We start from the raw sequence: 570266 nt of genomic DNA, 5'->3' as shown, positions 1-570266 counted from the left end.
TGGTACCTTCACTGAGGAACTTGGGAATAGACAGTTGTCATCATAAACAAGAAAACACATCTTTTGGGACTATTACTAGTTACTTATTAGGAGGAGAAATATTCGCATGGTCTCTGAAGAAAAAAAAGAACACCAGAAAGAGAAAGAAATGGGAAGACAACACTCAACATCTCCAGTTATATTTAGTGAATGCCAGCATTTTCTGTGAACCAGGAAACAATGGCCACCTCTCACCAGGGCATGGGATAAGAGAGAGGATTCTAATTTGATGTATTATTGAAAAATAAATAAGCTATTGTGCTGTGAAGTGTGTAAACCTGGCGATTCACAGACCTGTACCCTTGGGGCTAATAATACATTATATGTTTATAAAAAATAAATAAATAAATAAATAAATAAGCTATTCATACTATACACCTACAGGATCAACCCCCAACAAACTTATCCAGACAGCACTTGTTTGAAACTAACTTTGATAAAGTGAATTCTACACAATGATGTTATTTTCTTTCCACAGGTACTTAAGCTGAGCATCCATACTAAATATCTCTTCATACGAGAACTATGCTTCATTCTAGTATGACAATAAAACCATATTCGCACAAATCCTAATTACAAGGTAGTCTTCCATTTCCCCCAATTTAAAAAGCCTTCAAGAAGATACTTAAAGGAATATAGATGAAATAGTTAAATATTAGCTTTTGATATTTAAAAACATTTTGAACATTACTTTCTCATGCTTATTTTATGAAACAATTTCAATCAAACTCTTCACAAACATCCTTGCCACTCACTTCTTGCTCGTGACCACAGCCACTCTGAGTCATCTAGCAAGGTTTCCAGGGCACATCATGTGAATTTCCATCCACTTTGTTTGGGCTGTATGTAGAGGATGCTGTATGAGTTTACTCAGGCTGCCATAGCAGGTGGCTTAAATGACACCAATTTATTTTCTCTTGGTTCTGGAGGCTGGAAGTCCAAGAGCAAGGTGCTGGCAGGTTTGGTTTCTCCTGAGGTCTCCCCCCTTGACTTGCAGATGGTCACCTTCTTGCTATGTCTGAGCATGGCCTTTTTCTCTGAGCCCATGCATCCCTAGATGTCTCTTTCTTTTCTAGAAGGATACTAGACCTACTGGAGTAGAGCTCCACCCTTATGATCTCATTTAACCTTAATTGCCTCTTTAAAAGCCTGGTCTCCAAATAAGTCACCATGGGAGTGAAGACTTCAGCATATAAATTGGGGGGAGGGGTGGAGTGAGGGCAAAATTCAGTCCAGAACAGCTGTCCATGTTGTCATGTCCATTATGTTATTTACATAATAGTACATCTTATACGTGTTTACTCTTGATCTTTATAACATAATCACTTACAGTACTTTTTTTTTTTTTTAAGTTTATAGTGATCTCCACACTGGTAGTAAGGAAGAAAAAGTAATGAAATTCATGTTAAATTTCTTTGCTATCTTGAAGCAATTCTTGCAGGGGACCTCTTCAAGCATTTCAAAATAGCACTGATGGAGGTTATTTCCATCGTTATGTTTCCTCCAGGCCGTACGTTGCTGTCAAAGCTACATGTGGGAGAAAGAACTCTAAAATGACTTTGTAAAGACTTCAGTATAAAGCAACTCCCTCTTTCTGGTGGATAATTTTGGAGAGGACCTCACCACATGTGTGGGCATCTATAGCACTTCATGAATTTTTGCTGGGATAACTGGAGAATAGGAAAACGTGGTTAATAAAATTGCCTGGTTAAGAGGCAGGTACCATCATATGCCCATATTAAATAATTTTTCAAGAGTCAAAATACTGTAACATACAGTTGACTTGACCTATAGCAAACATAATTTATTCTCTGTCTGGTAGTTCAGGATTTTGAGAGTTTATCATCATTTTTGTGCTACAATGTGGACATCATAAAGGTGTCTTCCTGGTGTTAGCCAGGAAGGAACTGGGGTCAGTCAGACCAGCCTTGACTCAATGGCAATATTCTCTTTCTGTGTTACATATCCCTAACCAATACTCATTAGCTTTTTCATAATTCACATTTTAGGGAAGAGTGGCGATGCTAGGTTTTAGAAAGAATAAGAAATGGCTTGTTAATAACAATGAAACCTCACATTTGTAAAACCCAGTTTTATACAAGTACTTTTTTTTTTTTAAAGTAAGCTCCACACCCAGCATGGAGCCCAGAGCAGGGCTTGAACTCACATAATCCTGAGATCAAGACCTGAGCTGAAATCAAGAGTTGGATGCTTAACCATCTGAGCCACGCAGATGCCCCACAAACAAGTACTTATTTATTTATTTATTTATTTATTTGTCAGAGACAGAGAGGGAGAGAGACAGAGCACACAAGCAGGGAGAGCAGCAGAGGGAGAGAGAGAAGTAGATTCCCCAATGAGCAGGAAGCCCAACGCAAGTCTCCATCTCAGGGCCCTGGGATCATGACCTGAGCCGAAGGCAGACGCTTATCCAACTGAGCCACCCAGCATCCCACAAACAAATGCTTTTGTTGAAGCACGTTGGGATCTGGGAGCAAATGGTTAAGAACGAATTCTTGAGAGGTCTTTGGTGCAAAAAAAGGTGGGTTGTGTGTGTGTGTGTGTGTGTGTGTGTAAGAGTGCAAAAAAAGGTGGTTTTATTAAACCACAGTGAGGAGTGACTGATTACATACTTTCAAGTAGGGAAGAGGCTAGGGAGAGCCTAAGTCTCTAGATGCAAGGTTTCTAGGACTTTGGGGGCCAGCTCTTGTTAGGATAAGGTCATTTACCTCTGTCTAGCAAATCCTTAGTCATGAGACCCTTCAATGTATATCAGTGGGCCATCTGTTTGGAGGATGGTTGCTAACATATCTTAGAGAGGAAGAGACAAAGGAAGTTTCCAAAGGGATTTTCATATGTTAAAGAAGTCTTACAGGATCCTGGATGTTGGGCTAAGGTCAAGTTAAAGTTGCCTTTTGCCTCTAGCAGAGTATTAATACTGAAGCAGTTGAGCTCCACGAGGAAGGAAGGTCACTCTGCTGTCCCAAGTACTTGTCAATGGGCTGTAAGTTGTAAGAAGTTTAAATTTTTTCTACATTTCTTTCACCTTTGTTCTCCACATCACTTTCACACACTGTATTTGTATTAAAGATTCCTAAGTTTCAAGTACAGAAACCTTTCATTTTGTGATAACTCACTAAAGAACCCATAAGAAGTCAGTGAAGTGGGGCACCTGGGTGTCTCAGTCGGTTAAGTGTCTGCCTTCGGCCTTCATCTCAGGGCGTGATCTTCAGATCCTGGGATTAAGCCCCATGTTGGGCTCCTGCTTAGCAGGGAGCCTGCTTCTCCTTCTCCCTGTGCCGTGCCCTGCCCTGCCCCTCTCTGCTCATGCATGCTCTCTCTCTCATATAAACAAAATCTTTTTTTTTTTTTAAGATTTTATTTATTTATTTGACAGAGAGAGACAGAGCAACAGAGGGAACACAAGCAGGGGGAGTGGGAGAGGGAGAAGCAGACCCCCCCCACCAAGCAGGGAGCCCTATGTGGGGCTAGATCCCAGGACCCTAGGATCATGACCTGAGCCTAAGGCAGATGCCCAATGACTGAGCCACCCAGATGCCCTTCATATAAACAAAATCTTTAAAAAAAAAAAAATCAGTGAAAGAAATGAGTAAGATGAATTCTTTTTTTTTTTTTAAAGATTTTATTTATTTATTTGACAGAGAGAGATCACAAGTAGACAGAGAGGCAGGCAGAGACAGAGAGAGGGAAGCAGGCTCCCTGCTGAGCAGAGAGCCCGATGTGGGGCTCAATCCCAGGACCCTGAGATCATGACCTGAGCCGAAGGCAGCGGCTTAACCCACTGAGCCACCCAGGCGCCCCGTAAGATGAATTCTTGATGAAATTTTAGTATCTAATTAGCAGGGAAAAAACAAACACTTCCATTTTCAGGCCAAATGAGAGTTGAACACAACCCTAATGACTGCAAGATACAATTCAATCTTTTTTTGGTCTGTACGGCATTTGACACTTTGATTTTTCTGATGAATTTGACAGCACCTTTGGCATTTTGTAGCTTGAACCCTCCTGTACCTACCTGTTTGTCCCATATATAAAAGCCCTTTTGACTTTTTATAGCTCTTATTTATTCTGAAAACTGAAAATAAGACAGAGAAACACAAAGTATAAAGAAATGCAAAACGTAAATACTCCCCTAGTCTCTACCATTTCCTTGGTTTAAAAATTTAATTGACATTTCTAAGTATTAACACTGCGGAAAACCGACTAGAGCAAGGAAAAAGGTCCTGGCAACAAATATTAAATATAATCTTAATTTTGGGGGTTGCAACATAGAATCTACATGAATGTAATTCTAAAACATTGTCCCTAAAAAGGATAGATTCTAAGGAAATGAAAAGTATTGTAGGCTGAGAGGTCAATAGAATTATTTGATAAAGATTAAATAAAGAAGAACACGTGCTCGCTTCAGTAGCACATATACTAAAATTGGAACAATACAAAGAAGATTAGCATGGCCCCTGCTCCAAGGATGACACGCAAATTTGTGAAGCGTTCCATATTTAAAATAAATAAATAAATAAATAGGAACGCAAGTTGCTTTAGGAAATATTTTGGGCCACAATAGCAAGATTTCTTGTGTGCAAAAGCCAAGAGTTAAATCTCATTCAGGCACATTTTAACATGATTCCACTTGTTATTTTCTATTAAGTTTCTTTCTCTTAGATCTCCTATCAGAAAGAAATCAACTTTAGGATCGCCCAATTTAATGATATGCCTAGAAAAAATCATTCAAGCATGATGAGAGAAGAAAAAAAAAAACACCTCTGAAAATTTCTCAGTCTTCACCAAAAGTGGGCACCATTTTCTCAGGTCGCACATCTGCGCACAAGTATCCTCATATGAAAATCAATTTTAGTGTTCTGGCTTCCCCCCAAAATACCATGACTACCACTTAATACGAGCCTGGCTCCATAGTTACTGGCTTTGCCATTTCAAATAGTTAACAATCTTGGCAAAATTTTCTTTAGTTATGAAATATGGCATCCTGTACCCACATATATCTGGTGGATTTACCTAAAAACTGAAGATTTAAGGTACAGCTTTACAACAATGTTCCCGTTTTGTAATACTGTTCCATAACACAACGTAATGATCGTGGCATCCTCCAGTTGGATTTCCATATTGGGGTATTCACTGCATCTATTTTTTAATTGGGATAAAAACACAGTTTGTTTCTGGCAACTCAGATATCCCCAGAACAGTGTTGGCATCGAGACCTAGGAATGCGTTAAGAAAGCAGAACCTCAGTACCCGCCTTTCACCTTCTCTATTAGTACCTGTATTTTTTTTTCCAAAAAAAAATTTTTTTAAAGATTTTATTTATTTATTTGACAGACAGAGATCACAAGTAAGCAGAAAGTCAGGCTGGGAGTGGGGAGCGGGAAGCACACTCCCTGCTGAGCAGAGAGCCTGATGCGGGGCTCAATCCCAGGACCCTGGGATCATGACCTGTGCTGAAGGCAGAGGCTTTAACCCACTGAACCACCCAGGTGATCCTAAAACCCATATTTTAACAAGATCCCTTCAGTGATTCGTGTGGGGCTACCAAAGAGCCTCGGGGGTGAAGGAATGCAGAACAAAAGAGATAGAAGTTTATTGATCACACTGCAAGACAGCAGTGGGAGGACAGTAAAGGAGAGACTGTGTGCCACGAAGTAGCGTTTACAGGGCGGGATAAGGGAGTATGAAGACTTATGGAATTTTTGGGAAACCTTTTATGGTAATCTTAGGAACTGTCCGTGGTTGTAATTAGCACATTAGTCAGTTAGGGCCTATGGCTATTTGGAGGTGGATCACTTAAAGAGCCTGTCTTCAGCTCTGTGGTCACAGTGGGTTCTCTCACCTTGCTCAGGGTTCCACTGCTCAAGCTTGTTGCCTAAAACAACCTTCACAGTTCATCCGTACGTTCAAGTTAGCAAAGCTCAGAACTAGGCTCACACAATCGTGCATCTTTGAGTATCATTCCCAAGAAGGGATTAAAAAGCTACGTGGATACATTTAACAACTCGATATTGAGGGCTGAACTATACGTGCTAAGCCTTGCGTTAAGAGCTATAGCTGGTTTGTTGATCTCGAACAAGTTTGTCAGGAACACCGCTCCCTGCCCCCATACTGCTCCCTGCCCCCTAGTCTACAGCCCTCAAGCATCAAACCCAAAACATCAAACATCAAAAACACAAATGTCTCTACAAAATAGGAAGAAATGTTTGTCCTGGAAACTTCAAAATATTTCTCCACCACAAAGCTCACCTGAGTTTAAACTTTTTTTTTTTTTTTTTTTTTTAATTTTAAGGGAGGATGAATCTCAGTTACGTGGGATCTAAGTGCAGATTTGGGAAGTAAATTTCCTTGGCGGATGGATAAGTTATAAAAAGCAAAAAAACCCCTCATAATCCTATTAAGCAGAGGCAACTAGTACTGCTCATCTTTTTTTTTTTTTTGGTACTTTTTTATTTTAAAGATTTTATTTATTTATTCGACAAACAGAGATCACAGGTAGGCAGAGAGGCAGGCAGAGAGAGAGGGGGGGGGAAGCAGGTTCTCTGCTGAGCAGAGAGCCCGATATGGGGCTCAATCCCAGGACGCTGGGATCGTGACCTGAGCTGAAGGCTGTCACTTAAACCCACTGAGCAACCCAGCCACCCCTTTTTGGTACATTTTTATATAGTTGCCATCATATTTTATATACAAATTGATTTTGGTTCTTTCCCGTAACATAGCATGACCATTTTCCTACTAAGAGCTCTTTATATATTGCAGTCATTAAAATCATTCCCTATTTTAAACATACAAAGCAATCTTCCCCCTTAATATTGGATAAAAAATAATACTGGGATGAATATTCTTATTAGATACATATTCTTGTCACACTCTATTTCATCACGCTAACAATGAATGTCTGAAATGGATGTTGATTTGAGATCAGTATTTTTTATTATGTTATAGGAGTGTGATTCTAGGCTCCTAGCTTTCTAGGACTTTAAAAATCACAAATGGGATTAAGCTATACCTTAGTAGCCTCTGACAATATGGAAAAGCAACCCACTCATACTAGCTTAAGAAAGAAAAGAATATGGGGGAGTTTCACCTACAAAAAGTAAACAGAAGTCCAGCTGGGCCTGATGAACACTGAAAAGTTTTCAGACAGCTTTTATTTTTAGGCAGTATAGTACTTTCTTACTTTTCTGGGTGGTTGCTGTATTGGCTATTAAGTTTGGGGCACCTGGGTGGCTCAGTTGGTTAAGAGACCACCTTCGGCTCAGGTCATGATCCTGGAGTCTCAGGACCAAGTCCTGCATCAGGCTCCCTGCTCAGCACGGAGTCTGCTTCTCCCTCCGGCCCTCCACTTCTCATGCTCTCTCTCAAATAAATAAACACTTAAAAGAAAAAAATTGTCCTCTGCGCGTACATGACATTCAACTCCAGACTTGTCATTAAAATTCTAGGGCTCATCATCACCTAAATGACACCCCTACCCTAGTCTCAATTCCCAGGAGAGCTAATCCAAATGCCTCCTCACCGATACCAGAATTCCACATCAGTCTGTATAGGCCTTCCAGAGCGCTGAAAGAGGGTAAACTAGCTCTTCAGGAGACAGGAAAGGAGTTAGCAACCAGAATCAGATTCAGATTTTTCCTCCTTGGTCTACCCTGAGCTTGGTGATGGCTGTCTGCAAATGAGCCCAAAGTGAGAGGGATACTTCAGACTATTAAAAACAAGAAACAAAACAAAAATGCAAAAAAAAAAAAAAAAATTCAGCATCTGGTTCAAAATGTAGGACATGCTTTTGAGTATGCAGAAAGTAGGTTTCCCTGGCAGTGGAATGCATGGATCAAGCCATACATTAAAAGATAATAAATATGGTTGTGACAAATCAAGGTGAGGACAAAAGACAAGTCTTGATAGTGAAATTATGTTCTTGTCATCTTAGAGTAAGAAATTTGTGGGCACCTGGGTGCCTCAGGTAAGCATCTGCCTTTGGCTCAGGTCATAATCTCAGGGTCCTGGGATCGAGTCCCACATTGCGACTCCCTACTCCATGGGGAGTCTGCTTCTCCCTCTGCCTCCCCCCACCCCATCTCTCATGAATAAATACACGTCTTTTTAAAAAAAAAAAAGAATAAGGAATTTGTGCTATGTGAATTCACTTCTGAGCTTTTGCTATTTTTTTCCCTTTGATTTCCTAAATTCATTTTTGTCCAGTCTTGGATCCACAGAGTAAAGAAATCGCATTTAGGGGGCGCCTGGGTGGCTCAGTGGGTTAAGCTGCTGCCTTCGGCTCAGGTCATGATCTCAGGGTCCTGGGATCGAGTCCCACATCAGGCTCTCTGCTCAGCAGGGAGCCTGCTTCCCCCTCTCTCTCTGCCTGTCTCTCTGTCTACTTGTGATCTCTGTCTGTCAAATAAATAAATAAAATCTTTAAAAAAAAAAAAAAAAGAAATCGCATTTAGGCCAGGAGAACTTAGTTAAGTGGCAGAAGGTGGAAGGGTGTAGAGAAAAAGATGGAGTCATTCAGGTCAAGCAGCAGCCTGTTTCAGATAGGGACCTGTGTCAAGCAAAGATGAACGCAGTTCAGGGTACTGCAGAGAGGCACCTGGGTGGCTCAGTCGGTTAAGTGTCCGGCTCTTGATCTCAGCTCAGGCCTTGATCTTGAGGTCCCGAGTTCAAGCTCCACATTGAGCTCTATGCTGGGTGTGGAGCCTACTTAAAAAAAAAAAAAAAGGTGTTCTAGCCATGAGATATCGCTGGGACCAGCATCAGCTGACAGCCCAGAACTCATAACAAGCAGAAGCAGGGGCCCAAGACTGATTAAAACCCCTTTGAAACGGAGAGGAGTTTTGCAGCAAAGTGTCACTCTTCAGGCATGACCCCTCTATGTCTGGCCACTCAAAAAAGGCAGCAGCCAGACTGATCTCTGAACAGAACTCAGATCCTTTATGGCTGGAGCGTGATAAGCAGCATGTGTCGACCGAAGGAAGCCTTATCTCAACCGCACCCACAGATTGCCTTGTTTCCTGTACCCTTCTGCTATTTTGTTTGTTGTGTGGCTTCTCTTTTGTTGTGCTCTGTGTGCTGGGTAGGAAGTCAAAGTTAATCACATGGTGAAATGTCACTGAGTTTGGAATCCTGAACCTGCTTTTCAAACATGATTAACTTTGCTTTATGATAAGTGAAAGCTGACATTGTGGGAAGACACAACTCGTGTGTGTACCTTTGTAGCGTCCTCACAACAAAGGGGTCATGGCAACATCAGAGGCTGGAACATGGACTGACAACGGACTGGAGAAACCTAGAAACACAAACCCAAGAGAACCATGGTTGCAATCTCTTTCTGCCTGGGGTTTTCTTTCACAAGCTCTTCATACACACACACACACACACACATATATATATGTGTCTGTATATATATGTATGTATACGTGTGTATATATATGTATGTGTATATATATATATACACACACTTTAACATGGGACCTTCTCTTAAAGAACATGCAACCTGCCTAAGTGGGTTCTGTGACATGGGATGTATGGTTCTCTTACCACAACACATGATCTTCCTGTGAGGAATGGCTCAGGTGGGATGACAAGGCATGCATGAGGTGACTGATCACTAATCCTGAATCCGTATCATTTACAGGCAGTTAACAATGCTTGGATTTAGAAGGTTCGGTATTCCCTGAATAAATGAAGCTCAAATGGTAGAACATGAAATTTCTCAACTGCTTTCCATGCTACTGAGCTAACAGAATATTGCATCAGATGGTGACACAACAGATCGACAGAAGTTCAAACTCTAACGTAATTTATCGTTCACTCAGTGGGGCAAGGTCTTAGTGTTTGACCTAAACAACATTCTTGTCTACTTAAGACCCTGACCTTGTATTTCTATTTTATATTTCGGAGGTTTATTTTTTAAGGTGATTGGATACTTTGGTCCACTGAACTAACAAAAGCGAATCTCACATTTCCATCACGAGACAGAAGGACTGAACTCTATTTTGAGAGCCAGTCTAAATTTTTCTCATATGAAGACACTTGTCATTTTTTTCATTATGAGGCACTTATTCTTCAACCACTGATAAGATGTAAAAACCTATCCTATTGCAATTTAGTTATCAGATGGACTTACTTTGTATTAAAGTTGAAAATTCTTTTTAGGGAAAATTCAATACTATAATTATGTATCTCTTACCATGTACAATTTACACTGGCATTTTTAAGCTTCTGAAACTAGTAAAATATTCATTTTTAAACAACACAACTTAAAAAATTCTCCACTGTATGAATAATATGACTTTTTTGTTCTTTACTTTTTTTATTTTAAGCAAATTCCACGCCACACATGGGGCTTCAACTCACAACCCTGAGATTAAGAGTCACATGCTCTACTGAGGGAGCCAGCCAGGTGCCCCGACATTTAGAGTTTGAAAGCAAATCATCACCTGTAAAACTGACGAATTAATCAGAGAATAATGTATCACAATGCATTTGAGGAATTGTACTTTAGCTTCATGTATTTTCTTATCTCTGTGTATGTTGAAAACAACCACAAGACAACTGCTATTAAATGTATTTATTACCATTTTAGATATTTATACACAATTTAATATATATGTATTAAAATATTACAGAAACTACTATCACCTGACGGTGGTAGAAACTGCTTACTTGAAAATATTAACTTCCTACACATCAAAATGCAACATCCTCTAATGAACTGCAAAATGCCTGCAGTACGTTAGAAGAGATAAAACGGAGTTTATCATACCTTATAGCCTTATAAAGAGTTGCTAGCCAGCACAAAGATACTGGATTTATTTTACAATGAAAATGTGATGTGCTTTGGTAGTTTGAAGGCTTGGACACAATGCAGGGCACTTTCCAGAAGACTCAAGAGATGCTTTGGGTAAAAAGTTAGAAATGTATAAAACACGACAACTATCAGAAAGATTTTTTAAAAAAGAGTATTAGACAATCATCCTTTAAAAAAACATTTAATATCAATTTCTTCTATCCAAACAAACAGACATGATTCAGGTATTTTCAAATATTTTAGAAACACTTCCTGAAAAATTTCCAATACCGTAGCTTTCAGATGTTCCCTCAATACCAACGTGCTCAGATGAAGTAAATCTTAGGAGAACTCCCCACCAACCACAAGCATTTTTAAGCAGATGCTTACTCTTCTTACCACCTTAAGCTGAGAAGTGTGCAATCTTCCACAAATATTCACTGAATTCAGTGAACAAATGTTCACAAATGTTCAGCTGAATAACAACAACTAAAATATCAAAGTATCCTTTGGAAGACTGTGGAAAATCAAGTGTCAGTTTATACAAGTATTCATAAACACATGAAAATGTTCTAGTGTATCCTAAATGTCTCCACCCTTTTGAGTGCTATACAAAGAAGTAATTAAAAGGATACATTTCCTGAGTAGTTCCATAAAATAGGGATAATATTTAAAAATGAGAAGCAGTCTGAAAAGCTAAACATTAACTATACTGTCTTATTAAAGGGCATAGAGGAATTTAGTAATTAATAGTACCACATAATTGTTTTATTCAGGTTCTGTTGTCAGGCATGCTTTTTAAAATTAAGTCACTATGGAAAAAATCTTTTCTGTCTGTATTTATATTTAAATCATCAATTTGACTATACCTTTTAAAGTCTATTAATTTAGCAAAGATAGCCAAAAGTTGACATTTGAGGAAAAGACTTTCAGTGCAGGGTATGAACAACGAAAGATCATTAAAAAGACAGTAATGAAGGCATTCTCCATAAAAATAAAGACCCCTCAGGCAGGTCTACCTATACTTCTCGTTTAGGGGAAAAATGAGGTCAATCTTTTAAAAAAGTATAGAATTTTAAACTTTGTACTAAGTCAGGGCCTTTTTTCCCCCCAAGAGTCAGGTTTTAGTGTACTTGAAGGAAATTAAGTATATTGAAAAGATACTGGCTTCTAACAATATACTGACTAATATTCTAACAATATTGCTGTATGGTATCAATATATTGATATATAACCTAGTAGAAGAGTAACAACAACACTGATCCTAAGTGGTAATTAAGTGTCATCTTTCAAACTATTTCTGGGAGAAAAATTTGGTTGCCCCTTTCCTCAAATGAGGATACAATTTTCCCCGAAAACAAGATACAAAATTAGAAATTCTTAAAGGTTCTGTTTGTTAACCTCTGAAAAATATGCAATCACCTTTGAAGTATAAAGAGCTAAATACAGGGGCACCTGGGTGACTCGGTTGGTTAAGCGTTTGCCTTCAGCTTGGGTCATGATCCCAGGGTCCTGGGTTCCAGCCCTGCATCGGGCTCCCTGCTCTGCAGGGAGTCTGCTTCTCTCTCTCCCACTCCCCCTGCTTGTGTTCCCTCTGTCGCTGTGTCTCTCTCTGTCAAATAAAAAAATAAAAAGAGCTAAATATAATCGTGCCTTGTCTAAAAGTGACACTGTTCATCAGAAATCTAGTGCTTCCTTTCTCTTCCCAAATCTTTGGAGATTTAATATATCTTGAGAGGACCAACCAACAACGGAAATTTAAGCCAACTAGAAATGCTTATGGAAATTCAGCACCGTTACTGAGGAAACATGCCTCTGAAGTATGAGGGTATAAAAAGAGCTTCATTCCAAAAGGAAAATCTATCATTACAAAGGAAGCACTCAGTCTCTTACCTTCAAATCATGAGGATTAGTGATCATTGGTTCCTCTGGAATGAGACTTTTGACTCCAGCATTTATATATATGTTTATTTATGCTTTATAGTATGGCTATATGTGGCTCAAATAACTCACTGGTATATAAAAAATAAAAAGGGATTAACAAATCCGGATTCTATTAAAGACTAGTAAAGACACTATGAAATATCAAGTTTCAATTTAGTACTAAAAAAAAAAAAAAAAAAAGTACCTCTACGTAAACTGTAGAGCATCAGTTCTCAACCTTTTTTCTGACACAATGAATCCACGACGTATTCCAACGAATAAACCCGTATTCTGACCAAGCTTTTCAAAAATGGGAAGGAAAATAAAATATTACGGAAACCGAGATGGGACGCAAAGCTTCATGGCAGATCAGTGCCAGTCCCGCGCTCCAGGTTATGGCAGAGAGCGCTGGTGCAGAAGACCCCGGGCCGCCAGCCTTAGCCCTCACCTCGTTCTCTCACGCAAGAGTATTTTCCAGAGCCGGAGTGAGTCAGTAACGATGGAATGCTAACCTGAAATTTTCTCTAATTCATCTTTAAAAAGTAAATCAATCACAAAACACAAATGCTTTGTATGAATAACAATGAACTTGTGACACTTCCCCCAAAAAAACAGGAGAATATTATTAGTGTGTTGGTTACCTGCTAACAATCCCTGTTCTAGGACGTTATTGAGGCTTTAGAAAATACAACCGTGTTCCTCAGAGTGCGGGACTTACGTAAGGAATTTAAAACCTGTAGTTGCGAAATTTATTAAGTTGATAATGAGGAAATGAATTCCGTCTACAGAAACCGGCCATCTTGGACATACCCAGTTCTCAGCCGGAAGCTTCTGCAGATCCCTCTCCTGTTTGTAAAATCTATACTGACCAAGGCTCTTTGAGATTACAAATAATCAGAAGGGGTGTGGCACCCAAGACCCGGTTCTCAAAGCTGATGTGAAGAGCAGAAGACTGGCTTGCAGAGGGGACCGTTTTAAGGCATCAGGGGGCTGTAGGTCAGAATGAGGTAAATGCTACAAGAAACAAACGTCTGAAGATGCCAGAACTCCAGACCAGGACAAACCGCCAGTGCATTAAACCAGGGCACTGCCATCTAAACCCCTTTCCCTGAGTTTTCAATTGGCTTGAAGTTCTATCCTAGAAGAAGATCTGATTATATGACAGAAGTCAAAGAGAAACCGGTTTTATTTTACTGTTATGTAAGACAGAGATTGGCAAATTTTTTTTTTTTTTTTACACAAAATCCCAGATAGTAAACATTTTCAGTGTTACTTGTCACATGATCTGGTCTTGGTCTCTGGTATTTTTTCCCCCCTAGGACTCTTTAAAAAATGTAAAGATTATTTTTAGCATGCTAGCCATATAAAAGCGTGTGCTTGCCAAATGAGGCCTTAGCTTGTAGTCCCTTGATACAGAAGAAAAGCAAGTCTCAACTACTAACTCTCCTTCTCTTTTTTTCAACTTTAAATAATGTCAGAATAGGAATTACAGGTTCAAAGGACTGTAAGGATGAGTGATGTAACTTTCCAAATGGGGAGCTCAAGGCTCAGGGGTCCTGAGTGACTTGCTTGTTAACAGAGTGGTCAAACACTTGTCTTTTATCTTCCATTTTTGGAATAAACTCAAATTTGAAGACTCCCTTTAAAATAGAGTACTAGAGCTTTACTATATTCACAGCTTAAAGTATTTGCTTTACCAGATACTTTTTTTTCACATTCTTTTATCATGTTCAAGAAATTTGCCCTAAGAACCAAGAAAAACTTGTCATACTTTTAAACTAGTATTGAGATACCATGGGGCTTAAGGAGGCTTAGAATTCTGTCCCCTATACTCAGTAAACTGGACAGGCTGGCTTCTGAGTAGAAGCCTGAATAGAGGTGCTGGGTAGAGGTGCCCCCTTATATGACATTAATATTCAAAGCAAACAGACTTTGCTCCTTTCTCGTTAAGTCCCTCTAGAACACACTGAACTACTAAGCAAACACTTCACAGAAAGAGTCTAACCCTATCCATCTACATTTTTTCCTATTACAGAAATATGGAATTAGGAATAGCATTTTAATGTCACTTCTCAGAGTTAATTAAACAAAAATTTTTCATTTTCCTTCAACTGGTAAAACTGAAGCTTATTCTTTGTACCTGAGTTATTAGTTGTTTCCCACAGCATTTCTGATTAAAACCTGCTTTTATTATCAACGAAAAGATTCTCTAAACTAAAGTAGATATAGTCAGATATTGAAAATGAACCTTCCCTAAATTTAGTACTTGAATTTTAAACTATTTCACAACCCTAGACCAAAAGAAAAAAATCTTTCATGGGTCAGTTCTGAATATAGTTTGAAATCCCTTGAATCTTTTAAAATACACTTATATAACAACTGAATTTATAAAATACTATCACTGATAAACCATGTATCATCCAGGTTGTTTAAGAAATGCCATCACAGGGGTGCGTGGCTGGCTCAGTCGGTGGAGTATGTGACTCTTGATCTCACAGGGCTATGAGTTCGAGCCCCATGTTGAGTGTAGAGATTACTTAAAATCTTAAAAAAAAGAAAGAAAGAAAGAAAGAAATGCTATCACATACCAACTCCTAAACGATCACAACTGCATCAAACATAGATTTGTGAAAATCTTCATTTTATTTATTTAAATTAATTTTTTAAAAGTAAACTCTACGCCCAGTGTGGGGCTCAAACTCATGACCCTGAGATCAGGAGTCACATGCTCTATTGAATGAGGCAGCCAGGCGCCCCTGAAAACTTTCATTTTAGGTATGAGGTCATGTGATTTCTCTACATCATGTCCTCACGTTTCAGGTAAGAGGAATTTGAATCCCTTAACACTAAAAATTAGGGATGCCCTCCTCCATCATTAAAAAAGATTAAAGAAAAAAATCATTACTTCTCAATTATCCATAAGTGGCTCTTAAATCTTCCTTTTATTCTACTGTATTTGAAAACCCTTCTTCTTGAAGTTTCAACCTGAAGTCCTCTTTGATTCTCTCTAGCAACTCTGGTTTAAAAATAACATCCAATGCAGTCATTGCCAGAGCCTTGGCGGTACGTAAAGTGTAGGACTGAGCTTCTTGTGAACCTAAAAGGTAGAGAAAATAAATGGAAAAACCTCCATATTTATTATAAGTGACCGGTTTTCAGGTTAGCGCTTGATATCAAAACTGCCTCTCCAAATGCCCACCCCAATACAGGATTCTCTGAGATCACATTAGATAATGAAGTAACAACAGGCTAAACCAAACAGGCAACTACTACCACAGAGCGTACGCCAACACGGTCACTTCTTTTTTTTTTTTTTTTTTTTAAGATTTTATTTATTTGACAGAGAGAGATCACAAGCAGGCAGAGAGGCAGGCAGAGAGAGAGAGAGGAGGAAGCAGGCTCCCTGCTGAGCAGAGAGCCCGATGCGGGACTCGATCCCAGGACCCTGAGATCATGACCTGAGCGGAAGGCAGAGGCCCAACCCACCGAGCCACCCAGGCGCCCAACACGGTCACTTCTAAGAACACTTACCTGCAGCTTCAGTGTATTGTTCTGTATGATTCAAGGCATCAGTTCCAATGTAAAAATATGGATGAATCCCAGGAACCACAAAAGTGACATTTCCAAAATCAGTAGATCCTTGAAAAGTAAGACAAGCCACAAATTTCTAATTGTTAGTCCAATGAACACCAGACTATACTTACCCAATTTCTACAGCACCTGACATGATTTGCCACTCCTTTCCTGCTAGAAATTCTCTACTCCTTTGGCTTTCACGACTTGACTCTCTCCTGATTGTCTGGCTTTCTGTCTCCTCTAAATTGCTTCCTCTGCCTGTCTCCTAAGGGCTGGTCATCCCTAGGGAGTTATCTTTGGGTTCCTTCTCTGTGTACCTGGGGGACCCCCAAAACTCCCATGTTTTCAATCACCTTTCAGATGCAACTTCTCTATCTCCAATCTAGACATCTTTGGGAGGTTCTGGATTCAACAGGCTACTGAACAGCTCCCCTTAGAAGTCCCATAAGCACCTCAAACTTTACATACTAATAATATGTACCAACTTACCATACCCCAACCTGCTTTCTCTTGAACTCATCTCAATAAATGACATCAACCCCCATTTCTATGGCCAAGTCCTTTTAAGTCCACTTCATCAACATCTATTACTGTATTTTAGGAGAACATCTCTAACATGCAAACATAATAGTAATGATGCTTTTAAAAGGAACAAAATCTAAAATAACCCCCAATACACTTATAACTACTTAAATTCTAATAGTTACTTACTGAACAACTATTAGTAAACAACTGTAATAGTCACACCTCAAAAACTGGAATGCCCCCTTATAACTTGCTAGCCTGCCTACTGATGACTGACAGTGAATCAAAATTCTAGTTCTCCTTTAAGTAGCTTACTCAAAAATAGAACTCAGCAAATTAAACACTAGAAGTATTTAGAATACAAAGGACAAAGTATGGTGGCTATTTCTAAAAACAAATCTGCTCATTTAACACTTTATATTCACTGAAGAGTTCATTAGTTTCTTTCCCGTAACCATTAACTTTGTGAAAAATATTAAATATTAAAAAATTATATATTAGGGATGCCTGGGTGGCTCAGTTGGTTAAGCGGCTGCCTTCGGCTCAGGTCATGATCCCAGCGTCCTGGGATCGAGTCCCACATCTGGCTCCCTGCTCAGCAGGGAGCCTGCTTCTCCCTCTGCCTCTGCCTGTCACTCTGTCTGCCTGTGCTCTCTCTCTCTCTGACAAATAAATAAATAAAATCTTAAAAAATATTATATATTAAGTATATTTTTAAAATATATTTTTAAAATGTTAAATATTAAAAACAAGAGCAATAACCCCCTATCTCCAAAGCTGCAAACAAAACCATTTAGCCAAAAATGGTATTTTCCTTCCTCAAACAGCACAATATAGTATATATGAAGGAACTTAATTACCTGAAGAGCCATTCAGCATTGCGTCTTCTGAAATAAATTCTATTCCCAGTTTTTTTCCATTTTCAATATAAGCTTTCCACAGGCTCTTATTGGGAAGAACATTGTAATAATCGTGGGCTCCACCTTTTATTTCTACCTAAAAAAAAATTATAAAATAAATTTTGAAATAAAAAACTCATTCACTATCTAATTTTCAAACCAGCAAGAGTTTTAAGGGCACACTTCCCCTTCCAGATATAAACTCTCTCAAATATTTTACCTTTAAAAAATATGTATTTTCTACAATGAGACTTCCCTAGGACCCTATTTCCTTTATGTGGTCTATGCACCAAACCACACAATGGCACCTCGCTCTACTGGCCAGTGAGTCTCAACTTCTGTAACTTCAGTAGGGTGCGGGGGGAGCCCAAGAATCTCCATTTTAACCAGCACCCCCTAGTAATTCTGTTGCAGGTGGTCCAAAAACCAGGCACTGAGAAACACTGCTCTAGGTTGTAGCCTCTACAAGAAAAAAATTAAGCTTTACTTATATCCAAAATACAAGCTGACACTGCCACCACTGCCTGAAAGGTTTAAAGGTACCCTGAGAGAAAGACAGAAGGTTCACAATGAAGAAGGGCTGACTATGGTCTTCACTTATTATTTATTCATTTTTTAAAGTAATCTCTACACCCAATGTGGGGCTTGAACTCACAACCGCTCAAGATCAAGAGCTGCATGCTCTACCGACTGAGCCAGCCAGGCGCCCACAGGCCTCACTTATTAATTTCAGTATTTCGGTGTATGAAGATTTACAAGCAGTTTATCAGTGGCCAGTTAAGAGGATTTACAGATTTTGTTTTGATTAAATCCAAATGGGTAACAGTTCCTCAAACTAAAGGTAATACCAGTAACACTTTACTAGTGTTACTGGTATTACCTTTAAAAAGTAACTAAAGTTACCTTTAGTTTGAGGAACTTTTACTAAGCCAATTATAAAATGGCAGGGTGGACATTTCTTCTATTCTTAGCAATATCTAAGTTGGAAATTATGACAACCTGGGGGTGCCTGGGTGGCTCAGTGGGTTAGAGTCTCTGCCTTCAGCTCAGGTCATGATCCCAGGGTCCTGGGATCAAGCCCCGTATCGGGCTCTCTGCTCGCTGGGGAGCCTGCTTCCCTTCCTCTCTCTCTGCCTCTCTGCCTACTTGTGATCTCTGTCAAATAAATAAAAATCTTTAAAAACAAACAAACAAAACAGTTCTTAAAAAAAAAAAAAAAAAGAATGACAACCTGGTCATATATTACAAGTCAGCCAATATATAAAAAATTATTAAGAGACTCTCTAAAATATAGATTAAAATCTAATAACAATGAACCTCATCCTAAAAGAATATTCCCCTTGTGATACTAGCTAATGATAACAGTTCATGCATTTATTCTATAAATATTTTTATTATAATTATAAATAAATAAGGGATGAATGATTTTTCCTCTCTGGACATTTATGCTGAGAATCACTGCTTCTGTGAGACACCATTCACTAGCTGAATAAATCACAGATCTCCAGTCTAAGGAGAGCAGAACAAATAAATTAGTAAGGATGAGAGTTAGGCCCTAACTCTTAACAAACACCTATTTAATTCTCACAAGAACCTGAAGATAGATTATATTATCTCCATTTTTTAAGAGAAAATGGAGGCCTAAACAGATGAAATAATAAGACAGTAATAATGTTTCCAAAAGTTACAAAATCAGTAGGCTAAGAGGCACCTATTCCAGATCTTGGCTCTGTGACTGGACCCCAAGACTCTCCCAGGGCAAGATGACATAATTCTCAAGCTTCCCATTCTACTGTATGCCCTGTATATTAGTACATAAATGTCACTGATTTCATGGTTCAAATGAACAAACTTTCCTCACTAACTTCTGCATCTATTTTAACTTTCCAGGAAGCCATAAGTATCATTGCTACAAGTACCTGTAATTTCCCCAAAAATAGCTTTTGCTGATTTTGCCCCAAAGTTCCCGTTATAGGACTATTTGAGGAATTCTAAAACATAACTGCCAAAAAGGAAGGCTATAACTTGCAAAAAAGCAGGGAGTCGAGTTCAGCCCTATGAAGAGTTATTCCAAGAACAGTGTAATAAGAGGACTGTGGTCCTTCCTATGTGGGCACTGAGTAAAATGAGTAAGAATTAAAGACCTTCACATCAGCTACTCGGTCAACTGATTTTACATATTCAAAACATTGCCAAATGAAAAAGGGGCAAGGTAGATTCTAATAAAACTTTTTTAAAGAAAGATTTATTTATTCATTTTAGAGAGCGACCTCATGTGCATGTATACCTGTGAGATGGGGGAGGGGCAGAGAGCATCTCAAGCAGACACTGAGCTGAGTGCAGAGCCCCACAGGGCTCGATCTCATGACCCTGAGATCATGACCTGAGCTGAAATCAAGAGTCTGACGCGTAACCAATTGAGCCACTCAGGCGCCCCGGGTTCTAATCTAACTTGGTAATATATATTCTAACTAAACAACCCCAGCCCACATATATACCTCTGATTATAACTTAGATTAACTCTTAAAAGTTCTTACTGTACACCCAGTAGCCAAAGCTGCAGCTCTGAAGCAATCTTCTGCCTTTTTGGTCAAAACTGGAAGTTCTTTCATTGAGGGTGCACGGAAGTAATAGATTAATTCGGAATAAGAGGGAATGATATTGGGTTTTACACCACCATTTTTTATTATGCCTATAAAAAGAACCAAATTACTGAAATTGAGCTTGGAGACCACTTCTTTAGGTTAAAATATACCTATTAAGTTTTCAGCCAGTATGTACACAAAGAAAACAATTTAAATTCACTAGCTTCACAATTTACCAATCAAAGATTTTGACGTGTTGTACAAAAGTTTCTATACACACAGTGAAGTAATACTTTCTAGCTAATAGGGAAAAAATTGTCTCTGTTTACTTTATTCTAAGGAATTTATATAATGTTAAGAAATTATGTTGCATGATTATAAAGCTATTAAAAACTTTTATAACTGTCCAGCCTTCTGAAAGAGAACTTTATTTCAGTAGGCTTCTTTACAGTTGTATATTTTGAGAAACTTTTGACCTAAGGGGAAAAAAAGGTGGTATAAGATTCTGTAATTACCCTTGTATTTCCAGAATCCAGTGAATATTTTAAAATGGCATATAGATTATGGGAACATAGTTTTTACGCCAGCAAGAAACCAAAGCAGGTCAAAGATCATTAAGCACTATTAACTGTCAAAACAAATGCATTTATTTGGAACTACAATGAGAAGGAAGATTTATCCATTCAAAGTGAAACTAGAATATAAGTACAAAGTCTAAATTTATATGACCCGCTTTCAAAAATATTATTTCTACATATTTCTCTTAAAAATACTAAGAAAATTGGCAAAAGTGCAATTATAAACTAACTTCAGCCTACAACAAAATCAGGTAAAGAACAGATATTAAAGTATAACAATATCCCAAATCATAAGAAAATAAACTAAAATATAAACTTGTACCTTCAAGATAGTACTTTATTACTGTTGTTACATTAAGGTAATACACATAATTTTATAAGAAGTTACTCAGGATTAACAGCACTTGACAAAATAAAACCAGTACCCCTAACTTTTTTTAAATTGAGGAAATGATCTGTTACCATTAAAAGACAGTGAGGATAACTGGAAAATCAAGATTCAACTTTCAAATACCCAGAGAAAGCATGTATATCCTCACATAAAACCAATTATTTCTATCTCAAAATGACCATTCAATTTATGCATAAATACTCTTAACTGTCTTCTTACCCAATATACACAAACATCCTAGGATTCTGTCACATGAATTTCTGAAAATGTTTAAGAAGTTTGGAGTATTCATATGAAGTACATAAAATGTTTCCAATTTTTAAAACTCACATACTAATTACACTGCACTGAACTATATTAAGCACCATTTATCACATGCAACATTTGACATCCGTACCATGGACTCTCCAGGTTGGTTTCATCTGCTGTCTCAACACAGACAGATTGTTGTAGGCGAGAACGGCAGCATCCAATGCATTTAATCCTTCCCAGGGATATGCAGCGGCATGGGAGGCTTTTCCATAGTACTTTACAGTCATGCTAGGAAATAAAATATCATTTGGAATTACTCTTTTCAAAATTGTTAAAGAAAATCCAGGTACTATAATTAGAATTACCCAACAAGTATTCAGAATTCATTCAGACTGCTGGAATTTTTATTTGCAAATCATTTGTAGGAACAAAATAACAATTTATGCACCTTAGTTATAGCTTACTGTTAGGTAATACAGTGACTGACACGAAGATGGCATTCCTCCCAAAAGAGAGAAAAAGACATCTTTGCTCAGTCGACCTCCCGTACAAATTAAATCTGTATACAATTCAAGTCAAACAAACATGCAATTCTGGATTAGATGCTGCAGTTACAAAAAAGGGGGCTCCTGTCTCCTTTTACACTGCATTGTGGTAACTCTGTATCAAAGGTCTGCAAAGCTCAGCTAATTCTGTCTTAAGGGTGGGAGAAGGTAAAAGAAAACAGAAATAGGTGAGAGGCAGAGGCATTGGCAGAGATCTCTAACCTCTAAGGTTCTCCAGACATGTCCTCCTATCCACTACCCCTAAAACCAAAGTGGAAAGATTCTCCCTACTGCCACAGCACCAGCTCCTGGGGATAAGAATGAAGATACCAGAACCATTAAAATGGTCATCCCCTGAAAACAAGGCCTGATAAGATGCTGAGATGTAAGATCACTGAGTACAAGTGAGAAACTCCGCTGGAATGGTTCAGTTATTAATCCCTAGCTATCACAGGGGAGAATATGTGGTTTTCCAGAAACAGCTGAGCAGTGGCTCCTTGAGACTGGCCCACAAAGTGGACGATTAACTACTGTGATTCTAAGTTCTGGTGTACAAAATTCAAACCACTTCAATGATCCATGCTCCCAAGTACCAAAGAAGGGAGCTCTTCCACGTAGAGAGAAATAAATAAAACGTCACACCAGACAAATCAGCAACGTATCTACTGGCAAATTCCACTAAACTCCATAGCTGGTTAGTTTCTATATCCTCTCTCAGAAACATAATTCACCCTCTTTGCAAAGAACTCAAATTACAATCAATAAACTAGAGAAGTGTGCTTTCTTCCCAACTCTAATAAAGCTGCCTCTTACATACCTAGTCAGCTGCAAGGATAACCCCATATTAAAGGATAGATATTTTCCAGAAAACAGATTGCTCAGTTTAAAGTAGAATATGTGTTAGGCCGCCTGGGAGGTTCCATCTGTTAAGCATCCGACTCCTGGTTTAGATTCTGGTCATATCTCACTCATGGGATCCAGCTCCACTTTGTTCTTCGCGCTCAGTGTGGAGTCGGATCCTTTCTGCCTCTCCCTGTGCCCCTTCCCACTTGTGCTCTCTCTCTCTCTCTCTCAAATAAATAAAGCTTTAAAAAAAAAGGATATGTTCAACACATTCTGTTTGCTATTTCGATGCTTTTCAGGTACTACTTTAATAGTCTCATTATGAATACCATATTCAATCTCAACTAGAAGAGGATTACCAAATGTTATTCAAAGGAAATCAAGTAAGGCATCACATCATTTTTCAATTCACTTTTTAAATGTATAAATATGAAGGGGGTTTAAAAAATTTTTTTTAAGATTTTATCCATTTGTCAGAGAGAGAGAGAGAGAGAGAGAGAGAGAGAAAGCGCACAAGGGAGAGCACAAGCAGGGGGAGAGGCAGAGGGAGAAGCAGGCTCCCAGCCAAGCAAGGAGCCTGAAGTGGGACTCAATCCCAGGACCGTGGAATCATGACCTGAGCCGAAGGCAGACGCTTAACCAACGGAGCCACCCAGGTGCCCCTAAATATGGAGTTTTAGTCTCCAGCTAGGACATGCAAACATCTTAACAATCTGTTTTCCACAAGTTGTTTTAACTTGATCACTCACTCATGTTCTGCCACATCGGGTAGGTAAGCAGCATTCTCTTGGAATGGGTGGGCCATGAAAACAACATCAAGATTTTTAAAAGCCCCTGCTTCAATTAAATCAATTTTGCCACCACCATCTTCTTCTGCAGGGGTTCCTAGGACAATTACCTAGAAGGAAATACCTGTGTCAGAGCAAAAAAACAACAAAAAATCCTCGGAGGAAAATATCAAATTGATTCCCTTGCGTATGTATTCACAACCTACACTCCAACTATGTGGAGGGAGGATATGTTCTCTGATACTTCAATAATGTAGGGGGCATAAATCTATGATGTTAAATTAACCACAAATTCTAACTTACATTATTATACTAATTACGTGCCAAGTATGCACTAAAGCTACAAAAGGAAACTTTTCCTAATTTTATAACTCAATTTTATACAACTGATGGCAAAGATGAGAAAAAGATAAATACTATATACTGAGCGCCTCCAAATTCTTTAGGACTTGTCTCTTAAAGCTTCTTCTTGACTAAGTCTTTTAGTAATATATGTAGTTATTCATATACCTTTTTATTATTATATTTTTATTTTATTTTATTATTATAATTATTCATAAACTGGTAAAGAACTTTCTGATTACTTACTAGGAATCCTCACAACAACCCTGTGAGGTAGGTGAGTGATGTGTGTCATCATTTCAGGGATGATGGTTTTGAGGCAAGGAGTGAAGTGTTTTGCCCCAGAACACAGAACAAGTCTCCAGACAGAGCAGGGATTAGGTGTCCTGATACCAGGCCTGAACTTTGGTTCCTTACTGAGATACGTTATTAAAATGTCTTAACTCATTAAACTTTTATGAAGAGCATTAAATAAACCTTAATGCCACAGTTAGAAACAGCCAACTATTACACAAACTTACTAATTCGATTCCACCAGTTCAACAGGCAGACTTATTGGTCACCAAACACCTAATTAAACAAAAGAGAACTTTACAGAATAAACATTTTACTTTGATATTTAAGCTTAACTTCGTCAAACAATTTTTAAAAACAAAGAAAAATTATCTGTAAACAACTAATATACTTTCAAGGTCATGTACAGGAATACAATGAAATGGGCTGGAAAAAGTCTTGGCTTTTTAAGGGACTCAATATAAACTCCCATTTTCACAGAGGAAAGATAACCTTGCTAAAACTATGCGTTATCCTTCAAAAGTGTACATTTCCCAAAGCTGAACCTTCTTTGTTAGTCTATAAAGCACTCCAACTCTTAAATTAACCTACTTTCTACTCCCAACCCTTGACTCCTTCAATCTGATGACTTCTCAAGTTACATTTTGCTGACTTCCCTGAATCTTGCATAAACCTCCTCAAAGTTAAATCTCTTCAGTGTTTCATGCAATGCCAAAGGACACGCCCCCCCACCCCCACCCAACAAAACAAAAACCTACCCAGCTGCAAAACCACGCCCGCAGAAGCAGAAAAAAGAAGGCAGCTAAAGAAAATAAGCCACAAAAGATCAAACAGTTAAGATAAAAGAAAAGTTACTGACACTGGAAAAAAATGGGCTACAGAATATGAAAAGAAAACCTCGGTCTTGCCCTTAAGCAGAATGGAGACGACTGTATCTTAGCTCATAGAATGAAGGATATACCATCTGAAAAAACACAGTAACACAAGATTAAACTCGCCCTATAGTAGACATAAACGGCATTTCCCCCACTTAAAGGAGAAATATCTTAAGATCATGAAATATTAAAATTTAAGGATGAACTCACCCTGGCAGTAAATGTTCATTCACTTCCCCACTCTTTGTGGGGAGGTTTGGTAGTTCTAATGACTGAAAACTTCCTATCCAAATACCAATGATTCGAATCACAACAGCTCCTATAACTGCCACGAACAAAAGATGTTTTGGAGCCTAAGAAAGAGAGACTATAGGTTTCCCTACAGTAAGTACTTCCTTCCAGAGATTGCACAACCTTGTCAGCAAATTGCGGTTACCTCTGTTACCAAAAATAAATCACAGCGACAACCAGGCTCGGTTCTAAGTTCTCTCCTTAGGGGGAGTCTACTCAATCGTTTACAACTACATAAGAGAAAACAAAACAAAACACAAGTCTGAAAAATGTCGCTGGCCCGACAACTTGAGAACGACTGACTTTTTTATCCAAGGGTTCTGCCTTTTGGCAAAGGCGAGGCCGGGACACCGAGGGGACGGGTGCGCACGGGAAGCGCCGGGGCCTGCGATCCCCGGGTCCCGCCCGGCCGGGGCAGAGGCGCTGAAAGTCCCGAGCCAGGGCCCCACCTCACCTTCACCGGCGGAGGCGGTCCGGGGAGGCTCTCCAGGGCCCCCTTCACGCCCAGTGCGGCCGCCGCCCCGACCTCGGCGATCAGGTTGTGGCCGCAGGCGTGCCCGATACCGGGCAGCGCGTCGTACTCGCAGAGGAAGCCCAGCTGCAGCGGCCGCGGCGTCGCGCCGGCCCCCGGCGGCCCCCACTCGGCGCGGAAGGCTGTGGCCAGGTGGTAGTGCGGACGCACCGTCCACGAGGCGGCCGGAGGCTCGCACTCGAAGAAGCGGGTCAGCACGCCGTGGGCCCGGTGCTCCTCGTAGGCCAGCTCCGGCTCGCTCCAGATCGCGCGGCTCAGGGCCCCCAGGCGCTCGGCCGCCTCGTCAATGCGCTCGGCGGCGCGCAGCTTCAGCAGCTCCAGTTCGGAGACGCCCACGCGGGCGCCCCCGTCCACGGGCCGCTCCTCTCCGGGTCTCATCTTGCCCACCGCCGGTGACCTGAGAGCACGCCGCTAGACGGTCCGCTCGCTTGCTCCCTCCTAGCCGCCCACCGCCGCCCTGCACGCTCCGGGAGTATCCGACCTGTGCACACCAGTCAGCCCAGCAGCTCCCGGGAGCACCGCCCCGGAGCCCCGGGGCCCCGCCTCCAGCGCTCGCCCGGTACAGGATCCGCCCCGTCTGCGCCCCTTCTGCGAGCGCTCCTGCCCGCGGGAGGGGGTGGGGAATGAGGAGTGCTCCCAGCGGAGGGCACTGGAAAGTGGCGGTGTAGAGGGACTCGTCTCTCTTCCGTCTCCTTGACTGTGTTTACAACTGAGCTATGCTTTAAGGTCGTTATCACTTTTCTGCTGCTGCTTATTTCCCACAGCAGCAGAATGAGGACGGTTTTATTGGTTAATTGGCGTCAGGCACAGGACCAAGTGGAACATGGTCCTTGAAAAACGCCACTTTCCTTTCTAGAACAGTAATGAAAAATTATACAAGGTTTTTAGTTCATAAAACTAGATGTCAGTATAAAAGTGGTCTACGGAGAACACTGGTCTATAGACTCCATGTGCTTAAAGTGTACTGTGCTGCCCTTTCTTCTTCTTGAGGTTGCTGTATTCTCTTAAAAGGTGCAACTAACTACTCGGGGTGCCTGGGTGGCTCAGTGGGTTAAGCCAATGCCTTCAGCTCGGATCATGCTCCCAGGGTCCTGGGATCGAGCCCTACAGGGAGCCCTACATGGAGCCCACAGCGGGCTCTCTGCTCAGCGGTGAGCCTCCTTCCTCCTCTCTCTCTGCCTGCTTGTGATCTCTGTCTGTCAAATAAATAAATAAATAAATAAATAAATCTAAAAAAAAAAAAGAAAGAAAAGAAAAAAGCTGCAACTGCTCTGTGTACTTTTCTCGTAAGAGTGACGCTCTTGTCTAGAACAGCACCTGGAGTATAGTAAGGACTGGATATGTATTCGTTACTATAGTCTGTTTGAGTAGAATAGAACTAAGAATTTAAAATGACGGTATTTTTTTAAAGCCCATACTGAAGAGTTAATAAAAAGATTTATGGTCATAAATATTCATACCATTTTGTTGACTTAGGTGTTTGATTTGAACAGTAACAGCTATGAAAGAGAACTTACTGCCGGTTTCATTTGTAACTGTAACTGATGGCTTACTCGAGTAACAGGATGTGTGCAGCTGCTGTGCACAATGTAACTGGGTTGTAAATTACCCCAGCGAAGAAATTCAAGATGCTGTGCTCTTGTTTTCTTCCAGAATGAAGCACAAAGTCTGAGGGAAAAAAACAAACTGTTGTTGATGCTATTCTAAGGTGTTTTGCATATTGAAAGCTTCTATTAGCTTTTCATACTCCACCATCCTTTCCCTTAATTTGTCACAGTTGGGTTAAATGGGACACAATATATTCATGTAATTAGAGAAATGCATTTTTTAAAGATTTAATCTATTCTAGAGAAGTGTGGTTTTTGAAAATAAGTCTAATGGAGGCTGGGTACATGAAGACTTTCTGTTACAGTTGTAACGGTTTCATGTGCTAACAATCCCAGAGCAAATGTCATATTTGAACTCAGAAAAATACTGTCATTCTCCTTAACACCCTAATTAAATCTCAGCCTGAAGGTGACAAATGTGGTAGCAAATTCCTGGGCCTCCTTATCTATACTAAATAAATCATACCCTTGTATATTTCTGATAAAAATTCCACCTTTATTTATAAAATACAATGTTATTGCTTTATGTGAGCAAAACCAATATGGGATGTTTGTAGAGCACTTACCCCATGGCAAGGACTTAACATGTACTGAGTGTTTTCCATGTACTAACTTATTTAATCCTCATAACAACCTAGGAAGTTGCTAATGTCATTATTTATCTTTACAGATGGAGTGTCCAAGATGACACAGCTGGTAAATAGTGGACCCAGGATGGAACAGAAGCCAGTCTGGTTCCCTGTGGCTTGCTTTCAGCCACCATGCTTTGTTGCTTATGTAGCAGACATCCAAATTCATAAATGCATCGGTAGCTTGTCTATTTCCATCAGAACCCATTAACAGTCACTTATTTTGAATGAATATTCTGCAGCAACTCTGCCTGTTGACATAAGTAGAACCCATGTTTGCTGGTTCTTACCAGACAGCTATAAATGGCAACAGAGAAGGCATACATATAAATTTTATATTTAAGCTGTTCATATGGCTTGTCATGAATTAACAAAGCTGTCACTTAAGGTAGAGGAAAGATAGATTCAAGTTGTTCTGTTTGCCTGCACATACATGCTGTTTATCTTGGGTTTCCTGTGTGGGTGTCCTATATTTCTCACTCATGGTGCTTGTACCCTTTTATTTAATAAATGATGATAGTTTGTTGAATGTGTATTTTCCCCAGTAGTGCTGGGGGGAAAAGGAATAAAAGGTGCTAAAATGATTTCATCCATAGAGAGAGTGCAGATATTTCACCAAAAACTAAATACAACTTAGAGTAAAAACTTAAAAATTAATTAAAAGAAGAATTATTTGCAAAAATGCATAGGATTCTTGCTGACTCTCTTTTCATTTTAACAATATTTGGAATCTGAACATTCTTCTCTGGAACCAAACCGTGGCCCTGGCTGATTGGGGCTACCACTGGCAGCGTGTGGAGTAGGCAAACTACAGTGCTGCTCTAGAATGTTCATTGCTCACAACATTGCCCCAACCACCTCCCTCTGTTCCCCCACTTCAAATAATTATAAGCATCTCCAGAGAACTCTCTAGTTGATATAAACCTGCAACTTGAACTAGACTGTGTATTAAGAAATCATTTCTGGGCTAAGATGTTGGAAAAACTGGCTGCCGTTTGGCAGAAAGCGGTGAGCTAAGAATTCAGCAGAAAGGTGAATTTTGATTGAAGGTGAAGGAAAACGGAGGAAGCGTGTACACATTGTTAAAGAAATAAACCTTTATCCAGACACTGGGCAACTACTGGATGTTAGGCAGCAGGGGAGAGGTCAAACTGGATTTTTGCTCTGGAAGAACAATTGAGGAGCACGTGGAAGGTAAATTGGAAACCGACTTCGGTCTGACACAAGCTAACCTGTTCCTGCCATGTCCGGGGATTCCGGAAACATTCCACAGGCAGAAGGCTTATGAATGGTGAAGTCATTAAACAAAATAGGGGTAACATGAGCATGAGGGACAAGCTGATAGATATGGGTTAGACGTGTCAAGAGAAGGTGGAAGCGTGTCCCCTCCGCCCCAAGAGACTAGCAACAGCAGTAAGGAAAGTGCATTTCTACGCGTCTACTATGCATAATGGTTATAACCGGAGGAGAATCAGACTATCCAGGGAGTGAATGACTAGGGAGCGAAAAAATGAAGCAGAGGAAGAAATTCTGGAAAACAAAAGCAAAGGGAAGAAGCACAAATGTCTGGCAGAATCTTGCTTCTGTTGGGTAAGTCTCTATTACAACTTATTTTTAAGTTCTGTGTACATTTCTTCAAATGGCCCACGAGGTCAAGGCAGCTATTTCAGAACCCAGAACGTCCTGGTACATACAGTTATTTGAGGCTCCCTTTGGCTTCCATCTCTCCTGGCAGTGAGATTAGCGGCTCTGCTGACCATGACCGTTCCTGGAAATGAGGACAGTGAGGTTCCCAGAGGAGGCTTCTCCTTTGCCCCAATTCCCTAGGGCATGTGTATTCACACTGGGAGACGTGGCCTGGTTTGTGCTGGATTATGGTGCAGAAAAATGGAGAGAATTTTTATTGCTCCCCTACCCTCATTGGTAAAACATTTAGTAGAGCTTGGACCCAACCCGGGCTTGAGGGTCCTTCTTAAGATTCCTCTCTCCAGCCATGTGTGTAAGCTGGCCATGTGCATACCATGGTTAGTAATTACCTATTTTAAAGATTCACTTCTCAAACATCTTGGTCATCTTGGTGTTCATTATTTTAAAGTCACTAGCAGGAATGGATGGTGAAAATGGTCATAGAGCACTTAAAATATTCAAGATGTTTTATAAAAGATGTGGTAATGAAGAGTCATTAATAAAAACTGTGTGGTCTAAGTATTAATAAATAATATCTAGCAATTAGAAGCATGCTGGTAGATGAAGCAGGCAGCAAACTAAACATTTCCAATAAAACAGATTAAGAAAAAACAATTACAATGTTCCCAAAGGTATTCTGCATAAAACCCCTTTGCCTTTCTGTTTTGCTACAAGGTGTGAGACCAAAATAAGGAAAGAAGAGACCCTGGGGGAAATCTTTGGCTGATCAGAAAAAAATAGGAAAGCCAAGTTAAGTCTTTCTTACTAGTTAGTATTTCAGAGTATTGACTGTTTGTTTACAGGGCACCAAATAAGCCTCTGACAATTGGTCAAGTTGAAACCAGAGCAAAACTAGAAGATTCAATGGCTGGACAGAGGTGGTCAGAGGTACAAATTTAGGCAAAGGGTAGTTTCAATTATGCAAGATGACTAAACCATAGTTAGATTTAGTAGATTTAGTAGACTAAGTCAGGATGATTATACATCATCGTGCCAACAGCTGACAATGTTAAAACTTTGCTAAGAAAATAGACCTCATGTTAAGTATTCTTATCACACATACACACAAATAAGAGGGCAGGAGGAAACTTTTGGAGGTGATGGATATGTTTATGCAATAGAGTGTGTGGTTTCATGGGTATATACTTATATCCAAAATCATCAAGTTGGGGCGCCTGGATGGCTCCGTGGGTTAAAGCCTCTGCTTTTGGCTCAGGTCATGATCCCAGGGTTCTGGGATCACCTGCATGGGGCTTTCCACCCAGCGGGGAGCCTGCTTCCTCCTCTTTCTCTGCCTGCTTCTCTGCCTACTTGTGATCTCCGTCTGTCAAATAAATAATTAAAATCTTTTAAAAAAATCATCAAGTTATATATATCAAATATGTACAGCATTTTGTCTGTCAACCATACTTTAATAAAATGGTTTATTAAAAAGGAAAAAAAAAAAGGAAGTGCTTGCAAGAATCTGAAAACCTTCAAAAAGTTGCACAGATTTCTCCCATAGTCTGGTGCTTTCCAAGCTAAAAGGTTTTGTGGGACTCTAATCAATTCTAGGAATAGTTCCTAGCTTAGCTTAAGTGATGGACTAATTTAAATATTAGTGGCTATGGCAACAAATTGTGGTTAATTTTACATTTTTAAAACATGCCCCTAAATTGGGTATCTTGTGCTAATGCAGCAATAAGGGACAGGGATCTCGTCCCGGCTCTGACACTCTGTTTCCTAGGTCAGCCCAGGTTCTAACCTATGAAATGAAATTGGACTCAGTTATATGTAAGACCCACTCTAGAATAAAGATAGCTCAAGGATCCCAACTTCTAATCATCCTGCTTATCTGCTTCAATAAAATAATTTATTTTTAAAGCACAGTTTGGTAGTAAGACATGCTTTCCACTTTGCTTTAGTTGATCACAGAGCGAGAGAAGAAAGGATGTAGTACACTCTAGATTCTGGTTGTTTCTTCCCAGCCCCATTTTCCTTTTGCTCTTCTATTTTCTTTTTAAACGTCCCATTCCTTATCTCTGATTTTTTAAAAAAAGATTTTGTTTATTTATTTGACAGATAAAACACAAGTAGGCAGGGAGGCAGACAGAGGGAGAAGGAGAAACAGGCTCTCTGCTGAGCAGGGAGCCCGATGCTGGGCTCGATCCCAGGATCCTGGGATCATGACCTGAGCAGAAGGCAGATGCTTAACTGACTGAGCCACCCAGGCGCCCCTTTATTTCTGATTTTTAAATGTAAATACATCATAAAAGTTTACTCATCCATGAAATGGGAACAATGGTACCTCTACAGGAAGACTATGTGCGAATTAAATCAACTCAGTAGTAGATCTGTTTAGTGAGTAGATCTCACAGGTAGGCTGTGTGGGAATTAAATGAACTCAGTGTAATGTAAACACTGGACCAATGGCTGGCATGTGTCCTGTAGGTACTCAAAAACATTAGCAGATATCATTGGGATTATTAGAATTACAGTTTTTACACGTTCACCCTAAAAATCAGAAAAGTCAGCAAGACACAAAAATAATAAAAATTATTTGTAATTTATGACCCCATCACTGTGATTATTACTACGGAGTAGTAACATTTAACACAGCGAAGCACGTGCTTCCAGACTCCTCTCTGGCTCTCTCCCTACAGATGCAGGTATGTTCACGTATCATCTGTTTGCAGCTGGGCCCCCTTTGTGGCTCCCATGTGTGTTCTTTTTTCATCTTTAGGCCAGACCAATATATTAAATTCCAGTGCAAATCACTGATGATGATGACAGTTTTTCCCGAACACTTTGAAAGGAGAGAAAGACTGCATTGCATCATACCCTCCAGGGGAACAGTTATTCAGAATGTTTCAGCATTTCTCGTTCCCTCCAAGTCCCTCTCTGGCTGGTGGCACCTCACATCTCCCCTCCTGCACACCACTTCCTCCACAGCCACCCAAGCTGCCTCTGGTGCCCCTGCTCACAATGCTCCCCAAAGCACGCAGGGTTCTACTGAGAACCCTCCAATCAGGGAGCTTTTGGACAAATGTCAACTACCTGTTGACTGTTTAGGGGTGAGTCAGGTTCTCTGTGTACAATGTACTTAGACACTCACCAGTGGGAGAGGATGACCTTAAGTTTAATCATTATCTTTCAAGTCAGGAGAGAAAAAAGAAAAAGAACTTGGCAAATCCAAGTGGTTGGGCATCCATGCACTGATTCTCTGACCCTCCCAAGTGGTCTGCTTGGTCACCAACGGCTCAGCAACGCATACCTAAGAGTTCTGGGATGAAGGCCCGTCCCAGTCCTCGGATGACCTTGATGGCACTTGGGTCCCTTCAACATGTCCTTTAGATCTCTCAGCCCAAGGAAAGCCTTCTTGCCTCTCTCCATTTATAAAAAGTCTGAGTCTACGGTATGCTTTAAATGAAAATAATAGACATTGCAAGACCCCAGTCTCTTCTGGGATTCTTGAAACGCTGTGAGCATCTGTAATTTTGTGATGAGCTAAACCCCCATCAAATTACTTGGGCTGTGTTGTTTCAACTGGAAATATCGCCTCTGTTCCAAAGTGATACTGTGATGCTCTCCAAGGTGAACCTGATGCTCTCACATCAGCCCTTGACAATCTGCTGACCCAGAATTTTATATAATGTGCTGTCTTTTTATACCGATGTTGTGCAGATATCTCACTGTTTTAGTCTGATCGGGCTGCCGTAACAAAATACTGGAGACTAGGTAGCTTGAACAATATAAATTTATTGTCACACAGTTCTGGAGACTAGGAGTCCAAGATCAAATTGCCATCAAGATTGCTATAGTGAGGGGCGCCTGGGTGGCTCAGTGGGTTAAGCCGCTGCCTTCAGCTCAGGTCATGATCCTAGGGTCCTGGGATCGAGCCCCACATCGGGCTCTCTGCACAGTGGGGAGCCTGCTTCCCTTCCTCTCTCTGCCTGCCTCTCTGCCTACTTGTGATCTCTGCCTGTCAAATAAATAAATAAAATCTAAAAAAAAAAAAAAAAGATTGCTATAGTGAGGCCTCTCTTCCTGGCTTGCAGACAGCCATTTTCTCACTGTGTCCTCAAATGGCCTTTCCCCTGCGATTGCACAGGGGTGGAGAGATGGTAGGGGAAGAGAGAGGCACAGGGGTGGAGGGGTGGGGGAGACTTCTGGTGTCTCTTCTTATAAGCACACCAATCCTATTAGATTAAAGCCTCACTCTTATGACCTTATTTAAACTTAATTATTCTCTAAAGGCCCCATCTCCAAATAGTCACATTGGGGTTTAGGGTTTCAACCTATTAATTTTTTTTGGAAGGGAAGCTCAATTCAGTTCATAACACCTACCAAACACCAGCAGTCCAAGATAAAAATATAACAGCAAAGCAGAGGATTGGTTTTGAATCAAGATCTCATTATAAGTTATAGTGTTAAATATTTCTAAAGAGAGACATCTAGAGTAAACACATACACAGAATTAGACAAATTCTTCATATAGGCTTTCCAAGTATTTTCCTTGAAAAATTGAAAATTCTTAATACACTTATGATAACATTAGAATTTAAAGTGTTCATTTCCTTTCAAGAGAGCATTCCTTGAAATTTCATGTTTTTTCTTAGTGATTAACGTGAATCAGATTAAAGCGTTCCTCAAAAGCTGCATTGTACTTGCTCTAATAAGTTTTTTATGCCAATTAGCTAAAATTTAATTATTATTATAAGCTGCTTGACTTCATTAAAACGAGCTTCCTTTGTTATAAATGAATTTGGCTTATCAGAAAAGTTCATTCAAACTGAATTATGGGAGAAGAGATATTTAATTAGTATTTTAATTTTTTTCAGGCAAATAGGATAGCTGGCCAATCTTTAAAAATCTAGAATGTCACTAATATTGTCATTTTAGAAAAGCAAACACTTTATCCATTGCCTAATTTATACCAAAGGGCAACAAGTGATGCTTTCATGTTTTTTCTTATCAAACATCAGTTTATAATTTTACTGAAGTGTTGTTGTCACCCAGGTGTTAGTTTCTTTCTCTGGTACTACTTGACCGTTCGGAGATCTGCAATTATGAGGACATGTAATCGGGATCCTCATGTTGCTTTGAAAACTTTAAAACACAGATTTGACTATACTATTCAACATCAGAATTTAGCGCAGAACCGGGGTGCCTGGGTGGCTTAGTTGGTTGAACGACCCAGTCTTGCATTTCAGCTCAGGTCATGATCTCAGGGTCATGGGATCGAGCTTTGTTTTTTTTTTGTTTTTTTTTTTTTAAAGATTTTATTTATTTATTTGACAGACAGAGATCACAAGTAGGCAGAGAGGCAGGCAGAGAGAGAGAGAGAGAGGAGGAAGCAGGCTCCCTGCAGAGCAGAGAGCCCGATGTGGGGCTCGATCCCAGGACCCTGGGATCACGACCCGAGCCGAAGGCAGAGGCTTTAACCCACTGAGCCACCCAGGCGCCCCGGGATCGAGCTTTGTATTAGGCTCCACACTGGGCATCGAGCCTACTGGGCATTCTCTCTTTCTCTCTCTCTCTCCCCTTCTGCCCACCCCCTCTGTAGCATGCACTCTATCTCTCAAAAAAATTAAAAATTTAAAAAAAGAATTTAGCACATAACCAAATTAATTGTATAACAGTGTATACCACTACATTTGAGATGGGAATAAAAGCCTAAAGTTATTATGTCCAGTGATTTACAGTCATCGTTAAAAGAGACAGACCCTATGACACATAATTTTAATGAATAATGCAATGTGTTTGAAAGAAAGAGAGAGAGAGAGAAAGAAAACTATGCAGCCGTAAAATTTTTACATCGTTGTAGTCTTCTTTAGATATTTAAAAAAAATTAAGTCTGTGATAAATAAAATACACACAAAAAACCCTGCATTTTTAGTCCATGGATCACACACTGAAGGGGAAGTTAAAGAAAGCAAACTCAGCTAAATAAAGAAATAAATAAAGAGAATGACCAAAGTTGCCAAGTCATGACCTAATCAGTCTATTTGTCTGCTTTCAATTAATGGCTAAATAAGTTTCATGCAAGATCATATTAAACCTGAGTTTCTACATTGCATAACAGGAACACCTGATGTAGCTGCTAATCTAAGGGAATTTGATCTTCAAGTACCCAAGGCTGTGAAATAAACAAACTCTCCACACTTTAACCTAGATTTCAGTTTCAAACTCCAAATTCTATGAAGTGCTTCCGATGTCCCCTTTTGACTTTTGAGTACTAATATTCCCATTAGCTTCACTGTATATTTTTAAATCAATAGAGAAACTCAGCAAGTGCTTGTTAGTCACCTTTGGTCAACTTGGTATCTGAAAGAGTAATAATTAGTAAAGCTTCAGTAGTACTGAGATTGGTGCACGCAAGGAAATTAAATCACGCGACAGATAATCAGCTTCAGCAGTCCACCAATCTGACCACAGAGCAAGCCTAAGGAAGTGGAAAAGCCTTAAAAGCTGACAGAACCACCTTATGAAAAGTATCAGCTGGTCTGCAAAGTAAAAATATTGTAGCAATGGATCCCACTTTCAGCTTCTGCTGCTCATACCAGAGATATTGGCCACCATCCCCTGCTATACTGCCACATTTTTTTTAAACTTATGATGAAATATAGAATTGATCAAAAGAGAAATCTGTTCTGAGGAAGTTTACAAGATTTATAAGTACATAAGACACCAAATTTTTCCAAGTATAAATGTATATATAGTATATCTGGTTAGAAATGATACAAGTGATTAAAGCATCATGCAGATATATATGTTTGAAAAAATACTTTGTGTATTAATTTGTTAGAAATAAATTGTGCTGGATTAGCAGAGTTGGGTGAACACGACTCATTTGGTAAGCATGTGTCTTGATCAGCAAGATTCTTGGAAACGCAGGTCTAACAACAAGGATGAGACTTCACCATTTGAAATTCCTGTAACCACAAAAAAGAGGAAGAAAGAGAAGTGAAATTTGGGAGAAATTTATGCAAAAAACAGAGATTAAGATCAAGGAGAAGAGTTGGATTTGTGGATAAAAGGATGTTCCTGAATCTCAAGGACATTTGGGACATAGTGGCTGTTGTATTTCCCAGTGCCATGGTGACAACTGCATAAATAAACTAAATGTTCCTGGGTTGAGTGTTATTCTACCTGTCCTACCCACAGGCAGAGATACTGCACAACTTAACGAAGCTTAAGCTTCAAGGCCCAAAACGGGCTTAGAAATGCTTTCACATCGTCATATATTTGAGTAAAATTCAAAGAAGGTATTTTAATCATAGTCAGTTAAGACCACCATCTCTTTCCATTCTGACTTTCCCTCAGTCATGTCACATTGGAATGGCCATAAGCATGTTGGGATCCATTTAATGGAAAGTTGAACTAAGCATACGTTTGGTTTGGGTTTACCAAAATATAATTATGTGTTTTGCAGTCCTTTTGTGTAAAGGAAAGTATTGGTAGCTGTCCAGGTGCAGAAATGGCTTCCAGGAGTATCCCTACTGTCTGCTATGCCCACTCTCTTGGCATCCTGTCACACAAAAGTGAAGCGACAGAGTCATATTGCAATGTGACCTTATCCACCAATGCAGTGTGTGGGTAGAGGAGAATAAACAAGATTTGAAATGAATGGAGTTTATTGGAAGTCAACTTATTGGAAATTCTTCCAAATGCTAGAGAAGCAAAATTATTAAGACGGCAAGAGTCTATTTTCATCTTCCTTGTCAAAAAGGAAGTTCTATTCTGTCAGTGATATACTCAACAATGTGATGAATACAATTACAAATGTATCATGGTTTCTCCCCACTCTTTTGTGCATAATAGAATTTATCAGAATTACTGTCTGTAGTGTACACACTTAGCAGGACTCTACACAATGAGTACATCTGTCTTGAAGTAATACGTTATATATGCATTGCAAAGTACTGATTGTGTCTTAGCATACCTGATGCATCTTGTTTTCACAAAGGCTGATGACATGTCACTCATTGGGAGAAGATTAATTGACCCTTGATTTAATGCAAAATACTGGCATCAATAAGGATAACATAAAACTCACTCTATTCCACTGAGACAGGACGTAGCAGACAAACTGGTTGATGTCTGTGGCCTAATCAAAAAGATTTTTTGAAAAAGATCTTATTTATTTATTTGACAGAGAGAGAGAGACAGTGAGAGAGGGAATACAAGCAGGGGTAGTGGGAGAGGGAGAAGCAGGCTTCCTGCCAAGCGGGGTGCCTGATGCAGGGCTCGATCCCAGGACTACCAGGATCTTTACCTGAGCCGAAGGCAGATGCTCAACGACTGAGCCACCCAGGCACCTCCTACACAAAAAGATTTAAAGGTTATCACTGCCCAAGAAAACTTGAAATGTCTTTAAATCTTACAGTTCGTATGTGACAGAGGTTTTACTATATTTGACAATAATTCTAAAAATATAGATGACATTACTAGTCATGAATTCTGAAGCTCAAAAATCTTTTCCAGGGGTGTCTGGGTGGCTCAGTGGGTTAAGCCTCTGCCTTTGGCTCAGGTTGTGATCCCGGGGTCCTGGGATCGAGCCCCGAATCGGGCTCTCTGCTCAGCGGGGAGCCTGCTTCCTCCTCTCTCTCTGCCTGCCTCTCCTTCTACTTGTGATCTCTCTTTGTCAAATAAATAAATAAAATCTTCAAAAAAAAGTCTTTTCCAAATTATCAGTAATAAAAAAACAAGTTTAAACAATCATGCTAAACTAAATCATCCTTATATAATCATCCAATATTGCAAACCACTGTCATACGAGGAAGAGATCAAGGGTGCCTGGCTGGCTTAGTCAGTAGAACATGTGACTCTTGATCTCAGGGTTGTGAGTTCGAGCCCCACGTTGGGCACAGAGATTACTTAAAAAAAAAGAGAAAGAGGTGTGTGCCTGGGTGGTTCAATGGGTTAAGTATCTGACTCATCAGCTTAGGTTTTGATCTTAAGGTTGTAAGTTCAAGCCCCACCTCATGTTGGGCTCCATGCTGGGCATGAAACCTACTAAAAAAAAGAGAGAGAAAGAGAGATCAAAGTCTATGCAGAAAAGCAAAAAAGGAGAAATAGTGTTATAGAGAGATTCTGGGTACCTGTAATACATAAATTTTTTCCTGGATTTTCAGATATTTACAATTTTTATCAATTTTTAAAAGTTTAAATTTTTCTTTTATTAAATAATCTCTATGCCCAACATGGGGCTCAAACTCACAACCTTGAGATCAACAGTCCCATGCTCTATTGATCGAGCTAGCCAGCACCCCAATTTTAAAAAATCTTATTTTTTAAATTTATTTTTAAAGAAGAGTTTATTCATTTATTTGAGAGGGCAAGAGTGCATGACAGCACAGAGTAGAGTGAGAGAGAAGCAGATTCCACACTGAGCAGGGAGCCCAATGCGGGAGGACTCGATCCCACAACGCTGGGATTATGACCTGAGCTGAAGGCAGATGACTAAGCCATCCAGGCCCCTCTGCAACTTTTTTAAAGATTTTATTTATTTATTGGAGAGGAAGAGAGTGAGAGAGAGCACAAGAGCAGGGGGAGGGACTTTAAAAATGTTTAAATGACTATTTCCATTCTTTCCTTTTGTACCTGGGACAAATTCCTGACTTAATTCCCTCCAGCAAGACAGTACACTCATCCCAGCTGCTGCAAGTGTTGATTACTAAGGACTCACATCTGCACCCTGCTGCAGCTGACACCCGTAGCTTCGGGGAGCCACTTCCCTAGAGATGACTGGGATCTGGACCACCTCCATGACTGACTGATGCTGGGGCCTAAAACCCTTGTCTTATAGCAGGGTAACATACATTCCAGAGCTCCCCAGGAGGTCAGGCCAAGGCTAGATATCTTCTGAAACCACACCTTTGCCTAGCTTCTCTGGCCCTCTCCTGCATCCCTCACTCCCCAACAATTTCCTGAGAGCCAGCCCTTGATAAATTACTTGCTCAGGAATCCCCATCTCAGGCTCTGCTTTTAAGGAACCCCACCTAAATGAGTATCTAATTTTGTCTTCTTTTTCTTAGATGAGTGTCCTAAACTGTAGAAACATCAAGTCCCCCAAATTGTAGATGTATTTCTGGTCCTACTTAGTGGTATCACTGCACAAAGGACACTCTGATTTGGAAGGTGGGGATCTCATTCAGGTGGTTTGAGGAGCAAGGTTGGGTTGCTCACTATTTTAGCAACTTTGATGATTGTTCGTCCTGCCTCTTGCCACCATCAAAGATTTGGTTAAAGGGGTAGGATAAAAGATGAATGAGCTAAGATTAGACGCAGCAGCATTTAACCCTACAACCCAACTTACAGCATTTTATTTCTGGTGTTACTCCAGGGCAAATCTGCAGCCACCAGAAACCAAGGCTCCTGTATCTCTATTTTACTACACAGCTTTCTTCCTCAAGGTTTCCTCGTGAGTTCAAGATAATTCCTGGCATTCCAGCCCTTGTGCCCACATTCCAGGCAGTAAGAAGAAGGGAGAATAGTAAAAGGAGTATCCGTCACTGGGATCAGACCCCTTTAAGGGGGCACTCCGGGGGTCTCTCATAGCATTTCCCTCTATGTGTCTTTGGCCAGAAATTGGTCCTGTTTCCCCAACTAGATGCAAGGGAAGCTGAGAAACGTTCTTTCCGAGAGGTGATTTGCTGCTAGAATACAACATGGAAAATGGCAAGCAGGAGGAGGTATGGAGACTTCACAAAGCAGAGAAAGCTGAAATTTCAGCACTGGCAGTCAGAAAAGCCAAAAGGCAAGACAAAACAACTGTGACACTGGAGGCACCTGTCACTTTGAGGTGACAAGACGAGTTGTAAGCCCATATAAGGAGCAGCTAGTGCTCCAGATGCCGGCTCTATGGTGGTGCATACAGGCAGCTAAATCCTTCCCATTCCGACAGAAGAAGACAGGCATTCTCGATGGAAAAGTTAAAACAGAGCTCCAGCCTCAGGGGTATTTCAGGGAAGTAAGGCAAATGGTAAAATCGGGAGGTTAAGTTAAATTCTGTGTATTGAGTTGTGAGAACCTTTAGTGCCGTGTCCTTACTCAGCTCCTAGAATGACAGCAGCCAGGTCTGAACCTTCCGCAGGAGGATAGAAGGGCTCTCTCTCCTGAAAAATAGAACAACAACAACAAAACAAATTTAAAAAACTAGCCCAGGAGAAAAAAAGCCAAAGATGCTAATATCGGGGTACCTACAAAGTAAGACCTAAGGATAAGTACAGTACAGTGAAGCCACAAGTTAGCACACTCAGCCAAGCTTCCAATCGTTTTTCTTTTTTGATGTTTTTTTCTCTTAAATAAAGACAGAGAGCCAAGAATCAGTAGACTTTTGAAGAATGTCTCTGCCACATCCACCCTATTCCCAGTCTAAAGTCCTGTGAGCATGATTCCTTGAGATACCAGTACCGGACACCTGTTCTAATCCCAAAGCTCTTAGTTCAAGGGCATATCTTGGCCTCAGAGGCTGCAGGTGACTTAAAAAAAAAAAAAAGACTGCTCGTATTCAGTGTCCTGTGTTGGACAATGTTCTACCTTGTTGTTTATCATACACCCCAAGATTGATGGGGGCACACCTAGTTTTCATGAGATGGTCTCTGACACATACCAGGATTGGCTTAAGTGCAGAATTACTCCAGTCTCTCAGCTCCTAAAATTATCCAACGCACCCACTCACCACTATCCTACTGAAAACGAATTACTAGCTTGGTGTCAAACACTGGTTGACACCCACCACTATGGGGGGACAACTATAACCAAAGATTGCAGTACTTTTCTGGGTGATACAGAAAAACAATCGAGTAAGCAAGGCACAGCTCAGTCAATCTCATTGAATTTAACGTGACTGATACACTCAGGAACATGTGAGAAGGCACAGACCGCACAGAAGGGCTCTAGAGAATTCATGGGCCAGAGGCACCCGCCATCTGGGGATGACATTGTCCCCATGGCACACTTTCTCTCTGACAAGAACTGAGGTTCAGAGAGACGTGACTAAGCTTCATTTACTGATGGCAATGTCCACATTAACTACAACCCTAGTAGAAGAAGGCAAGAGGGTCTAGTTTTACCTAGTATGGTTGGATGTACATTCAATGCCTTTGTTTCGTTTCCCCTGGAAGCAGAGGCAGGGACTCAAAGGGCAGGTGACTTCTTTGGAAGATAATGCCAGAAAACAGGGGAGTGACATGGGCAAAAAGAGAAAGCCAATAAAATGTGTATTACTGAATTACTAGACACAGCTAGGGGTCAGTCCTGCGTGGGACCCTCTGAAGAACTCTATAGAATCCACTTGGAATTGTACACCATTGATAAACTGCACATGTAATCAAATAAAACACAGTATCTATATAATATTTAAAGAAAAAAAAATAAAAACTTTATATGATTATATAAAATAATAAAATTATTTTAAAATGTATAATTATAAAAATATAAAATTATAAAAAATATATAAATATGTCCAATAATATATATATTATTATAGTTATATTCTGAAAGAGCACCTAGGTGGCTCAGTCAGTTAAGCATCTGACTTTTTTTTTTTTTTAAGATTTTATTTACTTATTTGACAGAGAGATCACAAGTAGATGGAGAGGCAGGCAGAGACAGAGAGAGAGAGAGAGAGAGAGAAGCAGGCTCCTCACTGAGCAGAGAGCCCGATGCGGGACTCGATCCCAGGACCCTGAGATCATGACCTGAGCCGAAGGCAGCACCTTAACCCACTGAGCCACCCAGGCCCCCAGCATCTGACTCTTGATCTTGGCTCAGATCATGATCTCAAGGTCCTGGGTTTGAGTCACACTTGGGCTCTGCACTCAGCGGGGAGTCTGCTTGAGGTTCTCCCTGCCTTTTCTCCCTCTCCCTCTGCCCCTCCCCTCTCCAAATAAGTGAATAAATCTTAAAAAAAAAAAACTATTATTCTGAGAACTTAAGTTCTATTGGATGTTACTTTGATCAAAAGGAATGGTCCTTTAAATAACATTTAAAATGCCGATGAATGAAATTAAAATTCCTTTTGAAGAGACATCATTTTAAAAGTCTGGAGTTTCTGATGTTGGCTCCAATAGGTGGTTCATTTGAAAATTGGATTAACCTCAAAAGAGCACCCATTTTTTAGGATTTTGGAGGTGGAGGAGAGACTCCAGCCCAAAAAGAAGGAAGGGAACTGCTTCCCAGGAAATGAGAAGGAAAAGGAGGTCTCCACAGGTACTATTTCCTTGGATCAGGGTAGTAATGAACCTCATATTGGAGCGTAGGTAGGTGACTGCCTCCTGGCAGCACAGGAGGCCTGAATAGAAGGAAAAAGCAGCTCTGCTTTTAGACCACGCCCACCCTTGGGAGGGATAATGAGGGAGCTGTTGGCTGGAAATGCTTATTGAGATGTGGTGACTCTTAGCTCAGTGACCGGGTCATTCTTAGAATTTCAGCCATCACCTCTTCTTGCCTTGTGTGTCTGGATCTTTCTTCCTTAAGTTCTTTTATTAGGGAAATGATTTCCTCCATCATGTTCAGGTGTGTTCTCTTCTGCTTCCCATAGGTGTCCACCAGGCTCTGAATTGTTGATGACTCTTTCTTGTATCCTCCAAAGGATACAAGGAGGATAGTATCCAAAGGATACTTTGGAGGCTAGTATCCTCCAAAGATGACTCAATCCTTGCATTCCCCTTTTGAACAAAACCAGGCTTGTCAAGGAGTTGATACTATCTTGAATTACTGCAGCTGGTATTTTTGACATGTTGAGCCAGTATTTGTGAAAGCAGTATTCTCCATTTCATGTAAAGCCAGCTTCTAGCCAACTGGACAAGTCTAAACAAATATGAGGCCCACCAAAGGCGGATGACAGATGCACACACCACTGACGCCAGCTGGAGACCACGGAGGACGGTCCAGATTCCCATCATCCAGCCAGTTTGTGGCTGTACCACCACCACTTGTGGTTTCCCAAGGACACCTGAAGCCAAGCTCTACAGTGGTCTGATGCCCTTCATTAGCACCGAAAGCCTAGAACAGAATTCTGCTGAGTTGTCATGCCTCCACCAGCCCTCACGCCAGCTCCATAACAAACTCCCCCTAGTAATACCTGGAAATATTTCATCCTGCCAACCTGAGCAGTCTACCAGGGGAGCTAATCCAGGGTAAGGAGAGAGTCAATTAAAAAAAAGCTTCTTGTTGGGGCACCTACATGGCTCACTCGGTTAAGGGATCTTGATTTCTGCTCAGGTCATGATATTAAGGTTGGGAGATCAAGCCCAGCGTTTGGCTCTGTGCTGGGCATGGAGCCTGTTTAAGGTTCTGTCTCTCCCTCTGCCTGTGCTCCTTCCACACACCCCCTCCCCACTTCCTCTCTAAATAAAAACCAAAAGGTGATCAATTAGGCTTTTTTTTTTAGTATAATTATGAACTTGTATACTTAAAAATATTTGATATGTTTTAATTCATTTCAGTTACTATTCTGATTGATATTTAAATTGTCCCCTCTTTAGCCAGTGTTGTCTTTCGAATCCTTTTCCCATGACCCCAGAAGACTTTGACGGCTTCTTTCTCTCTGATATGACAAGATATCCAAGGCTTATCTTGTTCATTTCCTGCCCTAGACCTGGCATTAGATACGCTTCCAAAGTCATGGTTCCTTTAAGGAAAAATAATAAAGACTAGAGTGTGGGCTCTAGGGATGCTGAATGCCACTGAGCTGGTCATTGTCTCTAAGTCTTTTCCATAGACAAAGCTAAGAAACATCTTTTTTTAAATTTGAGATATAATTGACATACAACACTGTGTTAGATTTAGGTATATAACATAATGATTTGATACGTGCATATATGAAAAAATGATCACCACAATAAGTATAGTTAATATCCATCACCACACAGTTACAAATTTTTGTTCTCTTGTGATGAGAACTTTTAAGGTCTTCTCTATTAGGAACTTTCAACATACAATAAAGTATAGTTAACTATAGCCACCATGCTGTACAGTACACCCCCAGGACTTACTTTCTTATAACTGAAAGTTTGTACCTTTTGACCTTCTGCACCCATTTTGCCCAATCACCATTCCCTGCCTCTGGAAGCCACCAGTGTGTTCTCCATATCTATAAGATACATTTTTTTTTTTAAAGATTCCATATATAGGTGAGATCACAAAGTATTTATCTTTCTCTGATTTAAGAAATTTTTTTTTAATTTAAGAAATATTTTTTAAGGAGAAAATATATTTCAGGGACGCATGGGTGGCCCAGTTGGTTAAGCATATGCCTGCAGCTCAGGTCATGATCTCAGGGTCCTGGAATCAAGCCCATTATCAGGCTCCCTGCTGAGTGGGGAGTTTGCTTCTCCCTCTCCCTATGCCCCCCTCATACACACTTTTGTGCATGCTAGCTCTCTCTCAAATAAATAAAATCTTTATAATATATAAATATATATATGTATACATATATATATATTTACATTTACATGCAAGAGACTTTTAACTGATCTGCTTGTCACTACTCTCTGTAATTCATCCTGTGCATCTGTCAGAACCATCCTTATAAAATGTAGATATGATTTTATTAATCCCCTGTGTAAAAACTTTTGATGGAATCCCATTACCGAAGGAATTAAGACAAAGCTCCTTGGCGCAGGTGTTGTGCGTGTGCGCGCGCATGTGCGCGCGCGCGCGCGCACACACACACACACACACACACACACACACACATCCTCTTGACATTTAGCTCCTAATCTCCATTCCAATCTCTTTAGCATTCCTTCTTCCGTCCCCTCTTATTAGTTCAGCACAGCACACTATTCCTACCACACTGTGCCTTCGCTCGGCTAGTTCACTTTCTCTGAAGGGCCCTGTTTTTACTATTCCTCAGTGAATTTATACTCATCCTTCAATAAATGGCTCAAACATCGATTTTCTTTACAATAACTTGCAGCCTTCCTTCCCCCCAGAGAGCTAATCTGTTTCCGTCATGTTCTACAAAGTACTCTGAAATCTTTATGTACCATTAATGAAACTGTACTGTAATGATTTGTTTACACGTGCATCTCTCCCTAGTTAGAATGTCTCCCAAAATGCAGGACACTCACTGTTGGTGGTACTACAGATGGTTTTATGCGGCATTAAATATCACCAAATGTTGAATTGCATAGGGTGAGAGCTGGCCCCCTTTTAATAATCTACATTTGGAAAAACATTTTAGTTTGGTGCTAGGGTGGCTTTAGCATCTCTCTATCGTGTGATTAATTTCCCTTTTTAAGAGATAGCAGGCCTCAGCCTTGGAAGCCTTGTAGATAAAGGTAATAGGCTAGAATTTACATTTTTTTAAATAAAATGATATTTTTTAATGATTATCCTCTGTGAAACTTCTAAAATTAATATTGGTGATAGAATGTTCTTTTAAAATAAAAGTAAGCTAGGGGCGCCTCGGTGGCTCTGGCTCAGCGGCTTAAAGCCTCTGCCTTGAGCTCGGGTCATGATCTCTGGGTCCTGGGATCGAGCCCCGCATTGGGCTCTCTGCTCAGCAGGGAGCCTGCTTCCCTTCCTCTCTCTCTGCCTGCCTCTCTGCCTACTTGTGATCTGTGTGTCAAATAAATAAATAATCTTATTTTTAAAAAGTAAGCTAATTTAAAGAAAAATAATAAGCCTATTCCAGTTAAAAAGTACATCATGGCAAAAATCTCGTAGGATATATGAAAATATTTGACTTACGTCTGGGAAACACTGGGCTGGGTCTCTCAGAATTATAAAGCATTACTTCTATTTTCATCCCCAGTTCCTAGCACTATGGTTAACATAGTGATGTTAGTGGTGTTTAGTGATGTTTAGTGATGTTAGTGATGTTTAGTGGTGATCTACCACTAAACAATTGCCAAATTAATTAGGTGAGGAAGAAGCACACACCTCTAACATTTTCAAGACCGAGTGTCATTTTGGGGGAATATGCAGGTAAGTGGCAGGCCTTCTGTAAGCCAATGTTTCTGAAAGAGTTAAATACCATCCATTGTTATCATATAAATGACCTTTTAAATTATTTCCTACAGCTACTGTGGAAGAAATCAACTTCCTAAGAGGATACAATCATAGATGTTTCAACTGGATTGTTGGAATAATGTTTTATAAGCTGAAGTTTGGGGCAACAGAAGAAAGTTTACAATACATTCTAAGCAAATCACCACATCACCCTTCACCTTCAAGGTCATGCATGGTACATTTTAAGAAAGGGTAGACCAGAGCAGCTCTAACTAGAGGAGAGCTAGCACCATCTGTTGGGGAGCGAGCTCCCAGCATTAAGAGAGATTCACGGTCAGGTGACTTCATTAATTCTGAATTTGTTTCTTCAAAGTATTTTCATTGCATAGATTTTAAGATACTCACACATACCCAAGTACAATTTAATTTTCAATCAGTTATTTCTTTTTTGTGGTTAGGATAGACTGTAATTTTTAAAAATGTATTAAATGGAAAGGAAACAGTTTCTGCAAAGGACAATGTATTAAACTCTGCTGTAAATTATTTTCAGATTTTGCCAGTGGTATACTCCTTGGGAGCTTCCTGGTGATTTTGAAAGAACATTAACTTTCCCAAGCCTGTAAGATACCATTTGGTGTCTCAAAGCAATGACTGATTTACTAAATGTCACCTCGCTAAATTCTAGGACCTAGGATAAATGTGTATATATTTGTGAGTCTGGTGACAGGCAGGGCATTCAGTCTTGACCTAAGCCTCTTCCCTACTTCTTTAAAGTACTTCAAAACGTCAAGGAAAGGAAAAAATATGGTTTCATCAGTTACTCATCTCAGCTGGTTTGAGGACCTACACTGGCAGTGTATAAAATCTTCTTTCATTGTCCATGCCTGACCATGTTCCTCCTCAGGCCTTCCAACTAGAAAGCAGCTCACTTACCCTTCTTTACACTTCATATTCAGAAACAAGAAGAGCATATACTTTTCTGTAATATAAATAATTATGGCTCTACAACTAAACTCTTAAATAAAAAATACACACATTTAAGGTGTATGATGATTTGATAAACATACACATATATACGCAGTAAAATGACCACTATAGTCAAAATAATTAACATGTCCATCTCCTCACAGTCACCATTTCCACAACTTACTTTAAATCAATTCCAGCGGGGCGCCTGGGTGGCTCAGTGGGTTAAGTCTCTGCCTTCAGCTCAGGTCATGATCCCACATCAGGCTCTCTGCTCAGCGGGGAGCCTGCTTCCTCCTCTCCCTCTCTCTGCCTCCTTGTGATCTCTGTCAAATAAAAAAATAAAATCTTAAATCAATTCCAGCTACTTTTTAAAAGATTTTTATTTATTTATTCATTTGAGAGAAAGAGTATGTAAAAGAGAGGGAAGGGGAAGGACAGAGGAAGAGGGAGAGGCAAAGAATCTCAAGCAGACTCTCAACCCCACCATCCTGAGATCATGACCTGAGCTGAAATCAGGCATCAGACACTTAACCAACTGAGCCACCTAGGTGCCCCCAATTCCAGCTATTTTTAAAGTTCAAGAGTCTAAATGAACCTTCTTTCACAGTTTAAAACCCTTTCCTCAGAAACCTCCATCAGTAGGAACAGGAAAAAACCCACTTCTCATGCAATGTAAGTCTTTTCATATAATTCGACAAAAGCTTTTCCTTGAACTATAAAGAGCTTTGTAGGATTTTTCCAATTATAAAACGGATTTCAAAAATAATCTGATATGACCAAACATGAGAAGAAAGTAAAAATCAGAGTGTAATGTCTCCACCTAGAAAACAATCCCATTTATATATGGACATACAAATACATATATTTTTAACTAAGTAAGTTCATAGTTTAAAGATTTTTTTTAAATTTTATTTTTCTGACAGAAAGAGAGAGAGAGAGAGCAAGCACACAAGCAGGGGGAGCAACAGGCAGAGGGACAGGGAGAAGCAGGCTCCCCACGTGTTATCCTAGGGCCCTGGGATCATGACCTGAGCTGAAGGCAGATGCTTAACCAACTGAGCCACCCAGGTGCCCCAAATTCATAGCTTACATGGAGTTCTTAGCCTACTTAATAGGTCAAGGAATAGGTTTATTAATAACTAATTTCCCACCAAGACAAGTCTCTTTTCTCCACAACGTCAGTATAGTGGGTTGAATGGTGGCCCCAGAAAAGTTATGTCCAACCCCTAACCCTCAAATATGACTTCATTTGGAAAAAGGGTCATTGCAGCTACAATTAAGACTCTTTTTTGTTTTGTTTTGTTTTGTAATATTTTATTTCTTTATTTGAGAGAGAGAGAGAGAACACAAGCAAGGGAAGCAACAGGCAGAGGGAGAGGGAGCAGCAGGCTCCCCACTAAGCAGAGAACCCGACATGGGGCTCCATCCCAGGACCCTGGGATCAAGGCCTTAACCCAGGTAGCTGTTTAACCAACTGAGCTACCCAGGCACCCCTACTTACAATTAAGAACCTTGACATGAGATCAGCCTGGACTATCTGGGTGGGCCCTAAATCCAATGACAAGTAATCTTATAAGACAGAAGAGGAGGGGCGCCTGGGTGGCTCAGTGGGTTAAAGCCTCTGCCTTCGGCTCGGGTCATGATCCCGGGGTCCTGGGATCGAGCCCCGCATCGGGCTCTCTGCTCAGCGGGGAGCCTGCTTCCTCCTCTCTCTCTCTGCCTGCCTCTCTGCCTACTTGTGATCTCTGTCAAATAAATAAATAAAATCTTTAAAAAAAAAAAAAAAGACAGAAGAGGAGAGGGTCCTATGAAGATGGAAGCAGAGACCGGAGATACGCACCCTGAAGCCAAGGAATGTCTGGAGGCAGCAGGGACTGAAAGAAGCAAGGAAGGATTCTCCCCTAGAACCTTCAGAGACAGTGTGGTCCTACCAACACCCTGATTTCAGACTTCTGACCTCCAGAACTGTGAGAGAATAATTTTCTTTTTTTTTTTTTTCCTTTAAGATTTAAAGTAATCTCTATACCCAATGTGGGGCTCAAACTCAAAATGATCAAGAGTCTCATGCTCCACTGATCCAGCCAGCCAGGCACCCCGTAAATTTCTCTTGTTTTAAACCACTGAATTAGAGGTAATTTGTTATGCCAGCCCTAGCAAACCAGTACACTCAGCATTCCAAATTTCCCTACTCGAAACCCAGCCTGCTCTCCAGCCTCACTTCCCTTGTTCTTCAGCTTTTTACTCCTGCTTGCCTCCCTTCAGTTCCTCTTGCCTCAGAGTCTTTGCACATGCTGTTCCAGGGCATGGATTGCTCTTCTTCATTCTTCAAACACCTTCCCAAGACTTCAGGGAGAAGTTCAGTGACCCTCTAGCCCTGCTTGCCAACCACTGTAAGGTTCCCTTTCAGCAGCATACCATAGTTTATGCATTTATTAGTGTTATTATTAGATTCTGCCCCACTACCAAACTGTAAGCTCCATGAGATTAGGGACCCTGCTCACTCCTTACCGTTATATATTCCCTGTCTAGCCCTGTGCCTGCTGTGCCAAAGCAATTTCTTTTTGAACAAATGGCCACTGTTCTAGAAGTGTTTCTAGAACGTGGGAAACTCTCACACCTTAAAGATAACTGTGAGCGGTGTAGGATGACCCTCCAACTTATCCACTCATATCAACCACGTCTGAGACTAAAAAGGGGGTGCTATCAATAATTACAAGTTACCTGGTTACGTTTCTGGGTAATAGGCTATGCCAACTCTAAGAGCAAACCTGAAGAAGGAGGGTAACTAGAAAGGGCTGGGCTACATTTTGGAACAAGGAAAAGAGGATACTTTAAATTTGCTCAATTGCCGCTGCATTTTCATTGCTTTCTTTTACATCATATAATCAATCGCTCATTCGTTTATTGTTGGACCCTCTCTCTACAGTGTAAGCTCACTGCCGTATCCCACACCTAGCCCAGTTCCCGGTGCAGAGTAGGCACTCAATAAACATCTAAATGAATGTACCCACAGCTGAATACTACGCCTTAAGGGAATAACGGATGAAGAATCAAAGCACAAACAAAACCCGAATCCTCACAATTTGAAAACCTAGGCTCAAGTGTAAAGGGACAGGAGTAGGAAAAATTGCCAAGGCCTTGGGCTGAGGGTGCAGGAATGAAGGCCCCGGTGGCTGTGCAGCAGTTGAACTGTCTTGATCCCCACCCACTCCGAAGACTCTCAACACCCTCTCTCCGGATCCTCTAACTCCCAGCTCAGCTTCAGCTCCTAGGACCCCTCTATCCTTCACGGTACTGCACACTCGGACCCCAGCCGCCCCCTCCCTCGATCCCTCGGACTCTAGCCTCCAAGTCCGCCGCCTCCCCGGATCCCTGCGCACCCGGCACCGCCCCATCCCTAGACCTCCTCGGAACACGGGACCCTCCGCACCGCCCGTCCCCGATCCTCTTTTGCGCCGCCCCCTTCTTCTCAGATCCCCTTGGTCTGCGGGACGCCGCTCCTTCCTCTCCCCGGATCTCTTCGGACCCCGGGACCCCCGCACAGCCCCCTTCCCTTATCCCTGCCGGCCCCCGCACCGCCCCCTCCCCGGATCCCCTTGATCTTCCGGACCCCGCGCCGCCCCCTCCCCGGATCCCCTCTGCTGGGGCCCCGCCCCCACGCGGTCCGCACGGACGGGCTCGCGCCGCGCAGCGCCCCTCCACCCCCGCCCCCGCCCCCGCTCCCGCCTCTGCGGCTGCGCGCTCGCGGGGCCGAGGCCGAGGGGAGGGGGTCGCGCCGGGGGCCGACTGAACTGCTGTGGCGGCAGCGAGAAACGGAGCGAGCCCGGCGGCCGCGGGCAGGCCCGGAGGCAACGGAGGAAACCGTCATGTCGCGCTACACGAGGCCCCCCAACACCTCCCTGTTCGTCAGGAACGTCGCGGACGCTACCAGGTGAGCGGCGGCGGCCGCCGCAGGTTGGCACGCGGGGGAGGGGCGGGGGTAACGACAGCGTCCCGGAGCCCGGTCGCGGCCCGGCGCCTCCCCGCCGCCCCGGCCGGTGCCTTCCGCGGAGGCGCCCTTCCCGGGGGCGGTGCGAGCCCTCGGGCTACTCGGAGCGGGGGCGGGACTGGCTCCTCCGCCCTCCCGGCCCGCGTTCCGCACGGGCGCAGCGCTCTCCCGCGGCAGGGCCCGGCGCCCGGGGGATCGGTGCCCAACCCCTGCTCGAGCACCGGCGGCGCGCAGGCTGCTGCTCTCCCGGTAGCCAAGGTCCCTCCCTGCCCCTGGCCGATAGTGTTTTCGCTTGGTCCCTTTGTCGTCGTGCCCCGGTAAAGCTGCGCGTCCTGCGTCCTAGATGAAGAATTGGGGATGGTGGGAAGGTATAAAATAATGCGTACCTTGGGCCTTACAATTTCGGTTCCCTCAGTCTGGTCTAATTACAGGGGATGCCGGTGAAATTTTATTTGTTACACAATACAAAGGATGGCTTCAGTGAATGAGATTTAAATGTTTTCCTGTAAAGTTCACAGTGCAGCATAAACATCCATGATACTGGTTTGGATAGACTTCCCTGGCCAGTGTGATGCTCTCAGTCCACACATTCTCCTCCCCGCCTTGAGAATTTTTGTCTACATTGTGCTTAAACAAATATTAAGGAATGACTGCTTTATAAAGCACTTTCTCCCTTAATAGACGCCAGAGGGAATGACGGAGAGTGAGATAGGGGCATTAAGAGACGTTTCCGTTTCACTGGGTTTACTTAATTTACTCCCCGCTCAACCTTTTTAGGTGTGCAGTATTATCTTTATTGTACGTAAGGAAAAGCTGAAGCTCAGACTTTTAATGACTTACCTGGGGCTTCATGGCTCCAAATATATTGGAGCCCTTGACTCCAGAGCTGTATGGAGTAATCATAATTTACCTGAGAGGAGTAAATGTTAAATATTTTTTTTTATTTGATCCCTACTATTATGTACATCACAGCTATAGATTGTGAGTTAATATACCTTAATTAACATCTAAAAGATGCCTATGTTTATATTTCTCTTCTCAACCTGTTCATCAATATATTACATAGAAAACAAGCGAAATTTTTAATTTGGGCAGGGCAAAAAGAATTCCCACAGTTGAACAGACCACTTGAATGCTAAATAAGCATCACGCCTCTCCAGTGTGTCTACCAAAAAAAAAAAAAAAAGAGAGGTTTCCAATTCTAATGGCCAGCCAGCCAGGGTAATATGAATGAGTGAAGTTGTCAGCTTATAAGGTAAAATAGAATGGTGTGGACCGTACCAAATAGAAAGAAACAGGTGCCATCTAAAGGGGACAGCAGCTGGTACTACTAGCTCCAGCTAATAACTACTATGTAGACATTTGGACTTATTGCCGTATCATCCTAATTTTCTGAAGAAGTCAGAAAACTGTGTGTGTAAACTCTGTTTCAAAATGGTGGCATTAAGTTGAATCATGAAATTCCCATTTTTGTAGATTTAAAATCTGTAAAATATTAGAGTTTTGGGTTTCATCAGCACACCTTAAAATTTTTTTAAAGGTTGTGCTGGCCAAATAAAACACATCAGCAGGTGACACATGATCTCTGATCTAGATAATCCACCATGAGTAATCAAGACTGAAAACTGAAATCTGTTGATTTCCTTTTACAATTTTTTCACCACTTTTTAGCACTGCCACTGGGGGCAATCATCTAGGAGGTTTGTATTAATGGAATAGTAATCGCTAACATTTGTTGAGTATTCACCATGTGCTAAGGACTGTACTAAACACTTTGCATATACTATCTTATTAAAATTTTCACAATAACCCTATAATGTATATTCTTTATTAATCCCATTTTACAGATTAGAAACAGGCTTAGAGAAATTTTTTTTTTTTTAAGATTTTATTTATTTTATTTATTTATTTTTTTGAGAGATAGCAACAGAGATAGACCATGAGCTGGGAGGTAAGGGAGAAGCACTCTCCGTGCTGAGCAGGGGGCCCAATTCAGGACTCCCATCTCATGTCCCTGGAATCATGACCTGAACTGAAGGCAGCCGCTTAACTGAATTGAGCCACTCAGGTGCCCCTAGAAATTAAGTATCTTACCTAAAATTGCACAGCTACTGAGTACTTTTGTGAAGGTAGAATCATTACGTGTAACCTATTTAAAAGCTTTTGGGGGGGCACCTGGGTGGCTTAGTTGGTTAAATGTCTGCCTTCGGCTCAGGTCATGATCTGGGTTCCTGGGATCAAGTCCCAAAGTTGGGCTCCCTGCTCAGCGGGGAGCCTCTTTGTCCCTCTGCTTTCAGCTACCCCTGCTTGTGCTCTCTTCTGCCTGCACATGCGTGTGCTCTCTTTGTCAAATAAATAAATAAAATCTTTAAAAATAAAAGCTTTTTTGTGTGACGTGGCATGCAGTATAAGTTAACTAGCAATATGGCAACTAGACACATTTTAAAATAGCTTTAATATTTAGTATGCTTATAAAGAAAACCGTTGGGATAAATGTTAAAACAAATGGCATAAAATTATATGATGTGATTTCAATTATATTAATAAATGAAAAAAGGAAAAAGTATAGAAAATGAGCCTGGAAAGAAATCCATTTGAGTGGGTTTTTTTCCTCTTTTCAAATTCTATAGTTTTATAACAAAGCCAAATTTTATTTAAAATGTCTCTTTGTAGTAGCCATTATAATATATGCCATAAAGCACAAGACATTAAAAGTTACTATGGCTTTAGCATAAAATTTGTTAGGGATGAAATTGAGTGCAAGAACCAAAGAAGGATTTAAAAATTTTTAAAGGGACACCTGGCTGGTTCAGTCAGTGGAGTGTGCAACTCTTGATCTCGGGTTGTAGGTTTGAGCCCAATGTTGGTTGTAGAGATTACGTTAAAAAATAAATACAATCTTTAAAAAAATGTATTTTTATTATATAATTTGTATTATTTTTCTTCTCACTGGTGAAGCAAGATCTGGATCAGGAAGAAAACTTAATATCTTTGTTCTTTTACCATGTAGAAGAGCAATTTTTAAAAATTTTCGGATATAGTTTTCGAATGGAACAAAGTAATGTCCAAATCCCAAATAAAACATTCCCATTTTGATGCATAATATCATGTCAGGTTGGGGAGCCACTATCAGGTACCCTCTTTTGGACATAGTAGCATTTTTTGCTTACAGTGTATATAAGGCTATATTGATTTTGATGGTGGTATAGAAAAAGCGTTAAACAGAATTCAGCAAGATTCATGAGAAAAAGTGTCAGCGAATTACAAATAGAAGGGAACTTCCCCTGCCCAATAAATGGCATGTATGAAAAGCCTGTTCTTAACAAGATACTTAATGGTATGAACTGAATGCTTTCTCCCTAAGATCAGAACAAGCCAGGGGTGCCTAGGTGGCTTAGTCGGTTAAGCGTCCAACTCTTAATGTCCAGCTCTTGATATCAGCTCAATCATGAGATTGAGCCCCAGGTTGGGCTCTGAGCTTCATGTGGAGTTGATTGAGATTCTCTCCCTCTGCCGCCACCCCCATTCACTCTCTTTTTCTCTCTAAAATAAATCTTAAAATAAGCCAGGGTGCCTGGGTGGCTCAGTGGGTTAAGCCTCTGCCTTCGGCTCAGGTCATGATCTCAGGGTCCTGGGATCGAGCCCCGCATTGGGCTCTCTGCTCAGCGGGGAGCCTGCTTCCCCCACTCTCTCTGCCTGCCTCTCTGCCTGCTTGTGATCTCTCTCTCTCTCTGTCAAGCAAATAAATTAAAAAAAATAATAATAAGCCAATGATGCCCACTCATACAACCTCAATTCATCATTTTGTTGCAGGTCCTAACCAGTGTAACAAGGCAAGAAAAATAAATAAAAGACATAAAAGTTATAAAGCTAGAAACAAAATTTGCCCTATTCTTAGGCAACGTGTTTTCATAAAACTATAGTAAATAATGAGTTTTAGTAAGTTTAAGATACAAGATGAACTTATGAAAAATCTATTCTATATATTAGCAGCAAACAATTGAAAATAAAAATTTTAAAACAGTTTCTTTTGCCTTAGTATCAAAAAAACAGACTTGGGACTAAGTTTAAGAACAACAACAAAAAATACATAATAAAAACCTTTGCGTTAAAAACCACAATACAGGGGTGCCTGGGTGGCTTAGTGGATTAAGCCGCTGCCTTCGGCTCAGGTCATGATCTCAGGGTCCTGGGATCGAGCTCCACATCTGCCTCAGCATCCCTGCTGAGCAGAGAGCCTGCTTCCCTCTCTCTCTCTGCCTGACTGTCTGCCTACTTGTGATCTCTCTCTCTGTCAAATACATAAATAAAATCTTTTTTTTTTTTAAGATTTCATTTATTTGTTTGACAGAGATCACAAGTAGGCAGAGGGGCAGGCGGGCGGTGGGGGAGCAGGCTACCCGCTGAGCAGAGAGCCCGATGTGGAACTCGATCCCAGGACCCTGAGATCATGACCTGAGCCGAAGGCAGAGGCTTAACCCACTGAGCCACCCTGGTGCCCCCTAAATAAATAAAATCTTAAAAAAAAAAACAAACACAATGCAGTGCCAAGAGAAATTAAAGAAAACATAAATTGATAGATATACCATGTTTGTAGAATGGAAGACAAAATAGTAAGTTACCAGTTTCCTCCCAAATTGATTATATTGTAGATTCAAGGCATTCCTGATTAAAGGCTGTTTAAAAAATAGAAACTGGGGTTGCCTAGCTGGCTCAGAAGAGTGTGCAACTCTTGATCTTGGGGCTCCAAGTTCGAGTCACACATTGGGTATATAGATTACTAAAAAAAAATAAACTTTGAAAGAACAAAACAAATAAAAAAATAGAAATTGACAAGTTAATTCTAAAATATATTGATATACAAAGGAATCTAGAAAAAGATTACTTCTCTCTTTCTCTCTGCTGCTCCCCTTTCTTATGCTCCCTGCCCCATGAAATAAATAAATAAAATCTTTAAAAAAAAAATGGGCAAAAAACTCCCAACAGACACTTCACAAGAAAAGGTAGCACATGAAAAAGTGCTCAAAATAATTTGTACTTTGGGAAGTGCAAATTAAAACCACAGTGAGATTCCACTTATACCCACCTGAATGGCTAAAATTTAAAAAAACAACAACAACAAACAACAAAAAACAAACCTGACAAACCAAGTGCTCACAAAGATTGGCACAACTGAAACCCATATATTGTTGGTGGGAGTATAAAGTGGTACAACCACTTTGCAGAACTGTTTGGCAGTTTCAAAAAATTACATATATACACTTTAACCCAGAAATTCTGCTGGTAGGTATTAACAGGAAATTATTGGTCCATACGCATGAAAAGATGTTATATCTAACTGGTTGTTAGGTAAATTAAAATTAAAACATCAACAGTCCATTAGGATGACAAGAATTTAAAATGTTAATGAAGTGGAGCAGTAGAAATTCTTAGGCAAGTGTTGAGTATAAATTGATCTGGTCACTTTGGAGAATGTGTAGTGAAGCTGAAGATAAGCGTACTCTCCAACTCACCAACCGCAGAGTGATACATCCCAGGGATCTCATAGAGCTCCCCGGAGCTCATGTATGATAATGTATGCTGCAACACAGTTTGCAATTTTTAAAAAAGGCAGCATCTTCAATGTTTATCCAGAGAAAGACGGATTAGTAAATTGTGGTTCATTGATAATACCAATACAAAGTTAAATTAAGTGAAGCAGAACTACATAGAAAAATCTCAAGGGAGGAGAAGGTAAGGAGCAAAATTATTCAAATTGTCTGGTACTCTTTATATAAAATTTGATATATATAAGAACACTTAATTATGCATATATTCATTTGCAGTAATAACAGTTATGGAGGGGTGCCTGACTTGTTCAGTCAGTAGAGCCTGTGACTCTTGATCTTAGGGTTGTGAGCTCAAGCTCCATATTGTGTATAGACTTTACTTAAAAAGTAAAATCTTAAAAAAAATACAAAGTTATTCAGAGGAATGATGAATACTGATGATTGTTTCTCAGGTAGAAGAATGTAAATGTAAATATCTCATTTCCAAAAAACAATTCCTGAAAATGATGACAAGTGTTGAGATATAGTAAATGCTGTTGGTGGATACATCGATGTTTGTTTTATGCTCTATTTTCTGAATGTCAAAATTGATGACACCGAAAATATAAAAATTAGAACAAAACAATAGCTAACAGGTGTAGAAGTGGGGACAGTGAATGGGAGCTAGCTCTTCTGAGAAGTTTGACTTCTTCAGACTCCTGTCACCCTTGGCTTCTGGGATTCCAAGCCTCCACGACACACATTACTCCAATCTCCTTTTATACTATCTAGGATCCTTTTCCTATCAGCCACTCACATTTGGTTGATGGGATTGATTGTCTCAGAAAATACTCATTTGTATTCTAGCTTTGCTCTTGGCTCTGTGTACCAATGTGCAAAGTAATTTCTTTCATTCTCAGTCTCCTTGACTACTAAATAGGTAGCAGTAATATCAAATGGTGACTCAGTATTTTGAGTGCCTACTTTGTGCCAAACAACTAGTACACTGGTGAAGACACCCATTTTTTTTTCTTTTTTAAAGATTTTATTTATTTATTTGACAGAGAGAGGAAGAGATCACAAGTAGGCAGAGGGGGAGGGGGAAGCAGGCTCCCCGCCAAGCAGAGAGCCCGATTCGGGGCTGGATCCTAGGACCCTGAGACCATTACCCGAGCTGAAGGCAGAGGCTTAACCCACTAGGCCACCCAGGTGCCCCGAAAACACCCATTTTAAAAGTGATCCTAAACACTGATTCTCAGAATTGCCTGTGAAACCCTTAAAAAAATTAAATCTAACCGGGGCCCACTTTGGAAAGCACTAATTGGGTCCAGGGTTGTTAATGCATCAGGCTGGAATACCTGTTTCTGTAACATTTCCTTTACAGATGATTCCAATGTTCAGGAATGGTTGAGAATCATTACTCTCTAGTCCATGTTCACAGGTAGCAAGAATCGTTTTCCTTGTTTTCCATCACATCCCTAGAGTTTGCCCATAGTAGTTGCTCAAAAAGTACTTGTTGGATGATTAAATGAAAGAAAAAGACATTGTCACTACCCTTGAAAGACAATAGTTTCAGAGAATGCAGACAATTAAATGTTTTATAGTAAGTATTAAATGAATAAAAATACTAATAAAAATAAAGTATGTTTTGTCAGTTGCACTGCCTGGTATATAGTGGACATTTAATCATAGTTGAATTCACATCTCTAGCTTTATTTTTTTAAAGATTATTTGTCAGAGAGTATACAAGCAGGGGGGGCAGCAGGCAGATGAGGAAAAAGGCTCCCTGCTGAGCAAGAAGCCTGATGTGGGACTTGATCCCAGGACCCTGTGATCATGACCTGAGCCGAAGGCAGCTGCTTAACCAACTGAGCCATCCAGGCATCTCTCTCACATCTCTAGCTTTAATCACTGACTTCTAGTTTGGAGAAGAAAATAAAATTAATTTGTATAATCATAATTTTTGGTTGTTTCCAGGACTCTCTTTTTTTTTTAAGATTTTATTTTATTTTATTATTTAAGTAATCTCTATACCCAACATAGGGTTTGAACTTTGAACCCAAAGATGGAGTCACATGCTCTGCCTGCCAAGCCAGCCAGGTGCCCCCTCTAAAGAACTGTTATGAATGTTCTACCATCACCTCAAATCCAGCAGTTCTTTTGCCTCCCTCCTCCCTCTTCAACTCTCTTTACCAGTTGTCTAATTTTTGTCACTGACACCATCTTTCTTCCATTTGTCCAGGTTAGCAGTTTTGCAGTCATCTTTGAGTCTTCTTTCTGTACAATATCTTTTGAAGTACTCTTACTTTTCTAAGCCATGTTTTGTGCTCATAACTTGGTGTTGAACCTCTAAGATCTTCATGAGGCAATAGGTAGTGGTTAACACAGACTAGTGTCAGGTTGTGGAAGTTTGATTCTAGTTCTGTCATTTGCTGGCTTGGTAACCTGAGGTGAATTCATCTGTCTCTGTTCTCATCTGTAAACAACCATAGGGTGGTTGTAAAAATTAACAAGTCTTTTTTTTTTTTTTAAGGTCTTTTTTTTTTTTTTTTTTAAAGATTTTATTTATTTGTCAGAGAGAGGGAGAGAGAGCAAGCACAGGCAGACAGAATGGCAGGCAGAGGCAGAGGGAGAAGCAGGCTCCCTGCCGAGCAAGGAGCCCGATGCGGGACTCGATCCCAGGACACTGGGATCATGACCTGAGCCGAAGGCAGCTGCTTAACCAACTGAGCCACCCAGGCGTCCCAAAAATTAACAAGTCTTAAGGTGAACTGTGGCTCCATTATAAATGCACTACCATTCTCAGCTATAGTAGCTAAGTATTTCATCTCTTGAGTTAGATTGTTGCTCCATGAAGACAAATATGCTAAATAATCCTTTGGTGTCCCCTCTTTACTACCTATGACATATAGCAGGTTTAAAAACATTTGTCAAATTTAAGAATACTGTAGTTATTTTGCTTTATGTTTAAAAGTAAAACATCCATTTTTCTTTAAAGCCTGAAAAATAATTTTAGAACTTCTTTAGAATCTAATTCTTGTGATCTGAAAACAAAATAAACATAAACATAGAATTATAGTGAAGCAAATGAATGTGTCCTTAATGAAATAGGGTCAATAGATCTCTTTGTATTGACAATTGAAGTACGTTATAATAGAAATAATTTTCAAAGATGGATAATAACTTTCCTGGGTCATTGTTTCCCCAATCTGATTAAACATAACAGCCACCTGGAGTGCTTATAAAAATACAGATTTCCAGCCCCTAACCTAGATCTTTTAAATCAGAACCTCCAAAAATGAGGCCTGAGGATTTGTTTTCTTTTTTCTTCCTTTCTAAACCCTGGGTGATTCCTATGACAATTTTAGAAAATACTAGTTTAGATAATATACTTTTGAAGGTTTCAACTGGATTTCCATAGGCAAAATATTTTAATCCAGATATTCATATTTCTTTGCCTTATTTCTAAAACACTTCAGGCCTGAGGACTTGCGCCGTGAGTTTGGTCGATATGGCCCTATAGTAGACGTTTACATTCCACTTGACTTCTACACCCGCCGCCCAAGAGGATTTGCTTATGTTCAATATCCTTTGTTTTACTGTATGCATGTGAATATACTGTATACATGTGCAGATGCGCATGTGTATTCAGGAGCATATGTTGTATGAGATTAATATTGCCTAATTAAATGTGTTTATTTCTTTATCTCAGAAAATCTAAAGCAGTCCACAGTAGCTGGCAAGCGCCCCCCAGTTTGAACCAACCTGTTAGCTAGAATCCAAGCATAAACCGAGCAGGCGAGAAAAAAGGCACCTAAAGTCCAAGCATCAAGGAGTAAAGAGGGAGGGTGGACACAGATATAAAGACCTGGAAGAGGGGAAGTCTTTATCAAGCAAAAGACAAAGCCAACACCAGGTTGAGACTTCGGCTTTCCTACATTTATTCAGAGTTCCAGAGTCAAAGCCAAGTCTGATTTTGTTGGTTCTTCGTCTCTTATAAAGTCCATCTTGCAAGCCTTAAAGAGTAAAGGTCAAGGTTCAAGATCAAGTGACATTGAGGTAATTGCCAAAGTCTCATTTTGTATTGCATTTCTTGAGCTTTTTCTGTTTTCTATTTAAAAAAAAACAAAGAGTGAACAACCTCCTGAAAGACAGCTATTTAGTCATTTTATACAGTTTATTTCCATTTTAGTTAGGTTTAATATATAATTTATGTAGATAAGGAAGTTTAGTGGGATATTACAAACCAGTATATGTAATTCCGGATGTTCACAGATTGCTTTTGTGTTTCTTTTATAATTATATCCCAAGTAATAAGAACATAAAAGTATTTTAAAGTAGTAGGTTCAAAAGTAAATATCATTTTTAAAGGTATAATGTTTTAGGGTACATGTGTTTGTGTAGTTTTGTTTGTAATAAGTAATTTCTCCTAAGCATCATAATTAAAATACCTTTTAGTGAAAAAGTAATTGTAATTTCAGAATAAAGGCTTTTGCGTGCTGACTTGTTCAGTGAAAAACCTGAAAGAAGGGAGTGAGTCCTATACAGTTTATTTTTTAATACTAGCCAGGGTTGGACTTACTTTTTTTTATAACCTGTTTGACATTATACACGCATACTACAACTACATTAAAGTGTACATTAAAAATATAGTTAAGTGTTTGTTTCTGTTCTTACTTTTAGATAGGTTCTTCTAAATCATAAGGGGGCATTTGTTTTCATAATAAAGGTGAAATTCTTTCTGCCTATATATATATATGTGTGTATATATATATACATATATATATTGGAGATGTAAGTTTAATAACTTGGGAGTTGTTTTTCCTATTAATTTCATGTCACATGTAAATTATTCTTTAAAAATAACATTTTTTACTTGATATCTGATGTTCAAAGTATCCTTAACAGCTAGTCATATTTGAAGATGTTCGCGATGCTGAAGATGCTCTTTATAACCTCAATAGAAAATGGGTATGTGGCCGTCAGATTGAAATACAGTTTGCACAAGGTGATCGAAAAAGTAAGTTCAACTAAACATTAGATCTTATTTATTCAGCAGAATGAGTTTTAGTTATGACAGATTTTTCCTATTTCAAATTCTTTCGGAAAATAATACTGTTAAAGTAGCTGTTACTGAGGTTTTTCAGGTAACAAATTATTTCATATTCTAGCACCAGGCCAGATGAAATCAAAAGAACGTCACCCTTGTTCTCCAAGTGATCATAGGAGATCAAGAAGCCCCAGCCAAAGGAGAACTCGAAGTAGAAGTTCTTCATGGGGAAGAAATAGGAGACGGTCTGATAGCCTTAAAGAGTAAGTACAAATATAAGAGGATTGAAAAACTTAATTTTCTACTTTCCCTGGAAGACATTTTAAAGAGTTTTCAGAAACAGGCCACAAGAATAATTTTATCTGGGACGCCTGGGTGGCTCAGTTGTTTAAGCGGCTGCCTTCGGCTCAGGTCATGATCCCAGTCTCGCATCGGGATCGAGTCCCGCATCGGGCTCCTTGCTCCACAGGGAGCCTGTTTCTCCCTCTGCCACTCTGTCTGCCTGTGTTCACTCTCTCTCTCTCTGACAAATAAATAAAATCTTAAAAAAAAAATCATTAAAAAAAAAAAGAATAATTTTATTTAATATACATAAAAATCAACTTTTTTTAGAAAAATATGCTCTTAGGGTGCCTGGGTGACTTGGTTAAGTGTCTGTCTTTTGATTTTGGCTCAGGTCATGATCTCAGGGTTGTGAGATCGAGCCCTGCATCCAGCTCCATGCTTAGTGTGAAGCTCAAGATTCTCTCTCTCCCTCTTCCCGCCCCATCCTCTCTCTCTCTCTCTCTTTAGGGAAAAAAAAAAAAAAAAAAAATGTGCTATTCTCTATTTGGAATGTATTGTTACTTAACTTGGGTTTATTGGATAACTTCCAGTGTTTTTATTTCATGGAAGATTTAACTTAGACATTTTTAATAGAAAAATAATAGGTACTGAAGAAGAAAACCAAATCTTAAAATGTGTACTTGACAAATAAAATGAGGAATTTTATTTTAATTTGAAAGATTTTATTTATTTATTTGACACAGATAGTGAGAGGGAGGGCACAAGCCGGGGGAGGAGCAGACCAAAGGAGAGGGAGAAGCAGCCTCCCTGCTGAGCAAGGAGTCCCACTCAGGTCTTGATCCCAGGACCCTATGATCAATTTCAGTTATTGTTTAAATAATAACTGAGCTGAAGGCATACGTTTAATGAACTGAGCCACCCAGGTGCCCCAAGGAATTTTAAATAAATAAAATTTTCCTAACTGAACTCAATAATTAAAAATCTTAAGTTCTGGTGAATAAAAACTCATAAGAAATAGAATGAATCACTTGTGAAAGGTTGAAACTAAAATTAATGTAAATCAATATATTTATAAGAGATAAGTTATTTTCAAAAATAAATTCAAAATATGGTATTATTATAAGAAGACATGAAAATAATAGTTTTGAAAAAGATATTTGCATGTTGTCTATTTTGTTAGCCAAGAGTTTGTTTCTGTTAGAATCATAGTAAACCACAATGGAAATTAATTATTTGGTAAAGCTATTTAAATAACTGAAATTGTATTAGCATGCCTAAAGCCTTAAATAATTTAGTATTTATCTGGAGTTTTAATGTAGAATTTTAAGGTAAATTCTGTCCTTGCAGCACCTGGATGGTTCAGTTGGTTAAGTGTCTGCCTTCAGCTCAGGTCATGATACCAGGGTCCTGGGATTGAGCCCTGCATCAGGCTCCCTGCTCAGTGGGGAGTCTGCTTCTTTCCTCCTCCTCCTCTTCCTTGTGCTCTTTCACTCTCTCTCTAATAAATAAATAAAATCTTTTTTTTTTTTTTAAGATTTTATTTGACAGAGAGAGATCACAAATAGGCAGAGAGGCAGGCAGAGAGAGAGAGAGAGGAAAGTAGGCTCCCTGCTGAGCAGAAAGCCCGATGCGGGACTCAATCCCAGGACCCTGAGATCATGACCTGAGCCGAAGGCAGAGGCTTAACCCGCTGAGCCATCCAGGCACCCCAATAAATAAAATCTTTAACAAAAAAAAAAAAAAAAAAAAAGTAAATTCTATTCCTAAAGGTTAGCACTGGGGTTCCTGGCTGGCTCAGTTGGTGGAACCTGCCATTCTTGATCTTGGGGTCATGAGTTCTAGCCCCATGTTAGATGTAGAGTTTACTTTAAAAAAAAAAAAAAAGGAATGATCAGCATATACACTAATATTCTCTTTCTGTGAGTAGTATGCTTATCTGGGGAAAAATAAAAAATGTCTATTGTCCCAAGTCATCATGGAACATCAGGAATATAATGAACCCCATCCTGTAAGACAATACTCTTTTGCTTTAGACTCATTATAACATCATTGCTTAACCTCCCTGACCTGTTTTTTCATTTGTAAAATTGTATCATAAAGAATGCAGATCTTACCTGGCTCTCCTTATATTTGTAAGGATCAGATTTTGTGTCTGCATGTGTGTATATGTAAATGAAGCAGAATTCGTATAAGCCTAACAAAATGATAAGCAAATACAGTATATGTGGTATTATCTTAGACTAAAAAGAGGCCTCTTATTTTGTTTTTAGTGGATATGGATTAAAAAAACAAACTAGTTTGTTGCTGTCCACTGGATTATGATGAACTCTTTGAGGGGCAAGGAGTTTTGTTTTATTCATGCTTATATCCTCAGCACTTAGCAGTAGTCCCTAGCTCATGTTAGCCATTCCATACATTTTTGTTGAATTCATACTTCAGTGTATATATATATTCCTGAAAAATTGCCCCTCAGCCTTCTTTAGTAACATCCCCCTTTTTTTTCCCCCTATGTTGGATTTTTTCTGAAGGACAATTTTCCCATTTGGCTTTCTATGACAGGAATGAAATTTAATAATTTCTTTCTTTTTTTCATTAAGAGAGGGAAAGAAAAGGTTGGGGAGAAGCAGAGGGAGAGACAGAACCTTAAACAGGCACCACACTCATTGTGGTGCCTGACATGGGGCTTGATCTTACCACCCTGAGATCATGATCTGAGCTGAAATCAAGAGTCAGATGCTTAAACGACTGATCCACCCAGGTGCCCCGAAATTTAATAATTTCTAAAAGCTTCTGCTTTTATTCCAGAATATATTCTCGATCAGTATATTTATACTGTCCGGTGCTCTTTATTCCTTCATATAATTCCATGCTTCTATCTGAGATTATTTTCTTTCATCCTAAAGAAGTTTTAGTATTTCTTACAGTATAAGTCTGCTGGCAGTGAATTCTTTCAGCTTTTGTTTATCTGAAAAATCTTCACTTTATATTCACTTTTTTTTTTTTAAAGATTTTATTCATTTATTTGACAGAGATCACAAGTAGGCAGAGAGGCAGGCAGAGAGAGAGAGAGAGGAGGAAGCAGGCTCCCCGCTGAGCAGAGAGCGGGGCTCGATCCAAGGACCCTGGGATCATGACCTGAGCTGAAGGCAGAGGCTTCAACCCACTGAGCCACCCAGGCGCTCCTATATTCACTTTTGGAAGGATTTTTTTGCTGGGGTTAGAATTCTGAGTTGGCAGGGACTTTGTATGTATGTTATGTATGTGTGTATGTATGTAAATAATCTCTACACCCAGTAGGGGGCCTGAACTCAGGATGCTGAGATCAAGAGTCGCATGCTCTACTAACAGCAAAGCAGGCACCCCTTTCCCCTGCTTTTAAAAATATTATTCTATTGTTTCTTGATATTTATAGTCAGCTGTCAGTCTTAATGTTGCTCCTTTGAAGGTATTGTGTCTTAAATTCTGGTTTCTCTTCAAATCATATAGATCTTTCACCTTTCACTAAAAAATTTCCATGGAGAGGAAAACTGGCTCTTAAACCACTTTTTCGAGGCCTTGTTTTAACAGGACTGTAAAAAAGTAAATAATTAATTAAATAAAGGTAATGTGTCTTATTCTCCAGGGTTTACTGAGCATCTTGAAATTGTGAGTTGATACCTTTCACTAATTTGGGAAAATTCTAGGTCATTATCTCTTTAAATATTGCTTCTGCCTCATTCAGTTTTTCTTTTTGACTGTGTGACTATGTTCTGTATTATCTCTTACACTCTGTTATGGATTTCTTAAAATTCCTTTTCTTTCCTTGTGTTTCAGTATTTGTTGTTTTACAGTTCAGTTCATTTTTTCTTCTGTTGTATCTAGATTGCTGTTATATTGATCTAATGACTTAAATTTCAGAAATATATTTTTAGTTCTAAAATGTCCATTTGTTTCTTTCTATAGATTCCAGTATTCTCTTGGATGTCTCTCTTTTTAAATCTGTTTGCCTGTCTTTTCTTCTTACTTCCTTGAGCCTACTAGTCATAGTAATTTTTTTTAATTCCTGTCTGAATAATGCCAGTATCTATATTACTTTGCATCTGGGTTTTGGGTTTTATTTTGGTCTTTTATTTCCTTAGCTTTTAGTAATTTTTATCTATTTTTCACATACCTCATAATGTCTTTATTGAATGTTGGACATTGTTGATGAAAACTTAAAACACTTTGGGTGATACCCTCCAAAGAAAGTTGTTTTCTTCTAGCAGGTGGAGTATTGGCAGATCACCTTGATCCTCTCGAGGCTTGGTTTGAGGCATTGTTAAGGCTGATTTAATTTAGCTTTATACTTATTCTTAGGGTGTGGTCATTACCTGTAGGATATGGTCCTCATGGGTTCTTAACTGAAAGCCTGAATTGTTACTTTCGGTTCCTTGACCTTTTGGTGGCTTAAACTCCAGTCTCTCTCCCCAGCACTGTGTGTCTGATAGAATTTCAGCTTAATTCCTGAATCTTCCAACTGCTATTTTTGCTGACTTCTTGGAGTCTGATCCTGTACTTGCACAGCTTAAAAGATGGCCAATGACTTGAAGAAAATTTATAGGAAAATTTTAGGAGATTTTTCTGTCTGCCATTCCCTCCTTGAGATTTTGCCTCTTTAGTCCCAACCATTTTGGTAAATCTGAATCCTAACTTGTCTCTCCAGCTTAGTCAGATAGCCATTTTCTGTTTGGGTTCAGTTTCCCCATCAGCACTTGGAAAATGGTCTTAGATAAAAGAGCCATGGCTTGTAACCCCTCAAGTTCTCCTAGGGTTGGTTATTCTCCAGTGCCTTTAAATATAATGTTATTTAGCTTCTTTATATAGTTGTTTTCCACGGGAAGTTTAGTCTCATACGCATTTTTCTATCATGGCAGGATTCAGAAGTCCTGCATCTAGATTTTGTGTTTGTCTTTATAAGCATTATTTGACAAACTTTAATTACTTTCTCTTTTTTTCTTTTTTTTTTTTTTCTTTCCTTCAGATTTTCGTACGTCTTGGGAGTTGTATAACCCAGATTAAACATGCAGGGCATTTTTCAGAACTGACCCATATCATAAGATAAATCTAGCAAGGCAGATTTGGTCATAGATTCTAGTATAGCAAATATTACAAACTTGTTACTTATGTTTGAACTAAAAGCATGCAAAATAAAATTAGAATTGTTTCTTTTAGTTTATCCAGGAAAAACATAACTAATATTATGTAAAGTGTATAAATTCCTGAAATTGCTGTTTCCTAACTTTTCATTAAATGTTTTTGTGTGAAATACATACTCTTAACATTCATAATGTTTGCAGGTCTCGACACAGGCGATTTTCTTATAGCCAATCTAAATCTCGTTCCAAATCACTACCAAGGCGGTCTACCTCAGCAAGGCAGTCAAGAACTCCAAGAAGGAATTCTGGTTCTAGAGGACGGTCAAGGTCCAAGTCCTTACCAAAAAGGTCCAAGTCAATTGGAAAATCACAATCAAGTTCACCTCAAAAGCAGACTAGCTCAGGAACAAAATCAAGATCACATGGAAGACATTCTGACTCCATAGCAAGATCCCCTTGTAAATCTCCCAAGGGGTATACCAATTCTGAAGTTAAAGCACAAACAGCAAAACACTCTCATTTTCGATCACATTCCAGATCTCGGAGTTATCGTCATAAAAACAGCTGGTGAACAGCCGCAGAAGAGCGCTACGTAGTCTTGAATGTGTTATTAAACCTCTCATTATGTTAAATAAAAATTCTTCAAGGCTTATAGAAAATGTGAGTTACTTTGGGCATGTGCAACAAATAAAATCTCTAGTTCTGGGGTAATAAAGACTTGGTCTCAATTGAAAGGGCCCATACCACAAATTATGATGTGTCTGATATGTCACCATTTTATGGACCATTTTTTTGTTTACATTGTGGCAGAAGGATACTTTTCAAGGGAAATGGGTAAAATGGAACTAATGTGGAAAATCCTACTTGGATATGAAGTATTAGTAATATTAATGATACCTTTTACAAAAATATTTTTTCCTTTAAAGCACTTTTACTTTCATGTAAAAAGTAATTATAACTGTATAATTATATAGGGCAGACTTAAACTACTTGATACCTTGATGACTCTCTTGTATCTTCTGTTTAAACTTGGGCCAGTTCCTAGTGGATATTAGTTCATATTACAAAATTCTGACATTCCTAAAAGTAGAGATCAAGTGTTCAAAAAATACATTCTCTCCTGAGCTTAAAAAAGCTTTTATTTTTACTGTGTGGAACAGTATAGATAAATTGACATTAAGTTGCATCCTGTACCATGTTCATTCACTTTCAGAAATAGGAAAATGTTTTAAAAAATACTGAGTTTTGAATGGTTGGAGACTACTTCTCTAAAAATTCTGTGCAGGACTCATTATCCAAAAATACTCATATTAAGCCTTATACATTTGAAGAGTGGTACATTTTGTATAAAAATAGTTTTTTTAACATTATTTCTACATATCTACTTTTCATCCACTACTTAATTTTTTCTTTTTGGAGTTCCAGCTCAAGACTTTAAATTGCATAGAGTAAGTCCTGTTATTTTTGAAAGTGTTTAGTATCTTGTATTAAAGAATTCAAGACTGCATCCTCAATAAGCTTTGTGGTATTCAGATTTACTTTACATGCTCTTCATTTTTATAAACCAAATAACTTTATTGATATTGCTTTTGTAGTTGTTATAACTGAGAATTTCTTTAAAAATGTGTTTGTAGTTTACGTTTTTCAGAGGGTTTTGGTAGTATTTGTGATAAAATGGTTTTGCATATGATTATTTTAGGGGATATATTTATAGAGTTCTACTTGTGTACTTTGTTGAAGTATATTGAAAATTAAAAGTTCTCAGCCCATATAGTTAATATTTGTGACTAGAGTGCTTAAGGAAAAAAATCTGTCTTATATTTTTGTCATATAGGAGCCAGTATTGCTTCTATTTTTTTTTTTAATACTAATTCCACTTTTCATTGCATTTTAGACCCTATTTAAGAAACAACTTTACAAAATAATTTATATGCTGGTAATATTTGGACAAGTACCATAAATTCATGTAAACTGTACAGTACCTTCTGAATACACTTTCTTTAATCATTAATAGAATTAACTTCAAAACTACAACTCTTTGAAGTGTTCAGCTGTAATAAAATTTAGTCATAAAATTATGTGGCACTGTTGAAAATCTAAAGGATAGTCCAAAGAAAGAACAGACAAATAGTAATGTTTTATATTTTCTAAATAAATGTTTGGGTTTATCCACACAGTTACCTGAAATACTGTTATTTGAAATACTAAGTAGGAACTGACTATAGTGTCTATACTTTGCATTTGATTATATCTTAGTAAAAATTTAATACAGCAGTATTTCTGAAGATTCTTACCCTTTAATTTACCTCTGATTTGGTTTTCCATTGTAATCTTCAGGCTGCTTAGGAGGATACTATTTGATTTGATGGAAAAACTGGAATAATAGTTGAGACTCTTTTTGAACATTTACTTGGCACTGCTCTGTAAGTTTTACATTATTTGCTCATCATCACAACAGCTCTATGAGATAAATACCACTGCAGATAAGGAAAGGGGATGCAGAGAGGCTCAGTGATACCCACTAGGTCACATTATTAGACTTGGGAGTGGGCAGTGGCTGGGCTCCAGACTTGCCCCTCCCTGACTGTGATGCTTTGACAGATATATGCTAAACTGAGATAATGTTTAGAGGGAAAGGAGAGAATAGAATTAGAAAAATAAATGATTATAAGCTTTCAGTGTAAATGGGTTCTGTGACTAAGTGGAAATTGACAGTTGTGCTGGTTCCTTGAGAAATTGTCTTCTGGGTATATCTCTTCTAGGATTCACTTTTGTTATAGAATTGTTTCTTGGACCATTTAGGAGAGGATACTTAGGATAAGACTGTTAATAAATAAAGCAAATGTTTCACACATCTGTGATCATTTCCTTTAAAGATAATATATTTACTCAGGTACTTCCCAAGTTTAGTATAGGAGAACTAGCTGTCTACATTTGTTCAGGGTCAGAGGATAAGTTAATATTAAAAAAAAAAAAAATGGCCACTACAACTGTTTATTTTCTTTCTCCCCATAAATAATACACAAATAATTTCTGGGGGCACCTGGGTGGCTTAGTCAGTTAAGTGTCTGCCTTCAGCTCAGGTCATGATCCAGGAGTCTTGGGATTGCACCCCATGTAAAGATCCCTCCTCAGGGTGCCTGGGTGGCTCAGTGGGTTAAAGCCTCTGCCTTCGGCTCAGGTCATGATCCCAGGGTGCTGGGATCGAGCCCCGCAGCGGGCTCTCTGCTCAGCAGGAAGCCTGCTTCCTCCTCTCTCTCTCTCTGCCTGCCTCTCTGCCTACTTGTGATCTCTGTCAAAAAAAAAAAAAAAAGATCCCTCCTCAGTGACGAATCTGCTTCTCCCTCTCACTCTACCCACCCACCCCCCTGCTTGTGTTCTCTCTTGCCCATTCTTTCTCAAATAAATATATTCTCAAATAAATACAATCTTTAAAAATAATTTCTGTATAATAGCTGATACTTGGAGCTGCAAACAGTGGAATACACCAATTTTTTTATTTGAAGCCTAGGATTTCATCTTGCACTGGGCTAACATTTTTAAATGAACAGAACTAATTTTGGGACACCTGGGTGGCTCAGTCAGTTAAACATCTGACTTCAGCTGAGGTCCTGATCTCAGGGTCCTGGGACCGAGCCCCAGTTTGGGCTTCCTGCTCAGTAGGGAGTCTGTTTCTCCCTCTCCCACTAATCCTCCTCCCCACTTGTGCTTGTGAGTTTTCTCTCTCTTGGTCTCAAGTAAATCTTAAAACTAGTTTCAGGACTTTATATATTATTTGTAGTGTTTACTTGAAATGCAACTGTTGTATTACACATAAGAATGTCTGCCTTTATTCTCATCCCATTCCAAGAGGCAAAATTAGTAAAAATCTGAAGTATTTAGAAATATTTGTATACTTCCTCTAAACTCTATTAAAATTTTAATTTCTTAGAATTAAATATTAATATTTGTTTTCCATACAGGTGGTAGAGTATTTGGAGTATTTGTATGTAGATAAATATATGCTACTTAGGAGCACTTGAGTTGGTAGAGGAGGACTCTTGATCTTGGTGTGGTGAGTTTGAGTCCCGCACCAAGGGTAGAGGACACAGTTTACTTAGGGAAAAGAAAAAAATGCGTGCGCGCGCGCACACACGATATTTAGTATGGTGTGGTGCAGAGATGTTAATTTGGCCTCGTGGAACCAAAACTTGAGGTCTAGGCCCTGTAGATTTTCAAACAAGTCCATGACTTGCAATAGTTTAAGGACCAGTAGTTTAGTGAGACATGGCTTTTGGAGTCAGAACTTAACCTATATTTGGCTGGAAAACATTTTCAAGCATTAAATGATGATTATGCACCTTAGCATCTAAATCCCTCCCTTGATGAATAGGGCATTTAGGATCATATCATGAACTCTGGCATTGCTTTATAAGGTCAATTTAGGCCTTCTGGAAAATTTGTATACCTTCAAAAAGGTGTTTATAAAATTAAGAAATTAAATATGAAGATAATTCAGTCAAGAAACTTTTTTGGAAATACACTCTCTGATAGAGTCAGATATAACAGGTTGATTCAACTTCTCTCAATATAATGACATACCATTTTTTTTACTTAAGTCGTGAAAAATTGAAATAAAAAATACAGACTATTAGGGCACCTGGGTGGCTCAGTCGTTAAGTGTCTGTCTTTGGCTCAGGTCACGATCCCGGGGTCCTGGGATCAAGGCCCACATGGGGCTCCCTACTCAGTGGGAAGCCTGCTTCTCCTTCTCCCCCTGCTTGTGTTCCTTCTCTCTCTGTGTCTCTGTCAAATAAATAAATAAAATATTTTAAAAATATATAAACTATTATAACCCATCATTAGTATTTTCTCCCCCAAACTGTAATGTTTTTATTCTGTTTGGGGGAAAGGGCTATATGAATCTTATATTCTAGGAATATACTGCAACTCTGAACCTCTGGAAATAAATAGTATCAACCTGTGGAGGTAGGTGGGTGCAAAGTAGATGGACGGTTACTGTCTTTTAAAAGTAAGTGATTATGCGATGCCTGGGTGGCTCAGTCAGTTAAATGTCTGCCTTTGGCTCAGGTCATGATCCCAGCATCCTGGGATGGAGTCCTGCATAAGGCTCCTTGATCAGTGGGGAGCCTGCTTCTCCCTCTGCCTGCTGCATCCCCTGCTTGTGCATGCTCTCTCCTTCTCTGACAAAATCTTAAAGGTGATTTTGGTGATTTGGGGGTACCTGGGTGGCTCAGTGAGTTAAGCATCTGCCTTTGGCTCAGGTGATAATCCCAGGATCCTGGAATGGAGCCCCAGGTCATCTGAGGATCCCTCCTCAGTGGAGAGCCTACTTCTCCCTTGCCCCTGGCCCCCTACTACTCCCCTGCCATGCTTTTATCTCAAACAAAATCTTTTTTTTTTTTAAAGGTGATTTTAAGTATATGGTTCATAAAATTCAAAAACCATATTCAACTTCCATGTTTATAGTAAAAAGATTACAAATTAAAATCAAGAATATCTTACTATATTGTCAGGTTTCAGGTTCTTTCAGAACACTGGCCAAAAACTTAAAGGGTCAAGGTTGATTGCATGTTCATTACTGTTTGATCTTATGTGTACAATGAGTAGTTTCTCAGAAAAAGTGTAATTGAAACACGGAGCAAAATAACTATTCTAGTTTGTATGAACTAAAAGGCTTCATAAAGGTAGATTGAGGAAAACCAGGAATTCTCTGCTAAGACCACCTGTTTTTTAAAGAAATAACTACATTCTAGTTTTCTTAGCTTATGCTGATGATACAGACTTAAAATGCTGTTAAGTTGACTCTAGTTTCAAGAAAAATCTCAGTATAAAACAGTCTTCCAAGGGCGCCTGGGTGGCTCAGTTGGTTAAGTGTCCAAATCTTGATTTCAGTTCAGGTCATGATATATCAGGGGCCTGGGTCAAGCCTGGCTTGGCCTGCCTCTCTCCCTCTGCCTGCATCTCCACCCACCCCCCATCCTGACTGGGGCTCACATGGGCTCTCCCTCAATTAATCAATCAATCAATTCTTTAAAAAAGTAGTCTTCCAAGAACCAAGCGATAGCCTATTTCTTTTAATAGAGAATTAAGTAAATAAATTGTAATAGTTTTTTGGGAGCAGGATTAGAGTCATTCCTGTTACATTGGTGAGGCACTATCTGCTTTGTGAAAATAATATTTCACAACTTGAGAAAAGTATTCTGTTGAAGACGTTTTCAAAATTGACATAAGCTATGCAACTGGTAGGACTCTCCTGAGAGATCTTCTATTTTAAAAATGAGAAGACATATTATTTAAGTTTAACACATTGCAAAATACTTACACGATTTCATAAGAACCTTACAGAAAAACGTTGATATTCAGCATTGTCAGTAAACCTTCAAATTTTGGCCTTAAAATATTACATGTAGCTGAATTAAAAATACTAATGTCCTAGTTTTGTTAAGATATTCCTTACAATTTTTAATGGATATATAAAGTCGAACCATTTTTGGTATTGTAATTCCCTTCTCTTACCATATAATCCACTAAATGAGGGTTTGTTTTTTTTTTTAATACCACTTAAAAACATGATGGATGAACATTTTTATTCTAAAATATCTCATATAAAAGCACTTTATACAAACGTCTGACCTGCCTGTTAGTAGTCAAATATAACTCATTAAGAGGTTTTGTCAACCATACTTTTTCCACCCTCTATTTTGACTAAAAGGTTATGACTTTTATATGAATATTTTCCATCACAGAAAGTGGAACTACATCTTTAAGGAGTAATTTTTAACACTTTTAGCTCTCCATTAGCACCAGTGGTATTCAGCATTAAAGACTTTAAAGTATAGGAACCAACCAAGAGTTAAAAGAGTTTTACACCTTTGTGCCCTCCTACTCCCTAAGCACTTCAATGCTAACCACCCCTTCAGCCATCCCCTTTCTTCTCTTACATACGTATTTCTTTTCACTGCTTGAAGTTCAAGTTGTTCCACTTCAGACAATTTCTTTAACTTTTCTCTCAAACCATGGGCAGTTATTATAAATCCCTTTCAGAATATGTTTCCATCCACCTCTTTATCCTCCCTAATTAAAGCATCTTCAAGCGTTAACATTTTGTCAACATTAACATTAAATGTTGACTGTCACATTCCCCAAATAAGCCAATGCTTAAATACATCAAATACATTTTCCTCTTTCAGTTCTTATTTACAGTGGCTTTGGTTTTTCGGTCATTAATTAGAGTTGTTCTATTAGAAGTGTGATTACCAACTAACCAGACTACCTGAAAGTGCAAAGGAAAACATTCAGGAGATTTACAGTTTACAACCTCAGAAGATAATTTGTGTTGTATGCTACATGTAAGCTTTTAGAATTATTGGCATGGACTCAACTGACATGTAATGTTGGAGTGAACTAGTAAAGCATCTTTAATCTTCCCAAATTCTATTAACATTTTGTTACAAAACTCTAGTAAAAAATAATTTTACAGTGAACACCCATATACCCACTACCTAAATTCTACAATTAACAGTAAATTATACCTGCTTTTTCACGTATATATCCATGTATTTTCCAATTATTTTAAATTTAATAGTAAAATTCTGAAAACTGGAGTGCTCATAAGTAGGGTATTCCAATTAGCTAAAGAGTGATCCAGAAAACCTTAGTTGAATAACTCTCATGAAACTAATTTTTTCTTTTGAAATTTAGGTTCTGGTCTCAAGCATCAGATTAAAGGAATTTAACAGACACAGATGGTTAAGGAGTATACAGTGAGTAGGACCACTGGAAAAGCTAATGGAGAAGGGCAATCTCATCTTTGACATCAACACTTTCATTCTAAAATTTGAGAACAATAAATGCCTGATCACTTAAAGAGTAAGGGTAATTTTAACCATCGACAGCCTTTATTTCACAGCAGGATGATCCCCAAAATTGTAGATCTCCAAGGGTTTTTTTTCCTGTTTTCTTTTTTAAGACTTTATTTGTCAGAGAGAAAAAAGAGCGCGCGAGCACAAGCAGGGGGAGGGGCAGGCAGAGAGAGAAGCAGGCACCTTGCTGAGCAAGGAGCCTGACTGGGGACTCAATTCCATGACTTGAGTTGAAGGCAGACACTTAACTGAGACACCCAGGCATCCCTCGAAGGTTTTGAGAGAAAGAACCAAAGCTCTCTATGATCCGATGTTGCTAAGTACAGTACAATAATAATCTATTTAAAGTTCTTCCTGTTAAAAGGCAATTTTGAGTTCAATTTAAATCAAACACTGGCATGTTGGAAATAATCAAAAGTCGTCAAACTGCCTTCTACCTGCCATCCCCTCCTCAAATTTCTAGACTGCCAGGAACACATTTGTAATTTGGTTTTGACAACTAATAAGGTTACTCTCTAATTTTAGAAAAAAAGGAATTATCTATAGTAATTTAGGAATAGCTATGTATATATGACCAGCTTTGGAGGAATTTGATAAGTATCTATTATCTTTACAACCAGATACAAAATACCACAAATTTTCTGCCACTTTATGTATTAGGTTAGGAAAAATTACTTTCCTGAATCCTTTCTTATACACAAAAGTTTTAACTCTGTGAATTACTAGAGAAATGAAGTATTTTCATCATTATTATTTATCAGTATCTTTTAAGCTACTATATGTTCACAACACATGATCTAATTAAATGGAGCTTAAGTAGAACACATAGTCTCCTTTGACAAATATGCACATGCTTTTCTATGTAGGTTACTTCTGCCAGTTCTCCCATTTTTTCTTTCTACCATTACTTAATTCACAGACTGTAATTAATGCCATATAATCTATGATAAACTACTCCTCTAACAAAGAACTTTAATTTGTGTCACCAATTCTACACTAAGGGAACATTACTATAAACTCTGCTTTAGAAAATGAATTCTAAGATCTCAACAATGAGCCTCATAAATGCAGCACCTTTTATAAATCTTAAATTGTAATTCTGTTTGGGGTTATAACACAAGTTTAAGTTTGACAAATACAATTCCTGGGTGTTAGGAACATTACTTATATGTTTCAGCATATTTAATTTAGAATTCCAAGATAATTGCAAAGGAAATGAAAAGTAACTTAATCTGAAAACTTCAGATTTTAATCTGAAAACTTCAGAGATTAATTCAAGACAATCTAATCCAAGAGATTTAAAAAGGGATTTAGTTGAAGCACAAAATAGATGATCTCTAACCCTAAAAAAACAAACAAACAAACAAACAAAAAAAACCTCTATCTACCCCTACCTTCAGAGAATCCTATCTAAAACTTTCAAGAAAGTTTCTTTCAAAGGTTAAATTTTTATGTGTTGATAAATAGCATTCTATAAAATGTACTCTCAAATTTCCTTTCTAATTTAAAAACAAGTAGTTTCTGAATTACACATGACTTGTGTTTATACACTTCTGCCATCTCATCTCACAACAGAGACATCCTCTTTTCACTTGAAAACTGTTATATTTTGGGTTTTTGAAAAATTTATGGATCTAGAGAAAAGGAAGTACAAAAAAACAACTTTGAGGAGTTAACTCAGAGATCAGATGCTCGGCAAGGCAGGCCTGTGATTTTTTTTTTTTTTAAAGATTTTATTTACTTATTTGACAGAGAGAAATCATGAGTAGGCAGAGAGACAGACAGAGGTGGGGGGGTGGGTGGGAAGCAGGCTCCCTGCTGAGCAGAGACCCTGATGCGGGACTCAGGTCCTGGGATCAGGACCTGAGCTGAAGGCAGAGGCTTAACCCACTGAGCCACCCAGGTGCCCCAGGCCTGTGATTTTAAAATGCATTTAGTTCAGCAATGTCTTTCAAAAACTTAAAATATATGGGAGGAGGATGAGACCATTAGCCTTTCCACACACAAGTGTAAGTAAATATGTTTGATTCCCTTTGATACCTGAAGCGGGTATCAGTTGCATAAAGGGCGTGGGAACTGGGGAGACTTCCAACCTCTAAATAAAGGATAATGTGTATTCAGCAACATAATGGAGGGTCATTAGGAGATGGGAGATGCACTAAAACAGAAGTATAAAAGGTTAGGGGCACCTACCTGGCTCGGTCAGTAGTGCAGCATGCAAATCCTGATCTTGGGGTCGTGAGTTTGAGTCCCACAATGTGTGTGGAAATTACTTTAAAAAAAAGTTATAAAAGGTCAGTTTTACCTAGTCTGAAATCTTGGACTAACAAAGAGTAAATAAACTTTATTACTCCCTTCACCACATGGGCCCCCATGCTATCAGAATTCAGAACTTGAATTGGAACTCTCTCCTAACATAGGCTTTTATAGGTAGGTAGAGAACCAAGTACCGTTTACCAGTTTCAGAAGAAATACATTTTTTTTTAAGATTTATTTATTTATTTGAGAGAGAGCACGCACGAGAGGAAGGAAGGGGCAGAGGGAGAGGGAGAGAATCTCAAGCCGGCTCCAAACTGAGCGCTGAGCCCAGATGTGGGCTGGAGGTGGAGCAAGATCTTACGACCCCGAGACCACGACCTGAGCCGAAACCCAGGAGTCAACGCTTAACTGACTCCGCCACCCGGGAGCCTCCAGAGGAAATACTTTTGAACTCAACAACTAATTTACTGTCATAGGTGAAATTCAGAGTCCACAGGAAGCAGAAGGGATGAGGTCAACAGTACTGGTAAAGCTTTTAATTAAGCCTTTTGAGAGAAGAGAGGCTACCTAAAGACAAACTACCTTGGTTCCATTTTCATGCTGTAATTACTGCTTCTGTGCACTATTACTAAAACCGTACTTCTAGGTCTGACCTGTCTTCTACTTGCTGTGTATTTCCATGTGGATAGCTCACACACCCCTCAACGTTCAACATGCAAATCAAAAGTGCCTTCCTCTATAATTTGGATCCCCCTCCAGAGTTCCCTAATTGCCAGTTTTGTCTTCCTAATTGCCCAATTTAAAAACTCTTTTCTTACCCTCCATGCAATTGCTCAATGCTTAATTCTACCTTCAAAACATCTCCCAAGTAATTCCACGCCTGGGTGTTTCCTCCAATAATGTCCTTAGGCTCATTTCTCTAATTTTAAACTACCAACAAATCCTTTTTCCTCAAGCTTTCCCTTTCCAAACTGTTCTCCGTATTTTCACGTTTTCTTTTTGAAGCAGGAATCTCTTTCCCTTGCTCATAAACCTTTGACAGCTCTGCCATTCTTGCAGAATAAAGTTGCATCTCTTACTACATTCACGACCCTCAGGTTGTTACCACAGTACACCTTTCAGTATATCGTGTCTTTCTTTGCGCTTGTCTTGAGCTACTGGATACTCCCCGTCAATTTTACACCACTGTCTATACAGACTTTTACCTCTGACCATTAGTTTCCTTTTCTTTACACGTCAGATACTATGTCAAATATCTTAAGGCCCAACTCAATGCTACTTCTGAGGCGTCAGATTCCAACTAGACAATCCCTACTCACCAGAACTCCTCATTACCTTCTGGAAGAAAACAATGACTTCACTTTTGTTTTTACCTCTTCAGGCATTTGTTGTTGCAGGGAAGGGGAATGCGGTCTGGGTTTTGGTTAGTTGTCATTTCTTCCCCAGCCACCCATACTTTCAGCGTGGCCATTTATCCTTGTTTTTCCTGAACATACCTCACACGTTAAGCCCCCACACATTAAACTGTAGGCATGCTGCTCAGAAATGTCACAAAGGAGCTGGGAAATGTCAAACAAGGGTGGGGAAGGGTGGCTGAGACAATTTTACTTTCCATAAGACAGGGACTCTGTATTAGTTTGTTAGGAATTTTTATAATCTTATAAAGAAATGTGTTATCAAACCTGTGCAAGAATGAACCATTTTCTGGAATCAGACTGGGAGAGAGGTCAGATCTAAAGCAACCCATTAGTTTTAATATTTACACATTGCTAGAAAAAATTAAAATTGGTGACCAGTATTGAGGGAATTTTCAAACTATGGTCTGAACTTCTAAAATGAGTTTACCGATTTTTGAAGAAGGTATTTGCATGTATGTGAGCAGGAATGGAGCCACATACAGAATGTGAACATCAAATAGAAGTTCCTTTGCATCTCTATACCTTTTCCCTTCTTTTCTAGAACTGATGTCCCCACTCAAAAAACTTGCCTTTATACCACCTCTTGAAGCCCTCAAATTTCAAAAGCAGTCCCCCTGTAACCTCAAGCCACTTAGTATCTTTTTTCCCTCCAACATTTCTGGAAGAACCAGTAATAAGGCAGAAGAAGGTAGCTTTGAGTGAGGACAACCCAAAACCTCCCCCAGACATCTAAATGCTTTTGGTAACATGCAGGGGGTTGAGGGACAGGGCATCCAGAGTCTAGCCTACCACAGCCACAGCTCCTCACAATCTTAATTTCACAGTTTTGGGTGGGTTGCCAGCTGTCCCAGGTCCATTCTGGGACCTGATGCTGAGAGGCAGAAGCACTGGGATAAAGTCTAGGTTTTGTTCCTTCTCAACACCGAAGATGAGTTAGGGCTTTTAAAGAGGGCACGTAAGGACAAAGTAAGTAATGCAGGGTTTTTTTACACAGTCTGGAATCACATGTAAGAGAAAGACAAATGGTTTTTCCCGAGTGTAGCACGACTGGATCCCATGGTTGTATAGCACTAGCTTTATACTAAAATATTGTGAAAGTTAAGGGGTGACTATAGTCCAGTTGACCCCCGAGTAACACGGGGGCTTAGGGGTACCAACTCCTATGCATTCAAAAACTCCCCATGTAACTTTTGATTCCCCCAAATCTTAACTATTAATAGTCTGTTGACCAGAAGCCTGGTAAGTCGCCATATTTTCTATCATATCCTGTATTCTTACAATGAAGTGAGCTAGAGAAAAAAAAATCATGGTATTTACAGTATTGTGCTGTCTATATAAAAATCCATGTCTAAGTGGACCAACAAGTTTGAACCCGTGTTATTCAAAGGTCAACTATATGCCTAACAACCTGAATGCCGGGACGCCTGGGTGGCTCAGTTGGTTAAGCGGCTGCCTTCGGCTCAGGTCATGATCCCAGCGTCCTGGGATCGAGTCCCACATCGGGCTCCTTGCTTGGCGGGGAGCCTGCTTCTCCCTCTGCCTCTGCCTGCCTCTCTGTCTGCCTGTGCTTGCTCACTCTCTCTCCCTCTGTCTCTGGCAAATAAATAAATAAAATCTTTAAAAAAAAAAAAAAAAAAAAAAAAAAAAAAAAAAAAAAAAAAAAAAAACCTGAATGCCAAGGCACCAGGAGGCTCAGTTGGTTAACTGCCTGCCTTCATGATCCCAGGGTCTGGGATCAACTCCTTGTTCAGAGGGGAGCCAGCTTCTCCCCTTTCCCTCTGCCACTCCCCCTGCTTGTGTTCTCTCCAATAAAATCTTTTAAAAAAGCAAACAAAAAAAGTACCCTAAAACCTGAATGCTGGTCCTGATAAAATGTATATTATTTCTTAAGACATTCTAGTGTTAATTTATAAACCACATAAACCACCTTAAAATTTACATTTTAACTTGCAAACCCCCTTTAAGTCTGGAAAGAATTGTTCCTGTCAATCTTTTAATAGTGCAATTTGATGTTTTATTGCCTTTTTTCCTTTATCTGCCCACAAGGACACTAAAATACTCAGCACTAAGATTAATGCAAATAAAAGCTCTACGGTGTTACCGTATCAGCAGTGTCACTTTACCAGTGTTAGTTGAGGTATCAGACTATACACTTGTCTAAAAGCAACTGCAGTGTAAAATACTCTACATACGGATCTATGCAATGGCACTTCACTATGGAACAAATTTCCACTCACATATAAACCTTTCACCCCTTTACAATTTTAAGTCCTCTTTACTAGACTAGTTAAAATTTATACCTGAAGTTGGTGAATGCAAAGTGTTTCCTTTATAATCCCATAAAACCAGTTATAGGAACACTGGAGGAAAAATGTTTTAGGACTTCAGTAGGAGAACAGCAGAGGTGGTTAAATGGATTGGCTTGCACTGCAGTGAGTTACATTGAAACCTAACCTACAATTAATGGTATTACAAAGTGAAGACCTTGGGAAGGGAGTAGAAGGGTAGAACCCTCCAGAATGGATTAATAGCCTTACAAAAGGGGCCCAAGAAAGCTTTCTCAACCTTCCTGCCAGGTGACTTAATGGAAACTTCCTATCTATGAACCATGAACTGAGTTCTCAGACACCAGATCCGGTGGTGGCATGATCTTGGATTCCTGGGCGAGACAGAAATTTATAAGCTACCCGGTCTTTGGTAAGGTTACAGCAGTCTCAAGGGACTAGGACCACTAGCAGACTAGTATCTTACTAGAATACTGAAACTATTCAACTTCTGAGTTTGCCAGTACCTTTCACTGTATCATCCATAGTGTAATTCAGCCAATTTTGTTTACTCTTCAAACCGTAAAATTATTTTATCTATTTCCTTTACTTAGAAAATCTTACAAAATTTTGCAAGACCGAAAGCTTCCTGTATTTCGTTAAAGTTTCTCTAAATGCATTTTTTAAAGCCAGCTGTATGTAACTTGTATGTCATAAGCACAGCTTTCTCGGGGCGCCTGGGTGGCTCAGTAGGTTAAAGCCTCTGCCTTCAGCTCAAGGTCATGATCCCAGGATCCTGCAACCAAGCCCCACCATCAGGCGCTCTGCTCAGCAGGGAGGCTGCTTCGTCCTCTGTGCCTGCCTCTCTGCCTGTGATCTGTCTGGTCAAATAAGTAAAATCTTAAAAAAAAAAATATAGCTTTCTCTATATACATAGAAGAATGAAGCATTTTCTAGCCAGGGCCAAAGAATGGTTGGCTGGTATGTGCCATGTAAACAAGACTGCAGGCACTTACATTGACGAGTTTAGATTTTGTGGTGGCTATAGTTTTCATACCCTCCCGGCACAGCTAGCTCATCAATACCAATTCTAAGGTTGTGCCCACACCACCTACCTTTGCACATCCAAAAAGTCTCCCCTACTGTATGAATCAAATGAGTATTTGAGTCTACAACCTTAAGACTCTTCCATTTATCTTTTCTTGGAAGGATGGTAGTACCTTTCTCAACTATTCCACCTTAAGAGAATTATATGTACCCTTTTATTACCCTTTTTGTATGTCTGAGAATCATATATACCCTCTTAATACCCTTTTCATATATTAAGTATTGCCTGACTACTCAAAAAAACTTTCCTTTTGTTTCAAGATAAACCTTAGCTGGGTGCCTGGGTGGCTCAGTGGGTTAAGCAGCTGCCTTCGGCTCAGGTCATGATCTCAGGGTCCTGGGATCGAGTCCCACATTGGGCTCTCTGCTCAGCAGGGAGCCTGCTTCTCTCTCTCTCTCTGGCTGCCTCTCTGTCTACTTGTGATCTCTTAAAAAAAAAAGAAACCTTAGCTTTGCAGAACTAAAAAAACATACATGGAAAACTAGTGCTTTAGAACAAAATTTGAATTTTTAAGTAAAAATACATAATCTACCATACTTATCTTTTAGCAAACATCAATAGGTTCAAAATTGCCACCTCTATTTTAACATAAATTATGCTTGCTTTGGTTCAAGAACCACCATTCAAAATCATCGTAAATTTAGTGAACCAAGTGTCATTTTCTTTCACTGATATTATAGGGGAAGTTAAACAGTGCTTATGAACAGTTCATATATAAAAATATATTGTAAATTATAAACGAATCAGTTGTACTTCTTAGCACAACCATTCCAACTATAAAATGGGGAATTCCTCCCCTGGGAGGTAGTAGCATTAAATTATTGGACTCTAAATTTCAGAGGGAGGAAGGACAATTAGTGTAATACTAAGACAATTAGTAAAATGGGAAAGTTAAAACCCATCTCCTAGTCACACACTCAAACATGAAAGTCACACACAAAGAGTCAAGACTAGTGTAAAAGGGGGGGGCCAAATTATTATTATATTTAAAAATTTGATCACAACCAATTTTGTTGGCATTAAAATTAGAGGTATTTTAAATTTGAATGGATAAACCAAAAACCAGAAATTAAGTTTGGTAAAAATGGGAACAGGAGTTTTCCAGTAATTACAGATTAGAAGGCAGAAATTAATTTAGAGAAACACAGACAAACCCCATGTTTACAATGATTGTTCCACGGATTTAAACTTCAGTAGTGCATTAGTAAACTGTTCACATTTAGATCTTCACCTTGAGATTAGATAGCTGTTTCTTTAAAAAAAAATCTCATTACCTTGTGCAAATAAACCGGTCTTCCATGTGCCTTAGCACACTTAAAATTTCTCCATTGTATATATACAAAACACCTACCAACTGGTAGGGCAAAATACATACTTTCATAACAAAACTATAATGTACCTCTCAAGTATGAACAATATACACATAATACATGGTATACAGTATTTACAAAATATAAAATATAATACAAGTTGTTTGTAATTTTTTAAACTCATCTTTGCACTTGTATGTTACAAGGCAAATTTCCATTTCTGTACCAATTTTCTTTTCAAGAGTCCTGGGATTTTGAAAAAACTGTTTTACAGACATACTGCAATCTGAGATCTAAGTTTGAACTTTTAGGAGCGTTTTTAAGTGTACTGCCATCAACTCCCTATTTTGGTTGGAATTTTCAATAGTGCTTCCCATCCAGTGACTAGGAGGCTTTGGAAGAACACTAGGAGAAGGTGGATCACTAAACTTTGCCCCAGCATAATTTTCCTTTTGGTTCACTTCAGTTAGAAATGCTGATTTCTTCAAATGCATATTTTTAATGTTCTCAGTATTTTTAAAAGGCTTTTTTTCTTGCTTCTGGAGTAAATCAGATGAAACAGAATCCTGCCAAAAGTTATTTTCATTTCTTTTTGCAGAGGTGATCTTGGTTAGTGGTAAGTTATATTTGCTTTTCTGTCTGTTTATCTTTGGTTGTTCACACAAGTGTATACCATGAACAAGCTGGCCGTGGGGAATGGCAATTTTCTCCGATTTTCCCATCTTTGATTTTAAAACCTATAAAGACAAGGAACATAAAAGTGAATACAGTCTCATGACAGAAATTAGTCACAAACCTCACACCATGTATTTAATGTTTTCTTCTCCTGGACTTTAGTTATGGTCTTGATTAAACATATATGTGCTCGCTGCACTTATCAAATAAGCAAACTCCAAATTTACTACTAAAAATATAATCATTACGATCACCAAGTGTCAAAGGGAAAATCCCAAAGTAACCCAAGTTCATCATTCTGTATCAACTGTAAGGAAGAGTAATGAGCTACCTTCCAAAAATACACAAGCTAAATGTGTCAGCGGTTTTACACTAGGATGTGTCTAAGAGAAATTTTCGCACGCTTTCATTTTGATTGGCTGAATCTGGTTAAAAATAAAATCTATTTTCATAGATTACTATTTGTCTTTTAGTCAAGTCTTTTAAAAATTATTCCAGATAAAAACTTAATTAGCAGGAACTAGATTTTAAGTGACCAAGTGTTTGGTAATGGTTACTAACTACACAGAAAAATTATCTCCCAGTTTCTGAAAACAAAATTTCAGAAATTCAAATATTAAAAATGTAAATACTAATCACTTTATGTGTTTCCCGATTTTATCTACTTACAGCAAATACATGGCCAGAAAATTGTTTCCACCTGCCCCTACTTCCTGGTTTAACAACTGCTTCAAAAACTTTGCTACACCAATTCCAATCACTTTTCCTAACTCAAAGTGATCTTTATAGGAAGCCACGACCGGATAGAAAAGTATACAGTACTTAATTAGATCATTGCCCTTCCAATACTTGTAGTATGGTAGGGAAGCGGGAACCAAAAGACAAACGCTGGGGGCACAAGGTAACATTCCATGTAACTGCCAGAGTTCCCTGTTTGAACTGTTCTAGACAATAATTATTACTTGTTAACTAGGAAACAAGTAGTACGGAAGTAGACTATTAGCTTATCCTATATCACAGAGCCGTGGAATTTTAAAATTTGAATCTAATATAAGTAATCACGGAGGTCAAATCTCCTTTCCCCCCACCAAGGGCACAGCGAGAAGAGAACCTGCAAATCTCTCCCATATTCTTCCAGCAAAAAAATGGCTGTAACTTATTTTCATTTTAAAAATATCTAATGTTTTATTTAATTTTTTACATTTTACTTATTTACTTTTCTGAGAGCGAGCAAGCACACAAGGCGGGGGGTGGGGGTTTAGCAGAGGGGAAGCAGACTCCTCTAGAAGCAGGGAGCCCGATGCGGGGACTGGATCCCAGGACTCCGGGATCATGACAAACCGAGGGCCTACACTCAACCAACTTGAGCCACCCAGGCGCGCGCTTTTCTTTTCCAAGATTTTGTCAGACACAGAAGGAGCACAAGCAGGGGGAGCAGCGGACTCCCCGCTGAGCCGTGAGCCATACGCAGGGACTCGATCCCAGGACTCCAAGATTATAACTTGAGCCGAAGGCAGACGCTGAAACCACTGGCCACCAAAGCGTCCCAACTTATTTTCATTTCTTGTTAAGACAGTGTAAGTCTTTGAAACTGGAACGTTTTATTTTGCTATAGAGGTCAATTTCAAATCATTTTAGCGATTTAATCTCGTTTGAGTTTTCATTTTATCCTAACCTAACAGCATGGCAATTGGGTGGCTTAACGTCAACTCAACTTTTCTAAAAAGTTTCCTCGTTCTGGACACAATAAAACCACCTTCCACTAATAAGGCCTACTACAGCACGGACTGTAAATAAACCATCCCATTCATCTAATACACTAACACGCAAAACATCGTTTCAAAGAGGCAAGAACTGCCGCCGCTCCTGCCAACTTCTGAAGTTAGAAGTAGAGCTAAGCAGGCTGGCCGGCGAGGGGCAGAGCCCCAATCGGGCCAGCGCCGCACACGCAGCACCTCTCATCTCAGCAAAAAGCCAAAGGGAATGGTGCCGCTCGTAGCCTACTCCAAATCCCACAACAGGGCGGTGAGAAAAGTGCATGCGCGCCGCCGACTAGTCTTGCAGCTACCAACGGTCAGGTAGCTGACGACGGTCGCCCCCCCCGCCCCGTTCCCCTACCACGGCCACACCGCCTAACCTTCATGAGCGCCGGAGCGCTGCGCACGTAGCGCGCGCTGACGTCAGCCTCCCGCCGGGCCCCTTCCATCCCCCACCCCACCGCGCGCCCGAACACCGAAACCCCCTGGAACCGCGCCAGCCTTCTAAATTGGGGCTGTTGCTGGGGCGCAGCCGCTCCTCTCATTGGCTGGCTCCCGGGAGCCAATCAGCAGCGCCAGCGCATGCCTCCCCCTCCCCCTTCTTCCCCCAGCTAGAACAGAGCAGGCGTCACGGAAACTTCCCTCCCGAGTAAACAGCCGCCCCTCACCCGGCCCCCCCCCTTCCCGACCCCTCAGAGCAGGGCCCCAAATTCCAGGGCCCGGCCGTGCCCGTCTAAGGGCCAGAACTCAACAGCCTCCATGTCCCCCTCGCGGTCCTTACCTCTCTTCTGAACAAGGACTGGCCGGGCGCCGCGGGCGGCAGCTGGCCGGGGAAAGGGCTCGCTTCATCAGTTTGGGTTGCGGCCGCAGGACCTGGGGCCAAACTGGCCGCCTGGTCCGGGACTTCCTGCGCTCCGCTCGGGCCCGTCGCGGGGCTCCGCCCGCCCTCGAGGCTCGGCCGGTGCTGCTGGTACTGATGGAAGCGGCTGGGCAGCTGCCCCGCCGGGCTGGCCCGCACCCTCTTCTTTCGCCGCTTCTTTGGCGCTGCCCGAGGGGTGCCTCCCGCCGTAGCTAGACTACAATTGGACAGAGGTGCAGGGGCGCGAGGCTGTGGGGTCAGACAGGGACCGTCTCCCCCGAGGAAGTGAGGGAGGAAAAGGGTGGGGGGCAGTGCCCGGGGGTCCGGGATCCGGGGTAAAGGCGGCGGGGCCGTGGTCACCATCGGGAGGGCCCCGAAGTAACCACGGGCGGAGAAGCCCAGAGATGCAAGGCGGCCGCCCAGGACAAGTGGCTCCCGCTGGGGGACGGAGACGACGGTCATAGCTCTAGGAGGAAAGTGGCTCAGCAAGAAGAAAAGGAGGAAGTGAAGCCAGCGATCACAGGGCGGCGGCGGCGGCGGCGGCTGCTGCTGCTAAAGAGAGCCCGAGTGGAGCGCGGACCATGGTTCGGGCGGTGGCGGCGCAGCAACAAACAGCTTCAGCCTCAGCGCGGAGTGTTGTTATCAGAAGCTCCGCCCTGTGTCCGCCCACCTCCCTCCAGGAGCCCAATCAGAATGCGACAGAACTGGCCACGCCCCTTCTGCTCTCTCTCCACCGCCTCCGAGAGACGCACACAAACAACCGGCTTGCTGCAGCCCCGCACAAAGAGCACGCACTGCGCAGGCGCTGCCAACGGGCTCTTTCGGGAAGAGCAGGTCCCGCGAACAATGAAGTTCCGTTTCAGCCCCACCTCCCCCACCCTTCTCCTTACTCGCCCCCGCACCTTGCCCCGAAGGCAGTGGTGGAAGTGCGGTATCTAGGATGAATTTGGAAAAGGGGCTGGGGGGCGGGAGAAAGAATCGGGAAACATCAAGGCCCGTGATGCTTCCTCAGCTACTGACCTTGGGGATGTATCTGTTTTATTTCAAGCCTAATGTAACAGTATTAATTATTTTTTTAAGATTTCAAAGTACGTTATAGGGGTTTCATTCTTAGCAATTGTAAGGAAATCAGTCCACATTTAAATTATATTTGTTTAAGTGCGACTTACGTTTTTGTTTTTTGGTTTTTTGTTTTTTGTTTTCATTTACTCGGGTCACCAACGCTGTTCGTTAGCCACGGTAAAGAGTGAGAAGGGAGTAACTTGAAATTGGCCCCTTAGTATATAAAGAGTTCCCCATAAATCCGTAACTGAGCAGTGGAAATGTTACTGTCCTTATACTTGAAGAACTGTGAGACTTTGAGATCACGAAACGGTGCCTGACAGAGGAGAAAGCAAAGGAAGAGGCTTGCGTCTCAGAGGAAGAAAGTGAAACGGCTCTGCAACATACAGTCTTGTTTTGCTAGCTGTGTGTTATGGAAATCTCACGCGCATCATCCCTCCGCACTGCGCTCACACACACAAAATATCGTGGCTATTTTATCAAGTACTTTAGTGGTAGAAACTGTTCTTTACATAAACTGTGTCATTTGAACTTCACAACATCCCTAAGGAACTGGTACTATATTTTAGCCCCATTTCATTGGGGGGGGCAGCTTTAGAAAGGCAAAAAATCCTTGTCAGACATCATGCGGTAAGTTAATAGAATTTGGACTCCAGTCTAGGGATTGCAAGATCAAAGTGCGATAGGTCTTTAGACCACCACAATAATCTTACACTTCTCTATATCCTTGGAGCTTCTAGCGAATATTTTTCAGCTTTGTGGTGCTTGATAAATGTTTTATGATTGGTAACAAAGTTGGACAGAGGGAATATCTAGATTAATGCTTCCAAAACTTTATGCAAATGGTATAAACCCCTTGTAAATTGAGGAAGATCTGTATAAACTCTTCAAATGATAGTCCATCATTAATGGTTACTGGGTTTTATCATTTTTGCTAGATTTTACTCATTCTTGGGTTTCCAACAGGTTACATAGTAAGCGCTCCCATTCACTGGATGAATGGGAATCCTATACTTCCAGAGCTGTGACAGATCTTAGAGGGCCTTTAATTCAAATCCTCTGGTCTGCAAATTGAAGTTGGGTTCAAGAATGGCCTGGCAAGAGTTGGTGGAGAAGAACAGGCAAAGATTATGGAGACTCTGGAATGACGTGGTTCTTTTTTTTTTGTAAGAATTTTAAAAAATAAATAAAAATTAATATTTAAAAAATTGTTTTAGTAAGAGTTTATACTTTCTCAAAGCACTTTTTTATCTAACTCGTTTTATTTGTACCCTAATCCTTTAAAGTAGATAGAGATAAGTTCTGTTTTACCTTTAATGTAAATAAAGCCTCTAAAGATAAAATAACATACCAAAGAGTCACGGAATGAGTCAAGGACTAAATCCCTTGAACTCCTAATGCCTAGTCCTCTTTTCAATTTGCCTCAAGGCCTAAAGTTTGGTTTTTATCTGGGGCAATATCGCACTGTCCTGGAGAATAATTTACCCTCCAGGGAGCTGCTCACTGGTAGTTCCAAGGGGCCCTTGATGGAAGACACCTATTATTGTCTGTGTGTATCTCTTGGGTGAACCTTAGAGTTATTACGTGGTATGTAGTTTATATTTTTGAGGCCAAAAGGATAGGCCTCATGTAAGACTCTGGATTCTGTGCATTAAGGAAGGTAGCCTTGCAGCTGTGGCTGGACAATGAGTGCTAAACTGGTGCCTCCCACAAAGAGGGAGCTGGAAGGGATCACCAGAAGAGAATAATCCAGGTTTTTAAAAACCACATTAGTGGGGCGCCTGGGTGGCTCAGAGGGTTAAAGCCTCTGCCTTCGGCTCAGGTCAAGATCCTGGGGTCTTGGGATCGAGCCCCGCGTAGGGCTCTTCCCTTGGTGGGGAGCCTGCTTCCTCCTCTCTCTGCCTGCCTCTCTGCCTACTTGTGATCTCTCTCTGTCCAATAAATAAATAAAATCTTAAAAAAAAAAAAACCACATTAGTGGATTTCATGTTATTCTTTATATATATAGTTTGTACAGATCCTTTGTCTTTAGGAAAGCCTAATTTGAATACTCAAACCTGGTTTCATCTGTGCTAGATGATATAAAGGAAGAGGTCAGATGCTCTTTCTGGGCCCAAACTGTGAATCGTGGATGTACCAAGACATTCCAAGGGTAAAGTAAGTTTTGGGAGGACTCTCAGGGGTCTTGAAGACTTTTGTTCCAGTGCATGTCTTGGTTTTATTTTGAAGGCAGCAGTTTCTTTAGAGAAGGTTGGGGTTTTTTTGTTTGTTTGTTTGTTTGTTTGTTTTTTAATAAACAATTGAAAAGTAAACCAGGTAGTAAAGAGCAGGGAAAAGAGGTACAAAACTACGTATGAAATAAGCAGCTTATAAGCCTTAACATTTCAGAGCCTTCTGAATTCCTCTGCTCTCTCTCCAGCTGACCTTTGTCTCTTATTTTACTTCTGTCCTTCTCTCGCTTTCTCTGCCTTGAATATCATCTTTTTGTTCTCCTCCTCTTTTTTTTTTTGTTCTCCTTCTCTTAATATTTTTCTTTTCCCCTCATTGTGGCTTTAATTCTATTTCCTCTACCTATTACTGCTTAAATCTTAAATGTCTAAGCTCTAAGGGACATGTGTGAAAAGAGGAACACTCCTAGTTTACACTTTCCTTACTGCTCAAATTATTCATCTTTCATATCTATTAAATAAAATTCCTCTAAACACTGAACACAACCAGGAAATCAAAATGTTTAAACTTAACAACCCAAAATTTCCCTGACGTTTAAGCATTGACCACAAGCCTTATTTTATCAGCATAGTCTGAAAAATTTAATTGAAATTATTAGGCTTATATTTAGAAGCAAACGATATGCACAAAATTTCACAATAATGACAAAATTGGTACTTAAATTGCTACTGAAGTATCACTATCGCAGGTTGAAATTAATGTCTTTGTTGTCCCTATACTTATACCTTTCTGGAGTGGCAGTAATTTCACCACATTTATTTCTTAAACTTTCCTAAGAGGGGCAAGTGGGCCTGTGCAGGTTGTACTTTGCACAAGGGTGCCTGGCCAAAGGTGGAAGGGAGGCCTGAAATACAGCTCTCTCTGCCATCTTTCCAGGCTGTACCTGGAAGAAATCTTTTTCTTATTGGTACGAAGGTGTCAAAGGACCAGTGGCAGCCCTGGGGTACAGTAATATTATAGAGATTTGATTCTCCTTCATCCTAGATATAAAACCAAAAGAAAGAGCATGTTATTTTGACCAGATGGGGTTTCAACCAATTTAATCTTAGTTGGGTCATAGGCTTGGTTGTGTCTCCTTTCATACATTGATAAAAACTTTTTATTTTTAATTTTTTTATTTTTTTATGTTAGTCACCATACAGTACATCATTAGTTTTTGCTTTACTGTTCCATGATTGATCATTTGCATGTAACACCCAGTGCTCCATGCAGTACGTGCCCTCCTTAATACCTATCGCAGGGCTAACCCGTCCCCCACCCTGATAAAACTTTTTAAATCCTTGCCATTCATAGGATGCAGTGCTTCCCTTGAAATGATGTATTTTTTAAGTTTCATTTGGCAGTTTTACAGAATCCAAGTTCTTTTTTTTTTTTTTTAAGATTTTATTTATTTATTTGAAAGAGAGAGCACAGGTAGGCAGAGCAGCAGGCAGATGGAGAGGGAGAAGCAGGCTCTCCCCTGAGCAGGTAGTCAATGTGGGGCTTGATCCCGGGACCCTGGGATCATGACCTGAGCTGAAGACAGAGGCTTCAACGACTGAGCCACCCAGGTGCCCCAGAATCCAGGTTCTTATCATTACATAATGAGCTAAATTGTTCTTTTTTGCAAACTGATTCTGTCTCATTAATTCCTTAAAATTAATAGGATCATTGAAAGTTTTCACCTTTCGTGAGTCAGGGAGGGAGTCTACGCAATTAGCTATCTTCAGGAACTTGGCAAATTATCGTCGTGAAAACCACTATGGAATTCACCTTTTACTTGGTCATTTTGCTACCCCAGTTCTGATTAAATGTTGGGTCGCCTTTCTACCTAGTTGTTACAAGTGACAAATGATGTGGAGCAGTTCTTTCTGTTCTTGATGTAGTTTATATTTTTTTTCTAGGACTGCTTGGCTGATCTCCAGTTTCTTCTATTCATTCTTCCCTGTTGTTGCAATTAGAAAGAAGGTATGCCTATGCTTTATAAACTAATATATGCTTTAGAGTTTTTTAAAAACCCATACAGGGGCGCCTGGGTGGCTCAGTGGGTTGGAGCCTCTGCCTTCGGCTCAGGTCATGATCCCAGGGTCCTGGGATCGAGCCCCGCCTCGGGCTCTCTGCTTGGCAGGGAGCCTGCTTCCCTTCCTGCCTGTCTGCCTGCCTCTCTGCCTACTTGTGATCTCTGTCTGTCAAATAAATAAATAAAATCTTAAAAAAAAAAAAAACCCATACATATAACTCTGTATTTATTCAACTTCTAAAAAATTAACATATCTATATCATCACAGGTACTATCTATTTTTTTAAGGTTTTTTGTTTGTTTGTTTGTTTTGTTTTTTTTAAGAAATCTCTGCATCCAGTCTGGGGCTCAAACTCACAACCCTGAGATCAAGACTCACACCCTCCACCAACTGAGCCAGTCAGATTACACTATCTTTTATAGCCAAACTACCTATGACTAAATTTTAAAACTATTTCCTTTGGAGAAGCATTATGGACTTTCACAGATTAACACAGTCTCAATCATCTATAATCATTTTCCTTTTTAAATTAAATCTTTAAATCTTGGTCAGTAAAAGTCCTTTAAAGATGGTTCTATTGTCTCTTCAGCACTTCTCCCAAACATTTTTAAAAACATCCTTGCTTTATATACACAAAATGTTCAGATTATCTTCCTCTTTCTCTAACCCTTTTATAAAGAACCTTAGTTCCCTTGGGACACTACATCAAAAATTAATGATGTATTATTGTATGGTGACTAACATCACACAATAAAAAAAAATAACTAAAAACATACAAAAAACGGGGCGCCTGGGTGGCTCAGTGGGTTAAGCCGCTGCCTTCGGCTCAGGTCATGATCTCGGAGTCCTGGGATCGAGCCCCGCATCGGGCTCTCTGCTCGGCAGGGAGCCTGCTTCCTCCTCTCTGCCTGCCTCTCTGCCTGCTTGTGATCTCTCTATCAAATAAATAAATAAAATCTTAAAAAAAAAATACAAAAAACCCCAAAAACTTGAAATTCCTTTAAGTGAAGAAAAATATTAGTGGAAAATTCTGGGCATCAGGAATGAATATGAGATTGTTTTTGTGTGAGTATAGATTGGGATTAGAATAATATCCTTCCTAGGCCATTTTATGGACAAAATTGGAAGACATTTCAAAGTCATGAGTCTACATTGATTTTTTTTTAAACTCTAATTCTAACACTATGAAATCACTGAAAACATCTATTCCATTGTAAAAATATATATATATATGTATATATTGGGTTTTTCCCCCAACATAATCTTAAAATTCTAACCCCTCAGCCAAACTGCAATTGTGCCCTTGTGTATAATCCTTATGTGTTCTCAGGTATCAATTGTATAATCACTTCATTAATCTTGATATCTTACATCCTACTACTTTGTCTCTTATGTCTTTCTTCCCTTTTTATCTTTTAATTTTTTTCCTACTGTTCTCATTATCACTCTGATTTTATCTCCCCTGCCTTAAATATTCAAAGAATGGAATTGAAGCATAATTCCTGCTCCAGAGTGTTTTGTAACTCTGGAGAGTTATTGTCTTTCTCACCATTTAAGCTCCTTGCAAAACTTGGGCCATCCAGACCCATCCCTACTTGCAACTACTCTTGATTGAGTCATCAAAAACTTAATGCCAGTTTTGTGTGTGTGACAGAATGCATTCTGTGGAGTATTGGCACATTTTTATTGACTTATTGATGTATTTTTAGTTAAGTAGAGTTCTTTTAAGTATTCCAGAATGATTTCTACATCACAAAAATTGGAGAAGGGCAGAGGACCACAGAAAAGAAACAATTAGGACAAGCATTTTATAATTTACCAAAGTTTGAGTAAAGTAACCCCCCCCTTTAAAGAAAGCATTATATACATTGTTAGGTTTTCTTCGTTACAAGAATTCACTCAGATTCCTAAAGTAATGGCGTATTTGTTTTAACGGTGTGCACACATAGACAGACATAAGGAAATCAAGACACATACCAGGCCTCATAGGATCCAGTGGAAACTTTCATACCCAGAACTCATGGGAGACAGAGAAATAACAGTATAGTGCCTAACTGACTTGGAATAAAGTCTGGAAACGTGAAATTTATTCAGGATCTCTTGCAACCTTAGTTACTAGGTTATTTTGTCAGTCCTTAGCAGATGTCAATCCTTATTCTAAATGTTCTGGCATTCCCATGACTCAACTAGTCTTTCTGTTTGCACTTTTTGTGTATTTCCACTTCCACTATCACTACCATTTAACTGACTTTTCATCTAGAGTTCAAATTCCAAAGAGAGAGAAACCGATTGGTCCAGTTTGGATTGGTCCAGATTGGATGACTCATTACCATCATCCGGGTTCAACAGAACTTTCTTAACTCTCTTACTAGACCTCCTCTTGGTGGCTCTTGGCTAGGATGATGAAGCAGGATGATGAAGCAGGATGATGAGGCATCTATGAATAAGGAACCACTTAGGGCCACGTGAGGGACTGTGGACATGACAGGCATTGAGTAGTTTAGCCAGCCCAGTACATTTCATAATCTACCTTCCAGGTCCAAAATACCTCTCTTCTTGGACCTCCAATGCCCAGGAATCCAAGGGAAGTGAGAGAACCTATGGAAACTCTGGGGATCTCTGACTGTCCTTAGAAAACTGGATTTCTAGGAATACTGTCCCATCATCCCCAGGGAAGCAACAATTAACTGGAGCTGAATGAAAGCTGTCCTTTCAAATAAGGCCTGTGCTCAGTCAGCTCATTTCACTCCTTTACTTCCCTGACTCTTTAGGCAAATACGCTGAAAACTCCTCTAAAAATAGATGGGAGGCAGTGAGACAAATGGCAATGACAGCTGTGAGGCACCTGAGGCCTCTGGCTAACATAGCCTGAGGAAATGGAAAGGTGTACTTGGAGAGAAAGGCCTGAGACTTGGTGACTGACAATTTGGGTCCAGCAGAGAGACCAGGCTGTGTGTGGGCTGCTTCCAACTTCAAACCTGACTGATTTGAAGAGAAATCATAGCCTTGACAGGAACATGAAAATCCGGAGGGAGCAATTTAGGAAGAAATTACAATTGCTGTGACTTAATAAGGTGTTCTTTTTTCTTTTCTTTTCTTTCCTTTTTTTTTTTTTTTTTTTTTTTTTTTTAGTAAGGCTTTATTTTTTATGTTCTTCACTTTAAAGCCAAGGGAATTAAAATTTTGTTTTGTCTCTCAAAAACAAAAGAACCCCAAAGTAATTAACTTGTTTTTTATTTGCTTACGAAGCCCTGATAGGAAAAGTGTTCTTACTCTGGTTCTGTGCAAAAACATGAAAATCCATTTGTTTAATCAGTGTGGTTATCTTTGACTATTTCATTTGATATTTCTAGAAGATAGGAAAACTACTTCCAAGAAATTTAAGATAAATAGAAAAGAGTGAATTAAAACATATTCTATTAAATCTTCTTTATTTTTTCAGGTCCCAGAGTGATCGATTCAATCTAGTCCTTCTAAGCAGCTAAAAGTCCATGAGGAAAACAGCACATTTCATTTTTACAAAATGCTCCAGTGCCTCAATTTTTATAATACTTGAACTTAGGGTGATGTGATAGAGTAGAATTTCAGACGCTAGGGCTCTTTCAACTATGTGATGTTAAAGGTTACAAAATGAGTATTTGTTTTAGAGAAATGCTTGTGATTTTCAAGCCTAAGGGAGACTATAAAGGTTTTTTTTTGTTTGTTTGTTTGTTTCTTTCTTTCTGTAGTTTGTAACCTCAGAACATAAAAAGAAAAATGAGCTTTGGCCAATGATGTCCTGTTAATTCTTCCTGAGAAAGAACATTTGCATATCCTTATAATATCCGGAAGGATTTAAGATTTGTACAAAACAGGGGCGCCCGGGTGGCTCAGTTGGTTAAGCGGCTGCCTTTGGCTCGGGTCATGATTCCTGGGTCCTGGGATCGAGCCCCGCATTGGGCTCCCTGCTCAGCAGACAGCCTGCTTCTCTCTTTCCCCGCTCCCTGCCGCTCTGCTTACTTGTGCTCTCTCTCTAGCTCTCTGTCAAATAAACAAATAAAATATTTTAAAAAAAAAGATTTGTACAAAACAATAAAATCAACATTGCCTAAATTATCTTAACCGTGTCTTTATTTTAATCCTTGAAAATTTAAAATTTGTACACGAAGATAAAACTAACATTCCTTGAGTCATAGCATTTTTTAAAATTCCTGGATGTACAGAGAGAGACCAAAACAATGTTTGGATTGCAGAGCTGAAGACCAAGTACAACCAACTTCACCGAGCTGCTCAGAATGAGGCTGTGATACTGATATTTTGCCAAGTTTTCTCCAAGATATTGATTATGACTCACAGCCAGAAAATGACTCATTCCTATCAATGCTATATCTAAAATGATGTCACCAGCTTTTTGAGTTTCAGAGTAGAGAAGAGGGTCATTTTGTGACCTAATTAGTAAGTTAAAATATTTGAGTTTTCTGCCTATGTGTAACAAATGTGTATACATGTGATTAGGTTAAATGCTAACATCAGAGGATCTTTTCTTTCTTTTTTTTTTTTAAGATTTTATTTATTTATTTGACAGACAGAGATTACAAATAGGCAGAGAGGCAGGCAGAGAGAGAGAGGGGGAAGCAGGCTCCCAGCTGAGCAGGGAGCCCAGGATCATGACCTCTGAGCCAAAGGCAGATGCTTAAAACCAACTGACATACCCAGGCGTCCCATCAGAGAATCTTTAAGATCTAGCCCAGCCAGATCATGCCATAGTGATGGCCAGTTGCCAATAATGTATGCCATAAACACAGAGCTTACAATCAACCTCTTATCACAATACCCTAAAATGTAAGCAGTCAGTCAAGGATCACCAGATTTTTAAGGACCCAAAGAAAACAAACAGGAATAAAAGGAAAACAAACAGGACTAAAAAGCTCCCCTAACTAGTAGCATCAGAGTGTTAGGAGTATAGTACATCTATAAAACACAAACAAGATAGTATAAAAAGGAGACAGTTGAAGAAAAAGAGCTCTTGAAAATGAAAAATATCATGGCAGAAATACAAATTCCAGTTGAAAAAAATAAAAGGAAAATTTAAGTCTATCTCCCAAAAAGTAAAATTTAAAGATGAAGAGTTTGAAAAATAGGAAAGAAAAGAGAATTAGAGGATCTGTCCAGGAGATGCACATTCTCAAGAATTTGAGAAAGGAAAACAGAGTGTGGAGGGGAGGAAGTTTAAAAAGAAAGAAACCATACAAGTTTCCTAGAACTGAAGAACATGAGTCTGCAGATTGAAACAGCCCACTGAGCGCTCAACATAATGGATGCATATTGGCCTACACCAAGAAAGGTAATAAGGTAATAATAATAATTCTTTTAAAGGCTTGATTATTAAAATCTTTTTATGGGAGAAATAGGTCATATACAAAGCATCAGAATTGGAATGGTTCTGAAATACCAGCCTGAAGCTAGAAGAGAATAGAACGATGACTTTCAAAATCAAGGATAAATGAATGCCAACTTAGAAATCTGCCTTCTCCTGTTATGCACGGAATGTGTATGTCCCTCCAAAATGCATGTGTTGAACCCCAGCCTCCTAAGGAGACAGTATCAGGAGATGGGGGCTTTGGGAGGCAGTTAGGCCAAGAGAATGGAGCCCTCATAAATGGGATAAGTGCCCTTTGAATAGTTAATGAGAGAGTTTGCATCCTCTCTCCGCTCTTTGCCATGTGAAGATACAATGAGAAGTCTGAAATCTGCAGCTCCGAAGAGAATTCTTGTCAGAACCCAAGCAGGCTGGCACCCTGGTGTTGGAGTTCACCCTCCAGGAAGAAATAAATAGTAACAAATAACTGTTAGAAATAGATTTCTGTTGTTAATAAGCCATCCAGTCTGTGGTGCTTCGTTCTAGCAGCCTGAATTATCAATCAAATATAAGGGTAGAATAAATATCTTTCAAATATGGTAATGGGTCAAGAAATTTACTGCATGCACAGTTTTTCCCAGGAAGCTATTAGAAGAGTCATTTCATTAAAGAGAGTAAACCAAGAAAGGATAAGACATGGGATCTAGGAAACTCCTCCTGCACAAGAGAGGAGCAAAGGCAATTTCCAGGATTAGGGTGAGAAGTGAGCTCAGGGTGGCAACTGCACAGGTAGCCTAAGGAGAAGGCAGCCCAGACTGAGGTAGGGCAGAGGACTCTGGGGAGGAGGGGAGGATTTTCAAGAAAGAAAACAAAAATCTAGGGGCGCCTGGGTGGCTCAGTGGGTTAAAGCCTCTGCCTTCGGCTCAGGTCATGATCTCAGGGTCCTGGGATGGAGCCATGCATCGGCCTCTCTGCTCTGCAGAGAGCCGCTTCCTCCTCTCTCTTCTGCTTGCCTCTCTGCCTACTTGTGATCTCTGTCTGTCAAATAAATAAATAAAATCTTAAAAAAAAAAAAAAAGAAAACAAAAATCTAGAATCATCAATATGTTTGAAAGAATTGAGACGAGAGGTGCTTCTGGCAGAGAGCTCGGGGATGAATAAATGCTGGGTAAATGGAAAATGAAGCAAAGAAAATGAAGTCAAGGAAAGAGCAAGGCAATTATTAATGCCAATGAAGAACAAAAGTACAAGAAAGAATATATTCATAGTACAACTACTCACATGCAAACCACCAAGTATCAACAGAATCTAAACTTATGATATAACTAATTTAGGAGAATGGGGAAGGAGAATATATGTATATAATATTTGCGTATATGTATGTGTATATATAGGTGGGATCCGGGTAATAAACAGCTGAAATCTCATCTTCATAGTAGAAAGTCATCGGTTTATATCTTAAGCAAAAAACTAAATATAACACTATTAGCATTTTATTTTATATGAAGGTTAATACTAAATACCAGGTAAGAGGGTTGAAAGAGGTTTCCTGGGGACAGAGGGAACTGGTAGGATTTTAAAGTTAAAGCAAAGGCATAAAGGCATGCGTGTGCAAGGAAGGCGTGGGTAGGAAACAGAAAATAATCCAGAGAAGTAATAAAATTAGACTGAGGTCGTACTAAGAGGGGCACTAGAACCCTGCTGAACTTAGAATTCCCAGTTTGTATTGTGGGAACCCCAGAAGCTCAGTGAGTAGGGACAGCACCTATAGGCGAGTTTACTTTGGAGTACTTTGGAGTAGGTAGAAACAGAGGGGCGAGACACTTAAAGCTGAAAGGCTGGGACGCCTGAGTGGCTCAGTTGGTTAAGCCTCTGCCTTCAGCTCAGGTCATGTTTTCAGGGTCCTGGGATTGAGCCCCACATCCAGTATGAGAGACACGCAGAAGAGGAGGCAATATGACCAGAGGCTAGAGGCAGAGATTATGAGCCAGCCACAAGACAAGGAAGACCTGGAAACACCAGAAGCTGGAAGAGACAGGAACTGATATTCTGAGAGCTTTCCAAGGGAGTCATGACCCTACTGTTTGAACTTCTGGCCCCCCAGAACTGTGAGAAAATAAATTTTTGTTGTAGTAAGCCACTAAATTCATGGTTATTTGTTATAGCAGCAATAGGACCCTAATACCATTGGTAATATTACATTGCCTAAATGTCCTAAAACACCTAAAAACCTAAATATTTTATGTATGGGCATTAGGTGTTTGGTTTCAAAGAATAGAAACCATACAAAGTAACTTAAGCAAAATGGGATTTATCTATCTATCTGCCTATCCATCCATCTATTTATTTATTTTTTAAAAAGGGACTTATTGTAAGAATGCCAAGCTCAAGGAATCCGTGGGAAACTAACCAAGCGTGAGTAGAGACATGAGCTCTGGGACACCAACACAAACTAGGAACACTTACGGTGCAGCTTCTCTCCTGTCCCATGACCAAGTCAACTATGGGAGTCTCTCTTCTAAATTCCCAAGAAAAGGCTCTGAGTGACCTGGCTTGTATTTGGTATCCACTCTTGCCCCAATCAGTTGTGAGGGTAGCTTCAAGCAATTTGTAACTTGCTTGTTTGTGCTTTCAATTAAATAGCTCTCTGCTATGGATTTTCTGTTAAGTTTCAAGAAATTACTTTGCATTGAAAAAGTTTGCACTGGAAGTTTGCACTATTTATTATTTTTATTTATGTATTCCCTTACTTGCCCCTAAATTATTTTTTCAAAGTGTGGTAAAATATACACAACATAAAACTTGCCATGTTAACCAAGTTGAAGCACACAATTCGGTAACAGTAATTTCACAATCTTGTGCAACCATTATCATTACCTAGTTCCAGAACATTTTTATTATTCTGAAAGAAAAGCCCCTTATCCATTAAGTAGTCGCTCTCCATCTCCCCCTTCCATAACTCCTGGTAACCACTGAACGGCTTTCTGTCTCTATGAACTCTCCTTTTCCGGACATTGTATTTAAAGGTAAGTGTATGATATGTGGTGTTTAGTGGCTGGTTTCTTTTACTGAGCATGTTTTTAAAGTTCAATCATGTCATAGTGTGTATCAGTACTTCATTCCTTTTTATGGACAAATACTATTCCATTGTATGGATATACCACTCTTGTTGGTCCATCCATTAATCAGTTGGCATTTGGATCATTTCCATCTCTTGGCTATTGTGAATTGTGCTTCTATGGACATTTGTGCACAAGTTTTTGTTCTTCTGGGTATATACCTTGGAGTGGGATTGCTGAGTCATAGGGTGATCAGATGTTTACTGGAAAACCACCAAACTTTTTCAGAGTGAGTGCATCATTCTACATTCCCACCAGTAATGGCGAGTCTTCCAATTTCTCTTCAACCTCAACAACACTTCATCCTCACCAACACTTGCTTTCTGGTTGTTTTTTGTTTGTTTGTTTTTGTGATTATAGCCATCCTAGTGGGTATGAAGTGGTATCTCATGGTTTGTTTTTAAGATTATTTACTTATTTTTAGTAATCTCTGCACCCAACGTGGGGGCAAACGCATGACCCTGAGATCAAGAGTCACATGTTCTACGGACTGAGCCAGCCAGGCACCCCAATATCTCATGGTTTTGATTTACATTTCCCCAATGACTATCGATGCTGAGTGTCTTTACATATGCTTACTAGTCACATGTATATCTTCTTTGGATAAATGTTTGTTTAAGGCCTTTGTCCAGTTTTTGGTTAGGCTGTTTATCTTTTGTTGTTGAGTTGTAAGTGTTCTTTATATATTTATATATATGCTAGGCCCATATTAGACATATGTTATTGTTTTTTGGCATTTTTGTTTTGTTTTGTTTTGTGAGCTCTATGCCAGTGTGGGGCTCGAGTTCACAACCCAAAGATCAATAGTTGTGTGCTCTACCCACCGAGCCAGTCAGACACCCTATCATTAGTGGTTTTTAAATATGGCTGCAGAAGCTAAATCTCCTTCCATTTTTTGGTCGAGGTATTCTCAAACAGAAAAACACAAGGTTATAGTTTGTGCACATTCACTACAGACTAGAACTCATATTTTATTTTATTTTTTAAAAGATCTTTTTTTTTTTAAGATTTTTATTTACTTATTTGACAGAGAGAGAGCACAAGCCGAGGGAGCAGCAGGCAGAGGGAGAGGGAGAAGCAGGATCCCCACGAACAGGGAGCTAGAGCGGGACTCGATCCCAGGAATCTGGGATCATGACCTGAGCTAAAGGTAGCCGCTTAATCAACTGAGCCACTAAGGCGTCCCTAGAGCCCGTATTTTAAATAAGCAGCTAAGACTATCCTGTGCTCCTTCCCAATGGTTTAGTGGTTACAGCTGTAGAGTGCTATTTGCCATCTTCTGTTCTCTCAAATTCATCTTGGGGTGCCCCAGAGACAATCAATGACATGTCCGTTTCAACTCCGTGATTTCAGGTTATTCTCTTTTTCCCTTATTATTTTGCTTTTTTTTTTTTTTTTAAGTGTTTTGAGATTATATTTTAAAGTACCTGTTTTTGGACACCTATCCATGTTTGGTGTGGGAAGTGTAGTTTTTCAGAGTTATTACACTCTAAACAGGTAAATAAAAAAATGACTAACCAAGAAAATGAAGAATCTGATATTTTATATTTTTAGGAAACTGACTATGGTGGGAAGTAGCACTAAACATAGTCTAGTAGGGATGCCTGGGTGGCTCAGTCTGCCTTTGGCTCAAGTCATGATCCCAGGGTCCCTGGGTAGAGTCCCATATTGGGCTCCTTGCTCAATGGCGAACCTACTTCTCCCTCTGCCTGCTGCTCCCCCTGCTTGTTCTCTCTCTCTCTCTGACAAGTAAATAAATAAAAACAACCTAGTAAATAAAATAGAAATAAAAGTAAAGAAAATAAAATAATGGCAGCAGGAAAATGAGCTGATTTGTGTGAATTAATGATCTTTAAGTGATCAAAAGTTAAAAGCCACAAATAAGCTTGTTTTTCCAAAAAGATAGCTCTGAAAGCATGCTGTGAAGTCACATGCTTGGCTCCTTGTTTGCAATGGTCAGGCATAATTTATCTCTCTAAAGTCCACTCACCCTGATTACTTTGACACAACTGTAATACTGTTGCCACCAGGTTCCCAAAAGTGTCAAAATTTCCATTTACTCAGGAATACGGTTTTTCTTTCTTCTGGACTTTTAAGATTCTGCTTGCCCCAAAGTTTTGAATAATGCTGGCATTTCAGAAGAAGAGTCACATGGAATCCCTTGGTGTCTTATACTTCTGGGGCACCAGCTCCTGCTCCCAGTGAAATGCATCTTAATTCAAAAGTGAATCTTGGGGTGCCTGGATGGCTCAGTGGGTTAAGCCTCTGCCTTCAGCTCAGGTCATGATCTCAGGGTCCTGTGATAGAGCCCCGCTCTATCTGCTCAGCGGGGAGCCTGCTTCCCACCCACTCTCTGCCTGCCTCTGCCTACTGGTGATGTGTCTCTCTCTGTCAAATAAATAAATAAAATCTTTTTTTTTTTTTTTTTAAAGATTTTATTTATTTATTTGACAGAGAGATCACAAGTAGGCGGAGAGGCAGGCAGAGAGAGAGAGAGGAGGAAGCAGGCTCCCCGCTGAGCAGAGAGCCTGATGCGGGACTGGATCCCAGGACCCTGAGATCATGACCTGAGCCGAAGGCAGTGGCTTAATCCACTGAGCCACCCAGGCGCCCCAAATAAATAAAATCTTAAAAAAAAAATGAATCTTTTGTAGCGCCTGAGTGGCTCAGTCAGTTGGGCTTCTGCTTTGTGCTCAGGTCATGATCCCAGCGTCCTGGGATTGAGCCCCATGTCTGGCTCTCTGCTCAGAGGGGAGCCTGCTTCTCCCTCTCCCTCTGCCTGACACTCTGCCTACTTGTGTGCTTTCTTTCTCTATCAAATAAATAAATACAAATTTTAGAAATTTAAAAAAAAAAAAAAGAGTGAGTCTTTTGAACCCACTTACTTTCCAAACGAGGAAAGTGAAGTAATTTGCCCAAAGTTTAGAGTTAAGGATGAAGCCTAATGCACAGAATGGGAGAAATTATTTGCTAATCATATACCTGATAAGATACTTGTATCCAGAATATATGAAGAACTATTACAACTCAATAATAAATAACAAATAACCCAACTTAAAAATGGGCAAATTATCCTAATGGACATTTCTCCAAAGAAGATATATAACTGGCTATGTGTTCATGAAAAGATGCTCCACATCATTAATTATTAGTAAAATGCAAATAAAAAACCGCAATGAGAACCACTTTACATCCACTAGGCTTGCTACAATAAAAAAAAAATAATAACAGATATTGGTGTGGATATGGAGAAATTAGAGTTCTCATAAATTGCTGGTAGGAATGTCAAATTGTGCAACCGCTTTGGAAAACAAGCTTGTCAATTCCTCAAAATGTTAACATGGTTATTTATAAACCAGCAATTTCACTCTTAAGTATATAGCCAAGAGAACTGAAACAAAATATATATTTACACACACACACACACACACACACACACACACACACACCCCACAAACTTGTACCTCAAATAGCAGCATTATTTATAATAGCCCCAAAGTGAAAACAATCCAAATGTCTGTAAATTAAGAATGGACTACCAAGTAGTGATATATCCATACAATGGAATAGTATTCAGCCATAAAAAGGAATGAAGTACTGTGGCGCCTGGGGGGCTCAGATTGTAGCATCTGTCTTTGGCTCCGGTCATGATCCCAGGGTCCTGGGATGGAGGCCTGCATCAGGCTCCCTGCTCGGTGGTGAGTCCGCTTCTCCCTTTGCTTCTACTGCTCTCCCTGTTGGTGCTCTCTCACTCTCTCGCTCTCTCTCTGCCAAATAGATAAATAAAATCTTAAAGAAAAGAAAAGAATGAAGCACTGATACATACTACAACATGGACAGACTTTGAAAACATGCTCAGTGAAAGAAGCCAGCCAGAAAAGACCGCATAGTATAATATTCCTTTTACATGAAATGTCCAGAAAAAGCAAATCCATAGAGACAGAAAGTAGATTAGTAACTGCTAAGGGCTGGGGAAGAAGGAACAGGGAGGGACTGCTAATGGCTAGGGGGTTTCTTTTGGAAACAAAACAAAATGCTTCTTTTAATTAAATATTATTTTATTTTATTTATTTTTTTAAAAAGATTTTATTTATTTCAGAGAGAGCACATGAGTGAGCACAAGCATGAGTGGGGTGAGGGGCAGAGGGAGAAGCAGGCTCCCCACTGAGCAGGGAGCTCGACGTGGGACTCAATTCCAGGACCCTGGATCATGAGCCAAACTGAAGGCAGCCACTTAACCTGAGAAGGGAAATCTGTTCTAAAGCGGTTGACCAATCCAGCCGGGAAATCCCAGTCCCCGCCCCAGGGCCTTTTTGGTTTTCCCTCCTGCCCCGCCCCCGGAGGCAGCAAGCGTGGCACAAATAGGGAAGTAAAAGAGTATAAACTACCCTCTTTGTTTGTGCTCAGGGCTCAGACCTTGGGAGATTTCTCTGAGCCTGCGGTCAGTAAATAAACCTCCAATCTTCCAACGTCTCCGAGTGCCACTTGGTTCTTTAGCTAGGATCCAGTCCAGGTTCCATAACAAAGCAACTGCGCCACACAGGTGCCCTAAAAATATTAGTTTAAAATTAGAGTGTCTGGGGCGCCTGGGTGGCTCAGTGGGTTAAGCCGCTGCCTTTGGCTCAGGTCATGATCTCAGGGTCCTGGAATCGAGTCCCGCATCGGGCTCTCTGCTCAGCAGGGAGCCTGTTTCCCTCTCTCTCTCTCTCTCTCTCTGCCTGCCTTTCTGTCTACTTGTGATCTCTCTCTGTCAAATAATAAATAAATAAAATCTTAAAAAAAAATAAATAAAGATTTGAAATCAGAATGTCTGGGTGGCTCAGTTGGTTAAGTGGCCACCTCTTGGTTTAGGCCCAGGTCATGATCTTAGAGTCCTGGGATGGAGACCTATGTTGGGCTCTGCACTCAGCAAGGAACCTGCTTGAGGTTCTCTCTCTCTCCCTCTGTCCCTCCTCCTGCTCACGCTCTCTCTCTTTCTAAAGTAAATACATGAATCTTTAAAAAAATGTTTTAAAATTAGATAGTGGTGATGGTTGCACAATTTTATAAATATGCTAAAATCCATTGAATTATAAACTTTGAAAGTGAATTTTATGGTATAGGAATTTTTCTTAACAAAACTGTTATATTAAAAAACAACACAAGAACAAAAACCCCAATCTTTGTTTATACTTATTCACTGAGCTAACAGGTAAAGTGATTTTCTAGAGAGACATAAAAATCTTCCCTTTCTGTTTGGGAAAATTCTCTTGTCTGGCTCTATTAATTTACTCGTCCTGTTATTCTGATGTCTGTCAAGTTTTCCACTGAAATGCTGTATATTCCTTCTCAGGCATTGCCGTCCTGATATAGGTTAAAAAAAAAAAATCTGTGGAAACTTTTCCACTTTAAACAGATAAAAGCAAAGCTGCTTTGGTTGGAAATGTGGGAGATCTGGTATGTTAAACATACACTTTTATGTATAGTCTGATTTCTGTTACACAATGGGTAGTAAAGCAAGCCCTTTAGCTGGGACTTTTTCCTAAATAAGGAGAAATCTTATTAGACCATAAACTAGGAACTTTCTCTCTCTAAAACCATTAGTGGACTTAAAAGAAAATAAATAAGCAGGTCCTGCTCTGTAGCAAAATGATAAATAAATATAAATATAATATAAATAAATATAAATAAAGAAAACATCTTTTTAAAAAAGATTTTTATTTATTTATTTGACAGAGAGAGACACAGTGAGAGAGAGAACACAGGCAGGAGTAGGAGGAAGGGAGCTTCCCGCTGAGCAGGGAGCCCGATAAAGGGCTTGATCCCAGGACCTTGGGATCATGACCTGAGCTGAAATCAGCTGCTTAACGACTGAGCTACCCAGGAGCCCCTAAAGAAAACATTTTTTAGAGTGATCTGGGGAGCACTCCCATAAGATAGGTAGATATAGGTTGCTGTGGAGAACGTCTAAAAAACTCAAATATACATTTCCTGTTTTCAAAGAGCTTATACCTTCTTGGGAAGAGCTTATACCTTTCTTCTGTAAAGCAGATAAGCCCGATATACAGGGAAGGTCGCGGTGGTATTAGCCGATGAGGAAGGGTTTAGAAACAGAATGTGTGACCTGAAGCCTTCCCACCATGGGAGCAAGGCCACACTACAGGGTTGAGGTCTTTTAGGGCTGCACGTGGTAGTCTGCGATCTTTCCCTCAGATCCTCAGCTGAGGGAGACAAAGCCGGGCCTCCAGCAAGGCCCCAGAAGATACAGAGGTGGAATGTAATTACATACACCAGCTCTTTCCACACAAGCCCAGCAGGCTGAACTTCATTGTTTCCTTTCTTCAGCCCAGGCACTGAGACATAGTTGCTCACAAATGCGCCTGAACTTTATAACCTCTTTTCTCTCCTGACTGAAAAAGGCATGAGTTCTTTCCCTCATACCCTTCCTGAGGTGCCTATTACACTCCCTTCTACCCAAGACCAGCATACTCCCCGAAGAATTTACATCTTATCTAACTTTCCTGCTCCAGGCTGTCAGCTGTTTTATACATTATTAAAGAATTGTGCAATCCTAAGCAAAGAGGTGGGAGGCAGGGAGGGTGAGAAACAGGGATTCTGTTCTCTTCTCAGGGTCTGGCCTCCCTGGAGGGCTGGGGGCTCTGTAACAGAGCAGATCATCAGTATTGCTGCAGCAACTTTCACTTTAGGACAACAGTTTCCAGAATGTGGTCAGAAAACCCCCCAGGGGCCCCAAGATCTTCCCTTTTCCCCACTATATGTCTGTATGAGACCGAATTTCAACTAAAACATATCACAACAGATTGAATGCAGAGACAGGAGAATCCAGCTGCCTCCTATTAACCCAGACATAGGCAATTTGCCAAAAAAGTAGATGCCCTTCCTCTCAGTGATTTTTGTTTTGGTAAAGATAGCTGTTTTTTATTAAAAAAAAATTTTTTTTAAAGATTTTATTTATTTATTTGAAAGAGAGAGATCACAAGTAGGCAGGCAGAGAGAGAGGGGGAAGCAGGCTCCCTCCTGAGCAGAGAGCCTGATGTGGGGACTGAGCCTAAGGCAGAGGCTTAACCCATTGAGCCACCCAGGTGCCCCTATTGTAATTTTTTAAAAAATTTTTATTATTTATTTTAAAAGATTTTATTTATTTTATTTGAGAGAGAGCATGCGGAGGGGGGGGGGCTGAGGGGGGAGGAGAGAGAGACTCTCAAGCAGACTCCCTGCTTAGCACAGAGCCCAACACAGAGCTCAGTCCTATATCCCTGAAATCCTGACTTGAGCTGAAATCAAGAGTCAGTGGCTCAACTGAGCCACTGAGGTGCCCCTCACCCCGCCCTTTCTTTTCATTTTTAAGTAATCTCTACATCCAAGATTGGGCTTGAATTTACAACCTGGAGATCAAGAGTTGCATGCCTCACTGACTGGGCCAGCCAGGGGCCCCAAAGATAGCTATGTTTTTTTTTTTTTTTTATATTTAATTAATTACAATTTGACGCAGGGGTGGGGAGCACACGCACAAGCAGGGGGAGTGTCAGGCAGAGGGAGAGGGAGAAGCGTCTTTACACTGAACAAGAGGCCCCACACGGGGCTCCATCCAAGGACCCGGAGATCATGACCCGAGCCAAAGGTAGATGCCTAACTGACTGAGCCACCTGGGTGCCCCGATAGCTATGTTTTATTTTTATTTTTATTTTTTTATTATTTACTTGACAGAGAGAGAGAGAGAGAGAGCACAATTAGTCACAGTGGCAGGCAGAAGGAGAGGGAGAAGCAGGTTCTCCATCGAGCCGAGAGCCTGATGTGGGGCTTGATCCCAGGACCTTGGGATCATGACCTGAGCCAAAGGCAGATGCTCAACGGATTGAGACACTCAGGTGCCCTGATAGCTATGTTTTAAATGAAAATGCTATTTATGCTAACATGTAATGTATTTTTGTGGTTAATGTTTTTCTTTTTAGGATTTTATTTATTTATTTGATAGAGCAAGAGACATAAGCAGGCAGAGCAGCAGAGGGAGAGGGAGAAGCAGACTTCCCCATGAGCAGGGACCCTGATGTGGGGCTCGATCCCAGCACCCTGGGATCATGACCCAAGCTGAAGGCAGTCGCTTAACCAACTGAGCCACCCAGGCGCCCCTTTGTGGTTTATATTAAACAAATTAATATTTTAAAAGTTTTATTTCAATTTTCATATAATGAATATTGATAAAACCCACGTAAAGAGAGCTTCTGGGAGACCTTAACAATTTTTTAAATTGTAAAGGGGTTCTGAGATTTAAAAGTTTGAGAACTGCTTCTTTAGGGCTACTCTTGGCCCCCATTTCTTCTCAGTCTTGCTCTTCCTGAGAGACCTCCCCAAGCCCCACTGCTTCATCTACCACCTCTGAGCTGATACGTGTTCTGGGCACCATATGAGCTCCCATGGGCAAGGGTGCCAGGGAAGCAAGGTCGCCTCCGACAGCTGACACAACAGATGTGATCAATCCTTCACTCATTCCACAAATACTTATCGAAGTATTTCGATAAATATTTATCAAATATATATTATATATATATATATGTACATATATATATATATATATGGTATGTGTCACATAGTATTTAGACGATGGGGTTACAACAGTAAGCAAAGCAGAAAATTCCTGAACATTTTACTGGGTTATATAAGGAGAGTGTAAAAGAGTATAATGAGAAAGAAAACCGTATGTAGAAGTAACACTAGAAATTACCTGTAAGAGCTTGACTTTATAAAGTATTTGGGGTAATCCCAAATTTCTGGTTCTTTTCCCACAGGGTTACCAAAGGCGATATTCAGACAACAGACCATGATAAAGGGAAATAATGTGATAAAGGGTGTGAGTGTGGGTGTATGTGCGCGTTTTCCTCTATCCTGTAAATTATGTTTCCAAGTAGCCATTCTGCCAATAGGCCTCTGGGAAGTGGGTGTTGACACATTCCATCTTGGTAAGAAGGTAGATATGATGCAAGAAAAGTTCGTGCCTGCCATGGGAGTTGGGGAAAGAGAAGAACCAGGAAAGCAGACCTTATGATTGGCAGCTCAGATACAAGACAAAACTAGCAACCTTGCAGTACAAGCTGGTGATAATCCAGAGAAGAACATGGGCTCTGAGAAATCATGAGGTCATCTAAGTACCGCCTTCCACACACCTTCTGGAGGAAGAAAAGAAAAAGGAGAGAAACAGCTCTAATAGGGATCCCATTACCTGGGATGGGACCATGTTAAGTTAGAAGAGTGAAAGACTTTGTTTTATTGCGTATGAAACCCTGAGGCAGGGAACTCTGGTAAGAACGACTCATTCAGACCCTTCCTTCTCCTTAACCTAAACCAGGTATTACTACAAATTGGTCACATGGAAGACAGTAAGTTGAAGAGAAGAGATACCAGAGGGAAAAGAGAACAGGATAGACAGGTCTCTTCTCCAGAACGAATTGGTTCCCACCTTCTTTGCCACACAGGTCATCCAGAAGGGAAAAGCACCAAGATCTCTCCTTATGCACTTACAACATTAATACAAGAAAGGGAGGGCTGAGGTGCCTGGCTGGCTCAGTCAGTGGAGCTTGGGCATCTTGATTTTGGGTTGGGAGTTCAGACCCCGCATTGGGTGAACAGATTACTTAAAATTAAAAAATCTTTTAAAAGAGAAAAGAGAGGGGTGCCTGGGTGGCTTAGTCATTGTGCCTTCAACTCAGGTCACGATCTCAGGGCCCTGGGATGGAGCCCAGTGTGTTGGGCTCCCTGCTCAGCGGGGAATCTGCTTCTTTCTCTCCCCCTGCCTCTCCACCTCACTCGTGCTGTTTCTCTCAAATAAATAAGGTCTTAGAAAAAAGAGACAGAGAGAGAGAGAGAGAGAGAGAGAGATCTAGAGAGGAAAACAATGGTGAGGGGAGCAGGGGCAGTTTCTTCCATCCTGAAAAAGTTCCAGCGTTCTGACAAGATAAGGAAGAAAAAGAGCCCCAATCTCATGTGGCCCAATGACAGTCCGGAAATGACCCATCAGTATATTGCAAACCAGTTTCTAATGAACCATGTTGTTCCTCTTGTAGCTAGAACACAGGCGTGCAGGATCACCTGGTTCTGGGGGTTCCACACAGACCTGGTTCCGCCACTCATTGCTGACAAAATCCAAAGACAGAGAAATGAGTGGTAATGAAACAAAAAAGGAATTAATTTCAGCAAGGCTGACAGTGGAAAGAGAGCCACGTGGTGTCTGAGACCATCTCCGAAGTGCTGAACACACTTCCAGGTTTACATGAGGAAAATGGGGGACAAAGGTGGTTGGGTGCACGCGGGGAAGCGGGAAGGTGAGTGCAACCATTGCCAAGGGCAGGATCTTGCTGCCTCAGGGCAGTTCTTATTGCTTGAAGGGATAGTTTCAGTTCCCATCAGAGCCTGCTTTGCCCCCCGAGGTCTTTCACCTGAGTTAAGAGAGGAGCTGGAAAGAACTTAATCACTTAGGAAGTACAGAGGTCAAAATGGAGGCATAGTTGAAGTCCTTTTTCACTCTGCCAAACTCCCCTACCTTTCCCAGTCGGATTTGGTTAACGTAGGTAATCGTTCTTACATCCTGCAGTTCTGTGTCCTTTCCTGCCCGGAGATTTTAGGTGAAATTACTTGTCCAGAAGGATTATGCATATAGAAATGATTCATTCATCCTGCTAATATTTATTGAGCTTGAGGGTTTTGCTCAGTTATGAGTCCTGAAATCGCTTCTGTGATCCAGTCTCCTGAGATGTGATATGCAGTGAAATGGATCCAGCTAAGGAGGAGGGCTGATTGAAAAGTCAGGAGGTAGATGATGAACAGGAGAAATAAGACCAACGTCCCAAAGCCCTAAATAAGCTAAAGTTCCTGGTTGAGAGAAAGGGACCGTCTTGTGCACACAAAATAGGTTCAGTGTTGACTATTTCCTTCTCTGGATGTGATTTCTCCTTGACTTTGCGGTGCTGATGCAATCTTGTTCCACGGGTAGTTTATGCCTTTTTAAAAAATGTATTCTAAAAAAATTGATTGACAGTTCCAATGTTCCCATACTCTTTCTAGCAATTTGAATCACCTTCCTTCAACTTAATTTGAGGTGCCTACACAAAACGACCCAAATGTCAGGGCTGTTAAAAGACAAACTGAGGCATATGAAAAAGTTTTAAGAGTTTATTCGAGCAAAAATCAGTGGGAATCAGGCAGTGCCAAAGCAGAAGTGGTTATCCTAACCACTTGGCCAGCAGAAACTAGGGGAAAGGCAAAAAAAAAAAAAACAAAAACAAAAACAAAAAAAAAAAAAACAAAAAAACAAAACCAGAGAGAAAAGGAAAAAGAAAAGGCAGACACAAAGCAAAGAAATGATGAGATTGACTGTAGCTTAAGCCTTTGCCTCATTCAGGAAAATCTTATTGGCTGTTTGTGATTGGCTGTCCTCAGGCCTGATTTCTCAGCATTCAGGAATTCACAGCGTTTGGTTTGCTTGAGCTCTAAGACATCAGAACCACCCAGGTCTACTGGCCTGCTTGTTTAACTTAACACAGCACAGAACAATGGCTGGCTGTTCAGTTGACTCTAGCACAGAGTTAGCTTATCCATGGCAAAATTTAAATCACAGATCTACCATAGATTCAATGCACTTTCCTCCAGCGTTTTGTCAATGTGTTTTCGGGGAATATTAACCTAAATGAAATGTAATTAGTATGAAAAACCTGTTCTCTGAAAACATACCAGGTTATGCCTAATTTTTAGATCATTTACGAGGCAGATAAATGGTAAAGGCCCTGATATTAGACCATCTAAGTGAAGTCCCAGCAACTGAATTTACTAGCTCTGTGACTTTAAAAGGGTTATTTGATGCCTGTCTGCTTCATTTTTCTTATATGTAAAATGGAAGTTATAATAAATAGCTTCTTATCCAGAGTTTGAGAGAGTAAATGAGCCAGTTACTGTCCAGTAGATGATAAATGGTGTGCAATAAATATCAGTTTCATCATTATTAGTTTTAAAGTTTCTTTCCTGTTCTCTTCCATTTGTATAGTTAAGGCCATTTTCTCCTTCTTCTTCTTCTTCTTTTTTTCTTTTTAAAAGGTACCCCTTCTGGGGCACCTGGGTGGCTCAGTGGGTTAAGTCTCTGCCTTCAGCTCAGGTCATGATCCCAGGGTCTTGGGATCGAGCCCCGCATCAGGCTCCCTGCTCAGCGGGGAGCCTGCTTCCCCACCCCCTCTCTGCCTACCTCTCTGCCTACTTGTGATCTCTCTGTTAAATAAATAAATAAAATCTTAAAAAAAAAATAAAAGGTACCCCTTCTGATTACAGAACTAATATGTATTAGTAAAAGATTCAGAGAACACATAAAAAGATAAAAAGAAAATAGAAATTACCCATTAATCCCAGGCCCAAGAGATGTAACAACTTTGAAAATGACTCTCAAGAAATCTATTTACTAGCATTTCTAAGAAGTGTCTGAAATTCCCATTACAGATCTTCCTCAACTTACAATGGTTTGTGTCCCAATAAACCCCTCAAAAATTGGCAATATCATAAGTGGAAAAAGCACTGAATACACCTAACCTACGGAACATCATAGCTTCATCCAGCCTTCCTTAAATTTGCCCAGAACACTCACTAGCCTACAATTGGGCAAAATCATCTAACGCAAAGCGTGTTTTATCAAAAGTGTTGAAGACCTGTGTAATTCATTGAATCCTGTACTGAATGTATAGTGGAATGGTTGTGGGATGGCTGAGTGACTCAGTCAGTTAAGCGTCTGCCTTCAGCTCAGGTCATGATTTCAGGGTCCTGGAATCGAGTCCCACATCCAGCTCCTTGCTCAGCGGGGAGCCTGCTTCTCCCTCTGCCCCTCCCTCTGCGTGTTGCTTTCTCTCTCTCTCTCTGACAAATAAATAAATGAAATCTTAAAAAACGAAAACAAATACAAAAACCAAAAAACAAAACCCTGGAATGGTTGGATGGATACAGAAGGGTTTAAGCATGTGGGTTGTTCACTCTGTGATCCCGTGGCTGGTTGGGAGCTGTGGTTGCCCCTGTTCACCATCTCAACAGAGGCTTGTACTACATACACGTCGCTGGTCCGGGAGAAGATCCAAATTCAAAATTCAAAATACAGTTTCTACTAAATATGTATCACTTTTGTACCATCGTGAAGTTCAAAAATTTAAGTCGAACTATCACAAATCTGGGATCATAAGTATTCAGTGTTATGAGAAGAAAAACCTCATTTGTACCAAGGTGCTGTTTGTCTACCCTATGCTGCTTCCGTATGAATTTGAACATGAGGAGACACATTTTTAGTCACCGTGTGTTACTTTCTTTGCCAAGAGAAATCAAACAATGAATTAATCCTCAGTGTTCACTCTTTTCTCCTGAAACCTCAGAAGAATCTATCACGATACTCTCCCCATCTCCATGCCTTAGTGTCCTCATTTGGGGAGCAGGGGTAGCCAGAGCCTGACACAGTCCTGGTCCATGTTCTCCACGGACGGGGCCTCGAAAGCCGGGACAAACATGTGACGTGCGGCAGGTCCCCCAGTGGGGCTGGAACAAGAAGCTGGATCACTTGGCGTCCAGGCCAGTGCACTTCCCTGCACATGGCACCGCCGTGCAAGGCTGTTCTCCGTCTGCCCTCAGCTTGCAGATTCCCCGTCTCTAAGTCCGCCCTATCTGGGAGGGTGGCTCCAAGGAGGGCCAGCACACGTGGTGAAAGGATTTTGGACAAGGAAGACAGAGGTTCTGAAGCAGCAGGAGGAAGAGGTTTAGTATTTTTGCTCATAAGTATACATTCTGGAACAAAAGTATGCACTTGTACTCAAAAGTACGCAGAATTAAAACAATGTTTTTTAGGGGCGTCTGGCTGGCTCAGTCCGCAGAGCCTGTGACTCTTGATCTCTGGGTTGTAAATTCAAGGGCCACGTTGGGTATAGAGCTTACCTAAAAACCTTAAAAATAAAATCTTTAAGCATTGCTGTTTCGCTCTCTCTTTTTGATGAAACCCCTCTTCCCAATTTGGAACAGTTTCCCTCCTGGCTGTGTGTAGGAAAAGCCTTTTTTTTTTTTTAAGATTTTATTTATTTATTTGAGAGAGAGAGAGAACGAACAAGCAGGGGAGTGGCAGAGGGAGACGGAGAAGCAGGCTCCCCAGAAGCCCAACGTGGAGCTGGATTCCAAGACCCCGGATCATGACCTGGGCCGAAGGCAGAAGCTTCACTGACTGAGACACCTAGGTACGTGGCTGGTCTTTAAAAATAAAGCATAGTTTCTAAACCCTGAGAAAGGAAAGGGGTGATTTTAGAAGGTAGAGGTTGGGGCTGATGGGCTACTCCTTCTCAGAAAAGGCAGGGTAAAGAGCCCAGAAGCTGGGGAAGGAGCCAACACTCAAGGACTTTTACTAGAAAACACAGGGTTACAAAGTAACAGGGCAAAATGCAAGAGAACCACAGAAACGGGTATACAAGTTGTCCAGATTTAATACCAGGGTGGTGTGTGTACTTAGCTGGCTTCGTTAAGATGTCTTAAAAGAAGCCCTACCTTGTTTGGTTTTGTTTTGAGGGAAAAACTTCGACAAGGTCATCTTATCAGAAAATGTTACTAAGTGTGTGTTTACTTTCTCTAAAATGAATATCAAAAGCCTAGATTGCAGACGTATACCATTTTAGAAAGATTTTAGGCATTTCAATAATAATAATGATAAAAGTGAAATGTTCAGGATCACATAAAGAAAAATGAGGGGTGCCTGGATGGCTCAGATGGGTGAGCATTGCTTTCCGCTGGGGTAGTGGTCTCTGGGTCCTGGAATCCAGCCCAGTGTTGGACTCCCAGTTAGGTGGGGTGGTGTCTGCTTCTCCCTCTCCCCCTGCTTGTGCCTTCTCTTTCTCTCTCAAATGAATAAATAAAATCTTAAGGGAAAAAAAAAAAGAAAATTAAATGAGACATTTACTTTGTTACTTCTATTTGGTTTATTATTTATTATCATTATTTCTGGGGCAAAAAGCTGTTTTTATTAAAGCCTGGGGACAGGACGGGACCCATGGGTAGGAAGAGCTGCACTATTTGGTCTTTTTATGTTGAGGCCTATTTTTTTTTAAGGTTTTATTTATTTATTTGAGAGAGTGAGAATGAAAAGGGGGAGGATCAGAGGGAGAAGCAGAATACCACTGAGTAGGGAGTCCAACATGGAACCCATCCTGCCACTCCAGGATCATGACCTGAGCTGAAGGTAGCCGCTTAACCAACTGAGCCACCAGGTGCCCGAGGCCTATCTTTTTATTTTACTTTACCTTTTTAAAAAAAATATTTTATTTATTTATTTGACAGACAGAGATCACAAATAGGCAGAGAGGCAGGCAGAGAAGGAGAGGAGGAAGCAGGCTCCTCACTAAGCAGAGATCCTGATGCAGAGCTTGATCTCAGGACCAGGCAGAGGCCTCAACCCATTGAGTCACCCAGGCGCCCTGAGGCCTATCTTTCTAAAGAAAAGGTGACAACACTTTAGCATGCTTGTATTTGGGTTAATCAAAATCAAGTAAATGTCGGGGTACCTGGGTGGTTCAGTCAGTTAAGCATCTGTCTTCAGCTCAGGTCATGATCCCAGGGTCCTGGGATCAACCCCTGCATCAGGCTCCCTGCTTGGCAGGGAGTCTGCTTGCCCCTTACCCCATTCTCGTTCTCTCTGTCTCAAGTAAATAAAATCTTTAAAAAAAAATTGAGTAAGATCGAACATGCAGAGTTCAGGGTGCCTGGCTACCTGTGGATCTTGATTTTGGGGTCATGAGTTCAAGCCCTACCTTGGGCCTGGAGCTTACTTAAAAAAAAAAAAGGAAAGAAAAATTAAAAACCAAAAAAAAAGGAAAGAAAAATTAAAAACCAAAACAAAACAATAACCCTGCAAAGTGCTTGTCTTATAGTAGGACTTTAATACATATTTGTTTCTTTCCCACTTTTAAAAACATGTATCATTAAACATGATAACATATTAAAACATTTAAGTTGATTTTGCACATAGTTCTGAATTATTAATCTATACCACATTTTATGAGGAAGGAGTTAACGATTCTCTTTAGGCTAGATGAGAAAGCTGACAGGCAAGAGAGGCTAACTGTTTGCCCAAGGCCTCTCATTAGTGCTGCTGGATTCTGAGTCTGTCAGATCCATTTTGACCCACCATCATCAGGCTTTCTGCCCACCCACCACTACTTCTTTAATGACTTCCCCATTGCCAAGTCCAATGATCAGCTTTCAGTCCTCAGCCACATTTGACACAATTGGTCAGTTCCTCTTACTTTTTTTTTTCTTTAAAGATTTTATTTTGGGGACACCTGAGTAGTTCAGTCAGTTAAGCATCTGCCTTTGGCTCAGGTCACGATCCCAGGGTCCTGGGATAGAGCCTCATGTTGGGCTCCCTGCTCAGCTGGCCTGCTTCTCCCTCTCTCTCAGTCTTTCCTCCCACCCATGCTCTCTCTTTTTTTTTTCTCTCTCTCTCAAGTAAATAAAAATCTTTAAAAAAAAGTTTAAAAAAAATAAAAATTTAAAAAATGTTTTATTTTTAAGTAATTTCTACACCTAATGTGGGGCTCAAACTCATAAGCCCAAGATCAAGAGCCACATGCTCTATGGACTGAGTCTGCCAGGTTCCCTTCACTTCCTCTCACTAGAAACTCCTCTTCCCTCCCTCATTTGGTTGGAGCACCCCACTCTGTCCTACTGCTCTTGCATCCCTCCCTGTCTCTTTTGTCTAACCCTCCTCATTTTCCTTAGCATGTCAGGGTCCAGTCATTGGGTTTCTCTGTCTATATCCCATTCCCTGTCTGGTCTTGATTTAAACACCATCTTCCCCAAAACTGTTCCTCCAAATGTCCCCCATCTTGGTCAATGACATGGTCCAGGACCTCAGGGCCAAACCTTGGATAATCATTTGATCTTTTCCCCTCTTATTTTGCATCTATTTCATCAGCAACTCTGATCTATGCTACATATATATTCAGATCTAATTGTTTTTTCCACCTTCATTGCTAGCCTCCCAAGTGGTCTCCCTTTGCCGGGGTCTCACCCTTCCACAGTCCATTCTCCACACAGCACTGAAGTGGTCCTTCACGATGTGAATCAGAGGACCTTGGCTGGCTCAGTCTGTATAGCCTGTGACTCTTTATCTCAGGGTTGTGAATTTGAGCCCCACGTTGGGTGTAGAGATGATCTAAAAATAAAATCTTTAAAAAAAAAATGTGAATCTGATCCTGTTACTGCCCTCCAATGGCTTCCCATTATGTCACAGAAACATTCAGAGTCGTTACTGTGGCCTCTGGCTGCCTGTCTCACCACCTGTACCGTCTTCTGTTCTCTCCCTGCCCATGGGCTCTGCTTTTCCTTGGTCATGCCAAGCTGGCCTGGCCTCAGGAGCTCTGTACTTGCTGGATTCTCTGCCTGAAATTCTTTCCCACAGACCTCTGCAGGCCTTTCTCTTGACGTTATTCAAGGCTTTTGTCAAGTGCTGCTCAGTAAGAATTTTCCTCACATGGCATCTAAACTGACACTCTTGAAATTCTAGAACATAGGTGAGATTTGGTGGGGTGGTGTCAGGAGCCCACGACCAAGAAAGAATTCTTGAGACATCTTTGGGTGCACAATGGTGGTTTCTTAAAGCACCGGGACAGGACCCGTGGGCAGAAAGAGCTGCTGCCCTGGAGATTGTGGGGAGTGGCAGGTTATGTACCACGGGGTTGGTGAGGTTAGGAAAAGGGAGGTTTCACTAGAACTTTCATAGGCTAAAGAGGACCTACAAGAAACTGGATGCCTTGAGGCCCTGCCATTGTCAGGGTCATTTTTCCCTCTAGCAAGATATTAACATTAAGATGGGTGGAAGATTCCTAAAGAATGTCACATATGTCCCACCCAGGAGTGGGGGTGGGGGAAGGTTGCAAGGGGGTCAGCTTTTGTCCTCAGCCAGCCTTCTGTTCCCTCATTACTCTCACTACTCTGTATTCCTTTAACTGATGTATTTTCTTTTTCTTTTTTTTAAAGAAATTTTATTTATTTATTTGACAGAAAGAGAGCGAGAACAAGAGTACAAGCAGGGAAGCTGCAGGCAGAGGGGGAAGCCCCATGTGGGACTCGATCCCAGGACCCTGAGATCATGACCTGAGCTGAAGGCAGCAGCTTAACCGACTGAGCCACCCAGGCACCCTAAGTGATGTATTTTCTTCCCCACCCTTATCACTACTGACCATTATATATTATATTCATTTGTATGTTGTTTTTCTTGGACACTAAAATGCCCGCTGCATGAGGGCAGGGAATATGACATTTTTTTGTTCACTGTTAGGTCATCAGTGTCTAAAATAGGAACAGAGTAGCTGTTCAATAAATACTTACTCAGTTCAATAATTCATTCAATAAATATTGCTCTGATGGGACTTACGTTTCAGTGAAGAAAGAGGTACCATGAAAAATAAGCAAATAAATAAATAAGTAAGTGTGCCAGATGGAGATCCATGGAGATGAGGAGTAGAAAGTACAAAGGGGCAGAGTTTTGGGGTTTGGCTTTTGCTCCTTTGAATAGGGTGGTCAAAAAAAAAAGCCTTACTGAAAGGCAACATTTGAGTTGAGAACTCAAGGAAGCAAGGGAGCAACTCATTTGGATATCTGGGAGAAGAAAGGTCCAAATGAAAGAAACAGAAAATGCAAAGGCCTTGAAACAGTGGTGAGTACGGTTTCTTTGAAAAACAGCAAGGAAGCCCGCGCAGCTTGAATAAAGTGTGTAAGGAGGAGAGTGGTAGAAGATAAGGTCAGAGAGGTAAGGGGGATGAGATTGTACAGTCTTGAAGTTCGTGTAGAGACTTTGAGATAGGAAACCAGTGCAGGGTTGGAATGTTTTAAGCTGAAGAGGGACATTATACGACTTACATTTAAAAAGAATCTCTCTGCCGCTCTGTTAAGACAAGACTATAGAGAGGCCAGGGTGCAAGCCAGATCAGTTCGGAGGCGGTGGCTGGAGTGCCGACAAGAGGTGATGGGATTCTGACCTACGGTGATAATGATAATGGTGGTGAGAAGTAGTGGACCTCTGGTGTATTTTGAGGCCAAAGCTAGCAGAGTTGGGGGCACCTGGGTGGCCCAGTCAGTTGAGTGTCTGACTCTTGATTTTTGGCTCAGGTCGTGATCTCAGGGTTGTGAGATCAAGCCCCACATTGGGCTCTGCACTGGGCATGAAACCTCCTTAAGATTCTCTCCTTCCCCCTCTGTCCCTTCCGCAGCTCCCCCCTTTCTCTCTCCTTCTCTCTCTCTCTAAAAAAAAAAAAAAAAAAAAAAAAAAAAGCAGAATGTCAATAACTTAAATATAGAAGCTGAGCGATAGAGGGGAATCAAGGTGACCCAAGGTTTTGGCTGAGCATCTGATAAACCATTTGCTGAGATGGTGAAGACTATAGGAGGCATAGCTTAAAGGGATGGAGAATTAGGTACATTAATTCTCTTTTGTGCATATACACTTAATATGCTTAAGAATATACACTGTAGATTCAAACAGGCAATTGAGTATATGAATCTGGCGTTCAAGGGAGGGATCTTACAGAGATGTACATTTAGGAATCATTGGCTTAGCGATAGTATTTAAAGGAACAGGCTGCCTAAGATCGTCAGGGTAGGGGGAACATACAGAAGAGAAAATATGCTAAGAACTAGGCCTTGAGGCACTCTGTCCATGGAAGTCAAGCAGATAAGGAGGAACTAGCCAAGGGGACAGAGAAAGAGCAGAGCCAGTGAGACAGAAGTCAGAGAGTGCTCTCTTGGAAGCCAAGGGAAGAAAGTGTTCCAAGGAGGAGGGAAAAATCAGCTGTGCAAATGCTGCTCAGGGGTCAGGTAAAATGAGGACTCAGAATGACCATTGGATTTAACAACATCGACCTTGCAGGTGACCTTGACAAAAGTAGTGGTAGCGGTGAAAACATGATTGGAGTAGATTCAAAAGAGAATGGGAGAGAGGTATTGAAGACAGTATACGTAGACATTTTTAAGTTTTGTTTTCTTTTTAAGATTTTATTTAATTGTCAGAGAGAGAGAGAGTGTGAGAGCACAAGCAGGGGGCGTGGCAGGCAGAGGGAGAGGCAAGATCCCTGCTGAGCAAGGAGCCTGATGGGGGGCTCCATCCCAGGACTCTGGGATCATGACCTGAGCTGAAGGCAGATGCTTAACCCACTGAGCCACCCAGGCACCCCCTGAGTTTTATTTAAAGGGAAGCAGAGAGATAGGGGAGCAGCCAGGAGGGAGATGTGGAGTTGAGAGGTAACTGCTGTCATGTGTTAAGATGAGGATCTTTTAAGGGCGCCTGGGTGGCTCAGTGGGTTAAGCCTCTGCCTTCGGCTCAGGTGATGATCCCAGAGTGCTGGAATCGAGTCCCGCATCAGGCTCTCTGCTCTGTGGGGGGCTTGCTTCCTCCTCCCTCTCTGCCTGCCTCTCTGCCTACTTGTGATCTCTGTCAAATAAATAAATAGAATCTTAAAAAAAAAAAAGATGAGGATCTCTTAGAATATATTGATGGGCTTATGGGAACGATCTAGTTGAGAGGAAAATTTGACTATTCAGGAGAGAGGGATGATTTCTGCAGCAACGTCTTGGATTGGATGAGAGCATACTGGATCTAGTATCTAAGAAGATGATGACCTTGGACAGGGGCTTGGACAGCTTATCTTACAACACGTGAGAAGGCAGAGGATATGGTAGATGTGGTTGGTGATCAGAGCGTATGGAAGAATTTCTTTCTGGTTGCTTCTCTTGGGAGAATGGGAGATAAGGTCATCAGCTGTGTGAGGTTTGAGCAGAGAAGAGAAGGTGTGAAACAGATGTCTTGGTGAGTGGAAAAGTAAACTATTTAGGGAAATGTGATAGGATTGTTAGGCAACACTAAAGTCACCCTCCAGGCTAGCGGTCATAACTGGATGCAAGCCACTCCACAAGGGAGGTTGTTTTCCTTTAAACATGTTCAAGCACACACATGAGTTGCAAGGGCTAAAATCAAGGTCTTGACAGTGCGGGTTCTTTTTGGTGCAAAGGTGGACAATTATTTTTGCCATGGGTTTAGGTTTTACCAGACAAGTGTGATGAAGGGGCAGGTGTAGGTAGTAATGAATTATGGATAGAAGCTGGTTGAGGACAGACATGAGGATGTTCTGGACAGTGAAATGGTTCTAGGGTCAATGGATTGTAGAGGGAGAATTATTGAAGTCAGAGCTCAGAAGGCAGGAGGTTGGAGTAGAAAGCTTAAGATGGAGATTTTGAATGCAGCTCCTCAAAGAGCTCACTAATTACAGAACCACAGAGTTCAGAAACTCCTCACACCAAGTTTTAAATTTCTGAGTATGAGCAAAAGTTTTGGTATATGCTGTCAGAATAGATTGTGAAGAGAGGGGAAGAGGCAGCAACGAAGATGACTTTTGACAGAGAAAGTGGGTAAATGATCATTTCAAGCATGAAGGGAAAGCAAACCAAATACAGCCAAAATCAAGGTCATAGAGATCCATGGGGAAAAGGGAAAAACCGGAAAGAGATTTGTTCTCCACTTCTAGGTCACAGTAACAGGTGGGGGAGTGAGGGGAATTAGAATCAGGGTTGAAAGCAAAATAGAAATACCTGACATTATCGACCCACGAAGGGACTTCCCATGAGTACTATGAAGAATCATTAAAAGTAGCTGATTTTCTGGATCCCCAAGCACTCATTAGTAAATTTGGGAATCCCTTGGTCACTGGCTACCAATGTGATGGTGTCCAGTGTAAGGAGGGGGCATAGTCCCCTTTGAGGGACATCAGGTCATAGTCAGACCATAGGATGAGGGATGCCTGGGTGGCTCAGTCGGTTAAGCCTCTGCCTTAGGCTCAGATCATGATCCCAGGGTCCTGGGATTGAGCCCCACATTAGGCTCCGAGCAGGGAGCCTGCTTCTCCCTCTCCCTGCCGCTCCCCCTGCTTGTGCTCTTTCTGAGAAATAAATAAATAAAACCTTTAAAAACAATAACAACAACAACAACAAAACCCTAAAGGATAAGCCAGAACATTAAAACACATGATCTGGATATACTGTTTCTTAAAACAGGTTTCTTTCTTTCTTTTTTAAAGATTTTATTTATTTATTTGACAGAGAGAGAGATCACAAGTAGGCAGAGAGGCAGGCAGAGAGAGAGGGGGAAGCAGGCTCCCTGCAGAGCGGAGAGCCCGAAGCTGGATTCGATCCCAGCACCCTGGGATCATCACCTGAGCCGAAGGCAGAGGCTTTAACCCACTGAGCCACCCAGGCGCCTCCAAACAGGTTTCTGAAAGAGCAGTGTGGGAGATCTCTGGCCATTCAAGTAAAACTGGATAAAAGTTTAGTTAATAACTTAGAATACAGACCTTTTTGTGACATATCATTTACTTGTAAAAATTATCTTTTTTTTTTTAAGTTATCTGTACACTCAGCATAGGGATTGAACTCACAACTCTGAGATCAAACTGCACACTTTATCTACTGAGCCACACAGTTGCCCCTATTACACACTCTTGAAAATTATCTATTGAAAAGTTTGGTAAAAAAAAAAAAAAAAAGCTCAAAAATGAATTCTTACTATGGTGATGTTTGCACAACTCTGTCAATATACTAAAAGTTTTTAAATCATACACTTAAAATGGTGAATTTCACAGACTATAAGATTACACCTCAAAGAAATTTAAAGAGGAATTCATATTTATTAAATACTGTAATGACACTTTTGAAGATTCAAGTCAGGGTTGAGCTCAGAAGAGTACTCAATGCTGATTTTTTAAAATTAGTAAGTTAAGTAGCCTGCCAGGGTACAGCTGTGATAAAAGGAAAACCCACAGGAAAAGAATTAGGTCACTCCTTATATGTTTCTAGTACTAGTTAATATAAACCAGAAGTGAAATTGCAACATTGCCCAGGATAATAACTGGGGTTTGCATCAGGCTCTAGAAAATTCCTTCCTTGCAACACTTCTTGGCCGGTATGTGCTCTTCTTCTTCCTGTTCAAGTCCAGCCCATACTGTCTGTATACTTCTCCTTAACAGTCTTTGCTTGTCACTTGGCTGGATGTACTTTATTGCTGGGAGTGTAACAATTGTTAAATACTCAAGTAAGAAGAGAGAAGATAGTAGTAAATGTTGCTGACAGGAAAAAGGTGAAGTAGGAACTGGCATGTAAATCAGCCTCCTAGTCAGTCATCGTTCTCATCAATAAAACACATACCTGGGGTGTGATGGGAGTGGCGAACTGACCACTTAGCTGGCCTGGTTTCCAAGAACTCTGGAAAGCCCTCAGGTGGTTCCCAAGTGTTCTGAGGTGGGGCCGGCTGCCTCAGTATCAGATCAGCTGTTGTTTTGTCACAATCATCCAAGGCAGTGAGCAGTCACTGAGTATTCCAGGATTACGCCTCTGTAACTAAACTTTTCATGTTTCATGTTTACTGCCAAACTGAAATGCTTAAAACATGCAGCAGTGGTGGGCGAACTGAAAGTCTCCAATCAGAATCTCGCCTTTGTGAAATAATGAACAACCTGTGCCAAGTCCTGCCTGCCTGCTTTTCCTCACGTGACTCTCCCTGGTCTCTGCCTCACCCGTGGGCCTGTCCAAACCAGACCCCATGGGCCTGACAGCCTTAGCTTCTGCAGTGCCTTGAGGGAATGCCTGCTCTGAGATAGTCTCTCTTGAGTTCATGCCCTGGCTCTGCCCCATCAGCAACTGAGGAGCTTCCTTTACCTTCTCTGGAAAATGGGACAATACTTCTTAGGGTGGTGGTTTGGCAGTAGATGCTCAATAAAAAATTAATATCTTTCCCAGCTATTCTAGGAGAGTAAAAATCACATCACTCTCCTCTAAATAGAATGTACTTCATAATTTGGCACTTAATTATAAACTCTCTTGTACTTCTGTTCATGATTTCATGTAGTGTTTGTCTTCTATCTTCAGTTAGCCCAAATCTAACCTGGGGAGAGAGAATAAAAGGTTTATTTTTTTCTGAAGTCCTCTTAGAATGTGTGCTCAGTGACGAGTGAGATTATGCAGGTTTTAAATACGTTGTGGTTGGCGGGCTGTTTGGTTTGTTGACACCACCATTTTCGGTTCCATTAGGATCAGACCAGGTGGCTAGGATGTAGGGACACTGTGACTGGGCTATCGGACCTGAGTACCTTCCATCGTTAATGTTCAGTTTCTCAGACAGTGGAAAGCCCTCAATTATTTCATTCATCTAAGCAGAGGGTTTTCTCTTCAGTCTTAATATGTGCAAGTTCTATTACTCATCCCAATTATTGACACCCAATTTCTCATGACAGAAATGAGACATCCTTACCTCTGCCCTCTTTACCTCCCTCACAATCATACTGATCCAGTCAGCAAGACCCAGCAGATTTTGCTGCTTCTGTGACTCTTCAGGCTGGCCCTGCTTTCCAATCCCACTCCCCAGGCTCTAGCTCTGGCTTCCACCATCTCTTCTCTGGATCTTTATAAAAACCTTACAGCAGGTGTCCTTGTTGCAAGATCCACACCTCCATAATTTACTTCCAAAATGTGGCCACGGGGCGCCTGGGTGGCTCAGTGGGTTAAGGCCTCTGCCTTCAGCTCGGGTCATGATCCCGGGGTCCTGGGATCGAGCCCTGCATCGGGATCTCTGCTTGGCGGGGAGCCTGCTTCCCTCTCTCTCTCTGTCTGCCTCTCTGCCTACTTGTGATCTCTGTCTGTCAAATAAATAAACAAAATCTTAAAAAAAAACAAAACAAAACCCAAATGTGGCCACAATTCCCTTTCTCTATCAACCATCTGATCAGGGTATTCTCCTTTCTAAAATCCCCTAGAGGGGGTTGGGGGAAAAAAAATCCTTCAATGGTTGACAGTGACAGGGCCCTGCTCCCCACAATGGAGTCCGTAATCCTCAAACCCCTGTTCCCTTTCCATCTTTCTTTCTTCCAACATTCCCCCCTTTATGTCCTCATTCCCATTATAATGTGGAGGTTCTGGGCTCTCTCAAGCTTCTGAACCTTTTAATAAACTGTTTTCTTGTCCTGGAATGCCCTTCTCCTTCATTTCTCTTTTTATCAGTGCTTTGGAGCAAGGCTGTAGGTCAGACCCCTACACTTGAGTGCTGACTGCTCTGCTTGCTAGTGGGGATGCTGGGAAAGTTACTTAATCTCTCAAACTTCACTTCCCTATCTGTAAAATGGGGGAAAAAACAGGCACTGCCTCCAAGGGCTGGTGTGAGGACTGAAGAGAAAGTACATGTATAGTTCTTAGGAAAGTTCTGGCACAGAGCAAAGGCCAAATAAAAGTGAGCTATTACTACCACTCAATATTGTGTCATTGTAGGTCATTGCTCTCTTGCCTTCAGCGGTCAGTTGAACAGTGGGTCCCCAAAGATGTCCACATCCCAATCCCTGGAACCTGTGAGTATGTGATTTCACATGGTAAAGGACTTCTCAGATGTGATGACATGACATGAGATGGGAGAGTATCCTGGATTAGATAGGTGAGTCCAGGGCAATCACAAGATTCCTTATACAGGGAAGGTAGGGCAGTCAGAGAAAGGAAGAGAGGGTAATGTGGTAATGGAAGCAGAAATTGAGGCGATGCAGCCATGAGCCAAAGAATGCTGGCAGCCTCTAAAAGCTAGAATTAAGGAATTACCTCCAGAGTCTCCTGGAAGAACCAGCCTGTTGACTCCTTGGTTTTATTATTTTTCAGTTTTTTATTTAAATTCTAGTTAGTTAACATAGAGTGTAATATTGATTTCAGGAGTAGAATTTAGTGATTCATCACTCACATACAATACCCAGTGATCATCACACCAAGTGCCCTCCTTGATACCCATCCCCCATCTAGCCCATCCCCCACCCACCTTCATCTATCTATCAACCCTCAGTCTGTTCTTTATCCTTAAGTAAGAGTCTTTTATGGTTTGTTTCTCTCTCTCTCTTTTTTTTCCCCCTCCCTTCTTCCCATATGTTCCTCTGTTTTGTTTCTTAAATAACACCTTGATTTTTACTCTAAGGACTCATTTCTGACTTCTGACCTTGAGAAATGTAAGAGAATACATTCGTGTTGAATTAAGCCACTAAATGTGTGGTAATTTGTTTCAGCAATAATAGGAAAGGATCACAACTTCCTAGAGGTGGCTTGAACCCCATATCATTTACATATAGACATGTAATTTAAAAAAAAAAAAACCTCTAGGTCCAACGTAGGGCCTGAGCTGGGCGACCCCGAGATCAGGAGTCACATGGTCTACCAACTGAGCCAGCCAGGTGCTCCTAGATATATAATTAAAAAAAAAAAACATTTTATTTATTTATTTGACAGAGAGAGACACAGAGAGAGAAGGAACACAAGCATAGGGAGTAGGAAAGGAAGAAGCAGGCCTCCCCCTGAGCAGGGAGCCCCATGAGGTGCTCAATCCCAGGACTCTGGATCATGACCTGAGCCAAAGGCAGGCGCTTATTGACTGTGTCACCCAGGCATCCCGAGATATATAATTTTTAATTTGGATGCCTCCTCTAGTAGACTGCATGTTTCTTAAGGGCTGCTGCTTCTTATTAGTATTTGAAACCACCTCCTATCACATCTCTACATACTTAGCACAATACCTGGCACATTCTCAATCTCCAATAAATATTTGATGAAGGAAAGTTTATGGTCTCAAGGGTGGTTTTTGTTTTGGTTACATTTAGTTCATGTCGCGATGGAGGGACCAGGCGTGGATTCTCGAGGAAGGTTCAGTCTCTGGCAAGCACAGGTCTGGGAGATGTGTCAGGGGAAATGATTGAAAATAGGTCTGGGGATTCTTGCAGAGAAGAGAGGTGACTGTAATTGAAGGAGCGCCTGGCCCCGGAAGACTTTATATGATGAATATTTCATGGGGTTCTGGTCTCTGCTTTTCAAAGACATAATAGCGCTAGAAAAGATCCAGCAGAGGACATTAAAAATGATCAAGGACAGAGAGAATTATGTATGGCGCTAAAAATGAAAAAAGATCCCATTTGCTAAAAAAAAAAAAAAAAAAAAAAAAGTGAAAGTCTGAAACTCACGAGGAATAATCATGGATTATTTTCTCAAATCCTTTAAAAAATAGAACTAGGTAACATTCCCGAAGCCTACCAGTCTTCCAAACAAAAATAAAAGAAAATAGCTCTTTATATAGCATGCATTAAGATACAGAATACATTACTCCAAGAGGCTATGCCAACCGAAAATGTAAATCCTGCCGCCAGAGCCAGATTAGGGGTCAAGCCCGCCAGGCAGCTGCCGGAGGGGCCTCGAAGAGGCACAAATCGTTGCTGACTACTTTAAAAAGTGGTGTCTGTTAACTCAGGTTTTCTACATAAAGCTCCTTACAATTTTACATTTGCAAAATGTTCCTGGCCTTATTAAAACACACAGTGCCCTTGAGTGGAATTTAAAGAGAAGAAAACCAAAAACCTCCTTACGATTCAGTTTAACTAACCTCCTTTGGAACGCTTATGAATTGTACATACAAGCGGCCTTATCAACCAAACTCCTGGACTGGGAGAGGTGGATGGCCTCAGTGCTGCTTACCGGAAGCAAGTGATTTATTTTCTTATCTACATTTTAATCTCTTTAGTATATCTTAGTAGAGTTACTGGTTCTAAAAGAAAAATCACAAAAAGAAACTACAGAGGAAATAAGAAACAAAGAAGAGTAGGAATTACTGTGCAGATATATTTTTCCAGGACATTTAAGTTTACCTCGGCCAGTGGAACTAAAAGAGCAGATTAGTCTTCAGTAAATAGTTTTTATTGATAAAATATAGTTCAAGACATTTTACAGTTGGAAATTTCCAAAAATTATTTAAGGAATATTATTGTGAGGGGCCCCCATTCTGGGGAGCTGACTTTCTCAGTTACGTCTTAACTGTAGGTTCGGGAAAGAGTTGTAAAAACTTCTAAGTTATAAATGGCAATTTAGAAATGTGTCGAGATATTTTGGGATAATTACAGTCCTTGGGCAAGCCAGCCCACCAGGTTGGGAACACATGAGCTAGAGTGTATGGAAGTTCTTTGGAACTTGTCACTGCTGTGCTCTGTACTATCAGCCTCCGCCTGCTGCAGCCCTCCTACCCCCGGTGGGCTAATTATGATATCGCCATATTGTCCAGGTCCCAGGAAGGCTGTGGCCTGGTCTGTTAAAGTCGCCCTTCCCACCAGGCAGTCAGGAAGTGGTTTCTAGCGCTAGCATGCCTGGTATCTGAGAGCCACCCAGCTCCCATCATGCCTGACTCGCCATAAGGACACATCTCCTATGCCCAGTACTTGTATCTCAAAATGCAGGGTTTACAGCCTACCCTTGACCTCAGGCTGAGAGCCTGTCAAAACTGCTCCACCAACGCTTGCACCTGGTTCGAATCCTCAGCAGGCCCTTTCCCCTGAAACTGGAGCCGACTGGTAATAATCTTCCTTATACTTCAGGCTCTCTTGATTTAATACCCTGTAGAGTGCCAAACAAATCAGAGAAACAGGATTCTTGGCTCCAACTCTTCTCCTCCCTTCTGCAGGCAGAGAGCCTTGCAGACTTGTGTTAGGTTTCATTATCTGGAGTTACCCCCTGGCCCTTTCAGACTGTTCTAGCCAATGACTCTGCGAGGTTCTAGCTGTTACTCTCTCTTCCCACCCTTAGCCCAGGGAGCTTCCCAGCCTGATACTCAACTGAGATTTTGCTATTTATTCATTCATTCATTCATTCATTCACTCATTCATTCATTTTTGCTCTTTGCACACACACACACACACACACTTTTGTTGAGGTAGTTTAAATAAAGGGAAACAACCATTGCCTCTCATAACTTATCCTACAGTACACTTTTCAAAAGACGAATCACGTGGTAGAAATGTAAAATGATGTAGTTGTTTTGAAAAACAGTATGTCAGTTTCTCACAATGTTAAACACAGGGTTATCATATACCCAGCGATTTCATTCCTAGGTATATAACCAAGGGAAACAAAAACATATGCCCACATAAAGACTTGTACACAAATGCTCACAGCAGCCAAAAGGTAGAAATAATCTAAAGGTCTATTAACAGATGAATGAATAAAAAAATGTGGTATATCCATATGATAAAACATTATATAAAAAGGAACGTTACCATATATATGTATGTTCTATATATGTGATAACATATATGTATGTTCTATATATGTGGTAATGTACATGTATGTTCTATATATGTGATAACTTACATGAACCTTAAAAACATTATGCTAAGTGAATGAAGCCAGTCACACACACTAAAAAATAAATTGTTTGGCACTACTTGTAGGAAATATCCAGGAAAAGGAAATCTATAGAGATAGAAAGCAGACATGTGATTGCTTAGTGTTGGGGTGATGCATATTTCTTTTGGGGTGATGAAATGTTCTAAAATTACCTAGTGGTGATGGTTGCACATGGTTGCACACTTCCATGAATATATTTAAAAAACTGAATTGCACAGTTTATTTATTTATTTTTATTATCCTTTTAAGTAAGCTCAATGCCCAACATGGAGCTTGAACTCATGACCCTGAAATCAAGTGTCCCACGCTCTACCAACTGAGCTAGTCAGGCACCCCAAGATATACACATTTTAATTTTAAAAGTACTGTCAAATTGTTGCTGAGATGGCCATAACAGTTTTTACTCCGTCCGGCAGTGAATGAGACTATCCATTTTCCTATGCCATGACATATATATGTGTGTGTGTATTTGATAGGACACTTGATAAAACAAATATTTAAGTTTGCCAAGTGAATCAGTGTAAAGTGGATTCTTATTTCCATAATTATTAATGAAACTGAACATCTTGTCTTAGGATTGCCTTTTCATATTCTTCCCTGCTTTTTTTCTATTGGACTGTTTGCCTTTTTATTTATTTGTTTAATTTTCATTTCAGTAGGCTCCATGTCCAGTGTGGGGCTTGAACTCATGGCCCTGACTGACTGAGCCAATCAGGCTCCCTAGCTTTTTAATTTTTGATCTTTAGCAGTTCTTTATATGTAGGTATTTAACGTATCTGTATGATAAATGCCTGTATAAGTATCTATATACATATCTATCTATATATGCAAGTATTTCCTACCTAGTCATTACTTCATGGTTTTTGCTTTTTATATTTTACTTGAAGGCTTTCTATCCTGCCAAGATGGTAAATACATGGCCTTGGTATGAGATAGGGAACTAATTTTATTCTATTTTCCAAATGACTAGACAATTGTTCCGATGCTATTTATTGCACACTCTGTCTTTTCTTGTTTTGAAACACCACTTTTTTCATACATGAAATTCCCATTTCAATAGCAGTTCTTATGCTTGTATGTAGAAGTGAATCTGAAACCAGTGGACCCTGGAAGTCCATATGAGGAGAACGAGACCGGCTTTCAGAACTGTCTGGCAGTGGGAGTTTCCAGCAAGGAAGGCATGGGGACTTTCCAAAGCTAGCTCTGGACTTTTTTAGCATTGGGCAAATAAATTGGAAGCTGAATACTCTACATTCTAATAATATTAATTAACAATTGATTATGTTATTTTGGCTCTTTCTTTCCAGAATCTATAAAACCATGTCAACCACTTTTGTGCAGAAAATGGTTGGGATGTTTAACTTTCAGCTCCTTCCCTATAATATCCCTCAGACTGTTTATGTCCCTTCACGAAAGAGCACTGCTCCTCTCTCCTTCTGGATTCTGGTAACCTCTTTCCACTTGTCCTTTGGACCTCTGCTGCTATTAGCCCTGGGTCCTTGCAGGGTCTTTATACATCTCCTACACCTTTGTAAATAGTTCAGTGGTGTGCTGGCAAATGGCTGGGGGAGGACGGAAAGAGCCTTAATTTGTAGCTTTGCCAATTGCTTAATGTAAATAGTCCCATCATGGCCCATTTTATTATTTTTTTTAATTTTTAAAGATTTAGTTATTTGTTTTAGAGCAAGTGAGAGAGCCAGAGAGTACACAAGTGGGAGAGACAGAGGGGAGGGAGAGAGATCTCAAGTCGACTCCATGCTCAGCACAGAGCTTCAGGCAGGGCTCGATCTCATGACCCTGAGATCATGACCTGAGTCTTGGCCCATTTTAAGCTATTGATATGAACATGGAGTTGGGACGATGCTAAGAATCACCTTTTGCAAATAAAATGTGTAAATAAATTATTATTATTATTATTTTTAAAAATATTGTATTTATTTATTTTTGAGAGAAAGAGTACAAGCACAAGCAGGTGTGGGGGGAGGGGGAGGGGGAGAAGCAGACTCCCTGCTGAGCAGGGAGCCCCATGCGGGGCTCAATCCCAGGATTCTAGGACCCTAGGACCCTGGGATCATGACCTGAGCAGAAGGTAGACGCTTAACTGACTGAGCCACCCAGGCACCCCAATAAGTTATTTTTTGAATTATCCTAATTTGATTCCTACTAGGCCCCAGACTGATGCTGACACCTTCCTGGAACACTGGCTGTCTCTTCACTCAGAGAGAGAAAGGAACTCTCTTTTCTCTTTTCTCTAAGACTTGAATCTGGGAAGATGTAAGCCTAGAGCTCCAGAAGCTGTCTGAAAGCAAAGCCAAGCAAGAGGAAGGCAGAGTTAAGACGTGGAGGTGGATGAATTCCTGGTGGTATCATTTGAAGCCCTGGGTACGGCCATATTTAAAGTCAACTGTGCTCTGGCCTTTTCAGGATCGTGAACTAATACATTCTCTTTCCCTTTCTTTTTTTGTTCCTTCGTTTTTGCACAGAAGTTTAGCACAGGAAAGCCTCACATTCTTCCCAATTTATGATTGTGTTCTCAGGCATTAGGCATCATTAATAGGAAAAGCAGATTTGAAAAGATTCATGGTTTACAGGTTTCCAGTGTTCAGATTTACACAGCAGGTTCTTTCAAATTACACTTAGGGGAATAAATCAGTGACAATTTGGCAATCTTGCAAAGTACAGAGCCTTCCAATTCTAAAGGATTTTGCTGGTGAGTCATTAAGTTAAAAAAAGAAATCCATATCGGTAATAAATCTTTGTAGAAGTACTCTATGTTCTTTTCAAAATTGATTGTTTCTTGGTGGCTACTTCAACTAACATTATCAAAAGAATAGATTTCTGTTGTAATATAAAATGATGCTTTCTGAGAAATTGTTCCCAGTCTTATTAAAAAAAAAAATTGACATAGGAGATTTATTGCGGAGGGTATGCCCAGAAAACCAGAACTTTTAATAAATGTATTCTATGTTATTTTCATTGCTTAATATTATAGAACACAAATTTTGCCAGGTTCGGAATTTCTGGTTGAGGAGCTTGTGGGGAGAGGGCATGTGGAGACCTAAATGTTACGTAGCTCAGGACTTTTACTGACATCCCAAAGCTGTGGTGACTGAGGACAAATGAGGAGTCCCCAAATCCATCCTCTCTCTTAAGAGCTCCTCACACACCCTCCACGTATCTCGTGGCAAGACCAGAATTCTTCCTCTCCAACCCTTCATCTTCTCCCTTTTTCCATTTTTCATTGCTCTAATTCAGGCCTTTGGACTTTGGCAGTGAACTCCTAAGAGGTTTTCCTGTGAAGCTTCAGTTTGACCCCACCTTGCTCTGACGCTGTTGCCTGCTTCCTTAGGGCAGAAGCTGTGGGTTCATGGCTAATACCCAATCACAGCTCTCTTACCTCATTTAGGGCACTGAGGGGGGTGCATTACTCCTATTATGTAACACAAAAAGCAAGCCAGCGTTATTTCTAAACCCAAACAGGTTTTTAGTCAGGGAGTTTTACATGTTAAACTAAACGCATACTCCTCCTTCTTTCTGAGAAGGGGAGTGCCTTACTTAGGGACAATTTACAAATGCCCCTCACTGGCTGTTAATGACATCTGCTTTCTTTGAGAAGGAAATTCCATGGTCCAGTGCTGGGTTCTGAGCAGTTCAGGCCCTGTGAGGTGCTTTCCCATGGTTCCTCCAGCATAGGAACCTGACCTACTTTGGGAGATGAGGGACTGTTTCACTGAGGAAATGTTATTTCTTTTGAAACCTAAAAGATGAGTATGACTTTTGGGGGAAAAAAAAAAGGAGAGAGTGTCAGAAGGCAGTATGCCAAGCAAGGAAACACTTCCTGGGGAGGCCTTGGAGGTCTTACACAAGCACAAGCCCAGGGCATTAAGGGAACTGAAAGTCTCATATGTTTAGTGTGCAGAGAGCAAGGGTAAGAAGGCTGCTCCCTGAGACTAGAAATGCGTTCAAGCATGAGATCTTAGGCAGCCTTGCAGATGGTGTTGTGAATTTAGGATTCAGGCCAGTTCTGGAGTTCAGAACGTCAAGGAGTTACTGAGGTCAATCACCATGGCAAAATTTATGTGCATAATTTTTTTCTGTCCTTAGGGTTTCATTATACAATTAATTGACACTACAGAATAAATTAAATTTTAATTTTCATGTCAAATTAGAAGAGTGGTTTTCTTACCCAACATTTTATTAGGAACGTTTTCAAAGAAAGAGAAAAATTGAAAGAATCACCTATATTCTACAGTTAATGTTTTATTACATTTGCTTTGTCACATATTTATTCATCTGGCCATTCTTCTTGGCATTCATCAATTCATTTTTTTTAAAGATTTCATTTATTTATTTGTCAGAGAGAGAGAGAGAGAGAGAGAGAGAGAGGATAAGGAGAGGGAGGGGCAGAGGGAGAAGCAGGCTCTACATCGAGCAAAGAGCCCTATGTGGGACTCAGTGCCAGGACCCCAGGATCATGACCTGAGCTGAAGGCAGATGTTTAACCGACTGAGCCACCCAGGTGCCCTTGTCAATTCATCTTATCTTTTGATCTGTATCATAGTAAGTTGCAAATATCAGTAAACTTTATCCCTGAAGACATCATTATGCATATCATTAACAGGAGCTTAAGGTTTAAGTTTTCTTTTTTGTGTGGGTGGTAAAAGTCACATACAGTGAAATGCAAACATCCTAAGTATTCTAACTGATGTTTTATATATATATATATAATTTGGTTTATCTTCTTATATATATAAATTTGATTTATTATATATAAATTGATTTATTAATTTACATATATAAATTTGAAGTTTCAAAAAAGATGTAACTTTTATTAAAAATTACCATCATGCACTTTGTAAGGCTCTTACATTACACATGACATGGTATAGTATCAACTCAAGGTAGACTGTGATGAATTAAGGATACATTTTGTAATCTTTAGCAAGCCCTTAAAAATATTAGAAAAAAGCCAGTAGAGGAGATAGGCTGGAATACAAAATTATTCTATCCAAAAGAAGACCAAAAAGGAGGAACAAAGAAGAGAGGGGACAAATAAAAAACAAATAGCAGGGGGTAGACTTAAACCCACAATTAATCACACAATTATACCAAATACAAGCAGAATGAACGGTCCAATTAAAAGACAACAGTTGCCAGGATGGATAAGAAGCAAGACCCAATTCTATACTGTAACAAGAGATGCATTTAAATATAAAAACACAGTTTGAAAATTAAAGAGTAAAAAATCTATACCAAACTTAAGGATCAGAAAGCTAGTATTTCTACATATCAGAGAAAGCAGATTTGAGGAAAAAGAGTGTTTCCAGGGATAAAGAATGATATTATGATGATAAAAAAAGGGCAATTGATCAAGAAGATACAAAATTCCTAAGTGTGGATATACCTAGTAACAGAACTTTAAAGTACATAAAAACTAAACTTGGCAAGAAAGAAATAGGTCAACAACCATATTTGGAGATTTTAGTACTCCTTTATCACTATGTGATAGAATAAATGACAAAATATCAATAAGGATATAGAAGATTTAAGTGACCTTCTCACTAACTTGACCTGACATATTTAGATAATCCAATAACTGTGGAGTATGCATTCTTTATTAGTGCACATTGAACATTCACCAAGATATGTTTTATGTTACTGGGCCATACATAAAACTAAGAAATAATGCCAATTACAAGAAAATAAAAATGTAAAATACTAAGGAACAAATAAATCTAACAAAAAATGTGCAACACCTGTACAATGAAAAACTACAAAATATTATGGAAGAAATTAAATAAATAAATGGAGTGGTAAATTGATCGTGGTTGGGAAACCTCCATATTATTTTTATGTCTACCCTCTAGAAATTGATCTCTAGAGTTACAGTCATCCGGTCAAAATTCCAGGAGGATTATCTTAATAGAATTTACAAGCTGGTTGTAAACTTTATGTGAAATTGCAAAGGACGTAGAATAGCCAAAATGATCTTGAAAAAGGACAATGTTGGAGGACTTCAGTGCTTGATTTCAAGAATTACTAAGAAGCTCCACAGTCATCAAGACAGTGTAATATTGGTGTAAATAGATCAAGGGAACACAATAGAATCCAGAAATAGACTTACACATATACAATTAGTTGATTTTCAATGAAGGTGCCAGGGAAATTCAACAGGGAAAATGACATTCATGTCAACAAATGTGACTTGAACAACGAGGTGTCTATATGAAAAAATTGTCACTGTATGTTATATTTGCAGTATATATTTATGACAAATTACAATTTCGAGTTTATGTTATCCATGTCCTGGGAAATAAATTATGCATGCCACTGCTCTATGAGCACTCTCAAACCTCAGGAGTCATATTTATTAAGTAAAGCTTATTAAAGGGCTGCGATTGCTTTGAGGACATGAGGGCATCGTTTAGAAAATAGTTTGAATCATTAAATAATACTTTATTTTCTGGAGGATATAAGAATGACCTTCTATTTTTAGAGTGGCTTTACACCCTCCTTCTACATCCATAGCAGGAGAAATTTCTAATTTTATTTATTTATATTTTACTTTTATTTAAAAAAATTTTTTTAAAAGATTTTATTTATTTATTTGACTGAGAGAGAGAGAGAGAGAGAGAGCACAAGCAGGGGGAAAGAGAAAAGGAGAAGCAGACTCCCTGCTGAGCAGGGAGCTCCATGTGGGGCTCGATTCCTGGATCCTGTGATCAGGACCTGAGCAGAAGGTGGAGGCTTAGCTGACTGAGCCACCCAGGCGCCCTCTATTTTCATTTACAACCCGTGAGAATGTATTGGTGAGACTCCCAGCTGGTGATGGAGGGGCAGGTGCTACAATCTTGCAAAAGTGAAATCCTGTGACCAGAAAGCTATACAGCTTGAAAGAGTTGATAGATCTATTATTGATTTGTTTCTAAGGCTTCTTTCATTTTTACTTATTTATTTTTTTAGAGAGAGGGAGGGGAAGAGGGAGCAGGAGAGAGATAATCTTAAACAGAGAGAATCTTAAACATTAGGCTCCATGCCCAGCGCCAAGCAGGACACAGCCTCGATCTCATGACCCAGAGATCATGACCCAAGCAGAGCTCAAGAGTGGGACGCTTCACTGCTTAATTGACTGAACCACCTAGGCACCCCTCTAAGGCATCTTTTAGATACTGGAAGAATCAAGTTCACTGTGTGTCCTTCCTGCAGATGGAGACTAGCAGAGGTTAATCAAAAAGAGAAGTTCCTGCCCTGACAAACTAAAATGTAAATGTAATTAGATTTTGAAAAGTTTTTCCTACTACATGCTGGGTTTTGAGAGGGGTTTCTCTTGGACTAAAGATCAGGCTGCTGCTCTCTGTGTAATTCTAACTCCCAGATCCAAGAGGCTTTGTAATTGGGTAAGGCTTGATACTCTCCAAGGAGTTCCTATATCCAAAAGGGCCTATTGATTCTAGAAGGTCAAGTTGCATCTGGAGTAGTAGTACAGTTTCTTTCTTACCATATAATCAATAATCCAGGAAAGTCTCCCAAAATCTGGAGCAAAAATGCTCCTGCCACAGAAGAGAGCTTCTCTCTTCCACACAGGGCTGGAGACACACCCTAAACTCTCTCTACTTCTTTTTTTATTAAATTTAATTTATTTTTCTGTCTATCTCTATAGTGTTTTCTTTTTTTTAACTGACTGTGCAGGTGATGACACTTCCATTACTATAATGTTACTTGAAATGTTCAAGTTATAGGATGGTTGATTAGATTACATTCCTATTGAGTTAAATAACAGGCCTGGGGATACACTTTTGAACACTGTCACTGCAGGTAACTTTCTAAGCCCCTGCTAATGTTACAAATCATCTCTTAGGAAGGATTCCTTTTGCAAGTGGGTCATCTCAACCATTTTGTGTTTATTCTTAGTTGGCTTTTTAGGGAGCACATAGTGAGGGCCAGGCTCAGTGCGTTACTTATACTATCTAATGTGATCTTCATGACATCCTCTCAAACAGAGCCCTCTATTACCCCATTTTTACAATTAACTAACGTTAGGACAGAGAGTTAGACAGTGATAGAGACGGACCTCAGAGACCTGAGCCCACAGTAGCAACCTCTTACAACAACTCCACATTGCCTTTCTGAGCTCAGAGGATGACATACTCCTGATCTCACCCCAGATTCTAGGCACCTTGCTGAAACTCTCCGTGTGTTTGCTATCAACGGATTGCCTGGTCTAGGCAGAAAAACTGTCTAGGCAGGACAGGGAGAGATCATGCAAAATGAAAGAAATTGCCGTGCCTCTGCCAATATCTAAGATATAGTTAGGCAGCTGTCGTCAGCTTAAGATGTACAGGTAGGGGCCAAGGGCAGGCTGCCCCAAGATGGGCTGTTATGGTGTGAAGATTATTTTGAGATAAAAAGCAATAAAAATCCAACAGAGTTAGGAAAAGCTCTTTACCTCCCCCCTCAACTACCTAAAAAGCATTTAGATAGAGGAACTGCTCCAAGAAGCAAGCTGTCACTGAACTAGGTGTGGTGGGCAGGAGGAACCAAGTCCTCTGCCTCCCATTGTCTTTGAGGGGCCCAGCAAATATTTGTTTACCGAACATTTACTCCTTTTCATTTTCCTGTGAATGGCATTTTTTTCCTTTTGAAGTCCTAGACCTCTACTCCCTTCTCCTTAATTCAGAATGACGTACATAACCTCATTTTTGCCTGTCTTTGGAATTTCCATGTCTGAGTGGATTTCCCCCTATGGATGCTACTAAATTCGATTTTCTCCGGTTAGTCTGTCTCATGTCAATTTGGTTCTTAGTCCAGCTAGAAGGACCTTGAAGGGGACAGGATGTTCTTGCTCCCTGACACGCACTAGAATAATCTGTGGAACTATAATAAACACTGATGATAGAAATTGTTATTTAATCGGTCCAGGCTGAGGCCTGGGCATCAGGATGTTTTTTTAAAACTCCCCAGGGCATTCGAATGTGCAGCCAAGGTTGAAAACCTCCTAGTTTGAATGGGGGGGGGGAATACATATATATATATATATGACATCAAAGCCACTACAATGTACAAAATGATATATTCTGAAATCTATTTATTCCTTACCTCTTTCCACAAAGGATGTGACGTGGCTAAAAAATTATTCGATACAGAATGAATTCCACTGAGGGGCATGGAGCTCTGAGCACTTGTCAGACAGGCCACCGATGGGCTGGGACATATGAAGTCAGTGTAGAAATAATTCAGGTATTTTTTTTTTCTCTGGTTTTGGTTTGTAAGGCGGCAGTGGCAGATTTTAGGAGAAACAGTTCTTAGAAGACAGCGATTGGTGCAGGTACTGTTTCTAGGTGGGTGATTGGGCCAAAGACTGTTTCCAGGCAGCCCATTGGTCTGGAAGCTGTTTCCAGGCTGTCTAGCCAGTAGATTGCCTTGTCTCCAAGGGTTATTCAATCTGCAAAGTGATAACAGGTCTCAGAAGCTTGTGTGGAATGATAATTTTTTTCCTCATTACGGAAGCTTATTGAAGAAAATACCAGTATTTTAAGGATGACTCATAGGCATGTAGTACATTTTTTTTGATCCAACTTTGCTAAGGGTTATGAATTGCTCATAAGGCAGAAGCTTCCTTGAAGGATTTCTTTTTTGCAAGTTGAGGAGTTGCTGGAGACATTCCATGAGAAATTTCCAGCTGTTAAAAGGGCAGCATTAAACTACTCAGTGCAGTTCAACTGTTGGACTATTTCCTGTCTTTTCTTTGTCTTTCTCAAGAGCAGATGAAGCTGTTTTCAGTTTACTATCAGGAGGAAAAACAGAGGGTAAGAAATGGTGGAGCCATAAAAGTGAGAGAAATCTGAAGAAAGGGGTAGAATCACTATAATGCCACAATCCTAATAGTTAACTATTTTCATTTTTGTATATTTTAATTCTAACCTGAAGTCAATATTATTTGGCTGATAATGATATATATATATATATATATATATATATATATATAAAACTTAAAGTTTAATTGTCTAACCATGTATTTTGTAAGTTTTTATTTAAATTCCAGTTAAGTAACATACAGTGTTACCTAATATTAGTTTCAGGTGTACAATATAGTGATTCAACACTTCTGCACAAACACGATGCTCATTGCAACAGTGCACTCCTTTTTTTTAAAAAAAGATTATATTTATTTGATAGAGAGAGACACAGCGAGAGAGAACACAAGTAAGGGGAGAGGGAGAAGCAGGCCTCCTGCCAAGCAGGGAGCCCGATGCATGGCAGGATCCCAGGACCCTGGGATCATAATCTGAGCCGAAGGCAGCTGCTTACCTGACTGAGCTACCCAGGTGCCCACCCCCCCATCACCTATTTAACCCATTCCTCTGCCCACCTCCCCTCTGGTAATCATCAGTTTGTTCTCTACAGTTATGTCTCACCATATTTTAATACAGTACTCTCAGTTCCTTATTTTATACTGGTTTACTATGTTCCTTTGAAAGTATGATGACATAACATGATTTATGAGCAAATGTTACATTTTTAGCTTCAGAATCAATGAATATTTTTTTAATAGATTTTATTTATTTATTTGACAGAGAGAGAGATCATAAGTAGGCAGAGAGTCAGGCAGAGAGTGGGGGGAGAAGCAGGCTCCCTGCTGAGCAGAGAGCCCGATGCGGGGCTCGATCCCAGGACCCGGAGATCATGACCTGAGCCGGAGGCAGCGGCTTAATCCACTGAGCCACCCAGGTGCCCTCAATGAATATTTTTAAGTGGCACACACACACTATATTCGTTTCATATACTTAACTCACTTCAAAAATAACAACAATAATCAGCATTTACGGAGAGGCCATGTTGTGGTGAGCTCTGTTCTAGGACTTGAGATATGTTTGGGAAGAAAACAGACAACATCCTCTTTTTCTCGTAGGCAAAAATATGTGATAACAAGGCTGGATGACACAGAATGCTTCCGGGCTCTATGTGTTTCATGCGTATTAACTCGGTTCACTCTCTTAACAATCCTGTGAAGCAGATACCGTCGTCATCTCTGTTTCCTAGGAGAGGAGAGCAGCAAACCAAGAGGCTCAGTGACTTGCTGAAGGTCATCACTTGGTGACCTTAGGGCCAGGATTTGTGACTGTGGGCTGCATGCTTCACGGTGATGCTATTCTGCCTCAGCTCCATAATCAGCTCATTTCTACTTATTCTGCTGATGCAAGTAATCAAAAGTCTCTCTCTCTTTCTTTCTTTCTTTTTTTTTTAAGATTTTACTTTTTCATTTGAGAGAAAGAGAGGGAGAGAGATAAGCAGGCTCCCTGCTGAGCAGGGAGCCCGATGCAGGGCTCGATCCCAGGACCCTGAGATCATGACCTGAGTCGAAGGCATACGCTTAACTAACTGAGCCACCCAGCAACCCCGTCAAAAGTCTTTCTTTTCTCAAATATTTAAAATTTTTACCTCAAATATTTAATATTTCTCTACAAGGTATTGGATAAGTATTGTTGCCAACGCTTTCCAATTACAAAACGCTCACTGTGTGCCCAGTACTTCAGTTAGCTGAGGAAAATAAGATGGCATCTTTGGTTTGGTGTACTTGCAAAGATTTTGCTTCAGAATAAAAAGGCAATTAGATAATATTTATAACCTCAAATTAAAAAGGGATACAGTGAAGTAGTTCCCAATTCCCTTTGCACTTTAGAATCACCTAGAGGGGTTTTAAGATATGACACCTGGCTCCCTCTTCCAGGGATTCTGACTCATTTGGTCTGGAGTGGGTCAAGGTATAAGTATTTAGCTAGTATGATCATCTGGCAAAGTTATAGAATATTTAAAATCCAGACACTTTAAATCATAGTCATTGTTAAAAGCATAGTTTGAATCAGATCGACCTGGATTAAATCCCATGCCTGCCACTCTCTAGCTATCTGGTTAAGGGTTATGGTTTAAGTTTTTGTGTGGGAGGAAAAATTCTCCTTTGGTCTCTTAGGATCTGCAGTTGCGTCTGACAACTAAACTGACATGGGACTGGCTCACAGGAGAAGAGCAGACAGATTTTATTAAATTTTTGCAAGTGCATGAGAGCCTTCACAGAAAAATGCAGATATGAGATGTGACCAGAACAGGAAGCTTTTAGACCTCTTGGACAAAGATACCATAAATTTATGAAAGATAACTTGACAAGGGCGTTTGGTGAGGGGCAGGAAGTTGTGGGGAAGTGGTTAGGAGATAAGAGACGAGGAAACCAGGGGAAGATAAGGGTATTTAGTAAGTTTGTTTGTACAGACCCATTTCTGTGCTGACTCCCAGTATTCTTGTGATAAGGATGTTCTTCTCTTCCTGGTACAGGGAGGGTACTTTTCTCATGGGAAATTTTGTGGTTTTGTTTTTAGGTAGAATAGGGTAGATCAGAAAGTCCTTCCTGTATCTGCTGTTTCTCAAATGCTTTCAACTCAAAATAATCAATAGCCCCAAGCAGCATAATTTGGATGGCATGTCCTGAACGCCTTCATTTCTAAATCTGAGCTTCTCTTTTCTCATCTGTAAAATGGAAATAATTATTTACCTCTTAGAATTGTTTTTGTAAGAATTAAAGAGAATATGCATGAAAATAATTTTCACAGTCCTGGCATCAAGTGTGCCTAATTAATGGTTACTTTTTTTTCTTTAAGATTTTATTAATTTATTTGAGAAAGAGTGACAGAGATAGCGACAGAGATAGCTAGAGAGAGTACAAGCGAGGAGAATAGGGATCCTGATGTGGGGCTCAATTCCAGGACCCTGGGATCATGACCTGAGCCAAGGGCAGATGCTTAACAGACTGAGCCGCCCAGGCACCCCTAGTGGTTACTTTTATCCATTCATGAATTAATTCACTCAGCAAATACTTGGTGAGCAAGTACCGTGTTCTAGGCATTATTCTAGGTGCTGAGGATACAGCATCGAGTAGAACTGACAAGGGTCTTGCCCTCAAAGCGCTATTTGGATCTTTTATTTTAGCATGAAAAAAATGTGTTTAATCTCATGGACTTCTATTCTACCTTATAATAGGTCATCTGAACTTGGGATGCCATCCTTCCCTGTCCTCAGAGGGCACACTCCATTGGTTATCCTCTCCACAGGCTCTTTGTCATATTCATGGGAACGTGATCATTTTCTTTTTCATATTAAAAAAAAAATCCTTGAATCAAACCCTTTGGCTTCAAGTTATCCAATTATTACTGCCTTAGCATCTTGCTCCTTTTGCTTTACAGGCAAGTACAGGTATTGCTGGCCCTCACTGTCTCCACTCTGTCCACTTGATCCCTTCTAACTCCTACTGCACATTGGGCTTCTGTCTCCATTAAAGTTACACTGTTGCATTTAGGCCTTTGCACATATGGTCTGCACACCCCCACCACTGCCCCCAATTTGGCTCAGCTTAAATGTGCCTTCTTCTTGGAAGCTTTCCCCCTGACTTTTCAAGACTGGGATAGATACCCTTCTCTGTGATTCTGTAGAAGGGTGGGCATCCCCCTCCCCCGCAATGTGGTGCTTACACTGATTTTTTCTAAATCCTATACTGGCCAAGTAAAGTCATTGAGGTCAGGACCTTGTCACGTTCATTGCCACCGTTCGCCTCCTTGGATGGTATTTGATACATAGCAAGGTGCTAAATCATATTTTTAAATGAATGGCGGGGGGGCCTGGGTGGCGGAGTTAGTTAAGTATCCGACTCTTGATCTCAGCTCAGGTCTTGATCTCAGGGTTGTGAGTTCAAGCCTTGCACTGGGCTCCATGGTTGGTGTGGGGCCTACTTAAAAAAAAAAAAGAATCAATACATGAGTAATTGAAATAATATTAAATATTATAATTATTATTATTAAATAATTAACCTTTTTAGGTTATTTAATTATTATTAAATAATAACCTTTTTAGGGTTCAACAATGTGTCTTCATCTTTATAATTGGCATTTCCTCACATAGTCAGCATTTAGTAGAAATTTGAATAGAATGGAGTAGACTTAAAGTATACTTTTTCTGAATGTAAAACTAGGGCCCAATTTAAGATAAGAATTCTAGAAGTGAGTCAATGACCGTTGAAGTTAACATTCTCTAGAATCCAAACCTGGAATTTTAAAATATGTCATCGGGAACTTAAGATGTTTCCTAGCCATCAACCCGACTCAATGTACTACTCTTCTGCTCATTTCTCCTAATAAAGTGATCCCAAGCTTATCCCACCGCCTTCTTTCCTCTTCCTTTATCTTTAGCATAGATGTGGTTTTTGCTTACAGATCCATAAGCACGTTAAACCACGAGGTAGGGTAAAAAAGCAAGCAGTGCGATGTTGTGAAAAGTGCTTGCCAGTTAGAGTTAGGAGACACTGGCTGTGTTGCTATCAGTTATAACCTTACTGGAGACTTTGTCTCTTTAGCTGTGATGGGGAAAATAACTTCCCTATCTAATTCACCAAGTTTTTGCAGGATCAAATGAGTAAACATAGGTGAAAAGGCTTTTGTGACTCGTATGCACTGCACAGAGTAAAAGTAAAATCTCTCAATGGATCTTAAATATATGCTATAGTTTGATAGCTCCCTAGCAAGTAGAATCTGCGAAGAGATAAGAGAGTGCTCCAGTATAGAGAAGTACAGAAATCTAAGGGTTATTTATTTGGGAAATGGGATGCTGGACCTGTTTCCCAGCATGGAATTAGATAAAGGTTTTGGTTTTGCATTGCATCAGCTTCACATCAGACTGTTACGCTGAAAGTCTGGGGTGATTCCATTCGAAAAGCCCGGTGTGCTATCAATCAAGAATAAAAAAACGCCGGGTGCCTGGGTGGCTCAGTGGGTTAAGCCTCTGCCTTCCGCTCAGGTCATGATCTCAGGGTCCTGGGATAGAGCCCCGAATCAGGCTCTCTGCTCAGCAGGGAGCCTGCTTGCCCCCATACCCCCACCGCCTGCCTCTCGGACTACTTGTGATCTCTGTCAAATAAATAAATAAAATCTTTTTAAAAAAAAAAGGAATAAAAAAACAATTGATCTAAGAAGGAAATGACACGATACATTAGTGTCTGATAACTGGAAATAACAAAGTTTTATTCCTCCATGAAATCTGATTGGCTCCAATTAATCTAGAAGCATAAGATCTAGATGAATACCAAGCAACTGAGTTCCTTTCAAATAGACAGCTACCAGTGAAAGTCTCAAACTGCAGGCACCGTGGCAGATCTATGGTTTGCCCATTTCTTAGTTTGGGGATGTATTTTCCCTTGCAGATGTTAGTTATTCGCTTTCCACAATAGAAAGGCTCTACAGTGTCATCCTCCAACTGGCAGCCTGAGCATCACGGGGAACAGGGGGAATGGTAGAAATGCAGACTCTCAGCCCCACCCCAGACCTATTGAACCAGAGTCTGCATTTTAACAGGATCCCCGGGATTGAGTGCATTAAAGTTTAAAGCACCCCGCTTTAAGGGCCACTTAATCATTTTTCAAATGGAAAAACAACAACAACAAAAATCTGTTCTTTAAGGGTGATTCCCTCTCCTGGAGGCAGTGCTCAGACGAGAAACAAAGGATTCCGGACAGCTGGCAGGTTCCCCTATCACTCTCCACCTCACAGCCTGATTCTTGGGCTTTTTCGGCTGTGAGGCTTTGGGCAAGTTGCTGAACTTCTCTGAGTTTGTTCCCTCATCTGTAAAATGGAGTTGATAGCAATGTCTACCTCACAGAACCGTGAGGATTAATTCAATCGGAAAATCTCTGAGCGCTCCGTGCAAGGTAAAGCACAATTCACAGGTAAAATTTTATTATTCGTAAGTTGGAAGGCAGGCAGGGTTCTGCATAATTTAAAGTAGCAGTAAGTTTTTTATGGCACAAAGAAGCAGATTGCTATTTGTATCTCTGAAAACCATCATGACTTGACAGTAATGTTTAGAAAGCAGTTTCTTATTTTTCCTTCTAATCTTTCATATTTTCCACTGAAAGAAATTATATAAATTGCACAGCAGAGGCACTCCTCTAGTCACTGCTCTTTAATCATTTTGTAGGCTAGACTGACCTGTTATTATGAATTTGGTGAACCAGGGCCAACTTCAACCTTTGGAACAGGCACACACATACGTAACTCAAGAACCTGACTCACTGACCTACTTTCTCCATCAACAAAACAGTAGAATACCCGATTACTTAGTTTTTTGCTCCATCTAGTGGCCACACACGGTTCAATTTTGGGTTGCGGAGAAAACATTGGGAATTCTAGTTCCATATTTTAACTCAAATACATTCAACTTCTCATCAATCAAAAGAGATGATCCAATGCACACATTTTTTATGCTCTTTGTTATATTTGAAACAATAAGCTCAGGAGTCTTGGACCTGGTAAGAAAGTTGGAGACCTTCCTAATCAGAACAGGAAGATTGGAGTCATCTTTGATGCTTCCCTCATGAGATACATCCATTCTGTCATCAAACCCTAAAGATTTATTTAATTCCTTCCAACATAATCCAGCTACACATACTTTTTTAAACCTTCCCCGTGGGACAGTTTGCTTTAGTGGAGGACGGTACTGGACATTGCTCCAGACTCTAGATTTTGGGTACCGGGGCCCTGCTTCCTTGTTGTGCCTGGGAGAGGATTGGCTAGAGGTGCCCCCAGAGAGCAGAGGCCTGAGCAATAGGATTTCCATCCTTACAAAAGGGATGTCTTCTCCCACAATGCGACCAATGATCAGTAGAGAGCTGAAGGAGCCGTGTCAAGGAACAGTAAATCCCTAGGCAGTGAGGACTACAGAGATGCTGGCATATACTTTGTCTCAGTTTCTGACACTCTAAAATTATTAATTTTGGGATTAATTAATGCTTGCCCCCTGAAGAAATACCTAAAGCTGCCTTTGAAGATCTCAGTGCTCTTAAACAGTGATTTCGTACTAATGACTGCATGTCTGAGTTCTTTAGAACAGACTTTTAGGCACTAAAGCCTAAAGAGTGTACCAGGTAAATTTCACTTTAAAGGGCTTTGGGAACTGTATTACGCTAAGCAAAATAAGTCAGTCAGAGAAAGACAAGTCCCATATCATCTCACTCATAAGTGGAACATAAGAAACAAAACAGATGAACACATGGGAAAGGGGCGGGGAGAAGGAAAAAAACCATAAGAGAATCTTAACCATAGAGAATGAACTGAGGGTTGAGAGAGAGGTGGGTGGGGGATGGGCTAGATGAGTGACGGGTATTAAGGAGGGCACTTGTTATGATGAGCACTGAGTATGTGAGTGATGAAACACTGAATTCTACTCCTGAAACCAGTATTACACTGTACGTTAACTAACTAGAATTTGAATAAAAATTTGAAAAAAAAAAAATAGAAGGGCTTGGGAAAAGTTGTCTGCATTTTTACTAAGGTGAGGGACTTTGGTTCAGAGGACACTGGCTCCAAGAGCTTTAGATCCAGAAAGTATGGGATGGAACAAGGGGAGATCCAGGTTTTGGGGGGTCTTTATGTTAGTTTCCTAGGGCTGTTATAAAAAAGTATCTCAAACCGAGTGGCTTAAAACAACAAATGTACTGTCTTACAATTGGAGGCTAGAAGTCCAAAATCAAGTTGTAGGCAGGGTCATGCCCTCTCTGACAGCCCCAGAGGAGAATTTTCCTTGCTTCTTCTAGCTTCTGGTATCTGCTGGCAATCGTTGGTATTCCTTTGCTTATAGACACGTTCCTCTAGTCACGTGCCTGTCTTCACCCTGTGTCTCCACATCCACTTCCTTCTGTGTAAACCTGTCTCTATGTCCAAATTTCCCCTTATCACAAGACACCAGTCCTACTGAATTAGGGCCCACCCTAATGACCGAATTTTAACTTGATTACCTCTATAAAGATCCTATTTCCAAATAAGGTCGAATTCTGAAGTACTAAGTGTTTGGACTTCAACATTTCTCTTTGTTTGCCCACAATTAAATTAATAACGAGCCTGAATTTATACAACTTAAATGGTCCTCTTAACTATTAAAAATATAGGGGCACCTGCCTGGCTCAGTTGGAAGAGCAGACAACTCTTGATCTTGGGGTTGTGAGTTCAAGCCCACGTTGGGTGTGGCGATTACTTAAAAATAAAAGTTTGTTTTATTTTAAAGACTTTTAAAAATAAAAGTCTTTTAAAAAAAAGATAAAAAATACAGAACGACAAATACCTAATTAGGCCTTGGAAGGAGCTTGTATGAATAAGAAGTTTCACGGTACAACCTCTTCCCGTTTACAACATTAGAGTAGCTGTTGGTGGGTATGAATTTAACTGCAAACAAGTTACATCGTACCCACATTTAACTCATAGGAACTTACCTGTACCTGTGTAGGCTCACAGGAAAGAGAGGGAGAGGCTACTCATTGTTCTTCTTCCTGAACCTATGCCCTGGAGGAAGATGGGAAGCTCAGAGAGGAGACTCTGGCTGTGAAAAATGTAAGTCTATTGTTGGAAGATTGCTTTCGTGTACATGACCCTGAACGCCAGTGACTTCATTTGGTGCTCAAATGAAGAAAGAGCAGTGGAGGATAGTCCGGAGTTTGGCTTCTTTTGCCTCATATCCTGAGTTTAGAACCCAAACCTCTATTTGAGATGTGGCCCATGTTCCTCTTTAGCTCAAGTTTAACTCAACATGGTCTCTTTCTGAATTTCTCCTATGTACTATAGTTGGTAAAGTACAAGCGGGAGGTGGAGGCGGTGGGTCACCAGAATGAAAAAGGGAGCCAGGCCCAGGGCATCAACTTAGTCCCTGCCAGCTAGGGAAGATGGGAATTGATCAAAAAAGGGAGTATTGCTCACTGACATTTTGCTAGCTTTTGGATAGGAGCATCCTGATGTGCCGGCTGTCGGAATGAACAGAACTGGCCCTTCATCAGCCATTGATAGAGATGGGTGCAGCAGGAGACTGGACTCTGATGCAAGGCTTGAGGGGGCACTGCTTTGACTCAGAGGAGTGTTTCTGTAATAGTCTTTAATAGTCCAGTGAGGCATATACACTTGTTGGGGAAAAAATGAGGAATAAAATCTTCTGCCAATCCAGAAAATCCTCTCCACAAGTGTAGAAAAGACAGAACACAGTTTTATCATTGGATACACATTAAACCAGACTGCAATTAGGACACAGGCATTCCTTTAATGAGACTGCAAAAAGAGAAAAAAAAAAACTCACCCTTTTCTATAGACAAACACATATACTACATAGATTACATATTCCCAAGATAAATGGTAACCAGTGGTTATGTAAGGAGGACTTGGCAGTACCATTTGTTATACATTCTTTCTTAGTTCTTTCTAACTTCATTTGGTAATGGGCATGGCCACTTGTATCAGTTATTTGCCATTGTTTGAAAGAAAAACAAACTTTAAAAAAAAAGATTTTATGTATTCGTTAGAGAGAGAGAGACAGAGCACATGCGCACACAAGCAGGGGGAGCGGGAAGCAAAAGGAGAGGGAGAAGCAGGCTCCCCGCTGAGTAGGGAGCCCCAGGGAAGGTGCTCAATCCCAGGGACCTGGAGATCATGATCACGATGGGCCCTGGGATCATGACCAGAGCAGAAGGCAGATCCTTAACCAATTGAACCACCTGGGATGACTGAGCCACCTAGGCATCCCCTAAACAAACCTTTCTTTAACTCTTTGACTTGCAGGTAGTTACAGCTTAGAACAGGTCACCTTAGGCTAAATTCCCCTGGTGACAGGAAGATAAGAGTGCTATCTTCCTTCCTGCTTACTGAGATGGCTCCTAGGCCCTAAGAAAAACATTCCTGCTTGGTTAGACAGGCAAGAGGCCCATTTAGCTGTTAAAAAGATTTATACACCCATCAAAGTGATGAGGGAGAATTTACAAATGGAAGCTTTCTCAAGAGAATGCTCTAGGAAAAGGCAAGGGGGAAAAGTTCTCTGCTTTTTGTCAACAGGAAAAATTCAATCTTATTTTTAGTTACTGTTACACATTTCCTTATTGGCAAAATGGATGTTTGAGGGAAGAATTCACCCATGAAGAAGCGGTAAAGAGGAGGCCAAGACCTATTCATGAGGGTAGGTTGGGAGTTCTAGAAAACCAGGGAGGTGTCATGTTGGTCCTTCTGTGGGCATCTATTTTTCCTCTTGTGGAAAAGCAGAGATGTGGAATTAGGAGTGATATAGACAGAAATACAAGAGAAAAACATCAAGAGAAAGATTCCTGTTAGTGAGAAACTGCCCAGTCACTTGGATGCCACTTTCCTACTCTACTGTCTTTTGTGGGCAGAAGGGAGCCATAAGGTCCTTTTGCTCTATGGGCACTAAGGATGGAGAGGGCATAAACAATAATGATGTAAAACTTAAGCACACACTGATGGCTTACAACCAATTACAGCCACTCATGGGTGGCATGAAGCCTCTGGGAAGCTCTCCCTGTGCCTAGGACTGAGCTCCCTGGGTAGACACAGTGTGTGTGAGGGGGACACTTTCCAAGGGGAGTCATCCCCAGAAAGGGAAAATGAGATATTATCACAGGATTAGGCTCACCTTTTCCATCCCTAGAGATTTGGGGGATCGAACACTTCACCCCTTTGGGCATGGTATGCATTTTACTTTGTCAGCAGGGAAGAGAATTACTTAGGTATACTGCGGGTCGCTAAGGAAAATCTTATCTTGTCCTTTCAGGAGAGGTGTGACACATTTACAAAAAGGTCTCAGTAGTTTTAACAGCAGGGCAGACCAGGAGTGAGACCTAACTCAGGACCTCTCTGTTTATGGGAGAATTCTGAGTCTTACTGAGAGGGTCCAGGCATTCAGGGGCTGAGCTGTTCCTTAAGTTTCCCACCTACCCACTTTAAAGTATACGCCACCCACCCACTAAACTCACAATCGTACAATTCAAATATAGTATTGGTCTTTAAAGCCAAATTGCTACATTACAATTAAATTTTTCCATTATCCAGTTTTATGTTTAAAACTTTAGTCTGGTAATTACAGAAAGTCTTATTACAGGACGGAGTTTATAAAATGCTCCAATCACTTCTGTTTAACTCGAAGGGTAAGACCATTTGTTTGGCAAGGCAAAGAACACCGTCAGGTAGTGGTACTCCAGAGCCAATTCCCGCCTTTGCCAATTATACACGTTAGAAACTTTGAGAGATGGAGCCCCTGATACTTCCCAGTACTTGGAAACTTTGCTCCAGAAATGTACAAACAAAACTCTTGAAAACCGTTTTGGGATTAATTTCAGATACTTCATGGATCCTTACAAGTATCCCCCCGCCCCCAAAGAGAAAGTCATTTTTGGCATTCCAACCTCTCGCCCTTAGAATATCTCTAAAGCTTGTTTCCCTGATCCATGTCAGGGAGAACTTCCCCAATTTCAGATCAAACTCAGATCCTGCCGGGACGCCAAGCTGGGCAGAAAAAAGGGCGATCAGGCTCTAGATCTTTAACAGTGGTGGGAAGGACACTTTCATCAGTAAAACAGCTGCTTTTGTGGAAGCTGCGGATCAATCTACTCCTGGAAAGAGGTCTGGCTTCTCTACATTTTCAGGGGTGTCTATCTGCTGACTAGGTAAGAATACAAAATACGTGTCATTTGCGGGAACCCGGACGAGGCCACCCGCGCATGCGCGAAGCAGTCCTAAGGCCGAGCGGGCGTTCTCGGTGGGGCGGGGCAATGGAAGACGCACCCCTCCCGTTCGCCGTGGCTTTAACTCCTTCCCATCCCTCTTAACGGGCTTCTCCGTCTTTCCCTTTGACCTCGGAAAGAAGGGGGCGGGGCCATTAGGGGCGGAAGTAGCGGTGCATTGTGGGCTCTCTTAGAGTGGTGGAGTTGATCCTGAATGAAAGTGGCGCGCCGCCTCTGACGTTTCCCGGGTAGGAGCTGCTGGGATTCCGACCCCTGCCGGGATTCGGGTGCCTCGGACCCTCAATACGGAGCCGACCGCGAGGAGGCGGCGGCGTTGGCGCGGCGAGCGTTGGTGGAGGGGGCGCCTCTGCGCGGCCCCGAGACATGGCTCATAACAAGATCCCACCACGGTGGCTGAACTGTCCGAGGCGCGGCCAGCCGGTGGCAGGTAACCCGGACTGGGGTGGTGGTGGAGTCCCTGCATATCCGCGGGCCCGTGGGTGGGCCGTGTGAGGGGCGTAGCTTTCGGGGGTTCCGTGTTTGTTAGTGGTATTTCAGGACCGAGATGTGCTCGGTCGGACGAAGCTTCGTGGTTGAGTGTTTGGGAAAGTGATTGGAGGGGATGGGCGGGTGGGTGGGGGCACGTGTCACTCTCCAGGACGACTAAGTTTTGCGAACGCGAAAGTAGACAGGAGGTTTGGGTGGCAGGAGCTGGGGACCCAAGAACACAGCGGGCATTACTTTGAAGCTTAGAAGTTTATGAACCTTCCCGGGTTCTTGGATGGGGAAGGGACAAGTGTCAGTCTTGAGATGGAGGGTTCAAGAGGAGAGGGAAGTTTCCCAGTGCTGAAATGGATCCACACTAACTGGAGTTTGGTTTTTAAAAACGATTTTGTTGTGAATTTTTGCGTCTTTGAGTTTGACACACAACAAACTTTAAAGTGTTGTTTGATAAATACCGCATACACAGACACACTTCCAGTGAACACCCATGAAACCATCACTACAATCAAAACAGTGAACATAACCATCACCTCTCAAAGTTTCGACTGCCCCTTGTAATCCCTTCCTCCTCAGGCAATCTCTTACATGCTTTCTGTCATAGATTAGTTTACATTTTCTATACTTAAAGAAATATAAATGGAATCATATAGTGCATACACTTGTTTGGGGGGGAGGTCTCTGTATTCTTTTGCTCAGCATTATTGTTTTGAGATTTATCCAAGTTCTTGTATGTTTGTATGTGCATCCCTTTTTATTGCCGAATAGTAGTCCATTGTTAATGGATGCAGCACATTTGTTTATCCATACACTCATTGATAGTCATTTGGGTTGTTTGCACTTTTTGGCTATTACAAATTAACCTGCTATGAACATTCCCGTACAGTAATTTGTATGGACATATGCTTTCATTTCTCTTGTGTCAGTTTCTAGGAGAGGAAAGGATCATATGGTAGGTGTATGTTTAGCCTTTAAAAAAAAAATGCCAAACTCTTTTTAAAAGCCATAGCATTTTACATTCCCACCATTAATGTCTGAGAGTTCTGTTTAGTTCATATCCTCTCCAAGGCTTGGTATGGTCAGTCTTTTTAATTTTACCCACCATAATAGGTATTTAGTCATATTGTGGTTTGTGGTGTATGTGAGCTTCTTGGCAATTCACATATCTTCTGTGAGATGTCCAGATCTTGTACTGATTTTTTAATTGGGTTTTTAGCTTATTGTTGAATTGTTAGACTTCTTTATATATTGTAAATACAAATCCTACGTTGGATATATGCTTAAATTTTTTTTTTCTCCCATCTGTGGCTTGCTTTTTCATTTTCCTAACACTGTGTTTTTGAGGAGTGAACGATTTAAATTTGAACTACGACTTGCTGCTTATTCTAGAAGGTATTTTGCAACAAAAATTAAAGGGTTTTGTAGTGAACTGTGATTACATGTTATGTATACATCTATAGTATGTCTTACTAGTTATTTGAAATTGTTGAAAGAGTGCTTTTTAATTTTTTTTAAATATTTTTTTTAATTTTTAAAAAATTTTTTATTTTTTTATAAACATATAATGTATTATTAGCCCCAGGGGTACAGGTCTGTGAATCGCCAGGTTTACACACTTCACAACACTCACCATAGCACATACTGTCCTCAATGTCCATAACCCCACTACTCTCTCCTACCCCCCTCCCCCCGGCCACCCTCAGTTTGTTTTGTGACATTAAGAGTCTCTTATGGTTTGTCAAGATATTTTTTTTTTTATTCATTTAAGAGAGAGGGAGAGACAGAGACAGAGCACAAGCAGGGGGAGAGGCAAAAGCAGACTCCCTGATGAGCTGGGAGCCGGATGTGGGACTTGATCCCAGAACCTGGAGATCATGACCTGGGCCGAAGGCAGATGCTTAACTGAGCCACCCAGGTGCCCCAAGAGCCCTTTTTAAATTCAGGTTTCCTTATTCTCCTACTTTGTCAGGTGTTTTTTTTTTTTTTTTTTTTTTCCACATTTTGAATAAAATCCTTAGTAAGTAGAGCCGTATCAATGATGGCTAAAAATAATACTGAAAGATAACCTAAGCAAGTCTTACAGTGAGGAAATGTCTTTAATGGAAAATGAAAAAATTTTCTTCATGCTCTAACCATTTTTTAAAAAAGATTTATTAGAGAGAGAGAGAGAGAGAGAGAGAATACAAGCAAGGGTAGGGGCAGAGAATCTCAAGCAGCCTCTGACTCCCTCCTGAATGCAGAGCTTGGTGCAGGACTCAATCTCACCATCCTGAGGTCATGACCTGAGCTGAAATCAAGAGGTGGTTGCTTAAGTGACTCTGCCACCTAGACACTCCTTTTTTTTTTTTTTTAAGAGTTTATTTATTTATTTGACAGAGAGAGAGAAATCACAACTAGGCAGAGAGGCAGGCAAAGAGAGGGGGAAGCAGGCTGTCTGCTGAGCAGGGAGCCCAATGCGGCGCTTGATCCCAGGACCCTGAGATCATGACCTGAGCCAAAGGCAGAGGCTTAACCCACTGAGCCACCCAAGTGCCCCAACTCTAACCGTTTTTATATGCATTTTCACTTGTAGTAAAAGCAGTTGTTCTTGGTAATCATTGTACTTATTCAAATTAATTGATCACAGACAGTTCTTTACATTTTTCTTTGTAGGCCGTTTTGACTTTCCCCCTTACCATCTCTAACTTTGTAGTGAATCCTTTCTTTATTACATGTGGTTTTTTTCTTTTTTTTAAACATTTTATTTATTTGACAGAGAGAGAGAGATCACAAGTAGGCAGAGAGGCAGGCAGAGAGAGAGAGAGAGAGAGAGAGGGGAGGAAGCAGGCTCCCCGCTGAGCAGAGAGCCCCATATGGGGCTCGATCCCAGGACGCCGGGACCATGACCCGAGCCGAAGGCAGAGGCTTTAACCCACTGAGCCACCCAGGCGCCCCACATGTGGTTTTTTTCTATGGAGTTATGGAAAAGCCTCTAGATTTAGATCAGTGGCTTCTTCTTCTTCTTTTTTTTTTTTTTAAAGATTTTATTTATTATTTATTTGTCAGGGAGAGAGAGAGAGAGAGAGAGCGAGCGAGCGTGCCGGCACACAAGCAGGGAGAGCAGCAAGCTTCCGGCTGAACAAGGAGTCCGATGTGGGACTCAATCCTAGGACACTGGGATGATGACCTGAGCTGAAGGCAGATGCTAAACCAACTGAGCCACCCAGGCATCCCAGATATATGGTTTCTTTTCTAGCTTGGAGCATGTTTCCTGGATTCTTTCATTAGAATTATCTGCTATGCTGATTTGTGAGAAAAACAAGATCATAAAGTTCTTGCCAAAGTGATCATTTTTTTATTTGGAGTTAGAAAAATTGTTTAAATATCAGAGTTCTCATGTAATGTGCAGGCTGGCAGTGACAAAGATCAGAACACTGACTTATTGTTAACTAGAACAAGTGTGGCACTGACTTGGGGTAGATAGCAGCAGGTAAAGTGCTGACTTCCAGGCAGCTTTATGCCTCTCTCAGAAATAGAGTTGTGTGCCTTTTTTTCTCCCTCTGCTAGGAATCAAGGGCCAGGAATTAAGCTTTTCCTTATTATTGTATTGGAATATTTTGGCTTCCCAAAATTAGACTCTTTAATTATTGTGGTTCAGTGAGATACTAAGCTCATCTATTAGATTAACTATGATCCCTGGACAGAACCCTAGGCCTCTAACAATTGAGCTGGATTTTTACTAGTAATCAATATTGCTTTGGTTGTGATGCTTATTAGAAAGTACAGTGAACACAATGTACGATTCTTTTTTTTTTTTTTAAAGATTTTATTTATTTATTTGACAGACAGATTACAAGTAGGCGGAGAGGCGGGCAGAGAAAGAGAGGAGGAAGCAGGCTCCCTACTGAGCAGAGAGCCCGATGCGGGGCTCAATCCCAGGACCTTGCTATCACGACCTGAGCTGAAGGCAGAGGCTTTAAAACCCACTGAGCCACCCAGGCGCCCCACAATGTATGATTCTTGATAAGTTTCTGTAAATTTCCCTTAAAGTTCTGTCTCTGCCTCTCCTACGAGTGTTCATGCCACATTGTGTATTTTGGAAATGCATGTTAGCAATGTTTTACAGTAGGTGGAGCAAAAAATACTGGTTATATTCTTGCAAGCTTTAGTGAAAAATAAGGAATAATTCACATTCCACTTTCTACCTCTTATTTTCTTTCTTTCTTTCTTTTTTATTAAGATTTTTGAAATTTATTTGACAGAGAGATAGAGATCACAAGTAGGCAGAGAGGCAGGCAGAGAGAGAGGGGGAAGCAGGCTCCCTGCTGGGCAGAGAACCCGATGTGGGGATCAATCCCAGGACCCTGAGATCATGACCTGAGCTGAAGGCAGAGGCTTAAACTCACTGAAGTAATCCATGTTTATTGTATAATTTCCTTAGTATTTGGCATATTTAGGAAAATGTGTTATGGCTGTTTACATTTTCTAAATGTGAACCTTAGGATACATCCAGTAGTATTAGATGTTTATAATTTTCTTGAATCAGAAAGAAGATGGTACTAATTAGATATATAATCTGTTGCACTATGAAGTTACTTCCTCTGATTAAAGCAGACTTCCAATGAGGGAGAGCTCCTGGAGATAGGGCCAAGCTTTATTTTTGAAAAATTCTCTTTTTCACCTTATGAGTGATAGATTTTAGGGGAACACTTTGAAAAAACCAAAATTCTCATTCCTTAAATGGAGATTATTCAACATAAAATTATCTTGTGCTTATTATGTGTGAAGAACTTACTTGAAACTAACTGTAGGAATGTAATATGAAACAGTATTGTGATAGGGATGGTGACTTTGGAGTCATTTTACCTAGCAAATACTTGAGAGTCTACTTTGTGTTAGTCCTTAGGGCTAGGGAGATGATTTAGACATAGTTTATGGTGTCAGCCATCTGCTATGTGGTAAAATTTTTCTTTGGGAGCTCTGAGCTGTATAGGTTTAGGCCCAAAGAAGTCAGGTGGTTGAGTTTATTGAGGTCTGTTTTTTTCTAGATTAAGTGTGGCTGAGTGATATGGAGGATCAGGGAGGTTAAGGGTATTTAGTGGGACTGACCGTGGTGATCAGCTGTGGACTCTAACATTGGATAAGGAAAGTGAAGCCTGGAGGAGCTGATGGAAGCAGGATTGGGCCTCTGAGACAACAGTGAGAAGGAGAGAGGGTCTAGTGGGAGAATCTTCTAACATGTATTACTTACTTAATTATTATGTTTCTTGTTTATGGTTTATCTTTTCCCAATAGAGTGTAAGCTCTTTGAGGGCAGGGATTTTTTTAAAAGATTTTATTTATTTTTATTTGAGAGAGAGAGAGCGAGAGATAGCACATAAGCAGAGAGGGAGAGGGAGAAGCAGGCTCCCTGCTAATCAGAGAGCCTGATGCGGGGCTCAATCCCAGGATCCTGGGATCATGACCAGAGCCGAAGGCAGGCGCTTAACTGACTGAGCCATCCAGGTGCCCCTGAGGGCAGGGATTTTTATCTGTTTTTTTTTTTTTTTTTTTTTTTTTTTCTTTTCACTGATGCATTCCATGTACCTAGAACAGTGCTTAGTACATAATAAGTACTCTTTAAATATTTATTAAATAAGCCAAATGTGGTATAATAATTAATGTGAGTTGATGGTAGAGGTGGTGAGAAGTGGTTAGATTCTAGATATGTTTTGAAGATAGATCTGAGAGGATTTGCTGATAGATTGAAAATGGGGTGTGAGATGCAGAAGAATGAAACTGAACCATTTCCTTACACCACACACAAAAATAGACTCAAAATGGATGAAAGACCTTAATGTGAGATAGGAATCCATCAAAATCCTTGAGGAGAACACAGGCAGCAACCTCTTCGACCTCAGCCGAAGCAACTTCTTCCTAGAAACATCGCCAAAGGCAAGGGAAGCTGGGGGAAAAATGGACTATTGGGACTTCATCAAGATCAAAAGCTTTTGCACAGCAAAGGAAACAGTCAACAAAACCAAAGACAACTGACAGAATGGGAGAAGATATTCGCAAATGACATATCAGATAAAGGGCTAGTATCCAAAATATATAAAGAACGTATCGAACTCAACACGCAAAGAATAATCCAGTCAAGAAATGGGCAGAGAACGTGAACAGACATTTCTGATGGCCAGCAGACACATGAAAAAATGCTCAACATCACTTAGCATCAGGGAAATATGAATCAAAACCACAATGAGATATACTGCCTCACACCAGTCAGAGTGGCTAAAATTAACAAGTCAGGAAACAACAGATGTTGGAGAGGATGCAGAGAAAGGGGAACCCTCCTACACTGTTGGTGGGAATGCAAGCTGGTGCAGCCACTCTGAAAAACAGCATGGAGCTTCCTCAAAAAGCTGAAAATAGAGCTACCTTACGACCCAGCAATCACACTACTGGGTATTTACCCTAAAGATACAAATGTAGTGATCCAAGGGGAACACACGCCCAAATGTTTATAGCAGCAATGTCCACAATAGCCAAACTATGGAAAGAACCTAGATGTCCATCAACAAATGAATGGATAAAGAAGAAGTGGTATAAATATACAATGGAGTACTATGCAGCCATCAAAAGAAATGAAATCTTGCCATTTGCAATGATGTGGATGGAACTAGAGGGTATTATGCTGAGCGAAATAAGTCAATCAGAGAAAGACAGTTATCATATGATCTCCCTGATATGAGGAATTTGAGAGGCAGAGTGGAGGGTTTGGGGAGTGGGGAAGGAAAAAATGAAACCAAATGGAATCGGGAGGGAGACAAACCATAAGAGACTCTTAATCTCACAAAACAGAGGGTTGCTGGGGGGAGGGGAGGTGTGGAGAGGGTGGTTGGGATGTGGACATTGGGGAGGGTATATGCTATGGTGAGTGTGTGAAATGTGTAAAGCCTGATGATGTGTAAAAAAAAAACTGTGAAATGTGTAAGCCTGATGATTCACAGACCTGTACCCCTGGGGCAAATAATACATTATATTTAATAAAAAATAATAAAAAAAGAATTTCAGAAGTAAAAAAAAAAAAAAGAAAATGGGGTATGAGAAAAAGACAGGGGTCAAGGATAATGCCAAAGGGCTTGGCCTGAGCTACTGAAAAAATAGTGTTATAATTTGCTGAGATGAGGAAGACCATGAGAGGAGCACATTTTAAGTGCTTGAATGTTGAGAGTTCAGGTTAGGAGATCAGGTCTGAGACATCCGTTAGACATCAACTACAGACTAAGTCATGTAGGCAGCTTGATATCCGAGCTTAGAGTTCAGGGAGAGGTTTGGACTGGAAATGCACATTATGAGTCAGCAGCACATTCATGGCTTTTAAAGCTCTGTGATGAGATGAGACACCAGGCGAGTGAGTGAATGTTGATAGGAGGTCCAAGGACAGAGCCCTGGGACAAAACATTGAAGGGTCAGGGAGATAAGGAGGAGCCCGAAAAAGGAGGTTGAGAGGTAGAGGTCAGAGAAATGGGGTGAAAACCAAGGGGTTGTAGTAGCCAAAAAGCCAAGTAAAAAAGTGATTTAAGAATTAAAAATTAAATTGAATTAAAAAGTGAACTTGAATTAAAAAGTGGGCAGTTCTTTGAGAACTGAGATTGTCTATCGGATTTAGCAATGTGGGGGTTATTGGTGATCTTGGGTGGTTTGGTACATAAAATGTAAAACTTTATTTTTTTTTAAATGATTTTATTTATCTGAGAGAGAGAAAGAGGGATGGAGAGGGAGAGGGGGAGAGAGAGAAAGATCATGAGCAGGGGGAGCAATAGAGGGAGAAGCAGACTCCCTACTGAGCAGGGAGCCCGATGTGGGACTCAATCCCAAGTCCCTGCGATCATGACCTGAGCTGAAGGGAGATGCTTAACCGACTGAGCCAAAACATAAAACTTAAAAAAATTATTTTTTATGAAATTTAGGTTAAAGTCTCTGGACAAATGTTAAGGTTTCACTCATGTTGTTTTAGGTAGCTATTTATTCCTACTGATAATTATTGTGTTTTAAGATATAAGTCAGTTAAAATAGTTGATTTTAAAATTGATTATATAAGGTAACTCCTCCTGTGCTTAGATATGATTCAGGAAAAAAAAGGGTCAAAAGGGTCAGTTAGTCTTGTTGAAATTATGATCACCGGTTGTGGTTTTAAGAGTGATTTTGATTAGCATGCTTCTCAGCATTGTCCCTATCCTGGAGTGCAGGATAAAGTGCATAAGTTGGAGAAGGTTCCAACCTCATAGTAGGGTAGTATAATTAGGAATTTTAAGGACTGATTTAATGCTCTCCATTATCAGTTTTTTTTTTTAAGATTTTATTTATTTATTTGATGGACAGAGATCACAAGTAGGCAGGGAGGCAGGCAGAGAGAGAGAGGGGAAGCAGGCTCCCCGTTGAGCAGAGATCCCGACGCGGGGCTCGATCCCAGGACCCTGGGATCATGACCTGAGCCGAAGGCAGAGGCTTAACCCACTGAGCCACCCAGGCGCCCCTCCATTATCAGTTTTCTAGTATTATATCTTTAAAACCTTTAAGGCAATAACTTTTTAATGTAGTAGTTTAAAACCTTAGTCCTTTTTTAAACAACAAATTTTTAAAAATTTTAAAATTACTTTTACTTAAAATTTTTTATTAATGAAGTATAGTTGATATACAATGTTTTCGTAGTTTCAGGTGTACAGTGTAATGATTTGACTGTTTTGTAAATTAGTGCTCACTAGAATAAATGTAGTTACCGTCTGTCACCATACAATGTTATTACAATATTATTGACTCTATCCTAAGCTGTACTGTGACATACTTATTTTATAACTGGAAGTTTGTACCTCTTAATCCACTTTACTTATTTTGTTCATACCTGCTCCCCAACTTAAGGAGGTTTTTTTGGAAGTTCCATTCACTGGTAGTTTTTCTTTTGCTATTCTTTTTTTTTTTCTTTAATACTTATTTTTCTATTTTAGAGAGAGGGAGAGAGAGGGCATGCGTGCTCTGGGGAGGAGCAGAAGGGGAGAGAGAAGGAGGGGGAAAGAATCTCAAGCAGACTCCCTGCTGAGCTTGGAGCCCCATGTGGGTTTCGATGCTGTGACCCCTGAGCTGAAACCAAGAGTTGGATGCTCACCTGACTGAGCTACCCAGGAGCTCCTTTCTTTTGCTATTCTATTTGATTGTCAATTTCTGGAATTTATGTTGTCCTTAAAAAATTCTAAGGTGGTACCTTTTAAAAGTGTAGTTTAGATTAAGAATACTTCATGAACAGTTCCACTTAAAATGTTTTAAGAAAGTGATTTTGAGAATAGCTAATTATAGTTTCAACGTGGAACATTTTCTTTAATGAAAATTGTTACCTATCTTAATGTTGTTTAGGAAGATTCTTACCTCTGAAGACAATGTTAGGACCAAGATATGATAGTCAAGTTGCTGAAGAAAATCGGTTCCATCCCAGTATGCTCTCAAATTATCTAAAGAGTCTGAAGGTAAGAAACAAAACATTTTTTATATTGTTTTAGTATGTTTTATCCCTCTCTTGTTCTTCAGGTGGCTGTAAAAAAAACTTCTTATTTTGAAATTATTTATTGACCAAAAGGAAGTTGCAGAAATTTTGCATAGAATTCTGTGAACCCGCCTCCCAGCTTTTCCTAATGGTGTTCCCAATGGTGACATCTTATATAATTGTAGTACAATATCAAAGCAGGAAATTGACATTTGTACAGTACTTTTGAATTGATTACAGACCTTGTTTAGTTTTTACCAGTTTTTAGATCATTTGTGTGTATGTGTGTATAGTTCTCTGCAGTTTGATCCAATGTATAGATTCGTGGTATTAGTTACAGAACTTTTTCATCTCCACAAAGGAACTCTCTCTCATGCTACCCCCTTATAGTCAGATTCTACCCACCCCCCATTGCTGCACACTGGCACCTACTAATCTCTTTTCCATCTCTGTAGCTTTGTCATTTTGAGAATGTTATATAAATGGAATAAAACAGTATGTGGCATTTTGGGATTGGCTTTTTTCACTAAGCATAATGCCCTTGAGGTCCATCCAAGTTGTATGTTTCAACAAAAAGTTTGTTCTTTTTAATTGTCGAATATTATTCACTTGTTTAGATGTATCAGAGTTTATTAAACTCTTCTCCCACTGAATGCTTAAATAACCATTTTAACCAATTTGAGTTATTTGCAGTTGTGGGGTATTGCACACAAAGTTATGTGAACATTCATGTATAGTTTCCAGTTTCTGGGATAAATATTTAGAGTGTGATGGTTGTGTGCATACCTAATTTTACAAGAAAGGGCCAAACTATTTTCCTAAATGAAACTTCATTATTTTTTATATTATTCTGACATAATACTGATTAAATTAGCTTCCTAGGGCTCTTGTAACAAATTACCACAAACTGGGTGACTTAAAACAGACATTTATTCTCTCACAGTTCTGGACACTGGAAGTTCTAAATCAAGATGCAGGAAAGGTTGATTCCTTTTGGAGGCTTGGAAGGAGAATCTTTTCCATTTACTCTTTTCTGCTAGCTTCTGGTTAATGCCAGTGATCCTGGGCATTCCTTGGCTTGTAGCTCTGTGGGTCATCGTTCTTGTTGACATCTCCCTGTGTGTGTCTGTCCAAATTTCTGTTTTTTAAGGGCTCCCTAATCCAGTGTGATCTCATCTTAACTTGATTATATTTATAAAGACCCTATAGCCCTATTTCCCAATAATATCACATTCACAGGTACTAGGAGTTAGGACTAGAACATATTTTTTTAGGGGACATAATTCAACTTGTTACTGTTTGTACTCTTCTGTTTTAGTACATTCATCCAATATTGCTACTCATTACGTGCAAGGGTTTCTATTGTGGGATAGAAAAATTGTCACTTAGATTTTGAAAACCATATTTTGATATATGAAATTTACTTTACCTTGAAAACCATATTTTGATATATGAGATTTGAAATATGAGATATTTGAGATTTACTCATCCCTTTTCTTGATATAGTTTTTTGAGTCTCTGTTTATATTTTTTATAAACTTTTAACTTTTATTTTCATTATCAATAATGACTTTGAAAGTCTTAGTTAACATTTATAGAGCATTAAATATTTCCTGGTTGGTATGGTAAGAGTTTGGGCTTAGAAGCCACATCTTGGTTTTGATTTCCAGTTTGCCACTTACAGCTCTGTGGGCAAGTTACATAATCTCTTCCTGATTCAGTTTCCTCATCTGTAAATAAAATTAGTGCATATAAAGCTTATAGTATAGTTCTTGGCACAGAACAGTGCCTTTATTGAATCACACAATAACTCCATGAAGTAGATACTCTTATTATCCTTACTTCATGGGTTGGACTATTATGAAAAATAAATATGTATATGTAGTATATGTATGTGTATATGTGTATGCAGATACATTCACACACAAACACATTATCCATACAGGCGCACAACACACAAGCACATACATACATACTTAGATATGGGGCTCCAGGCAGTTAAGTCATACAGTACAGTTTCTCCATTTCCTTGTCTAAAGTGTTTCTATGTATTTAGAAAATTCGTATTTTCTTGTCCATCTCCACTTTTGATCCATATCTTATTTTGGATCCGGATACAAACAACATGGGTTCTAATTCTAACTCTCTGAGAAGCTCTATTAATGAGATCTAACTCTGTGTTTGACAATACATGTCCTCTGAAGGAATTAAGATCACCGCAGAAGCTGTGTGGGAAGAGAAGTAGGCCCAGGGGTGGCAGATTGTAGAAAATGCGTTAAGAAATACATTTCCTGTAAGAGCTCACGTGATTCGTAGACCTAGCTCTCATCCGCACTTAAACTAAGGAATCTGGAGAAATTAGTGGAACACATGTGGTAGCTAGTTAATATTTTGGAAACAAACAATTTTGTTAGTTTTGTCAGTTTTTTTGTGCGTGAAATATAAATGTCTTTGCCGTTTTCCCCCCCCTCTAACGGTGGAGTCAAATCATTATGTAACCCAGTCTCCTTCAGGCACATCCAACACTAGGTACTCAGTAAAAGTGATAATAAAAGAGAGACAAATAACAATTTTAAAAGTGCTGATTGTTTCCCTTGTCATTCTTCCCAGAGAATATGTGCTTCAGACTGGGGCAGAGGATGTGTGAGTTATCTGTTCTTTTACGTGGCTCAGTTCCAGTGTGCGTATCTTAGTGAGACTCTCTTATTAGTCTGAATGTGATTCTAGTTGTTAAGGATTTTTTAAGCCACTTGGTCCCTGATCACAAGCCAACTACATTAGTTAATGCTCAACAGAATAAATAATGATTTTTGTTCCAATGCAGGAAGAAAAACTGGCTGACAGATGGGATTAAATCTTCAATGAGATGCACAGTTATGGCCTTGTGTACTGTTCTTTACTGATGATTTAAGGGATTTATAATAAGAAAATTTTGACTGTACATACTTTTTGCCTTATATAATACACGTTAGAATTTTACTGCCTAGCATGTGGTATAGTGATAGCTGCTTGGAATGCTGGGTTGATGTGTGCTTGAGGGTTGGGGTGTATTTCACATACATGCTATTCTTGCTGTATCCTCTTGTCTAATGAATTATAGGTTGGGGGGGCAGACTTAGAAAACTGCATCCATGTCTGCATTTTTAGGTAGACTTCTGTGATGTTGAAGTGGACTGCGTTTTGCTTATGTTCGAGTTCTCTCACCGGTTTGAGGTTTAATTTATTTCATTTAGTGCCTTCTAAGTTCTTGTACCTTGAATAAGACTTGAGTAAGTGATGCTTTTGTTCATTAGTAGAGTGAACATAAAATCTCTCTCAAGGTAGATGGATGAACTGGAGTATTGCCATTTAATCAGTTTGTTTTAGAACAAATTCAGTTACTAGTAAATCTGCTTTTTTCTCTTTTTCTTCTCTCTCTCTTTTTTTTAAGGTTAAAATGGGCTTGTTAGTGGATTTGACAAATACTTCGAGGTTCTATGACAGAAATGACATAGAAAAAGAAGGAATCAAATATATAAAACTTCAATGTAAAGGGTAAGTCATGTATTAAGATTCTTTAATATTGAAACCTTTTGCTGAAATTTGCAATTTCTTCTTAAAAAAAAAGTTTCTATATTACTAGACACGGCGAGTGCCCTACAACTGAGAATACTGAGACATTCATTCGTCTCTGTGAGCGGTTTAATGAAAGAAACCCACCTGAACTTATAGGTATGTCTGGCTTTACTTTACCACTGTTTAAATATTTTATTTTGTGTTTGGGTTTCCATTTTCTTTTTAGCAAGTGAGGTGATACGAAGTTTTGTTTCTTTTTTTTCCTTTTTAAAGTAATCACTAAGAAAAGTGATTAAAGTAATTAGAGTAATAGACCTAACTTTTGTGAACAATGAAATGTATTTTGGTAATTTTTATATTTTTCAAGATAAAGCCCTAATTGTCCCTCTTCACGTATACCACTGGGAAGCTTTACCTTAAACACTTCATATTTTTTTTTTTTTATAATTTTGCATTTTATACCATACGTATTGTAAAACTATTTTCACTCAGTATTATGTTTCTGAGAGTGACCCATGATGATGTATGTAACTGTGGTTCATTTTTTGCTATTATAGTATTCCATTACGAATACCCTCTAGTTTATCCATTCTCCTGTTGATGGACAACTGTTTCAGGAGATATTTATTAATTGCTACTCCTTGCAAGGTGCAGGCTCTTGGAACACATCGTGGAGAAAACAGAAAAAAAATCTCTACTCTCCTGGAGCTTATATTTTAGTGTGGACTAGAAGTAGGGGGAAGGGGATGTGGGAGAAAGGCAGGCAATAAACAATAAATATACTAAATAGGTAAAATAAAAAAACCTGACAGTTACTTAAGATGACATTTCGCTTGTTTTCCATTTGTTTTTTTCTATATAAACAGTGCTACTAGGACTGGTCTAGAATTTTTAAGGTTTGAATTTTAGCTTTGATTCTTTGTTCTTTCTGATATTTATATTGACATATGGTTTGAATTGAGGACCTAATTTAAATGTTTTCTGTTTAACCAACCACTTGTTTTAGCATAGCTTATTGAATAGTTTTTTCTTTTGTGATTTCTTCTTTAAGTTTTAAGCAGTTAATATTTTCCATATTCAGAGAATTAACTGGAAAACTATTAGGTATAGTAAGAAAATTCAGGGGATATATTTGAACAAAGATAAAAAAGAAAACATCAGCACCTTTCTTGTAAATAAACAGTAAATAGGAAGTAAGAGGATGGTCTTATTAATCTTTTTTTTTTTTTTTTAAGATTTTTTATTTATTTATTTGACAGACAGAGATTACAAGTAGGCAGAAAGGCAGGCAGAGAGAGAGGGGGGGGAAGCAGGCTCCCTGCTGAGGAGAGAGCCCGACGTGGGGCTCAATCCCAGGACCCCGAGATCATGACCTGAGCTGAAGGCAGCGGCTTAACCCACTGAGCCACCCAGGTGCCCTGGTCTTATTAATCTTAATGATGATACTGGTTAACATTTATGGAGCATTTCCTCTGTACTAGTCACTCTGTAAACCATTTTACATTCATTATCTCATTTCATTCTTTTTTTTTTTAAATTTTTTATCTCATTTCATTCTTAAAACAATCCTCTTACGTAGACTTTATTGCTGCCCCCATTTTATGATGAGAAACTGAAGGTTGGAAAGATTAAGTGACTTGCTCAACGTCATTCACGCAGCTTGTAATGGTTAGAGTTTAGATCCTATCCTAAGCAATCTTATTTATAAGTTCACACTCCAAGCCACTTTTCTTTTCTGTAACAGAAGTACAAGATACCAAGGAATAAAGTTTATTAAGAAGTATAGGAGGTCTTTTTGAAGAAAATGTACTTGGATATTGAAAGATTTGAAGAAATGGGAGATATTTATTCCCAAATTAATTTCAATTTTTAGTGTAATTCTAAGCAAAACCCCACTGAGACTTTGGAAGAGTTATTATGAAGTTAATTTATTTTATTTGTAAAATTTACTACCTCCACATACTTCAACATATATTGAACACAGAAAAAAATTGGCAAATGAAACAGGTGATACTATCAGTAAGAAAATTTTGAAAAACAGAAATAATGAGGGGATTGTCCTTACCAGTTATTAAAGTATAGAGTATAGTAATGGAAACAACAGTAATTTTCTGGTGATAGAGGAGATTTTTTCCAAATCGTAGCAGGAAGATCTGATTATTTAATAAACATTAGCCCACTATTTAATAACATGTATTTTAGATGGATTAAATATTTTTAAAAGGACCCATAAGCGGGTGCCTGGGTGGCTCAGTGGGTTAAGCCGCTGCCTTCGGCTGGGGTCATGATCTCAGGGCCCTGGGATCGAGTCCCGCGTCAGGCTCTCTGCTCAGCAGGGAGCCTGCTCCCTCCTCTCTCTCCGCCTGCCTCTCTGTTTACTTGTGATCTCTCTGTCAAATAAATAAATAAAATCTTAAAAAAAAAAAAAAAGGACCCATAAGCATATAGGAGAAAATATAGGTCAGTATTTATTTAATTCTGGAGTGAGCTAGGATATTTCAGTTACATTACCAAAGGCGGAATCCATAAATATTTCTTTAAGAGTATCCTGGACTGCTTGCATCAGAATGACCCGAGGATGCTTATTAGAAATGTTTGTTTTAGGGCCTCATGCTGGACCTATATAATCAAAAACTCTGGGGTTGAAGCCTAGAAATCCAGTTTTTTTTTTTTTTTTTTTAAAACAAGGATCTTAGGTGACTTTTTACGCACACTTAAATTTGAGAGCTGCTATCAAAAATTAAAATGTGTTCTCTATCAGTGATAATTGTTCCTGCTGCTATTAATGAGTGCTTTTTCTTTGCCTGGGAGACATGATGGGAAACAATGAATGAAGAAATGAATGAATATAATCCTCATAACAACTGTATAGTATGGGGTGTTATCCCCCTTTTACAGATAAGAAAGCTAAGTCTCAGAGAAATTAGTTTGCCCATGGTCACACATCTAATAACTATTTAAGCCAGGTTTTCAATCCAGTTTCTGACTTCAAAGTTCAGATCTCTAAGTTGTTGCTTCCTTGGTGTCTAGATTAACTCACGAAAATGTAAAAGAATTTCTGTACTATAAAACATAACCAGAGCAAAAGGATTATTTGAAATTTGGACACATATTTGAAGCATATGACAGATTAAATATATATACAAAGAGGGGCACCTGGGTGGCTCAGTTGGTCTCTTAATTTCGGCTCAGGTCATAATCTTGGGGCTGTGAGATCGAGCCCTGCGTCTGGTTCAGCACTCAACGAGCCCTGTGTCTGGTTCAGCACTCAGCAAGGAGTCTCCTTGTCTTTCTCCCTCCCCCTGCTTGCTCCCTTTTTCTCTCTCTTAAATCTATCAATAAATACAATCATAAAAAATATATGTACAAAGAGATTTTATAATCCAACTGGCAAAATATGAAATACAATGAAAATGCAACTTATAAAAAATATATAAGAAATATATAAAAAGTAAAATATAAATAACCAAGAAACGTGAAAACAATTTTTCATTTGTTAATTAGAGATGCAGTTAAAATATAGTTGTTATTTCCCCCTTCAAATTGGAAAGATTTAAAGAATTATAATGTCAAGGATTGGATACATTGGGTGCACTCATACATAGTTAATTAGAGTGTTAATTGGTACTACTTCTCTGGAGGGACAATATGGTGATATTTTTCAAGGTCTTCATAAGTGTTTATATACTTTGACTTATGAAGACTACATCTAAGAATTCATTTTAAGGAAGTAGAGATGGACATAAAGATTTATGTGGAAGGAATTTCAGCACAGCTTCACTTGTAATAAAAACTGGGAACAGTTTACATATCTGATAAAGCAGGTCATTTATAGAGTATGCAACTATATTTAACAGAAGAACAATAACAAAGGAATGTATGCCATACAGTATTGTGATGTGTATGTGTGTATGTATTTATACATTCACAACAATATATGTAACAAGTACACGTATATATGCATATATTTAGGTGTGCAGCCAAAATATATGCAGCCTAAACTAGCATTGTGGCCTTTATTTGAGTGACAGCTGTTTTCTCATTTCTTCATTTCTCAATGAATTCTCATTCAGAGAAATCATTGTAGGGGTAGATGCTAACTGTATTTGAAGAATTCAGAGGAGGGCAATAAGTCTTAACATGCAGGAACAGATGTCATGATTTTAGAAAGATTAACATTCCCAGGTTTAGGAAAAGAAGTTGACCCTTGTTATAAATTGTCCAGTTGTATTGTTGGAGTTATTTTTATATAGTTGATGTATTTAAATCAGTTGCAGTCAACATTTATTCTTAATGTCCAAATTGCTCCAATTTGGAGCAGCGGGAGCAATGGGAGTCCCTTCAAGTTGGTTTGATATCACCCATTAGTCTTTGATGGTTTCCTTGTTTTCTGGCACATGATGTTTTCCAGACCTGGGAATCAGTTATTTCTCTAAGGAGATTGGTTCCTTTTAGTGGTTTCTATTTAGAAAATAATATTTAGAGAGAACGTAGGTGTTAGAGACCATTCCATAATTAAACACATTAGCATTTCTGCAGTTAAACATATGAATATTCATTTATACTAAGTGGGAAAAATAGACTATAAATAAATGCCACATTAGTTCAGGTCAGGTTTTGTCCTCAAATTATTTACCAAGAACCTTAATCTTTTTAGAGCATTTAAAAAAGTTATAATTACAAGTAAGAGATTATGGAACTATAGTGCGTTTGTTTGCATGTGCCAAAGTAACTGTCTTGAGAATAAGAATTTTGTGGGGGCGGCTGGGTGGCTGAGTGGGTTAACACTCTGCCTTTGGCTCAGGTCATGGTCTCAGGGTCCTGGGATCAAGCCCCGCATTGGGCTCTCTGCTCAGTGCGGAGCCTGTTTCCCCCTCTCTCTCTGCCTACTTGTGATTTCTGTCAAATAAATAAATAAATAAAATAATAAATAATTAATAAATATAAATATAAATAAATATAAAAATAAAAATAAATAAAATCTTTAAAAACAGAATTTTATGGACTGGAGAAATTAAAAAAAAATCTATGTTAAAAGAGAAACAGCTGATTTCTTGGTAAATGATAGACTATATAATAGATATATAACTGATGCCTCTAATTAATTTGGGTGTTTCCAATTATAAATATTGTAACTGATTTGTGACTATGTATTTTCATGAGTAGCATATGTTATTTTGGTAAAAACCTTTTTTTTGGTTTAATAAAAATATTTAAGATAACTTGGCATATAATAAGTTCTTAATAATACTTAGTTTCCTTTTTCTGTTCTTATTTTTGTTCCTTTAGTCCAGGGTGTTTCAACCTCAGTACTATTGACATGCTTCAACTAAGCTTTTATAAATCACCTCTTCCTAGTTTCTATTTATATATCCAGGATGTATGTTTCTATTGTTATAGCTCATCTTTCTCTCCTTTGCTGGGAGATTGTTTCTTCTCTCTCTCTTTTTTTTTTTTGGAAAGATTTTATTTTTAAGTAGTCTCTACAGCCAACGTGGGGCTTGAACTTACAACCCCAAGATCAAGAGTTGCATGCCCTACATACTAAGCCAGCCAGGTGCCCACCCCTGTTGCTTCATTTGATTTGATTTTTAAAGAACTGTGGTTTTCCCCTAATATATATATATATTAGTGTTAATATGTATATTAGTGTTAATATTTTTTGACATGTTGAGGGCAGCTGGGTGGCTTAGTTGTTGAGTGTCTGCCTTTGGCTCAGGTCATGATCTCAGGGTCCTGGGATTGAGCCCCGCATCGGGCTCCCTGCTCAGTGGGGAGCTGGCTTCTCCCTCTCTCACCCTCCCTTCTTGTGTTCCCACTCTCGCTGTCTCTCTCTCTCTGTCAAATAAATAAATAAATAAAATCTTTAAAAAAAATATTTTTTGACATGCTATATAAATTTATTGTATTAGCTTACCTAGAAAATGAATTTTTCTAGATAAATTTTCAAATTTGAATAAGAAGTTGACTTAAAATAGTTAATAGTGAGAAAAAAAAGTTAATAGTGAGCTAATCTTTGGATATAAACTCTGCTTTACTTGCCACTAGGTGGACCCATTCTCATAATGAACTGAGGAAAACTGAAAAATGTTCTTTTTTTTTTTTTTAAATATTGAAGACCTGTTATACTAAACTTGTAGTTAATGATTTTTTTTTTTAACAACAAATACATGATCTTCCAAATTTTTCTGCAGAGATTTGCTTTCATGAAGTTTTTATAACTATATCTTACTTTAAAACTCTAGTCATCTGTTAGTGGTTTAAAGTATAATAAGACTAAAACTTTATGTATTTGTATAACAAGGAATATTAAAAGAGCTGTGGTACTTTCTTAATTTATATTTCATCACATGACTTAATAACTTAATTAGCAATTATTCTTACATTTTCTATTCATAAAAATATCTTGCTAGAGTAAAAGTTAGAATGAAAAACAGTAGTGGTTTAGGTGAGAAACATTTTTACCTTAGAATATTTGTTGCTTAAATTGGTCTGAAATATAAAGCAGAAGGAAAATTTACATGTTGGTTTAGATTCATGTTGTGAAAAAATGTCTGTTTATAGGTAACTTTGTAATTTTTGAGGCCCCTTTCCTTAAGAAGCAATGGGGATAATAGAATTTATAGTTTCATGATTACAGTCGTTTATTTCTAAGGGGTATTTTTCCTGTTCAAGGTTGAGCTGTTTTTATCTCTTTAGAAACTTATTTCAGTTGTATCCTTGTTATCAATTATTGTCAACCTCTGTGACTTAACCAGCTTCTTCTCAGACTGTAAACATAGGAAACATATCTAAGCCTCTTATATTAAATGATACCCCCCTCCCCACATCCCACACCTTTCTTCTTCTTTTATATTTCCCCTTCCGCTTCCCAGCTGATTTTTTGAAAGATGGATACTTGAATTCACTTATTCCCATTCACTACATTGCAATCTGGAGTCCTCCCTGTGCACTCTTACACAAATAGTGACTTTCACTTCAATTGTGACATTTAAACAGTTGAACAGTCATGTCTTGAAACTTTTGTTGTTGTTGTTGTTGTATGTGACTCCATGTTCTCTTTGTTTTCTTGACCCCATGGCTTTTATTCTTAGTCTTTTTTATAAATAAGTTTTCCTCCCTTACTTACTCTTGAAAGGTTGGTTTTCTTCAGATTTCATTATAATTTTTGTCTCTTAAATTTTACATACCCATTCTTAGTGATCTTATCTGTACCACAGCCCTCTTTCCTAGTTCAGTATATGTTGATTATTCTTTAATTTGCAGCTCTAGCCAGCTTTCCACCTCTCTGTGAAGCTCTTTGCTATTTTTCCCCCAAATACTTTGAAGTCTCAGAAGAACCTTAAACTCCTCATCACCAACTGTACTCATTACCATGCCAACATTTTTTTTTTTAAGTAGCAAAAACCTTTTTTGGAAAGAAATCTTACCGTGTTACAGAAATGACATGAAAATGATACTTTTATTTGTATACCTTTAGAAATGTATCAAAAAATAAAAATGTATCAAAGTTACATCTTTGATAAATTCAGTTAAAAACAAGTGTTTTGGAATATGTTTTTAATGCCTATTGCAGACTTACATCAGCATCTCACTTTAACTTCTAGGTTGTATTTTTTTTTTAAGAATTTATTTTATTTATTTATATGAGAGAGAGCATGAGCAGGGAGAGAGGCAAAGGGAGAGGTAGAAGGCGACTTCCCACTGAGCAGAGAGCCTGACATGGTGCTCCATCCCAGGACCCCAAGTTTATGACCTGAGCCAAAGGCAGATGCTTAACTGACTGAACCACCCAGGTGCCCCTCACTTTATTAACTGGATTTAAAAACAGTCTTCATTATTGAGCTGCATTCATTTTTAATGTACAATTTAATGATGTAGATACCCATGAAACTACAACCAAGGTTCAGAGCATTTGCATCTTATGCCCCTTTGTGTTCAGCCTCTCTTCAACCCTTAGTTACAGATTAGGCAATCACTTCCTACCTTCTGTCACTATAGATTAATTTGGATTTTTTAGAAATTGTTTTAATTGAAATATATTTGACATCTGACATTGTGGAAATTTAAGGTGTACAGCATGTTAATTTGATATATTTATACATTGTAATATGGTTGCCATTGTAGCAATAATTAGCACCTCTATCATGTTACATAATTTTTTTTTTAGTGGTTGGAATAATTAAGTTTTCTCAGGTTTGATGAGCATAATACAATACTGTTGTTTATATTCACTATGCTGTGCATTAAATCTCTAGCTCTTACTACTCATTGCAAATTTGTTTTAGTTAATTAATTTAAATTTGTTTACATTTAAATAACTCTGTCCTATACCTCCTTCCCGCCCCCATTTCCTGGTAACTACTGTTTTACTCTTCTGACTTTATGAGTCTGGCTTTTTTTATTTTCACATATAAGTAATATCATACTGTACTTGTCTTTCGCTGTCTGACTTATCTCCCTTATTTAGCATAATATGTCAAGGTTCATCTGTGTTGTTGTAAATGGCAGAATGTTCTTTCTCCTGACTAAAGTTCCATTACATGCACCCGCCCCCCCCCCCCCCCCTTACATATTCCTTCATCCATTGATGGGTGCTTAGGTTGTTTCCATATCTTGGCTATTGTCAGTAATGCTGCAATAAACAAGGAAGTGCATATATCTCAATATTCTATTTTCATTTCCTTTGGGTGCATATAGTGGAATTTCTAGATCATATGGTAGATGTATTTTTAATTTTTTGAGGAACCTCCATGTTTTCCATAGTGGTTGAACCAATTTACATTCCCACCAGCAGTGTAGGAGAGTTCCCCTTTCATCACATCCATGCCAGTACTTATCTCTTGTTGCCTTGGTGATAACCATTTTAACAGGTGTGATGTGATATCTCATTGTGGTTTGGATTTATATTTCCCTGATGGTTAGTGATCTTAAGTATCTTTTAATATACCCATTGGCCATTTTGATGTCTTTAGAAAAATGTCTTTTGAGATCCTATGGCCATTTTTAAATTGGCTTTTTTTTTGTTATTGAGTTGTATGAGTTCCTTATATATTTTGGATATTAGTCCCTGATATAATGTACGGTTTGCACAATTTCTTTCCCATTCTGTAGATTGCCATTTCATTTCATTTTATTTATGTATTTATTTGGGCAGAAGCTTTAAGTTTGATGTAGTTTCATTTGTTGATGTTTGCTTTGGTGGTTTGTGCTTTTGGTTTCATATCCAAAAAATCATTGGCAAGATCAGTGTTGAGTAGTTTTTCCCCTATATTTTTTTCTGGAGTTTTATGGCATTGGATCTTATGTTTAAGTCTTTGATCTGTTTTGAGTTAATTTTTGTGAATAGTGTAAGATGGGGTCCAGGTTTATTGTTCTGCATGAACATCTTTTGTTGAAGAGACTGACATTCCCCATTCAGTGTTCTGGGTCCCCTTATTGAATATTAGTTGACTGTATATGCAGGAGTTTAATCCTAGGTTCCCTGTTCTATTCCATCAGTCTATATGTCTGTCTTTATACCAGTACCATACTGTTTTTACTCACTACAGTTTTGTGGTATAATTTGAAGTCAGGAAGTATGATGCCTCCAATTCTGTTATTTTTCCTAAGACTGCTTTGGCTATTCAGGGTCTTTCATGTTTCCACACACATTTTTGCATATTATAGACTTTATGTAAAAGAAATTTGTATATATGGACTTTCTGTTTTTTTGTTTTCTGCTTTCACACAGGTTTTAAAATCATCCTCATTGTATTTATTTGTAATTCATTCATTTTTATGGCTGAATAGTAGTTATGGAATGGATATACTACATATTTATCCCTTCACCTGATGGTTGACATTTGGGGTATCTGCACTTTTTGGCCATTATAAATAAAGTTGCTGTGGACATTAATCTTTATGTATGTCTTTGCACATATATTTTTATTTTTCTTCAGTAAATAACTAGGATTAGAATGTCTGGGTCATTTGATGTAGATGTATGTTTAACTTTTTAAGAAATTGCCAAACTGTTTTCTAAAGTGATTGTGTTATTTTATATTTCTACCAGCAGTGCATGAGGGTTTCAATTCCTCTATATCCTCACTTACATATGACATTGTTAGTCTTTTTGATTTTAACTATTTTAATTGCTGTGTAGGGGATTGCATTGTGATTTTCATTTTCATCTTAATGATAATGATATTGACTGTCTTTTCATGTACTTCTTGATCATTTACACACATTCTTTTGTAAAGTGTCTTGAAATCTTTTGCTCAGTTTTAAAAAAATATTAGGTTTTTGTTTTATTACTGAGTTGTAAGATTTACTTATATATTCTGGATAGAAGTTCTTTATTAGATATATGTAATGAAAATATATTTTGTGGCAATTTTTTTTTCCTTTTTTTTTTCTTTTTAGAGGAAGAGAGAGCTAGGGGAGGAGAAGAGGGAGAGAGAGACTCTTAACCAGGCTCCACACCTAGCATGCAGTCCGATGTGGGGCTCGATTTCAGGACCCTGAGATCATGCTCTGAGCCAAAATTAAGAGTCAGGACACTTAGCAACTGAGCCACCCAGGTGTCCCCTGGTGTTTTTATTTTCTCAATGACATCTTTCAAAGAGTAGACATTTACCTTTATGAAGTAGCACTATTTATCAATATTTCCTTTTATTTCATGTTTTATCTGAGAAGTCTTTTCCTACACTAAGGTTGCAAAGATTTTCTTCCATATTGTCTCCTAGAAGTTTTGTAATTCTTTGAGTTTATTTATATATTTGATTTTTGGTTGCTCTTTATTAGGATGCTTTATATACAAAAAATAGAGTAGTTTGTTAAGATATAGTCTTAAATGTCGAGATATCTTTACATTAAACAGAGATAATAGGAAAAGCTTCATTTTCGATGTTTGTAGGAGAGTGACTTAAATAATGTCATGTTAATAATGTCAACCAAACTATTTTAATTACTTCTTCAAAGTAGTTAAAATGATTTAAAAATGCAGTCATTTTTGGAATTTATGAAGCTCATTTGCAGCTTTTCAGAATATAGAGGTAGGACTGCATTTGAATATGTACTGAAAAAAGGTTTAAGAAAAAATTCTTTTTCTCAGGTTTTTCTTCTGCAAGTTTATTTTACCTTTTTAAAGAGTTATTTATTTAAGGGATAGAGAGTAGCAAGGAGGGGCTGAGGGAGAAGGAAAGAAAGTCTTAGGCAACCTCCACACATAGCACAAGGCTGGATGTGGAGCTTGATCTCAGGACCATGAGATTATGACCTGAGCGGAAACCAACAGTCCAACTGACTGAGCCATCCAGCTGCTCCCTGAAGGTTTGTTTTAAATGTTATAAAATAACGTAAAGACATTGTCAGTTTCTAAGAGAACATCAAAGTAGTTTTATTTTTATGGTACTATATATCCGTCAATTATTTTAGACCCAGTCAAGTGTTGTGTGTATGTGTGCTTGATAAAAACACTTTCTTATTTAAAGTGCTTGGATTCTTTTTTTTTTTTTTTCTTTGAAGATTTATTTTTCATTTGAGAGAGAGAGAGAGTGAGAGAGTGGGCACAAAGGGAGAGGGAGAAGCAGATTCCCCGCAAGCAGGGAGCCCGATGTGGGGCTCTATCCCAGGACCTTGGGATCATAGCCTGAGCTGAGGGCAAATGCTTAACTGACTGAGCCATCCAGGCATCCTCAAAGTACTTAGAATCCTTTAGTTTTAAGAGAAATCTTTAGACTTTAGAGGTGATTTGTAACCAGTATATACTAAACTTCTTGCTAATGAGACAAATTAGATTCTAAGAACTTAAACTGATGAGTTACTAAGCTGTAAGAGAGGGCCAAGTTTTTTAAAATGTAGTTATTTTATAAAGTCATTAAAATGTTTTGCTTACAGGTTGGAATTTTAAAGTCAAATGTGGCTTTTGAAGTGATATTTTAGTTTTAAACCAAAGCTACTTTATTTTCTAGGTGTTCATTGTACCCATGGTTTCAATCGCACTGGTTTCCTCATATGTGCCTTTTTGGTGGAGAAAATGGATTGGAGGTATTGTTTCTTGTTATAATGGAAGATTAGTAATTGATAAAGAATTTTACCGATTTTTTTTAGTTTTAGCATTTTATATTGTCAAATTTTTGGTGAAGTCCTGATTAATAATATTTAAAGTGGTTTTCATTTTAGACTTGATTAGTCTTAGAATATCATTTATTACCTGGTATTTTGTCCTAAGTAGCATTTTAGTTGAATGTTTGTGGATATTTATATACTATATATTTTCTTTCCAGATTTTTTTCACATCTTCCAGAATTATCAGAAACAAGTTTACTCAAAATCTTTTTTTTAATATTCACCTTTGGAAGTTACTATTGTTATTATTGTTCTTTTTTTCTTTTCTTTTTTAAAGAACCTAGCTCATGCCCAACGTGGGGCTCAAATTTACGACCCTGAGGTCAAGTTGCATGCTCTAATTACTAAATCGTCCAGATGCCCCTTGTTCTTTTCATTTTTAATAATACTTTTATTTTTTATAGCTGCTGAATATTAGGAAAAACCTGTAATGGTATATGGAGAAGGTGTTTTGGGGACAGTTACTCTGTATGAACCAATCAAGTAAACATGGCTTTATTGAAGTACCTTTTTAGATCCTGGGAGATTAGAACCTTTGTTGCCTCAGATTCCTTGGGCAAATGGGATATTACTACCTGGATTTTCTTGTTTACTGATTGAGGGTCATTATTTTTGTTTATAAAACCTCAACACAGTAGGTCCTTCTCTGAATGTAATCAGTTGAAGTACACATATTGTATATTTCCCTGTTCACACATCCTCTGGTTCTCTGCTGCGTGCTCTTCTAGCTCTGCCTTTCTGGCCTTTGAGGTGCTTTTGACAGTAACCCCAGACTCCTTGTCAGTGTGTGCTTTAGCCTCTCTCTGATGACCTTTGTTCTTTTTATCAGATCTGTTGAAAGTTCTTAAAAGCTAGCATGCTTTTACTTTTATTCATATTGGCGTTCACATTTCTTTGATTTCCCTTAGAGTTCGATCTCAACCTTAAAGCCTTTATATACATTTTTCACAGACTTTACCAAGCTCTCTCCTGTACAGTCATTGCAGCTTACCTCTCCAGGGTTTAGGGATTATCCATGTACCTTGTATTAAAGCTGTTTCAGATTTGTCCTTTAGTAGATTGAATGCCTTGGGCCTGGGGAATATGATTTGTCCATTTTGTAAACCTTTACCGTACTTCCTTTGGTGACTGAAATAGAATGAGTTTTGATAAATCTGCGTAAATGAAGAAAAGTGAGGAAATTCCATGGTGTTTGTTTTCCATAGTATTGAAGCAGCAGTTGCTACTTTTGCTCAAGCCAGACCACCAGGAATTTATAAAGGTGATTATTTGAAAGAACTTTTTCGTCGCTATGGTGATATAGAGGAAGCACCACCCCCACCTCTGTTGCCAGATTGGTGTTTTGAGGATGATGAAGATGAAGATGAGGATGAGGATGGAAAAAAGGAATCAGAACCTGGGTCAAGTGCCTCCTTCGGCAAAAGGAGAAAAGAGCGGTTAAAACTGGTAATGTTTAAAAATATTATAGTCTTTATTTCTTCTGAAAGCTTATTGAGATTTATGTATTTGTTTAGCTAGATTTTAAAGTTATTTCATTCTGGCTGTTTCTAAAGATTCTTGATAGCCATGAGTCTGCCTTTTCTATGGGAAAAGCTTGTTAAGAAGTTCACTTAGTTTTTGATTCTTAGGTAAACCAAAGAACTCTTACATATTAGATTGAGAACTTACTATTTTTTGCAAAGTATTGGAAGATTCCAGCTACATAGTGAAATTTTTTTTACTGATGCTTTACAAAATTGTCACATAGTTAAAATAACTTCCCGTATAAATTCTGTTCTTCCCAGTGGTTGGTATTTTCATATTTTCTATAACATTGAACTGAGAAGACTCTTCTATGGACAATTCCCATTGAAAGGGCTAACAAAAACTATTAGGAATTGTTTTCTTGGGAGGATAGGAGAGATACTGAGAAGAAAAGTACTGATTGTACTTGTACACACACAAGTATATGGTACAGGCTGAAGGGAAAAGTTAGGGAAAGTGTGGAGATAAGTAAATGTTAATGAAGTAATAAATAAGGAGTGTGGGATATCATAGTTGAGCAGTAAAGACTATACAACTCATTTATTAGTAGGCAGTGATTCACAGGCAAGGAAGAAAATGCCTTATTTTTATGTAAATCGAATGATGTAGTTATTTGGGCTTTTTTTTTTTTAAGACTTTATTTATTTATTTGACAGAGAGAGAGAGGGATCACAAGTAGGCAGAGAGGCAGGCAGAGAGAGGGGGAAGCAGGCTCACCACTGAGCAGAGAGCCCGATCCCAGGACCCTGAGATCATGACCTGAGCCAAAGGCAGAGGCTTAACCCACTGAGCCACCCAGGCGCCCCTATTTGGGCTTTTTAAAAAAAGTTCCTTGCTTGAAAAACATTATTTTAATATATATTTACACATTTTAAACTTCAAGACTTTGAGGCCACTGAAAAGTGTTAGTTGCTTTGAAACATAGAAATAATTTAAAAAGTAATGTATTTTCTTAGTCTAACTCATTGATTACAGAATCACATATCTAGAAAAATAAGAATCACATTCTAAGGAAACGCTAATAGCATAACATAACATAGCATAGATGATTACCTTCTTATAGTATCATTTTTGTAAGGAAATTCATCTTTATTTTTTAAAAATAGTGTTAACCATGAACATATGCTAATGTGTTTTTGCATTACAATATAATATTTGAATGTGTAAAAGAGCTTAAAGCAAAGAGTTACTGTTTCACAGAATGTGCTAAAGTTTGCAGGGTTTTTCCCCCCCAGCAGAAGGGGTCTTAAAAATGACATTTATTTTATAATATCAAGTACCATTAAATCTCTGTAGTGGCAGAAGAGCTTCAGCAGCATTAAGAGAAACATAGCCAAGATGGGCATGTTTCTTTAGGGAATATAAAGGATATTTAAAATAAAATCCCTGGGTGCCTGGGTGGCTCAGTCGTTAAGCATCTGCCTTCTGCTCAGGTCATGATCCCAGGACTCATGATCCCAGAGTCCTGGGATCGAGCCCTGCATCCGGCTCCCTGCTCGGCGGGAAGCCCATTTCTCCCTCTCCCACTCCCCCTCTCTCGCTGTGTCTCTCTGTCAAATAAATAAACAAAATCTTAAAAAAAAAAAAATCCCCATTCTAGTTTTTCCTGTTTTGTTTTGTCAGTTACTAAGAGCAGTGTTTAAAAATTTCCCACTACGGGGAAGCCTGGGAGACACAGTTGGTTAAACGTTCATCTCTTGATTTTGGCTCAGGTCATGATTTCCAGGTTATGAGATAGAGCCCTTTGTTGGGCTCCATGCTGGGCATGGGGCCTACTTGGGATTCTTTCTTTCCTGCTCCTCCTGCCCTCTTCCCCCACAAATACCCCACTATGATTGTGGATTTATCTCTTTTTCCTTCTAGTTCTGTCAAGTTTTGCTTTATTATTTTGAGGTGATACTATTTAGTTTATACAAATGTGTGTAAAGGATTATTAAATCTTAACTGTGTCTTCACTTTTAGCATTAAAAATATCTAATGTTAGTATGATTGACTGCCCAAGCATCCTTTTGGATAATGTTAATATGTATTATCTTTTTTCTATCCTTTTGCTTTCAGACTTTATTTATCTTTTATTTAAGGTATGTCTGCATTGCATTGTTGGGTTTTGTTTATCCAATGAATAATTTTTGCTTTATTGGAGTATTTGGTCCTTGCGCATTTATTTTACTGATATAGTTAGATTTAAAACTTACAGTTTTAACTCCCCTGCCATGGTATGCTCCTTTTTATCTTCTTTCTTACCTTCTTTATGCTTAATTGTTTTTATATCACCCCAAGCCATTGCTTGTTAGTTATACATTCTTTTACTGTTCTTTTACTGGTTAGTCAAGATTTCAGTATGTATCTTTGACTTGTTAAAGTCTGGTATATTTTAGTACTTTTGCCACTTTTTAAACAATGCAAGAATTCTAGAACCTTTGGTTGCATTTACCTCTTCCTGCCTTTTTATTATTGTGTATCTTAATTCTACAAGTGTTTTAAACCCCATAAGGTGACATCATCATCATTATCATCATCATTTTATACAGCAAATATTCATTAAATAAACCCACAAATTTATCCTTTCTGGTGCTCATCTTTCATCTATTTTTGTGGTTCCAATGGGATAGTTTTTCTTCTAAACGAAGAGTTCCCTTTAGTATTTTCTTTCTTGTGAGTCTGCTGCAACACATTTTCTCAGTATCTGTGTAAAAATGTCTATTTCTTGACATCATTTGAAGAATGTTTGTTTTGGGCATAGAATTTTGGCTTGGCACTTTGAAGATATCATTCCATAATCCATTTCTATTAAGAAGTTGCTTCTCTGAAGCTAATTTCTTTTTGTTTTTGGTTCTCAGCAATTTTATTATGATATGTCTACCCAGAGTTTTTTTGTGTTTATTCTGCTTTCTATTTATAGTGATTCTTGAATCTATGGTTGGATTTGTTGTTTTAGACAATTCTCAGCCATTATCTCTTCGAATATTGGTTCACATCCATTCTTTTTCTCTTCTGGGACTCACCCAGAAGATGTGTTTCCCACCCCTCCTCCCCGAATGTCTCTTATGTTCTTTCTATATTTTCTACTCATTTTTTCCCCCCATTTTTCAATTTGGATATTTTCTTCTGACCTCTTTCTTCCAGTTTACTAATCCCAGTTTAGCTTTGTCTGAGTTGATGTTCAATTTATCCATTAAGTACGTAATTTCAGTTATTTCACTTTTGGAATTTTCATTTGAGTTTTAAAATAGTTTCAGTTCTTTGTTGGAATTCTTCATCTGGTCATTTAGGTTTTTTAATTTATTAATCCCAGTTTTTTTTTTTTTAAGATTTTATTTATTTATTTGACAGACAGAGATCACAGGTAGGCAGAGAGGCAAGCAGAGAGAGAGGAGGAAGCAGGCTCCCTGCTGAGCAGAGAGCCTGATGCGGGGCTCGATCCCAGGACCCTGGGATCATGACCTGAGCCAAAGGCAGAGGCTTTAACCCACTGAGCCACCCAGGCGCCCCAATCCCAGTTATTTTAAAACCTGTGTCAGATACCTAATTGATGTGGATCTCTTCTGGATCTTTAGTTTTTATTCTTTTGATTTCGATTGTTTATTTTTTGTCATGCCTGCATATTTCTGCTTCTTAGTCATTATGTATGAAAAATTGTGGGAAAAAATTGAGACTTTTGCATCATGTTTTCTTCCTTCAGAGAACATTTTTTTGTTTCTACACAGGGTTAAGAGTAGGACATCTTAGCTCAGTCAAGGATGGAATTTTCAGAAACTAGTCTTCAATTTTGGGGAACTGGTCTCTTTTTGGTTCAGCTTAATTCCCAGAGTGTAGCCGTTTGGGGATCCTAACCGAAAGCCTAAATAGGATGCTTCCTCCTTAGTGGCTTTGAAACTCCAGTTTTTGTTTCTCTATTCCTGTGATATTGCTGAAAGCGTGTTCAGCCTTTTAGCCTCTTACCTACCATTTTGGAAACAGTGCCCGTAGAGGAAGACCAGTACCAGATGTGTAGCTCCCCTCTCTGGATTCCTTTCCTTCTGAGTTCTTGGCTCTTCAAGCCTTTACTGCCTTTCTGCTTCTCCAGTGTCTTCAAACAAGCGCTTTTAACATTTTGTCTAGCTTTTTCTCGTGGCTACAGAATTGATTTCAATAACTAGGCGCCATTGCCAAAAGCAGAAATCTTTCTTTCTCCTGTTTTGGAGAAAGCAGGTAGGTTTGATTTCAAAGTGGTTAAGTAGTTTTTCCCTCTTTTCAAGTCATAACTGATAAATTATAAAATTATTAAATATATTTTTTACTTATAAAAGTAGTATACTTACATTAAAGAAAATTTGAAAACAAAAGAAACAACTTATAATTCTTTAACTTTTGTCTTACTACTGGCATTTTGTCATCTTAGAAGAATTTCTTCCCATTTACTTATCTAATTTAAAAGTGTACACAAATGACATAAAGATCAGGTTTCTTTATAAAAGTACAAACATCTAGAAGTATATAGAGTAAAAAGTGAAGGTCTTTTTGCTCCCTCCCAACTGCTCTCTTCTTTTTAGTAATTTTTCTAGATATTTACTTGTCTATGCATTTACATACATATGTTCAGTTTTGACCTTACCTTCTCCACTCCTTCTTAATGTAAATGTATTTTTCTGCAACTTTTTTTTTCTTTTTTAACTTGGGTATCTTCTTTTAGTACATTTTTAACTACTTCGTTCTTTTTAGGTAATGCCAGAGGAAACAGTTTATATAAAGCAAACAGTATTTCTTTACAAGATGAGAGAAGATATCAATCCATACAATAATTACAGACTATTATGAAAAAGTACCAATTAGAGATCTTGGAAATGATAATTAAAAAATCCAACAACTCAGTTAGATGGGTTGGATAACAGGTTGAAGGTAGCCGTAGAGGAAGTTACCAAGCTGGAGGATTTAGCCAGGAAATTCTTCCTGGATGCAGCATAAAAAGACAAAGAAATGTGAAAAAGTTTAGAGTTCGTTAGTGATTTATATGAATGACTTAACACTATGAAATGTCACAGAGGGGACACATCTGAGGATTATTTTCTGTAATGCAGTAGGGCCAGGTCAGATTAGTGATTTTTAAGAAGCTAATGGGAGGTGAGAAGATGGGAACAGAATTGGGGGTCCTCACTAGGACTCAGCATATGGTTGTACTCACAGCCAAGTTTATTACAGCAATGTACTAAGGATATACAGTTGGGTGATAAGGGAAGAAGATAAGTACAGTCTGGTGGATTCTGTATGCAGGCTTTCTTGTGCTCTCTTCTTCCCATGAGGGGTTGTGCAGAGCTCACTGTCTGAGCAGCAATGAAGATGTAGCAACATGTGTGATGTTACTGCCTAGGAAAGCTCATTTGAGTCTTAGTGGCCAAGGTTTTACTGAAGCCTGGTCACATAGGCAGCCTCTGCATAGTGTGTACTGAAATTTCCAGAATCCCAGAAGGAATGCATTTGTTCAGTGTAAGTGGTATTGTTTGTACGAATAGTCTAGGCATGGTGAATTACCTTTATCAGTTGACTAAGGGCACTCAGAATCTTGTTCCCAGATGCCAGTCAGGGGCCAAGCTTGTAAGTAGTCCTGCTGTGTTAACTTTTTTCTGCATGCTCGTACCGACTAGTCATTCAAGTAGTTTAGTTATGATAAAAAAGGGAGAGTAAGGGTGATTGCTTGATGCAGATATAGTCAGAAAAGGCTTTTTAGTATGGAGTGAACTCTAAAATATTTATTACTTGTGGATAAGTGGCTGGTAGAATCAGTGATCTTGAAAATAAAGGTTGGGGAATAAATGATAGAGTGACGTCTGAGGAAGTGAAAGGGAATGGAGTTCAAAAGCAGATGGAGAAGTGGGTCTTCAATAAGTGGAGGGAAAATCTCATCCATAGCACTGAGATTGAGGTTTTTTCCTCAGTGAATTTCAGCTGCTATGTGTGGGAGTACAGAAGACTAATGGTAGGTTGATATAAGGTTGGGTATACTTGGTGTGGGTCTGATGGAAGGATAAAAGATTGAGGAGTACTGGGGATATTAGGCAAAAATAATTGAAGTAATCAGCTGTAGAGTCTTTGAATAGGAAGTAAAGTCAGGATGGGGGCTGTTAGCCTGTGAAAAGAGAGAAGTGATAGGATTGTTAGTCTTGGTAAAATTGATAAGTGAGCATAGGGTAAAAGAGTTAAGCTATTTAATGAAAGAGGTCGGAGAGTGATGTGTTGGAGTTAGAGTGTACTCAGTGTGAGTTGAATTGATGAATCAAAAGGTGGAGCAGCATGGAATAATGATGACAGCTATGGAGCAGGTTGTTGAAGTTAAGCAAAGGTGATGGTCATTGAAAATAAAATTACTGAACTATGAAGCCTAAGTTGTTTGATGTGTCCAATTACCTCATGGATGTTGATGTTACCAGTGTAACAATAGAAGTTAGCACAGTGAGAAATAATATTTTTAATCAACGTGGGGAAATGAGCGGAGGTGAGTACATAAAGAATAGTGTTTTACTACTTTAGATTCTCTACTTGCAAGTAACAGAAATTAGCTCAAACCAGCTTAAGTAATAAGAGGAAATTGTTGTGAGCATCTGAGTAGGACTCAAACCCAGTAATATAGCCAGCTATCAGGAAGGGACTGGAGCCTGGACCTGGAAAACTATTTAGAACTTAGTTTCTGCTCTTTGTTCTTATTTTTTCATCTTTGCTTTTCTCTCCTATTTCTCTCTCCTTTTGTGTCATTTATCTCACTGGCTTTGTCTTTTAAGAATGGCTCTTTGTTATTCCTTATTTACCTGGGAGCTTATAATTATCCTATATCTTCTGAACTTATTTGTTGTAATTTTAGCCACATGCAGAGACTCCCTGAATCCTAATTCCAGGTTACCAGAAGAGAGAATCCTGTTGGTTCAGATTGAGTTAGTGGTTTGCTTATGCTCCCATCAACTTTGGCTGGAGTGGGATGCTATCTTGTAATGTTTTATAACATGGCTGTTAGGGTCCTGTCTTCACAGCTCTTCAAGAGTCCTGTGTGCCACCAGCTGCAGTGGATGTCTCCTGTACCACAGTCGAGTGGTATAGCTGAATGGAGTTAGTGTAAATGGAAATGAAAGAAGAACTTTTGAGAGTCCAGGAGAGCAAGTGAAGATATAGGAGAATGGTTTATACTGCCCCCCATGGGACTTGGGCAGTGGGCCAATGAGTAGCTTTTCCTTATGAGAGAAGTGGTCTCCTTGGTGAAGAGTTAGTTCTTAGTTAAAGACATAAGGGGATAGGGTATTCATGAAAAAGGTTGAGGTAGTAGGGTAGGTTATTTATGAAAAAGAGATCCCAGGGTTTATATTGAAACTGTTTGGGAAGGTGATTGGTGATAAGATGAACCAGAGAGAGAGGGCTCTAAAGCAGTGAGGATAGGACCATCAAAGAGGAAAGATGAAGGGCGCCTGGATGGCTCAGCGGGTTAAAGCCTCTGCCTTCAGCTCAGGTCATGATCCCAGGGTCCTGGGATCGAGCCCCACATCGGGCTCTCTGCTCAGCATGGAGCCTGCTTCTCCCTCCCTCTCTCTCTACCTGCCTCTCTGCCTACTTGTGATCTCTGTCAAAAAAAAAAAAGGAAAGATGACTGGAGACTTGATTTTGGATGATGTCAACAGTATGGTTGACAGGCATGAGAAGTATAGATAGAAGTAATTGGCAAATTAATGGTTGGAAAACTTTCATTTTCCTGTTATTTCCATCTGAGTTGAAGGTAGTTAACAGAGGCAGTCCAAGCGTGACTAATTTTTGTAGCTCCATCTCAAAGCAGTGAGCTTATTTTGGCTTGAGACTTTATTTTTGTTAGCATTCCCCTTTCTTGACTATGGTTTGAAGTGATGGACTCTTGTAGTGAATTCTGATAGTTCCATTTGGGTTTTTAACAGTTGCACTATACTTGGCCCTCACTTTCCTGACACCTTTGTTCATCTTTTGAGCACATGCTATTATTGATTTGGAGGAGTATGACTAACAGTTAGGTTGCTTGCTCCTTTGAGTCAATGTCTGGGATCATGTCTTTGGAAAAAACCTATTAGTGCATTTTCTTCATTACTAAAATATCCTTGTTACACATAACATACATACTTGCTTACTCATTCTCTACCACACACACCTTTTATGTGTAATTTGCACACCCGCCCCATCTTCTCTAATGGTTTTTTCAGTTTTCCTCTAACTGATCACTGATTCCTTTTGTCCTTTTTTGTGGTAGCCATATGAATTTCCATTTTAAGCCTGGCAGACTCTGTTAATGAAATATACCTGTTTCATCTTAAGCATACATTATCTTCTTTTCACTTTGGAAATTTCTTTATTCCCACAAACTGAAATGGTAGTTTGTTAAAAAGTGAAAGTAAACGTCAAAGACTTTGAGTCTCAGTTATAGTACGTTTGAAAATAGTTCCAGACTTAAGACATTGCTGTTTAGATTTAGTGATACTTTTAGAAATTACCGTGTAATTTTGAATAATATAAAATACTTTTGTCAGAAGAAACTTGTAATGACAGTAAACAGCAAATTAAGTTGAAAAATTACTAAGCACATGGGATCTCTGGGTGGCTCAGTGGGTTAAGCATCTGCCTTTGGCTCAGGTCATGATCCCAGGGTCCTGGAATCGAATCCCACATTGGGCTCTTTGCTCAGTGGGGAACCTGCTTCTCCCCCTGCCTGCTGCTTCCCCTGTGTGTGCATGTGCTCTTTCTCTCTCTGAGATAGATGAATAAAATCTAAAAAAAAAAAAAAAAAGATACTAAATAGTATTTGTGTAAAAAGTGCTTAATTCTTAGTGTTTTTTAAGGACTTATTCCTACCGTTTTTTACTTAGTAATAATTATTGCAGAAGAAAGTAGGGGAAGATAAAGTAAACAAGAAATGGATGCATTGTAGGAAAGATCAAGGAAGAAGAAATATAAATGGATGAGAGGCATTTGCTAAATGATTAGGGTTATAAACATGCTTAATAGCTAAATATGTACTTAGGCTGAATATTCTGTTAAATTAAAAAAAATTTAGTTTGTTCAGCTGCATAGAATTATTAAAATAGTTCTTTAGTAATACTGTGGAAGAGTGGTGAATGTTGATCACATTCCAGTGTTTTAGTCCTTTTCATTACTTGTTACAAAAAGAAGTAGTGTTTATGTTTTAGGAATAATTTATGCTAGTTGCCCTTGCTTTTCAGAAATTATCATTGATTTCTTAACCTCCCTCAGGAATTACATGCTCATGAGTAAACCTTCTTCCTGTAAAACTTAAAAAATCTTATGCTATTAGTACCTTCAGAATAAAGATGTTGAAAATTGAACTCTCTGAATGCTTTTTCTTTTTAATTAGAATATACAGGATATAACTTTTTAAGGATATTGCTGTTATCTGAGTACCTCAGGTACTAAATATACAAAAATATTTTGTGAACCTGGTTCTTTTTCTCTTTCTGTAGTTACTATATTTAATGGTTGCATGGTTCTAAAGCAGAAATTTTAGTGGTTGGTAAAAAGAGGTGATGGTGTAATGCAAATGGTACTCCTTAATCTTTTGGCTCATAAAGTCTTTAAAGTATGCTTATTTAAGGAGAACAGAGTTGATGACATATAATTATAAAAAGTGATTCAGAATTAGGGGCAAAAAGTAGAACTAGTGTCTGGTGGATTGACTCAGGACTCTTCTAGATTTGACAGGGACGCATGTGGACGAAATACCATGTTCTTTTTTTTCATTCCTAAGTGGCTCGAGTTGCCAAATCTGTGCCAGAAGGTTGATCATTGCAGCTTGTAGACCATATTTTTTATTCCTTAATTACGTTAACAGCTAGAGTTGTTTTATGGATTTTTGAGTCTGATGCCAGGCCTTTTATGGGTCTGAAAGTAATTGTAGCATGAATTTAGACTGTATTTTTAGTCTTTAAAATTTCCAGGAGTGTTCTGTATTTATTTGATATATAAATTCTCCATCTGCTTCACTTCTCTGTGATATTTTAAAAACATGCTTGCTATGAAATACAATAAAACACTTTATGTAGTTCTGAGTTAAAAAATTTAGTTTAAAAATTCAGTGATGAGTAATAGTGTTTGCTACATCCAATGACTGTAGTTTAGCCATTTTGTCTACTGTTACACTCTTATTCTAGTTTACACAGGTATGTATTGTGGGTGTTTATCCCTTTAAAATCCATACTCCGTCCGTGGTACAGCTCCTCTCTCTGTCCCCAGTTAGAATCATTAGTGAATGGTATACTGTAGACCTGGGTTCAGATTCTATTTTTACCTCCTGAATAAATTGCATATAGTCTCATTTACTTATTTGTAAAATAAATAAAATCTGCTTTTCAGAGCTGTTATAAGGATTTGAGAAAATGTTTGTAGAATGTAGAATGTCAGAGCCTCTGCCTAGCTCTGAGTAAATGGTAGGTAAGTTATTATTGCTGTTATTAATAAGTAGTAACCATGGAGTGCTTTGGCAATATGATATAGACATTAGGCTGTATATGTACATTGTAAAACCTGTGATGGATTAAGGAAAGCAAATGTGCAGTCAATCCCAGGGGGATTTTATAAAACTTTCTGGAGCAGACCATTTCTGTTTCATATATTTGCAGACTTGTGAAAATAAGCAAATCTATTTCTCAGTCTGGTCTTTGTGAATAGATTCTGAACACTAACAGAATATTTTTCTCTTCCTTTTATCTTAAGGGTGCTATTTTCCTGGAAGGTGTAACTGTTAAAGGTGTGACTCAAGTAACAACTCAACCAAAGTTAGGAGAGGTACAGCAGAAGTGTCATCAATTCTGTGGCTGGGAAGGGTAATAAACATTTTCAAGTTTTAAATAAAACTTGTATTGTGTAACATTTAACATTAACGCAGATGTTGACTTAGCTTCTTTGTTCTTTGAAGTTTGAATATTTACCTAGAGTGCTTAAAAAGATATCAAGCAAGAGTTTTATCAGATTTTTCTCATGATCAACAATTGAGTTAAAATTAGACTACTAGAAAAAACAAAAGCAAAAAACAAAAAAAATTAGATAACTAGACAGTTGAGTCAAGATTAAATGACTCAAACATGTCTTCCTAACTGAATACAAAATTATTTTTGTCACTATCTAGTATTTGTTTTGTGTGTTTAATTCTGTTGCTGATTAATGATTGGGTTGCCCATATCATTTTACTAAGGGAGAAGAAGTGAGTCTTGAAGACTTGAATGTACCTCATTTTCTAGTTTTTCTGTAATCCAGTTTTCTGAGACCTAGGGGAATCAGCTTTAATTATGTTTTACCCCCTACCATGACTTGAAAATATTTATCAGACATTTCATGGGAGGGGATTCTGGAGAGTTCACGGCTCCGCTCTCAAGTCTTGGTCTTTGGTCGTTTCTGTTGGTCATAGCCATCTGTGGCAGAAAATTGTAGCACAGCTAGAACATGATGAAACAGGATCGGTAATTCTTAAAAATTCCTAATATAAAGAACTTTTTCACTGGTATATTCAGATCAGTTAGCTAGAAATAATTTTAACTAAAAGATTAAAATGATGATGAAGTAATATTGATTTTAATGTTGTGCTAAGCCCTTGCCAGTGTACTTTAATCTTGACCTATATTTCTCCTGTTTTGTCACTTCTGGGCATCTTTTAAGCAGAATTTTGTCAACCTTTTAGAGTTTTGCCAAGTTGGTGGAGTCATGATAGAGGAATATGGGGTCTAAAATAATGTAAGATAATTAAGGCAAGCAAGATTTAAACTTCTTCTTGCAGTAGAAGATTTGTAAACATACCTACTTTACTATTAGATCATGAATTTAATATTTAAAAAGCCCAGTGGTTATGGTATTTAGTGGCGATTAGAATCTTGTTAACTTGAGTCTGAAATGTCTAGAAGATAATAGATAATATTTTGTTAGCATTCTTGGGAATGTTGATGTTCCAGTTGACATTAATCTCATGATAGGGTGAATGTTGTGATAAATGTATGACTCATGTGAGATTGGTTTGAGATGTATTGCTTTGTATGGATGCCAGCTATAATCGTAATAAAATGTTCTTCTTTAAGGTCTGGATTCCCTGGAGCACAGCCTGTTTCCATGGACAAGCAAAATATTAAACTTTTGGAGCAGAAGCCATATAAAGTAAGCTGGAAAGCAGATGGCACTCGGTAAGTTAGACTTCTAAATAAAGTTATACAAATAACTCTAATGCTTGAAGAATACTGCTTTGTTGTTAGACAAGGTTTGTACTCTTGGGAGTGTGAATTTCTGACTTGAACAGCAAAATAATCATGTTTCAAATATCATCATTTTTATTTCACAAGTATTCTTAGTTATGTAATTCAGTTTCTCTCATTCTGCTAAATTTCTGGTTTCAGAGTTTTTTTTTTCTCTTTTGTTTTTTAGAAGATTTTATTTTTCAATAATCTCTGCAGCCAGTGTGGGCTCCAGCTTACAACCTGAGATAGAAAGTTGCATGCTCCACCCACTGAGCAGCCGGGCGCCCACCAGAGTTCTGTTAGTTTGACTTAGTCTATACCAAATTGAAGTTTGAAAGTGTTTTCTCTTGATAATATTGTGCTTTTTGGTATGTCTGGTGCCCATCACCTTATGTTTAGTGGTTGTTGAGCACTTCTGAAACTAACAGATGTGTTGTCAGTTTATAATCTAAAAATTACCAAGTCTCCTTGATATCTTATTCCTTAGAATATTTTGTTCTGTATTTTGCTCCTTTGAATAGTTTTTCTCTTAATCTTTGCTAATACTTTTTGTAATTTTATGACCTCTTAAGGGTGTTTTATTCTTACAACAAAGCTTAGCTTCAGGTTTCATATTCCTATACTTCTAAATTTTATTAGTATAAATTTTATGCTTCCTCAACATTTAACTTTTCTTTCTCTTTTGTAAACATATTTTTATAGCTTTGCCATATGTACTTTTTTATTCGGCAAATGTTCTAATAGTTGAAGTAATTATTTTAACAGATGTTAATATTAGCTTTTTCCTATTAATTTTTTCATAATGAAAATGTTTCAGAGAATTAAGATAGCATTTATATAGTTAGCTTTTTCCAGCTTTATTGAGATACAATTATAATATTATGAGATTCCATTATAACATTATTGAGAATTTATTGAAGATAAATTTATTGAGATTCCATTATAACATGGAAGTTTAAGGTGTATAATGTGTTGATTTGAACACTTAAACATATTGTAAGATGATTACTGTTAGCTAACACCACCATCACTTCACATAATGACCATTTCTTTTTTGTGGTGAGAATATTTAAGGTATGTTATCTTAGCAACTTTCAGGTGTACAGTACAGTATTATTTATTATAATCACTATGATGTACACTAGGTCCCTGGAACTTATTGTCTTGTAATTGGAAGTTTATATCCTTTGACCAGTTTCTCCCCATTTCTTCTACCTTCTCAGCCCCTGGTGATTACCAGTCTAGTCTCTGTTTCTATCAGTTTTTTATTATTTTTTTAAGATTCCATATGTAAGTGATACATAGTATTTGTTTTCCTCTGACTTATTTCACTTAGCATAATGTCCTCAAGGTCCATCTGTGTTGTAAATGGCAGAATTCCTTCTTTCTCATGGTTGAGTACGATTCCATTGTTTATTTATATAGTACATCTTCTTTCTTCATCTGTTGATGGTCATTTATGTTGTTTCCGTATCTTGGCTATTATGAATAATGCTGCAATAAAAATGAGGATGCAGATATTTTTTTGAGATGCTGTTTTCACATTTGGTTTTTAAATGTTATTTTGAAGATAATATAGGTTGCACTTAATTTTTCTGAGGAGTTTTTGATGTCAAAATGGCAATTACACCTTTCATATCATGTTATCTTCTGCATTTTGCTTGGGGTGACCTTAAAAGATACATATGAAGATATGGAGTGGGGCAGATAGAACTTGATTTTAATATTAGGTGAATATAATGATACTATTTCAACATGATACACTTTTTAGTAGTTACATTTTTTTTTTAATAGGGAATATATCGAAATATTTTCTTTCATTTGTCGGTCTTTGTTGGAAATCATCTTTCCTTTCAACTCAGCATTTTCTAGCTTTTTTGGGGGGGGGATTTGTAGATAACACAGGTTCGTGAAACAAAGTTCAGAAAATAACATAAACGAAAAGAAGAAAGTAAAATTAAAGAGTGATTTTATCACCTAGAAGTAACCATTACCATCATTGTGGTCTTGATTTTATTCTTTTGGTTAGAAAGCAGTTTTATTGGGGTGCCTGAGCTCCAACATGTTGGCTCAATCAGTAGAGAGCATCTGACTCTTGATTTTAGCTCAGTCTTGACCTTAGGGTCGTGAGTTCAAGCCCTGCATTGTGTTCCACACTAGGTGTGGAACCTACTTTAAAAAAAAAAAGCAGTTATATTAACGCTTCATATAGCGAATGCAAATAGTTAAACAATAAGTATGTTTTATATATGCTTATTTTTTCATACTATTTTGAATTTAAAAATGAACTAGTCTAAAAAAATTAATATTAATACTTGATAAAATTTTAAGCCGTATAGAGACATAAAATAATAAAGTTTGCCTTGTGTGTTCTAGGAATATTCATTCTATAAGGATGAATCTCTAAGGATGAATACAGTTAAAGATTCAGATAGAGACAGTTTGGATAATGTGTCCCTTCTATGCCCTCCTCCCTATGAATGTATATTTTTGAAGGATAAATAAAAATTAACTTGTTGCTTATTTTCAGAATGTTAAAATTATATTTAATTTTTTAGATTAGAATAAGTTTATAATCTATTAAATTGGTAGTAAGGATTAGCAGAAGTTAAGTTGTTGATGTGTGTGTGTGTTTATGTGTTTGTGTATTTTTTTTTTTTTTTTTTTTAAGTAGGCTTCGTGCCCAGTGTGGAGTCCAGTGCAGGGCTTGAACTCATGACCCTAAGATCAAGACCTGAACTGAGGTTGAGATTCGAACACCTAACTGACTGAGCCAGCTAGGCACCTTGATATATAGTATTTGTGTAACAATGTCTTAAGGTTTATTAATAGATATTTAATATTGTAACAGTGTCTAAGGTTTATTACCTACCTCTGAGTGGAGAAGCAGTGAAAAAGGTGAGGAGCAAAGATGCCCATCTCCAGACTTGATACGATAAATGGCCTGGGGATTTGGGAGCGAGACATAGTTTTAATCTGATGAATTTCAAATTCTGGATATTTTTTAACTTCTACCTCGTTTTCTCCATGATGTTCAGCCTGTGATCATGGCAAACCTTGGGCAAAATAACAGTCTATAAAATTTGTCATTTGTAGTCCCCCATCCTATCTTTGTTTATTTTCCCTTTTCTGAGCATTTGTATACCCCTTGCCCCATGTCTTCTCAATACTGTCAGACCTCTAAATGATTAGCTACAGTGATTTGAGCTAAAATCTTTCGACCGATAATTGAAATACCTCTTTTCTCATGGAACTGTGCTCCACCAAAACAAAAGGAGACCCTTTTAGTATTTATTTGATACCTACTCTGTCTTAGGATACTTTATTCTGTGAGGAAAAACATTTATGTGAAATATTTTTCTGGACCAGTGCCAGATCTTTCTTTTGCACAGTAGGATTGAAGGCCAATAGCACGGGAGAGGGACTAACTGTGATCTATAGGGTGAAAAGAGCCCCAGGGAGATGTAGAATAATCTAGGAGCCCACGGAGTTAGAGTAACAGATTAAAAGCCATGAACACTTGATGCTAATTTATCGATTTATTTACTTATTTATGTTTTATTTTTTAAAAAATTGTTTTATTTTTAATTTACATATAATGGATTACTAGTTTCAGAGGTACAGTCTGTGATTCATCAGTCTTATATAATATCCAGTGCTCATTATGTCACATGCCCTCCTTAATCTATTTAATTTATTTTTAAAAGATTATATTTATCTATTAGAGTGAGAACATGTGTCGGGGATGAGAGTGGGTGGAGAGAAGGGACAGAGGGAGAAGCATACTCCCCACTGAGCCGTTACCTTGGTGGGGCTTGATCCCAGGATGCTGGGATCATGACCTGAGATGAAGGCAGATGCTTAACCTACTGAGCCACCCAGGCACCCCTATTATTTTTATCTTTTTAGTAGTCTGCACACCCAGCTTGGGGCTTGAACTCAGCACCATGAGATTAAGAGTCATATGCCCAGGGCGCTTAGGTGGTACAGTTGGTTGTGTCCTACTCTTGGTTTTGGCTGAGGTTGTTATCTCAGTGTCTTGAGATCAAGCCCCTCTTCTGGCTCTGCGCTTGGGATTCTCTCTCTCTCTCCATTTACTCTTCCCACTCATGCTTTCTGTCTCTCTCTCAAATTAATAAATATGTCTTAAAAAAGAAAAAGTCTAATGCTTACCAACTGAGCCCCCCAGGTGCCCTACTTCTTATTTAAAGCCATGTTGTGATGGAGTGTAGGACTCTTTTTATTTTTTTTTATTTTTTATTTTTTTTAAAGATTTTATTTATTTGACAAACAGAGATCACAACCAGGCAGAGAGAGAGGAGGAAGCAGGCTCCCCGCGGAGCAGAGAGCCCGATGTGGGGCCCGATCCCAGGACCCTGGGATCATGACCCGAGCCGAAGGCAGAGGCTTTAACCCACTGAGCCACCCAGGCGCCCCTGGGACTCTTTTTATTATCCTTATTCCATAGTTTATTGGCTCTTTATTTACTGTATTTAGGAACAGTATTTAGATAAAAGGATTTCTGAAATTGAATGTAATATGAGACCTGGATAGAGTTAGCAATAAAAGGTATTGCCTAGGAATTTTGATTAGCCTGGCCAAGCCTGGGGGCAACAGTGACAGTTTTGCAGATTCTAAAACGTTGTAGAAGAGGGTCTATTTCCTAATTGTAAAGCCAAATTATATAGATAGAAATACAGAGTTTCTTAAAAATAAAACAGTAAGAGATTTATATTGGTTATATAGGTGAATTGATTAAACACTAGGCCACTATAGTCTCAGATACAGGTGAAATCATTTTGTTTAATTGAAGATTTAATAGTTGTGTGTCTTACATTTCAGTAAAATCAACTTTTAGAAATGAGATATCTCTTATCACAGCAAACTATTTCTGTCATACCACTTTCCATTATCAGAAGTAACTTTTTTCTTTCTAATTATTTTGCTTTTGTATCTCCTGCTATATTGTAAGCTTCACAAGATCAGGGAGCAAGTCTGTCTTTTGTACCTTTATTATCAGTGGTAATCAGCAAGCCTTATACTGGTAGATATTGAATGATTTGAGTGAATGAATAGTATTGACAGTGTTTTATGCTCTTGAGAGATCTGTAGCTTCGGTTGATTGAAATTTTCATTTTTTTGTACTTTTTCTCTAAAGATATTTCATGATTTTTTGGTTCATTGAATGGATTGAGAAGGGAAGAAAGTTGTATTAGAACTGAGTTGTACTGAGAAGTAGAAAGAGCACAGAGATAGATGTTGAAGACTTAGTTTTATCCTTCACTGGCTTGAATAAGGTGCATAGTTGGTAGTAATATATGCCACCTTTTTTTTTTGAAGAGATTTTTTTTTAAGTTTTTTTTTTTTTTTTAATATTATTTATTTATTCATTTGACAGAGATAGAGAGAGTGCACAGCTAGGCAGAGCATCAGGCAGAGGGAGAGGGAGAAGCAGGCTCCCCGCTGAGCAGGAAGCTCCATGCGGGCTTGGTCCCAGGACCCTGAGATCATGACCTGAGCCGAAGGTAGAGGCTTAACTGACTGAGCCGCCCAGGCGCCCTTTTTTTTTACTTATTGAGGGAGAAAGAGAGAGAGAGACAATGTGCGAGCAGGGGGAAGAGAGAATCTCAAGCATGCTCCCTGCTGAGCATGGACCCTGATGTGGGGCTCAGTCCCAGGACCGTGAGATCGTGACCCGAGCCGAAACTGAGTCAGATGCTTAACTGAGCCACCTAGGTGCCCCATGCCATCTTTTATTAAGTAACTCTATATGTTTTCTACTTCAAAGGGTTTATTTGAAGCCTGGAATGAGAAAATATGTATAGAAATGGTTTTTAAATTGTGGAATACTCTAAATGAAATGTACTGTTAGTTATCTGATATTGAACATCTTAGAGGCCCATGTAGGTAGAGGAGCAAATAAATATATAGGTTCCTCTTTCTTTCTTCCTTCCTTCCTTCCTTCCTTTCTTCCTCTCTTTCATTCTTTTTTTTTTTTTTTTACGATTTTATTTATTTATTTGTCAGGGAGAGAGAGAGAAAGTAAGCACAAGCAGGGGGAATGGCAGACAGAGGGAGAAGAAGGCTCCTTGCCAAGCGAGGATCCCGATGAGGACTCCCAGGGGTCCAGGATCATGACCTGAGCTGAAGGCAGATGCTTAACTGACTGCCTGGGTTCCTCTTATTTCATGTTTACAAACAATATGTATGATAGTCTTTTCTAGCATGGGGTACCTGCTTGTGTGTCTCTTTAATTTCAAAATCTATTTATAGTATATATTAGGTATTTTTCCTGTTTTCACTGTATTTTGTACTTTGTTTATAATCCTTAAAAAGACTAAGTTTAATTCTGGATTATTTGCACAAATAGTATCACATGAAATATATGTGTGTGCGCACACACAAAAATATGTGCCTTAGCACACACGAGTTACCTACTTTCTTTCTTGTTAGGTAGTTCTGTTAAATTTGTCTAGAGCAGGGGCTGGATTCTCCTTGTAGTCCAGATCTGGCCCATGGCTTGTTTTTGTAGGAGTCATGAGCTAAGAATGGCATTTATATATGTAAAATTTTTTACTGTGGTCTAATGTATATAATGTAAAATTCACCTATTCTTTTTTTGTCTTCCAGTGGAAATGCCTTTGGATTTTTATTATCTATTTATTTATTAAATTATAATTGACATACAATATTATATTTCAGGTTTATAACAGGGTATTTGATATTTTAAAAAGTCAGTATTTTAACATTTTTAAATGTATAGTTAAGTAGCATTTAAGTATGATCACTTTGCTATGTAATCTGTTTTTATACTTTTAAGGAATGGTTAAAAAAGAACATGTGACAGATTGTATGTGGTTTGTAAAGCTTAAAATATTTATTATCAGGCTCTTTACTGAAGAAGTTTGCTGACTCTTGGTCTAGGCCTCTGCTTTCCATTATGCATGTGGCTACTGAGCAGCAGAGACATGGCTCGTCCGAACGGAGATGTTCTGTGAGTGTAAAATACATACCAGAATTCACAGAATTCACAAATAGTAGAATGTATAATATATCAATAATTTCTAATATTGATTCCATGTTAATGTTTTGAAGTAAACAGCACATCTTAAAAATTAATTTTACCTATTTCTTTTTTACTGTGGCTACTCAAAAATTTGCAACTACCCACAGGATTCATGTTATAGCTCTGTTCTGCTGGATAGTGGACTAGCCGGAGAAGGACATTATTTTCTTGTCAAGTTTAGATGAGATTAGACCGAGGAGGGGCAAGAGGCATGCTAGCTTGATCTGTCATGTCATATAAAAGCCAACTCTGGATGGGTAAATGGGCACTAGAGTAGTAGAGGAAATTTTAAATGATGAATCTGTAAATGAAGGGAGCATCTCAAGCCTCTTGTAAGTCAGACAAAGGCATACTTAAGTTTTTTATGTGCTGCTTTGGGTTGCTACAAATCTACATGGTATTCTGAAGAGCTTTGAAATTCACAGGCCTCTGCCCCATGTAGTCTAAAATATACATTTATTTTTAAAACTAAAATTTATAATTACAATGAAATTGTAAGAAAGAGATTTAACTGAAAAGAAAAAAAAAGACTTTTTTTGGTGAAAGAGCAAAGAAAGGTAATTTTTATTATTAAAGAAGTAGTAGGGCACCTGCGTGGCTCAGTGGGTTAAGTGTCTGCCTTCGTCTCAGGTCATGATCTCAGAGCCCCGCATTTGGCTCTCTGCTCAGCAGGGAGTCTGCTTTTCCCTCTCCCTCTGCCCCTTCACTGCTTGTGCTCTTTCTGTCATTCTCTCTGTCTCTCAAATAAATAAATAAAATCTTAAAAAAAAAAAAGTAGTGATTTTTTTTTTTTTAAAGATTTTATTTATTTATTTGAGGGAGAATGAATGAGAGAGAGCATGAGAGAGGAGAAGGTCAGAGGGAGAAGCAGACTCCCCAAGGAGCTGGGAGCCCGTTGCAGGACTCGATCCTGGAAGTCCAGGATCATGACCTGAGCCGAAGGCAGTTGCTCAACCAACTGAGCCACCCAGGTGCCCAGAAGTAGTGATTTTAATGTTCAGTTTAGGGATTTCTTTGAGGCAGCTTGGGATCAGAAAGATCACAAAAATGTGTTCACTTTGCCCTTACAGTTTCCTTGGTTTGAAATGTTGGACAGAATTTCTTAACCTTTTTAAATTTTTTTATTTTTGTTTTTTTTTCTAAACCTTTTTGAAATCTTGTTTCCCCACCTGAATGATGAAATTAATAATAATTATCCCATAGGCTTATTTTGAGTATTAAGTGAAATAATGTATATAAAGTATCTACTGTGGTGCTGGCATATGGTGTTTAGTAATAGTTAATTCATTTTTAGTTGACTAAATAAACCTCTCATTTTCAAACCTGTGTGCATTTGCAAAGGGTCTATATGGCATTAGCAAAATGACAGTGCAAGTTTAACTGGCTATAAAATTGCTCATGGTGTGTTTTCTTTATAGTTGATGCAAGAAAAAAATCAGGGTCTTGCTTATGTACGTGTGTAAATAATTAAGAGAAAGAGAGAGGGAATGTGTTAGGTTGGAATCCAGGAGTTATAATGACAATAAGTAACCTTGTTCTAGAATAAGGATTTTTTTGTTTTGTTTTAATATTACTAAACCTCGGTCTCCTTATCCGTAACATGCGAATAATGACCTAAAATTTAGGGATCCATTTAAAAACCTATGCTTTGCCATCCTATTAGTAACTTAGAAAAATCAAACTCTAAAAAGTAGAGTTGTTGATTGTGTAAGGACACTGAATTGTTTTTTTTCAAGGTGAACATACCAGATATTGTCGACCGGGTGTGCTTAAGTCTTAATGCATTGAAGTTTATAGTAAATAATGAATTTCAAGGCAAAAAGCAACAGCACTATTTCACTGTTTTAATTTTTTAAAAAAGATTTTATTTATTTATTTGACACAGAGAGAGAGACAGCCAGAGAGGGAACACAAGCAGGGGGAGTGGGATGCTTAATGACTGAGCCACCCAGGTGCCCTTCACTGTTTCAATTTTTAGATTCCTTTTCTCCATTTGTTTCTTTTTCTTATGGTAAATAATAAAGGAAATAATTTCTTGCTGCATCTTGTTTGAGAGGAGTGCATTATTTTTCCCTGAGGAGGTATGACTAAACTTCCTTTAGTTTCTTATGCTACCTTCTTCCCTTCAGCCTCCTTCATATATATTCTCTGTGGTTTGGAAGAAAGTGGAGACCTGTGCCAGGAGCACACTGCTGAGATACTGCCTTTATGCTCTTCTAACATGTTTCTCTTATTTTAACCTTGACCCTTTTATTCTAGTAGTTTTGTCAGAATTACAAATAGGGTCTTTTTTTATTGAATGAGTTAAATGCATCAGGATTTAAAGTTTATGCTTCCAATTGTGTGGATTTTTTTTTTTTTAAGATTTATTTATTTATTTGAGAGGGAGAACTTGCACGCCTACAAGTCTGGGGGAGGGGCCGAGGGAGAGGGAGAAGCAGGCTCCCCGCTGAGCAGGGAGCATGTCCTTGGGCTCAATCCCAGGATCCTGAGATCATGACCTGAGCTGAAGTCAGACGCTTAATTAACTGAGGCAACCCAGGCACCCATGTTGTGTGAGTTTTAAGAGAAGTGGGAATACAAAGGCAGTTAGACACCTGTCAGACTTTCCTAAGAATCATTTTGAGGAAAATACTGAAATTTCATGATGGATATGTGATTAGTGGAAATAAGAACATGAGTAATTTGTGATTAATGGAAAACCATGACATTAAAATTGATAGAATATGATATATGACTAGTAAAATATGAATGTACATGTATCTTGGAGCTAATTAAGGTTTAATGATATGTGTGTTCTTCTAACTGATTTTAAAAATTTATTTATTTAAATTCAATGAACATACAGTGGTTCATCAGTTGCATATAACAGCCAATGCTCATTATATCACACGCCCTCCATAATGCCCATCATCCAGTTATCCCATTCCCTCACCCATCTCTCCTCCAGCAACCCTCAGTTTGTTTCCTATAATTAAGAGGCTTTTGTGGTTTGTCTCTCTCTCTGATTTTGTCTTTTATCTTTCCCTCCCTTCCCCTATGATCTTCTGTTTTGTTTCTTAAATTCCACATATGATTGAAATCATAGGATAATTGTCTTTTCTCTGGTTGACTTCTTTAGCTTAGGATAATACCATCTAGTTCCATCCAAGTCATTGCAAATGGTAAAATTTCATTTTTTGAGGCTGAGTAATATACCATTGTGTATTTATACCACATCTTCTTTATCTATTCATTTGTCTATGGATAACTGATTTTTTTTTGATGAATGTATTATATAAATTTAAATAATAATACAGAATAACAGGTCTGAGTCTTCTATATCTAAAAAGTAATATTTAAGTCTTAGAGGTTCAGTGACATATTTGGAAATTAGAACCAACATTAATACTTAAAGTTAGGTGAAAAATGAGGCAAAATGAGAGTTTTGGAAGTTATGGTGAAACTGAGCTTAGCTCTAAATAGCAAGATACAACATCATGTGTTTAAGAGTATATTGCTTTTGAGGAAGACAGGTGATATTTATAGTTTGGTCCTCAAAATTTGTAACTCCATGCCTTCCGTAAATTAAGCAAATGTTAAGCCTTAGTTTTCTCATGTTAAATGAAAATAATATTCTTGTGGTTTTAAGTATGTAGTGAAATGTTGATATACAGTGCCTTCTAGAATAACCCTGATGTACAGTAGATGCTAATATATATTTTAAAGTAATTATTGATATGTCATTTTGTTCATTGTTTTCTGGTTGTTTTGTAGTTCTCTTTTTTCCTCATATTCTCCTTATGATTGATGACTTTCTATCTTTTTATTTTTTGTTATCTATTAAAAGTTTTGGGTTTGTGGTTACCGTGCAATTCATATATGGCATCCTAAGTATATAGCAGTCCATATTAAGTTCATAGTCACTTAAATTTGAACACATTCTAAGAGAACTTCTTTTTCTTGTAAGGTCTGTTCAGTGGTGGATTATTTAATTCTTGTTTGTCTGGGAAAGTCTCTCTCCTTCATTCTGAAGGATAACCTTGCTGTGTAGAGTATTCTTGGTTGTAGGTTTTTTTCCTTTAGGTCTTTACATCGTGCCACTCTGTTCTGACCTGGAAAGTGTCTGCTGAAAACTCAGCTGATAGCATTATGGTGTTTCCCTTGTACATAACTTTTTGCTTCCCTATTGCTGCTTTTAAAATGATTTCTTTAACCTTTGACATTTTAATTATTGTATGTCCTCATGTGGACCTCCTTGGGTTCATCTTGTTTGGAACTCTTTGTGCTTCCTCAACCTAGATGCATGTTTCCTTCCTCAGGTTAGGGAAGTTTTTACCCATTATTTATTCAAATAAGTTTTCTGCCCCCTTTTCTCTCTCTCCTACTTCTGCACCCCTATAATGTGAGCTAATATATTTTTTTAATGACACCTGTGTTAACAAGTAATTCTTTTTTTTTTTTTTTAAGATTTTATCTATTTATTTGACAGAGATCACAAGTAGGCAGAGAGGCAGGCAGAGGGAGGAAGGGAAGCAGGCTCCTTTCTGAGCAGAGAGCCCAATGGTGGGCTCGATCCCAGGGTCCTGGGATCATGATCTGAGCCGAACTCAGAGGCTTTAACCCATTGCGCCAACTAGGCTCCCCAAGTAATTCTTGATATACTTGGGCATAACCCACTTTTTTGGGGAGGGGTGTGTGTGTGCATGCACATGTATGTTGTCAAGAAATCATAACATTGGAAGGAAAGAAAGCTTTTACTTTGTAAAAGGCCGTATTGCATAGTAGCTGAGATAAGAGAGTGTGGAGCCATACTGCTCAAGTTCAAATTCTGGCCCATCATGTTACTACCTTTGTGATCTCAGTTTTCATATTTATAAAATGGTGGTGATACTAGAAGCATTTCCTGGGCTTTGTGATAATTAATTGAGTTAATTAATATGTACAAGGTGGTTCCTTTTTTTTTTTAAGATCTTATTTATTTATTTGACAGACAGAGATCACAAGTAGGCAGAGAGGCAGGCAGAGAGAGGTGGGGGAAGCAGGCTCCCCGCTGAGCAGAGAGTCCGATGCGGGCTCAATTCCAGGACCCAGAGATCATGACCTGAGCCGAAGGCAGAGGCTTAACCCACCGAGCCACCCAGGCGCCCCTATGCAAGGTAGTTTCTGATTGTGCCTGGCATTTGCCTTTGCTGTTGTTATTTTTTTTCTTACAGAAAGGGAGCTATTTAGCCCAAAGTTTTAAATATGTAGAAGTTTTCTACTATGTTTCTGAGCTATGTCTATAACCTAGTACGGTGTTTGTATCTTTCTTGGAGGTTTGTGTTGAGGTTCTTTCATTTATTTTCCACTTTTTTTTAAAAAATATTTTATTTATTTATTTGAGACAGAAATACAGAGAGAGTGAGAGCAGGCGCATGAGAGAGACATAGATAGGAGTACAGGTAGTATGGGTGGGCAGAGGGAGAGGGAGAAGCAGATTCCCCACTGAGCAGGGAGCTTGATACCAGACTTGATTCCAGGACCCTGAGACTGTGACCTGAACCAAAGGCAGATGTTTAACCCACCGAGCCACCCAGGCTTCCTTCTAAATTGTTTTTTTTTAAGATTTTATTTGTTTATTTGACAGATGGAGATCACAAATAGGCAGAGAAGCAGGCAGAGAGAGAGGAGGAAGCAGGTTCCCTGCTGAGCAGAGAGCCTGATGCGGGGCTCGATCTCAAGACCCTGGGATCATGACCTGAGCCAAAGGCAGAGGCTTTTTAACCCACTGAGCCATCCAGGCACCCCTCCAAATTGTTTTTTAAACTTCGATATGTAACATTCAAATGAAAGCTTATTAAAACATGTAGCTTTTTTCAAATTTATGTAGGATCTTTAATACTTTGTTTAATACTTGTTAAGTATTAGTGTCCAGCTAATACTTAAATTGTAAAAACAGTTTAGATATTTAAAATTGAAAGTTTTTTTTTTTTTAAAGATTTTATTTAATTATTTGACAGAGAGAAAGATCACAAGTAGGCAGACACAGGCAGAGAGAGAGGGAGAAGCAGGCTCTCTGCCGAGCAGAGAGCCCGATGCAGGGCTCGATCCCCGGACCCTGAGATCATGATCTGAGCCAAAGGCAGAGGCTTTAACCCACTGAGCCACCCAGGTGCCCCGCAGGATTTTCTCTTAATTTTTTTTTTCTAGAAGTTTTATACGTTGGGTTGTGATACATTTTGAGTTAATTTTTGTGTATGTGTTAGGTAGGGGTCATGTTAATTTTTTTCCCAATGAAAATCAGTTGTTCCAGTATCATTTATTAGAAACGGCTATCATTTTTCCATTTAATTGTCTTGGCACATGTGTTGGAAATCAATTAACCAGATATCTGTTGTATTTCTTGTTTTATTGACATGTGTGTCTATCCTTACCATTAATGTCTTGACTTCTTTAGGACATAAGCTTGGAAATCAGGTAGTATAAGCCTTCCAGTTTTGTTGTTTTTTAAAAGTTGTTTTGGCTGTTCTAGATTGTCTGCATGTCTCTAAATGTGAGAATCCACTTTTTAGTTTCTCTGAAAAAGTCTTCTAGCATTTTGATTTGATTCGCATCTAATCTACATGTAACAGTACTGAGTATTCCAACCCATTAATCTGGTATATCCCTTCATTTATTTAAGTTCTCTTTAATTTCTCTCAGCAGTGTTGTGTAGTTTTCACTGTAGAGATCTGGCATGTCTTTTTAAAAATTTTAAAAAAGAACCTATGTTTTGGTACTGTAGTTAACTGCTTATTTGCATGTGGCCCTGAAAGGAGGCCATGTAATAAACTTGGAAATTGTTGCTTTGAAATTAAAATGGAAACACCTAATACCTACCGAAGTCAAAAGGAGGTTCCTTGCTTTGAATTCAGATGTACCATCTCCTGGCAAATAGCTTCACGCACTATTGTGAGGACACTAATCATTTGTGTATGTTGATACTGTACTAGCAATCTTGATGAACCCTCTTGTTAACTAACTCACTACATTTTCTAATAGCGTGACTATAGATTTCTTGAATTTACTGTGTAAGTAATATTTGAAAATATTTTTCTATTTCCATTCAGTCTTATAATTAGTACTTTGCGTGTGTGTGTGTTATGGTAGTAGACTTGTAGACAGTGTAGGATCATATGGTATTGGGTAAATCTTGTCATGTTTCTATGAAGTTATGAACTGTGGGGACAGTTCTCAGATTTAGTGTTAAGTATGATGTTTGCCGTAGGTTTTACCATACAGCTTTATTTAGTTAAGAAAATTACTAGTCCTGGTTTGCTAAGAATTTTTATCATCAAATTTTATTGTATGCATTTTTAGTGTTTATTGGGATAAGTCATATGAGTTTTTACCTTTAACCTATTAATTTACTTAGTATAAGGGGATTCAATTTGATGGTTTTTTGCATATATGTTTGTGAGATTGTTCTGTATTTTTTTGGACTTGCTCTGTGTCGTTTTGATAGGAAGATCGTACTAATCTTTTAAGATGAATTGGAGATCTTTTTGTTATAGATCTAAAAATCTATGTAAATCAGGGAAAATGTGTTACAAAGTTGTAAAAGGATTAAATGAGGTAATTAATTTTAAGCAATTAGTAGTATACTGTTTAGCATAAGTGATTAGATGAAAGAAGACAGTACTTAATGAGATAGCATAAACAAAGTGTAATATATCCAGGGAATTTAGAACTTGACCCATGGGAGAATTCCAGGAGTGGAATCTAGAAAAATAATCTCATAGTAGAGTTGCAGAAGAGGGGAAAGTTGAGTGTAAATTCATTATTTGCAGAAGTGTTATCAGGGTATCACAGATGAAGTTGGAATTGAACTGTTGTGAAATTGTGAAACATTGCCTTTTCATAGATTCTGAAGAATATTCTGGGAAAAGATAATTAGAACTTTAATAATAGAATTTCTCTGTGTATTTAATTAGCAGAATTTGTAACACAGTAAAAAGAAATGATCTGTCTTCAAAATTCATTCATTCAAAACTAATTCCAACATCCATTTGAAAATGAAGATTTAGAACTATGTAAAAATTGTAGAATTGATCTCAGATTGTCTTTTATTCCCCCCCCCCCCACAATTTTACTTTAATTCCTTCTTTTTAATCTGGAGATTAAATAGTGTAAATTTAATTTCAGCTGTTTCTGAATCATTATCAAGGTAAAACCAAATTATCTTTTGTAACTACTATTGTCAAGAAGGTAGCAAATTAAAAGATAGTAACTTAGGCTGCATTGACAATAGGAAAAATGTAAGGTTATGAGAATAATTTGTAAAAGAAAAGCAAAAGCCTTTATTATTTTTTTTCTTTATTTTTTATATTATTTTTTATAAACCCTTGTGTTGAGGGCTGACTTTCAATAGATCGCAGTAAAGTTGCTGCTCTGGGGCTACCTATGAAACCCCGACCCAGAAGCAGGTCCTCTATGAATGGTTTAGCACCAGATTCCCCAGGAAGGTGCTTTATGTGACTAGTGAAGGGGCCACCCCCTTTCAGGCCTTGCCCGGTTTCCTGGGACAAGGGGCTCTCCACACACAACTCCAGGGATGCATGTTGGGGCACACCACACCATGCAGGACACTTGGGACCCACCGGCTGGGACTGTGGGGGACTGGGTATCCAAGGCCAACCGCGGCTTCAAGGTGCTGCCATTTAGCCCCGCCTTGGTGAGATTCTGATTTAGAGATGTTCAGTCATAATCCCACAGATGGTAGCTTCACCCCATAAAAGCAAAAGCCTTATTCTGAATTGATAATCATGATGAAAGCAAGCTCCATGAGGGCTGGGGTTTTGTCTTTTTTTAAAAAAATACGAATGACTTATTTTCTCTGTCATTTAAAGAGATTCCATTCCTTTCCTTTCCCCTTCCTTCCTTCCTTCCTTCCTTCCTTCCTTCCTTCCTTCCTTCCTTTCTTCCTTCCTTCCTTCCTCCGTCCCTTCCCCGAATGTGGAACTTAAACTCATGACCCTGAGATCAGGGATCACATGCCCTCCTGACTGACTGAGCCAACTAGGCGCCCCAGGATTTTTTTTCTTTTGAACCATTGTGTCTGCAGTGCCTAGAATAGTGTGTAAGCACGTGATAGGCACTCAGTAAATATTTATCGAATGAAGTGGTCAATGAAAAGCTGCTGATGTCTTCATATGAAAGACACAGGGACACGGTGGTTATGAAATTTTTAACATTTAAAAAATGCAACTACATGTCACATTCAATTTCCAAACAAAAATATAAACCATTTAGCAAAAAAAAAAGTGTTTTTCAAGGAAAATGATACACTAGGACAGAATTTAAAGCTAGATAGATTTAAGAAAGAAATAACTACTTTTGTTTGGTTTTATGTAATATAGGGATGATTTGTCCCCATAGAGTTGTTATAGAAGGATTAAATGAAGTGATTTAAAGCACTTTGCATTCAATAGACAGTGGGTAGAGAAAAGATAGCAATATATGTGCATACTTACCTCCTGACTTACATGTAGTACACATACAAATATACAGGCATACCCTGCTTTAAGAAAAATTGAATTTATAAGGTAAATATGGGACTTGGATTACAAGGGGAGTTATTACAGGAATTAAAAAAAAGCCACTTAGGCATTTATGGAAATGTAATTTATAGTCAGTTTTTTATAACATATCTCTTTAAGTAAGCGAGATGCATTTACATAATGCTTCTTGGAGGAAATTGTAGACAGATTCATTCTTTCTGAACCCTGGTCTGGGAATCGCCTTTTTTCATCCATTCAGAAATTACACTGAAAGCTTGTACCTCCAGGGCTCTGTCAAGTGCCAAATGGATCAGGAGAGCTTAAGATAGAATTACCAGCTTTAAGTTTAATCTAATCCAAGGTTCAGCAAATGTTTTTTAAGGGCCAGATAGTAAATATTTTTAGTTTCGTGGACCATGTTGTCTCTGTCTCAACTGTTTCTGCTTTGCCATTATAGCACAAAAGCACTATATTCTGGTGTTCTTACATAAGCTAATGAAAATAGCTGTGTTCCAATAAAACATTATTTACAAAAGCAGGTAGCAGGCCATGGTGGGCCTTTGGATCAAAGTTTCACAATCCATGATCGAATACATTCTCCTTAAAAGACTATCTTACATCTTAAGTGTGCCTTCCTTTCTTAATAAAGTATAAAGGTGAGGAAAACACAAGTTTAATATAAAACTATTTTTGTTTTAAAATTTGCTTCAGTAAATTATATGAGTTGAAATAAGTTTTTCTTCTTTTTATAGTAAGTCATTGGTAAGCCCCTGGTACTTTGGCAAGATGTTTTATGTAAGTAATTAATGAAATGTATAAATTTGAAAGGAAAATTAAGCCTTTTTTTCCCCATAAAAATCACATCCCATGCCTTTGTTATAATAGAGAACTCCATGTATGGTCATGCTACATATGTCCTGATAATGTACTTAGTGACTTATAGAAATGGCTTTTGTATGGATAAACTAATTATAATGATATGTTCAGGTAGCTTCTGTATTTGCTGCTATAATGATTCTTATTCAGAACAGTGTAATTACCCCAGGTAGTTGGTAGCTTGCTTGGATCCCTTGATATGTATCTCATTAATGATGTTTGTAGCAGATGTTTATTCTAATGACTGGAGCTGAATGTTCAGACAGGAACAGGAGGATAAGGTAATGAGACTCTAGACCAGAAAAGTCGTACATGCTGAGAAGAATATTAAAGAGGTTTCAGATGTCTATGGAATAATTTTCAGTGAACTAAAAACAAAACCAAAATACGTTTTATGCTATTTAGGAACAGAATGAGTAAGTCAAATTATGATCAATTAAGTTACGTGTATACTACTTTAATTTGGATTTGTTCACTTAGCTGTTTTTCAGTTCCACTTGAGGGAAGAGATTAGAGCAAATACAAATTTCTCTTTAGTTCTGTTCTTCTTTTGACTGCCAAGCAAATTGTTCCTTATATAGCATAAGAACTTTGAATATTGGAATTAATAAGAATTTATCATTTATTTACTAATAAGTATTAATTGTAGCCATACATCATATTTAATATTTAGAGACTTACTAATATATAAAGTTATACCTGGAAAGGATTTAAAATTTTAGAACTGTTTGAGAGAAACTTCGAGTTTTTTGTAAGTGTCTAAGGGGCCAGAATCCAGAAAAATAAGGTATTTGCTTCAATTGTACAAGTAGATAGTGGCAAAATCAGCAATACAACTCTGGTCTTCTGTTCTGTAGCTTTTTTCTTTATTCTATATTCTAGTATTTGGGCTTTTTTTTTTTTTTTTAAGATTTTATTTATTTATTTGACAGAGATCACAAGTAGGCAGAGAAGCAGGCAGAGAGAGGAGGAAGCAGGCTCCCCTTTGAACAGAAAGCCCGACGTGGGGCTTGATCCCAGGACCCTGGGATCATGACCTGAGCCGAAGGCAGAGGCCTAAACCTCTGAGCCACCCAGGCGCCCCTAGTATTTGGGCTTTTAAAATTTGGTTTATGGTTGCCTTTTCTTATTATACAGATGACTAATCTTGGGGCTTGCTAAATGTTTAGCATCATACTTCTGGTGGTAAGCAGAAACCCTTAGGATGTACAGCAGATTACATCACTTAGAGACTCCAGCCCTGTTTTTTACAGTAGTTTCATTGGAACCTACTGGGAGGAAGCCAGGCCAGTTTTTTTGTAGCTTGGGGGTGCTGGGGAGCGGACACAATAATGCTGACTCCTGTGTTTCTCTCTGATCATGGAGAAGGGAAACTAACCAAGAGTGATTGAGGTCAGTCAGAAACACTGTTTAATGACCTGAAGCTATAGTTTATATCTGATGGTAAATTGGTTAAAAAGAAAGTGGAGCTCATTTTACTCCTTCTTTAAGCCCAACTCTTTCTTGGAGCCCCACTATATGAAATAAGTCAAAGTGGTACCACTTTTGTTGTTGCACATTTCTGGAGAGGTGTGGGGTTGCACGTGGTGGTCTCTCATGTCATGGTGGGACTTCTTAGGGCAACAAGCCCCAAACACCACTAGGTGTTTGGTTCACATTACCATCACGATTATATTACCATATAGGTTACTTTATTAAAAAGAATTCAGAGGTACAAATTCAGTAGGCCTTGCTTGGCTTGGTGAATGTGAATCTGCTTTGAAAAGCATCTGAGTTGGTTCTGATTTCTCGCCAGGTTTGGAAGCTACTGCTCTTAGCACCCTGTGGGAGACAGTGTAGAAATCAGTGCTCTGAATCAGAGTAATGTTTAGCCAGCCATTGAGTTGAGGATACGGCTGATAATTTGATCATTAATTGATGAAAGGGCGTACATATAAAATGCTTAGTACGGTATTCAGTGGACATTAGTTATTGTTGTCATAGCTAAAGACTTCTTGGAAAACTATTTTTACATGGGAAGCAACATTTTGTTTCCTAGAGTCCATTCACAATTCTCTTAGGGTCTGGTATAGTTACTGTACAAGAAGAAAAGTAGGTATTGGTCAATAACACTAGTATCTCAAAACCCAACTTTTGAAATAGATACCAGCTAGTCATATCCTTAGGATTTACTAATGGATAAAAAAATCCTTTAAGTATTAGCTTCTTTGATTAAATGATAAATATATGAGTTATTCCTAATTAATAGAGATATTGTGTCTGAAGTGGTACTTAAAAATAAAAATCAAGCAAATTAAATACCTGTTACCAAATCTGGCTAGAGAACTCTTACAGCTTAACAGATGCAGGTAAAACCTGTTTCAAATATAGGTGCAGCCCCAAGGTAGAATTTGCAGTTGTCCATATTCTAGGGGTAGCAAACATCTGGAACTTGGAAATATTAAAAAAAAATCATTTTTTTGGTTAACATTTCTAAGAATATATATTTTAAAATAGAGCTAGGCTACAGGGCCCAAATACATGAAAGGAAATAATATAGGATAAAGAGAAGACTTTGTTTCTTAGTTTATTCGTATGGTCAATAGGTATTTGTTGAACATTTACTATATGCCAAAATTAGAACTAAGCTGTATGATTATTTTTATATAATTTTTTATCTTAACATGAACATTTTCCACTTTTAAAGTATACTTTTAAAATTATTGCTCAATTGCTGTCAAGATAAAATTATTTGCTTTCTATTGAGACATTTAGACCTTTTTTTTGTGTGTGTTAGAAACAATTGTAATGATCTTCTTATATCCATCTTTGTGCCGGTTATGATAAATATAGTACTTTGATACTTAAAGTACTTAGATAAAGAGTATGGAAACTTCTGAAGCCCTCGATATATTTTGTAAAGGCTGTGTGGTACTCCCCAAATATCATCATTGCCTAAAAGAGCCCATTTCACTGAATCCTTGGCAATTTTGGGTAGTTTCTTTCTTTTTTTTGGGGGGGGGGGACTTTCATAAAAGTCAAGTTGACAATCAAATTGTTATTGTTTTAATTAGTGGTTTTTTTTCTTTCTAATGTTAATGTGGTTTCTGGAGTTTATTGTGTATTTTGGCCTATAGTAACATTTTTTTAGCAATATTTTTTTTTAACAGGTAACACTTGTTGAGCACTTACATATACTAGACATTGTTCTGAGCACTTTTCATAGAGTATCTATCTCATTTAATGCACATACTCTATGCAGTGTAGATACTGTTAGTATCCTGGTTTTATGAATTAGGAAAATGAAGCACATGAAGGTAAGTAAGTACTCCAAACCCATAAGGTTATTTAAGTAACAGGACTGGCAGTTGAATGCAGACCTAGGATCTTTACCACTGTACTGTATTTCTATATTGCCAGGTGATTTCTTCATTACTTTTTTTTTTCAATATCTCTTTGGTTATTTTTACTGTTTTATTCTTATAGATGTATTTTTGCCTTAGTTTATACTTACTCTGATGCTGTCTGCCTTATAAAACATTATATAGGGAGATTAAAAGTTCTTCTTATGAGAACTTTTATCCTACTCCTTGGGATAATTAGTGTCAAGAGTTGGATGTTTGGTTCCTATGGACATTGTCTGCGTTCATCTACCTATCTGCTACCTTCTTCCCTCTCTGCCTGATCCTTCATAAATGGGATATGATACATATTATTCTATTACAAGTAACCTATAGAAAAACTTTATCAGTTTTCCTCATACTGCTTTGTGATGGTAATTGGAATGGCATTGCTGCGGTCACTTAATGGGAGAATAAATATGTTTATAGAAATAATATTTTTTTTTGCTTCATTGGTAACTATTAAGTGAGTATAGGCCCTAGAAGGTGTTAGAGACAATACAATACACTGTAGGAAAACAAAATAGAATTCCTATCCTGAAGCAGCTTTAAGATACAAGAATTGTCATAAAACTGTGAACAGTACAAAACAGAATAAATTCAAGAGAGGTACCAAAGAGCTACTAAGGAGCATTACTTGGTATTCCATAAGAAATATGAGTGCTCATTGTGATTTTAGGAGTGTAATGTCCTAGATGGTTTTGAAATTTTTTTTTTTCAAAGATTTTATTTGTTTATTTGACAGAGATCACAAGTAGGCAGAGAGGCAGGCAGAGAGAGAGAGAGGGAAGCAGGCTCCCTGATGAGCAGAGAGCCCGATGTGGGACTCGATCCCAGGACCCTGAGATCATGACCTGAGCCGAAGACAGAGGCTTAACCCACTGAGCCACCCAGGCGCCCTGGTTTTGAAATTTTGAAAGTGGTTTAAACAAGAGATCCTAACACATTTATTATTTAGTATTGAAGAGTGCTACTGACCAGACTGAAGAACATTTGTCCTCTACCCCTATTTTAGCTCTAGAGCTGTCTGTTAGGTGAACTGTTAAATGGATTTCATACTTGTTTTTTCACAATTCCATCATATTTTTCGGGACTGCTTATTTGCTCAAGTGCTCTAGTCTATTATGTATGATTATAGAAATGGCAAATATTAGCTTGGATATAAAAGGGAAAAAAGTCTGTTCCTCTTTGTGAAGCTGTGAAAAATTGTTGAAGGAATTATAATCTATTTTTAAAGAATGCACATTATATACAAATGAAAATTGGAAGTAATCAGCCATGTCAGGAATAAATGCAAAATAAACCTTTGGAATATTTCTTTTGATCTTCTCTTTTTATGAAGACTCATTGCTTTATAAAAATCAAAATGATTTGTGTCTTTTTGTGTGTTTGTGTCTTTTTGATACATGGTATTGCCCAAACCATTGTAAGTGGCTTTTAAATTTTATCCCAGATCAAAGCAAATCTGAGCAGTGGATGTGGTATTACTCTCTGATGGAGGACTGCTTAAAAGGATATAGTATTTTACATATTTAATTTGTGTGGCTATGAAGTTCTAAAAAGCATAACCTGTTACGTTCATGATAATTAGTGCAAATGAATATATCATTTGATTTTATGCTTTGAAGTCTGGTAAAGATACTCTATATCCTCACTATAAACAGAGCTACTTAATCTGAGAGTAACTAATTAAAATAACCAAGAGAGGCTTCTTATCTATAGAACTGGTAGATTCATGAGATTTGTTTACAAGGATTGGAACTAATTACCTGATTTGTGCAATGAATAACAATTTTTCAGTATTCCATTATGCTGAAAGCTTTTCAAATCCTCTTGATTAGGTCAAGATCAATGAATATGTCTCTACCTTACGAAACCTTTTCCATAATTAGTAGTTGTGACTTTTTCTAATTTGGACTTAATATTTCAGTAAAAATATCTTTTTGTCTTGTGATTCTGATTTTATAATAACGAAAACACAGTAGTGTTTTTAATATATGTGCTACTGAAGCGAGCACCAGTAGTGTTTTTAAAACTGTTTTTCCCCATTATAAAAGTAATTATTAATTATAGAAAATTTAGAAAATGAAGATAAGGAAAAGGACAAAAATGAAAAGCAACTGTAATCTTCACCAGTTAAGAGATGGTTGCTGCTTTCATTTTGGTGTGTATGCTTTTAGACCTTCCTCTCTTACATATATTATTTTGTTTAGTTAAATGAAAATATTCCCCAGTATTTTTCAGTGTGTTTATGTGCCAAGTACCATTCTAGGTTCTGGAAATTTATTACAGTGATTCCTGCTATAATGGAGCTTTTATTAGGTGAACTATGTTTTCAACATAAACTGTTTAGTATCTGTGATTTATAGGTTAGTAATCTGCTGTTTTTACTTAATCCATCCAAAATATTTTTCCATTTCATTAAACATTTTTCTTGTAGGTGACTAAAAATGAAACTATTTCTTTATTAAGGTCATACTTGCTCATGGTTAAAAAAAATAGTACTGGAAAGCTTATAATGTAGAGGACTAGAACCTTTCCCCATTCCTTCCTTCTCTCTGTCAGTCCTACTCACTAAAGGCAAGCACTTTTAACCCTTTCTATTTTTTACTTATTCTGTGCTTATCCCTAGATCTCTGAATAATATGATTATATCTCTGTTTATTAATCAACTTTAGGTGAGTTCTTAGAGTGGTCATGGAAGATGTAGCTCAACCAAAATCTTTGTGCTTACTTTTCCTTCTAGTTTCTCATCCTGGTTATACTATTCTTGTTAGTTCTTTAGTGATCAAGCCTTTGTTTTTATTTTATTTTTTTAATTTTATTTATTTACAAAAAAAAGGATTTTTTAAAATTTATTTTGATAGAGAGAGAGATCACAAGTAGGCAGAGAGGCAGGCAGAGAGAGAAGGGGAAGCAGGCTCCCCACTGAGCAGAGAGCCCGATGCAGGGCCTATCCCAGGACCCTGAGACCGTGATCTGAGATGAAGGCAGAGGCTCTAACCCACTGCGCCACCCAGGCGCCCCAAGCCTTTGTTTTTAATCCTACCTTCACTATTCTGATAACCCCTGTATAGTGTTTGTTGACTTTTCATATTGTAAGGTGAGGACTTTAGAGTTCCCTTGTCTTCACCTACCTATTATGTCAACTCTAACTTTAATATTGTCAACTTCATTTATATTTATATGCTGTTTGGTAAGCATAGTTAAACATTTTTTTTTTGGAAGATTTTATTTATTTGACACAGAGAGAGTGCATGTGTGAGAGAGAGAGAGCACAAGCAGGGGGAGTGGGAGAGGGAGAAGTAGGCTGAGCTGAGCAGGGAGCAGGACTCGGGGCTGGATCCCAGGACCCTGGGATCATGACCTGAGCCGAAGACAGACGCTTAATTTTGATTAACTGAGCCATCCAGGTGTCCCTTTAAAAATTTTTTTCTTAAGTCTGTGGTTGAATTGAAATAGTGAAAATACTTAAAATGTTTTCACTGGAACTATTTAGATTATTGGGAAGGATTAACCTCTGTGCAGTGGTTCTTGGGACTTCTCAATCTATTGCTTCACTTGATCTTAGCCGAAAGGCCAAGAAGTGATTCTCTCAATCTATTTCTTATTGACCAGAAATTTATTGAAATAGTTCATCTGCTGATTCTCTTCCCTTCTTCCCTTATCTTCATTGTCGTGTGTTACATTAGTTATCTATTGCTACCTAACAAATTACCTCAAAGTTACCCTCAAAATTAGCAGTTTAAAACAAGAAACACTTCTTATCTCATAGATTTTGGAAGCAGTTTAGTTGGGTGGTTCTAGCTCTTATGAGGTTGCCTTCAAACTTTTACAAGCCTGCTGTTACCTCAGAGCTCCACTTCTGAGCTCACTCTTGTGGTTGATGGCAGGTCTCAGTTCTTCACTGGCTCTTGGCCTGAAGCCTCCATTCCTTGCCCTTTGGGTCTGTCTATGGGCTGTGGAGGGGGGTGCTTTTTTTCCTATCCTCTGGAGTCATTGTTTGGGGGCCTGTGAATTAAACTGACAAAAGACCTGAAAGAAAAACAAAATTTATTCATATGCATATGCGAGTTCATGAAAGAAGTAGCTTGCTAAGAGATTAAAATTGGGGGTTTATATACCTAACTTAATAGAGGAAAGGAGTGGGGAAGGAAAGAGTGCTACAGGAAGAACAAAAGGGTTTCTTTGAGAAAGGCAAATGGGTTTTTAGGGGAAAAATGGTGAATAAGAAAGTTTATAATAATGTTTATTTATGCTGGCATGAATGGTCTTTTTTGTCTTCCTCATGGCTGTAAATCTGCCCCCTATTCCCATCCAGAGGATTTAAGACAGTTTCACTTATTCTCCTTGGGAATGAAGCTTCTCTGAAGAGGGAGTTTATGGCAGCTTCACTCCCAGAAGTTTCTGCTTTTAGTCGGATAAGGGAAGCTCAGAGGAGGCTTCATTCTGCATCTGTTGAATCTCAAATGTCTTCAGCTTAAAAATAATCATACTAACTCTGGGATTCCAAGTGGGTCCCTACAGCTGCCTGAGTGTCTTCACCACATGGCAGCCAGCTTCGCCACAGAGCAAGTGATCCGAGAGAGAGTAGTTACTCCCAAGATATCCAGGATGGAAGCAGTAGTTTTTTATAATCTAATCTTAAAAATGACATACAATCACATTTGCCATATTCTGTTTGTTGGAAGTGAGATACAAATCTAGCCTTCACTGAAGGGGGGAGGGAAATTAAGTTCCACTTCTTGAAGGGGGTGGGGGAGAGTGTCAGAGAATTTGTGGACTTGTCATATTTTTAAAATCACCAGATGGCTATGTATGTATGTAAAAAAAATTTTTTTTTTTTTTTTTGGTTATTTTGATAGTGTCTTGGGAGGAAAAGGACTCATATTGGATCTCTATATTTCACTGTATAAGTGTACCATAATTTATTTGACAAATTCTGTGTGGTTAGAAATTTAGATTATTCTGAAAATTTTGCCTTTATAACAGTACTATGATAGTGTTATTCTAGATAACTTTTTCATATGTGTAATTATTCATCTGATAGTTCATTATAATTATTGTTATATTCTGTATGCTGTAGACTATGTTTATGGGACTATACATAAATCTTTTTTAAAGTAAAAAACTTTCAGTGTATTACATGTTTTTGTAGCATTTTTTGTAGAGATATTTTAAGGATTGTGTTCTGAGCTAAGTATATTTTAATGATTTATTGAACAGATTCATACCTGAAAGTATTTTTTCCTGTCCCATTTGGTTTAGTTTTGGCATTTTTATGACTTCACTAGATGGCAGCAGAGGACCATTTAATTCAGCTTGCTTTTGTAAAGCAGTAGAAGAACTTAAAATATTAGCTTGGGATTATTAAGAATTTAGTAAGGATTAGGGGGTTCACGTATACAAGGATATTGAGAACATAGTAGTTTCGATAACATTGACATGTTCTTTTCTGCATTGCATCTAAATTATATTTGTAGTTGACTATAGAGTGTCATTTTGGAAGTATTTTTGTAAATAAGATTAAACCATGTTAAAATCCCTGAAACTATTTTGTCTGCTTCAGAAGACTACAGTGTTTGTATTTAGGAATCCCAGAGTGATATGAAGATTTTCTTTTATTCCATGTGGGCTTTTTGCTCTTAGTTGTTTGTGTTGGGAGCAAAGGAGTCTAATAGAAAAACTTACGCTGGAAGATAGCTCCTTTATTTATTTTAGATGGTGAAATTTATGGTCCGAGGATAGAAAAGTCATTTGACTTGTATGTGGTATGTGAAGAATAGTGATTTTGACATATGTGCTTTAATTATATTTAGGAAGAAATTTCTATGACCGTATTTTTTTTCCTTTAAAAATTGTATATAGTATTTTTACTTTCTTGGGGAACTATATTCAGTTTTTGCATGTTTCTGGTAATTTGGTTTCCAAAAGTTTGCATTAGTATCTGTGAACTAAAGAAATTGAAAATAAGTAATTCTGACAGCTCTTTTTAAAATTGTGAAGTCTGATTTGGAGATTTTATAGGCAACCCATCCTAGTACACAGCATTTCTGGCTCTTAGCCCAGCTCTAATGTTATTGGTGTTGCTGATATTTTTGCTGGCAGGTGAGCTTTCTTGGACAAATTTTATTTCAGTAACACTTTGGAATTTAGAAAATTTAATTTTTCAAATACTTCTGCATGGGCAGAGAACCAAATTTTATCTCCATGAATTATTTGGAATGGCATTTAAGCCCTTTAAGTCTTGTATTAGCCTGATGATATAACTTGTGGCTGGAGGTACAGAATACAGTATGTACTATAACAAATAAAATTGCTACTCAAATTATAACTTCAGGCAACTGCACAGTGAATCTCCTCTGTGATCTGGCCTTGGTAGTTGCCTTAATATTATGGGTCTATATTATATTTATTTTTGTTGCCTCAGTAGTATTTAGCTTCTTATATTTAGTATTTAGCTGTTCAGATTGGTGCATCTAGAATATCTCCTGATACTTTTATGTGAACATGAACAGAGACTAGTGGAAACCAGTTAATTTCTAATAGTGTGATCCATTAAGCATTATTTACTAATAAATGGAGAAATTAAAAATAATTTAGAACTGGTGCACTTAGATATAATTTTACTTACTACATTTTCTCTATGTGCATGTCTTTCCTAAAAATACTTAATTGTGCTGTTAGCCCATTTGTAAATTTAAAATTAATATTTGAGGATCTTTATGGTAAAGTATAATATGTGTGTTAAAAATAAATCATTACAGATTAGGTCTTTCTGTTTTGCTAAAATAAATAACAAATATTCATTGTTCTAGTAGAAATAATATGAAAATAAAAAGAAGATGTTGCTTGCTTTAAAGATAATTTCTAATTTTTGACATATTTTAAATGATAGCTGTTCTGACTATATACTTGGAACTACCAAATAAAATATTTAAATGTGTGGCCACTTTCAGTGGCAAAGTTTTGAGAGGAAAATTAGTTTGTACATATTTAAAAAAAAGAAAATTTAAGACCTGGTCATGGGGTGCCTGGCTGGCTCAGTCAGTAGAGCTTGTGACTCTTGAGCTTGGGCATGTGAGTTTGAGCCTCATGTTGGTTGCAGAGATGACTTAAAAATACCATCTTAAAAAAAAAAACCTGAAAACCTGGTTCATGCCTTTAAATGGATCAAACTCTAATTGCTCTGTTAACATGGGAATACATGGGAATACATTGCACAATATGAAATGCAATTGCATGTAAATGGCATGGCATGGGAACATAGGGTTCTTAGAAGGAGGATGACTACTGAAGGTTGAGTAATATGGGCAAGAGAAGGGAAACAGCCTGAGCTGGTCAGTGCTGACTAATAATTGGTGATAAATCCAGAATTTATTTAACTTCTGGTCACTGGGGAGGTAGGTGCTTAGATTAAAGGAAGAGAATTGTTAGTCGTGGTGCCTGGGTTAAATCTTTCGTTTATGTTTTTAAATATGTCAGAGTTTTAATGTTTGCTAAGCCTTGAATCTCTGATTTAAATTTTGCATTAATGTCAACTCCTACTTCTTGAATTATTCTTAGGAATTCGTAAGGTAGGGGATCCTTTATCTCCTTTATCTCAGTCTTCTTGAAGTTTAAGGCCATTTGAAATTGCTGAGTCAGTTGGTTAGCCCGGTGGCTTTTGAGGGACTTAAAAGAGCTGTGTTTGAAATACAGTGGTAAGAGTATTTTCTTTCTCTCTCTCTCTCTCTTTTTTTTTTTTTTTTTTTAGAGAATATTTTCCATAGTGATTTAGAAGGCAGGGAAATGAACATTTGCTGTGGAAGGGGAAGCAGACTAAACTTTGGTGAGTGAAAGAGTATAAGAAAGTGAGTGGTGTCACAGCTGACATTACCAAGATATCCCCAAGGGGTTACCCTGCAGAGGGTCCTGGAAGACCCTATAGTAATTAGCCCCTCCTCAGTCATTCCCTCAACATTTTATTTCCTATTTTTAGTTATCATTCAAGGGCTATTAGGTAAACTTTTTTTGGGACTCAGTGAAAGCTTTTACTAAAAGTAGATTATATTAGCATTAATTCAGTTAGTCTAGATAATATAGTGAGTTTCAAAAGTTGCATAATATAAAATGTGAAAACTAGAGTACTGTGATTGGGATTAACTTGTCATTTGCATAGTCTTTTTCTTTTTCTTTCATAGTCCTCTTTGTTCCTTTTACTTGAGTTAGTATTAAGAATATTTCTATAACTAATAAGAGAGGAAAAAATCTACTCGAATGTAACTTTTGGACAAGCGGTTTTGTGAAAGTTCCTTTTTTCCATGTTTTAAAAAAATTTTAATTTTTTTGTTTGATTTTATCTGCTTGGCTCTTTTTTTAATTCAGTTAGTCAACATATAGTACATTGTTAGTTTTTGATATAACGTTCAGTGATTCATTAGTTGTGTATAGTTAGTGCTTATTACATCATGTGCCTGCCTTAATGTCCATCAACTAGTTATCCCATCCCTGACCCACCTCCCTTTCCTCAATCCTCAGATTTTTTTCCTGGACTCTCATGGTTTGTCTCCCTCTCTGGTTTCTTCCTATTCAGTTTTCCTTCCCTGTTCCAAGGATCCTCTGCACTATTCCTTATATTCCACATATGAGTGAAACCATATGATAATTGTCTTTCTCTACTTGACTTATTTGACTTAGTATAATACCCTTTAGTTCCATCCATGGCAATGCAAATGGTAGGTATTCATCCTTTCTGATGGCTGAATAATATTCCATTATATACATGAACCACATCTTCTTTATTCATTCATGTGTTGAAGGACATTTTGGCTCCTTCTATAGTTTGGTTGTTTTGTACACTGCTGCTATGAACATTGGATACATGTGCTCCTTCTTTTCACTACATCTGTATCTTTGGGGTAAACATCCAGTAGTACGATTGCTGGGTCATTGGGTAGCTCTATTTTTAACTTCCTGAGGAACCTCCATACTGTTTTCCAGAGTGTCTATACCAGCTTGCATTCCCATCAACAGTGTAAGAGGGTTCCCTATTCTCCACATCTTTGCCAACGTTTGCTGTTTCCTCTCTTATTAATTTTAGCCATTCTAACTGGTGTAAGGTGGTATCTCATTATGGGTTTTTTTTTATTTTGTTTTGTTTTGTTTTTGATTGGCAAGAACTTTAATTATAGGACATAGGATATAGGGTGTTGGAAGGGACAGGAACTGGAGGGGAGGACTGGCTCCCCCACCTCAGTTCTGTGGCCAAACCTCTGTATGACTGTGCCTCGGTTTCAGACACCTCTGCCATGTCAGTTTTCTTAAAGGCCACCCCTGCTGCCCACCTAGGGCCAGCCCAGGCAGCACTGAGGGCCAAGGGGCTCACAGATGTCTGGTGTGTCCTTCATCTGCTGGGCCTTCACCTTGCAGGGCTGGCTCTCTGGCCCAGAAATTCCAGGGGCACTAAGAATGGGTTCAGGGGCAGACCCCAGCTGCTTGCCAAGCAGACCTTGGTTCACTGGGACGGGCATTCTCTGGAGCATGGGGTGCGGCCTGGCTGGCCTCTTTTTGCCCCTGGGAGCTTGTCCTGGCATCTTCAGCTCTGGGTGCCAGGACCTCCGTGGCTGGGTCTGGCTGAGGGACTCTCAGGTGCTTGTACATATCTGACATGTGTTTAGCCGGAGCATCACAAGGCAGGCGGAGCAGCTCCTCGGGAAGTGCCATGAACAGCTCAAGAACCACCACTGCCTCAACTGTAGTCTCGTTGTGGTTTTGATTTGAGGTTCCCGGATGGCAAGTGATGTGGAGGATTTTTACATGTGTCTGTTAGCCATTTGTATGTCTTCTTTGGAAAAGTGTCTGTTCATGTCTTCTGCCCATTTCACAACAAAGGAAAGAACCAGAGACAGTGTTCTCTGCTGTAGAGCTAATTGATAGGGATATAAGTAAGATATCAGAGATGGAAATTCAGGATAACAATTATAAAGTTAATAGCTAGACTTGAAAAAAGCATAAATGACAATATAGAATCTCTAAGGGGGGAAGTGAGATCTAGTAAGGCCAAACTTAAAAATGCTATGAATGAGATGCAGTCTAAATTGGATGCTGTAATAGCAAGGGTCAGTGAGGTAGAAGAGAGAATAAGTCATCTAGAGGACAGGCTGATGGAAAGAAAGGAAGTTGAGGAAAAGAGAGAAGGATAACTAATAGCCCATGAAGAAAGGCTTTGAGAATTTAATTACTCCTTGAAGTGAACAATGTCAGATTTATCCGGATCCTAGAGAGGGTGGGGAGAGAGAGAGAGGGCTAGAAGGTATATTTGAGCAAATCGTGGCTGAGAACTTCCTTAATTTTGTGAAGGAAGCAAGCATTCATGTCCAGGAGGCAGAGAAATCCCAAAAATCAACAAAAAGTCTCCCCAAATCAATAAAGATGGCTAGGGAGGGGAGGTTTCTTACATATGGAGGGAGGAACATCAGAATAACATCAGAACTATCCATAGAGATCTGGCAAGCCAAAAAGGGCTGGCAAGACATTTTCAGGGTACTAAATGAGAAGAACATGCAGCCAAGAATACTTTATCCAGCAAGGCTACCACTCAGAATGGAAAGAGAGATAAAGAGCTTCCAGGACAGACAGAAACTGAAAGAATATGTGACTGCCAACCCAGCCCTGCAAGATCTATTAAGGGGATTCTGTAAGTGAAGAGAGACCCTAAGAGCGAAATAGACCAGAAAGTAACAGAGACAATCTACAGAGGTGCAGGGACTTTACAGGCAATATAGTGGCACTAAATTCATATCTTTCAATAGTTACTCTGAATGTAATTGGGCTGAATGCTCCAACCAAAAGACAGGGCATTAGATTGGATAAAAAAGCAAGAACCAGCCATATGCTCCACACTGAAAGTGAGGGGGTGGAGACCCATTTACCACACTCATGGAACTCAAAAGAGAGCTAGGGTAGCAATTATTATAATTAGACAAATTAGATTTTAAAACAAGGACTATAGTAAGAGATGTAGAGGGACACTGTATCATACTTAAAGGGTCTATCCAACAAGAAGATCTAACAATTGTAAATATCTATGTCCCCAGCGTGGGAGCGGGCAATAATATAAACCAATTAATAAACAATAGTAGGGGACTTTAACACCCCACTCACAGCAGTGAACTGGTCATCCAAGGAGAAGATCAACAAGGAAACAAGGGCTTTGAATGACACACTGTTTGGCTTTTCTATTTTTGTTTGCAATTTGAGTGTTAAGGGTGGTTAGAATTTGTTTAACCCAGCATTTTACATCATTTATTGTGCATATGAATCACCTGGGGATCTTGTTAAAATGTAAATTCTGATTAGGTAAGTCTGGGGTGAGGCCCAAGATTCTGCCTCTCGAAGGAGTTCCCAGGCAATGCCTGTGCTGCTAGTCTAAGGACATGTTAAGTAGCAGGACTCTAATCCTTTTTTTCAGGATGTTCAACAATCTATACCTAATTATCAGTTGGTGAGCTTTTATTTTTTAATATGACAAAAAAAATATTTGTTAGTGTAGGAAATATTTTAAAAACTTCTAATTAAATGGCAGCTCATTTTTAATAAGTAGCTAACTTTCTTCATATTAAATCTTTAAGATGTGTCATAGATTTTGTCTTCTAACTGTATTGCTTTTGAGGATTTGAAGAAATTGATTTTTTTCAGCTGTGTTTGTGTCCACTTATTGTTTTGGAGTGCTTACATTTTGTACTTTAGGTGACCATTGAGAAACAAAATTAAGTGAATTTAGTAAGTATTAAAAATACCTATATTAAATTCTAATCTAGTTTTTGAGGTAGAAGCTTCTTGCTATAGAAGTGTAAATCACGTTTCTGTTTATGTAAAGTGACTATTATTGTGTACTTTATTTTTAGACATACATGAACTGGAGGAGGTAATACAAGATAAGATGGACGTGTCTGTATAAATACTTTTTGTTTTTACTTGCATTTACTTGCATTTGAATCCAACCTGGTTTTTCTTACGCCTTAAGTGCTATAAGGATTGTTGCAGGCCTGGAGGTGGGGTAAATGTGTATGTGTGCTATCATATGTGCACCTGCTACTTGGGGGAAGTGGGATGATGTAAGAACCCTTCCACCCTTTTAAGATTCCATAATTTTCCACTTCTTTATAGTTTGGTGGAAAGGAGGAGGGAACATACTCTAGTCCACTGAAGTGGCAGTTAGCAAGATGCATATTGCTGGTCCTGATTTGATAGTTTTTTCACTAGTTGAAAGTTATGCTTTGATATTCTACCTGTTGGATTTACCTAAACTCTGTTAATTAGTTGATTTTGTAAACTTGTACATAGCAGGGGACTTTGTCAGTCAGCTCTTATTTTATAATAATTATGTTTTTTGGTGAGGGGCATTGGTAAGGGACATATGAACCTCAGTAGGTTTAATTATAACTTAATTTATGCTGTTACTAATTTTTGTTTTAATGAGCTAGATTATAGAATCAAACATGATTTTTCTATTTTATACAATAGCTTTTGGAGTTATTGTATATTTATATGTACCATTATTGTCAGTAAATCTTATGAGACTGTTTAAATACAGTGGAGTATTTTAGGCTCTGGTTTGTTTTTATCATTCTGTTGTTTTCGAAAACAAGTTCCTAGACAGATTGAGAGATCCACCTGATTCAGGATTTTAATTTGAGTTCTTGCGCACTCAAGTAGTATACCTTCTGATTTTATAAAACTGGGTGACACCTATTCATGAAAAAATGAATTAAGTAACTATTGTAGTTGCTGTCAGCCTTTGTGTAAATATGCTGATAAGCTTGAGTTTGTGGGCTGTGGGTAACCTATATTTATTTATTTTACATTTCAGAGTTTGTGCATTTATTCATTTCTCACTTCTCTCCTTAGAAGGATTGTCTTTCTTCCTGTCTACAAAGTTTTTAAACTAATCTTTTCTGTCCTATCCAAGGTTTGTTTTGTCAATAACCTCAATTCTTTTTTGGATTCTATAAAATACTAGTTGCAGCATTAATAATAATAATACCCAGCTTTAGGTACTATATTTCCTTAGACATAATAATAATAGCTGACATTTTAAAAAAAAGATTTTATTTATTTATTTTAGAGAGAGAGCATGCAAGCTGGGGAAGGGACAGAGGGAAATGGAGAGAAAGAATTTTAAGCAGAGTTCACACTGAGGGCAGAGCCCAACGTGGGACTGATCTCACAACCCTGAGATTATGACCTGAGCTGAAACCAAGAGTTGGATGCTTAATTGACTGGGTCACCTAGGTGCCCCAGTAGCTGACATTTTATTACCATGTGCCAAGCACTGTTCTTAACCCTTTATGTGGTAACTTGCTTAATTCTCTTCTTTCTTTCTTTCTTTCTTCTTCATCTTTTTTTTTTTTTTTAAGGATTTTATTTATTTATTTGAGAGAAAAAGAAAGAGTGTATGCACGAGTGGTATGGGGAGGGGCAGAGGGAGAGGGACAAGAGGACTCCTTGTTGAGCAGACTCTGATGTGGGGCTCAGTCCCAGGACCCAGGGATCATGACCTGAGCTAAAGGCAGATGCTTAACCAACTAAGCCACCCAGGCACCCTAGTTCTTTCTTTTTTTTTTAAATGATTTTTATTGGGGCGCTTGGGTGGCTCAGTGGGTTAAAGCCTCTGCCTTCGGCTCGGGTTGTGATCTCAGGGTCCTGGAATCGAGCCCCGCATCGGGCTCTCTGCTCAGCGGGGAGCCTGTTTCCCTCTCTCTATCTCTGCCTGCCTCTGTGCCTACTTGTGATCTCTCTCTGTAAAAAAAAAAAAAAAAAAAAAAAAGAAGAAGTAAAATGATTTTTATTGTGGCAAAATATATATAACATAAAATTTACCATCTTAACCATTTTTAAAATCAGTGGTATTAAATACATTCATAATGTGCAAACATCACTACCTTTCCTCTCTAGAACTCTTTTCATTATGCAAAACTAAAATTCTATATCCATTAAATGATAGTTTTCCACTCCCCTCTTCCCCCAGCTCCTAGCAACCACCATTCTACTTTCTGTTTCTCTGACTTTTATCCCTCTAGGTGGATTCCACTCTAAGTGGAGTCATGTGTTATTTTGTCTCTTTGTGATTGACATATATCCTTAGCATAATGTCCTTGAAGTTTATTTATATCGTACCGTATATCAGAATTTCCTTTATAAAGGCTAAATAATATTCCAGTGTATACCACATTTTCATATCCATTCATCTGTAAATGGACACTTGGGTTGCTTATACAATTAAGCATTTGTGAATAATCCTGCCATGAAATGAACATAGGTGTACTACCTCATTTAATTCTTTCAAGTACCTTGAGAGGTAGACACTTTTTTTTTTTTTTTAAGATTTTATTTATTTATTTGACAGAGATCACAAGTAGGCAGAGAGGCTGGCGAGAGAGGAGGAAGCAGGCTCCCAAGGAGCAGAGAGCCCTATGCGGGGCTTGATCCCAGGACTCTGGGATCATGACCTAAGCTGAAGGCAGAGGCTTTAACCCACTGAGCCACCCAGGCGCCCCGAGATGTAGACACTTTTGTTGAGGGAATTGAGTCTTAGAGCAGTCAAGTGATTTGTGCAAAATCACAGAGCTAAGAAGTTTGTCTTGGATGAATGTTCTTAACTACCATAGTAAACTTCCATGTATTTTAGGATAAGGTGGTGTAGTAGTTCAATACATAGGCTTAGAAACAGGTATGCGCAAATTTCTGAGCAGTACAAGATGGCAAAACCAGAAAGGGATAAAGAAGTTGCAAATCTGAAGTTTAAGCATATGCTTAGGAGTTGGACAGTTAGAATCATTACTTGACGAGATTTTTGTTTCTAATCTGTCTGCCTATTCTTTTTTCTTTTTTTTTGCCTTTATTTTATTTTTTTTAAATTTTTTAATTTATTTTCAGCGTAACAGTATTCATTGTTTTTGCACCACACCCAGTGCTCCATGCAATCCGTGCCCTCTCTAATACCCACCACCTGGTTCCCCCAACCTCCCACCCCCTGCCCCTTCAAAACCCTCAGATTGTTTTTCTGTTTTTTTTAGGGATCTAGATAGCAAAGCACTGTTCAGTCTGGTAAAACAGGCTTCCCAAAGCCCATGATGATAGCATTTGTACCATTGACATATTAAACAAAGTAAGCAGTTTAAATTATATTTTTAACTGTTGGGTGCAATAAATTTGCTCTATATCTTATTATACACTTGGTTATTTGTATTACATATCATTAATCCTGTGGAATGGGAGGGAGGAATTTCAAAACTGACACTGGGCCTTAGACCTTGCCCAACTTTTATAGTGTTGATTTTTAAGCTTTACACAATACTCTGAATCTTGCTGGTTGAAGGGGGTGTCTTGAAACAGAAATATCTGTATTTGAAAATTATTAATATCTGTTAATAGAAATAAGCACACATATTTTAATGAGAAATTTTGGAGAATCTGTGATTTTTTTTTTTTTTAATGGTAGATACTATCAGGTCTTCACGATTTACTTGAGATGAATTACCTTAATTAAAAAAAAAAGTTAGAGTCATTTGATGATTTTTCCATAGACTAAGTTTTACCAAGTACCATGCTTAAACAAAAGAAGATAGATGAACAGAACATAGTAGAAAATTTGCTGTATAAGCAACATATAAAACAAAGATGGCTATGGTTAGGTAGAAGACATTTAAATGTTGGGAAGTTGCCTAAATGTTCAGTGGCATGCTTCTGGCTTGCCATTTAATGTACAATTAACATTCTAAGATCAAAGTCTGGTTAGGCAATTTGACAATTAAATTGGTGGGGAAGTGAATGGGCTTTGCAATTTAAAATTAAATAATACATGTCTGTTTAATTACTGTTGTGTGTATGTAAGTGATCACTTAATAGAATGAAGCTGTGGACTTAAAGTGAATTTAAGACCACAAAACCTTAATCATATCTGTTTCGTGACCTTAAATTGATGTGATAGGATTTTAAAAAGAACTAATTCTTTTTTTTTTAATTTTTTTTTTAAAGATTTATTTATTTATTTATTTGACAGATCACAAGCAGGCAGAGAGGCAGGCAGAGAGAGAGAGAGAGAGAGGGAAGCAGGCTCCCCGCTGAGCAAGTAGCCCGATGCGGGGCCTGATCCCAGGACCCTGAGACCATGACCTGAGCCAAAAGCAGAGGCTTTAACCCACTGAGCCGAGCCACCCAGGCGCCCAGAACTAATTCTTTTAAAGAAGACTGCTGTGCTTGTCACATCAATAAATCAAAATAAAATTACTTGTTGGGTTAGAATCTTTTGTAATGCTAAATGAAAATTTTGATAGGTTTTGGGGTGCCTGGATGGCTCAGTGGTTTAGCATCTTTCTTCAGCTCCAGTCCTGATCCTGGGGTCCTGGGATTGAGCATTGCATTGGTTCCCTGCTCAGCGGGAAGTCTGCTTCTACCTCACCCTCTGCCCCTGTTTGTGTTCCCTCTCTCTCTGTGTCTCTCTCCATCAAATAAACAAATAAAATCTTAAAAAAATTTTTTGATGGTTTTTGATGAAGAGAATATGTTAGCACTGTATCTTCATTTCAGTGACTGTTAACAGTAATCAGAAATTTTAAAAAGTTAGGTGGTGGTGGTGGTATTACTATATGTATGTGTTATCTTTAATTTGTTAATGTGAAAATAAGAATGATCTTAATGTGAATTTTTTGATTTCTGGAAGATGAAATAAAGGAAAGCTGTACTTGTCTTTCAAATAGTTTTTCTTTTCAAGGGTTGAAATGTTATTTTGTCACATAAGCAGGTAAATAGCCATTAGTTTGAATGTGAAGTTCCTGTGTAGGATTACATTGTTTTATCATCACATATTGTTCCTTTTGTGAAGGTGATGCAAGCAGGGATTCTGAAACTCATCAGAAGTCTTTCTCTGAGATTCCTGAACTAACTTTGGCAGACTTTAGGCTGTGTTTCTGTAGAATTCTAGTCTAAATGGTGGTTGGGTTGCCAACCAAGGCTATAAAGTTTGCTTAATTCCTAAGGTACCTTCATTACTGTATTTTAGCTGTGAAAAATGATAAAAGGTACTGTTCCAACACTGGTAACTAACCAGACTATAATTGGAACAAATGCAAGAAGCTTATAAAAAACACTATTTTGACTAGTTAAAAAGTTCTGTTGGGGAAAACTGATTTGCTTTCTACAGGATGAGGAGTAGAGTGAGAGTATGATGGAGATTGTGAAGGGGACTCTGTGACACTGATTATTTTGTGTAGGTGGATTAAAATCTTAACAACTTTTAAATTTTGCCTGATACAGATGTGTCACTAGCCTTGATCAGAGTTTTCTTAGGTTCATTAATGGAACCATAAGTACATGAGGTGAGAAAGAGGAAAATGTCTTTTATTTAAATTTTTTTTGTAAAATGTAATATAATTTTTTTTAGGAGTTGAAAGAAAGAGAAAAAATTGGGCTAAAGGAGACATGGATATACTTTGCAAAAGAGATTACCATAGATAAAATTTACTGAGTGGTGAGCTAGTGAGCGAAAAAGGCAAAATGTGCGTTAGCCCCCATGGGGGAAGGAAGAAAGCTGGTGTTTGGCAAGTCAGCTATTCTTGTATTGTTTTTAGAATAAGATGTGACAGGTGTTGGTTGGTCGGGGGCAGAGGCTGACCACTGGCTGTCATGTCAGGCAGGTTTATAATTGTATCTGTGGAAGTGGCTCGACACTGAATTTTCTATGTAAGAAATTTTAGTATAACTGAATTTTTTCTGTATAGTTTTATAAACTTGAGAGTTAGGTTTCAGGTACTTGTGTGGCAATTCTTTTCGTAATAGAGAGGAGAAGGAATATAGTTGGTATAGAGGTTTGGCCCTGAGTTCTTATGAGAGAAAAGATACAAAGAGAAAGTAAGCTCTGGACTTAATGTTATACACTTATCTCTGTTAAAGGACAGGAAATAGACAGCATATCCCTTGGCATGAAATTATTATATAAAGAGCTAGCTAGTATCATGTAAACCTTGATATTAAGAGTATGTTGGGGAACATAATAGTGAGGTTACATCATAGACACGTTTAAATTGCTTGAAGTTATGTGTTATATAGCGGGCAAAAAAGGAAAAAAAAAAGCACCAGCATATCTATTAGCATTACATTGACTGTAGGCAGTAGAAATTAACTTTGGCTAATTTAAGGAAAGAATACTTAGAAGCAGGGGCGCCTGGATGGCTCAGTGGGTTAAGCCTCTGCCTTTGGCTCAGGTCATGATCTCAGGGTCCTGGGATTGAGCCCTACATCGGGCTTTCTGCTCAGCAGGGAGCCTGCTCCCCACCCCCCACCCCCCGCCTGTTGCTCTGCCTACTTGTGATCTCTTTCTCTCTGTCAAATAAACAAATAAAATCTAAAAAAAAAAAAAAATACTTAGAACAAGTCTGGGAAAATGGATAGGAATCAGGGCAGCCAGGTATGAAGGACCAGAGCCAAGACCAGGCACAGGAATACTTTGAGTAGGAAGCCACTGCTGACACTTGCTGACAGTGCTGTTGCTCTGAATAATTTTTCAGCTATTCCAGGAGAGGCCCTCTGACTTTCAATATGGAAATGAAAATTTCCGTATCCATATTTAAAACGATATCTGTATTTTTGGCCAATCCAAATCGTTACTCCTTCCTCCTTAAATGCTTCATGGCTCAGTAAATAAGGTACACCCAGTTACTTATGCCAGATGGGAAGTCATCCTTGACTTCTAGTCTTTCAGCCCCATATCTAATCAATAGCATATTGTTCTCTCAATCTGCCTCTTTTTTTTTTTTTTGTATTATTTATTTATTTTTTTTGTATGTATTGTTTGCTTCAGGGGTACAGGTCTGTGAATCATCAGTCTTACACAATTCACAGCACTCACCGTAGCACATACCCTCCCCAATGTCCATAACCCAGCCACCTTATCTCTGGTACCCCCCAGCAACCCTCAGTTTGTTTCCTGGGATTAAGAGTCTTTTATGGTTTATCTCCCTCCCCGGTCCCATCTTTCATTTTTTCCCCTCCCTTACCCCCTCAGCCCCCCGCCCTGCCTCTCAAATTCTTCCTATCAGAGATACCATATGATAATTGTCTTTTTCTGATTGGCTTATTTCGCTTAGCATAATACCCTCTAGTTCTATCCACATTGCTGCAAATGGCAAGATTTCATTTTTTGATGGCTGCATAGTATTCCATTGTGTATAGATACCGCATCTTCTTTATTCATTCATTTGTTGGTGGACATCTGTTGGAGGTTTTTTCCATAGTTTGGCTATTGTGGACATTGCTGCTATAAACATTGGGTTGCAGGTGCCCCTTTGGATTACTACATTTGTATCTTTGGGTTAAGTACCTAGTAGTGCAGTTGCTGGGTCAGGGTAGATTTATTTTCAACTTTTTGAGGGACCTCCATTCTGTTTTCCAGAATGGCTGCACCAGCTTGCATTCCCACCAACAATCTAAGAGGGTTCCCCTTTCTCCACATCCTCGCCAACACTTGTCACTTCCTGACTTGTTAATTTTAGTCATTCTGACTGATGTGAGGTGGTATCTCACTGTGGTTTTGATTTGTATTTCCCTGCTGGCGAGTTGTCAATCTGCCTCTTAAATACCTTGAGTTTATCCAGTTATTTCTAAGTCATCTTTGCAGCTTGCAGTCCCATTGGTATAGGACAGAAGCTTCATAATATCTCTGGTCTACACATTGGTTCCTGCCCTGTAGGACTCTACATTATGTGGCAGTGAACTTTAAAAAATATGGGTCAGATTATGCTTCAGTGGTCTGCCTTTTATTTACCTGTCATTTCTCAGCTCTGGTTGACCGTTTTAAACCATGATGGCAGACTGGGGCTCTGCAAACTGCATTTCTCCATTGCCAGCTTGCTTCCTATTGGGTTTTACCACTGCGACCCGTGGGGAACATTTGGGAGGTAAGAGAAAGGACTTCTGTTTCTAGTTTCTTCATACCTCCAGCAGCCAACGATAACCATCGCTTCATTCTCCAGCTTCTTTTGGCACTCCCAGCGCCAGCCTTGCTGCTCCCTCTCCCAGGTACCAGTTTCTGGGCCCTGCACTCTAGGTAGATGGAGTGCCACTGCATTTCTTCCTCACCCACCCCCACTGGGCTGTGTCCCCTTAGCAGTTCGAGCACCCTCTTGCCTGTGCCTCGTCCATAGGTATTCAGACTTGAGTTGCAGGGCTCCTCTCCTTGGAGGCCAAGGTGTCAACCATGTGGTTCCAACTCCTTAGAGGTCTGAACACCAAACTCCATGGACTTCCTCCTCTCTTTCAGGCATAGCCCCATAATACCCTTCCTTCAGGCATCTAGTTTCTCATAACACACCTCTTCCATTTTGTTCCCCCAGCCCTTTGGTGGTGGTAGTACTTCTTGCAGTTATTAATCTCTTGATTCCCTTAGCCTTCCCTTTTTACCTTTTCAGCTTTTCAGTATCTGTGTAACCAGGTTCCTGTATTAAATCAGTCTTTGAGGGGCGCCTGGGTGGCTCAGTGGGTTAAGCCGCTGCCTTCGGCTCAGGTCATGATCTCGGAGTCCTGGGATCGAGCCCCGCATCGGGCTCTCTGCTCAGCAGGGAGCCTGCTTCCTCCTCTCTCTCTGCCTGCCTCTCTGCCTGCTTGTGATCTCTCTATCAAATAAATAAATAAAATCTTTAAATCAGTCTTTGAATTACCCATATGGTTTCTGTTTGTCTCATTCAAGAGGTTTTCCATTTTCTAGTAATAAAGTTGAAAAAAAGATTTTCATTAATTCCTAAGTTTGGAACTACTTCTCTAGTCTCAAGCCATGCCACACCCCCCCCCCTTCTTAGGGGTGGGTAGGGGCAGAGGAAAGAGAGAGAATCTTTTTTTTTTTTTTTAAAGATTTTATTTATTTATTTGAGGGAGAATGAGTGAGAGAGAGCATGAGAGAGGAGAAGGTCAGAGGGAGAAGCAGACTCCCCAAGGAACTGGGAGCCTGATGCTGGACTCGATCCTGGAAGTCCAGGATCATGACCCGAGCCGAAGGCAGCCGCTCAACCAACTGATCCACCCATGTGCCCAAGAGAGAGAATCTTAAGCAGGCTCTACACCCAGCGTGGAGCCCCACAACCTGATCTGAAATCAGGAGTTCGTTGCTTAATCAACTGAGCCACCCAGGCACCCTCCCTCTTTTTCTCTTTATGCTTCAGTATTCTGAATTTTTTTTTAGTTGTCAGAACACTTTTGTCTCAAAAGATAGTGCACCTGGTAGACTGTACCATGCTCTGATTATCAGCAGCCCCACCTACCTTTCCTTCACCCTCCCACCCCATAGCAGTTGGCTGGTTAACTCTCACATATGGCAGGCCGGAGGCAGTACGCTGTAGAGGTTGTAGAGATATGCTGTTGCCTAGATTTTAATATCAACTCTGTTGTTTTGCTGGCTTTATGATCTTAGGCAAGTTACTTAATACATGTTTCAGTTTCCTCACCTGGAAAATGGGAATGATTTACCTACATGATTGGGTTACTGTAAGGCTTAAAGATGTTACTGTAAAGTACTCTGAACACTGCTCTCTGTATAGTCATTGCTCAGTAACTGATAATAACCTGCTGTTATTATCAGCTGCATGAGAATCCTTCTGGGATACTTTTCTTGATCTCCACACTCTGACAGGTTCCACCTTTTGTATGCTCCTGTAGCGTCATGTCCTTCACCTTTTCCATATTTAACTATGCTTGAGGTTACTTGTTTAGTGTCTTGCCAGCATATAATGGTATATGGGACAGTTACTTTTTTTTAAAAGCATCTGGCTGCTTTCAGAGACTTTGGAGTGATGTGGAATATTTTTACCTTCCTTATCTTCTCTCCCTAGCACAAAAAACTCCTTATTTTTCATCGGTATCATATAATAAAAGAACACATGATTTGGAATAACTGGAGTTGAAACCAAAAAATCACATCCCACAAACTTTTGTTCCAAAGCCTGAAAATTTAAATGTGCAGAAGAATCCCTGAATACCAACTGCTAAATAATTTTTCTAGTATCTCTGCAGATGGAAGCTGTGTTTCCCACGAGCAGTCCTTTATATTGAATTCTATCTTCTAAAGCCTTTTTTTCCCTTGATTTTTTTAAATCTTTTTACAGTAGGGGCACCTGGGTTGCTCAGTTGGTCAAGAGTCTGTCTTTGGCTCAGGTCATGATACCAGGGTCCTAGAATCCAGCCCAACATCATGCTTCCTGCTCAGTGCTTCTCTCATTCCCTCTACCCTCCCTGCTGTTTGTGCTCACACTCTGTCTCTCAAATAAATAAAACCTTAAAAAAATGTTTACAGTAAGTGTACATAGTGTTTTCTTTAATATTCTACTTGAAGTAAAAAGCAAGGTTTGATAGTAAGATATATATATATGTATGTGTATATGACATACACATACATATATATATCTTACTATCAAACCTTGCTTTTTACTTACATACTTTCTTTTTACATATGTATATGAATGATATATGTCCTATATATAATGTGTTAAAGTATGAATATGAAATAAACAGTTATGGTAGGAAAAACAACTATGCCACGCCTTGTGATTGAATATTTATTCAGTTTCAGCATTATATTTAATTCTGAGCTTCTGAGCAGCCAGTGAAAAGGGAAATATAATTTTTGTCATCATATGAGCAGAAGAGCATTTCTTTTTTTGAATTTTAAAATGTATTAGCCTAATTCAGCTGTCCTAAAACTGTGAATGTGGAGCACTAATTCTGCTGAATACTAACAGGTATCAGGATTAAGTTTGAAGATAATGGGCTAAATAAGATAAACAGACTTTTTCTTTTTTCTTTTGTTAAAAGTTTTTTTATTTCAATTCCAGTGTAGTTAACATACAGTGTTATATTAGTCTCAGGTGTACAGTATAGTGATTCAACAGTTTTATACATTACTCAGTGTTCATCATGGTTAAGGGTACTCTTTATTTATTTATTTTTTAAAAAGATTTTATTTATTTATTTGAGAGAGAGAGAGATCACAAGTAGGCAGAGAGGCAGGAAGCGAGAGAGAGAGAGAGAGACAGACAGACAGACAGCGGGAAGCAGGCTCCCTGCCGAGCAGAGAGCCCGATGCAGGGCTCGATCCCAAGACCCTGGGGTCATGATCTGAGCCAAAAGCAGAGGCTTTAACCCACTAAGTCACCCAGGTGCCCCAAGTGTATTCTTTTATCCCCATCCCCTATTTCACCCATCCCTTCATCCACTTTCCCTCTGGCAACCATCCTTTTGTTCTCTATAGTTAAGAGTCTGTTTTTTGATTTATCTCTCTCACCCCCCTTTTTTTGTTTTGCTTTTTAAATTCCACATATGAATGAAATCATGATATATATCTTTCTCTGACAGACTTATTTCACTTAGCATTATATACTGTCTTGCTCCATCCAAGATGTTGCAAATGACAAGATTTCATTCTTTTTTTATGGCTGAATATTTTTCCAGTATATATATATATATATATATATATATATATATATATATACCACATCTTCTTTATCCATTCATGTTTCCGTGGACTCTTGGTCTGCTTCCATAATTTGGCTGTTGTAAGTAATGCTTCAGTAAACATTGGGGTACATGCATCCTTTAGGCTTAGGGTTTTGTATTCTTTGGGTAAATACCCAGTAGTGCCATTACTGGATTGTAGAGTAGTTTTATTTTTAATTTTTTGTGAAACATCAATACTGTTTTCTGGAGCAGTTGTACAGTTTGCATTCCCACCACCAGTGCAAGAGGATTCCTCTTTCTCCATATCCTTGCCAATGTTGTTTCTTGTGTTGTTTTAGCCATTCTGATAAAGTGTGAGGTGATATTTTATTGTAGTTTTGATTTGCATTTCCCTGATGATGAGTGATCTTGAGCACCTTTTTGTATGTCTGTTAGCCATTGTATATCTTGTTTGAAGAAATGTCTGTTCAAGTCTTCTGCCCATTTTTAAGTTGGATTATTTATTTTTTGGGTGTTGAATTGTGTAAGTTCTTTATATATCTTGGATATTAACCCTTTATCAGTTATGTCATTTGCAAATATCTTCTCCCATTCAGTAGGTTGTCTTTTAGTTTTGTTGATTGTTTCCTTCACTGTGAAGAAGCTTTATATTTTGATGCAGTCAAATAGTTTATTTTTGCTTTTTTCCCTTTGCCTCAGGAGACTTATCTAGAAAAATGTTGCTATGGCCAATGTTAGAGAAATTGCTGCCTATGCTCTCTTTTAAGGTTTTGATGATTTCCTGTCTCAGATTTAGGTCTCTTATTGATTTCAAATTTATTTTTGTGTATGGTGTAAGGAAGTGGTCCAGTTTCATTCTTTTGCATGTAGCTGTCCAGTTTTCCCAACACCTTTGTTGAAGAGACTATCACTGGTTGCATATTCTTGTCTCTTTTGTTATAAATTAATTGACCATATAATTGTGGGTTTGTTTCTGGGTTTTCTATTCTGTTCCATTGATCTATGTGTCTGTTTTTTGTGCCAGTACCATACTGTTTTGATTAGTGCAGCTTTGTACTATGACTGGAGGTCTGGAAGTGTGATGCCTCAAGGTTTGTTTTTCTTTTTTAAGATTGTTTTGGCTATTTGGGGTCCCCATACAAGTTTTAGGATTATTTGTTGTAGTTCTGTGAAAAATGACATGGTATTTTGCTAGGTGTAGTATTAAATCTGTAGTTTGCTTCTTTCATCAGTGTTTTAGAGTGTACTTACCAGTTCCAGTAGTTTTTTGGTGGAGTCTCTTGGGTTTTCTACAGAGTATCATGCCATCTGCAAATAATGAAAGTTTTACTTCTTTACTAATTTGGATGTCTTTTTGTTGTCATAAAGAAACTTCTTACATGTTTTCTCATAACCTTAAGTATTCTTAACATGTATCTTGACTTTCTAAGAGAAAGATAGTTTCCTTAATTCATTTTGCCATTAAATGCTTTTAAAGTAAATATTAAGCTTTGCAAAGTGCTGGCCTAAGTCAGTGTACAACTGGATGGATTATGTCTTCAGTAACATTTTTACAGAAGATATCACGATTGCTTTTTATTTGACCTTTCCTTATGTTGATTTAACTTTTCTTTGAAACACAATCCAGGGGAAAAACTTCTTCCAAGAAATCTAGATTCTCCCTATCCATCTGGAGTTGCTGCTTTTGAAAAGCACATGCGGGAATGCTTTAGGGGCTAAGTATTTCTGTTGTCTGCCTGTCTGCTGACCCAGCAGTAGGTCTAGGAGTCTCTCAGAGGCACAGTCATTCTAGACAGGCTGATTATATTTTTCCTAGTGTAACCTGACTCTCCAGGACCCACACCTACTAAGGCTACCACTGTTTGAATATGTAGCAAGGGCCTGAGCGCTCCACCTTCTCCCCAGGTACCTGCTGGGACTAATTATTTTGAAAACACTAGTAACAGCATGCTTCCAATTTAAACCCCAGATGTAAGCTCTTTTGGTCTTCTTTGCTGCTCTTCAGACTGTTTGTCACATACTTCTTGTACCTTAATCAGCTCTCCCATTTCTCCTCTCCTGGTCTAAACATGTCTATTTGCTCTTTAGAACACTTGTTTATGCCAAATAAATTATCCTCTGTTACATTAGCCTCTGCTTGTTAACTTCCATCTCTTCATTTAATGTTTCATTTAATATTTCTTCTACCCCCTGGCCTTAACTTGTCTGAGGTACATCTTTCAGTTGTTGCTTCTTTTTTTCTGAAATACCTTGTGGGCCCAAGGTTGGGCAAGACTGGTCAGTCTTCTCCATTTTCAGTGGTATATCCAGACTTTTATTCCTCCATTCTTTCAATTATCAGCAAGTAAGAACAACTTAAAGTAAAATTCCGTTCTTTTGGGTCTCACGCCTTTTAACTTTCTTACTCATTCCTGTCAATTTTCTCTCATTTGAAAATTTTGGTACCTGGTATCATCTTGTCACCCCCATTCCTGCCATTATTCATTTGGTAGCATAGCCTATTCATCTGTAATTTCCTCATCTTGAATCCATTTGGACTTTATTTTTATATGTACTCCGTGAAGTACAGCTCCATTCTTGGTGATCCACTGATGGGGAAGCAGTGACAGTAACTTGACCATTTGAGGGAATGATGCATTTTAAAGTATATAACCCTCCCCATAAATTGATTGGGTCTAAGAAGATAAGGGCTGATAAAAATTCTCAGGAATGTTTAAAATGTTTTATGTTTAATATGTTTAAAAAATTTTAATTTTATAGGAATGAATGAGAATTGTACTTGAAATGGTGATATCTGGCTATATTATAATCTTGATTCAAAGAGAGGGGTTAGCTCTTTTGCTAACTGTAGTGTGGTAGAAAGAGCATTGGATAATTTGAAGTCCAGCCATCTGCCAGTCGGTTACTTTCTCTTTTTTCCTACTGCAAAGTGGAGAGTAATAACTAATTCATGAAGTTGTTGGACTAATAAAATGCAGTAATTCCATATAAGTGTATGTGTGTTTTGTAAACATTGATGTTTAAGATCTAATAAAAATTAGAGAACTATTCTCTCCTAAGGTAGGTCATAAGATTGCACTTCAACATCACATTGTCTGCATAAAAAACTTTATCGATACCCTGTGTGTTTTTATAGGAAAATAAATTATTTTAAAAAAGTATTTGTTATTTGTGGTACTTTAATCTGAATGATAATTGTTGGGGTTAGGAGACTCCAGTGAACATTATTCTGTGTAGTTATTGTAAGTCTAAGGAAAAGTAATTTATTTTTTAGGATCCTTCACTTGAATTATACTATTAATATTATCTTTTTAATGTTTAATCTACAGGTATATGATGTTGATTGATGGCACAAATGAAGTTTTTATGATTGATAGAGATAATTCAGTGTTTCATGTTTCAAATCTGGAATTTCCATTTCGTAAAGATCTCCGTATACATTTATCAAATACTCTCTTGGATGGGGTAAGTCATATATATATATATATTTTTTTTTTAAGTTAGACACTGCTATTTTTCTTTTTCCTGCAAGTAAAAGAAATAATTTTTTTTTTTTCAGAGTAGGGAGGGTCAGAGGGGAAGGGAGACAAAGAATCTTAAGCAGGATCCAGTCAAGCGTGGGCTCCAAGTGGGGCCCAATTGCAAGCCTGAGATCATGACCCGAGCCGAAATCAGGAGTTGGACACTAAACCGACTAAAGGCTCCCCTAAATGTGTATTTTTATTAAGTCAATGGGAAACTTATAATCTACTTTTTTAAAGAATTTTCTGAGGTATAATTGATATATAAAGAAAATAATCCAGTTTCTTATTAGGATGTTAAATTTTATTTATCTCTTACCTTCACTTACTCTCACTTGATTATTGTCTTGGCTATGGGAATAAGTGAACAAAACTAAATCTTAATATTTTTTTGCTCCTTGTGGTTGAAAAAAAATAGTTCTTGTTGAAAAAGACTACTTTTATTTTATTCTTTTACTTGTCAATTGAATTTTAATTATATGATACAACATATCACATTTTCCCTTGGCTCTTCAGCTATATGAACTAATATAGTTCTGGTTTAAAGAGAATTATGCCTTTGACATCAACCACTATACTTTTACATTTGAATTTTAAAAGTTGGTAAGAATTTTCCATTTTTTTTTCTTTAAAGATTTTATTTATTTATTGGACATAGAGAGAGACAGCCAGAGAGGGAACATAAGCAGGGGGAATGGGAGAGGGAGAAGCAGGCTTCCTGCTGAGCAGGGAGCCTGATATAGGGCTTGATCTCAGGACTCTGGGATCATGACCTGAGTTGAAGGCAGATGCTTAATGACTTAGCCACCAGGCATCCCTGGATTTTCCCATTTCAGAAAATATATTTAATAATCATAAAATTACTTGATTAAAAATATTTTAACTTTCTCCCATATAAGCAGCTTTCTTCCCAATTCTGAGAATATCTGTTCATTGTAAATAAAAATTAAAATAATATAGAATATTAGGAAAAAGCTGGTGAAAATTACCAGAACTACTATTGGAGTAACTTATATTATCATTTTGATGAACATTATTCCAGACTTTTCTCTGTGACACAGTGTTCAATCTTACGTCTATTCCTGTGGAATGTAATATTCATATTAATAATAGAAACTTAGAACGTAGATTCTTTAGTGTAGTTGGGATCCTTTATAATCCAATAAGATTCTAAATAATCGTGGAACCTCTGCCTCTTTGAAAGTGAGTCCTCTGGTGAAATATGTATACACGTGTGTAGTTAAATATTTTGTATGAAAGAACCAAATGGTACATGTGTTTTGTAACTTGTCTTTTTCTCCTCATGTAGCAATTTGATTTGGATGTCTTTCTCACATAAATGTCTGAATGGTATAACATTGCATATGTAAACACCATAATTACTGGGGTATCCAAACTATCTTGACTGCGAAAATTGTAGTAGATGCTCTTTAAAAATATGACCCATCTCAATAACCCAACCTCAACCTAGTGAATGAGACTCTGCCAGGGACCAGAGTCATCTGTACTTTTAATAAGTGCCCAAATAATCAGCCAAGTTTAAGAAATAGTTCTGTAATTTTTTTGAGCAGTCCTCTTTTGGTGAACATTTTTTTTTTTAGGTTTTTATTTTTATTTTTTTTAATTGGAAGACACTTTTTAAATGCATATCCTTATACATTTTTCCTTTTACAATTGTGCAGTTTTTTTAAACATTAAATAATTTTTTAAAAATTTAGTTAATGTATAGTATATCATTGGTTTCAGAGGTACAGGTCTGTGATTCATCAGTCTTATATAATACCCAGTGGTCATTATATCACATGCCCTCCTTAGTGTCCATCACCCAGTTACTGCATCCCTCCTCCGCTCCCCCTTACAGGGATCCACAGTTTGTTTCCTATGACTAAGAGTCTCTTATGGTTTGCCTCCCTGTCTGGTTTTGTCTTGTTTTGTTTGTACTCTTCCCCTATGATCCTCTGTTTTGTTTCTTAAATTCCACATATCAGTGAGATGATATGATAATTGTCTTTCTCTGATTGACTTATTTTGCTTAGCTTAATACCCACTAGTTCCATCCACGTCATTGCAAATGGCAAGATTTCATTTTTTTTTGATAGCTGAGTAGTATTCCATTGTATATATATACCACATCTTCTTTATCTAGTCATCTGTTGATGGACATTTAGGCCCTTTCCATAGTTTGGCTATTGTGGACATTGTTGCTGTAAACACTGGGGTGCATGGTGTCCCTTTGGGTCACTACATTTTTATCTTTGGGGTAAATACCCCCAGTAGTGCGGTTGCTGGGATGTAGGGTGGCTCTATTTTCAATTTTTGGAGGAACCTCCATACCGTTTTCCAGAGCAGCTGCACCAGCTTGCATTCCCACCATCGGTGTAAGAGGGTTCCCCTTGCTTTGTGTCCTCACCAACATCTGTCATTTTCTGACTTGTTAATTTTAGCCATTCTGGCTGGTGTGAGGTGTTTTCTCATTGTGCTTTTGATTTGTATTTCCCTGGTGCTGAGGGATGTTTAGCACCTTTTCGTGTGTCTGTTGGCCGTTTGGATGTTTGCTTTGAAGAAGTGTCTGTTCATGCCTTATGCCCATTTCTTGATTGGATTATTTGTTCTTTGGGTGTTGAGTTTGATAAGTTATTTATAGATATTGGGTACTAACCCTTTATCTGATATATCATTTGCAAATATCTTCTCCCTTTCTGTTGGTTGTCTTTTGATTTTATCGACTGTTTCCTTCTATTTTGGGGCACCTGGGTGGTCCAGTGGGTTAAGCCTCTGCCTTCGGCTCAGGTCATGATCTCATGGGCCTGAGATTGAGCCCTGCATTGGGCTCTCTGCTCAGCAGGGAGCCTGCTTCCCCCCCTTCTCTCTGCCTGCCTCTCTGCCTACTTGTGATCTCTGTCTGCCAAATAAATAAATAAAATCTTTAAAAAAAAAAAAGCTTTTTATTTTGATGAAGTCCCAATAGTTCATTTTTGCCTTTGTTTCTCTTGTCTTCGGAGATGTGTCTAACAAGAAGTTGCTGTGGCCGAGGTTACAGAGGTTGCTGCCTATGTTCTTCTCTAGGATTTTGATGGATTCCTGTCTCACATTTAGGTCTTTTATCCATTGTGAATCTATTTTTGTGTATGGTGTAGGGAAATAGTACAGTTTCATTCTTTTGCTTGTGGCTGCCCAATTTTCCCAGCACCAGTTATTGAAGAGACTGTCTTTTCCATTGGCTATTCTTTCCTGCTTTGTTGAAGATTAGTTGCCCACAGAGTTGAGGGTCCATTTCTGGGTTCTCTGTTCTGTTCCATTGATCTATGTGTCTTTTTTTGGTGCCAGTACCATGATGTCTTGATGATTGCAGCTTTGTAGTAGAGCTTGAAGTCAGGCATTGTGATGCCCCCAGTTTTGGTTTTCTTTTTTAACATTCCTCTGGCTATTCAAGGTCTTTTCTGGTTCCATACAAATTTTAGGATTATTTGTTCCAGTTCTGTGAAAAATATCAACGATATTTTGATAAGGATTGTATTGAATGTATAGATTGCTCTAGGTAGCATAGCCATTTTAACAATATTTGTTCTTCCAATCCATGAGCATGGAATGTTTTTCCATTTCTTTGTGTCTTCCTCCATATCTTTCATGAGTGTTCTATAGTTCTCTGAGTACATGTCCTTTGCTTCTTGGGTTAGGTTTATTCCTAGGTATCTTATGGTTTTGGATGCAATTGTAAGTGGGATTGATTCCTTAATTCCTCGTTCTTGTGTCTCATTGTTAGTGTATAGAAACGCAAGTGATTTCTGTGCGTTGATTTTATATTCTGCCACTTTGCTGAGTTCCTATATGAGTTATAGCCATTTTGTTTTTGGAGGCTTTGGGTTTTCCACATAGAGTATCATGTCATCTGCAAAGAGTGAGAATTTGACTTCTTCTTTGCTGATTTGGATGCCTTTTATTTTTTATTTTGTTGTCTGATTGGTGAGACTAGGACTTCTAGTACTATGTTGAACAGCAGTGGTGATAGTAGACATCCCTGCTGTGTTCCTGACTTTAGGGGAAAAGCTCTCCATTTTTCTGCATTGAGAATGATATTCACTGTGGGATTTTCATAGATGGCTTTTATGATATTGAGGTATGTTACCTCTATCCCTACACTCTGAAGAGTTTTAATCAAAAAAGGATGCTGTACTTTGTCAAATGCTTTTTCTGCATCTATTGAGAGGATCATATGGTTCTTGTCCTTTCTTTTATTTGTGTGGTATATCACATTGATTGATTTACGGATGTTGAGCCTTTGTAGCCCAGGAATAAGTCCCACTTGGTCACAGTGAATAATCCTTTTAATGCACCGTTGGTCCTATTGTCTAGTTTGTTGGTCAGAATTTTTCCATCCATGTTCATCAAGGGTATTGGTCTGTAATTCTTTTTGGTGAGGTCGTTGTCTGGTTTTGGAATCAAGGTAATACTGGCCTTACAGAAAGAATTTGCAAGTTTTCTTTCCCCATTTCAATTTTTTGACACTGCTTCAGAAGAGTTTTTAATTCTTCTTTAAATGTTTGGTAGAATTCCCCTGGGAAGCTCTCTGTCCCTGGGTTCTTGTTTGTTGGGAGATTTTTGATGACTGCTTCAATTTCCTTGCTAATTATGGGTCTGTTCAGGTTTTCTATTTCTTTCTTTTTCAGTTTTGGTAGTTTATACATCTCTAGGAATGCATCCATTTCTTCCAGATTGCCTAATTTGTCGACATATTGTTGCTGATAATATGGTCTTATCATAGTTTGTATTTCTTTGGTGTTAGTTGTGATCTCTCTTTCATTCATGATTTTATTTGGGTCTTTTCTCTTTTCTTTTTGATAAGTCTGGCCAGGGGTTTATCAGTCTTATTAATTCTTTCAAAGAACTAGATCCCAGTTTCATTGGTCTTTTCTACTGGTCTTTTTGTTTCTATTTCATGGATTTCTGTTCTAATCTTTATTATTTTTCTTCTCCTGCTGGGTCTAGGCTTTATTTGCTGTTCTTTCTCTGGGTCCTTCAGGTGGAAGGTTAGGTTGTGTAGTTGAGATCTTTCTTGTTTCTTGAGAAAGGCTTGTAGTGCTATATATTTCCCTCTTAGGGCCGCCGTTGATGCATCCCAAAGATTTTGAACAGTTGTGTTTCATTTTCATTTGTTTCCATGAATTTTTAAAATTCTTGTTTAATTTCCTGGTTGACACTTTCATTCTTTAGTAGGATTCTCTTTATCCTCTGTGTATTTGAGTTCTTTCCAAGTTTCCTGTTGAGTTCCAGTTTCAAAGCATCGTGGTCTGAAAATATACAGGAAATGATCCCAATTTTGGTAGCGGTTGAGACCTGATTTGTGACCCAGGATGTGATATATTCTGGAGAATGTTCCATTTGTGCTCAAGAAGAATGTGTATTCTGTTCCTTTGGCGTGGAATGTTCTGAATATATCTGTAACATCCATGTGGTCCTTAGTGTGCCCTCAGAGAAAAGCAGTTCAATGATCTGTCTTTTGTAGTGAGCGTGTGTTAAAGTCCCCTACTATTATTGTATTATTATTGATGTGTCTCTTTGGTTTTGTTATTAATTGGTTTATATAATTGGCTGCTTCCATGTTAGGGACATCAGTATTTACAATTGTTAGATCTTCTTGTTCGATAGACCCTTTAAGTATGATATAGTGTCCTTCCTCATCTCTTACTCCAGTCTTTGGTTTTTAAAATCATATTTGTGTGATATAAGGATGCCACCTGAGCTTTCTTTTGTTGTTCATTAGCATGATAAATGGTTTTCCACCCCCTGACTTTCAATCTGGAGGTGTCTTTGGGTCTAAAGGGAGCCTTTTGCAGGCAGCATATTGATGGGTCTTGTTTTTTTTTTTTTTTTTTTTTTTAAATCCAGTCTGATTCCCTGTGTCTTTTGATTGGGGCATTTAACCTATTCTGTGTAACTATTGAAAGATATGAATTTAGTGCCATTGTATTGCCTGTGAGGTGACTGTTACTGTATATTGTCTCTGTTCCTTTTTGGTCTTTGTTACTTTTGGGCTCTCTCTTTGTTTAGAGGACCCCTTTCAATATTTCTTGAATGGCTGGTTTAGTGATCACAAATTCTTTTAGTTTCTGTTTGTCCTGGAAGCTTTTTATCACTCCTTCTATTTTGAATGTTATCCTAGTTGGATTAAGTATTCCTGGCTGCATATTTTTCTCATTTAGCATCCTGAATGTATCGTGCCAGTCGTTTCTGGCCTGCCAGGTCTCTGCAGATACGATTGGTCTGCTGCCAATCTAATGTTTCTACCCTTGTAGGTTATAGACCTTTTGTCCCGAGCTGCTTTCAGGATTTTCTCTTTGTCTCTGAGATTTGTTAAGTTTCACTATGTTGAGGTGTTAACCCATTTTTATTGATTTTGGGGGGATTGGATCTCTGTGCCTCCTGGATTTTGATGCCTGTTTCCTTTCCCAGATTAGGGAAGTTCTCTGCTATGATTTGATCCAATATGTTTTCCTCTCCTTTCTCTCTTTTCCCTTTTTCCTGGGATCTCAGTTATTTCAATATTGTTTCAGTTTATGGTATCACCTATCTCTCGAATTCTCTCATGATCCAGTAGTTGTACATCTCTCTTTTTCTCAGCTTCTTTATTCTCCAATCGTTTGGTCTTCTATATCACTAATTCTGTCTTTTGCCTCGTTTATCCTAGCAATTAGAACTTCCTTTTATAATTGCATCTCATTAATAGCCCTTTTGATGAGACTTGGTTAGATTTTAGGTGTTTTATTTCTCTAGAAAGGGATTCTCTAGTGTCTTCTCTGCCTTTTTAATCCCAGCCTGTATCTTTATAATTGTTATTTTGAACTCCTGTTCTGACATCTTACTAATGTCATACTGATTAGATCCCTGGCAGTTGGTACTGCCTCTTGTTCTCTTTTTTGAGGTGAGTTTTTCCATCTTAGCATTCTGTCTTTTGAAGAATACCCGAACAAGAGAATAAAATACCAAAATGGCAACAATGACCCCAGAGAAATAGACACTAAAGAAATCAGAAGACATGAGGAACTTGGAGGGGGAAAAAAAAAAAAAGGAAAAATAAAAGAGAATATAATCAGGTGAGCAGAATAGAGCAATACACTGAATTCCATGTGTATTTTGGTTTGTTTTTTTAAAAACTGGATCCCAAAATTGTAAAGAAAGAAAAACTGATGTATTTATGAAAATAAAATTAAATACAATGAAAGGATGGAAAGTAATTATCAACATGGAAATTTAAAGATAGGAAAAAACAAAAGAGGAGCAAAAAAACGTAACCACAACAAAATGGAAGGGATAGAAACAGACAAATGAAGAGAACAGAGCAAGACACTATTTCCTGTGTGTATTTTGGTCAGTTAGAAGAAACGACAATTCAAAATTATGAAGAAAGAAAAACATGCATACAAAAATAAAATTAAATACATTGAATGAATAGCATGGAATTGTAGAGATGAAGATAAAAAAAGACTTTAAGTAAACAAGAGGGAAAAAAAAGGAAGAAGAAAATAAAAAACAACAAAATGGAGAATATGATCAGGCGGGTGAACAGAACAGAGCCATACACTAGATTTTGGGTGTATTTTGTTCTGTTAGAATCCCAAAATTGTAGAGAAAGAAAAACATACATATGTATACAAAAATAAGATTAAGTACAATGAAGGGATAGAATGTAAATACTAAAATAAAAATTATAAAAGGTTTAAAAAAGAATTGATATAATAAGAGATTGGTTAAAAAGAAATAAGAAAAATTAAAAGTTGAGAGACTAAAGAATCATAGGAGAAAAACCATGAGTTCTATGTGCTGTCTTCCCCTAGCACTGGAGTTTTGCAGTTCTCATTGATTGGTAAATGGTCTTGGCTGGATGTTCTTGCTGATCTTCTTGGGGAGGAGCTTGTTGCATTCATTCTCAAGTGCGTTTACCCTAGGCGAAATTGTATCACTCTTGCCAAGGGGCCTGGCTAAGCAGTGTTCAGGTTTGCTGTCTTTGGCTTTTGTTCCCTGAAGGCTTTCCATCCGGCTTTAGAGGATGAGAATGGAAATGGAATCCTCCCAATCTCTGCCCTGGAGTGGAAAGCCCAGGGCCCCAGTCCTTAGTGTGCTCTCAGAGAAAAGCAGTCAATTGACTTCTGTCTCCCTGGTCTCCTTCTGCACTCCGTGCTCACCTGGCCTATGACCCAGTGTTTCTGTCTCAGGCACATGACCCTGTTTTCTGGTCTCCAAATCCTGTAGATAACTGCAGCGTGCTCCCATGCCACTCTGCCCAGTGGTGGTGGGGTCTTGCTGGTTTTCCCTCTTGGTGAGCCCCTGCTAGGAGAGTAGTCACCTGACTCTGCCACAGTTTGTGGCTTATGGCAACCCAAAGCTGAGAGCCCACTCCTGGGCTCAGTCTTTGCAGCTGGCTTCACCGCTCTGATGCATGGGAGCTCAACCACACTCAGGCACCCCCTGGACTTCCTGTGACCCGCGGGGATCGTGAGGCCACATTGTCCCAGCTAGAGTTCTGCCTCTGCTTAGCCACCTGAGTGACGTCCCTCACTGGAACAGACTTCTAGAAGTTCCAGTTTAGTGCTCTGCTGCTTTATCACTTGCTGGTAGCCAGCTGATGGAGGCTCCCTTCCCCCGCAGTCTTTCTTACATTTTTGCCTCAGATTCACTTCTCTGCTTCTCCTACCTTGAGAAAAGTGGTTGCTTTTCTCTTTGTAGAGTTGCAGCTATTCTTTTCTTCGATCTGTGGTTGAGTTTTCAGCTGTTCAGAATGATTTGATATCTATCTAGCTGAATTCATGGGACCAGTCGAAATTAAGTTCTCCTAGTCCTCTGGTATCTCAGACTCCTCCACAATTGTGCAATTTTTATAATTAAGAAGATTCTTAGAGGTGAGATTATAATATGTATTAAGAATCCTTTGGTTGCAAGTAACTGAAATCCAACTTAATGTAACTGAGGAAAAACTTGATTGGAACAAATAATTGTTTCAGCTTGGCCTGATTCAGGCTGGATCTGGGGCCTCAAAGGATACTGGCCAGGCTCTGTCATTCTCTTTCTTTGCTTTACTTGTCTGTTTGGTCTCATTCTTCATGAAGTCTCTTTCACATGAGAGGCAAGTTGCGTTGTATTGCAAGCAGAAAGAGAACTTTTTCTTCCAACATCCATATGTCAATCCCAGGGAAGACTCCAAAGGGCCTTACGTGAGTTACATATCAATGGAAGAATGACATGGAAGGCCAGGCGTTCATTGGTAGTACTACAGTTTGGAGTGCAAGAGGAGTAGTGCTCCTAAGGAGGGGGTGGTAATAGGCTCTGTCTTTTTAAGTATGCTACATTTGAGGGTGTGCCCATTGTAAATATTGACAGGTATAATTGGTATCCTTTTTCCCAGAAAGTTTGAACCTGTGCACAAGTCTACCAATCATATTTAAAGGATTTGTATACTGTCTTAAATGCTGTGTTTTGAAAATTGAATATTTTCTAATTTGATGAAAGAAGAAATTCCTTTCTATTTTATGGGACAGTGTAGCATAGTAGTTAAGAGCTCTGACTGTAACTGTTGGTATGTGAGGGATTTAAAAATTTATTCAGTTTTTCATCTGTAGTGAAGGGAGGCTGTGGACAGTACTTAGATTTTGGTGCTGTTGTGAAGATAAAGTTGGATAGTTTAATAAGTGCTGGTAATAGTGTCTGACACATAGTTCTTAAAGAAATGTTTATTCTTTTTGCATTTAGGTGAATTGTTAATGAGGTTTAACATTTTATCACTTCTGTATGAGTTACTGTATTTATTCTGTGAATTGCTGGTTTATATACTTTATATGTTTTTCTATATTTGGTGTTCATTTTTTTCTTACTGATTTATAAGAAATTTTTGTCTATTAGGGTATTACTTCATGACACATATTTTGAAAAAATGTATTTTTTTTGTGGCACAAGTTTAAATTTATGTAGATAAATTTATGTAGGTTAGATTATGAGCATAGATTTTTAATATCTGGCTTTTGTGCCATTTTAAGAAATTTTTACTTTTTTTGTTCCTATTGTTTATATTTTTATTTTAGAATTATTATAATACTCACCTGTATTTCCTTCTAGTACTTCTACAGTTTTATTTGTATATTTAAGTATTTGATCTATCTGAAATACATTTTGATTTTTTTTTCAAAGATTTTATTTATTTATTTGACAGACCGAGATCACAAGTAGGCAGAGAGACAGGCAGAGAGGGAGAAGGAAGCAGGCTACCTGTCGAGCAGAGAGCCTGATATGGGACCTGATCCCAGGACCCTGGGATTATGACCCGACCCAAAGGCAGAGACTTTAACCCACTGAGCCACCCAGGTGCCCCAGAAATACATTTTGATAAAAGGAGTAGATAAGGGTATGAGTTTATTTATTTTCAACTGTCCAAAGTGTTTTCTCACACCATTTAGCTAATCTAGTTTTCTTTTTTCTTTTTTTTAAGATTTTATTTATTTAACAGAGAGAGATCACAAGTGGGCAGAGAGGCAGGCAGAGAGAGAGAGAGGAGGAACCAGGCTCCCTGCGGAGCAGAGAGCCCGATGTGGGACTCGATGCCAGGACCCTGAGATCATGACCTGAGCTGAAGGCAGAGGCTTAACCCACTGAGCCACCCAGGTGTCCCTCTAGTTTTCTTTTTTAATTGGATATATAATTTATATTATACAGTGGATTCCCTTATCTATCATTTTTTTTTTCTTGATTTGTTTTCTCATTCCATTAGTATTTTGGTCTTTCAGTGGTAGTTTTATATTGATTTTAATACTTTGACTTAAGCATACAGTTTAATGTTTGGCAGTCCAAGTGTACCCAATTTCCTGGCTATTCTGAGGTTTGCCACTTAGATTTTTCTCTCTTTAGCTTTTGGGTGAATAGGCTGTTTGATTAAGAAGTTAGGCTCCACTTCATGTGCAGATCTATACAATAATAAGCTTATACATTTCTCTGCAGAGTAATCTCTTGTAGCCTTGCCTTCAGACCATTCATCTTTCTCTTTGCTGTTTTTGGTTGTATGGTTTATCTCTTTGCCACACATTCCCTGCTTTTCTTTGGAGGAAAAAGGGACTCTACATCTTTGTTAAAACTTCTCACAAATGAAGGTTTCCTTTCTACAGAGATACTAATTACATTTTTAAAATTTCTAACTTTTTAAAAAATTTCCAAACTTTCTTCAACGTTAAATCTTTTTCATGAGCCAGATTGAATTACAAGTGGCTAATAATTCTCTGGAATTTGTATGAGAATGCTTTCTTGCCTTAAGATGAAATTTGCTCATCTATTTCTGGTTTTTATTCACTGTTGGATAGGAAATGGGTTGTGAATATTTACTTAAATTCTCAATGATAGGATGATCCTAATGAAAACCGCATGCATAAAATATATCTTTTTTTAACAGAGGGAATATCACTTTCCAGGTGAATTTTTTTTCCAAGTGAATGCTTATGGTCCCATCCCATGACCTTTGTTTTTTATTTACCAGCTAGATTTTGGAGTATGCAAACCAGAAAATGGAAGACTGATGGGAGAATAGGATGTTTGAACTAGTCATTTCTGAAGTGTAGTTTGTGGTGATGAGAAGGTTCAGGATGTGATCTAGGGAGGGTGAGAGGTTGAAGTCATGTGTAGAAGGGCAGTGGAAGGAAGATCAAATATTAGGTGGTTCCTAGTAAATGGTGGTAGGCGTCCAGGTTGAAAGGATGATTATGAACCAGGTAGTAAAGATTAGAAAGGAACAAAGAAGGTAGTGTAGTTGGATGTAGTGTCAGAGACTGAGCAGAGTAAATGTAGTCACAAAACAAAGAGTGCTGTGTGTTCTGGGGCTGTAGTAAAATGTAATTTTGTAATGAAGTGATATGTACATATACATAAACATTTGGAACATATATTGTATGTATGTGTGTGTGTGTGTGTGTGTTTGCGCAGCACACACCCCCTTGTGGTTGACAAGAGTCACTGTGTAAGGTTAGAAGCGTTGTGCATTGCACATCTCCAGGGTGCGCCATTCTCATAGTTGGTGTGACTGTCACCCCTGGAGTTGCACTGTTTATAAACTGTGCAGCCTGTGTGGCAGCTGTGGCACTGAGTTCACAGGATCAGCAAGAACATTTTTGTTGTTGTTACCCTCATTTAAGATAGAGTTTTTTAGTTTATAATCAGTAAAATAAAAGGAAGAAAAAGACTCCTAAGTTAAAGCATTTGCCACAGCTTAGCATAGTTTATCATTGAACTAATAATTTTTGAATGCCTTTCATGTTCAAGTTGCTGTGCCAGGAGTGCAGTGTTGAAAAAAGGCCTCACCCTTGAGACTTTTTACTTCATTTGGTGGTGGTGGAGAAAAATTGATAGTGATGGAGCAGACCTTGAAATAAAACAATAACTTGGCGATTGGTATTTTAAAAGTCCAGTGGTGGTTTAGAGGAGAAATACATTAAATCTATTTAGTTTGGAATGAAAGATGTTTTATAGAGGAATTGGCATTAGATATGGAAAGATTTCTTTAGAAAGAGATTTTTGTTGGGCACGGCCTGAGGGCATTCCAGGTAGGAAATAATGCTTAAAAATTAGATGTTTAACCATCTGCAGATTTAACTGAGCAATACTATTTATTTTCACCCCGAACTTGGACAAATGAAAGCTGCATAATAGACTCTTGTGAAGTTTTAAAATAGCAATATGATTCATGATGTCAATTTACTTGGACCAGAATTATAGTTGCCATATCTCTTTTTCCAGTTAGTTAATTAAAACAGTCCTCTGTAGTTTCCTGTTTCTTCTACATTTTCATTTGCAAATTGTTTTTGAAAAATTCCAAATCCAAGAATAACTCAAACTACCTAATTGTCTGGCTGTCAGATGTGAGCATTGAAGCTTTTGTTTTGCTCTCTAAATTATGTTATTTGACCCACAAAATGTGGAAAATAGGAGTTGAGAAATATGGCATTAATTTATTTGAAACAATCAGTGAAATTCAATTGATTTTATATTGAGGCCAAGAGGAGAATATAGCAGTTAATCACCAAAGCAAGAATCTTGGAAAAATGGCATGCCTTTTCAACGTTAATGTTTTTTTGTAAAGGAATATGCATACTCGTTAAAATTTTAGAAAGTCTGTATGTCATAAAGTAGAAAAATTCAACTGTCAAGAAGAGGTTACATTTTAACATTTTGTTGTATTTTCTTTCAGTCATTCTGTTGTGCCTATGGGTATAGAATGTGTATAATCAATATGTATATAGCTGATATTTTATATATGCTGTGTATCTAGGTTCCATCATTTCCCTTCATTCTGAAGAACTGATTTTTAGGATTTTAAAAAAAAAATTAATTTAATTTTTAAAAATTGAAATATAATTTAGGTACTCTAAAATTCATCATTTTAAGCTATATAATTTGGTAGTCTTTAGTATAGTCACAAGATTGTACAACTATTACCACTCTCTAATTCTAGAACATTTCATCACCTGGGTGAACTATAATTAGAATCAAGTGGGCCTTAGTTGAAAGGATTTCGAGGAATGGGTTACCTTTGAGATGAGCTTTGAAGGTCTACAGGTTTCCAGAGAAGAGTTAATTACTTCCTCTCATTAAAACCCCTCAGTGGTTCCCCATTGCCCATATCATGAAACCCAAACTACTAAACATGGTATTCTTTATATCTGGGCCATGCCCATGTTTTTAGCATTGTCTTTCATTGTGACCCTTGAACCATAAGCTGCATCAATAATGAGATTTGGACAGTTTACTCAAAACCACCATTTTTTATGCCTTTGTAATACTATTTGGCTCATTTATCATCCTGCTAGGAAATATCCACTTGTATCTTTCAGGATCTGACTAAGGGGTCACAACACCTTATTATCAAACCTTTCTCTTATTCTTCAGTTAGAAATAACTACTCTTTGTTAAGCTTATATCATATGTTCTTATTTGGCTGAAATAGTGTAGGTTTATATCTGTTGTTTTGGTGTATTTATTAATAGGAATCTGTTTCGTTCTCAGAAGTATTCTTATATAGACAGTAAGCTGCATGGTTACTCTATCTATATAGCCATCTATCGTTAAAACTAGAACTCTTCTTTGGACCCAGCTACTTATGTATTTTCTTCTTCCCGGGACTCTCCTTTGAAGGTAAGGACTGTATGCCTAATTTCTCTAGCAGTTAGAGCTATATCTAATACATAGTTTGGGCTCAGGAAATATTGGATGGATAGGTAGAAAGGTGGGTACCTGGGTACTTCGAAAAAAAAAAGAAAATGGAATATAAAAGTACAGAGGATGCAAGCTGGTTCAGCCACTCTGGAAAACAGTATGGAGGTTCCTCCAAAAGTTGAAAATAGAGCTACCCTATGATCCAGCAATAGCGCTACTGTGTATTTACCCTAAAGATACAAATGTAGTGATCCGAAAGGGCATGTGCACCCAAATGTTTATAGCAGCAATGTCAACAATAGCCAAACTATGGAAAGAACCTAGATGTCCATCAACAGATGAATGTATAAAGAAGTGGTATAAATATACAATGGAATACTATGCAGCCATCAAAAGAAATGAACTCTTGCCATTTGCAATGATGTGGATAGAACTAGAGGGTATTATGCTGACTGAACTAAGTCAATCAGAGAAAGACAATTATCATATGATCTCTCTGCTATGAGGAATTTGAGAGGCAGGGCAGGGGGTTGTGGGGGGTAGAAAAGGAAAAAGTGAAACGAGATGGGATTGGGAGGGACACGAACCATAAGAGACTCTTAATTCCAGGAAACAAACTGAGGGTTGCCGGGGGGTGGGTGGGTGGTAGGGATAGGGTGGCTGGGGTTATGGACATTGAGGAGGGTATGTGCTATGGTGAGTGCTGTGAATTGTGTAAGACTGATGATTCACAGACCTGTACCCCTGGGACAAATAATACATTATATGTTAATTAAAAAAAAAAGTACAGAGGATAGGAAGGTCAAACATACAGGATTCTGTGTGTGTTGGGGGTGGGGGACCCACCAATGAAGGATTTAAGCTGCAGTCAACAATGCAGCAATTTCTAACAAATTCTTGAGCAATATAAAATTGATGTATCTTGTAGTTTTCTTCAGGTTTTTTTTTTTTTTATGTTTAGGGTTTGTTGAGCATCTTTTATCTATGGGTTTACAAATTTACTTAAAAGTAGATTTTTTTTTTTTTGCCGTTATTTCCATCTTTTACATGTTTGAAGATTTGATTATTAATGCTCTTTAAAAAAAAAGGTGCCTCAGTGGCTCAGTCAGTTAAGCATCTGCCTTCTGCTCAGGTCATGATCCCAGGGTCCTGGGATTGAGCCCCACATTGGGCTCCCTACTCTGTGGGGGTTGGGGGGCGGCTTCTCCCTCTCCTTCTGCCTGCTGCTCCCCCTGCTTGTGCTCATTCTCTGTCAAATAAATAAAATCTTAAACAAAGAAGTAAACCCAACTCTTTTTCTGTTTGATTTTTGGATAGTTTCTGTTGCTATGTCTGCAATTTCACTAATCTTTTCTTTTGCAGTGTCTAAATTGCTATTCATCCCATCCATACTATTTTTCACTTCAGGCACTGTAGTTTTCACCTCTGAAAATTCATTTTGAATCCTCTTAATGTCTTCTATATCTCTACTTAACTTTTTGGAATATATGGAATACTTATAATCATCTGCTTTAATTTTCTTGCCTGCTAATAATTCTAACATCTTTCTCAGTTTTGAGCCTATTTTAGATTAATTTTTCTCCTCTTTATGGGTTGTATTTTTTTTTTTTTCTTTGCATCTCTGTATACTTGTTAATTTTTGACTAGATGCCAGACATTTTGAAGTTTACCTTGTTAGGGGCTTGTTATTTTTGTATTCCTATTTCTTTGAGGTTTGTTCTAGGAGCAGGTAATTTACTTGGAACTGCTTTATACCTTTTGAGTTCTGCTTTTAAGATTTTTTAGGTGGTCTAGAGCAGAGTTTAGTCTAGGCATAATTATTCTCTGCTGAGACAAGATCCTTCTGAGTACTCAGTGTCCTGAGTCCGACTGGTAGGAACAGGCGTTACTCCCAACCTTGTGTCAGTGCCTGCTGCGTTGTCCTCTAAGACTTTTGAATGGTTTTTTTTTCACGTGCATACTCTGCTGAACATTCATGGAAGTCTGACTGAGGATATTTGTAGTTCTTTATCTGGGAATCTCTCTGTCTCTCTCTCTCACTCTGCCCCGAGAATTCTAGTCCTGTTGTTCTCCCCAGACAACCTGTTCTTTTTTTTTTTTTTTTAAACTGAGGGAGACTGCTGAGCTTTACCTGGGATTCTCCTGCTTGCTGGGACCCTACTGAAGCCTGGAAACCCTTTGGGCTATAAGTTGGGAAAATTCTAGGACTCCTATATTTTATTTACTATTTCTAGAGATTACTGTCCTTTGTTGTTGGATGTCTAGTGCCTTGAAAATTATTGCTTCCTCTGTTTTGTCCACATCTTTTGTTGTTTCAGGCTAGATGGTAAATCTAATTCTTCACTTTTTGGTTTGGTTAGAAGAGGAAATCTGTTTTTCCTTCTTTAACTGGGTTTTATTAAAAAATTTTTTTATTTATAGTTGTGGTAAGACCACATTACGTAAAATTTACTGTCTTAACTATTTTTAAGGATACAGTCCAGTAGTGTTAACTATATATACATTTTTGTGCAACAGTTCCCTGTAACATTGTCTTGTAAAACTGCAACTCTGTACCCATTAAATAGTTCCTCATTACCTGTACACCTGTGTGAACCATCATTCTATTTCTGTGATTTTAACTACTTTAGATACCTCATATAAGTGAAGTCATATGGGATTTGTCTTTTTGTGACTGGCTTATTTTACTTAGCATAGTGTCTTCAAGATTTATTCATGTTGTAGCATGTGATAGATTTCCTTTTGTTTCAAGGCTAAATAATATTCTGCTATAACTGTATATCAAATTTATTTATTCATTTGTCTGTTGATAGATATTTGCACTGCTCCCACCTGTTAGCTGTTGGAATAATGATGTTATAAGCATGGATGTGCTTTCAGTTCTTTGGAATATATACCCAGATATGAGATTGCTGGATCATATTGCACTGGTATATGAGGGAACCTCTTCATAGTGGTTGTACCATTTCACAGTCCCAGGAACAGTACCCAAGGGTTCCAATTTTCTTAACTAAGTTTTAAGCTTAGATATTTTATGTTTATCTACTTTTCTGTAGCCTAGGGTAATGATGGCAGCTATGCATAAGGGGTCATTGTGGTGGGGATGTCGTTTGGGAAGAACTCAGCCTTCAGCCTACTTACTGGGGGTCTTTTGTTAGAATCCCTGGGTTCTGTTCTTTTTAAAAAGCTTTTAGTGAATGTTTTCTTCAGCTAATTGAGAGCCATATATTATTCCAGTGATGCTCAGGTTATTTCTTCAATTCATTTTGGAGTCTAGGAGTTTTTCTTCAGGCACAAAGATTATTGTGCTATTTTTATTACTCTAGTCAGAAGAGAGAAAAAAAGAAGACAAGAATAACTACTGAGTTTGTTTCTATCTATATTTGAGCGTAATAATGACAGTTATCAAGAATTTGTCATTTGACAAGTAGGGCTTCTGGAGGTTTAGTGGGCTTGGAGCTGAACCATGCTGTGCCTTTTTGTTTTACCACAGTCTTGGTAGTTTTCAGTTTTGAATGGTTACCTGTAAATTTCTTTTTACTTGTTTTACTTGTTTCTTTTTACTTGTTTACTTGTAATAAATTTTCCTTTTGACTATTTTTAATGTTCAAAGGAATATATGTTTTTGTTCATATCATCAGGTAATTTAGGAGAGAAATTCTGTGATGTCTGTTATCTGAACCTGGAAGTTCATGTAATTTCCATCCACACATTTTTGACAATAACAATGAATTGAAACCTGTTTTGGGTGCCACATTGATGGTTCATAAAATTATCAGATACAAGTAGTTACATAAAAATATTTAGTAAATAGTTTAAGATAATGAAGTGATTTAATTTGTGCCATGTGTTAGATTCAAGATAATAACCATAAATAAATGTCTGCAGGTTAACAAATACGTATTTGGGAAAGTAATTAATTAATAATAGTTTCTTAACAAAGTATATCTGTCCTAAATCAATATGTTCTTAGTCATTTTAGGTGGTTGTTTGTGGATTTTCTGTCATGAAATTAGATAACAAAAACCCTGCTTAGTTTCCTAGAAAGAATATGAGGAAAGAAAAATAGTTTTAGGTCAAAATATATTAAGAATTAAAATTTTGTGAAATACTGCATTATGTACCTATAATCTTTTTAAAAAAATATTTGCTTTAGAGGGCGGGAGAGAGAGAGAGAAGTGGAGAGAGGGACAAAGGGAGAAAATCTCCAAGCAGACTCTCCACTGAGCATGGAACTGTATGTGGGGCTTGAGCCCACGACCCATGAGATCATGTCCTGGGCCAAAACCAAGAGTCAGGCACTCAATCGACTGAGCCATCCAGGCACGCCTGTCTTTTAATGTCCTTTATCTCTTTTCTGTCAAGGTGCAGGATTTAAGTTTTTTTTCACTTACTGGCTATGATATATAATACATTCTCTTGTCCTGTTCCCTTTGATCATAGTAGGGACATAGAACCAAGAAAGACTGGATGGATTGCATGGGGAATATATTTTATAATAAGGACAGCATTTATACCTGCAGATTTTGTGATATAGTTAGCCTGTAACAAAATTGAAAGCAATAATTTAACAAAATTATTTTAAAAATATTCCATGTATTTGGAATTTAAAATTTGTAGTTTCTTTATTTTAATAGTTGCTTAGTAACTCAAACATAAAAAAATGTAGCATAGTAATTCAAATAGAAGAAGCATAATGAGATATTTTCATATCATTTTACTTCAATAGAGTAAATTCATGACAGGGAGTTTTGGGATGTTGACAGTCTATTGATTTGATCTGGGTATAAGTGTGTTCATATTAGTGTTCCATCAGGTTGTATATATAAGGTTTATGTGCTTTCTGTGTCTATGTTTTATTTTAATCAAATTAAAGAACTTGCCATTAAAGTATGAAGAAACTTAACCTTCTTTTCTTTTTCAAGGAAATGATTATTGACAGAGTAAATGGACAGGCCGTTCCTAGATATTTGATATATGACATAATTAAATTCAATGTAAGTACCTTTAATATAATTTATAAAATAAAAATTGTCCCTGAGATAACAGATATGTTTTTACAAATAAAAAATGTTACTGTCTTAGAGATGGTAGGAAGGAAAAATTGTGACTCTAGTTACCCATTTGATACCTTATTAATAATTTTGCACATTGCTTTGTCTTTAGATTTTATAAGATACTTGAAATGAGTAAATAAAAATAGTTTAATTGATAAAATAAGACAGAATTTTTTAAGATGGAAACTCTTAGTTTTAGTTATCCTGTATACGATTAAAAAAAAAAGTCCACAGATTTTGTTGCTGTCACTTAAAAATAAAAAGAGAAGCTGGTTATGGGTATTGAATGTATAACTTAGGGGCACAAATATGTTATTCATGAGTACAGGCAGGAAACTAAAAACAAAATATAAAATTCTGTTATAAATAGATATAAAAAATAGGAATTATATTTTCTATCCATTTCCTATAGTTTTAGGCAAGCCAAGAATCTGCCTGTTCATGTTTAATTATAGTATCAGTATCTAAATTATTTAGTCAGTACAACATCACTTCTGTAAATGTGAGAAACTGTTTCAATAGTGTACATCTATGAAAAGGTATAATCATTCCTCTAGACATATATTATTCAAATTGCATAGTCATTTAGTATTCAGACAAGACTGAAAGCAATTAAGAATTCTGGAATTAAGAGTGTTTAAGTTTTAGAATTTTGGAGATTTATAACAAAATTTTTAAAAAATTCCTTTTTGGGATATATATTTTAAATGACAGTATTGAGATTCAGGATTGCATTAATCCACTTTAAAGGCATCTTTTTCCTAGAAATTTTCAATGTACATATTTCATTTTCTGTTGAATTTATAGATTTCAAAAAGTTTCCTAGGTCAGAAACCATCAAGTTTTAATTTTGTCTGTTTGTGATTACTATATTCCTCAGTAATGCTTCCTAGAATTGGCTTACTCTTATCATAGATTTTGGAATAATGTTCATTGGCCCATAATGAGACATGGAGGGTGGGAGTGGCATTGTTTTGTTGTGAAGAGGGGAGTTTTGTCTCCTTTGCCTTTTGACATTGAGCTCTGCTTTAATATGTATTCCGTGCAGGTTCACTTCTTAGCCTGGGAGCTTTGTCTTTGACAATAGCCTTCTAATTCTTTTAAAAAAATATGAAAATTTTCAGTGTATACAAAAGTATAGAGCATAATATGAGGCATACACATGTACTAACCACCGGATTTGTTAAAGCTTAATATTTTGTCATTTTTACTCCACTTTCTTTTTAATAAGAAATAAGTCATTACAGATCCAGTAGAAGTTTCTCATGCACACCTTACTATTCTATTTTTGACCCTCTTACCCGGAAGTAACTTCCACCCTGTATTTGATGTTTATTATTTCTATGAATGTTTTTAATAACCTTACTACCCATGTGTGTGTCCATAAAATATATGTGGTATTGTTGTGCAAGGTTTCTAGTGTTACATATATATTATACTGTACTGTGGTACTGAACATTTACTCCATGTTATTTTGAGGTTTATCTTTATTAATACACATAGGTTTAGTTCATTCAGTTTAATTACTGTTGAGTATTGTTTGTATAAATATAAAGAATTTGTCTGTTTTCCTTTTGATGAACATTTGAGTTGCCATATTTTGCTGTTCCACTGCTATTAAACAGTTTATATATTCTTGTGTGCATACATCAGAGTTTCTCTAGGACAATTCTTATTCTTGGGATGTAAGCACCAGCGGTGTTTTTTAAAAAGTACAGTTCCTCTCACCCCTACCTACATCATAGAGATTCTGACTGATTGGCAACTTCAGGTGTATGCGCTGCGTTGCTGAATTCCTCTCAGAAGTAGGTCTAACAGCTTACTGCAGTTGGTATTATCAGAGTTTAAAATTTTTGCTAATTGGATGTGTGTGAAATGGCATCTGATCTTGTTTTAATTTGCTCTTTCATTATTACTAATGAAGTTAAGCCTGATTTGTTTGTTCATTTTTACTTGTTTGGATTTTTCTTTTGAGATTTAATTTTAAATTCGAATAATTTTCTAATTTTTTCTAATTTTTCTGTTTGGTTGTCAGTCTTCTTAATGTGTAGGAATTAATGATCTTTCCTGCATTCTAATCCTTTTTTGGTTATGTATGTGACAGTATTTTTTGCAAATTAGTATCTATTGATGCACAGGAATTTTTTGTTTTCATGAAGTCAGACTTAACTAGATCTTCTCAAAGTTTGTGCTTTTTTTTGTCTTGTTTAGGAAATACATCCATATTTTGCTGTAAAAATGATTAAGTTATGCTAATTTTAGTAGGTCTGATTATTTACTCAGTAAGTATGTATTGAGTGCCTATTGCCATATTTCATTGATTTTAAAGTCACATTTTCTCTCAAGTTTCTGATATTAAGATGTATTTATAATTGGAAGCATCATATATTTAATTCTTTAAGTTACTGATTAATTTGATGATTAACCAGCTTATTTTGAGTCATAAAATCAAGGTCACTGTTAGAAAAAAATGAAGTTTTGAAAAAACATAGTTAAAATCTTTTAAGTTCCCTTAGTTTATTTTGTCCATCAAGAATTTCATTGATCATCTTTTATATGTCAAGTGTTGTTCTAGGGATTGGATATACACAGATGAATAAGACATAATTTCTTGCCTTCAGGGAATTTGTAGTTCAGTACACTGCTTCCAAAGAAGGCCATTTCAACGGTGGGATTTGGGAAGAAAGTGGAACTTATTTTTTATCTGTTTATTCAGTTTTTGTCTGTTTTATAACATATATGGTTGTACATATATGCAACTTATTAAAATTTAACATGCATATATTGTAAACATTTGTTAGGATATGTATTTAGATTGGGTGCAAAATCAAAAGAAATTTGTAAACCATCGATTTTATGGATGAGAAATAAATGTAAAGAAATAATTATAATAGTATAACAACAATAAAGGTATGTTAGAGATACTGGAATATATAAAAAATACTAGAGAGGTGAAACTGTTTCAGTTTAACCAGAGTTAACATGGATTAATTTTGAAGGATAGAATCATGGAGGTCAGGAACATTAGAGGCTATTAGTGTACTTAATGTGTGGTAGGATGTGGGACATAGCAAGAAATGAAAATAGATTGTTGAATAGGGGGCCAGGTGACTTGAATAAGGCAGTTTAGCTTAGTCCTGGCTGTAATAGGGCACTCACTATTGAAGGGTGTTAGTTAGGGTAATGATAGGATCACACGTTCATTGTTTTGAAAGACAACTCCAGTGACAGCATGGGTAGTATTTTGAAGTGAGAAAGAATTCAAAACTAGGAAGCCAGTTAGTGAATAGTTATTGAGTTCTTTCTGTTGTCTGTTTTCAGTGATTTAACACCTACCTAACAAACACTTCCCTTCCTATATAGGCAGCATAGATTTGAAGGTGAACTCGCTTTCAGTTTTTTTCTTGTTGTTTTGGTTTATGTGTATAGTGAAAAATATTTAGGAGAAAATTTAGAATACCTAAGTATTTTTAGACAGTGGTTAGATTATATTATTTTTTAAAAAATGGACGACTTCTTCTACATTAACTTTTTAGGGGTCTGAATTCATTTAATAGGTCTAATAAATAAGCCTAACATTTTAGGTTTTTCAACCTTGATGTAGGTGATGTGGAAAAGATTATACATGGACTTTGTGATTGTTTACTGATCTTTCCTCAATACTACCTTTTACAAACAGTTGTATGCCTTTGTGTAAAGGGAATGTATATTTCCTCATACTTAGGGCTTACTCTCTTTGTCTTGTTCCTTATTCTTTGCTAAGTATCAAAATTGTCATCCTTCCAATAGAAAAAGTCATCCTTAAGGCATATTTAATGTCCACAGCTTAAGCAAATATTGTCACCTATTTGTAAGCATTAGGTTGTTTAAATGTAGGTTGAGTAATATAGATTAGAGAAGAGGAAGAAAATGAAGAGGTGAGAAGAATTCATGGAAGACTGTCCAATTGCAAAGTAGAGAAGAGCGGTACTTGATATGAGGTGACGATACTAATCTGGACAGTTATTGTCACCCAGATGAAATGTTAGAAGTTGTATTATTATATATCATTAAGATAGGGTAAGCCCCTACCTTCAATTTACAGAAAAATTCTATTCACTTTTTACTTTATGATTCAAATCATGTATACCACATATATGTATGTACCATATTGTATATATACTGTATATGGAGAACTTTCTTTATATAACTGAGTATATTATGGAGACTTTGATATTATTAGTTTTTAGAGTTGAGGATGTATTTGTCTAATAATTATCTTTTACTTATTGATGATGGCTGTAAAGCATTAGTGTGTTAAGCAACAAAAACATTATAAGTGATTGTTTCTTATTTTGATATGTTATTTGCTTATATTTTCCTGAATTATGTGGATTGTAGTTTTATACAGATTCTACTAATTGATATAATTTTACTAATTCAAATAAAATGATTAGTGAGTATATTAATACTTTAATTCAGATGTGATAACTTCAGATCAGTATATATTAGAGAAGATTTATACCACCCTCCCATATTATGTTATGCATTTATAATTTTAAAATAACCGTGTATGTGTTTAGGTGTCTTTAATTAATGAAATCAGGACTGGCATGTGTGGTTGTGCAGGCTGTGCATTGGACAACTCCAAAGGATGCTGTTTACATAGACGCTATGTATACTGTGACAGCCTTAATAATTATACTGATAAGATAGTTTCAGTGTTGAAATTTAAATAATTGTCTCATTTAATTCAGGCACAGCCAGTTGGAGATTGTGATTTTAATATTCGTCTGCAGTGTATAGAAAGAGAAATAATAAGTCCTCGACATGAAAAAATGAAGACGGGGCTCATTGACAAAACACAGGAACCATTTAGTGTCAGAAATAAGCCATTTTTTGACATCTATACTTCAAGAAAGGTAAAATTTTCTAATTAGTACTTACAGTGTGTCATAATTCAGCTTGTGAGAGGACTATGAATGACATTTTACTGCCCAGTTGTCTTGATTTTTTTCAGAAATTATTTTATTGAATATAGCACTATTCTGGACAAACATGTGCAATTCCCAAATCTTGTCCAGAGTAAGATTCTCAGTGGTAGAAACTTAAACTGGGTTACTTTCTTGTTTTTCATAATAGTTTTTGATTCATGGTCAGTGTTATGTTTTTTAAAAAGCTGTAAACAATGATCTCGGAAAAAAAAAAAGCTATAAACAGTGAAGAATGGTATAGTGTGAAAATCACCTGTTATGCCTTCTGAAGGTAACCAGTGGTTGGTACATACTCTTATTTAAAAAATTCATTTGCATGCACACATATATTGAGAGTTTTATTTCTGTTTTTTTTTTTTTTAAAGATTTTATTTATTTTTTTGACAGACAGAGATCACAAGTAGGCAGAGAGGCAGGCAGAGAGAGAGAGAGAGAAGGAGGAGGAAGCAGGTTCCCTGCTGAGCAGAGAGCCCGATGCGGGACTCGATCCCAGGACCCTGAGATCAGGACCTGAGCCGAAGGCAGAGGCTTTAACCCACTGAGCCACCCAGGCTCCCCTATTTCTGTTGTTTTGATGCTTAAAATGCATCATACTGAATCTTCTTGGATTGTTGTTTTTTCATTTAACAGTGTGGCTTGGAAATATTTCAGGGCCAGGGCTTAGATATTAAATTTTTAACTGCTACATAGTATTTGACAGTAAAGATGAACCATGAAATTATTATGTTTGGAGAAGAATGGTGATATGATAGATATCATCTATCATATAATAGATATGATTCTATTCCTATAGAATAATATAGGAAGTATAACAACATACGTAATTGCGTGTTTTAAACTCCTTTGTCGTATAATCTCACTTGCCTGATGATATAAATTTTTGTTGTATCTTACCTGCTTCTGCTCATATCCACTTAATTTGATATTAACCCTTGGATATAATAGTAGCAGTAATCCCAGCACTGCCCAGTGCCCATCTTTTTAACTGTCAAGATATACAAAGCTATCATTCTATTTTTATTGATATGTTGCGTAACACCTGCTTGTCATGGTTGACATAATTGATCTCTGCTGCTGTGCTCTTCCCACAGTTCACTGCTTGCCTTTTGTGTCTGTTGTGGTAGCAGGGATGTTATTGGGGTATTTACCTCGGGGCCCTGCTCAATCTGTAGGGTAAGAACAAAGTTGACTGACAATTAACGTGGGCCATGGCAGTGGTGAAAATTGGCTAACTGGAGCAATGTACTCTTACAGAAATACTTTTGAAATTATAAATCAGTGTAAAAGTTGGGTAGAAGCCACATGGTTTCAGTTTGCATTCAGTTTAAAAAAAAATAACTTGACAGCTTGTGCTGTCGTAATTCAAGTTCAGCATTTAAGAAAATGTGTCTTAGATCATATATCTCTTGAGTCAGAATCAGTGCTACTTCGAAATATTTGCGGTGGATAACTATTAGAACTGTTCTTTAAGGATATGCTACAGTTGGGTTGAACAATTTTTCATGAGTTTTTCACTAGAAAAACTTTTTTTCTTTATTCTTAGCTTATATAACCACTTTAAAAAAAATCCTAGGATATTCTCTTTTTAAAGGAATACTAGTTGGAATTTTAACTGTAACTCTCTCCCCCCATTTTCCAGTTATTATTCTTTTGTTCCCAGTTATACAAAAGGAAAGTGCATTTTGTAGCAGACTTGTTCTAAAGGGTAAAACTGTAGTAACACCAGGTACAGGATAGTAGCTACAGTTAACAGATTATTGCTGTAGAGATTCTTATTATTTTTATCACTGCTAATGGGAATGGGTGAACTAGTGATATTATGAATGATAAAGTGTTTGTGAGAGGTGTATATATCATTTTTATGAAGAATACTAGTTTTTATTTGGTTTTAAACAAAGTTTACAACTCTGAAGAGTGCATATGTTTTTGCAGAAAATAATAGAATTTCATTTCTGTATATCTATAAAATTGTGGTGATAACTTTGATTTTAGGACTTTATGTAGCTCTGTTAAAAACTTACTCAACTTGTCATTTGAGCCCAGTGAAGAGATAGTGAGTTGTTCAGTTTTTTTTTAATATACATAGTTAGAATATAATATCCAGTATGGTAAAAAGAAGTAGCAACTTCTCAAATTATAACTTATTTGTATTTACAGCTAGAAAGCCAGTTAAAAAAGAATTATAAATTTTCAAAGTCATGTAGCAAAGTTTCTCTGAAAGCTTCCTATTCATTTATCACCTCAGAAGAACAACCATTGCCATTAGCACTAACTATATCCGTCAGAATTTTCCTCTGCATATATAAGCAAATACATTTATTAATATTCTTACCAACCTAATCCAAAAGGTGATTATTAACACACTGTTCTGTGCTTTGAACTTTTTTTTACTTAACAATACATTTTGAGTCCCCTTGCCCTATTGGTATGTAGAGATCATCCGTTTTTTTTTTTTTAAACAAATGTGCAGATTTCCTTCTTATCAGTGTACCATAATTTAACTTTTAGCTTAGACATTTGAGTTGTTTTTTGTTGTTTGGTAGATTTTTGTTTATTTGTTCTGCGTATGAATATCCGATTGTTTCTGCACCAGTTCTTGAAGAGACTGTCCTTTTCTCATTGATTTGATTTTACATCTTTGAAAACTGAGTTGTCATGTATGTTTAGGTCTTTTTCTAGTCTCTCTGTTCTATTCCCTTGATTGTGTTTGTCTTTTTACACTAGTACCATACCATCTTGATTACTTTTCAGATTAAATCTTCAATGGGATAGGATTATTTTCCAACTCTGTACTACTTTCTTGAAGTTGTTTTGGCTATTCTTGGCCTCTGCATTTTCATATGAATTTTAGAATAAGCTTGTCAGTGTCTACAGAATCCATGCTGGAATTTGGATTGCAATTGGATTGACTATATTTAGGGGGAAGAATTGGTACCCTAACAATGATGAATTTTCGAATTCATCAACCTGGTATTTTTCTCCTTTTAATTTAAAGGTCTTTAATTTCTCTCGGACATTTTTGTAGTTTTTAAGGATCAGGTTTTACTCATCTGACTCTTTTCAGTTTATTTCATACTGTTTGATATAAATACTATTTAAAAATTTTCCATTTCTAATTGTTGATAATGTATAGCAATACATTGATTTTTGTATATTGATTTTTTTCTTGTAGTCTTGCTAAACTCACTTATTCTTCTATTAGCTTTTTGTAGATTTCATCAGTTCTTTTTACATAGACAAGCATGTAATCTATAAAAAAGGGGCACTTTTACTTTTACTTTGCATTCTGGATACCTTTTATTTTTTTCTGTTGCCTTTTGCACTGGCTAGACCCTCTTATTTAATGTTGAATGGAAGTAGTGAGAGTGAACAGCCTTATTTGCTCATTTTCTTTGGAGCAGGAAAAGTTTGTTTTTAACTATTAAGGGTGGTGTTACCTGTAGGACTTTAGCAGATGCCTTTTATACAAGATAAGTTTTTAAATTTGAAAGCTTTTGATTTTAGTATGCTAATTTTATATATTTCTCACTGTATTTTGATACTCTTTGTAATAACAGTTGATTCTCTTGGGTTTTCTAGGTATTAATCATATTAAGTACAAATAGACATAGTTTTCCTCTTTAGATTTTTCATACATTAATTTTTCTCTTATTCAATTATGCATGAGTACAATTTTAAATTGTAGTGATAGTTATAGGGATCCTTGTCTTGTTCTTGATTTGAGTGGGAATGCTTCTGGTGATTCTTAAAAGTATATTGCCTTTGAGTCTGGAATCTCTTTTATCAGGTTAAACAAGTGTCTGATTCTATTTTTACTAAGTTGTTTTGCTTTTAATAAAGAACAGGTATTCGGTGTTGTCAGATGGCTTTTTATCTTCTATCGGTATAATTGTTTTCTTTTTCTGTTAGATTTGTTTATCTTATGAATTATATGGAAATATGTCCTGATGTGAAAAGCCCTACTTAATCTTAATGTATTGTTGTTATTGTTTTTAAAGACTTTATTATAATTTCTTTAGAGCAGTTTTAGGTTCACAACTTATTATTTTTTTTTTTTTTTTAGTTTCAGGTTTTTGTTTAAATCTTAGTTAGTTAACATACAGTACAGTGTAATTTTAGTTTCAGGTATAGAATTTGGTGATTCTTCATACATATGACACCCAGTGCTCATCACAAGAAGTGTCCTCCTTAGTACCCATCACCTATTTAACCCATCCCTCTGCCCACCTCCCCTCCAGTAAGCCTCATTTTGTTCTCCATAGTTAAGAGGCTGTTTTCTAGTTTACCTCCCCTCCCCCATTCATTTGTTTTCTTTCTTAAATTCCATATACGAGTGAAATCATATGGTATTGTTTTTCTCTGAATTTTGCTTAGCATGATACTCACTAGCTCCATCCATGTCGTTGCAAATGGCAAGATTTCATTCTTTTTAATGGCTGAATAATACTTCATTGCGTGTGTGTTTGTGTGTATGTGTGTGTATCCATTCATCAGTTGTTGGACAGCTGGACTATTTCCATAATTTGGTTATTATTGATATTGCTGCTATAAACATCGGCGTTCATGTATCCTTTTTTAATTTTTAAATTTATTTTATTTATTTATTCGCAAAAGGATTTTATTTATTTATTTGACGGAGATCACAGGCAGGTAGAGAGGCAGGCAGAGAGAGAGGGAGAAGCAGGCTTCCTGCTGAGTAGTAGAGAGCCCGATACAGGGCTCAATCCCAGGACCCTGAGATCATGACCTGAGCTGAAGGCAGAGGCTTAACCCACTGAGCCACCCAGGTGCCCCAACATCCTGTTAAACCAGTATTTTGTATCCTTTGTGTAAATACCTAGTAGTGTAATAGCTGGATCCTAATGTAGTTCTATTTTTAACTTTTAGCAACCTCCACACTATTTTCTAGAGTGGCTGTACTGGTTTCCATTCCCACCAACAGTGCAAGAGGGTTTCCCCTTTATCCACATCCTTGCCAACATTTGTTGTTTTCTGTGTTGTTAATTTTAGCCATTCTGACATGTGTGGTGGTATCTCATTGTAGTTTTGATTTGTATTTCCGTGATGATGAGTTATGTTGAACATCTTTTCATGTGTCTGTTAGCCATCTGTGTGTCTTTGGAAAAATGTCTAATCATGTCTTCTGCCCATTTATTTATTTATTTATTTATTTTTTTAAAAGATTTTATCCATCTATTTGACAGACAGAGATCACAAGTAGGCAGAGAAGCAGGCAGAGAGAGAGAGGAGGAAGCAGGCTCCCTGCTGAGCAGAGAGCCCGATGCGGGGCTCGATCCCAGGACGCTGAGATCAGGACCCGAGCTGAAGGCAAAGGCTTTAACGCACTGAGCCACCCAGGCACCCCATTCTGCCCATTTTTTTAAACTGGATTATTTGTTTTTGAGTTTGATTTGAGTCTGTTAACTTCTTTATGTATTTTGGATACTAACCTTTTATCAGATATGTCATTTAAAAATATCTTCTTCCATTCTGAAGGCTGCCTTTAGTTTTGTTGATTGTTTCCTTCACTGTACACAAGCTTTTTATCTTGAAGTCCCAATAATTCATTTTTGCTTTTGTTTCCCTTGCCTCCAGAGATGTATCTAGTAAGAAGCGGGTATAGCCAATGTCAAAGAGGTTACTGCCTTTGTTTTCCTCCAGGATTTTGATGGTTTACTGTTTCACATTTATGTCTTTTATCCATTTTGAATTTATTTTAGTATATGATTTAAGAAAGTGGTCCAGTTTCATTCTTCTTCATGTTGCCATCCAAGTTCCCAACACCATTTGTTGAAGTGACTGTCTTTTTTCCATTGGATATTCTTTACTGCACTGTCAAAGATTAGTTGACCATGCAGTTATGGGTCCATTTCTGGGTTTTCTGTTCAGTTCCATTGGTCTTTGTGTCTGTTTTTGTGCCATTACCATACTGTCTTTATCACTACAACTTTGTAATATAACTTGAAGTCCAGAGTTGTGATGCCTCCAGTTTTGCTTTTCTTTTTCAAGATTCCTTTGGCTTTGGGGTCTTTTGTGGTTCCATACAAATTTTAGGATTGTTTGTTCTAGCTCTGTGGAAAACGCTGGTGGTATTTTGTTAGGCCTTGCATTAAATGTGTGGATTGCATTGGGTAGTATAGGCATTTTAACAATATTTGTTCTTCCAATCCATGAGCATGAAATGCTTTCCCATTTCTTTGTGTCATCTTCAGTTTCTTTCATAAGTGTTCTTCTCTAGTTTTCAGAGTACAGGTCTTTAACCTTTTTGGTTAAGTTTATTCCTACATATCTTATGGTTTTTGGTGCAGTAGTAAATGGGGTAGATTCCTTGAGTTCTCTTTCTACTGCTTCATTACTGGTATATAGAAATGCAGTAGATTTCTGTATGTTGATTTGTGTCATACAACTTTCTTGAATTTGTTTATCAGTTCTAACAGTTTTTTTGGTATAGTTGTTTGGGTTTTCTACATAGACTACTGTGTGATCTGCAAATAGTAAAAGTTTGACTTCTTCCTTGCTGATGTGGATGCCTTTGATTTCTTTTTGTTGTCTGATTGCTGAAGCTAGGATGTCCAGTACTGTGTTAAATAACATTGGGGAGAGTGGACATCCCTGTCTTGTTCCTGACTTTAGAGGGTTTTTCCTCATTGAGGCTGATTATTAGCTTTGGGCCTTTTATATCTGGCTTTTATGATGTTGAGCTTTGTTCCCTCTTTCCCTACCTTGTTGAGGTTTTTATCAAAAAAGCTTCCCAGACAAAAACTAAAAGAGTTTGTGAAGAAATACTAAAGGGCACTCTTTGAGTAGGAAAGAAAGACCAAAAGCAACATAGAAAGAAACAGAGAAATCTCCAGAAACAATGACAAAACAAGTAATGAGATGGCATTAAATTCAGATCAGTAATTACTGTGAATGTAAATGGACTAAATGCTTCAATCAGAAGACATAGGGTGTCAGAATGGATAAAATAGACCCATTTATATGTTGCCTCTAAGAGATTCATTTTAGACCTAAAGACACCTGTAGATTGAAAATGAAGGGATGGAGAAATATTTACCATGCAAATGGATATCAAAGGAAAGCCCAAGAAGCAATACTTATATCAGACAAACCACATTTTAAACCAAACACTATAACAAGAGATGAAGAAGGGTACTACATCATAATAAAGGGGTCTATCCAACAAGAAAATCTAACAATTGTAAATATTTTTGCCCCCAATTTAGGAGCACCTAAATAACAACAAACATAAAGGAACTCATTGATAAAAATGCAATAATAGTAGGGGACTTGAATACCCCACTTATAGGAATGGACAGATCTAAGCGGAAAATCAACAAGGAAACAATGGCTTTGAAGGACACATTGGACCATATGGACTTAACAGATTCAGAACATTTCATCCTGAAGCAGCAGAATACACATTCAGAATACACATTCAACAGCAGAACACACATTTGAGTGCACATGGGATACTCTCCAAAGAGATCACATACTACACTGGGTCACAAATCAGGCCTCAACAAGCACAAAAAGATTGAGATCATACCATGCATATTTTCCAACAACAATGCTATGAAACTTGAAGTTAACCACAAAAAAATTTGAAAGACCACAAATACATGCAGGCTAAAGAACATCTTACTAAAGAGAAAGTATCCCAGTAAATGAAACCACGAATGAGAAAGGAGAGATCACAATCAATACCACAGAGATACAACCGATTATAAGAGAATATTATGAACAGTTACATGCCAACGAACTGAACAATCTGGAAGAAATGGTTAAATTCCTAGAACCTTATAAACTACAAAAACTGAAGCAGGAAGAAATAGAAAACTTGAACAGAACAATAACCAACAAAGAAATTGAATCCATAATAAAAAATCTCCCAAAAAACAGAAGTCCAGGGCCAGATGGCTTCCCAGGGGAATTCTACCAAACATTTAAAGAAAGGTTAATACCTATTTTTCCTCAAACCATTCCCAAACAATAGAAATGGAAAGAAAAGTTCCAAACTCTTTCTTTGAGGCCAGCATTTTCTGGATTCCAAAACCAGACAAAGACCCCACTGAAAAGGAGAATTACAAGCCAATGTCTCTGATGAACATGGATGCAAAAATTCTCATCAAGACACTCACCAAGAATGGATCCAACAGTTCATTAAAAAGATTATTCACCACGACCAAGTAGGATTGATTCCTGGGATACAGGGGTGGTTCAGCATCTGCAAATCAATCAGTGTGATATACCACATTAATAAAAGAAAGGAGAAGAACCATATGATTCTCTTACTAGATGCAGAAAAAGCATAGCATCCATTCTTTTTTTTTTTTTCTTTTTTAAAAGATTTTATTTCTTTACTTGAGAGAGAAGGAGAACACACAGGGGGAGTGGAAGAGGGAGAAGCAGGCTCTCCGGTGAGCAGAGAGCCCAATGCGGAGCTCCATCCCAGGACCCTGAGATCATGCCCTGAGCTGAAGGCAGAAGCGTAACCGACTGAGCCACCCAGGCACCTCTGTCTGGGAAACTCTATCTCTCTTTCTATTCTGAATGACAGCCTTGCTGGATAGGGTATTCTTGGCTGCATATTTTTCCTATTCAGCTTGTTGAGTATATCCTGTTACACTCTCTGGCTTGCCAAGTTTCTGTGGAGAGATCTGCGGTTAAGCAGATCTTCCCTTATTTATTTTACCCTGTAAGTTAGGGACTTTGTCTTTCTGCTTTTAGGACTTTTTTTCTTTATATATGCATTTTGCAGTTTATCTACAATGTATCTTGGTGTTGGCCTGCTTTTGTTGATTTTGTTGGGAGTTCCCTATACCTCCTGTTTCCTTCTCTAGATTAGGGAAGTTTTCACCTGTAATTTCCTCGAGTAAATCTTTTGCCCCCTTTTCCCTCTCTTCTTCTTATAATATGAATGTTACTATGTTCTATGGAGTCACTGAGTTTCCTGTCTACATTGATCCAATATTTTACTTTCCCCCTTCTTTTCAGCTTCATTATTTTCATAATTTTATATACTGTATCACTTATTTGTTCCTCTGATTCTTCCATCTTTTGGTCATTACATCCAATGGATTTCAGATCTTGTTTTATTGCATTTTTCATTCTGGCCTAACTTTTAGGTCTTTTATTTCGGTGGTGAAGGACCCTGGTATCTTTTATGCTTTTCTCAAGCCCAGCTAGTACCCTTATGATTGTTGCTTCAAATTCTGGATCAGGCATATTACTTACATCTGTTTCAATTAGATCCCAGGCTCTGAACTTTTCTTGTTCTTTCTTTTGAGATGAATTCCTCAGTCTTAGCATCTTGTCTATGTCTGTGTCTTCTTCAGTGTGTTAAGAAAGCCTATTATGCTACCTGCCCCTGAGAGTAATGGGTTTGTGAAGAAGAGGTCATATACTTTCCAGGGCCTCATGCCTCAGGAAGGGTCTGTGGTGTGTGCTGTGTCCACTCTGCTGCTGTGTTTTTTGGTGCTCTTTCCCTCAGGCCAGTCCTGGCAGAGTTCTCCTTGCTTGCATTGTGAAGTGTTTGGACCCTAGCCAGAATGTGGCAGGGTACTAGGTATGCCCTTGTCTATTCGTTAAAAGGGGCCTGATGCTGTTTCCACTAGAGCTGAAGCTTTGCAGAACTATGGTCAGTAAACGTGGTGCCTGCTGGGGTTTGTGCTGGTCTTCTGGGGGAGGGGCCTGCTGCCCTGGTTTTCAGGCACACTTGCCTAAGAAAAGCAACATCCAGCTGACTGCAGGAGGGCAGGGCTTGGTATAAGCCAGTTAGGCCACCAGTGTTGGCTCTGTGCTGCTCACTGAAGTTAGTTTATTCTGAGGGGTCTGGGGAGGTCATGTTGATGCTCACTACATCCTTCTCAGCATTTGCTCTTGTCAGTATTTTAGATTTTGGCCAATCTAATAGGTGTATGGTGCTATCTTATTTTATTTTATTTTTTTTAAAATTTGCAATTCCCTGACATATGATGTAGAGTATCTTTTCATATGCTTATTTTTCATCTCTGTATCTTCTTTGATGAAATGTCTGTTAAGGTCTGTGACCTATTTTTTAATTGAGTTGTTCATCTTATTATTAAGAGTCTTTGGATATTTTGGATAAGAGTCCTTATTTGATTGTGTTTTTTAAATATTTTTTTCCAGTATGTGGTTTATCTTCTCATTCTCTTGATATTGTCTTTCGCAGAGCAGAAGTTTGTAATTTTAACAGAGTCCTGTTTATCAGTTATTTCTTTCATAGATCATGTCTTTGGTATTATATCTAAAAAGGCATCACCATACTGAAGGTTATTTAGGTTTTTCCCTAAGTTATTTCCTAGGAGTTTAATAGTTTTGCTTTTTACATTTAGGTCTGTGATTTATTTTGAGTTAATTTTTGTGTAGGACGTAAGGTCTGTGTCTAGATTGATTTTCTGGCGTCTGATAATCAGTTGTTCTAGTGCTACCAGCTGTCTTTGCTCCATTGTATTGCCTTTGCTCCTTTGTCATATATCAGTTCACTGTATTTATGGGGGTCTGTTTCTAGGCTGTGTATTTTGTTCTGCTGAGCTGTTTGTCCATTCATTTGCTAATACTACACTATCTTGATTACTGTAGCTTTGTAGTAAATCTTAGTCAGGTAGTATCTGGTCTCCAGCTTTCTTTCTTTTTAATATTATGTTGGTTGTTCTGGATTTTTGCCTCTCTATATAAACATTAGAGTCAGTTTGCCAGTATCCACAAAATAATTTGCTGGCATTTTGATTGGGATTGCCTTAAATCTATAGGTCAAGTTGGGAAGAACTGACATTTTGGCATTATTGCGTCTTCCTATCCATGAACATGGATTATCTCTCCACAATATATTATTTTTAAAAGAGGTACTGCACAGTTTTTTCCCAACATTTTATTTAGGATTTTTGTGTTGATGTTCATAAATGATCCTGTTCTGTAAATCTTTGGTAACTTTTACTTCAATGTTATACTTGCTTCATAAAAAGAATGTAGGGCTTGCTTTCTTGCCTTTTTTTTTTTTTTTTTTTCCTTGCTATGTTCTGGAGTAGTTTTAATACCATTGGAATTGCCTAGTTTTGATGGGTTTTATGGGATTCTCCTATGAAACTATTTGGGTCCTAGTGTTTTGGGGTTGTTAACAGATATATTGGACTTCCTCTGCTTCTTCTATGAAAATTGGTTTGTTTAGATTTTCTTTCTCTTCTGGAGTCTGTTTTGGTAAATTATCATTCTTTGTAAAGTACCAATTTTAATTAATATTTTAAAATGATTTGTACAGAGTTGAGGAAAGTAATTAATTATAAGACTTTACATTTCTTTTGCTTTTGTGGTTATTTCCTCTCAGGATTTATTAGTTGAATATTTGTTTCTTTGCTTTTTTCTTTGCTTTTTTTCTTAATAATGGTAGCTATTTAAGTTTTTGCCCCTTACAATAAATCAGCTTTCACTTACTGATTTCTGCTTTTTTCCTAAGAAAAATCTACTTTTATTTTATTATCTTGGTTTGTACCTCTATTTTACTGTACTTAACCGTTTTTTTTTTTTTTTTTTTAAGATTTATTTACTCATTTTAGAGAGAGAGAGTGAGTGTGTGGGAGTGGGAGAAGGGGCAGAAGGAGAGGGAGAATCTTAAGCAGAGAGAGAATCTTAAGCAGGTTCCACACCCAGCACAGAGACCGACATTGTGCTCGATCTCATGACTCATGAGACCTGAGCTGAAACCAGAAGTTAGTTGCTTAACTGATTGAGCCATCCAGGTACCCCGTACTTTATTAACTTTTTGAGTTGGGCCCTGAATTCATTGAATCTCATTCTTTTCTTACAGATACTAGTGCTTAAAATTTCCTCTGGGCCTGCCATAGTCTGATAACTAGAGTATGATATCGGGTAACTTTTGTTACATTTTTAAGAATTCTGAATTTTTTTTTATTTTTTGTTTTTTTTTCATGCTTGTTAAAGAGTTTTGAAATTTGAAGGTGAAACTCTTTTTGTTTTCTGAATTTGTTATTTTAAATTTTGTTGTGTTAAGATAAAAGAAAATTATCTGTATTTTTCTGCCTTTTGGAACTTATAAGGTGTTATTAATTCTTTGGACTGTTTCTTAGACCCTTCAAAAGATATTATTTTTATAATTTCAGGGTAAAGATTTTGATATGTGTCAATCAGATTTACCTTACTAATTATGTTTTTTATTTTAGTCTTTATATTCATATTTGTTTTTGGTTCAGTTGATCTTTATGGACTAATCTCTGTTATAAGGTGAATGAAAGCCTCCTACTGCTAGTGTCTGTTTGTTTAAGTATAATGTCTTCTAAAGTTTCTTCATGCATATTCATATATGAATACAGTGCTTTTTGGTGATGATAAATTCACAGATAATTATTTACTCATTTGGATTTATCTTCCTTAGACTTAACAAACTTTTTTTTTTTACTGGTTTAATGTTTTATTTTTGGTCTTGACTTTTAAGATTGTGACTAATACTGTGAGCCTTATTTCTTTTTCTTTGTATTTGCCTTTGTCCATCTTACCATTTAAAAGGGTTTTCAGTTATACTATTTTAGGTATGTGCTTTGTATACAGTGAAGTTTTTTTGTCCTTTGTGATCTATACTGTAGCACTTCTATTATTTAGAATTTTAAGTAGCTTTATTGACATGTAATTGCGTATCATATAATTTACTCATTCAAAATGTACAGCTTCAATGAATTCAATTTATTGCACAGTTCAGAGTTGTGTGATCACCACCACAATGAACTTGAGAACGTTTTCCATCACCTCCAGAAGAAACTTTGTAGTTGTTAGTGCCCATTCCCTAATTCTTCCAAACTTGTAGCCTTTGGCTGGCATGGTCTACTTTCTGTCTCCAAAGATTTGCCTATTTTAGACGTTTCATAGAAACAGAATCATTCAATATGTGGTGTTTTGTGACTGGCGTCTTTTACATAGCCTCATATTTTTAAGGTTCATCCATGTTGTCTCATGAATCAGTATTCCATTCCTTATTATGGCTGAATAATATTTCATTATATGGTAATATTAACATTTGGTTTATCTATTCTTCAGTTGATGGATATTTTTAGTTGTTTTTCCTTTTTGGTTATTGTGAAGAATGTAGCAATAAACATTTCTGTCCAAGTTCTTATGTGGACTTGTATTTAACTCTTTTATTTTTTTAAAGTGATGATTTATTCGATTTACATTTATCCATGTGATAGATATGTTAGGTAGCATCATTTGTTATGTTTTCTATTTTCATAGTTTACCACAACTCTTTCATTCTGCTGTTAAAATGTGTGTGGGTGGATGTATTTCTACTTTTCTGGTATTTGGATGGTCTGTATTTTGTTCTAGTGGTTAATTTCATAATTATATCTTTCAATGCCATCTTCAGTTTTGTATTTATTTAAATATCTGTTAAACCCTGTCTATGCATAAAATGTTTTTGCTTTTACTCCCATTTTTCTAGTATTAGTTTTTAATGAATAATAATATTTTCCTACTGTAAAATATACTTTTGTGACTTGATTTGTTAATATTAAATTGCAGACTTGGAGTCCCAACCCATCATTCCTCCCTTTTTTCCTGTCAACTTTTATTTATATTATTTTCATATTATTGAGGTAGTTGATATTTATCTCTTCTTTCCTTCTAATCCCACATTTATTTTATTTTACAGTTAATTATGTTGTACTGCTTCTCCCATTCTTTTTTTTTTTTTTTAAGATTCTATTTATTTATTTGTCAGACAGAGATCACAAGTAGGCAGAGAGGCAGGTAGAGAGAGAGAGAGAGAGAGAGAGAGAGAGGAGGAAGCAGGCTCCCCACTGAGCAGAGAGCCCGATGCGGGGCTTGATCCCAGGGCCCTGGGACCATGACCCGAGCTGAAAGCAGAGGCTTTAACCCACTGAGCCACCCAAGTGCCCTTCCTTCTCCCATTCTTGCTTGGGTGAAGTTTATCTCTTAGTGGTTTTCTCAAGAATATTTCATGAGAACAGTGGTCCTTAGTCCTTGCATGTTTGTTTAGAAGGGTTTGCTTGTTGTAACCTTTATTTTTGAAGGGTCGTTTGGAGGAATATAAAATTCTGGCTCACACTTAACCTTTGAGTGTTCCACTGTCTTGTAATATTTAATGTTGTTGTGAAGCAATAAGATGCCATCTGATTTTTTGTGGGTTTTTCCCTCCACTTTAATTAACTTAATCTTTTTGTTCCTTTGCTTAAAAGAAATAATCTTCATCTTTAAAGTTCACTAATTTCCTAGATATGTCTTGGAGTTGACTGTCCTAGGTCTGTTTTCTCTGGCAGTTATGCCCTTCTTAATATGGAGATACAAGTTTTAAGTTTTCTCCAAGTTTTAAGTTTTCTTAACTTTTATCTTTAAATATTTGTGATGTTGTGTTGATTGGTTTTCCTTAGTGGATGGACATTTTGGCTGTGTTCATATTGTGTCTCCTTTTCCGTCTTACAAGACAGCAGTTCTCAGACCTTTAGTGAGCATCTGAATTATCTGGAGGGCTAGTTAAACAAGCTGTTGTGTTCCATTCCCAGATTTTCTGAGTCTGGTAAGTCTCCAGTGGCATGAGAATTTGCACTGTCCCAAATTCTCAAGTGAAGCTGCAGCTGCAGCTCCTTGTCTAGGGACCCTGCTTTGAGAACCATTGCTCTAAATCTAAAATTGATGTCCTGACCCTTTTAAATTCTTTTCCCTTTTTTCAGTTTCATTTTATTGTGTCCTTTAAATCTATATTCTCTTGCTCCTTGTTCTGTATTATTAGATATTCTCTCTATTCCTTCATTTCTGTATGATTTTTTTCCCTTGACCTATTTTGAACTATTTGAACTATTTGCTGTGTTTTGTCATTTTATACTCCCTTTTCAGTTGTTTTGCCATCTTTTTCCTTGAATCTTTATATTTCTACTTTGTTGGTTTTCTTTATAGCAATGAGAGTTTTGTTAATTTTTAAGAAATTATGATAAAGACTTTGGTAAAATTTGTCACCTGTGTATGACAGTTTTTTTTTTTTTTTTGGTCAAGTTTGCACTGTTAGTATTACATTTCTGCCTCTTTCATTCAGTACTTTTGTACTGATGCTGTGTCAGTTCCCTTAATATTACCCATCTTTAAGGAAATTAGATATGCCTCGATCAGTTATTTGCAGAAGGTTGTGTGGTATGAGAGTACAGATTATATTACCCAAAGCTTTACTTTGGCCATACTTGTTCACAGAGTCAAGCTTGTTCTAGGTGGTATGCCTTTTCTGTGTGATTCTTTTAAGTAGACCCACCAAATCTGTTGTTCTGAACTCTTCTGGGACACTTTTTATACTGGTTTCTATTATTTCAAACCTTGAAATACGCTTTTGCACTTAAGGGCAAACTGTGTACTTTCAAGGAGTGTATTTTTGTGTACAATTTCTGGAATCTGCTGCTAGTTCTTCTAGCCACACTCTGAACTTTCCTTTAGACCCCTTTCTCTTGGATTCTAACTACTTTTTGTAATCTACATTTGTATTTTAGAGTCTGTGGATTAATATTTGCCTCTGAGTTTTGCCGAAAACTTGAGTTCTTTAAAAAAAGTTTCTTTGATAAAATCACATGTAAAAATCTTGTTACTGAGATGATTTACAGGAGGAGAAGGAGAGAACTGCATCAGTGTTCATGCTGCAACCTCAGGCGATAATTTGAAAGCCTTTCATTTGATTAAAGCACTGGGCAGATGTATGGGTTTTGTTAGTGATGACATTAAGTTCTCTTACAAGATTTATTTTTGGCTAAAGAAATGTGAACAGAATCACAGTTCAGGTTTCTTTGTGGAGATATGCCTATGTATCATTGGAATTTGCTACTGTTAAATGAAGGGAATTAATAAGCACAGGCCAGTTTTTTAAAAAGTTGAAATGTCCTGAACTGTTCATTAGAACATAGTTATTTGTATTCTGAAATACAAATGGCAGAACCTACAAATACAGTAGCTAAGTGATGCGTGATCCTCGTTCTTGTTTGATGGCCTAGCAGTTTTCAGAGTTTCCCCTCAGTCACTTTATTGATGATGAGCTCTTCTATCTCCTTCAGTGAAGTTCCCACCATGGTTTTGGGTGTGTTCTAGTTTATATGTCAACAGGCTTCTGTCCTCTTTATGTTTCAAAAATTTTTTGAAATCTTCCTCCTCATCTAACAGTTATCCTCCACTTGCTTTTTATTGTTCTGAGTTAATTCCATTTTTGTCATTTTATTGGTGTCTCTGACTGGAGGGGGTGAAGTACAGTTAACTGTTAACTGCATTGCTCACTAAAGTACATTTTCAAGAAAGACATGTGAATATTCAACACATCATTTCCTTGCATCAGTTTTCCTTGCATCACTTCTAAGTGTTCTGCTTCTTTTGGACATACTTAACATTGTCACTTTGGGTATGGATTATCTTTACATAATATATCGATTCCATTCCCCCGCCCCCCATTTCCCTCTCCTGCATTCTGGAAAATGTTGAGATTGGTCTCAAATGAAAATTTAATTTTCCCTAATGTTGGTTTATTTTTCCTAATATGGACTTTTCTTTTACCCTTTTTGCAATATTTACTTTTTGCTTTACCTGTATTCCTTTTAATCTCATCCTGTTATTTTTTTCTCCTCATCTCCTTCTTTTCTCGTATTTTTATTTCTGTTTTTCTTTTTCTTGAGAGATTTTGTCCTCTAGCATCCTATTGAAGATACAAAATTTTTCTAAAAATTTACTTCTTTTTAAGGGAATTATTCAATTGAATTTATGTTTAAAGCTTTAGTTTTCCTGTGATTTTTTATGATGATATTTCTTTCTTTAAATGATGAAAGATTCATTTAGTCCTTGTGTTTGTTAGATGACAAAGATTGTTGATTGTTCTTGTGTGCCCTCTTTAAATTTCAGTTGGCATGCTAATTTACATTTGTGTCACTTGTCTAGCTGGGACTATGCTAAAGTAAAATGGAATATTCCTTTGTCTTCTGTTGCATGATCCTCTGAACAGATGGAGTATATAAATATTAGTCTCCAATATGCTCTGCTCTCTGGGAGGCTCCTGTCTTTTTTTTCAACTACCTCACTTTTCTTAATGAGTGAACATGAAACCAATATACATATTCTTCCTTCCCAATTATTTTCTTGGACTTAGTGTTTGTATCAGCAAAGTAAGTGAAGTTCTTTAAGACATTTAGATTGTTTAGAGTAGCAGTTTTCAGACTTTTTGTCCAGGACTCCTTTATACTCATTTTAATTATTGAGGACTTAGGAGAGTTTTTAAAAATTATGTGAATTATACCTAGTGATATTTATCATATTAGAAATTACAACTGAAGATACTTTTTTAAATAAACAGTAAACCTACTATATTAATAGAAATAACATTTTTGTGAAAAATTACTACTTATTCTAAAGCAAAACAATATACTGTGAAGAGTGGCATTGTTTTGCCTTTTTGCAAATTAATGTCTGGCTTCTTTGAAGACAGTTGGATTCAGTTTGTTGTAATGTCATCTGTCATACAGTTTGAAAAACTACAGGGTGTACTTTTAAAAGAGTGATAGGGAAAAGGGTAAATTATTACTTAACTTTATTATGAAAATAGTTTTGACCTCCTGGAACATCTGAAAGAGTCCAAGGGACCCCCTATAGACACCCTTTGAAACCATCTAGAAAAGTTCGGGAAGAAAGGGTTATAGGAGCACTTTGCTCTATGATGCTGTAGACACACATGGAAGAGCAGCTATAGTTGCCTGGTTTCTGTTTGGTTGGTATAAACCTTGTGTTTATGATCTATAGTAGAATTTATCATCTATAGGGAATTTGAGTGGATCATTTTTGTCGGTCAGGCTTGCTGTCTGCAAGATGTACAAGGTCCATTGATCAACCTTTTCTTTTTTTTTTTTTTTAAGTTTTATTTATTTATTTGATAGAGAGAGAGAGACCCACAAGTAGGCAGAGAGGCAGGCAGAGAGAAAGGGAGAAACAGGCTCTCTGCTCGGCAGGGAGCTCGATGTGGTGCTTGATCCCAGGACTCTGAGACCATGACCTGAGCTGAAGGCAGAAGCCTAACCCTCTGAGCCACCCAGGTGCCCCTTGATCAACCTTTTCAATAGAGATCTGTTGGCCTTGAAATTCTGGTGGCATATGAGCTTTTTTCTTCCTGATATGAGGTTTAAATTTTTCATACTGCATTTTTTCTTAGGTGTTTCAGTAGAGGTTTTGGAAAGTTTGTATCAGAGCTGCTGGACAGACAATATGTTAAACTTCAAAGCTCTTTTGGTATTTGCTTAGTTTGAGAAGCTGCTTTCGTTTACATTTTATTATTATTTTCCTCTTAATTTCAGGCCATAGTGGTTATCTGTTACATAAACAGGTAGAAAGATCACTCTAAATTTTTAGGCGTTTATGAAAAGCAGTAAGATTGACTAATGAATTTTTTGCCTAATTGCCTATTTATTTTTTTACTAATTGGCAAAAATAATTCATTTTCTTTCTTGTAAACTCCTCATTTTTATTTTAATATGATCAGACCTGATCTTGGATTATTTCACACCTGTGATGTCTTTTTCTCCTGAAATAGTAAGTTGTCTTTCTTCATTTCCTGCTTGTTTGCCTCTTCTAACTCCCTATTGTCTTTAGGGGTAGTTATATTCCCTGTGGGGTTGTATGTGGTTAAAACCCAGGCAAAGAACATGCAAGAAACTGATCTTGAATGATTTTTGGAAATTGTACTTGATTAAAAACTTAAGCAAGATGCCATCTTTCTCTCTCATCTTATACATTCAAATAAAAAAGAAAAAGACCTAATAATCTCTTGAAAGTTCCTAGCAAAAAATTTATTGCTTTTCTCTGTTTGAAGTCATTTTACTTTCTCATGTCCAGTTTGACTGTGTTACTAAGATTCTGTGGAAAACATTTTCACAATGATTTGTTTACTGCTGTTTTGAAAGTAAAATACATGCTGTGTAGGGTGAAAAAGTAATAAATGTGAAGATTTTTCTGATGACACTTGCAAGGATTCAACAGAGATTTATAATTAAAAGTTACTCTTCTACTACATTTAACTTCTCAAGGGATGTACTCATCTAGTTTAATTAGAATTTATCATTTATTATTTTTTGTACACTTTGCTAGGTAGGAAATTGAGGTTTTTATTTATACTTGTGTATTTCATTTGACATTCAGATTTATTTTCTAGGTATGACCTGCTTTTATTTTCTTATTCTATCTTTAAATATAAAGTTCTTAATTGTTTGTCTAAGACTAGTAGTTCATAAAGAAAATCTAGCCATACGGTATGTTATTTATATATACAAATGTCTGTGACTTTATTTGTGTTGTATTGTTTGTATTATAGTAAAAGAAAAAGAATCTTTGAGAGTTTGTTATTGCAACTGTGGTTGATGAGAAGAGTCTTTGCTTTAAACGTGAAGGTCTGTTATTCACACATTGAGGTTTTTCACTGACTGTCCTTAGTTTTTTATGTAGTTATAGATACAACAGTGAAATCTTTTTGGCTTAAAGGTAGATGCAAGATAAAATGAGGATAACTTTATGTATTCTCATAATTCTGGTGTTCAGTTTTGCATTATCTGGTCTATTAATATGTTGTTTATTATTGAAATTAAATATGGCCTGATGGATCCCTTCAGTTTCATTCATTTACTATTAGAGAGGAGGATTTAAGAAAATCACAGTAAGATATAATAAAGAGAATTGCTTTTGTATGGTGAGCTTTGATATTCATTGTCCCAGGAAACATTTTTTGGGGTAGTAAATCTGAAACATGGGTGTTAATTCTCTAAAACATGAAAGAATCATTATTTCTGGTGCCAAATATATTTTAAACATTTTTATGAAAGTTCACCATTCTAAGATGGGGAAATTCCTCTGTATTTCCTCAGTGTAATAGCTTAAAATTTGTCTTACAGTTAACATTCAGGAGATATGTATTAGATTCAGAAGGAAAAAAAAAATTATTGGCCTCGAAAATGATTAGGGGGCAGTTCTTTCCTGAAAAATTCTTAGGGATTAATTGTCCCAACCCACTGTGGCTGTGAATCTGCCGCAGATTAACAAAAGCATAGGATTGACATATTGCACAAATGTCTTCAAATTCAACTGAACACTTTTTTTTTTTTAAGAGTGTAACTCTCATCAGTGTGAGCCAGTAACTTGATATTAATGTCTGACCTAGGAGATTTATTAGAATTTTAAAATGAAAGACTGAAGTTCAATAATAGCATTTGTCCTTTCCTGAGTTGCATAGAAAAAGAAGTGAACGTTCTGGGCTGCCTGGGTGGCTCAGTGGGTTAAGCCTCTGCTTTCAGCTCAGGTCATGATCTCAGGGTCTTGGGATCGAGTCCCACATTGGGCTCTCTGCTGGGCGGGGAGCCTGCTTCCTCCTCTCTCTCTCTCTCTCTCTCTCTACTTGTGATCTCTCTCTGTCAAATAAATAAAATTAAAAAAAGAAAAGAAAAATAAGTGAACGTTCTATTGGTCATTGTTGAAATGATAGAGGGTCCTTGGTTCTAGCACATGAGTCTGAAAGTAAATTTTATAGTCCATCTTAATGTTTTTAATTAAAAAAGCTCACTACTTGTCACATTAGTGGAAGAGTGGATATTTAATAACTTGGGACTTTCTTGAAATCTGCAGTATGTATTTCAGTTCTCCCCCAAGAACTGAAAAGATAATGTATATAAATGGGAATGGACTTTGAGACATGATTGAGAAAATGTAAACTTTCAGAGTGGATAAGGAAAATCAGGGACATATATTTTTTAGTCGGATTATATTTCTTGGTCATTGAACACATACCTGCCTAGTCATTTTTATGCTCCAGACAGAGCCAAAGTAAAATACAGAAAACTGATGAATTACCATTGAATGATTGGAATAAAATTTTAAAAGAATTTCAAAATTTCTAGGAAAATTGATTTGTGGATTTTTATTTTATGTGCTTTTGCAGTATTATTTCGATGTATAGTTTTACTTGGTGAATATGACCTGTGATGATGACTTCACAGAGTTCAGGTGAAGCACTGAAAAACTTGTTTTAATTGTGGAGTCACAGATGAACCACTAATATGTGGTAAAATCCTGTTGTCTAACTAATTGGTTGTGGTTTTGTATTTATTCATTAAATTGCTTTTGGCAGTTGCTTCAGAGAAGCCTTAAATTTATTGGTTTAAGTAGTCTTACTAATGCTTAAGATTCTGAAGACAAATGCATGAGAAAAACTGTAAATCACAGGTATGTTTCTAGTGCATATTTGGTTTTGCAGGTTTAAGTTGTTCAACCAAAACTATTTTTCTTGTACCTTGTTTTACCAAAGAAGAGGATTCTAGTTATATGACCATGTCCTTATTTTAGGTACTCTGGATAAGAGAGACCTCTGCCAATTAAACTATGATATGTCATCGATTGATTGTAAGATATGTCCTGTTTTCAGAGGTGTGAAAACACATGGGCTGTGAAATAGGGAAGAATGTATTTTCCTGATAGAGAACAGGGCTCTATATTTTCTCCATTCCAACTTATAAATTTGGATCAAATAAAATAGTTATTTAAATAGATTAGGCTGAGATCAGAGCATCTGTGGGTTTTTTGTTTTGTTTTGTTTTGTCTTCATTTTGTTTTCCACCAGTGTACTCTTAGTCTTGCCTCAGTTGAACATGTCTGCTGGGTTCTGAGTGGAATTGATGTTAGGGGGAAACTTAAAGTTTAAATGAACACATGGAATATGGCAACCATAAGTTTGATATGCAGAGAAAATGTTTAAAAACAGTGCTCATAATCAGAGCAATGTCGTCCAGCCATTGTTTTCTGGAAGCAGCAGTGAACTATTACAGGAGGAGACCAGTAGAGAATACTGGGCTTCACCATAGAAGAAACACCAATACCACTGTATGACAAACTGTAGTTTCAGCCACCAAACAAGGGTAAGATTTACGGTTATTCAAATAAAGAACATGAAAAAAGCCCCACTAAAATATGTCAAACATATGTATACATACATACATAACACACACACACACACACACACACACACAAATACACTGCATTTTTAAAAAAAACTTTAATTTTTTCAATGTTCCAAGATTCATTATTTATGTATCACATCCAGTGCTCCATGCAATATATCCCCTCCTTAATACCTACCACCAGCCTCACCCAACCCCCCATTCCCTCCAACACCCTCAGTTTGTTTCTCAGAGCCCACAATCTCTCATGGTTCATCTCCCCCTCTGATTTTCCCCAACACCCTTCTCCTCTCCTTATCCCAGTGTTCTCCCTGTTATTCCTTATGCTCCACAAGTAAGTGAAGCCATATGGTAATTGACTTGGCTTATTTCTCTCTCTGCTTGACTTATTTAACTCAGCATAATCTCTTCCAGTCCTGTCCACGTTGATACAAAAGTTGGGTATTCATCCTTTCTGATCGAGGCATAATACTCCATTGTATATATGGACTGTGTCTTCTTTATCCATTCATCTGCTGAAGGGCATATTGGTTCTTTCCACAGTTTGGTCACTGTGGCCATTGCTACTATGAACATTGGGGTACAGAAGGCCCTTCTTTTCACTACATCTGTATCTTTGGGATAAATACCAATAGTGCAATTGCAGGGTCATAGGGAAGCTCTATTTTTAATTTCTTCAGGAATCTCCACACTGTTTTCCAAAGTAGCTGCACCAACTTGCATTCCCGCCAACAGTGTAAGAGGGTTCCCCTTTCTCCATATCCTCTCCAGCACATGTTGTTTACTGTCTTGTTAATTTTGGCCATTCTGACTTGAAAAAGAAAAAACTGGGGGCATCACCTTGCCTGATTTTAAGCTATATTACAAAGCTGGGAACACCAAGACAGCATGATACTGGCACAAAAATAGACACAGAGAGCAGTGGAACAGAGTAGAGAGCCCAGATATGGACCCACAACTCTATGGTCAAATAATCTCCGACAAAGCAGGAAAAAATATACAGTGGAAAAAAGTCTCTTCAATAAATGGTGTTGGGAAAATTGGACAGCTATGTATAGAAGAATGAAACTTGCCCATTCTCTTACACCATATACAAAGATAAACTCGAAATGGATAGAAGACCTCAATGTGAGGCAGGAATCTATTAGAATCCTAGAGGAGAACATAGGCAGTAACCTCTTTGATATCTGCCACAGCAGCTTCTTTAAAGACATATCTCTAAAGGCAGAGGAAACAAAATTGAAAATGAACTTTTGGGACTTCATCAAGATCAAAAGCTTCTGCAGAGCAAAGGAAACAGTCAGCAATATAAAGAGGCAACCCATGGAATGGGAGAAGATATTCACAAGTGACACTACAGACAAATACGCTGCATTTAAAAAAAAATTATGTTTTTGTTTTGGATGCCGAGACATTTTATTGTATACATGTCTCATCAGTCAGTTGCTATTCTCTTCAAACACATAGAAGAGAAAGAGATCACAAAACATACCCTATTCATTTTTATCCTTTTGTAAGCTATAGAGTTAATTCATTTTTTAAAAATTATTTTAATTCAATTAACACATATGTATTATTGGTTTCAGAGGTGAAGGTCAGTGATTCCTCAGTATCACACAACACACAGTGCTTACCACAACACAACCCTCCCCATGTCCATCATCTAGCCCCCCATCCTCTCAGTCCCCTCCCCTCCGGCAACCCTCAGTTTATTTCCTAAGATTAAAAGTCTCTTATGGTTTGTCTCCCTCTCTGATTGAGTCTTGTTTAATTTTTTCCCACTCTTCCCCTATGATCCTCTGCCTTGTTTCTTAAATTCCACGGATCAGTGAGATTGTGTAATAATTGTCTTTATCTGACTGACTTATTTGTCTTAGCATAATACCCTCTAGTTCTATCCATGTTGTTATAAATGGTAAGATTCCTTTCTTTTTCTTTTCTATATATATACCACATCTTATTTATCCATTCATCCACTGATGGACATCTGGACTCTTTTCCATAGTTTGTCTATTGTGGACATTGCTGCTATAAGCATTGGATGCATGTGCCCCTTTGGATCATATCCCTGTGTTATTCCTGAATTTAGGGGATAAGCTCTCCATTTTTCCCCACTGAGAAAGATATTCACTGTGGGCTTTTCATAGATGGCTTTTATGATATTGAATTATGTTCCTTCTATCCCTACACTCTGAAGAGTTTTAATCAAAAAGGATGTTGTACTTTGTCAAATGCTTTTTCTGCATCAATTGAGAGTGTCTTGTCCTTTCTTTTATTTATGTAGTGTATCAGATTGATTGATTTGCAGATGTTGAACCACCTTCGCAGCCCAGGATGTGATGTATTCTGGAGAATGTTCCATGTGCGCTCAAGAAGAATGTGTATTCTGTTCCTTTGGGATGGAATGTTCTGAATATATCTGTAACATCAATCTGGTCCAGTGTGTCATTCAAATCCTTATTTCTTTTTTGAATTTATGGTCTGATGATCTGTGTATTTTGAGCAGAGTGTTAAAGTCCCTTACTATTATTGTATTATTATTGATGTGTTTCTTTGGTTTTGTTATTAATTGGTTTATATAATTGGCTGCTCCCACATTAGGGACATCAGTATTTATAATTGTTCGATCTTCTTGTTGGATAGACCCTTTAAGTTTTATATAGTGTCCTTCCTCATCTCTTATTCCAGTCTTTGGTTTTTAAAATCATGTTTGTGTGATATAAGGATTGCCACCTGAGCTTTCTTTTGATGTTCATTAGCATGATAAATGGTTTTCCACTCCCTGACTTTCAATCTGGAGGTGTCTTTGGGTCTAAAGGGAGCCTTTTGCAGACAGCATATTGATGGGTCTTGTGTGTTTTTTTTTTTTTTTTTTTTTTTTTTTTAAATCCAATCTGATGCCCTCTGTCTTTTGATTGGGGCATTTAACACATTCTGTGTAACTGTTGAAAGATATGAATTTAGTGCCATTGTATTGCCTGTGAGGTGACTGTTACTGTATATTGTCTCTGTCCTTTTTGGTCTATGTTACTTTTGGGCTCTCTCTTTGTTTAGAGGACCCCTTTCAGTATTTCTTGTATGGCTGGTTTAGTGATCACAAATTCTTTTAGTTTCTGTTTGTCTTGGAAGCTTTTTATCACTCCTTCTATTTTGAATGATATCCTAGCTGGATTAAGTATTCCTGGCTGCATATTTTTCTCATTTAGCATCCTGAATGTATCATGCCAATCGTTTCTGGCCTGCCAGGTTTCTGCGGATACGATTGGTCTGCTGCCAATCTAATGTTTCTACCCTTGTAGGTTATAGACCTTTTGTCCCGAGCTGCTTTCAGGATTTTCTCTTTGTCTCTGAGATTCATAAGTTTCATTATTATATGTTGGGGTGTTAACCTATTTTTATTGATTTTGGGGGGATTGGATCTCCGTGCCTCCTGGAGTTTAGGCCTGTTTCCTTTCCCACATTAGGGAAGTTCTCTGCTATGATTTGATCCAATATGTTTTCCTCTCCTTTCTCTCTTTTCCCTTTTTCCTGGGATTTCAGTTATTCCAATATTGTTTCAGTTTATGGTATCACCTGTCTTTCAAATTCTCTTGTGATCCAGTGTTGTATATCTCTCTTTTTCTTAGCTTCTTTATTCCCCATCGTTTGGTCTTCTATATCACTAATTCTGTCTTCTGCCTCATTTATGCTAGCAATTAGAACCTCCTTTTTTGATTGCATCTCATTAATAGCCTTTTTGATTTGACTTGGTCAGATTTTAGGTGCTTTATTTCTCTAGAAAGGGATTCTCTAGTGTCTTCTCTGCCTTTTTAATCCCAGCTTGTATCTTTATAATTGTTATTTTGAACTCCTGTTCTGACATCTTACTAATGTCCCTACTGATTAGGTCCCTGGCAGTTGGTACTGTGTCTTGTTCTCTTTTATGAGGTGAGTTTTTCCGTCTTGTCATTTGGTCCAGAGAAGAATAGATGACTAAAAGAACACAATAATAAAGTGGCAACAAGAATCCCAGAGAAATAAACACTAATGAAATCAGAAGAGACCTGAAATGGGGAGGGGCAAAGAGAGATAATATAATTAAGATAGGTGAACAGAATAGAGTAATACACTCAATTCTGTATGTATTTTGGTCTGTTTTTTATGAAAACTGGATCCCAGAATTGTAAAGAAAGAAAAACTGATGTATTTACAAAAGTAAAATTAAATACAGTGGAAGGATAGAATGTAACTCTTAAAATGTAAATTAAAAGGAAAAAACAGAATAGGAAAAATAACAACAATAACAAAAGGAAGGGATATAAACTGAGAAGTGAAGAGAAAAGAGCAGTACATTATGTCTTGAGGGCATTTTGGTCATTATCTTAGAGGAAACTACTTCTCAAAAATGTAAAGGAGGAAAAACATATATGTATATATATATGTATATATACATATATATAAAATTAAATACATTGAAAGGATAGAATATCCTTATATTATAAAGATGATAATTAAAAAATAACAAAAGAACCCCCCCCCCGGAAAAAAAAAAAAAAACAAGAAAAAGTAAGGAAGAAAGAAAAAAAGAATATGATGAGACCAGGGGGATAGAACAGAGCCATACAGTCAATTTTAGGTGTATTTTGTTCTCTTAGAAAAAACTGCAAAATTGTAGAGAAGGAAAGACTTATATATACACAAAAATAAGATTAAATACAATGAAGGGATAAATGGCTATAAAAAAGAAAATTAAAAATGGCTTGAAAAGGAGTTTTTCAGAGAAAAACAGTTAATCATTTCTGTCTCCCTGGTCTCCAGCTGCACTCTCTGCTTACCCAGCCTGTGACAGAGCATTTCTTTGTCAGGCACACAACCCTTTTTTGAGGCTCCAAACCCAGCAGAGTCCTGCGGTGCTCTCCTGTACTGCTCTTCCCAACAGAGGAAGGTGGGTCTCACTGATTCTGCCACTTGTTGGGTCTCTGCCTGAAGAGCAGTGGCCCAACTGTGTCCCGGATCACAGTTTATGACAACCCCAAGCTGAGAGCCCACTCCTGGGCTCACTCTTTGCAACTGGCTTGTCTGCTCCAATACATGGGAGCTCTGCCACATTCAGGTTCCCCTGGTCTTCCTGTGACCCTGGGGATCCTGATATACTGTCCCAGTGAGGGTTCCACTCTCCCAGTTAGCAGTCTGAGTGATGTCCCTCACAGGGTCAGACTTCTAAAAGTTCCAACTTTGTGCCCTGCTGCTCTCTTCCCATATATCATCTCGGATTCTCTTCTCTGCACCTTGTACCTTGCAGATAGTGGTCGCTTTTCTATTCATAGAGCTGCAGCTATTCTTTTCTTCAGTCTCTGGTCGAGTTTGCAGGTGTTCAGAATGTTTTGATAGCTATCTTGCTGAATTCCTGGGACCAGACGAAGTTAAGGTCTCTTACTCCACCACCATCTTGGACCCCACAGCTCTCATTGTGGTTTTGATTTGTATTTCCCTAATGACGAGTGATGTTGAGCATTTTTTCATGTGTTTGTTGGCCATTTGGATGTCTTCTTTGGAAAAATATCTGTTCATGTTTTCTACTCATTTCTTGGTTGGATTATTCTATGGGTGTTGGGTTTGTTAAGTTCTTTATAGATTTTGGGTGCATGCCCTTTAAAAAGATGAAGCTTGAATAATTTGAATCCTCACATATCTGGGTCTCCTTTTCTAAAAATGTTGGTGTATTATAAATTGTGGTTATATGAGGATATAATTAGATTTTATTATTGATTCTAGGAGGATTCTAAAGATATATTTTTAAAAATTTTTTTTAAATTTAATTTTATTTTTTCAGTGTTCCAAGATTCATTGTTTATGGACACACCCAGTGCACCATGTAATATATGCCCTCTTAATACCCACCACCATGCTCACCAAACCCCCCAAACTCCCCAAAGATCTTTTTAAATGTTATTTTCAAGTAGAATCTTAAATGACTCAGTTTTATATACTTAAGAACAAAAGAGTAATAAATCCAGAATGGGGTTGTTACTAGTTTAAGTGCATTGCTTTCTAGTACCTAAAATATACTTTGCTTAGTCTTATCTCTGAAACCTATTATTTTGTGTCAAAAACCCCAGAGCTGTGGTTTTTTTCTACTAGTTCCATTCCTTTTCCTCATTCACAAGGATTTTCATTTCTTCCCTGTTTTTATCCTTTGCCTTTCTTTTTGCACATCCTTAGAATTTCTAGTTTTAGTCTAGGGACTATGAGTGCACATATGTGTCCACCTATACTGTTTACAGAAGTGTTTACCCCATGAGAAGTAGAGAACATCTCACCAGGCTGAAGTAGGTTGAGGCCTTTCTGTGAAAGAATCTGTAAGTAGATGCATGAAAGAAAACTAGTTAGAATTTTAACGTGGACACAGGAGGCTAATGACAACACAATTAATAAAAGCAGGTATCCTTTAAAGGTGTTATGTAAAGGAACGCCTGGGTGGCTCAGTCGTTTAAGTGTCTGTCTTCGACTCATTTCATGATCCCAGGGTCCTGGGATCAAGTCCTACATATGGCTCCTTGCTCTACGGGGAATGTACTTCTCTCTCTGCCTACCACTCCCCCTGCTTGTGGGCTCTCTCTCTGACAAATAAATAAAAATCTTTAAATAAAAGTGTTAAGAAAAATTTTAAATGAACCATGTAATTGCTCTGGTCATTAAATTGTTGATAAATGCCTAAATTTAAATATAGGAAGAAACTGTAACAGAGGTATAATATATTTTGCTATTTTGTTTGGGAAGTATTTTATACAGTAGTTTAGCTATAAGTCTTGGTCCTATTTTTATATGATTTCTATTATTATTTCTGTGCTAGCTTAAAACTGATAAAAAGAACAAGGGAAATGTTATATGTGTTTTTATATTGTGGGAAAAAAAGTTTATTTCTTAAGGCCTCACTACCATTTTCCCTACTTTATTAGGCTGTAGAACATGTTTAGTTTATAGATAAATGCCATTTGGTATCCCAGTATGGTTTATCCTCACCCAGAGATAATCAGTGTCTCTCCCTCTCTCTCTCTCTTTTTTTTTCCCCCCAAAGATTTTATTTATTTGTGAGAGAAAGAGAGAGGGAGAACATGCACACAAGTAGGGGGAGTGGCAGGCAGAGGGAGAAGCAGACTCCCCACTGAGCAAGGATCCAGATGAAGAACTTGATCCCAGGACCCTAGGATCACAACCCGAGCTGAAGGCAGATGCTCAACCGACTGAGCAACCCAGGCATCCCTAGTCAGTGTCTCATAAAGGTTTTATGTGTGGTAGCTAACTGGGTTACTTTACTCATTAATCAAGAGAGGAACTATGGCATCATTCTGTAGTCTGCAACTTCTTGAACAGCCTCTTGGCAGTAATGCCCAACAAGGGAAGTCATATTTTCTTGCTGATCAGTATGACTTTGAGGACAGTCCAAATTGTATCACCTAGAGAAATTCAGTTACAAAAACTTAACTGCAGTGAGCTCAGGCCAACTGCATAGTCCCTATAAGACTGCCCTCACTTCAGATAGCAGCTACAGGTTTTGCGCCCCTTTGCCTCAGACCTGCTGGCTACAAATTCTGGGGTTCCCAGGGATTCCCTCAGGTTTGGTAATTCAGTAGAATGACTCAGAGACTCAGAAAAGCACTGTACTTATCATTACAGTTTTATAATAACAAGAACCACATGGGACAAAATTTGGGAGGGGCCAAATTTGAAGCTTCTGGTGGTCCCTTCCTGGGGAGACATGGACGGCATTACCTACTTCTGGCTAAGATGCTTTGATAGTACCCAAAGAGTACTGCCAACCAGGGAGCCTTTGGTGTCCAAATTTTATGTTGTAATTCAGTCACGTATTGCCTGCATGGCTGACCTTTAGTCTTCAGCCCTTCTGAGATGTTTGGACTAATATATGTAGTCTGCAGTTCTTTTGGAGGACAGAACTGATATGGCATGTTCCAGAGTCTCTATTGTAAATCACATTGTTTGAGTCTCTGGTGGCCAAACACCTTGGGCAAACAAAGATATGCTTGTCAGGCAGTACATTCCAGGGGGGGCTTAGAGGTCAGCTCCTGGTAATGGAGGGCAAAGGCCAGACCATTCTTTTGGTAAAGTTAATTCTTCAGTACACACCTGTTCAAAGGATGTGTTTTTGAATGAGATGTAGTATTTTTTTAAAGTTTACCATGTAGCTCTTTGTTTGCAAGTCTTAAATTTTATTTTAAAAATAAATAAATATGATTCCCCCTTATGCTCAAATTAGAAATATTTAACTTCTTTCTTTGTTTCTTTAATTTTTGTTCCTTTTCTTGTGACATTCAGACCAGCCACTTATGTAGTTTAATTTTATTTTTATTGCATTACATATGTGTTTATGGTTAAGTGCCCCTTCTGTTCTTGTACTCTTTCCTGAAGTGCTTATTTTTCTTCCAAACTAGTAGGTTATGCTCTTTTACCCACAAAGGAAATATTTACCTATACTTTTTACCAGCTGCAATCTGTGTAAACATTCTGGAAGACATTTAGGAGAGAAAAGTTACTTTAATAACCATGCTAATGAAGAGCAACTGGACTATATAGGCAGTTAGGAGCACTCAAAGCTTTTTAGTTGTGATCATGATGCCTAACAGATTGTTTTAGAAAGTTCTAGTGGAGGGGTGCCTGGGTGGCTCAGTGGGTTAAGCCTCTGCCTTTGGCTCAGGTCATGAACTCAGGGTCCTGGGATCAAACCCCACGTCGGACTCTCTGCTTGGCAGGGAGTCTGCTCCCCCCACCCCCGACCCCGCCTGCCTCTCTGTCTACATGTGCTCTCTCTCTGTTATTTGACAGAATGAATAAATAAATAAATAAATAAATAAAATAAAAAAGTAAATAAAATCTTTCAAAAAAAAAAAAGTTCTAGTGGAGGTGAGAAGAAATAGTTTGGAAAGAGGAAGTTAATGTGTAAGCGAGAAGACCAGTTAGGACCCTATTAGTCTTATCCCTGCTGAAAATAATGAAAATAATAAGGAATGATATATGAGAAAGTTACTATGATAGATGATTTTATTTTTTAAAAAAATCTTGCCCCTTGGGACGCCTGGGTGGCTCAGTGGGTTAAAGCCTCTGTCTCCAGCTCGGGTGGTGATCTCAGGGTCCTGGGATCGAGCCCCGCATGGGGCTCTCTGCTCAGCAGGGAGCCTACTTCCTCCTCTCTCTCTGCCTGCCTCTCTGCCTACTTGTCATCTCTCTCTGTGTCAAATAAGTAAATAAAATCTTTAAAAAAAAATCTTACCCCTTAAATAATCTGTACATAAATTAATAGCTTTTAAACTTCTCTTAATAATTTTATGTTTTCATTTTACACAGTTTCTTGGGATAATGCCATGTGTTTTCTATCTAACTATATCTATTGGCTTGTTTTTATTTATTTACTTATTTTATTAAATTTTTATCAAAAAATTTTTTTTGAGAGAGTGAGCATGCTTGTGATTCTCTTTCCCTCTCCCTTTGCCCCTCCCCTGCTTGTGTGTGTACCCCTGAGTGTGGGCGCGTGCTCTATCTCTTTAGCTCTAAATAAATAAATAAATAAATAAATAAGTAAAATCTTAAAAAAAAACAAACAAACCATAAAATGGGGATAATAATGGTCCCTATTTCGTAATATTGAAGGCTAAAATGAGTTAATATATGTAAAGTGCTTAGAAGAGTGCTGGCATATAGTGTTTAGATGTTTTACCTCTTCTCAGCTGTTTTGTTTTGTTTTCATGAATACATGATTAGTACTCAGTAAACATTTGGATACAACTGGATGAGAGACGAAATTATAATTACTTTTCTATTTTCTCAGAAGTCTTTAAACAGCTCTACTAAATGTACTTTACTATAAAATGATTCTTTTATGTATATTTATATCCATATTAACCACAAGTCATAAACTGGTAGGCTCCAGAAATTTTAAGTTCCTGTAATACTTACAAAACATTGAGTTTGCTTGTAGATCAAGATGTGCTCTCCAGTTCATCATAGTTCTTACTACTACTGTCTTATATCCAGACCTGTTCAGGTTCATGGCCTAGCATCTGCAGGTGTTTGAGTTTGGGATCTCCATAGTAGACCCTGACGCTAGCTCTTCCAGGATAAAAACTGGTAGATCTCTTTTAAATCTCAAACGTTTGATAGAATGACTGAGCTATGGCAGTATATGAATGTTCGTTGAATAAATGAATGATGCTTCAGTTATGAGATGAAAAAGAAGTCTGTAACAAAGAACTCTGCTTGTTCCATGAGGGTGACTTGACTTATTTTGTAGAATTATGAGGGAATTTTGGTAAAAGTAAGACTAACAGCTACCAAAAATAATAAAGAAACTAAATTTCCTAGAGAAATTTTGTTCTTTGATTTCTGACTTGTCATGTAGGATTCACCAGAATTCTTGTTGTTTGTTTTTTTTTTTTTTTAAGATTTTATTTATTTATTTGACAGACAGAGATCACAAGTAGGCAGAGAGGCAGGCAGAGAGAGAGGGGGAAGCAGGCTCCCCTCTGAGCAGAGAGCCCGATGTGGGGCTTGATCCCAGGACCCTGAGATCATGACCTGAGTCGAAGACAGAGGCTTTAACCCACTGAGCCACCCAGGCGCCCCAAGATTCACCAGAATTCTTAAGGTTAACTTTAATTGTATGGGTGGAAAGAGCCAGTGAAGCTACTTATATTTTGATTAGCTAACTTTATTTTTATTTTTTAAGATTTTATTTATTTATTTGATAGCGATCACAAGTATGCAGAGAGGCAAGTGGAGAGAGAGAGAGAGGAAGGGAAGCAGGCTCCCTGCCGAGAAGAGAGCCTGATGCGGGGCTGGATCCCAGGACCCTGGGATCATGACCTGAGCTGAAGGCAGAGGCTTTAACCCACTGAGCCACCCAGGCACCCCTTGATTAGCTAACTTTAATGATATAGTTGTTGAATCATCATTGGTAAATAATGAAAATCAAATCATTGTTTTTTTCATATGCATAAAGTATTTTATATTTATCTTTTTTATTTTTTTTAAATTTAATTTAATTTTTTTTTTCAGTGTTCCAAAAGTCAAAAAGCAGATAATGGGCTTGGCTTTTTGGTGAGCAAAAAGGATGAGTTTTGTAGACTGATTTTATACTGATTAGAAGAATATTTAGGGTACAGAAGCATTGAATAATCTTAGCCTAAACCAGAAGTTAGACTTTTGGAATGAAAAAGTATGAAGAGTAATATCCAGTTGAGTGGAAATTTCCATTTTGGGGTGATTGGTGAAATAAAGCCATGAATTTTAGGGGAGTTACGAAAGTACAATAAGCAGATACAGGCTACAATACTGAGTATTCTCAGGCAGTTAGTTGGGGCTATGTGGGGATATCTGCCCAGAAAATGAGAATAATCCAGAACAGAAAGATGGAGATAGTTTATTCATTTCTTGTTTAAGTATTCCCGTAGTGTATTTTTCTTTACTTTAATGAATTGATGTTGCATATTTGGTTTCCCAATTACACTGGGGATTCATTTTCTTCTTCGTGGTAGTCTTAAGCTATCATTTTACTTATTTCTAAAAGGTTCCTTTCTATGCTTTGTATACACTTTGCATGTTCTGTTTTGGTTCTTATGTTTCTAATTTCAAGCCCTTTTGCATTATCTTTCTTTGCTTATGCATTTGTAATGATTTGGTTTCCAATTACTTTCTGATTCATGGACACATAAAATACCAATTCAGAGTCTATCACCTGGTATATAACCTTTTTGTCATTTCCACCAAGTTTTGGTGAATAGGAAGTTATGTGCCTTTTCTAGGATGTTTCAGATGGTATTCCAGTGATGGGATTATGTTCATAGGTAAGCAGGTTAAATTTTTATAAGTAAACTTTATAACACACTATCATGCTTCATTAATAATTATTTGGTTTATTATGTCCGCTATCTTACCTTTTATCTAATTTTCTTCTAACTGAATCTGGTGGAAGATAAGATTATAAATCTAAAAAGGAATACATCTAAATTTAGGGTAATTCCCCACACATTCCACTTTAAAGCTTCTCAAGGGTTTGCAGTTACAGTTTTTTATTTTAAAAGTAAGATAGGTTCTAAGAAATTTGTTAGAAGTGTTTTAAAAACAACTTGGGTAATTTAAGTCTTTTTGTAGAAAGGTTGACAGGAAATGGCTAATTATATCATTGCATTTAATGTTTTTACTAATGAATCAAAATTAAGGTATTATTTAGGCATATTGGCCTAGACTTACATTATCATTGGGTCCTCAATACCCTTAGTCCTAACTGGATTTCTAGCATTAGTAGGCAGTCAGGAAATATCTACCTAATGAACACTGGTTGAAATTTTATTTTTATAGAGGTGTTATCATCCAGTAAATTATCTAAGAAAAACTTAGGTTAGCACTTCTTATGTAAGAATACCAGTGCAACTTATAAATAAGTTTTATTTAAAGTATAGAAGAGGAAAAAACCACAGTAGCTAAAAAGTATAGGATATTCTATTTTGGAATGTAATGTCAGAGACAAAAAGAATACCAAAATAAATGTTTAAATTACCTGCTATTTAAGTCATTAAAATAAAAGCTGACTTTTCAAGTCATGCTATTTTAACTGTAGATAGTGAAACTTTTTTTGGCTCTTTGGTTAACTGTTCTTTCTTTGGAGACTGTGTCTGACTTCTCTCAGACTGCCCATCACCCTTGTTGAATACAACTTCCCTATGTTTGGTTTGATCTGTTACCCAGGCTTTTCCATTTCTTTACAATTTATATCTCAGTGATTTTCTTCTGATTTAGTCACTTTGACTTGGGCAACTTATTTCTGGCTACTATTCCTACTTTAAAGTTTTAAATGCAGACACATTGCTTTCTAACCACGACTGCCATCTCTTAAGAACTTGTAAGACATTTCATCCACTTCTCTGCCATCCAGTGAACTGAGACTCTGCTGTTTTCAACCATATCTGGGTCTTAATAGTTCTAGGGGCACGTGGTTCTCTTCACTGGGCTTATGATTTCAGTCTAGGTGGCTCTTTTTTTTTTTCTTGAACTTTCTAAGTTCTCCAGAGTTCTTAGTTTCTTTATTTTTATTTTTTTAAAGATTTTATTTATTTATTTGACAGACAGAGATCACAAGTAGGCAGAGAGGCAGGCAGATAGAGAGGGGAGGAGGAAGCAGGTTCCCCGCTGAGCAGAGAGCCCGATGCGGGGCTCAATCCCAGGACCCTGGGATCATGACCTGAGCTGAAGGCAGAGGCTTTAACCCACTGAACCACCCAGGCGCCCCTAGAGTTCTTAGTTTCTTAAGGTAGAAGTTGATATCATTGATTTGTGACTTCTTTTCTGATTAGTAATCTAGTACAATAAATTTTTCTTAAGTGCACTTTAGCCACATCCCTCAAATCTCACTGTGTTTTCATCTTCATTCTGTTTGAAATACTTAAGTTTTCCCTTTTGATTTTTTGTTATTCATGGGTTATTTACTACTATGTTACTAAGTTTCCAAATATTGGAGGATTTTCCCAGATATCTTTTCCTTAATATTTAATTTAATTCATTGTGATCAGAGAATATACTTTGTATGACTTTGATTTATAAATGTGCTGTATGCACTTGGGAAAAAGTGTTTTTTCCTGTTTTTGGGTAGAGTGTTATATAAATGTAAGCTAGGTCAGGTTGTTTAGTGTTGCTGTAGTGTTCCATATTCTTTTTTTTTTTTTTTTTAAAGACTTTATTTATTTATTTTACAGAGATCACAGGTAGCAGAGAGGCAGGCAGAGAGAGAGGAGGAAGCAGGCCCCTAGCCGAGCAGAGAGCCCAATGCGGGGCTCGATCCCAGGACCATGGGATCATGACCTGAGCTGAAGGCAGAGGCTTTAACCCACTGAGCCACCCAGGTGCCCCAGTGTTCCATATTCTTAATGATTTTCTGTCTGCTGGTGTTCTATAAGTGTTGCTGGTTGAACTGGGGAGACCCTGGACCCTGGGGCCTCAACCCAGCCAGACAAAGGAGTTACTGAAGGTTCTTGGCCTTGTAATAAGAATGAATTCAAGGATAGACATGCATCACAGTGGATGAGCAACACAAGCAGGAAAGCTTACTAGGTGAAAAATAGAGATGAGAGCCCCTGAGTTCGAATGAGAGAGCAGGAGAGAGAGTCCGAGAGAGGCAGAGACAGAGTTGCATGCCCAGGGGTTTGGGTTTCTATCTTGTATTGATAGCTGTTGACTAGGGGGTAGAATACTTATTACTTGGAGTGGGGATTTCTTGGGAGCAGGATTTCATGCTTTTTCTTCCTTATTTGGTCAGGGATTTTTGGCCTCCTTTGTCAGCCACCTTGGGCTCTCTGGTTTGCTGTAACTTCATGTGGCTTTGTTTTGGATTGCTGCCAGCACAGGCCTCCGACTTGCACAGTAGCTGGCCATGACTTCTTTGCCCACCTCCAGATATCCTGTTAGAACCTAACTAACTGCCTACTCTGGCGTTAGTGTTTTCAAGATATCTTTACCTCTACTGAATGTTTTTTTCTACTTGTTGAATTATTTACTCAGAGCAGAGTCCTAAATTCTTCATGTATAATTGCAGATTTTTGCCTTATTTTTATTATCTACTCTTGTCAGTTTTTAAAAAATACATTTTGGACTCTTTTTTTTTTTTTGAGGTGCATATACATTTAAGATTATTATAGATTCTTTTTAATCTCTAGTAATATTTCTTTTTTTTTTTTTTTTAAAGATTTTATTTATTTATTTGACAGAGAGAGATCACAAGTAGGCAGAGAGGCAGGCAGAGAGAGAGGAGGAAGCAAGCTCCCTGCTGAGCAGAGAGCCCGATGCGGGGCTCGTTCCCAGGACCCTGAGATCATGACCTGAGCTGAAGGCAGCGGCTTAACCCACTGAGCCACCCAGGCGCCCCTCTAGTAATATTTCTTGTTCTTAAGTCTTCTTTGTCTCATATTAATATAGGCTAGCCACTTCAGCTTTCTTTTCATTAGCATTAGGATTTTTTTTTTTTTTTAAAGATTTTATTTATTTATTTGACACACAGAGATCACAAGTAGGCAGAGAGGCAGGCAGAGAGAGAGGGAGAAGCAGGCTCCCTGCCCAGCAGAGATCCCAATGTGGAGCCTGATCCCAGGCCCTGAGATCATGACCTGAGCCAAAGACAGAGGCTTAACCCACTGAGCCACCCAGGCGCCCCTGTTAGGATTTTTTTTTAAAGATTTTATTTTTTCATTTGACTAGAGAAAGGAACAGAGGGAGAGGGAACACAAGCAGGGGGAATGGGAGAGGGAGAAGCAGACTTTCCCTGAGCATGGAGCCCAATGTGGGGCTCTATCCTAGGACCCCGAGATCATAACCTGAGCCAAAGGCAGATACTTAACAACTGAGCCACGCAGGCACCCCTAGGATTTTTTTTTTTTAATATTTTGTTTATTTATTTAACAGAGAGTACGAGCAGGGAGAGTGGCAGGCAGAGAGAGAGGGAGACTGGGAGCCCGATGTGGAACTCTATCCCAGCATCTTGGCATCATAATCTGAGCCAAAGGCAAATGCTTAACCGACTGAGCCACCCAGGTGCCCCAGTGTTAGGATTTAATACCTTTTCTGTCCTTGTACATTTGACTTCCTATCTTTCATCCAGCTTTATTGAGGTATAATTAACCTATAACATTGTGTAAATTTAATCTGCCCTACTTTTAATTTAATCTTTATGTACAAAGTGGATTTATTTTGGGCAGGATAGAGTTAGTTGGTTCTTGAATTTTTTTTTTTTTCCAGTCTGACAATTTCTGCCTGTTAAGTGGGGTGCTTACACCATTTGAATTTAATGTAATTATTACTATGGTTTGATATGAATTTACCATCTTACTACTTTTTTTCTATTTGCCTATGTGTTCTCATTTCCTCTTTTTCCTCGTCATTTGGATTACTTGAGAATGTTTGGATTTCATTATAGCTCCACTTTAGGCTTATTAGGTATACATCTTTGTTTTATATTTTAGGATTTAGCCTAAATCCTAAATTTAACCTTTCACTGTTTACCTTTAGATAATATATCACTTTTTAGTTGGCGTAAGAACCATACAACAATATCTTTCCATTTCCTGTCATATATTTGCTTCTAAACATGTTAAAACCACATAGTTCATTTTGATATTTTTGCTTTTAATTATCTTTTAAAGAAATGAAGAACATATATTTTATGTTCTAGTTTTCATTCATTTTTTTTCTTTCTTTCTTCTTTTTTTTTTTTTTTTACCAATCATCTTTTATTAGATGTTAATTCTCAACTAGGATATGAAAGGATTCAGGGTGCTAGGCAAAAGTGATGTCAAGAATGCAGAATGTGCCTCCACACTGGGCCCTCTTCAGTGGTTCACCATATTCTGATGACACCCCCTTTTTTTCACATTGATATCCTATTCTAGGACCAGTAGTAACCTCTTTGAAACACTCCAGCAGTGCCATTAGGAGTGGAATTCTGCATCAGTATCTAACCTGGCAACTCTCCTCGTTTGATATCCATAAGCTTCTTCTCTTTTATTGGTACAGATGATGCCATCTGGAGTCCTGGGTGTCTATTACATTTTGTTTTCAGCCATTTCTGATGTTCTTTATATTTTTTATTTAGATACAGGTTTTTGTTGTTTGTATCATATTTCTTCTACTAGAAAACTTTCTTTTAAAATCTTTGTTACAGCCTGGTGGAAATTCATTTTATCAGATTTGTCTGTTGGAAAAATTTTTTTATTGTGTCCCTGTTTTTTAAAAAGATATTTTCATTTGCTTAAGATTTTTGGGTTTATAGTTTTTCTATTAGTACTTTGAAGCTGGTATTCTATTATCTCCTGGCTTACATAATTCATGACAAAGAATCTGCTATCATTCTTATTTTTGTACCTCTGCATGTAAGTTTTTTTCCTTCTTACTGTGGTTTGACTGTGTACTTTTTTCCCTTAAATCCTTCTTGTTATCTAGGCTACTATTGGGATGTGTGCAAATGTGTGTTTAATTTTGCAGTAATCTGAGATATTGTTCCTTCCAGTTGTTTGTTTCCTTATCACTTTCTTTTTTAAAATCATTTCAGTTGTACAGATGTTATATCTTTTTAATCTCTCAGCTCTCTGATTCTCAGTTTCTTCTCCCCCACCTTTCTTTTTTGTATTTCAGTAGGAAGAAGTAATACACTTTTCTTCTTCAAGATTCTTTCTTCTTCAGTGATTCTTTCCTTTGTTGTGTTAAGTCTGCTGATAATCTCATTGATTATTATTCCCATTGATTAGCATTCTTTTTCTCTGATACTGTTTTTTTATATCTTACATTTCTACATGTCTCATGTTTATAGCTTTCATCTCTTTGTGCTGAAATTCCAGGTTTGTTCATATATATTTTTCACCTTTTCCTTTAAAATGTTAAGGTTATTTTAAAGTCTTTGATAATTGCAAAACACGAGCTGTTTCTGAATCTTGTTCTTTTGACTGTCTTATCTACGGAATGTAGTTTCTTTTCTTGCTTTGTATATATGTGGTAATTTTTTATTGCGCGCTAGATATTTTTTTTTCCTGTTTGAACAACAGAGGCTGAGGTAAATATATATGTGCTTAGTAATGGGTATCCCTCTTTCAGTTTGTTAATAGGTCTCATTTGAAGCAATGGGTTAGTGGTTGAATAACTCTGTTCTCTATTTGAGATGGGTTTGTGTTGCTATATAGTTATCTTTGGTGCTCTAACAACTTCACATTCCTTCAGCACAGACTGCTATTAATGGACTTATTGAGAGTGTGGAGCAAAGAACGGTTTTACCAAAAGGTGAATCAATACAAAAGATGAATTCTCCCAAAGGTGGATAAGTTTATATGCCTCCTCTTCCTTTGGAGGGGTTTGGGATTCAGTCCATCCTGTTTCCTAGAAACCTCAGTTCTCTCATAGCCTTGATGAAAGTCACACTTTTATAGATTAGTGGCTTTTTTATAATTTTCAGATTAGAAGAAACATTCTCTTACCACTTTTTATGTAAGTGAAACTGGAACTTTCCCTTAAACCAGATATACATACATGCATGCATACATTTATTTATTTATTTATTTATTTATTTCAAACCAGACTTTTAAAGATAACTTTAAAAGAGGGGTGTGTGTGTGGCTTAGTCTGTTAAACATCTGCCTTCGGCTCAGGTCATTATCCCAGGGTTTTGGGGTCAAACCCCATATTGGGCTCCCTGGTCAATGGGGAGTGTCCTCTCACTTCCCCGCCCTCTTCCGCCTTCTTGTACTCTCTCTGTGTGTGTCTCAAATAAATAAATAAATAAAAACTTTTTTTTTTCTCTTTTGTTTTATTTTTTTTTATTTTTTAATTTCTTTTCAGCGTAACAGTATTCATTGTTTTTGCACCACACCCAGTGCTCCATGCAATCTGTGCCCTCTCTAATACCCACCACCTGGTTCCCCCAACCTCCCACCCCCGCACCTTCAAAACCCTCAGATTGTCTTTCACAGTCCATAGTCTCTCATGGTTCACCTCCCCTTCCAATTTCCCTCAACTCCCTTCTCCTCTCCATCTCCCCTTGTCCTCCATGCTATTTGTTATGCTCCACAAATAAGTGAAACCGTATGATAATTGACTCTCTCTGCTTGACTTATTTCACTCAGCATAATCTCTTCCAGTCCCATCCATGTTGCTACAAAAGTTGGGTATTCATCCTTTCTGATGGAGGCATAATACTCCATAGTGTATATGGACCACATCTTCCTTATCCATTTGTCCATTGAAGGGCATCTTGGTTCTTTCCACAGTTTGGCGACTGTGGCCATTGCTGCTATGAACATTGGGGTACAGATGGCCCTTCTTTTCACTACATCTGTATCTTTGGGGTAAATACCCAGTAGTGCAATTTCAGAGTCATAGGGAAGCTCTATTTGTAATTTCTTGAGGAATCTCCACACTGTTCTCCAAAATGGCTGCACCAACTTGCATTCCCACCAATAGTGTAAGAGGGTTCCCCTTTCTCCACATCCTCTCCAACACATGTTGTTTCCTGTCTTGCTAATTTTGGCCATTCTAACTGGTGTAAGGTGGTATCTCAATGTGGTTTTAATTTGAATCTCCCTGATGGCTAGTGATGATGAACATTTTTTCATGTGTCCGATAGCCATTTGTATGTCTTCATTGGAGAAGTGTCTGTTCATATCTTCTGCCCATTTTTTAATATGATTGTTTGTTTTGTGTGTGTTGATAAGAGAGAAGAACCACATGGTCCTCTCAATTGATGCAGAAAAAGCATTTGACAAAATCCAGCATCCGTTCCTGATTAAAAGGCTTCAAAGTATAGGGATAGAGGGAACATTCCTGAACTTCATAAAATCTATCTATGAAAGACCCACAGCAAATATCATCCTCAATGGGAAAGAGCTTACAGCCTGCCCGTTGAGATCAGGAACATGACAAGGATACCCACTCTCACCACTCTTGTTCAACATAGTATTAGAAGTCCTAGCAACAGCAATCAGACAACAAAGAGAAATAAAAGGTATCCAAATTGGCAATGAAGAAGTCAAACCTGTCTCTCTTTGCAGATGACATGATTCTTTATATGGAAAACCCAAAGACTCCACCCCCAAACTACTAGAACTCATACAATGATTCAGCAACGTGGCAGGATACAAAGTCAATGTACAGAAATCAGTGGCTTTCTTATACACTAACAATGAAAATACAGTAAGGGAAATTAGAGAATCAATTCCATTTACTATAGCACCAAGAACCATAAGATACCTGGGAATAAACCTAACCAAAGAGGTAAAGGAACTGTACTCGAGGAACTACAGAACGCTCATGAAAGAAATTGAAGAAGACACAAAAAGATGGAAGACCATTCCATGCTCTTGGATCGGAAGAATAAACATTGTTAAAATGTCTATACTGCCTAGAGCAATCTATACTTTTAATGCCATTCCCATCAAAATTCGATCGGTATTTTTCAAAGAGCTGGAGCAAATAATCCTAAAATTTGTATGGAATCAGAAGAGACCCCGAATCGCTAAGGAAATGTTGAAAAACAAAAATAAAACTGGGGGCATCATGTTACCTGATTTCAAGCTTTACTACAAAGCTATGATCACCAAGACCGCATGGTAGTGGCATAAAAACAGACACATAGACCAGTGGAACAGAGTAGAGAGCCCAGATATGGACCCTCAACTCTATGGTCAAATAATCTTTGACAAAACAGGAAAAAATATACAGTGGAAAAAAGACAGTCTCTTCAATAAATGGTGCTGGGAAAACTGGACAGGTATATGCAGAAGAATGAAACTCGACCATTCTTTTACACCGTACACAAAGATAAACTCAAAATGGATAAAAGACCTCAACGTGAGACAGGAATCCATCAGAATCCTAGAGAAGAACATAGGCAGTAACCTCTTTGATATCAGCCACAGCAACTTCTTTCAAGATATGTCTCCAAAGGCAAAGGAAACAAAACAAAGATGAACTTTTGGGACTTCATCATGATCAAAAGCTTCTGCACAGCAAAGGAAACAGTCAACAAAACAAAGAGGTAACCCACGGAATGGGAGGAGATATTTGCAAATGACAGTTCAGACAAAAGGTTGATATCCAGGATCTATAAATAAAATCTTCTCAAAAAAGATAACTTTAAAGGAGCTAAACACTTTCAAGATTATGGATATAGACATATAGACTGAATGAAGGGGAAAGAACTTTTCTAATGTTATTCAGTTTCTGCTTTTAACTTGGCATAACATCTATTGTGAAAGTTGCACGTGCAATTTGAAGTATGTTGTAACTCAGGAGACAAGAGTGAAAATAATGGAAATAAGTTAAATGACTTAAATTTTGGCTCTAACTATGAAGTTACTGATATATAGAAGATGCCCATAACAAGTTTGGATAAATTTTCTCTCAAGAGTTGTGAATGGGAAAAAACAGTATTTTAAACTTAACGTCCTTTACATATATGAATTGAAATATGAATAAGTAAGTCCATTAATGATAAATTATATAATATTAATACAATATTTAGATTTTATCTCTATTCCTAAACAATTTTTTCCCCTTCAGGTATTTTACCTACCTTCCTATGACACTTTTTCGAACAGTACATGGTACAGTACACTTAAAGTCTGTAAATGTTGGGGTGCCTGGGTGATTCAGTTGTTTGAGTGCCTTACTCTTGGTTTTGGCTCTGATCATGATCTCAGGGTGTGAGAGCAAGCCCTGCATTGGGCTCTGTGCTCAGTGCAGAGTCTGCTTGTCCATCTCCTTCCCTTTCTGTCCCTCCTCTCTGCTTATGCCTTTGCACATGTGTATGCTGTCTCAAAAAAATAAACAAAATCTTTAATTTAAAAAAAATCTATAAACTTTAAATGATGATTAGAGGACTGATATACATAAGATGTTGCAAAAATCTTCGGGCATTTATTTCAGAGTGGAAGCAGACTTTCTTTGGTTATTTTCTTATTTTTAATTGAAATCAGTTCTTTTTTTTTTTAAGATTTTATTTACTTTGACAGAGAGCACAGCAGGGGGAGTGGCAGGCAGAGGGAGAGGGAGAAGCAGGTTCCCCACAGAGCATGGGGAGCCCAATATGGTGTTCAGTTCCAGGATCCCAGGATCATAACCTGAGCCAAAGACAGTCGCTTAACCACTAAGCTACCCAGGTGCCTGAAATCTGTTCTGTTTTTTAGCTATCCGACTTGAAGCTAGTTACCTAATCTCTCATAGCTTCTGTTTCCTTTTCTGACAAGTTAAATAATAATGCAAAACTCAAAAATACATATCTTGTGAGGAATTACGTAGTTTGAATGGTGTATGTTAAGAACCAAATACAACAGCACTTTATTATAGGTCCTTAGTATGATAGGTGCCACTCTAAATAAGTCAAGAAAGACTTTTTTGCTATCTCTGTCTCTCTCTCTGTAAATAAAATCTTAAGAAAAGGAGGGGGTGCTTATTGGGTTAAGCATTTGCCTTCAACTCAGGTCATGATCTCAGGGTCATGGGGTTGAGCCCCACATTCGCCTTCCTGCTCAGCAGGGAGTCTGCTTATCCCTCTCCTCCCTGCTTGTGCTCTCTCCTGCTGTCTCCCTTGATATCTCTCAAATAAATAAATAAATAAAATTTAAAAAATATATTGTCTGGAGTAATCAACAAGGAGTAAAACAAGAGTAAAAGCAAGGACTCTTTATCATTTTGACCCAAGAGGTTTCTGATTCATAAACAGTTACAATAAAATAAAAAATGAAGTTGTTTTCATTTCTGCAATAGGTAACATCACATTATTTAGAGTCTTGCCAACTCTGTACTGTTACTGTGTATGTATTTTGTATACAGGGATTATCTATTATATAAATTTGAGACTTTTAATCTAAGAATGGATAAGCTCTGTTTATTTGCCATAGATTGTGTACCTACAATTAAGAAGGACAAATTCTTTTAACCTTTGAAAAGTTTTTTAGGGGCACCTGACTGCCTCAGCTGGTAGAACATGCAACTCTTGATCTTGGGATCATGAGTTCGAACCTCAGGTTGGGTGTGAAGCCGCCTCAAAAACAAATTTTTTTTTTTTTTTAAAGGCGATGTGGCATTTGTTTTTCATGGCATTATTTCTTAGCAGATTTTGTGCTATGAATTTAGCAGGTTACCTTTTCTTGCAAGAAAGGGTATAAGAAGTATTAAGGTTATACTTTCTGTCTTGCTTGAACCTTTACCCTTCATTAGTTCATGGATAGCTGAAAAAAGTTGAAATAGAACATGAAGGTCTTAATATATATGCTTCTCAACATGAATACAAGTTTCAAATGTTTTTTTCTGTGGGATAAAGATATCACATACATGAAACAAAGGCTTTAATCTAACATTGCCTTCCGCATTTCCAGCAAGAATGTAAGCTGATATTTTGACTCTTTCATGCTTAAGGTTTATTTATCCTCTCTTAAAAGGAATTTGTAATAAATCAGTGTTTTAATTCATATAGAATTTTTTATTCTGGCAGATTGCCTTCTCAGTTGGTTAGGTCATTTTACCTCTGAGCGCATTGGAGACAAATCTATGAATCTCAGTACTGTCCTGAAATTTCTGCCCATTTGGCCAGACTCTGGATAATATGGTTGTAAGATTCCCAATTTGCTGGTTCCCCACTTCCCCACTTAATTCCCCACTCAAGAATTCTTAGTGTTTTAGTAAAAGGAAAAAAACAGAACAAAAAAGAAAACTTTACGAGCACTATAGTTCTTTAAAAAAATTATTAAAGTATACATAAAATTTACCTTTTTAGTTGTTGTTAAGCATACAGTTCAGTGGCATTAAGGATGTTCAAATTGTTGTGTAACCATCACCATTATCCATGTCCAGATTTTTTTCATCTTTCCAGATGAAACCCTGTACCTGTTAAACACTAACTCCTTATTCTCCGCTTATCCCACCTGCTCCCTAATTTCTGTCCCTATGAATTTGACTAAGGAGACTTATAGTTTTGAGGTAATTTAGATATTCAAACCCACAGTGGTTTTAAAGTTGTTAGAAAGTAGAATTTGCTCTTGTTTTTCTTTGCTGAACTGTCCCCAGTTTAGAGAAATTACAGATTTTGAAGAACGAAGTAGCAGAGAAGATGAAGCCACAGTTTGGGAGGAGACTCACAGATTTTGTTGCATGTGAAATAAACTTAAAATTTTGGTTGTTGCTTTTGGAATACAAATCTCCCTATAGATGAAGTGGTTTAAGAGGATGTGATTGTGATAAAAAGAGATATATTACAGACAGCATATCCAAAATTTTGGATACAACGTATCTGAATCCCAGACCTATCCTGACTGTGCTATAAATTGGTCAGACTCTGGCTCTCCAAAATTTAGAAATCAATGTTTAGAGGTTCCATCAGTGTATGCATGTTCAGTACTTCAAAACAATAAAAATCTTAGAGAAGCATTTAAAACTACTTGCCCAGAGCTAATGAGAGAGCTTTGGGGCTACACCTGCTCTTTAGTAGATAATGACATTGAAAAAAACCTGTATTTATATTTTATACTGTGTATCCCTTATAATACATTCCTGTGCTTGAAAAAATATAAGAAAGACAACAAAACAAAAAGTAGGACCAGATTTTTTTTTTTTTTTTTTTTTTTAAATCCTCTACTGGTGGGTTTGGGAAAGACACAGATAATATATTTTTGGTCTGTGATCCCATGTCTGAGCTTGCTTAAGGTTACAGATTCTCAGGGGAGACATCCTGCCCCCCACCCTCCATCTATCCCTCGCAAGTTTCTCTGTGTTTTCTTTTTTTGTGTATGTTTTATATTTTATTCCCTATATTTATTGCTTCTCAGATCTTGTATTTTCACTTTGCTTTTGGCCTCTGTCTTCCTTTTATGCTGGCTCAGAAATGCATTTAAAAATGTGTTTTTCAAGGGCATCTAGGCTCATCTCAGGTCATGATCTCAGGGTACTGGGATTGAGCCCCACATCGGGCTCCCTGCTGGCAGGGAGCCTGCTTCCCCCTCCCCCTCTCTGCCTGCCTCTCTGCCTACTTTGATCTTTGTCTGTCAAATAAATAAAAACTTTAAAAAAATACGTTTTTCATATTTTATCCATCATTTTGGTTGTTTTTAGTTACGACTGTTGTTTTAGATATCTAGCCTGCTGTGGGGTGACAGTCTTTATACATTAAAAAAAAAAATCTTGCAATATGTTCTCTCTGTATCACCTACCTTCTCTCTGTATCTCCTGTATCTCTCTGTATCACCTACCTTCCCCATTTTGTATTTCAGTTCTTAAAGCTTATATATTAAGAGATTTTTGTAAAATTTGCAAAAAATTAAAATGCTCTTTAAGTGATTATTATATTTCTAAAAATATGTGTATTTATTTTATAGTTACTTGAAGGAAATTTTGCCAAAGAAGTCAGCCATGAAATGGATGGACTTATTTTTCAGCCTATTGGAGTAAGTTGTGTGCATGTGCGTGTATTTGAGTGTGTTGTATATATATAAATTTGTGTCTACACATATTTACAAAGTATAAAATCTATATATATAAAGTATGTTTTCTTGAGATATATTTACTTAGGATTGATTACTGTTACAATCACTGCCTATCCTTAAATAAATTGTTTATTATAAGATATTTCACTTATACTAAATATACATAATGGTACAATGAACAGTTGTTTGCTTTTCCCTTAGCTTAAGAAATAAACATTGGTCATTATTTTTCAAGGAAGTCGGTCTTTTGGTATAATTAGTTTTTTTTAATAATTCTTACAAAACAAATGTTAATTTAATTTCTTTACTAGAAATCTATCAGTAACATTATATAAATGCTTATTTCTGTAGCCCATTATACTTTAAATATTAATATTTCTAAAATTTGTTATTGATGAGTGAAATTAAGAGAATTTTTAATATTTGAAGAAAATAGAATTATTTGACTATTACAGATCAAATTTCTGAAACTCACTGAATAACTTGCACTAACTGAATGGTTAAATCATATACTTGGAGTAAGTTACATTTTACTCTGATAGCATGGTTTCTCAACATTAGCACCAGTGACGTTTTTTGCCAGATAATTCTTTGTTGTGAGTAGCTTTCCTGTGTATTATAGGGTGTTTAGCAGCATCCTTGGTCTGGACTTACTAGGTGCCAGTATTACCTCTTACCCCGATCCCATCTCTCCAGGTTGTGACAACCAAAAATATATACATTTACTGCCTGCTTTCTGGTGGAGAGCAAAATTGCCCTCATTTGACAACCTGTGCTGTATTGCACTGTTTCTCAAAATACGGCCTGTGGACAAGGAACATTACCACCACCCAGAAAGTTATTAGAAAAGCAGCTCCTCTGGGGCAGCTGGGTGGCTCAGTTGGTTAAGTGCTTGCGTTCAGCTCAGGTCATGATCCCAGTGTCTTGGGATTGAGCCCTGCATCTGGCTCTCTGCTCAATGCGGAGTCTCTTTCTCCCTCTGCCCCTCTCCCTGCTTGTGCTTTCTCTCTCTCGCTCTGTGCTCTCTCTCAAACAAATAAATAAAATCTTTTTTTTTTTTTTTTTAAAGCAGCTCTCTCTAGACTTACTGATCTCCACTTGACTCAAATGCATGTTCATGTACGAAAACTACTCTGTAGGAAAGAGTTGTATTTCATGTACTACACCTCATCATGTGCTGTAGTTTGCCTCATATGCTGCATTTTTCCTTCAGTAACTATCCTTAGAAATTAGGGTATGGTCTAGCTATGAAGTTGTAAAGAGAGACATCAAACTGGGTACCTGGAGAAAAGGGAGGGAAACTAGTATTTTTGAAGACTGTGTATAGTAGAACTTTCATATGCAAGTTTAGGTATAATGTGATACGTGATTGGCTTCTGTCTTCCTTCCAGACCCCTTTACCAAACAGGTAGAAGCTCTTCTGTAGTCAAGGGAAGAGGTGATGGAGGAGAGTTAAGAGGCTGGGGACAGAAATTGTAGAAAGTATCTTCAGAAGGTAGAAGTTAGATCTTTGAGTTCCAGTATTTTCTAAGCCTGACCTTCCTAAAACGAAATCAAGTATAAAAATAACAGTAATCACAATAAATTTTACTTTGTTAAACTCATAGTTCATATCCATGTGTATATGAGGTTTTGGTATTTGTAAGAGAAATGACCTGACACAGGAGTCCAGGGAAGTCAGCTGGTGTACTAGTCTGTTCTGATTCGAATGACCATACTTGTTATTACACTGGCTTTGTAACTGATAACTAATACGGCAGGTCTCTCTGTTCTTTTCTTAAATATGTGTGGATTTTTGGTCCAACATAGAAATTTCAGAAATAGTCAGGTTACTGAAAAATTCTTGTTACGAGTTCAATTAGAATTGCTTTGAATTTAATTTGAAGAAAATTAATGTTTTTACAGTATTAAATCATCTCAGTGAATAAGGTTTGCTCTTTTCAGGTCTTTTTCTGTTCTCTAATGGACTGTAAGTTTTTATTGTTAATTGTCTAATTTCTAGATATTTAGTATTTTCCATTTTTACAGTAAGTGGTGTCTTTATTTGTTACTTCTAATGTACTGCCACATTGTTGATTGATTTGTTGATTCAAGAATCTAATAATTGCCTAACTTTACATATTGGCCAACACCTCTAGCACTGGTTTAAATATTGACTTTATTGGGTAGAGGAGAGGGAGACATTCTTACTTTATTCTCAACTTCAAAGGGAATGTGGCTAATTTTTCTCCATTAAGTATGTTTTTGGTATATTTCTCTTAGAGAGCTTTTATCATGCTAAGAAAGTTTTGTTTCTATTCATACAAAGGTGGTTTTTTTCATAAAAACATCCTTACATTCTGACATAAATGCTACTTAATCATGATATATGTAGTTTTTAATATCCCTTTGGATCTATGCTACCTTATTTCTTATGGTTTTTTTTTTCCTTTTTATATATATTCAAAATAAAGAAGGTAATATTATGGAAAAAATATTATTAAGTTCTAAGTAATATGTAATAATACATGCGCATGGTTTTAAAAGTCAAACTATCATGACTTCTGTTGAAAAATAGAACAATCTCTTTTTCTACTTTTCCCCATACTTGGAGTACCACTCCTAGGAGGTAATTATTTTCTGTTGTTTTAGCTGTGTGTTTTTTTCTCTTTTCCCTCCCTATTTCTACAAAATCTGTTTATGGTGCTCTTCCTTGGTTTTCTGTTTTATACATGATCTGCCTACTCTCTGCTGTTGAAGAACAGGATTGAGCTCTTTCACTCCTCCAACATCACCCCTTCTCCTTCTGTCATCCCATTATAATTATATCCCATTTTTGGTCAAATGAATATTCAGTATTTGTATTTCTGTGTTAACATAAATATTGTTCACATCGGAGTCAAGTTGTATAATATTTTATTTTCATAGAAAACTTTTTTCCCCTGAAGTTAGGAATTGCCTTTTATGTTTTGATTTGTTATGATTATCACTACTTCTTCCCTTAAACTTTTTAAAAGAACTGTTAAATTTTTTTTTTCAATACAGTAAAATTTATCAAGTAACATATCCAGTTTGATTTCTATTTGGAGGCCTTCCCTCTGAAGCCTTTCATTGTGTAGTCCTGCTGCATAGTTTTCTCTCCTTGGGATTTCTCTTCAGTGTCCTTATCCTGGAAATTCTCAGCTTGTGGAACAAAATAAGGATTATATTTCTTTGTTATTTAAATGAGATAGCTTGGCCCCTTCTCACCTCTGAAGAAACGAATCACAGTGCAATGTAATACTGCAAGGATGACTTTTTCCTTCCTAGGTTTTTCCTTTTTATAATTGTGCCCTGAGATTTTAAACTTATCCCATATTTGGCATCCTGATTCTAGCCATCAGATTCTAGAAAGGTGAAATTCTGATGAGTTCCTAGATTGACCATATTCTTTTATGCATTTGCTGCCATCATTTCTACATTGATGTTGTTGAAGATGGGATTTCTAAGTTACTCCTGTTAGTCTGATGGTAGTCTTTGAGAGTATAGAGGAGAGGGAAAAGTAGTTTCTGGATTTTGTCTTTGTCACCTTAGGCATGAGCACTTAATCTCTTTTAGTTCTTTGGGCCACACACACATATACATGCACATCACTAAACTATTCCTCTGTCATTACTGTTAAATTGGCTTGGTCAAAGTGACTTCTAGCGTTATATACAACTTTGTCTACAAGCAAATCTTTTTCATGACAGTCTAGGTCCTGGTCACGAATCTGTATGTTTGCCTTCCCTGACATGAAGTTTCTCAGATTCTTCGAGGCCAACTGATCTCATTCTGAGGCCACCAGACCAAGAGAGATGTAATGTTGTGACTGAAAAGAAGCAGCAGTTAGGGCCTTGATGAGATTTGGGTTCCTGTCCATTCTCCGTCTTTCCCCTGCTCTCCATTTCATAGGCATTATGGGGGGTATTTTGCTTTTTTGTGAAGCCAAAAGAAATTTTTCCCTCTTTTCTCTTGAATACTTCTTACTTGATTGCTAAATATTTTTATAACTAAAACAGATCATTTAAGTGATTATTCTCAAAGCAAAAAACATCTCCCAAGATAACCTTGCTGTTTCTTATACTAGATAGTAGCTACCACCTCAAAAGGTAAATATTGATTATGATTTTGTCTCATAAATACTGTGAGTTTCTCCAAAGTTATTAGTACTTTCCTTTCTTATTTATCTTTATATGTCCAGTGTCTAGGATAGTGTTTGGCCCAATATGTTTTACAAAATGTTCATCAAAGAAATGAAAATATATCATTAGATTTTACCTCTAGCCTTTCAGATTTGACTGGTTTTATATTTTACCAATATAGGCAAACTTTTTTTTCTTCAGGTTTTTATTTAAATTGTAGCTAATTAACATATAATATAAAATTAGTTTCAGATATAGAATTTAGCACCTACAACAGGCAGTGCTCATCACATCTTAATCCCCATCAGCTATTTATACTGTTCCCTGCCCACCTCCCTACCAGTAACCCTCAGTTTGTTCTCTATAGTTTAGAGTCTGTTTTCTGGTTTCCCTTTCTCTCTCCCATTCTCTCCCCCCCAACATTCATTCATTTTGTTTCTTAAATTCCACATATGAGTGGAATCATACAGTATTTGTCTTTCTCTGACTTACTTTGCTTAGCATAATACTTTCTAGCTCCATCATTGCAGATGGCAAGGTCATTGCAGATGGCAAGATTTCATTCTTTTTTTTTTTTTTTATGACTGAGCAATATTCCATAGTATATATGTACCACATCTTCTTTATCCATTCATTAGTCAATGGATGCTTGGACTGTTTCCATAATTTGGCTACTGTGGATAATGCTGCTATAAACATCGGGGTGCATGTATCCCTTCAAATCAGTATTTTTGTATCCTTTGGGTAGATAACTAGTAGTGCAATTGCTGGATCGTAGAGTAATTTTCAACTTTTTGAGGGACCTCCATACTGTTTTCCAGAATGGCTGCACCAGTTTATATTCCCACCAATAGTGTAGGAGGGTTCCTGTTTCTTTGCATTCTCACCAACACCTGTTATTTCCTGTGTTTTTAATTTTAGCCATTCTGACAGGTGTGAGGTGACATCTCACTGTAGTTTTGATTGTATTTCCCTAATGAGTAGTGACGCTGAGCATCTTTCCATGTGTCGGTTAGCCATCTTTTTTTTTTTTAATCTTTTTTTTTAATTTATTTTCAGTATAACAGTATTCATTATTTTTGTACCACACCCAGTGCTCCATGCAATCCATGTCCTCTCTAATACCCACCACCTGGTTCCCCCAACCTCCCATCCCCCCACCTCTTCAAACCCTTTAGATTGTTTTTCAGAGTCCATAGTCTCTCATTGTTCCATCTTTGGAAAAATGTGTAGTCATGTTTTCTGTCCAGTTTTTAACTGGACTGTTTATTTTTTGGGTATTGAGTTTGATAAATTCTTTATAGATTTTGTATACTAACCATTTATCAGATATGTCATTTGCAAATATCTTCTTCCATTCTGAAGGTTGCCTTTAGTTTTGTTGATTGTTTCTTTTGTTGTGCAGGAGCTTTTATCTTATTGAAATCTCAATAGTTCATTTTTGCTTTTGTTTCCCTTGCCTCAGGAGACATATCTAGTAAGAAGTTGCTATGGCCAATGTCAAAGAGGTTACTGCCTGTGTTCTCCTCTAGGATTTTGATAGTTTCCTGTCCCACATGTCTTTAATCCATTCTTTAAAAAGGTACATATATTTGAGAGAGAGATCTCACAACCCTAAGATCATGACCTGAGCTGAAATCAGGAGTTGTATGCCCAACTGACTGAGCCACCCAGGCACCCCGTCTTTAATCTATTTTGAATTTATTTTTGCATAGTTTTAAGAAAGTGATCCAGTTTTCATTCTTCTGCATGTTGTCCCAGTTTTCCTAACACCATTTTTTGAAGTGACTGTCTTTTTTCCATTGGATATTCTTTTCTGCTTTGTCAAAGATTAGTTGAACATGTAGTTATGGGTCCATTTCTGGGTTTTCTGTTCAGTTCCATTGGTCTATGTATCTGTTTTTGTGCCATTACCATACTGTCTTGATCACTACAACTTTGTAATGTAACTTGATGCCTCCAGCTTTGCTTTTCTTTTTCAAGATTCCTTTGGTTCTTTAGGGTCTTTTGTGGTTCCATACAAATTTTAGAATTGTTTGTTCTAGCTCTGTGGAAGATGCTGGTGGTATTTTGGTAGGGCTTGCATTAAATGTATAGATTGCTTTGGGAAATATAGATATTTTAACAATATTTGTTTTTCCAATCCATGAGCATGGAGCTTTCCCATTTCTTTGTGTCATCTTCAGTTACTTTCATAAGTGTTCTTCTCTAGTTTTCTGAGTACAGGTCTTTAACCTCTTTGGTTAGGTTTATTCCTATGTACCTTATGGTTTTTGGTGCAGTTGTAAATGAGTCGCTGTGAAACACCACATTACTGAGAAAAAGGATAAAAATCATATGATCCTCTCAGTAGATGAAATGCATTTGACAGAATATAACATCTATGCACCATATAAACCCTCAACAAAGTAGGAATGGGGGAACATACCTCAACATAACAAAGACCATATATGAAAAACCCATGGTTCTACATCCTCAATGAGGAAAAACAGAGCTTTTCCTTTAAGGTCAGGAGCAAGACAAGGATGTCCACTCTCACCAGTGTTACTTAACATAGTACTTAGAAGTCTTAGCCTCAGGAATCAGACAACAGAAGGAAATATAGGCAGACTTTTTAAACATCTATAGCTATTTTATTTTTCTTGTTGTACATGCATATGTATAATCTATGCTCAATCTTTTTTTTTTCTTTTAAGAAAAATTTCATTGGCTTTCTTTAAATTCTCACTTGTTTCCTTGCAGAATCCCAAATGCAAACACTTATTCTTCATGAAACAATAATATGGCTTTGCTACTTGCATATTCTTCTCAGAGACTTCTGGTGGGTTAGAATTGGTCTCTTTGGTTCTCCAGTTCTTCATCTGTAAAATATACAAGCTGTAATAGTTTAGTTCTAAAGTTCTATAATGATCATATGAGGATCAATGTATGTGAATATAAATTAACACTTAAGAATTCCTTCTTCCTGCCAGTATTAGGGAAAATGTATTGGGTAAATAATTCTTAATAAGAGAGAATAAACTCTTATATTACTTTCCTGAAAACAACATATCTCTTAAAAGGAAATTTATACTGTTGCATTAAATAAAATAGAATTGTTATGAAGTTTATTACTAACATTATATGACTGTATTTCTATTAATTATTTCCTCTTGCCATCATATTTCAATAGAATTTTCACTTTTGTATGCTAAATTATTAAGATTACATAGTATATGGAATGGCTTTGAAGGGGTCACATTTTGTTCATCAGTGGAAATTGTCAGTTTCTTATTAGCCTTTCTGATCTTTAGGTTAGCATATATCTACAAAGACTCATTTTGTTATTAAAAAGTATTTCACAGGGGTGCCTGGGTGACTCAGTGGGTTAAGCCTCTGCCTTCGGCTCAGGTCATGATCTCAGGGTCCTGGGATCGAGCCCCGCCGCATCGGGCTATCTGCTCAGCAGGGAGCCTGCTTCCCCCTCTCCCTCTGCCTTCCTTTCTGCCTACTTGTGATCTCTGTCTCTCAAATTAGAAAAAAAAATCTTAAAAAAAATAAAAAAATTCGCTACTTATTTTTATAAAAGTTTAATTGATGACACAGCACTATACTGTACTTGTTATTAATCTTTGGTTAATTCTTTTCATTTTCCATGAAATTTTAATGATTATAGTGTGTTTCATTTCTAATTGTAATTTCTTATGAACATTTTCTATCTAGTTTTTTATTTCTTAAAAGTACACTTAGTCAACTCTGTCTTAATTTTTACCACAGATGCATACCTTTCACAGTGTTTGTATTGTACCCTTTAGTGGGACTTCACTATTAATAGATAGATTGGCATCTGACTGTAAGAAGGTTGTGGTACTTAGTCACATGTCTACCCATTCTGTTTAATTCTTTGGTGGGTTTTTTTGTTTGTTTGTTTTTGGTATTTCTATTGTGTTTGTGTTAAATCTTCTGAAGGGTATTCTGAATGTAAAATATATTAACTCTGCCATCCAGAATGGGCTCCATTTAGCATGAATCCATTCAGGAGAGCACTTTCCTTGCTCACATGCAAAATTTCATTATAGGCAACTTTGTAGTATTGGGATTTTTTTTTTTAATAATTTTAATTTTGCAATTTCAGTCTGATTTTTCTATTCTTATTTACTGTGTCCTGAGTTTGGGCTACCACCACAGCAAGGGTCCTCTGTATTTCATTTTCAAATTTTTGATTTACCAAAGCCACAAGTGAGACTATGCTTGGTTTCTACACAGAGATTTGTGGCTTTTCTACCTCTTTTAAAAAATGAAAATATGTTTCTGTTAGGTAGGTGAACTTGAATGACATCATCAAGTGTTGTATTCATGATATTCTGCTAAAGAAAGCAGAGTTTAACATCTATTTTTCTAATAATTCATAACTTTTATGATTTCTCTTTATTGCTTTCAAAGAAGGAATACTTAAGTTTTTTCTTTCACCTATTTCTTTGGGATTGAAACCACTGTGCTCACCTATTTTCATCAAGTTCCTTTTCTTCAACAAATAAAATGGCCTTTTTCTGATTGCTGTTGCATATCCAAAGGAAAGACATTAATTTTCCCTTTCAGCAGCTCTTAAGTTTTCTGTATAAAGAGGTAAGATCAGAGTTGATTACAGACAGGTGTAGCTTCTAGTGGTGGGAGATGTGATTTTAGGTGGTCCAGAGACAGAGCATTAAATGACATTGCATCACACAATAAGAAATTTAGTTCCATTCCAGTTTTTATTTATTCTCTCAGTTTATAAAGAGAAAGTCTGTTTATTTCAACCAACTAAGTGTGGGCCGGTTTTATGCTATTTAAAGGCAGTATATTTACTCTAACTTAGTATCCCTGATTCATTTTCATCGTATCTAATTTTAGGACTACTTATTAGGGCAAGCAATACCATTTTCTATTCATGGTATTAATGCTATACTATTTGGATGAATTTTCCTGATTATCTTTGGGGGCCATTTTGCAATCTGCCACAGGTACCTAGCTTGGTGTGGTATTTCCGACTCATAGCTGTAGAGCCTAATACCCAATGTAATTTCTGATTCTGTCCTTGCGTGATTTGTGAATTACCTTCCTTTGTTAGGCTTTCCTATTGAAAGCAAGTTCTGAATGAGAATTTAGGAACCTTAATCAGATCAAGAACCAATTTTTGATGTAAAATTTGCCAACATTTCTAAATTTTTTTCTGGGGAAATCTAAAGCCTTTCATGAACTCAGCTTTAATAATTACGTGCAGGCAGGGTAAGTGATTGACATTTACGGCAAATTTATGTACTCTAGTATAGTAACCTGATGTACCTTACGGTATTTTTTTATCATGTTAAAATATGTGTAAATTTTTCACCCTTTATTTTTAAATTGGGAGTTATCCAAATGTTAGAATTAGTTCTTTTCTCTGGAATTCTTTAGCCTCTTCAAAGACCAAGGCTCCAGGCTTTTCCTTGGTTGCATTTGCTTGGCTATTAGCATTCTTGGATTAGAAAAGATAATGGGGTGAAGGTCCACTATTCAGTAAGTAAGCTTTACTGAACTTTCCAGTTTTCCCTCTTCTGTTACACTTGAATCTTCTGGACTAGAGCTTTGGTCCTTCGGTTTTTCCACAGTGTAAGGGTATCTCCTGCCTTTTGCCTGGGGTGGAGGAGGGAACCTAGAGGTTTAAATGTTCCTTATAAAGATTTTCAACCATTCTCCTTGTTTTCAGTACCATGCCTCCGCTTTCCCCCACCTTGGCAACCTTCTCGGTTATCTGTTCCCTACAGTATCTGATCTGATCCGTTCTGGAGAACTGTGGCTGCAGCATCAATTGTTTTCATTGATATCCTCCTCTGCAAACACTGGGTATTCAGTGCTCTGTGCTCTACTAACTTCTCCATCTCCTTTCTGTCTTTCAGAAATGTATTGACATGTTGTTTTCGGCTGTTGTCTTCTCTCCTGTTTCCTTTTTTGTTGATACCTCTTTTCTGTAACTCCTGCTTTACTTTAGTGAGCTTTCATATCAAAGTGGATATAAATGCACCTGTTTAATTCATCGTGTTTGTCAGAAAATCTCCCAAACTTCTCACAATGTGGTATTGCATCCCTTGGCTCCCTTGATGCAAAAATTCAAATAAGTGAAGAAAGGAACTGATCAAGTGACCGTTCTAGCAATCTGAGTGAGTCTGTGTAAAGTAGAGAGGCAGTCCTGGTTGGGGCAGACAAAGTTTGGTTTTTAACCTCTAATCCATTCTCTGATACCACAGAGATAGTCCAAAGGTAAATAAATGGTGAAGGGTGAAGAGGATTCCTGGTGCATCTACTTGTGAGAAAACTCTTTGGCCTACATTTGTTTGGTGCTAGTTACTTAAAACTTAGCAAGAAGTGAATTCTGCTCCATTACATTAATTATAGTGGGTGAATTGGAGTTGAGTGAAAGGTAGAACATATTACTCCTGCTAAAAAAGAAGAAAAAAGAGAAAATACTTGAATCTTGGCAAAAAACTGAAGAATAGTGATAAAGATAACTATATAAAGGTGGTGATTCTAATGAGGGCAAAACCAAACACTGGCTTGGAAGAAAGTTTGCTTACCATCTTATTTAATGTTCTGTGTTTCATTATCTATAAGAAAAAGGAAAGCAAAGTTAATAAATAGTATGTTCAGGAAAATAAACTTTAGAGCTTTTTTTTGTGATTATAAAGGAGTGCAACAGTATCTGAATTACTAAAGCACAGAGCAATCATTAGTTATCATGAAAGCCTCAATTTAAACAAAGTAAATTATATTTACAGAATTATAGAAAATCAGAGCAGAAAAGATACTTCCCAGATTAGCCCAGTGGTTTCAAAACACTAATTTCCAAAGTTCTGGGTTTCTGTGAACTACCTCAGGATCACCTGGGAGGGATAGGTTACGAGGTAAGCATTGTGTTTACATCATGACAGCTCTGATTTCTTCCTTTTTCATATTATTGTAGTTTTAGATAAGATTGTATTTTTAAAAGGGCTTTATCTAAGTAAATATTGTTTGAATCAGTTGCTTTTTTTGAAAAGTCGCTAATGATCTTTCTTCACTGCAAAATCAAGATCATTTTTCAGACTATTTTTGTACTCAGTCATTTATTGTAGTCTGTACTTCTGTCCACTGTTTTTTTTTTTTTCGTTTAAAGATTATTTATTTATTTGACAGACAGAGATCACAAGCAGGCAGAGAGGCAGGCAGAGAGAGAGGAAGGGAAGCAGCTCCCCGCTGAGCAGGAGCCTGATGCAGGCCTCAATCCCAGTACCCTGGGATCGTGACCTGAGCTGAAAGCAGAGGCTTTAACCCACTGAGCTACCCAGGTGCCCTGTCCACTGTTTTTTAAAATACTTTCTTTCATGGTGTCTGACACCACATGCTCCTAATTTCTTCTAGTCTTATACCATTTCTTCTCCATCTCATTCAAGCTCTTTGTCTTCTACTACCCATGAAGTTTGGACTTTCTCAAGGCTTAAAGTTCTGGACCTCCATTCTTTCTCATGCTCTACTCTCTCCCTAGAAATCTCATCCACATCCATGACTTTAGTTATGTCTTATAAGTCAGACTTTTGATTTCTCTTTAAGCTCCATATTTGTTTATCTAATCTCCTACCTTGATATACTGCTTTTAAAAATTTCTCAGAAACACTAAAAACTCAATACATTTTAAAGCCAAACTCCATTTCTACCCCCCAAACAAGCAAACATACAAACTGTAAAAACCTTTCCTTTCCCAGCATTTCCTACTCCACTTATTTAAATGAGAAATCCAGATGTCATTTTTGATCCATGTCCAAGTCTTGCTCTATCTTCCTGCTTTATCACTGAAATATCTCTTGAGTTACTCCCTTTTCTCTCAGTGACCTCTACCACAGCTCTAAAGTGACTTCACCATTCATTTCCTTTTGCATGATCTGCTGCAGTGGCATCCTAAGTGGTCCTGCAACGTTCACTTTGTCTCCCTTCAGTCTTTTCTTCATACTGCTTCCAAAGTACTCTTCTTCCTTTACCTCTAGTGATTTCCCCTTACTTTCAAGTTGAAGCCCAAAATTAGATATCACATGCTGCCTTTTGGTTTGCCCACATGCTCTGCTGTTGATGCAAAAATAACTAATTTTTATTTAAAGATGACATATTACTTTGTTCACAGTGTTTTTAAAATTTTCAAATGAAAGCTCTATTTGACAAAATATTTAAATATTTTGAGAAAAATGGGTATTTTCTTCAAAGAAAAAATTAGCTGTTTATTTTAATGTAAGCCTATGTATATTTAAGGTTTAAGGTTCAAACTTGGATCATCTGGTTGTTAGCCTATACGATAAGCCAGTTAGATTTTATTAGACTCTTATATACAAGCTTTTGGTTTTATGGTTTTACTGACAGTTTGAATCACTAATCTTTTGTGTTTTGTCATCTAAAAGTGAATATTTTAAAATGACCATTGGCATTTGAATATAGGTAGTAGCTCTTTTACTTGACAGCTATTAGATCTTTTAATTTACAAAGTTGATAATACTTGTTTACTAGCTTTTATAAGAGGATTTTAATGATGCATATAGCATAGTAAAATTTTATTTGTGGTAATAACTGATTAATTTCTAACCTTTTAAAAAATCATGTTCGATTTTACTTTTGTCTTCGGGAGACCCGTATTTCTAAGTAAGAATTTTTGTGCCATTAATAATCCATCACTGAAATAAAACAGAATTATATATGATGAATTACAACGTAGAAGTAATAATAAAAGTCTTGAAATTATATTCTTTGTTTTATTTTTTAAAAAGGCTTTTCTTGCTTTGTCTACCAGCTATCCTGTGAATATCAAACATTTAATTGTTTCTATATTGAGTTGAGAGTATTTACACTTAAACAGTTGTGATGTCATTGTTTTTGTGTCTTTATCACTATCTTGATTTTCTGTATGGTGGGTCTGCTTGATTTTATATCCCTTGCATTAATCAGTTTGCATATAAATTGAGTCAGCTTTGATTTTAATATTGCTTTCTTGTGAAATATTAATGTTTTTATTAAATCTTTACTACTGCCAGGTATATTGAATGTTATGGATAGATTGTAAAATGAAAATTGGAATTAGTCTAATGCCTTGTCTTGAAGTACATGATGAATTAGAGTGGTTTTCCTCTGAAGCTGGAATGATGTTACCATGGTGAGAGCTTCTGTTGCCATGACATTTGCTTGCATATTTTGATAGGTCTTCATTTGAAGAAGGGCTCTGTTTCCTGGCAGACTGGAAAAGTGTCATTCTATCTTTTCCCCAAATGTGTTATTTTTTTACTGAAAAATACAATAATTTCCAAAGAATTGTAATAGGGAAGTGCCAAGAAAGAAAATACACCTTATTTTAAATTTTTTTCCTTGTTCAACTTTTGGAACATAGCTAAATAGTCTTAGCTTGCTTTGTATGAGGAGGAAGAACATCATTTTTCTAGTTTTCTTAATAAATAAAATACTGTATTTCCATTGGATTGTGTTGACAAAATAAGTAGCTAAAGATGAATAATTTGTAATCAGTCTCAGTTGGATATAGATATATAATGTTATTGTACAACCAAAGACATGGCTAATGATGATATATTGGTAGCAGAGCAAGGGGAAATAAATATAAATAAGGATTTCACCAAAAATGAATGAATCAGTGAATTCCAGTAGGGTAAATATATAAAGTGTAAAATCAGTTTTTATATAAATGATAAATATTAAACACAATGAATTAAGGATAGTTCTTTCTTACTGATAACGTATGTTTAATGTTGAAATATTAATGGTAATTTTAAAAAAAAATTGTATTTGGCAGTGGTATGTCTTTAATTTTTGACCAGATAATACAGAAATTCCAATATGTAGTAAAAACACACAGAAGAAGCTCTTGCTCTCACATATCATCTCTCCGTCAGTTACTGACTATTGCTAGTTTTTAACTTTTTGTAGTTTCTTTATGCATTTATGAACAATTACAGATATGTTAATACATTCTTATTCCCACCCTACTTTTCAAGAAAGGTAGCATATTATTTTGCACTTTGCTTTTCAGAATTTGTCCATCCATGTTTTTAAATGTGTATTTTGTTAGTGCTCTAATTTTAGCATCTGGGGACATGTTGGGATCAGCACAAAGATAGAGGTTATTTTAGACATCTCTCATCCCTTATGCTTGACACAATTCAGAGTTTTAGAAGTAAATATTTAAAAGTACACATTCTGTCAATTAAGAATGAAAAAATTGATTTTCATTTTGTTGTTGAAGTTTAGTAATGACTTCAGTGGCTTTTTCTACTGGTAGACCAATTCGTTTTGTAAAAGCTATAAATTGAAATACTCTATAATGAGTACATACTTATACAAGCTACTTTTTTCTGCTTCAAATTGTTTTCTTCTTTCCTCTATTACTCCCATTCATCCTTTGAATGTCAAATTAGGTGTTGCTTGGGGAAGCCAGGTCTGGCTAGGTGAGTGTGACTCTGCCCTGCTACTCTTGTTGGCTCCAAATAATTTAACACCATATTGTGATTTTTTAGTTATTTTAAGAATTCGTATTTCCCTAATTAGACTATAAATACCATGAAAGCAGAGACCATATTTGTCTCATTCACAGTGATATTTTTAGTATCTATAACGTAGTAGGTTCTCAGAGGATGGCTATTAAGTGCTGTGCTTTGTATGTATACATTCTAAATGTCTCAGTTCCTGAGATTCACTGGACTTTCTCTTATTTCTGTTTATATTCATTCTTCTTCCCTATAACTCTCTGTTTAAATTTTACTTCCTTTGAGAAGCTTCTCTTGATCTTTTTGATTATATGCTGTATTCTATGTTACACGCCATCATAGTTCTGAACTGCTCATTTGGTATAGTTCACAATCTGTTGTAATTGCTTATTTGTCTGTAATCCTCCCATTACCTTCATCTCTCTGGCCTCTACTGTAGAGGTTGACACAGACCTACTAGTTGATCGGTAGATGTTTGTTGGAGAAAAAAAGAATGAATGCATACTCTAGACAGTGGTTCTCAACTGGGGCCATTTTATTTGCCAGATGACATTCGACAATGTCCGGAGACATTTTTGATCATCACAGCTGAGAGGGGGTAAATGTTGGTGCTGGTGTCAGTGAGCACTGGCCAGGGTGCTGCTAAATCTACAATGCACAGGACAGACCTCCCCCAGCCCCGTTCCGTGCCCCGAGCAAACACTTATCTGGACAACAGATGAAGATTTGGAAGTAGTTTTTATCTTAGGTGTATTTGGAGCTCTAGAGGAGTGGGTCATATGCAGTGAGTAACAGTGAAAAAAGGCAGAGAATAGATACTTGAAGAATGTATATTCAAAATTGATTCCAATGTTGAAATTTACCCCAAATGACACAATTTTTAAAATCTCTGATAAATATTTAATGTAAAGGTTTCTCTGATGGTTTTTAATGAAGCAGAATAAGCCTGTAGTATTATATATTGACTTTTTTCACACTCCCTGTCTGCCATGCTCTGTTGTGTGATACTTGTATGTGTTTTCTTTCTGTTCCTTGCTTTCTGTCATTCAAGGGTTCTGTGTGTGTGTGTGTGTGTTTCATGTTGAGTAATGTAACATGAAATTATAAAATTATTTTTGTTTTGAAGTTTTTGAGAACTTCTTTGCTTCCTGAGAATTAGAACTCTTGGAGTTATTTTAAAGCCAGATTTATTAAATAACTGATTTACAAAGAAATTGAGTTGTTCTCTTAAACAGAAATATTGACAAGAGGGCAAAATTTCTTCCATTGCCTTCTTTAACTAAATTATCTGCCTTCCAACTGAGAGCACTATCTATCTATTCTTCATACCAATGTTAAGAGCACAGAAGATTGTTCTAGTGGTATATATAGTACAAAATGGTAAGAAGAAGGTTAATGTGGTTGATGTATAGAGTAACTAGGTTGCAGGTGTTATTTGTATCTAGAGTTTGATCAACTGTCATGCTTGATCAAATCAACTGCTTTGATTTAGACTTGTGTCTACCAGAGAAGAAGAGAAACTCTGTGAGAGTCTACTAGCTCGAAAAGTTAATGGATTTTTTTTAATCATATGACAGTAATCTTAGATATTAAGTGGGAATTAATCTGGAGTTGTGGAATGTATTAGCTCATTCCTTCATCTAATAAGTTGGGTGCTTACTATATGTCATATACATTGCTGAGTTTTGGAAATAATAAAAATGGATAAAGGCGTGGTGTCTGCCCACAAAGCACTTGCATTCTGTGGAGAAACTTGACATAGAAGCACGTTATACACCTTATACACTGTATAAGGTGAAAGAGTGCAGACTGATGGAGTAGGGGAGGTTCTCTGGTGGGCCCAGAGAGTAGGGTCAGGGTACATTGGGAGATTAGGCCTATTTTAAAGTTAGGTCTAGATAGTTGGCTTAGTAGGCTTTCACCATTAGTAGAGATGAACTAAGTGGTTTGGCTTCTAAAGAAGTTTAGGTGCTGAGCTCTTTTCCTGCTATCCAGGCCACTTGCCAGTTGCTTTCTCTTCCCACTCATCCCTCCCCACAAAACTAGAGTAATTAGAAAACCACTGACTTAAAATTGGTTTCCTTTGGACCAGTTTTATAATCTTATCTCTTGACATCATTTATTTCAACCTTTCCAGCCTTTAATCATTTGCTTTTGGACAAATGATATATTTTATTATGTTAATGGCATGAAGATTTTTGTGCTACTGTGATTTGGGAATTTTTTTGGACAAGTTGTAACCATTCTGGTTATCAATTTGTTTATCTGTAAAAAGGGGAGTTTATTGCTTGTTGTCAGGGCCCCTCATTTTTCTAGTATTCTTATACAGGTCTATTAACTGATCTTGATACTGAATATTTTTATTTAACCTTTTATTTTTTTAAAAGATTTTATTTATTTATTAGAGAGATGAGAGAGAGCACACAAACAGGGGGAGCAGCAGAGGGAGTGGGAGAAGTAGGTTCTCTGTTGAGCAGGGAGCCTAATGTGGGGCTTGATCCCAGGACCCTGGGATCATGACCTGAGCCGAAGGCAGATGATTAATCAACTGAGCCACCCAGGCACCCCTAACCTGTCATTATCCAGTTTCCTTATTGACTAAATTTTAAAATTACTGTAGTTCTGTGGAACTGCCTAGATACAGAAACTAAAGCTGAAGTTTCAGAAGTCTTTGTATAATAATTATAGTTTTTTCAGAAGTTGTTTCATTAGAAATGTAAGCCATAGATTATTTTATATTAAAACAACAGCAACAAGAAATTAATTAGACTTGTGAATAAGATGGTAGAAATAGTAATCTGAATGTTTTTGAGTAACCTGAATAAACCAAGAAACTAAATCAGTTCTCTTACACTTTTACTCTCAAATTACAACTTCAATTTCCAGAAGTAGCAGTAAAACTTTGTAAGTAAATGAGAAATGTCAGCAAGCTTTTGGGAACTGGGAAGTCTCTATTTTCTTCCTCTGAGTCTTTCTATGATACCTCTCCTTACTGTCTCTACCAAGTTTGTCACCTTTCAGAAATGGAATACCAAATGATTGCCTTGACATAGTTTTATTGGGAGAATGGTTCTTCCCCCCGTTTTACATCAACAAGAACAGCATAGAATAGTGAGCCAATTTAGTCTCAGAAAACTTGAACTAATTTACCCTCAATTCTGATTATGTTCCTGGTCCCATTACTTAGAATCTTGTAGCCTGATTGTTTTTAAAAATTCATTTTATGCATTTTTCTTATTCAGGAAAACTTCCTTTCCCCCAGCTCTCTGATTTTGATGTCTTTGTTGTACTTCCCTAGCAACTCTTCTTTAGTTTTTTTTTTTAAACACCTTTATTATATCTTGCAGATTAGATTAAAAGCCTCACTGTGGTTGAGGTCACTGTTTTGTTACTTTGTGTCTTCTCCAGCTAGTGTGGTACTAGGCACATACTAGGTACTTAGTATTGAATGAATGACTTATCTTCCATACAGAGTATTTATATTTGTCGATTTTGCACCAGAGATGTTTGCTATTTGCTTTTCCGTGAAATATGGACAAAGGATCTAACGAAGCCACTAAGTCTGGAATTGTTTTACTCTTCTGTCCTATAGCATTATACCTAATTATACCAATTAGGATTTCTTCTATTTTCCTTAAAACTAAATTCTAGGGCAATAAAAATAAAACTAATATTATGGTAAGACCAGGGATCTTTCTTAGCTTCAAGGTGTGATGCTTGTAAAGAAGGCATTCTGTCTCAGGTTTCAGTGTAGGGCCTAGATGGAATATGATAACATAATTGCTGACATTTTACTAGTGGGAATCATAGAGGAGCATAGGGTTACAAAGTATGAGATAGCTCTGCTTTAGATACCATGTTTAAGCAAAATACTATTAACTGCATTTTTACAAGGGAAATAGATAAGGCTCCACTTTGAACTTGCTTAAAATCATGAAGTTAGTAGAGGCAAAAAGAACTAAATATCTTGCCACTTTTGCTATTGTTACTATAGCTTCCTTTACATCAGAGTTTCTCAGCTTTGGTACCATCAACATTTTGGGCTGGATAATTCTTTTCTGTGAGCAGCTGCCATGTAGGTTTTAAGTTTAGCAACACCTCTGGTCTCTACCCACTAGATGGCAGCATTACTCCCTCCCCCTCCCTAGTTGACATCCAAAAATGTCGGCATGGCCAAATACCGGGGGTTGGGGTGGGGGCTGGGGAGTGGGTAAAATCGCCCCTATTGAGAACCACAACTTTTTCAAATATATCACTTATGCCTCCATTTCATTTCCTCTCTAAGTTTTAGAGACTTCCTTATGGCATATGGCCATCTTTAATCTCTAAACCAAGTTCTGTTCCCATTTGGTAAATACTTTCTCAAATACCTTACTGTGTTGTCTGAATTTGCATTAATTACATTTTTTCCTTAAGAGGATCATGGATAACTCAGGTTATATTGGTAATTGCTTTCAGACATAGCCTATCCCCAGTTTTTTACTTAGAACAGTTTACCTGTTAAAGCCCGATTTATTTCTGTAGCACTAAGTATTATATGTATTAGTTAAATATAGCTTTTATAATTATTTTTATCTAGATACATGCTAGTGAATTTAATGAAATTAAAATGTATTTCTCCCTAATTAACCCTGATAATTGTAGCTTGAAAGGATGTTTTTGTTTCCATGTTTATAGTTCAGCAAGATTCTGTATTTTAAGTTTGATAACTCATAAATATTTGATTTTATAAATTTTTTCAAACAATTTTATTTTTGTAAAGTGGGAGAGAGAGAGTGAGAGGACGAGTAAGGGGGAAGGGCAGAGGGAGAAGTAGACTCCCTGCTGAGCAGGGAGCCCAATGGGCGACTTGATCCCAGGACCCTGAGATTATGACCTGAGTTGAAGGCAGAGGCTTAACTGACTGAGTCACCCAGGCACCCATAAATATCTAATTTTAAAAGCTAAGTCCCTGTATTATATAATATCTTTGCCTTTATTATTTTGGGGATCATGAAAAAAGGATTTTTTTGGGTAGTGATTGATATGTGTAGTCTTTCATAAATATTGCTTATTTAAATAATTTCATAATCTAAATTATTCTATTTAAAAAATATATTCAAACGTACCAGAGATTAATACTCCATAATACATTTAAAAATTTTTCACTTCATTATTTTTATTTATCAAGTACTTATTGAGGATTTTACTACATGTTTTGTAGGCACATAATTAGACATGTTTTTTGCAGGAATAGAATTTACATTCTAATAAGTATTTTAATACATTTTACTCATAGAATCTATGTCATGTAGAATTTACATTCAGTAATTGAGAACTATGGTATTTTAAAGTATAATTTTCTAAAATCTATTTTGAATTTCTTTAATTTTCATAAAGGTGCTTTGAAATTCCCAATAATATCAAGTCTAGTATTTCAAATTAATAAATGGTTTGGTGTGCAATGAAATGAGGGATGACTTAAATTTCTGAATTATTGCTGTGAAAAAAACAGAATTAGTACATGCTGTTTTCTCATTAGATTGAAGATTGAGTTTTAATTTCCAGAGAGAAGAATTGAAGGATAATTAATGTTTATTATACAAATAATATTATAGATTTAAAATTCTTTTCAGAATTTCTCATTAGCTACCTGTTATGGAATATTTTCAAACTCAACACCATTAAACTTTCCTATATTTAATAACTTAGATGGTATTGGTTTCTAAGTGGTCCCATACTCATAGTTGTAAATAAACAGGGAGTGGAAGCAAACTGATGGTTTGTCTCTAAGGATGACATTCCCCTGGAAGAGGTTGTAAATGGTGTTAAGGTGGTGTGCTGACTTGACTTTCTTCCCTTGCGTTTTTTTACCCCTCAATAGCAATACTGAACCACTCTTGCCAAAAGGTCTATGATATTTCTGTCAGGTGTGCTTTATTAGAAAAAAGATTAAATTTTATCAGATTGTTTTCATTAGTGGGTTGACAACTGGAAAATTTTACAGTTTTAGCATTTAAAAAACTTTATATTCAGTAAGTTTAAAGGGATTTATGTGTTATTATCCCGAAGGAAATATGTTACCTAAATGAATCTTTCAGGGCAAAGAAATGGATGAAATTTCCACTGAAATATTACATATTTGATTTTATATTCATTCATGTTTAAACATAAGACTTGGAGGAAATATCATGTATTCTTAAATTTGCTACAGATAAAATATCTTTCCTTTCAAGGCCAGTGGTTTGTCTTTGTGGTAAAACAAGTCATACTAAATTTGTCATTATGTGGATTTCTGTTTGAAATAAGTAATCCTGTGACTAGGGTTTTTGCGGTTTTGCTCAGATTTATAAAAATGTATTAGAATGCAATATGACTTTTATGTTTAAGAAAAATACTAGTAGTAGAGAATTCTTAGTAATTTTTCCTTCCTGATGAGTATCTTTCTCATAATACGGCTCCATTCTTAATGCCCTTGCTGAATATATATACTTGCCTCTTCTTCAGTAGATCCTATATTTTTCTACTCCTATGTTTTACCATGTTTACTTAATGCTCAGGTCTACATAAGTGAATATTATCCATCTGTCAAGGCTTACAATGATCATTCCTCTATAATCAGTTACTAATTCACTCAAGTAATGTATTTCCTCTTTTTACTATGTTCCCAGAATACATTTAAAACATTTTTTTCCTATAGTTTCTTTAATTGCATGGATAGCAATAACTTATATTTCCCCTACCCCCTAGCTCCTCATACCTCTTATCACTATGAATTTGCTTATTCTGGATATTTCATGTAGGTGTAGTTATACAGTTTTTGTGTTTCTGTGTCTGGCTTATTTCACTTAGCATAGTGTTTTTGAGATTCATTCCTTTTGTAACATGTATTAGAACTTCATTTCTTTTTATGGCTGAATATTCCATTGTATGGACATAGCATATTTTGTTTATCCATTCATATGGTGATGGAACTTAGCTTTCCACCTTTTGACTATGGTGAATAATTCTGCATCAAACATTTGCATATATAAGTATCTATTTGAGTCCCTGTTTTCAATTTTTTGGGCTGTGTACCTAAGTTAGGGTTGCTGAATCATAGGATAATTCCGTGTTTAATTTTTTGAGGAACTATCAAACTGTTATCTGTAGTGGCTGCATCATTTTTTATTCTGTATAGTAATATATGTGGATTCTAATTTCTCTGTATTCTGTCTAACACTTGTCCCCCTCTTTTAAGACAAACGAAAGCCACCCTAGTAGGTATGAGGTGGTATCCCATTGTGATTTTGATTTACATTATTTTCATGGCTTAGCTTTATGTGCTTATTGGACTTTTTATATCTTCTATGTGGAAATGTCTATTTGATTCAAATGTGGGGCTTATACTCAGGATCCTGATAGCAAGACCTGAGCTGAGATAAAGAGTTGGATGCTCAACCTACTGAGCACCCCAGGCACCCCTGACAATTTTTAAATTGTATTGTTTGTCTTTTGTTACTGAGTTGTAGGAGTTCTTTATATATTTTGGGTATTAAATCCTTATTAGATATATGATTTGCATTTTCTCTCCCATTCTGTAGATCGTCTTTTCATTTTCTTGATAGTCTTATGATGTACAACTTTTTAATTTATTTTCTTAATCTTTATTTTTTTCATTTTTTTTCCATTTTATTTATTTTATTTTATTTTATTTCTTTTCAGTGTTCCAGAATTCATTGTTTATGCACCACACCCAGTGCTCCATGCAGTACATGCCCTCCCTAATACCCACTACCAGGCTCACCCAACCCCCCACCTTCCTCCCCTCCAAAACCCTCAGTTTGTTTCTCAGAGTCCATAGTCTCTCATGGTTTGTCTCCCCCTCCGATTTCCCCCATCTCACTTCTCCTCTCCATCTCCCAATGTCCTCCATGTTATTCGTATGCTCTGCAAGTAAGTGAAACCATGTAACTTGACTCTCTCTGCTTGACTTATTTCACTCATCATATTCTCTTCCTGTCCCATCCATGTTGATACAAAAGTTGGGTATTCATCCTTTCTGATGGAGGCATAATACTTCATTGTATATATGGACATACCTTCTTCTTTTATAAAATAATTTTTAAATTTTTTAAATAAACATATGATGTATTATTAGCCCCAAGTGTACAGGTCTGTGAATCGCCAGGTTTACACACTTCACAGCACTCACCATAGCACATACCCTCCCCAATGTCCATAACCCCACCACCCACTCCCTAACACCCCCCCCCCCACCGGCAACCCTCAGTTTGTTTTGTGAGATTAAGAGTCTCTTATGGTTTTAGACCATATCTTCTTTATCCATTCATCTGTTGAAGGGCATCTTGGTTCTTTCCACAGTTTGGCAACTGTGGCCATTGCAGCTATGAACATTGGGGTACATATGGCCCTTCTTTTCACTACATCTGTATCTTTGGTGTAAATACCCAGCAGTGCAATTGCAGGGTCATAGGGTAGCTCTATTTTTAATTTTTTGAGGAATCTCCACACTCTTTTCCAAAGTGGCTGTACCAACTTGCATTCCCACCAACAGTGTAAGAGGGTTCCCCTTTCTCTGCATCCTCTCCAACACTTCTTATTTACTGACTTGTTAATTTTGGCCATTCTATCTGGTGTAAGGTGGTATCTCAGTATGGTTTTGATTTGAATCTCCCTGATGGCTAGTGATGATGAACATTTTTTCATGTGTCTGTTAGCCATTTGTATGTCTTCTTTGGAGAAGTGTATGTTCATGTCTTCTGCCCATTTTTTGACGTGATTATCTGTTTTGTGTGTGTTGAGTTTGAGGAATTCTTTATAGATCTTGGATATCAGACCTTTGTCTGTAGTGTCATTTGCAAATATCTTCTCCCATTCCGTGGGTTGCCTCTTTGTTTTGTTGACTGTTTCCTTTGCTGCACAATAGTTTTTTAATTTGATGAAGTTCAGTTTACCTTTATTTTTTTCTTTTATTTCTTGTGCTTTTTGTCTCATATCTGAGAATCCAAATTTATAAAAATGTACCCATGTTTTCTTCTAAGAGTTGTATGGTTTTAGTTGTTATATTTAGGTCATTGGTCCATTTAAAAATATGTATTTATTTATTTTAGAGAGAGAAAATGTATTTATTATAATTAATTATAAAATTATTTTATTATAATTATAAAATTATTTATTTTATAAATAATTAATTTATTTTAGAGAAAGCAGGGGGAGGGGCAGATGGAAAGGGAGAGAATCTTCAAGCCGACTCCCCACTGGGCATGGAGCTTAATGGAGGACTTGATCCCACAACTCCCAAGATCGTGACCCAGAACAAAATCAAGAGTCAGATGCTCAATTGACTGAGCCACCCAACTCCCAACATTGGTCTATTTTTAATTAGTTTTTTATATAGTGGGAGATAGCAGTCCAACTTCATTATATTTTGCATGTGGAAATCTAGCTATCCCAGCATCATTTGTTGAAGAGAATATTCTCTCCCCATTGAATGGATTTTGCATCCTTATTTTAAAAAAAATTCCATTGGCTATTGACATATAAGTTTATTTCTGTACTCTCAGTTCTTTTCCATTGATCTGTGTCTACCTTTATGCCATTATCTCTGTTTTGATTGACGATAGCCTTGTACTAAGGTTTGAAATTAGGCTGTCTGAATCCTCCAACTTTGTCATTCTCTTTTCAATATTGTTTTGGTTTTCTTGGGTCTCTTGTAATTCTATATGAATATGGGGATCAGCTTTTTTATTTCTATGCAAAAGGCTATTGGAATTTTGATAGGGATTATGTTGAATCTACAGATTGCTTTGGATAGTAATGACATCCTAGCGATATTCAGTCTTCCTAAATTAATACCTAAATTGCGACCATTTCCAGTGTGTGATGTATGTGGGGGTTCCCCACATCAACAAGTAATTCTATGACACCAGCTGGGTGTTCTATAATTCAACTCAATTCTGACACTTGGAGGTAGTATCAGATTCCACAGGTTGAAGACTCAGTCCTCCAAGATTTCTGCCTTCCCCCTTCCCTTTGGATGCCAGTGGCAAGCCCAGTTGTTACCTGTACTTCTGACCAACTGACTAGAAATCTGATGTTTCCAGGACCCTCTCCTCAGGTTTGATTAATTTGCTAGATGGAATCTGTCCATAGACAAAGGAATGGGGAAGGGGCACAGAGTTTTCATGCCCTTTCTAGGCTTGCCACCTTCCCCAAATCTTCACATGGTCACCAACCTAGAAGCTCTCGGAACCCTCTCCTTTTGTTGTTGTTGTGTGTGTGTGTGTGTGTGTTTTCCCATGGAGTCTTCATTACATAGGCATGATTGATTAGATCAGTGGCCATTGGTGATTGATCTAATGTCCAGCCTTTCTTTCTTCTCTAGAAGTAAGAGGGGGAGGGACTGAAAATTCCTACCTTCTAATCACATGGTTGGCTGCTCTGGCCACTAGTCCTCAACATTAATTAAGTGCTTTCCAAAATCCACCTCACTTGACAGAACAAAAGACCTTTATTGTACTCATCACTTAGAGAATTCCAAGGGTTTTAGGAGCTCTATACCAGAAGCAGGATGAAGACCAAATATATATTTCTTACTATAAATCACAATATCACTATGTATGAACACTGGATGTTTTCCAACTTTTAGGTCTTTAACTTTTTCAGTAAGGTTTGGCAGTTTTCAGTATATAGCTCATTTACTTCCTTGGTTGAATTTATTCCTAGGAATTTTGTTCTTTTAGGTGTTATTATAAATGGAATTGCTTTCCTTTTTGGATTGTTTTCATTGCTGTTGTATAGAGGCACAATTGATTTTTATATTGATAATTCGACCACAATATTAAATTGTGAGGAATGAATTTAAGAAAAGTTGTCTTAAGATTTGTATATTGAAAACCAGACAATGTTGCTGAGAAAATTTTGGAAGACCTAAATAAATATATTTGCTGTGTTCATGAATTGGAAGATTCAGTGTTAAGATGCCATGTCTCCCCAAATTGACCTTTTGATTCAGTGCATTCTTAAATAAAATTGCAGTAGATTTATTTTTTATAGAAATTGATCAGCTGATTTAAAAATTTGTGTGGAAATATAAATGCCACCTTAGCTAAGAGGGTTTGGGAAAAGAACAAAGTTTAAGGACTTACACAATGAGATTTCAAAACTTACGATAAAGCCACAGTAATTGAGACTTCCCATGCTTACTGCAGCATTATTCATAGTAGCCAAGATATGGAAACCACCCAAGTGTTTATCAACGGATGAATAGATAAAATATAGTGTGTGTGTGTATATATAGAATATTATTCAGTCTTAAGGAAAGAAGGACATCCTGCCATTTGTGACAACATGGATGAAGGTGAAATACTTTATGTTAAATGAAATAAGCTAGACAAATATCACATGATCTCACATATAAATGGAATCTTTTAACAGAAAAAAAGAAAAGTTGAACACATAATAACAGAGAGAGGACATGGTTGCTAGAGACTTGGGATAGGTGAGAAGAGAAGATACTGATTAAAGGGTAAAAACTTTTTATCACAAGCTGAATAAATTCTAGAGACCTAATGTGAACATGGTGACTATGGCTAATAATACGTATACTTGAAATTTCCTAAGAGGGTAGATCTTAAATGCTCTTGCCACATGCCCACAAAAATGAAATTATGTGAGTTGATGGATATGTTAGCTTGATTGTGGTAATCATTTCACAGTTTATGCATATATCAAAACATCATGTTATACAGAACTTAAATTTTTTCTCAGTCATAGCTCAGTAAACTGGGAAAATTGATTTTGGGCTTCATTAAAATAAAAAGAATTACTCATCAAAAGAAATTAAGAACATGAAAAGGCAAAACAAAGACTGGTAGACAATATTTGCGGTATATACATTCCACCAAGGTTATTTATTCAGAACATATAAACAACTCTTACAAGCCAGTAAAAGGAGATAACCCTTTAAGAACAAGGGTAAAGTTTTGAATAGACACTTTACCAAAGAAGATACACAGATAGCAAATAAGCACATTAAAAGATCTTTATGATCTTCTGTCATAGACCAGAAAGAAACAGAGACAATCTACAGAAACAGAGACTTTACAGGCAATACTGTGGCACTGAGTTCATATGTTTTAATAGTTACTCTGAATGTAAATGGGCAAAATGTTCCAACCAAAAAACTCTGGGTATCAGACTGGATAAGAAATCAAGAACCATCCATATGCTGTCTACAAGAGACTTGTTTTAGACCTAAAGACATCTCCAGACTGAAAGTGAGGAGGTGGAGAACCATTTGCCTCACTAATGGACCGCAGAAGAGAGCTGGGGTAGCAATCCTCATATCAGATGAACTAGATTTTAAACCAAAGACTGTAATAAGAGTGGTAGAGGGATACCGTATCAAAATTAAAGGGTCTATCCATCAAGAATATCTAGCAATTGTAAATATCTATGCGCCCAGTGTGGGAGCAGCCAGTTATATAAACCAATTAATAACCAAAGTAAAGAAACACATTGATAATACATTAATAGTCAGGGACTTTAACACCCCACTCATAGCAATGGACAGATATCTAAGCAGAAGATCAACACAGAAACAAGGGCTTTGAATGACACCCCTGGACCAGATGGACTTCAGAGTTACATACAGAACAGTTCATCCCAAAAGCAAAAGAATACCCATTCTTCTCAAGTGCACATGGAAGTTTTTCCAGAATAGGTCACATCCAGGGTCACAAATCAGGTCTCAACTGATACCAAAAGATTGAGATTATTTCTTGCATATTTTCAGACCACAGTGCTCTGAAACAAACTCAGTCACAAGAAGAAATTTGGAAGGAACTCAAACACTTGGAGGTTAAAGAGCATCCTACTAAAGAATGAATGGGTCAACTAGAAAGTTAAAGAAGAATTTAAAAAATTCACAGAAACTAATGAGAATGAAAGCACTTTGGTTCAAAACCTTTGGGATACAGCAAAGGTGGCCCTAAGAGGGAAGTACATAGCAATACAAGCCTCTCTCAAAAAATTAGGAAACTCCCAAATATACAAGCTATTGTACACTTGGAGAAAGAAAAGCAAATAAAGCCCAAACCAAGCAAGAGAAATAATAAAGATTAGAGCAGAAATCAGTGAAATAGAAACCAAAAGACCAGTAGAACAGATCAATGAAAGTAGGAGCTGGTTCTTTGAAAGAATTAATAAGATTAATAAACCTCTGGCCAGACTTATCCAAAAGAAAAGAGAAAGGACCCAAATTAATAAAATCACGAATGAAAGGAGAGATCACAACCAACACTGTAGAAATACAATTATAAGAACATATTATAAGAAACTATATACTAACAAATTCAGCAATCTGAAAGAAATGGATGCTTTCTTGGAAACTTAGAAACTACAAAGACTGAAACAGGAAGAGGTAGAAAATCTGAACAGACCCATGACCAGCAATGAAATTAAAGCAGTATTCAAAAACCTCCCCAAAAAACAAGAGTCAGGGCCAGGGGGATTCTACCAAACATTTAAAGTCAGGGGAATTCTACCAAACATTTAAAGAAGAAATAATACTTATTCTCCTGAAGCTGTTTCAAAATATCGAAACGGAGGGAAAACTTCCAAACTCCTTCTGTGCGGCCAGCATTACCTTGATCCCAAAACTAGACAAAGACCCCATCTAAAAGGAAAATTAAAGACCCATATCCCTGATGAACATGGATGCAAAAATTCTCACCAAGATACTAGCCAGGAGGATCCAAGAGTACATTAAAAGGATTATTCACCATGATCAAGTAGGATTTATTCCTGGGCTGCAAGGATTCAGCATCTGTAAATCAATCAGTGTGATATGCTACATAAATAAAGGACAAGAACCATATGATCCTCTCAATAGATGCAGAAAAGTATTTGACAAATTATAGCTTCCTCCTTGATTAAAATGCTTCACAGTGTAGGGACAGAGGGAACATACCTCAATATCATAAAAGCCATCTATGAAAAGCCCACAGTGAATATCATTCTCAATGGGGAAAAAATGGAGAGCTTTTCCCCTAAGGTCAGGGATGTCCACTATCACCATAGTATTAGAAGTATTAGAAGTCCTAGACTCAGCAGTCAGACAACAAAAAGAAGTAAAAAGCATCCGAATCAGCAAAGAAGAAATCAAACCCTCACTCTTTGTCAATGACACAATACTCTGTGGAAAACCCAAAGGACTCCACCCCAACACTGATAGAACTCATATAGGAATTCAGCAACGTGGCAGGACATAAAATCAATGCACAGAAATCACTTGCATTTCTATACACTAACAATGAGGCACAAGAAAGAGGAATTAAGGAATTGATCCTATTTATAATTGCATGGAAAACTATACGATACCCAGGAATAAACCTAACCAAAGAGGCAAGAATCTGGACTCAGAAAACTATAGAACTCTTATGAAAGATATGGAGGAAGACACAAAGAAATGGAAAAATGTTCCATGATTATGGATTGGAAGAACAAATATTATTAAAATGGCTGTGCTACCTAGAGCAGTCTTTTCAATGCAGTCCCTACCAAAATACCATTGACATTTTTCACAGAGCTGGGCTAACAATCCTAAAATTTGCATGGATCCAGAAAAGGCTCCAAATAGCCAGGGGAATGTTGAAAAAGAAAACCAAAGCTGAGGGCATCAGAATGCCTGACTTCAAGCTCTAGTGCAAAGCTGTGATCATCAAAACAGCACAATACTGGCACAAACAGACATTTAGATCAGTGGAACAGAATAGAGAACCCAGAAATGGACCCTCAACTCTATGGTCAACTAATCTTCAACAAAGCAGGAAAGAATATCCAATGGAAAAAAGTCAGTCTCATCAATAAATGGTACTGGGAAAATTGGACAGCCACCTGCAGAGGAATGAAATGGGACCTTTCTCTTATACTGTACACAAAGAAACTCAAAATGGATGAAAGACCTAAATGTGAGACAGGACTCTATCAAAATCCTAGAGGAGACCACAGGTACTAACCTCGTTGACCTTGGCCACAGCAACCTCTTGCAAGATACATCTCTAAGGCAAGGGAAACAAAAGCAAAAATGAACTATTGGGACTTCCATCAGGATAAAAAGTTTTGCACAGCAAAGGAAGCAGTCAACAGAACTAAAAGGCAACCTATGGAATGGGAGAAGATATTTGCAAATGAGATCAGATAAAGGGCTGGTATCCAAGATCTATAAAGAACTTAACAAACTCAGCACCCAGAGAACACATAATCCAGCCAAGAAATGGGCAGAAGACATGGAAAGACACTTTTCCAAAGAAGACTTAACAGATGTTCAGCAGACACATGAAAAAATGCTCCACATCATTTGCCATCAGAGAAATACAAATCAAAACCACAATGAGATATCACCTTAATAACACCGGTTAGAATGGCTAAAATTAACAAGGCAGGGAACAACAAATATTGGCAAGGATGTGGAGAAAGGGGAACCCTCTTACAGTTTTGATGGGAATGCAAGCTGGTACAGCCATTTGGAAAACAGTATGGAGGTTCCTCAAGGAGTTAAAAATAGAGCTACCCTATAACCCAGCAATTGTACTATTGGTATTTACCCCAAGGATACAGTTGTAGTGGAAAGAAGGGCTCATGCACCCCAATGTTCATAGCAACAATGTGCACAATAGCCAAACTGTGGAACAAGCTGAGATGTCCTTCAATAAGTGAATGGATAAAGAAGATGTGGTTCATATATACAATAGAATATTATTCAGCCATCAGAAAGGATGAATACCTGCCATTTACATCAATGTGGTTGGAACTGGAGGGAATCATGCTAAGTGAAATAAGTCAAACTGAGAAAGACAATTACCACATGGTTTCACTCACATGTGAAATGTAAGGAATAACGCAGAAGATCATAGGGACGGGGAGGGAAAACTGAATGGAAAGAAATCAGAGGGGGAGACAAACCATGAGAGACTCTTGACTCTGGGAAACAAACTGAGGGTTGGGGAATGGGAGGTGGGTAGGAGGATGGGGTAAATAGGTATTGGGCATTAAGGACGGCACATGATGTGATGAGCAGTGGGTCTTATATGCATCTAATGACTCATTGAACATTATATCAGAAAATAATGTATTATATGTTAGCTAATTGAATTTAAGTAAAAAATGAAAAAAAATGAAGAAAAGATCTTTCATTAGAGAAACACAAATTAGAATTATGAGATACGCTTCCGAATTAAAATGACCAACAGTACCTAGTCCTGGAGTTGATACAGAGCAAATTGACCTCTCATATATTACTGGTGGGAATGGAAAATGTTATGGCCACTTTTTAAAACAATTTTGACGGTTTCTTATATTGTTAAATATATATTTACCATGTGACCCAGCCATTCTGTTCCTAGATATTTACCCAAGTTAGGAAAACATGTTGACAGAAATGTTCACAGCAACATCATTCATAATTGCCTAAACCTGGAAACAACCCAAATAGGCATTAGTCTGTAAATGCGTAAGCAGTTTGTGGTATATACATAAAATGGAATCCCATTTAGTAGTAAAAGGGAACAAACTGCTTATATATGCACCAGCACTGATAGATCGCAAAACCTTAGGTTAAGAATTTCTTATGAATTCTAGAACAGGCACAGGCATAGTGTAAGAAGAAGGTCTCTGTTGCCAGAGAGTTGGAAGGAATTGAGTGCAGAATTGAGTGTCAGGAGGGAACTTTGGGGTGATTGAGTGCTATATATCATTATTTTGATAGTGGTTATAGACTTGTATCCATGTGTTAAAAGTCAGTTGTTAGGGGTATCTGGGTGGCTCAATCTGGTAAGAGTCTACCTTTGGCTGAGGTCAAATGGATGGAGCCCCATGTCGGGCTCCCTGCTCAGCCAGGAATCTGCTTCTCCCTCTTCCTCTGCCCCTCTCCATGTCCCTTCTCTCTCTCAAATAAATAAAAATCTTAAAAAAAATCACTCATTAATTTTATTCTTTGTGAATTATCTCACAAGAAAGCTGAATAAGAAAAAGCAACTTTTAGATGAATGATCAAACTCCCTTTAAGTCATAGAATGATTGGAGAGAATAACAGGTTTCATTTTTTTTCTGGACTTTCACAAACAAGGGTCTGCATACTTTGGCAGAAAACGGAGAAAGGCTATCACCAAGCAGGTAGGTATCTAGCTTTGCTCATCAGTTGGATATAAAACTTAAATTCAGAAAAGAAGTAGTAATTTTGCTTAAAATAAAATAAAAATAAAATTTCACTTAAGAGTCTCAAATTTCCAGTTATAAAATAAGTAAGTCACAATGAGGAAAAGTACAGCCTAGGGACTAGTCAGTAATACTGTAATAACTGTGTGGTGACAGATGGTAACTGCACTTTTTGTGGTGAGCAGTGTGTTTGTAGAATATGTAAAACTGTCAAACTTCTATGTTGCATACCTGAAATGTACATAACATTGTATATCAACTATACTTCAGTTTAAAAAAGTACAAAGCATACTATAAAAACTAGTTGATATATTTAACTTTTTAGCTTCTTATTAACCATTGTCATTTTAATTCATTTTAGAAATACAAACCTGGTCGATGTGATGATATTTTGAAATGGAAGCCTCCCAGTCTAAATTCCGTGGATTTCCACCTAAAGATAACAAGAATGGGAGGAGAAGGGTAAGTATGCACTTTTGCCACCATTTTTACATGAAATAATGCTGTTTGTATAAGGCTTCACTGTTTACTGGATACTTGACATATACTTTACCCCCTCAAAAGTAAAATACTTTATTTTTACAATATACATACATACCTGTACATCTGATTTTCAGCTGTTAGAACTAACGTTTTGTATCCTAACATCTGATTTTTAGCTATAAGAGCTACTAACGTTTTGGTCTTCAAAAGTACAGGTATTTCTAATACAAAAAAATGAACTTTGTTAAATTGTAAAAGTGAAAATGGATTTTGCTTGACAATTCCTGCCAACTGAATTATAAATTAAGATATGATCATGGTTGTTACATCTAAGTGTTTTGAAGTAGGTCTTTTTTACTTCAAAAGAAACTACTTCAGGCTGGCATTTGGATAGCAAAAACATTTCTTCATGGTTTAATTGTTGACTTCCATTAAGATTTTTCATAATTAGGGGCACCTGGGTAGCTCAGATGCTTAAGCATCTGCTTTTGCCTCAGGCCCTGATCTCAAGGTCCTGGGATCAGGCCCCATAATGGGGGCACATAGAATGTATTACTAGTTTTAGAGGTAGGCTTCAGTGATTCATCAGTCTTAGGTAATATCCAGTACTCATTACATCACATGCCCCACTTAATGTCCATCACTGCATCCTCCCACCTCCTTCCCCTCCAGCAACCCTCAGTTTGTTTCCTATGATTAGGAGTCTTTTATGGTTTGTCTTCCTCTCTGATTTCATCTTGTTTTATTTTTCCCTCCCTTTCTCTATGCTCTTCTGTTCTGTTTCTCAAATTCCATTTACAGCAAGATTGTATGATAATTGTCTTTCTCTGATTGACGATTTCACTTAGCATAGTACCCTCTGGTTCCATCCAGGTCATTGCAGATTGCAAGATTTCTTTTTTTTTTTTTTGATGGCTACATAGTATTCCATGGTATATATACATACCACATCTTCTTTAGCCCATTCATCTGTTGATGGACATCTGGGCTGTTTCCATAGTTTGGCTATTGTGAACATTGCTGCTATAAATATTGGGGTGCAGGTGCCCCTTTGGATCACTATATTTGTATCTTGGAGGTAAATACCTAGTAGTGCCGTTGCTGGGTTGTAGGGCCTTGTGTGTGTTTTATGGATGTTTTGTTGAGTTTTGAAAAATTATTTTGTTTTGCTTTTTACAGATTATAATTCTTAGCATTGAAAAGCTACATGAGGCTCTATATAGAATGTGCATTTTCTAGGTAGCAAAAATGTTAATACTAATTTTTTTCTTGCAGTTACCCACTGCAGTTAAATACAGCAAAATGTTTAGTAGTTTGTCATCCCAGTTTTGCTTTGTTCTTAGCATATTTTAAACTATATTTTGTTCTTTTAAAATTTCACCTATTTTTAAATGACTTCTTACAAAAAAAGAGGAATTACTTTTAATTCTGGTACATCTTTAAAACACACCACAATATCAATACTTAAGGTGATTTTATGATAGGAATGCGTAAGTTATATTTGTGTAGGTACATAATTTATTTATGTAACATGGGTGTCAGTTTTCAAAAATAGGGTATTTAATATGAAATACAGTGTAATAACTATTACATAAAGCATGTATTATTCAGTTAGCCAGAGTAGTATGCTTTTTTAATGTAAAGAATGTTATGTATTATAGCAGTTTTCACTAAATAAATGAGCTTACATCTAATGCCTATGTCAGATGCTGTATGTTAGAGGGCATTTTAAGAAATATGCCTTTAATAGATGGAAAGGAGAGTAGCCATTTATCTAAATTGTAAGAATCTGAGCATGTGACAAGTGTAAGTGGTTTAAGATATTAAAATACCACAAGACAAGCTCATTTCTTTTCTTGATTGCACTTCTAAATATTTCTAAATCTAAAAGCTAATCTAATCTAAAGCTTAGAATGGAGGGGAATGTCTTAAAAAGTTCAATATAAGTACCAATCCTTGAAAATGTCTCTGGTTGCCTTTTTTTTTTAATGAAGTCTTAGATTTTCAAAGTATGTTTTTAAGTTTTATCTAGCTGCATTACAGCAATAAAGTGGGTATAGTAGAGATTCTTCTTAGTTTAAAATTTAATACAAATAGAAAAATGTATTGTTAAATGCCTTGTCAATGGCAATTAAAATCTAAACTTTAAAAAAAAAAAAACCTCCTTTTAGTATCATTTCTGAAGTATATTAACTTTGATTTATCATGGCCTAAAATAACTTATATATCTTCGCTATTCACATTGTATTGGACTTTATAGACATACAATAGAGATTTTTATTTGAGAGCTGTATGGTGTTTTAAAAAATATTACGGGTTTATATTAACTTCTCTATAACCAGAAACTGTGATGGTTGTTTCAAAAGCTAGAATTACAAAGGTCTGTTCTGAAAAGTGCAAACTCTTGAGTACAATGTCAGTGGCTTATAGTGAGTAGTATACCTTTATCATTTTTGCAGCCTAGTAGTTTAGAGCACAGATTCTAGAATCAGACCGCCTGGGTTTAAATATCCTTATTAGCTGTGTGACCTTGAGCACATTCCTTTTTTCTGTGCCTTATATTCCTCATTCATAAAATAGAAGTTGACCTCATAAGACTTAAGAAATAAAAGGATTAAATAAGCTAATATATGTACAACAGATGGCACATGGTGAGCATTTAAATGTTTGCTGTCGTTTTTAATTAAAATAGAAATTAAAGTCCATATTTCCTTTTTGTTGCTCCTGCAATTCTTTTGTTTGCTGAACTGTGTAAGTTCAATTTTCTATGTGAATTATTTCCCATTTGATTGCAATCCCTATTAATTTTTCCCTTTTAAAATGAATATATCTTCATCTTATTTGTGTAATTAATCATAAATTGTTAAACACCTGGAGAGCGAGAACATAAAGTCACAAAACTTATTTGTAGATTTTTTTGGTAACAAACATCTTAAAATAACCTTGGCAATATGTGTAGTGGTTAAGAACACAGGTCTAGTGGTTAAGAACGTGGGTTCTTGGCCCAGCCTGCACAGAATCAAATCCTAGCTCCAGTCCTTTCTTGCTGCTGTTACTTTCTTACTAATCTTTCTAAGCTTCCTCATCTGTAAAGTGCCCACAGTAATAGTTTTTATCTCTTGTTGTGAAGATTTGCTTATACTCTATAAAATTTGCAGGAGTTAACAAAGTAAATATGGGTTCTGCCGTTATAGACTTGGTATTTATGAGCTATTGAGTTAAAATGCAAAAATAATACTGCTTTTTGAGATTTGGTAGGGATTAAATAAAATGATACATGTGAAGAATACACAATAGAATCTAATGTTTATTTTTGTCATTTTTGATGGTTATAGTTATTAATTTAACCTCAGCAAATACACAATAGAATCTAATGTTTATTTTTGTCATTTTTGATGGTTTTAGTTATTAATTTAACCTCAGCAGACTGTGTAGTTATATCATGGATTAAAAGTATGACCTGCATAATCGGGGGGGGGGAAGTGCTCTGAAGGAAGAAGCTGCACTTTTCTGTGAAAAGACAAAGATGTTTGCTCTTTCTAATGGAAAATTCTAAAATCACAGTGAAGTTTAAGATTTCATCCATCACGTTGGCAAATATTAACAATGTTTCTTTTGATTGGGTTGACTGGGGTGTGAGCAAACAGACACTCTGCTATTCTGTCTGATAGGAATGCAGATTGGTACAACTCTTCTAGTGGGCGATAAGGTAGCATATGTCCTGAGGACGTATAAGTTTTGGGAAAGGAGAAGCCTTATTTGTCTTCTGCATGTTTGTATTTCTAGTACCTGGTGTGGTAACTTGTACATAATAGATAGTCAAGAAATACTAAAAGGTGAAATATATAGGTTTGTGTGTGAGTGTGTGCGTGTGTGTGTGTGTATACACACACATTTTATTATATATATGTACATAAACAAAAATACCAAAAGGTATGTGTATAAGAATTTCATTGAAGTATCACTTATAATAGGGAAATTGGAAATATTCAGTGTCCTTTTTTATTATTGTATAAATCTTTTGAGATATCTATATATTCATGTGTGTTTCTAGGAAAGTTGCTAAGAATATTATAAATAGTGTCTTTTACAAATAGGTCCAGTCTGTTGAGATATAAGATTTTCTTAGAGGTTTGAAACTGAACTCAGACCTACTGTCCAGCTTTGTTGTTTGATTTTATATTCACACATAGTTATTGATATTAATAGATACATCATTTTGGTCATAGGAAAAAAACAAAAACCACAACAATTACTTTAACAGAATTAATTTAATATGAAGAACTATAATCAGTTACTAAAGAACTGAAAAGGCAAAGAAGTGTTGAAGAGATAGTAACTTCAGGAAGGACCTACCATGCAAGGAACAAAGGAATGAAGGAGAATTACTAAAATATAAAAGTTTGGAGGGGGCCCTATAGAGCTCATTACAAGTTTACTGCCAGCTGGTGGTGTTATTGCCTCAAGATCTTGGAGGATTATGTCTCTGAATTTTGACATCTGAGGAAGGGTACAGTACTGGCTAGGAGGTGCTGATTTTTCAGAGGGGGCCAAGTGAAGCTGGTTCTAGGACTGTGGGAAAAACTAGTGGAGCCACCTGGTACTACTGGAATCAGTTGTCACTCCAGGGTAGAAAACTTGTGCAAATAGGAGAGAGTACATTCTTTCTTTCTTCTTTAGTCTTTTAGTACCCTTGCTCACCCACCAGGAGTTCTAGAATAACAAATTGGAGCATAGAGAGTGAGTTTGAAGCCAGGTGACAATAGCTTAATATTAGCACAGTGCATTTCTTTAGTTACTTATCCATTCAATTCTACACATACTTGAATTTCCATAGAACAGCAAAAAAATTATTTCACTTGAGAGGCATATATTCTCTTGCTATTCAAAGTGTACAGACAGGGGTCTCAATTAACCATTTACCCATTTCTGGGAGATAGTCGTGATATCTGTCTCTGGGCAATGTTAATCACTCCTCAAATTCAGTCACAGTTCTGTACAGACATGATTGAGCGCATTCAGGATGTTATGGCCGTAGACGGTCACAGTTCTATACAAATACCTATTACTTGATGACTGAGTCGTTAAGTTAGTCAACATCAGCAGTCCTGACAGTGGTCATGAGACCATGGCTGAAGCTCTCTTTCTGTCCATTTCATTTTTCCTTTGTTCTGAGATGATCCAGCCTTTTTACTTGGTGGGGTGACTCAAAACCTTTTTTCTGGTTAGGTTTGATCCGCAGTGGTTTTACAGTTTTTTTATTTATATAGTTTTCCATTAACTTTTACTGTTGGACATGGAAATACTAAGAGACAGAGATACCTCAGAGAATACTCTAGGTTCCAGAAGTATTCCTTCCTAATGCTTTCTGTAGCAGCAGTCTAACTCTTCTTTGGGAACACAATTGGTCACTTTAGGCAGTAGTCAGTCAATTAATCAATCTCTATCTCTTTTCGCTTGTTGGTTCAGTTACATGAGAAGCACAAAATCGTCCACTAGCAGTTTCGGTTTCCAATTCAGTAGGACATTCTTGTGTTCCTTGATACAGAAGCATTCTTACCTGCAAACCAAAATTTCTACTCCAGAGTTTCTGGGATTGGAAACAATTCTGTGAGTGGATAGTTAGAAATCAAATTGAGATGAGGATGGTTCTTTGACTCATGTATTTTGGCTAAAGGAGAAATTACACCATATATTTGGATACAGATTTAAAACCATGTCCCACATCCGATGAGAACACAGCCTTTTAAAGTGTGTCTTCTAACTGGTGTTGCAACTGAATTTTCAGTTGACCATCCTACTGTTCTATTAAGTCAGCTGCTTCTAAGTGGGAGGTAAGACCAGTGAATTTCAAGGCTATGAGCCTGTTGCCTCACTTATTTTTGCTGTGAAGGAAGTTTTATGGCAACCTTTGTTAATGGATAAGATATCCCATAAGTCTGTAGGAGGTGATGTTAGTAGAACTGTTAAAGAGAAGAAAAAAATTTTTGAAATCTAGGATGCTTATGTGATCTAGTAAGGATAAATTGCTTATCCTCTCTATGGTAGAAGAAGTCACAATGACCTAAAATATGCTATCAGCCTAGCATAGTGATCCTTACTCTATGGGTCAGCGTCTTGTCTAATTCTCCTGGGGAACGATGCTGTGTCAAGGGCCTCATTGTAGTTGAGACTGAGTAGTTGAATTGAGTCGGCAAATAGAGCACTTAGTGGTAGCTCTTGCCAGATGAGCTGTGGTGAGGAAAGAGCCCCTGCATAGCCTCTATCCCTTCCACTTTTGCCATTTTTCATAAGGGCTCATTGAATAAACTCTGGGATGGCTAGAAGAAATGAAAGAATTGACATTTAGAATGGGTCATTTTGGCCACCTGATTATTGAGAGCCTCCTTTGAGCTGGATACCTATTTCATCATAATCTGTGCCTCTCTTTTTTTTTTTTTTTAAAGATTTAATTTATTTTTTGACAGACAGAGATCACAAGAAGGCAGAGAGGCAGGCAGAGAGGCAGGCAGAGAGAGAGGGGGAAGCAGGCTCCCTGCTGAGCAGAGAGCCTGATGCGGGGCTCAATTCCCGGACCCTGAGAGCATGACCTGAGCCGAAGGCAGAGGCTTTAACCCACTGAGCCACCCAGGCGCCCCATAATATGTGCCTCTTCTGAGAGGTCTTGACATATCTTCCCTACACTTCACTGCCGCTAATCTTCTAATCCTGTTCTTTCCATATCGTTGACCAGTTTTCTAAACTATCTGCAGGGAGTGTAAATTTGTGCTTCTGGCCACATCTCAGTCCAGACTGTTCTTTTCAAAGCTTGGCCCAGAGACTTGTGTGAATGTGAACCAAGGCATCACCGCCACTCCCGACAGTAAAGTGTCTGCACTTTACTCAGTGCCACCCAAGCCGTCTCTTCCTCCCTCTATCCATCCTGGGCAGGAGCATACGGGGTCACAGTTCCTGGGTGTTTATAGAGAGAATAGGTTGATTTTATTTTACATGCTTTTAAATTAATGTTGGAAAACTAACTGCAAGCAGTTTTGAAGCCCAAATTGTCATGTTGTAAAAGGACAATAAACACTGGGTCAAAATGAAGCAACAACAAAAAGAGCTCAGCCCATTGGTAGAACTTCCCATTGCTCATGTCTTTGGGCTGTTATCATGCAGAAGTATGTTTCTTTTTTTTTTTTTCCCCTAGGCCATCATGGAACTTTAAATTTTAAACTGTATCTCAGGTTTTGTTTTTTTTTTCTCCTTCATCTGGTATTAAGAAATTCCCCCTTGATGTTAGGTATGGATTGAAGAAAAGAAGGCAGTGCCTCAGTAAAGAAAGCCATAGCTCTATCTGTATTTCTGGACCTACTCAAGCTCAATATCTTATGTAGCATTGTCCTCCCTTCCTTCCTCTCTTTTTAGAGAGGGAGAGAGGGAGAATCTTAAGCATGCTTCATGCCTAGCATGGAACCTGATGTGGGGCTCAATCCCACAACCCTGTGATCATGACCTGAGCCAAAAGAGTCAGAGGCTTAACTGAACCACCCAGGTGCTCCTCTTATGTAGCATTTCTCTTTATCTATCTATCTATCTATCTATCTATCTGTCTATGAGAGAGAACAAGCAGGGAGGAGAGGCAGAGGAGGGTAAGGAGAGAGAGAGAGAGAGAGATAGAGAGAGAGAGAAGCAGAAGAGAGAGAGAGAGGGGAGAGAGAGAAAAAAAAGTCTCAGCAGAGACTTCCCCGCTGAGCAGGGAGCCCAACGTGGGACTTGATCCTAGGACCCAGAGATTGTGACCTGAGCCAAAGGCAGATGCTTAACCAACTGAGCCACCCAGGCACTCTTCTTACATAGCATTTGTACTTACTGGATAGTTTGTTCCAACTGTCCCTGTACTTCATGGTTTAATGGGTTAAATAGTACGCCTTTCATCATGGGCGATTTAAGTCATCATCTGGTTGTTTCCCGTGATTAGACCTTCAGTCTTTCAAGGTCCAATAACAAGCTAAGATCTGTTTCTCAAAAGAATAACGATCTTTAGGAAATGGCGTGGTTTTACTCTAAAACCCTGAGGACTTGTATGATTCTCTTGTTGGGGCTTGCCCAAAGTTCTGGATAGTGGATGGGGCTCCTGGGTGGCTCAGTGGGTTAAAGCCTCTGCCCAGGGTTCTGGGATCGAGCCCCGAGTTGGGCTCTCTGCTTAGCGGGGAGCCTGCTTCCTCCTCTCTCTCTCTGCCTGTGTCTCTGCCTACTTGTGATCTCTGCGAAATAAATAAATAAAATCTTTAAAAAAAAATAAGGTTCAAGTAATAGAAGAGCTTATACTACAGCCTGGATTTGTTACAGAGCTTTCTTTTGCTCTGATCTCGACTTACAAATGCTTGTCAAGCATTGTGCCTCCCCACTCTCCCCTTTCTTAGTAGTAAATGGTGTACATGTAGTAACTTCTCTTTCACCTTGGAGACAAGTCTTAGGCATTGGATTCCTGGAAATGTTACTTTAGTAATGGTTTTTTTGGTGTATTGCCTCTCATATGTATTTTTTAAATTTACTTGAGAGAGAGAGAGAATGAGAAAATGAGTGGTGGGGAGGGGCAGAGGGAGAGGAAGAAGCAGACTCCCCACTGAATAGGAAGCCCCATGTGGGTTTGATCCCGGATCATGACCTAAGCTGAAGGCAGATGCTCAACTGACAGAACCGTCTTACTAAGGTATCTAAAGAACTTTGTGATTCCTCCTTCCCATTGTTAATAAGCATAAGTCCAAAGTCATCAGTGTTGTGGATCAGTGTTTTGTTCTGTGTAATGTCAGAATAATCACTGTCTCTGGAAAAAAAAAAAAAAAGATCAAAATCGGTGGTGGTAAGGATTCAGAGAAATTGGAGCCTTCAGACAATGAGATTGTAAATTGGTGCAGCCACTCTCACAGTTCTCAGAATGTTAAAGATAGACTTACCACATGACCGAGCAGTTCTACTCCCAGGTATATATCCGAGAGAAATAAAAGCCAGTATCCACATAAAAATCTGCACATGAATCGTCTTAGCAATATTATTCATAATATCCCAAAAGTACAAACAATCCAAATATTAGTCAACTAAAAAAGGGATAAATGTACAAACAAAAAAGCTCTTTTATTCAAAAGATTTAGTATAGTGGATCCTCTTAAGCAAAGGGGCTTTGGATTTTACCACTTAGGTTTCAGTTTCGGCTCTGCCACTCTTAGGTTGTTTAATCTTTGTGTTGCTTCCATTTCTACAGCTGTATAATGTAGATAATAGAAGTGCCTATCTCTTGTGGAAATTTAATGAGAAAATACATATAAACATTTAGTCCACTGCATGTCACATAATAAATACTAAATTATTAAGAAAACACGACCACTGTCTCTGCGAATTATGCAATGGCAAAAGCAGGGGAGTTAATGGCTGTGAATTATGTTGTTGGTCATGCCCGAAAAAAGGCAAATATCTTCTGATAGTAAATCAGTTAATATAGAGACAAAATATTTGCTGTCTTGTAGTTCTGCGTAAGATTTCAGATTGTGTTGATTTGCTTCATTAAAGATAGCACATTGGTAACAGCCACAGCATTTGGGGTCACAGCCTGATTGAATTTATGGTAATTTGTAATCACTCTTCTCAATCACCCACCTTCTGTATAGGCTAAGCAGGTAAATTCAATGGATATGTGATTGATATATATTACTCTAACATCTTTTTATGTCTTGGATGGTGACACTAACCTCTGCACCTATCTTGGGGATATGGATGCATTATTGCTTTTGCTTTACATCTGTGGCAGGAAGAACAAATTCTAGGGGCTTTCATTTGTTTTTTCCTAGTATACTGATTGATGCTTACGCCTTGGGTCAGAGAGCCAAGATGGAAATTCTTCCAGTTGCCAAATATTTCTCTTCCAATTATACTTGCAGGAACTGGAAAATAACCACAGGTTACATCTGTGGACCTACTGTTCCATTTAGATTTAAACTTGAGCTGGAAACCCATTTATCACCAGATCACCCTAAGCTCTCTAACTAACAGACCATGATGGCATTTTATGTCCCTGGTAATTAATATCTGGTTAAAATACGTGTCTGAGTCCCTGACTGGTCTAGGGATTTCTTTTTTCCAGTGCATAATCACCCTAGCAAGCATTGCCAGTGTTTTGAAGAATAATTCAATGAAGATTTACAGCAAGGGTCAGCACATTTCTTTTTAATAAAAGGCCAGATAGTAAATACGTTTGGGTTTGCCCACCATACAGTCTTTGTCTCAAACTTTGCCATTGTAGTGCAAAAGCAGCCAGACAGTATGTAAATGAATGAGTACCGCTGTTTCCAATAAAACTTTATTTACAAAAACAGTTGCTAGTATGGATTTGGTCTGCGGGTTGTTTGCCAATGGTAGCTTTATGCTATAAATACTGGAGGTAGTATTGCTAGGTCTTTCTTCAAGGGGACTTGGTCTCTCCCTTCTATTAAGGAACTCAGGTCTTAAACCTGTTTAGGTTTGTGCATTTGAAGTTGAGAAATGCCAGCTTAATAGCAAGCACAATGAAATCCGTAGAATTGACTATATGATTTCACTTTACCTCCTATTGAAAATATATGAAAATGTCCTCTACTCTGCCAACTAGAGTGGTTTTTTTTTTTCCCTTTGCTCAGGTTTATTTAAAAAACAATGATTAATTCTATTTTTCATGCTTATTTGAACTAGTGTTGAAGGAAATAAGAGTGGTAAAATATTCAAAGTGTTGAAAAAAATGTTCTTGTGTAAGAAAGGATGAAGTCAGCAAGAATATAGGTAATAAACTATATGGGGAGAAAATTGTTTCTTTGCTGAGCAGTCTTCTGTTTTTTTTTCTTTTCTGCCTCTGTTTTGGAATGAAATGCTTAACTTTTATTTACATGTTATTAAAATTACTTTACATAAGTGAAATTAAAGATAAAAACACTAATATAGCCAATATTATTACATACTTAATGACTAAGCAATTTGGCATATAGTTGGTCATATTTTTTCGTAAGTAATAATGACTTTTCATCATCTAACAAATGGCCCATAGTAACTGCTTTAGTTACCTTATTTGAAATATTCTCATCACCTGAAGTCTTTTTTTTTTCTTTCTTTCTTTTCTTTTCTTTCTTTCTTTCTTTCTTTTTAAAAGACAAATGCTTCCTTGGATTTTAGTCCTTTAGGGGGTTTCTGTATTAAATTCTTGGTTGTGTTTTATTTTTAGTGTGGGCTGGGAGAGGAAAGGAGGAGCTACAGCTGACTTTTCAGTTCCTCTGCCTGGCTTGCTATAGTAGGTATTACTAATTCCTGTTAACTCTTTCATTTCATCTTCCCTACTTTACAGACAATCTTTCCCAGTCCATCTACCCCAAATAAATATCCTAGTCAAAGTGCCTGTGAGTAACTAGTAGGAGAAAGGGAGCATGTGGTTTTAAAACATCTGCATGTGACTTTTCTGGAGACAATTTACTTCCTTTCACTTACTAATTTAAAAGAGAAATTGTTATCATCTTTGTTTCATCATTTAGTTCTTTGGAGTTTAACTCTTATATTTATTCATTTTAATTATTCTCTACAATGAGAACCTTTTGCTTGTGTCTTTAATCTAATGTATGTTTTCCTTAATTGCAGTTTTTCTCTAACTTAGCTTTTATGTTATGAGAAGCTTGTCACTTGGTAGATACCTCTGGGGAATATTGTATAGATTAAATACTAGTTAAATTCCTACTTTGAAGCAGTCGCATTCAAGGTGTGGGGGAGAATTTATGTAACTTAATGAACATACTATTCGACTGTAGACCCTCTGGAGGTTGAGATGGAGAGGACTGTAAACAAAATTTGAACTCCTTTTTTTTAGTAATTTTTTTTTTCCACAGTGTAATGGATGTAGAAATGCTGTTTTGGTAGTGTTAGGGGTTGAACAAATGAATACTCATCTTAGAAGCCACGGTTCTCATTGAGGAAAGACGAAGACAAAAATATGAAATAGAAGAAGACAGTGAAGAATCCTGTGGAATGGATTAGAATGTTTAAAATAATCAAATATGTATATATGTGCACACACACATACAAATATATAAGCATATATAATCACATATATGTGTGTATATATGTATGTATATGGGTGGTGCACACAAGTAAAAACTTTCCTAGCTCTGTCTGCTGACCGAACCTAGAAGCAGATGCCTTAGTTATAATGAATTTATCTAGCATCAAGATGCTGCTTTCTTATACTATTTTCCACTAAAGAGAACAAGCTGTCCTCTAAGAAATGGCTTATTCTAGGGCTAGACAGAGAAGTTGAAGGATGGCCCTAGAACATCTTCTTATGCCAGAAAGTAAGAAAGTAATAAAAAAGATGAAAAGAAATGGAAGGTTGGGGGCATGTTGAAAGGATACAGGAGCTAACTAAAAGTGACTCCTACTGGCCAAATCTAGGACAGTGTGAGTACCAAAACCATGAAGGATGGTAATGAATTATACACCTTGATAAAAATAGGAATCCATGAGCCCATACTGATAATAAATGCGGAGAAAAGGTAGTCTTGCTTAGGGTAGAATGTTCTTTGGCAAATGTGGAAGGAGTCTTGGAGGTGGAGAACATTTTGCTATCATCATAATGAAGATTGACTCAGGCAAGTATAGTCAGTGGATGCTAAGTCCAGAAGAGAAATTTTTATGAGAAGCAGAATATTTTTATGGTTGTGAAATGCCTTTCTATGGATTGCTTCTAATTTACAAGGGGAATAATAGTAATTATTCAATTGAGAAATTGGATAACCCCATGACTGACTTACCAAAGTTAGCAGTGAGGGGAAAATGGGCATCATAGTGTTTCATTTACCTGGTATTCTGACTGTGGATATATAACTTGAATCTAACCATGAAACAGATTCCAAATGTAGAACACTCTATGTTTTTAAAAAAGGGTTTGTATTATTTAAATATGTCAGTGTTATAAAGGTAAAGTCTGAGGAATATATGAATAAAGTGTTGCTTATGATTTCAGGAGGTCGAGTACTGCCTGGAGCAGTATACACCTTGCAACAAAAGTATAGTATCTTTGCGAAGCTTGCCTCCTGTGCATCTTTGCTAACCCTTTCCTTGTGGAACATTCATTCATTTGTTCTTTCCTATTTGCCAGGCACTGGAGTATATTCATTGAGTCTTTTCTAAATTGAATTTCTGAATTAGAGTTATCACAGCACTGTTATAAAATTAATTTTGATAGAAAAGTAATTTTCTATCAAACAGGCTTTTCCTTACTATGGAACAGTTCACAAACACTTCCACCAAGCATGAATCACTTAAGAGCTTTTTATTTTCCTCTTCCTTATGAGGAGGGAACATCTTCACCTTTTTTAAAAGCTGCCATATAGTGGAAAAACTATCAAGTGAGGAAGAATATTCTGGGATAACTGAATTTGAAGTATAATAAGGAAAAATAGATTCAAAATCCATTTAAAAATAGTTGTGTGTTTTTTTTTTTTTTTAAGATTTTATTTGTTTATTTGATGGAGAGACAGAGGAGCAGAAGTAGGCAGAGCAGCAGGCAGAGGGAGAGGGGGAAGCAGGCTTTCTGCTGAGCAGAGAGCCTGATGCGGGGCTCCATCCCAAGACCCTGGGATCATGACCTGAGCCGAAGGCAGCCACTTAACCAACTGAGCAACCCAGGAGCCCCTAAAAAAATAGTTTTTAAATCTTTTAAATCATGTAAATAATCATGTCTGACGTATGGCATACTGGAACTTAACAAAACACAAATATGACAGATGGAGGTGCCTAGGGTTGTTACTTAAACTTGTAAAGATAAGTAAAAGTTGCTCTTTGGAGCCTGAGATTGGAAAATTTCAGACTTTAGGATTAATTTGTGAAAGGTGTAACTTTGTGATTGGCTTGTCAAAGTTTAAGTGTTGTCAAAATCCCATGGTATAATTTCAAAAAGAAAAAAACTTTAATCTTTTTAACTAGGCACGTTTTGTTGTCTTGTTTTTATTCTGTTTTCACTGAATTTTTAATTAGAAAATCTAGCTTATAAAATGTTGACTTAAAGAATTCTTATTCCTGGCTTTTAGTATCATGTGTTGATTTTTCTACATATTCCTTGGATATACTGACAACGGTATTTCATTATTTGAGGAATATAACATTTTCTGTTTATTAAATTGAGTTTTAAAAAACTGTTTATTAGCGAATTCCTTTACTCCTTTTACTAGTTCTGCCCTGTATAAGAGATGTTTTGAAGCCTTACATTATAACCAAGTTCTCTTTGCATATCTGTTACCTTTATGTTAGATCCCATACCATTTGAAACGGGCAGATTTTAAAATTGATATTTCTGCCTCCCAAATCATGTCTTCTGTCATTATATCATGTACCTCTTTATCCTTTTTATTGCCTTTAACCCTAAATTCCTTCTAGTCTGATACTAATATTACTTCTTACGCTTTCTTTTTTCTTGAACTTGTTGGGTGTTTTTTTCTTTTTTAAAGATTTTATTTTTATTTATTTGACAGACAGAGATCACAAGTAGGCAGAGAAGCAGGCAGAGAGAGGAGGATGCAGGCTCCCTGCTGAGCAGAGAGCCCAATGTGGGGCTTGATCCCAGGACCCTGGGATCATGACCTGAGCCGAGGGCAGAGGCTTTAACCCACTGAGCCACCCAGGTGCCCCGAACTTGTTGGGTGTTTCTGATTTCACTGTGGTAGTTCACGACTGCAGCTATCATGCTGAGATCTTCTCGCTTTGGGACATAGGAAATACATGATCACACATATGCAGGGACCAGTCATTGTTACACATTGACCGTGCAGCTGTGCATATTTGATGACTAGTCCTTTTATGAAATCATTGGATAATGTAGCAGTGTGGTGTGGTAGATGTCAGGTGTTGAACTAACATCTAGTTAAAGACAATTTTTTTTTACAATCAAATTAGGAAACTTTTCTAGGGTTTCAGTCTGAGGATACAAGAATTCTAGAAAGCTAGTGACGCCCCCTCCCCTTACTTTTCCATCTCACATTTTCCACAACTTTCACTCTGGACAATTTCCCTCATATTGCTAGCACTTAGCTCCGAATGAGCAAACTAGAAGAAACTTCAGAGCCACATACTCCGAGTTTTGCTACCATCTTTCTGAATTTTGTAGATATATTTTAAGAATGTAGTGATAAAGTGTGATTTTATATATGGTCAATATATTCATTCTTTTAAAACGTCAAACCAAATTCTTTGTTGAGGAAATTCTGTTGCTCTGCTTTAAGTTTGTTCTTGAAAATATATTTGGTTTTATTTAACTTACACTTTAGCCTTAAGCCATCTTTAACAAGAGAATTTAGTTCATTCAAAATTAGTGTGCTAAGGTATTTGGTTTTGTTCTTTCTACCCTAATTTATGTTTATTATTTATTTTACCTACCTTATTTTTTCCTTAAAAAAAAACTTTCTATTTGATCACTTTAGTATTCATCTCATTTTCCTTTTTGTTAACTAAGGAATTACATGATACTTTTTCGTTACATTAGTGGTTACCTTTCCTTTCCCTACGTTCATAATTAGGTACGTATTTCTCTGTTATTTGAAAATAAGGTACCAACTGTTTCCCCTACCAAGATGGTCCCTTCAGTCTCCCCTCATTACGTCAGAAACTTGGAATACTTTCTAGTGCTTTACCTTTTTTCTGTTTCTCCAGATGAAATCCTTGCAGTGTTTTTATTCTCACTACTCCCCCCCGCCTCCGCTAAGTTTTATTGGATATTTACCAGAAATTCTCCCCAACCCAACCCTGTTGGTATTAACTAACATCTTAATAGTAACAGCTTCAAGGCTGCCCTGTTTGTTTGTTTGTTTTGTTTTTTAAGAATTTGTCTTAAAACCATGCATATTCCTTTTATTTCAAGAATATATTTTTTGGCTGTTGAATATCCAGTTTGTTATTATCTAATTTAAATTTAATAGCATTTATATATTGCAAGATTCATTGTCTAACAATTTTCTCTTTCCTTCATTTTCTGTTTCTTTTTCAGATTCATGTGTTCTCTGGATAATCATTTCTTGAGTATTTTTCTCTCAAGAGTATTTTTCTTGAGTATGTTCCTCAATAATAGCATAGGTTATATATTACTCTTCCTTTGTGCATATCTGCACATATCTTTCTTTTTCCTGACAGGTTAGTTGTGTTTTGAGTATAGAATTCCCGAGGTGCAGCTGTTTTCTCTTTTTTTATTGTCCTTTGGCTCCATTGTTAAAGATGAGAAGTCTAAAGTCACTTGGATTCTTTTTCCTTCCTTTATGGGCTATCTTGTTTTTATTTTTTCTTTATTGGCTCATTGGGACTCAGGTCTAGGTGCTGTAAATGGTGGCGGCCCACACAAGAAGGAAAAATATGTGTTCTTTATCCCACCGCATCAAACTATATAGAGGTTTCTAGTTCTTTACGCTAAACAGGGAAGGCCTCCCGGCTTCCTTATTCTGCACATTCTCCCAGCTTAGGCCTCCCACATTTTCAGCCTTAGCTTCTAATGGACCAGGAAGGCCAGGCACATCACCTGGGGCCGATGTTTCCTTTGTCTCTAGGATTTTCACAGATTTCTGTGGTGTGTACTTTTCCCATGATTTGGTCATTTTCAGTCTTCATCTTGTGGCTCTTTTTGCCCATGCAGAAGAAAGCCATAAATCCCTTCCCTTACAGGGAGCCCTCAAATTCCATACTCAAAAGGTAGTTGGCTTAAAAAGTTGATAATTTGGACAAAAGTTGGACATGAGGAGTCAGACATTTTAAAAATTATCATCCTTTATGATCCTTAATCTTTTATTTTTAATAAGTAGTCTTTCTGCTTTTTGGACTTTAAAAAATATATTTATGTATTATTATTTTATTCCTTGTTTCATAAATTATGTTCACAAAAATATTCCTCCATAACCCTCTTCTCTACTCCCCCCACCCAGAAATCAGCCCAAACTGCTGTAACAATATGCCATAGACTGAATGGCTTAAACAACAGACATTTATTTCTCATGATCTGGAGGCTGGAAGTCTGAGATCAGGCTGCCAGCATAGCTTGGTTCTGGTAAAGGGCCCTCTTCCAGGCTGCAGATACATTGTATCTTCACGTGGCGGAAAAAGAAGGAGCTAGCTCTCTGGCATCTTCTCCTCCTCTTCTTCTTCCTCTTCTTTTCTTTTCTTTTCTTTTCTTTTCTTTTTTTTTTTTTTTAAAGTAGGCTCCATGCTTAGTGTGGGGTCAAACTCGCAACCCCAAAGTCAAGACCTGAGCTGATTTTTTTTTTCTTAAGTAGGCTCCACGCTCAACATGGGCTCAAACTTAAAACCCTAAGATCAAGACCTGAGCTGAGACCAAGAGTTAGATGCCTAACTGATTAAGCTACCCAGGTGTCCCTATCTTCTTCTTGTAACAGCATTAAACCTGTTCATAAGGGCTCTAACCTCAGGACCTCCCAAAGGCCCCACTTCCAGATATCGTCACATTGGGGATTACATTTCAACAAAAGAAATCTGAGAGAATATGAACATTCAGTCCGTCACAGAAGGAATAGAGATTTTCATTACTGTCTAATATTGTGTATTCTATTTTAACTTCTATTTATAGTCACTCTTAAGTTTGTCAAAGGCCTTTTAAACTCTAAAAATCTCACTCTAGAGTGAAACTATCTCTTGAGACTCCTGTGTGTAAGACAAGAAGCTTGATAGACTGTTTAGCTACTCCCTTGCTTCTCTTGCTCTTTGTCAGTACAGTCTACCCTTTTAGATATAAATCGCCTGCATTGTGTTTTTATTTATTTTTTGTTTATGTGTCTTTCAAAAAGTTTGTTGGGATTTATATTTTAATTTCGTTACCAGATTTTTAACAATTATTTAAACTCATTCCTATTTCACCTGGGTCTGGTGCTTATTAGTGGTCATTTCATACCTTGACTTTACCCTTTTTTCAGAGTCTTTCTCTAAGTTCAAGTATATTCACATAATATTTTTAAGAAGAGTGCTTATTTAGTATTTTCTCATAACTATAAATCTTTCTATTATGCTTTAATTTGCAAAAAAATAAATGATCACCTTAATGGTGGGGGAAATAAAAAGTTACATTATAACAGCTCTCATTGATTTTTATATTTTTATATTTACTAAAATCCTAAAAGTTAATTTGAAGTACTAATTTTATTTTTTCTGTTTATTATTTCTAAGATACTTTTTTTTCCAGACCATATACAAAGACTTTTTCTTTTCTTCTTTTAAATCTTTGTAATATCTTTAGGTCATCAGAAATTTTAAGACTGTCCTTGAAAAGTAGAGACTTTTATCTACTCCTAAAAATAGACTTTTCGTTTTATATTTTGTATATATAAAGGGAGTTATCTTCCATAGCATTTCATTAGTCTACTGCAGAAGCAGTTGTGTTTATAGTAAAAATATCACTAAGCCCAGTGGGTCATATTTGATATAATTATGGATGGAATTTTTAAAATTAGCTGTTGATTATATTTTTTGTATTAGGATTTGGCCTGAAGTATTTGTAAGGTTACAGAATATTGCTAAATACCTCAAATTCAAATTCTTGTAGCTTTTTAGCCACATTTCTCAGTTAAAGTCAATTATGGAATAAAAAAGCTTTGATTATTAAAATAATTGTAAAATAATTAGTAATAGAATTATATTCTTTTAACTTTCACAGTCTGTGTTGAGCCAAGCCATTTAATTTGGTTTAAAGAGTTAATTATGACAAGAGGATATTTAATATCCTCTAGCATATGACAGCATCAAAATATAAATATGGTAATTTATTATAAAAAGAAGAAAGCTAGGGCACATCATTGTTAATGCAGTCCTTTTATCTCTGGAAAATGGAACTCATATTAATTTTGAATCTCAGGGGACAGAATATGGGGGGAGGGTATGGAAGAAGCTCATTTTGTTCTTTGTGTACATCAGAAAACTATCTTAGGAAACTGGACTTCCAAGTATTGAATAATGGAATAGTAGGAACAATTATGGTCCAGGATTTTTGCAAATCTACGTGTGGTGGTTGTGCTAATGGTTATTTTTAATATATTAATTTTATTATATTGGCACCTGTTATTTACGACTTTTGTTTAAAAATTATACTTAATTGTAGGAAATGCATTTCACTGTGTAACAGCAGTTGAAGCTTTAGATTTTCTGAATGCCCATAAACTATACCAGCATTGTCCAATGTAACACTACAGATGTAATTGTATTTATACTAAATTACTACCTTATATTCTTCTAGTTAGAAAACCCTATCAACTGGAAGTTTTGTATATCTACAGCTTAAAGATCCTTTATGTTCATATTGATAAACAGAAGCCATTGCAGGTTTCAGACACATTTTCAGTAATCAAAGGAAGTCTAGCTTTTGTAGCTTTTTCAATAAGTATGTTTTATTTTTGTTTAATTCTTTGGAAATTGACCATCTAAGTTACATATAAGTTAACATGTTAGTATCAAAGATATTTTTACTTACCATTATACAATTACATGAATTCCTTAAATATCATCAAATTTATCTCTTTTGGGTAATGTTTTAATTTTTATAAGTAGAGCTGCCATATGTATTATATAGATTTAAAAATTACTTGGGCATTTAAATATAGGTTTATTATAGAAAGTATAGACCATATTACATGGTCTCAAGGGAGTTTAGAATAAATTAGCTATAAATTGCATGAATTCATTACTAAGAAACAAAGACCTTTTATTCATCTTTTTCAGAATCTAATTTATAAAAAAGAAAAAAAATTCACAATCCTACTTGTGTTCCGTTTACTTTCAGACTTTCATCATAGTAAGTAGCAGTGCTAGTTACAACTGATTAATTGCTGTTCAGCATTTATTGAAAACTATGTGCAAACCACATTGTTAGGTGTTGGGAATAAAAAGGATGGATGAGCCCTGCTCTGAAGTTGTGAGTAGCTTGGCTGGAGGGGCAGCTATAGATAAATATCAGTGTGACAAATATGGTCCAGTCAGTGTGAATAAAGTACCACAGGGGCTCAGACAATCTTACATTACTTAAAAAAATATTCTAATTGTCAGTCATAGCAGAAAGAAGGTCGCAAAGAAGACAGTTCCTTTGAGTAGACTTTGTGGATACGTAGGCATGGCATTTGAGATAAAGTATAGTCTGAAAGAAGTCATGAAATCACATGGACTGTTTATTGAATAACTTCTATAAACTGGAGTTTATAGAAGTGGAGATTTGAATAAAGTAGGCCAGGCCCAGATTGTGATAGACAAAGCCAGACTAAAGAGTTAGGACTGACCTTGGAGAGTTAGTGAAGACCATAAAAATAATATTATCTATGTTTTAGAAAGTTACTCTGGCTAGAAGACAGAGATCAGTAACATATTTCAACCAGTTTCACAAGCTAGAAACCTATAAGTCATCTTCGTCTGATTATTATATGAAGTACTATTGCTTAAATCTGTTGACTTGCCTCTGTGCTATAGACATGATCTTAATTCAGACTAGCATTCTGTATCACTGGGACTACTGCAATAGCCCCCCACTGGTCTTACTGCTTGTTCTCATGTTGTACATTATCTGACATTAGTAGATATTACTAGAACTCTGCCAGCTTTTCTTCTTCTCCTCTTCCTCTCCCCATCCTCCTCCCTCTCTTTTTGGTTTCTGTTTGCCTGGTGTAGGAGGTATGTTGAATACACTGATACCTGTGAGTGTGACCCTGTTTGGAAATAAGGTCTTTTTAGGTATAATTAAGGTATAAATTAAGATGAGGTTATATTAGAGTAGGGTGGGCCCTTAATCCAATGTGACTGGTGTCTTCAGAGGAGATAGACCAAGAGAAGAGATACAGAGATAGGAGAGAATGCCCTAGGATGATGGGAGGCAAAGATTGAAGTGTGCTGCTGCTATAAACCATGCCAAGAAATGCCAAGGGTGGTCAGCAAGCCACCAGGAGCTAGGAATAGACTAGAAAAGATTCTCTCTTACAGGTTCTGAGGCAGCATGGCCCTGCCAACGTCTTGATTTCAGATTTCTAGCCTCCAGAACTATGAGACAATAAATCTCGGTTGTTTTAAGCCATCAACTTTGAAATACTTTGTTACAGAAGCCCTAGGAAATAAATTTATTTATTAATAATACAATATATATACCCGGTATATATTATTTCTCTTTTAAGTGTAATCTTCCTTTATCTTTATATCTTTAGAGTTATTTCTTATAAATAGCATTTAGCTGATTTTATTTTACTTTTTTGGGGTTATACTTTAACATTCTTTATCTTTTAAACGAAGCATTTTGCTTATTTACTTAGATTTATCTGAATTAGTCATATATGTGAAAAATTTTTTGGCCTCTTGTGTTATGTGTTTTACCTTTTCTGTATTTCTTTTCCTAGTCTTTCTTACCTTCTTTTATTTTGATAGATTTTTTTCCTGTTCAATTTGAAATGTTATTATTATGATAGTTACTCTAGAAATTTTAGCTTGCATATTTAACTCAGTAGTCTAAAGTTGACATCTTTACCTTTCCAAGTAGTGTATTTTGATCACCCTTTTCCAATTTATGTATTGTTGACTTTTTTCCATCTTTTTTAATAGTAAAGTCAGAAGACATTATTATTTTTATTATGTACAATCATATTTGCTTGCTTTTCCTATTTATAATTTCTTTGTTATGCATTGCCTTTTATACTTTCTGCTCTGTGGAATTACTAAACTTCTGCCAATAGATCCTCTAACATTTCTTTTAGGCTCTTCTAGTAGCCAATTCAGTTGTTTTTATGACAGTCTTTATTTTATCCTTATTCATTTGACATTGAATTTGAAGTAAATGAATTTTTTCTTTAGCACATAGATTATTTTTCTTCCAGTGTCTTCTGACTTTACTGTTGAGGAATCAGCTGTTAGTGTAATTGTCTCCTTGGAAGATGACCTTTATTTCCTTTCTGTTTAAGAAACAATCTTTGTCCTTATGAGTGTAGGGGTGAATTTTTTTTTTTCCTAACTGGAATATATTGGCTTTTGGAAAATATTATATGTATTCTTTATCTGTTCTGAACATTTCCTGCCATTATTTATTCAAAGATTTTTTTTATTTATTCAAATATTATAAATACCTCATTTCTTTTCTCCTCTTAGAACTCCAGTTGATTCATTTGTTAATCAAATAAATATTGAGTACCCTCTTACTTGTTACTGTTACTGTTTTAATACTTTCTTACCATTCCCCCACTCCCTCAAAATATAGATACAGGTTGCCAGAAAGATGCAGAGTTTATAATCTGATACTGACTACAACAAGTTATAAGGGGAACTAAGAAAGTCCTGTATTTCCCTGTTGGATTAGAGGGACAGCAATCTGTTTCTAGTATGTAAAAAAAGGGGAAGGGGAGTGGTAGCAGTGAAGTGTAGCATGGCCATGATAATTTACTAAGGTTTTAGTTTGCTGCAAAGAGTCAGTTAAGCTATCCTGATATTCTTTGTTCTCTGTGAAGTGCCGTATGTTTTTGGTTGGGAGACCTTCATTAATTAGATTCTGACCTTGCCTATATCATGCAGCACCACATACTTTTCTCATCTGAAAAATGAAAACATTGGAAAGAGAAAGTTACCTCTAAAGTAACTTTCTGCTCTCAGTATTTATGATGGTATACAGTTGATCCTTACTCTTTGCAGATTCTGCAGTTGCGAATTTGCCTACTTGCTGAAATTTATTTGTAATCTCAAAATTAATACTTGCAGAGCCTTTGTAGTCATTCATGGACATGCAGAGGGTGACAAAAAGTTGGACATGTTCCCAGCTGAGGTTGAACAAGGCAATGCGTGGTTTCTTATTTCAACTCTCATATTGTAAACAAGTGTCCTTTTTGTGGTGCCATGTTTTTCACAATTTTATGCTTTTTATTGGTGATTTCGCTGTTTAAGTGACTTCCAGGTATAATGCTAAAGTGCTGTCTAGTGTTTCTCAGTGTAAGAAGGCAGTGACATGCATTTTGGAGACACTATGCGTGTTAGATAAGTTTCATTCACGCATGAGTTGTAGTGTTATTGGCTGTGAGGTCAGTGTCAATCAGCAATATATATTAAGTAATGTGTCTTTAAACATAAACATACAGGTAACAAAGTTACGTATTATTTGGTTGACAAAAATATCATCAGAGGCTTTTAGGAACCTGATACTGTATTTCCCCTAAGAGCAGTAGTTCAGTATTCACTAATTTAGTGTTCATTGTGACTTTATAGAACATTACTACTGTGAATAACAAGAATGAACTGAATGTTTTTTCTTTTATCCTTATGCTCCTTGGAATAATCAGCTCTTCTTTTCTCCCCAGGATACACAGTTCTGCACATTGGCTACATTTAATAAATACCCATTCAATGAATAAATGAATCTTCCTATCTCTCACATAATAGATGACCAGTACATTTTTGTTGGACAAATTAACATTGAATAATTTATATTTGAGTACAAAAGATATTACACTTGAATATTACTAATTTTCATCCTAGAATTTTACTTTGTCATATTTGAGAAATGAGATTAGATTAGACTTCTTTAGCGTTTTGGAGATGTATACAGATGCAAATGTTACTGATGAAAGGCTTTTTTTCTCTAACGCCCCAGAACATTGTCATGATTCAGTGAAACCAAAAGTATCATTTCGAAGGGACCTTAGATTTGGAATTCTTATGCTTACAAAAAGTCCTGGAAGTATTTTTGAAAAATTGCATTAGACATGTTCTGGCAAAATTTCCTGTAATTATGTCTGCCAAAATTTCACTGGCTAATTTGTACTTACATAAGTTGCTCTTCAGAACTTTTTCAAAGTATGTCATTTTTTTAATAAAGTTTATTTTTTATGTATATCCTATATCATACATAACAGAAGGTGTTTGTACATTATTTATTTCTGCTCATTGGAAGCTCTGACAATGAAATTTTACAAACCTTACTGTCCAGTGCAGCATAGGCATAGGTATTAACCCTATTAACAACTAATGTTGTTTCAGTTAGGTAAGTCAGTGGCTTGTTTGCCATTCTGAAAATAGAAATCTGAGAGTTCTTTATAAACAGTGACATTCTATAATTTTTGTTTATAGCTCAGTCTCCTTTCATTTAATGTATACATTTTGGTATGGAAATTACTTGGGCAGCACGAATTAACTTTGAACTAATAAGATTTCCTGTATTAGTATTTCTTATACACGAACATGGACTCTCTTTTATTCTACTTGTTGAAAAAACTCATGTTAGTATTATTTTATATTTTATTATTGTATAAGGAGAAATTGAACTTGGGAGTAACTGAGAGGATCCATTAGTTTACTCAGTGATTGTTTAGATAAGATTTGACCTAGTATTCTCCAGGTCTTTGGTTTATTTACTTGGGTTTTTGTGGGGGGGGGGCATTACTAGGTCTTTAAGTTTTTTTTTTTTTTTTTTTTTTTCAAAACATGAGAGCCAGAGGGTCTCTCTTCTCCCTTTTTTAAGATGTTATTTATTTTAAAGAGAGAGAGAGGAAGTGTGCACAGGGGTGGGGGTTGGGGGCTTGGGGAAGCAGAGGGAGAAGGAGCATGGAGCATGGAGCTTGATGTGGTGCTCTATCTCATGACCCTGAGATCATGACTTGAGCTGAAATCAAGAGTCAGACGTTTAACCAACAACCAGCTAGGTGCCCCTCTTCAGGTATTTTTGTTATTGTTGTTGTTGTAATTTAGGTGTCAGCAAGGACTTCTTGACTTTTGATTTTTAGATGAAATTGGTTTGACTCTCACCTCCTGCCACTCTCCCCCACCCTAAGTCCCTCACTCAATTATGTGCCTTGTTGAAGTTCAGAATCCAGATAACAGCAGATCTTAGGACAGTTCACCTTCTCATGGTGATCTCTTTCTGGGCTTTTGCTTTCTAGTATGACGTCTTTACTCTATGTTGACCCAGATGATAAAGTCAACCCTTTCCTCACATAGGGTAGTAAAGCAAGCAGTTTGCATTTGTTATTTCAGTTCATCACAATAAACCTAGGTGTTGCTATCTTCATTGGAAGTAAGTAAACTAAAGTGGTTCGGTAACTTGCCTAAAATTGCGTGGCTTTAAATTAAGGAGTCAGCATTCAAGTTCTTGTCCTACTGCAAAAGTTACATTCTGTATTATAGTTGAGATTTCCAAACTGCTCCACAAATGTTTTATTTAAATAGGATTCTACACTGCCCTCTTGTGCACTTTTTACCTAAAAGATGATTAATGTAAACTACTTATGTTACTATTTCAGATTAAAACTATTGGCACATCTTTGTGAGTTAACATTTATTTATGTGTTTGGAAATGGAAGGGTTAGCCTATAATGCCTGATTATTTCCTCTTAGCCAGAGCTTCTGTGATCTCTGTATTTTTCTCCAAATGAAGGTAATGCTTCTGCATTTACCTCGAATGTAAATGGAAGACTAGGGATAACAATCCATTTATCATTAGAGCTGTAACTCTAGAAAATTAATCTCTCATCACTATTCGATATGCACTCTTTAAAAAGTTTGAAAAATTGACGCATAAATTTTAAGTGTATGCTGCGAAACTTCAGTTGTTCGCTGTTGGCAGTCTTATCTTGGGGTTCTTGGAGAAGTTTTTGATGGTAAATTTTCTCTTAGTCTTGTTAATCGATCTGGGCCATTTAACTACAGTTAAGGTTTAAAAAAAATTTTTTTTTGAGTATACTTGACACACAATGTGACATTAGTTGCAGGTGTATGAGACTGTGATTCAGTTTCTCTATATGTTATGCCGTGCACACCACAAGTGTTGATACCATCTGTCACCATACAGTGCTATCACAGTGTCATTGTTTGGACTGTGTGTGCTGTGCTTTTTATTCCTGTGACTTACTCATTCCATTATTGGAAACCTGTATTTCCCAGTCCTCTTCACCTATTTTGCCCGTTCGCCTAATCGCATTTTCCTCTGGCAACCACCAGTTTGTTCTCTGTATTTATAGGCCTGATTCTGCGTTTGTTTATTAGCTCATTTGTTTTGTTTTTAGAATTTCACGTGTGGGGGCGCCTGGGTGGCTCAGTGGGTTAAAGCCTCTGCTTTTGGCTCAGGTCGTGATCCCAGGGTCCTGGGATCGAGCCCCGCATCGGGCTCTCCGCTCATTGGGGAGCCTGCTTCCTCCTCTCTCTCTGCCTGCTTCTCTGCCTACTTGTGATCTCTGTCAAATAAATTAAAAAAAAAAAAAAATTTCACATGTGAGTGGAATCATATGGTATTTGTCTTTCTCAGTCTGACTTATTTCACTTAGCATTATACCCTATATGTTCATCCATGTTGTTGCAAATGGCAAGAACACTTTTTTTCCTGTGTGTGTATACATACATGTATGTATATGTACATGCACGTACATCTTCTTATGCTTTTGTCTACTGACAGATACTTAGATTGTCTGTTGACAGATACTTAGATTGCTTCCATACTTTGCTATTGTCAGTAATGCTGCAGTAAACATAGGGTTGCATAAATCTTTTCGAATTCATGTTTTCATTCTCTTTGGGTAAATATCTAGTAATGGAATTATTGGATCATATGGTGTTTCTATTTTCAATATTTTGAGGAACCCCTATACTGTTTTCCATAATGACTATACCAATTTACATTCCCACCAACCGTGCACAAGGGTTTCTTTTTCTCCACACCCTTGCCAACACTCATTATTTCTTTTGTTTTTGATTTTAGCCATTCTGACAGGTGTGAAGTGGTATCTCATTATAGTTTTGATTTGTATTTTCCTGATGATGAGTGGTGTTGAGCATCTTTTCATGTATCTATTGGCCATTTGTAGGACTTTTGGAAAAATATCTATTCAGGTTCTCTGCTCATTTTTAAATTAGTTTTGTTTGTTTGTTTGTTTTGGTGTTGAGTTGTAGAAGTTCTCTGTATGTTTGGGATATTAGCCTCTTGTTGGATATATCATTTGTAAATATCTTCTCTTATTCAGTAGGCTGCCTTTTTGTTTTGCTGATAGTGTTCTTTGCTGTGAAAACACTTTTTATTTTGATACAGTCCAAATAGTTTATTTTTGCTTTTGTTTCCTTTGCCTTAGGAGACATATCTAGAAAAATATTACTATAGTCAGTGTCAGAGAAATTACTGCCAGTGTTATCTTCTAGTATTTTTATGGCTTCAGGTTTCACCTTTACGTCTTTAATCCAAATTGAGTTTATTTTTGAGTATGGTGTGAGAATGTGGTCCACTTTCATTCTTTGGCATGTAGCTGTACAGTTTTCCTAGAACCATGTATTGAAGGGACTGTCTTTCCTCCATTGTATATTCTTACCTCCTTTTCACAGATAAGTTAACCATGTAAGTGTGGATTTGTTTTTGGGCTTTCTTTTCTTTTCCATTGATCTCTGTCTTTATGATACTACCATACTGTTTTGATTACTACAACTTTGTACTGTATCTTGAAATCTGGGATTGTGTTACCTCCAGCTTTGTTCCTTCTTTGTCAAGATTTCTTTGGCTATTTGGAGTCTTGTAGTTACACACAATTTCAGTATTATTTGTTAAAGTTCTAGTTCTATGAAAAGTGCTATTGGTATTTCAGTAGGGTACAGATTCATTGCATTGACTCTGTAGGTTGCTTTGGGTAGTAAGGAGATTTTTAACAGTATTAATCTAATCCATGAGCATGGAATATTTTTCCAATGTTTTTCGTTTGTTTGTGTCATCTTCAGTTTCTCTCATGAGGGTTTTGTAGTTTTCAGAGTATAGGCTTTCATTTCCTTAATTAAGTTTATTCCTAGGTATTTCATTTTTATTTGGTACAACTGTAAATGGGAATTAAAAATTTTTTTCCTGCTACTTTGTTACTAGTGTATAGAAATGCTGTTGAGTTTTGAGTAACAGCAACAAAGTAGCTACTTTGTTACTAGTGTATAGAAATGCTGTTGAGTTTTGAGTATGAATTTTGTATTCTACAACTTTATGGAATTCACCTATTAGTTTTAAGTTTTTTAATGAAGTCTTTAGGATTTTCTCTTTATAGTTATGTAATCTCTAGATAGTGGCAGTTTAACTTCTTTATCGATATGGATATTTTTTTTTTCTTGTCTGATTGGTGTGTCTAGGACTTCCAGTCCTATGTTGAATAGAAGTGGTGAGAGTAATTGTTTACTCCTTGCTTAATTATAATACTTTCTAATACAATCAGAGAATCCTGTGCCCTCCCTCATGTCTCTACTAATAACTTGGATATATGCTACTGAAGTGAGCACTCTACTAATAACTTGTGATGTCTTTCTTTCCCCATTGTATTTAAAACATTTCCCTCCAGATCACAAATAGGAAAGATGAAGGAAGCATATATTTTTCATGGTGATGAATGCTATAGGAAGGTATTCTGATAGGTTAACTAATCTTGTACCTATATTTAATATTAAAACTTCAACTAATTTTTTAAAACAGATATGATATAAAAGCCAGCAATTTTAGGTCTTTTTAAAGCATTCTTAAAAGAAATGTTTTTCCATTGCAAATTTAAAATATGTTTGAACAGAGTTGATGAATTTTTAAACAGGCAGTTATTTCCACTCAGTTGTATGTGATTTCTGAGTTGACTCTTCCTCTCTTTTGAAAAGTAAATCCCAACTTTCTGCCTTAACCTAATACATGTTGTTAAAAGCACTGTTTCGTTTTGGCTTTGACTTTGTATCCATCTTACTTGTCTTGAGTCAGCATTTTCTGTTTAAACTATATTTTCATAGAATGCAAGGCCTCTTGTTTTTATGTTGCATTGTTGTTGTGCCGTAAATGAAAGGGCAATTAGTAAATGCTTTTTATCATTTATTGATGAAGTAGATATGATTTTTGTAGCTCCTTTCTTGTAGTATTTTAGATTGTAAGATTATTTTTATGATCTACATTCCTATAAAGAGAAGACATGATTTTGCTTGTAAGTTGGAAGGCTAAGATGTTATATGTTAGTTGATAATTATTTGGGTTTATTTTCAATTATAAAGCTAATAGATGCTTGTGAGGGGGAAAAATAAAACTTTGGAGCCATGAAAAGTAAAAGTTCTTCCTCTCCATTATTCACATACAACCACTATTAATAGTTTCTTGTATGTAATTACTCTTCACTAGATTTTAAGAAAATATGCTTTTGACCATATAACTGCAGAGGACCCATATAATGTTTGTTGGACCATGATATCACATCTTTTGGCTTCAGTGTGTGGAAGGTGGGGGGGAGCTGAAAAGGTAAAGCAGTATTCTGTTTCTTTGATTGCCCTTGATTGTGCTCTTCTATTTCTGAGCAATAGAAGTTTTGAATTTTTTAAATTCTTTTGAATTCTAGAATGACTCTCTTGATTTTCTCTTAAGCATCTTTTCCTACTTGTTTGTCAGAATTCCTTTATTTCTTTTGTGGTATCTTTCTGATTCTGGAAAAGGAACATTGGGACTTCAGCATAAATTTGATTTTCTAGAAAGAGACTAGGATGATATCTGGCTACTGGCAGATTGTGAGGGTAATTGACAAATTCATTTTGATTCCTTTAAGATGGTATTAATGTGTTAATGTATGTTCTAAATCTCATTTAATGGTTTTGTTCATAAAAACTAAATATGATCAACTTAAAAGATTGAGAGAAGTGATTTACTTGGATATGGGAGGTTCTTGAATGTTTTTCTTATATTTTGTTGATATTCTTTTAAAAATAAATTTCTGCTATTTCACGTTCTATCTGAAGAGTACATTTTAATAGGAACTTTATATAGCAATTCAAATTTTGTACTTACTTGGGCTTTATAATAAAATTAAGCAATGTTAGCTTAGATACATGGAACATGTGTTAGGTAGGACATAATTTAAAAAAATTTTTTTTACACAGCAGTTGCAGGGGGGGAAATATATCCTAATTCTAAAGTGTGAAATTTGAACTAGTAGAATTGTAAACATTTTTAACATTTTAAAGTCTTTTCAATCTGTTCTATATGAGATGCAATTTTTAAAAAAAATCTATCATTACATGATAGAAAATAGTTTTTAAAAGCAAAAATTCTCTTTTATTTGATTACTTTCTATTTTTACACACAAACACAAACCTTGTCTTTAGATTTTCAAATTGTCATTAAGGACCATTGATTTATTGTTTTCAAATAAATGAGACTTCTTATTTTTGAATACATGAAACTCATACTTTCCCTTTTCCTGTGACTCTTACTCTTTCATGTTTCACTGCTCATGGATTTCAGCTTCATCCTAGGCCCTTAATAGATTTGCACTGTCATTTTTGCCAGCTACTTTATTGATCCTACATCTGTACTTTATTTATTCCATAATTTAATGAGCAAATGTTATATCTTATGGATAGGAAAATGTTAAAATATCTATCCAATAAAGACAGGGATATCACCCTGAAGCTGTAATCAGAGTTTCATATTTTCTGACTATTTTTGAAGTTCATACAGATAGATAATGGAAGGTTATTATGGCTTCGAATTTATAAAAATATCTTTTTTTCTATTTTATTGTTCAAAGGTGTTTTTCTCTGTTTAAAGATATTTATTAATGATATTATTGAATGTCTTTTTTGTTATGGAAGCTGTTGTTTCTTGGTTTTGCTTCCTCATTTTTCTCTATTTTTCATCTTGCTCACCTCAGATCTAGTTAGAAGTATTTCAGTTGTGAATTGGCGTTTATTGATTCAATATGAGGAATCCGCTACCTTAAAAAAGCTCTTTACAAAAGCTCTCAGTTCCATAATTTTGCTTTACTTTTTGTCTTATCCGCTTGTTACTAATAATGGTACCATTTATTGACCAAATGTGTTTAATGTGCTCAATTTCCCTTGTATGTCATGCATATACCTACATTATCTCATTTGATCAAGTATTGTATAATTTCTATTGGCAACAGTGAAAATCAGGTAGTTTTTTAATTGCCTTTTGATATTTACGTCATAATGCTTTCTTATGTGTTTTATTTATAGACTTCAGTTTCATTTATTTTTTTTTAAGATTTTTTTCACAATATTTTTTTTTATTTATTATAAACATATAATATATTTTTATCCCCAGGGGTACAGGTCTGTGAATCGCCAGGTTTACAAACTTCACAGCACTCACCATCGCACATACCCTCCCCAGTGTCCATAACACCACCCACCTTCTCCGAGCCCCCCTCCCCCCAGTAACCCTCAGTTTGTTTTGTGTGATTAAGAGTCACTTATGGTTTGTCTCCCTCCCAATCCCATCTTGTTTCATTTATTCTTATCCTACTCCCTTAACCCTCCATGTTGCATCTCCACTTCCTCATATCAGGGAGATCATATGATAGTTGTCTTTCTCCGATTGACTTATTTCACTAAGCATGATACCCTCTAGTTCCATCCACGTCGTCGCAAATGGCAAGATTTCATTTTTTGATGGCTGCATAGTATTCCGTTGTGTATATATACCACATCTTCTTTATCCATTCATCTGTTAATGGACATCTAGATTCTTTCCATAGTTTGGCTATTGTAGACATTGCTGCTATAAACATTCGGGTGCACGTGCCCCTTCAGATCACTACGTTGGTATCTTTACGGTAAATACCCAGTAGTGCAATTGCTGGGCCATAGGGTAGTTCTATTTTCAGCTTTTTGAGGAACCTCCATGCTGTTTTCCAGAGTGGTTGCACCAGCTTGCATTCCCACCAACAGTGTAGGAGGGTTCCCCTTTCTCCGCATCCTCGCCAGCATCTGTCATTTCCTGACTTGTTCATTTTAGCCATTCTGACTGGTGTGAGGCGATATCTCATTGTAGTTTTGATTTGTATTTCCCTGATGCCGAGTGATATGGAGCACTTTTTCATGTGTCTGTTGGCCATCTGGATGTCTTCTTTGCAGAAATGTCTGTTCATGTCCTCTGCCCATTTCTTGATTGGATTAATTATTCTTTGGGTGTTGAGTTGGCTAAGTTCTTTATAGATTTTGGACACTAGCCCTTTATCGGATATGTCGTTTGCAAATATCTTCTCCCATTCTGTCAGTTGTCTTTTGGTTTTGTGAACTGTTTCCTTTGCTGTGCAAAAGCTTTTGATCTTGATGAAATCCCAATAGTTCATTTTTGCCCTTGCTTCCCTTGCCTTTGGCGATGTTCCTAGGAAGAAGTTGCTGTGGCTGAGGTCGAAGAGGTTGCTGCCTGTGTTCTCCTCAAGGATTTTGATGGATTCCTTTCTCACATTGAGGTCCTTCATCCATTTTGAGTCTATTTTCGTGTGTGGTATAAGGAAATGGTCCACTTTCATTTTTCTGCATGTGGCTGTCCAATTTTCCCAACACCATTTATTGAAGAGGCTATCTTTTTTGCATTGGACATTCTTTCCTGCTTTGTCGAAGATTAGTTGACCATAGAGTTGAGGGTCTATTTCTGGGCTCTCTATTCTGTTCCATTGATGTATGTGTCTGCTTTTGTGCCAGTACCATGCTGTCTTGATGATGACAGCTTTGTAATAGAGCTTGAAGTCCGGAATTGTGATGCCACCAACTTTGGCTTTCTTTTTCATTATTCCTTTGGCTATTTGAGTTCTTTTCTGGTTCCATATAAATTTTAGGATTATTTGTTCCATATCTTTGAAAAAAATGCATGGTACTTTGATAGGAATTGCATTAAATGTGTAGATTGCTTTAGGTAGCATAGACATTTTCACAATATTTGTTCTTCCAGTCCATGAGCATGGAACATTTTTCCATTTCTTTGTGTCTTCCTCAATTTCTTTCATGAGTACTTTATAGTTTTCTGAGTATAGATTCTTAGCCTCTTTGGTTAGGATTATTCCTAGGTATCTTATGGTTTTGGGTGCAATTGTAAATGGGATTGACTCCTTAATTTCTCTTTCTTCTGTCTTGTTGTTGTTGTAGAGAAATGCCACTCATTTCTGTGCATTGATTTTATATCCTGACACTTTACTAAATTCCTGTACAAGTTCTAGCAGTTTTGGAGTGGAGTCTTTGGGTTTTCCACATATGGTATCATATCATCTGCGGAGAGTGATAGTTTGACTTCTTCTTTGCTGATTTGAATCCCTTTAATTTCTTTTTGTTGTCTGATTGCTGAGGCTAGGACTTCTAGTACTATGTTGAATAGCAGTGGTGATAATGGACATCCCTGCCGTGTTCCTGACCTTAGCGGAAAAGCTGTCAGTTTTTCTCCATTGAGAATGATGTTTCTGGTGGGTTTTTCATAGATGGCTTTGATAATATTGAGGTATGTGTCCTCTATCCCTACACTTTGAAGAGTTTTGATCAGGAAGGGATGCTGTACTTTGTCAAATGCTTTTTCAGCATCTATTGAGAGTATCATATGGTTCTTGTTCTTTCTTTTATTAATGTGTTGTATCACATTGTTTGATTTGCGGATGTTGAACCAACCTTGCAGCCCTGGAATAGATCCCACTTGGTCGTGGTGAATAATCCTTTTAATGTACTGTTGAATCCTATTGGCTAGTATTTTGGTGAGAATTTTTGCATCTGTGTTCATCAAGGATATTGGTCTGTAGTTCTCTTTTTTGATGGGATCCTTGTCTGGTTTTGGGATCAAGGTGATGCTGGCCTCATAAAATGACTTTGGAAGTTTTCCTTCCATTTCTATTTTTTTGGAACAGTTTCAGGAGAATAGGAATTAGTTCTTCTTTAAATGTTTGGTAGAATTCAGCCGGAAAGCCGTCTGGCCCTGGGTTTTTGTTTGTTTGGAGATTTTTGATGACTGTTTCAATCTCCTTACTGGTTATGGGTCTGTTCAGGCTTTCTATTTCTTCCTGGTTCAGTTGTGGTAGTTTATATGTCTCTAGGAATGCATCCATTTCTTCCAGATTGTCAAATTGGTTGGCGTAGAGTTGCTCATAGTATGTTCTTATAATTGTCTGTATTTCTTTGGCGTTAGTTGTGATCTCTCCTCTTTCATTCATGATTTTATTTATTTGGGTCCTTTCTCTTTTCTTTTTGATAAGTCTGGCCAGGGGTTTATCAATCTTATTAATTCTTTCAAAGAACCAGCTCCTAGTTTCGTTGATTTGTTCTATTGTTTTTTGGTTTCTATTTCATCGATTTCTGCTCTGATCCTTATGATTTCTCTTCTCCTGCTGGGCTTAGGGTTTCTTTCTTGTTCTTTCTCCAGCTCCTTTAGGTGTAGGGTTAGGTTGTGTACCTGAGACCTTTCTTGTTTCTTGAGAAAGGCTTGTACCGCTATATATTTTCCTCTCAGGACTGCCTTTGTTGTGTCTCAAAGATTTTGAACCATTGTGTTTTCATTATCATTTGTTTCCATGAATTTTTTCAATACTTCTTTAATTTCCTGGTTGACCCATTCATTCTTCAGAAGGATGCTGTTTAGTCTCCATGTATTTGTGTTCTTTCCAAATTTCCTCTTGTGATTGAGTTCTAGCTTCAGAACATTGTGGTCTGAAAATAAGCAGGGAATGATCCCAATCTTTTGATACCGGTTGAGACCTGATTTAGGACCGAGGATGTGATCTATTCTGGAGAATGTTCCATGTGCACTAGAGAAGAATGTGTATTCTGTTGCTTTGGGATGAAATGTTCTGAATATATCTGTGATGTCCATCTGGTCCAGTGTGTCATTTAAGGCCTTTATTTCCTTGTTGATCTTTTGCTTGGATGATCTGTCCATTTCAGTGAGGGGAGTGTTAAAGTCCCTTACTATTATTGTATTATTGTCAATGCGTTTCTTTGATTTTGTTATTAATTGGTTTATATAGTTGGCTGCTCCCACGTTAGGTGCATAGATATTTACAATTGTTAGATCTTCTTGTTGGACAGACCCTTTGAATATGATATAGCGTCCTTCCTCATCTCTTATTATAGTCTTTGGCTTAAAATCTAATTGATCTGATATAAGGATTGCCACTCCTGCTTTCTTCTGATGTCCATTAGCATGGTAAATTGTTTTCCACCCCCTCACTTTAAATCTGGAGGTGTCTTCGGGTCTAAAATAAGTTTCTTGTAGGCAACATATAGATGGGTTTTGTTTTTTTATCCATTCTGATACCCTGTGTCTTTTGATTGGGGCATTTAGCCCATTAACATTCAGGGTAACTATTGAGAGATATGAATTTAGTGCCATTGTGTTGCCTGTAAGGTGACTGTTATTGTATATTGTTTCTGTTCCTTTCTGATCTACTACTTTTAGGCTCTCTCTTTGCTTAGAGGACCCCTTTCAATATTTCCTGCAGAGCTGGTTTGGTGTTTGCAAATTCTTTCAGTTTTTGTTTGTCCTGGAAGCTTTTAATCTCTCCTTCTATTTTCAATGATAGCCTAGTTGGATATAGTATTCTTGGCTGCATGTTTTTCTCATTTAGTGCTCTGAATATATCATGCCAGCTCTTTCTGGCCTGCCAGGTCTCTGTGGATAAGTCTGCTGCCAATCTGATATATTTACCATTGTATGTTACAGACTTCTTTTCCTGGGCTGCTTTCAGGATTTTCTCTTTGTCACTAAGACTTGTAAATTTTACTATTAGGTGACGGGGTGTGGACCTATTGTTGATTTTGAGGGGCGTTCTCTGCACCTCCTGGATTTTGATGCTTGTTCCCTTTGCCATATTGGGGAAATTCTCTCCAATAATTCTCTCCAATATACCTTCTGCTCCCCTCTCTCTTTCTTCTTCATCTGGAATCCCAATTATTCTAATGTTGTTTCGTCTTATGGTGTCACTTATCTCTCGAATTCTCCCCTCGTGGTCCAGTAGCTGTTTGTCCCTCTTTTGCTCAGCTTCTTTATTCTCTGTCATTTGGTCTTCTATATCGCTAATTCTTTCTTCTGCGTCATTTATCCTAGCAGTGAGAGCCTCCATTTTTTATTGCACCTCATTTATAGCTTTTTTGATTTCAACTTGGTTAGATTTTAGTTCTTTTATTTCTCCAGAAAGGGCTTTTATCTCTCCGGAGAGGGTTTCTCTAATATCTTCCATGCCTTTTTCGAGCCCGGCTAGAACCTTGAGAATCGTCATTCTGAACTCTAGATCTGACATATTACCAAAGTCTGTATTCATTAGGTCCCTAGCCTTCGGTACTGCCTCTTGTTCTTTTTTTTGTGAGGAATTTTTCCGCCTTGTCATTTTGTCCAGATAAGAGTATATGAAGGAGCAAGTAAAATACTAAAAGGGTGGCTAAGACCCCAGGAAAATATGCTGTAACGAAATTAGAAGAGATCCCCAAGGAGAAACGGGATAAAAAGTGGTTCAGAAAGAAAGAAAGAAAAAAAAAACAATTAAAAAGAGAAAACGAATAAAAAAAATATATAAAAAGAAAAAATATATATATATTAGATAAACTAGTTAAAAAACGTTAAAAAAAAGAAAAGGGTAAAAATTAAAAAGAATTTAGCAGAAGAAGAGAGGAAAAAATATTGAAAAAGAAAAATAAATTAAATTAACTGCAAGACCAAAGAATCATGGGAGAAAGCCATGAGTTCCGTGCTTTGCTTTCTCCTCCCCTGGAATTCTGCAGCTCTTCTTGGTATTGAAACTGCACTTCTTGCTAGGTCAATTTGGTCCTGGCTGGATTTCTTGTTGATCTTCTGGGAGAGGGGCCTGTTGTAGTGATTCTCAAGTGTCTTTGCCCCAGGCGGAATTGCACCGCCCTTACCGGGGTCCGGGCTGAGTAATCCGCTCCGGTTTGCTTTCGAGAGCTTTTGTTCCCTGAGCACTCTCTGTAGTTCCGGAGGACGGGAATGAAGATGGCGACCTCCCAGTCTCCGGCCTGGAGGGGCCAAGAGCCTGGGGCCCCCACTCCTCAGTGCGCTCTCAGAGAACAGCGCCCACCTACTCCCATCTCCCTGGCCTCCGGCCGCGCTCCGAGCTCACCGATCCTGCGACTGGTTCAAGGTAACCCCGAGCAATGAACTCACTCCTTGGCTCTGTCTCTGTAGCTTGCTTCCTTGTTCTAATACCTGCAAGCTCTGCGACCTCAGACACCCCCGATCCTTCTGTGACCCTGCGGGACCTGAGGCCACGCTGACCCCGCGTGTGCTTCACCCGGGTTTAGCCTCTGGAGTGATGTCCCTCAGTGGAACAGACTTTTAAAAGTCTGTTTTAAAAGCTGCTTTTGTGCTCCGTTGCTCAGCTGCTTGCCAGGAGCCGGCCCCTCCCCCCGCAGTCTATCTTACCGTTCCTTTGGATTCACTTCTCCACCGGTCCTACCTTTCAGAAAAGTTGTTGATTTTCTGTTTCTAGAATTGCTTTTCTTCTTCTCTTCGATCTCCCGTTGGATTTATAGGTGTTTACAATCTTTAGATAAGCTCTCTAGCTGATCTCCTGCTACCTGAAGTAGTCTCAGCCTGCTACTTCTCCGCCATCTTGACCAACCCTTCTTTTTTTTAAGATTTTACTTATTTATTTGACAGACAGAGATCACAAGTAGGCAGAGAGGCAGGCACAGAGAGAGAAGGAAGCAGGCTCCCCGCTGAGCAGAGAGACTGATGCGGGGCTCGATCACAGGACTTTGGGATCATGACCTGAGCCGAAGGCAGAGGCTTTAACCCACTGAGCCACCCACGTGCCCCAATATAGACTTTGGTTTTTAAAACTGTTTTAAGTTTACTGAAAAATTGAGCAAATAGTACAAAATATTCCCCTGTACATCCCCCAACCCCCCTCCAGAGTATTCCCAGTTCCTTTCTTCCATCCGTTACAGCACTACTGTCATTCATTTTATTTAATTAATTTCTTTTTTTTAAAATTTTTTTAAATTTATTTTCAGTGTAACAGTATTCATTGTTTTTGCCCTACACCCAGTGCTCCTTGCAATCCGTGCCCTCTCCAATCCCCCAACCTCCCACCCCCCGCCCCTTCAAAACCCTCAGATTGTTTTTCAGAGTCCATAGTCTCTCATGGTTCACCTCCCCTTCCGATTTCCCTCAACTCCCTTCTCTCTAACTCCCTTTGTCCTCCATGCTATTTGTTATGTCCCACAAATAAGTGAAACCATTTATTTAATTTCTATAATCACTCAATACATTTCTACTGTTACTACTTTGAACTAGCAGTTAATTAGTTCAATTAATAAAAAAAAAAACTTTTTTTTTACCTTTATTTATTCCTTCTCGGACAATCTTCCTTTTTTAATGTAGAGTTATGTTTCTGAGCTATGTAATTTTTTTCTGTCTCAAGAACTTCTTTTTAACACTTCTTGCAGGGCAGGTCTTCTGGCAACAAATTCCTTCAGTTTTTGTCTGAGAAAATCTTTGTCTTTGGCTTTTGAAGGATAATTTTGCTGGATAAAGAATTATAGGTTGGTGAATTGTTTTTTTCTTTTCACACTTTATAGTTCACTCCACTTTCATCTTGCTTGCATGATTTCTGAGAAGAAGTCTGTTGTAATTCTTATCCTTGTTTCTTTATAGGTAAGGTGAGTGTCCGTCCCCGCCCCCCACCCCCGGCTTCCTTCAAGATTATCTCTTTGTCTTTGGTTTTCTTTTGTTTAAATATAATGTACCTAGTTATAACTTTCTTGTATATATGCTGTTTTATGTTCTCATAGCTTCCTGGATCTGTGGTTTTGTGTCTGTCATTAATTTTAGACAATTCTGTCAGTTAAAGATCATTAAAATATGGTTAAAGGTTATTTATAAATTAAGTAAAATAAGAGTATATAATTTCTTTAGATTTTCTTGATTCTTACTATAACCATTTTTTTACTGAAAGCTGGACATGTTGGACATTAGGTTATCAGACTCTGGGTCTTGTCTTACTTAAGCTTCTTGTTTTAGCAGGCTTCCCCTGACAAGTCTCTAGCAGGGTTAAAGGAAGTGCTGCTTTGTTAGTGCCAGATTGTAGTAGAACTCCAGGTGCCCACTTGGGGTCTGTAGAAGAGGGGTTGGAGGGAAAATAGAGGTTGCCCCTTGTTTCCATTGAACAGGAATATAAACTTAAACTTGGTCTCCACTGATACTGTCTTGGAGGAGAGACAGCCTTTTTATCACTGGGAGGTGGTGAAATCTTGATTCTGCTAGACTACCCCAGTGAGAGACAGAGGTCTGCCTCATTAGAGCTGGGTGGGCATGGAAGTCTAGGTTCTCCCCTTGGTCTTCACTGACCTTAGGGGAGATGGTATCTCATACTCCTTGGCTCTCCACTCAGCTTTCTCTGGCCAATACTGTCAGAGGGTCAGGGTTCCTTGGTATAGTTTTGTGAGGCCGGTAGTCTAGACTCCCACTTGGCCTTTGTTGTTATGGCTGGGAATGGGCAGTTTTTCCTGTAGTGTCTTGCTGAAGTGGAGTGATAATTATCTAAAAGCTTTCTGTCTTGCTGGGTTGTCTCTTTCCTGGGTAAAGAGCAGGCTTTTCTTGATTTTTTTTTTTTGTGTGTGTGTCTTCTCTAATTGATGTTTTTGACTTTCTGGCTTCTCTGGTGGTCATTCTGTAGTATGAAACAAAAAGAAAACCCATGATATTCATTATCTTGTTGTTCTTTGGATCCTGATTTTCTTAGTTGGACCTCCATCTTCTCTCTACCTTTTAGAATCTTCTTCCTTTTGTGTTAGATATCAAGTCCCTAGGTTTTAGTTATATTTAGTGAGAGAAATAGGGAAAGGTTTGTCTTTTCCACCATACCTATGGTTTGTAAGCTGAAGTCCTAGAAATATATCATTTAATTTACAGAAATATAATTATGCATAATCTTTTAAGAACAGTTGACACTGTTGTTACTCACTAATTATTTATTGTATTGAGTCAAAAGTTCTGGAAATTTCTTCAGGAAAGTTGTTTGTCTCCATCTAAGATGTTTGTGAGTTGAGAAGAGGAAAATATAGCTAAAACAAACACATGCAGCATTTATACCAAGTTCATTTTCAAATGTATCAATTTGTATACTTTTTAGTAAACAATTTATGATTTAGGGGAGCAAAGATAGGAAGTATTGTGTTGAACAGTAACTTCAGTCTTCTATCATTTCCATTGTTAACTGGAAACTGGTTCTATTATGTGAAATTCATTTTGGATGATCATTTGTCTTTTAATTTTGTGCTGCAGATTGTAAATGAGCCCCATCTTTTATTATAATACCACAGATAACCTCTGGAGCTGGTGAGCCATTCTAAGCATCTATTCTTAATTATAAGTTCTCATTTATTTTGAGGCTACTTCACACCATTCGAAAGATAAAAGTTCATATGATTTGGGTGTTTGAGTGTTCAGTTCAGATTTTAAAAAGTATTTTTTTTTAAATTTCAGTTTGAATAATGACTTATAGGATAGTTATCTCCATTTTACAGATGAGGAAATTGAAAAAATGTGATTTAGTTTATGACTTATCCAAGAGCATTCAGTGAATTGAGATTAGAACTGGAACAATAGGCCAAGAATGGAACTCTAATTTTTTTTTAAACACTGTCTGTGCTCAGTCCAATAGACCATGCCAGTAACCAAATTAAATTTATACATCTTTGAAAATGAGAGCAAGGGGGAAAAAAAGAGTTACCCAATTAGAACCGTATCTTCAGACATGGTCCATAATTATCTAATTTTTCAGTCTGATGCATCAAGAATGCTTCATCATTATCATATCCCTTCTTTCCTATGCGGCATAATAAAAAGTCTATACACACAAGACAATAGTTTCAAAAAATATTTTCTCCTTAATAAGAAATATGATCGTTATTTGAATTTTTACAACTTAAAGAAAAACTGAAAAAAAAATGGTATGTATAACAAATAGTACAAAAAGCACATATACTTGCTGTTAATTAGATTATGGCTATACCATATATATTGCACATATGTGATATAAAATGTATTGAAAATTTATAATAGGTTTATAACCTATCCATACTATCATGTTAAAGAATACTGTTGTATCAAGTAAGTTGAAATTTGGGAACTGGTGTATTTTACTTACTTTTATTCCATATCTGTCTTCTCATCTTGAAATATTTATATAAAATATATATATGCTTTCTTTTTAGTTTGTTATAATATGTGTGAAGAATTTATCACTAAAAATTAAGGGTCTTTGTTTTACATTTAGTTCTTATTTTGCTAAATATATTAACCATAGAGGCATATTTGCAGATATATTGTCTGGAAAGTAGAATCCTGATGTAGCAGTTAATTAATGTTGTAGCACCACAGAAATTTCTTCTCTCCTATTTTTTTTTTTTTTACTTTTTCTCCTATTCCTAAGATTCTCCTTTTGCACTCTGTTGTTAAAATTCTGTCCATTGTGAGGTAAACTAGGTAATAATATATTGCTTTTCCATTTACTGCTTCTGCTTCTCATAGTGGGTATTTCCTTTAAAATGACTCAGTTTGAGATGATATTACAAAAAAGTTTAAAGCCCATATCTCAGTTGCCCAAGATTAGGAATGTGTATAGTGAAACTAAGTTATTATAAATTTTATTCCCTAAGTCCAAACTAGTTTTTCCTATTTTTGAAGTTTCAGGTTTTTTTATTAATATTTATTGTATTTTGCCTTGTATTATTGTGAACCATTAACTTGACCCCCGTAGTACCTGTGAAAGTGTATGCACTTTGTCTATTTTCAAGTACATGTTCTAAATTGAATTTAGTTCCCTGAAGATAAGGTAAGCAAGTGATCCCTTCAAAATATCTGATTTTTTTTTTAATATGGATATGGTGATTTTGTTTGTTTCAGCTTGCTTTTCATTGGGCTGTGAAGTTATGTATTCATTTTTAATTTTATTATCTATTCATAGTTTTCTTCACATGGTTAGATTATTCACATGGTTTTCTTCACATGGTTAGATTATGGTTAGATTATTAAAATTTTGTTTCCCTAGTACTCTTTTAATTTGCATGGTGAAAAATCAGATTTGTATTTTCCTGATGATCAGTGACATTGAGCATCTTTTCTTGTGTCTGTTGGCCATCTGTATGTCTTTCTTGGAAAAACGTCCTATTCATGTCTTCTGCCCATTTTTAATTGGATTATTCATTTTTTGGATGTTGAGTTTTAGAAGTCATTTATGAAACTTTGGATACTAACCTTTTATCAGATATATCGTTTGCAATACTCATATACTTATAAATATCTTTTCCCATTCCATTGATTGTCTTTTAGTTTTGTTGATTGTTTTCTTAACTGTGTAGAAGCTTTTTATTTTGTCATAGCCTCAATAGTTTATTTTTGCTTTTGTTTACCTTGCTTCAGGAGACAATATCTAAAAAAGAAGTTGAGACAGATAATGTCAAAGAGGTTCCTGCCTATGTTCTCCTCTAGGATTTTTATGGTTTCAGGTCTCACATTTAGGTTTTTCATCCATTTTGAATTTATTTTTGTTTTTGTTTATGGTATAGAAAGTGGTCCAGTTTCATTCTTTTGCATTTTGCTGTCCAGTTTTCCCCACACCGTTTATTGAAGAAACTGTCTTTTTCCCATTAGATATTCTTTTCTGCTTTGTTGGAGATTAACTGACCATATTGTTGTAGGTTCATTTCTGGGTTTTCTATTCTGTTCCATTGATCTAGATGTCTATTTTTGTGCTAGTCAGAATGGCTAAAATCAATAGCACAAGAAACAGCAGATGTTGGCAAGGATGTGGATGGAGGAGAACCTTCTTGCACTGTTGGTGGGAATGCATACTGGTGCAGCCACTGGAAAACAGTATGGAGGGTCCTCAAAAAGTTAAAAATAGAACTACCCTATGACCCAGCAATTGCACTACAAGGTATTTACCCAAAGAATACAAAAGTACTAATTCAAAGTGATACATGTACCTTGATGTTTACAGCAGCATTATCTATAATACCTAAATTATGAAAGCAGCCCATGTCCATTGACTGATGAAAGGATAAAGAAGAGGTAGTATATACACACACACACTAAAACATTACTCAGCCATAAGAAAGAGTGAAATCTTGCCATTTGCAATGACATGGATAGAACTAAAGAGTATATGATAAGTAAAATAAGTCAGAGAAAGACAAATACCATATGATTTTACTCATATGTGGTATTTAAGAAACAAAACAAATGAGCAAAGGAGGAAAAAATAAAGAGGCAAACCAAGAAACAGACTCTTCACTGTAGAGAACAAAATGATGGTTATCAGAGGGGAGGTGAGTGGGGGGATGGGTTAAATAAGTGATGGGGATTAAGGAGTACACTTGCTGTGATGAGTACCAGGTATTATGTGGAAATGTTGAACTGCTATATTGTACTCCTAAAACTAATATTATACTGTATATTAACTAACTTGAATTTAAATAAAAACTTTTAATGAAAAGAAAAATTAGGGGATCATTGCTCAAGTATTTTATTTTATTTTATAGAGAAAGAGATCATGAATCAGAGTGGGGCAGAGGAAGAAAGAGAGAGACTCTTAATAGGCTCCGTGCCCTTTACGGAGTCCACCACAGGGCTCCATCACACAGCCCTGAGATCCGAATCTGAGCTGAAATCAAGAGTCAGATGCTTAACTGACTGAGCCACCCAGAACTCCTGCTCAATTATTTTAAAATATAAATTGTATTCTCATAAGTGCCATTTAGATGCCAGTAAAGAACAGTAAGAACAGTGTCTATCACTAAGTAGGTACTCAAAAAATTGAATAAATGGATGAATGAGAGAACTAACAAACGATTCTTATACCCCATCTGTTTAATAATTTGTCTACTTAGGTATTTATAGGGGAGGTCGCTATAATCAAGCATTTGAAAATTACTAGTTTAAATTTAAACTTCTTAGTGCTGAAGGTTGATTCTCTGTATGAACATGCTACATTAAACCTGTTAACTGAATTAAGATGTATCAAGTTAATAGTTATCCAAACTAAGTTGATAGGTTAGGGCCCATTAAGCAGAATTCCATAAAATTGTTACATACATTAAATGAGACTTAATGAGTGTGAAGGGAGTCTGTAGACTGTAAGCTACTTTACAAAGATTAGTCTGCTCCTTAAATAAAGTCTTTTATTATTAAAATGAAACCAGTAATACATGTTCAACAATAGTTTTATATGGTAACTACATTGTATGTAGTGTTGGGTATATGCAATGTGTGTTTGGATATTATGCTGGATTTATAGATTATCAAGATATAGACTAAAGCTTAGTCTTGGTAAGGTATCTTTAAGTGTTCCTAAATACTTAGAAAGATGCAATTAGAAGAAAAATTACAAAGAATTAGTAACTAAATATATAGAATATAATTTTGATAGATCACTATTAGAAAGCAAATTTCTATTTTATTTTATTTTATTAGTTTATTAGTTTAGTTTTTCAGTGTTCCAGGATTCATTGTTTATGTACCACACCCAGTGCTCCATGCAATACGTGCTCTCCTTAATACTCACCCATCCCCCCCCTCCATTCCAAAACCCTCAGTTTGTTTCTCAGAGTCCATAGTCTCTCATGCTTCGTTTGCCCTTCTGATTTACCTTAATTCACCTTTCCTTTCCTTCTCCTAATGTCCTCCATGTTTTTTCTATGCTCCACAAGTAAGTGAAACTGTGTGATAATTGACTTTGTCTGCTTGACTTATTTCACTCAGCATAATCTCCTCCAGTCCCGTCCATGTTGATGCAAAAGTTGGGTATTCATTCTTTCTGATAGAGACCTAATATTCCATTGCATATTTGGACCATATCTTCTTTATCCATTCGTCTGTTGAAGGGCATCTTGGCTCTTTCCACAGTTTGGCGATTGTGGCCATAGAAAACAAATTTCTAAATGTCAATGCTGTAATTGAGATGTGACACTTTGGGAGGAATCCTTTTGGATAAAATACTAGTAATTTGGATTTATTTTTAAGAAATATTGAAAGGCTGAACTTTGAAAGATTAAAGCTTGTCTTTGGAGATTATTCAAGAACAGGGTAGATTTTCTGTTTATTTAAAGTTAGAAATGAGAAGGAAACAAGTAAAATGGTTCATTCGTAAATGAAATGTCTTGGAAAAAGATTCCCATTTTCACATAAGAAAGCATTTGAGTACATTAGTAATATTTGGCTTTTTAATTTTCAGCCAAAAACAAATTACTAAGAAAAACCCAACTTTAAAAAAATCACTATGAAATATGTTTCATATTTCTGGAATCTCTGGAAACCTACATACTTTTTTTTTTTCAACTCCTACAAAGAGAGAGAAGATGCTTTTTTCTATAAAATTTTCTTTTTTTACTGATGTCATTTTATTGTCCTGTAAATTTGTATATGGTAGGATAATACAAAGTGCTGTGGACTTAGTATTTAATGGAACTATGTCTCTTCAGAGATCATTTGCTGTCCAGATATCTATATACCAGTCATGAACAGATTATACTTCACTGTTAAGGTTACTGTGGTTGCAAGGCAGCATTTTAAAAAGGAAGAGTTTTAAATATTATGCTTGGAGACGGTATGAAGGACAATTAAAATCTGCTATATAATAACATTTTTAATCAAAATACCATTTGTAATATTTTGTTCCTTTTTTAAAATCAATAAATCTATTGCTCATTTATTTTTTTTAAGAACCTACTTAGAGGGGCGCCTGGGTGTCTCAGTCGGTTAAGCGGCTGCCTTCAGCTCAGGTCATGATCACAGGGTCCTGGGATCGAGTCCCACATCGGGCTCCCTGCTCAGTAGGGAGCTTGCTTCTCCTTCTTCTTCTGCCTGCTGCTCTGCCTGCTCATTCTGTCTCTCAAATAAATAAATATAATCTTTAAAAAAAAGAGAGAGAGAGAGAGAACCTACTTAGAATTTTTGATAGATAAAGGCAGGAATCTTAACCTTTAGACAAAATGTTGTGCATTTAAATGCATACATAAAATAACACCTTGTTATTTTAGATTAGACTCTTTTGGGAGCCTGGACATAGTTTGCTCACTGGTTGAGCAGAAGTGTACTTCTGCTTAATAAATTCATGCTCTACGTTTTTGGAAGTATATTTAGTCTTACTGAGGATGTTTTAGTTAAGGTTGCTATAACAAATACAGACTGGATGGTTTAAACAACATTTATTTCTCACAGTTCTTGAGGCTGAAAGTCGGAGATCAGACTCTGAGCGTTCTTGGGTTCTCAGTAAGGGCCCTTTTCCTGGTTATGTCTTCATATGGCCTTCCTTGGTATGTGCAAGCAGAGAGAAAGAGATACCTCAAGTCTCTTCTTTTTATAAGGGCATTAAATCCCATGATGAGGGACCTACCCTCATGACCTAATTTAACCCTAATCATCTCCCATGGGTCCCACACTCAAATACCTTCATACTGAGGATTAGGGTTTCCATATAGGAATTTGTAGGGGGCACAACTATTCAGTTTATAGCAGAAAGAGAAACAAAACCTTTCAAAGAATCACTAAGCAATTTTAATTGCATTCATTTGTATACAAACAACATGCTATTTACATTGTCTAATGTAATTTCTGCTTTGCATTTTTTTAACAGTACAAGGGCTGAAAGAGAGAAACATATAATGGAGGAGTATCAGGCTAGCTTGAAAAATAATTAGAACTCTTGATTTTAAAGAGTAAGCTAATCTGGGGGCCCCTGGGTGGCTCAGCTGTTAAGCGTCTGCCTTTTGCTCAGGTCATGATCCCATGGTCCTGGGATTGAGCCTCATGTAAGTTGGGCTCCCTGCTCAGCAGGGGAGTCTGCTTCTCCCTCTGCCTTTCCTCCTCCACCTGCTTGTGCTCTCCCTCATGCTCACTCTCTCAAATAAATAAATACAATCTTTTAAAAAACAAAGTAAGCTAATTTTAAGTATGATGTATGTGTTATATATATTCATGTATCTTACTGAATATAAAAATGTAAGATTCCTAAATGACAAGATTACCTGTTTGATTTAAACCAAATAGATGAGATTTGGATAGAATCTTTTTCTTTTTCTTTTTTTTTCCCTAAAATTTTATTTATTTATTTGTCAGAGAGAGAGAGAGAGCACAAGCAGCCAGAGTAGCAGGCAGAGGCAGAGAGAGAAGCAGGCTTCCTGCTGGGCAAGGAACCCGATGTGGGACTCGATCCCAGGACTCTGGGATCATGACCTGAGCCACAGGTAGTGGCTTAACCAACTGAGCCACCGAGGTGTCCCTAGAATCTTTTTCTACAAAAAGATTATGACCTCTTGATTCAAGATGATTACTTTCTGCCTATTATCTCCGTCTTCTTCTAGCATTCCAGAATATTGTCTGAGAACAGGTTCTAGGGGCATGGCCCAGGCCTACCCCAGTTTGTTAGATAGTCTTCACAGAGGGAAGAAGTAGACGGCTATAGTGGGTACAATAGATTCCACCTTGAGATGGAATTCCTCCTTGTTCAGTAGAGTTCCTTGCGAGTTTTTGTTCAGGAAATAACTGAATGAACAGATAGTTTGCTTACTCTTTATTTGCACTCTCCAGTATGGTAGCCACTGGCCACATGTGGCTATTGAGCACTTGAAATGTGGCTGGTCTGAGATGAGTGTGTAAGTATAAAGTATACACCAGGTTTTGAAGACTTGGTACAAAAAAAGAGAGTAGAATAGCTCACTAATAACCTTGGAATTTATTACCATGTTGAAATGATAGTATTTTGTATCATTAAAATTAATCTCATCTTGTCCATGTTTTTATTGTTTTCAATGTGCCTGTTAGAAAATTTAAAATCATGTATGTGGCTTGCATTTATGGGCAGCAATTGAGCCATGTGATCATACATAGTACAGTATATATAGGTGTTAAATGACCACAGCAGCTTAATTTGTGTCCCCAAAGCAGTTCAGTTGTGGAGTCCCTCTTGACCATATTTTCTTTCTATATATTTATCTCCCATTCAGCCTCAATCTAGTTTGAAAGAGTTAGTGTCCCAGCATAGGATCTTTTCTTTTTTTTTTTTTTAATTTTTAAAAAATTTTTTTATAAATGTATAAAGTATATTTTTTTAAAGATTTTATTTATTTATTTGACAGGCAGAGTGGCAAGTAGGCAGAGAGGCAGAGAGAGAAGAGGAAGCAGGCTCCCCGCTGAGCAGAGAGCCCGATGCGGGGCTCGATCTAAGGACCCTGGGATCATGACCCGAGCCGAAGGCAGAGGCTTAACCCACTGAGCCACCCAGGCGCCCGCATATAATGTATTTTTATCCCCAGGAGTACAGGTCTGTGAATCGCCAGGTTTACACACTTCACAGCACTCACCATCGCACATACCCTCCCCAATGTCCATAACACCACCCACCTTCTCCGAGCCCCCCTCCCCCCAGTAACCCTCAGTTTGTTTTGTGTGATTAAGAGTCACTTATGGTTTGTCTCCCTCCCAATCCCATCTTGTTTCATTTATTCTTATCCTACTCCCTTAACCCTCCATGTTGCATCTCCACTTCCTCATATCAGGGAGATCATATGATAGTTGTCTTTCTCCGATTGACTTATTTCGCTAAGCATGATAACCCTCTAGTTCCATCCACGTCGTCGCAAATGGCAAGATTTCATTTCTTTTGATGGCTGCATAGTATTCCATTGTGTATATATAGCACATCTTCTTTATCCATTCATCTGTTAATGGACATCTAGATTCTTTCCATAGTTTGGCTATTGTAGACATTGCTGCTATAAACATTCGGGTGCACGTGCCCCTTCAGATCACTACGTTGGTATCTTTACGGTAAATACCCAGTAGTGCAATTGCTGGGCCATAGGGTAGTTCTATTTTCAGCTTTTTGAGGAACCTCCATGCTGTTTTCCAGAGTGGTTGCACCAGCTTGCATTCCCACCAACAGTGTAGGAGGGTTCCCCTTTCTCCGCATCCTCGCCAGCATCTGTCATTTCCTGACTTGTTCATTTTAGCCATTCTGACTGGTGTGAGGCGATATCTCGTTGTGGTTTTGATTTGTATTTCCCTGATGCTGAGTGATATGGAGCACTTTTTCATGTGTCTGTTGGCCATCTGGATGTCTTCTTTGCAGAAATGTCTGTTCATGTCCTCTGCCCATTTCTTGATTGGATTAATTATTCTTTGGGTGTTGAGTTGGCTAAGTTCTTTATAGATTTTGGACACTAGCCCTTTATCGGATATGTCGTTTGCAAATATCTTCTCCCATTCTGTCAGTTGTCTTTTGGTTTTGTGAACTGTTTCCTTTGCTGTGCAAAAGCTTTTGATCTTGATGAAATCCCAATAGTTCATTTTTGCCCTTGCTTCCCTTGCCTTTGGCGATGTTCCTAGGAAGAAGTTGCTGTGGCTGAGGTCGAAGAGGTTGCTGCCTGTGTTCTCCTCAAGGATTTTGATGGATTCCTTTCTCACATTGAGGTCCTTCATCCATTTTGAGTCTATTTTCGTGTGTGGTATAAGGAAATGGTCCACTTTCATTTTTCTGCATGTGGCTGTCCAATTTTCCCAACACCATTTATTGAAGAGGCTATCTTTTTTGCATTGGACATTCTTTCCTGCTTTGTCGAAGATTAGTTGACCATAGAGTTGAGGGTGTATTTCTGGGCTCTCTATTCTGTTCCATTGATGTATGTGTCTGCTTTTGTGCCAGTACCATGCTGTCTTGATGATGACAGCTTTGTAATAGAGCTTGAAGTCCGGAATTGTGATGCCACCAACTTTGGCTTTCTTTTTCAATATTCCTTTGGCTATTCGAGGTCTAAAAGGGTGGCAAAGACCCCAGGAAAATGTGCTTTAACCAAATCAGAAGAGACCCCAATTCGTGGGGGGGAGAAAGGGGATAAAAAGAAGTTCAGAAAAAAAAAATTAAAAAACGAAAACAAATAAAGAATAAATATAATAAAGATATATATATGTATATGTATATATATTAGATAAACTAGTTAAAAAACATTAAAAAAGGAAAGGGTAAAAGTTAAAAAAATTTAGCAGAAGAAAATAATAAAATAAAAAAAAATTAAATTAACCGCAAGACCAAAGAATCATCGGGAGAAAGCCATGAGTTCCGTGTTTTGCTTTCTCCTCCTCTGGAATTCTTCTGCTCTCCCTTTTAGGTGAACTTGGTCTTGGCTGGATTTCTTGTTGATCTTCTGGTGGAGGGGCCTGTTGTAGTGATTCTCAAGTGTCTTTGCCCCAGGCGGAATTGCAACACCCTTACCAGGGGCTGGGCTAAGTAATCCGCTCAGGTTCGCTTTCGGGAGCTTTTGTTCCCTGAACGCTTTCCATAGCGTTCCAGAGGACAGGAATGAAAATGGCTGCCTCCTAATCTCTTGCCCAGAGGAGCCGAGAGCTCTGGGCCCCACTCTTCAGTGAGCCCTCAAAGAAAAGAGCCCAATCACTCCCATCTCCCTGGCCTCCGGCCGTGCTCCAAGCTCACCGAGCCTGCGACCGGTTCAAGGTAACCCCGAGCTGAGAGATCACTCCTCAGCTCTGTCTCTGTAGCCGGTTTCCCTGGTCTAATACCTGCGAGCTCGGCGACACTCAGACACCCCTGATCCTTCTGTGACCCTGCGGGACCTGGGCCCATGCTGACCCTGTGTGGGCTTCACCCCAGTTTAGCCTCTGGAGCAATGTCCCTCAGTGGAGCAGACTCTTAAAAGTCCTGATTTTGTGCTCCGTTGCCCCGCCGCTTGCCGGGAGCCGGCCCCTCCCCCCGCAGTCTGTCTTCCCGTTGCTTTGGATTCACTTCTCCGCCGGTCCTACCTTTCAGAAAGTGGTCAATTTTCTGTTTCTAGAATTGCTGTTCTTCTTCTCTTCGATCTCCCGTTGGATTTGTAGGTGTTTGCAATGGTTTGATAAGCTATCTAGCTGATCTCCTGCTGCCTGATGTAGTCTCAGCCTGCTACTTCTCCACCATCTTTCTCTTCTCCTCCCATAGGATCTTTTCTTTCCCTAATCTTCATATTATTTTAAGATAAATATTTATAAATTAAGATTTCATCGTCCTTCCTCCAGAAGTCACAGACATTGGCAATTCATTCAGTAAGTGAATATGAATAATTTAATACTCTGTGTTTTGAAGAAGTGAAAACTATGGCCTTGGCCACTTTTCAGGTTCCTCTTTTCTCAGAGGAAGGCTTATGCCTGCCTGGTATTATTGCCAGAATCTGAAACTTATAGTTTAGCATAAAATACCATCCCTTTTCCTCCTGGAAAACACATACAACAACCGGGAAAATAAATGAAACTGCATAAATTCCATTTTTACTCAAATAAGAAGATCGATTCTTCTGTCTTCAGAAATCTTCAAAATCTGTCTTGGGAAATCTTCAAATTCCGAAATGTTGCCAGAAGTGACTGCAATCCAGTAGAGCCATGGACGGAGCAGCACTCAGGAGTCATGAAGCTGCTGTAGAACAGCTGAAGGGCCAGAATGGTAATACTTCAGTTAGTGCCAGCAGCAGGGAACTACGTAAAGTTCAGCCCCCGGCCCTACAGTCTAGAAGCGTGAGCTGGAGCCTCTGTGCCCAAAGCTGAGATCTGATATTGGGCATTAGCTGCCAGGGCAAGGAGGAGCGAGGAAAATGTCTAACAGCAGCAGATGTCAGCATGCAAACAAAAACACACATTCTTAACTTCAGGGGTGTCACCTTAGAAAGCAGAGCTGTTGCTATCCTTGGGACAGTGGTCAGTGAGGTAGCCAGGTATAACCAGGAGCACCTGTGCTAGTGGCAGAAGCCCTCTAGGACCCAGCGAGGCAAAAAAGGAATTTGAAAGAAATAGTTTGTCACTGTGGCCTGAAAGAGAGAGTCCTTGGACTTCCAAGTATTAAAGGCTGAGTTTTCCCCCAACACTGCATTCACTGGAACCTCCTACCTGGTCTGGGAAAACCTGAGCTCTTCAACCTAAATTACAAAATGTACTGATATGGCATCAAATAAAGTAACTTCTGGGAAAAGAAAAGAAAAAACATGAAAACCAGAAACAAAAACACATTGGAAGATAAAATCTTACCTGGTGCTCCCCAGGTAAGGACCAATGAGTCCATTGGTCCTTCTGTGTACTTAGCTTATTACATTGATGGATGGAGTTTGATTTTTCTGTGTCTTTCACTAGAAAATAATGTTCTTGAGGGTAGAGTCTATTGTTCTACCATAAAACATAGTACCTGTGGCTTTGAAGACCTTTTGTACTTTGAAGAGGGTAAATGCTGTAGGTAATAGCGTTTGTCATGATTTGGAAAACCATCACCATCAAGGTCTCTCTAAAGTGGAAAAAAGTGCTATCAGCTAGGAATTGACCTAGTTTGTATTCCCATATTTCAGAGAACTATATTCTGAGAAATAGTTCTTACCAGAAGAATAAAAACCCTAAGACTTCTGCTCTAAGAAGTCATAAAGAGCTCACTGCAATGATTTTCTTAATTCTTTGTTGGATTCACTCTATATAGATCTAGCTCTGCTTAAACCAGATAGCCAAATGATAGTTGTTCCCTGAAATGTGATTTATTCTTTTCTAGCAAAGCCAATCAACACCTTAGTGAAGTACAAAGATAGCAGATACAAGATGGATCTGTTGTAACTTATATATCCTGTATGTCAGGTGTAATTCCTTTTTCTTTTACCCTATAATTATGGCTACTTGGTGTTTTAAAAATATTTTCATTGGTCATAAATTTGACAGAATGAGAAAAAGATACAATTCAAACTTTTAGCTTGAATCTAGTTAATATCTAGTTAATATGACTCCAGGCTTCTCCTTTTCTTTTTTTTTTCTTTTTTTAAGATTTTATTTATTCATTTGACACAGAGATATCACAAGTAGGCAGACAGCAGGCAGAGAGAGAGGGGGAAGCAGGCTCCCTGCTGGGCAGAGAACCCGATGCGGGGCTCAATCCCAGGACTCTGAGATCATGACCTGAGCCGAAGGCAGAGGCTTTAACCCACTGAGCCACCTAGGCGCCCCGGTTCTTCTTTTTCTAAATGGATTTCTTCCCAGCAAATTTTGTGAGGAAGAGGAATAGCGGAGATAATACCTGTACTGTTTGTGGAGAACATTCTCTTTCTTTCTCTTGCTGATTATAATTGTATCATTTGTGAGAGCAAACATAAGAAAGAAAGATGTTTGATACTGTGGACTTTGGCTGGTATATTAGTAGCAAGATGGTTTGGAAACACTTGTCATCTGATTCCTCATATAGTATTTATCTCTTCAAGTCAGGAGTTAAGAAGTCTTTAAGGATTGCATTCTTATCCTGGTGTTTTTTCTCTTTGGCGAAGGCCTACTGTGCTATTGGAACTTTTTATATATTCAGTTTTCACAGATTTTAATGGAGCATCAATTTCTAGATATATTAAAAAATTTGTGGAAAGTTTATTTCCATGGAATAATAGCCACTAAAAAACTAAATCCCTCTAATTATTCTTTAAGATAAATTGTAAATGAAGAAATGAAAAATTGAGTCTTAGAGAGTAGAAGATTTGTTCTCTTGGGCCCAACAGTTTGCAAATGCAAAACAAAGCTTTATGAGGAAAAAAGTGTTGTAAAATGCATTTCTTGATCACATGAGATGCTGGGAAATCAACTATACTTCTCAGTCCCCTATGATTTTTTCCATTCTCAAAACAACCATTGTGAAATGATTCGTAAAAATACAACCTTGATGTATGGGATCAACCATAGTCTTTCTGCCTTGTTTGAGGATCTTTAGACAACATTTCCATCCTAATTACTTTTGAGGTAGATTTTTTTTTACTTCATTTAATCATAATTTGGAATTGTTTCCTGTGTAACATCCCATTTCTTGATACAGCAAGTCTTTTATTAATAGGGTAAGTCATCCACAGATGAACTTAAATCTGTTAGTTTTAGAGGATTCAGGGAGAGAAAAATAAATTTGGAATCACATTTGCTTAAAAATGATCCCTTAAATACCTAAGCTAGTATACATGACTTACTACTGTATTTTACAGATGCATTGTATGTATATGTATATAATTTATATTTATTATATGTCACATTATATGCACCACACCTTTATTTCCATTATTGAAGTAATTATGCACCATCTCCTCAAAGGAATCTTGAAATTATCACACTTGACCGTTTATCCCCCTTTATCCTGGTAATTGAACAAAGAATTGTCCCATTTAACTAAAAATTTAGCTAAATTTCTTAATGTTGGAATCTTTTGTTTGATAATATTAAGATCAAGTTCTGAATTTTGCTGGTGGGCTATGAGCTTAACTGCAAGGAACAGTTAGTACTTTTTCAATAAAGCCATTGTCATTTTCTTCTTCACTAATGAGTATTTTACCCTAATAAAATTAAGACAAGAATGATGGATTCCCTATCATTTACTTAAATTCTTTTAATGTGAGGGAAGCTCTTATAGAGCATATTTATTTTAATATGAAATTAACTTGTTCAAAGTTACTTTGTGCCTCATGTGTGGCACTTCCTGGGAGTTCCAGGTAGAGATAGAGGCACCAACTTTAAGGACCCCAAGCAATTTGGCTGAGTTTGAAGCATTGAGTAGTTAGCCTTTCCATTTTCCTACCCCTCTACCTCTGGTCATAGATTGAAAGCACAAGTATAATACTTTTCATTATCTTTTATGGAGAACATATTACTTTGAGATGAAAGCTCAGAACGATGATCCTGGTTGCTACCAAACTAAGCTTTCATTTTCTCATAAGTAAAATGAAGTTAGTACTAATTATAAGCTACCTCATAGAGTTACTGTGAAGATTAAATTAATATAAGTTAATTAGCACTGTGTCTGATAGATATACTAAACCTTGGGTATTAGTATAATAATTAGTATGATTGATTTTACGAATGTCTATTGAATAACTTACTGGATACCTAGAACTGTGATAAACCCTGTGAGGGCTATAGAAGAAATATTACATACCATTTTCCCATAGGGAATTACAACATAGTTGTGATAAAACAGACATGTGAGGATGTAAGAGCAGTCCGGTTGTGACATCTGTGACCCTAGTGTTGGCTGGGGTTGATTAAGCTGATGTGACTGGCTAGGCAGGTAGTTCCCTTTATCCCTTACTGCTCCGTGAGCATTTTTCCCTAAGCTGCATGCTTGGTCAGGCTTGGTCAGAGAGGACCTTTCTTCAGTCAATGGTCTGTGAGTTTCCTCAAAGTCCATTTGTAGGAGAAGATAGGGTAGTCAGGCTTCCAAGACTCCTGACACATCCAAATGAGGCGCTGCATGCTTCAGTCTGCCTTTCTTGAAAAACAAGAAAAACAAAATGAAAAAACACGAAACAATGGTGAACTATGTATGACAAGATATAAATAAAGATAAGCCTGTGTAGCCCAGGTTGTTGATGCTGCACAAGAATTGAGAACAGTAGAAAATCAGTGAGGTGGGACAATGAAAGCAAGCCTCACAGAGGAGATGGCACTGGAGCTCTGTCTGGGAAAATGGCTACTGCTAGAGAAAAAGGATATTCCAGGTCAATATGACAAGGGCCCATTCACAAGACAGTGAAGAAGCAGAATTGATGAAAACAGAGGCCTAGATCTTTAGTAAGATCTAAATTCTTTTCTTAGATTTTAAGCATCTTAGCAGTTTTATATTGAAACTTTCAGCGCTTCCCTTTTACACATCCAACTCTATAGACCTGTTCCTACCACGTTCTCATATGAATGCTGACATGTCACTTTCTCTGAGGCAAGACATTATAAGTTTCAAGTTGTTTCTGTACTTTTATTACTGCAAGAGGACTTCTTGTCAGTGTAATTCATTGTGTTTTCCTGATGATGCAGTCAACATTGATTTTCTTTCTTTATTCCTACCTCTGTTGTTTTTTGTTGTTGTTGTTATTGTTGTTTTGATGGCTCAGTTTCCACAATTTATTTCTGCTGAACACCCTTTTGGGGAATAGCAGTGGAAGAAGAGCTATGAAATATTAACAAAATGGGAAGAAAAGTTAAGCTAAAATGTTAAATATTCCTCTAAAGAAATTATAAATTAGTATAGTAAGTCTTACAAATTGTCCCTGTATAAAGGGATTCTTTCCTTTCCTTGTGTTCTTAATACCTGTCAACTCTGCCCTCCCTTCCCTGAAAGATGTATGAAGAATCAGTAGCTTAAACTGAACCATCATATTTGTGTTGTTATTTGTAGCAACATACACTAATCCATGAAATTTCTATCTCATTTCAAACTGTTATTACACATAGGAAATTGTTTCTGTAATCGTCTTTTTCATAGCCCATAATGGTTATAATTGGAAGTACTGTGCTCTTCGTATTTTATAAGTAGCTACCTACTTTGAGTTTCACTTCCATGTCAGATTTCTTTTAAGGTTAAAACTTTCGGTATATACAAATTTGGTAAGTGCTTTATAAGCAACATTGGTAGGTAGTTTATAAACAACATTATGTGTACTGTAAGAAAAAAATGAAGCAAAATATTTTGGATTATTTTAGTTAGGGCAAAGCAGATAAATAGAATCTAATCTGCTGTATCTCTTCAGGATGTCTTCACTACTGTGCTCATAATCTTTTGAGTACCTCTCTAATGAATGACAGACTGTTGAAATTTAACTTAAGTGCTTCTGAAGTAGTTAAATTCCCTCAGTATCTGTGCACATTTAGATTTTAATTTTGTTGTGCTTTGTATACACATGGAATTGTTTTGCCTTATTTTATTTGCCATACAAAATTATATTTTACCTTGTAAAATAGTTGAAATGTGCTTGCCATTTTCAAGTATGAGAGTAGAATTCCATTTAAAAACAATACTAGTTGAGGGGCACTTGGGTGGCTCAGTGGGTTAAGCCTCTGCCTTTGGCTCAGGTCATGGTCTCAGGGTCCTGGGATCAAGCCCCACATTGGGCTCTCTGCTCAACAGGGAGCCTGCTTCTCCCTCTCTCTCTGCCTGCCTCTCTGCCTACTTGTGATCTCTCTCTCTCTGTCAAATAAATAAATAAAATCTTAAAAAAAACAACAACACAGTACTAGTCAAAAGCTTCCAACTTGCTGCTTGGAACCAATTAAATTATAGAACCATTTAAATTACAGAGCCCTTTTTCTTACATCATATCTGACAAGAAATCTGTCAATGCTTTTTCTCATTTATTGTAACAAATTTCTTTGTATTCATCTCTAGATTATTTATATATAATAAATCTACAGTGTCTTTTTGTTTTTATTACCTATGTGTTTTATTTGATGGTAAAGATTGTTATTGTTATAAGCATTGTACTTGGTAAAATACAATGTAAAGATAGCTCCACTTCCTTGTAAAATTAATCTGATCTCAGAAGCAAAGCATTGCTTTACTTCATTTATCCATCCAGAACAGGTTTACTCCCAAAAAGGGCATTTCAGTGCATTGATGGCACACTCAGTGTTCATATTGATTCTAATGCCTCTTGGCTGCTGCTGCCGCCTTGCTCCTCTTAATTTTTTCTTTTTTCTTTTTCTTTTCTTTTTTTTTTTTTTTGGAGTCAAGGAATATTAATAGATTAAAAAACTTCTTGGCTGGTATTCTTTTATTTTTGGTGTCCCTTAGGTTTTACTGACTTCATTTTCCTTCTCTACTCTCGTTCTTCCCATTCCCATCCCAATATTTCACATATAATCAGTTCAGACTCCTGAAACAGTTCTAGTCTTAGAAAGAAGCTTTTTTAATACCTGTTTTTGGGTGTCACCTGCTAGAAAGTGAAAGGAGGCTCAGAACTTGCGAGTTTATAATAATAACCAAACTTTAGGAAATGAAGTATATAATATTTAATTTTGACCTTAGAAATAAATTAACTTGGGTCCCACTAGCCATTATCAGAACATTTACAAAATAATTTATGCTGAATATTATGCCACAGATAGTTTCAGATGTTTTAGTTCCAGCTAAGGCTGTAATACAGCAAGCAACATTTTTAAATTTTGCATGAATACCTCAGGTTTATTTTTCTAAAATTAAATTGAAGATTTTTAGGAAACTGTTAAGCTTCTTCATTATTTCTATTATGCTTTATCTGTCATCTCATTTGTAGGAATCCTACTTTAAAATTCCCTAAGTCTAGATAGTCTTTATCTTGTTTAGATCATTTTAGAACTTCAGCTGTCGGTTTTGGTTTTGCATATTAAAATATTTTATAGCAAAGTGATATATAAATTAGCTTTATATCCATCCATTTACAAATCTGCGTTACATTTTTCAAGTATTTTTTAGACTACCTTACTATCAATGATTAGTTCTTCCCTAAGGAGATGTGTGTTGTTTTCTGTTTGTTTTGTTTTTTTCTTCCCTTTTTTTACTTTTGTTTTTTACTTACTGAGCAACTCTTGATCACATCTACCTTGTGTCAGGCACTGTATTAGAAGCTTGAGATTGTAATATAAAATTGTATATGATGACATTTCATGGTGTTTGGTAGGAGAGTCTTAAAATATGAAAATTCCCTACTAGTGGTTCCAGTGTTGAGTCATAGTGCATCCAAAAGAAATTCCCTAAAAACCAGCATATGGGTTTCCACTTAACATTCAAGCTTCTACTTTCAGCGTTTAAATCTTTAGTATTCAGATTACCACAATATCTACTTCATATGGGTCTGTAGTAGGATTTACCAATTTATCTTCGTTTCTTGTAGTTTAATTTCTTCAAACCTGCTGCCTCTTTAAGGCTATGAACTCCTGGGGGTGGGGATTATCTTTATATCTTTGGTACCTGGCCCAAAGTCTGGCATATATAATAAATGAGTCAGTTTTCATAAAGAGGGAGAAAGAAGATGGGGGAGAGCCAAGATGAATATAAGTTTGATTTAATCTTCCTCCCTTGTTGTTACCTTTCTTCCCCCACTTCTCTTTTTAAGTAGGTCATGTTGATTTGAAGAGATGCTGTGCACATCTGAGGAGGTGGGATAGAGTTTTGTGAGGTCCAAATTGATTGTTACGTAGAATTGATCAAGTTGTGGGGAATTCATTATCTTTAATCAAACTTCTTAATTATTAAAACAATGCCCATACAGCATGAAAATTAAGAACAAAGAACCAGAGAAGGAGAATTTTGATTCCTAGATTCCTAGTTCTTTCTCTTACAAGCTGTGTGCCTTTAGGCAAATTAGTCATTTCTCTTAGCTTCCGTATCTATTAAGTGGGGATAATAATGGTACCTAAGTCTTGAGGTTCTTTAACAAGATTAAATGAGAATCCTAAATTAAAATTAATACTAGGGTGAAGATCGGTGTAATGTAAAATTAAGCTTAGTCCATGACCTTGCATATTGACGTTATTAGTGAATAACTATTATGACCATTGCTTTTATAATTATTAGTACCAGTTTATAATGATATATCATTACATATGTATGTGTGTACACACACGTGCAAATATACACATATGCAGTTGACCTTCGAACGTCACAGAGTTTGGGGCACCAACTCCTCATGCAGTTAGAATTCTGGTATGACTTTTGACCCCCACCAAAACTACTAGTTAGCTTACTGTTGCCTGGAAGCTTTACTGATAACATAAACAGCTGACTGAAACATATTTTGTATGTACTGGGTTATTACAATAAAGTAAGCCAGAGAAAAGAAAATGTTACTCAGAAAATCGTAAGAAAGAAAATTCATTACTGTATTTATCAGAAAAAATTGGCATGTCGGTGGATCCATGCAGTTCACACCTGTGTTGTTCAAGGGTCAGCTGTGCATACATACTTAGGCCTGCTGTTTATGGTATCTCATTTCTGATCTAACTACTTGGGAAATTTAATTAGTCATCAGAAAATCGCTTTGTAACTATGTGATCAAAGAAAGAGGGTTAGGTGATCCTAAACTATATCATTCAGGCTGTAATAGAGCTTGGAATGTCAGGTTTTCTGTGTTAGTATATACTTTTCTAGCATCCACATAACTCATTTTTGGTAATTATGGCAGTCTCTTTCTTCCCTTCTGACCATCTGCCTCTCTTTTTCTCCCTCTTTCATACATGCAGACATGCGTGTAGCATATAAATTTTGGCAGATTTCTATTTTCAACTCTCTTACTTATCATTAACCACCACCTTCCATATTTCACATAAGACAATTAGTTTTTTCTTCTTTTTAACCTGTCATGTGTTTTGAGACTATATCTTGGTCATTTAATGTATTCAACTGATTTTGATTTAATAAATATTGAGAACGTATGTTATTTAATCCTCAAAAGATCTCTGTGAGGTGAGCTAAACCCATTTGTCCAACAAAATCCTAAAGCTGAAGAGGAGTTAAATGAGTTGCCTAAAGTAATGTAGTTAATACCCACTACAATCACAAGTAGGCAGAGAGGCAGGCAGGGGGGCAGGAGAGGCAGGCTCCCTGCTGAACAGGGAACCCCATGCGGGGCTCAATCCCAGGACCCTGGGATCATGACCTGAGCCGAAGGCAGAGGCTTTAGCCCACTGAGCCACCCAGGCGCCCCTTCATTTCTTCTTTAAGGCCAGATAATAATTCCATGGTATGTATGCACCACATTTTGTTTATCAATTTTTGATGGGCATACGGATTGTTCCTACCTTTTTTGGCTATTGTGAATAATGTTGCCATGAACATCGATGTACAAAGAAACGGGTTTTTTAAAAATGCATCTACCATACCATTTAAGTCATTCTGAAAGCCTGGTTAGTTTGAGAAGAAGATAACATGATATGACTGTCTATCATGTTTTTGCTGAGCATATTCTAAAGTTGTAATGACCATAACCTGCTTCGAAGAATTCACAGCAATCACTTAATAGAATGGGAAAAATGAATGGAAAAATATTGTGATTATTAGATAACTGCCATCTCATTTTTCAGGAAGAGTCAAATTAGCCTAGCCATAAGGATATGAAGGTCTATAAGTCATTTACAAAATGTGGTCCTAGTCAGGTAGGTAGCATTTAATTTATATTAATGTGTTTTTTTCTTATTTGTTTTTTAAGTAGGCTCCACCCCCAGCATGGAGCCCAATGTGGGGCTTGAATTCATGACCCTGAGATCAAGAGTCAGACATTTAACTGACTGAGCCACTCAGGTGGCCCTATGTTAATGTTTTACAAAATGTTAGAATTACCATGCTTTATAACATTGATGGCAGTACCCAGTGAAAATGTCTTTCTTAGGGACATTTCATGATTTTCTGTTATCGGCACATGAGATTCTGGAACTTTGTCTTGAATACTTGATTATAGTTGTTACATTATTGAGGTTGAACTATCTCACACATTATGTTAGCTTTTAATTGTTAGTTGATCAAAGATATTTCCAAAAAAAACAAAAAAAACAACAAAAAAAATATTTCAAGGATAAATATTGTCACTTGTAAGCAAAATAATTGACATAATTAATTGACATAATAATTGACATGCAATTCAGGAAGTAATTTTTGAGGACTTTTAGTATTATATCATTATATCTGTTTGGAACAGATATCAAAATAAAAGATAAAATGAACTGTGATTGTTCAGATTCTTTTACATGAGCTATTCAACTGTTAATAAATTCCTTCAAGGGGTCTACAAACTACTACCAGTCAGTAGTTACTCTGTATGAACCAAAAACATACTGATGAATTAAGGAGGAACTATCTATTGAGCTAACTCAAAATAGGCTGATTCATTTTTATAGTCATGAAAAAGATAAAATTAATTACTTTAATAATAATAAAGATTGCTAGTACATGGCTAGCAATGAAAAAATAATTGTGTACCTATTATAATCCATGTTTTAATATATAAAATATATCATATTTACTAGGGGAATATTCAGATTAAACTTAATAGCAGAGAGAAGACCAATTTAATATGTATTCTATCAATGAAATACTTAAGCTGTTCTCTGTATTTTTCGTTATAGTTCATGTGTCAGTCAGCATTTTGTAACGAGCTCAATGAAGCTGAAATTCAGATTTGCAGTAATTCTTTTCAATGTGGAGTATAAAAATCTCAGTCATTTTGGGGTCTGTGATTTAAAAAAACAACAACAACATTTTTCTCTTTGATTGATCATAGCTATTATTGAAATAGCTGTTAACATGTGACATGATGCTATAATTTAGACTGAAAAAATTGAATTGTGAATTATATCCACTCAGCTTAAATTTCTCTGTTTCTACTCTCCAGGGCATCTTTTGTACTTCTTTTCCTGCAGAAATGGCTTCTTAACATAATGTTCCTACATTTTCCCAGGGGAAAACGAGGACTTCACGGTCAAATTCTTGTCCAAAGTGTACAGGGGAAGCTAATACAACAAAAACAGAAGGAAAAAAAATATATAATTTAGAATTTGCCAGTACAGGAAATGAAGATTTTATTCCATTTAACTTTTTAACAAATATGCTTTACACATAATATCCGTCATGGTGTCATTGTCAAGGAGATGAACATGTATGGATACAATGACAATTCAGATGATTTCAGATGTTTAATTTGAGGTTAATTCCTGCATACGTCATTCTCCCATCTCTTGTTTTGTAGGTAGAAGTAAGCCACAGAATAATGTTTAGGATCATTAGATAACAAATTAGGCAGGAAGCTATATGTTTGTAATGATTTCCCTGTTAAAATCCACTTTCAAACTATTCTGCTTCATGTTCACACAAGCAGTTCTTCAGGTAACAAATCTATTCATTTAGAATGATCAGGTGGATCAATTAGGAATTATTTGTAGGCTCAGTTTGATATATGGACTGCAAACTGTTGTAGACTTTATTTTTTAAATATATTTAACAAAATTTGGAAGGTGAAATTTGTACATTTTTTATAGCTTTATCAAGAAGTAATTGATATAATACACTGCACACAGTTAAAGTGTGCAATTTGATTGGTTTTTATGTGTGAAATCATCACTCCCAGGGTAAGATGATGAACATTTCCAACACCCTCCAGAATTCCCTCCTATACTTTCTAATCCCTCCTTCCTCTCAAACCCTTCTTTGGCAACCACTGATCTGCTTGCTGTTGAGAATTTATATTCTAGAATATTATACTAATGGAAGCATATAACATGTGCTCTCCACACTTCTTCCAATATTAAAGAGTTCATCCGTGTTGTTAATATATATCAGTAGACCATTTCTTTTTATTGCTGGTAGTGTTTTAGTGATAGATACATCACAATTTATCCACTCATCTATTGATGGGCATTTGAAACGATTCTAGTTTTTGGCTATTAGGAACAAAGCTGATATGAAAGTTGAATACAAGTCTTTCTGTGGACATTTACTTTCATTTCTTTAGGAGTTGACAGTTTTTTTGTCTAAAGGACCACATAGTAAATACTTCGGGTTTTATAGGCCTGGATTTTCCCTTTTTTGCCCTGTGGTAATGGAAACTCCAGATAGTTAGCTGGGGCAGAGGTGGGAAAGATTTGGTTTGTTTTCCTTCTTTCAGGTACCACTGACCTGTGCTGTTTCTTGTCCAACTTCTGAAAAATGTTGTGTAACATTGTGTATTTAGTTGTTTAGGGGGAGTAGCACCTAGTCCAGTTCTCCTGACTCTGTCTTGGCTGGGAGTGAAAAATTTGTCTAAATATTTTTTATCAGTTGTATTTCTTTTCTTCAGTTTTAAAATACCATTTTGCCCAGGTATGTAAGTTCTCTTTTCAAATTATATTTATGCCATAGAATATATAGCTCCAGTCCGAAGGAAGAGATGAGTGACTTTTGGATTCTCTAGGAGCTCATCTCTCTCTTTTTTTTTAAAGATTATTTATTTATTTGACAGACAAAGATCTCAAGTAGGCAGAAAGGCAGGCAGAGAGAGAGAGGAGGAAGCAGGCTCCCCGCGGAGCAGAAAGCCTGAAGTGGGGCTCGATCCCAGGACCCTGGGATCATGACCTGAGCCGAAGGCAGAGGCTTTAACCCACTGAGCCACCCAGACGCCCCTAGGAGCTCATCTCTTAAAATACTCATCTGTTTACACAGGAATATTAAAATATGTTAATTTGTGAATTAATACTGTACCCCTCATTTAGGAGTCACTCTCTTACTGATTATTTTGTTTTTTTTTTCTTTTTGCTTTTTCTATTAAGACCTTATATTATACAGAAAAGTACATAAAACAAGTAAATGTACAGTTTTATGAAATTTTATGTAACCAATACACGCTTAACCACTACCCAGGACAAGAAAGAAAATAATTTCTGGCAAACTAGATGCCTCCAGCACGCTCTTTCTAATTCACAAACTTTTCCCTCCCACCAAAGATAACCACTTTCCAGATTTACTTCCTTGCTCTTCTGTATACTTTTACTACTTAAGTATGAATCTCTAAACCACACGGCTTGGTTTTGCCTGTTTTTGAGCCTTACGTAAATGCAACCTTATGTTCTTTTAGGTTTGGCTTCTTTTGCTCAGTGTCATGATTTTGAAATTTATCTGTGATGTGGGCAAATTCATTCTTTTTCATTGCTCTCTCTCCCTATAAAACATCATATTATATAAAGGCATTTGCATAGATGGCAGTTTGGAGTCATTACCTATAATAGTCAAACATACTTGTATGTGTATGTAGGTACACATGCACATATACATGTCTGATGTGTATATACTTAAATTGGAATTGCTGTGTCCTAGAGTGTATGTTCAACTTACGATATGTGTGTTAGAAATTTCTTCTTTTCAGTGGCTTCTTTCAGTCTCTTAATAATGTCTCTCTTTTTTTAAAGTTAGCATTTCTCCTCTTCCTAGTTTTGAGATATTCTTGACATATAATGTTGTATTAGTTTAAGGTGTACAGCATAATGATTTGATATGTGTATATTTTGTGAGATGATCACTACAATTAAATTCAATTAACAGCCATCACCTCACATAGTTACAAAATTTTCTTTCTTGTGATAAGGACTTACAGATCTACTATTTTAGCAAATTTCAAATATACATAATACAGTATTATTAACTATAGTCCCCATGCTGTACATCACATCTGCAGAACTTATTTATCTTATAACTGGAAGTTTGTAACTTTAGCTGCCCTCATCCATTTCCCCCAACTCCCATCTCTGGTAGTGACTCTGTCAGTTCTCCGTTTCTGTGAGTTGTTTGTTTTTTTTTTTTTGTAGATTCTACGTATAAGTGAGATCATATAGTATTTGTCGTCTCTGGATGACTTACTTCGTTTAGCATAATGTCCTTGAGGTTTGTGTTGTTGCAGTTGACGGGATTTCCTTCTTTTTGTAATGGTTGACTAATACTCCATTTTGTATGTATGACACATTTTCTTTATCCATTCATCCACTGATGGGCACTTAGATTGTTGTCTTGACTATTGTAAATAAAGAGATTTCATTTCTTTCAGATATATACCCAGAAGTAGAATTGCTGGATCTTATGGTAGTTCTATTTTTAATATTTTGAGGAACCGCCATGCTGTTTTTTCCATAATGGCTGTACTAATTTACATTCCCACCAATAGTAAACAAGGGTTCTCTTTTCTTCGCATTCTCCGCATCATTTGTTGTCTCTTGTTTTAGGGTTTGGTTTTTGTTTTTGTTCTTTAATAATAGCCATTCTAACAGATGTAAGGTAATATCTCATTGTGGTTTTGATTTTCATTTTCCTGATGGTGATGTTGGGTACCTTTCCTTGTACCTGTTGGCTGTCCGTATGTCTTTTAGTTCCTCTGCTCCTATTTTAATTGGATTTGTGTGGCTGTTGAATTGTTATGAGTTCTTTATTTATATTTTGGTTATTAACCACTTATCAGACATTTAATTTGCAAATTATTTTCTCCTGTTCTGTAGGTTCTCTTTTCATTTTGTTTATTGTTCCCTTTGCTGTGCAAAAGCTTTTCAAATTGATGTAGTTCCACTTGTTTATTTTTGCTTTTGTTGTCTTTGCTTTTGGTGTCAAAAAATCATTGCTAAGACTGATGCTAAGGGGCTTTTATATTTTCTTCTGGGAGTTTAATTGTTCCAGGTCTTACATTCAGTTCTTCAGTCTATTTTGAGTTAACTTTTGGGTGTGGTGTCGGGGGCAGTCTCACTCTTTTTTTTTTTTCTTTCTTTCTTTCTTTCTTTCTTTCTTTCTTTCTTTCTTTCTTTCAACTGTAGTGGACAATGTTATCTTAATTTCAGGTATACAACATACTGATTCAACAATTCTACATATTACTCAGTGCTCACCACAGTAAGTATAATCACCATACAACATTATTACAGTATTAATGACTATATTCCCTATGCTGTACTTTTCATCTCTATGACTTATTTGTAACTGGAAGTTTGTACCTCTAAATCTCCTTCATTTATTTTGTCCATTCCCCTACCTGACTCCCTTGTGGCAACGATCAGTTTGCTTTCTGTATTTAAGAATCTGTTTTGTTTGTTTTTAAATTTTATTTTAATTAAATTTGTTGTTTCAAGTTTTTATTTAAATTCCAGTTAGTTGGGGCACCTGGGTGGCTCAATGGGTTAAAGCCTCTGCCTTCGGCTCAGGTCATGATCCCAGCGTCCTGGGATCGAGCCCTGCATCTGGCTCTCTGCTCAGCAGGGAGCCTGCTTCCCTGCCTCTCTGTCTACTTGTAATCTCTGTCAAATAAATAAATAAAATCTTTAAAAAAAGAAAATTCCAGTTAGTTAACATATTGTAGTATCAGCTTCAGAAGTAGAAGTTAGAGACTCATCCTTTACATATAACACTGGTGCTCACTAGAATAACAAGTACCCTCCTTAATACCCCATCACCCATTTAGATTCCACATATAAGTGAAATCATATGAATCAAATCATTCTCTCTCTAACTCATTTAGTGTAGTACCCTCCAGGTCCATCCATGTTGTCTCATGGCATGTTTTTAAAAATTTTTTATTTTAAAATGATTTTAGACATATAGGAAAGTTCCAAAAATAGTGCAGAGTATTCCTGTATATCTCTCACATTGTTTTCCCCTATTGTCAACATCAGGAAATAAGTGTTAGTACAACACAATGAACTTAACTACATTCCTTAATATAATTGTGTCAGTTTCCTCACTAATATTCTTTTTCTCATCCAGGATTCCACATTGCATTTAGTTTTCATGTCTCTTTAATCAAATCTGTGACAATATCTCATTTTTGTTTTTCATGATCTTGACACTTTTTGGAAATATTGGTCAAGTGTTGTCCCTTAGTTTGATCTTTTTCTGTACTTTTGGCAGGAACACCATGAAAGTGATATTTTGTCTTTCTCAGTGTGTTTTATGGTGTTGGGGAAGGGGAGGGCATGTTGATAAATCTTACTACTGTGATGTCAGATTTGATTACTTGGTTGGGTTTCACTAAAGTTGCTATATTTTCTTTGTAATTAATAAGTGTTTTCTGGAGAGGAAGCTTTGAGACTATTCAAATATCAGGTTTCTCATCAAATTTTCATCTTCTAGTTCCAACATCTTTCATTGTTCTAACAACAATCCTCACTGTGGTGTTTTTCAGTTTTGATTTGGTGAATATTCCAAATAATGGTGAATTTCAATTTCCCTCATTCTTTTTTAGTCTGTCAGTGGGAATTTTACTCTAAAGAACTATCCCCCCTTCCTCATATGTTTGTTTATATCAGTAAGGATTTAAGAGTACTTTACTCTATGGATTATAATCCAGGACTCATTTTATGTCGCTGTTTTGGCTTTGGTCATTAAGAACTTCTTCAGTTTGGCTTCTGTGTCTTTTTGACAGTGTCTCATTATTTTTCAGCATTTCTTTACTTTCTAGTTCCATAGATGTTCCAGGTTCTTCTTATATTTTCCCTCCTGCAGTCCAGGAATCAGCCATTTCTCCAAGGACCCCACTGTGTGTGTAGTGTGTAGTGTGTGTGTGTGTGTGTGTGTGTGTGTGTGTGTGTGTGGTGAATGGTAGAAAAAACCTAGATCCTCAGTCTAGTCATTGCTGCTTAGTGTCATTATAGGCCCTCTCAGTTGTCAGAACTAGGAATGTATCATATACTAACATGCACCTACACACACACTTATATTTATTTCTTTATCCATCTGTGAATATATTAAAAGCTATGAATTCCTGCTAATACTTCTGACTCTAATCCAGCATCATAATGTCAATTCTAGCTTTCTCCCTTTGCTTATGTATAACTTTTTGTACAGTGAGAAACCTGCATCTCCTTATCCATGATGTATTTACTTGTTTGTTAAATCCTAGTATACATATAACATATTTAGAATTACTAACCCATATCCCTATGAGAAACAAGTTTACTAGCTCAAGGGCTATATTTGTGTACAGTGGAATATAGTCAAAATACTGTTTCTAAACTTACTTTAAGGTCTTTTTCATTCCCATCCCCCTTAACATGGGATGTTATTTATTTGTAATACAGTTATTTTTTTTCTATTTTGGTTTCCCTCAACATTCTGGTTGATTTTGATTGTTTACATATTTGTTTACTTATTTGGTATATGAAACATTATCATGGTTGTAATAGTCATAACTTGGGGCACCTGGGTGGCTCACTCTGTTAAGCATCTGCCTTCAGCTCAGGTCATGATCCCAGAATCCTGGAATTGAGCCTGTGCATCGGGCTCCCTGCTCAGCAGGAAGTCTGTTTCTCCCTCTACCCTTCCCCCTGCTCATGCTCTCTCCCTCTCTCTCTCTCTCTCTCAAATAAATAAATTTAAAAAAAAATTAGTCATGACTTTACAAAAAGGTATTCTCATAAAATTGTCCTTCTTCATTCACTATAATACCTACCCCCTAAATGAAGACAACCTTAAAAGTTTCTGTTTTAGCTTTCCTAAAATCTTTTTGCACAAGTGAACAGTTACATGAATATTTTCTAATACTTTTTCTTTTTTACATTAAGAATAACATACTATAGCCAGCCACACCTGGGTGGCTCAGTCAGTTAAGTGTCCAATTCTTGATTTCAACTCAGGTCTTGATCTCAGAATCCTGAGATCCAGCCGCATGTCAGGCTCTGTGCTCTGTGCAGTCTGCTTCTTTCCCTTTTTCTCTCTCTTTGCCCCTCTCCCCACTTGCACACTTTCTCTCTCAAATAAAGTCTTAAAAAGAGTAACATACTGTATATCCTTTTTTACTTAACAGTAAGCATATCTTAGAAATTGCTTCCTATCAGTAATTAGAGATCTTCCTCATTATTTTTTACAGTACCTGTTACTCCATTGTATGGATTTACTGTAACTTATTTACCTACTCTGCTGTATACTTAGGTTGTTCCAATATTTTACATACCAATAGTGTGCAGTGAATAGCCTTGTACATGTGTATTTCTGCGTTTTTGGAGGTGTATTTTCTTTTTTCTTTTTTTTTTTTATTTAAAGATTTTATTTATTTATTTGACAGAGAGAGATCACAAGCAGGCAGAGAGGCAGGCAGAGAGAGAGGAGGAAGCAGGCTCCCTGCTGAGCAGAGAGCCCGATGCGGGGCTCGATCCCAGGACTCTGAGATCATGACCTGAGCCGAAGGCAGCGGCTTAACCCACTGAGCCACCCAGGCGCCCCTGGAGGTGTATTTTCAAGGCATATTGTTAGAAGAGAGATTATTAGGTCAAAAGCTAAGTGCATATGTGTTTTTGTTAGATATTGTCAAGTTTCCCTCCATGACCACTGTCCTAGTTTGCTTTTTCTTTTTTTTTTCTTTTTCTTTTTTTTCTAGTTTGCTTTTTCAACAACAGTATATGAGAACTTTTGTTTCCCCCAGGCTAGTGAACAGAATACATTCTCCATATGTTTCAATTTTTGCCAGTTTAATAGGTTGGAAATGGTATCTCAGTGCTATTTTAATATGTATTTCTCTAATTACAAGTAAGTTGGAATATTTTTGTATATTCTTAATGTCCTTTTTTTTTTTTGGCGCGCGTGTGTGTGTGTGTGTGTGTGTGTGTTGCCTTTTTATGTCTTGTTCTCACTGTTCCAACATGTTCTTGGCCCTTTTTGCTTTTAGTTTTTTAATAATAGAATTATTGGTTTCTTCTCTGTAGTGTATACTGCAAATGTAAATGTTTTCTCACAGTTTTTCAGGTATCTTTTGACTTTATTTATACTATTTTTGCCCTGATGGTTTGTTGAAAATTTTATATAATATGATTTACCAATTTTTTTTGTGACATTAAAATTAAAGAGGAATTTACTCAGGTTTGTTTCCCTTCTAACACATGGAAGGTTTTTTCCCACCATCCTGCAGTAAATCAAGTGTTTGTTTATGTGTAGGTCTGTTTCTAGATTCTCTGTTATATTCCACTGGTGTTTTTGCCTGTCCCATGCTAATACCACATTTTCTTTAATGCTGTAGCTTTGTAAGAATAGGAAGAAGTTGTGGTAGCTAATGGACTCAGTCTCCTCACTATGTTATTCTTTAGGAGAGAATCTTTGATATTTTTGTTCTTCTGCTTTCCCATGTATATTTTATAATGAGCTTATTAAGTTTCTCAGATTCTGTCAGGATTATTAACATTGCATTAAGTATATTCAACATTGCGATTTCCTATCCATGAACATGATACATTCTCTCATTTCATTTATTTAGGGCTTCCCTTCCTCACTTTCTCTTTGCATTTTTGTTCATGAGAGAAGGTGACCTATACAGTTCCTTTTTTGTACTATCAACATTGCATTTTTTAAAGAAAATAAACTTTTTTTTTTTTTAGAACTGTTTTAGGTTTCCAGATATTTGGGCAGAAAATAGAGAGTTCCCATATATCCCCTCTCTTTCAGCACATAGTTTTTTCTGTTATTATTACCTAGCTCTTAGGTTTTTAGGTAGACATAAGTTTTTCACTCATTTGGGTAAATACCAAGGAGTGTGATGCTGGATCATATGGTAAGAATATGTTTAATTTTATAAGAAACTGCCAAACTGTTCTTCTACATTTTATATTTCTACCAGTAATGAATGACAGTTCTTGTTGCTCCACATTCTCACTAACATTCTTTGGTATCAGTGTTTTGGATTTGGTCATTCTGATAGGTGTATAGTGATATCTCATTTGAATATTCATTTCCCTAGTGACTTGTGATGTTGAACATCTTTTTTTATGCTTACTTGCCATATATATCCTTAGCGAGATGTCTGTTTAGGTCTTTGGCCATTTTTTAATTAGGTTGCTTGTTTTCTTACTGTTGAGATTTTAAAAGTTCTTTAATATTTTGGGTAAATGTCCTCTTGCAAACATTTTTCCCTGGTCTCTTGCTTGTCTTTTCATTGTTTTGATCAACATTGCTTTTTCATATCTGAGTGTCAGAGTTATGCTGACTTATTAAAATACAAATATTCCTTCTATTTTCTGGAAAAATTTGTATATGATTACAATTAATTTTCTCTTAAATGTTTGGTAGAATTTGCTGAAGAATCCATCTAGACCTTTTGCTTTCTTTGGGGAGATCATTAAAAATTTTTACAGTGGGACAAGTAAGATACTCTGTTTTTTCTTAGGTCAGTTTTATTTCACTGTATTTTTCTGGAATTTTTTCTAGTCTCAGTTTTTGAACTTGTTGGTGTAAGGGGGTTTATGATATCCTCTTATTTTTTAGTATATGTAGGCCGTGTTCTCTGTGTTATTCCTGATACTGTTTGTGCTGTATCTTTTATTTGTCAGTCTCATTAGGGATTTATCAATTTAATTATTCTTTTAGAAGAAACCATTTTTAATCTTTCAGTCCTATTTAATGTATATTTTCTGTTCATGAATTTCAACTTATTTTGTTCTATTTTCTTTGAGTTTAATTTAGTGGTATTTTTCTAATTTCTTGAGGTAGTTGCTAACTCACTGATTTTCAGCATTTCTTTTTTGACATACACAGTTTAGGTTATAAGTTTTTATCTAAGTTGGATTTAGCTATATCTTACAAGTTTTGATATATTGTTATTTTGTTATCTAGTTAAAAATATTTGATACTTTCCTTTGGGATGTCCTTTCTGTCCTATAAGTTATTTATTGATGTATTTCTATCATTTTAAACATGGAGATTTTCTGGTAATTTTTATGTTCTTAACTTCTAACTGAATTCTTGTGTTTGCATTCTCATTTTCCCTAGTAGTTGATATATCAGATGCAGTTTCTCTGAGAAGTAGGATTTTATGTAAATCAGCTTTAAAGATACTGTAAATTTTGGGGCACCTGGTTTGCAAAGTCTATTAAGCAACTGACTCTTGACTTCAGCTCAGGTCATGATCTGTACTGGGCTTGAAGCCTGCTTAAGATCCTTTTTCTCCCTCTCCCTCTGCCCACCCCCCCAACCACTGCTCTGCTTGGATGTTCCTGCTCTCTGCTTTAAAAACAAATAAACAAACAAACAAGCTGTGCTTCCCCCCCCCCAGGATATTTTATTGCAGTTGAAAGACATATCTATTAGCAAGTATTTCAATTATGGGCTATAGGCCGAGTAGTTAATTTTGAGTTATTTAGCTTATTTTTATTTTAAAAAGATTCCCTTTCCTTTTTTAAATTTTTGATTTGAAGCAATTATAGACTCAGTTTCCTTTTAAAACTTTTTAAAATATCTGATATATCATTAGATTATGGTGAATGAGGTCCTCTTAAATAATGTTCATTTTATTACCTGACAAGTTTTATTTTTCCTTTATGTGAGAAACTTTTCTGGAAATAACTTTATGGCATTCTTTCCAGGATAAGTATTTGTTAATATTGTATTTGGGAATTTGAAGCAAAATGAACATTAGTCTTACCTGTGTGCACCTTTTCAAAAACTCTTAATAGGTCCATCCCTGATTTCCTGCCCACATGCCTTATTGCTCTCTTACTGCTGATTGCTGTCTTATTGCTACTTTCCTCTTTTTTTTTTTTTTTTTTTTTCTGTTAAGTAGGCTCTGTCCTCAGCCTGGAGCCTAACTGGGGATTGAATTCATGACCCTGAGATCAAGAGTCAGATGTTTGACCAAACTGAGCCACCCAGAGCCCTGCTCTTTCCCTCTTTGATAGCCATACCACAGAAGTATTTAGTTACAAGCAAATATTTCAGGAGTTGCTAGCATTTGTATAAAGGTTATGTTAACGTTCATGTAACTTAAGGGCAAAGCAATTATCTAGTACTAAATGAGTCAGGTTTTCTATTTTAATGTATACATATGAATGCACTTATCAGTGCTGAATTAATGCCCTACTCTGGGGATTTAAAATGTGTGATTACTTTATTATATGCAAGTACCCTGTCACCATAAAATGGTCTATTATTTGACAACAATTATGTATACAATTTGGTAAAATAATTTTTTGAAATGTAAAAATGGTTAAAGAAATGTCCCATCTTAAAAGTGTTTTCAGAGTGTTAATTATTTTGTACATACCAGGCATTTAGATTATGGTACATATTAAAACCCACTCAGTTGATGGTGGTAATATAATCTGTGGTAAGTAATAATAGGTATATGAATGAGAGAGAACAGTATTTAAAAAGTGAAACATGTATATGATACATAATTGATATATTAAAGAAATTTCTTGTTTAAGGAAAGGTAGCTGTTAGATAGGCAAGTTGGAGGAAGAGGGGCACACTAAATGGTATATTGGCGAGCTTCCTGAAATGCGTATGCATAGTAATTAGAAGCATATTGATTTTTAAATGTCAACCAGCTTTTATTCTCTTCTTTCTCTAACATCTTTATTTGTATGAACAGTGACTATTCTTACTTCTGAAGGGGGTTTATTAAGGTTTTTGTGAACATTTATTATATAGGAAATAAATTACCACTGCTATATATAACTAACATTAAATTGTGGTACTGGCAATGATTTGTGAGATTTAATTCCTTATATGTTAATTGATGACTAAGAAATTCTCCATTTCACAGTTGAGGTTTAGAGATATTGCCTATGCTTTCTACTTACATTCAGTGAACAAATGCCTTTAGTCCTGTTTATGACCTTCAACAACATGCTAAAATGAATTACTGCAAGTATCACTTATATTTCAAAATTAAGTAGCTTTTTGCTAACTTGGTTTGATCAAGATTGCATTCATCAGCTATTAACATTCTTTCAGTAGCTTTTAATGCTTTATGAGCCTTTAAAGAATGTCGAGGAGCAGAGAATGTTCCTGGGAGATTGAATGTCTATCTACCTTATTTCGTAAAATCTAAGGTGCTTTGAGAGTGTGCTTTCTTAGTCTTCCTAGACTGAGTCAATGGAAACAGTGATTATAAGATACCATAGAATATCAGAGGCATCCAGTTTTCAGAGAAGTTAAAATATGAAGAAATTCATATCCTGGAATTACTGAAGTAGAATTTTTGAAGTCACTAACTATAAATTTAAACGGATGGTTGTGATAATCTTGTGTTCTCATTTTTTATGATTAGACCAATATGGTATCCTGAGAAATTTCCATAAGATTGTTTTGAGTTTATAGTCTTTTGGTCACTTTAAATACTACTCAGTGTTTCATTTTCAGATTCATGCAATAGAATTATACAGTCATCCTTGAGATCATTTTTTTACCTGCTGTAAAATGCTATTAATTTTCATTACCTAGACTCTGAGGAGATGTGTTTTGGCCTGGTTCCTGTAGGCAAGGAGTATAGGCAAAGTTTTTTCATATTCTTTATGTACACTAAGGTTAAGAAGGGAGTTAGTGTCCATTGAGAAAAGATCTATGATAAAAGAAAAATGAGATAATCATAAGAATGTTTATGTTCTTCTCATACCCTGTAACACTATACGCTCCACAAGCGCAGTTCAAATGATGGTGTTTCTTCATTCACATTGTTTAATGCAGTCAGGAATGATAGCTCCCTTTTAAGTGGAAATAGGAAGGGAAGGATGATTCCTAGAAGGTAACTTACTATTTTTTTTTAATGCTCTGTATGGTTTGCTTTTTATTTTCATGTGTATTTTTTTATAAGAACTAAGTACATCTTACAGAAATATGACTTCATATTGCTTATAAAGTAAAGATATGGCATTTGACATTCTTTGTAGTTTATTCCAAACTTCCTTTGGGTTTTCATCTTCAACTAAATTATCCCTCACTCTAGCCATACTTGTCTACTTTTTGTCTCAGATCTTCTACATTTTCACGACTTGTTTAAATTTCTCCCTTTGCCTTACCCACCCTTTAAGACTGAACCAAATCTCACCTATTTGAACTTTTCCAGCTCCCTTGATAGCAAGTACCTTTTACTCCACTATTTTACAGTGGCAAATACATATATATTGCCCTTATCAGAGACCGCCTTTTGGTAGCATTATTTATTTGTGTGTCTGGTTTTCCTTTATATTTTTGGGACTGAGTTATTTAGGTTTGTATTATCTCCTACAGTACATAGTATAGGTGTACAATGAGTGTTTCTTGAATTTAATCCTTACAGATTTTTAAATACATGCATTACTTCTTTTAGTTTTTTCCCAGAGATACTATGTAGTAATTTTGCCAGAATTACTAATATGTTAGACTCTTCTACCTCTTAGTTTCCATTCTTATCATTTACTGCTATTTTCTGAAGTATAAGAATTTTTCTTGAATCATTACATTGTATACTGGAAACTAATGTAACACTGTATGTTAATTATACTTGAGTAAAAAAAACAAACAAAAAAGGGAAATACCCTCCTGTGACAACCTATTTCCAAATTAGTTAAAAAAAGGATTATTCCTCAGCTATCTCATAGAGCAAAAGACAAGAATAACTGCAAAGGTAGCTTTTTCACAGTATCTACAAATTATGATGATTATACGAGCTTCTTATATAAGGAAGAGTGTTTTCAAAATAATAAGTTTTTGTTTTATTTTCTAGGTTACTTCCTCAGAATGTTGGTCTGCTCTATGTTGGAGGTTATGAAAGACCCTTTGCACAAATCAAGGTATGATTGTTCATTTTCCAGTATATTTTTCTTAGATGTAGTTCACTTGTCCAGAACCCATCAAAAATCTACAAATAACCATCAATATATCAAAAATATTATGAATGTGAATTACTGATTTCATTTGCTTTTGCATATCCCTCTTGAACAAGTAATTCAGTTTTTCAGAGGATTATTTAATTAATTTATTTAGTATTTTAAGATTTTATTTATTTGAGAGAGAGCAAGAACAAGCAAGAGAGAGAACACGAGCAGGCGGGAGAGGCACAGGGAGAAGGAGAAGCAAGCTCCCTGCTGAGCAGGGGGCCTGATGCAGGACTCCATCCCAGGACTCTGGGATCATGACCTGAGCTGATGGCAGACACTTAAACAACTGGCCCACCCAGGTGCCCAAGAATTGATTATTTTAATATTCTTGCCCTTAGTAATGAGTTGAATTTGACCAAAGCACTATTTAATGTGTACAGTTTGATAAATTTTGATATGCTTCGACTTGTGAAACTATCACTACAATCAGTGTGGTAAACATATTCATTACCTCCGGAAGTTTTCTTGTGCCTCTTTGAAATTCCTCACTCCTGCCCTTTTTACCCTTCCAGTCCCCAGGGGACCACTAATCTGATTTATGTCATCATAGATTAATTTGCATTTTCTAGAATTTTATATAAATGGAATTATACACTATTTGCCCTGTCTCTCTCTTTCCCTCTCCCTCTCTCAGCCTCTTTAATACAGCATAATTATTTTGAGATTGATCCATGTTGTTGCACTTACCAATAATTCATTGTTTTTAATGCTGAGTAGTACTCTATTGTGTTAGAGCATAGCTTCTTCTTCTTCTTTTTTTTTTTTTTTAAAAGATTTTATTTATTTACTTGACAGACTGAGATCACAAGTAAGCAGAGAGGCAGGCAGAGAGAGAGGAGGAAGCAGGCTCTCCACTGAGCAGAGAGCCCCATGTGGGGCTCGATCCCAGGACCCTGGGATCATGACCCGAGCCAAAGGCAGAGGCTTTAACCCACTGAGCCACCTAGGCGCCCCCAAGAGCATAGCTTCTTTATCTTTTCACCTGTTGATGGACATTTCGGTTGTTTCTGCTTTCTGGCTACTATGAACACTTGTATACAAGTCTCTGCAGGGATATATCCTTTAGTTTCTCTTGGGTAAATACCTAAATTGGCAATGGCTCGGTTAAATTGCAGTTGTATGTTTAACTTTTTAAGAAACAACCAAACTATTTTCCCACAGTAGGGTGTGACAGTGCTAGTTCCTCCATATCCTGGTATGGCCCATCTTGTTTTTAAGTTTAGTCATTCTTTATGGGTACATAGTGGTATTTCACTGCAGTTTTAGTTTGCATTTCTTTTATGCCTAATAATGTTGAGCATCGTCTCATGGGCTTATTTTTCATTTGTACATCTCTAGTGGTGTGTGTTCAAATTCTGCTTTTTTTTGAATTAAGTTTTCGTGTTTTTACTCGAGTTGTGAGCATTCTTATATCTTCTGGATGTTAAGTCCTTTATCAGATACGTGATTTGCACCTTTTTTTCCCCCCCAGCAATGGTTTCTCTTCCTTGTCTTAACAGGGTTCTCAAAGAGCAGAACTTGTTAATGTTGATGTTTAGTTTATTACTTTTTTCCCATGCCTCATGCTTTTGGTATTGATCTAAGAAATGTTTGCCTAACCAAAGTCACAGAGATTTTTCTCCTTCATATTGTAGAATCTTTCTAATTTTAGGTTTAACATTTTGGTTCAATATTTATGAGTTAATTTTTTAATATGATTCAAAATTCAAGATATAGAGGAATGCTGAGCCCCCTGCTTTTTTGGCACATGGATATCTACTTGTTGTAAAACCATTTTTATTGTTATTTAATTTATTTTTTTAAATGCACATTGTCCTTGTTAGTATATGTGTTGCTGTAGCAAGCACTAATACCATTTTTTAAAAGCTATCCGTTCGGGGCGCCTGGGTGGCTCAGTGGGTTAAAGCCTCTGCCTTCGGCTCAGGTCATGATTCCAGGGTCCTGGGATCAAGCCCCGCATTAGGCTCTCTGCTCAACAGGGAGCCTGCTTCCTCCTCTCTCTCTGTCTGCTGCTCTGCCTACTTGTGATCTTTGTCTGTCAAATAAATAAATAAAATCTTAAAAAAAAAAAATAAAAATTAAAAAAAAAAAAAGCTATCCTTTCCACCCTTGAATTGCCTTTGCATCTTTGTTGAGTGACTATATGTATGTGAATCTATTTCTGGACTCTTTATTCTTTTCCGTTTATCTGCGTCTATCCCTCCACCAGTACCACAATATCTTGATTATTGTGTCTTAATAATAAGTCATGGAGTCAGATAAGATAAATCCTCAAACTTTGTTTTTTTCGAAGTTGTTTTGGCTAGATTCCTTTAATTTTCATACACGTTTTAGAAAAATCTTGTCAATTTCTCTAAAAATGCCACTGGAATTTTGACTTGGACTATGTTAAATCTATAGATCAATTTGAAGAGAAGTGACATCTTAACAATATTGAATATTTTAATTCATGAAGACCACATTTTTTCAATTTGTTTAGATTTTTAATAGCTCTCAATAATATTTTGACTCAGTGTATTGGCCTTGTACATTTTTAATAGATTTATCCATAAGTATTTTATATTTGTGATGTCATAAAAATATTTTTTAATATTTTTATAAAGACTTTTTTGTGTAATTTCTGTATTAATAAATATAGGGAAAAGTTTGAAGTGAAGTACAATTAACATACAATAGTATATTACTTTCAGGTGTACAATATAATGATTCACCTTTGCTATACATAACTCAGTGCTTATCAAGATAAGTATACTCTTAGTCCCCTTTATCTGTTACACTAATTCTTCTACTAGCCCACTTCCCCTCTGGCAACCACCAGTTCTCTGGATTTAAGAGTCTGGGTTTTTTGTTTGTTTGTTTCTTTTTTTTTTTTTTAAGATGTTATTTATTTATTTGACAGACAGAAATCACAAGTAGGCAGAGAGGCAGGCAGAGAGAAAGGGGGAGGCAGGCTCCCTGCCAAGCACAGAGCCCAATGCGGGGCTCGATTCCAGGACCCTGAGATCATGACCTAAGCTGAAGGCAGAGGCTTAACCCACTGAGCCACCCAGGCACCCCTGTTTCTTTTTTTATTCATTTATTTCTTAAATTCCAAGTATGAATGAAATCATATGGTATTTGTCTTTCGCTGACTTGTTTCACTTAGCATAATGCCCCTAGGTGCACCTACGTTGTTGCAGATGGCAAGATCTCATTCTTTTTATGGCTGAGTAATATTCCAGTTTGTATATGTGGGTGTGTGTGTATCACATTTTCTTTATCCATTCGTCTGTTGATGGGCACTTAAGTTCCTTTCATATCTTGGCTATTGTAAATAATGCTGCAATAAACATAGGAGTGCATATATCCTTTTGAATGAGTATTTTTGTTTTCTTTGGGTAGATAACCGGTAGTGGAGTTATTGGATCATATGGCAATAATTTCTTTAAATTTTTGAGGAACTTCCACACTGTTTTCCATTGTGGCTACATCAATTCACATTTTCACCAGCAGTGCAAAAGTGTTCCCTTTTTTCTACATCCTCACGAACACTTGTTATTTCTTATCTTTTTGAGTCTAGTCATTCTGACGGGTAAGGTGATAGATAGCTCATTGTAGTTTTGATTTGCCTTTCCCTGATAATGAGTGATATTGAGCATCTTTTCATGTGTCTTTTAGCCATTTGTATGTCTTCTTTGGAAAAATGTCTATTCAGGGTGTCTGCCCATTTTTTAATTGGACTTTTTTTTTGTATTGTAGAAGTTCTTTATATATTTTGGGTATTAACCCCTTATTTTATATATTATTTTCTAATATCTTCTCCCATATAGTAGGTTGCCTTTTTGTTTTATTGATGGTTTCCTTTGCTGTGCATAAGCTTGTTATTTTGGTGTAGTCCCTATCAAAATACTGACAGCGTTTTTCATAGAACTAGAACAAAAATACTATGTATGGAATGTATGGATCACAGAAGACCCCAATAGCCAAGGCAATCTAGAAGAAGAAGAAGAAGGCTGGAGGTATCGCAATCTCAGATTTTAAGATATACTACAAATCTGTAGTAATCAAAACAGGATAGTACTAGCACAAAAGTGGACACATAGATCAGTGCAGCAGAATAGAGAGCCCAGAAATAAACCTATGCTTATATGATCAGTTAATCTATGACAGAGGAAGCAAGAATATACAGTGGGGAAAAGAGAGTCTCTTCAACAGATGGTACTAGACAGCTACATTGCAGAGTAATGAAACTGGACCACTTTCTTACTCAAGACACACAGAAAAACTCAAAGTGGATTAAAGACTTAAATATGACACCTGAAGGCATAAAAGTCTTAGGAGAAACATAGGCAGTAATTTCTTTGACACTGACCATAGAAACATTTTCCTAGATATAAAAGTATTTTTTATTTCAATTTCTGATTGTTCATTGCTAGTATATAAAGATTCAGTTTCTATGTGTTTACTTTAAATCCTGCAATTTTACTATACTCAATTATTAGTGCTAGTATTTTTTTTTTGTAGATTTCGTAGGATTTTCTTTTTTTTTTTTTTTTTTAAGATTTTATTTATTTATTTGACAGAGAGAGATCACAAGCAGGCAGAGAGGCAGGCAGAGAGAGAGGAGGAAGCAGGCTCCCTGCTGAGCAGAGAGCCCGATGCGGGGCTCGATCCCAGGACTCTGAGATCATGACCTGAGCCGAAGGCAGCGGCTTAACCCACTGAGCCACCCAGGTGCCCCTTCGTAGGATTTTCTATAGAAATGATTACATCATCAGCTAATAAAGATAGTTTTCCCCTCTTCCTTTCTGATCTGGATGCCTTTTATTGCTTTCTCTTGCTTCCCTACATTGACTAAAATCTGCAGTACAGAGTTAAATAAAAATGGTGAGAACAGACCATCCATGCCTTGTTCATGATCTTAGAGGGAAAACATTCAATCTTTTATCAAAAATTGTTTTTATAGTAATAGTACCTAAGGATTGAATCCTAGATTCCATTTCTCAAATGGAATGATATTATGAACCTTCAAAGTAGTTAATAAAAAGGGCAGTTTGAGTTCATCCTTTTTTGTTATAACTTTTTGTTAAGTTTTCTGACAGGCCTGTGTAATTTGTATTATGTTTTTTGTTTAGTTTTCCGATTTTTCTTCACATTTATTTTTTGGCTATAAAAGTTTTCTCTTGTTCCACTTGAGGGGTGTGAGTTTAAATTCCTTTCTACCTGCAAACATGACATGTATTTTTATGCTTTGAAAAACAAAGATTTTTCAGAATAGACTGAGCCTGAATAAGACACATAAGATATTTATTATTGAGGAGGTTTAGTAACATTACTGACATTTTCTAATTAAAAAAAATCTTATTTTAGTTACTATAGCTTTAGCACCTCTTTCAGTACCTCTACTAATTTAGTTTAAATCAAAATGCTCTCAGAAGTTCACCATCAGGATCTTAACTTGTGGACCCTCTTAAACTTTTCTAATTTCGTAAGTAGTGACAAGCATTCAGATACATTTGCTTTCTTCTATTTTTAATATCCCTGGAACACAAGTTGGCAAGGATTTCTTCATAGACCTCACTCTCTATCTTGTTCACCTAATTCAGCAGTATAGCCAGGAATCCTAATAAGTTTCTGCAGGAACATTTTGAAAGCCTAATTTTTTTCTGTCCGTTGGTTTGGAAAATCCTGTTTTTCCTTATTAGAACTGAAATAACTAAAAAGTGAGAGGCTTATATTATATATTTAGGGACAGGAACAGTGTGTGTGTGTGTGTGTGTGTGTGTGTGTGTGTATGATATGTTTCAAAAACATAATCTAAGTATACATATGAAGTTAATTACTCCTTCACTCACCTGATTTATTGACATAACGTTTTCTTTATCCAGGACTTTCCCAACAAGCTCAGTGACATAGGTCAATTCTTTGTCAACCCATTATCTTTATTTATTTATTTATTAAAAAATTGTTTTTAAATTTAAATTCTGTTAGCCTATATATAGTACATAATAAGTTTTTGTTGTAGTGTACAACAGTTCATTAGTTGTGTATAACACCCAGTGCTCATCACATCACGTGTCCTCCTTAATGCCCATCACCCAGCCCTTTATGCCTGGATAATAAACTTAATGGAAGAAGGTGCATTAAGGGTGCATGGGTGGTTCAGGTGGTTAAGCATCTGCCTTTGGCTCAGGTCATGATCCCAGGGTCCTAGAATCAAGCCCCACATCGGGCTCCCAGCTCAGTGGGAAGCCTGCTTTTCCCTCTCCCACTCGCCCTGCTTGTGTTTCCTCTCTCATTATGTCTCTCTCTCTCTCAAATAAATAAATAAAATCTTAAAAAAAAGAAAAGAAAAGAAAAAGGTGCCTTATTTTAGGGCACCTTTTCCTTTTGATGTTACTGTGAGAAAGTATGAAAAAGGTTTCTCTCATAAACTGTGAAAGGATTTCTTATCTTTATTAATTATTGAAGTTCCTTCATAATTCTTATGATTCTTATGAAATGCTATATTGATCCTTACCTAAGTAGAATACTTATAAGTTAATTGGAAAACAATAAAAAAAATCATAGTTTAAATGCTCAAGATTAGTAAGGTTCACTTCCTCCCTTGCTTTGTACCTGACTTGTTTTGGACATGAAATAACAGTACTTGTTATGTTCTTCTTTCTCCCACTAAACTAATGGTACTATGTTGTATAGCATAGATAGCAGATATAACCTTTAATAAATGGAAACTGCTTTGATTTCCCTAAGAGCATACTGGTTGAATTTTTTTTGTTATATGAGGTAGGAAACTGTTCACTTGAATATTTAGGAAAGAGAATTCTTACTCATTAACATAACAGGACTAAGTTTGAGTGAGTTGGTGGTTAGAGGTTCTCTTTGTTAGAGACTTGTTACAGCTATGTTTCAAAAAAGCAGCTTCATTTTATAAAGTTGCAAAAGAGAAGGATAAGAACACAAAGTGGGTATAGATATTTAGACAAATGTTAAATGAATTCAGAAATTTGCTATAGCATGACAAGAGATAATCTATACTATAAATGAATAGCATGACTCCATTACAACCATTCTTTTTTAAAAACTTTTTTATTTTATTATTTTTTTAATTAACGTATAACCTATCATTTGTTTCAGGGGTACAGGTCTGTGATTCATCAGTCTTACACAATTCACAGCACTCACCATAGCACATACCCTCCCCAGTGTCCATCACCCAGCCACCCCATCCCTCCACCCCTCTCCACTCCAGCAACCCTCAATTTGTTTCCTGAGATTAAGAGTCTCTTATGGTTTGTCTCTCTCCCTGGTCCCATCTTGTTTCATTTTCCCCTTCCTTCCTCTATGATCCTCAAATTCCTCATATCAGTGAGATCATATGATAATTGTCTTTCCCTGATTGACTTATTTCGCTTAGCATAATACCTTCTAGTTCCATCCATGTTGTTGCAAATGGCAAGATTTCACTTTTTGATGGCTGCATAGTATTTCATTGTATACACATACCACATCTTCTTTATCCGTTCATTTACTGATAGACATCTGGGCTCTTTCCATAGTTTGGCTATTCCAGACACTACTGCTATAAACATTGGGGTGCATGTGCCCCTTCGGATCACTACATTTGTATTTTTAGTGTAAATACCCAGTAGAGTGATTACTGGTTCATAGGGTAGCTCTGTTTTCAACTTTTTGTGGCCTTCCATACTGTTTCCAGAGGGGCTACAGCAGCTTGCATTCCTACCAACAGTGTAGGAAGGTTCCCCTTTCCTGCATCCTCACCAACATCTGTCATTCCCTGACTTGTTAATTTTAGCCATTCTGACTAGTGTGAGGTGGTATCTCACTGTGCTTTTGATTTATATTTCCCTGATGCCAAGTGATGTTGAGTACTTTTTCATGTGTGTGTTGGCCACTTGTTTGTCGACTTTTTAGAAATGTCTGTTCATGTCTTTTGCCCCTTTCTTGATTGGATTGTTTATTCTTTGGGTTTTTAGTTTGATAGGTTCCTTATGGATTTTGGATACTAAGCCCTCTGTCTGAAAGGCCGATTGCAAATATCTTCTCCCATTCCATCGGTTGTCTTTTGGTTATGTTGACTGTGTCCTTTGCTATGCAAAAGCTTTTTATCTTGATGAAGTCCCAATAGTTCCTTTTTGTCCTTGCTTCCCTTGCCTTTGGCAGTGTTTCTAGGAATACGTTGCTGTGGCTGAGGTTCCCCCCTGTGATCTCCTCAAGGATTTTGATGGATTACTGTCTCACATTGAGGTCTTTCATCCATTTTGAGTCTATTTTTGTGTGTGGTTTAAGGAAACTGTCCAGTTTCATTCTTCTGCATGTGACTATCCAATTTTCCCAGCACCATTTGTTGAAGAGACTGTCTTTTTTCCATTGGATATTCTTTCCTGCTTTGGCAAAGATTAGTTGACCATAGAGTTGAGGGTCCATTTCTGGGCTCTCCATTCTGTTCCATTGATTATGTGTCTGTTTTTGTGCCAGTACCTTATTGTCTTGATGATGACAGTTTTGTAATAGAGCTTAAAGTCTGGAATTGTGATGCCACCAGCTTTGGATTTCTTTTTCAACATTCCTCTGGCTATTTGGGGTCTTTTCTGGTTCCATACAACTTTTAGGATTGTTTGCTCCATTTCCATGAAAAAAGTTGATGGTGTTCTGAAAGAAATTGCATTAAATGTATAGATTGCTCTAGGTAGTGTAGACATTTTCACAATATTTGTTCTTCCAATCCATGAGCATGGAATGTTTTTCCATTTCTTTGTGTCTTCCATTTCCATTTCTTTGTGTCTTCCTCAATGTCTGTAGTTTTCTGAGTACAGATTCTTTGCCTCTTCGGTTAGATTTATTCCTAAGTATTTTATGGTTTTGGGTGCAATTGTAAATGGGATTGATTATTTAATTTCTCTTTCTTCTGTCTAGTAGTTGGTGTAGAGAAACACAGGTGATTTCTGTGCATTCACTTTATATCATGCCAACTTTATTGAATCCCTCTATGAGTTCTACCAGTGTTGAGGTGGAGTCTTTTGGGTTTTCCATATAAGGTATCATGTCATCTGCAAAGAGTGAGAGTTTGACTTCTTCACTAATTCAGATGTCTTTTATTTCTTTTTATTGTCTGACTGCTAAGGCTAGGACTTCTAGTACTACATTGAACAGCAGTGGTGAGAGTGGACATCCCTGTCATGTTCCTGACCTCAGGAGAAAAACTGTCCGTTTCTCCCCATTGAGAATGATATTTGCTGTGGGTATTTCAGGGATGACTTTTACGATATTGAAGTATGTATACTCTATCCCTACGCTGTGAAGAGTTTTGATCAAGAAAGGATACTTTACTGTGTCAGATGCTTTTTCTGCATCTATTGAGAATATCATATGGTTCTTGTTCTTTCTTTTATTAATGTATTGTATCACATTGATTGATTTGCAAATGTTGAACCAACCTGGCAGCCCAGGAATAAATCATACTTGTTGTGGTGAATCCTTTTAATGTACTGTTGGATCCTCTTTGCTGGTATTTTGGTGAGAATTTTTGCATCCGTGTTCATCAGGGATATTGATCTGTAATTCTCCTTTCGGATGGGGTCTTTGGTTTTGGGATCAGGTTAATGCTGGCCTCATAAAATGAGTTTGGAAGTTTTCCTTCCATTTCTATTTTTTGGAACAGTCTCAGGAGAATAGATAAAAATACTTCTTTAAATGTTTGGTAGAATTCCCCTGGGAAGCCGTCTGGCCCTGGGCTCTTGTTTGTTGGGAGACTTTTGATGATTACTTCAATCTCCTTACTGGTTATGAGTCTGTTCAGGTTTTCTATTTTTTCCTGGTTCAGTTTTGGTAGTTTATACCTCTATAAGAATGTAACCATTTCCTCCAGATTGTCAAATTTGTTGGTGTATAGTTGCTTAAAATATGTTCCTATAATTGTTTGTATTTATTTGATGTTGGTTGTGAACTCTCCTCTTTCATTCATGATTTTATTAATTTAGGTCCTTTTTCTTTTTGGTAAGCCTGGCCAGCGGTTTATCAATCTTATTAATTCTTTCAAAGAACCAGCTCCTAGTGTCATTGATCTGTTCCGCTGTTCTTTTGGTTTCTAGTTCATTGATTTTTGCTCTGATCTTTATTATTTCTCTTCTTCTTCTGGGTTTAGGCTTTATTTGCTGTTCTTTCTCCAGGCTCCTTTAGGTGTAGGGTTAGGTTGTATATTTGAGACTTTCTTGTTTCTTGAGAAAGGCTTATATTGCTATATACTATTCTCTCAGCCTTTGCTGTATCCTAAAGATTTTGAACAGTTGTGTTTTCATTTTTATTTGTTTCCATGAATTTTATAAACTCTTCTTTAATTTCCTGGTTAACCCATTCATTCTTTGGTAGGATGCTCTTTAGCCTCCATGTATTTGGGTTCTTTCCAACTTTCCTCTTGTGATTGAGTTCTATTTCAAAGCATTGTGGTCTGAAAATATGCAGGGAATGATCCCCATCTTCTCGTTCTGGTTTAGACCTGATTTGTAACCCAGGATGTGATCTATTCTGGAGACTGTTCCATGTGCACTAGAGAGGAATGTGTATTCTCTTGCTTTGGGGTGGAATGTTCTGGAAATATCTGTGAAGTCCTTCTAGTCCAGTGTGTCATTTAAAGCCTTTATTTCCTTTTTGATCTTTTGCTTAGATAATCTGTCCACTTTGGAGGGGGCGGGTTAAAGTCCCCTACTATTATTGTATTATTGTCAGTGTGTTTCTTTGATTTTGTTACTAATTGGTTTATATAATTGGCTGCTCCCACGTTTGGGGCATAGATATTTTAAGTTGTTAGATCTTCTTGTTGGATAGACCTTTTAAGTAAGTGTCCTTCCTCATCTCTTACTATACTCTTATTATTATCTTTGGTTTAAAATCTATTTTTTCTGGTATAAGGATTGCCTCCCCAGCTTTCTTTATGTCCATTAGCATGATAAATAGTTTTCCATCCCCTCACTTTAAATCTGGAAGTGTCTTTGGGTCTAAAATGAGTCTCTTGTAGACAGCATTATCAATGCATCTTATTTTTTTATCCAATTTGATAACCTTGTGTCTTTTGATTGGGACATTTAGAGTAACCATTTACATTCAGGGTAACCATTGAAAGATATGAATTTAGTGCCATTGTACTTCCTGTAAGGTGACTGTTACTGTATACTATCTCTGTTCCTTTCTGGTCTGTTACTTTTTGGCTCACTCTTTGCTTAGAGGACCTCTTTCAATATTTCCTGTAAGGCTGGTTTGGTGTTTGCAAATTCTTTCAGTTTTTGTTTGTCCTGGAAGTTATTTTTTAATCTCTCCTTCTATTTTCAATAACTGTCTAGCTGGATATAGTATTCTTGGCTGCATATTTTTCTCTTTTAGTGCTCTGAATATATGATTCCAGTCCTTTCTGGCCAGTCAGGTCTCTGTGGATAGGTCTGCTGCCAATCTAATGTTTCTTCTGTTGTAGGTTACAGACCGCTTCTTCTGAGTTACTTTTAGGATTTTTCTCTTTGTTGAGACTTGTAAGTTTTACTATTAGATGATGGTGTTGACCTACATTTATTGATTTTGAGAGGGGTTCTCTGTGCCTCCTGGATTTTGATGCCTGTTTCCTTCCCCAAATTAGGGAAGTGCTTTGCTATATTTGCTCCACTATACCTTCTGTCCCCCTCTCTCTTCTTCTTCTGGGATCCCAATTATTCTAGTATTTTTTTTCTTATGGTATCATTATCTCTCAGATTCTCCCCTTGTGACCCAGTAGTTGTCTATCTGTGTTTTTCTCAGCTTCTGTTTTCTGCATTATTTGGTTTTCTGTATCACCAATTCTCTCTTCTGCCTCATTTATCTTAGCAGTTAGAGCCTCAGTTTTTTATTGTACCTCGTTAATAGCCTTTTTGATTTTGATTTGGTTAGATTTTAGTTCTTTTATTTCTCCAGAAAGGGATTCTCTAGTATCTTCTGTGCTTTTTTTCAAGCCTAGCTACTATCTTTGTAATCATTCTGAACTGTAGTTCCAATATCTTACCAATGTTTGTATTGATTAGGTCCCTTGTAGTCAGTACTGCCTCTTGTTCTACTTTTTGAGGGGAGTTTTTTCATTTTGTGATTTTGTCCAGAGAAGAATAGAGGCATGAGAGAACAAAAAGCTAAAAAGTAACAATGACCCTAGGAAAGTATACACAAAACAAATCAGAAGAGACCTAAAACAGGGGGAAAGGTAAGAGGGGGTGGGATATGATCAGGCTGCTGAATAAAACAGAGCCACACACTAGATTTGGGATGTATTTTGGTCTGTTAGAAGAAACTTCCTTTCAAAATTTTAAAGAAGGAAAAACTTATATATATATACAAAAATTAGGTAAATATGATGAAGACATGGAATATGACTTTAAGGATGAAAATTAAAAAAGATTTTAAAAAAAGGAATTGATAAGCAGTTGGTTGAAAAAAGAAAGAAGAAAAAAAAAAGAAGAAAAAGGAGAGAATGTGAAGAGGCTGGAGACTAAACAAAGCCATACACTAGATTAAGGTATATTTTGTTCTATTACATGAAACTGTGTCCCAAAATTTTAAAGAAAGAAAAACTTAAATATATTAAAAAAAATAAGGTTAAGAACAATGAAGGGATAAAATATGAGTGTAAAAATGAAAATTAAAAAAGATTTTAAGAAAGGAATTGATAAAATGTTGGTTGAAAAAGGAAAGAAAAAAAAACAGAAAAAGAAATAGAAAATTTTAAACATTAACTTTGAAAGACTAAAGGATCATGGGGAAAAAGACATGAATTCTATGTGCTGTATTCCAATAGCGCTCGAGGTTTGCAGTTCTCATTGATTGGTAAACTTGTCTTGGCTGGATATTCTTGCTGATCTTATGGGGGAGAGGTCTGTTGCAGTGATTATCAAATGTCTTTGCCCAGATGGAATCGCACTGCCCCTGCCAGAGGCCAGGCTAAGTAGTCTGCTTGGGTTTGTTCTTGGTAGCTTTCATTCCCTAAATGCTTTCCCTACAGCTTTAGAGGACGAGAATGAAAGTGGTGGCCTCCCATTCTCTAGCCCCAGAGAACTTGGGGCTCTATTCCTCAGTGAGCCCTAAGAGAAAAGCAGTCAATCCCTCCTAACTCCCTGGTTTGTGGCTGCTCTCTGTGCTCACCTGGCCTATTACCGAGCATTTCTATCTCTGGCACATGACCCCGTTTGGAGTTTCCAAACCCAGCAGATTCCTGTGCCGTGCTCCTGTGCTACTCCTCCTGGGGGAGGAAGAGGAGTCTGTCCTTTATCTGGCACTTGTGGGGTCCCTGCTTAAAGAGTGGTGGCCCAGCTGTGCCCGGGATCACGGTTTATGGCAATCCCAAGCTGAGAGCCCACTCCTAGGCTCCATCTTTGCAGTTGGCTTCCCCACTCCGATACTGGGGAACTCTGCCAATCTGTGACACCCCTGGTCTTTCTGTGACCCTGAGGGTCCTGAGACCACACTGTCCCAGCGAGGGTTCCACCCCCGCTTAGCCACTGGAGCGACGTCCCCCAGTGGAGCAGACTTACAAAAAGTTCTGATTTTGTGCTCCGCTGTTCTCTCACTTGCTGGGAGCCAACTGACTGAGGCTCCCTCCCCTCATAGCTCTCTTCCCAAACATTGCCTTGGATTAATTTCTTCACACATCCTACCTTCTAGAAAGTGGTTGCTTTTCTGTTCATCTAATTGCTGCTATTCTTTTCTATCATCTTCTGTTGAGTTTGTAGGTGTTCAGAATGGCTTGATAACTATCTAGCTGAATTCCTGGGACCCGCCAAAATTTAGGTCTTCTACTTCTCCGCCATCTTGCTCCTCTGCATTACAACCATTCTTACATATACACTCTTCCATTATTACCCACATTCTCTAATTTTCTAATTTCTTATCCAAGCCCTAAAGATACAAATATGACAACATGATTTTATTAAATAGTCTTAGACTCGTACATCTTCATTCTTGTTTCAGGTTTCACTGTTTTTAGGGGAAATTATTCCAACTTACCTTTATCTCTTAGCATCTTCCATACATCATCTGGCTCAGTCCTTTTGTATGCAACTTTCACCCAAGGCAGTGACTCTCTTCTTAGATCATTAATTACTTTCAGAATCCTATGAATGCTATGGACTCTCTCTCTAGAAAAATACATGCACTTCTACTGGTAATATTGGAGGGCTTATGGACCCTCTTTAAGGGCATTTAAGGACCCCAAATTAAGAACCTTAAAAAGTGAATAAAATATGTTTTTCAAAATTTGGCAATCAATTAGCCAAATAGGTATTGAAAACATAAATTTAAATTTTTAAGGGAAGTTGGTCACCCGAAGAACTGGATTTTAAACATAAGTGATTATCTCTTGTTTTATCCTAAAATAAAACTAATAAACTAAATAAAACAGTGATCATTTTATAATGAGTTGTCATGCAGAGTCAGAAAGCAATTGCCTCACATATCCATTGCTAATGTTTTGTGCTGTAAATGAAGCAGATTTCACCGTCATTCAAGACTAACTTCTTTTAACTTTATTGAGATTAAGGTTCTAAATGTACTAGGCTCTACACGACTTAAGTTTTCCTAAGAGATATATAGTTCATTATACCTTCATATGCAGTCTTTGAAATTAAAAAGGGAGCTTTGATTAAAGTAAAATTTTACTTAATTCTTACTTGTATGCTTTCAAGCTGTCAGAAGTTTCTCAGAAGGCCCTCTTTGAGGGCCCGGGATGGTATTTCAATATATCTTCACATAATATCTTTGTATTAATTGTGTGTATATAAATTCTGTTATTCCTAGCTTATTTTTATAGACATGTTCAAGTTTAAATGATAATTTACATTTTATGAGTATTATTCTGTTTTGTTTTCTGGAGCATCTCACATCCAATAAAAATCTTAATGCTATTCTTATAGGCTTTTAGTCCTTGAGGCTCCACTTAGCAGCCAGAATCCATAAAACCAAGAAGGACTGAAACCTGTCAACATCACTTTTAATCAACTCGGGGGTTTTTATGGAGACACTCAGGCCATAGGGCTGTCCCTTCCTGCAGGGGTTGGTATTCGTTGCCTCTTTCAGTTCTGACAGCCCAAGAAGTTTGAGAGGCTGGGAGGCTGAGTCAGAACCAGTTTCTACTTTGACACTGCAGAATGGCTCAGAAATGTCCTCTGTATTTTAACTATGAATTCAATGTAGCATCTATATGTAAAAAGCAAGCAATATAATCATTAGTCTGAGGCACTTATTTTATGATCAGTACAGCTAAATTATTCCCTGCCTCAGATCCTGGTCCCATCCTTGCTGAGGACCTGGATGCCGTTTATCACAGTCTCATTCTCTAAGCTTTCTGAGCTTGAAGCTTTAAAAATCTCTTTACAGTAAAGGAAATACAGTATTGGTGTTTGCATTCGTATGCATATGCAATAGATGTAAAGAAATAGTGAACTCTTCTTCATTTTTGAAATCATATTTGGAACTTCATACCATTCCCTCAGACTTTTTTGTATTAAAAAAAGTAGAATATTTTTTCTTTAAGGTATATTGAGTTCAGATTGTCATTTGTTACTGACACATTTTTGAGATGGCTAATAGCTTTAATTTTAGGTTTTAATTTTTAGGGTAGATTAAATTTAAAGGTAGATTAAATTGTATTTTTTAAAATTTTTTCAGTGTTCCAAGATTCATTGTTTATGTACCACACCCAGTGCTCCATGCAATACGTGCCCTCCTTAATACCTACCACCAGGCTCACTCATCCCCCAACCCCCCTCCCCTCCAAAACCCTCAGTTTGTTTCTCAGAATCTCACGGTCTCTCATAGTTCGTCTCCCTCTCTGATTTCCCCCAATTCACTTTTCCTTTCCTTCTCCTAATGGCCTCTACATTATTTCTTATGTTCCACAAGTAAATGAAACCATATAATTGACTTTCTCTGCTTGACTTACTTCACTAATCATAATCTCCCCCAGTCCCGTCCATGTTGATACAAAAGTTGAGTATTCATCCTTTCTGATGGAGGCGTAATATTCTATTGTATATATGAACCATATCTTCTTTATTCATTCGTCCATTGAAGGGCATCTTGGCTCTTTCCACAGTTTGGTGATTGTGGCTACTGCTGCTATGAACATTGTAGTACAAATGGCCCTTCTTTTCAGTGCATCTGTATCTTTGGGGTAAATACCCAGTAGTGCAATTGCAGGGTCATAGGGTAGCTCTATTTTTAATTTCTTGAGGAATCTCCACACTGTTTTCCAAAGTGACTGCACCAACTTGCATTCCCACCAAAAGTGTAAGTGTTCTCTTTTCTCCACATCCTTTCCAACACTTGTTGTTTCTTGTCTTGTTAATTTTGGCTATTCTAACTAGTGTAAGGTGGTATCTCAATGTGGTTTTGATTTGAATTTCCCTGTTGGCTAATGATAATAAACATTTTTTCATGTCTCTGTTAACTATTTGTATGTCTTCTTTGGAGAAGTGTCTGTACATGTCTTCTGCCCATTTTCTGATATGATTATCTGTGTTTTGGGTGTTGAGTTTGAGGGGTTCTTTATAGATCTTGGATATCAGCCTTTTGTCTGTTGTGTCATTTGTGAATATCTTCTCCCATTCTGTGGGTTGCCTCTATGTTTTGTTGACTGTTTCCTTTGCTGTGCAGAAGCTTTTTCTCTTGATGAGGTCCCAAAGTTCATTTTTGCTTTTGTTTCCTTTGCCTTTGGAGACATACATTAAATTTAAAGGTAAAGTATTTCTTTGGGGATTCTCAGTTATGAAAAGACTGAAAAGCACTAGGAAAACTGATTTGACCTCTTTACTGACTGACGATCTTTTAGAAAATATTTGAATTTAGAAAATAAATAATATATTCATTAGATCAACACTTTTTACTAAAAGAAAATATTTAGCATACATATTTTAAATTTCTAAAATATCTGGAATATTACATCAGATAAAGATACAGTTCTTAGAACTGACTCTTTTAGTTTAGTGGCTTCCAGACTTTTGACCATGACCTGTAGGAAGGTAAGAAATATATTTCCATTGAGATCCTTTACACCTACATGTATTTATACACATACAGGGTAAACCAAAATTTCAAAAGCATGATGCGATAGCTGTTATTTTCCATTCTCTTCTGTTTATTTTTCTGTTGATTTTGTTTTTAAATGCTGGTCTTCACCCACTAAATTAACTTCTCTCTTGGAAGATGGGTCACGACTCAGTTTGGCAAGCATTGCTGCAGAGTAGGACTTGTCCAGCTAATGCTGCTTTGCACTTCTGCTAGGAGACTGCCACACTGACGCAATGCAGATGGTAATGAGGACGCTTACCTGCCTGAGTTGATGACAGCCCTCTGACTGGCTCTGGAGGGTGAAGAAAATGAGAAGATGCCATAATTGCTGGGAAGAGGGAGGAGGAAAGCATAGGAAAAGATAAATGAGAAATGAATTAAGATGTTTTATGGAGCCAAGTAAAGCTATTTTCTGTTTTAAAAAAAAAGTTCTAATTCTCAAGAACAGAAGGGAGCCTTCCACGCCTACTCGGTCTTCCAAGTGATTTCATGTGTTTTGAGGATAGAGAAAGAAATAAAGGTAACATCTCCCCTAGAGAAAAGATCAGAAAGAAATGGAGATGGGTGAGAAATTGAGAGAAAGCAGTGGAATCAAATCTAGATTTGTGCAGCATACTCACTGGATAATGGCTAAATGTTCCATGATACTGTAAACGAAGAGGCAAATTTTCAGTGTCTCGTATGTCATAATAAAGGAAGATAAGGTTTTCCTTTTGTTGAAAACGGATTCAAAGAGTGAAAGAAGGTTTGAAAAAAAACACAAACCCTCATGGAAGCTAAAAGTCTTTGTACTTCTATGCAATAAATAGCTTTCAAGTTGGCTGACAACTTTTTGTCCTGCATGCTTATCGTCAGAGTGCTGCAGGGTTCCTGAGGGGCTTTTAGGTGAGCCCACGTTGTAACTTTCTGGAGAGTCATGCATTGTTTACTAACAAGTCACATAGTGATTGCAGACTAGGATTCCAGAAAGTTCCCAAAGCATTCCATAGTAGTGGTTCTCATGCCATTTTTACCAAGGTGGTTTTGGCGATGTTATCGCCAAAATTTAGCAACACTTAAGGTCTGTCTGTAGTCACACATGTTTTAGGCTTAGTGTTCTTATCTTTCTGTCCTTAGAAAACCTGTCCACAAGACTATAAGCCTTGTGGAGTTGGGTGGTATCTTGTGTGCTTTCAGATCCTCAGCATTTGGCCCAGTGCCTAAGACATAAAAGCAGTAAATAGGTCTCTGTTAGCATTTGTTATTCTTGTTGTTTACTGAGGTATAACTGACATGAAATTATATTTGTTTTAATTGTACAACAGTGATTCGGTATTTGTATACATTGTGAAATAATCATCACCAGTGTCTAATTAACCTCCATCACTATACATAGTTACAAAATCTCTTTTTTTCTTAATTTTAAGATCTATTCTTTTAGCACCTTTCAAATGTGCAATGCAGTATTATTAACTCTAGTCACCATGCTGTGCATTACATCCCCATAACTTATTTATTTTATAACTGGAAGTTTGTACCTTTGGCCTCCTTCACTCCTTCACCCATTTCACCCACCCCCACCCCACCTCTGGCAACCACCAGTCTCTTCTCTGAGACCTTGGTTTTGTTTTTTTTTTTTTTCCTCTTTTTTGTTTGTTTGTTTGTTTGTTTTTAGCCATTAAGTATTTGCTATGAAGTTCATCAAAGTATTTAAAACTTTGGCTGTAATTACATACATATTTACTGCCTTAAAACTTTATTTTCTAATATATATTACATCTTGAGTTGGGATATCTTTGAGGCAGTATAAATTAATTTTATTTTCTAATTTAAGGTTGTGGTTGTAAATTATTAACATCAGTAGCTTTATTTGAAATGTAAATTTTATGAATACATTACTCTGAGGACACTTTAAATATAGTTCTCAAATTATTTTCCAATTAAGAAATTTAGCATTTTTCTTAGCTGGAAATTCCAGTGACTTTCAGTCTCTCTTGAGCCAGACACTTTATAGAAGAATGTTGAAAATTATTTTAGCATCTTCTAGTTTTTGTTAAAAAACAGACATATCAAAGCTTAGTTCTTATTAAACATGGTTTGGAGAAAAAAAATAAACAGTTCTTTTTAGTAATTTTGAAGTGTTCTCAAGGAAGTAAACATGCCTGCTTAGGTATTTAAAATGCAGTGGACCTCCTATTTTGGCTAACGGAAATAACATAGAACTTCTTATCCCCTTGTGTTTTTTCCTACCAATATTTTCTTCCAAAAAGAAGTAGTTCTCTGGCTTGAATTTCAAAAGCACTGATAACCATTTCAATACAGAAGATTACATCTGAAATTACTATTGCTAAAGTCATATTTCAGACAAATAATTCCAGCTTCTGATTTAGATTTTTGTGAGACATCTAGAAATTATATATTTTACTTTATTCCCACAAAAGGAGAAAAATAATTTCTCCAGTAGTCAGTTATGAAGGAATATTCACATGTCTTCTTCCCTAATAAAGTTTGAAATAAACAACTTCCCCTCCTCAATTGCAGAGAATACAGTAAAGACCCATTTCAGGTATCCATGACCATGAATCAGGCAGTTTGGAAAGCTCCAGGTTGATGTTGTTTTTGTTCTCTCTTCAAGAACTGTAACAACCTCTGAGACCAGATAATACAAGTCAGTAAATGTTGCCAAAATTTTAATCAGCAGTATTAAAGTTGCTACCTTGAGTATCTTCAGAAGTTTGAGACTACTGCATTAAGTGACATCCTGTCATAAATAAATACTGTGGGGCATGGATAAGGAGGAATCTTCTAATCTTCTAAAACAGGAATACACAATATAGTCAAGTAAATCTAATAATCTCTTCAAATAGTTTTTCTAAATAGTGAGCTAAGTATTCATTTTGTTCATATCCCAGAATTTTATTATCTGTAGAATTATTTGCCTGTAAGTAAAAATGACAAGTTTGTAGTTTAAGAAATTCACAAATTATGCTAAATGTAATGGAAGATAAGGTTTGGAGAAACTATTAGAAATGTAAGTTTAACATTACAAATACAGGTCCGCATTGAGGTATCATTTGAATATTTATAGTTTTACTAAAATATTTTAAGTATTAGTATTTAAATTCTTTCTGTGGTATCACCAGATCAGAGCATTTCTGCTACCCAAGAAGTAGTTTCACAGGTTATCATTCATCTGTTAAAATAATGATGTTGCTTCTGAGATTAAAATACTTTTCATTAAGTTTTCTTCTAAGACTTAAATCTTAGTCAAAATATCAGTGAACATACATTATATAGACATTCTTTTAAAAAAAATCTATTCAGAATCTGTGTGGGTAGATACATAAAATTACAAAATTTTGGGTTATTTATATAATTTTTTCTCAATAGATGGTAATATTTTAGGATCAGATTCAACTTTCTAAGTCTTAGTTAATAAAATAAGTTATCTAGTAGAAAATTCATTTAATGTAAAACTTTTTTTGTTTTAAAAACAAATAATGTAAAAGAATATTTAAATGTAATGTATCCCTAATGTGTAATAATTTTTCTCATTTTATCACCAAATGTTAGCACCATATGTATCTCTTTGGATATTTCATCTTTTTTTCTTCTTTGTCAGTATTTGAAAACTTTGTCATGAAAAAAAAAATAGGATAGTATTATAGCCAACATCTGTTGAGCCATGTATGCCAGGCACTGTTATAAATCATTCTCAAGCAAAAGTATAGGTACTTCCAGCATTTCCAGTTTTACAGATTAGGAAGACCTAGAAGGCTGAGTGCCAAACCCAAGATTATACTGCCAACAGGTAGTACAGTTATGTTTTGCAACTGTCTCTGGAACGTTATTTTAGTGTCTAGTATTTAGTGTATACTCTTTAGTTACTATTTATGTTGCATTATTATTGTATACAATATTGTAGTCCTTGAAGTCCTTCTGAGTTTTACTTGTATAGTAGGCCAAATTCTTTCTGTAATTGATACAATACTAGTTAAGACACTGGCTGGACTCAGTGACTTGTCCAAAAGAAATTATGGATTCACCATAAGGATCAAAACAGAGAGTCATTATGGTTTATTTACATAAAAAGAGAAAGGAGTATAAAGAACTCAAAGTTATAATCTCACCTCTGCTACTGAGTCAATGTTGAGTGTTTATGTTCATTAGTTGTTAATAGCAAGTGCTGCGAGTTCTTGTATTGGGAACATTTGTGAATCTGAGATATTAAAAGGCTTCTAATTATAATATCTTCTGATTTCATTATGAAGTATTTTTCTTTCTGTTCCCAAAGCATCTAGTTTGAAGTTTATTTTGTCATATATTTCTCCTCAGCCATCATTTTTCAAAGGGCCTATCCTACTTATTATTTTTCTTTGATATGAAATGCTTTTTATTTTACCTTTATTACTTCTTAGTATTCAAGAGATTTGGGTAAAAGTATTGTATGGTTATTAATTTGAAACAGTCTCTGGAAATCTAATTTATTTAAGAAAGAACCAGCTGGTAGAAAATCAAGTATATAAACAAATCAACTGAGATTTCGAGTGCTCTGAATAGCTTAGAAAGAAAAAGTTAATATCTCATTTGCAAGATTTTTTTTTCAACCAGGTGTGGCAGTTTTGCTAGATATAGTGAAAAACGGTTCCTCATTGTCTGGCTCAAAGTTGAGTTTGCTTTGTGAGAATAGCTAGAATTAAAACATTTACATGTTTTTCAAGATCAGTGTATCTCGGAGGCATTTTGATGACTCAGGGCTGATTTTAGCTGCAAAAAGAATTATAGCAGAATTGCAAGGAGAAGGAACAGATGTTTTTTAAATTTCAGGATTAGTAGGTTGGTTGCATAGCGCAGGGTAATTGGATGATGTAAAAAGACAGTGACTGTGAGAATAAGCAAGGAGATACTCTCAGGGTGGTTTTGGTTTAGCAAAAGGATGAATGAAATAAGGGAACGTGTATGTGGTACAGGTCATTAGATGTCATGAAGTGGAGATGTCTGGAGTGAAATGGAGCCATTCAGGGAAAAGGTAGAAATATATATCGGTGAGGGTAAGTTACTCCTGGTGATGAACTATTCCATTCTATTGTATCCTTTTAAACAGGCTCTTACAGGAGTGATTCTTACGTATAACAAGTAAAATCTTAAGTCTGATGTTGATTTTCAAATGCTTTTACTGGCCCGAATAATTTATTAAATCAGTGATATCAGAGAAATTATGATTTGGATGAAAAAAAAATAAGGAAAAGTCTTTTCTTTGGAATTCCACTCCTTGGGAGTCTGACTTGGTGGTAGTCCTTAGCAGATCTACCTTCCTCGAGGCTGCAGTTTGTTCTTTTAGCTGGAACAGTTAACATCCGTCTCTCCTATGTGACTTGCAGTTGTCTTCCTCACTTTCCTCCTTAAAACCTTATACTCCTTGGGGCACCTGGGTGGCTCATTCAGTTAAGTGTCTGACTCTTGATTCTGGTTTAGGTCATGATCTCATGGGTCTCATGATCTCAGGGTGGTGAGATCAAGCCCCATGGCAGCCTCTGTATTGGGCATGGAGCCTGCTTAAGATTCCCTCTCTCCTTCTCCCTCTGCCCACCCCCATTTAAAAAACAACAACAAGGGGCACCTGGGTGGCTCAGTTGGTTAAAGCCTCTGCCTTCGGCTCAGGTCATGGTCTCAGGGTCCTGGGATCGAGCCCTGCATTGGGCTCTCTGCCTGGCAGGGAGCCTGCTTCCCCGTCTCTCTGCCTGCCTCTCTGCCTACTTGTGATCTCTGTATGTCAAATAAATAAAATAAAATCTTTAAACAACAACAACCTTACACTCCTTGATAGTCTCTATTTTAGTCATTTTGACACTCTCTAAATTTGGTCTTCTATTTATGGCCTTCAGAACCTTTAATATGTTTACCTTGCATTCATTTTTTTCATTTTTACCACCAACATGGCTTCCTGCTGCCCACTGTAACAAATGTAAGTTCCTCTCAGCAGCCTTTCCCATCCCATTGTATCTTTATTTTCCCTAACTTCCACTTCTTTGATGTTTGCAATTCCCTGTTCCCTTGACTATACAGGCTATTCTCTTGTCTGTTCTATATCTCAAAACTTACCTGCTAGTCAAAAGGAACATTAGTTAAGCGTGAGTGCACGTGCACGCACACACACACGGTATTTTGGTGGAGACCTGGGGATATAAAGATTAATAAGACACTTTATCTGCCCACAACTTATTTATAGTCTGGCCAGTGAAATGGAAGAAATCACTTTGAAAAAAGATAATGAAGAACTCAAGTGTAGGATATGATATGTCAAATGCTTGAAATTAGCTATAAATGTCAAAAGTCGAAGAACTGTGGACTAAAGCAGTTGAGTTAGGATTTACAAAAGAAGTGAAAATTGTGATGTCCTACCCATTATGTGAATAGCAGGATATGTGTGTGTGTCAGAGAGTGTTTGTCTTTGTCTTTTTTCTCTTTAGCCCCTGTACGGATAGAAGGATGACATGTGATTCAGGAAAGTAGAAAATGCAAAGTTGTGGAAAGTAGAAAATGCAAAGTTGTGGAACCATAAAGACTTGCCTTATATATAAGAGCAAAGGCTTATGTAAGAAACTAACAGGAAATATGATTGAAGAGGTAAATTGTACTAGAGAATTTTTTAAAAATCCAACCATACTAACAGCAAGACTGTACAGACCATTTTAAGAATTTCTAAGTTGGAACAAGACAGGGGGACCCTAATACCTTTTTAAAGAAACATTAAAATTTTGAGGAGCAGGTTCAGCATAAAGAACTGACATGTTCCTGACAATTCATGTCAGTATTCCAGATGGCTTCTTTAGCCCCAGCTCAAGAAACTAATAATAAAAGTCACTGATGTGGGCAGTGATGAAAGCGTCCTGGATTCCTAAAGTCATAACTATCAGGTAGTAAAATATTTTTATATCCTCTTTCCATTATTTGAAGTGTTCATTTCTAAGAGAAACAAATGGAGCCAATACAAAAACAGTTCAGATTAATGTTTCTCTTAGTTGTTTCTGACGTTGTGTTGCTGCTCAGGTTGAACAATTATTTGTGACAAGAGGTGGATGCACTGGAGAACTTTTCTTAATATGGCTAGTTCTGTCTTTGAATCTGACAGTTCAAGTCATGGAAGAGCCTGCCTGGTATGGTTGTTTTAATTATTTTCATCTCTTTTTTGTGTCTTGAGAAATTAAGACTAAGCCTAAGTCTCTTAGACATATTTTTCAGAGGAGAATTGTATTCTGGAAAAAGACAACAAAGTGATTGGTTCAGGTTTGTTCACTGCAGATTTTTATTGTGAAAAGAAATTAGTTCATTATACCCTTTCTAGCATGGAAGGTGATAATTATCCCTTATTGTTGCATTCACAGCTTCTTCAAGGAGTTATCTTCAAAATTGTAACTTTTAAAATACAGCATCAAGAACCTGTGATTGAGTTAAAAATAAATAATAATTTTTGAAAGACTTTATTTTTTTTTGAGAGAAAGAGTGCGAGTGAGAGAGCCCAAGCAGGGGGAGCAGTGGAGGGAGAGGGAGGAATAGACGCCCGGCTGAACAGGGAGCCCAATGTGGGGCCAGATCTCAGGATGCTGAGATCGTGACCTGAGCCAGGGCAGCCGCTTAACTGACTGAGCCACCCAGTCACCCATAAATAATAATTACTTGTGAATAACACATAATTCCAAATACCTGCTTCCTATAGTGTACTATTTTCATTAAACATTTTTTTCATTATTTCTACATGTTAGTCCGGAAGCAGAAACCTATACTGTAGTGATATATACTGTCTAGTAGTAGAATTTGCATGTTTCTGGCTTGATATGTATTCTTTTTTAGAAATGGTAACTTTTGACATTATTTTCAAAGTTAAATGTTTATGTTATTACGATCAATGATAATTTTAAAAAAACTTAGCTCTGTCATTAATGGAATTGTAACATGATTTTAATTGTTCTGCGTATGAATAGAAATAAAGTATTTTATAAATATCAAAAAGAAATAATTTTTACTGAGCACATATTATATGCTCAGGATATATTATACCTTCTAATATTTATAGCAATCTTATTAACAAAGTAGCTGTTCGTATTTACAGATGAGAAAATTGAGACACGGAGAGGTTAAATAACTTACCCTTGGTCATGCAACCAGTAAATAATATAATTGGCATTGGAAACCAGGTTTTTCTGACTTCCTAAGCCCACTTTCTATGTCCTTACAACACTGTTTTTGTGTAAATACTGTTGGCTTAAATTTTTCATTCAAGAAAATTGATCAAGTATTTCAAGGGAATCAGCCCATACAACAATGCATTGAAAAGAATGAGCTCTATAGATATACAAGAGATGGCTCAGTCAGTTAAGCATCTGCCTTCTGATCAGGTCATGATCCTGGGGTCCTGGGATCGAGTCCTGCATCGGGCTCCCTGCTCAGCCGAGAGTCTGCTGCTCCCACTTCCTCTGCCCCTCCCCCCTGCTCATGCTCTCTCTCTCTCTCTCTCTCTCTCCCTTTTTCTCTCTCAAATAAATAAATAAAACAGTTAAAAAAAAAAGAAGCGCAAGACAGTAAAGTCTTCACTTACCCAATGTCGTCACCATTTAGTGAAATATTTCCCATATAGTTTTTTAAAGCAAGCATTTAAGTTAATTTCTTCTTTTGATATATTTGAAGTATCCCTACCTTCTTAACTTGCTTTGCAATTTATATAACTTTTATTTCGAGTGTCATCTCAGGCTGTTAGCTGTACTTTAATAAAGTGATGGCCTCAGGAATTGTTAATGTCTCTTAAGCCAGCTACTGCCTCAGAAAGTGGTCTAAGATTAATTTGCTTTTGTAGTTGGTGATTTGCTGTCAGCTGTCATTTCTCAGTCAGATTCTGACAGTTCCTTTCTTACTGCTTTTATTTTTTATACTTGCCAATAACTTAAGTGCCAAGATTTATAGGGAAAATTAGGTAACTAAGCTTGTTAAGGCAGTGATGTTAATTTGCAGCTAATTATATATATCAGTAAGCTTTGACCAGCGGGGCCTAAAGGTGTCTCTACATCCTCCTGGAAAAGTACAGTATTTTCACTCATGGACATTGTGTTCCTATTTTTTTCTTTTTTTAATGAGGGGGAGTGCTAATTCTTCTATGTTTTTCTTAAGACAGAATACACTAATGGTAGTGTTTTGTATATTTAAAGGACCTACAGACTTACCCTTTATCTATTTTAATTTCATACATTGCTCTTGTGATCCTAAACATTTGAATATGATTCTACTTACTTATTTGAATACAGCCAAGAAGGCAAAAAGCATCAACTGTTACGCTCCGAATTTTCCATTTGCAGTGGGTTTTTTTCTTCAGTGAGCCTGCTGCCTTTACTTAGAGCCTCCCTTTTGTCACCGTGGCAGGAGCTGATGTCTCTGTCACTGGTACTCACGACCATACCAAGTGATGTAAAACCAGTTTGAAGCTTAAAATATTTTCCCAGCATAACTTGCACACGTGAGTCTTCCAGTTTTTCCAGCAAAATGACTGAACCCCCTCCGCTTGCAGTTGCCTTGTCAGGCGGTGCCTCACAGCTTTCCCTTTTGTCGTAGCAGCAGCCGTGCTGTGTGCTTTATAATCTCTACTCCTCCTTTAAGTCACATGCAGATTTAGATACTTTGCTTGTTTCTACAGCACGGAGCTCACCTCTGGTTCAAGTGCTTATGGTTTATCATCAAGGTAGCAGCATAGTTCCAACTTCACATGGTCATCTTTTTTTTTTTTTTTTAGATTTTATTTATTTGACAGAGAGAGAAACAGTGAGAGCAGGAACACAAGCAGGGGGAGTGGGAGAGAGAGAAGCAGTCTTCCTGTCGATCAGGGAGCCTGATGCGGGGCTCAATCCCAGGATGCTGGATCATGACCCGAGCTGAAGTCTGAGCTGCCCTGGTGCCCCCTGCATGGTCATCTTAAAGAAAACACACAGGAACTTCAACAAAAGCTGGGAGCTTTGCTACCCAACTATAAATACACTAATGTCAGATTCTAAGCACTCTCATAGAAACAATATATTATTAGGAGGAACCGCTTTTTTTTTTTTTTTTTAAAGATTTTATTTATTTGACAGACAGGGATCACAAGTAGGCAGAGAGGCAAGCAGGGGGTGGGGAGCAGGCTCCCCGCTGAGCAGAGAGCCTGATGCGGGGCTCGATCCCAGGACCCTGGGATCATGACTTGAGCCAAAGGCAGAGGCTTTAACCCACTGAACCACCCAGGCACCCCTAGGAGGGACCTCTTAAAGAATGGTTTTATCTATTGTATGGTTTATAATGATCCTTTCCGAATTTTTATTTTGGAGGCTTACAACTTAAACATAGGATGTTGAGTTGTCTTGCATACATAAATAATATGTATTCAGAAATAGTTCAGCCAGAATGCCACAATTAGCACCATTTTTCCAACAGCATTTACTCAGTCGGTGCCTGTGTGTCACATTTTGGTAATTCTCATGATATTTCCAGCTTTCCATTACTATTAGATTTGTTATGGTGATCTGTGATCAGTGATCTTTAATGTTACTATTACAGTTGTTTTGGGGATGCCACAAACTATACCCATGTGAGATGGCAAAGTTAATTGATAGACATCGTGTGTCTTGGGACTGCTCCACCAACTGGCCGTTCTCTCTTCTTGGACCTCACTATTCCCTGGGACACAATACTGACATTAGGGCTGGTAATAATCCAACAGTGGCCTCCAAGTATTCAAGTGAAGAAAGAGTCATGCTCTCATTTTAATTCAAAAGGCAGAAATGATGAAGGTTAGTGAGGCACGCATGTCAGCAGCCAGTATAGGCGAGAAGGTAGGCCTCTTGTACCAAACAGCCAAGTTGTGATTGCAAAGAAAAAATTCTTGAAGAAAATTAGAAGTGCTAATCCAGTGAACACACAAATGGTAGGAAAGTGAAACAGTCTTATTGCCAATACAGAGAAAGTTTTAGTGGTCTGGATAGATGGTCACACCAGCCACAACATTCTCTGAAGCCAAAGCCAAATCCAGAGCAAGGCCCTAACTCTGTCTTCAGTTCTTCTCAGTGAAGGCGAGAGAGTTGAGGAAGCTGCAGAAGTAAATTTTGAAACTAGCAGAGGTTGGCTCATGAAGTGAAGGAAAGAAACTGTCTTCATAACATCAAAGCACAAGGTGAAGCAGCAAGTGCTGATGGGGAGGTTGCAGCAAGTTATCTGGGAAATCTGGGTAAGATAATTAATGAAGATGGCTACACTAAACAGATTTTTTAATGTAAATGAAACTGGCTTCTATTGGAAGATGCCATCTAGGACTTTTTTAGGAAGAGAGAAGAAATCAATGCCTGGCTTCAAAGCTTCAGAGGACAGGCTGACTCTCATGTTAGGGGCTAATACAGCCTGTATCCTTAAGTTAAGTCATTGCTCATTTACCATTCTGAAAAGCCTAGGGTACTTAAGAGTTTTGCTAAATCTACTCTTCCTGTGCATTATAAATGGAACAAAGCTTGGATGACAGCACATATGTTTCCAGCATGGTTTACTGAATATTTTAAACCCACTGTTGAGACCTACTGCTCAGAAAAAAGATTCCTTTCCAAACACTACTGCTCATTCATGAACAGATATTTCTCCAAAGAAGACATACAGATGGCCAACAGACATGAAAAGATATCTGCTCGACATCACTCATCATCAGGGAAATGCAAATCAAAACTACAATGAGGTATTACTGCATACCTGTCAGAGTGGCTAAAATCAAAACCACAAGAAACAACAGATGCTGGTGAGGATGTGGAGAAAAAGATACCCTTGTGCACTATTGGTGGCAATGTAAACTGGTGCAGCCATTCTGGAAAACAGTATGGAGTTTCCTCAAAAGGTTAAAAATAGAACTACCCTATGATCCAGTAATCTCACTACTGGATATTTATCTGAAAAACCCCCAAACACTAATTCACAGGGATACATGCACCCCTGTTTTATTGTAGCATCATTTACAATAGCCAGACTATGGAAGCAGCCTGAGTATCCATCGATAGATGAATGGATAAAGAAGAGGTGGTGTGTGTACACACACACCACATACACACACCACACACACACACACACACACAGGAATATTACTTAGCCATAAAAAAGAGTGAAGTCTTGAAACAATGTGGATAGAGATAGAGAGTATAATGCTAACTAAAATTAGTCAGGGAAAACAAATACAATATGATCTTACTCATGTATGAAATTTAAGAAACAAATGAGCAAAGAAAAAAGAGAGCCAAACCAAGAAACAGATTTTTAACTATAGTTAAAAATAGTGAACAAACTGATGCTTCCCAGAGAGGAGGTGCGTGGGTAGGGGGAGTTGGTGGGGGGGAGAGGGCATGAAATAGGCAATCACTTACCATGATGAAAAAAATAATAATAAAATAAAATAATTCTTAAAACCGCACAAATATTACTGCTCATTGACAGTGTATCTGGTCACCTAAGAGCCTTGATAGAGATATGTAATGTTGTTTTCATTCCTGTTAGCACAACATCCATTTTGTAGCCCATGGATTAAGAAATAATTTCAACTTCTGAGTCTTCTTACTTAAGAAATACATTTTGTGGGGCACCTGGGTGACTCAGTCAGTTAAAGTATCTGACTGTTGATATCAGTCAGCTCAAGTCTCAGTCTCATGGTTAAGTTCAAGACCCATGTTGGGCTCCATGCTGGGCATGGTGCCTACTTTTAAAAAAAGGAAGAAATGTAATGGTAATGGTGATTTGACTGACAGATCTGGACAAAGTAAAGGATTCACCATTCTGAATGCTATTAAGGACATTTGTGATTCATGGGAAGAGATCAAAATATCAGTATTAACAGGAGTTGGAAGAAGTTGATTCCAACCCTCATGGATGACTTGGGGAATTGTAAGACATCAGTGGAGAAGGTAACTGCTGATATGGTAGAAGGAGCAGGAGAAGTAGAATTTTAAGTGGAACCTGAAGATGTGATTGAATTACTGCAGTCTCGTGATCAAACTTGAAGGGCTGAGGAGCTGCTTCTCATGGATGAGTAAAGAAAGCAGTTTCTTGAGATGGAATCCTCTTGAGATGGAAGATGCTGTGAAGACTGTTGGAGAGACAACAAAGGATTCAGAATATCACACAAACTTAGTTGATAAAGCAGCAGCAAGGTTAGAGAGAATTGACTCCAAATTTGAAAGAAGTTCTACTGTGGGTAAAGTGCTATCAAACAGCATCACTTACTTCAGAGATATTGGTGAAAGGAAGTCAAGCAGTGCAGCAAACTTCATTGTCCTATTATTTTAAGAAATGGGCACAGTTATTATTCTTAAAGAATTGTCACCCCAGCCTTCAACAACTACCTCCTGGTCAGTCAGCAGACATCAACTTTGAGGCAAAAACCCTTCACCAGCAAAAAGATTACAACTAACTGAAAGCTCAGATGATGGTTAACGTTTTTTTTTTTTAGCAATAAAGTGCTTTTAAATTAAGATACATATATTTTTAATGCACAATGCTATTGCATATTTAATAGGCTACAGTATAGTGTGAAAATCTTTTATATACAGAAATCATTTTACTTTATTGTGGCAGTCTGGAACTGAACCTGCAATATCTCTGAGGTACGCCTGTATTTTCCTGTATTATCTACCTCTAAAGATATTACCTTTGTATGTCTTTACTTGCCACTGATGTGAGAAAGTATGTATCTCACACACTGCGGTATGTGAACAGTAGGTGCTCTATATATGAATGAGTAGTCTTGGAAACCTATTGAACTTTTTAGGAGTGCTTGTACAAAAGTATAATAACTGCTGGAGACCTCTAGTATAATAGTATCGCGTGCTTTAGCGAGACTCTGTGTAGATTAAGAAATAGATGTTGCCGCCTCTAAAATAGAAAGTGTTCTTCATAATCTTCAGGGACACACCATATGTTGATTCCATATTTGCAGTAGTCAAGTGGCATCTTTGACATTATGTTTGAAATGTATTACCATATTCAAAAATTCGAGTAAGAGTCAAAATTGGTAATCATTTTAAGTGTTTTTTTGTATGACAGTAGCGAAAGTAGCATAAGTCACTTTTGCTGGTACAAAATAAGAAACTCAGCAGACGGTTCTATATTGCAACAAATTGAAGTTTTCAAATGTTGCTTATATTTCTCTTTTGAGAGAAAACAGTTATTGTGTAGTAAATAGCTTATTGTAGCTTTTGAGAAAAGGGTGTATTAAAAACAGCTGTAGAGATAGGAAAAGTGCCTTTCCATAAATGGTAGAGAGCAGTGTGACTATCTCACATTATATTCAACTAATAATGCCTATATGTCTCATTTACTTTTAAAAGAAAAGAAAATTAGTGAGCATTTTATTTGCAGGAATCTTGTTTTTGTGTCATTGAAGTACATTCACGATTAAGATGTAAATTTTTTATGTCTAAACTTAAAACTTATTCTCTTTAATAAACAGCTATTTCCTTCACAATTAGATGGAACATTGAATTTATCATAGCAAACAAATTATCTGGTAGGATTTATCATCCAAAGAAAACTAGATTAATTAATTTTTTAGTCAAGGGTAGTCTTCAGAAATTCCCTGGTAATAGGTCTTTGTAGTAGCTTTTAATCTCTTAAAACATAGGGCTTGCATGGGATGAGGCATGAATTAATTTTCCAGCTTTTGACAAAATTGAATCCTAAAACCATCCACATGCATGTGACAGTCACTTCTAGAGGGTAATTAGCTTGCTATAAATATAAGAGATTTCCTGTGTGAAAATTGCTCATGCTATTTAACCAGTATGGAAATTTGGCACATTAGAGAAAGAATATACCTTTTCCAAAAGAATATTGAACACTTTGGTTTTTAGTTTGTTTTGGCTCTTGTGCTTTTTTGTGTAGATTTAATTGTGAGAAATGTGGCGGGCTGGTGTTTGAGACATGTTTATGTCCTTTTTGGGGTGTGGGATTAACTTTCATGATTGGTTTTTAGAAATCTTTATGGAAATTTTTTCATGAATCTATTAAAATGCACAAGGATGATTTGCCATTCAATAGAAAATCAAATTAATCCGGAACCCTAGGATAGCCTTTAGAACTTCGACAAACCTGGTGAGATTCTTATCCAATTAATGTACTTTGGTGGATATACCTTTGTATTTCATCTATAAAATGGGAATAACAATATCTACTTCTTAGAATTATTCTGTGTGTTGTACAGAATAGTGTGGACAAAGCACCTACCACAATACTGGTTTATAAAAGTCGTTTTAAAAAATGGTGTTTCCTTCTACCCCCATCACCCCTCCTCCAAGGCATTTAATAAGCCATTACAAATAGAGAACTTATTCTTTTATTACCTCAGGATCCAGATCATTAGGATCTTCAGATATGCTTTCTTTTTACAGTTTTTTTTTTCCATATGAGAAATTATGACATGAGAAACTGAGTGAGTAAATAACACCACAGGTATGTGTTTTGCATATTTATTATAGAAGACTTGGGGTGCCCAAAACTTGATACTTGTCTGCTGAGAAAATAGGACACATGGGGTACTGTGCTCAAGAGCTATGTCCTTGACACAGAATTTCAGCTTAAAGAGATATTTTGAGCTCAAGGTATGCGGTCTCAAAACCAGGTTTTACTTTGGCTTTAATTCATAAATAATCTCTTGGAATAGCCAACTTTTTTCCAATCCAGGTTGGCAAAAATCAATGCAAATAAACCAAATAGTCCGTTATTTGCCTTCATTTACTACCATTAATAGTTTTATGCTAAAGTATCTAAGAGTGAACCACATGGGGTTTCATTTCTTCAATTTATTTAGTTTTATTTTCTTATTGTTCACAATGAAGTTAAAGGAAATGAAATGGAAGAAAATTTCTTCTGTTTATGTAATATGTTATCATGTTTTCCTACATAAATCGAGTGCTGAATAACCCCAGGAAATAACAGGAAAGCAGACTAACAGAGTTGGGTCCCCTGATGTCTACCAAATGGTTTACATAAGTTAACTCATTCAGTCCCAACAGCAGCCATCTGGCAGATTGCAAACATCGTGCTCCAGGTTACATGGCTTAAAAATTGAATAGCTTAGAGCCTAAGGATTGTGTAGCATGAAGTACAATGCACATGGATCAAAAGCACCTGAGTCAGGATTTTAATCTAGTTCTGCCTACTCCAGAGTTCTTACTGTTCTCTTGTAATACTCTTGTAGTGCTCTTTCCTAAATTATCTCAGTAATCTGGCAAGGTTAGGAAAATGCCATATCAAATTGTCCTTAAATTGCATGTTATTTAGTTATCTGTGAAGAAGTAAAAAGGAAGCAGTGTGGTATGTCGGAAGGAGCTCAGAATTGGGTGTGAGACTTGGGGTTCTTGTCTTTGTCTTAAAGCAGTTTTTTTAAGCAAAAATACAGTTTTTCATTAAATCATGTCAAGATCTTTTCTAGTTTTTTTTTTTTTTTAACCCAAACTAAAAATACACGTGTGATTATTTAAAATAACTTCAAGGGTTTAAAAAAGAAAGTGAAAATACTCAAAGTCAAAATAAATGCTTTGAAAACTTTATTGAGACAATACGGATAAGAGCTTTGGAGTCAGGGGAAAGTAAGCTTGCAACCTTCCATGACTGAATGACCTCATAGTAAACATATGTGTGCTCCTCCTTATAAATTTGATCTAGCTTGCCAAAGGGTGAGCTGTCAATAAGCAATGGTAAATTGGAATTACTCTTATAAAGCAGAATTTAAAATGTTAGGTCTATAGAAGGCAACCGTTCTGGCATTCTTAAAAGAACTAGATCTACTCCAAGGTGCTTAGAGTAGACAGTGTCTATATCAGAGACAGCAGTCAAATGAGGCCTTCCTCCTCATCCTGGGGACAGGGGCTAGAGATAGCTCTGACCCTAGAAGCATTATGGTTGGTTTCTTTGTGATACAAATGTACGCCCACCTACTTCCCCCCAGATGGTGGTAGGGGAAATTCTTTTGATTCACAGGAATTTGATTGCGCAGTGATACCAGTGATACTATTTGTTGTATTAATTACCTGTATCTCTAAAAAAAGGAGAATGTGTTCCTATTCTTGGACCAAAGAGTGGGGGTTGAATCTGATACATTTCCAGATAGGGTGAATACTAGAAACTCTAAGTCCTATATCTGCAGATTTGCAGGCTATAAATAAAAATAAGCACATACATCCAAATGATGAAATTAAAGACTGCAAGACTGATCACCAATGATGTAGAATTCTATTCCTGTATATGCCATTTTCTGACTATACAGGCAATTATGTATGTATGTACATCGAGGACTGGGATTTGTTTATCACTGTAGGACTTAGGAAGGTTCAAAAATGAAAGCGAAGGTTTCTGTTCTTATCCTGTCTTCATTTGGAAGGTTTAATTTATTCTTGTCTAAATTTTATAAAAAAATTTTTTTAATATCCAGCACCAGCTGCATGCTTTCTAAAATCCCTGGATTTGATATGTAAGATCTGAAAAAAATTTTATATATATATCACATGCATACACATGTACTTGCAAAGCATGTGCACATGCACACACACACAGCCAACACAGAATAAAACAAGTATAAAAGAATGATTGCTTCTGTGTTTATATCTTCCTTGTTACCTTTTTTAAAAGCATTTTATAGTTTTCTGGGTAAATGTAGAGAAAAAGATGGAAAAAAGAGTGAGCCTTAGCAAACTGCTTGAACTTCACCCTAATTCTCCATCCTGCAGTAGGATATTGTTTCTCCCTTCAGGAGTCTTTCCTCCAAAAGTATCTCCTGTTAAAAGGAGTGAGAACTATTAATAACAATAATATATAAATATAATGGCATGAATGTCTCGTTTTAAATCTCATTCAAACAGTCTGTCTACCATTGTATCTTTCTCTGCAGTGATTACAGCTTTTCCATTTTCCCTTACATATTAAATATTTACCAGGACTTCATCTTTTATGTTTTTTCCAAGTTATATCTTATTTTCTGTAATTTTCTTTTGCAAAAATATCTCCTCTAGAATTCTTTCATTATATTAGTTTTCCTAATGGATATTCTAAAGAACTTTCAAATACAAATTTAGATCTTATTAATAGGCTATTCATTAAATCATCTATCGGATCATTAATAAGTGATAAATTATTAGAGACTTGAAACCAGCCCTTTGTACTCTCAGGGCAGACTTTTAGTGGCTTGTCATATGTCTTTTCTCAGTCTTTGTGTAGTCTGAATATTGTTACCAAGGCTGTTTTGAACCAGTTTGGAAGTCTTATTTCTTGAGAAATAAGGATCTTGCTGATCATTATATCTGTAGATTTGGTAGAAAATATCGATGGAAATATTTTTTAAGATTTTTACTTTGGAAAATATATGTGAAATTATTTTAAGAAGAAAATAAAGGCTCATTTTAGAGAAGCAGCAGAAAGGTAGAAACATTTCGAATTCATCCTTGTTTACATGGATCTTAAGTCACTGTTTAAAATTAGACTCTTGTTGGGGTGCCCGGGTGGCTCAGTGGGTTAAGCCTCTGCCTTCAGCTCAGGTCATCATCTCAGGATTTTGGGATCGAGTCCCGCATCGGGCTCTCTACTCAGCGGGAAGCCTCTCTCTCTGCCTGCCTCTCTGCCTACTTGTGATCTCTGTCTGTCAAATAAATAAAAATCTTAAAGAATAAAATTAGACTTGCAAAACTAGTTCATAAGAAGATAAAGGGTTGGGGCGCCTGGGTGGCTCAGTGGGTTAAAGCCTCTGCCTTTGACCCAGGTCATGGTCTCAGGGTCCTGGGATTGAGCTCCGCATCGGGGTCTCTGCTCGGCAGGGAGCCTGCTTCCCTTCCTCTCTCTCTGGCTGCCTCTCTGCCTACCTGTGATCTCTGTCTGTCGAATAAATAAATAAAATCTTAAAAAAAAAAAAAGATAAAGGGTTAATGTTTATGAAGACATATTCAATCTGAAAAGTTTATGTTTATAAAGTTTGAGTTCTTATCAGTAAAGCTGTATAAATGAATTACTTAAAATTACATGTTATCTTGTGCTTCTCCCCTTGGCCTCTCGATGACTTTATCTTTTTTCCTACTTCTGTGAACAGTATTGATAAATACAGGGTGGATTTGTCATCATCTTTCATATTTTAGGAAGCAGAAAATTCTTGGTTTATAATGAATAGAATGTCTTAACTATTTTGTATGTTTGTTTCCCATCTGACATAAAAATGCATGGTTGATGGTTTGTTTGCTTACTTTCTCCTCCCTCTTTCCCCATTCAGATCTCCCCAGTAGCTACCATCCTGTTTCCTCTTTGACTAGGAACCATACCCACATCCACAAAGTAGAAGACAAATTTCATGTGACAGCATGGTTTAAAAGGATTTCTACTTAGAAAGCTATGGTTGATCCATCTAATTACCTATATGACTTGGTCACTATGGCAGGTTTATTCTGTTTTGCTTTGGTTTTGTTTTCAGGTCAGAAGTACATAACTTTTCATGCATGTATGCATTCAAAAATTTTAATTGAGCACATACTGTGGCCTAGGCACTGTATTAAAGCTCCATCCTGATTGAACTTATTGTCAAGTTGGAAATCTAGAGAATTCAGTAGGCTGTCTTTCTAAGTAAAATAAAAATAGGCTACCATGACTATATCAGTAAAGCACAAAAATCTGTTGAATCAGAGGATTTCCCAAAGAAAGTGATCCTGGTAAAAGAGAAGTGGCTAGCCAGGGGGAAAGAGAGGATATGTACCAGACAGTGGGAAGAATAAGTACAAACACCTGGCTCAAGAACAGAACCGGGTCGGTCCAAAGGATGAAAGTTATTTAGTAGTCACTGGAATGTTTTAACTTCTGATATCATTTCTATAATTTCTTTGTGTAATATTCATCAAGTTTTGGGTTTTTGTTTTTTTTTTTAAACATGTACTTACTGAGCACCCATTATATGTTCAGCAGGATCTGGCAGTGAGCAAAACAAGGGCTCTTGTTTCGTTTGCTCAAGGAACTTACCATCTGAGGGTGGGGGGGGGTTCTGTAACAGAAGGAAGAAGTTATTGTAAAGTCATATATCACATGGTATTTCGGGACCTGACAAAAGAGGCTTAATTCTGTAGAGAAAATGTCATCTTTAAGCATCAGCTCTTTTTTGCCAGCATGTCATGCCAACAGGACTCTGGAAGAGATGGGTGAGAGTCTATGCCTGGCCCAGACAGTCACTCTGGAGGAGGAGATGACATGTGGAAGGTGGAAAGGAGCCATGGGGTAGGATCTAGCTTAGCATCCTGAGTAGGAAGATTCCTGTCCTGAGAGTTGTCCCCCTCCATTTTTCATGTAATTCAAGAAAAGGTGAAATGCACCCCCTGCTTTTCCTTGATAGTTGCTTGAAATTGATGCATTATTCTCTATACTCTGTGAGGCTTTTCTCTAACTTGGGAGGTTGGTCTTGAAAGCAGTTTAGTGGATCTCAACCAATTTTGTTTTTGTTTTAATGAAATAAAATAGAAGGGAAAATAGCAGAAATACACTAAGTAAGAATATAAAGGTTTTTATGACGTGTGTGTCTGTGTGTGTCATAGTAGGTTGGAATATAAACTTTTCTTATATTAGATGAAGTAGGTCAAACATTTTCTCCTCTTTGGTGAAGGTTATATGACTGCATGTAAAAAATTTGGCCTGCACAATTATCCCTTTTGCTTATGAAGAACTGTCTTGTACAACACAAGATCAGTGCACTAGACTAAGATGCCAGAAGCCTGGACCCACATTCTAACCCTGCTCCTAAAGTGACATATCCTTTGACAAAGCGTAGGCTTTCTGTGAAACTCAGGATTTTCAATCTGAAAAGAGACTTGGCCTTGGTGAGCTCTCATGCTTCCTTCCAACCAAGATTCTGTTAGACATACTACTCTTTGTAAGGCAGTTGGGTGTAAAAAGTGAATTGTCTTAAAATTGAGCATTTGCACAGCTTCATCAATTTAGAGAGGTTGTCTTAAGAGTAAACACAAAAACGTGAAGCAGAAAACTGTGTATGGCTTACCACCATATGATCCTGGTTCCTGACGGGACAGGCTTGTCCCTTCCTCTATAAAGCAGATGGCCCACTGTAGGCAAACAGATCCTGTAAATGAAATAATGAGCTTGTAAAAGCACTTGGCCTGGCACCTGAGTAATAGAGTCTTAAGAAATGCTCAATGAGGGGGCACCTGGGTGGCTCAGTGAGTTAAAACCTCTGCCTTCCACTCAGGTCATGATCCCAGGGTCCTGGGATCGAGCCCCACATTGGGCTCTCTTCTCAGCAGAGAACCTGCTTCCCCTCTCTCTCTGCCTGCCTCTCTGCCAACTTGTGATCTCTCTATCTCTGTCAAATAAATAAATAAATAACTTTTTAAAAAATTATAAAAAAAAAAAAGAAATGCTGAATCAGGAAAAAGTTGCTTGAGATCTCAGTCCCTGCCTTAGACAGTAATGTGGGCTACTTATCACCAACGTGAGGAAGGTCAGAGTGCTGCAGAAAAACCAGTGCTTGAGAGGGATGGACACCTCTAGACCCACCATCCATGTCCAGTTATTGGATCTGCATATATTATAAGTGTTCCCTTAACTCCTTTCTGAGATGCCAGAGTGACAGACTATATCTCTCAGGTACCTTCTTCTGCATGCAGTAGGCAACCTCAAGTTCAGGGGAATTCTCCAGTCTTATCCCCTCTGCTAGGTGGAGGCTGCCTGAAAGGGAAACCCAAGGGATAAATTAAAGTAACAGAACCAGTTTAGCCCATTCATATGTTTGGGTATTTGGGGTCAGCGTTCTTGCAGGAGCTTGCCTGTATTTTGAGATAGTAGCAGTTAAGCTGAGCTAAGCATAACAAAATAGTAATGTTCCAAGCGAAGTTAAAATTCTCAAAGAGCTGTCTGCTTGGAGCAGTTTCTTAATGCTATGGAGCGCAGAACTGTGTGGCCATCCGAAGAGCAGCTAACAACCCCATTTGGGGCATTGTTAGACAGTTCTGTTGACACATGAATACATTTCATACGATTATCATAAAATTGTGGCTTGGAAATTGAGCAGCCATGGTGCTGCATTTCAGACTCACATTTATAATAAGCTGTAATAAAGTAAACATTTTAAATGGGTATAAGAATAGGCATTACTTGTGATCACAAATGTATGTTCAACTGAAGTGCTTTTGAAGCTCAATTGAACAAAGCAAACAAATTTTCTGGCATTATTAACATAATTGTTCTCACTGTTGGGTTTTGATTTCTAAAAAGTTATTTAAGAAAAAAAATTGCTAAGAAAAAAATTGCTAAAAAACAAAACCAGCAAAAAGAAATATAACTAAAAAGGAGCTACTTTTCCTTTTATCATGTCAGATTTTTTTTTTTTAAGTCCCAAATGTTCACTCTGCTGCTTCCCCTAACTTGCCAAACCATTGCCGACCTTTTAAACTCAGAGTTCATGTTTCATGGTTAGTTTTGGGTTATTCTTCCGTCTGCTCTGCCATCAGCAGGCCCTGGAGTGGGGCTACACAACATTTATCTGCTAGTAAAAGTCCAGGCTGTGCAGTAGTTAAAGCAGGGACTTATCCCCTTTCCCTGTCCTAAGGACAGAAAAGGACTAGAATATCCATTTAACATCAAAGTGGGGGATGCATAACTATATGTAAATTTAGCAGCAATTAGATGGTAGGATTTGAAGGACTACTGTTCCTGGAATATTCCAAAAGCAAAACTGGAAAAGATAGTGGTAACATCTGAAGTGCGGTGGCAAGACAGTTAAAGCGGGGATAATTTGGAGCCTTTGGGCACAGCACTGTTCTAGGAGGTTACCGCTGTGTCTTCTGTGACAGCTGGCAGCTGGCAAAGCAGATGATGTGTTCTCAGCTTGTTACTTTTCCATAGTGTTCTCCAATTTTGGATAAACCCCCCAAACACACATCCTTCCTGTATTGTCATTTGGCTAGAGCAGACCGTCACCTAGCAAGTGTGCTCCTGGCACAACAGGCCACCACAGTGGAAGCCGAAGCCGTGGGAGCTCAGGGTTGCAGGTATACTGACCTAGAAGTTGGCAGAGGGGTACAGCATGGCATTTGTAGGAGGAGCACTCTTCGGAGACTCAGATGGTGATTTCTGATAGTCATGGCGTTGAGCTGACTTAGTCACCGTGAGAGGGAGGCACGCTAGTGTGAGAATATCCTATAAAAGTCCTGGTGATTTAAAAGCATTCCTGCCAAGTATATATGACTTGATACATTATTTTGACTCAGCATCAAGATTGTGCTACCTTTTAGAGGGAAGGTGAAAAAGCCACTGACCTTATTTTTTCAGACTTAATTCCAAGTAGTTTAGTGCTATTGCCCAGAAAATAATAGATAACCACAGCTACCTTATTCAGAATGGACTCTCTGAAGGCTTGCGAAGAGCAGTTGAGTGGTGAGCATCCAAAGATGTAGGGTTTTCTCTGCCTATGTAGTTTGATTCCTGTTCTTTATTCCCACTAGGAGACATTCCCATTATCCTCACCAGAACAGGATTAGAACAAAAACCTAAGGGGATGGGAGGGGGTGGGGAAGTGGGGGAACTAAATGAGAAATTTAATCTGGTTCCACATGTAATCTTCAGGAGTTGTGAATTGTGACAATTCTGTTCTCTGAAAAATTGCAATCCATTACTTCTAAATCTTTAGATAATAGCCAGTACTTTTGTGCATTTTATGTACATGCATAATTCTTTGCAGCGATGTCTACCCAACCCCCCACCCGTTTGAAAATAAAAGCAGATAAACTAGTTGCCAGGACAGAAAAGGCTGTTTTAAATCACTGAAACCTACTAGAAATTTAAATAGCTCTAATCATCACTAAAATCTTTCTTTGTTGTGTTATTACTCAGCTGAAAAGCACTTTATCTTCATTTCACAGACCTGGCTTAGGACACTTAGAAGTTCCTTTGTCTCCTTTCCATATATTTTCTCTCCGTACTTCTGAGATTTCTGTTCCTCCTGACTTCTTTCCAGACCTCTTTTCTCCAGACTGGTATTAGCCAACCCATGGCACTTGAGGTTGGTGGGGTTTTTTTCTGTATATGTTTGTTTTTTTCACATGCAGCCTGAGTTTCTTATTTCTGTTTTAGAACATTGTTCCATTAAACTTAACATGACCTCCTACTAGAGCTCATGTGTCTCCTTTGGTTTGTGGTGGCTGCAAAGGATACTCCACTAGCTATTTAGGAATTTCTTTGTTTGTTTGTTTTTAGTTTTTTTTTTATTGAGTTCAGTTAGCCAACATTTAGTACATCATTAATTTTTGATGTACTGTTCAGTGATTCATTAGTTGCATGTAACACCCAGTGCTCATCTCATCACCTGCCCTCCTTAATGCCCGTCACCTGGTTACTCCATATCCCCACTCCCCATCCCTTCTGTAACCCTCAGTTTGTTTCCCAGAGTCCAGAGTCTCTCATGGTTTGTCTCCCTCTCTGATTTCTTCCCATTCAGTTTTCCCTCTCTTCCCCTATGATCCTCTGCGCTATTCCTTATATTCCACATCTGAGTAAAACCATATGATAATTGTCTGTCTCTACTTGACTTATTTCACTTAGCATAATACCCTCCAATTCGATCCATGTCAATGCAAATGGTAGGTATTCATCCTTTCTGATGGCTGAGTAATATTCCATTGCATATATGAACCACATCTTCTTTATCCATTCATCTATTGAAGGGCATCTCAGCTCCTTCCGCAGTTTGGCTATTGTGGACATTGCTGCTATGAACATTGGTGTATATATGACCCTTCTTTTCACTACAACTGTATCTTTGAAGTAAATACCCAGTAGTGCAATTGCTGGGTCATAGGGTAGCTCTATTTTTAACTTTTTTTTTTTTTAAGATTTTATTTATTTATTTGACAGAGAGAGAGATTGCAAGCAGGGAGAGGCAGGCAGAGACAGAGAGGGAAGCAGGCTCCCTGCTGAGCAGAGAGCCTGACACAGGGCTGGATCCCAGGACCCTGAGACCATGACCTGAGCCAAAGGAAGAGGCTCAACCCACTGAGCCACCCAGGCGCCCTATTTTTAACTTCTTGACGAAACCCCATACTGTTTTCCAGAGTTTGCATTGTTTTCCAGCTTGCATTCCTACCAACAATACAAGGTTCCCCTTTCTCCACATCCGCACCGACATTTGTTGTTCCCTGTCTTGTTAATTTTGGCGATTCTAACTATTTAGTAATTTCTTGATTAGGAGTGAACAGTAATAAAATTTTCCTTTCCTCTTGTATGTTGAATTTCCATGATACTACTAAGAGACACTATGATAGAAAGCACTAGATCCAAACATAGCCTTGAAAGAATGAAATACTCTGATCCTTTATGTCCTCATTACTATAAAAGGATAATAATATATATAAGGAGCCTTGCACAGTGCTGGCTACATAGAAGTTGTTTAATAAATGTTAGTTTCCTCCCTTTCCCTTCCCTCTAAAGGAAAAATCTTAGTCGATAATTTTAAAAGTAAATAGTTCTGAAGAAAATAAGTATCTTAGATGAAAACATTAAGTTTTGTGTACCGGTTATGAAAATAATGAATTTTCTCTTTCCTCCTGGTTTTATACCTCCTCAGTGCATGAATGTTCACACACATTAAAAGTACATTAATTAACAGAGATAATGGGGGATGCATTTTAATATTTGAATATTTTAGAATAAAAATATTTGATTTGATGATCTTACATTCCTATCAGCCCCAAAGTATTGGATTTTATGGCAGGGGATTGTGGTATGTTTTGGGCAAAAAAAAAATTTTTTTTTGAGGAAGGTTTTTAGGGAGTGTAACACTTGATGCAGATAATTTATTGTAATCATTTTCAAACTTCTAACATCTTCTGAGTAGTTTTTGATTGCCCAATACATGAAGCTGATGAGGCAGATTAAAATAAATCTATTGTGAATATCCTTCAAAGGATGCATAGAGACAAAAAAATAGAACCCTTGGAATCTAAGCAGTGTCACTATTACTCTGTACTTGTGTAATACCTTTGTCAGTACCTTCAGATTTCTTTCTCAAAGAAGAAGAAACATAGCTGCTGAGAAAGCATATGTAAAAATAGAATGTAGTGTGCATGGCAGGGAGTAAAAAATGACTGTAAATGGATGAGTGGACATAGCAAAGGCAGGTCACAGGTACTGCGGTCAGAATATCTCAGTGTGAGTCTGCATTGACCTGAGGTAGAGTCTTTTAAGAAAGGAGTCCTGATTTAGGATTTTTTTTTTTTGCATATAATGTTTTTCCATTAATTTGCAATTAAAAGCTATACTGCAATGAATAACTTTGTGCATATATGTTTGTATACTTTTGGAGATTTTTTAGGGTAAATTTCTAGAAGTGAAAGTTGCTAAGTCAGAAGGTAAATACCCTATAAGTTTTATTAGCTGTTGTAAATTTTTCTCCATTAACGTTGTACCAATTTACCTTATCACCAGCAATTTATGAGAATACCTGTTTTCCTGTGGTTTTGGCAGCAGAATATTATATTTAAAATTTGGGGGGATAGGTAAAAAGTGGCATGTCATCATAATGAGTGAGCTTAAAAATTTTCTGTATGTTTAAAGGCAATAATGTATTATTTGTGAATTATCTATTGCCAATTTCTCTACCCAGTTTTCAAGAATGCTTTCTTTACTAGGTATATTAGATTTTTATCTGTAATGTATGTTGTATATATTTTCTGTCAGTTTTTCACCTGTCTTTTGATTTTGCTTGTAGCATCTTTTAAAAAATACATTTAATTTTTTTAGAGAACTTTTAAGTTTATAGAAAAATTTATTAGAAAGTACAGAGTTCTCATACCCACCACTCCCCAGTTCCCTCCGTGTTATCTACATCTTATATTAGAATGACACATTTATTATAATTGATGTACCAATATTATTGCATTATTACTAAATAAAGTCCATAGTTTACCATTAGAGTTCAAAAAAAAAAAAAAAAGAAAAAGAAAAGAAAAGAAAGGAATCTTGAAAAGCTTTGTTTATTCAGAGGGGTCCTGGTCATCACAAGAGCATTATCATTAAACTAAGGCCTTGTGTGTATCTAAGCTAATGATTCAAAGGTGTGTGGGTCTGTGGGCTTCTGTGCCCATTAGTGCTGCTAGAGCAAATTGAGTCCTTTTAAAGGAAAGCATTTAGTCTAAAAGATGATCAAAAGGGAAGAACTTCAGCATTTTTGTTGGCATTCTAAGTGGTAGGCAGAACAGAGAGGAAATGTTCATTTTTCATAGCATTTTGGCTTTGAGCCCTATGCCACGTTAATTCATGTGGATCTCTTGAGGCCTCTACACTAGAAAAAGAGCATTGTGAATAGTTGGGTTTAAAATGGATGGGAGGGGCGCCTGGGTGGCTCAGTGGGTTAAAGCCTCTGCCTTTGGCTCAGGTCATGATCCCAGGATTCTGGGATCGAGCCCCGCATCAGGCTCTCTGCTCGGCAAGGAGCCTGCTTCCCTTTCTCTCTGTCTGCCTCTCTGCCTACTTGTGATCTCTGTCTGTCAAATAAATAAATAAAATCTTAAAAATAAAATAAAATAAAATGGATTGGGAATAGGAGCATCTCAGTGGCTTAGTCACTTAAGCTTTAGATTCTTGATTTCAGCTCAGGTCTATGATCTCACGGTCTTGAGACCAAGCCCCATGCACTGGGCATGGAGCCGCTTAAAATTCTCTCTCTTCCTCACCCTCTGCCCCTGCCCATTTATCTAATTCAATCTGACAAATATATTCTATGGATTATTTGCATTGGCTACAGCACAGGCATCTTAAAAAATAAGCAAATCACTTAAGTCTTTCATCGTACTTATAACTGTTTAGGAAGAAAAAAAAAAGTGTTAGACATGCATTTTGCTTTTAGCCTTCTCCTTAAAATGGCAGATTTTGAAGTGTTCCTTGGTTGTGTATTGTTTTTATTATCCCAAGCATGCACTGAATTCATGATCTGCTTCTAATTCTTGTTGTGCTTGGTACTAAACAGGCAGGGAGCGATGTCATGTCACCAGGTTTTGCCCTCTACCTAGTAAGTCATTACCTCACCTTACCTGGCAGAACTGCCTGTTTGTCCACGTGACCTTTTCTTTTTGCTAGATGTGCCCACAGAAAGGTCTTCAATCCACTAATGGCTTTTCTTTTGGTCTAGGAATCAGACAAAAGCTTTGCAGCTGTGAAATGCAGTCCATTTTAAAATTAACCTATTGTAAATCCTTAATGATTGAGAAATTCTGCAATTTGCTATGATTTGTGGTTTGTGCTGCAACTAGAATAGCAAACAGCAGAAATGATGCAGGTCAGAATGGTGTGCATTTGGAGAAAGGAAAGGAAAATTGTTAGACATTGTGCTTGGTTCAAGCTGATACGTTATGCCCTTCGTCCATCTCCCATCCCCAGACTCTCTCAAGTGGAATGTAATACTAGTTGCTCAAATTACAGTTTATTACACAAGAAGTAAAATTCCACAAGTGAAATCTATCTTTGCCTCCTTTAATACATTTTCAACCTAGAGCCTAGGTTCTTAAGGATAAGGAGGGCCCATATTTTTGACCCACAAAGACCTAGAATTTGAATTTTGATACCAAAATACATGAACTTTGTATCCTTATGCAAATTACTTAAATTCTCTGGGCTTCAGTTTCTACATCTATAAGTCATGTTAGATATCTACACAGATTAAATTCGATATTATATTAGAAGACTTAGTTGGGATACATTTCTCTGTCACTTACTAGCTATGAGACCCTCATCAAATTACTTAACTCCTCTGTGCCTCTGTTTCTCTACCTAGAAAAATAATGATACTCCCTAAGGTTGTTACGAGGATTAAATAAATTAATCCATGTAAAGCACTTAGAACAGTACTCCACGCTTAGTAAGTATTCAGTAATTCTTAACCATTCTTGTTGACAGATATTAAGTAGATAATCAACAAAAAATTATATTTAAAAGTAATGATAAATATTCTAAAGGAAAGTATAGGGTTCTCTGAGACAATTCATAGGAGCTGGGAAGACAATCAAGGAATTTATCACTTAGTACTTTGTAACGGGAAACCATCAACAAAGGATGATGTGGTTGGATTTACTTCCTTAAAAAATTGATGTTCTTTTTGTTTGTTTTAATTCCCCTTTTTAAATTTAATGCACACTAAGTTCACTCCTTTGGTGTATAATTCTGTGAGTTGAGACAAATGCACACAGGTGTATACCCACAACTGGAATCAAGATACAGTAGTTCCCCCTTATCTGCAGTTTTGTTTTTTGTGGTTTCAAGTTACCTGTGTAATCAACAATGATCAGGAAGCAGATGATCCTCCTTCTGGCCTATTGTATCATCAGAAGGTATTAGTCTAACACTAAGTCAAAATGCCTATGTCACTCACCTCACTTCATCTCGTGTAAGTTTTTTATCACCTTTCTTCGTCACAAGAAGGAGGTGAGTACAGAACAATAACATATTTTGAGAGAGAGAGACTGCATTCATATAACTTTTATTACAATATATTGCTGTAATTATTCTTTATTATTAGTTACTGTTGTTGATCTCTTACTCTGCCTAATTTTAAAATTAAACTTTGATAGATATTCATATATAGGAAAAAGCATAGGATATGTAGGGTTCAGTACTATCCACATTTTCAGGGGTCAGCTGGGGGTCCACAACTAAGGAAGGAGAACTGATCACACAGTTCCGTCACCTCCCCCAAGAATCCTGCAGGACATCCCTATGTAATCATTCCTCCCACTCTCAAACTCCATGACCACTGATCTGTTTTCTGTTCCTATAATCTTGCCCTTTCCAGGATGTCATGTCCATGGAGTCACATACTCTACAGCTTTTTAAGTCTAGCTTCTTTAATGTAGCTTAACCGCATTTGAAATTCATCAGTGTTACTCGTTTTATCAGTAGTCCTTACTGCTGCACAGTATTCATTTTTATGGTTATACTAAAATTTGTTTATCTCTTCAGTGGTTGAAGGACATGTGAGTTGTTTCCAGTTTGGGATGATTATATATAAAACTGCTATAAACATTTGTATTCAGGTTTTTCTGTGAACGAATGTTCTCATTTTTCTTGAGTAATACCTGAGAGTGGGGTTGCTGGTTCTTGTGGTAAGTGTATGCTTTACTTGATAAAAGAAACTGCCAAACTGTCTTCTAAGTAGTTATACCGTTTTGGCCAGCAAAATGATACAAGATTTCAGTTGATGTAAAAGTTGCTGTACTTTTTGTATCTTGCTGATATAAGATTTCAGTTGCTGTAAAGTTATATTGTTTTGATATAATTTTGATAATGTTCATATTTGTAAATTTTATTTATTTTAGACATTCTAATAGGTCTATAGTGGTATCTCTTTATGATTTTAACTTATGTTTTCCTGATGACTAATGATGTGTTGAGCATATTTTCATGTCCTTATCTGCGAACACTTATCTTCCTTGGTGAAGTATCTGTTCATGTTGTTTGCCCATTTTTATTGGTGGATTGATTTTTTTCCTTTTTTTTTTTTTTTTTTTAAATAGAGTGCATGGAGTGGTGGGGTGGCAGAGGGAGAGGTAGAGAGAAAATCTTGGGTTCTATGCTCAGCATGGACTCTGATGCGGGGCTCAGCCTCAGGACCCTGAAATGGTGACCTGAGCTGAAATCAAGAGTTGGATGCTTAGGGGCGTCTGGGTAGCTCAGTTGGTTAAGCATCTGCCTTCGACTTAGGTCATGAGCCCAGGGTCCTGGGATTGAGCCCCACATCAGGCTCCTTGCTCAGTGGGAAGCCTGCTTCTCCCTCTCCCTCTGCCCTTTCCCACTGCTCATGCTTTCTCTCTCTCTCAAATAAATAAAAAATAAATTTTAAAAAGAGTTGGTTGCCTAATCGACTGAGCCACCCAGGTGCCCTGTGTTTGCCCATTTTTAACTTGTGTTTTATTATCAAGTTTTAAGATTTCTTTATGTATTCTGGATACAAATCCTTTGTCAGATATGTGATTTGCAAATATTTTATCCTAATCTCTCTATCTTGCCTTTTCATTCCCTTAGCAATATCTTTAACAGAGCATAAATTTTAAAATTTACCAACTTGCGTTTTATGAATCATGTTTTAGGTGTTCTTTCTAAGAAATTTTTCCTAACCCTGTGTCACAAAGATTTTCTTCCGTGTTTTCTTTAACAAATTTTATAGTTTCAGGTTTCATGTTCAGCTATATTTCCCATTTTGAGTTAATTTTTATATAAAGTGAAATATTTGTGTTGAGGTACATTATTTTGCATGGTGGTGTATAATTTGCTCCAACACCATTTGTTAAAAGGACTATCCCTTCTTCATTGTATTGTCTTTGTACCTTTGTCAAATATCAATTGACCTTGTAATTATGGATCTACTTCTGGCCTCTCTTCTGTTCCACTTACCTTTGTGTCTCTCTGCATACCAATACCACATTGTCTTGATTACTGTAACTTATACTTGGTCTTGAAATCAGTATCAGTTCTCCAACATTGTTCTTTTTGTTTGGGCTATTCTAATTTCCTTGGCTTTAGATTTTAGATCAGATTGTTGATATCTATAAAAAATTCTGTTGGCATTTTGCTTGTGATTATGCTGAATCTGTGGATCATTTGGGAAGAACTGACCTCTTAACAATATTGAATCTTCCAATTTATGAGCATTGGTGTATCTTTCCATTTGTCTAGATCCTCCTTGATTTTTTCTTTTATTGGTGTTTTGTCATTGTCAGCATACAGATCCAGCATATGTTTTTTTTATTCATACTTAAGTATTTCATATTTTTGAAAGTTATTATAAATGATACCATTTACATTTTAAAATTCTAACTGTTCTTTGCTAACATATAGAAACATAATTGGTTTTAGAATATTGACCTTGTATTATGCAACCTTGGGAAAGTTACTTATTAGTCCTAGGAGCATCTTTATAGATTTCTTCTAGGTAAGTAATCATGTCTTCTGTGAACAGAGGCCATCTTAGTTCTCCCTTCCCAACCTGTATGTCTTATTTGTGTTTTAAGCAAGGGAATGACTTGATTGGATTTGCATTTTTCAAAGACCAGTCTGGCTGTGTTGTAAAGAATTGATGGGCTGGGGGAAAATGTAAAAGAGCCCGTTGTAGGAATCTGAGAGACAGAGAGGGGACAAATAGACACGTGCAGAATATATTGTGGAGGTAGAATTGGTAGACCCTGGTAATGAATTAAATATGGGGGAGAGAAAAGGGGAAAGGAAATCAGGAGGGCACCAAGGTTTCTGTCATGAGGAACTGAGTGAATGGAGTTCCCATATATTGAGATAGAGAAGTACATTTGAAGGAAGAGAGAATTGAGTTTTGAATATATCAGGTTTGAGAAGTCTATTGCAATTTCAAATAAAGATGTCAAGTAGGCAGCTGGACCCTCTCTCTCTCTATATGATATAGAAGGGTATATATAGGGCATACCATATGAGAGGAAGAGTTTGGGAATGAGTCAGACTTATGTGGAACCCTCTTTAAAGGCTTGCGGAGAAGATTATTTTCAGTTCCTTCAGCACACCAACATCTTAAGATTTGTTTTCACCTCAGACCTTCGGACATACTGGCAATCACCACCTGAAGTGTGTGACTCCCTTCTTTCCCCACTTGCTCTCATTTGTTTCCCTCTCTCTCTTTCTCCTTCTTTCCCTTTCCTTCCTTCTTTCCATAAACTGGCTTCCCATCATATTGTAGATCTCAACTTAAATATCATCTCAAACTACCCACCTAAAACCAGATCTTTCTCCCAGCATTAGTTTCTGTTGCGTATCTGTTTTCTTCATAGCTCTTATCATAATTTATAATTTGTTACTTGACTGTTTACTAGACTATACTCCAAAGGACAGGGATTGTGTCTGTCTCACCAGTCTACAACTCTGTGCCTGACCCGTGGCTGCTCAGTAATATTTGTCAGGTGGTGGGAAGGCTGGATCCACAGGGCATGCATTAGGTCCAATGTCTTTATGCTTTCATATGACTGACTTCTTAAACTTACATATGAAGAGGGTTTTTTTACACAATTTTAGCCACATTATGAGCAGGAAAATAACCTAATTTGTTTCATTCTGCATTCATTGTCCACGGAGTACCAGACTTTGTAATAGCTGGTGGGATATGAAATAGCATTGTGGCATTGGACAGGGAGACCTGTATTTAAGACTTGGCTGTTCCATTTTCTCCATCTGTGATTTTGGGTGGGATATTTACTCTAAGCTTTAGGCTCCACACCTGTTGAAGGGCAAGAATATAATTCCTACCTCATAAGATTGCAGTGCAAATTAAATGAGATTATGTATATGGGTCACAGATTTATAATGCTTGATACATACTAAGTGCTCAATGAATAAACTGTTAATATTCGTTTATATAAAATGAGTCACATAGTTCTAGAAATGGTTGATATTGCTTGACCAATGGGTGGGGCAGGGGGAGACAAATCTTTCACTTTCTCTACTTGTTTTTACTGCCCAAAGCAAAGGTACTGCTTTTATTTATTTACTTTTAATTTATTTAGCTTCAGTTAATAACATATAATGTATTAATGTGTTTCAGGGGTACGGGTCTGTGATTCATCAGTCTTATATATAGAAGTGCTGCTTTTAATACTGTGATGGCAAAGACTGGTAGTAGCGTCACCTCCATGGTAGGCACCCAGAAACAGAGAGTACAGATGCATTGTTTATTCAGATGACAAACAGGATATTAAAGCCCTAAAACCTTTTGTTTTGTTTTGGGGGGAAGGAAAGAAAAGTAGAAAGGAGGAAAGAGACAGAGAAAAGCTAGAGATAGTACTAGCTGGTTAGAGATAGTACAAGCTGGTTTGATAAGCTGAAGCTCACAATTCTCTTGAATTCCATGAATATCCTCTCTGAGGATCTCTCCGGGACTGGGTACTGTGCTCACAATGGGGAGATCAATGGGGAATACATATTTTAGTGATCTAGGTCAAAACCAATGAGATTAACTTGATAGAAATTCTCACTCTCTATCATGATCTTATTCTACACTTCAGGCAAAGTTGTTCACTACTCTGGTTGGTTTTCACTAAGTGCTAGATGCAAGCCTACATGTGGGTTTAGAGACTAGGATCTGGGGAAGGATGAATGAATAAAATGAATGAAAAGGACTTAGGGCAGAAGTCCTGGAACTTTCTTGGTTCATTTTGCCTAATACACAGCATCTCTAAGCCAAAAGAAATACCTAACGCCTCCATTGATTGAGGGGATGGAACCAAACAGTTTAATAGGTATCTAGATTTTAACAGCTTAGCATATGTTAAGGATTGCATAACTTCTCAAACCTTGGAGTCAGATTATACACCACCAGCTTCATCTATTGCTCCGCACTGATTTTTGTGGTATTTGGTTTTTATCACAGTAATTACCCAAAACTCAGCTTTGCAAAGGTATAATGTCTTCTCAAGGAACCTCATATTGAAACTGTGAACTTCCCCCAACTAATAGTTTGCATGGTGTCCAGCACATGCCACTGTTTCCCCAAAAGTTTAAAATATCCCACAGTACCTCTGTGAGTTTCTTGCAGCACATGAGGATACCTCATTACACAGTTTGGGAACTGTGGTCTTGGGGCCTGACTTCAAAACTTTGTTTTCTTTAAATTTTATCTCTTCTTATTTTTCTGTGCCACTGCATTAAAAAGCAACCTAGTGTTTATTTTCTTTTATGAAATAGTTTCTTTTTTTATTAATTTTTAAATTTTTTTGTAAACATATAATGTATTTTTATCCCCAGGGATACAGGTCTGTGAATCGCCAGGTTTACACACTTCACAGCACTCACCATAGCACATACCCTCCCCAATGTCCATAACCCCACCACCCTCTCCCAACCCCCATACCCCCAGCAACCCTCAGCCTGTTTTGTGAGATTGAGTTTTTTATGGTTTGTCTCCCTCCCAATCCCATCTTCTTCCATTTTTTCTTTTCCCAACCCCCTAACCCCCCACATTGCATCTCCACTTCCTCATATCAGGGAGATCATATAACAGTTGTCTTTCTCCGATTGACTTATTTCGCTAAGCATAATACCCTCTAGTTCCATCAACGTCATCGCAAATGGCAAGATTTCATTTCTTTGATGGCTGCGTAGTATTCCATTGTAGATTTATACCACATCCTCTTTATCCATTCATCTGTCGATGGATATCTAGGTTCTTTCCATAGTTTGGCTATTGTGGACATTGCTGCTATAAACATTCGGGTGCATGTGCCCCTTTGGATCACTACGTTTGTATCTTTAGGGTAAATACCCAGTAGTGCAATCGCTGGGTCATAGGGTAGCTCTATTTTCAGCTTTTTGAGGAACCTCCACGCTGTTTTCCAGAGTGGTTGCACCAGCTTGCATTCCCACCAACAGTGTAGGAGGGTTCCCCTTTCTCCGCATCCTCGCCAGCATCTGTCATTTCCTGACTTGTTAATTTTAGCCATTCTGACTGGTGTGAGGTGGTATCTCATTGTGGTTTTGATTTGTATTTCCCTGATGCCAAGTGATGTGGAGTACTTTTTCATGTGTCTGTTGGCCATCTGGATGTCTTCTTTGCAGAAATGTCTGTTCTTGTCTTCTTCCCATTTCTTGATTGGATTATTTGTTCTTTGGGTGTTGAGTTTGCTAAGTTCTTTATAGATTTTGGACACTAGCCCTTTATCTGATATGTCCTTTGCAAATATCTTCTCCCATTCTGTCAGTTGTCTTTTGGTTTTGTTAACTGTTTCCTTTGCTGTGCAAAAGCTTTTGATCTTGATAAAATCCCAATAGTTCATTTTTGCCCTTGCTTCCCTTGCCTTTGGCGGTGTTCCTAGGAAGAAGTTGCTGCGGCTGAGGTCGAAGAGGTTGCTGCCTGTGTTCTCCTCAAGGATTTTGATGGATTCCTTTCTCACATTGAGGTCCTTCATCCATTTTGAGTCTATTTTCGTGTGTGGTGTAAGGAAATGGTCCAATTTCATTTTTCTGCATGTGGCTGTCCAATTTTCCCAACACCATTTATTGAAGAGGCTGTCTTTTTTGCATTGGACATTCTTTCCTGCTTTGTCGAAGATTAGTTGACCATAGAGTTGAGGGTCTATTTCTGGGCTCTCTATTCTGTTCCATTGATGTATGTGTCTGCTTTTGTGCCAGTACCATGCTGTCTTGATGATGACAGCTTTGTAATAGAGCTTGAAGTCCGGAATTGTGATGCCACCAACTTTGGCTTTCTTTTTCAATATTCCTTTGGCTATTTGAGTTCTTTTCTGGTTCCATATAAATTTTAGGATTATTTGTTCCATTTCTTTGAAAAAAATGGATGGTACTTTGATAGGAATTGCATTAAATGTGTAGATTGCTTTAGGTAGCATAGACATTTTCACAATATTTGTTCTTCCAGTCCATGAGCATGGAACATTTTTCCATTTCTTTGTGTCTTCTTCAATTTATTTCATGAGTACTTTATAGTTTTCTGAGTATAGATTCTTAGCCTCTTTGGTTAGGTTTATTCCTAGGTATCTTGTGGTTTGGGGTGCAATTGTAAATGGGATTGACTCCTTAATTTCTCTTTCTTCTGTCTTGTTGTTGGTGTAGAGGAATGCCACTGATTTCTGTGCATTGATTTTATATCCTGACACTTTACTGAATTCCTGTACAAGTTCTAGCAGTTTTGGAGTGGAGTCTTTTGGGTTTTCCACATATAGTATCATATCATCTGCAAAGATATGAAATAGTTTCTTAAGAAGTTTTTCATTATTAAGAATTAGGAAAGTTAAGCATATAGAAAGTTTGGAAAATACAGCATACACAGGTAAAAGTCATAACTAATTCCACCATCCACCAATAACCATTGCCAGCATATCACTGTTTTATCTGTCCATTGTTCTATACAGAAATATTTTATATTTTGAGTAAGAACTCTGATTAACTCTGACTTTACTGGAAGGTAATAATCTGTAGTGTAGTGGGAATTTCATACCCTGAAGTTGTGACTTGTCTGTGATGACCTTTAGGATAAATAAAGCAGAGTTCTAGCTGCTCTTTTTATTGGCTACTTTGATTAATTGAATGTCTGATTGAAGGGCTTGAAGACCCCACCATTCCTGAGGGAGAGACTTCCTTCCACTCTGTTTCCAACCTAGCAAATGCAAAGTATGCTATCTATACATAATAGTAGCTATATGTGTAACATTTTTTTTTTTTTAAGAGAGTAACTTGTCAAGTGTTTTACTTTCTCCAGTAGTGGATGTGCTTTCTAAAAGTGATATATCAAGGCCCTACTATAATGTAGTATTTCCAAAAGATTATTTATCTAATAATTCAGATTTAAACTATTTGTGTTGTTCTGACACCACAAAGAAAACTTTTATAATTCCATTTCATTTCTGACTTGTTATTTTATTCTCTATGCGTTTATAAGCACTAGAAAGTGAAGTTATTTACATGCAAATAAGATTTTTGTTTTATCTACTAAAGATATGTTTTTAAAATTTACTTTCTGTCACTCTGTAGAGGTAGAACTTGAATTATCAAAGAGTAGAACTATAACTTCAAAAAGAAAAAATGGCCAATTTAGTTTAGCTCCAGAGAGCAGTTCACAAAAGATGGAGCAGAAACTTCTAAGTAAAATTTGTTTTCATCTTTAGAATATCATTGTCATTCTCTCTCTCTCTCTCTCTCTTTCCCTCAATAATACTTTTAAATTCTAACCTGAACAGGTGGTGACAGTACTTTCTTAGCATAGCCTGGACTGTTGAGGAGTGATGTTGTTCTTAAAAATCCTGGTAGAGGACCTCATGGCTAGGGCTGGGGCAGAGAAAATACAAAGATGAGCCTAGAGAGTAGTATCTTGAATTGCCAGAAAGTAAATGCTGAAAATAAGTAAGTAAGTAAGTAAAAATGGAAACAAATTAAAAGGACACTGGAGCCAACCTAAGAGAATTTCCAATGCCAAAACTGGAACAATTTGACCAACAAAATAATTGACAGAAGGAGTTTATTATAAGCCAAAGAATAAAATAAATATCCATGAGTTCATACTGGTACAAATAAGCAAATAAATAAATGAGGGAAATGGGACAAGTGTTCCTTGCAGAAAAAGTCCAGATAATAAATGCAGAAGAGATGGAGAAAAGAGAAAACCCCCATTAGAACACCACAGGAATAATTGCTGTGGGCAGAATTCACAGATGAATGCTGAAATTAACGAGCAAAACTTTTAAGGAGAAACAGAGTATTTGCATAGTCTCAAAATATCTCTCTCAAGAAACTTAGTAATGTCTGTAGTAGTTTTAATAAATGTCCACAACCTTTTGGATACTCTTCCTTCCAGGAAGTGGAGCTTACTTCCCTTATCCTTGAGTGGGGCTCTTTGTTCATAGTGACTTGTAACTAACCTACAGAGTATGGAGAAGAGAACAGTAGTAGTAACTTTCCAGTAGTGAAACGTGGTATATACCATCTTAATGAAATGCTCGGGGATAGCATCACCAGTAGTAAATCATGTTGCTAATATACCCTCCCCCCAGATATTACACAACAAGAAAGGCACTTCACCTCTTGGCATTTGTCCCCCAAATCCACAACCTCGGTCTAATCATAAGAAAACATCAGAAAATTCCAACTTGAGGAGCATTCTACAAATATCTGACTAGTACTCTTCAGAAGTATCAAGGACGGTCTGAGGAACTGTCACAGATCAGAGGAAGCTAAGGAGACATGATGACTAAGTGCAGTGTGGTTTCCTGGATGGGACCCTAGAACAGATAAAGACATTAGTGGAAAAACTGAAGTCTGAATAGTCTGCAGTTCAGTTTATTGGTGTACCAACATGAATTTCTTTGAATTGATAAATGCACCGTGATACATAAAATGTGAACACTAGGGGAAGCTGGGTGATGGGAATACTAGAACTCTCTATACCATCTATACACAGCTTTTCTGTAAATCTAAAATTATTTCAAAGTTAAAAGTTAAAAATAGAATCACTACAACTCACTGATGTACTTCTCAGTCTAAGGATATTTGTTATTTTAAAGTGTCTCCAGAGCAAATTAATTCAGAGAAATGCCCCACCCCTCAAGCCTTTGTGCAGTCTCTCTATAAAAGAAAGATAGCTTTAAAAAAAAAGATTTTATTTATTTATTTATTTATTTATTTATTTATTTAAGAGAGAGCACAAGTGGAGGGAGAAACGGAGAGAGACAGACAAGTAGGTTCCCTGCTGAGTGCAGAGTCCAACACAGGACTCAACTCTCACGATCCTGAGATCATGACCTGAGTCAAAAGCAAGAGTTGGATACTTAACCAACTGAGTCACCCAGGCACCCCAGCATGAGCTCTTTATAGGAAAACAGCTCTCCCGAAATAGGGACAGTAAGTTACAGAGTTTCATCCCACCACTAGAAATAGAAATGTAACTTAGCCTGCTGGGGAGAGGTCAGTTCAACCAACACTGATGGTTTGCCTTTTGTAGGTATATGCCTAGCACTTAAGTTACAAAAAGTAGTCTCTAAGAATAGTGCAGAGCAGAGCACTTGTGATTGTACCTGACTCTACTGTGGGCTCTTTATTGCAGGTATTATTATTGAGCTGCTAATTTAAAAATCTCCAGAGATATTAGGGGTCACCTGGGTGGCTCAGTGGATTTCAGATCAGGGCATGATCTCAGGGTTGTGAGATCAAGCCCTCTGTCAGGATCTGTGCTGTATGCGGAGTCTGCTTAAGATTCTCTCTCTCCCTCTGCCCTTCTTCACCCCCCTTCTCTTTGTCTCTCTCTCTCCCTCTCTTTAAAAAAAAAAAGAAGCAAACAAACAAAAAACAAAAACAAAAATAACCCTCCAGAGATACCAGATCCAGTTTCATTGGATTGTCTCTTCACCTCGTTTTATTGTAGATTAAAATAGTATAAAAAGTATGGTACACAACAAGATGGATACATGAACAAAATATTTTTCAATATAAAATACATTGTATATTGCTCTTTAAAAAAACAGTAACATTCATTAATTCAATATAATAGTACAGGTATGAAATCCTGATTTATAAATATTTTATTCTTATTACTTTCAAACTCTTATTAGTTGATTATAGAAGGCCTAACAGGGTCTTGTTTTAGTAAATAATAATATGTACTTGGCTGAGGGTGGTTACTGTCATAGAATTAGAGTTTGGATACTAAAATTAAAGTCCTCCCCTGTATGGCACTCATTCTCTTGATCTGACCATTAGTGACAACTGTCTTTAGTTTGTACACATATGAGAAGTATTATTTCTGTCAGTTAAATATATCTTACTACCCAACCAGATGAGTACCTTGTAATGTTTCTACCTTGGGAATATAACTGATGTGATCAGAAGAACAACGAATTGTTCTTGAACGTGGATATACATTTAGGTTACTGCAGTGGCAGATGCATGCATTTTTCAGAACGCTGTTTCCCGGTTGTTGTTAATGCATGCCCAAACAGATATGCAGATAGTTAATAATGCTGCTTAGTTGTTGTAGTCAGATTGAGCAGCACATAATTTATAGCAAATCTGAAACCAGGAACACAAGAATGATGAGCTATATGATAAAGACTTGCTAGGATTGCTGGTCAGTGAAAGTACCGACTACACGTTGTTGATACAGGCCTGTCTTGTGTAGTACCTATGATACAATTTTCTTGACACCTGTTTTCAAAGCGTACCTTTCCATGTCATCCTGTTTTCTTTGGTGAATTTACTTATAAAGTGTTTTTTGTTTTTGAAAGCAGTATGCAGTATATTCTTTCCTAATTTTAATTTAATTAAGAATTTTACTGGTTGGCCACTATGTGCCAGATACTCATTTATTATTCATCCAGGGTTCCGGTAAATTAGGAACTCCTTTACCCACTTTAGAAATTATAAAATGGAGGCTCTGAAAGGTTTAGAAACTCACCTTTGTTAGATCCTACATGTGATAAATGTGGTTACCTAGCTGAATGAGTTGCCTAATACTTGACTATAGATAACATATCAAAAGTAAAAGGAGGGGGGAATTGAGATTAGAATGATGAGTATTTGAGAATAATTTTAGCAAGTTTGCTAAGTGGAACATCAGTCTTTAGGCATGTCTGTTCCACAGCCACTGAATGTATTGGTCCTGTTGGATTTGTTGAAAATGCAAATAATCCAATCCAATGTAATACTCATTAAGGGAAAAGGAATACAATTTGATAGTATTTATGAAGACATGTACAGCCTAATCTGTGAATTGAAAGCATCTTTTAAAAATTTGCTTCCCTTCATATTCCTAGGTGGTATTGAATCTGTGGGTAGAAAAATGAGAGCATTTCAAATAATGCTAATGAAGTTTAAATGATTGCAATCTACCATATTGTGAAGAAAAGTTGTTAGCTGTGAAAGATGAGGACAGAATTAAAATATTACCATGACTGGCATTTGATTTGAAAACTGCAAAGATAAGCTTAGGTTCCTATTTATGAAAACTATCCTCACAGCCTGATGAAATATCTTTTAAAAGGTTTTATAGTTACCATGGATACTTGTTAGCTTTGGTAGAGTAAGTTGTAATTCATATTCCATCATCTGAGGTGAAGGAGCCAAAAAAGCCACCCAACTAAAATCTAAGGTAGCTTCATCTGTATGTTCACAGTAGTTTGAAGAGATGGAAAGGGTAACTAACTCAAAGATTTGAGTTTGGGTTAGTTGTTACTTCTTGAAAAGCAAAATATTTAGCATGCACATTACCTGGATCTCATCCTAATGTTTACTCTCTATGTATAACTTTTTCTTTCAACTGGTGAAGGGAACTTCTTAGATTGTGACGTAGGAATCTAGATGGTGAGAGCCTTCTGAATGCTGACGAACCGAAGCAGCTTCCTCAATTTCTGAAAGCCATAGGGACGCAGAAATATTGAAGGCATTGGTCCCTATGGTAACATATTTGCATTTGGCCCAGAAGTGGCTGGTTTCTGCTTAGCCTCTTGTAATTGCTATATATTGACAGCTGTTTTCACGACTATTTTTAAAATGTCGGATTAATGAGCATGTGTACAAGGGAGTGCACACCATATCCTTCGGCTTGATTAGACACTTCGCATGACAAAAAGCTCTGCATGAAGAGTTACTGAGGTGTTTTTGGCATTCCCTAATGTGTCTGTCACACAGTGGAAGCAAAAAGCCTTTCAAATGATTTAAATATTTTCCTCAATTCTCTTTTAAAACAGGTGACAAAAGAGCTAAAACAGTATGACAGCAAAATTATAGAATGCAAATTTGAGAATAACAGCTGGGTCTTCATGAGACAGAGAACAGACAAAAGTTTTCCTAATGCCTACAACACTGCCATGGGTGAGTATGACAACCTACCGATGTTTGTTACATTAAAAGAGAGAGAGAGAGAGCGCACACATGTTAAGGTTTGTAATCAAAATGTGTTGTCTTTGGTGTTCTGCTTGATGGGGCACAGGGTCACTCAGACCCCTGTCCTTGCTGGCTGTGAAAGGGGCTGTGACTGTCAGCTCCGGCTGGCTTGTAGGTTCCCATCTCTAGGCCTATGGGCTTGTGCCCATGCACCCAAAAGAGAAGTGTAAAGGGCAGGATAATGGGCTGTATACAAGTTGAATTTGTTGAACAACAACAACAACAACAAAAGCCATGATAATTTCAGATCTATCCAGAACTATAAAAACCATTGTTTGCCAGATGGTAAAAGACAAAATTAGCAGGGGGAAAATGTAATTTCCAGCTCCTAAAATAGCTTTACAAACAATGGGGAACAAAGTAAATGAAAACCATTAAAAAAACAACAACAAAAAAAAACCTCCTAAAACCTGCTGTGCTGTCTTTCGGAGAGTTCTTTGGGTGCAATATAAATGCTTTGGGAATTCAGAATAGTAAGTTTCTTTCATGGAGAACAACAGAAATTAATTAATTTTATAAGGTAAACCTTATAGTAGCAGTAGCAGTTGTTGCTCTGGATTGCATTTTTAGTGAAGCTGGGGGGGAAAAAAAAAAACCCAAATGGATAAAAACCAAGATTAAAGGTTAATAGAATTGTGTGCCTTTAGACTGCTCAGTCAGTGATGATGCTGCTTATATGATAAGCTTATGAGAAAATACAGAAATTGCCAATTTCAGTTTTGCAGTTTATGAAAGTTACTACTGTACATTTAAAGGTTCTGTTGGAACTAGCATCTGTGTTCAGACAAGATGAGTTAATTTTGAAAATGGGAATAATTTAGCCACTGTCCTCCCCCCACCCCCAAACTAGATATGTAAATACAATTCACAGGACTGGTGGTCAATTTTGATCACGTAAGAAAAGATGCCGTATTTATTCATAATTTTATTAGAATACCTTACTTATCTCAAAGAAGTTATTAAAATAAAATAGTACAATCTGTCTGCTCCAGTGGAACCTCCCTGTTCAGTAGAAACGGTGGCGGGTGCCTTCATGACAGGGTGGAGTTCCTTCTGACAGATGAGACTAGAGGATGGTAGCACACGGTTTCTGTAGACGTTTTGGTTGAGTATAGACTGTAGCGTGATGCGCTGTGGTCCGTTAAAATCCTATGAAAGCAGTTTCGAAGAGGGGGAAAACAATAGTGATGGAGTGGTTGTAATTCACATACTTAAAGTTTTGGTTTAAAATTAATGGTACAGGAAAGAGTATCCACCAGAAGAGCACTCGTTTTGGGGGCAGGGGAGGGCGGAGAGTTGTTTCATGTGTGAAGCCTGTCACCCCAGTCGGTGAAATGAAAGTGTTCAGCCTGTCGGGACGAAAACCTTTCCCCTTTCGCATCTCCCTGTGGTGAGTCAGCTGCCTTAATTAACCCTCACGTGAGACACGTGTCTCCCTTTGTCCACAGCTGTGTGCAACAGCATCTCCAACCCTGTCACCAAGGAGATGCTGTTTGAGTTCATCGACAGATGTGCGGCAGCTTCGCAAGGGCAGAAGCGGAAACATCATCTGGACCCCGACACAGAGCTCATGCCTCCACCACCTCCCAAAAGACCTCGCCCTTTGACCTAAGACCTGCCCCTGACTCAAGGATTGAGAGGAAAAATGAGTGGGAAAAGATGCTGTTGCCCCATTTTTGCAGCCAGAGAAATTGGAAAAAGAGTGTGGCTTGATGTTGATACACATTTTGAATTTTAAAAAAAAGAGTATTGTAGCCAGCCTGTAAATATTTGATGCATTTGTTTCCTCAGTGCTGCAATACCTCGTGGACTTTAAACGTTTTATTTATATCTGATAAACTCAGCCTTACCTTGTGAATCTGAAGATTGAAATATCCAAAGGTTTAATCGAGATTGAAATCAATGAAAAAGAGGCCTTGTTTGTATATGGATAACTTTCACCTTTAATTTATAAAGTTAGGAATCTGGAACTGTGAGCGCAGAAAACACTGTATTTTTTAGAAGTTGTATTTCAACTATGATAAATTTTCCTTTTCAAAAAAATCTAGGCAATGGCATTAAACATTCTTGCTATCATTTATCATGGATTTCCTACATTTCTGAGATTCTTGTATTCAAAATCAAATGACAAGGTTGTTAAGTATTGTACTATATAGAACAACTTGGTCTGGCTTATATCATTTTAAGTTTTTTTTGAAATGTTAAAGTAAAAAAAAGTAAAGCCCTGTTTTTGTGAGTTGCATCCTTTTTAAAGGAAGTATATTGAGTATTTTCATGTTTCTATTCTTGGAACTAAAATATCAGCGATCCAGCGTGTCATTCTGGCAGTGGTTTTGAGTTACTTCCTAGAACTTAGATATCCACCACTGGGTCCCTTTTATGTAGTGTTCTCCTGGGAGACTCCTTTTTTTTTTTTTTCCTTTTAAAAGAGCCAGGGCTACTTCTGCTTTACCTCAGTGGTATCGGCACATTGTAAATTACATTAAAACACACAACTCACTGTGATTATGGGAGTGATATCAAATACAAACGATGTTGTGTTAGTTCCCTTGAACAAAATGGCAAAGGACATGCCAGCTGACTCCTTTGATTAGAAGGTAATGCCCATGGAATAGAATGCTGTCACTAGAAACCGCTCTCCCACTGCTAGATAAATGCAGAGGCAAAGAGTAGACATCTGTAGGAACTAAACATCAAGGAAGTCAAGACATTGATTTTCCAAAGCCAGAATTCTATCTCTGTTCTGTGCTGGGGATGCTATTTCTGTTACACACCTGAATTCTACAACATTTACTGATAGATAATGGATTTAAAGAGCAGCTAATTGGTCATCTGCCATTGTTGAGAAGTTGTGTTCTGATTGGCTTGTGAAGGAACTCTGAGAATTAGCCTACTAGAGGCTAAGGTATTTATTTTTAGAGGTACAGGTTTTAAGTATGTATATTTAAAACAAATTTTCATGATCTGAATTTTATATATGTATATGCATATACATGTGTCAGTATATGCATCCATGGATATTCTTCTACTAATACAATCAGACATGAAAAATGGAAGAGTTACCCAACAGACTGAATATCTGACAGGATTTCTATATGGTATAGCACAGATTAACCAAAAATGTATTTACATTCACCTGCGTTTTGATGTTTTTAAACAAAGTTTTCTCCTACAGTGCTTTTCTATATGAAATACTAGAGTCACGCTTGGGCTTTTTCCTTTGTTCTTTCCAAGTTATGTAACGCTTAGTGAATGTATCCAGAAGGTCATTTTAGTATTTCATTCCTAGAGTGCTTTTGTGAGTTTGGGCACTAAAGGGATTAAAACACCTGACTGCTGCAATGACTGCTGAAAGGTGGAAATTTGTCAAGGTTCCATAGTGTCTTCTACAAAATGGGTCTGAAAAAACACCTATGCAACTCCAGATAGTCTGACACCTGCTTCACCAGGATTAGTGACTTGTTTCACCTGATAGGTCGCTTTCCTCCAAGCCTGTATAAATGCAGAGCCCTTTTGCAGATATAAGAGCTAGTTTTTGCCAGTGATCTTTAATGGAGTTAAATGTTTATGGTAATTGTAACCTTTTAAATTGAGTTATGTGAAAAGAGCATCTCATTTTTAATACACCAGATATTTTCCCCCTTGCCTTTGTGCATTTTCCAGGACTTAATTTTCTTAATTTGTTCTTTCCTTTCAATTACAGTGAAGTATAATCGCCGGCCTGATAAGTAGATCCCCTTTGGCCCCTGAACACACTGTCATCTGCAGTATCATAAAAAGTCATCTAGAAAGTCAAGGGGGAAAACTGAGAGGCAGGGATTGGGACAGCAAGAAGGAAGGAACCCCTTCCCTTGTCAGCCCACTTCACTGTAACTATTTCTGACACTGAAGTTTTGTAGAATAAGAAAACTGCTTTCCTGAGTTATCAAATATAAAAGCTTTTGCTTTGAATTTGGAGAAGATGTGGATGACTCGACTGCCTGGATGGTTACATTTGCTTTCCGTGAAATGCTCAGAAAATGTCAGGACATTCCTTCTCTAACTGTGTGTCCATGTGGATTGTAATAAAACTACTGATTTAAAATAACAGAAAGTGTATCCACTTTGTTTTGTGTCCCTTTATTTGACTAATGATCTCATGTCCTTTCTGTTGCCGCATTGTCCTGTCAGCCATGCCCCATCGTAATCCATCTGGTTTTGTTGTTCTAGAATTAGCATAAAGACTTGGAAAATCCTCTGTTTTCTTCCTGAGAAACCAAGAAGTTGGATTGACCTGGGGGGTGCAGTTTGCACCTTTTCTTTTTGGAGTGTAAAAGAGTGGGGGGAAGCACAAAGCACATCTGTAAATGATATTATATTTCTGTTCATTCACCTCTTCTTAGTGCACTACTATACGAGTAGATATTCTGTGACATTATTTTTAACACATTTAATGCTTTCTGCAGTAAATATTCTGAAATAGTGACGTAATGACCGCTATCAGTTTTTTTGTTGTTGCTGATTCTTCATTTTTTTAAAGTATGGAATTTGCCATTTGTAATTTTCAAATGATACCATTTGGAACTAGGTGCATAGTCCTTTCTAGGCAAAAGACCTTGAAAGTCAAGAACCAAATACTTGCAGGTGGGGAAGACTAATGTGGTAGAAAAAACCCTGGGCTAACCTCAGAAACCAAGTCGAGGCTCTGCCTCTCATTGATTCTGTGTTCTCTCTTAATCTCACCCTCTATCCCCCCACCCCGTCCCCATCTATAAAATGCTGAGATCGAGCCAGATGATCAAAAAGAGCCTTTTCAGGTCTAACATGATTCTTGTGAAGGCTCATGCTTTGTAAATAGCCCATGTTTACAATGAAGGCAATATTGCCATTACTGAAGATTTACTAAGCATTACGACTGTCCTAAACACAACAGCCCCATGCAAGTAGGTACTGTTACTACCCTCCTTTTGTAGTTGAGGAATCTGAGACTCAGGTAATTAACCCAAGGTGGTGTAGCTGGTAAGTTGTGAGCTGAGGCCCAAATATAGGTCTTTCTGACTCCCAACGCCTAATTGATTGTTCAATACTCCTTAAGGCTTTGTTGCAGCCCCAGCGTGGGGGCTGCTTCTGTGCCAGGGGCCCCAAACTATTTGTTTGGGGCTAACAGGGTTTCAAACACCTCTCTCTAAAGCAGGGAGATGAAGTTGGGATCAGCAAAGTGGATGTATTTTTAGGGACTTACTTAACCACTTATTTAACAGTATTTAAATGTGAGTGACACAGAGGCCATGAAAAGAAGTTTAATATTCTCATTAAGATGCTAAATTTCAGAGACATAATTAGGAAGAAATAAGTGATTAAATTACACACCGGGCCAACATTTTTCTGATTGTCGCATTGTTAACTGTCAACTCTGATGCTTTGGCAGGTTGGTGTCAGCCTTGGTTAACCCAGAAGCATCCTTCCTCCTACCAGACTCTGCCATCAGGGGACCAACCACTGTGCAGGGTAAACGGGTGGTGGTGGAGCGCCCTCAGACCAGGGGCCTGCCAGGCTTCTAAGAAGACTTCACATTTCCACAGATGAGCGCATGCATCCAGGGTTGCCAACTGTTTGGCCATGGAGTGGCTTTACGAAATATCAGGTTGCCATTATTTCATAAAATAGAATTTTTTTAAGGTTTTGGTCTTTTTTTTTTTTTTTTTTAATTTGATAGCACAAGCAGGGAGAGCAGCAGAGGAAGAGGCAGAGGGAGAGGGAGAAGCAGGCTCCCCACTGAGCAGGGAGCCCAATGTGAGACTCCATCCCACGACCCTGGGATCATGACCAAAGCCAAAGGCAGACGCTTAACTAACTGAGCCTCCCAGGCACCCCAAAATAAAGAGAATCTTAACAACCAAAAAAGGGGTAGGACATAATTTAGAAGAAAAGGTGTGTCTTTACATAGAACAAATTTTGTTTTATGATTCTCTATGTGGTCCTTTGCTTCTACATTTCACCCCAAACTGGTGAAAACTTTTTCATGGCCCAGGCAAAAACTTTTTCATTGCACAGGTAAAATTCAGGCAGCTCGTAAGCCAGCAGAGGGGCAAGAAACTACCCCCCCCCCCCGGTTCTGTAGCCCAAGGTCATTTGCATAGCGAGAATTTATCATAGTATACCTTGCAATTGTTGATTCTAACATGCTTTTGAGATATAAGATGTACGGGTGAAAAATGAATTGTCTGAATGTTGAAACCTACCTGGAGAGAATGAACCCCTCAGCTGTTTAAGGTACAAAAATAAGCATAGGCAGATAAAACACAGAAAAACAGAATGTGACAACAAATCAGACCCACAGAGTCACCAATGTACACAACTTTGAAGTTGATGCATAGTCTGTTTTTCCTTTAGAATGCTGCCACCAGAATGACCCCTCAAGTCTGCAGACCTGTTCCTGCTGTTGCTCACCAGGAAGAGCTCTCTGGTCCGAGATGTCAGAGGCCTTCCATGATCTGGCTGCAGCCTGTATTCAGATTTGGGTCATGTCTGTGTGCCTCCTTGTCATTCCCAGAACTCCATGCTCTCTAAACCCAGGAATCTTTCCTCATGGTGCTGCTCCTGCTTTTGCCAGAGACCCCAAACTCCCTTCATCTCAGGATCGAGGGGGTCATCCTGTCGTAGGTAGCCTCTACAATCTCACACTGTATCGTGATAGTCTCCGCCAGTCTTCTCTCCAGACAAGGGTTTTGGCGCATAACACAGGGCATATAAAAGCAGCGGGCCCTCAGTCGTGTTTAGGGCAAGAGGTGCAAATGCCCTGCTGTACTTGCTGTCGAGACTCAAGATCTATTTGCTGTTGTCTCCCTCAGTTTAGCTTATACAAGCGTGATTTTTTTTGTCACTCTGGCCTTCTCATCATAATAGCAGCTCTGAAAACATCTCATTTCTTCAGAGGCCATCTACGATGTGTCTTGTATTTAATCCTGACTAGAAGTGTCTTGTCTCTTCTTGCCTTTTGCACTGGAAGTGAGTGCTTCTGAGGAAGCTTCTCAGCAGGAGGAATCTTAAGAAACCGCCCTGGCCTCCTGGCCGTGAGACACTGAGGGGAGGTGTGAGGAAAGTCGTGTTCTCGATCACATCTTATTTTTTGGTGCAGTTTCACTGAGCCTGCCCCGTCTTCAGCTAGGAGGCTCCTTCTCCCTCCCCACCTACTCCTGCCCAGCTTCTGATGTTTTCAAAGAGAAATCTTCCAGTAACTGCTGAGGCTTTTCAGTTAGTTTTAAAAATAAATACCACTCCGTGATCCCTGAGCATAAATTGGTGCTTCTAGCCACATCTTTTAGAGTGGGAAAAGCAAGAGAAAGATATTATTCTTGTTGCTACTATCGAATGCTATCTTCCAGGATCTAAAGGAATAAGAAACTTTATAGTTTCTGTAGAAGTTCTGCTTCCCTTCTGAAAGCTGTCAGGGGAACATTGTGTAGTTTTGATCTCCAGTCTAAGCACACTGTGTGCTCTGATACACATCGACGACGAGGGCTGCTAGAGAGAGACTAGCTGAGCCACATGACAACCGAAACTCTCCTATAAAAAATTTCTTGAAAATTCTGCATGTGGGTAGAGTCTGTATGCCTGGACACATCACATACAATTGGGATGACACAGGAGGTGTGACGTGTTCCAGACCTTCGTGGACGGGCAGGGTGAATGGGCAGGGAGGTGCAGACAAAGAACGTGGGGAGGGCTGCTTTGGAGCAAATTGTCTAAGGCTTGTATGAAAGACAGGGGAAGGATATCCGGCTGTAATCACTCTGACTTAAGCTAACCAACCAACCAACTGCCCTGGGCGCCCTTGATCTCCTTCCAGCTACCCTTTTCTCTGGTCCTTTTTCCTGCAAGATTCCTAGGAGGTGATTGCACTTGCTCACTCCCTCTGCTTTCCTTGTATTTTCTCTTTTTTCTTTCTTTTTTAAGAGAGAGAGAGAAAGCATGCAAGTTGGGGGCAAGGGAGGGCAGAGGAAAAGAGAGTCTGAAGCAGCTTGCATACTCAGCACAGAGCCCAACTCGGGGCTCGATCTCACAACCCTGAGGTCACGACAAGAGCTGAAATCAAGAGTTGGACCCTCAACCAACTGAGACACCCAGGCGCCCCTCCTTTGTATCCTCTGTCGACAAGCTCTGCCTTTACTGAGAATGCTCCTGTCACCACCAGCAGTGCCCTCTACAGGGTCAAATCCACTCTCCTAAGTGACCTCTCAGCACTATCAGCTTCTCACTCCCTGGTTGTTGTTTTATTTTTGTTTTTTTTCCCATCTTTCTTTTCCTTATTTATTTATTTATTTATTTTACTATTTTTAAAGGGAAATGTCAACCATATACAAAAGTAAGGAAAACGTACAGTGATGTCCCATCTACCCATATTTAGCAGTGATCAGTTTGTGGTAGTTCCTGTTTGTTGAAGGAAGTCCCCCAACTCCCTTCACACACACACACAATTACTTGAAAGCAAATCACAAACTTCCTCTTCTTGTTGAACCCTTGCTGCCCTTGGCTTCCAAGCCACTATAGTGTCTTGGTTGTCTTTCCTCCTACCTACAGGGTCTCCCTTGCTGAGCCCTTTTTACCTTCTCTGTCTCCTAGTGTTGTAGTAACCCAGGTTCGGTTGACTGGCCTCTGTGTATGTGTAGCCAGAGTGTAGACTTTCTCTAGGAGATCTCTCCTTGTCCATAAATGCTAATGCCACCTATACACAAACAATTTCTAAATTTATTTTTAGCCTGGATCTTGCTTGTGAATTCCAGAGTCAAATATCCAACTGACAGCTTGACATCTTCACTTAGATGTTTAATAGTCACCTCAAACTTAATACACCCCAAACTGAACTTTCCTTCCCCCATAGACTTGCTTCTCTTCCCACAGTCTTCTTGTAGAGCTTAGTTAATGGCAATTGCACTTTTCCAGTTGCTTCAGAATCATCCTTGATTCTTTTCTTCTCTGACACTCCACGTCCAATCCATCAGCAAATGCTGTCAGCACCACCTTCAAACTGTAACCAGAATTTGACAACTTCTCAACCTCTACAACGTCTCTCATCCCATCTCTTGCCTACGTTATTGCCATAGCCTCCTAACTGGTATCCTGGTTTTCATTCTCCTTCATTCCCTCCTCCGTCTGTTCTCCACACAGCTGTCTGTAATATTTTTTAGAACATGTCACTCAACTACTCAGAACCTTCCAGTGCCTTCCACCTCATTCAGAATTAAATTCTAAACGCATACCATAGCCCACAAAGCCTACATAACATAGCCCCCAGCCGCCTCTTCGGAGCTCACCTCTCATCCTCCTCCTTGTTCACTCTGCGCATCCCACTGGTGCCCTTGTGCTTTCTTCATCTTACCAAGCATGTTCCTGCTTCAAGGACTTTGAACTTTTTCTTCCCACAACCTAAATGCCCTTCCCCTAGCTCTTCCTAAGGCTCACTGTCCTTTCATTCAATTATCTAGAAGAATTCCACCTCATCAAAAAGGTCTGGCTGACCATCCCACCTAAAGTGCTACTCCCCACCTGGGTGGCTCAGTTGGTTAAGTGTCTGCCTTCCCAGGGTCCTGGGATCGCGCCCCAAGTTGGGTTCCTGTTGGGCGGGTAGCCTGCTTCTTCCTCTGTGTGCACTCTCTCATCTCTCTCTCTCTCTCAAGTAAATAAATACAAATTTAAAAAATATATAAAGTGCTACTCCCATCACCACCTACCTACCCTCTTATCCTAATTCATTTTTCCACAAGCACTTACCCAACATGTTTACATGTTTTCCTCGTGTCTGACTCTCTTCTCTAGAATGTAAGTTCTAGAATGTGAAATGAGAATTTGATTTCCTTCACTGCTGTATTTCCCGTGCCTAGGCCAGTCTGGCAAGAAGTATAGAAGTTTAATAAGTATTTCTAAGTCTATAAATGAACTAGGGTTGTGCAGATAGGCTGGGAACAGATTAGGAAGGGATTTGAATGTCCAGCTAAGAAGTTAGGCTCAATTTAGTCAACAGTAAAGAGCTATTGAAAGCTTTTATACATGGGAGTTCTTTGTGAGAATTTGTCCAAGGAGGCAGAAGAAAGAAAAGCAAGATGATAGGGCAGCTGAGAGGCTATTGTAATAATCCCTTTGAGAGATAAAGAACCTAGAATAAAATAGCATATACAGAAATGGAGGTGAGGAATGGGACAGGCATTCAGGAGAGGGAATCATCAAGATTCAATAATCGGTTGAGAAGCCAAGATTACCTTCAAGGGTTTGAATCAAGGTTGGGGAATGGTGGGGCCCTGCCCAGAAACAGGGATGTGAGAAGGAAAAGCTGACTTGGGGCTGGGATGGAGAAGGGGCTTCAGAGCAGGATGAGCTGGGGGTGCTGCCAGGAGTTTCAGAAGGAACTGCCCAAAGACAGAGGCAAAATTTAGAATGCTGTTCAGACTCGGACTGCTGGCGAGATTTGAAATTTGTTCACACAGCAGTGATGGTATAAAACAGTGTGAGAAGAAGGTATCGAGTAAAAAAAGGGTCAGCAACCTCCATGTTAGTGGATGGAAGAAAAAAATGACAAAGTACAGCATCGAGATGTAAGTTCAAATAAAGATCAAAAAAGTAAGGAAAAGAAAAGAAAGTCAAGAAGGTACAACCTTCAGGAGCTGAGAGAGAGAAGGATGTCTTGATAGAGGAGGCAGAAAATAGTTCCAATTGCCCTAGGAGCAAGTCATGGAGAGCTAAAGACTGAGAAAAGAGTAGGCAGATAGATAACCTTCAGAAGCATGAATGGGGATGGCTAAAGTCAAGGGAAAAACCAGACAGAATATGAGGACATGGAAGTGGTGGGGTTTGGGGCTTAATCTATCAACAAATGAATGAACATTCCTGAGGGTAGTGGTGATGCCATGTATTCACTCCATGATGACCTGTCTAGACAGTTTTCCATCCCCTGTTTCAAGATGCCCATGTGTGTGACCAGGGGCTTATGGGTCTGCTGTAGAAGTGTTGATCTTCTTAGTTCTCAGGCTGGGGGCAGGTGCTAGACGGTTGCCTCCAGCTGAATGATGTCTCTGGGCTCCCAAAAGGAAGAACCAGGGGATTCCTGCAGGTGAAAGCTCAGGACCAACCTAAGTACCCAGGAGGCTGCTGCTCCACCGTGGAGATGGGGGGTTTCGGGTGAGGCTGGTCCCAGAGCGTGCGTGACACTGCCCTGCCCAGACAGAGAGCCCATGGAGCACCTGAGCACACAGCCTGGGCTATTGGATACCCGCCTCACCCCCACCCTACTCCTGGCAAATGACAAGGGCATTAAGGCGTGGCGCTGTCCCTGCCTTCCTGTATGTCAGCTATTCCTGTCCACTGTGACTGACAAACTACTGTGGTGGCATCCATTTTAGGTACAAGGAGACCTCTTTAACAATGCACATGCATTCTGCACATTAGGGCCTCGTCATTATTTAGAAATAATTTATGTAAAAATAATTATCTTGGAATGGAAGTCCATTTGCTTTATCATAAGTAATGTCAGCAAGAAATCCCCATGAATTTATATGTAGAACTGAAAAACGGAACGTGACTGGATTCTTTAAATATAATTTCGACAGTTGACATTTTTGAAAGGTTGCCCAAAAAAATGGCTTTAATTTTTTTATTCCCCACATGTGCAAGGTTTCTCATTGATAGTGACTACCAAGAAGCTGAAGAGATTATCATTAAAAGTTTTGGTCAGGATTTTAGGACAGCATTTAAAGCAGTAAACCTGACATTAAAAAGGTATGTTCATGGGAGCAAGCAGAAAGTTCTCATTTAACATTTTGAAATGATTTTACTTCGAAATTTTGTATAAAGCTGAGTCTTCCCTAAGACTTTTTGTTTTATTTTTTTCTTACCACAATTTTTTAATCTAAAGAAAATTGAATAGACCTTCCCCGTCAAGACCTATATAGACACCTTTAATGCTTTAGCTTAGCCCACAGTTCCCTCCAAGATTGTCATGTTCTGTGTTCGCCATGATGCGAAAAGGGCTGGGAACATTGTCTGATGGCCAAGGATTGGAGATTGGCAACGTGAAAACAGAAGAAAGTTGAAAAGATGAAGGATTTAACCCCACATTGGGCAAGAAATCAAGCAAAATTGGAAGGGTATGATGGCTTGGGTGAATAAGAGAGAGTGAGACCAGATTGAAAGATCAGAGTGTAGAGCCATGCTACACTGAAAATGGCAGGGCACTGCATTCCATCTCTCCTACACTTGTATTTTCTTTGCTGCCTCACACCAGTATCAGGATTTTTTTTTGTTATACAATGACAGGAAAGCAAATTTACCCACTCTAGATAATTAAATAGTATAGAAGGCAGGAATGAGTTCAGGAATGGCTTTATCTAGGAGTTTTACAACTCTTCAAGTCTCACTGGGCTTCCTATGGTCCTTCAAGAATCACATCTCAATTCACATCTGTCATAAAGAACAACTATCTATCTACTAACAGCCCCAGGGAAAGTTTCATTACATTTCATTTCATCTGACAGGTCATTTGTCCCTTACTGAACCAGTCCCTGTGGCCAGGAAATATAATGCCCTCTCTGAATGGCCAGACTTATGGCTGGTGCCCCCTGTACAGCTGAGAATGGAACCAAGTCTCCCAATATCTCCTTTGTTTGCTTAATTGCTTTTATCCCTTCTTTTTGGCACCGCCCCAAGGTTTATTCATATTCATTAGTAATAGTCAAAATATTAACCAACTGATAAACACTCGTGCTGACAAATCAGGACAGCTCTGGAGGAGCATTCCGAACATTCCCTGTCAAACCAGGTGTTACTCCTCTCTGGTTGCTAGGTTGTAGGGAGGTCTGGGAATACCACAGAGAGGCAGCATAGCCAGGAGGAGGAATTTGCTGCGGGTGATTAGGGAAGTGGCTGTTTCCCAACTAGTATTCAGCTAGTATTGTCTTTCAATATTTACAAGCTGTGTTGCTATAACAAGAGTAGTGGCACTACTAGTATTCCAGCTATTTTTGTGCATGTTTGATCCTTTCCACCACCATAGATAGACCGTCCTCCTAAAGGCTGGGGAGGGGGTTTGTTTGTTCCTGAATCTCCCATAGCACCAACAAGGTACATTTGTCCATTCGCTTATTCAACAAGCATTTCTTCAGCCCAACAAATATTAGGTAGTGAATAGTTTAATTGAATGAATGCAAAAGCCTCCTTTAAAAGGGTTGCAAAAAAAAAAAAAGTATTACAGTTAGAGAAAGATCCAGTTTCATTTAGGAGAAGGAGTAAATGTAAAGTTTGAGGAAACTAATATGACTCTAAGGGAATTTATGATAATAGACACAAGTTGCCAAGGAACAGTGACCAAGATTTATCTAGAGCTTGTCCTGGTTACAAATACAGTTCCCCAGATTTCTTGCCGATGGGATCCAGTGGAAGGGGTGTTTGTTGGGTGCAAGGCAAGAGGAAGCCCAGATAGGCAAGCAGAAGGGATGGCACTGGCCTGGGGCAAGAAGCAGGGGAAGAGTAACAACCAGCAGGAAGCTGGCTGGAGGAAGTTTGCAGCAGTGGTTTGGGGGTGGGGAGCTACCTCCTGGTCCCTGATCACCTCCTGGGATCCTCCCAGAGAGAAGAAAAGCACGAGACAGAGTTTGAGCTGAAAGTCATCTTCTGGGGCATCTGGTCCCATTTTAGAGGTAAGTAAAGTGAGGCCCAGAAATACTAGGTGACTTTAGCACAGCTGGTCCCCATCTTTCTGATTCTCTGCTTCCTTGGCATTGTTCCCTGTGAAGCTAAAGATGGGGAGGAAAAAAGGATTTCCTCCAGGTAGGCAGACAATCTGACCTTGGACAAAGCCTGTAGGTAGCCCAGATGTGACTGCCCTTTACCCTGTTTTCACCCTGGAGCTTGAGCAACAGGAGGTGTCCAGATGCCCATGAGGAGCGCAGGTGCACACACACACCTCCAGGGCTTGGAAGTTTATTCAAGGTGAAGCAAAGACCACAGGCACTGCTGATGGATGCTCAGAGTTGCGTAACCTCCAAGCACATGTCTACTTAGAAAAGTTTGATTTTGATTGCCATAGAAGGCAAAACATCTTAAAATGAAGTTGAGCTATCTTTGGGTAGGATGCAAAACCGCCCATGGGTATATCACATCAGAAACGATGTGTGATTTCTTCCAGTCCCTCAACTCAAAAAAGATGAACAGATTTCACTGATGCATTCTAAAAATAAATAAATAAATAAAATCTGCTTTGAGTTTGAAACCAAGTATAAAAGTTCCAGGGTTTTTTTTTTTTTTTTTTTTTTTTTTTTTGGTGGGGGCAGTCAGGACATGACAGGGTAAAGGACAGTGGGATTTCACCTCCCCCCCAAGGTTATAACCGAACTGTTTTAGCTCTGAGCATTTTGTACTGGGTATAACAAGATGACTAAAGGTCGCAGAAACAAGGTTGGCTTGGAAAAAATTATGAATGGTGGTTATACATTTAAATCCTCACACATACGCCCAAGGCGATGTTTTCTGAGTTGGAAAACTAACACTCCATTTTTAAACCTGTAGTGTCAGTAACGGAACAAGTCTAACCCAGAGCTGACCGGACTCCTAGGACTCAGATCAGGAGACAACAGCGTCTGCCCTCTGGGTAACCAAGAGCGAATGCAGACCTGGGCGCTCTCAGGCTCCCCGCTCATGCCTCTGGGGGGCCTGGGGCTCCGGGGGGCCTGGGGCTCCAGGGTGGCCTAGGGGCGCCCCGCGGACCATGTCACTCAACCATCTAAGATAGCAGCCACGGGTTCCTCCGCTTCCCTCTTCTCTGAGGCACAACTGAGCTTGCCCTTCTTACATAACAAGGTTCTCTGGCTGGAAGCAGAATGTCCTTCACAGGTCATCTACTCTAAAAATCGGCAACTTACTAAATTAATTTTGTTGTATAAGGACCCCTTCCCCCGCAAGTTGATTCTTCTCGTTCTCTTTTGTCTTCTTCAGAAAAGAGATTTAATGTGTTACTGTGGTGCAGAAAATCAATGCTTTGGAATCAATGGTAATTTTTCAGGCTGTTTAAAATTATTCACATGGCTGGCTAAGCCTGCTGCTGATAGAAAAACACAGTTTTGTTGCAGAGGAAAAGTTCAAGTTGTAAACCTCACTGCTGGTGTGTTTCTGTGCGTCTTTTCACGTTGAAACTTGAATATTTATCCCGTAGCCCAGGCAGCAACCCTAATAGGGTGCTGAGGCTCTAGCGTGGGTCCCTCTGAGCTAGCTGTCAGCGTGACCCCACAGGCTGACCAGGGGGTGCTTAGGGGGCCGAGGCTGGGTGTGGGGCGGGCAGCCAGCAAGCACGCACTGCGCAGACGCGAGATCAGGGCTACTAGGTGGACGAAGAGTGAGATATCAAGGGGAGGTTTGAAAGATGGGGAAGGTGCCCTTGGTTGGCTCTGGAATGCTGCTGCCTGGAGGAAGGGCCGTCGTCTTGGACAGACACTGTTGAGAACTTTGTAGTGAATGCGCCACATCCAGCCCGTGATCAACGCTCCCAGCAGCCCTGGGAAGAAGTCGTTATTAACTCCACTGGACCGGGGGGAGGTGGGGGGGGGGGGGGGTAGGGGGGGGGGGGGGGGGGGGGGTGGATAGGGGCTCAGAGAGCCCAAGATCATGTGGCCAGGAAGAGGTGGAGCTGGGACTTGACCCCTTTTCTTTCTCCACGTGGCCTCTCGGTGGCATTTGACATGGGCCTTCAGGGCAGGGAGCGTTCTAGTCATTTCAGATTTTGTGGGGGATGGGAGACAGAAACACATTTCCAGGGGACTCATGACTGCAGGTAGGAAGGGCATGAGCCCAGACACACAATTCTGCAGGCTCAGGGCCCGGCTTGGTGTCAGGGGTGGACCTTAAAAACATAGAAGACTTCGTTCTCTCATAACTTACCCCAAGATCGAGAAGACGGGGTGCCTAGTGCGAAAACCCTGGAAAAATTATTTGCAACAAGTCGTATGCAGAAAGAATATTGATTCACATCTGCCACCAGCTCGAGCATTCCTGGCAGGGAGCAGTGCCTTCGTGGAAGAGGCCTGAATTCTTCGGCTGCTCTAGCAAACTCAGGCCCCAAGTACCAGTAGCAAACAGACAGCTGGGCCCTATTCTGTTTGTTCTTACTGTGGAGCCTCAGGCCCTGACAGCTGTCTGGTGGGAACATACTCCTAGGACCCTCCTTCTCCACTCCTGACCTGGATTCCTCATCACACCCACCACAGGGGGTCATTCTTAGGTCCTCATCCCCCAAACGGTGCCTCTGTGGGATGGGAAAAACTGTCTCCTCCGGGCAGGGTGGCACAAAGATGGCAGAGTTGGCTCTCAGCCCCTTCTATGCCCAAACAGAAAGCTTACTGCGCCTCATAAGCGGTGAGCCTGGCTGTCCTCTGTCAGCTCCTCCTGGAGCCAACCAAGGCCCTGCCAAGCAGCTCCCTGTCTTACAGCTGCTGCCTGGGGAATTGTTTCCCCCAAATACGCGCTTCTATCATCCCTGGGAAGAATCTGGATTGGATAGGGATTCTTAAGATGTCTAGCTCCAGTGACCACCACATGGACAGTGCCTCTGGGGTGCTGGGGAGGAAGAGTTGGCGACCGAGCAGATGGAAAGGAGGAGCCAACCCCCCAGAACCTCGTTTCCGGCTGTGAGGTCATGTGTGCTCCAGCCACACCAAATCACAGCCCCCTACATCAGTCGGCCGTAAATCGTGCCAGGGGGAGTGAACCTCCACGAAATTCATTAGGAACATGGTCACCGTACACACCGTAGACAAACGCTGCTCAGATAAATTACCAGGAGTGGACAAGATGCCCGAGCAAAGGTCAGTGACACCCCCCGACTCAGACAATCTCTTGAGGGGAATCAGGACTGCAGCTGATGTGCGTTCTGGAGAAAACCAGGTCCTTCCAGCCTTCTCCCTCAGAGGCAGACGTTGTCCGTCATGCCACAAGTGACAGAGACATTCCTGAGAAGCTGTAAATAATTTGAGTTTGGAGAAAAAATAATTTATACTGTGTTCAAAGAGAACTCAATCTTTCGCACACTACTACAGTGAAGGATCTTCCTTTTGGACAGACTTTTTTTGTCAACTTCTAAACCATAATTCACCTGGAAGCTATCACTGAGCACCAAAGGTCTTGTTTCAGGGGGGAATTATAGGTAAAATTTGTGTATATGTGCATTTTTTTTTCTGGAATGGTCCAGAGCTTTGTTTAATGAATACTCACAGTGTTTGGCCATCCAGAAGCAGTTTTTTGGACAAGTTTGCAGTTGGGGTATTTGAGCACGCCCTGTGTGAACTGTGTGGAACTGGGATGGTCGGAACTGGGATGGAACTAGATCGGTCGCTTACATGTGCTTACTGCCATGAAATGCTTTTGGCCAGGTGACTCCCTTATTCTTGGCACCCAGCCAGTAATCAGAGCTTTCTGTGAGCATCTGTAAAGAAGAGAGAAAAAGAATCCTCGACATAAAGCTGACCTTGTCTCCTAGATCCAAACGGAGTGACCAACCTACGTTTGTCATGTGGGGTTCTCCTCTACTCAGAGCCCCTCTCAGACATGAAAGTTACGCCTCACATTGTCGCCTCACAACCAGCCTGTAGTCCGTCCTGGAAGGGCACGGTCTGGGGACACGCTGTGCTGAAAAGTCTGTTTCAGGTTCTAGCTGTACTGTCCACTTCGGCTCATCCTCCAAGCTGGAGTTGCAGGTTCTGGCCCCATTTCTCCCTCAGTTTTGATCCTCCACACAAGGAACAGTATACCAGCAACATAAAATTGTCCTTGTGGTCAGCGTGTCTTTGCTGGGAGTTGTCATTAAATGCTAGGGGGCTGCTGGATTTCGCATCACGCTGGATCTTAAGGGACAGTGAACTGGGCAGCAAATGTTGAGGCTGGACTGATGGCCACAATGGAATGTCAGGTGGAAAACAGGGGAAGTAGGTGATTTATTTATAGGTGACCAAGCGACTTATGGTAAAAGCTGCTTGCCCCCTCACTGGGACTTCGGGATTATGGTTTCCTTACCTTCCAGACCAAGTGCTTGTTCATGAACTTTGCTCAGTAAGTCACCACCCACAAGAGGCAGGGGGTGTGAGGGAGCCAAGGGCTCTGTGACCCACCGGGGATTGCTGGGCTCCATTCCTAGTCCTGAATGAAAAGCGGAGGCTCCTTCATTCTCCTAGATTTTTAGTCCAGGACTGGCCTCCAGCACCCAATTGGGTGGGCTGATTTAAGTCAGTGACTGGCGGTCGGATGATGTCCCACACCTCGAATATTTTCCTTGCTGTCCCTGCCCCTTGGTTCCAAGAGGGAAGATGTGAACCTGACATGCTGGCCTTGTCTGCAGTGACTGGTAAATAAGAATCAAGTACCTGCCGCCCACAACCTTCCACATGGCAAACATGCTGCCCAGGAGACTATACGTAATGTTTCAAAGACCCAAAATCTCTGAGAGCAATCTTGATGAAGCTAACCAGGCTCCATTAGTGTCTTTTAGACAACCCCACAACATAAAGCATTTCCCGTGCCAACGCACATGGCAGAATGTTTTCTTTTTGATGATTTCAGAGATTTAAAAATGTCAAAAAGATTCTGGCTGTAAATGTCCCCACAGTGATTTTGTCATTTTGCAGAGAAAAGAAAGCAAGTTTCACCACCACCCCTTTCAGAATAGACCAAGCTGCCGGGGGCCCAGCCCCTCCTTCCACTACTCCTTTCTACCACACCCCCATCTTATTCATATTCTGATCTTCAACACACTTGAAAAGATGTTATTTCAAATGTTCTTACCAAAGAGAAAAATCTTCCTCGGTTTTCAGAGCCTGCCATCAAAGGACTTCATCTGCATTTGGGTGGCTGCAGATTTGGGGGATGGAGGCTGGAATCACACAGGGGGTGGCAGAGCTGGTGGTCCCCTGCCCGCACCTCTGAAGGCCCCCAGGTCCAACAGGGAAGCCCACTGATCCAAAGTGTCACAGCCCAGAGGTGGGGGGACCCTAACCCTCCTGGAGTGAGATGTGTGTTTACCTGGGGGCAGCAGTAAGAGCATACACAAGAGTTCACTCAGGCCTTTCTTTAAATTTTTTTTTGTATCACTTTTAGATCTTTTTAAAATTAATATATAATGTATTATTTGTTTCAGGGGTACAGATCTGTGAATCGCCAGCCTTATATAATTCACAGTACTCAACATAGCACATATCCTCCCCAATGTCCATCACCCAGCCACCCCATCCCTTCTAACCTCCTCCCCTCCAACCCTCAGTTTGTTTTCTGAGATTAAGAGTCTCATGGTTTGTTTCTCTCTCTGGTTTCATCTTCTTTCATTTTTCCCACTCTTCCCCTGTGATCCTCTGTCTTGTTTCTCAAATTCCTCATAACAGTGAGATCATATGATAATTGTCTTTCTCTGATTGACTTATTTTGCTTAGCATAATATTCTCTAGTTCCGTCCATGTTGTTGCAAATGGCAAGATTTCATTTCTTTTGATGGCTGCATAGTATTCCATTGTGTATGTATACCATTTCTTCTTTATCCATTCATCTGTTGATGGACATCTGGGCTCTTTCCATAGTTTGGCTATTGTGGACATTGCTGCTATTAACATTGGGGTTCAGGTGCCCCTTCGGATCACTACATTAGTATCTTTAGGATAAATACCCTGTAGTGCGATTGCTGGGTTGTAGGGTAGCTCTATTTTCAACTTTTTGAGGAACCTCCATGCTGTTTTCCAGAGTGGCTGCACAGCTTGCATTCCCACCAACAGTGTAGGAGGGTTCCCCTGTCATTTCCTGACTGGTGTGAGGTGGTATATCACTGTGGTTTTGATTTGTATTTCCCTGATGCTGTCACTCAGGCCTTTCTAATTCAGCATTCACTACCAATCCATAAATGTTAAGGCAAAGTCAGCTTGCAAAGAAATGAATCAAATAGCAAACATTGGTGGGGACCTTTTAAAACCAATCTGACAAGACCAACTCAGTCATTTGACAAGTATCTGTGGATGGTTTGCTGAGTGTCTGTTGATGAGGGCAGTAACACATGCCCCTATTGTAAGGAGTAAAGCAGATAGGTGAGCAGGTGACATCATGGTGGGTGCTTCTCTACTCCCCAACATGCTGGGAGGCGATATGGGAGTGGGTTGAGGGGCGCTTATGTCAGACCCAGGGATTGGGGATCTTGGATATCTTTCCTCCCAGTGGATGCCATGTCAGAACTAAGACCTGAAAGATGTAAAGTGAGGAGGAGGTCTGGAAAAATCATGCTGAATGCCATGTGGGCAGTAAATGGGAGTGCAGAGAAAGGAGGGGGGACTACAGGAAGAGGGAAGAGGGTGGCCTGACCTAGGGAAGTGACAGTGGGTGGAATAAGAAGCAGCGAACTTGGAAATGGATGGGATGCAGAGGGAGAGGGAGAGGAAGGGGTTCAGGATGAAGCCTGTTTTTCCAGCCTGGGTGACTCACTGGGTGGTGGTGTATTCTCTGATGGGGGATCCTGCTGGAGGAGGGGGAGGGAGAGAGGGAGACAGTGGTGCACCAGAGCCCTGGTTCTTAGAAGGGGCTGTGGGTGTAGGGAGGGAACAGAACTTGATGAGTTCAGGTTCAGGTAAGTTCAAGGTGCTTCTGGAACAGAGAGGAGGAGTTCAGCAGGCAGCTGAACCCCTGGGAGGGGAGCGCAGGTGTGGGGGGCATCTGGGCTGGAGTGAGGTCTGGGAGAGCCTCAGGTAGTTGGAGACTTCAGTGAGGATTATAGACTTTCCTAAGTATTTTAGCAGCATCCTTAGCAATCAAGAATTTGGTGCTAATTACAGATAACAGCAGGCTTCATTTGCATATTAACAACTAAATGTACTAATTACAAATTAGCTTTATCTATTCATTAAAACAAGCCCAGGAGGCCTTTTTACTTACAAAGGCTTTGATGGCATTTAGTTAAATTACTGTGCATGCACCTGGAAGTAACAACAGCTGCATTTCTTATATGCCATTGTATAAATCAGATGGGCAAAATAGAGGCTTTAGTGGATTTAAAACCAAAGAGGGGATTCGGTTTTGCATCCTCAGAAAACCAAGGCATGCATGTGGGTAAGGAGAGTTTCTAGTGTAAGTACAAGGAAAATAAAAAATTATTCTTTTTTTTTTTTAATGTTTTCTATAGCTTCTTCTTTCTAAAGAAGCAGGGTCCCCAGATGGTTCCCAAAAGGGTCTCTGAAACAAATGGATTTTTCCAATCTGAGAGTGAAGAGAAGCTCCCCCCGGCCCCCCCGCCCCCACCAACTCCCACCCAGCTGGGCAGCTGTCTTGAAAGCAGCATCTCCTACCTGGAACAAGAGAGGGAGGGTCCAGGAGGAATGTCTCAGGAGAAAAAAAGGGAGGGGGGAAGTCCTATAAGAAGGTTTGCTGTATTCAAAGGTACGAAAGGAGATTTGGGGCTCTGTTGGAGAGTTTTGGAATAAGTCATCGATAGTTCTGTTAAAAAACAAGGCAAACTGACAATTACTAACGCCAGGAAAGACAAAAAGCAAACTGAAAAAAATGTTCTGGTATATCAGGTGGCTCAGCTGTGCTGAAAACATTAAAGCAGTCGCTGATTTAGCTAACAGCAGTGATGTAACTATATTGAGAAAATGGAGAGGAGGCAATGGTATATATATGGGAGAGATGGCATCCTCTTCCACAATAAATCTAAAACTGAAGAAAAGCATTCCATGTATGCTGCCTGCAAATACAGAGGTAAATATCAGAAGACAGTGTCTTTGAATAATAAGAATTAGGAGGGAGACAAATGGGTCAGTGACAGCTGTTTTCTATTTATGCTTCGTAGTCATCTTTGAGGTTTTAAGCCTATATATATATATACATACATATGTATATATATACACACACTACTCTGATAAAAAAGAAAAATACATTTTCAAGGGCCTCTAAGGCATAGGAGACTAGTTTGTTTTGCTTCAATTGCTAAGCAAAGGCAGGGACAAACAATTGCTGTCTCCGGTCTCAATTTACCAAAGCAGAAATGGAGCAGCTGGGTGTGTGACCCTCTGAGATCCAAGCCTATGTTGCTGGGACAAAGGCAGTCTTAGTTGGTCAAAAATGCAGTCCTACTGTAGCACTCACCTGTCTCAGTGTCTCCAGGGGCTTCCAATCACCAACTTGAGAAAATCCCAATTCTGTAACATTGACCTTTACGGCCACAGTGATATGGCCCTTACCCACCTCTCCACTTCCTAACATTCTTCCCTTTACACTTGCACCTTCAGCCACGCTAAATAGATCATAGTAGTACAGTACACACACGCGCACACACACACACACACACACACACACACACCCATACCAGACTGTCTTTCTACCAACCTGTAACCTGGGTAATCCCTAACTCCTGCTCACTTACCTGTGAGCAGGTAAGTGACATCCTTGTCCAGAACTTTCCTTCTCCTGAGAGCCCTCATTGACCCCTCCTGTGGCTTGCAGCCTGCCTGGTGCTTATCTCTCACATTACCAGTAATCCCTCTCTCCCATCCCTCATGAGCCCCCCAGGGCAGGAACTACGCCCTGTAGTGTTACTCAAAGGAATGCTTCCTCTAGGAACTTTCTGATGGGGTGACAGCAAGTCCTTCAATGGGTCTTCCTTTTGCTCCTCTATCCAGTCCCATTTGCCCACAAAAGTCCTGTCCTCACCAAGAGCCTGTTCAAGTTTTGTTTCTTTCTCCCCTGAAGGAAAGAGAAATCCAGGTTCAACTGAAAGACGGAGAGTCAAAGACAGCTCCAAAAGGATAGAAGGAAAGGCCTGGATGATATTGGGCTTTGTGATATTGGGCAGTGCCATCATTTCCAAGGCCAAAACCAACCTAGAGCTTAGAGGGAAGGTTCTGAAGGCCTGCACATGTGTCCCCCAGCTAGGTAGTCTCTCATTACACAGTCTCTTCAAGATTCCTGAGCCCTTCCAGGAAGTGGCAAGCTTTACATTCCACCATTAAGATTTCCTAACCAAGGAGCTCAGAGCTTGCTGCCTAGGGGAAGAAGGCCAGTGATGAACTCTGACCAACACTTTCCTGACCCTAGCTGGACCCAGCCCTGCTGTACCTGGGAAAAGTCTTGTTCTCACCTCTGTCTGGCTAAGGGGGCCCAAACAGGGACATGTGTGGAGTACCACACTCCTCACAGTGAGAACACCCATCCTGGCCTGGCATCCCGGCATCCCAACAGGGATGGAAACTTCCAGAGGAAAGGCCAGCCAAGAGAAGAAGGAAACCTTTCAAGCAACAGTTAGCAGGCACCAGGAGGAAGTGGCCTAGAAGCACGACAGGCTGTATGATGATGGTCATAAACTCACAAACACAATAGTGATGCCAAACATCGTTTGAACTCTGGCTTTGTGCCAGGCATAGTGCTAATGCCTCCACACACATCAGCTCATTAATCCTGTCAATAACCTGCAAGGTAGATGCCACCACCACTGGCACCTAGCAGATGTGGTCCCCACAGCTCAGAGAGAACTCACCTGTCCAGGTCCTGCTGAATGGTAAGTAAGGTCAGGAGGGGTCCCACTGCGCATCTATGGCCTCAAAGGGTTTAAACTTTTAACATGGATGTTATGCTTCTATGGACCAGGTTGGCAAAGGAAGGAGAGGTAGAAAAGAGAAGAAAGGTGATGGAATTTTTTTTTTTTTTTTATGGCTTAGGGGAGGCTTAGCACATTTTGAAGAATGAAATCGAATGTGTCCTGCCCACACCTCCTCCGCCCCAATTGCTCCCCAACCCAAACTAGCAGCCCAGGTACTTCAGGGGTTCTGGGGTCACTGTTTCTTCCTCAGTTCCAAAGTTGAATGAACTGTAAACAAGCAAATGTTCTAAATAATGTTCCCCAAGGTGCAACCTTAATCTGCATCTTGTCTAGACTTTCTAATGCCCCTGCAGGAGCACCGGATCTTATCAGTGTCTACATTTTTGACAAGCAATAAGCTCACACTTACCCGGGCTGATGGCTCCGGGTGCCTTCCGCAGCTAGTTAGTAATTTCAGATGCTGTGGGAGGGAGTTCTCTGTGGAAGAATCACACTTTCAATCCAAAATTAAAGCTCAATTTGGTCTAATTGTCCTTGATTTTATCAGTCGCATAAAATGCCTGATCCCATATGCAAAAATAAATAAATAGTTGCGCAGCTTCGAAATCCCTTCTCTTCGGGGCCAGATCCCATCAAGTTCTATGCTGTCTCTCATGCTATTTCCATCCACCAAACAGTGCTGATCTTTCTCTGTCCTCTTCTATTTTCTCTCCTTTCTCTGCGCTTCCCCCAGCCCTTACCAAAAAAAGAAAAGCATAGTGTCTCTCTGTGTGTGTCTATCTCCTCTGTCTGTCTTGTTTAATTTTAGAATGGAAGTTCCTTAAGAGCAAGAATAGTTCCTTCATGAGATGATGACACTCAGAAATCTGGAAATGCCTATTTAAGTGGTAAATTGGTACATTGGAATAAGGAAGATAATAAAAGTAGCCATTTATTTATTCCTCTAGCAACAATTTCTTTGCAAATAGAGACCATATTTTGGGCCTAAGATGTAGAGGTAGAGAGACTGCCCCAGGCCTCTGGTGGGAGAATGCCTTCCAAGAACATCCAAAGATTTACCCTCAAGCAGGGAAGGTGCTGGAAGGTGCCCAGCCCTCATGGGCAGCAAGGCTGAGTTCCAGCTTGCCTCTGCCTCTGGTTAGTTGTGTGATTTTGGACAAAGTCCTTTCCCTCTCCAGTCCTTCTCCCTCTTTACTCAGGAAAGTGAAGGGCCATGGGATGGTCTTCGGTGCATTCCAGTGGTGACAAAAATACCTCTGGGAAGGAGGAGGGAGGTCAACAGTGATCCAAAACACCTGATAGACATGATGGAGGTCCAGCAGCAGTGGTGACAGAGGGATGGAAGGGAGCTGAGCATTTGAGAGAAATTTGGGAGGTAGAGTCAATCAGTGGCCTGGTGCTCATTGGCTCTAGGATGAAAAGAGAAGGGTCTGGAGAGACACTCTCATTTCCACTTTGGGGACCCAAGAGGGTGTGGAGGACATAGATCAAAGTGGCTATGGGCAGAGAAGGTATAAGATTTGGAATGTAACATCTGTGCTGATTTTAAAAATATGTCCACAAATTCTTTAACACAGTTCCTATCGTGAATATGGACTTGCCTTAGTGACTAGCTTCCAATAAATACAATGCAGTAAAAGTTATGCCATGTGACTTTTAAGACCAGGTCCTAAGACAATTCAACTTCTACCATGTCTCTTGCCTTCAGAATCCAGCTCCCGTGCTATGTGGAAGCCACGGCCAAGTGGGAAGGCCTTCAGTAGGTATCCCAGCCAGGGTGCTAACTGATAGCTGGACCATGCAAGTGAGAAAGCCTTTGGAGGTGGCTCTGACCCGGGCCACCATTGACCATAGCCTCATGAGAGACCTGGAATGAGAACCACCTAGCTGGGTTGAGTCTAGAGCCAGAACTGTGAGAAGTAACACAGACTTCTGTTACTATTGTGTTGTGTCACTATGTGATAAGCAGAACCTGCTCCAAATGGAGAAGGGTGATAGATCATTCTGGGAGTTGGCAGAACACAAGGGGTCCAGGAAGAAGAGTTAAAAGGACATAGTTTAAAGAAAAGTTTATTTACATAGGTGTGGGCAAGGCTGAGAGAACCATTAAGGGATAATGAAGTACCCAGACAAAAGCAACAGAAGGAGTCATTCTGCCCTCTGAGCCGGATAGGACAAAGGGGAGGGGACAGTGTGACCAGAGCCAGGTGGCCATGACAAATGTGAGGGACTGAGAAAGATGAGGACCTACTAGAATATCAGCAAGACTGCAGAGGAGGGGAGGAAGGAAAGGGTTACAAACGCCCCTCACTCTTTCTCCTCTGGCCCTCCCACTTCCTGATGACTTTTCCATGAGCTGACTCAGAGGCAGGCCCAAGGACGAGGGCAGCAGTAATGTGGTGTGTGGAGCCCAGGCCCCCAGACCACGTGGCAATACGGAGAATACACGTGGGCAACAGCCAATGCAAAGTGATCAGCAAAAATGAGTGAACGAAGAGACAGAGGCTAGGCAGAAAGGCAGGAAACGCAACATTTAAGGACAAAGTGATGCAAATATGCCTAGGAGCGAGAAGATCAAGATAAGATCTCAGGGCAAGAAGCGAAGCAGGTGGCTCCTAAAGCCGCCAAGGGAAGAATCTGCAAGGGAATTAAGGGCCACATCCACTTGGTAGGTTCCTACATTTGCAGAGAGCTGGCCCCTCCTGTTCTCTAAAAAGGGAAGCCATCTGTCCTTTGCCTTGCAGGCTGGTCTTGCCTTACCTTCTGGACACTTGGTGCTGAGAGGTCAGGGAAGAGCAGTGCTTCTTTTGTCACCTGTGCTGTGTGCAAGGGGACTCATGTCTTTGAGGGCTGCTGAGCATGTGGCTGAGTGGGGGGCATGTGCACAGAGCCAAGAGGGCCCCCAACAGTGCAAGTGGAACCAGCCTGGTAGTTGTTTTTCCTGACCAGTTGGGTGGGCTGGCAAGCAGAGGCGGTCTCTGATCCCAGCCTGTATCAACTGGAAGAATTCTCAGAGCATGTGTCTTGCTTGCAATGATTGTCCTAGAGGACGAGACAAGCCGGCTCCCCTTTGTGGTAACACTGCGGTCTGGTTTGTTTCCGCCTGCCCTGAGGCCTTGTGTTCCTGGTGCAGGGCACACTGGGGATGGGGTCACTGGCTGGTCCTGAGGTATGGACAGTGGGGACAGCAGGGAAGCTGACTGCTTCAAATTTCGATATGAGATTCATGTCTGGGGACTTGGGAGGTCTTTGACTCACATTTAGTGCTTAAGTCTTCTCAGAAAGAGCTGTAGAATGAAACTGAGGCATGATGGTTCAGACTGGAATGGTTAGGACTGTGTCTACCATTTCCATATGCCACAGCATTTCTCAGACTTAGGATCCAAACCCTGTGTTGAGCAGGGCTGACCTGGAGAAAGCTCTATGATGACAGCAATGTTGTTCTGCGTGGTCTCATGTAGTAGCCACTAATGGCAGGTAGCTACCAAAAAGTGGCTAATGTGACTGCAGTACTGAATTTTAAGTTTTCTGTCATTTTAGTAACTGCAAATGTAAATGTACAGAGCCACATGTGGCTAGTAGTTCCTGTAGCGGGGACAGGGCAGGCAAAGGGTGAGGCTGGGCAGATTTTTCTTTTTTCAGTTCTGGGTCCTCCATGGGGGCCCAGAAGGGGTAAGGAGCAGGATCTTTGCTCTGGGGATCAGAGGAAGAAAACGACTGCCTGCTCTTTAAAGGAAGTACCAGGGATGAAAGTTAGGGGGGATCTGGCCCAGGTGCCGCCCACAGGGAAGCAGCTGGATCTCAGCAGGTCTGAGGTCATGCTGGGGTGTGGAGGGGGTGGGCAGAGCAGATGAGTAGGGAAGATTTTCCCACTGCCCACAAGCCAGCAGACTTGCCAAAGCTGAAGAGGGAAGAGTTTAGGACCAGAGAATTAAGACAGAGAATAAAGCTGGAGAACTGTTGAAAAGAGGAAGAAGGAAAAGGAGGCAGATGCGTGGAGTCCCTTCCGAGCAGGCCTCCCCCTGGGACCCATGCCTATGTCACCTGCCAGCACAGAGACAGCAAGCGTGTTCTTCAAGGTGTGGGCCAGCAAAGGAACATTCGTTGGGAAGCATCTGGGGGAGGAGCCAAACTGGCTCCTGTGCAGCTTCTTGGTGAACTAGGAAGGGCAGAGTAGACTCTGTCTTCTGTGTGCTGCTTCCGTCTGGGGTCCTGCTGGTTAATATGCCAGTACCACTGACCTCAGGTGTGGGGCCTGGGAGCAGGACCCAGACCCCAGTCCAGCTCCCACCCACTGGGAACCTGGGGCTCTGTAAGTCAGCAGATGCCTGGGGCTGAGAGGCGAGCAGAGATGCCAGCCGGGAGTTGCGAAGGAGCTCTGCAGGGCACACTGTTCTAACACCAAGGTTCCTGTTTCTGCTAGGATAGAAACACATGTTGTATGGCCAGTAAACACAATTTTTTTTTCCCGTTCTGCTAAATCACTTTTATTTCCTTTTTTTTTTTTTTCCCTGCTAAATCACTTTTAAAATAATAATAGGGCAGTGGTAGCTGGCTGACATTGACCTGGAAACTGAATAGCTCTATGTCTTGGTTCTCAGCCTAGGGCCTTTTTCTATTACTATCTTTCTTCCTGGAAGACAGTGTTTTTGTATCAGCCAAGGCAGAGACCCAGGTGTAGGTATGGGCGAGAGAACTCCAAGTTCTGCCTGTTACTTATGCATCAGTCAGTCAGGCCAGAGCCAGGGCCAAGGAAGAACTGCATTTTCCTACAGGACACAGAAGACAGGAAGGCTGGTAGGCTTTCCATTCTACTCACTGAACAGGGGCTTGGAGAGGCCATGGATCCCGCCATTCTCACTTTTTATCTCATCATCTATCCACCCATCCACCTACCCACCCATCCATCCATCCACCCATCCATCCATTTGGAGTAAAAACCCTCTAATATCCTGAGTTCATGGCTTCATCTTTAGGGGAATGACGACCAAGCCCTACACAAGAAGTTGATTTTGCAGCTCATATACTCCAACTACATATCTTTCACTGATGAGTGTACTTTTAAGCTTAATGCCTAAACCAACCGACTTCCCCAGGGAGAACATTCTGAGGCCACGGAAATTGAAGAAGGGAAGGGGAGAGCCATCAAGAATGTATGAGAGGAGCGGGAACATCTCCTAGAGGGACTAAAACGAGAAGCATAGCCACATTTCCCCCCCTAGATTTTGGGTTCCCCTGGGGTTTCGTTCAAGAAACAGCCATTTTCCACCCTTCTCATCTTAGTGAGTGAGCTTTGCTAGCGGTGGCCACAGCAGGACGCCCTTTTGGGGAGCGGTCGATGGGGGGCGGGGTGGAGGAGCACGTGCTGGAGGGACGCCCCGCCCCCAGGGTCTGCGCGTGCGCTAAGCCCAATGAGCGCGTGAAGTGGGCGGTGTTCTCTGCCCGGTGCTCCCCCAAAACCGCTCCAAGTCAGCGAGAGCTGAGACTGGCGCTCTGGTTCTCGAAGAAGCTCGCCACTTTACTCCTCTTCTGTTCCCGGAGCCGCCAGGCGATGTGTTGTCTTAAATAACAAAACTGTACACATGGCAATTCAGTTTCAAAGGAAATGCCTCGCCTAAGCAATAATCTCGCCGTGCCAATTGTGGGATGATCATTTTCCACACCAAAAACACACTTGAAAATGTTGGCTTTTAAGACACATAAACAGTGGAACCGCGAACTCACTTGTTGAAGCAGAGAGGAGAGAAACCGCATCTCCTCAGAATGGCAAGTGAGGACGCGCAGCTGCTGCTACCCCGCGTCTTCCCAGCAGAGTCTGCCGCCTCAGCGAGGCCAGGCCGCTGGCGCCCTTTCAGGAGGGGGTCCCGGCCCCGCCTTGGCGGCACGCGCCCGACGCTCCCCGAGGCCGAGCCACATTCCGAAGCTCGCCCAGGGTTGGCTGTGCGTGGTGATCAGACCCAGGGGCGACAGGCTGCCGTGGTCGACGCCACTCGGGCTTCCTGGCAGGTGGGCGCTGACCAAGGGGCTAGCTTCCTCCAAGAGGGGGCTCTGCTCTTGCTTATCGCCTTTGGTTCAGCTTATCGCCCGGGCCGAGCGGCCATCTCTCCAAAGGCTGGTCTGGGCGCTGAGGCTGGCTGCCAGTGAGCGTTAATTCTCCCCTCACGCGCTGGAAGAACAAACCAACCAACCCAAACCAACACCCAGTGACCCTCTTCTGTTGGTAGGGAAGCAGGAGGGGATGCAGTCCTATGCTCAAATGCAGACCCCTGACAACAGAGATGCCGTCTGTCTGTGATCAGGGAGTCCGCCGGCTGTTGCTCCCTTTGTACCTCAGAGTCTATGGGTCAAGCTCACCTCAGTGAGCATCGGTTTGCAAGGTTCAATTTACCCTGATGCCTGAGCACAGAACTTTCCATTACAACTGGACGGGGGCTTCTGATTCCAGACAAAAATGGGGAAAATGTATACCACCTATTCCTCATGCTAATTACAACTACAAACCCTGGACAAAATGCATACGGACTCGGCAATGTGGAGGAAAGAAGATAGAGGGCTAGAGAGATGGTGATTCGGGGGTGACCCAGAGGTGAGCTGTGTGTGTATGTGGGTGTGTGTGTGTGCACAAGCGCGCCTCCTGCATATCCTAGCCTGGGCACTAGAGAACCCTGAAATTTGGAAATGCCAATTGACACACCAAAAAACCCATGGAAAAGCATGTCCTCTCTAGTCAAAGGATCTGGAAAAGGATGGACCCATGTGATGGACTGTTTTAACTCTACTTGAGTATATATTCTGGATATTAGTCCCTCTTCAGATATGTAATTTGGAAATACTTTATCTCATTTTGTAGTGTGCCTTTTTACTCTTCTGATAGTATCTTTTGATGTCGAAAAGTCTTTCATTTTATATAAAGGCCAATCTATTTTCTTTTTTGTTGCCTGTGTCTTTGGTGTCATATCTAAGAAATCACCGCCAAGTCCAATGTTATGAAGCTTTTGTCTAATGTTTTCTTCTAAGAATTTTATTACTTTAGGTCTCACATTCAAATCCTTGATGTATTTTAAGTTAATTTTTGTGTGTGCTGTTAGGCAAGGGTTCAATTCCATTTCTGTGCATGTAGATATCCAGTTTTCCTACATCATTTATTAAAAAAGACTGTCTTTTACCCATTGAATGGTCATGGCACTCTTGCCAAAAAATAATTTGACATACATGCAAAGATTTTTTTCTGGGCTTTCTATTCTGTTTCATTAATCTATATTTCTATATTTATTCCAATACCACATTGTTTTGATTACTGTATCTTTGTTTTGGTTATATGGGTTCCCTATAATTTCATATGAATTTTAGAATGGGTTTTTCTCTTTCTGTAAAAAAAAAATCATTGGGATTTTGATAGGGTTTGCTTTGAATCTGTACATTACTTTGGATAGTCTTTTTTTTTTTTTGTCTCTCGCTGTCTCTTTATTTTATTTTATTTTATTTTTTAAATTTTATTTTATTTTTTTTCAGTGTTCCAAGATTCATTATTTATGCACCACACCCAGTGCTCCATGCAATACATGATCTTCTTAATAACCACCACAAGGCTCACCCAACCTCCCACCCTCCTCCTCTCCAAACCCCTCAGTTTGTTTCTCAGAGTCCACAGTCTCTTATGGTTCGTCTTCCTCTCCGATTTCCCCCAACTCACTTCTCCTCTCCATCTCCCAGTGTCCTCTGTGTTATTCCTTATGCTCCACAAGTAAGTGAAACCATATGATAATTGACTCTCTCTGCTTGATTTATTTCACTCAGTATAATCTCCAGTTCCATTTGTGTTGATACAAAAGTTGGGTATTCAAAAGTTGATACAAAAGATGGGTATCCTGGAGCGCCTGGGTGGCTCAGTGGGTTGGGGCCTCTGCCTTCGGCTCAGGTCATGATCTCAGGGTCCTGGGATCGAGCCCCACATCAGGCTCTCTGCTCAGCAGGGAGCCTGCTTCCCCCTCTCTCTCTGCCTGTCTCTCTGCATACTTGTGATCTCTGTCAAATAAATAAATTTAAAAAAAAAGTTGGGTATCCTTTTTTTTTTTTTAAAGATTTTATTTATTTATTTGACAGACGGAGATCAGAAGGAGGCAGAGAGGCAGGCAGAGAGAGAGGGGGAAGCAGGCTCCCTGCTGAGCAGAGAGCCTGATGTGGGGCTCGATCCCAGGACCCTGAGATCATGACCTGAGCTGAAGGCAGAAGCCCCAACCTACTGAGCCACCCAGGGGCCCCTGGGTATCCTTTCTGATGGAGGCATAATATTCCATTGTTTCTTAAATGCTGTATATGAGTGAAATCATTTGGTATTTGTGTATCTCTGACTTATTTTGCTTAGCATTATATATATTCTCTAGCTCCCTCCATGTCATTGCAAATGGCAGGAGTTCATTCCTTTTTTATGGCTGAATAATGTTCCATTACACACACACACACACACACACACACACACACACACACACACAATCTTCTTTATCCGTTCATCTATTGATGGGTATTTGGGCTGCTTTCATAATTATGCTAGTGTAGATAATGCTGCTATAAACATTGGGGTGCAAGCATCCCTTTGAATGAGTGTTTTTGTATTTTGGGGGTATAACCTAGTAGTATGAGGACTGGATTGTAGGGTAGTTCAATTTTTAATTTTTTGAGAAACTTCCATACTGTTTCCAAAGTGACTGCACCAGTTTACATTCCCACCAGCAGTGCACAAGGGATCCTTTTTCTCCACATCTTCACCAACACTTGTTTCTTGCATTTTCGATTTTAGCCATTTTGACAGGTGTGAGGTAATATCTCAGTGTAGTTCATTGTGTAAGTCTTTTGCCTCCTTTGTTAATTCCTATGTATTTCATTCTTTTTGATATTTGATTTGATGTTATTGTAAATAATATTTTGTAATTTTCTTTTCAGATTGTTCATTGTTTGTGTATAGAAATGGAAATGATTTTTGTATGTTGACTTTGTATCCTGCTACTTTGCTAAATTCATTTATTAGTTCTAACAGTGTATGTATGTGAGTTTATAATCTTTAGGGTTTTCTGCATAAAAGATTATATTATCTGCAAACAGAGATGGTTTCACTTCTTCCTTTTCATTTTGGATGCCTTGTATTTATTTATTTTTATTGCCTAACTGGTTTAGCTAGAACTTCCAGTATTATGTTGAATAAAAATGGTGAAAACAGGCATCCTTGTCCTGTTTCTGATCTTAGAGGAAAAGCTTTCAGTCTTTCACCATTGAATACAATGTTTTCTGTGGGTTTTTCATATATTGTTTTTATTATGTGGAGGTAGTTTCCTTTTACTCATAGTTTGTTCAGTGTTTTTATCATAAAAGGGTGTGGATTTTTGTCAAAAGCTTTTTCTGCATCCACTGAGATAATCATGTAGTATTCTCTTTCTTTCTGTTGATGTGGCATATTATATCAATTGATTTTCATATGTTGAACCATCCTTGCATTCCAGGAATAAATTCCACTTGGTCATGATATATAATACTTTTGATATGTGACTGAATTCTGTGTGCTAGTATTTTGTTGAGGACATTTACATCAATGTTTGTAAGGAATAATGGTCTGTAGTTTTTTTGTAGTGTTTTTGTCTGGCTTTGATATCATCAGGGTAATGCTAGCCTCATAAAATGAGATTGAAATAATTCTTTCCTCTTCAATTTTTTGGAAAAGATTGAGAAGGATTAGTATTCTTTAAATGGTAGAATTTACCAGTGAATCCATTGAATTGGGGCTTTTCTTTTTTGGGGAGATATTTGATTACTTATTTGATATCTTACTAGTTATACGTTTATTCAGATTTTTAATTTCTTTGTGGTTTAGTCTTGGTAGGTTTTATGTTTCTAGGAATCTGTTCGTTTCATCTAGGTTGTTTAATTTGTTGGGGGTACAGTTGTTCTACTCTCTTATAATCCTTTTTATATCTGTATAATTGGCAATAGTGTCCCCATTTTCATTTCTGATTTTAGTAATTTGAGTCTTCTCTCTTTTTCCTTAGTTCATGTACCTAAAGGTACTATCACCTTTAGGTGATAGTTTCACCAGGTGAAATTATCAATTTTGTTGATATTTTCAAAGAACCAACTTTTAGTTTCATTGATTTTTTTTTTCTTATTGCTTTTCTATTCTTTATTTCATCTATCTCTGCTCTAATTTTTATTGGACTCTTGATTTTGGCTCAGGTCATGATCTCATAATGAGATCAAGCCTTGTGATGGGCTCTGCTCTGGGCATGGTATCTGCTTAAGATTCCCTCTCTTTGTTCCTCTGCCCTTCCACCCCCAGCTCACAGCATGTGTATTCTCTCTAAAAAAATTTACAAAATTATAGTAATGGATCATTGAATGCCAGGGGTTAGAGATTGTAAAGGAGCTATAAAAGAGTAGAAAAGGGTTTTCACTGTGGGAACAGAACACTTTGATATCCTGATTAGGATGGTGTTTACATTAACATATCTATGTGCTATATTGGTGCAATCTGTATACGGTCTGTAGTTTAATTAATAATACTGTGCTGTTGTCAGTGTATTATGATTGTGATTATGTAAGATGTTATAATTCAGGAGAACCTTGGTAAAGCGTACATGGATCTAGTATTTTTGCAGCTTCTTGTAAACCTAACATTGTTTTAAAATAAAAAGCAAAAAACAAAATAAAATGAAAAAACTGAATAGGAACTGTTTCTAAGTGTTGCTCTGCAAACAACTTGTGGCATTTCTGGTTCAGTGTGGCACTCAAGACTGGAGGGAGCCCCTCTCCTGCCTCTCTTTCCTTTGGGCCATCAAGTCTACCTACTTTTATGAAGAACATCTTGCAGGCAATTCAGACAAATAGTCGTGTTCAAAATATCTGTGTGAGAGGAGCTGAGGATCTCTTTTCCAGGTGCCATAGTCTTTAACCCTGCTTCCTCCATCTTTTCCTTTTACTGTTATCACTGAAGTTGATGTTGAAGAACTGGGTCGTTAATTCTGATCAGTCATCCCATGTTTACTAAGCAAAATGTATTGCAAAAAGGAATATAATTTCTTTGTTATTTTGGTGTCTATATGCATATAAACACAACAGACATTATGTGCTTAGGAGGGTCTGCCTCTGGCAAACCTCCAGGGTCAGAATCCAAGGAAGATCACTCACTTTGTGTGTCTGCTCACTGTTCTGGATGTGCTCCCCTCTGGGGTCTTGTAGGCACTGTCATATTGTGGTATTTTTGCTAATTTTTGTGTATATGTCCCTCCTCACTGGGGCAAAGATCCTGTCTTCCAGAAAATTTTCATCCAAGTTATTGTTAATATTTGCTATCAGGACTAGGTCCTGTGATGGTCACTATAGACTTCTGTCCTAGCTGGCATAGCCACAACACCCTTTGAGATGCTACTTAAAATCCCCTTTACTGTCTGGTCACCCATGTGCATGTCACCATCTCAATCTTAGAACCTTATGGGAGTTCTTGTCAAATGAAATCTAGATTGCTGCCCATGTGGCAGAGGCTGATAGCGCCAGCCCAAATCTATTTCTCCTCTTCTTCCTTTATAGAAGAATCCCCATTTATTTTGGGAGGTGGCAAGATGCTCAACTAATAGAACACATTTCCCAACTTCCTGGGTTTCTAGATGTGGACATGTGACAAGTTCTGGTGGGACTTCTGGGAAGACTTTTAAAAAGACAGTTGTGAAGTGCCTTTTTTGGTGGTGGGGGTACTCCTCCTTCTTTCTTCTGCCTTCTGCCTGAAATCCAGATGTGATGGTTGGTGTTCCATCACTAGTCTTTGCTCATGAGGTGGTCTTCAGGATGAAAGACAGAAGCTAAAGATACAGAGTCAAAGAATTGAAGGGGCCTTGGTTCTTGATGTCTGTTGCCATGCCAGGCCGGGACTGCCACCTGTAAATTTTCAAGTGAGAGAAAAATAAACTTCTGTCTTCTCTTTGCTCTTGCTATTAAGTCAAACAGAATTCCTAAGAGATAGTCTCTTGTGTGAGGTGCTGCTCTGGCCTGTCTACCTTGGAACTTATTACAAAGCCAGATGAGGTCACTGTGGCAGGTTGTGTGTTCTTCATGAACATTGACTGATATCAAGGGAACATGTGCTGATGTGTTTGAAGAGGAGAGTCAGTAACTGAGAGGAGTGTGGAGGTGGGGAGGAGGACGCTTGGCTTGGAAAGGATGGGGGGGCGTGAGGAGTGATTGGGTGTGCATGAACTTTAAGCTGTACTTTTTGTGTCTGCTGGTAGGGGGTCACCGCCTTCTCCACTCCTGAGCTTTCTGAGTCACTCCCTCTGCCAACAGGCCCTGGGAATGGAGATCCTGCTCCACCCTCCAGACCCGCAGGGAAGTTGTCGCTGGTCCCAGTGAAATGAAACATGGGGAAAGGGCATTTGGGGGAGGCCTCCTGAAAGGAGGACTCTTCAGTGATTCACTGCTCAACTTCCTGAGGTAGGAATGAGTTAAGCAACAGTCAGCTTTTTGCCTGATGCTGGTCCAGGCCTCTGATTTAAAAAACACATGGGATGTTCAGGAAGGGAGAGTCAGGTCCGTTCTGGACTGGGCATTTACATACAGAAGCTCAGGGCTGTGCACAGCTCACAGGCAGAGGAGGACTTAATGGAAGCCGATGGAGATGCTCTTTGTGGAAGGAAACAATGAGAAAGAAGAAGCTCTTGTTTTCCCTGGTGTCACCATGGTTCTGACTGATGACTTTTCCACAGAACAAGTCCTCTTCCCTGCGAGGCTCATTTGTGCTCTTGTGCGTGGGCTCCTGCCTCTGCTGTAATGGGGTAGCCACAGTGGATGTGCTCATGGCCATGATGAGTTTTATGGCCTCTAAATAGAGTGAAGCTTGTTTTGTTTCTATGAAAGAAGAAATGACAACTTATCTTTCCCTTCTCCCTCTTGCCTTCAGCAGTTTGGCTTGGTTTTATAGCTCTGTCTTGTTGGGACCCACACCCCCAAGGCCCAGGTCTTGTGGTACCAATACAATTGGAAGGCACAACCACACTCCTCTCAGCTCGAGATAGGAATTTAAATTAAACCTCATTTAGCTGGGCGCTCCCTTTTGATTTATCGGCAGATGCCTCTTGCTGTTTGAGCCTTGTTAAATTGCTAGCAAACACTTCACCGACCAGCTGTTCCTATTAAGCCAAAAGAGCGCTGCAGAGCAGGGTCAATCCCCTTGCACTTTGGATGGTTCTTATATGTTATCCCTGTGGAGTGGCCACAGGGAGGGTATTATTCCCTGTACCCTGGGAGCCGGCTGGTTAATGGCAGTAAGAGATTCTTCTGCCTATGGGTGGGAATGGGAGGGGACAAGCTGCATTGGCCAGGGACCCGTTGCTCTGTTCTGCATGCTGGGGTCCTGCCAAGCCTCTGAATGAGGCAAAGTCATGATGCCCAGCCCCTGGTGTAATGTCAGGTGGGTATCTTTCCTATGGATAACGAGCCTAGCACGCGTATAACCTTCTCCCTCACTTCCAGCCAGGGGTGTGGCTTTGCTGAGCCAGAACCAGCCTCACTATGGCTAGACATAGGTGCAGCTCACTCTGTGTAACCCACGTGTTCCCTAGAGGAAGAAAGGCACACACTTCCATCAACTGTCTCACAAACATTTGGCGACACGGACCGAAAAGCCTAGGGCTGTTTGCCTGCATGTGCTGCATCTTTGTGTTGATAAGAAAGAGTCCCTGTCCTTGTGGTGGACACAGCCTTGTGCTAGGGCTGAGGTCTAGGCAAGCAGCCTCCATGAGCTGCTCTGCCTCCATGTCTGGCCTCTGTGGAGCACCTTTGTATAGTGTAGGAGCTGCACAACTGCACTAGGAACCCCACTGATCACTCCTAACTCCGAGGGAGCCTAACTGGCTGTCTACATTTTTCTCTCCACTATATACTTTTTCCACTCCTCAGTGTCCTCCTATCCCCTGCATTCACTCCCTTTCTATTCTCAAACTAAGTCTCACCAGAGGCTTCTCTGGGGACAGAGTACAGGTCAGAGTGGCCTTGAGAGTCTTGAGGGAGGCCATCTAAATTTGAGCTTAGGGCCTGACCCCTGGCTCAAGGCTCGGTGGGGCTTGTGTGCTGGACCCAGGCAGCAGGGAAACTCTACTTCTAAGTGCTTGGTTGTAAGGAAATTGGTAGTATTGACTCATAGACCTGGATGGGACCCAGGAAGCCACAATCTCCATCACTGTTCTTACCTGAGATTCTTGTTCCAAGTGGCAGAGGCATCACTTTGGATTTAGACGTTTCAGCAGAATGTCTCAAAGGCAGGATTCTGAGAATATCCCTCTGAGTTCATCCTGGGACCCCTCTCCTTACAGCTGTGGTCCCCCTGAGCCAGGGCCAGGTCTGGTGGAACACTTTGGGGCTGGGGGTTAATATCTCCTGAAAGTCAAGCCATATCCCAGTCTAGGTCTGTCTCAGAGAGAACCTCCACAAAGGATCTTTAAGACCCAGTATCAGAGTGTCATTGTCTGCCGTGATCTCCTCGCTTTCCTGTCCCCTCATGACACAAAGACAAACACATAACAGACTCTGGGCCAGAGGGGGTTCCTGGATGTAACCTGTCCAGGAAAGTGTCGTCTTCTCCAGTTTCTTGGGTCAGACCCTCCAGGAAAGTGCTGGGCTGTGAAAACCCAGGGTTCCTGATCTCATTCTCATGGGTCAGCCTGAGCATCCTGGGCACATGTCCTTTCCTATAGTCTTGTCACATCCACACTGCTTTCCTGAGATACCGCAGAGTGGGCACATGCATTGGACAGGAATGAATGAGCTAAGAAGGTTCTCAGGTTGCTTACAGAACTTTCTCTGATGCTACTCAGTATTTTACTTACCATTTTGGTGCCCACAGCAGGCAGCCCTGATCTTTTCTAAGAAAAATTATTTCCTCTGTATGCTTCACAGTGGGATGTACTCATTCTCCTAACATAAGCCTTATTTTTCATCTTTGTGAGGGTTTTTATTCTTATTTCTCTTTTGTTTTCTACTTGGTGATCAATAATCTTCCCAAAGATGGCTAGTAGTTTTTGCTCCCCTCCCTGCAGGGGTGCATGGGGCAGCTCTGTGTCCTCTGCACAGCCCACACCTATGCAGGATTTTGCCAGAGCCTCACTACTAGCTCCAAGCAATCCTCCTGTTATCCCAGTTTGGGTGATTTTCTCTGAGTACAGTTCCGGGTATTTTCCTGTCCCAAAACTCATCTACCATTTTCTGGTCCACTCATGGCCTTGAAATACTTCGTGGTGCTTTGATCCTTTTCCCTCAGCATTTCTTTACAGACTTTGAGAATTCTTCTTCCCTTTCAGCATTGTTACAAGTAGTTAAGTGTGTTCTGATCTGAACATCAGGCTTCATGTCTGCATCCTTTAGGTTCAATTTTCTGTACTTTTCTCTGTTCTCCATTGGTTCTAAAAAATTATATTTGTCTCCCAGGCATAGGGGAGGCATAGAGTTTCAGGCTCTGGCCTTCCCTCTCATCTGCACACCTTCAGGTCCAGCTTTGATTACACTTTTGGGAAGCAGCATTAGATAGCAGAAATATTTCGGACCATGGAATCAGACCTAGACTGCATCGCAGCCCCTTTCTACCTGTGTTACCTTGGGAGACTTATTTAAGTCTCTCTGAGCCTCAATTTCTCAGTATCAAATGGGATAATAGTCTTTGCGTCAGAGGATGCCCAAACAAAGAATACAAAGGATGGACTCATTTAATGGCCAGATGATGGAGGGATCATTTATGACCCAGGTGACTTGGCCTCCCTTTGCCTTTTTAGTCTTTATAATAAAAACAAGAGAGGCTCCTAAAAACACATTTTTAAAAAGTTAAGCTGGGGGGAGCCTGGGTGGTTCAGTGAGTTAAGCATCTGTCTTCAGCATGAGTCATGATCCTAGGGTCCTGGGATTGAGCCTCATGTTGGGCTTCCTGCTTGGTGGAGGGGGGTGTCTGCTTCTCCCTCTCTCTCTGCCCACACCCCCCATCAAACGAATAAATAAAATCTTAAAAAAAAAAAAAAGCTGAGCTGGCTGCCCATTCATGTCCATAGCAGCATTATGTACAATAGCCAAAACACAGAAGCAACCCAAGAGTCCACTGATGGATGAATGGATAAACAAAATGTGGTATATACACACAATGGAGTATTATTCAGCCTTAAAAAGGAGTAAAATTCTGACACAGACTACAACATGGATCAATCTTGAAGACATTATGCTGTGTGAAATAAGCCAGTCACAAAAAGATAAATACTGTATGATACCACTTATATGAGGTACCTAGAGTAGTCACATGCTAGAGACAGAAAGTAGAATGGTGGTTGCAAGGGGCTGAGGGAGCATAAAATGGTGAATTATTGTTTAATGGGTTTCAGTTTTGCAAGATGAAAAAGTTCAGGAGATGGATGGTGTTAATGGTTGCACAACAATGAGAATGTACTTAATGACACTGAACTGTACACTTAAACATAGCTAAGTTTTATGTTCTGTTATGTGTCTATTTTATCACAATTAAAAAAGGAAAAGGTGAGCAGTCCATGCTTTTCAGTTATGTTGTCCTCTAACTGTTTGCCAGTCAAGAGGAAGCTGTTTTACTTATATTTTATTATAATAATACATGCATATGAGTGAAAAAATTAAATAGTACTGTCATGGAAAATAACCATCTTCCCCTCTCTACTGGACTTCTCCCCAGGTCTCACCAGTCACTGAGAATATTTTTAGCTGAGTACTAACACTGCCTCCAAAAGCTGGTGGGACAGCCAGAACAGACTACTTCTAGGGAGGCCCCAGGACCATGCCAGGCTCTCAGAGGCAGTGCCAGGCTCTTATCTCTGGGGAGAAGCTGGGCTGCAGAAGACAAGACTAAAGCTGACAGGCAGGCGAGTTTGTGGAGAGGGACCCTGCTTGGCCTATCCAGGTCCTCCTGGGTTCTTCCCAGTTTTGCAAACCCAGAAATCAGTTTTGCCTAATCTAAAGAAACAGGAAAGTAGAGTTGTGCCTAGAGGAAGTAACAAAAAAAAAAATGGCACCAATGACTGAGTTTGGAGGCAACAAGTCCATTTGTACAAAATTGAGTGGATTACAATAACCAGTAGGACTCTCCATGCATTTAGTCTTCATGGTAACCCTGTAAGGCAGACACTACTATTTATCCCCATTTTTCATAGATGGAAGTTGAGGAAAAGAGACTGGTGAGCCCCACCATGGTCACATGAATCTGGGCCATTCTGCTTGAGTACATACATGGGCTCTGACACTGAGGAGATGAGAAGGAGAGCAACAGCAGAGGTCCAAGGGACCTCACAAGCTTAGCCAGATGTATCCACCTATGTGTCCAGGTCCTGGAAAATGGGCATATGAGAGCCCAGGCAGGTGCTGGAGATGGGCCACGATGGAGGAAAAGAGGGAAGTCAATTCTTCTGGAAGTACCCAGCAGTCTGAGAGTTGGGGCTGAGGAGGCTGCATAAAGGGATTGTGAAGGTACAGTCTTCATGGGTGGGGGAGAGTGTGGTGGGAGAACTGGAGACGGTATCTTGAGAAAAGACATCCAGGAAAGTAGAGGAAGCTGAGGACCATGGGAGGGTGAGATGTGGAGACCAAATGCTGAGTCTTCTATTCTGCACATTGAGTGGGACTGTGACCGTGCTAGAGGGGTTGGAATGTTACAGGCAGGGTCAGGAATTTGAGATGACATTGAGTTGGGGCCACAGAGACTGTGGTGGAAGTTATCATCCATCTGCCCATCTACCCTCCTTCCCTCCTTCCTTCATTATTTCATCCATCCAACCATCCATCCACCCATCCACCCATATTAGTCTGTTAGGGCTGCAATAACAAAGTATCAAAGACTGGGTGGCTTAAACAACAGAAACTTATTTTCTCACAGTTGTAGAAGCTGGAATTCTTAGATCAGAGTGTCTGAAGGGTTGTTGTTGTTTTTTTTTTTTTCTAAGATTTTATTTATTTATTTTAGAAAGAGAGATAGTGTGTGAAGGGAGGGGAAGAGGAGGAGGGAGAGGGAGAGAATCTCAAGCAGACTCTGCACTGAGCAGGGATCCCGAAGTGGGGCTTGATCTCATGACCCTGAGATCACGTCCTGAGCTGAAACTGAGTTGGACACTTGACTGAGCCACCCAGGTGCCTCCACAGGGTTGGTTGGCTTTTATAGAGGACTTTTTCTCTTTGGCATCTAGATGGCCATACTCTCTTTATGTCTTTACATGGACTTTTGTCTGAGTGTGACTGTTTCCAAATTTCGTTTTCTTACAAATTTACCAGTCCTATTGGATTAGAGCCCACCTTGATGACCCCGTTTTACCTTGATTACCTCTTGAAAGATGCTATCTCCAAATGTAATCATATTCTGAGGTACTAGGGGCTGGGACTTCTAAATACAAATTTTGATAGACACAACTTAGCCCATAACACTTTCATGCCATCCAGGCACCTTTTTATTCATCCATCTGCACTTCCTTTCTTCTGTTATTCCATTCATCTATTTATTTATTCAGCAAATATTTATTGACTGTAATGGGTCAGGCACTCAGGGGATATAAAGGCCAAAGATGTCCATGGACAGTGGAGACACAGGCAGTTATAAGCCAGTGGGAAAGTACAAGGAAGAGGTGTTCCCAATGAGAGGGAAAAGATCAAAAAAAGGAGATAGGGGTGGGGTGGCATGATGGGGTGACTACTGGAAGGCATAGTGCTTAAGCTGGGTATTGAGTACAAATTAAAGTGGCCAAGAAAATGGAGGGAAGGGAGAAGGGCACTCTAGGCTGAAGGAACAGCGCATGAAAAGACACACAGGTGTAAGAGAAAAGGCACAATCAGGAACTGCAACAAGTTCATTCTGCCTGGAATGTGCATGGAGGAAGCATTGAGCTGGAGGGGTGGACATGATAGTGCTGTCTGCTCCTGGTTGTAAGGGGCTTGAGTTTTATTCTGGAGACCATAGGGAACCAAGGACAGGTTTTAAGCAAGCAAGGAACAGGCCTTTTCTCAGCAATATTTAACTATGTGTTTTACTTTACCTAGCTTACTCTCTGCCACTCCCACTAGACTGTAGGCTTTCCTAGGGCAGAGGGTCTGATCTCTTTGGTTCATTGCTGTTTCCCTAGCACCTAGAACATTTCTGGCACAAACATGGAGTAGGAGCTGCATGGGTAGAGTGGGTGGTTTAGCTCGTGTTTAGAAAGCTCAGTTGGACAGACATTGGGTAGAGACCTATAAGTGAATTGGGAGAGATCCTCATAAGAAATCATAGTGTGTGAAAAGCTGTTTGAGCTGGCAGGGTGGTAACTGAGGGCTTCTGGAAGTTCAGGCTGGAGAGGGTGCCCAGTGCTCTCCTGCTCTGTTTTGCTGACTGCTCTCTCCACCTCAGCAAACAGGTCAGTGAAGCTCATCTCCCCGACCAGTCCTCTTCTCTTACTCCTCAGCTGGAGCCTGAAAAGCCCATCATTGATTTGATGTGTACTTGTTTGTGCATTCAGCAAATGTTTTTTAAGCACCTACCATGTGCCAGGTACCACTCTAGATGCTGGGGATACAGCAGTGAACAAAACAAAAATTTCTGTCCCCATGGCTGATATTCTAGCTGAGGGGAGGCAACAATTATGAAAAAGCATAATAACTAAGTATATAATATGGTACGTTAATGTAATTAATAAAGAAAACCTCCCAGAACAGGGTCAGAGGTGGTAGGGTGGAGTGAGATTGCAGTACGATGCAGAGTGGCCAGACTGGTCCTTAGCAAAAAAGGTGACACCTGAACAAAGATCTAAAGGAAGTAGAGGAGTGAGTCTCATGGTTGTTTTGGGAAAAAAGAGCTCCAAGTAGAGGAACAGCGAGTGCGGTGGCCCTGAGGTAGGAGTTGGTCTGAAGTGGGTGGGTGATAAGACTTGAGCCAAGTGAGTAAGGAGAGGGAAGGAGAGAAAGTTGGAGAGGAAGAGAAGGTGGTAATTTGCGTGTGTGGACATGGGGAGGTGGGTCATGGAGCCAGGCAGATTATGCAGGCCTTGAAGACCGTTGTATGGGCTTCTGTTTTTATTGAGAGTGAAATGGAGAACCGTTGCAAAGCTTTGCTCTGTCTGGTCCTGGAATTTCGTGAATTCACGAAGTCTTAAATCTCAAGGTCAGCATCTGAGTATCTGGATAGAATTCCACAGAGGTACATAATGCAGGAGTGCTCTGAGATACTTCCAAATATTTGTGGAGCAGAAGGGAAGAAAGATAGGTCCAGCTCCTGGAGGGCATGGAAAAGGAAAATCTCAAGTAAAAGGTTGTCCACTGCAACCTCTGGCTCACAGGATATAAGTTCCTTTCTGGATAATTAAAAATCAGAAGAAGCCAGTGAAAGAATGTCTAGAAGACCAGAGATCTTTCTTGACCAACCAGGACATGGTCTTACCTGAGCCTTCGATTAGACCAAATGGATTCTTCCAGTAATTGCCAGTTCAGAAATCCTACATATGCACTTCTTTTTGTTAAAAAAATTTCTGACACTGACTGTGTAACAGTATGAAATTATATTCTGGAGTCATGCAGGGCTTTCCTTCTCGCTCCCCAGGCCTTCTCCTTACTACTTGTGGAATAACAAACACAGTGAACATTGCTGTTGTCAAGTCCCTGTCACAGGAATCTCTGTGAAAAGAGATATTACCAGAGTGAGATGAATTATTTATTCTTTGGAGTTGGCAGATTTCACTGTGGGACTTGAAAGCCTGCCCTTGAGAGGCTGGCCTTGCTCCTGGGACTCAGTCCCAGTCAGGTTTAAGAGTGCGGCCAGCACGCACTTTGTGGAGCTGAGTTTGTTGCCTGGAATGAAGCAGAGGGGGACAGGTTGCAGAAAATACAGGCCTGAAACAAATGTCCACGTTCTCAGTCTCTTAATGTGTCTTCCATCGTCGGCTGTCAAGATGGGCGAAGCAGCCTTGAGTGATGTTCTTGACAATGTGGAGTGTTTCACATTTGTCTAATTCTCTAAAAGACAATTTTATACCAAGAGATTATTATCAACTTTGTCCCTGTGGAAGTTATCGATGCCCTGACTTTAGGGCTGACAAAGTAATGTGCAGTTTATGGCACCTGTCACCCGGATGGAAGGGAAAGTCATTTCTTACCAGTAAGCAGAATGAAAGGAATTTAGGAGATTAGGACCAGCCATACCATTACTCTGAGGTGAAGAGATGTCAGTCAGGGACTATCAGCTTGTTAGGGAAAGAGAAAAGAGCATTATAGATCTTGACTCTAGAATTGACTGCGTCTGACTTGTAAACACATCTAGTATTATTAAGATTTCCCCAAGCATCTGGGAGGCCCAGGAGAATGGAAAGAACACAGATATTGAGGTCAAAAGTAAGCTTCAATTCTGGTCCAAATCTGTCACCTTTTTGGAATTCCTCCCTGAAGACCAACTCCAACATGTGGCTCTAATGATTCCTTTTGATGGCACCCACATATCAAGGTTTTGAACTTTTAACTGACATCTTAAATAGACACACTTATTATTGGAAACATTACATAAGTTCAACTCAGGTCTCAAATGTCGTCAGTTGACGTTTATGTTCTAACGCAATTTATAATTCTTCACAGAAAGGTTAACATTTAATTAAAGTACTGCTGGAAATTTCCTTTTTGATAAACCTGGCCTTATGCTTTCTTCTGCTTGGAGTGGAGAAAGAATAATCTTCCATGATCTATAGGTCTATGGTGAAACATAGTCATTTCAGGATCCGAGGGAAGCCAAAGGCAGAATGAAAACAGGGCTTGCTGCTCAAAATCCACATCTCTAGGCTCTCAGAGAATGGCAGCACCTGTTGGAAACTCTCTTGGCAAGGGAAGTGGTTGACTGGGCCTTTCGCCAAATGTTGGGTTCTCCTCCTTTTGTTTTTAGTTGGAAACCAGTGAAGGTTAAGCTAAAGGCAGATTGGTGGCTTCTTGAGTTAATTACTCTGAAGAGAAATAGTATTAGTTATGAGAAGAAAACTTGGAAGGCTATAGGCTGGGGAACATGAAAGATATTTTATGTATTGCTCACAATCTTTATATGAGAAGGAAACATTTTGTTGCCTAAAGTGTATGATGAACTAGCCCACTATTAAAAAAATAAAAACCACTATTAATTCAATACAGAGTGATACTGTTCTACACTTAATTAGAGCAGAGGTTTTTCTGAGTCCACCTCTCCTCTAGGTCAGATTTTGTGCTCAGAGTGGGTGAGGTAGGTGGACATCAGCCAGGGCAGTGGGTTTATTGATTTCCAGAGGAGGAAGAGGATTGCAGCCCTGGACATACACTCTGTTAAACATGTAGAATAGAAATCTGGATCCCCTTTGCATTTTTTTGGGCTGAAGTTTTATGAATTGAGTGTAGAAAAAAGTTGCTTGTGACTTTTTTTTTTTAACACTAGGGAAACATTTTGATTTTATAGAATATAGTTTGGTGCCAACTTTTATTTTTAGCCCCTTGCCTATACAGAACTTGCTGAAGGCATTAAAAATAAGGGCGTAAGAGTTTTATCAGGAGAAAACATTTTTTTTTAAAGATTTTATTTATTTATTTGAGAGAGAGACAGTGAGAGAGAGCATGAGCAAGGAGAAGGTCAGAGAGAGAAGCAGACTCCCTGCGGAGCCGGGAGCCCGATGCGGGACTCGATCCCGGGACTCTAGGATCATGACCTAAGCCGAAGGCAGTCGTCCAACCAACTGAGCCACCCAGGCGTCCCAGGAGAAAACATTTTTTTTAAAATTAGCTTTTGTTTAGAAGACAAACAAAACTGCAGCATACAAGTGCCTCTCCAAATTATTAGAGTTAATAGCTTCTGAAAACTTATTATAAAATAATGACGATATTCATATATAGATCAACAAAAAAGTCGTTATTATACGATATATGGAGAGGGGCCAAATGACCAGAGATTGAAGTCCAAGGCAGTACAGCTTTTCTGTAAGTGCCCTCTTATTTGCTAGCATTGTGCAGTTCATGGAAGCTTACCAGTGAGCACTGAAGTGGGTGACTATCACTGCCAAATGCCTAATGGTTACTAATCTGATGTGACTGGCTCTTGTGTGTTACTTGTAATTTCTTTAGACACATAATCTGATAATGAGCCCATCTGTCTGATACATGAGCTCCATGGTAAACTTAGCTGGGGACTTCTGAGTGAATCTGGAAGAACCTGTGTTGGACCAGGGCCCAAGATCTTTTAGCACTTTTGATCTGGAAGTCAGAAATCTAGCCAAACTATGAATGATCTAAGTGACAGCAGGAGGCATAAGGACAGCACGGATTTTAAGGAACTGGGGAGAGCCAGTACTGCCTTTGCTTAAGCCTGTGCTCCTTGATGCCAACTGGATGGCCACGGGTCAGTCTATAGCATCTTAAAATGTAAAACAGCATTGACACAGAGGTGGGTCATAAAGTGACCAAAAGCAGTGTTTCTAGAGCATCTTTCCTTGCCAGCTGTGTGATCTTGGGCAAGTTACTAAATGCCTCTGTATCTCAGTTTCCATATAGGTGTAGGGGGAGCTTAACAGAACGTACCACACAGGGTTGTGGGGAGGATTCAGTGCGTTACCCCTGTAAAGTGCTAAGCAGTGCCTGGCTGCTGGCTCAGTGCATCTATATTACCATATGCGTTAACTTGGTTTGTGTGTTAGGGGAGGAGGGGCTGGTCTTCAGCTGAATCTCCTAAACAAAAACTGCCAGACCTTGGCTTTTGGCAGGGCAAGTGAGAAAAAGGTTAATTGTTTTAGCCTTTCTAAAAGAGCGCTGATGGGAAATATAAGCCTTGGCAAATGAACTAGGAACAGATAAATATACTTGATGTTTTTGGTCACATCCTCTATTATTAGTAAGAAGCACATTTCCTTTTGGGGTGAACATTAGGGACGAAAATAAGGCTCTTCAGATTACCACCTCTTTTATTAATGCTATTGAAGCACTCGGGCTTGCATTGAGGCCTACTGGCAAATGCATCCTCATAAAAGCTAATGTGGCGCATTTAGGATGCCATTCACTTTGAGCAGAGAGAAGGGGGATTTGGCGCCGGAAATACAATGCATGATCTTGGCAGTGGTTATTAATATTCTTAGATGGGGGAGTTCAGGCTACAGCTTTTAGGGGTCATAAGGTAGGGAGCAGCTGAGTGTTATTTTGAGGCTGCCAGAAAAATCTGCAAGCAGGGAGGCATACATTTGCTGTCTCTGTACAGGCAGGTTTACCCTTAATAGCAAATGATTTTGCCAGAGCCTATTCTCAACTTCAGCAGGTAGATATTATATCTTTCAGTGAGTTTCACTTATATTTGAAACCAGTGAAGGAACAAGAAAGAAAAAAAAAAAATCAAAGACTTGCCTAATGGTATGATTCTCCCCAAATCCTTTAAGACAATTTTGCCTTCCCCAGCATTACCCAGTTTTGTGACTTCTTGTATTATGAGCAGAATTTTCTTCAGTGTTCGGTTTTCATCTGAAGGGAAGCCTGCAGCACCATGGGTGCTGGGGAAGCTTGTTTGTCTAGGACATCCAGTCATGCTCCAGGAACAGGGAACAGTGGGATGCCCTTCTGTGCAAGGAGTTCTCAAGCAGCTTTGCAAATTGGAAGGAGGCAAGTCTCCTCTGAAGCTTCTTCTATCACCCAGAAACTTGTCTGACATGTGCTGAAGCTTTGGGGATGTCAGTGAAAGGAATCCGAATGAATTTTGGTGAAATGCCTCAGGAGAAAGATCAGCTGCTTCCAAAAGCATTTTATATAAATAAAACTTCACATGTAAACCTAAAACAGATTAATTGACCACTTGAGGTGGTGTCTGGCTACAAACGTGGATATAACAAATCTGGCCCTACAATGCCCAAAGAAACGAACAATGAAATTACTGACATCAGTATGATCCCAGAACTCTTCCTTTGAGCATGGGAACACACAAGGCTCAGACATTTTAAACTTAGAGACATAACACTGAAATGAAGTTCCAAAGAAAGGGTGTGAACTTGAAATCTTTTTTCTTGGAGATTTTGAGGAGAGCTTGGATTATAGGGAGAAAAGATACTGGGAACCTAGGGGAAACTTGTAGTTTTATTCTTTTCTATGATTCTACAAACTTCAGCCAGAAACTTGCCTTTGTAAATATTCAAGATACATTTAACACAAAACCAATGACTAGAGGGCTGATTCAGTATTTAAATTGTTCTGGACAACTTTTTAAAAGCTGATTTGGCATTGGTATTTTACAGAGGAGAAAAGGACAATCATGGAAAAGCACAACCAACTGTGACCGATAGAAGTGGAAAAAACCTAAGCATAACAATGAGAAGCCTTATGGACAGAATTGCAAGAAGACAGCCCAAGTACTCCTCATCCACATGTGCAATTATGTATGGATGAGAAATTACAGGGACCAATAATTACAGCAGCAATTGTCCACTTGCAGAACAATTAGCCCTTTGCTCCTCATTCTGAGAAAGTGACTAATTGTACCCACGGCAAGCCAACTATTGGCACATTTGTTTTGGAATGAAAGTTTATGCTTGTCAGAAAGTGCCACCTATAGGAACACGAGATCTGGGGTTGCCATGGGGCCCAGTGCTCAGAGACCCAAGGCTTTGAAATACCCACCTGCTAGCCCAGCCAGAACAGGCATGGAGGTATGTGAGCAAGTGGATAAGAATGCTAATGCTGGAGCTCTTGTGGACCACATCAAGCCATATGGATGGACGGATGGATGGAAAGTAAAAATAGATTCAGGTAATGATAACAATTATACTTAATGAGTACCTTTCACTGGAGATCATAAATGTCTTCTAGTTAAATTTCACAGCTTCCTGTGAGACATCAGGAGAAATATTTGTAAGCTAAACCATGCTTTTCAGTCAAAGAAGCAGAAGCAGTTTAGGGAGTGGTGAATAGCATTATGTTTGAAATGGATAGAGGATAAAGGAATAAAACCCAGATATCTCTGACTTCTTGCTCTAGAAATTACACTCCTGCTTGTTTTGTTTAGGTAACATTTTTCTTTCTTTCTTTCTTTCTTTCTTTCTTTCTTTCTTTCTTTCTTTCTTTCTTTCTTTTTTTTTTTCTCATTTGACAGTCAGAGATGACAAGTAGGCAAAGAGGCAGGCAGAGAGAGAGAGGAATGGAAGCAGGCTCCCCGCTGAGCAGAGAGCCCGACTTGGGGCTCGGTCTCAGGATCCCGAGATCATGACCTGAGCCAAAGGCAGAGGCTTCAATCCACTGAACCACCCAGGCGCCCCTAGGTAACATTTTTTAAGATAAGGTATGTGATGCATCAAGTGGGCTTCAATGCATCAAGTCTGGCAAAAAGAGGTCCTCCTCCCCCACGCCACCTCCACCTGCCCTCAACATCCTCACATTACTTAGCAGCGAGGTTACATTAAGTTTCTGGTTTGATCAGTCAAGGATACAGTCTTACGAGATGTGAGGGAGACACTCAGGGCAGGAAGAGATGGCCTATCGCTGAGCAGCTTCCTGTGGCCCCAGATTGCTTTGTGGCAGGCATAGAGGTTGGCAGTACTGTCCACACACCCAGGTCCCCATCAGTCCTCACTGTTGCACAGACCTCAGACCTGAGCTCACATTAACATTCCAGAAGGTATTACTCAAGCAACCATGCATTTCAATTTAAAGAATAGTCACATATATTCCTGAAGGCCATTGTCTCCTAGCACACAGAGTCAGGGCCCAGGGACCCTGAATGTTCTTTCTGCCTCCAGTTTTTTAGGGTCATGGAGCAGGTCAATGTCTAACTCTGGGTATATTCCTTTTTGTCTGGGTATTTTAATAGTTTGGTTTGAGGATTTGATTACCAATCTGGTTGAAGTGCACCCCCTGATCCTAGATGGCTAGTCAGGTATTTGCTTTTTGTTTTTGTTTGTTTTTTACATTTGCTGTTATCAGACAATATATTTGTGAATCAATACACAGGGCCCTGTAAAGTATGGGGCCCAAGATGGGGTTCATCTTGGCCAGGTTGAATGGCAGTACTGCTGAAGAATGTAGCTTCCTCCTCCATGCTCTCTTTTCCTTTGAAAGCTCAGTTCTGTGTCCTCTTCTTTTAGTGAAGTCTCAGTGGACATCCCCGTCTCAGTGCTTGGCTCAGTCATTTTGTGTAGGTCCAGGCAGGGTATGGGCTGCCATCTCAAGTTCTCTGGCATGGGGAGGTTGTGTGGATGTGCGGGCCTGGTTCTGCTGAGGGCAGGGAGCAGGGGCTCTCCACCCACTCTCCTCCTGCTTGCCTGTCTGGCTGGCTCTGTCCCTTGTGTTAGTGTTCCCAGTAACAGCACACACTGTCTCCAGTGGGGTCCTGCCTATTTTTTCCTGTCTCAACTTTCTTTAATTATTCTCTCCCTAAGAGACATATTTTCTCATAAAAACCCTGATAGTTTTTCTCTTCCAGGGCTCAGTACTGTCCCCTCAGTTCAACTCTATTTCACATTCCCTTTCCCACCTTCTACAATGTTCATCTTCCACAGCATTTCCCTACATTTTACTGAAGAACAGAGGGGGGTATAGCTGTCTAATGACCCTCCATACTACCAAAGAAATTGTGGTCTCAGAACAAGATTCTGAGATGACCCAAGAGAAAGGGAAAACACTTATTTTCCTAAGATTTCTAACTTTGGAGACACTGGACACACTGTCAGCTTCCCCTTATCTCCTTTGGCTCTGATCCAGCAAGTTCATTTATGCTCCAAACAGAATCACGTCTAAAACACAGAAGTTAGATACTTAATGCTTTTGCTGAATTGTCTTGAGAGCATTTAATTCAGTATTCTTGGAAGCCATGAACATCCTGAAATTGATACCTTATCCTCCTTTTTTTCTACATTTAGCCTGGACACACGAATCCACTACTGCATCAGGGACATACTTCTACTTGTTCCAAGTAGAAGTTTGAAAGAGCGATTGTTTACCTTTCTGCTAATAAAAACACTATGTTCTTATTTAAGAAAAATGTGAAACTTCAAAACACAAAATTTAACCCAATTAGTTCTGAGGACATTTGTCCAGATCTGTCTCAAGGTCAGATTTGCATGCTGGGGAAACTATTTGCACGCACTTTTAGAAACAGAATTACTCACAGTTAAGGTTTTTAAATCAGAACTAGTAGTTTCCTTGACCACATTTGTTTTAAGACCAAGAAACATAGCATCTAAAATCTTTTGAATAGACTTACTTCTCCCTTGTTTTGTCATCTCTCCTGTGGTAGCAGTTAAGTGAGCAAGATTTGAAGCAAATCTCAGCTCACCTCACCTCTTCACACTTCCAAAACCTCAGCAGTTTTCCAGTTTCTGCTTGGTGGGAACCTGGAGGCGGGGAAGGGTATGTCCCAGATGATGGAGGAGAGAAACATTTCCGGTTCAGTATCTTTTCTTATCTTTGGGGGATCTTCAATCACCCCCAGTGCCATGACTGGCTTATTTAGGAGAAGCCAGAAAACAATGCTCAGGGACATCTTCCCCTGAAGAGTGACTTTGAAATTATACCCTTGGGCTGACCTGTTACAGGTAGATAAATAGATGAATTCCACTAATATGTCTCTCCCTCAAACTATACCTAAAAAATTAATAGTCTTATTTTATGGTTTCATATTAAGGACTATGCTGTTGGTATGCTTTTTTGGTGTGTGTGTGTGTGTGTGTGTGTGTGTGTGTGTGTGTGTGATATTCCTTCTTTGACTTCTCAGCATTTCATTCAAAGTCCAGCCTAGCAACTGAAGGGATTTTGTGCCAATCCTACTTTAGACAGCAACTGTGATGTTGCTGTTGGGGTATGGGTTGGTGGAAAAACACTTTTATCAGGTAGATATGTATGTCTTCTATTACAGACTCCCCTGCATTACCCTCGAGTGTAAAGTTCTGTTCCTCTCTTAAATACCCAAAGAAATACAATCTTACTGCAATCAGTGAGGCCATGCAGAGGAGGAACACGTAGAATGTATCTCGGTGTAGATTCTCTTGGCCCCTGAAATCCTCAGTGAGGCTCTGGAGTTGCCAAAAATATTGTCTACTTCTTTCTAGATCATGAAAACACAATTCTTGCTAAGACTTCACCCATTTAGTCTCAAGGATTATATCAGTATTCCAGGAAAATTTACACAAATAGTCTATGTGTTTCCAGTTAAGGGGATGTGTATAAACATGCTTGGTTCTCTTTGCTTATAGCCAAACTTGGCATCAAAAAAGCTGCAACACCAGGGATTAGGCATTAATGAAAGCAGAGTTAATACCCAGGTATCTCTGAATCATATCTTCACATCCAACTTTCTGGTATACCAGAAAACCCATTTCCTCTTAATTATTCTTCATCTTAGTTCTCCAAGTTCATACAATGACTTTATTACCTACTGAATCTAGTTTAAGCATCCAAGTCTAACTGAAGGCCTTCCATGCTTTAGCTGTATCTGGCCTAGTTAATGGTGTCTTCCACTGCTCAATCACTGAATTCTGTTGATGGAATGAATTTTGTTTCCTTATATAGAAAACATGTTTATTTACCTCCACACTGTTGCATCATGCTATTCTACCCACCTAGAATATTTTCAACCTTTCTGTACTATGTTATAAATTTTGTATCAGGTGTTTTTCCAGCATCCACTTACCCTTCTTCTGGAATTTCCCTCTAGGAACCACCCCTTTCCCTGCTCTCAGCCCAGGTGCGTGGGTGGGACTTCACCTTATTATTCAGAGATACATCATGGGACCTGGGCCTAAGAAATGGCATTCTGCTTTTCCTGGCCTCAGCGATTGGTGTGGAGATCAGCTTGTCAGCTATTCAGAGCCAGAAACTTTTGCTGAGGGTGCTGGAATAGAAGCAGACACTTTCTTCCCTAGACCTGATTTGAGAGGAAGTGAGGTTTGGAGCCATTGGCCATCTTGAAATGATGAGACCCAGGCCACATAGAGAATGAAGCTAATTCAGGGAAAGAGCAGCTTGGGAATTCCTCCAGAGGAGAATGGGCCTTGCCACCAAGCCTGGCATTAAGTTACACCTAAAGCCAGGCTTGCACTTTTTGATATGTGGTCTTTTTGCTTTATACACTTTTTGCTTAAAAAAAAAAAAAACTATTTAAATTCAATTAATTAACATATATTATATTATTAGTTTCAGAAGTAGAGTTCAGTGATTCATCAGTCTTACATAATACCCAGTGCTCATTACATCACATGCCCTCCTTAATGTCCATCACCCAGTTATCCCACCTCTCCCCTCCTCCCCTCCAGCAACCCTCAGTTTTTTTCCTATGATTAAGAGTCTCTTAGGGGTGCCTGGGTGGCTCAGTGGGTTAAAGCCTCTGCCTTCAGCTCAGGGCATGATCCCAGTGTCCTGGGATCAAGCTCTGCATCAGGCTTTCTGCTCAGCAGGAAGCCTGCTTCCACCCTCTTTCTGTCTGCCTCTCTGCCTACTTGTGATCTCTATCCGATAAATGAATAAAAGCTTAAAAAAAAAAGAGTCTCTTATTGTTTGTCTCCTTCTCTGATTTTATCTTGTTTCATTTTTTCCACTTTTCCCTTATGATCCTCTGTCTTGTTTCTTAAATTCCACATATGAGTGAGATCATATAATTGTCTTTCTCTAATTGACGTATTTTGCTTAGCATTATACCCTCTAGTTCCATCCACATCATTGCAAATGGTGAGATTTCGTTTTTGATGGCCAAATAGTATTCCACTGTGCGCATGTGCACGCGCGTGCGCGCGCGCGCACACACACGCCTTCTTTATCCGTTCATCTGTCAATGGACATCTTGGCTTTTTCCATAGTTTGGCTATTGTGGATGTTTTTGCTATAAACATTGGGGTGCAGGTGCCCCTTCAGATCACTACATTTGTATTTATAGGGTAAATACTTGGTAGTGCAATTGCTGGTTTGTAAGTTAGCTCTGTTTTTAACTTTTAAAAAAAAATTATTTTTTTTATTTAAATTCAGTTAATTAACATATAATGTATTATTTGTTTCAGGGGTACAGGTCTGTGATTCATCAGTCTTATATAATACCCAGTGTTCATTACAACACATACCCTCCCCAGTGTCTATCACCCAGTTACCCCATCCCTTCATCCTATTTTCAACTTTTTGAGGAATCTCCATACTGATTTCCAGAGTATACACTTTTTTCTTAGATTGGTTTTCATTGAGTTATTTATCCACTACCCAAATACCACTTTATACAGCTATTATGAAGATGATAGGGGAAAATGGAAGTGAAGTACTTAGCACAGTGCCTTTCATGGAGGAATTACTAAATGTTAGCTATTACTAGGGTAATGGTAGAAAAAGATTAAATTGATATAGTATTTAAGTACCTTAAGAGATATTTTTTCCAACAGTCAAGAATAGCTGTATGATGCTTGTTCTGTGTAGTCATGAATGATGAGAACTTGGGAAAGTAGAAGGGAAATATACTACGCATTAGATGCTAGATTTTCTTTGTTATTTTCTGGGAATCAGTGATGGCACCTTGTGTGTAAACATTGTCCTTTCATGCTTAAGAAATACCCTCATCATCTTTGATTTCCCTGGGCATTTTGTTATATCCTCTTAGCAAGCTAGAAAGGTGTTCAAAGGGCTTTCTTTTTGAATTTTGATTTTGGAGTCTCAGATGCAGGATGGCACATGGTTTAACATCACAACTAGATCCTTCAGTCTGACACACTCTGTTGGGTACTAATCTGAGTTTTCTCATATGTCTATAGTCTCTTAGGACCTTAGAAAAGGGCCATTTTCCCAGGGGGATAGTTACCAATTTGGAAGATGTTCCCCCAGAGGGGGAATTAATTTGTTAATTATTTCAGATGCATGATAGTTCATTTGCTTTAGAAATGTTTTTTGTTGCCTAACAACAACTTTTTTGAATGTTAATATTATTCTCTCCATCAGAGTTCAAATCCTAGCTTGACCATTCCTTGACTTACATAATTTTATCCAGCAACTTGAACTCTCAGCACACCACAGCAGCAATGTTTATCAAATGCAGAAAGTTGCATTTTCCACTGGATGTTGTAATATTGCTTTGTACTCTGATATTAATGTGAGATGCTCTAAAGTAAGTAAGTGGTCATTATCACCCTCACCCATTTTTAGCTGAAGGAGATTTAATAATGCTGACACTAATTTTCTTTTAGTCTGATAATTATAGGATATGTGATTCTAGAACAAATAAAGGTTAGTGTTTCTCTTGATTTATCTCAGTCCTTTTCCCTCAGTGACTCAGATCCAGAGGAGTGACTGCCATCACTTTTATCACAGAAATTTTATTACATGCTGGTTTCTACAACATTCTGCAAGACAGAGGTTTCCCTGGTGCTTACCTTGTGGGAAAGACAATGTTGATGAATAAGTATGAGAAATTTACCAGTCCATCCAAGTGTTTAGGAAGCCTTTCTGTGAGCCTCCCCAAAGGACACAGTTTATAAATGAAATGGAACTATTGTTCTTTATTCCATACTGTGTAGAAATTGTTTCTCCATAGGACAAGTATACTAGAGGTTGTTAAGTATTCTTTAGAGAAACTGCATTACAAAACTGTGTAATTTTCTATAATTGTCACTCTCATTTAATAATTTAGTTCTGGAATTTTGAATGAGATTTTTCTTTCCCATTTCAAGAATGTACACTTTCAGATCATGACAAAGAAGAGCAAACAGTTAAACGAAGTTGAGTATAAATCAAAATGAACTCCCAAGAGAAACAAGAATAACTAATAAGATGAGGGATATGATGTGTGAGGTAAACTCTCAACAAAAATTTACCAGGGTGATTTAGTGATAGTGTAGATCCTAAACCCGTCAGAAGTTAAGGTCAGAAAAAAGAGGGATTTAAGAATATAAGCTATGACATCATTTATAGAGAATTGGAAAAACACATAAAACATACTAATTATAGTTTGTGAATAACTGCATATATTATGAAAGTACAAACACAAAGATACAGATAAAAAGACTAGCATCCTAGTCTTAGGATAGTGTTAAGCTTTTGGGAAATGGATTGGAAAGAGATCAGGGAAGCCTTCAAACAGCCCTCAAATGCATTTTTCTTGTTTTCTTTCTTTCTGCTTCTCAAAGAGAAAAGTTTGAGGAAATACAGCACAATTTTAAGATGTGTTAAATAGTGGTGGATAGCATAGTTGTTATGTTGTTTGTAATTTTGTATATGTCTTAAATGTTTTATTTTTTTAAAGATTTTATTTATTTATTTGACAGACAGATCATAAGCAGGCAGAGAGGCAGGCAGAGAGAGAGGGGGAAGCAGGCTCCCTGCTGAGCAGAGAGCCCGATGCAGGGCTGGATCCCAGGAACCCTGAGATCATGACCTGAGCCAAAGGCAGAAGCTCAACCCACTGAGCGCCCCTTAAATGTTTTCTATGAACAATTTTTTAAGAAAGAATTTAAAGAAATGCATTATTTATCTAAATAGAAGAATAAAATCATGGCATTTGCAATCTGGGAGATGAGAGTATGATTCTAGCTTGCGCTCTATGTTTTATGAATAAGGACACCATGCCCAGAGAGGCGAATTGAATTTTTTAAGGTACCAGAACTGGACACCATCAGGATGTAATTCAGGTCCATGAGGGCCCCCAGCCAAGAACTCTGTCCAGCATATCTCATAAGCATGTCCCATAAGCAAAACCTTCCCGATGACAAAATATCCCCAACTTTCTTTCAGGATGACAGAAGATTCTTCACTGGAAACATTATAAACATGTCCAAATATTTTTATTTTTTATTTATTTATTTATTTTTAAGATTTTATTTATTTATTTGACAGACAGAGATTACAAGTAGGCAGAGAGGCTTTAACCCACTGAGCCACCCAGGTGCCCCTGTCCAAATATTTTTAAAAAGGACATTATGGGCTTGAGTTAATTAAGTTCAGCAAATATATTGAGTACTCAGTAAGTGCAAGGCATTGTGTGTCCTCCCAAGGCAAGGTTTTTATAAAATTTTTTCCACTTGTAAGTGTTTTTCCTCTTAATCGGTGTAGTTAAGGCAGACACACATAATAATGAACGCCAATGTCCTTGATGCACCAGAGGAGGGGTTAGAAGCCAAAGACCAAGTGGGATAAAAGGACATAATAGCTTTGAACTCACTAGATTTGAAATCCGTATTTAAAAATAAGTGGTGAAGTGGTGTCTGTGGCTCAGTGAGGTGGAATAGCATGTGGGTGTCCCATGAATGATTATGTTGTTATTATCAGTCCAAGTTCTAGGGTCTAGAAATATCAGATAGGAAAAATCTTCCTTCTAAACCATCTCTGGGATAGTGTGAGTAACGAAAATCATTGCAAAACTGCTTGGAACAAGAAGGATGATTAAAAGCCTAGAAAGAAAAGAGCAGAGAAGGTGTTGTCCTACAGGGGGCACTCCATACTGTCAGACTAGAGGAAATAAATCCTAAACTGCGGAGCTCTTGATGCATGAGGAGTTTCCGGTTGCTCTTGTGTGCGGATATGAGAATAGACTTGTCAAAATAGAATTTGGAAGCTCCATCTCTAGGCAGATTCTAACAATAAAATGTATTCTTATGTAACTGAAACCATTTCCTTTAAGGTCAATGGATGGAGCAGCCTTGTTCTCCAGGGTTCTCCCAACTCTATGATTCTAAATCTATTTCTGTCATCAAGGCCAATGTTGCTTAACCAGAAGACTTGTTAAGCATCGTTTGCCTAGTGGAAGTTTGGGTACTTCTAGATTCTGTGATATAAATGGGTTGAAGGAGATGCTGGCAGTGAGGTGGGCCATCATATAATGAATAAGTGTTAGCAAATGAGGAATAGACTGACGATGGAGAAGTCCCCCACATACATTTGGGAGCCACATGCATTCCTGCTGGGGCCACTCTTCAGCCATCTCCAAGTGGTCCTATATATTGACAATGGCAGACTCTGAATTAGAGATTGAGGGGAGGTGCTATAGAGATGGCTGCCACCAATATCCCCCTCAACTCCCAGAACCATGGTTATCCACAAGGTCTCTGCGAGGAGGGAGGAGGGAATGTCCAAGGTTTAGGTGTGGGTGAGATAGAGATTGATAATATTTCCCAGTTTGCATAGGATAGTTCTGGTTTATGCCATTTTTTCCATTCTCTCTCTCTCTCTCTCTTTTTCTTTTGAGAGGGAGAGAGGGAGAGAGGGAGGGGGGCCAGGGGAGAGACACAGGGAGAGGGAGAAGCAGGTTCCCTGCTGATTAGTTAACTCGATGCGGAGCTCAACCCTAGGACTTTGGAATCATGACCTGAGCTGAAAGCAGACACTTAACTGAATGAGTCACCCAGGGGCTCCCATTTTTTCCATTCTTGTAAGTTATTACAAGTATACACACTCTTCCTCTTAGAAGTGTCCCTGTTTGGATGATAAATTATATAGTTATCCCATAGGAGTTGCAGGGCATTGGACAAGTATATATATATGGCCTGTCTAAATCCAGCCTACACATGAAAATCATCCCTTAAAAATTTTGGCACTGTGATAGTTTATGCTCTGACTCACAGCTGAATTAAGGGGCAAAATGTCAGCATCACCACAATTCCTTATATCCAACTGCTACAAAGGCTGTGAATTTAAGTGGTTCCTGTCTTTGAAGCTGCAAATGAGCCCTGTCAAATTCCCAAGGTTGTCAGGGTCCTTGCTGAGTGAGTCCAGCAAGGGCACACTGACTCTGCCCACCAAAATTACATCCTCAGCTCTGTAAATGAGAGTTTGAATATCCTCTGCAGAAATTGCTTTTATAAAAATTACCTTCCCATTTAAATATGGAAAGCTGAACCACACATATTTTGCAGCATGTTTGAGAATATATTCCTAGAAAATTTAACTGGTTATCTTTAAGATCAGCCAACACTGACTATCATCCTTGCACAGAAGAATGAATGATTAAATCTGAAAAGAATGTGGGTATTTTAAATGAATTGGATTCTTTTGCCATCATAATCATCTTATTCATGTATTTTTCCCCCTCTGGTAACATTTTGATATACAGCCCATGTTTGAGATCACCAACGGAAGCAGGCACAGAAATGATATGAAATGAACTTCAACAATAGACAGTTTTAGAAATTCTAGGCAGTGCTCCCTGTAGGCTAGGGAGTGCCTAATAAGGAAATAAAGGTCTCAGGGCTTACCAGCAAACCACAAAGGAGCTAATTTGGTATTTCTTGCAGAAAAAGAACTGGAAGCTACACAGGATTTGTTTAGGAAAGAACTTGGCCAAGTTAGATGATTAGGGTGTTTCAGGAAGGACAGATTACACTTCAATCACCATCAGAATACAAAATAGAGATGTGAAGTGAATTCTATCTAGGAACTGTTTTTTCCTGAATCCCATATTGGGGCTGGGTAGAATTGTTCCACATAGAGGAAAATTGTACCTTCTTCTCAAGACCTCACACAAAAAATTCACATATCTGCTGAAGAGAAGCTCCCTCCCCATATGTGCACAGGAGTGAAAGAATAAAGAATACCGATCTCTTTGTCGTTTGGGGCATACCCTGCACATAATTTGAAACCCTGCTGACAAAATGAAAGAAGTTAGAGTGTAAACTTGAAACTGGATTACAACCACAGAGATTAAATACACGTTATTTGGGAGGAGAAAGATCACAGGGAAAAAGAGGGAGGCTCCTGATGCCTTCTGGTATTTTACATTTGAAGGAGGAGATGGGCCTGCCTTGTCTCCCCCGTTCATAGGCCACAACAGGAGAGCAAGAAATTCTGGTGGGGTGGATATCAAAGAAGAAGAAAGCTCCCTGGGGGAAATGTTTTTTGTGAGCCTTCTGCCTTCTTTAGGTATTGTGAGATTGGAAGTGGTAACCCACATTTTGTGACTCTTACATGTTTATGGAGTGTTGATGGACTGCAGCTGCTAGAAATGGGTCACAGGAATGCTGAGATAATGAGCCCCATGGGGCAGGCCTGGAGCATCCAGATCCATTCTAAGTAGGCCTCAGACCACGAGAGGCTGCATCCTTGCTCTGAAACATCATTATTTCTATGATGCTGGTGAGGGAAACAGATTGGGAAGCCCTTCGACTATAATGCCTCAGTCTGGGAATTGCTAGGTCAGGGTAGGAGTAAGGCTGTTGAAGATGTGGACATTGTAATTTTCTATATGTCTTAAATGTTTTGGTGGTGGGTTGAGTTGTGTCCCCCCAAAGATAAGTGCAAATCCTAACCCCTGGTACTTATGAATGTGACCTCACTTGGAAATAGTCTTTACACGTGAATTAAGTTAAGGATCTTGAGATGGGATCGTTCTGAATCTAGGGTGAGCCCTACCTCCAATGACTGGTACTTCTGTAAGAAAAAGGAGAAGGAGATTTGACACAGATGGGGAAGAAGACCATGTGAAGATGGAGGCAAAGATTGCAGCAATATGGCCACAAGCCAGGGAATGCCAGTAACCACCAGAAACTGGAAGAGGCAAGGAGGGATTCTCCTGTAGAGCCCTTAGAGAGAGCATGACCTTGTCATCACCTTGATTTTAGATTTCTGGTCTCTAGATTTGAAAGAGAATGAATTTCTGTTTTTTAGACTACCAGATTTGTGGCAATTTTTTGCGGCAGCTCGGGATACTAATACAATTTCAATCTTGGAATCTGTTCTTTGTGGAAAACTTCAGCATTCTCTTGTTGTCCCCATTATACTTTCCTTCCCTCTCCCTTTTCTTATTTACCCTCTTCTCACAGAGGTCTTCACTAACTACTCCAGATATTGGTAGGCCCTAGGACTCCAGAAACAAGTAAATATGGTGTCTTTCCACAGCTCAGTTTGGTGAGACAGACCTAAACAGGTCCTTTCAATGTACAGTAGGAGCTGGAGTGGTCAGTGAAGTACATGGTCATATAGGAATCCAAAAGAGGAAGCGATTTGTTCAGTAGGCATATGGGAAAGTTTTCCCACAGGTGGGAGCTTTTGAGCTGCATCTCTTGCCTTCACATGAAATGAAGTTTGGAGGAAAGTGGAAATAGGCACTCTAAGCAGAGGGAAAATGTCATTTGGGGTGGATCTCTGATGGATGAATCATCAGTGATATATGTGCTTGTGCTTCTTTCTAGTCTCGTGACATGTGATGAAGTGCTGGGCTGTTTGGTACATTCCGTTAGCTATATTCCATTTACCTAGAGGCAAAATGTTTGAGTTCAAAGTCTGGGCTGTATTGAGCATGGTAATTGCATATAGCTTAGAGCTGTCCTTGAAGGTGTGGTCCTTTCTTGTCCTGGGAGGTATAGAAGGGCCATATTGAATCTAGGACGAACACACAGCTTATGGCTCAAAGTAGCACAGAGCCCCTGGGTCCACTTAATACAGACCTAAGTCCCCTGGGATCATGGGGTACAGATCAAGGCACTCAAAAGCTGCAGTGAAATGCTGAGAAAGGCACTGTAGATCTTTCTGTCCTAGAGGTGAACTGGTGCATCAAGGACTCCATAAAAGTTTCTCTCTCCTAAGGGGATGGGAAACTAGCAAGACTGCCTCATTTAAAATTAAAAAATACTTTGAAGGCTGAGACTCTAGTATTATCCAGCTTTTATATGTATGCTTTTGACTTCAGTCACATTTGGCATCTGAGTTTAAGAACATGCACTTGATTCTTGGCATTCTAAGAGGCAGGTGAACTTGGTCCTGGGACACTACTTCTGTGGACAGTGTTTCAAATATGCTAATCTAAATCAAAGCAGGTTAATTATGGTTCCCACCTTGAAGGTTATTCATTGTTAAACAGAAAGGAGCCAGTTTAGAGTAAGGCAGGAGAGGATGAAGGAAGCAAATATTCCTGATGTCATGTGAAACCCCGTGGCATACAAGGTGCAAGTCCCAACTCGTCTTTTCTGTGTCATTTAGCAAATTTCTTACCCATTTGTACCTCAGTTTTTTTCACCTGTAAAATAGGGATAATAATAGTATTTTCTGTGTTGTTAAAATGAGTCAATACACTTGAAGTGTTAGAACCATGCCTGGCATGTGATCAAGCAATCATTAAAAGTCATGATCATGACCATGGTTACCTACCGCTAAGAGTTAAATGAGATGATGATGTGCTAGAACTTGGTAGATGCTCAACAAGAGTTAGTGCCCCCTTTGCTGAAGGCCTGCCCCAGCTGACCTGGGGTCTGAAGTAAGGACTCAAGAGACACAATGCACATGAGTTGAGAGCAGATGGGACACAAGTAGCAGGGGATACCTGCCTGACCGTAGAGAAGGGGATGGCTGTTGCAGTCAAGGTGTAAGGCCTTGCTGGTGACAGAAACCATAACCAACCACCACCGCTCTAGGCTTGCAAATGGGTAGAGCCACCCCTTGTGGAAAACCCATTTCCTTAATGCTGTTTCTAGAAACTATGATGAGTGCCTACCTGGTAAGCAGAAAGGGGGTCATATATTTACTGATGCATGTGGATGGGTGGGTGGCAGCTGTGTGTCAGGGGTGAGGTGAGTGGTCTGGACTGGCCCAAGGCCCATCAAGAGTATGGGGGACATCACTGAGCATAGGTGTGGTGCCACACATGCATGGTTTCATTTGACTGTCACAATAACCTGGAATGATGGGCATTATGTATATTTTTTTAAGAGAGGAAAATGAGATTTAGAGAGAGCAATGACTTGCCCACGGCCTTATAGATGATAAGGCAGAGCTAAGAGTCAAACTCAGAGTAACTCAAATCTCTGGTTCCCTTCCCTCCACCAAACTGCCTCCTGATTCTAACATTCCCTTAATAATGAACACATACTTCTATATTTCCAACAAGACAGTTTCCCCCCAAATTTCATTTTAAAGGAAAAAGAAATTTTTGGTTTTTGTTCAGTTAAGTAAAAATGATTTTCAGCCCAGAGGAATACCTAGGAAACTTTAGAGAACAATTGAATTGAACACACTAACTTTTTAATTTAGCAAAAATACCATATTCTGCTGAAGATTTTACCTAGTCTTGCTTTCAAAAGAAGAATAAACCAGAAAATTACAGGAAAAGCCTATTTTCCTTGTGATTCTGGAACAAACTGAAACTAGGGTATTATTGCTGCAGTTATACATAGGGAAAAATTCTTTGAAGATAACTTTTGAATTGTTTTAGATACTCATTTCTAGTGCCTTAAAAAGCTTGCATTAAAGAATAGATGGTTAAGAAAAACCTATAGAATTTTGGCTAGATCTGATTTCTCAGCTTTGACACTATTGACATTTTGGGCTGGATAATTCTTTGTTGTGGGAGGCTGTCTAGTATACTGTAGGATGTTTAACAGCATCTCTGTCCTTTACCCACTAGTTGCCAGTAGCACCCCCCAAGTTGTGACAACCAAACATGTCTCCAGACATTGGCAAATGTCTCTTGGGACAAAATCATTCACAGCTGAGAACTACTGAGTTAGATGGAAAAAATGTTATCAATTAATATTTGTGCTATCTTCATGGTTTGTGGCAGTGTATCAGGAGCATATCTGCTTCCTGGCAGTTCCTAAGGTCTGAGAGTACTGGCAGAACAGATAGGATCTTACTAGGACTTCATTCTTCTTCCATTTTTAAAATAACTTTATTGAGATATAATTTACATACCATAAAATTCATGCTTCTAAAGTGAACAGTTCAGTGATTTTTAGTATAGTCACAGAATTGTGCAAGTACTACCATTCTTCAGTTTTGAAACATTTTCGTTACCCTCCCCCCAAATCCCATATCCATAAGCAATCACCCCATTTCCCATTAATTGACTTTCTGTCCTTATGGATTTGCAGAGCTTCATTCTTAAACGTGAAGTATTTGGCTTGCAAACCTAACAACCTGCGTGGATAGGGTTTCTTCTGGTCCAGCTGTCTAACCATTGCCCTAGGACTTCTTTCCTTTTGGCTGTGGAGTCAGTCACAGCTCACTTCAGCAGAAGAAATTTGCTGGAGCAGCTACCTTCCTATCATGCACTCAGGCCAGTGCTTAGTGGACAGTGCCGTGGAGTCAATGTGGCTTGTTGGCTGTTTTGTCCTGGGCATCAAAGCATGCTTTCTGGGCACAAAAACAAACAAAAAACCAAAAAACAATGGAAGATAGGAGTGAGGAGATGGACCAGCTAGGTCTGAATTCAGTTAGATTTCCGGAAAGTCACCTCAGTGACTGAGGTTCTTTAAGTTTAGAACACTAGGGTGATGGGCAGAGATGGAAAAATCAAGATGAAAATCTGCAAATGGCCCTAGCTGCAACATTCATTTACGACGGGAAAAAGCAAACAAGCAGCGTTAGTTCTTAGAAATCTGGTATTATTTGTGGAGAGTCTGAAAAAAGAGCTATCTTTGGTCTTATAGCTACTTCCAGCCCAGTACCCTCCAACATTGGTGAGGTGGAAGTAAGCTCCCACCCAACGCTGGGGCCTCTGTGAAAGGGAATGAAAAGGAAAGGAAACTAACTTTCCCAAGCATTTAGCATCTGTCAGTCCTGGACCCGAATGGTAATAGCTAAGAACATAGTGTCCACTGGGTTCCCAGCTCAGTTCTGATGCTCAGTTTAACTCTCAAAATAATCCAATGAATAGGTGCTATTACCAAGTCCATTTTAGAGATAAAGAACCTGAGACCCAAAGGAATTGAGTAAATTGCTCAAAGTGACTGAAAAGTGGTGGAGTGGGGTTCTGGTCTAGAATTCAGTGTGTAATCATTGCACCGACACTTCTCTGAGGAATACTGCCAGGGGATTGACATACATTAACCTCTCTTAGCTCTCATGAAAACTCTGTGAAGTGAATATTATAACCCCATTTTCCTAATGAGGCACCTGATGCTCAGAGAGTTTAACTGCCTTGTAGCTCATAGATAGCAGAGCCAGAATTTAAGCCCAGATTAAATGTGTTCATCCCACAGGAATGCTGCCAAGGACAGTACCAGTGACTGGGTCCTCCCAAAGTTCAGCCTGGAAACCTTAGCTCTTACCCTGCTAGGAAGAAGAACCCCTAATTATTGAGGGGAAATTGCTTAGTTGTTTCCTTAGTTTCCTTGTTTCCTTAGTTGTTTTCCTGCAAGTGAAATTGAGAAATATGAAGAATTCCTTTAGAAGGATCTAGAAAGTTATCCTTCACAGAGATAAATATGGAAAAAGAAACATGGTGCTCAACCTTAGGAGCCTGAAAAGTAGTTGGGAGAACTAAGGGTTTGACTGCATTTCTTGAAAGAATCTTCCAGACTTGACTGGCACGTGTGTGAGTAGAGCAAGGAGAGGAGGGCTGGTGGCCAGGATGCTGACATGGCACTTCCTTGGGGAACCTCACCTCCTGCATAGGCATGTCTGTCTGGGAGATAAGCACACCTCAAACCTGATAAACATAGATGACACACTTTGAACCTGAAAGGAAGCTCATCAAATGAGAGAGCTAATTACAAGGCTAGTTATTTACATAATTTAGATGGCAATCTTGAACACATAGTTATATTTCAGAGATTCATGACTTTAATCATGCTGCAAATAGTGAAGACTACCTCAGAGCAAGCCAGGCTGATTTGCACAACTATTAAAACTATTAAACATATAGGTCAGCACCTATACATAGAGGAAAATGCCAGGGATTGCAAATTATCTTAGAGCCATTCTGGAGAAATGGGATAATGGATCAAAAGGGAAAGTATGAAAAATAAAAATTGATCGGAGCGGTTATTCGAATGTGGAATTAGATGAATCTGTAACTGCTTTAATCAAAGTATATAGCTGTAACATAAAAGAGTATATCTTACTGAAAGCTTAGTGAGTAGGAACATGGTATAAATGAAAGGATTTTATTACCATAGAACTATAAAGTTCAATTTTATGCAAAAATAAAAATGACAGGCAATATAACAATTGAACTATCTGAGAAATAATATTCCACAGATGTAATCTACTTTGGGGCTGGCTATAGACAGTTTGATTGCTTTAGTAACAGATAACTGACCCCAAGAAGTGACTTGCTCTTTCTCTGAAGGCTTTATCCTGCCTGGAGACTTACAGACATACTGTTCCTTCTCCCTTCAGCGCCTTGTCTCTTGTTGGCCAGCAAACACACATTCATCCTTTAAGATGGAATTTCAGGAAATCTGGTAGCATAACAAAAGCATAGGGCTTTGGACTTGGAGTCTCCATGTAACCATTAACTAGTTGTCTGGTATTGAACAGTTTACTTAACTTCTGTGATCCTCTGTCCCCCACAACCTCCAAATGGCAAGGTTAACATCCCTCCCCAAAGTTGCAACTGGGGTCTTGGGTTCAAATTCGAAAGCTACAACTTACTTGCTGGGGCTCATTTTCTCATTTTAAAAATGCGGATAATGCCAAAGACTGACAGCTAATCACCAGATTTGTTCCTCTTCCTCATGGGCATACAACAAGATTCTATTCCCCAGACCCCCCTGTAGTGATTCCTGGTTATGTGACTGAGGAAAGCCCATGGAATATAAGCAGGAGATATGAGGATCCCAATCCTAGCTATTAGAAGAGACTCCATGCTTTCCTTCCCTCTGTCAGATTAAGGTAGTAGAGGACTGTGAGCCAGTAAGTGTCTTGAAGGTAGCAGACACACAAGATGGAGGAAACCTTAACCTCTGAATCATTACTTGGAAGAGCACAAGCACACCTCTGCACCAATTAGGGATGCTCATTTTGGGCTTTGAGTGAGAAACAAAGCCTTATAGTAAGCCATTGATAGCTGGTGGCTTATCTGTTACAGCAGCTAGTATTACCTTACCTAAGGCACCAATTTCATAGAAGTACACACTGCTGTGAAGATTATAACAATGGTTGGCAGAGTTCCTGGAACATAATAAGCCCTTAACAAAATCTGATAAATGAAAATGGATCATTAAGTTCTCTAAAAGAGAAAACAGAATTAGTATATGTAATGATTTTCCCTTATGTCAAGCCAAATTTGATTTTTTTTCTGTCAAATTAGATACAAATAATTGGGACTGCTAACAGGTTTATAAGAACTATACTCTCTTGTGGCTAAATTAGTATTGCTTATAATTAAATTTCTCACAAATTTCCAGAATATTGGTGCTGAATGGGACCTTGGCAAGCAAGTCACACACATAACCTCTCATTTTTTAGGTGAGAAAACCAAGGCTTGGAGAGGTTATTACCCTAATCACAGCCAGAGCAAGGACTTACAATTATTTTCACAATTAAAAGAGATATTTTCTGATTGTAGAAGTTACAAATGACTGGCTCAAAAGTGGGCAGCTAGAAATGTTTTATTTGATGGAGAAAAGAAGAATTGCTCTAATGTAAACATGGGCTATGTTTCTAATCTTTTATCTATGTCTATGTTTAACAGACTTTAACTGTGATCATGGTGATTACACAATTTTATTTTATTATTTTTTTGAAAGATTTTATTTATTTGAGAGAGAAAGAGAATATAAGAGGAGATTTGGCGGGAAGGGACAGAGAAACAAGCAGACTCTCTACTGAGTGGGATCCCGATGTGGGGCTCGATCCAAGGATCCTAAGATCATGATCTGAGCTAAAGTCAGACTCTTAACTGACTGAGCCACCCAGGTGCCCTGGTGATTATACAGTTTTAAATACTGTGCACCAAGACTTGAACCTGGACCTCCCTGGGCCACTCTAGGGCTGACATTAATGTAGGTCAGGATTGCTGTGGTTATTTTAACAACCTGACATTCCCTAGAGTGGAAGAGTTCCTCCTTCTTCTTTGAAGAGGCCAGGAAGCTGGGTGTGAGAGTTGGAGCCTGCATGTTCTGGGGCAAGCCCTCCACCTGCCCAGCCTGGAATTTCCATGACTCCCTGCCTGGGGGCAACCTCTTTCATCTCAGGGGGCCCAGATGCAGCCCCCAGCATGCAACCTTCAAAGCCAAGAAGTGGGCTATGGAGGTAATGTCAGGGAACATCCCTGCTCACCTTCTCAGCAACTGTCAAAACAGTTCTTCCCTCAAATATTCTGAATGGTGATTTTTGGGAACTGATCACTTCTTTTTGGTATAAAGTGACTTCTCACCTATGATAATTTGTTAATAATTTCAATAAGCCCTAAGGAGTGGGATTGTTCTCTCATAGATTCTGTTTAGCCTCCAAGATGGTGGACACATCTGGATAAACAGTTAAGAGAGAGCAAAGAGGAGGCCCCTAATCCTATGTGAAGTGTGGCTAATAACCTGTCCAGCAGGAGTCCTGCCCTCATTGCCATGGTGTCTCCCATTAGCCTGTGATTGGGAAGGGGAGTGGGGTCAACATTGCTGTTTTGGCCACAGAGGAAGCCACAGACTAACATTTAATAAGAAGTAGGTCTTACCTAGAAGAGATCTGGGGCCCTGGGCCTCTTTCACAATTGTCGTTGTTCCATAAGTGACCGTTTAGTATTCAAGGACAGTTTGGTGAAAAATTGAGACTGATTTTTTCATAGTATTATGAGAATCTTATTTCCCTCACTGATTTCCCTCACTGTTTTTTTTTTTTTCCCTTGAACATCCTCTCTAACCAATACCACTTTCCTTGGCAGCTCTTAATCAAACTTAATTTCTACAGAAATATGTTAGTTGTATTTGTAACTGTATAAAGACAAGCTGCCATGTGCCTTCCTCAATGTGGCGTCACTTTCAAAATGAAATTACCCCCAAATGCATTAAAGTAACTTGAATCTTCATCCTAGTTTATTAAGAAAATGCTGATGACAGATTATTGTCATAATGCACAGAAAAGATCTAAAAATTCTCTTTTTCTCCTTGCTCCAATCTTTAGCTTCACACTAGTTTCTCTCCTTCCCTTGGTGTGTTTCTAACCAGTAGTTGCTCCTTTACACATCGATTCTCTGCTCTTTCTAAAGCAAACCTAGCCAGGCTTTGAGGTTTTCCCCCCACAGCCTCTGTTACACACAGAGAAAAAGCCCAGAACTCTTGCAGGCACAGTAGAGGTAGGCTCTGAATATTTATATGTTAATATTTTCCCATCTCATAGTTTAAATTCGTCCCTTTTCAGTGTTAGTTGTGTTTTTTTGTAACATGGTTTCATTTCCATGATGGATGCCTTTGCAGGCAGTATGTTTAGACCTGTATCAGGCAATTTTAAAGCTGAATCAGGCCCAGAGAACTGAATAAATAAAGTGGTGACTGAGTTCAAGACTTTGAAAACAAAAGCCGACTGCAGAAAACAGGAGGCCGTGAGTTGTTTCCAAAACTGTTTCGACAACTCCCTTTTGCCTCAAGATTCCTTTCTCCTAATGGCCTCTTCTTTATTTCTCTTCTCCTCCTTTTCTTTCTGTTCTTCTCTCCCAAGCTGTCAGCAACAGTCCCCCACGGACACTGACCAGCACAGAATTTTGCTGAGCTCTGTTTTAAAGGAAATAAGAAACGGAAAAGGAAAACCTGTAGGGCAGGGAAAGTGAAGACACTGAATATCAGAGATGTGCAAAGGAAAACCCACCCCGAAGTCCTGAAATGGGGAGTTAACACTTCCAGCCAAAGAGAAATGTGAAAATGAAGCCTTCACAGCATTGCAGACAGAGAAGTCTGGATGTCATACTTCTAAATGGCAACGCAATACTGTCCTCCTTGGGGATTGGAATGGGCTGGGAGTGGTGGGGAGAGGAAGATGGCTCACCATAAAATGTCTCAGAGAAAGATTTCATGTGAAATGTGTAACTGTAGCTGACACGATCAATTTCCTGGTGCAGGAGGGACCAAACTACTTAGAAAGTGTCTGTAAGGAGGGGTGGGAATGGCGCATTTGGTCAGACGCTGTCTGGGACACATTTGAGGTTAGGCATGCCCTGATCTGGGTCACCCCCCAGTTTGCATGCTGGTGGCTTCTTCTCTGGTAGGAATATAGCAGCTGTCTGATAATCACTGGCTATTGATTGACTGATTAATTAACCATATTCATTGTGTCATTTCAGGGAACTCAGGAAAGAAAAGGGGTATTGCAGGAGATCTGAAAGCAAAGAATGGCAATTCTGAAAAAGAGCCATAGAAGCTGTTTCAGTGTGCTCTTGGAAATTACTGTTCGAGGTCTGCAGCTCTTGCCACCATCACACATTGTGTTAGAAAAAAGTTCTCTGTTGTTGAGCTGAGTGGCATATCCCCTGTTTCCCTGGGTTATTCTGGTCAAGTTCATTTCTTTCCCTTCCACATCCTCCACCACCTCCACCCACGCTGTGTCCATGACAAGGGCGGATACAGGCTCCAGTCTCAATGCGATGCTGTGGCCTTCTCTCCCACAATCAGAAAGATGGCACCCACCATGGGCAGTGGCTTTTGTCAGAGGCTGCCTACCCTGGAAAGCACACACCGCACCAAAACATGGTGGCTCTCGCCTGAAAGCCTTTCCTCATTAGTACTTCCTCCCAAAAGATGTTGCGGGAATCATCATGTCAGGCAAGCCATTTGCAGCCCAGGTGAATAAGGCATTTTGGCTCCTTTTTATGTGAAACTGTCTATGGCATAAAGCTGGCTTGATGTTAACAGTGAGATTTCCCAGAGAGGCTATTCTCAATTCCATTATGTCACTCATCTTCTAAGGAAAGAACACTGTTGTGTGCCTATGTCGTGCTTTACTGCGTTAGGTGCTGAGACTAAAAAAAGATGAACAATACCATTCCCTGCTCTTTAGCAGCTCAGAGTCTAGACAGAAACAGAAATTAATGCAACACAAACCCATAGCACCAGGTCTAATGTTAGCTCTGTGTCATCTGCTCCGGCCCTTCCAGGGCAGTAGGTAAGAAAGAAGGGCAAGCGCTCCAGGCAGACTGATGTTCTTTCTCCTTCCCCAAATCAGCTGATCTTCTTCTTAGTTCATTTTGTCACTCTTAACCTTATTTCCCTATCTTGTATTTCTACCCTCTTGTATTCCTCGCCTTGGCCCTCACTGACAGTCAACAAATTTCTTGGTGCGATCTCAGATATGTTTTCAAACTCTGTCCACTTCCTTCCATCCCTTGCTTCTCTTCCCCTGGACTTGATAGCCAACATTGGTCAAGTGCCCAACTGGTCTCCTTGACCTCAGGCTCTCCCTCGTCAGTCCTTCTGCCATCCTGCCTACATGGTTATTTTCTTAAAATACAAATCAGATTACATCACCCCTTGCTTGGAGACAATCACCGACTCCCTTAGCTTTCAGCGTGACTAGGCTTTGCACCATCTGCAGACACTTGGTGGAGGAGGGGGCATTAATGGCACTCTCTGACCCAGGAAGAAATGTGAATGAGAAGGAAGGGGACTCAGCCACCAGCTGGGCTGGGGAAGACAGGGCTCTTGTGGTGACTGCACATTGGAACCACCTGGAGAGCTTTTAGAAACCACAGAGGCCAGGGCCGCCCAACCCCCTCCAGCCACTGGATCTGAATCTCTGGGTGAGGCCTGATTCAAAAAGCTCCCGCAAGTGAGTGATTCCGATATACAGTGAGTGTCACACAACACTGTGCTGGGGAAGGCGGCAGGCTCTGTGCTTTGGGATGGCTTATGTACTTTGAAAAAGGACACTCGAATCAGCTCCACGTCATGAGAAGCACAGTACTGGTCTCTGGTGGGCCTCAGGCTCATAGTCCCGAACAAAGCGGTAACCAGTTGGCCCGAGAGGCCATTACAGCCCTGATCTTGGCTCTGTGGCTCTGCAGTCTCCCTCCAACTGATCAAACTTGTCAAAAGCCAGTCTGTTTGACAGATAATATGCTTTAGCGCTTAACCAATTCCTCATCCTCAGTATGTATAGTCTCCTTTCTATTGGGATTTAAACCACAAAATTTTAGTTATCATCTTAAAATAGCATAGTAGTATATTTTATGAAGCACGACTTTAACCAAATGCAATCTTTGTTTGCTTCAGGCTTGATTTGGAAAGCTTCTTTATATTCTGGGTTTGTGATACACTTCAGTAGTTTTAGAAAATATGTAGATTTGCTTCTAAGTCACTAGGTACTTTTTTGGGGGAAAATCTGTTGATCTTATAGTCATTAAAAAGAAGTATTAGCTTGTTTTTTTTTTCAGGGTTCAGCAAATGTGTGTGTATTCGAAGGGGTCGGGGGATGGTTTTATTTGATTATTGGCATTTTAATTCATTTCTTATTAGGAAACACCCATTTCCTCTGGTGGTAACCACTATAGTGGCTGCACAAAATTACTCCTTGGCCACAAAAGATTACAATATATAGGAAGCTTTATATTTTCTCCGAGAAAGGTAGGAAAACCCAAGACTTTTTTGTTCTATTTTGTAAGTATCTGCCGCTGGCCTTGAGCTAATCCAAACAGTCTGATTATTCAAGTCAGGGCTGGCTAGGCTTTGGGCAAAGCAGCATGAGTGGAAGTGGGGATGCTCTTTACCCTGAAATACACCCCACTTTTTCTTATGTTGTGCTCCCCCATGCAATGCAAGTCTAAAAGCCTTGATCGTCTCTACACTCTTTGTCTCTGCTTGCTTTGTTTTCTTAATGCAGGAATTTAATTTTGTCTCAGTTGCCCTGTCACTTTCCCCATTTCTTCACCAATTTTCCCCACCTAATAATTATAAAGAAAAACATTAACCATGAAGGCTTCCCCTCCCCCCTTGCGCTTTTATCTACATAAATATCCTTGACTGCAAGACATCTAGTACAGCACATTCATTAATTTTTAATTTGTCTCTTCTAGTGGTTACTGTGTTCCAGGGACTAAAGGACCCCGAACAATGGTTTCCAAAACCTTGGGCTGAGCCTTTTTTCTTATATGCAGGGATATAGCTGAGGGCATAATGGAGTCTGATCAAATAAATATCTGTTATTTGAAACAGCCTGTTCAAGGTGAATATGGATTTTCATCACATTAATCCTGAGCTTGTGAGCCAGAGTTTCTGTGCCTGAATATTATTAGCAAACAAAAAAAATAATTTTGAGAGACGGCAGACTGAAAGAGTTATTTCTTATAAGAGAGCTGTTCCTGAGGTGGCCCAGAGGATTTGAGGGCGGATGGCTACAGAACCATGGGGCAGCCTCCTCGCCACTTCCCCGTAAGGAAGTCCAGGAAATGCCTTATAGAGAGGCTCTCCCTTGTTGTTGGTATTCTTCAGGGTCTGTCCACAGCCCACTTTGTCTTTGCAGTGTATGCTTTCCTCAGAGGACCGCATCCACTTTTTCAGCCCTTCCCTACCCACAGCTCCACACCTCCTAGAGTTGTATCTGCAATCAGCTATCTTATCTGAGCTCCAGAATCACTAACACAATGGTCTTCTCAGAATCTCCAGGTATGTCCAAAACCCAAGTCACTTTCTGGACATTCCTAGTCCTACCCCAAACATGCTCTTCTCCTGAGCGGTCTTCTCATGACAGATGGCACTATTGCCTATCACATTTGTGGGTGGAAAGTCTCAAGGTTCTTCTTGTTTTCTTTTCTCCACTATTTTGCCCAATGATTTGTCTGTGAAGACTTCTGATTGTATCTCTGACAGACACAACTCTTGAGTCCATCAGAACCACTTCTGCCCTAGTTCATTCATTGACTTGCCATCTCCCACCTGGACTGGCCAATCTCTGCCAGCTATGCTATTGGACACCTATGCAGCTTCCACTCTGGCCTGTCTTCTACACTGCTGTAGGATCCTTTGTTCCATAGCACGTGTCCTTTCAGGTAACAGACAAAATGTCTTCATAGGCTCTTTTTTTAAAAAAATTTTATTTTATTTTATTTTATTTGACACAGAGAGCGATCACAAGCAGACAGAGAGGCAGGCAGAGAGAGAGGGGAAAGCAGGCTCCCCTCTGAGCAGAGAGCCCGACGTGGGGCTCGATCCCAGGGCCCTGAGATCATGACCTGAGCCAAAGGCAGAGGCTTAACCCACTGAGCCACCCAGGTGCCCCTCTTCATAGGCTCTTCAAAGCATGCAGGATAAGGTCTAAACTTCTTTTCACAGCTTCTCAGACCCATCCTTATCTGGAGCTAATCCACCTCAATAGCCTTATCCTCCCACAAAGTGACCCTCTCCATTCTCTGCTTACTAAACTCTCACTATTCCCCAGAGCCAAATTTCTCCAATCTGTTGTTTGAATTCTTACAATGTCCCTACCCTGTGCCAAGTGCTGCTAGGCATCATGGATTCAGAGAGGAGTAGGGCATAGCTCCTGGAAGTGCTCAACCCCTAACAAGATAAATAGAGAAGAACAGAGATCATAATCATAAACACCAGAAGAGAAGGAAGAACGTCTGTAGGACTTCAAAGTAGGGAACCTTAAATCTTTCTGAGAGGCTTAGAGAAGACTTCTAGAGGAGTTAGCTGTTAAACTACTATGTGGGAGATCAGGGCAGAGGGAACAGCATAGGCAAAGTCACAGAGTTATGGAATAGCAAAGCATGTTCCTGGAAAGATAAACAAGATAGTGCGGTTAGAGTAGAGGTTACCCAGAGGAGTGTAATAGGAAAGGTTAGAGAGGTAGGTGGAGGTTAAGAGTGTGAAGTACTGATTATGCCAGGCTATATTGGTACTGTCATTTTTACTCTCATTTACAACGAACGTGTGTCATCTGTATTATTTTCCTATGGCTGCAGTAAAAAAAATACCACATACAGATTGGCTTAAAACAATAGAAATTTATTTTTTCACAATTCTGGAGGCTAGAAGTAAAAAACAAATATATTAGTAGGGTTGTTGTTTCCTACTGGAGGCTCTGAAGGACAGCCTATTTCATGCCTTTTCTTCTAACTTCTGGTGGTTTACAGCAATTTTTGGAGTTCTTTGGTTTGTAGACATATCATTCCAGTCCTTGCCTCTGTCTTTTACAGAGCATTTCCCTCATGCGTCTGTGTCCAAATTTCCTTCTTCTAATATGGATAACAGTCATTGGATTAGAGCCCACCCTAAACCAGTATAACCTCATCTTAACTTGATTATATCCTCAAAGACACTATTATCCTATTCCCACATTCATGGGAACCAGGAGTTAAGACTTGAACATATTTTTAAAGGGACACAGTTCAACCCATAACAATATTCTTGACCTCAACTACGTGAGTGTTTTAACAAAGTGTGTTAATTGAGTTCAACATGGGTTTATAGAGTGCTTCTCTGTGTTGGTGCTGTATCATTAGCCAAGGAACCAGGGTAGAAGGAGTAGATTTGGGACAAACACCTTTGGCACTCAGTGGGGTGCTTCATATCACCCAAGGGCTCTCATGGAAAGCCTGATCTCTGCTGGGAGACATCCAAACTATACAATTAACAGGAAGTGAGCCAGTTCTGTGAATGCCTTTTATTTGAGCAATTTTGTTAATTGCTACCAATAGAGTGATCATGACTCATACTGCTCAGGACAGTCCTGCTTTATGCCAGTTATCCTAATACCCCACTGAGTGAGCAGTCCTTCACACTCTCAAAGTTCCTGGTTTGAATGATTGACTTTATTGTCATCCCAACAATAAGAGAGCTATGGTGTGAGATGCTGGATGTGCAGAAGTGAAAGGGGGCCCCTGTCTGTAAAGGACTCACAGTGTGCTGTAGGACAGAGGCAAAGAAGCATTCATAACACAGCATGATCAGTGTGTGGCCCTAGGCAAGACAGGATGCTAGAATAATGCATGGGGGTTTGAACTGGAGGGCTGTTGTCAGTGCATTGAGAATCTATTAGATGAATGACTAGTTTACCTCAGATTGGCAGAGGAATAGCTTCTGATGGGTCTAGAATGGCCTACAGTAGGGGAGCTTCTCTGTCACTCTGTTTGGGGGGACTCTCTTTCTCTCTGTCTCTCTCTGGAGCGCCTGACCAAAGGCAGAGAGTCCTACTATACAAGCCAGCCTCAGCACAGCCCCTGCCATTGCCTATGCCTAGGGCTGAGACACTGACAGCCATGGAGTCAAGAGCTTGGGGGCCTGTGCACAAGTGTTAATGAAGGCAGGGCACAGGCACGATGCAGACGCAGTATCAAGGATAGAATGCTGCTACTCTGGAAAGGCAAACACTTGCCCCCTTCCTCTCGCCAGGCTGAATATGGCAAAATGAAAACCTTGGAAGAAAAAAATCCTCAAAATCTGTTGAAACCAACTATGCATCATGGATGGCTATAAACCCTTTCGATGGTTCAAGAGAAGTTTTGGTGATGTGATAAGTTGACAAATTAGCTTTGGCCAGACTTATGTTTTGGAGAATTGTCTTTTGAAGAAGTGGATGGGTTCAGATCATTGGATAAGAACAAAGAAAATAGGAAAATTTGAGGCAAATTCATTAAAACCATGGAAATCAGTTGACCTGAGTTGGAATTCTGACACTTTGATGTAACAACTGTGATTCTGGCATGGAGTGTTGTTATCATTTTACTGGGTCAGTGTTTCGACCCCCAAGTGATAGGCTGGCCAATGCCTGAGGACCTTCGGGGTCAAGAATGTGGCTAGGGAGAGGACTGACAGAAAATGAAGGCATTTTCCCAGCAGCCTGTGGTCTACTTATTGGCAGACTTTCACAAACATGGTTGCTGGGGATCAGGCAGCTGCACCTTGAAAAACCCAGAGATTTCTAATGCATCCTTAGGGTGTGATGTCTGGTCCACCCCAGAAATCTTGGTTTAATGGCTGGAGTGTGGTCTGGTCATTGGGTTGTGGTCACTTCCATAGGTGACTGATAATGCCAGTCTGAGAACCACTGTACTAGACCAAAGGGGCTCTGTCTCTCTATGTCTCCTCCATCTAGAGTGGCCCTCCTCTGGAGTGAGGTAAGAAACACAAGTGAGTCTTCCATCCCTGCACCCACAAGGTGTCCAACTTGGCAATTTAAACCCAGACGCAGCTCAGGGATGTTTGCTCTCGATGAGAAGCAAAGGGCACAGGAGAGCACTTACTCAGACCTCAATATGCACAGTATGCATGCACAATAATACTCAGCCCTCAGGGAGAGAGAGTTTTGCTTCTCCCTCCAGAATGGTATTAAAAAGAAAATTCTGTCCTGGTAAGGTGCAAAATGTTTATTTTATGAGGCAATAAGCATGTCTTTTATAGCAAGTGTGGAGCCTGCTCTCGGGTACTGACGACAAAGAGAGGCTATACAGGATTCCTACACTTAGCGACCTCCATTCCTTGATTCCTTCTCTGCTTCCTATTACTCTCTTCAGGATTTTTCCCATGCTTACCTGATGGGGTGTCAGAGGAGGGTGTGGGCCTCCAGGACACCCTACAGCAAGGACAACGCTTCACTGTGGTGTCGGGGCCTCGCCAAGCCAATGTCAGTTACTGGGCCTGAGAAGCCTCCAGCGAAGTCCTTCCCTGAAGGAGGGGCTGGGGAACTGCCATTTATTGTTATGGCCTGGTTTCAGGACCAGGTGGAAATAATACACCTTCCTTCTTCCCTCCCTCGTGCCTGCCTTCCAACTCAGGGCAGATGAAAGAGTCTCTTCAAATGGAAGGTAATGCTGCATTTTCCTTTGTAGCACTTGGGGCTTGATCTCCACAGTCTGACGGGGGTACTTAGAAGGATAAAAGCATTCCACTGAAAAGTCTCCTTTCTTTCTCAGGTGTTGTACCTGCTTGCCAAGGCAAGTCCTCTTGTAAAAGGGAGGTTTTTTAAAGTCTGTCAAAGGACACTACCAGGAGGGCTGATTCATTATTTTAAAGCCCTTTCAGGGTCCTCCTGACACTTCACTCTTCATGAACTTCTTTGAATGGTGACTGGGAAGGTGAGATTCTTCTTCTCAAGGGGTCTGAGCTGTTTTGATAGACTAGTGGCGTAAAAGATGGGGTTGCATGGGATAAGAGAACCAAAGGAATGCTGGCTGACCTTGGACTGGAGCCTGGGGGAAGAGCTCTGCAAGTATAATTTTTGATTTATTTGACCCCCGTTGAGTTACCTGACACCTCTTTTAACTTATTTATTCTCTTCAGAACAACTCTACATGATGAATTGGTACCTGGCCTTTTTTTTATGAGAAGGAGGGGCAGGGAACTGAAGCCTAGAACTCATTAGTGAAGCTCCAGATGCCATGAGAGAGCGGGTTGGCTTGTGCTAGTTGAGGACTGGATATCTCAGTCTGTAGTCCACAAATTGCTAATTCTGTCTTGGCTGCTGACACGGACGTGCCACCTAGTCAGGGCTGTGGCCCCAGCAGTGGCAGCAGCTCCAAGGACCAGCCCCTCCCCAGGGCCTGCCCTCACACCCAGGGACATATCCTGCACCCAGAAGCACATGCAGACTCTTGTGCCTCTGACTTCCTGGCTTAAATGCTGGAGAAACAGCTGATATCAGACAGCAGAAACTTCAGAGAAGGAATTTTTTTTTTTTTTAACTTTTAGATTTTGGAGGGAACATGGCCAGTGTCACCTTTATAGCAAGACTCATCTCAACAAAAAAAACACCAAAAGTTTAAAAAATGCTTATTCTCAGCCATGCTTACTTGACTTAGGTACTGCTTCTTGCTGGCCACACCTTAGAATGTTTCTGCCCAGAAACTGCCTGCTTTGGAACAGATGTAGTCTCTGACATAGCCCATAAGAGAGAGCCTTAAACGGTGAAGAGGACTGATTCCATCCATCCATCCAACCATCCACTCACCAACACAGCCACCCATTCATTCATTCGTTGCTCCAATTGTTAAGTGCCTCTGTGTACCAGGCAAGGCTAAGACTGGGCTCCCAGTCATGGCTGCTGTGTGGAGAATGCTCAGCTCCTTCTCCTCATAGAATGGGCATAAATAGCCCCTCAAAAGCATGGTGGAGAAGCATCATTATGAAGGAGCTGCTTCCTGGGAATCACATTGTCCAAGAAGAACCATGATCTTCAATGACATTCAATTATAGCTCAGTATTGTGTAGCTGAGTGGATTTTATTATTCTGTCCTGTGAAGGAAGGCATTCTGGAGTGGATCTTCCAAAGAAATGAGAGGTCTACAGAGTAGAGCCACCGAGCTAAAGATACACTTTGCATTTGTAGTCAGCAGTAGCCACAGGACTGGGTTTGGAATTAAGCGGAAGTGACATGCATCATCTCTGGGTCATGGCCTTACAACATGGACCATTTTTTCCTTCATCCTGTGTTCTCTCTTCTTGTGGACTGGAATATGGATATGGTGATGACCCAGCTTTCATCATGCATGTGACACTAACACAGTGAGTGGCAGAACACAGGGCAGAAGAACCTGGGTCCACAAATGATTGTGTGAAGTAGAAACTGCTGCCAATCTAGAGTAATCATCTCACTTAGGTATGAGAGAAAGCACCTCCATCTCAGGCCATGGTGTCACAGCAACTTAGTCTTCGCCCTTACACTATGTGTGTGTGTATGTGTGGGGTGGAGGTGGAAGCGAAAGCCCTTTCTTCCTTCCCTGAGTTTAGAACCAATGAAGAGAGGGATTCTGGACCCAGACAGATGTGGGTCAGAATATGACATTTTCACTCATACAGTAAGGCTGAAAAGTGGCCTTAAAGCTGTGGCCAAATGGGCTGGCTAATATTTCCCTTTTGAATTGTACTTAGCCACCTCATCACTGGCATAGTAGAGGGGCAGAGATGGTGCTTCCAGGAGGGAGAGAAGATGCTGAGCCAATCAACCCCTCACTAATTAGATAGATCATTCCCCATCTTCTGGGGCAGAGTAAGAGAGGAGGAGGGTTTCTATAGCAGAAGCCCCTTCAAGATATGGAGAAAAGGATGTCCTCTCTTCTATGGCAAATGCCCTGCCAATGGGCCTAGGTATTGTGCATGAGTCAGTGTGGTCTAACCCTTGTTTCTGGGGGGATATGGTTAGTGTCTGAGACCTATCCAGCTCTGAGCCTGGCGTACCATGCAGGGTCTAGCAGTGAAGACACAGGTAGTGACAAGTCTAGAACTTCTGACTCAGTGGCATAAACCAGGAGGGCATTTAGTATCGCACACAGCGGGGAGTCCAGAGGCAGACCAGGCTTCAGGGCTGTTGGGTCAGTGGTTCAGCCATGTGATCAAGGACCAGATTCTTTCCTTCTTGCCATTCCACCATCCTTCCTCTGAGTGGGACTCATCACGTCCAGACCCTACACTGTCCATAATCGGAAATGAGAGTGGCTCTTCCTGCAGATCTGTTTGACAATGAAGGAAACTTCCCAGAAGCATCCTCCGTCTCCTACTTCCTAGTAACTTGCTAGTAAGAACTGGGACATATTCCACTCTTTACTCACCACACAGAAGGGGGATGGAATTGCCTTTAGACCGGTCAGTCCCACCCCTGGGGCAGGGATGGGAACTGTCCCTCCACCAACCATGGCTGATTGGGGGAAAAGGCCTGAACACAGGGTGCTGTTAGGAAGTGGACACATCCCTGGCCCCAGCAACCTTGGGATCATTCAGAACTGCCTTCTCAAATGGAGGTTTTGAAACAGATATTAGGGAAAAATTACCAAATGGTTTCATATAAATTATCCCAGTTTCTCCATGTCTAATTACTTATCTATGGAGGAATGTTGGCATTTGTGGGGCAGACTTAAAAACATTTGGGTCATACAGATCCATGTATCTCCAGGGAGGGGTGTGTATATGTGGGGGGAAGATTTCCCATTACTTGGATCAGTGAATTCTTGAGATGTATGTATGACCTTCCACACATTTTGAAGCTCAGAAATATTTAATATTTTTGGTATTGGGTCAACTTGTAAGAAAGAACATCCTTCTAGAATTAATGAGTAACAGTCTGGCAGGCTCCACCCTATTTCACACCCGTGGCATCTCTAAACCAGAGGCGGAACAGTCTCATAACTGGTCTCTTTCTAGTATTTCCTCTCTTCTCCCTATGGTAGCAGAGTGTCCTTAAAAACTCAGTTCTGGTATGATTCACCCATTCACCCATTCTGTGGGCTTCCCATATCCTAAAAGATGAAATAGAGATCTCTTGCTTGACGCTGAAAGCTTCCTCTGATCTGGTCCCAATAGACATTTCCAGCATTATTTCTCAATTGCCCACTTTAATTTGTGCCACACTCTAGTCATGCTAAAGTACCATCCATCTGTTCATGCATTTGTTGATTCATTCCTTTGGCATTGGGAAAAGGCTCATCATCTTAGATTATTCATAGCACCCTAAGAGGGTCCCCCTGCTTCCCCTTTTGCCTCTGTTGCCTATTCTCACCTCTGTAACAAGAGCAATCCTGTTTAAAACTTAAATCAGACTATGTCAGTCCTCTGCTCAAAACCTTCCAAGGGAGGGTTGCCAGATTTAGTCAAGAAAAATGCAGGATGGCTGGTAAAATTCAAATTTCAGGTAAACAATAAAATACTTCCAAGATATTAGTATGTCCCATGATCCATTTGAGATATACTTAATGTTAAAAAAAATCATTGCTCCCCTGAAGTTCAAATTTACTGGGTGTCCTATATTTTTTTTTTATTTTTTTTATTTTTTTTTTAAAATATTTTATTTATTTATTCAACACAGACATCACTAGTAGGCAGAGAGGCAGGCAGAGAGAGGAAGGGGGAAGCAGGCTCCCCGGCAAGCAGAGAGCCCGATGTGGGGCTCGATCCCAGGAACCCGGGATCATGACCTGAGCCGAAGACAGAGGCTTAACCCATTGAGCCACCCAGGCGCCCCGGGTGTCCTATATTTTATCTTGTAACCCTACACCAGTGATTTTCCATTGCACTCAGAAGTTAACAGCAAAGTCCTTAAAACATCACTGTATGAGCTTGTCCTGTATCTCTGTGATCTCATCACTCACCATTTTCTTGCTGCTTCCTCTTTCCTGACCACTGGCCTCTTGTGCTCTTCAAACACATTAAGCACATTCCCACCTCAGGGACTTTGCACTTGTTTCCTTTGTGTAGGGAGGAACACTCTTCCCTCCTGGTCCATCAGCCACATGTGTCTCTCCCTCGCTTCCCGAAGCTCTGTGCTCAGATACTGTCTTTTCAGTGAGGCCTTCCCCACCTATTCTGTCTAAATTGTCAGTCCCTACATGCTGTTGTCCCCTTTTTTTCTTTCCTGCATTCTTTTTTCTCTAGAGCACTTATAATTATCTGACAGATTTTCTATTTACTTGTTTTTTTGCTCATTGTCAATCCTCCTCCTTGCTCCTGAATGAGATATAAGTTCTATAAGAGCAAGAACTTGGCCTGTTTTATTTAGTGCTGTAATCTCAGTGCCTAGAACAGGCCTGCCAGAGTAGGTAATCAATAGAAAGCTAATGAATGGACAAATAAATCAATAAACAAATAACTACATAATACAATTTTAGGGAGTCTAAGTTCTACAGAGAAAAACTAAGCAGGGCAAAAGAGCAGAAAACCAGTATTTTGCTCTGAGGAGCCAGTATTTCAGCAGAACTGAGTGATTTTTTTTTTTGTTTTTGTTTTTTATTCTACAGCACAGTGTTATCAGTGACAATCACCATGTTTTACATTAGCCCCTCACGGAATGGAGTTTTGATTAGAGCCCCTTCTGCCTCTCCAACCTTTTTTTGCTGTTCTTTGCTCTATGTGAAATCACCCTCTTTCTCACCTCTTAGGGGAAAAGTCCCAACACAAATACATAGACAGCTTGGTCACTGAACCTTGTCCTCTGCAGACATGCATAAACCCGCACTTGCCTCTCCATTCTGGCTTACACAGCTGGCAAAGACAACAGTGCATGAGCTGATGGGAGTGGTGGTGGGGCTTATATTTCACGTCCCGAACTTTGTGGTAGCTGCGCTTGAATCCCACTGACAGTCTCTGACAACTGTTTGCATTTTAGCACCCCTCTAGGTGCGGCACTCATTCCTCCTGACAATAGGGGACTTGGTGTAGAATTTCTCTGAGGTGGCTCCGTGTCCTTCCTTGGCACTGGGGGCCATAGACAAGATCTTTGCCCAGGAAATGAAAATAAAAGTCAGGTTCTAGGAGGGTCATACCCTGGGAGTCTAAGGATTGCTTAGACATTGAAAACCAACAAACTCTCTACTCTCAATAAGGACCATCTGGAAGATAGTGTTTTGAAGCTTTAAAAAAAAAAAAACAACAAAAAAAAAGATGCTAATGCTTTAATCTTCTTAGTATCTTCAAACATCAGGTCTTCTTTTTCAAACTCAGCTGGGGGATAAAGTTTTTTTTATCTACATCTGTGTTGCTTTCTGAGAGGATGTGTCCCTGGAATCACATATGGAAGCCTCAATGCCTTCTTACCTCAGTCTTGCTTTAGGGATTTCAGAGAAATGTGGTGTTAAACCCCTTCCCCAGGCACAAAACCTCCACAAAACCACAGGATTAGCCACCTGATTGTGAGGGAGTTTCTATCTCTCAGTGAACTCACTTTTGTCTTCTCTGTCTTCTCAGGATTTGTCAGATACATTTTGTACATTTAAATGATGAAACAGTTGCATGGAAAACTTTCTTATAGCTTCCAAATATTTCAGAAACTGAACAGCTTTGCTCTGAATGAGAAATCAGTAACACTAATTTCATTTTCATTTCATTTTCACTTCGGCTGTTCTGGGAATTTACATTGGCCATTTAATTTTACTGTTATAGTTTTATAAGGATATTATCTCTGTGTACAATGATGTTTTTTTTTTTAAAGAATTGTAAATTGTATTAAAGCTTTTGAGCCTAAACTTCTAGAAACTAAACATTATCATCATTTTGTTTTCTATGTGAATTTTGAAAGTCATGCTCTTTTCCAATTGTTATCTAAAGACCTGTAGGTAAATAAAAAATACAGGAATTTTCTTCCATCTCATTATATGACTCTCAAGAAGAAACTTTTCTAATGATTCCTAAAACAGCATTTATTAAGTAATAGGTATTTATGTTTTTGTTTGAAGTACTGTTCAAATTCAGTTGAACACCAACATTGGTCACTGCTCACAATAGAGATGGAATAAATTTATTTGACTTCTTTTCACATTGACATTCTCAAAGCTTAGCAATTCATGATTTCCTCTTGATCAGCGGTATGAATACATATGAGAATAGTTGATGAAACCAAATTCATAACCTATAAAAAAGCACTTGTGAAAAATAAAATGACTTTCATTTATTAAGGGCCAGTACTGGGGCAGACATAATAATAATAACTACCATTTATTGAATCTTTACTCCATCATTGGCACAGTGTTAAATGCATTACACAGCCTACTCCCCCCGACAGCCCTCTAAGCTAGCTAGATTCCATTATCACTCCCATTATATAGATAAAGGAACTGAGGCTAGAAAGTCAGCATCATGTAACAGGAAGGGACAGAACTTAAATTTGAACTACAGAGTCTCAGACATTACAGTGCTATAATGTCAACCAGCTTTGACAGTAGTAGTGTGAGCAGGAATACACTTCATTATTTAAAACAAAATGTTCTTTTTTTTTTTTTTTTCTGAAAAGGATTGTGGTCATGTTCCTGCCTCTTGGTAAAGTAGTAAAGTCTTTACTCTCTTTAGGACTTAAGCCTGGACAGCCTTTCCAAACTTCAGTGCTCAGCTATTTGAGTGAATGGTCAACATTTTACTATCCTGTTATAGCATACTTAACATTTGAAATTCAAGTTATGCTTAATGATAATAGAAAATAAATCTATGAAAGTGGCAGAAAGGCACTGCCCCACAAAGAATTGATGATATCCAAGGTCATGACTCAGCAAAGTTCAATCAGAGCTAAGTCTTTGAGAGAGAACTAATATAGAGTAAATATGCACAAGAGATAGAATTTGTAAATAATCAGAGTATGGGAAGAAATAGAAGAATAAGAACAGTAGAGTAAGTGTGGGGTTGTATGGTCAGGGATCTGTAAGGTATCTTGGTAACTCCCACAGTGTCTAGCTGAATGCCTTTCATGTCATAGATGCTCAATAAACACTTGTTGATTAAATGCATGGAAAACACCTAATCTCATACGAGGCCCAGCATTCCACTCAGCCTATACATCCTTGCCACAATATTCAAAACTTTAAAGGGAACTTCTAAGTTGTTAAAAAGAAAACAGAAATAACTTCTAAACATGTTAAAATAAGAATGATTTTGGGGGGCGCCTGGGTGGCTCAGTGGGTTAAAGCCTCTGTCTTCTGCTCGGGTCATGATCCCAGGGTCCTGGGATCGAGCCCCACATCGGGCTCCCTGCTTGGCAATGAGCCTGCTTCCCCCTCTCCCTCTCTGCCTGCCTCTCTGCCTACTTGTGATCTCTGTCTGTCAAATAAATAGATAAAATCTTTAAAAAAAAAAAGAATGATTTTGGGGCGCCTGTGTGGCCCAGTGGGTTAAAGCCTCTGCCTTCAGCTCCAGTCATGATCCCAGGGTCCTGGGATCGAGCCCCACATCGGGCTCTTTGCTCAGCAGGGAGCCTGCTTCCTCCTCTCTCTGCCTCTCTGCCTACTTGGGATCTCTCTTTCTCTGTCAAATAAATAAATAAAATCCTTACAAAAAATAAGAATGATTTTATTGACCCTCAGCATCAGAGAAAAGAGGGGCTTGAGGGAAAAATGAAATGCAAATGAAGAGAAATAGAGTTATCACCACAGTTGTAATGTCTCATGAAGTCAACTTTATGCTCTTAAAATAGAAGTAGGTGATTTCAAGGGCTAGAGAAGCCCATGTGGATTATCAACAAAGTTTCACGGTTGGCAAGATCATTACAAGGGATTTTATGGATTTGAAAGTAGATGAAAGACACTAATAAGAGATAAGTAGACTAGAACATCCCCAAAGGGTAAGATCAATGTTATAAAATAAAATCAATAGGTAAATTAGACCTGTCATTTTCAAATGCCCTTCTGTAAAATATTGGTGTCCTACCAATAAAATAAAATGATTTCAATATTTTCCCAAAGTGCCCCCCAAAATGTTGAACATAACTTCCTCAATTTAACACCCCCTTCCCTCCCTCATCAATTTTTTCCCCAAAATTTCTATTTCTGCTTTATGAGAGAATAGATAGGAATTAAGTATTAATGGAAGATATGAGGAAAATATAACCATTATTAATTGAACAGTTTAATTTTTATAATATATGTTTACTTTGGGGGTGATTTGATATATTCTACATTTTTGTTAATAAAATTATTCTTGGTCAATGTGATGGAAGGTCTCTTTTATTTATCATTGCCTATCACCTTGCATATTACATTAAGATGTGCAGCTTTTGCTATAAACCAAGCCATCTCAAAATTCAGAGACTTGAAGCAATAAACACTTACTATTTCTTGTGATTGTGTGGGTCAGTTCTTCTGATCTGGGTTGTCTTAGCTGATTGTTGCATCTGTGGTCAACAGAATCTGTAACGTCCCATTTCAAGGGGATGAATGCAGGGAGAGAAAAAATTTGTGGCCATATTTTCAATCTACGACCATCTGCAACATGAACAAGCCTGAGCTAGCCTGCTGGAGGGTAAGAGGCAGGTGAAGAACTGAGGCAATTCAATGTGCAGATTACAAACTGTCCAACTGAATAAGGCCATCCTAGGTCATTCAGCTGCCCAGTCAATTCATAGACTCATAGGAAGTAATAAATGTTTGTTGCTCGAAGCCATTGTTTTGGGGTGGTTTACTTTGCAACTATGGTAGGTCACAATGTGACTTTGCTAATATCTCTAGTATCTTTAGTCTTTTAAGTTTCCCAATTCCAACATTAGGGGAGGTACCCTCCCCCCACTGCTAACACCAAGTAATTTTGGATACCAGGATGGTGTCTAATAATCCTTAATTCTAACATTATCTACCCAGAGATATAATGTCAGATTCCATAGGCTAAGGGTTCAGTCTTACAAGACTGACCCACATCCCAGTTGCCAGTTGCCAAGCCCAAGCTGTTACCTGAACTTTAGACACAGCATCTACAGATTGGAGGTTTCAGTGATCTACTCTTTAGATTTGATTAACTTGGTAGAGTGGCACAGAAGAACTCAGGCAATTGATTCAACCTCTAGCCCCTCTCCCCTCCCTGGAGGCCAGAGGGTGGAATTGAAAGTTCTAACTCTCTAATCACATGGTTCATTCTCATGGCAACCAGCCCCTGGCTTTGAGTGGGATCCAAAACTCACCTTCATTAATAACAAGATGCCTATTTCACCTTTATGATTCTGAAGTGTTTTGAGAACTGTGGATGGAGACCAACTATATCTTAGAAATGTATTTTGGTAATCTGAATTGCCAGATATATATTTCTTATATGTTATTAAATTGTACTTAGGATGGGTTTTCTAAGAAACCAACTCTGAGATGAAGATTTACATGTATGTGGTTTATCGGGAATGCCCTTGGGACTATCCGTGAGGGCACTGGGAGAAGCAGGATTGGACAGTCAATGTAGTTGCAAGAGTGGCCTTGGTCCATTTCATGGGAAAGCAGAATGAAACCTCAGAGTTGTCTTTCTTTGAGGTAAGTTTCTAAGTCACTGGATTGGAGTGGCCCCTGGGGAGAGGGTATAATCTGGTGTTAGGGGGACTCCTTTGTCAGAGGGTAATTCCTGGGGAGGTACTCAGCTGTGAGCCATCAGCCATCAACACTTCTGGTGCGTAGAGGAATGAGTGCCTTGATCTTAGAACTGGGATCAGGACAGTGCTTCATTAATCCACTACAGCTACTCTTCCCAACAAAAAGTGGGGTTTATTTCTAGGCTTACTTTCTGATTTGCTTTGATCATAGAATGTGGTAGAAGAGCCACTGAGGTGTCTAGGCTGTAAGAAGCTTTGCACTTTGACTTTTGCCCTCTTGAAGCCTTGTTTCTATCTTGTGGAGCCTGGGCCAGCCTTTAGGATGAAAGAGAATGTGAAACTCACAGCTAGCACTAACCAGCAGACATGTGTGTCAAGTGATCCTAAACCATCTGGCCCCAGACAAACTGCCAGGGGTGACAGCTTCATGAGGGATCCCAGAAAAGACCAGAAGAAAACGATTGGCGAAGTCCAGACCAAACTGATGATCTATTAGAATCATTAGAAAATAAAATTACTAACCTTTGGGGGGGGTTATTATTCAACAGTTATCAGAAGATAACTGATAAAGCCAAAAAGTCTAACAGAAAAATCTATACCCTGAAGTGAAGTGTTATTGAAGCAAAAACTCGAAACATATGCCATTAGCTTTAGGGCTGGGTGGTGGGTGGATCTGGAAAAGTGGCAAGGAGACTATTGGTAAAGGCTGGAAAAATGATGAAAATTGTTTTTGGAGATCAGAAACATGGCAACAGGTATTACATAGTAGCAAATAATTGGCAAAAATTATATTGCATGTGGTAACTTAGAAGATAGAAAATGTAGCTAACAAAGTTGTAGATCTGGCTAGTAGATTTTTAGAGAGAACCCTGAAAGTATCAGGGTACTTCCTGATGTCTATAATAAAATGTTGCAAGAAAGAGATGAACTGAAGAAGGAACTCTTTACTTTGCAACAAGAATTTAGAGGGGAATGGAGGGCCCAGGACAGTTTCCCACCCATAGACTTCAGCCAGTAAAAGATGCTCAAAGTGAGAGGAGTTCTAGGGCTGAAGTTCAAATCCAAGCTGTGGCTAGCAGTTTCTTGGCTTAAACTTCTGGAAGATTTAAGGTGATGCCTATGACCTCATCTTGGCTGGACAACAGGGGTTCTAAGTGTCTCCAGGCATAGTAACCTAACATGCTGCCCAAGTAGAGGAGACCTATCTTGAAAAGAAATGTGAATATAGCTTTTATTAATGAGAGGGGCCATAATCTAACACATAGAAAGCCCACAAAGATCTTCAAAGAGTTGTACTGCATAAAGAACCGCCAATTTGTCCTAAAAAGAGACAAAAATCACTCAAATTAAATGTAGAATGCAGATGTCAAGAACTGTGGAAGGGCTGAGATTCTAGCCTACTTGGAAGCTAATGAGTTAGCTTGTCACAGTTTTGTGGGTGCTGGCAAAAGTCACAAACCTCCTGGGTCAGAGATAAAGGACAGTTTATCACTCATGGCATAGTAAGCCAGTGTGAGTATGAGCATATTTGTGTTAGTTCTCTGAACCCCAATTCCCATAGGATGATATGAAGAGAGTCAGATGACAACTGCACGTGCCATGCGTTACATTACAGGAGGGAAACTCAGAAGTTTGGAAACCCGATTCCTTCGTGTTGGGCCGTAGGTACACCAGCCCACTTATACCAGAGGGAGTCCTTATCTCCATCTCGCAGGGCTATAAGCTAATCTGCCCTTTATTGCAGAGGGAGGCACCATCTCTACATTCCAAGGTTGTTCACTATATAAACATCTTTGAAAAAAGATAGTCCAGAACAAAGGCCGTCGGCGTGTCTGCTTGCAAGATGTACAGAATGCAAACGACCTCCAGAGATTTTTCTTCCAACAGCAGGTGGCTTCTCTCATGGACTGTGAAAACGGAAAAAAAGAAGTGTGTCTTAGAAGGCGTTGCCAAGAATCCGCAGGGTAAAGACACAACCTTAAAGGACAATGAACTAGAAAGCCGCTCTCAGGGAGAATCACCAAAATGGTCTGGGGAGCTACTTCAAGGGAGGAACACTGAGCCCTTAGCAGGAAACAGTTTCTACTCCCGGAGGAGGGGACCCTGGCAACATGTACCTAGCTGTGTTTCAAAATTGTTCTGGACTGCTGACTTCTAGGTACCCTGCCCTCTTTCCCTTTTGGAACGGGAGTGCTTACTGAGGTTACTCTGTCCTTGTCTTACTATTGTACATTTGGGTGTGTGAGGACAGATAACTTGTCTTGGAAGTTCATCAGCTTCTGCATCAAGAGGAGCTGCATGCGGGCCTGGTTTGTGCACGAGATCCTGGATTTCAAACCTACGGCTGTAACTGAATGGGACTTTGGGATGTGCTAGAATGGGCGTGGGCGTTCTTCGCATGCAGGGGGAATGTGACTGGTTTGTGGCTGAGGTGGACTCTGGCAGACTGCAAGAAGAGTGGGTGCTCTTCCTTCCTTGCATCCTCTCTCTTACGCTGTGACTTTGCCTCTGCTCCCAGGGAGAATCTGCTTCTTCATGCTTTCAGTCTAGGCTGCTCATGTGATTTGGTCTGGCTAATAGGACTTTGGCAGACACACATGATGGAGGCAGAGGTGTAAAAGGCACCTATGCATTGGGGCTTATGCTCTCTTGCTGTCCCTGGAACCCTGAGAATGCCATGTGGACGAGAGTGAGGTGGCCTCTGAAGGATGTGAGGCCACCTGGAGAGGAACGTAGACACCTCAGTCAACACCTTCCAACTGCTGGACACATGAGTGAGGTCATCTTAGATTAACTACTTACCAGTCGAGCTGCTGGCAAGCCCAGAGGAGGTCTTCCCAGCTGGCTCACACTAGGATCACCTGCCTTCACCCAGAATTGGGAGAAATAGTCTATAGTTGCTTGAAGCCACAAAATTTTGGGGTGATTGGGTATATACCAAAAGTAAGCTGATATACCACTGCACTTCCAAACCCAGCACATACTAGATACTCAATAGATATTTGTTGAGTCAGTATTTATGATGTTGTAGTGAAGATAAGAATATCATAACTCCTAATAAAACATCTGCCACTTTATCTCTCCTAGGTGCTAACTTAATTACTGAATAAAAGTAATGAGATTAGGTTAGAAAAAGATTATATTCCAACTTGGTTTTTTAAAACGAAACAAAGAATTTAACATGTCTTTACATTCTATCCAAGTAAAATAAAAGAAGGAAACAAAGAAAAATGGCGAAGTTTCTAGGGTAATATAGAGAATATGACATAAGTTTACTGGGATGGATCCCTGATAGAAAAAGAAGGGTTGATTCCGAGTTTAAACAAAAGCAACAGCAATGACAAATCAGAATCATACATGTAGCTGCATGCAAGAAATACTCTTGAAACTAGCCCAGACTTAAAGTTGGAATGCAGTCTGCAGTGAGCACATATGCCAGCATGAATGAAACGTGCTGCTGTTCCTAACAAACCTGACTTGGTTCTGGCAGGTGTCTGCAGCAAAGGGTGGGAAAATTGTCCATTGAATATAATATGTTAGTGCTTTTTACTCTTATGTTGTGCTAGAATCTACTGGAAAACTAAGAAATAACTTCAAAACAGGAGTTTGTTGATGCATTACTTATAATATTTAAAGATAGAAACACTGCAAAAGTAAAATGAAAAACACCTTCCATTCCCATTTTTTAAATTTCCTTTATTCCCACCCTTCATGGAGACCACCATGGAATCCAGGAGACTGCTTCTTGGATTCATAAAACTACCTCTGAACTATTCCTGATCTGGTGGTGATAATCCCAGAATGATATATCCTGTTTCTTAAAATGTAATTAAAGACAAACAATGAATACGGGTTTCCCATGTAAGTGAGGGTATGTCACAATATGTCCTCTGATCCTTACTTCACTGTCTATTATACTGACCATCTGTTTACCTGATCAGTGACCCTGGCAGAAGTGGGAGGGTCCTCAACCTGACTTAGAGCTGGTGGTGTCTTCTAGGTTGATCTTTGATATCAGTGACAAATTTTTGCTCTTCTTACCATGCCTGCTGAACAAACAAACGTAAGAGAAAGTTGCATTTTCCACTTGGGTGGCAGGTTTCATGTACTACCATGTCTCAAGCTCTGATTTACTCCAGTTGTGATCTGATTTTCCTCTGGGGCATCAAGACTCTCAGAGCAGGGAGCATGTGGTGTTCTCTGGCATAAGCCCACTTCAGGGATGCCTACCTCCTGCACATGCAAGTTTTGCTCCTGGGGAGAGACAAGTGGACTCTGGAGTCTTACCCAGAAGAGGGTGAAAGAAAGCTTTCTGGAGACAAGTGCTCTCTTAAAGGAGACATAAAGGATTTGAAAGTGTTTCCAAATGGAGGGAATGGGAATCACACAAAGTTCAGAGAACACAATGGCTGCTTTGGGTAGCAAAAGTAAGTCAGTGTGGTTATAATAAAGGGATAGTGGGATGAGGAGGTGGTTCAGTGTTGAGACCTGAAGATATAGATACAGGCTGGCAACAAGCCCCCCA

General features: G+C 38.3%; 4 protein-coding genes, 1 long non-coding RNA gene and 2 other non-coding genes across 12 annotated transcripts; 4 read left to right on the top strand and 3 right to left on the bottom strand.

Moving 5' to 3' along the window:
• The first annotated feature begins 4455 nt into the window (after positions 1 to 4455).
• LOC116868233 lies at positions 4456 to 4563 on the top strand. Its single transcript, XR_004382776.1, has one exon. It is a non-coding gene; the product is annotated as a U6 spliceosomal RNA (small nuclear RNA).
• A 9814-nt stretch (positions 4564 to 14377) lies between these two features.
• Positions 14378 to 26547, bottom strand: PM20D2 (peptidase M20 domain containing 2). The gene is made up of 8 exons (XM_032858102.1): positions 26014 to 26547; positions 23719 to 23867; positions 21727 to 21869; positions 20313 to 20467; positions 17737 to 17872; positions 16307 to 16414; positions 15681 to 15872; positions 14378 to 15319 (listed from the first exon to the last, which is right to left on the bottom strand). The coding sequence occupies exons 1-7, from the start codon at positions 26467 to 26469 to the stop codon at positions 15718 to 15720; spliced, it is 1302 nt and encodes a 433-aa protein (XP_032713993.1). The 5' UTR covers positions 26470 to 26547; the 3' UTR covers positions 14378 to 15319; positions 15681 to 15717.
• Positions 26548 to 35827: 9280 nt separating this feature from the next.
• On the bottom strand, positions 35828 to 48162 carry LOC116868080. The gene is made up of 4 exons (XR_004382736.1): positions 48111 to 48162; positions 40787 to 41112; positions 37938 to 38102; positions 35828 to 36927 (listed from the first exon to the last, which is right to left on the bottom strand). It is a non-coding gene; the product is annotated as an uncharacterized LOC116868080 (long non-coding RNA).
• A 3460-nt stretch (positions 48163 to 51622) lies between these two features.
• SRSF12 (serine and arginine rich splicing factor 12) lies at positions 51623 to 68644 on the top strand. 6 transcript variants are annotated; one of them, XM_032858095.1, is made up of 5 exons: positions 51623 to 51860; positions 60925 to 61031; positions 62364 to 62465; positions 62617 to 62758; positions 68096 to 68644. In XM_032858095.1, the coding sequence occupies exons 1-5, from the start codon at positions 51796 to 51798 to the stop codon at positions 68463 to 68465; spliced, it is 786 nt and encodes a 261-aa protein (XP_032713986.1). In that variant the 5' UTR covers positions 51623 to 51795; the 3' UTR covers positions 68466 to 68644. The 6 variants fall into 6 exon arrangements, with proteins under 6 accessions (XP_032713986.1, XP_032713989.1, XP_032713987.1 ...); XM_032858096.1 differs by lacking the exon at positions 60925 to 61031 and adding an exon at positions 61158 to 61504 and having other exon boundaries at positions 51627 to 51860; positions 62342 to 62465; XM_032858099.1 differs by lacking the exon at positions 51623 to 51860 and adding an exon at positions 52042 to 52234 and having other exon boundaries at positions 60925 to 61029; positions 62362 to 62465.
• LOC116868231 lies at positions 66238 to 66351 on the top strand. The gene has a single exon (XR_004382774.1). It is a non-coding gene; the product is annotated as a U5 spliceosomal RNA (small nuclear RNA).
• Positions 68645 to 83759: 15115 nt separating the features above from the next.
• PNRC1 (proline rich nuclear receptor coactivator 1) lies at positions 83760 to 87979 on the bottom strand. Its single transcript, XM_032858094.1, has 2 exons — positions 87332 to 87979; positions 83760 to 84855 (listed from the first exon to the last, which is right to left on the bottom strand). Exons 1-2 carry the CDS (start codon positions 87869 to 87871, stop codon positions 84412 to 84414), a joined length of 984 nt encoding a protein of 327 aa, XP_032713985.1. The 5' UTR covers positions 87872 to 87979; the 3' UTR covers positions 83760 to 84411.
• Positions 87980 to 152175: 64196 nt separating this feature from the next.
• Positions 152176 to 481974, top strand: RNGTT (RNA guanylyltransferase and 5'-phosphatase). The gene is made up of 16 exons (XM_032858093.1): positions 152176 to 152450; positions 161876 to 161985; positions 165433 to 165536; positions 165625 to 165713; positions 177512 to 177587; positions 178874 to 179114; positions 189897 to 190006; positions 191249 to 191350; positions 239034 to 239169; positions 258329 to 258400; positions 263197 to 263361; positions 310307 to 310375; positions 342622 to 342722; positions 418227 to 418293; positions 477690 to 477813; positions 479334 to 481974. The coding sequence occupies exons 1-16, from the start codon at positions 152387 to 152389 to the stop codon at positions 479495 to 479497; spliced, it is 1794 nt and encodes a 597-aa protein (XP_032713984.1). The 5' UTR covers positions 152176 to 152386; the 3' UTR covers positions 479498 to 481974.
• Positions 481975 to 570266: the final 88292 nt, after the last annotated feature.

Source organism: Lontra canadensis, unplaced genomic scaffold, assembly GCF_010015895.1.
Source record: "Lontra canadensis isolate GAN:19392208 unplaced genomic scaffold, GSC_riverotter_1.0 scaffold14, whole genome shotgun sequence".
Taxonomy (NCBI): Eukaryota; Metazoa; Chordata; class Mammalia; order Carnivora; family Mustelidae; genus Lontra; species Lontra canadensis.
Note: the sequence above shows the minus strand (reverse complement) of the source record. Positions and strands in the feature narration are given on the sequence as shown.

Excerpts from the sequence above, each read along its gene's own strand:
- PM20D2 (XM_032858102.1), bottom strand. The coding sequence starts at position 26,469 with ATGAGACCCGGAGAGGAGCGGCCCGTGGACGGGGGCGCCCGCGTGGGC. Across the intron at positions 21,870-23,718 it reads CCCGATGTGGCAGAACATGA|CATGACTGTAAAGTACTATG; the intron begins GTGAGTGATCAA and ends TTTATTTCCTAG. Across the intron at positions 17,873-20,312 it reads CTTTGGCTACTGGGTGTACA|GTAGAAATAAAAGGTGGAGC; the intron begins GTAAGAACTTTT and ends ATTTTTTTTTAG.
- SRSF12 (XM_032858095.1), top strand. The coding sequence starts at position 51,796 with ATGTCGCGCTACACGAGGCCCCCCAACACCTCCCTGTTCGTCAGGAAC. Across the intron at positions 51,861-60,924 it reads AACGTCGCGGACGCTACCAG|GCCTGAGGACTTGCGCCGTG; the intron begins GTGAGCGGCGGC and ends AAAACACTTCAG. Across the intron at positions 61,032-62,363 it reads AGGATTTGCTTATGTTCAAT|TTGAAGATGTTCGCGATGCT; the intron begins ATCCTTTGTTTT and ends AGCTAGTCATAT.
- PNRC1 (XM_032858094.1), bottom strand. The coding sequence starts at position 87,871 with ATGACCGTCGTCTCCGTCCCCCAGCGGGAGCCACTTGTCCTGGGCGGC. Across the intron at positions 84,856-87,331 it reads AGTCCTTGTTCAGAAGAGAG|GTTTTAAAATCAAAGATGGG; the intron begins GTAAGGACCGCG and ends TTGTCTTTATAG.
- RNGTT (XM_032858093.1), top strand. The coding sequence starts at position 152,387 with ATGGCTCATAACAAGATCCCACCACGGTGGCTGAACTGTCCGAGGCGC. Across the intron at positions 258,401-263,196 it reads ATGACATAATTAAATTCAAT|GCACAGCCAGTTGGAGATTG; the intron begins GTAAGTACCTTT and ends CATTTAATTCAG. Across the intron at positions 418,294-477,689 it reads GACCCTTTGCACAAATCAAG|GTGACAAAAGAGCTAAAACA; the intron begins GTATGATTGTTC and ends CTTTTAAAACAG.